The sequence below is a fragment of the Papio anubis genome, chromosome 19, assembly GCF_008728515.1.
Source record: "Papio anubis isolate 15944 chromosome 19, Panubis1.0, whole genome shotgun sequence".
NCBI lineage: Eukaryota > Metazoa > Chordata > Mammalia > Primates > Cercopithecidae > Papio > Papio anubis.
In genome coordinates, this window is record NC_044994.1 from 60576007 (window position 1) to 61152722 (window position 576716).

The 576716-nt window shown below is 35.1% G+C and overlaps 2 protein-coding genes, 1 long non-coding RNA gene and 4 pseudogenes across 12 annotated transcripts in view; 3 read left to right on the forward strand and 4 right to left on the reverse strand.

Annotated features, from left to right (window-relative positions):
* Nucleotides 1–57954: 57954 nt before the first annotated feature.
* On the reverse strand, nt 57955–97496 carry TMX3 (thioredoxin related transmembrane protein 3). 2 transcript variants are annotated; one of them, XM_003914467.5, is made up of 16 exons: nt 97272–97496; nt 96217–96271; nt 93711–93750; nt 92372–92495; nt 84440–84485; nt 83097–83177; nt 80971–81070; nt 80270–80347; nt 74408–74474; nt 71947–72045; nt 68679–68736; nt 68443–68496; nt 67190–67246; nt 65218–65347; nt 63697–63765; nt 57958–61448 (listed from the first exon to the last, which is right to left on the reverse strand). In XM_003914467.5, the coding sequence occupies exons 1-16, from the start codon at nt 97315–97317 to the stop codon at nt 61188–61190; spliced, it is 1365 nt and encodes a 454-aa protein (XP_003914516.1). In that variant the 5' UTR covers nt 97318–97496; the 3' UTR covers nt 57958–61187. The 2 variants fall into 2 exon arrangements, with proteins under 2 accessions (XP_021785903.1, XP_003914516.1); XM_021930211.2 differs by lacking the exon at nt 84440–84485 and having other exon boundaries at nt 57955–61448.
* A 33795-nt stretch (nt 97497–131291) lies between these two features.
* LOC101005364 lies at nt 131292–133784 on the forward strand (annotated as a pseudogene). Its single transcript, XR_640583.4, has one exon. The product of XR_640583.4 is annotated as an NADH dehydrogenase [ubiquinone] 1 alpha subcomplex subunit 1 pseudogene (transcript).
* Nucleotides 133785–175515: 41731 nt separating this feature from the next.
* On the forward strand, nt 175516–463848 carry CCDC102B (coiled-coil domain containing 102B). 7 transcript variants are annotated; one of them, XM_009192889.4, is made up of 9 exons: nt 175518–175905; nt 213987–214598; nt 217026–217246; nt 225218–225326; nt 254539–254655; nt 279445–279654; nt 394147–394317; nt 427195–427298; nt 445167–446015. In XM_009192889.4, the coding sequence occupies exons 2-9, from the start codon at nt 213996–213998 to the stop codon at nt 445198–445200; spliced, it is 1569 nt and encodes a 522-aa protein (XP_009191153.2). In that variant the 5' UTR covers nt 175518–175905; nt 213987–213995; the 3' UTR covers nt 445201–446015. The 7 variants fall into 7 exon arrangements, with proteins under 7 accessions (XP_009191158.2, XP_009191153.2, XP_009191156.2 ...); XM_009192893.4 differs by lacking the exon at nt 445167–446015 and adding an exon at nt 462406–463848 and having other exon boundaries at nt 175521–175905; XM_009192890.4 differs by lacking the exon at nt 175518–175905 and adding an exon at nt 175935–176176.
* On the forward strand, nt 242215–246859 carry LOC103879807 (annotated as a pseudogene).
* Nucleotides 376073–377861, reverse strand: LOC110741834 (annotated as a pseudogene).
* Nucleotides 452868–452969, reverse strand: LOC116271558 (annotated as a pseudogene).
* A 107444-nt stretch (nt 463849–571292) lies between the features above and the next one.
* The window catches only part of LOC103879808, a 16539-nt gene continuing 11115 nt past the window's right edge, over nt 571293–576716 (reverse strand). Inside the window, exons 3-4 of one of the 2 annotated variants that reach the window (XR_002518587.2) lie at nt 573852–573953; nt 571293–571425 (exon numbers count right to left, since the gene is read on the reverse strand). This is a non-coding gene — a long non-coding RNA (uncharacterized LOC103879808). Of the gene's footprint in view, nt 571426–572879; nt 573099–573851; nt 573954–576716 lie in introns of those variants that run through there. The other variant, XR_002518588.2, reaches the window with a different exon arrangement.

Consider the following 576716-nt stretch of genomic DNA (forward strand, 5'->3'; position numbering starts at 1 on the left):
GGACTGAGCCACATCTTCGTTCAAATGGCACGTTTTTAACAGCTATGATTAATGTCTGGAACTTTGGGGGAGACGGCATCCACATGAAAGATGAAAAGACATACAGGAACATTACAGCAGCAACAAAACATTTAGTGACAGGACCACAGGTTATGGATTTTCTCTGGGCATGCAGATGTAGTCTTTCTGAAAACTTCCGGGGACTTTTGCCATCTTCATATTAGAAAACAAAGTTGGCCGGGTGCAGTGGCTCACGCTTGTAATCCCAGCACTTTGAGAGCCGAAGTGGGTGGATCACCTGAAGTCAGGAATTTGAGACCAGCCTGGCCAACATAACAAACCCTCATCTCTACTAAAAATACAAACATTAGCTGGATGTGGTGGCAAGCACCTGTAGTTTCAGCTACTCCAGAGGCTGAGGCAGGAGAATAGCTTCAACCTGGGAGTTGGAGGTTGCAGTAAGTCGAGATCACACCACTGCACTCCAGCGTGGGAGACACAGTGAGACTCCATCTCAAAATAAAAAAATAAATAAGTAAAACAGAAAACAAAGTTTAGTTTCTGCATGCATCAAAAGAACTCCATTTCATGCCATTTCTAAACAGAAAGCTCAACACATGATTTGTAACTAGAATTAAATGGTACAAATATATATATTGACTTCTGTATTTGCCACTAGATTTACTATTTATTTAAGAAGCCTTAAGTTGAGATTGGAGTGAACTATCTTAAATATATAATGGAAGGAACGAGGGCTGTGTGTGCCTTTTCCCCAGCAGCAGAACATATACTAGGAACAAGCAATTGTTTGATGATGTGTGGGACACAAGCAGATGTATTTGTATTCTGCCCTTTGAAAATAGTTCTTGTATATACATATTTTTATGCCTTACAGCTCAAGGGCTGGTGATTATCTCATTTTTAAAAGAACTGCTAACCATTTCAGGAAATTGTTGAATCTAATATCTGAAAATGATTCAGAGTGTGAAAACATTTTATGCACTTTGCAAATCAAATGCATTCGACTGGAAGGGACTAGCTTATGTTGCTGACTCTATTTTGCATGTTTTTAATACTTACGAGTCAGAGGGTTTGATCTTTGGTTTCTTTGATAAGATGCAGGTGCAATTATATTGATACACCTCAGTAAGTATCCTCTCTTAATGTGAGTTTTCAGGTTTGCCTCCTGATAGGACACTTTCTGCTAATGATAGAATAGTAAGAGAATTAGTGGCTTTTTTTCCTAAAAGTTTTTTTTTTTCCTGCTTCCAGTCACACCTAGAGTTACTAAACATAAAAAGGTCACTGAAACTGATCCAAAAAGAAAAAATAAACAGTAAAATCAAAAGCAAAACCTTCTTACAAATTGGGGTTTGAAGCCAGTTTTAGAAGAAAACTCTAATTACTTCATTTTTTTCTGACAAAGTAAAACCTGAACAAGGGAAAAACAGACATAGCCACTCGCCTAGGGTCCCTGTTTCTTTTAACGAAGGTAACCCGGTGATTGGGTGGCCTTATCACATCCCTATGAGATATGACCTTGGGACTATACCATCTTCTCCTATATATCAGATCATTTGAAAATACATGATTCTATCCTGTAAAAGACAATATTAAGAGAATCAAAAGACAAGCCACAAACTGGGAGAAAATATGTGCACAACAAATATCAGATAAAGGACTAGTACAAAGAACTCTTAAATCTCAACAGGAAGAAGAAAATAAACAACCCAATTTAACAATGCACAAAAGATCTCAACAGACATCCTAGCAAAGAAGATAACAGATGGCAAATAAGCACATTAAAAGATGCTCAGCACTATATATCATCAGTAAATTGCAGATTAAAGCAACAATTAAGTACTGCTATATACTTATCAGAGTGGCTAAAATCCAAAACATTGGCAAAACCAAATAATGTTGGCGACAAGGAGCAATAGGAATTCTTATTCTCTGCTGGTAGGAATGCAAAGCGGTACAGACACTTTGGAAAACAGTTTGAAAATTTCTTACAAAATTAAGCATACTCTTACCCATAGAGTCCAGCAGTCATGATCCTTGGTATTTACCCAAATTAATTGAAAACTTAGGATCGCACAACAACCTGCACTGAAATTTCATAGCACCTTTATTCATAATCGCCAAGATCTGGAAGCAAACAGATATCCTTCAATAGGTGGATGAATAAATAAACTGCAGCATATCCATACAGTGGAATATTATTCAGCACTTATAAGAAATTAGCCATCAAACCATGAAAAGACATGGATGAAATGTACATGAACATTGCTAGAGGAAAGAAGCCAATCGGCAAAAGCTACATACTGCATGATGCCAATTATGTGATTTTTCTGGAAACGGCAAAACTATGGAAACAGTTAGAAAACAAGAAAAATTAGTTGTTGCCAGGGGTTTGGAGGGAGAAAGTAAGGGATGAATAGGTGGAGCACAGGGGCTTTTAGGGCAGTGAAACAATTCTATATGATACTGTAATTGTGGATACATGTCATTATACGTTTGTCAAAAACCCATAACATGTACCACACAAAAAGTGGGCCCTGATACAAACTATGGACATTAGTTGATGTGTCAATATTTGCTCATCAATTGTCACAAATGTATCACATTAATGGAAAATGTTTATAATAGGGGAAGCTGGAGGAGTTAAAGAGTAAATTAGAATTCTGTGCTTTATGTGTAATTTTTCTATAAAACTTAAACTACTTACAAAATAAAGTATAATAACTTTTTTTTTTTTTTTTTTGAGACAGTCTCACTCTGTCGCCAGACTGGAGTGCAGTGGCGCGATCTCGGCTCACTGCAACCTCCACCTCCCGGTTCAAGCGATTCTCCTGCCTCAGCCTCCCAAGTAGCTGGGACTACAAGTGCATACCACCACGCCCAGCTAGTTTTTGTATTTTTAGTAGATATGGGGATTCACCATGTTGACCAGGATGGTCTCAATCTCTTGATCTTGTGATCTGCCCTTCATGCTAAAAACGCAATAAACAAAGTATTGGTGGAACATAGCTCAAAATAATAAGAGCCATTTATGACAAATCCACATCCAATATCATACTGAATGGGCAAAAGCTGGAAGCATTCCCCTTGAAAACCGGCACAAGACAGGATGTCCTCTCTCACCACCCCTATTCAACATATTATTGGAAGTTCTGGTCAGGGTAATCAGGCAAGAGAAAGATAGGGTATTCAAATAGGAAGAGAGGAAGTCAAACTGTCTCTGTTTGCAGGCAACATGATCCCTAGAAAACCCCATCATCTCAGCCCAAGAGCTCCTTAAGCTGATGAGCAACTTCAACAAAGTCTCAGGATACACAATAAATGTGCAAAAATCACAAGCATTCCTATACACCAACAATAGACAAGCAGAGATCCAAATCATAAATGAACTCCCATTCACAATTGTTACAAAGAGAATAAAATATCTAGGAATACAACTAGCAAGGCATGTGAAGGACCTCTTCAAGGAGAACTACAAACCACTGCTCAAGGAAGTAAGAGAGGACACAAACAAATGGTAAGATATTTCATGCCCATGGATAGGAAGAATCAGTATCATGAAAATGGCCATACTGACCAAAGTAATTTACAGATTCAATACTATTCCCATTCAACTACCATTGACATTCTTCACAAAATTAAAAAACAAAGCTACTTTAAAATTCACATGGAACCAAAACAGAGCCTGTATAGCCAAAAAATCCTAAGCAAAATGAAAGAAGCTGAAGGCATTATGCTACCTTACTTCAAACTATATTACAAGGCTACAATAACAAAAACAGCATGATACTGGTAAAAAGCAGACACATAGACCAGTAGTACAGAACAGAGATCTCAGAAATAAGGCCACACATCTATGACCATCTGATCTTCCACAAACCTAACAAAAATAAGCAATGGGGAAAGGATTTCCTGTTTCATAAATAGTGCTGGGAAAACTGGCTAGACATATGCAGAAAATTGAAACCAGAAACCTTCCTTACACTTTATACAAAAATTAACTCAAGAGATGGATTAAAGACTTAAACGTAAACCTGAAACTATAAAAACCCTAGAAGAAAATCTAGGCAATACCATTCAAGATGTAGGCACAGGAAAAGTTTTCATGATGAAATCACCAAAAGCAATTGCAACAAAAGCAAAAGTTGACAAATGGGACCTAATTAAACTAAAGAGCTTCTGCACGGCAAAAGAAACTATTATCAGAGTGAACAGACAACCTACAGAATGGGAGAAAATTTTTGCAATCTATCCATCTGACAAAGGTCTAATATCCAGAATCTACAAGGAATTTAAATTTACAAGAAAAAAAAATCAAAAAGTAGGCAAAGGATATAGACATTTCTTAAAAGAAAACATTTACATGACCAACAAACTTATGAAAAGAAGCTCAACATCACAGATTATTAGAGAAATAAAAAATCAAAACCACAATGAGATATTGTCTCATACCAGTCAGAATAGTGATTATTACACCGTTGGTGGGAACGTAAATTAGCTCAACCATTGTGGAAGACAGTGTGGCAATTTCTCAAAGATTTAGCAACAGAAATACCATTTGACCTACAATCCCATTACTGGGTATATACCCAAAGGAATATAAGTCATTCTATTATAAAGATACATGCACCCATATGTTCATTGCAGCACTATTCACAATAGCAAAGACATGGAATCAACCCAAATGCCCATTTTTGATAGACTGGATAAAGAAAATGTGGAACATATACACCATGGAATACTATTCAGCCATAAAAAGGAAAAAGATCATGTCCTTTGCAGGAACATGGATGGAGCTGGAAACTATTATCCTCAGCGAACTACCACAGGAACAGAAAAGCAAACACCACATGTTCTCACTTATAAGTGGAAGCTGAACAATGAGAACACATGGACACTGGGAGGGGAATGATGCACACTGGGGCCTGTCAGGAGGAACATAATCAGGACAAATAGCTAATGCATGTAGGGCTTAATACCTAAGTGATAGGTTGATAGGTGCAGCAAACCACCACAGTACACATTTGCCTATGTAACAAAGCTGCATGTCCTCTACATGTATCCCAGAAGTTAAAATTACAATAAAATTAAATAAAAAAAGAAATTATCCATCATGTAAAAATCTAGAATTCGAAATATATATATATTTAATGTTAGATGTCTCTAATCATTTTTTTTCAAATAACCCTATTTTTAGTTGTCTCTTTTTCCAAGCACTACATTTCTTCCCACCACCCCAACCTCTCCACTCTTAATTATTTTTGCCAAAATTTTTTTTTCAGTGAACCAGGTTTTGGTTTTATTAGGTAAGTTTGCTATTTGCATTTTTAAAACTATTTTCTATTTTAGTCCTTTCTACTTTTCTTCATATTAATTTTGACATTGTACTTTCTTTAGATTTTTGTCCTTTTGTTTCTTGAATACTTAATTACTTTTACCTTTTTTATTTTTAATAAATGTATTTAAAGCAATACAATTTTTTTTTGACAGTCTCGCTCTGTCACCCAGGCTGGAGTGCGTGGCACAATCTTGACTCCCTGCAACCTCCGCCTCCTGGGTTCAAGTGATTCTTCTGCCTCAGCCTCCTAAGTAGCTGGGATTACAGGCATGTGCCACTACATAAAGCAATACAATTTTTGTCAGTATCAGTGTGATTACTTTCCACAGTTCCTAACTTGTAGTCCTCTCACTATTGTCTATGAATAGTTTGCAGTTTAGAATTTGATAAACTACAAAAAAAAATACTTTTACAAACAAATGTTAAATACAATGCATAGGATTTATTTTGACTTCATAGTAGTCAGAAAAGAGTGACTGTATAATTATTTCTTTGAGAACTTAATGTAATATTTGTGGCTTAATACAGGGTAAATGTCTGTGACTATTCATCGATGTTTGAAAATAATATGAAATCCCTCTTGGAGGTATGTTTTTATGAGTGCTCAGGCTTCTTAATTGCATGATTCAGTCCACAGTATTCGTGCTTATTTCTATTTGGTCTAACTTTTGCCGATATAATTTTTAATGTTTCTTACACTGATCACTGTTTTCATATTCTTTTATTTTCAGCAAATTCTATTCCAGATATTTCAAACCTGTAATAAGCATGCACATTCATAACTTTCATGCTTCCTTGTTGGAAGTATATTCTATCAATATGAAATCTTTCTCTGAATTATCTTTAAGTCGTTTTAATATCAAACTCCGTGTTATTAAAGAATACTGTGGGCCGGGCGCGGTGGCTCACGCCTGTAATCCCAGCACTTTGGGAGGCCAAGGCGGGCCGATCACGAGGTCAGGAGATCGAGACCATCCTGGCTAACATGGTGAAATCCCGTCTCTACTAAAAATACAAAAATTTAGTAGGGCGTGGTGGTGGGCAGGAGAACGGCGTGAACCTGGGAGGCGGAGGTTGTAGTGAGCCGAGATTGTGCCACTGCACTCCAGCCTGGGCCACAGAGCAGGACTCCATCTCAAAAAATAAATAAATAAAATTAAAAAAAATAAAGAATCCTGTGTAATCTGTGATGTCTAATTTGCCAGGGATTATTACTCTTTCTTCTCTCTCTGTTTCTCATGTTTGTTCTTGCTTTTTCACTGTCTTCTTTTTCTTTTTCATAAGAAAACCTTGTGGGGAAAACATCCAATTGTGCTAAATGAAAAATGAAAGAAGAATAAGTTTCCTCTTTTTAGCTAATCAAAATGTCTTATACTTACGTGAAATATTCTTCTAGAAATCTAAATTATGAATCTATATCACAATATTTTTCATTATGTTAAGCGTTATGATTTTAGAAGAGTTAGAGCTATGATTCAAAGCCTTTTTCTAAAGTAAAGGTCATTTGACAGAAAATTATCTACATTATTCTGTACTTTTTCAGTCTTGATAAAATTTCAAAATTCAAATTTGTCAATTCTCATACCTCTACTCTGTAGAAAACAGGGACATAATTTTTAACATTGCAGATTTGACAGCAACCACGAATGGCAAGGGAGAAAGTGCATGATTTTAAAAATTTAAACTTTATTTTTAAAAACAAGGAAAGCAGGACAAAATTGTCAGAGAATAAGGGAAGTAAGGATAACCCCGTAAACTACCGTCACAAACCACTCACACGTTGGTGCAGGCTTCCTTTTGAGAGGGTTTGCTGCCCCCTCTTGGCCTTTGCAGTAGGATGCAAAAGAAAAACGCAAAAAAACAGACATCAAAGAGGCTTAACCAAACGGGCTTGAGTCTAAAACCTTTTGAAGAACAATTTATGTGCTGTATGAAACAACCTTTGTGGAGGAGTCTGTGACACTAAAGGCTGCCCCACCCTCCAGTCCCTTAAAAAGAGAAAGCTGACGTTAAGGATCTTCCTGCCTTGTGAATTGTCACGCTCTGTGTAATCGGATCCCACCCAGTGACTGGGCTCCCTGGACTGGGCCACCATCTACATCCTCTGAACAAACTAGGCTGTATGGCATAAACCCCACATGAAACTGAGCAATAAAAGTGCTTCATGTTGAAAAATGAGTAAATCATTTTGCAGAACATACTAAGAGCAGTATAGGAAGTAAGAGAAGCAGCAGGTAAAAATTGAAGTACACAAAGCCAGAAGCAGAGATTGTTACAGAGAGAGATGAAAACAAGGGATAGAAAACTAAATATATATATAAAAAAATGAGTTTGCTAGAACTCAAACCCCAAAAGCTGTGACTACGTTGCCCTACATTGTTCCACTTTGCAGGTGTGACTACATTCACGATCTTGAGATGGCGAGAGTATCGTGGATTATCTAAGTGGGCCCAATGTAGTCACATGAATCCTTCTTAGAAAAAGCAGGAAAGTCGGAATCAAAGAATGATACAATGATGGAAGCAGGGTCAGAGAGAAAGAGAAAGAGGGAGAGAAAGAGAAAGAGGGAGAAAAAGAGAGAGAGAGAAAAAGAGAGATTGATTTCAAGATAGTACACTCCTGATTTCGAAGATGGAAGAAATGTTGATGAGCCCAGGAATGCTGGTGGCATCTAGAAATCAGAAAGGTAAGCAAACGAATTCTCTCCTAAAGGCTCAAGGAGCATAGCCTTTCTCACCCATTTTGAACTCCTGACCTCCAGAACCATAGTAAATTTTTGTTGTTTTAAACGACTAGTTTTGTATTAATTTATTACGGCAGCAAGAGGAAACCAATACATGTTTCTGGATTTCTTAGAGAAACTTCAAATTTGCTGTTTCCCCTCCTATTCCATTGACATGCTCCTACATTTTACTTACATTCCCTATTTTCACAATATTATTCAACAGTCTCTATATTCTTCTGTATTTCCTATATGGTCATTCTTTATAATAGCAGTATCATAATCCATAAACAGTACATCTAAATTTCCAAACCAAAACAGTGTCTTATTCCAAACAAGTCTCAAATTCACCTTTTTTTCTCTATTTTGACCAGCTTAGTTCTCTTCTGCCTCATCATATATTTGAATTATTGGAACAAGAAACTAATGTTTTCTGGTCTCCAAATGCTTCCCAATCAATTCCATACTATGAAATTATCTTTATATAATAGTCTTTTTTAAAATTTTATTTATTTATTTTTTTTGAGACGGAATCTCGCTCTGTCACCAGCTCGGTTCACTGCAACCTCCACCTCCTGGGTTGAAGCTATTCTCCTGCCTCAGCCTCCCGAGTAGCTGGGACTACAGGCGCTCTCGTCACCACCACGCCCGGCCTATATAACAGTCTTATGTCTTTGGGGAAAAAAAAAAAACTTCTATTGGCCAGGCGCAGTGGTTCACACCTATAATCCCAGCACCTGGGGAGGCCAAGGCAGGCAGATCACGAGGTCAGGAGATCGAGACCATCCTGGCTAACACGGTGAAACCCAGTCTCTACTAAAAACACAAAAAATTAGCAGGCGTGGTGGCGGCGCCTGTAGTCCCAGCTACTCGGGAGGCTGAGGCAGGAGAATGGCAGGAACCCGGGAGGCGGAGCTTGCAGTGAGTGGAGATTGCGCCACCGCACTCCAGCCTGGGCCACAGAGAGAGACTCCGTCTCAAAAAAGAACAAAACAAAACAAACAAAAAAAACTTCCATCTTTCTCCACTACCTACAGGACATCAGTTAGAGTAATTAACTTAGAAGAGCAATTAAGTATAATGCAAAGATGCCCATGAGAATAAATTATAATATTTTATTGAGATATTAAAGACCTGGATCTTGTGGGCAGAAAAGTATTCCTTTAAAAGTACTCAAAAATATTGAAAATAGAAAAAAATTTAAGGTTAATTATACTAAAAGAATAATTATCAAAAAATAAAATATTCTATTAAAATTATGCTATATTTTATATTAGGCTATAAAAAGTAAAAATTATCTTTTAAATATTAAAAAATATGTTATACACTGGAAAAATACCTTCAATACATATACTGATCAAAGATTAGTTATACAAGTATAACTAATAACAAAGACACGAATATAAATAAATATATATGACTAGTAACACATATGACTAATAATCATGAATATTAGTGTCAGGAAAATGTAAATCAAGACCACACTGAAATACCAGTGTATTATAAAGAAATAAAAACACATTGACTACAATGACTCTCAACATATAATCTTATAAAGACTCTCAAATAGTTATAGGTACCACAGTTTCCTTTTGTTTTATATGGTTTTAAACAATTAAGAATTTAAAAAATATATTTTTTACTATTTAAATGAAAAGCAATGGAATCATTGACATAGGATTCATTAATACAGGAATCATTGAAGGGAGAGAGGTAAAGGGATGGGATTGTGGAAGTAAATGATTTTATAAGGGTCACTGTCAAAGTTTTAACTTCTATTTTTGATGGCAGTTTGATGGGTATTTACTGTATCAATAAAAATAACTAAGTGGTCATCATGGAATAATAATGAGAATACACCTTCAACAAAGAATTATGATTAATCCAGTTTTGTGTATCTGCAGTTCAAAGGGTGGAGAAATGGGATGGGGTGGGATGGGGTGGGATGGGGTGGGGTGGTGTGGGAAGGGAAGGGAAGGGATGGGCTACTGTCTCTTGAGCCCTTAACTCTGTGGCAGTCCTTTGCTTGCTGTATTTGCATATGTCCTGATCAGTGCCCGCATATATCTTCTTTGTATAAGAATACTTCTACTATTATGATTGTTAGTAAGTATATTACTATTATTAAGTATAATATTAGTAGTAGCATTAGCATAATACTATAATAGTATTAATAATATACTATTATACTTAAGTATTATACTTAACAAGTATTAGACTACAATAATACTCTTATTATACTATAATTTTCTTAAGAAATACAGGTTCTGGGAGGTTTAGGAAACCATGCTGAGGTTAATATTTTAGAAATGAAACTTGTAAACATTTTTGTTATTTAAAAATTCTTATTTAGGAATGAATATTTAGGAATATATGAAACCCACTAAAAAGAAATGCAAGTGAATAATCAATATAAGATTTAAAATTACGGTTTCTGCAGGGGAAGAGAAGGGCTTGGTTTGACAGAAACCACAAAGTTAGATGTAGGCTATTGTTTTTTGTTTGTTTCTTTTCCTATTGAGGTAGAGGGTGATTCTTTGTGTTAATTATATTATTAAAAACAGCCAAATCAATTAATAAGTAATAAAAGAAGATCATGTAAGGATCAAGATGAGGAGGTCTTAAGGATCATGCTTATTCCAACTATATGCTCCTGAAATCCAAACAGAAAAAAAAAAGAATTAGGAAAAAATATATATACTTATGGAACAGAAGGGCCCATATATACACATAATTGGGATTCTAGAGAATAAATCTTAAAATGGGAGAGAAAAATTACCTCCAGATATGTAATAAGAAAAATAAGGTTTCTGGAATTAAGTTTTCAATTTTCAAATTAAAATAGGAAAAACTGACAATGACTAATTCCAAACATATACTACCGGATATTGAAGTGAAGGAAGAAAAGTACAATTCTTACAAAAGGGAAAATCGGATTTTTGAGAGTTTTCCCTTAAACTTTCAATGTCAGCAAAATTTTTGTTAAAGAGAGAAAAGATAGTTTTACTTCTGTTCATTTTTTGAAAAGTACTAAGAAAATATTCATTTTCAAGCATTTAACCAACCCCCTAAATATAGCTATAAATATATAAATAAATAAGATAAAAATAAGTAAATACCAAATAGCATTTTAATAAACACTATAAATAAAATTTATTTAAATTTACTAAAAGAAATAATTAAAAATTAAAATATAACTATAGTATATAGTTTCCTAAAATGTCACTCAGAGACATAGGACTCATGAACTTTTCTTGAAAAAATAATCTATTTAAAAGTGAAATCCACTGTACCTGAGTAAATATAAAACAAAGAAAAAAGGAATATGTGGTAAAGGGTTCTGAGATGAGCATTAAATTGGTTTGTATATAAAACCATAAACAACTCTGGGAACCAGGGTTTTGTTTTTGTTTTTTGTTTTGTTTTTTGTTTTTGTCTTGACAGGGTCTCACTCTGGTTGCCCAAGCTAGAGTGCAGTGGCCAAATCTCAGCTCACTGCAGCCTCAACCTCCCGGACTCAGGTGATTCTCCCATCTTAGCCTCCCGAGTAGCTACAATTACAGGCGTGTGCCACCACACTGGCTCATTTTTGTTTTTTAGTAGAGACAGGGTTTTGCCATGTTGTCCAGGGTGGTCTCAAACCCCTAGACTCATCTGCCCACCTTGGCCTCTTAAAGTGCTGGGATTACAGGCGTGAACCACCGCACCTGGCCTGGGAACCATGGTTCCTAGAATGTAAAATTAAAAACCTCATTAAAAATAAAAACAACAAAATCAGTGGTGCAGAATAATGGATGTGGGAGGAGGTATTTGGTTTCCTCGTTTTTCATAGTAAGGAGTCAATAGATATATCTAATTTTAATAGTCATTAACTGATGCTAACCTCCTCCAAGATTATTTATAATCTTTCTTCTTGAGAATTTCTCAGGTAAGAATATCTCTTATCATGAAAGCATTTATCTGAACTTCATCTACTTCTATAGATCTATATGATGATTCAAGAGAAATATTTGTATACTTATTGCTTAAAATTATATATATAGAAGTTAGCATCTGTTCTGAAAAGGAAAATAACATTATTATAAATTGTAAAGAAAAACATGAAACAGCAAAGTAAGAAGCTTGGGGCTTCTAGAAACTTCATTTTTATAGTGTCCATTTCCATCAAAAGGCCATAACTGCTGAAACGTATCCTCACCTTTCAGGAAACAATGTAACCTGTGGCATTAACCCCTATGGCATGGTACACTGAAGTGTTATTGAGATCTGTGTCTGATTTGATACTTATGACAAACATAAATCAATGTCTTTGCAGTGACACTGCTGCACAATGCTAATGACAGTGTAACACCCACAGTTTACTATTCAACATAAAATTATCTGCTAGAATATAAAACTGCTTGACATTTTTTCCTCTATTGCTCCTGGAGACTAGGACTTTAATAAATACCTCTATGATTATAACAGTATAATTTTATTGAACACAATCATCTATAGGGATTTTTATTTTTTACTAGGAGAAGGAATGACTGTGTCATCTCGTTGGCTCTGGAAGACCTCATTCCATTGAGGGCCTGGGAGAAAAGCAGCAAATGTCAGGACCTTATTGGGCAATTTGACATGTAGACAGCTTCCTGATAAATGCAAACTATCCCCAGACAGATCAGCTGACAAATTTCTCATCTCTTTTTCCGGCTTTAAAAAAATCTTTATCTCGGCCAGGCATGGTGGCTCATGCCTGTAATCCCTGCACTTTGAAAGGCTGAGGATGGCAGATCACAAGGTCAAGAGATCAAGACCATCCTGGCCAATATATTGAAACCCCCATCTCTACTAAAAATACAAACATTAGCCGGGTGTGGCGGCGCATGCCTGTAGTCCCAGCTTCTCAGGAGGCTGAGGCAGGAGAATTGCTTGAATCCCAGAGGCGGAGGTTGCAGTGAGGCGAGATGGTGCCACTGCACTCCAGCCTGGCAACAGAGTGAGACTCCGCCTCAAAATAGTAATCATCATCATCATCATCATCTTTATCTCTCACCAATGTTTTATAATTTACTGATTTATCCAATTCATTGTCTATCTTCCCACCTGTATACATATTCACTGATGGAAGCACTTTGTTTTTGTTCACTGCCATACTCCCAGAACTGAGACATGTGACTGCCATATAGTTGGAATTCATTAAATATTTGTTGACTAAACAAATTGAATGCATCGATGCACAAGCTATAACCATAAATTACCTGCCGTAAAAGTACATCTCAGAGGCCCGCTATTATTTTCAGAAGGAGCTATCACTTTAATTTAGCTACATTATATTAAAAATTTCCTCAACTTTTACAAGAAAGCACTTGCTAAAAACTAAAGCTGTGGACTTTAATTGATTCAAATATTGAAATAACCGCTAAGAACTATGTTTTATAGCAAGATATACCCTATAGCTGACCAAAAGAATACACTTTTCATTGGCAGTAACTTTAAAACCTTGGGTAGGTATAAGGAAGATTTATCAGCATAATTCCAGAGTAAGAATGCTGTCATTCTCCTTACTCTCTCAAAATATATAAAAGCATCAGTAGATCCATTTTAAATTCTGCAGTAGAAATCATATTTTTAAAAATTACTTATATTTGTTCCTAAACCCTATTAAGTGTTCACATCCTAAATTAAGACACACTCACATTAAGATCCAAGTACCTTGATTTACTGGATATGTAGACTGCAAAATTACCCAATCTCACTGACACTCATTTCTAAAGCTGTAGAATAGTATATCTCCCTGAGACTCATTTCTAAATCTATAGAATATAGAGACTTCTAGGGCTCACCCGTGCCAATTCTCTTCTCATTTTAATATGTAATCAGATTAATCCCTGCCCCGCCCCCACCCCAGAGTGGAACCATGTAAACTGGTCCTTAGCAATTGGCTATGAACACAAATTTCTCTGGACTCCAAGGAGACTCTCGGTTAAGCTCAAAGTGGTAGAGTCTCCAAAAGCCTGGGTCACTGAGTAATCACATATATCATGGGAGAATACCTCTGTGCTCTCTAACCTAAGCTGGATGTGTTTTCTAGACGTATACTGTAAGAGATACAATTCTAAATACAAATATTTTCTGAATAACCTTATGAAGTAAAAATTGCTAATATTATAAATATGTATTTTTCAAGATTTTTATTATGTGTCAATAACAATATAAGCTTAACTCCCACTGGTTTAATAAATAGAATTGTATGGGGCCTGTAGCCCCTTTGTTTTGGCCAGTTTCTCCCATTTTCAACAGGTGTATTTACTCAATGCCTATAACCCCATTGTATTTAGGAAGTAACTAACTTGCTATTGATTTTACAGGCTCATAGGTGGAAGGGATTTGCCTTGTTTCAGATGAGACTTTGACTTGGACTTTTGGGTTCATGGTGGAATGAGGTAAGACTTTTGGGGACTGTTGGGAAGGCATGGTTGTGTTTTAAAACGTGAGGCCATGTGATTCGAGAGGGGTGAGGGGAGGAATATGGTTTGGCTGTGTCCCCACCCAAGTCTCATCTTAAATTGTAGTTCTCATAATTCCCACATATCATGGGAGGGACCTGGTTGTTAGGTAATTGAATTGTGGGGGCAGTTACCCCCATGCTGCTGTTCTCATGAGATCTGATGGTTTTATAAGAGGATTTCTTCCTTTTGCTTGGCACTTCCCCTTGCTGCTACCATGTGTGAATCATGTGTTTGCTTCCCCTTCTGTAATGATTGTGAGTTTCCAGAGGCCTCCCCAGGCATGCTAAACTGTGAATGAATTAAACTTATTTCCTTTATAAATTACCAGTCTCAGATATGTCTTTATTAGCAGCATTAGAATGGACTAATACACAAATAAGCACATGAAAAGATGTTCAACTTCATTAGTCATCAGAGGAATGCAAATTACAATCACAATGAGATGTCCTAATAATGAGATATCTTTCAAATGACTAAGGTAAAAAAATAGTCACAACACCAGATGCTAATGAGGCTTCAGAGAAACTGGATCATTCATCCATTACTGGTATGGATGTAAAATGGCACAAGCACTCTAGAAAACATTTGTCTGTTTTGTACAACGTTAAATATGCAATTACCATAAGACCCAGAAATTACACTTATTCGCATATACCTTGGGGAAATGAAACCCACACAACAACCTGATGTTCACAGCAGCATTATTGGTAACAATCCCAGTAATGATGAAACAACCCAGATGTCCTTCAACTGGTAATTAGTTAACCAAATGGTGGTTCATTCATATCATAGAACACCACTCAACAATAAAAAGGAAAGCACTAGTGATTCACATGACAACCTGGATGGATCTCCTGAGAATTATACTGAGTAAAATTTTTAAAGGGTAATTTTAAAAGGTTATGCACTGTGTTTTTTCTTATGTAACATTATGTTAATGACAAAAATTTAGAAAGGGAAAACCGAGTAGTGGTTTTCAATGGTAAGAATGACTGTGGTATTGAAGAGCAGCCAAAGGGATCCTTTTGGTGTATGAACTATTCTATGCCTTCACTATAGTGATTTATGCACAAAGCTATAAAGGTAATGAAATTTCATAAAACTACAATATCCACACGCAAACCCAAATGAGAACAAGTAAAAGAGGATATCTGAGGAAGATTAATAGGTTGTATCAGTGTATCAATGTTAGTATCTTGGTTTATTACAGTTTTGCAAAATGTTATCTTTGAGGGAGACTGAGTAAAGGTACACAGATCTATTATTTCTTTTTTTAAAATTTTATTTCCATGTGTTTTTGGGGAACAGGTGGTATTTGGCTACATAAGTTCTTCAGTTGTGATTTGTGAGATTTTTGTGCACACCTGAGCAGTATACGTTGAACCCAATTTGTAGTTTTTCTCTCTTGCCCCCCTCCCACCCTTTCCCCTGAGTCCCAAAAGTCTATTATATCATTCTCAAGCCTTCGCATTCTCATAGCTTAGCTCTCACTTATGAGTGAGAATATATGACGTTTGGTTGTCCATTTCTGAGTTTCTTCACATAGAATAATAGTCTCCAGTTCCATCCAGGTTGCTGCGAATGCAATTAATTTGTTTCTTTTTATAGCTGAATAGTATTCCATCATATATAAATACCACAGCTTCTTTATCTACTCGTTGATTGATGGGCATTTGAGCTGGTTTTATATTTTTGCAGCTGCAAATTGTGCTGCTATAAACGTGTGTGCAAGTATCTTCTTTGCATAATCACTTTTTTCCTCTGCGTAGATACCCAGTAGTGAGATTGCTGGATCAAATGGCTGTTCTACTTTTAGTTCTTTAAGGAGTCTCCAAACTGTTTTCCAAAGTGGTTTTACTAGTTTACAGTCCCACTGGCAGTGTGGAAGTGTTCCCTTTCCACTGCATCCCCACCAACATTATCTTTTTATTTTTTTGATTATGGCTATTGCAGGAGTAAGGTGGTATCACATTCTTGCAGGAGTAATGTGGTATCGCATTTGCATTTTCCTGATCATTAGTGATGTTGTGCATTTTTTTCATGTGTTTATTGGCCATTTGTATATCTTTTTCTGAGAATTGTCTATTCATGTTCTTAGCCTACTTTTTGATAGGACTGTTTGTGTTTTTCTTGATAATTTGAGTTCCTTATAGATTCTGGATATTAATCATTTGTCAGATGTATAAATTGTGAAGATTTTCTCCTACTCTCTGGGTTGGATATTTACTCTGTTTACTCTGCCAACTGTTCCTTTTGCTGTGCAGAAGTTCTTTAGTTTAATTAAGTCCCACCTATTTATCTTTGCTTTGTTGCATTTGCTTTTGGGTTCTTGGTCATGAAGTCTTTGCCTAAGCCAATGTCTAGAAGAGTTTTTACAATGTTATCTTCTAGAAGTTTCATAGTTTCAGGTCTTAGATTTAAGTCCTTGGTCCATCTTGAGTTGATTTTTGTATAATATGAGAGATGAGGATCCGGTTTTATTTTCCTACATGTGGCTAGCCAATTATCCCAGCTTCATTTGTTAAAGAGGGTATCCTTTCTCCACTTTATGTTTTTGTTTGCTTTGTTGAAGATCAGTTGGCTGTGAGTATTTGGTTTTATTTCTGGGTTCTCTTTTCCATTACATTGGTCTATGTGTCTATTTTTATACCAGTACCACGCTGTTTTGGTGACCATGGTCTCATAATATAGTTTGAAGTCAGATGATGGAATGCCTCCAGATTAGCTCTTTTTGCTTAGTCTTGCTTTGACTATGCAGGCTATTTTTAGTTCCACATGAATTTTCGGATTTTTTTTTTTTTTTTTTTTTTGCCAGTTCTGTGAAGAATGATGGTACTATTTTGATGGGAATTGTATTGAATTTGTAGATTGCTTTTGGCAGTATGGTCATTTTAACAATATTGATTCTACCGATTGATGAACATGGGATGTGTTTCCATTTGTTCGTGTTGTCTATGATTTTCAGCAGTGTTTGTAGTTTTCCTTGTAGAGGTCGTTCACCTCCTTGGTTATATATATTCCTAAGTTTTTTTTTTTTAATTATTATTATTTTTTTTTTGCAGCTATTGTAAAAGGAGTTGAGTTCTTGATTTGATTCTCAGCTTGGTTACTGTTGGTGTATAGAAGAGCTAATGATTTGTGTACATTAATTTTATATCCAAAAACTTTGTTGAATTATCAGTTCTAGGAACTTTTTGGAGGAGTCTGCAGGGTTTTCTAGGTATACAGTCATATCATCAGCAAACAGCAACAGTTTAACTTCTACTTTACCAATTTGGATGTCCTTTATTTTATTATCTTGTCTGATTTCTCCATCTAGGACTTCCACTACTACATTGAATAGAAGTGATGAGAGTGGGCAATCTTGTGTTGTTCCAGGTCTTACAGGGAATGCTTTCAACTCTTCCCCATTCAGTATTATGTTGGCTGTGGGTTTGTCATAGATGGCTTTCTTTACATTGAGGTATATCTCTTGTATGCCGATTTTGCTGAGGGTTTTAATCACAAAGGGATGCTGGATTTTGCCAAATGATTTTCCTGCATCTATTGAGATAATCATGTGATTTTTGTTTTTAATTCGGTTCATGTGGTGAATCACAGTTATTGACTTGTGTATGTTAAATCATCCCTGCATCACTGGTATGAAACCCACTTGGTTCACGGTGAATTATCTTTTTGATATGCTATTAGATTTTGTTAGCTAGTATTTTATTAAGGAGTTTTGCATCTATGTTCATCAAGGATACTGGTCTATAGTTTTCTTTTTTATGTTATGTCCTTTCCTGGTTTTGGTATTAGGGTGATACTGGCTTCCTAGAATGATTTAGGGAGGATTCCTTCTTTCTTTATCTTATGGAATCGTGTCAATAGGATTGGTATCAATTCTTTGAATGTCTGATAGGATTCAGCTGTGAATCCATCTGGTCTTGGACTTTTTTGTCGGTAATATTTTTATTTCCATTTTAATCTCACTGCTTGTTATTGGACTGTTCAGGGTTTCTAATTCTTCCTGATTGAAGGTAGGTGGGTTTATATTTCCAGGAATTTATTTATCACCTCTAGGTTTTCTAGTTTATGCACATTAAGGTTTTCAGAGTAGCCTTAAATAATCTTTTGAATTTCTATGGTGACAGTTGTAATATCTCCCATTTCATTTCCAATTGAGCTTATTTAGATCTTCTCTTTTCTTGGTTAATCTTGCTAATGGTCTATCAATTTTGTTTACCTTTTCAAAGAACCAGCTTTTTATTTCATTTATCTTTTTTACTTTTTGGTTTCAATGTCATTTTATTCTGCTCTTATCTTGGTTATTTCCTTTCTTCTGCTGGATTTGGGTTTGTTCTTGTTTCTCTAGTTCCTTGAGGTGTGAACTTAGATTGCCTATTTGTGTTCCTTCAGACTTTTTGATATAGGCATTTAAGGCTATGAACTTTCCTCTTAGCACCGTCTTTATTGTATCCCAGAGGTTTTCATAGGTTGTGTCACTATTATTGTTCAGTTCACAGAATTTTTAAATTTCCATCTTCTTTCATTGTTAACCCAATGATCATTCAGGAGGTCATTTAATTCCCATGGTTTCAAAGGTTGCTTTTGGAGTTGATTTCCAGTTTTATTCCACTGTTCTGAGAGAGTACTTGATATAATTTCAATTCTTTAAATTTACTGAGTTTCTTATGACTTATCCCATAGTCTATCTTGGAGAAAGTTCCATGCGCTGATGAATAGGATGTATATTCTGCAGCTGTTGGGTAGAATGTTCTGCAAATATATGTTAAGTCCATTTGTTCTAGCATATAGTATAAATCCATTGTTTCTTTGTTGACTTTTTGTCTTGATGAACTGTCTAATGCTATCAGTAGAGTACAGAAGTCCTCCATTATTATTGTGTTGCTGTCTATCTCATTTCTTAGGTCTACAATTGTTTTATAAATTTGGAAGCTGCAGTGTTACATGCATATATATTTAGCACTGTGATATTTTCGTATTAGACAGAATTTTATATCATTATATAATGTCCCTCTTTTTCTTTAACTGCTATTGCTTTAAAGTTTGTTTTGTCTGATGTAAGAATAGCTATTCCTGCTTGCTTTTGATGACTATTTGCATGGAATTTCTTTTTCCACTCCTTTACCCTAAGTGTATATGAATCCTTATGTGTTAGGCAAGTCTCTTGAGGGCAGCAGATACTTGGTTGCTGAATTCTTATCCATTCTGAAATTCTGTGTCTTTTAAGTGGAGTATGTAGGACATTTACATTCAATGTTGGTATTGAGATGTGAGGTATTATTCCATTCATCATGCTATTTGTTGCCTGAATACCTTGATTTTTTTGTTTATTTATTGTGTTTTGGTTTTATAGGTTCTGTGAAATTTATGTTTTGGTTTTATAGGTCCTGTGAAATTCATGTTTTGGTTTTATAGGTCCTGTGAAATTTATGCTTTAAGGAGATTCTGTTTTGACGTGTTTCCAGGATTTACTTCAAGATTTAGGGCTCCTTTTAGCAATTTGTGTAGTGCTGGCTTGGTAGTTTTGAGTTCTCTCAGCATTTGTTTGTCTGGAAAAAAATGGTATCTTTTCTTCATTTGGATACAAAATTCTTGGCTGATAATTTTTTTTTTTTTAAGGAGGCTGAAGATAGGACCCCAATCCCTTCTAGCTTGTAAGGTTTCTGCTGAGAAATCTGATATTAATTTGATAGGTTTTCCTTCATTGGTTACCCGGTGCTTTTGCCTCACAGCTCTTAAGATTATTTCCTTCATCTTGACTTTAGATAACCAGATGACAATGTGCCTAGGTGATGATACTTTTGCCATGAACTTCCCAGGTGTTCTTTGAGCTTCTAGTATTTGGATATCTAGGTTTCTAGCAAGACCAGAGAAGTTTTCCTCAATTATTCCCCCAAAGATGTTTTCCAAACTTTTATATTTTCCTTCTTCCTCAGGAATGCCAATTATTCTTAGGTATAGTCCCAAACTTCTTGGGGTCTTTGCTAATTTTTAAAAATTTTTTTCTTTTTGTTGGATTGGGTTAATTCAAAAAACTTGTCTTCAAGCTCTGAAGTTCTGTTTTCTGTTTGTTCGATTCTATTGCTGAGACTTTCTAGTACATTTTGCATTTCTCTAAGTGTGCCCTTTATTTCCTGAAGGTGTGATTTTTTAAAATTTATACTATCTATTTCACTGAAGATTTCTTCCCTCATATCTTGAATCATTTTTTTATTTCCTTAAGTTGGACTTTACCTATCTTTGATGCCCCCTTGATTAGCTTAATAATTGACCTTCTGAATTCTTTTTCAGTTAATTCAGGGATTTATTCTTGGTTTGGATCCATTGCTGTATGATCCATATTACCAGAGTTGTTTTCCTGGTTGCTTCTTATTTGGGTAGGCTATGTCAGAGGGAAGATTTGGGGCTCGAGGTTGCTGCTCAGATTCTTTTGTCCCACGGAGTGCTCCCTTGATGTAGTACTCTCTCCCTTTCCCTAGGGATGTGGCTTCCTGAGAGCCAGACTGTAGTGATTGTTATTTTTCTTTTTGATCTAGCTAACCAGCAGTCTTACCTGGCTCTGAGCTGGTACTGAGGGTGTCTGCACAGAGTCCTGTGATATGAACCATCTTCAGGTCTCCCAGCCATGAATACTGGCACCTGCTCTGGTGGAGGTGGCAGGGAAGTGAAATGGACTCTTATTTGGGTCCTTAGTTATAGTTCTTTAGTGCACTAGTTTTGTGCTGGTTTGCCTCTTGCCAGGAGGTGACACTTTCAAGAGAGCATCAGCTCTGGTAGTATAGGGAAGATCAGGAAGTAAGCGGGACCCTGGAACTCCTGAGATAATATGACCTTTATCTTCAGCTCCCAGGGTGGTAGGGAAAGACCATCAGGTGCAGTCAGAGTTAGGCATGTCTGAGCTCAGACTCTCCTTAGGTGGGGCTTGCTGTGGCTCCTGTGGGGCATGGGCATGTGGTTTCCATGTCAATGGAGTTATGTTCCCAGGAGGATTGTGGCTGCCTCTGCTGTGTCATGTAGGTTGTTGGGGAAGTCGGGGAAAGCCAGCAGTTACAGGCCTCACTCAGCTCCCACACAATCCAAAAGTCCAGTCTCATTTCCACTGTGCCCCCAGAACAGCACTGAGTTTGTTTCCAGGCAGTGGGAGAGCAGGGCTGAAAACTTGCCCCAGGCTACCAGCTTCCCGGCTGAGAAAGCAAGCAGGGCTTTCACGCCTCCCTGCCTGTTGAGTCTGCACACTGGATTCATGCCCTTCCCTGAGCTCTGGCCAGGAGACTTTGCCTTCGGTTGGAATTGTTACAAAGTTCAGTTGGAGGTTTCCTTCTTCCTGTGGTCTTTTCCCAGTTCCTCTGGCAGCCCTCCCCAAGGACTCCTGTGAAGTCAGAAATGGCTTCCCTGGGGACCCAGAGAGCCCACAGGGCTTTTCTTGCTGTTTCCTCTACTCCTGTATTTCACTTAGCTTTCTAAATGGACTCAGTTCCAGGTAAGATCATATCCTTCTCCTGTGATCTAGGCCTTCAGGTGCCCCAGTGAGGGTGAGTGTTTAGGGGCAGACGATCGATCCCTTTCCCACTTTCACAGTTTGGGCACTTACAGTATTTGGGCTGTCTCCCGGGTCCTACAGGAGGAATCCGCTTCTTTCAAAGGGTCTATGGATTCTCTCAGCTTTCCTGATGTATTCCTGCAGTAGTTCTTGGAGCAAAAGTTCACGATGTGAGTCTTCACACACTGCTCTGTCCGTCCAAGTGAGAGCTGCAATTTAATCCTGTCTCCTATCTGTCATTTTCCCTACCTCTCATCGCTCTGGTATTACTTACAGCTGCACGCAAGTCTACAATTACCTCAAAATAAAAAAGTTAAGGAAAAATAAATTACTCCGAAGTATAAGAATGATATTTCCATTTCTTACATAGAAATCTAGGGAAGACACATTTTTAAAATTCTGAAGGAAAACCTGCTCGAATCTAAAATAGTATGTTTGAACTCTCATTGAAATTTGAGGAAAAAATGATGACATTCCAGATATAAAAGTACAAAGAAAGACTATTATTTATTCCCCTAATTGGATTAAAAACTCAATAACTTGAAGATTTATTTTGGAAAAAATGAGAAAGGACTCCAAGAGAAAAAAATCATAAGATGGGAGAAATAATATAAAAATACATCACAATAGCAATTACAGCCAGAATTATTATTGCAACTGTTAAGAAAGCATTTCTTTGAAAAAAGACATTAGTTTAAGATCCTAGATAGTCCTTGATTTGATACTTAACTGTGGTATGCTTAAATTTTTTAAACATCTGCTAAAATAATTGGAATAGGATGGAGAGTATCCAGATCACTAGAAGAATCAAAAAGAGGGAATTCTAATAATGGAGCAAAAAGCTGAAATGAAAGGAAAACCATTAAACAAGAGAAAGTCTTACAAACAGAAAATATCAAGTATCAATAATAAGAGCAATGATGATTGACACTAATAAATATAAGTATCAAATTATTATCTCAAATAACATTGACTTGTCAAACAGGGTTAAAATATTGAAATACAAAAGCATTCCCTGCACAAGTATACATCAAATCAGAAGAATATGGTAAGGCTGAAAATAATAATGCAATAATTTTGCAATAATAATTTTGCAATCTACTCATCTGACAAAGGGCTAATATCCAGAACCTACAAAGAACTCAAATTTACAAGAAAAAAACAACCCCATCAAAAAGTGGGCCAAGGATATGAGCAGACACTTCTCAAAAGAAAATATTCATACAGCCAACAGACACATGAAAAAATGTTCATCATCACTCGCCATCAGAGAAATGCAAATCAAAACCACAATGAGATACCATCTCACACCAGTTAGAATGGCAATCATTAAAAAAATCAGGAAACAACAGGTGCTGGAGAGGATGTGGAGAAATTGGAAAACTTTTACACTGTTGGTGGGACTGTAAACTAGTTCAACCATTGTGGAAGACAGTGTGGCAATTCCTCAAGGATCTAGAACTAGAAATACCATCTGACCCAGCCATCCCATTACTGGGTATATACCCAAGTGATTATAAATCATGCTGCTATAAAGACACATGCACATGTATGCTTATTGCAGCACTATTCACAATAGCAAAGACCTGGAATCAACCCACATGTCCATCAGTGACAGACTGGATTAAGAAAATGTGGCACATATACACCATGGAATACTATGCAGCCATAAAAAAGGATGAGTTTGTGTCCTTTGTAGGGACATGGATGCAGCTGGAAACCATCATTTTCAGCAAACTATCGCAAGAACAGAAAACCAAACACTGCATGTTCTCACTCATAGGTGGGAATTGAACAATGAGATCACTTGGACACAGGAAGGGGAACATCACACACCGGGGCCTATTGTGGGGAGGGGGGAGGGGGGAAGGTAGCATTAGGAGATATATCTAATGTAAATGATGAGTTAATGGGTGCAGCACACCAACATGGCACATGTATACATATTTAACAAACCTGCATGTTGTGCACATGTACCCTAGAACTTAATTATAATAATAATAAGAAGAAGAATAAAAAGAAAAGAAACTAAACTCCCTCACACCTAACAAAGTGCATGCAATGGTACTGAAGAAAAATTGACACAGAAAAATAGAAGTAAAAACAAAAAATGGACACTTTACCAAAGAAGAAACAGAATGACTAATTAGCATTATAAGTGACATCTATCTTCATTTGCAAAATCAAACAATGAGATTTACTTTTCTGTCATTAGATTACAATTTTTAAAAATAATATGAAAATGAAAATGTGGGGGAAACTAGGTCCCTAATAAATTGGTATAAAATAAAATATAAAGAGTGTGTGGGCATTCCGTATGTACTTGTAATTCACATTAGCATATAAAAGTGACTCTGCAATTTATAGTTTTAAAGAAGTTTGTGATACGTTTTTCATTCTTGACTTTTTTGACCACAGGCCCTTTTGTTAAGTAAGATATGTTAATATCCTATAAGGCAATTATATACATGCTGTTTTAATCAATGAATTAGTTAAGAAATGTGACTCCATGGGTCTGCCTATACCAGAACAAGTGCCTACTAAGAAGGAATAATAAAAACAAGTCATTTGAAAGAGGGCAAAAGCTTTTTATATAGATTTATAACTCCTGAAGCATAATTAGCTTGTCTTTCAGCTGTTTCCCTTGTATCAAAATTTAGTTCTTATTTTCAATAATATGCAAATTAAGATGCCATGAGATGACATAAAGTAATAGATTATAATTAATTCATATAAAGTTCCCAGTTTCTCTTAAAACCATTGTCATAAGGTTTCCAAGTATGAAAATCATGTGCCCAATTGCCTTTTAGGATAAACCCTGGTATTTGCTATTTTTACAAGAAATTAGTGGAAATATTTTAGTTGCCAACATTTTAGTTGCCAACTCTCACAGAAAAATAGCTTCTATCTCTATGTTATTAACCATATTACATTGGAATATTTAAAAAATCCTAACTTCTAAGAATTTGCGCATAATAGTAGAAACTGACTTTTAGGTGAAACAATTTTGGAGTTATTTACTAGTTTGATCACAGAATAAATATGCTGTTAAAAGATATGTCAGCAGGAGGTGAATTGACAATGGCCATTTCATGCCTAATAATAATGCCATCTGAGCTCATCAGCAGAAATAGGGTAATATGTAAATTTTACTGTTTCACAGAGCTGATCTCATCTAAATGCAGAAAACCCTAGTTGTATACCTTGTCTCTTTTTCTGAACTTTAATCAATGTGTTTTAATTCTCCAGACAGAGCTGACTGATTCAGCGGACCTGGTTTATACCTTTTCCTCTCCTTGAGATGCTTGGGTGGCAATTCAATGAGGGAACTGGGGAGAGTCCGTGCTATTATATCATGACTAAAAACCGTGCAATCTGTCAACAGTTTCTTCCTACCTCCAAATACAGACACCTACTCCGACACACACAACTCTTTCACCACAATCCCCAACACAAAATCGCTGCTCAACTTTTTATGGACAGCCTGCAGGGTGCTTTCCGGTGATTTTTTTTTTTTTTAATAACACTTGTCCTTTGATTTTCATTTTACCAGTTTTCACTTAGCTAACATATGGGGTAATGAGAAGGCAGCACACAGTGGGGTTTGTAGCAGAATCTGCTTTAGAAATGACCTCACTTTGGGAGGCCGAGGCGGGCGGATCACAAGGTCAGGAGATCGAGACCACGGTGAAACCCTGTCTCTACTAAAAATACAAAAAATTAGCCGGGCGTGGTGGCAGGCGCCTGTAGTCCCAGCTACTCAGGAGGCTGAGGCAGGAGAATGGCATGAACCCGGGAGGCGGAGCTTGCAGTGAGCCGAGATCACGCCACTGCACTCCAGCCTGGGCGACAGAGCGAGACTCCGTCTCAAAAAAAAAAAAAAAAGAAAAAAAAGAAATGGCCTCATTTACCCTGCACTCTTGAATATAATCGGCTCAGTGGATGCTCGTTTCCATAATTGTAAAATATTTGACTTATCATTCTATGCCCCCAGAACTATATAGAATCCTTTCTATTTTAAGTATGGCACCCAATTTGGAGCAGTGGGGGCTCCAGAATTTCTGTTATGAAGAGGACTAGGGGACATCATCTGGTTAGGAGGAATGGGTCAGACAGATGAAATAGCTATAGAATTTACCTGGACTTTATTTTCATAACACACTCATTTAAGAGTGGGAATTGAGACCGTGGTGGAGTGAGGACACCTTCAACCTTTTTTGGGCACCAAGAAGGTTAAGAAGAAACCTTCTTACTTCGGCAGTTCGTTGTGCACTCGGCATTGCCTACTTTTCTGACCTGAAGTTCAGTTGGCAGTTGTTAGGGGCCCATATTCCTGTCTTAGGATGTGGTCATCCTATAGTTCCTTAGACAGAATTGAAAGCCTGACCCAGCTAATTCTGCTGGCCAGTTGAGTTCCCAAGACCCTCTTCCACTGTACTGTCTTTAGTTCTTTCATAAAGAGGCACAGAACAATATAAAAACTCTTGTTTGTTAAACCCCTGAAGATACTATCTTCCTTCCTTTTTCATCATTCTTTCTTCTTCATGATCCTCTCCTCTTCTGTTGACCTGATGCTTGTTTGTCCTGTGTTTCATTCTTGAACAGAGCCGATTAGAGCAGAGTATTGTGAAGAGAAAGAAGAGGAAAGGAGTTGTCTTTCTCATTTCTTTTTTCATATTTCCTTTTTATTTGCAATAGAATGCTCTATTCTGGTTGCAGACCCCAGGAAGAGTGGATGAGCAGGAGCCATCTCTAGTTTATTCATTGCCCATAATGAATTTCCAGTCTCAAATGGAGCTTCTTGCCCTTTGGTCAGCAAGCTTTGGCTTAGTATTTTTCCTCCGACTCTGTCTACCCTCTAAAAGGATCTGTGCAAAGCTATCATTTAAGAAATACTGCTCAGCATGACTTACAGATAGTAAACTTTACTAGGGAACCCAGGGGTTGATCTTTCCCTGGAAACCTGCTCTTTAAAAGTTTTGCAGTGTTTTATTGGAAAGCCATAGAGTTCGTACTTGTTCTTCTAGATATAATCTTTCTCTAAATAACCACCCAATAATGTGTGGTTAGAGATGAGTGACAGGATGTAATGAGAACATTTGTTTGCTCCACCACTGGATTTTCTTTCCTAAGGAAGAAATATAAAACTAAATAATTTGTGTAACATGACTGACTCCCACACTATTGATTATAGCCATTGTCATCAATTTGCTGCCCCACCATCCACCCTACGGGTATTATTGACAGATTGTGGTATTATTTGCTGCCAGGATTCCATTTTTTAAAGTAAGTATAAACAACATAAGAAAAATTTTAGCACATCAGAGAGTCACTCTCCTCTTGAAAATCACATAAGCTGCATCTCTGGTTTTTAATTAATCAGATGCCAAAAGTTGATCCTAAAATTTCAAACAGGATCAAAATGAGTGGTAAATAAGTAATTACACAGAGGAAGAGAAGAAAGTTATCAGAATTTTTTTTTTTTTTTTTTTTTTTTTGAGACAGGGTCTCGCTTTGTCACCCAGACTGGAGTGCAGTGATGTGATCACAACTCACTTCAGCCTCGACTTCCCAGAAAAAAGTGATCCTCCAGCCTTCTAAGCAGCTGGGACCACAGGGACACACCACCACGCCTGACTTTTTTTTTTTTTTTCTGGAAAGGCAAGGTCTTCCTATGTTGCCCAGACTGTGTCAAACTCCTGGGCTCAGGCTCTCCTCCCAACTTGGCCTCCCAGTGTGTTGGGGTTACAGTCGTGAGCCACTGCACACAACCAGAATGAATTTCTTTATGATTTAAGGCCAATGACAGAGGAATCAAATTTGATCATTTTTATTTGAAAAAAATGTAAATTAAATTATATATTTATTAATTATAAGATAGCAACAATCTGTTTTATTATAAGGCCAGGCTTCTAGATTTAGAAAAAAAGCCAAGCTCTAAAAATTACTTATTTGCAATTAGATCTTTAGTTTAATATTTAGAAATTACACTGAAGAGTTTTCTTTTTCTCTTCAGAAGTCTAAGGTAATTATATCTATCCAACTTAAATAGGTAGTATAATAAAAAGTTATGCAATGTGACACTGTACCAGTCTGCAGAAAGTACAACTAGAAAAAATGCTCTTATATAACATATCAAAAAGATCCTCTAAAATACAAACAAAAGGAGTACCAGTGGGTCCCTCCTACTTTAAAAAAATGTTTTAATATGCTGTCTATTCTAAGTTACAGAAATAATCAGAATATGCATAATTTATAATTTCTGATTTTCTTAGAGCTGAGTACATGGTTTATAAATGTAAGCTTCTCACAATGTATTCTAATATTTGTGACAAATTATTTTCTTACCCACAAAATTATCACTAAGGTACAATTTCAGCAATCTCACCTGAAGATGATTTAGGAATTTAAAGAGATCACAACACCATCACCTCAACAAGAACAACAAACCCAGGGTGTTATTTATTCCCAGCTCTTGGCCCGAGGGTGGTCAGGTTAGGGTAGTAGTACTGGTTTCTGTGCTTCCACAGCTGAAGAATTGTTTTACAGTCTGCTATGGTTTAAATGTGTCTGCCCTAACACATGTGTTAGAAACTTAATCCTTACTGCAACAGTGTTGGGGGGTGGAAACTAATGAAAAGCGATTAGGCCCATGAGGGCTCCACCCTCACCAGTGGATTAATGCTATTACCTTGGGAGTTGGCTGATTTCAGGAGTTGGTTAGTTATGAATGGATGAGTTTGGCTCCCTTGTATCTTTTGCCCTCTCTTTGCCCTTCTGCCATGGGATGACGCTGCAAGCAGATGCTTGTCAATCACCAGACCCTCAATTTTGGACTTCCCAGCCTCCCAAATTGTAAACAATAAATTTCTGTTCATGATAAATTACCCAGCCTCAGGTGTTTTGTTATAAGCAGCACAAAACAAACTGAGACACAGTCTTAACACATTCCATAATAATTTTCCATTTATACATTTGTCATCCCCCTCAAGATGAGAGGGGACTATGACATCTAATTTTTTTTTATTATTTACGTAACCAAGCATAATATTTAAGGTATAGTAGATGATACCATTTGGCTGTGTCCCCACCCAAATCTCATCTTGAATTTCAGTTGCCATAATTCCCATGTGTCGTGGGAGGGACCTGGTGGGAGGTAATTGAATCACGGGGGCAGTTACCTCCATGCTGTTCTCATGATAGTGAGTTCTCACAATATCTGATAGTTTTATAAGGGGCTTTTCCCCCACTTCACTGTGCACTTCTCCTTCCTGCCACCCTGTGAAGAAGGTGCCTTTCCTCCCCTTCACCTTCCACCATGATTGTAAGTTTCCTGAGGTTTCCCCAACCATGTGGAACTGTGAGTCAATTAAACCTCTTTCCTTTATAAATTACCCAGTCTCAGGTATTTCCTTATAGCAATGTGAGAATGGTCCAATACACTGGACAATGAGTAAACCCTAATTAAATTGAATACAATGAAAACTGCCCACCTTCTATGATATAGACTTTTAAAATAAAATAACTGAAATAGTTTATCTGTTACCCTTCTCTGCATTATCATAGGAATAGCCAAAAACACACAACCTGCATTGGCTCTTCATATTACACTGGTTCATTCTGAATTCTGCTGCTGAAATCCAGCTAGTTCTCCCTTAGAGAACAAAATATATTCTGAATTACTTAACAAATTATATGTTGCCCACCTGGCAAGTTTCACCCCGTTACTTAGCATTTGTACAGCATTTTTTATTTGCTAAGTGCTTTAAAAATAATTTTTATTCTCTTGGCTATCACGCCTTCTGATGAGTAACCATATTTCAAATGTACTTTATTGCCTTCTGATTGCCTCTTTACATCACTAAGGAGGAGAAATAAGGATGTAGTGGGATATCCTTGCACAGTATTCATTTGAGAGTTTTATTCAGAGTTTTAATATTTCAACTAAGTGGAAAACTTTGGAATAAATAGTCTCCTGTGAAGTAAATAACCATTACTTTCCTAAAATTTAGATTTATTATTATGCTTGTGAAACTACTGAGTCTTCTCCAGGGTACTCAATTTTCTAAAGCTAACTTTTTGCTGAATCAGATATGTCAATAAATCACTGATCTGTGGATAACTTTTTGGGTTCCGTGCCATTTTTTTTCTCTTATTTTATATCACATTATGGAGGCTGGGTCTCTTGAGATAATATTTCATCTTTAACTAAAACAACAACAACAACAACAAAATAAAACAAAACACCTAGGTGTATAGAGTCTATGTTTGGGTTTTGTTGGGTTCTCTATAAGTACACTATTTCAGAAATATAGCAGCTATGAATCACAATGCCTTTAGCATGTTTTCAGCATCGTTTGCTTATATATACTCAGATAACATACTAATATATCCCAAGAATTCAGAAGCAGTAAATGACACAATATTAGAAACTGAAAATGCAAACCAATAACCAGTATAAATTGTTGTTTGTACAATACAACATTATTCACCATTATTCTCAATCATAAACCACTCAGGCTATGCAGGGCATTTAACTTATTAGAAGCAACATATTGATTCATAACCTGCCTCAATTCTATCCTCTTGTCTTCATTTTTTCCCTGTTACCAATGCTCATTTAAATCTCTAAAATCATTTAATATTCAATACAAGAACTACACACTTCAGGAACCTACCACAAGGATTGTAATCCCACAGATGTTTCCAGGAGTGTGGGGGAAAGAAAAAAAAAAAAAGGCTACAATAAGATTTAGGTTTGAATCCTGGCTTAACTGTTTCCTACTACTGTAGTAGGAGTAGGCACATCATTTATTTCACTTCATCTCAGTTTCTGCATTTGTAAAAATACAATAAAATTGTACCTATTTCTCAAGTTTACAATTATCCTAATATAAAATAATTCAAGAAAAAGTAACATCGAAAGTTATAACATGTGAATTGTTTTTAAATTTCCACATGCTACTTCTGTACTTGGAGTCTATACGTATCACCCAGCAGTCAAGTAACATGTTGTATGCTATTTTTCTTAATTCCTGGAATAGACTGCAGTCTTGGTGAAGCTGAAACACGTGTACAGCAATTTTATTGTGTTCTGCATGGTGTAGTACTGTGCTAGTCACATGCCGGCGCAAATAACATTTAATTGTAGATAGACTTGTGTTTTTTGTCTTATTCATTCAGCTAGATTAACAAATGAATTGAACTTGATGAATCTCATTTATCATTTCATTGTCTCTTTTCTTTAAAAATAAGACATTTATGTTATTTGTTGAAGAGAGTTTCTTTTTGGAACAAAATACTGGAGAAGGTAAACAAACAAAATGACCATACTTTCTTATGATGGAAATCAAGTAGTGCTTTAGAATAAAAATCATTGAAGAGAAAATCAATGAGAAAAACTGAAAGTGGGTAGGAGTTTAGCCAAGAAAGAAAATAGGAAAATTTGTAAATGTCCTGCCCAAGACAATTTCAAGTTCCTGCTACACTGAGATGGATTAGGAAGCTGTAGAAAAACTATGGGCTTTGGTGACCATCACACCACATTCTTGCTTTGAGACCTTGGCATAAACTCTCTGATTACAAGTTTTCTCATCTATAAAATAGGGCATAATAACCTCAACGGAGCGTAAGAGTAAAGAATAATTTTAGCAGTAATTAATCTTTTCAAACAGCAAGCTCTCTGATTGATTCTCTAACTTCAGTGAATCCCCTCTAAAACATTAAATAGTTTTAGAAAGAGTGAACTAGAATGAACATTTAGGAACAGGTAATTAACTGAGATAATTAAGCAGATATTCAGGGTCTTGGCTTTTCCTTCATGATTAACTGAAAACCAAATCTTTATTTCCTACTTATGTGGCATGTCATAAGAAAAAGAAAAACGCTTCCTAATACTAAATAAACCATGCAGCCATCTGTGAAAATTTCATGTAATAAAATTTTTAAATTTCTATAAAACTATTAGGTTAGACCCTTTATAAAAATTAATTCAAAATAGGTCATAGACCTAAATGTAAAATGCAAAGCTATGAAACTCCTAAAAGACAACATAGGAGAAATTCTAGATGACCTTGGATTTTGCAGTGACTTTTTAGAATATGACACCAAAGGCAGGCACAATCCATGAAAGAAAGAATTGATAAGTTGGACTTTATTAAATTTTAAAACTTCTGCTCTTCCAAAGCCTCTGTCAAGAGACTGGCAAAACAAGCTGCAGACTGGGAGAAAATATTTGCAAGATACACACATGGTAAAGAACTGGTATCCAAAATACACAAAGATCTCTTAAAAAGCTCAACAATAAGAAAACAAAAACACTGATTTAAAAATAGACAAAAGATCTGAACAGACACTCACACACACACAAAATACAGATGGCAAATAAGCATAAGACAGCATGCTCCCCATCCCATGTCATCAGAGAACCACAAATTATAACCACGAGATATCAGCACTCATCAATTAGAAGACGGAATCCAGAATACTGATACCACCCAATACTGGGGAGGATGTGGAAAAACAGGAACTCTCATTCACTGCTGGTTGGAATGCAAAATGGTACAGAAAATTTGGAAGACCGTTTGGCAGCTTCCTTCAAAATGTAACATGTTCTCATCATATGATACAACCAACATACTCTTTGGTATTTACACACATCAGTTGAAAACATACATACTCCTGCTCATTAAGGTCCACAGCAGCTTTAGTCAATTTCCAAAATTTGGAAGCAATGAAGATGTCCTTCAAGAAGTACATGGATAAATAAACTGCGGTACAATTAAAATATTATTTAGAACTAAAAAGAAAAGAGCCCTGAAAGGGCCTGAAGGAAATTGAAATACACATTAATAAGTAAAAGAAACCAATCAGAAAAGGGTACATATTGTGTGATTTCATCTATATAGCATTCTGGAAAGAACAAAACTATGGAGACAGTAAAAAAGACGGTGGTTACTAGGGGATGGGGGTGAGAAAAAGAGGATTAGCTGAAGCACAGAAGATTTTAGGATAGGGAGACTATTCTGCACGATCCTACAATGACGAATACAGCACATTATACATTTGTCCAAACTCAAAAAATGTACAACACACAGAGTGAACCCTAACGTACAGTATGGACTTTGGGTTGTAATGTGTCATTGTAGGTTTACTGAGTAGACCAATTACACCTTTCTTGTGGGGAATATTGATATGGAGGGTGAAGGCAGGGGATATATGGGAACTCTGTACTTAATTGCTTGATTTTGCTACAAACCTAAAACTGTTCTAAAAAATAAAGTTTATTTTTATAAAAAAAAAAACTCTGTGGGACATCCACAGAGGCACAAAGAAGCATACTTTGTTAGTGACTTTTAAGACAATTGTTAAACTAGTGATGCTGAAAGTTAACATTTGAGCTTGAGTGTGATGAAGAAGACACGACCAGATGCAGGCAGATTCTTAAGGTTCTACGAGGCTCTTCCAGTTTCCGTTTGTAAACATGAAACTTTTATTTCCTTAACCTTCCTGTGTCCAACCTTCTTTGTACCTGACCTCCTAACTCTTGGCAGGCATTTGAAACTAGTTTTCAAATTCCTCATTTCCATACTCATCCTAACCTGATTCCAGTTCATGCTATCTCCTTTCCTTTTTGCTGTGGTTCTACTTCCTGACAATATCTTGTCTCTGTTTAACTCACAGAATACCCTGATACAAATCCTGCCCACTCCCCTGGCAAAAAACAGACTGTGCAACTGTGTACTCAGATGGTGCTGACCTATTTTCTCAAAAGGACTAAATTTACAATACTTCCAGACACTTACAGGTTTACATTTTATTTTGAAAAAGAACTGTTTATAGTATTTTATAGTATAAAATGGCTCTTTTTAATCTGTTAAGATATACTGCAGAACTGTTGGGAAATTATATATTGTACAGTTTATATTATCTATATGTGTCTAAAATTACAACCAATTAATAGAAACAACAGGAGCCTCAATGAGAAATACACACATTCACACACACATGCAAGATGGTTTTTCTTCCTTCCACTGAGATCTGGGCAAGAGCTCATTTATTTAATACTTAACTTTGGAAAGACCAGTTGAAAAAAAAAATGTTAGACATTTAATAAGTATGCTAGGTATTAGGTTTTCCCTGAAAAGTGACTGGTAGTATTCATATGCATATTAAGAAGATGCCCCGCTTTGACTCAATTGTCAAGAATGTCATGAATGTTCTTCATAAACCTGGTGAAAATGATGGAAAACTTAAGTTGCATCCTGCTGCTAGCAACAGAAAACCACAGCCCAAGCCAGTGTAAACAATGAGAAAATTGTGTTATCTCATGTAACAAGAAGTCCTGAAAAGAGAAGTTCCAGGCTTGATGGCCCAAGTGCTTAAGCTTAAAGCCATCATCAAGACCCTGATTTCTCTTCATCCTTCTACACATCTGCTTGGATCTCAGCTCAGTTTTTCATGGTCATGAGTGGGATGCCAGATTTCCAGTGTTCACCTGCCTACATCACAACAGTTAGCAGAGACAGAATATCTTCCTGTGTGATTTTGTTCTCAGGGAAGTGTTTTGAGGGAAGAATTGACAGAAATTATGTTCTTTGACCATTTCTAAATCATTCACTGGCAAGGGAAATGAGATTGCCATGACTAACACAGGAACACATGTGAAGAAGGTAGGTTTTGGAATCAATCAATATCTTTTCCTAGAAATACATCCTGCAGTTGCAACTGAGAAGCAAATTATAATGAACAATTGAGCTATGTCTCTTAATTGTTCTTTACCAAATTCCATTAATTATACATATTCTTTTTATGTTTGGTTTCAAATACTAAATGCTAAAATCCTTTATTTTGAAAACAATCTTATTTAAGTATACAAAAAAAGTAGATATGCCATAAACCCTTTTTACAATTCATTATATTGTAATTCAATAACTCATAAATAAAATACTTCATTTAGGGTTTGGTGTAAGAATCCTGCCTCCAGTCATGAATTTCAAAATAACAAATATTGTTTTATTTAGGTTAGTGCAATCTACTGTAACAATTAGCTCTTAAGTGTATAATGTGAAAGAAACAAATAGCAGTTTATTCTTTGCTCAGCGAATCGCACCCCCAAGCCATCTTCAGTTTGCAAGTTCGCTGTGGAGATTCTCTCTCTTGCAGCCAGCTGAATAGGAACATAGCACAATGGAAACTCATGGGCCAGGCTTGGAAATAGCACTTTTTCCCTGACATCCCGTTGGCTACGACTCAATGATAGGGTCACTGTTAGCCATCGGGTAGTGGTTGAGGAGAAAACTTGGTTTTGTAACACTAAGAGGAGAACAATGATATTATGGCCTCTTTGACTCAAATGCATCACGTCCTACATAGATGACCATATTTAACTCACATAACCACAACGTATAAATACGATGAATACCCCTACATTGCATATGAGAAAAAGAACACACTCAAAGAGATTAGTCAAAATCTTTTGCAGTAAGCAGTTCAGCCTGGATCAAAATTTCCAAAGTGTATCCTTTTTATGTTACATCATTTGGTTATGTGAGGAGAAATAAACCTTTGTCATTTGTACCTCAAGATTCTTCGCGAGAAGTTCTCTCAACCTCCCAGTGTACTTTGCTTCAGCCAATTTTTAGCGGCCAGTGTCTTCCCCTCTGTGCGGGAGGGCTCATCCCCCAACCTCAGAACCGCAGCAAGAAGCCCTGCCAGGGGTGCGAAGAAATAAGAACCCCCACGTAGCTCCTCCTCACTAGCTCCTCTTGAAAGGGGGAACCCAGCTATCCCGACTCCTTTCTTCTCAGCAGGATGCTTCTAAGGCTCCTGTTTTGCATCATTTCCCAGAATTACCTGGCAGAATTAAGCCTTCATCACCCACCGTGATTGAAGCCTCCATGTTCACTGTTTCTTAATTGTCTCCCCTTCCTGTGTCACTCCCACATTTACCTACCGGCATTCTCAGAACTTTCCACACACAGCTTCTAGGAGAACCACAGCTAAGACTGTAAATCTCAGAAACAGAATTTTGAATTAAAAAAAAAAAAAAGCTAGTTGCAGAAAAATGCATAAAGTATCATACCATTAGAAAAGGAATGACGCATGCAGAACTAAATAAAATTATTTTCTAGGAATACACACATATGGGATAAATCATTCAAAAAAGAGTGAATAATACACCCACATTTCAGGACAGTGGTGACCTGTGGAAAGGGCAGGCGAAGCCATCAGCTTCAGAGGACACAGGGCTTCAGTGATATTGAGAGTGTTCTAGCTCCTTTATAGGTAGAGAGTGAATTGAGTTTATCATTGTGGATTAATTTACAAGTGGACTAGCATATATTCATTCACATAAAGGGAATAAAAATATTTTTAAATGTATACATTTAGTAAAGGACATTAAAAAATCCCAATGGGCTAAAGGAAATGAGTAAAATAGGGAGGAGTTTAAATCCCTGGATTCTAGGGTGGGTATAGTGACTTCCGACTTCCGGCTGCATCTCTAACTTAACATGGAGGCTGTCGAAGGAGAGACTGATGGCATCAGGAGTGCCTAGACATGCCTGCTTGACTAAGGCTGCCAGAAAAAGTACAGGTGCCCCATTGTATTTTAATGTCAGGTAAGCAAAGAGTATTTTTGTATAATTATGTCCCTAGTATGTCCCTCTCACTTTAGTCTGGTGATGTCCATTTTAGTTACTTATTTTAGTATAGTGGGATATGTATGTGTGTGTATATATATTTTTTATATATATGTATATATTATATATTTTATATATTTATACTATATATTATATATTATAATTTAAAACATAATATATATTTTATATATTATATATAAAATATATTATTTTTGCTGCTATTATATATTTTCCTGTATATATAAAATATATTATTTTATATATATTATATATTTTATATATGCTACTACTTTTATATATTATATATAGCTCTGTATTTTTATATATATTATATATTTTATTATATATATAGTATATATTTTAATATCTAATATATATTTTATATATAATATATATTTTAATATATAATATATATTTTACATATAATATATATTTTAATATATTATATATATTTTATATATAATATATATTTGTATGCTCTTAATGTATTCAAATATTATGTGAGATATAGTTATGCTAAAACATTTTTTAATGGCCTGAAATTCAAATGTATCTGGGTCTCCTGTTTCATTTTCCTTAAAGGCATTAATTACATAGAGATATCATGAAAAACTTATAAGACACAGAGATTGAGGGTTTAATTCCAAACATAGAAGCCAGAGGATTGAAGTTGTATGCACATTATAAAAATTTTAAAATGATCATCACCATCAAGAATTTTTCATTAGAAATTTTATGTTTGGCTTCAAAAATATGAAGCTTTGGGTTTAAAGCACATATTAATCTTTAAGACAAAAATGTAAAACAGTAGTATATGTGGTTGAGTAAAGAAAACGATCATAGTTTATTTCGGGGCTCACGACCCCTCAGAGGGGAGCTTCTCCACCACAGAGACCCTGTATATCCCTGTATATTTCATTTAGATTTTTCCAAATCTCTCTGCTTTCCTACATTGTACTTTAATTGCAAACACAAAAGTGGTGTTTAAAGATTTCCTAGCCATGTAAGCTTCATTCTTGAACATACAAATGAATCTGTCTCTACGGCCCAGCTTTGGTTTTTCAGGAACATACTCTTATCAACAGAAGAGGTGTTGGAATTCCAGGAGATAATACAAGAGAATGTAGGACATATGGTAGATAATGCATAACTACATTCTTTCACTTGTTCTCACAATGCTCTTCTTTTGCAGATAATGTGATTACATCCATTTTACACATGAGAGGTCTGAGACCAACAGAAATATTATGGAATTTGTGCACAGTCCTACAGTTAGTAAGCGGTGAAGCCAGAATGTGATGCTTGGCCTCCCAAGTCCACACTGTTAGCCACTTCCGCCAGCAGCACCAGCCCAAACGGCGCAACTTTCTGAACATGACCACCTAGAACTATACTGAAATTTGGGCAAAGTTCTCCAGAAAAGCCACATACCTGTCACTTCCTTAGAGCAGAAATGGGGTATGGTTGAAAGTTGCAAACACACTATGGTTAAATTCCTTTTTCTCACTTTGGCAAAGGAAAGAACAGGAATATTTCAGCCCATCCCTTTAGCCTCACCTCACCATGAGTATAATCACCTGCATCCATTTTCCAGAGACATGGTGCATTGATCTGATCCCTCCCCTACAAACACATACATACTGAACTACATATTATAGCTATCTCACATTCTGGGATAAATAAAAAAATCTCCGGTGAAAATTTACATCATAAGACTTGACCAAATGTATGCTGTCCTGTGGTGTATGTTCAGGACATATGTTATTCTTTTGGGTTGCCCAGAATGTGAATCCCATTCCCACGTTTTGGAACCTGTGTGCTGTGGTAGCCTGGGTAATAGATAGGGAGCCTGTCCCATGAAGAAGACAAAAATCTATTTCCTGGCTATCCCATCTTTGCAGCTTGTGTACACATGTGACCATATGACCTGGCCCTCCCAAACAGATGTACTTCTGCCAGATTTGACTAGAATCAGAATTGAATGCTATGTGGTGTCCCTGCTGGCGAGGATTGTGGCAACAGCAGCAGCCATGTAACTCTACTTTCCACAGGTAACAGTGATTAAAAATCCAGCAACTGCACCCAATATCAAGAATGAGTGGTATTAGTGGTTAAAGTGGTATTGCCTGTGGCCTTGATGGAAACAATTGTGCAGCATGATTTAGAAACTGCTCTGGCTCTGCAGCACCCAAGGCTGATCTCCAGTCCTTTCAGGGCACTCTGACAATCCCAAGGTCCTTTATAAGTTGGGTTTTGTTTAAATCAGCCAGAGTGGGTCACAGTTGTTAGCAATTAAGAATACTTACTGGCAGAATATGGGAATCATAAGGCTTGAAATTCATTTAAAACACTTCTCTACACATGAACCTATTGGAACTTTATAAGAAGTAATCTGAAAACCACCTGTAGACACTTTTGTAAGTTAGGAATTCAAAATTTAATAGAGGAAAATTTATCAAATATAATGTCACAGTGAAAAATATTAGATATACAAGAAAATAAAGTATCAGGAAGAAAATTATGTGGAAGCAACTATTAAAGAATTGTGATTCAAGAATAAGAAAAATAGGAGAATATAAAATAGGTCAAAAAGGCATGTTTATAATAATTAAGGAGATTTAAGAATGGGAACCAGTGAAAAGCCATAGCCTAATGGAACAAAGAGCAAGCATATTTGAAGAACAATCATATGTAACTTTTACTAAAATAAGTGTTTTAATTTAGAACAGTTTTAGATGTACAGAAAAATTACAAAAGTAGTTAAGTTTTCATAGAACCACACACTCAGCTTCCCATACTATTAATGTATTGCAATAATGTGCTACAATGGTTACAATAAATAGACTAATATCAGTATATTATTATTAACTAAAGTTCTTATTTTATTCATGTTTCCTTCCTTTTTACATAACATCCTTTTGCTGTGCCAGGATCTCATCCTAGCTACCACATTACATTTGCTTGTTATGTCTCCTTAGGCTCAGCTGTAATTCTTACCCATGTTAAGTTTTCTTATGACAAAAACAAAAACAAAAATACTGTTGGAGGTGATAGATGTATTAATTGCCTTGATTATAGCTAGAATTTATGAGTATATCCATATACCCAGACTCATTAAATTGTACACATTAAATATATGCTGTCTTTTGTATATCAATTATACCTCAATAAAGCTATTTTGTTTAAAGAAAGATTTAACTATTTAACTACATGAGGTAGCCTTGTCGTGTGTCTATTCACCTACACTGAAAAACGTTTCCCAGAATTCTCCCTCTTCTATGTTTCCCATTAGCATGAGCCACACATACAATTTTTTGAGTGAGATTTGCAGGGTGGAAGTAAAGGCATAGCATTTGTAGCTCACACACTGTGCCGCTGGTCTGCTAACTAAGTTCATTGGCCGGAGGCAGCATCTGGGCCTACACATGGCCTTACACAGCTTGACTTTTGCATCTGAGCCTCCTGGGCCAATGTCTCAATACCTTCAAGGGTCCTGACTTCTGAAATGACACTCGTAACACAAGGTGAACACCAGAAGAACTAACACAGGTGAAAGTCACTCCTGGGAGCTTCAGCTGTTCTTGTGGACTCCACCACCTCCCATTCATGTTCTCTTCCAAAGTGCCTACCCTGTGAACTTCAGTAAACTTCAAGCTCCAACACCAGATGTGAAGACAACAGCCTTAGAAGGACTGCCTAGCTAGCTTACCCAGTTCCAACAAAAAAAATCCTTATAACAAATCTCTCTGTGTACGTATTAGTCTGCTCTCACGCTGCTATGAAGAGATATCCAAGACTGGCTAATTTATAAAGGAAAGAAATTTGACTCACAGTTCTGCATGGGTGGGAAGGCCTCAGGAAACTTACAATCATGACGAAGGCAAAAGAGAAGCAGGCACCTTCTTCACGGGGCGCCAGGCCAGAGTGAGGGCAAGCAGGGCCGGACGCTTGTAAAACCGTCAGATCTTGCGAGACTCACTCACTCTCACGAGAATAGCGTAGGGAAAAACTGGCCCCGTGGTTCAATTACCTCCACCTGGTCCTGGCCTTGGCGCCTGGGGATTACGGGGATTACAGTTCGAGGTGAGATTTGGATGGGGACACAGAGCTAAACAATATTAGCGTGTGTTTGTATATATGCATTTAGATATGTATCTTCTGGTGTTTTTACCTCTCTGATTGAACCCTGCTAAAACAGAGTTTGCTACTGAGAGCGGTTCCAGAGAAACAGAATATTAACAATATATTCTATGCATTGGTTCTGGGATTTCTGGAACTGGTTCTTTGATCTAATTAAATTTAAAGGCACAACTGATCTAGTTTTCAGTGCAGTGGGCCATTAGTAATCCATGCATGCAGTGTCAGAACCGTTTAGACAATCACACCAGCGTCCGTAAGAGTCAAGGCTCCAGGTGACCAAGTATTTGCTGTCTTAGGATATTTTGGTGAAAAAAATAAGTAAAATTGGATGGATTTATTGCTGCTGGAAGTGGAGAACTTGGGAAAAGAAAATGAGATCTTCTTTTGTTGAAGTTGGGTTAGTGAATTGAGAGTGAATGAAATCCTGAAAACTGGCATGAGAACATGTGGAGAGATTCTGATTAAACTGGGCACCTCAAACACCGAGTCCCACCAAGATCCCTTTGTTGGCAGAAGCAGCTTTCTCAACTCTGTGAAGAAGTTTGTCCTCCTTGGCCATAAACACCTGTAGTGACCTTCCTGGAGGTAGTTGCCAACAGGCCCAAATTTTGAAAATTTAAGTATGACCTATGAGGAGGTATAAGGCCAACTGAAAGAATGGCATGATTTTGCCCATTCATATTGACTGAAACCTAAGGATTTGTATCAAAATATAAATAACTCTTAAAACCTAATAAGTAAAGGATAATCTGGTTTTTTAAATGGGCAAAGAATCTGAATAGAAACTTATCTAAAGAAGACATGCCAGTGGCAACAGGCACATAAGAACATCACACACCGGGGCCTATCATGGGGAGGGGGGAGGGGGGAGGGATTGCATTGGGAGTTATACCTGATGTAAATGACGAGTTGATGGGTGCAGCAGACCAACATGGCACAAGTATACATATGTAACAAACCTGCACGTTATGCACATGTACCCTACAACTTAAAGTATAATAATAATAAATAAATTTAAAAAAAAAAAAGAAGATATCGAAATTATTAGTCACTAAGGAAATGCATATCAAAACCACAGACAACATATTATACCCTTTAAGATGATTAAAAGAAAAGAGACAAACAATAAGTTTTGACAAGGATTTGAATACATTGGAACCTTCATACAGAATAGGTTAGTGGTTGCCTAGGGCTGGTTGATGAGGGAGGAGGAATATAAAGAAAAGGGAGTGACTGCTAATGGGCACAGGGTTCCTTTTGATGTGATGAAAATATCATAAAATTAGGTAGTGCTACAGTTACATAAGTATGTGAATATATATAAATGAAACAACACTGTGCAATTTAAAAGGTTAAACTTTATGGTATATGAATAAAGCTATCTTTCAATAAAGCTGTCTAAATAAAGGTTTAGGGATGATGGAATATTAATGTGGATTTATCATGTATGACCTGATCTGGAAAGACCTAGAAGACATATCTTTCCTCACAGATGTGAGAAAAACAACTCAAGGGGGGAAGCTGCAGCATTTTTGAAGAGTTCTCTCTTCTGTAAGTCAGAAATCACAAGGAAACTGCTACAATGAACTGGGCTCTCTACCTAATAGAAGGAATGGGATTCCAGGATGGGGGAAGCTGTTGGGAGCTGTTAGAGCAAGATGATCCTTTCTTTCCCCTCTGGAGTTTTAATATTTGAGTCTGACAGATAAACCAACAATAGAGCAATTAACAGGAAAAAGGCAAACACATTTATTATGTGCACGGGGGCATCACAGGAAGGTGAGGACTCAATAACAACAGAATTTGGAAGGCTATGTGCCCTTCTTCATAGGGAGAAGGAGTAGAGAATGAAGACAAGTTAGAGGGGGAGAAAATAACTTTTAGAGCAGATGAGTGGGCCTGGAAAACAGACAACCATCTGGTAGAAAGTCATCTGGGCTCTGGGTGTGGTGTCAACTGTAGTCTTCTTTCCGCGATATGCATCGGTCTCACCCTGTTGATAAGACATCTGGGGAAGGGATTCACAACAATTGACTACGTTCTGGAGGATCCGGCCTTTAGTAGATGGGAACGCTTCAGGGAAAGCCTATCCCTGCATTTGCTGTTCCCCAAGAGCTCTCCTTTTGAAGTCCAAAGCGGCATATTTAAGGGGATTATTAATATTTCCTGAGCTCCAACAGAGCCAAGTGAGGGTACTTAGTCACTGAAGACAAGGTGAGTTACTGGAAAGGCCAATTGTATAATGTCTGCTAGTCAAACTAGAACTGAAACTGATGCGCAGTCCGGTGAAATTTTACTTGACCCGATTAAGGGGAAAAGCTATAGTCTGTTGAACTGAAGTCTGAGTTGAATAACCAAATTAGAGTCATGTCCTTCAATTAATTTCCATTTCACACACTCAAAGCCTCTTAAATGGCTGCCCTGTGCCCAAATTCTTACCCCTGAGACAGAGTGAAGAAAGCCTGAAGCCATCCCATTGAAAACAGGATACTGCTGCATAGCAAAACAAAAACAATGTACATCTGCAAATCATCTTCTTTGTGGTCCCACCCAAGGACACACACTATTTACCATAATGACAGCTTTGGGTGGGGAAAAATGATCAGATCTTGAGGAATTACAGGATTTATTTCATGGTTTTAAACTGACAATACTTCCTGTGGTCACTGGTCAGAGTAGGAAACTGTGGCTGTCAGATTACTGATGAAGGCTTGGCTGGAGTCTGCCTCACAGTGGGCCACCTTCTGATTACTTTCCTAGCACCAGAATGGGTAGAGCATCTGCAAAGAACTTGCAGAATTCCCGCATGTACCTGACAATGGAATGGAAAGAGAGCAAAATGGAAGTCGCTGGAACAGCCCCTGCCTTTGATAATAGTAAACCAAAGGTAGCACACATTCCTGGAGTGCAGAGATTGTTGCCACCATCAAGGACTCGAAAGATGCAGGGGTGGGGGATTCCATTCTATTCGGCTATTTTGCCTGTGTAGATAGCAGATGGATATTGGAGAATGAAAGCCGATTATTGAAAATTTAATCAGGTAGGGATTCCAATTGCAGCTGTTGTTCCAAATGTGGCTTTGCCAGAGGAAATTCAGACATCCCCTTGTATCTGGCATGTGACGATGGACCTGGTGAGTACTTTTTCTCTCTATACCAGGAAAACTTGCAAGCCGAATCCAGCCTGCAGCCTGTTTTTGAAGAGGGGCAAACTTGCAAGCCAAATCCAGCCTGCAGCCTATTTTTGAAGAGGTCTCAAGCTAAGAAAGGTTTTTGCATTTTTAAAGAGTTAAAACAAACAAACGTAGACTGTATGACAGAATCTCTTTGTGGGACCCAAAGACTAAATTATTTATTGCCTGTCTCTTTATAGAAACAAGTTTGCTGACCCCTTGTGGTGCTTTAGAGAAAATATTTTTGTATCTGAACAAATTTTGCTGAACCAGAACCAGGACTAAACGCAAGTCTCAGGAAATAATTTTTGACTGCTTACGTAAAACTCCAGAGCGCTCAATCTCCTGGAGGTATTTTTCTTCGTGTCAGAAGGGCGTGGAGACCTGGGCTGGAGACACGGAGTTGCAGAGCTGAAGACAGTGGTGTTATCTTCCCCTGGTGAGATGGATTTATATTCTAAAGGGTTGGAGATAAAACTCAGGGTCCTCCTGAAGAAGCAAAAGTTCTCTCCCTTCTTTGAGGAAAGAAGCTGGATGGCATGCACAGAAGCACCTGGACTCTTTGCAGGATTTTCACCTGAAATATAAATACCTTATGTGTGGGATGGCTTCAGGCTTCCATCACGCTGCCCCAGGGATAGGAATTTGGGTACAGGGCAACCATGAAATTGTTTACTGTAAAGTAAATAATGATTAATCCACTCTACTCCAGAGACCTTATGGATGCATTTAGTATAAAATTAATAAATATGAATATTAAAAACTTAAAATTTCTGCTTTATACTTCTTAGTGAAATCATAAGCAAGTGTCTGCTTTAAGCTGAAAAAGTCAGCAATATGTCCGTCCGGATTTTCTCAGTTCTTCAGTCCCATACCAGAATCGAGCCCAAGGGAACGTGCATCCTTCAGTCATCCAGTTCTTTAAGTCCCGTACTGTCATCTCCTTCAAGGGATTTTTCTGAATCCTTCAAATCCATACATAGCCACTTTCTCCTTCAGGGAGTTTCTCAGTCTTCAGTCCCATGGGAGAATGGAGCCCAAGGAGCGTCTGTCCTTCAGAATTTATCGTTCTTCAGTCCATGCTGTCGTCTCCTTCAGGAAGTTTCTTAATTCTTCAGTCCATACAGAATCATTCCGGGAACGTCAACAATCAACTAAGGAATTTATCCGTTCTTCAGTCCCGTGCTGTCCGTCACTGTCCTTCAGGGATTTCTTAATTCTTCAGTCCCATACCAGAATCGAGCCCAAGGGAACCTCACTGTCCTTCTGGGATTTATCAGTTCTTCAGTTCCATACCGTCCCTCACTGTCCTTCCAGGATTTATCAGTTCTTCAGTCCCACACTGTCCTTCACTGTCCTTCAGGGATTTCTGAATTCTTCAGTCACATACCAGAATCTAGCCCAAGGGGACTTTTATGGATTTTTTCCTTCTCTGAGTGTCACACTGGTGTATCGCATTGATAATACGCTGATCATATCAGTTTGCTAGGGGTGCCATAACAGGGTATCATGGAGAGTGGCTTAAACAACAGACATTTTGTTTTCTCACAATTCTGGAGGGTAAAAGGCCAAGATCAAGGTGTTGGCAGAGCTGGTTTCTTCTGCGGTCTCTCTCCATGGCTTGTAGATACTACTTTCTTCTAGTGTCTTCAAAATGGTATTCCCTCTGGAACAAATTTCTTCTTCCATCAGGACACTAGTCACACTGGATTAGGGCCCATGCTAATGACTTCATTTTAACTTAATTTCCTCTTTCAAGGTTCTATCTCCAAATATAGTCATGTTCTGAAGTACTGGGAATTAGGACTCCAACACACGAATTTGATGGTGGGGACGGGGCTGTAATTCGGCCCATAACACAGACTAAACCTGCTGGGCAGGTAGTCACAACTACCCTAGACACATTGGTGAGACACTGCAAGCCAGAGGACAGAAAATGAAAAGAAGTCCTCCAAAAATGTAGAGGCCTTTCATCTTGGTGAAGTCCCTGATGGTCCAATGGTCTGGGACATATCAAGATACTACTTCTAGTAGTGGTGAAGGTCAAGTTGTGGAATCTGTTCCCAATCACTAAGAAAGATGTATCAATGTCTGATAAATGTCATCAGATGCTGGAGACAACATGTACCTCGTCTGGGCCCATTACTTCAACTCATTTGCTAAGTGACCTAAACACTTGCCAGTTTGGAGTGGGGTCTGTTACAAGGGAAGGCTCTACAGTAGTGCGGGCTCTGCATGGACCGTCAGACCCAGCAAATGTGATGTGTTTATCTAGGTGGCAGATTGAGATGCTGGTTGGTGCTTTGGGCAAGTTGATAAGAGAATCACAGTGAAAACACTCAGGATTCTGGAGCAAAGCCATATTGTCTTCTGCAGGTGTCTATTGACCTTTGGAGAAACAGCTTTCGGTCTTACCAGCTGACTGCTTGAACTCGGACCACCAACTTGCCATGTGAGCTGAGTTTTTCATCATGACGAGGTGTTGGCTGATCCAGTAAGCCATAAATTTGGACATGTACAGCAGCACTTTATTGTTAAATGGAAGAGATATGTATGGGATTGAGCTTGATGAGGTCTGCAGGGAATAAGTAAATTGCATGAGGAAGTACCCTAGATGCCTCTGACCTGTACTTCTGATACACTACCTTCTCCCTCTCAGGACAGCCTCATGAGGAGGTCTCTATGATGTGTTGTCTTGGGAAGAAAAACTGTGGTCATTTCTGCCTATGGAATTCATTTCACTTCAGATAAGTACGGCATGCAATTAATTCGTCTCACCGTTAGTCTTCCCCATCCTCCTGAAGCAGCCAGCTTGATTGAAGAGTAGAATGGCATTTGGAAGACTCCAGTACGGTCCCAGCCTAGGCTGGGCCCTATCTACCCAGATGGTAACTGTCTGCAGGGCTTGGAGAAAATATGTATCGGGATCTAATAGAAAGTACTATTTCTCCCGTAGTAAGAATTCATGGGTCTGAGAATCAAGGGGTGAAATGAAAGGAACCTCCTTTCATTATTATTCCTAGTAATCCACAAACAAAATTTTTCCTTCCAGTCTCTGCCCCCTTAGGCTCTGCTGGTCTAGATCTCTTATTCCAAAGGGAGAAACCCTTCCACCAAGCACCACTTGGTCACTTAGTGTTCCTCATGTCACTAAATCAATAAGCAAAGAAGGGGTTGCTGCACTGGCTGGGGCATTTGATCCAGATTACTAAGCAGAAATTGAGTGGCTTCTGTATAACGGGAGTGAGGAGAGGTTGTCTGGAATGCAGTGTGTCCTCTGAGTTGCCTCTTAGCTCTCAGATTTTCTGTAACTAAGGTCAATGGAAAATTATAACAACCTGATTAAAACAGAACCTTTCCAAAAAGAAATTTTACATTACCTCATTAGGCAAGGAACAGTGGCCAGCTGGGAATTGCTGAGGGCAAAGAGAATATGGGATGGGAAATGGAAGGAGGTGGTTATAAATACAGTTACAATCATATGACCAGTGGTAGAAACAAGGATTGTAATAGTCATGAGTATTTCTTCTTTAGTTTTGAAATGGATATATATTTATATATGCACATACACACATGCTATTCAGAGTATAAACGTTTTTGTTTTTTTCATCTCTCTTATCCCCTTATTATCTACTGTAAGCTGTGTTAGTAGAACTTAACATAGTATTATGCTAAACAGAAGCTTGCCTTAGATACCATCTTTATTTGGTGATCAAGTGTGGTTCAGGATTATAGCACCATGTGTATGACTGCTGGTGGCCGCAGGTGGCCTCTTGTGGCTTTCTAATGTGTCAACTTGGCTATGCAGAATACTTCCGAATTCCTGTCCTGCGTTATTCCTCTGAAGATGAACCACAAAGTGATCTTATGTGAGAGTGAGGGCAGAAGTCAAGATGTAGACATTTCCAGCTCACACACACGACTGACCTCTGACACCTCCTCAATGGGAGGCATGGCTGGGTCTGAAGATGTCCCACCTTCATCTAGGTCCTCCTGCTGCTTCTCAGTCAGATTTTGGGTTTAGCACCATCAGGAAGGCTTTGGAAGGGCTCTCAAAGCACCAAGATCCATGGCAACAAGAACTGAGATGGGTTTCAAGCTCAGGCAGCAGATGCAAAGCTCAGGCAGCAGACACAAAGACCATAGCGTTACGGAGATGTTCAACCTGCTCCCACCCACTGTGTAAATTCAAAGTCCCACAGTAAATGTGTGTCGGTGGGGTGGCGGGGGGGAGTGGGGGAGATTGAGGGAGTACACATCTCCTAGTGTTTCTGCTTCAAAGATACATTATACTTTTTAATTTGGCTGTCTCTGGACATATGACATGTTTCTATTTTTGTTTTCTAATTTTCATGGAAACATGTAGTGGAAATGTTTACTTTGTCATAATCAATATATGAAAACATATAATTTTTTAATTTGTATGTGTGTATAGTCATTCATGAGTAACTGCCAATAAACACAGCAGTCTCTATTTGAATGTTTTTAAGGGCAGTATTATTAGGGTATTTATGACATTCTTTTGTTTATTGTTTGAAAATTCTATCATATCTATCTATCCATTCACTGATTTACTCAATGATTCTTTCATTCAAACTCTTATTGAGCTTTGAGCCCAGGCAACACAATTTCAACTCTTAAAAATGTCATCAGACTGAGGGTAGTGGCTTATGCCTATAATCCCAACACACTGGGAGGCCAAGGGCAGATTGGCTTGAGGCCAAGAGTTTGCGACCAGCCTAGGCAACATAGTAAAACCCTGTCTCTACAAAGAAAAAATGTCATTAGATTTGCAACAGATAGATAAATAAATTGATTTAATTCACTCATAGTGTAATTCTGTACATTAAGCATCAAACCTAAGTTTATACAATGTCTTATGTGGCCAAGATGGAGGATGAAATTAACACCTCAAGAAAAGTCAGTGTATGCCTCAAAGACCTGTTGATCTGGATTGGTTGTGTAAGAATTAGTAATACTCAGATATATTCTAAGCAACAGTAGTCAGATATTATGTATTAATAATTTCCTTAAAAATTTTAAACTGTTTACATAAATAATTGTTGTTTTCTAAGTTGAATAAAAGGGATAAACCTTTCAGTCTAGGCTCATGGCTTTTCAGCATAATTTATTAATTTATTATTAGTAGCAAAAGCCTTTTTAAAATCTCCATTAGTCGATTTTGTCCAAACCTTTCTTATCCGTATTTGATATCAAGGTTTTCATCTCACATAAAGGCATTTTACATCTGTCATTTGAGACAGTACTTTTACAGACCCATGTACAATGCTGCTGTAGTGCATTCTGTCTAAAGGCATAATGTATATTTCTATCACATTTGATAATTTTTTTTTTTTTTTTTTTTTGAGACGGAGTCTCGCTCTGTCGCCCAGGCTGGAGTGTAGTGGCCAGATCTCAACTCACTGCAAGCTCCACCTCCCGGGTTTATGCCATTCTCCTGCCTCAGCCTCCTGAATACCTGGGACTACAGGCGTCCACCACCTCGCCCGGCTAGTTTTTTGTATTTTTTTTTTAGTAGAGACGCGGTTTCACCGTGTTAGCCAGGATGGTCTCCATCTCCTGACCTCGTGATCCGTCCGTCTCGGCCTCCCAGAGTGCTGGGATTACAGGCTTGAGCCACCACGCCCAGCCTCACATTTGATAATTTTTAAAAATCTCTGGCTGCAGATTCAAAATTACTCAATTAAAAATATATTGCTTACTGTATTTACTTTTTAAATAAAAGCATTTATTTTAAAACTTTTTAAACCTATATAAAAGTTACAAGAAGAGTATAATTGATGATTCTAGGTAAAGGGTACATAGGTGTTATAAACATGTAGCCACAATTGCTTTGTCTATTTGTCTCTCTAAATATGCACAATAAGAAATATTTATAATTGTTTTAACTACAACATATACAATGACCAAAAGCAGAACAATGGAGTCAGAGCCATGGTACCTTTCCTCTTCCCTTTGCAACAGGCATCACTCCACTAGAGGCTGGGAATTTTAGCTCCCATTTTGTTTCCTTTTTCTTTTACCATCTGAAGTTATCCAATCCACTTCCCTAGGGAAGAAACTGCTTTTGATCACAAAAGTCCAGTAATCTAGAAATGAACTGCACCTGGTTATGAGAACACAGCTGAGTAGATACACCCTCTCACGGGTTTTGTATGTGTGTGTGTGTGTGTGTGCTCGTGTGTTTTTTCCTATTTTAAATTTTGTTTTCTAAATAAATTACTCATGACGATGAAGCCACAAGGTGTGAAACTTCAACGAACTGCAGCTCCCAGGGCTCCCTCTACTCCGGACATCCCTCGAAGCCAAGGCTGATTTAAGTCAGTTTGAGCCCTTGCTCATCTCTAGAGGAAGGAGCATAGAAAAAAAAAAGAGAGAGAGAGAGAGAAAGAATCCCAGCTGAACATAACCTACTTTCTTGTTTACAAGAATAAAAATCCCTTTCCTGAAGCTTCCACTGGGGCTGCCTGTCGTGAGGAGGCTGTGAAGCACATCATGTTCTTGTACTGGATTCGACCTCTGAATGCTCAGAAGGAAATCTCGCAAAATCCAACTTCTTTCAGAGGCACTGACGCTTTTACCTTTCCTAACAGTCATTTCAACCATTAGTTCACAACTTGGAGTACATACCAAAATCCACTGCCGATTTTTTTCTTTCTGTTCTGACTTCAAGCGGGAGTTCCTCCAAGACCAACCAAAAAGATTTGCTAAGGTTTATGTGTGTTTTTGTAAATCATCTGAGGTGACACTCATGTAATTCTGATAGGCACCACTGGTTAAGAATCCCTGATTTAAAATATAGTAATTGGCACCACAAAGGCTAACAATTTTAAACTGGCATTTGCAAAAGAGATAATTACTATTTCATAGTATTTGAGGGATGGAAATTATTTGGTTACATAAAAGTTTGCACAGTACTTGACATCAAATCTATTCTTATTTTCAATGACTACACAAATTTTAAGATTTTAGATCCCAAGCTAACTAATGAAAGAAATCTTCCCCATTAAAATTTAAAATATCTTCAAAGCTAATGACACTTTTATGTTAATTACTTATTTTTCTTGCTGTGGAATCAGTAAGCACTTAAATGCTTTTGTACCATACATTTAAAATCTTCAATTAAAATTAAATATATGCTTTTTTTTTTTTTATCAGAAAACTTTAACACTCTGGTGATAAAAACATCATGATGTAAAAACAACAGATTCCACACTCACTCATTCATTTGACAAATATTTATTGAACCCATAGTACATGCCAAGCATGTTCCAAAACTTGGAATATAGCCTTGAAATAAAACAGATAAAGTCTATGACTATTTGGAGCTTACAGTTAAAGTGCATTTGAGGATAGAAGCAGTCAGTAAATGAGCAGTTAATATGTATTTTAAAATTTATATAGAACTGGCCTGGCGTGGTGGTTCATGCCTGTAATCCCAGCACTTTGGGAGGCCAAGCACTTCGGGCAGATCATAAGGTCAGGAGATTGAGACACTTCTGGCTAACATGGTGAAACCCCATATCTACTAAAAATACAAAAAATTAGCTGGGTGTGGTGGCAGGCATCTGTAGTCCCAGCTACTTGGGAGGCTGAGGCAGGAGAACGGTGTGAACCTAGGAGGTGGAGCTTGCAGTGAGCCAAGACTGTGCCACCACACTCCAGCCTGGGCGACAGAGCCAGACTCCGTCTCAAAAAAAAAAAAAAAAAATGCAGAACCAAAAAGGAACCCAAATGGCCAACGCAATCCTAAGCAGAAATAACAAAGCTGGAAGAATCACGTTACCCAACTTCAAACTATACTACAAGGCTACACTAACCAAAACAGCATGGTACTGGTACAAAAACAGGCACATAGACCAATGGAACATAACAGAGAACTCAGAAATAAGGCTGCACATCTACAACTATCTGATCTTTGACAAAGCTGACAAAAACAAGCAATGGGGAAAAAATCATATTCAATAAATGGTGCTGGGATAACTGGCTAACTATATGCAGAAGATTGGAGCTGGACACCTTCCTTATACAAAAATAAACTCAAGATGGATTAAAGACTTCAATGTAAAACCCAAAACTATAGAAACTCTGGAAGATAACTTAGGCAATACCATCCTGGACCTAGGAATGGGCAAAGATTTCATGACAAAGACACCAAAAGCAATTGCAACAAAAGCAAAAATAGACAAATAGTACCTAATTGAATTTAACAGCTTCTGCACAGCAAAATAAACTATCAACAGAGTAAACAGATAATCTACAGAATGGGAGAAACTATACATCTGACACAGGTCTAATAACCAGAATCTATAGGGAACTTAAACAAATTTATAAGAGAAAAGCAACCCCATTAAAAAGTGGGCAAAGATGTGAACAGAGACTTTGAAAAACAGGACATACATGCAGCCAACAAGCGTATGAAAAAAAGCTCATTATCACTCATCATTAGCGAAATGCAAATCAAAATCACAACGAGATGCCATCTCACACCAGTTAGAATGGCTATTATTAAAAAGTCATAAAAAAAAACCCAGATGCTGTCAAGTTTGCAGAGAAACTGAACACTTAAACACTGTTGATGGGAATGTAAATTAGTTCAACCATTGTGGAAAGCAGTATGGTGATTTCTCAAAGAGCTAAAAGCAGAACTACCATTTGACCCAATAATCTCATTACTGGGTATATACCCAGTGCAATATAAAGCATTCTCCCATAAAGACACATGTACATGAATGTTCATTGCAGCACTGTTCACAATAGCAAACACATGGAATCAACCTAAATGCCCATCAATGACAGACTAGATCAAGAAAATGTGGTACATATACACCACGGAATGTTATGCAGCCATAAAAAAGAATAAGATCATGTCTTTTGCAGGGACATAAATGGAACTGGAGGCTAATATCCTTAGCAAATTAACACAGGAACAGAAAACCACATACCACATGTTTTCAATTGTAAGTGGGAGCTGAATGATAAGAGCTTGTGAACACAAAGAAGAAAACAAATACTGGGATATACCTGAGGGTTAAGGTTCAGAGGAGGGAGAGGAGGAAAAGATAACTATTGGGTACTGAGCTTAATACCTGGGTGATGTAATAATACTATGTACAATGAATCCCCATAACATATTAATATAACAAACCTTCACAAGTATCCCCAAACCTAAAAAAAAAAAAAAAAAAGTACACTGTAAAGGGATGAAGAACCAGAGGCCAGGAGGTCAATTTACAGAGAGTAGGTCATAAAGGCATTAATGATAAGGTGATGAAAGTGATTTAGGAAGTCCTGTGGGTATCAAGAAGAATGTTATTCTCATCAGGAGGACCAGAAAGTGCAAAGGAGCATCTGGGTGTGTTCCAGGAACAGCAGAGGTCAGGAAGCTGGAAGGAAATGAGCCAGGAGATAGGTGCACTGGAGTTAAATGTGTTAACAGTGGGAGGCAGGGAGACTGTTGGAAAGCATTAGAAGCTATTTGAATTTGCTGGGGCTGTCATAACAAAGTGCCACAAACTGGGTGACTTCAGCAACAGAAACAGTTTCCCAGTTCTGGAGGCTAGAAGTCCAAGGCATCCACAGGGTCAGTTCTTTTCCAGAGGTGTGAGGAAGAATCAGTTTCTGGCGTCTGCCCTAGCTTCTTGTGATTTGCTGGTCATCTTTGGCATTCCCTGGCTTGTAGAAGCATCATCACTCCATCTCTGCCTTCATCTTCATGTGGTATTCTCGACGGGTGCTTGTCTATCTCCAAATTTCCTCTTTATATAAGAATCAAAAAAGAACCTGAATAGCCAAGGTAATCCTAAGTAGAAGGACCAAAGTTGGAGGAATCACATTACCCAACTTCCAACTGTAATACAAAGTCACAGTGAACAAAACAGCATGGTACTGGTACAAAAACAGGCACATAGACCAATGGAACAGAATGGAGAACCCAGAAATAATGCTGCACATCATAACTATCTGATATTAGGGCCCACCCTACTCCAGTGAAACCTCATCTTAACTAATTACATCTGCAACAACCCTATTTCCAAATAAGGTCACAATCTGAGGTACCTGGGGTTAGGACTTCAATGTATGAATTTTTGGGGGACAGAATTCAAGCAGTAACATAGGCTATGGTAAGGATGTTGGCAATTACACTAAGGAATGTTTTGAGCAGAAAAATGACTTAACCTGCCTTATATTGTGTATTAGTCCATTCTCACATTGCTATAAAGAACTACCTGAGACTGGGTAATTTATGAAGAGAAGAGGTAATGTATGAAGAGACTCACAGTTCCACAGGTTGTATAGGAAGCAAATCTGGGGAAGTCTCAGGAAACTTACAATCATGACATAAGGTGAAGGAGAAGGAAGCACCTTCTTCACATGGCGGCCAGAGAGAGAGCAAAGGGGGAAGTGCCACACACTTTTAAACAACCGGATCTCATGAGAATTCACTCACTATCAAGAGAAAAGCAAGGGGGAAATCCGTCCCCATAATCCAATCACCTCCCAACAGGCTTCACCTCCAACACTAGGGATTACAATTCAATATGAGATATGGGTGGGGACACAGAGCCAAACCATATCACACTGTAAAAAAAATGACTTCAGTTCCTCTTTCAACAGTAGACCACAGTCAGGCTATGACGGAAGCCCTTACCAGGGTAAAGGGTAATGGTGGCCTGAACCCAGATGCTAGTCTTGAAAGCCATGCAAAGTTTGGTTTCTGAATATATTTTAAAGATACATCTGATGGGCATTTCTCACAGATTAGATACACGGTGTTGAAGAAAATAAGTCACAGACAGATCCTGGCTTTCTGGCCTGTAATTCCAGCACTTTGGGAGGCCGAGGTGGGTGAATCACGAGGTCAGGAGATCGAGACCATCCTGGCTAACATGGTGAAACCCGGTCTCTACTGAAAATACAAACAATTAGCCTGGAATGGTGGCACATGCCTGTAATCTCAGCTACTCAGGAGGGTGAGGCAGGAGAATTGCTTGAACCTGGGAGGCGGAGGTTGCAGTGAGCTGAGATCATCATGCCACTGCACTCTAGCCTGGGTGACAGAGCAAGACTCAATCTCAAAAAAAAAAAAAAAAGATAAAATAATGTAACACAAATTTATTAGTTACACAGATTGTGTATACAGCTTCATAATTTTAACTATTAAATGTTTACTGTGTTTTTGACTGTGTGTTTATAATTGGAAATAGAATTTCCAGTGGTTGCATCAAACAGATGCAGAAACTGGCAAATCAACTTTAATAGAAGAAAACTATTTTTATATAAATTAGTAAATGACCATGGACACTTATGAACTAAGACAATGATGCAAAGATTCCTGTGAAAAATTTAGATGGGTGGAGAAATAGTCTCAGTTTCTATAAATTCAGCTTCACTGGACTTTTTCATCCACCCAAACAAAACTTGATATATTAAAGTTGGCTAAAAACCTTTTTGGATCTTTTTGTTATTAAAAGAGGAGACTGTCACACACATGGGCATGGATGGTGGCTTTACTGCTTACATTTATGGACTCACAGAATCTCAGTCTTGAAGAAACCAATACTGAGGAGTTTTCTAGCTTGAAAAACATTTTCACTGTGAGAACTCTGAGCCTCCAACAGCCCATTTTATCTCGGGATATTCTTTTTGTTATTTCCTTACCTTGAACTGCGTTCAATTCTGTTAACCTCTATCCATAGAACTACCACAGTTGCAGACATGCTGAGTAAATCTGACCCCTTCATATATTTGAAGCAAGCTGGTATGTTCTGTTTTGTCTTGGTCACTAACCCTCTGAGTCCCAGAGATCAATTATCAGTGCTCTTATGTTGAACAATAGATTGTGTAAGAAGAGAAACTAAGAAAAACAGAAAAATGGAAGATTTCCAATTGAGCATTTTAAGTAAAAACTGAACAATCACAGTAGCTAAAAACTTAATGAAGACTGAAGCTATGACTGTTTTTTGCTGCTGTATATTCAATAGAATAAAAGATATTTCTTAAACGTTTATTGAAAGAATAAATCTGGGCAAAGCAGAAAGATTGCTTAAAGTCAGGAGTTCGAGACTCACCTCTGCTTACAAAAAATTTAAAAATTAGCTGAATGTGGTGGTGTGTGCCTATAGTCCTAGCTACTTGGGAGGTTGAAGCAGGAGGATCACTTGAGCCCAGGAGTTCTAGGCTGCAATGAGCTATGATTGTGCCACTGCACTCCAGCCTGGGCAACACAGTGAGACTCTGCTTCTAAAAATAAATTTAAAAACAGAATAAATCACATAAAAAATTGCCACTTCTCATTAGTTATCATTTCAGTTTACCAGAGATGAACTTAGTGAAAAGTTGAGCACTTGACTACAGTGAGGTATGCTAGCAGGAAAATCAGATAATTTTCCTATCTGTATTCAATATTCATTATTTTAAATCTGACATTTATGTCTTTCTATTCACATACATCAACCAATAATCTCACTGGTTTATATCTGCTTATGTATATTCATTTTCATTAGAAGCACAAAAACCAGAGGATTTTTCCAAGACATCTGAACCTAAATATTTGTAATTGCTTAATTTTTATGTCAAAGTAATTTTTTTTCATTTCTATCCTAAATGTTAGAACTTACATTGCAGAAAGTAGCCAAGCAAACTTAAAACATTAGAATTTCACATTCCTGATGACTTGGCTTTTCTCTGTGGTAAATAATGGTATAAATTCTAAATAAAGTGAGAAATCAATTAAATCTAAAAAACATTATAGTTAATATTTTAGCTGTTACTGTATGCCAGTCACCGTTCTAAATACATGTCATGTGCAACTCATTTCTCTTCACAATCCAACGAGATAGGTGCCATCATCCTCCAATTAGACAACGCGGGAGCAGAATGATTAAGTGGCTCTCTCAACTTTACACAGGTAAATGACAGAAAGAGCTGAACCAGGGAGTGTGACACCGGACCTTCCACACACACCGTGCGATACAGCCACTCAACAGAGATGAGAAGCCTCCATCACACTCCTGTGAAATTTATAAACAGCTGAATGTGCTGTGCTTGACCACCCTTATCAGAAGAGGCCCATCCTAACCAGCCAGTCTGCAAATTCACAGGTTTGTGGGTCCATGCTGTTATTCCTGTGCCAGTCACTCTCATTAAAAGAGATGTCCTTGTTAAAAAATATATATATATACATACATATGAAAGTATTTTTAAAATTAACGTTTGTATAAAGCCTTTTTTTCCTAATATACCTGATACTATTTAAAACAAAATTTTTTAGAAACTTGAGGTTTTAAATGTGGTTGTGTGGTGTCAAAGATAATTTGGCAGTTGATTTAAGGACTGAAATTCTTCTCAAAATAAACTATAAGATATGCTTTTGGAAAAAATACTTTAAAATTATCAGGTTGGTCAAATACAAACTATATCAAACCTATGAATCTCAGGTTCTTGATTTGTAATCTAGTAGAATGAGACTGCAATCTGATCTCTCTCTTCTCTAGAATTCTACATTTCTATAATTGTAATTTTAATACAAGGAAACACTTTCTGGAAGACACAGCCGTAGCTGTTGTCTTTGAACACAGAACTATTCTTTTTTGTTTGTTTTGTTTTTGTTTTGTCTGAGACGGAGTCTGGCTCTGTCGCCCAGGCTGGAGTGCAGTGGCCGGATCTCAGCTCACTGCAAGCTCCGCCTCCCGGGTTCCCGCCATTCTCCTGCCTCAGCCTCCCGAGTAGCTGGGACTACAGGCGCCCGCCACCTCGCCCGGCTAGTTTTTTTGTGTTTTTAGTACAGACAGGGTTTCACCGTGAACACAGAACTATTCTTATTGCAAACAACCAGGATACACAGTAAAAATAACAATTACAGGTTTTCAATTACTTTATTTTAGAAAAACAAAGGTTTACAATTTGTGCCATAGGCAGAATATCATGAATTCAACAAGTTAGTAATGCAGACTTTCAAAAACCTCTATAGATTAGTCCAAAGTAGAAAATTATTTTTTGCCCACTCTTGGACTCAGACACATTCAGAAAAAATATATATTTATAAAAATAAAATGGCAAGCCTAATCCCACCAATTGATAGTCTTAATATCCCACACTGGTTTATTTGATCTCTTTATGCATAAGAATAGTTGAATGATTTTTCCCTGTCCTAACTCCATGTCATATGAAACAATGATGAAAATATCTGTTACTTTTTACAACACCAAAATAAAAAGGCCCCAAAGCAAAACACAAAAAAAGTCACTAACAAAATCCACTAAACAAAAACAATACTGCTAATTTACCTACTCATATAGACCCTTCCTTAAATCCCCCAGGTATTTGGCATTTTAATGTTATTTCTTAATCAGAGACCAGGAAGCAACTATGTGAGAAAGAAAATGAAAATTCTAGGTCTAATACATGTTAAACAAGTTTCAGGTAATAGTAGCTGAGAAAAATATCGATGCATATAATGAAACAAAAAGAATTGCCAGATATAATGCGGTGCACAGGGTACTTGATAAAAACATGCAGTTTGTCTTGCTGAAATATCCTTAAATATTATCTGAGCACCAAATTCTGCAAAAGCAAGGATCTAGAAATCTGAATTTAGAAGTTATAGAGAACTTCACTGCAATTAAAAGCTCCAACTTCCTGAAGGACCCCATTATTCACATAGAATCATGACAAAATTCATCATGGAATTAGAATGATACCTATGTTCTTCCACTAGATTCACTTATTAAGAGACCTATCTTTACATGGAAGTAACTTTTCATGGAATGAAACTAACATTCATAGTAATCTCTCATATCACATTGAAGGGAAAAGCACACGAGCAAACAAATTTTAAAATCTGTTTTGTGAGTAGTCTGACAATGTAAATAAACATCTCCCAAAGTAGAAAAAAAAGCAAAATTTTAATACAAAAAGAAATAAAAATTATTCACTTACAAACCACCTACACATTTTGTTTTCCCAATAGACACACTTTAAAAGCACAAACAATATAAGGCAACAGTACAAAGCTGTGAAAAGGGTAGCAGAGAACTGAGGCATTCATTTATAAAGAACATCACAGAATACAAAGGAAGATCACTGGATATTTGCATTCACACTGAGCTTTACTCTTTTTTTTTTTTTTTTCCTATTAAGGTCTTTCATTTACAGGTAATGATCAACAAGACAAAAATATGCAGATGATTAACTATAAATACGAAAAAAATAGATGACACTTTCTATAGCTATTTCCCCATGTCACTGACTGCTAAGTTTTCACTTCCTTACTAGGCTGAGTTTCAAATGAGGCACCCGTACTCGTGTAAGCTTTTCACTACTACAAAACAAGCTTGACTATTGGGAACATTAAAATTTATCTTCCCAAGAATCACTCATTATTCTTTGGAGAAGAATCTACTTGTTAAAATAACAGCATTTATCTCCGGTTTCCACTTAACAGCATTTCACTCTAGTAGTTTCTGAATTTTGGACTGCAAATTTGTTTCATTTCCAAAAAACAGAAATATGGAGTGTCAAGCACTAAGAATAGGTATTTAATTATTAAATACTAAGAGTACATGGATAAAATAAAACAATTACTAGTAATTCCTTGATAATTAAGATACAAGTGTCCATACTGTCTTGATTAGTATGGCATTAGAAACAAGAGAAGACTGCCCTTGTTGACTAAATCGCTAAACAACTTCAGTGTCGGGACCATGAATCACCTATTTTTTGACCATGAGTTACATATTTTTAAATAAATGTTCAATAAAATTCTTTATAGTAGAAAATTACTCAATGAATAGCCACTCAAATCTTAGTTGCCTAACATAAATTCTAAACTTGGCTAAAATGAAGGCCTCAAAAATAATTTATCTACAATAAACATACCAAACTGTTACTTTTTAAAAAAGGGTTTTTAGACATTGCTTTGGATAGAATTCCTGTATTAGTTTACAGAAGATGAGAGGTCACTTGATGAAATGGGTGACAGAACTAAGGAAATGGAGAAGGTAACCGGCTGATCACTTTTTCCCCACTGGATGTGACTTGTCACTGGACATGCTAATGTCACTCATTATTCATTATGAAACAGACACGGACAGGTCTACAGCATTACATAATAGATGTGTCAATAAACTTTACGTGCCTGTGGGTACAAACATACGTATTCTGGAGTATAAGTTACCATAAAGTTAACACACTGTAAACATAAAAATATGATACATACTACTTTTCAAAAAGCAGAAGATTTTTATCAAAGGAAATGTTAGAAGAAATCTCAATATATAAAATAGAAATAAAATACTAGGCTGTTCTGGCTAAAGCAGGGTAGGATTAATAGAGACCCTTCCCAACCTACAATGACAGATGAAATACCCATTAAGAGTAATCCAAGGAATGGGTTGAAACCTCTACTCTCAGTAAACCCTGTTCATTTTGCGAAAGTCAATCACAAGATTTTTTTCCCCATTATCTAGGTCCATATGAAAATTTTATGATAATGCAACTGAGTATAAAGTTAAAAAGTAACATTTCTTCTCCTTTAAAAATAACTAACAAAATAAAATCACTATGCTATATAAAACCACATTATTTTTAACCTCAATCTTAATTTGATACATGGAAAAAGTTATTAGTTCTCCTTAAAGTGCCTAAATTTTAAGGACTTACTTTTGTCCGTATAAATATTATCCAAAATATATGAGGCAAATGAATGGCAGCAGGGGAGGCATTACTTTTCTATATCACACATGTATCTTCTACCTGACTCACCAATTTAAATATTCTGCCCAAGAATCTTAACTTTTTGTCACAGAATATTCAGATAGAGAAACATGCAAATAGAACTGATGTGTTCTAATCACAAATATCAGGTAAATTTTGATGGAGTGCTCTGTGTTTGTTTCAGACAAACTGTTCATCTCTTTGCTCCAAACACTTCCCCATGTATGGAGGGACTACTTTAATCCATGCAGTTGATATTAGCAAAATACAAATAACATGTTCTTTTCTGTAAAGATCATGATTAAATGTCTAAATTCAATAAATAGACTCTTTAATAATTTGAAGTCCTATCAAATATTTTATAGTAATCAAGTCTCAATCTTTCTTCTTTTCTAATACATCCTTGGGCTCCTGCACTGTAGGCACTACAGATTCTCCGCTGCTTGGCTCCTGCTGTTCTTTGCTCTCTTCTATCTGTTCTTGGTTTTCATTTTCACTTTTAGACACTTCATATCGTTCTTCTATATAACCTCCATCTGTGTCGGCTGTGTAGATTCCATAGCACATGATACTGATGACACCCAGTGGCAGGCCAAAGAGAAAGCAGCCCATCAGTGGTGAGCTCTTGAATATAGACTGTGGAAAGAGAATTAAAACTCAGTTCCCTTCATATGTAATTCTGATATGTAAAGCATGACATGAACTTGAAACCACTATAGATTTCTCTTGTTGCCTGTCAACTTGTTTTTAGTTCCAATGAATCAAAGTCAATAACTTCAGCAGTAACTACCATGTTAAAGACACTGTTAAGAGATATAATTTCTATATGCACATACATATGCATGTGTGTGTAGAACCAGCTATCAGCAGGAGAAAAAGGCATCAAATATTCTATAGCCTTTCCTAAAGACACTGATTTTTCTCACACCAACCACAAAGGTCTCTTTAAGATGCTTACTATGTGCAACCAGCAGCTTTAGAGTTGTTTCCTGAACTACAGGAATCTGCTTATGGAGAAGGCTGGGTTATTTACCACAAAGAGGGTACACACATATTCTCTTCACATGACATTTTTAATATTTTTCACTTATCTGGTTAGCAGTAAAGCTTCATTGACTAATTTCCCTCAATTTACATACTGTGTTCATAGCTCCCAGAAAAGGAAGAGTAATTTTAATGAATAGGATTTTCAACTAGAATATACTGCATGAATTGCAACGATAACTTGAGAACATAGACAAGTTCAGAGAAGAAAAAGATCACTTTGGATTGAGGTAAGAAAAGAAAGTTTCACAGAATAAAGATGTGTTTTAGGTAGGAATTTAAGGATGAGTGAGAAGGAGGCAGGATATGGGACAGGTGAGCACCAGGCAATTTGCATCAGCAAAAGCTAATATTCAAAAACCAATGAGGAAAATACTTTAGATGGACAGAGTATTCTGATGTATATCCCTGGAAAAGGGAAAGAAAGTGATCAAAATTGATTATTTTAGTAATATTAATTGTGTAGTGGAATACCATATAGATTGGAGACTGGGCAAGTGGAAGTACGGAAACCAGGTGAAAGAGAGCAGCAGCGAGACAGAATGTGATTAGGGCTCAATCCATGCTTGTGGCAACAGGAAAACACAACAAACTGAAGGATACTATGCAAGGAAAAAAACCCAAAGACTCCCAGAATTTACTTCTAAACAATAAATGTTAGCTATATTTTCATGATTGCTTTGGGCCACAATGAATGAAAATGCCCATGTAATAGCTCAAGAAGGACAACAGGAACTAAGTTTAGGGCTCAAACATATTTAGGAATTCCTCCACTGTCAAGCTGATTGACAGTTAAAGCTGGGAGAGGAAGAACAATTTCTTAAGAGTTTCAAGCAAGAAGGTTCAGATTCAAGGACTGCAAAGAGGAAAGAGAGGAAAGGGATGCTGAGAAACACTGACTGGAGAGATGGGGCAGGAGCAGGGGAGTAGTGATACTCACAGCAGCACGGAAAGGAGAATATTAAGGAAGGGATGCTTCAAAGAAATCCAGGGGAAATACATCAACTGATCTAATTAGTTTGATAGAGTGAAAGGAAGAGGAAATTAGAACGGCAGAAATAATCAGGTGTGAGGTGACAGTGAAGAAAGTCAAGGAAATATATTTAGAAAGTAAGAGAGACAGGTAATTAGGGGCAGACATGTCAATTCATCTACCAGTGTTGATATTCTACTTACATATAACAACTGTGAATAAACACTGGGACAAACAAATGAAAGTAAACACTGTTAGAAAGGATTTGATCCATCACATTTTAATTCCACATTTAAAGTCTTCTATAAAAAGAAAAAAAAAAAAAAAGGAAGGAGAGAAAAAGGGAAGAAGGAAAAACATCTGTAAATGATCTTAATTATTTACCAACTAGGGAAAAGTACAGAATTAACAGGGATGTTTAAAACTTTAAGATCTAAAATTTTATTTTGACTCCTGCAAAATAAAAAGTGACTTCCCAGCACACATCGTTTTCTTCAAGAAAAATGACCAATTTACAGAAGACAGCACGTAATGGAACTAAAAATTTCCTATTATCCACACTTTCAACAAATCATGGAAATTACTAAGTAAAAAGTTTACATGGTAGGTTGCAGAAATAAAATCTTTTAAGTTATATTATCAAGTTAATTGATTCTGAATTTTAGTTTTAACTCATCAATCATATAATTAGAAACAATTTCCACCTAATGAATATATTTTCTTAAACACTGACTAGTCATATCCTGCAAATTAAAAAGACATATTTTGACCTAATCTTTTCAAATTCAGATTTTTAACATTAACACAGCTAGACATAAAGAACCTATATCTTCTTCATTATCAATGACATAAACTGTCACAACTTACCACAATAGTAGATTTGGCATCAAATACTATTCTTTTCAATCTCTGCAAAATGCTATCACCTCCTTGGGCCTTCAAACAAAGGAAAAGAAAAATAAATTACTTAAGTACTATTACTTCATTTATTTGGTGTTACATAACCTTGTAATCGCAGGCCAAATGGTTGACTCCAAAATATTACATAATCACCTGAAAAGGCCATGTGGTAAACATTTAATGTTGTTGTTTTTTGTCTGTTTCATGTCCAGCATTCCTCCTGCCTGCTTGTGTTAACTCACCCTGATTCTACTCTAAAACATTCCTCCTCCTCTATTCGTAACCCACGTAGCTTGGCTGAAGCTCACCCACCCCTGAGTACAGCCTAACCAGCTTTTGAGTTTAGCTGGGACTGCAAAACCAGAGCTGCAGGATACCTTTGCTACTGTGCAGGGAGAGGCTCCCTGAGGATGAAAGTGCTGAAAGGAAGAGAGAGAAAAATTCCTGATGAAAATCAATCAAATCCTGTATTCGGCCACACCTGCAACCTGGCTCATTTTTCAAATTTCCAAGCTCTATGAGACAATAAAATCTGTTGTTAAACAGTCTCAGTTGCATTCCACTAACTTAAAAATAAAAGCCTGATTATATAGGTGAGTTTCATTTCAACTAATTGTTTTCAAAAATATTCTGTTTGATTAAGAGTGTTTTTCAAACTTCTTCACCTTGACCGAAAGTAGTTATGTTTGTTATTCTGTGAGCAAATTTTATATAAAGTTTGTGTAAAACTGAAACAACTCTCAAAACATAATAATTAAATTTCACACAAAAAAAATGAAGGCTCTTTCTTTTAAATTTTATTCTAGTCTATTGAATTAAGATGCATGCTGGTCACAACCTGGTTGTGACTTGCAGTGGTTTCATGACTTTCTAATACAGGTTGCAATTCACAGTCTGAAAAACACTGCAGTTAAAGTTTATAGGAAAAAAATATAAAATTAAGACTATCCATTCACTTATTTCTGAGAAATATTTTATAGGATTAAGTCTAGAACTCTCCATGGGAGCTTTTATTCTCAATAAATTTCCTCATTTCTTGAGAAATTGTGGTCTTATTTGCAGATTTTCTTAGAAAACCAGTCCTAACAACTTAATCCAACTGTACTTTTGGACCTAGAAACACACTAAGAGACAGGCAAGTTCACTATTAAGATTACCCCACACAATGCAGACCTCCTAGCATCCCTAGCCCTCAACCTTAAATGCCAACAGCACCTCCCCATCACCATGACAACCAAAAATACCCTCCAAATAACCCCTAAAAGGACATTTCCATCTTTTAGCAACCTCTGCCATAGAAGAACCTTCTGTATCTGGGAGAATGTAACTCTGTTCTGCCTATAATTGGACAGAAGCAATGTATGGAGATCCAGCCCTCTACTCTGGGTGATGGCCAACTATTCTTTTCAGAATCAGAAGTAAAGAAATCAACTAGTTTCTCCTCTACCCCAGTCCATCATCCCTTTGAAACAGAAGTGAAAAACTTACTTCTACTGTGCCATCCAAAATGTTATTTATAAACTGGACCATGTCTTCAACATTCTTAATCTGTCTATCCAGCAAGAAATATTGTTGGTTTGAAGTATTCAGTACAACTACAGTTGGGACTGTCAATTCACTGAAAATATAAAAACAAATCAAAATATACATTAAACACAGCAAAGTATTCTGATACTCATTTATATCTCAGTAGCTATAATTACAGAAGATATTTAATAAATTTGTACTTATTTTATGGTAGAAAATGATCAAACAGACCTAGTATTTATTTTATGCATTCATGACATAACTTTTTCTTAATTTTTTTTGGTATTTCTAGGATATGCAATTCATCTTTAAGTCTTTTCAAATTATCAAAAATCTCAAAAAAATTTTACAATATATGTATTGAAAAAAAATTCCTATGGGTAGATCTGCACAATTCAAACTCATGTTGTTCAAGGGTCAACAGTCCCTTTAATAATTGTATAGATACTTTTTCTTTGTCTTGATTCTTCATTATATCCCACATCTGGTACTTTAATCTTTGGCAAATCCTCTTAAGTTCTTACTGAAATGAGAGGGATAATAAATGAAGTAAGGTGATACTAATTATATTTCAAGATTTTAGCTGAAAATGATGAATGTTACCTTGGATTTGTAAGTTCACCCCCTTCCTCGCTCAGTGTTCTTACTTAGAAAATAGAAAACACCAAAATAATCTAATATATTACAATAACGAATGAAGGCATTTGCTAGATCTATGATACTAAGCAAAGTGAGAGAAAACCAACACAGCATTGTGTTGTTGAACTTCCACTGGGCCCTCAATGCGGCTAAGAGTTAGTGTGTCTCTAGTGAGATTTCCCCATCTTCATTTAGAGGCTAGCTTATTTCTCTAGCCCTCTCCTAAGCCCTGTCATACTTGCTATTATGTTCTGCCTAACTTCTCACTCTTTAGACGTTTCTTAATTATTGCCTCTTCCAGAAAACATTTCTTGAGCCCTTCCACCTTAGTGTGTACTGGGTGCAGGTGTGTGTGTGTGTGTGTGTGCAGGGGTGTGTGTGTGTGTGTGTGCAGGTGTGTGTGTGTGTGTGTGTGTGTATGTGTGTGTGTGGCGGGGGTTGAGGGTGGGAAAGTGTCTCTATGTTCCAGAGCCCTGTCCTACATAGATCTTTTCATACAGTTCTGTAATTAACATTTGTGGTCTTATCCAGTGGACTATAAGCATTTGAAGACAGGAACTCTATTCATTCTTCCATCAACAGTGTCTAACAGTGTACAACATACAGTAAATACTCACTAAATGTTCACTGAATAGAGTGGGTTCTTGTTTCAAATTTATTAATTCAGTACAGGGTTTGGTAAATGTTTTCTAATATCAGTCTTGTGAAGTGGCAAATTAAATCTTTAAATCATAATTTTAGATAAAAATTATTTTAAAACTGCACATTTTTCCTACAAATTTAGTCTACTAAAATAAATTCTAGAACAGTTCTTGAATGCTAAACATTTTCTATTTAATAGTCTTCACATAATTTTAAAGAGATAAAAATTTTAAAATTGCACATTTTCTTACAAAGTTATTTGTCTATTAAATTCTACAACAATTAGTTTTCGAATGCTAAACATTTTCTATTTAATAGTTATATTGCCCATTAAAACTGAACTTCTCAAGGTATGTATTAAGCAGAAGCTATGAAATTTACAAGTTTTGGAAAAATGGCTTCTTTTCAGAATATGAGAAAACATTAAATCAGGAGATAATTTTTTTTTTTTTACTATAGACCAATATTAAAGTCAGTAAGTTTCAAATACAGAATTTGAAAACTAAAGTAAAATATTTAATGGGAAAATATCTGTATCTGAATATGTCAACTGTTTGCTTTTTTTCAGCTATTTAATCCTTCTACCTGTATCTCAGAAACAAATTTAATAATATTAAGATTTGATAGCAAAATCATTCAGCACTTTACTTACTCCATCAGCAAGGTATTTATGTAGTCATTTCCATCCATATGGCCAAATTGAAAATCCCTAACAAACGACAACCAAAAATAAATAAATAAAAGGCAAGGGGGTGGGGAGAGAAAGAGAGAAAGCTCATTAAATATCAAAAAAGTAAATAAAACAATGAACTTAACATTAGGCCTCAGTAAGCCCAGAAACTGTAAACATCTCACATGTAAATCATATACAATAAATTCTGCTAAGAGTGTAAATTCTACTGGCTTCTGAGATACAAATACATGAGTAAAGGAAATTCTAAGACATTTCTACTTGGTTTATGCATATTTAAAATTCAGGGAAATATAAGCTAATCTATCTGAAATATGTTTAAGAAAAATTACCCATTTTCCCTAAAAAAAAAAAAGGACTAATCAAAAGACGCTACATACCATGTAAGAAAACTATACAATGACCCATTATTAGAAGACTCAGAATAGGAAAGAAAAAATAATTCAATAATAAAATACATTTATATTGACTGTCTTTTTTTATGGTAGCAACAATGATTCAGCATAGTAAAAATACATGTATTTCTGATGCCATTTTTATTCAGTGATTCTTTTGAGTTTCTGTTAGAATAATCGTCTGCCTATCTCTGACTTCTGATTGCTCATTTATCTCCAATTATAACTACATTTGCATATTTTATTTACATAAAATGCATCTCAAATCGTATCAAGAAGCCAGGTATGATACAAATTATGGATCAAACTGTTTCTTTTTTTTAAATTGCAGGACATACCATCAGTGAATTTCAAGATCCAGACAATTGATGCTAAAATGCAATGTGCTATACAGTAGTCCCCCCTTATCCAGTTTCACTTTCTGTGATTTCAGTTCCCTATGGTCAACCATGGTCTGAAAATATTAAATGAAAAATTCCAGAAATAAACATATACATAATTTTATTATAGTGTATTGTTACAATTGTTCTATTTTATTATTACTGTTGATCTCTTACTGTGCCTAATGGATAAATTAAACTTTATCACAGGTATGTAGGTACAGACAAAATTATAGTATACGTAGTATTCCATTCTATGCAAAGTTTCAGTCATCCACTGGGGGTCTTGAATGTATTTCCTGTGGATAAGTGAGAACTACTGCTATACTTCCCTTCCTGGATTCACCTCTAAAAGCATGAATACTAGTAAGTTTGCTTTATTAAATTACAAAACTGTATTTAAAAAAATAAAGGAATCTCTCAGAATATAAGCACCTACCTATGGAAGAGGTCTCTGTAATCTCTTGCAACTTCCTGAATAATTGACTTCAATCTGTAGAAGAACAAACATATGAACTGGTCATCTGCACTTGAAAAATATAATTTTCCAATGACAGTATCTGCTCTCTTACATCTAATTGCTGCAGGAAAAGTAAGATACCACATCAAGTCTATCTAAAGCCATGTAGTCTGAAATGACCATTTGAAGCTTAAAACCATATCGAGGCATTATACCTGGCATGTTCAACTGATGTATTTTTCTCATCAATAACTGCAAGAGCCACAAGCTTTCCTGAAATAAAGAATGACACATTTGAATTCAATCACCCTTATTACACAAACTGTTCAATCAACACTTTAGTTCTGAGCAGGAAATTGTAAAGTATTTCTAGAATTTAATTCCAATCACCCTACACGTTATATCAAATTAAATCAACAAATTATGGTATATGTTTGTAGAGTGAATCAGTGAATTAGTCAACCCAGGTGACAAATTCCCTTCCACTTCCCACCCCAAAATGTAAATACGAGTAAATATGTAATTTATACACTAAAATTGTACTTTTTATACCAACTTACAAGCTTGAATTGTATTTTTTCCTTGCACCCTACAAATTGACTAAGATAACTTTTTCAAAGGCTAAAAACATAGGAAATAAGTTGATTAAAAACAAGTTTGCTAAGAATTATTGTAGCTCTAAAACAATGGTCTAGAAGAATAAGAAAATGATTTTTACATGGCCATTGACTTTGGTACCATGATTCAGTAGTTGCCAGTTACAAATATGCAGAATTAAACTGACTCACATTTACTTAACCCTAAATACAACATAAAGCATATGTATCCTGATATCCTCTAGGAAGCTGGCATGATGTAATAACCAGAAGACTGGTGTTAGAATCAGAAAACCACACACTGCTATCTAGCAGTGTCCATCATGTTCCAGGCACCATACCAAGGCACAGGGGAACAGGGAAGTGCCTCAGTAAACTTCAACCTATTTTCAAAAACTAATACATATTTCATAGAGGTATCGGGAGAGTTAAGTAAGATTAGACGCACAGAAATACGGACATAAACCTGGTTCAGAGCAGGTACATACAAGTAGGATTAAATCAATAATCTTTTAGTATTATCCCTGTATTTTAATGCTGCGTCTAATTCCATACTGCTTCAACACCTGTTTAAATTCTACACAATCTTTAATCTTCTTTTAACTCTCTGATGAAAACAGTTCACAATGGTATCTACCTTCTTGAAATATCTCATCTACTATTCATTTTTTTGTATTATATGCTGCTTTAATTTTCAAATGCCTCTGAGTTTTTTTTTTTCAAAATGTCTACAACACGCAGAGAATTCTCCCACAGACCAACAGGATTCTAAGAAACACAGACACAGTTTCTCACATATTCATTCAACAATTATTGAGTGTTAAATAATGTACCACACACTGGGCTGGTTACGAGGACATGGTGATGAGCAAACACAGACAATGCTCTGCGCTTGTGAAAGCACAATACGGTAGAACTGGTAGACATTTTCATCAAATAAATGTCCTGTTAAAAATAAGAATATGCTGCTATAAAAAAAATTATAGTGTAAATTAATGTAGTTTGACGGGGTCAGTAAAGATTTTCCTAAGGAAGCAGTATTTGGTCTGAGTTTGATGGATGAATATGAATTAACTGCATATTTCCAGACAAAGAAAAAAGCATGTAAAAAGGTGCTTTGGTGCAAGTGGCATAGCCTTTTCAAGAAACTGTTATCAAGCAAACTTGGGTAAAAATGATAAAATAATAGTAACAATAATAAAAGAAACTAAAAGGTTAGTGTGCCTCAAGAAGGAAGAGTGTGGGGAGAGGCTAGAGTGAAATGAGGCTGGAGATGTAGGCAAGAGTTAGAACTTCTGAGAAAGACACGAGGTGTCTGAAGCCGCAGAGCGTCGGGAGGCTGCTGTGGTGCTAACATAAGAGGACAGGTCGGGTGAAGAGCAGGAGCACGACCACAGCTGATGCCTAACAAGGGCAATTATGTCAGACACACAAAAGAACACTGCCACAGCACACTTCTGTCTCCAAGTTCATCTGGGAAAAGATGTGTTCAGTCGAGCCAAAGCCACTTGTTTGAATCACCTCAAGGTCATGCTATGTCCTATAATTACTATACAAGCAAAACTACTATATTCCTACATTTCTCCCTTTTCCTTTCATGTGAGTCTGAAATAATTAAAAAGCCTGGGAACGGTGGCTCACGCCTGTAATCCCAGCACTTTGGGAGGCCAAAGTGCGAGGATCATGAGGTCAGGAGATCAAGACCATCCTGGCCAACATGGTGAAACCCCGTCTCTCCTAAAAATACAAAAATTAGCTGGATGTGGTGGCACGCACCGAGTCCCAGCTACTCGGGAGGCTGAGGCAGGAGAATCACTTGAACCAGGGAGGTGGAGGTTGCAGTGAGCCGAGATCACATCACTGCATTCCAGTCTGGCGACAGAGAAAGACTCCGTCTCAAAAAAAAAAAAAAAACAAAAAACCAAAAACCAGAATCAGAAAGTAAAACCACAGTCTTTGACACTGTCCCCAGCAACTTCCAATAATGAGCTAATACACAGCTTCTTCTGTAAAGATAAGCAAAGACAGAAATATCACTAGACACAGAACATTAAAAGCAAGCTCAGGTACAGAACAGAAATATCCCCCAAAATGTTAAAAACAGGAGAACGTGTAAGAATGTCTCTAATTTTCATTAATTAGATTTAAGAGCAGGCTATCATAAAGAAGAAACTCTACGCCTATTATATTTTTAAAAATTGAGTCTTGAATAAAATTTTCTCATTGTTTTACTCAAAAACTATACTTCCAGGCTATTTACCATAAAGTTACTAATGGAAACAAATGTGGCACCAATAACCAAGATTTCTCATTTCTAATTTGCTATAAATTTATAAAACACTTTCTCCTAAAACTTATAGTTAGCTTCTTATAATTTTTATAGTTTGCATCTGAGACCATATAATCGGCTTCTTATAGCTTTCATTTTTGTATTTGTGTTTATATTTGCATTGCCTGACATTTGCAACAGTGTAACTTTAAGAAACCATGCCAAATTTAATTTACATTTTTCCCTTTCACAGGTAAGAGCAGGCCTTATAAATAGGTTGTGCTAAGTTTTATCTTAACTTCTATCACAAAATCAGTCTCCTGTGTATAGCTTCTTAGTTGGTTATTTTTCTCACTCTCTTATTACCCAGGCTTTTTGTTTTCCTTGCCACCATCAGTTCTATTAGTAAACCATCGCTTTAATCACTGACCCATATGCAAAGGTATATCTTCTGGTAATATCAGTTTATGTTCTCATAAAGAACTGGCATTCAGATCTAAAATAAAAAAATAAGTTAGGAAATAGAGCTTAAATTCATTTCCTACAAAATAAGATTTTAAATAATCAATCACAGAAAAATCATGTAATGTGATGGAGACTTGTAAATATGCTTGTTACCTGTGTCTCCAAGTTCATATAAGAGGAAGCCATCCATAGCAAGGTAATTCTGAAACCTTTCCCTGTTGATCCATGATGACAGATCACCATCTTCATACTCTTAAAACCAAGACAAGGGTTAACAAATTATAGTATAAATATGAGTTTAAGATAGTTATAATAGCTTTAATCTGGTAACAGGTATAAAATGCCTGACAGAGAATCATTCATCCATAAATATTATTTTTAGGAATTTATTGCAAGAGTACGATCAAATGTACAGAAGGATTAATGCACAAAGCAATCTTCATTTATAGCATCATTAAAAATAGCTATATTTTTATTCAAATAAATTCAAAATAAAGGAAATAATTCAAAATAAAGGAAAAAATTCAAAATAAAGGAAATAATCAAAATATCCTAAATTGGAAATAATTTAAATAAATTTTGGTATATGTCGAGAAAGATCATTTATAAATTTTCAAAAAAACGTATAACTGAACAGATTACAAAACAATATAGGTTATTATACAATATATAACAGTGTAACTGTAACTTTGTAAAAAAAAAAAAAAGTATGAAAAGATAAACTCATAGAATGGTAAAATGAAGTCAGTTATTCCTAAATGGTTACCCTGGATCAATGGTTATACTCGGGTCATGGCACTATAGGTAATTTTTATTACAATTTCTTTGCTCTTCTCTCTTTATGACAGTCTTCCTAGTTTACAGCTCTTTCTCAAAGGTACAACTAACACACATATAAAATCATAGTACCTTAGCTTTTTTCCAATATAAAATAATTCCTCTGCTAAGCAGGTAGAAAATATCTAAGAGAAATATTACATCCTGATTAGAAATATAATTCTGAAGTCATTGTTCAAAATTATTACAATTGCATAAAAAAGGTGATGTAAAGCAAATGTCTATAAAAGCCTACCAACACATCTGGTTGAAGATAGGATTTTAATGACTTCTGGAAAGGTATGCTTTTTCTTGCAATGCTAAACAAAACATTTTCAAGTTATCAAACCCATAAAATAAGTGACACAATGCAAATCTTAAAAGTATTTATGGATTCGAATTTACAAATTAGGAAAATAAACATAAAACTAGAAATTGATTACTGGGCCACAATGTCCACTCCATGCTAAAAGCAAATTTTCTATGAGATTGCATACAGTGATCAATTTGAATTTCATTTGAAAATAAACCATCTCAAATACTGCATGTTCTCATTTAGAAGTAGGCGGTAAACACTGGGTACCATGTGGACATAAAGATGGGAACAACAGATACTTGGGAGATGGGGAGGAGGACAAGGGCTAAAAAACTACCTATTGGGTACTATGTTCATTACCTGGGTGATGGGATCATTTGTACCCTAAACCTCATCATCATCCAATCTACATTCTAGAGTATTTCTGAATGAATGGGTGTTCCCTATCTGGCCTCAAACATGGTAACCACAAGCCACAGGAGGCCACGGAGCACTGAAATGCGGTTAGTGAGAACAAGAAATTGGATTTTAAATGTTATTGAATTAGAATTTAGAACGCTAGCAAGAACGCTATCAGCTAAGACTGCACTCACTTTTGCTTTTGAGTGGCTTTGTGGTGTCCTACAGATGTCGAGTTTCACCGTTTCCCTTGAAATTTAAAATATCCCCTGTAGCCCCTGTGAGTTTGCTGCACTGCCCTGGGGTATCTCAGAGCACAGTTTGGAAAACATGAAAGTAGGCATTTCAAAATACCAAGGAATGATGTTAGTTGTTGTAGCTGCATGTGGTTTATCTGCAAATAAAAAGTCTGCATTATGTAAAGAGATGCGTAATATAAAGCCCTGATGAAATGCCACTACAATTTGCTTTAAAGTACTTCAACAAATTCAAAGTTAAAGTTAGAGCAAATGTCATGATGGGCAAAGATCTTGTAAGTGTTTAACTTCGGTGATGGGTATGCAGGGCTTTACCGTTCTCTACTATGATGTATGTTTGATATTACAATTAAAATATTTTAAAAGTAGACCAAGTATTTGCTTCAGTGAAGAAATGCTGAATAGCAGGTAAGCGGTTATTTCTAACAGCTAAGGGGAAATGCCGCTACAGAGGGATACACAGGGGCTTCAACACTATTGAACACGTGTTACTTCTTCAAGCCTTTTTCTGTATCTGAAATGTTACTTCAAAAAAACTAATTCTGAACATTTTAAAGTAATGTATAAAAATCACATATAATTTATTCCTCAAAAACACATACAATTTAACAAACAACAAAAAGAAATGTTGTGTAGGTAAAGCTCGGAATAAAAATAACAACTAAAAGTTGAAGGGTGAAAAACCCCAAAACATCAGTCATTCAAGTAATGAGAACTGTTATTCTCATTAAACAGTAGAAGCATTTACAAAATCTTTCCACCTAAGTCATATAATAGACATTTTAATTTTAAAATGTTTTACATGAGTTAAAGACTTGGAACTTACCGTCATAAACAAAGTAAGTTTCGTCTTTGAAAACAAGCACAGCCGGCATCTCTTTTAGTGTCACATACTGCAAAAAATCAGAAGTTTAAATAACTTTTATCACTAAAAAATTCTAATTAGTAACTATAATTTCAAAAGTCTTGAGATACCAGAAAACACAAACACACATAAAAATAACAAAAAAGAATGTCACAAACAATTAAAGAGTACAGTCAATCCCAAACTCATCCAAGGAGCATATATGAATCTTTTTCTATATCCCCTGGTACAATGTCCTGTTTGCTATAGTAAAGACTGTGGATTATTCTTAACTGATAACAGACTTAAACATCAACCAGCCTATTTAGGTTTAAGTCCTTCCCCACCACTCACTGGCTGTGTGATAATGAGCCACTTTACCTAGGGGAGTCTGCTTCCTCATCTGTGGAACAGAGACACTGAGACTACCTACCTCACAGAACAATTGTGAGAGTTATGTCAGATACCATAACTGAGAGCACTGCTTAAAGTGTAAACTGCTTTATAAGCCACTTACAGTAGTAATAAGGGATTCATTCAGAAAGTACCAGCTGCTTACACCTGAGTTGTACTTATTTCGAGAGTAAAATTATACTAGAAAACAAATATCAGATCAGAAGACAAATAATGTAGAAAAATAACAATAAAATAAAAATAAAGACAGTTGTCCTGGAAATATTAAAAAGGGAGGGAGACACATCTCGGGGGAGAGAAAATAATACAGAATGATTTGGTTACATTACTATTAAAAAATGGTATAGCACTATGAAAATAACAATTTTAAGGGCACTGCAAGAGCTCTTAAGTCAAGCATGCTCCATTCACCTGCTCTTGGCAACTCATCCACACAGATGCTTAGGAAGTATTTTTCAACATTCAGCACCTCCCTCCTTCATCAACATCCCTGAATGGTTCTTACTAGAACACAAATGATATAGTCTCAAATCTTGCAGCCATCTAGTCTCACACACTCTGAAGCTCTCTTCCTCTCCCGTGTTTTCTTCAACTATCTTCTATTACTGTTATAGTCTGCATGCCAATCTCCTTCGTTCATCTGTAAGTATTCTGAAGTCAGAAACTGTCTAACTTCATCTTTGTACCCCCTTACTGCATCTCCTAGGGTTTTCATAAATACCAGTTGCAAAGCTAATGAAGCTCTGAAGGACAAAACATTAATATTCAAAGTATGGGAAGACCACAAAATTATGGGCTTTGCCGTTATTTGAGAATCATCTATGGGAGTAAAACTCATATTTCTCTGAAGTAACTATTATTTCCCCTAGCAGACTTTTCCAAATACATCCTTAAAACTAAAAAAAGGCAGATGACGAATATTAACATCTTCAGGAATAAAGAATGACTAAACAAACTAGTTGAGAAGGCCGATTAAAAAATAATAGAAGTAATGCACAAATACTAAATATGCTTACATAACAGATGCTATATATATGCCTACCCAGGCTCTCTGGGTTCTAGGGATTTTGGCCTAAAACACCTCATTGTTACATGAGGATTAAGATGGTGTCAAATGGTGCCAGGGCCTAGAACACAGCAAACCCTCTGGTGCACTCCAAGTGCCAACTGCTTGCAAACCTTTGTAGATGAGGACCTAGCATAAATTCTCATCTCTCATACAAAAATGTGGTTCACTGGACTTGGGAGACAAAAATGTGTAAGAAGTTCAGATTCTAGTCCGTTTTAAGCCTTTATGTTACATCAGGGCATTCCAGAACAGTGGTTTGTAACCTTCTGAGAACCCTGTCGGAGATTCTGATGGCAAGTGTGGCCTCTTCTTCTCATCTTACTCAAGGCAGCGGCAGCCCGTCGGGAGCAGCTGCTGCGGGAATGCCCGCTGCAGCAGGGGAGGTGCGGCAGGGGCTGCATGCTCCGTGGAGCCAGTGGGGGCCAGGAACAGGCGGGAGAGTCCTACCCGCTACCAAATTTGTGGGGTGGGAGCCCCATGCTCCCAGGTGTAGCTGAAGCTGCTCAGCAGTGGTTCTGGACCCTGGCATCCCTGAGCTCTCTGGGACCCAGAAAGCAGCCACCCCACCCCCCAACTCCTGCAGGTTCAAAAATGCCTGCTCCTGCTCCCTGGCCTCTCCCTGCTCCCAGTGCCTGCTCTGATTTTGGAACAAAGTTGTGGCCGAGCCCGAGTGCTGTCACAACTTAGCCGGGTGTGTGTGCTCGGGGCGGCACTGACATGCCAGCTCCCACCAGTGCCTGGGCTTCCTCCAGACTTGGACATCGACAAGCGTGGGAGGGAGGCTGGCTCAGCGCAACCTGCAGGCACTCCTCGGCATGAACAGCCTGGTTGCCATAGACGGTATAATGATGATGGCGGGAGTCAGACAGTTTCCTAGGCAGGAATGGGTGGGTCCCCAGTAAAATCCCAACTTCCGGCCAAGGAGGGCCTAAAGCCTGGGGGCCAGGCTACCAGTTCTGGGTGAAGTCCACGGTCTGGAGTAAGAACTTCATTGATGACCATACAGCCAACTGGATAGCGCCTTTTCCAGGCCTGACCGTGGCCACCCATGGACCACTCAGCATGCACCTCCTCAATTCTGAGCACATAAAAACCCCAGACTAAGCCAGACACAGACTTGTCCGGATGACCTGTCTGTGGAAAGGAGCTACCTACTCGGGTCTCCTGAGAGCTATTCTGCTGCTCAATGAAGCTCCTCTCCACCGTGCTCATCCTCCAGTTGTCCATGTGCCTCATTCTTCCCGGATATGGGACAAGAACTTAGGAACCACACAATGGAGGGACTGAAGGAGCTGTAATGCAAACAGGACTGAAACATGCCCCCCAGTCACCATGTTGCAGGTGACAGGAAGGAGAGAAGAGCTGTGACCCTCCTGGGAGCCCAGACCTTGGGGCTCCCCAAGTCAGGGCTGCGACACACTGTTAACACCCTCTTCAGGGCTCTGCAGTTCATGGTGTTTTCTGAGCTTTCAGGTGCCACTGCATTCCCCTTGTCCAGATGCTGGTTCTTGCAGCAGTGGAAGCCACTTGCAGCACATCTAGTCCAGCCACAGCCTCACATGGAGCAGGTGCCTGGAGCTGCCTTCCCTATGGCAGCCAGCACGCTTGGCTGTGCGCAGTGGCCAGATCCCACACTTGCTCACTCACACACCCCTTGCTGCTCCATGCCTGGCTCATCCTTGGCAGGCATGGGATCTGGGCCTGTAGCATGAGCCAAGCACAGCCTGCCAGGATGAGTGGGCAGAATAAGCCCAGCGGGTGCAAGCAAAACCCAAGCAGAGGCACTGGTGGCCACAGAGGTTTCTGGTGGTGAAGCGACAACCTAAGGATCCGGTGACATTACCTTCCCCTTCAACAGTAAATACATAAGCATAAAATACTTGGCAAACCAAAATGGGTGTAGGTTGTCCAGAAACTGAGGTTCCTCCAGGAGTTGAAAATCATTGCGGGGTACGTAAGATAAACACCTACATATATTGCAGGAAGCATTAAACACCTACTTAGGCAAGTCTGTAATCTTAAAATATTTAAACATTAAAACATTTAAAAGAAATGAAATGTCTGACTTACCTTTGTGAAAAGAAAAATATTTCAATTTTTTGTATAATTTATATTGATTCAAAAGAAAAATTCCCTTGACTTCTTTCATGTTTCCCCTGAGTTATTGCCAAATTCCTAAGGTCCTCTACTCATTAAAAGTTTCCTAAAGAGAAGTCTACACTTGCGATCTCCACTTCCTTACTTGCCATCAGTGTCTCCCAAACACCAATAAGGTTTTGGTCCCCACTACTCCTCTGAAAACCACCAACAACCTCCATGTGGGCACATATTGTGGTTATTTTCCTCTCATTATTTTCTTGATCACTTTGCAAAATTCTCACACAAACTGTTAACTCCTTTTAAAACACTTCATCTTGGCTTCCAACTCATCTGTTTTTCCTAATTTACTATTTTTTCTCATTTTCCTTTGCTGACCTCAGGTTCTGGGCCTACTTATTTCCTTAAAAAATTGCTTCCCATGTCTAGGAAGGTTCTTTACACAGCCTTGACTTAATTCTAGACCCCTATGTCCAACTGCTTATTTGATGCTTATATTTAGATTCCTAATATGACATTCTGAATCAAATTAAAATGAGTAATTCAAAGCACTTTTCACTCTCCATATTTTCAACCTCTTCCTTCTCCAATATTCCTCAAGTTCATAAAACACCACCATCTACTCAATTGTTCAAACCAAAACATCTAAGAGTCACTCTTGATTCATTCCTATTCTTCCAGATCAGCAAGCTCTGACAATTCTATCTTCTAAACGCAACAATCCTTTCACTTCTTCCCAACTCTCTCACTAACCATCAAGCCCAAATTTCTCAGATTACTGCAAAAGTTCAATTGGTATCTGTGGACCTACTCTCATACCTATCTAATGCACTCTGCACTTAGCACAGAGTAATGTCCTTAAACAAGAACATCGGTCCATGTTCTTCACAAACTTCAACCTCATCACATGCACTGCCATGACTTACAAAGCCTACACTGCTCTCTACCTACTTCCCATCGCACTGTATGCACTACAGTCACATTGGCCTACTGTTTTGTTCCTGTATCATGTCAGGTGTGTTCTCATCTTGGACATCTGTTATCTGTTCCTTGTTTCTGGAGTATTGTATCCACAGATCTTTGCACGGCTCCTTCATATCATGTAAAAGTCTCATTTCAAGTATGTTCTTGAGACAAACATTTCTTGACCAATCAACCTACAGCACCCATCCCACTCCTATTTGCCCCAACTACTACACTGTTTTAAAATTTATTATTATTATTATTATTATTATTTGAGATGGAGTCTCACTCTGTCACCCAGGCTGGAGTGCAGCGGCGCAATCTCGGTTCAACGCAACCTCTGCCTCCCAGGTTCAAGCAATTCTCCTGCCTCAGACTCCTGAGTAGCTGGGATTATAGGCCTGCGCCACCACGCTTGGCTAATTTTTGTATTTTTAGTACAGATGGGGCTTCACCATGTTGGCCAGGCTGGTCTCATACTCCTGACCTTGTGATCTGCCCACCTCGGCCTCTCAAAGTGCTGGGATTACAAGCGTTAAGCCACCAGGCCCGGCCTTAATTATTATTATTTTTTTGAGACGGAGTCTCACTTTGTCACCCAGACTGGAGTACAGTGGTTCAATCTTGTCTCACTGCAACCTCCACCTCCCAAGTTCAAGTGATTCTCCTGCCTCAGCCTCCCAAGCAACTAGGACTACAGACGCGTGCTACCATGACCGGCTAATTTTTGTATTTTCACTAGAGACAGGATTTTATCATGTTGGTCAGGCTGGTCTCGAGCTCCTGACCTCAGGTGATCCACCTGTCTAGGCCTCCTAAAGTGCTGGGATTACAGGCATGAGGCACTGCACCTGGCCTTTAATTTTTTTTCATGGCACTTATGATATCCTGTTTATCGACTAGTTTACTGAGGACCACTATCTCAGTTTGAGGACCCAAAAATCACTGTATTTGCCACACACACACACACACACACACACACACACAAAATAATCCACCACTTGTAAGCCAATTTAGGAGTTTGAGGTATCACTTGTCATCACTACTTTTATTTTAAAAAGAAAGAAGCACTAATGTAAATCCCTAAATGCTATGAATCTGATGGTATTTGTTTATTAATAAAAAGAAATCTAATACCAGTAGTAAAGAATCAGCATGTTTACTCTTTCCACACACATCACAGTAAATAAATCTGATACTAAAATCAATAATCAAGAAATGATAAATCAATTTTATCTATTAAATCAAGTAATAATTTAATAAATAAAATTGTGTCATTAAAATCAAATTTTAAATATTACCTCAGGAACCACTTCTTCTGAGGCAGAAAAGAAGTACGTATATACAATCAATTCTGAAGCAGCATCTATGTATTTCTCCTGTGAAGATACAAACAGAGAAACAGTCATTGAAAAATGTTAAAGGTCAAAATTCATTCCTCATTAAACAATGAGAGTTACCTTATGTAGTAAGGGTCACCACTGTAATTTGCTACCTAATATCCTTTTAGGTGAAAAGAAGAAATATAAGCAAATAAAATTGTTTCTAAGGCAAAGCCAACGTAATTAAGAGCTTTTATCTTTCTTCAAATAAAGTTCATTGAATATAACATAAGTTCAATTTGCAGGTATTCATTTAATTATAAATTAGACAAACAAAATGATGGTGATGATTATAGGATGATATGTGTGTATACAAATACAAAGTCTGCAGTCTCAAAGACTCAGAATTTGAAAAAAGCAGCATAAGACTTAACCAGGTTAATAACAGAAAAAAATACTAAGGCAGGCAACATCTACTCACTTTTTACACACTTCTATTTCATATAGACAAACATGACAGAGGGTATACAAGGAAGTGTTTTTATTATAAGAAATACTTAGACTGAATGAAAATATTTCTAGTAAGAGCAGAATAAGTTCTGAGTTTCTAGTGAAGTCTTGATTACACAGTAAATTAAATTACAATACATCTGTTTTTGAGGAATAAAAAAAAGTCTTACTTTCAAAGGTGATTCTCCACCTATATAAACAAAAAATACACGGTGTCTCTTCTGCATATGTTCAAACATTTGTTGACTTGGAAGTGGCCGAATTAGAGCCCTGTTGCACAACAAAACAAAAACAAATTTGAATTATAAACTAAAGTACATAATTTACTCCTATTTATACTATAACTAACCATGTCTCAAGTTATTTTTAGTAATATATCAATTGCATTTTAAGTATATCACAAAAGCCACAGGAATCTAATAAAACTGTGGTCCATGACTACTATTGCACATACATATAAAAGGTTAACATAGTACCCACAATTTAATCTATGTTTCAAAATAAGTGTCAAAACATCCCTTCAGAGAGTACCATCATTACCAGTATTTTGATAGGCAAAAAGAGAACTATTGTCCATTTAGAATCCTCAGCCTAAAACAAAACAAATCCCAAGATAATTATTTTTTTCTCCCTTTTAAAAGGTCATTCACAAAAAACACTGTGAAATACCATCCCAGGAATATATAGTACTTTATTAAGAATATTTATATCTTACTCTTCAATTTAAATGGTGTACACTTTTTAAGTACCCTATGGAGGTTAAAATCCAAAAGTATAAAAAGCATATCATTAATCATTTTCAGAAAAAATAAAATGGAAAATGACAGTCATTACATAAGAACCTCATGAAAACAAAAAATGTTATTATACAAGCATTTTTCAAAGCACATAGACTGAGAAATGAATTACATCACAGGTTATTATGAAGTACTTCAATTATAAAATATCATTAAACTAAGAAGAGGTAGTCATCTTTTACATATGGTGTATATATTATAATTTTCACTCTACCACATTTATAAAAAGAACAGAACACAGGCCAATATATTTTCAAAATCCTTATAATGCATTGCATCATCACCCTACCCTAGCCTCTATTTTAATACTTAGTAATTAACTTGCAAGTGACGCAACTCCAGAACTGACTCCTGAAATTTCATCTACAATAGAGTAATCTCCAATTACATCAGGAGAATGAATCCCTTCTTAAGCCTCAACCCAAAAATCCTGGGAGGATTCAGTACCTCCCACTGGTACTCCCCTCATACAACACAAAGTTATTTCAAAATTTATTTATTCACAAAGGAAATAAAATGAAACATAGTCAATTAGAAAAATACAGTGAAAATTACATCAGTAAGCACCACAAATTTAATATGTAAAGATCACTCCTAATCCTGTGAATTTTCTCAAATAATTTGAGACAGTATTGTACCACCACAAATCCATTCCATTTTAATTTAAATTAAAGCTATTTAAAACTATCAGTATAATATATCCTGTTAAACTCATAAATGCCTATATTTTAAAGCCAATAAAGATTAACACAGCTTGAGGACCATTCTCCTCAAGAACTTTCACATGATCATGTTAAATAATTCTAAGCACCGACTTTCTTTATATCCCATCAAAACGTAGATTTAAATAAATCAGTGACAAATTCAAACCAACAAGAAATGCTTACAAAGGAATTTGTTTCCTTATCAGTAAAACTTTAGGGATCAGTAACTTGAGTAATCTTTGGGTTTTAACTATGTCTTTGGGTTTAAACTATGCTAAGTATAAAATGCACGAATACCTCACAGCTGGCAGAAAGCAGTATGTGATAAATAATGAAAAATATTTTAGTTGTATCTAAAATACATTTTCGAGTATCAAAGAGTATGGATGAAAGCCCAAGTGTGTTCAGAACAATAATATCCCAAGGCTTTGTTGAAAACTCTGAACCAGGCAGTCCAATAGAAAATTATCATAAAATAAAAATTAAGATTCACAGAGTTGCTACACGTAATCAAAATCTGGAAAATGTATTAAAAAAATCACTGGGGAAAATTCTTCTACAGACAAAATGAATTTAAATGTGAGGTTAACAAGTATATAATACAAACCATGGTCTCTGTTTCTTTAAAGCATTTCTTTGGATATGCTGTATAATCCTATCTTCTCTCATAAGTAAATAATCAAATAAATTTTACCTAGGTATGTCCTTAAAATGTTTGTTCAATACAGTCTATTAAAATACATTTAACTTTCAAATATTAATAACATACAGTAAAGGCCTTTCCTAATAACTTACCCAGATACCCTGTGGGCAAACTCAATAATATCATCTTTTGTTCGTGGTCCTCTATAATTATATGCCAAGTCCCCTTTTAATCTTAAAAAAAAAAAAAAAAAAAAAAAAGATTAAAACTCGGATTGTTTTAACTGTTTTAATATTTAATGTTAATCATTATCCACTGTTTCATAAAATTATATTATATAAAATAGCAAATGCAGAGAAGTTTTAGAAGTAGCTCTCATGTAAAATATGGTAGGCATTAGGCTGGTCAGAGGACCAGTAACACAAAACAAAAGAAAGAGGCTGCATTCTATTAAAATTACGTGAAAATATTTTATGCTGCATTTGATAATTGCATTGTATCTATGCCTTCTGAAAAATAATCGACACACTCATGGTCAAGAGCTTGGAAAATTAAAGCACTATAATTCTCACTATGTTCCCTTTCAAAAGGTAAATGAAAGGACAGGGAAATAAGACTATTTTGGAAGAGGCAAAATAAATGTTAATACAACATCACAGTTATTTGATGCTCCAACATTACAGAGTAAAACGATGCATAAAAACAGCTCTTCTAGAAACTTATGTAATTCTTCAAAAGCCAACCAATGAATTAATCTGTGTGCCTAATTAACTAAAATTTTAAAAAGGAAAAATTGGGAAGCACAATAGAATACTTACAATTAAACAGAAGGAAAAGATAGGATCATTTACTTAACACAAAAAGTAAAAGAGGCTAAGCAAACATTTTTAAAAAGTGGGGGAAGGAGAAAGGTCAACACAAAACCCAAGATATAAACTGAAATTATTTACATTTAAAAATTTGAGTTGTTTAAATATTTTTTAAACTTACTTTATTATAAAAATAACTTTCAGAACAATTCCACAGCTCCCCGCATTATCAAAATAAGATTAATGAAAATATGAGAAAATGCAATGAAGTCATGATTACAAAACAAGTCCTTTAGAATTACCACATTTCTTTCAACTTGTACACTTTATTAGACTTGATCAACTCCTACAGATTAGAATTAATATCATCAACTTTGACTCTCTGTATTTCTTTTATCTCACAATCCACGCTTCAACTCCTCAAGGGTAAAAGACCTTTCATAATTTATGACTGTATACCTTGTCCTGCACAGTGCGTGTCACACAGCAAGCAAAACATGTGAATTAGCCGTAAACAACATGATGACTTAAATATGAAGAAAAGTATAAAGAAGCAGTCCCTCTCCTTTAATTACATACTTCACTTATAAAGAATGGCCAAACCCCAATCTTCAATCCTCCAAGGAATCTACTAAGTAGAGTGAACTAATAAAAATACACATATAAACATACAACACTCAACTTACAGCTTAATTGTTGGATAACCTCGAACTCCAAACTCTGAAGCAATGCCTTGATAAGAAAAAGAATAAAGCATTCTAAATTTTTTTAAAATATGAGAAACTAGGTAACAAATGAGCCTTTTACTTTAAAAATATAGAAATATTTATACAACCCATATAGATACGTTGTTTTTAAGTCTTAAGAATATAAACTCACACAAAAGAAAAAAACAGGACATTCTCATACCAAACAATTACTTAATAATCCAATCTGTGACCTGCACAAAATACTATGACAAAATAAGAAATGCATGTCAAAAGAATAGTTAAAAATTTATAAAATACTTATTTTAAAAGATATTCTGGTAAAAAAAAAAAATACATAAGTACTTCTCATTTGACTTCATGTCCAAATATTTCTTCTAGGTCTCATTTACTCCTCTCAAAAAAAAAAAAAAAAGCCCATCTCTTCCTTTAGTGTTTTTTGAGTTTTCAAAGAACTGCAAGGTATTCTAATTTTAAAAACATAACTCGCATTTGCAAAATTAATTACTATAGTCAACACAGGATCACAGGATTGAAAAGCAACTTTGTTTTAGGAGTTTCTGCTTTTGTGATAACCTAGAGTAATTTTAATTATCTCAAAGATTATTCTGAAATCCTCACATGAATTAAAATGAGAATGGATGCTACAATAGCATCTTTTGAGGGGAAAGGAGAAAGTAACAAAAACAAGTGAATATCAAAAAGGAAATAAGATGTTAAAAAGTAGAGAAATCATATACCAAACTAATGCAACACTACTTTACAGACAAAACACCACCAGGACAGGAAAGAAAAAATATTTTCAGTTAACACACATTATACCATAAAGATATTTACAAAAATATACCCTAGTATATGAAAAGTACACTGTATTATTCACATAATCTTTCCCTTTGTAATTTTCTTTATTTCCAGGTATTTTGTTATCACACTTGGGTAAGGAACCTACTGCATCTGAATTCCAGTTTAACAATCACTTTAGTAATCTTCACTAGTCTTTGGTTTCTCATCAACTCACCAATTCAATTCATAAGAATAAGGGCAGTCGATTTGTGACAAAATAATATCTAAAATTTTTCCTTCCTTTGTCAACTCTAGTTTCTCCCTTAAACATATGGAGATAGGCAAATAGAGAGACCTGGACAGTGGCCGACACGTATTTTCCTTAGAGGTAGCATAGACAGCAGAGGTGATAATTAAGAACTCAAGTTCTGAAGATACAGGTCCTGCTTCTGAACAGACATGCAAACTCACAGCAAGCATGTAATTTATTTGTGCCCATCTGTAATCTAGGACTTCATTCTGTCAAGTATGTTCTAATTGGAGACTGTGGGTATGGAGATTGCCTTCTTCCCAGCAAAAACACAGAAACTACTTTGGAGAGATTATGTGAATAATGAATATTCTTAATGATCCCTTTCCAAACTAAGAAGACAGGGAAACATCCCAAATTAAGAAGACAGGGAAATAAAATCCCTTATTACCTTTAACTAAAACTCATTTAAATCAAAATGTATTTATACACAAATCAAATAAAGAAAATAAAGCATGCAATCAATGAGAAAACACACTGGTCGTGCTTCATAGCCGGATATTGTGGATCTCATAAGCCTCAGAGAGAAAAATCCCAGCTCCACACTTAACCCTATCACATCATTTCCTTGACCTCAGTATTCACGTCGAGACAATGGAGATCTATCACCCAACTCACAGCCCTTGGCTTCTTGACCATGAACATTAACCTTCACTTCTGGCCTAATTTGAATTGATAGTAACTTCTATAAAACTTCAGCCTTAGATTTCTCTAAAGGGGAATGGCAGTATAATATTTTTAAAAAGCCTCTGGGAGGCCGAGGCAGGCGGACCACGAGGTCAGGAGATCGAGATCATCCTGGCTAACACGGTGATACCCCATCTCTACTAAAACTACAAAAAATTAGCTGGGCGTAGTGGCAGGCACCTGTAGTCCCAGCTACTCGGGAGGCTGAGGCAGGAGAATGGTGTGAAGTAGGGAGGTGGAGCTTGCAATGAGCCGAGATCGCACCACTGCACTCCAGCCTGGGTGACACAGCAAGACTCCACCTCAAAAAATAAATAAACAAATAAAATAAAATAAAATAAAGCAAAGCGGGAGTTACAAACACATAATGGCCCTGGTTAGAATTCCAACTTCATTTATCGTCTATGTAACTCTGGATGGTTTTTTATACTTCTCTGATTCCCCTTCTGAGAATACTACTCATCTTGCAGGGCTACAGGTTGGGATTTTAAAATGAAAAAAATAAATGGAACACAATTTGAGTCTGGCACATAGAAGATTCTTAAATGCTAGATCCTTTTCCTTCCTACTCTTGATCCTGACTTCGTTAATTAGCTGCTGGACACAATGCACACATAGTATTAATAAAATTAATGTGCAGAATATTTTATAACTGGCATTAACATTTTAAAATTGCATCTCGAAACAATTTTGCGAGGAGGAAAAAATAGTGGCAATTCAGATCAAGAAAGTAAAACAGGAAGATTCGATAACTTGTTTGAGAGAAAACAATTTTGTGAAGAAGAAAAAAATAGAGCTAATTCAGATTAAGAAACTAAAATAGGAAGATTCGGTAACTTGTTTGAGAGCGAACATTGCGTAGGCAGCAGGGCTGAGATTGAAACGCGGTCTAATTGACTTTAAATTTTTTATTCTTCACTTTTTCATATTAGAGAAAAATAGTTTATATAGAAATCTGAGCTCAATTCCTTCATAAATTGAAGAGTCCATTTGCAACAAGAGTTATACCTTTGAAGTTCTACGATTTTATATGTTCATAAAACAAGATTCAGCATGAAGTCTTCTACTTCATTTCTATTTTCTTCTTGAAATGTTAACAGTCTGCTGCTAGAGGTAAGTACGAATGTGAATCATGGTGAGCTTGGATACTAGGCCTAATTCTGTTTCTAACTTTGGTGTGTGAAATTACTCAGTCATTTCATTTCTAGTTTCCTTGTTATTTGATCTATAAAACGGGAAAGGGTGAAAGGAGTGAGAAGTTACTCAACCTCTAAAGTCCTTTTTAGCTCAAAGATACTACATATTTTAGTATTTACTGAATGTCACTATGTGTCTAACAAGAAAAGGGTATAAAATATGGCAGTGGTTTACCATCAACTGAAGACATTTTGTTTGCCAAAAACAGTGAGTAAGGGGGAAGGAAGAAGTTGGGAGAGAACACAACTGGTATCTAGTGGGTAGAGGTGAGGGATGCTCCTAAACATCCCGCAATGCACAGGATTCCTCCTCCCATCCAACTCCCAACAAAAACCCCACAGAATTATCTGGCCCAAAATGTCAATAGTGCGAGGCTGATAAACCTTGAGACATAGTCACTGCCTTCCCCTGCACCAAAAACAAACAAACAAACAAAAAAACCCACCATACTATCTAGCCCAAAAATGTCAATAATGCGAGGTTGAGAAGCCCTGAAACAGTCACTGACCAAAAAGAGTTTATAATCTAGGAAGGTAAAATTAATTTTTAACTACAATCTATGAACAAGATGTCAGAATGTTATTGGCCAAATGTCATTTCAAATTTACACACACAAGAGGGCTAAAATGTGATCTTTATCATAAAATGATGTCACACTTAGTTTGGAGAGTAACAGAATTTCAGTGGTTCATAATAAAGATCAGCATGCCACTATAGGTGGTAATATTATGTCATATTTTAACTTCCAAACGAGAAATACTTTTAGCACTCATTTTGAAGAGGTATGTACAAAAAGAGAAGCTAAAACATCTATCTAGATTTACACTGGACATAATTTTTTATATTATTTGGTTATGGTATTAGTTAACTCTATGCATCAAGACATTTTTGGTATAATTCCAAACACAGAGCAGACTAAATCACAACAGTTCAAATTACTCTAGTTCAAAAATTCTGTACACACAGATTTGCTGGACTGAGTCTGATGGCACTTGCCTACGGCAAGTGATTTAATATGGCAAGTGATTTAACTACGGCAATGATTTAATACATGATTGAGAAATAAGTTATTATCAAAGACTCTTAGAAACTGTATAACCTTCATCGCTTTGAATAGTTTTATCCCACCCCACACTAAAATCTTATAACTATCTACCAAAATAACATTCTACACTTCGCGGTTTTCCAGCCGCAGTGTGCAGTGCAATCATCTGAAGTGCTGTTAAAAATACAGACTCTCGGCTGGGCGCTGCGGCTCATGCCTGTAATCCCAGTACCTTGGGAGGCCGACACAGGCAGATCACCTGAGGAGGAGGGCGGATCACCTGAAGTCAGGAGTTTGGGATCAGCCTGGCTAACACGGTGAAACCCCGTTTCTACTAAAAACACAAAAAATTAGCTGAGTGTCGTGGCACATGCCTGTAATCCCAGCTACTCGAGAGGCTGAGGCAGGAGAATCACTTGAACCCGGGAGGCGGAAGTTGCAGTGAGCCGAGATTGTGCCATTGCATTCCAGCTTGGGCAACAAGAGCAACACTCTGTCTCAAAAAAAGAAAGAAAGAAAGAAAGAAAATAAAAAATACAGACTCTCAAGACCCAACTGCAAAGGTTTTCACTTTTCACCAGGAGGACTGGGGTGGGTCTTCAGAGTCTGAACTGACAATAAGTACCCAGGTAATTCTATTGCAGGTCGTCTACAGATTACATGCTGAGGAACAGTGATACCGTGACTGTCTGAAAAGCAACCTATTGGGCTGCAAGAGGTATCTATGAAACAGTCAATCCTTTAGTGTTCTATAGGTGGACCTAGAATAAAAATGGCAGATGACTTGAAAATAATTCCATTTTTTACCTGTTTGATTCCAAGTTCCACTAAAATGTCTGTATTTGAGCTGCCTTGAAATATTTAGGAAAACTTTGAAATTCACAAGGCAAAAATCTGTTTCTAATACACGAATGGTGGTTTTTGAATACTTAACTTCTTTAATACTACGAAGATACGTTTCTTCATTACACATAAAACATTCCCTTGGTGCTAATATTTAAGTGGATAACGCTTCCATCACTGACATTTAACTCTAACAATGGTCTAGAAAATAACATTAGACAACTGACTAACGTTCACAGGTTACTGTTTGTCTCTTCCCACAAGAATGTAAGTTCCATAAGAGCAGAAAATTTTATCTGTTTTGCTCAAGGATGTATCACCAGTACCTGGTATATGCCAGGCATATCCTAACATGGTAAGCACATTAAGTGTCTGCTAAATGAATGAATGCTAACTCTACGACTTTTCTACAAAGGGATTTTTTTTTTTTTCAATAAACTATGTTTGGATAATTCAAGTAGGATTTACAAGCAAGCCCCACTATGCAAGGTCGGGTGCAAGTAGTTGAGAGAGGGGGATGGTGGAGGTTTAGCATTCCATGTCCAATGAGTAAAAAGTTGCAACCTGTATATGAGGTCTTACTACTGCTTTTTAAAAATAGCATTTAAAACACTTTCTTCTCTAAGTGACTCAGGAAAACAATCTTGGCTATTTTTTTCCCTAATCATAGTGCCACTTAAATAGTAGTACACAGGGCACTTAAAACTGAATAATAAACTAATGAATTAGATGCAATGTAGAATTTGACAATGTAAATTGTTAATTATCACATGAACACTTTACCACTAAGATTTGTACTGGTTCATATGCTCTGTTTTTCTCATTGACTATTTTTCTTCATATTCCCATATTCCTTGATATATGACTCTGTGACTCCACTGACCTATTCAAGTGATCACAACAATTTGCCATTTTTAAGACTTTACTGCTCTTGTTAGTTTATTCATCTTTCTCCCTTTATTATGTTGTAAGCATTTCCAGGACAAGCAGGATTTGTCTAGGTCTTTCTTTAATCTCTAGAGATTAGCACAGTATCTGACAAATAGTTCTTGGTAAACACTGATTGAGTGAACAAATGAATAAGCGCATCTATGAAGAAGTATGTGTATGCACATCTAAGCAACATACATACATATGTATATATGGAAACAAGTAATTACTTTCAAGAGCAACAGTAGAAAATGGTAACTTCTTAGACATTGTTAAAAGCTTATTTCAAAGAAATATCAACTCAAACATATTCTCCCTCTGTCTCTAACAATTTCTGCCATTTATCTCTTCTCCTCTCAAAATTTCAACGCTTCATTCGTGTGACTCAATAATTCCAGCACTAATATCTCACCTACACTGTAGGTCCCTATTCACAAACATCAGTTAAAAGACCACAAATTCAAAATCGTTGGTAACTTAGAAACACACACAAAATGAAAACTGGTATTTTGCATATACCCAGTGGCAGCATAGTTCAGTAACTATACTAGGAATCTCACACTATTCTTTTTTCTCGTTTTCTTTACAGTACAAAGCCCATCAATCTGTTACTTCTGTGATTTTAGTACGAAATATGTCTATGAAAATTAGTTTCCATCATACTCTACTGTCACCACCCACAACACCAGGCTCCCAGCATCCAACACCAGGATATATACACAAAGCTGACCTAGATGATCTCCCTGTTTCTACATACTCTTTATTTCCCATCCTAAAAGTTGCTGCCAAAAATATTTTTATCAAGTCATTGCCTTCACAAAAATGTGTATTACCTCCTACTGACAAGTGATAAAATCCAAAACACCGCCTGACCTGGGAAGCTCTTAACAATCTGGCATTGTCCTTTGGTGTCATATATGGGCAGCCATTGTGCTAGGAGATTTTAAATACAAGATATTAATATGATTTCCACAACCTTGAGGATTATCACTCTCCTTCGTAGATACAGAAACTAAAATTAAGAGAGGCTAAGTGCTTCCCAAAGCTACAAAAGTAGGACATGGCAAAGTTGAGATTAAAACATAGCTCTATCTTGCTCCAAAGTAAAATGCTGATTTCTCAAAAAGAAACATACATTACATACTTCCACTTTCTTCACTAATGAAAGAGAAACTGCATGTATTGAATACAAAAGATTTTATATCTGCTGGAGCACTCAAACCTCAAAACCACCAATAAAAGCAGCATTATAATTAAGTATTTATCAATATAGAAACCAAAGATTAGGTTTGTTCAGACACGTTCTCAGTGTTACACAGCAAAAGTAGCAGGAGCAAGGATCTGAATCCAAATCTGCCTTCTGAAAGCTATGCTCTTTCCAAATTCTACAACACCTCACACTTCTCTAAATTTAACTTCTTCTTTTTCCCAAATCCTTTAAAACAGGTATTGCTGTAAAAGGTCAAATAAATACTTCAGGCTTTCTGGGGCATACAGTCTCTGTCACAACTACGGAATTCTGCCATGGGGGCACAAAAACAGCCCTAAACAGATAACAAACAATTGTGCCTATGTTCCAATATAACTCTATTTATAAAAATGGGTAGTAGGAGAAATCTGGCCTACAGATCAAGGTTTGCTCACCTCCACTTCATTCTATTCCCCTATGCACACTCATTAACCTCTTTTACACTCTATTATTTGCTCTAGTATTCTTTCTAATGTGAAAACCTTCCTGATCCTCATTGTATTTACCCTAACTCAATTCATCCTTCGAGTTCCTTTACAGCACATCTCAGGCCACTCAGAAAAAAACTGATTCTGAACTCAAGTAGCAATATCAATAATTTAACACTCATCTTTTTATAGCTGCCTCATGTAAACAATCTAAAGTGGTCTCAAAGGAGAAAAGATGGTTTAAACACCTGTTAAGCATAAGATTAACATATACCACACACTATATGTTCAATGGCTAATTCATTTAACTCATAAGTATACAGTCTTAAATTATTAAGATAATTGAATTTTACATGAATAAAAAAAGTCTTCTTCCCACCCTGAATACTGCTGTTTTTGCTGTGAGAACAGTAAAATAATAAACTAAGTGAAGGCTTACTAGAATAGGAAGTAGCATCCATCTTTCCAACCTTAACTGGAGAACCAATGCTTTTCATCTCAAGACCAACTTCATTCCAAATCGGTTCCAGCTTTTTACAATGGCCACACCATGGTGCATAAAACTTGTTTTAAGAAACAAAAAACAAAAAAAAAGATAACCATTAAAATGTGTTACAGTGAATATGAATCTTAATATTTAAATAATCCCTTTGACTAAATGATCTAATAATGTTTTAGACACAAAGTTTAAATATATTTTTAAAGTAGATACATAATGAAAGACCAAAACATACAAACATAAAACTAGATACCTCAAAACCGGTACTATCTTAAGTTCATTTTAATTGACTACTGATACTTATTTAAAACAGATACACGACTCACAATAAGAATGTCTTTACTTCCAAGTAAATGTTCTGTATGAAATGTTTTACATAAAATGAAACCACAAAATAAACATATATACCATACAACATACACACCTAATTGTTAATGATAAATTTCCTATTACAAAACGTTTAACATAGTAGGTGACTTTGCTGACTTCTATCGTAACCACTGGCAAGACAGGGGAGGTCATTAAGATGACGGTTTGGCATAGGGACAAGTCAGGTTGATTAAACTAAAGTCACAGTCTTTTACTCTTCTTTAGAATTACCAGATGGTGGAGGTGATACTCAGGTTCCTCTAGTTAGGTGGTGTTACAAACTAGTTGTTATATTTTCATGAAATAAGATTTTTTAACTTTATACTATGAAAATGTTCAAACATATAGAAAGGGAGAAAGAATTAAACAGCGGACCCTCTGTCAACTCTGTCATTCTTTTTCCATCTCTTTTGCTGCTGTTCTACTTTTTGCTGAGGCATGTTAAATCTCAACTATCATAAGGTTTAAATATATTCCAAACTTTAAAGAAAGGGAGGTGAAAATTTAATTTTGTTCACTGTTAAGATGAAAATATGACTTTGACTAAGTGATACTAATATACTTAATCTCTTGGAAACTATCAAGAAAACAAGAGTGAATTCTGCAATAAAATCATACCCTATATCATTAAGATATAATCCAAAAGTTGACCTCATTGTAAGACAGGGTTCCAGCTTTTCCTCTTAAAACCCTCGCCCCCAAAATTTCATCAAAAATAGGTTCCCTTGGGAGTAACCTTAAAACTCTGAGGTTCTTTGTAATGTGAAATCTCAAATATAATAATACTTAAGAAAACAAATTGAGTATATACTTAAGCACTAGCTGTATACCGCCATTTTGGGGTAGAGTAGAATAGAAAACAATACTTAAAATGGTAGGGGTAACTAGCATATAAAATTTACATACTTACATCTACAAGCCAAATGTCATCATTTCGATTTTCTTTAAACCTAAAAAACAAGAAAACAAATTTTGATTGTATGTTTGTGCCCACTTTACAACTGTATACTATAGGCAGAGATAATACATTGATAAATATAAGGGAAAGAACCAAATTCCTTCAATAAATTTTTACATAAAATTTTTACTCAGTGACTTATCCATTAAACATCTTAAAAATAAAAGCAGAGAACTGATCAACGATAAAGTAATTAGGAGGAGAGGCTCCAACAAAAAGAATTAAAGTAGGACTTGCTAGAAACACAAATAGATGCCTAAGCTCCTTGCCCTTCTAGAACAGTTTACACCTGTGCAGAAAAGGTACCAAAGGAAGCCTGAGGCTGCTATGCTTAGAAATAACTGTTTGCAAGATTGGTCCTTGGTTGGCATCTGGGAACTTGGATTTTAGAAGCGTTCTCACCATTTCCTGGTAATGATGGCTCAGAGTTCATAAAATGCTCGTGAAAAATACTGGATTGAGGAATTCCTGTGCTGAGATCTCAGACTACTCTCCTGAGATGTGTAGTCCAGGCCAGGGTACTGTACTTCACCATCAGCTGGTTAAGCCTAACCTTTAACTGTCCCTTAAAATGCTCAACCACCCCTGTGGATTAGAGTTTATAGCACATGAAGAGCCCATTGTATCACCCATAATTGGGCTCACTGATGTGTAGCCTGGGCCAAAAATTCAGGGTCATTATCAGATGCAGTGTTCTTAAGGTAACTGAACAGGAAACAAAGGGGGTCTTGTAGGGCCTAGACAGTGTGGCCCAAGTCATTGGAACACATAGGAATGGCTAAGCGAAACCCAGAGAAAGGTCAGCCGCAATCAGTAGCCACAGGAACATTACAGACAGAATGAGAGGCCCACCATGTTCTGTCTGCTGAGAATACGGTGGCCCACTGGCTTTATGAACCTGTCCCTGGACAGTATTGTTAGCCTTGACTGGGGTCTGACAAGCAAGACAGTTTTTTCACACTGTTATGGTATCTTCTCACAACCGTCACAGTCCACGCATTCTTGGCCAATCTAGGATCCTGTCTGAATTTCCATGAGCCATCTCTTGTGGATCCAGGAGGCAACTGGTTGCACATCTGCTTGCTCTGGAACAAGGAACAATTCATTTTCCACATTTAGCTGTTGAACATAGTTTGCTCTTGGTAAAGGTCCTCTTTCTCAGCACAGGGTCTTTTCTGGTGAGCATCCGCATGGCTAACAAAATGGTTATTAGGAGCAGAATCCCTTCCTCCTCCTCATGAAGAGCTGCCCCTGTCAGGACGCCCTGAAGGAGGAAGTCTGTAGTGACACACCCCACAAGGCAGAGTTTAGTAAGATTATCTCCTTGTTAACAATGGTTCTTCTCAGAATCAAAAACTTTCTGTAAACAATCAGCTAGCATCCTCCAGGGCCCAACAGCACGACCAGCGAAGTGCCCCCATGGGACTGTCAGAATTTTTGCTCTTACAGAACAGCACTGTATGACCACCCTCTCACTGCACCCGTCTGGTCATGCAATCAGGTGTCCAGGTAGTCAACTAGAACAACAAGCTAAACTGAAACTAACAATCACGGCTTTATTCACTTACTGTGACAGTGCAACTTAAGAGGTTAAAAAAAAAAAAAAAAGTCGCAACAGCTCCTCACTGTTCCATCTCTCCCCATGAAACCGCACCAGGTGAGTCAGGTGAATGAGACACAGATGGGAGAACTCATCTCATCTCCTAGGAGCACTGAACAAAAGTCTTCTGTCTCTTTATGGGGAGGGGGGTGAGAGAGAAAAGGACTAGTAGTAGAAAAGTGCCTGAGCTGACACCCTCAATAAAGAAAGATTTTTTAGCAGAGGTATTTGGAAAATGCCTCAGGTGAGGCCCCAATAAGGAGGCTGCCAAACAGACGCCACTAGGTTGAGAGAGCAGACATGCAAATGAGCGTGGTTGGCCTGGGAGGCCGAATCCTTGACTGCCACTCCCTCCAGGGACTGCAATGCACTGGTTATACACCAAGTTTGGTGTAGGGAGGGCACCTTCCCCTATGCCAGAAAAATCCTTGCAATTGTCTATGGTCAAGCCTGAAAGATCACACATGGGATTTTGGTCTGAAGGGAACCTCCTCACTTACTATAAGCAAGGTTGATTAATGCTGTGATACTATGAAGATAAATACAGTATAGTTACCAAATTCTAGCCCCCATTCAATATAATGAAAGCAAAAAGACACAACAAATACAAGGTAAGATAATGGGGAAAAAAAAAGAATATGTAAAAGTTTGCCACTGTTTTTTGATCTCAAAACTATTAATAACACTCTTTTGGGCACACCCTCATTTTGTATCTCGATAAAGCTTACAACAAGTGAAAAAAAATGAGTAATATATAAAAATTGGTTCCAATCTAAAATACCAGATTCACATGCAAATATTCAGATATCTCAGTGGGACAGTTAAAATAATATTTTAAATATATATATGTATACTCACGATTCATCTAAATCTTCTACAAATCCTTTACAGACGACCATATCAAGTAAAACAACTGGAATAAAAAAGACAAAATGTACACAATAAATGCTGATTATTTGGCTCATACTGTATAAGCTTAGTCATCTTTGAAATGTTTTTGACCTTTTACAACCTACCAAAAAATTCGTCACTGATGCATCCCAGAGTGCAAATGATGCAAAAGCAAAAGTAGCTCATCCATTTAATAAATAGTCTGTATGCAACCACATCGTGACCGGCCAAGTTCTAGGTAAGCCAATAAAGCTAATATACACAGTTCCTTTTTCCTCATTTTCACTCTCATCTTACTTCTCCTTTTTACCATTCCATCTTTTTGGAATATAGATAGACAGCATTCTTCTATACTTCTTTTGCTTTAATAGCAATTATCTCTTCAGTAAAAACTCCAAATGTCATTCAAAATATTTACCCCCAAATAGAAAGAAAGTCGAGCTGTAACTCTAATACTTATTACACGGCCGTGTCTGACACAGAGTGGATTCTAAAAGGTTAAGTGAGCGGACCCCAGTGAGAATGAGGGCACTCCGTGCTGACGGGAGGCAGCTGAGAACCGCTGACACACACTCAGGTCCTTTTCACACCGCACAATCCCGGCGGCCTGACCCTGATCTGTCCTCGACCACCCTCTCTGAGCACTGGTGGTAAAAACCCTTAAACATAACAAGACTCGGAACCTAAAGTCAAGACAAGATCTGGTCGTTAAGGTGGGACGGCGGCATCCTTCTTGCCCATCAAAGGAGTAAGCTTTACTGAAACTTCCTGCCACAATGAGAAAAACACAAACACAAGGCAGCGCGCCCTTCCCACGTCCAGCACTGGTCCCGCACAGCAGCGGCTGAAGGACCCTCAGGTGTCCGCTCCGTCACGGCCAGGCAGGGCGGCGGGGCGGGGACGGCAGGACGCTGCCGGGGACCGGGTGGGCATCTCCGCGGGCCCCGCAGGCCTCGCCCCAGACCCGAGCCCAATCCCGGCCCCACAGCGGGGCCAGGTTCCGACCGCTGCGCGCCCATTACCTGTGGCGCAGAGCCGCAGGGCGGCCCAACTCCTCCACGCTGCCATGCCAGCCAGGGAGAGCTGCAGAAGCTGACTCTGTGCAAAAGAGAGATAAAGACACTGGGGTTCGCTGCCTGCCCTCCCGGAAAGGGAAGCAGACCCGACCCGGAGCGGAAGAGAAGCACCGCGCTCAATACGGGGGCGGGACTAGCCGGCCTCCGTTAACCTCCCAGCACCCGGCTGGTCTCTTAACTCTGGCTATGAGGGGGAGTACGGCGCATGCGCGAGGAGGGTGGCGCATGCGCGAGGAGGGTGGCGCATGCGCGAGGAGGGTGGCGCCTGCGCAGTCGTGTTCTTAAGAATGCTTTGCGCCCCCGGCGCCCCGCCCAGCCCAGGAGCGTGGGAACCCTGCTTAAGGGCTTTACTAGGGACAATGGTGGTTGTTCACTGGGGCGAGTTTCTGGGAAGGTGAATACCGGTGAAAGTTACGCTGAGGGTGAGGTAGGCTCCGACGACGCAGTTGCAGGTTGAATATTGGCACATCATTTACTTGCTACTCCCATGCAGTAAATGCACCTGTGGGTTTTGATGCTGGATCAAATTCCTGGAAAGAGGCGCGCATTAAGACTGTGGATTGCTGAGCTGCGCGACACTCCGTATTTTTCCAAAACGTACTTGTAATATTCTTTCAACCTGTTTGCATAATGGGACATCTCTTAAATGCGGCAAGCTTTAATGCATTTTTGCCAAAGTAAGGATTGCCTCTTTAAAAACTTTCTCTTGAAACTTGAGAACATGAAGTTAAGCGTAGGATATTTTTCGATGACTCTTTTCTGATTATTTTGGGACTAAATAAATAGTATGAAATATTTATATTGCTACCTGTTTTTTCTTCTACACGACAATGATTTGTAAAAACCATATACTTTCATGAGACGGTTACTGCAGCAGTCACTACTTCCGAATTAGATGAAATTTTTATGGGACATAAGGTACCAGAGAATTTAGATCAAACCAAACTTTGAAAACCTATGACAGCAGAAGGGGGATATGATGTCAGCCAGTTCACCTTAGGTTCAAAATTCCAACAGGCCGAAATGTTATAAAACGTTGTTATTCCTAGTGACTGGAAGATTAAATTGCACTGTAATTGAGAGCAAGCCCTAAATGTCACCCCCTTTGTGCATACAGCATGCACAAACGCGAGCCCTCTGCAGATTCAATTTTTCTTTTTGTTTCTCTTTTCTTTTCTTTTTTTTTTTTTTTTTTGAAGAAAGTAGACTAAAACGTAAGAGGACTGTTGAAGTGATGGTAATGTTCTCGCGGTGGTGGAACAGCTTTATAGTAGTACCATCGCCTCGATACTCTTATACAGAAGCTTTTCTACTTTCTTGGCAAGGTCTCTGAATGACCCATATTCAATTTTTTTTTCATTCTAATGTATTTCAAATTTTTCTGTCTTCCACATCATGCAAAATAAAATAATTTCTTTTTATATTTGCGTTACAGTTTAAGTTCACATGTGGAGAACAACGAAAACAGGTTGACCTAGATTTGTGCTCTTCAGTAGTGTAGCCACTAACCACATGTCGCTATTGAGCTTTCGAAATATGCCTAGTGTGATGAAGTAACTGAATATTTAATTTTAATCTCAGTAAACTCAAAAACTGGCACTTGATTCAGCTATTGGAAAGTTTTTAAAATATGGTTGGAACAACTGAGGTATGTGAATCTACTTTTTCAACTGTAAACTTTATGAAATCTAAATACTGATCAAGTCCCAGGCGTCAGTGGCTCATGCCTGTTATCCCAGCACTTTGGGAGGCTGAGGCAGGAGGATTGCTTGAGGTGAGGAGACTGAGACCAGCCTGGTCAACACAGTGAGACCCCATCTGTACAAAAAATTAAAAAATTAGCCGGATGTGGCCTGGCACGGTGGCTCACGGCTGTAATCCCAGCACTTTGGGAGGCTGAGGCGGATGGATCACTAGGTCAAGAGATTATGACCATCCTGGCTAACACAGTGAAACCCCGTCTCTACTAAGAATACAGAGAATTAGCCAGGCGTGGTGGCAGGCGCCTGTGGTCCCAGCTACTTGGGAGGCTGAGACAGAAGAACGCATGAACCCAGGAGACCGAGCTTGCAGTGAGCCGAGATTGCACCTCTGCACTCCAGCCTGGGTGGCAGAGGGAGATTGTTTCCAAAAAAAAGTATCAGCTGGATGTGGTGGCACACACCTGTGGTCCCAGCTACTCCAGAGGCTGAGGTGGGAGGATAAGTTGGGCCAGGGAAGTTGAGGTTGCAGTGAGCTGGGATCCTGCCACTGCCTTCCAGCCTGGCAACAGAGCAAGACCATGTCTCTATAAAATAAATATCAATTAAATATTTCTGATGAAATTAGAGAGGTTGTAACGAGATATACTATAAATGTAAAATATACACTGGATCACTGGATTGGGAAGACAATATAAAACTGTAAAATGTCTCAATATTTTTGTACTGATAATATGTTATAATGATTATAGCTTAGATATATTGAGTGAGTTAATTAAATTATTAAAATTAATCTCGTGTTTTTTTAGTGTAGCTACTAGAAAATTTATAATTACATATGTGGTTTTGCATTATATTTCCATTGCACATCACTGATCTAGGCAACGTGAAAATGATCAAAATAATGCATTAATCTGAAAATGATTTAATAAACCAATAAACTTTTTAGGCTTTTTGTTCAGAGAACATGCTAAATTTCCACATGCTAAAACATATTCCGCGGTGAAAATTTTAAGTGTTTTTTTCTGCTTATCTACCTCAAGTGGTGATAATTTTTTTTGAGATTTAAAAGATTCTACTATTTTGACAATATTTTTAAAAAGACTTTCAGATAAGCTACACTTGTACAGGTGTATATATATATATATACCATGTATATTTTGCATACATATTGCTGTAGTCTAAATGTGTAACCCAAATTTCATATGTTGAAACTTAATTGCCAATATGATAACATTAAGAGGTGGGGCCATTTGGGCATGATTTAATCATGAGGTGGGACCCTCATGAATGTGATTAGAGACCTTATAAAAGAGATGGAAGGGATTGTCTTAGACCCCTTTTCCCCTTCAACCTTAAGCCATGTGAAAACCCAACCAGAAGGTACCATCCTGGAAGGAGAGAGCAAACCCTTATCAGACACCAAACCTGCTGACTCCTTTATGTGCAGCCTCCAGAACTTTCAGAAATAAATTTTTATTATTTATAAATTACCGAGTCTGTATTTTTTTTGTTATAGAGCACCAACAGGCTAAGACACATGTCCTCACCAAAAGTCATATACAAGAATGTCTTGTCTATAGCAGGACAGTTTGTATTGTGAAAAGCTAAACAACTCGAGTGTCTAATAGTAGAATCGATAAATTGTGCTGTAATCCTATAGTAATGTACTATATAGCAACGAGAATGAATGAACTTTTGTATGGAGAACTACGTGGTCGCAAATCATAAACTAAATGTTGAACAGAAGAAACCAGAAACTATAGAAAGGTTCTATATATGATTTTATTTACATAAGCTCAAAAGCAGGCAAATTAATCGTGTTAAAAGTTGAGGTACAGGTAAACGTCATGTTTCTTGATCTGGGTGCTGCTTACAATGATACGTTCACATTGCAAACATGCATTGAGCCATACCTTTAGCGTTTCTGTACTTTTCTGTGTTTGGGTGCTAATAAAAGCTTAAAAATAATAAATACATAAAGCTACATACATTTATGTTTTTTAACGGAGAGATATTATATAGCTTTAACGGTGCTTCTCAATTTTAAGCATCAGTTGCCTGGAGAGCTTGATTTAATGCAGACTCTAATCAGTCCCTAGAGAATCTGACCCAGTGGGGCCCTTGAATTTACATTTCTCAAGAGTTCCCAGGTGATGCTGTTGTTTCTGTCCTGCATATCTCATTTAGTGGTGCTGAGGGAAAATAATTTCAGAAAATACCATTTCTTTTTAAATCACTTTGTGTAAAATATGCTTTAAGGAATGATGGGAGAAAAATCTGTTGTATATTGATTGTAATCTTTATTTATTCAGTATACTAATTACATTAAAAATACTGGGACCAGAAGAAGAGCATAAATATACGCAGCAAAACTTAAAGAGATATAGAACAACTTTATGAAAATATATCTGAAAACTTAAAGTCAATGTTATTTAAAAAACAAAAGTGGTTCAAAAACTAAAAAGACTTAATAATTAGCAATTAAAGGAATTGAATCAGAAGCTTAAAATTATATCATTAAAAAATGAGACCCGATTGATTTTAAAATATATATTACCAATCTTTATGAAAACAAAAATTAATCTGTATTAGGATTCTCCAGAGAAAGAAACCAAAGGAAGCTTTATTATGTGAATTGGCTTATGCAGCTATGAAGACCAAGAAGTCCTATAATCTTCCATCGGCAAGCTGGAGAACCAGAAAGCCACTCCAAGTGTTTAATTCAATCCAAGTGTGAAAACCTGATAATGAGGGGTCCAAAGGCCTGAGAACCACAAGTTAGTGATGTAAGTCCTAATCTGAGTCCCAAAGCCCAAGAACCAGGAGTAGTGATGTCCAAGGGCAAGAAAAGATAGATGTCTCAGCTCAAACCCAAAGAGTGAATTCACCCTCCCTCCATCTTTTTGTTCTGTTCAGGCTTTCAATGAACTGGATGATGCCCACTCAAATTGGGGAGGCCATCTGCATTACTCAGTTACTCATTCAAATGCTAACTTTTCCTGAAAACATCCTCATAGACACGCCTAGAAATAATGTTTTACTAGCTATGTAGGCATCTCTTAGCCCAGTCAAGTTGAAACATAACATTAATCACACGGTTCTTACAAACACATCCAGACAATCAAAAAATAGGGAACACTCACCAATTTGTTCAGAGTCTAGTACAAACTCGATACCCAAACCGGAGGAGTCATGTGAGAATGGAAAACAAACAGGCCCATTTCACTTGTGAACAAAAATTGAAAAGTTTCCAATAAAATACCAAACGAAATCTAGCAGTTCACTGAAAAAGATAATAATCATGACCAAATTATTATTAATTTTTTTGATCCAGAAATGCAAGCCTTGGTTTAACTTGGGAAAAAAGTTTTAATGAAATTTGTAGCACATAAGAGATAAATAACATATGATTATTTAAATAAGCACAGTAAAGGGAATTTATATATTTCAACCTCTCATCAGTAGTAAATTAGGAATAGGAAGACAATTCTATGACATGTTGTGCTGTAAAGGTTAATATCCACCAGTTCCAGAATTATCCTGAGATGTTGTGCTAAATTTCTTGCATAACACTAACCACTGGTCAATCACCAAAATGTGCAGATTAATAATGATGCTTTTGTAACCATGGATCAAGGAATTTTCAGGTGGTTTTTACCTATTTGTTACATTGTTTATTAATTAATGTGAGATTGATTTGCATTTGGTCTTAGTGAAATCTCCAGAGGGTTCTAGGATTGAGGCTGATTTTGTAGCAGTAATATACATACATGGCCAGGAAAACATTTAAAAACTCAGGTGAGATTCCACCTTGTGTTCCTTCATTTTAAAGGGTTCTATGCACATGCACGTGGTTCCTGATCCAAGAGAGAATGTGCACTCATGACCCTTAGAGAAAGAAGCAGCTAGAAGCTTTCACGTGGAATCTTTTTCCAGACTCCTTGCTGGGAGAAGGACTTTGATCCATATGGTTATTTCAACACTGTTATTACATTGTATCCCTTTCCTGCATAGATTTGTAAGCATTGTTACATGAAGCCCTGTGAGTCTTTTTTAGCAAGTGAGTTCTGTTTTTGTACAGTTGATGTTAGAAGTGGGATTGCTTAGAAGACTCCTGACTCAGCTGGGCATAGTAGCTCACACCTGTAGTCTCAGCACATTGGAAAGGCTAGGCAGGAGGGTGGCTTGAGGTCAGGAATTCAAGATCAGCCTGGGCAAACTAGCGAGCCCCTGTCTCTACAATAATTTAAAAAGTAGCCAGGCATGTTGGTCTGTCTACCTGTAATCCCAGTTGCTTTGGAGGATGAGGATTGATGGAGGCCAAGAATTTGAGGCTACAGTGAACTACGGTCACACCCCTGCCCTCCAGCCTGTGGGACAGACAGACACAGACTTTAAATAGAAGACTCCCAGAGACTGGGAGATTGCTGTCTTTCTGCAGAAAGTTCCTACTCTCTCAGAACTCATGATTAGTCATTCGTTAATAGCAACAATAATTATTGGGCATCTACTTAAACAGCATTTATTGGAGTATAATATATGCACAAACAAGAACACATATCATTAGGGTACAAGTTAATGAATTTTTACAAAATGAGCATGCCCATGTAACTGTTTCTTGTGATGATCCAGAAACAGATCACTGAAGCACCCACAAAACCACCCTTGTCCCTACAACCCTTGTCCCTTTCCAGGGCTCCCTTCCACCCTTCCCCTTTACTACCTCTACTACGGGAACCACTCTGCTGACTTCTGACAGGTCAGATTAGTTTTGAACTTGACATCAATGGAATCATACAGGACGTACTCTTCTTTCATCCAACATGAAGCTTGTGAGCTTCATCCAGAAAAAATTAAAAAAATAAGATTCCTTCCTCATTCTTTTATAAAAATATGACTTCAGCATTATTTAGAAATAGAAAGGGAAGAATCTGATAAACAGGATGAAAATATCCTATTGATACAGAGGTGGTTGCCAAGCTATGCTTGGTTGGAAGTAGCATAGTGTTTGATATTAGTTACTGATAATAAGACTTTCTGTTGCAATCTGGAAATTATAGAAACTGAATTCCAGAAGCTAGCAAAATTGGAAGAGAAATGCAAACTGAAGGCAAGCTGACTAAAATTTCAGTGCCTAGTTGTTGCTTTCAGCATTAGCAAAAGTGAAAGTAAGTTCTGAAGTTGGGTTTCATCCTCTCTGGCTGTCAAAGAAACCTCAACCATAGGAACTTGGACAGTATAACTTCTGATGAGCCAACTAAGCCTGAGGTTATAACCTACTACAGCGAAGAAGATAATTCAAATGGGGGCAAGTAGATGACACAAGGGAGGAAACGACTGAAGTAAGGGATTATTCTGTGAAGTAAGGGAGGTATTTTGTACAGAATTATAAGCCTTACCCTGATGAAACTTTGTTCAAATGGCTTCTGAGAATTTTAGATCCGTAGCATTGTCTCTGGCTTTGAACACTGTTGAGGGAGGAGGATGTTTGCACTCATCCTGCATCCTTTTATGGCTGCTATCTTTGTGGGGATTGTTCAAGGATAAATCCATCCTGACTGGAATGTAGTAAAGAGAGGACAATCATTCCCAGAGAAGGGCAATTTCCCCACTCTTCCCTTGTCATTAAATGGTTGACTGAAGCTGCAGAAATGCTGATGATACAGACATTACTCGCCTGACTATATGACAATGAAACAGCTCCATCTGAGATGCTCCTCATCCAACTTATGAGTGCTGCTATTATAAAAGACACCCCACCACCATGAATACCATACGTGATTATGATTTGGAGACCTAAAAAGGATATAAAAGAGACAGCTTTGGATTTTTATTCCCAACTTCTTCCTATCAGACTTCAAGATAATATTATACAAAGGGTAGGGTTTTACAAAAGAAAGTAAATTTAAAAAAAGAAAAGGTCAAGAATTACTTAGATGTTTAATAATTAGAAGTCTTTAGATGTTTAATCTAAAATGACATGAAAAAGGAACAAATGGGCAAAGTACCCACCAGATCTTTGATGAAATTTTTCAGGAAGCGAGAGAAATACAAATTGCTTCTTCTCAAACTTCCCAAGATATTAAAATACCAAAGCAGATATACTTGGCTTGTCTAAGATTAGGGGAATTTCAGATAGAGAAAGGTTGTCATGAGTCTCCAGCATTGAATTCCAAAATATCTGCCTTTATTATTTTTTTCTTTCTTCAACTTTTTTTTTCTTTTTTTCTTTTTTTAGATTCAGGGAGTACAAGTGCAGGTTTGTTATGTGAGTTGTGTATTAGTCCTTTCTTACACAGCTGTGAAGAAATATGAGAGACTGGGCAATTTATAAAGAAAAGAAGTTTGACTCACAGTTCCTCATGGCTGGGGAGGCCTCAGGAAACTTACAATCGTAGTGGTAGGCACCTCTTCACAGGGAAGTAGGACAGAGAATGGGTGCCCAGCAAGGTGGAAAGCTCCTTTTAAAACCATCAGATCTTGTGAGAACTCAATATCATGAGAAGAGCATGGGGAAGAATGCCCCCATGATTAAACTATCTCCACCTGGTCCCACCAGGGGGATTATTACAATTCAAGATGAGATTTGGGTGGGGACACAGAACCAAATCATATCATTCTACCCTTTGCCCCTCCCAAATCTCATGTTCTCACATTTCAAAACACAATCATGCCATTCCATCAGTCCCCAAAGTCAGCTCATTCCAGCATTAACCCAAAGTCCAAGTCCAAAGTCTCATCTGAGACAAGGTAAGTCCCTTCCACCTATCAGCCTGCAAAATCAAAAACAAGGTAGTTTCTTCCTAGATACAATGGAGGTGCAAAGATTGGGTAAATACAACCATTCCAAACAGGAGAAATTGGCCCAAAGGGGATACATGCCCCATGGAAGTCTGAAATCCAATAGGGCAGTCATTAAACCTTAAAGTTCCAAAATGATCTCCTTTGACTCCATGTCTGACATCCAGGGCACACCGATGCAAGAGGTGGAGCAGCCTGGGCAGCTCCACTCCTGTGGCTTTGCAGGGTACAGCCCCACTCCTGGCTGCTTTCACAGGCTAGCATTGAATGTCTGTGGCTTTTCCAGCTGCGTGGTACATGCTATCAGTGGATCTACCATTCTGGGGTGTGGAGGATGGAGGCCCTCTTCTCACAGCTCCACTAGTGAGTGCCCCAGTGGGGACGCTTTGGTGGGGGCTATGATGACACATTTCCCTTCTGCACTGCCCTAGTAGAGGGTCTCCATGAGGACTATGCCCCTGGAACAAACTTCTGCCTAGATATCCAGGCATTTCCATATATTCTCTAAAATCTGTGCACAGGTTCCCAAACCTCAATTATTGACTTCTGTGTACCCACAGGCTCAACACCATGTGGAAGCTCTCAAGGATTGGGACTTGCATCGCCAGAAGCAATTTCCCAAGCTATACCTAGTCCCCTTTTAGCCATGGCTAGAGCTGGAGCATCTGAAATACAGGGCACCAGGTCCTGAGATTACACAGAGCTGGGGGGCCCTACTCTTGGCCCATAAAACCAGTTTTTCCTCTTTGGCCTCTGGGCCTGTGATGGAAGGGGCTGTGTGAAGGTCTCTGACATGCCCTGAAGACCTTTTCCCCTTTGTTTTGGTGATTAACATTTGGCTTCTCACTACTTTTTTTTTTTTTTTTTTTTTTTTTGAGACGGAGTCTCGCTCTGCCGCCCAGGCTGGAGTGCAGTGGCCGGATCTCAGCTCACTGCAAGCTCCGCCTCCCAGGTTTACGCCATTCTCCTGCCTCAGCCTCCCGAGTAGCTGGGACTACAGGCGCCCACCACCGCGCCCGGCTAGTTTTTTGTATTTTTTAGTAGAGACGGGGTTTCACCGTGTTAGCCAGGATGGTCTCGATCTCCTGACCTCGTGATCCACCCGTCTCGGCCTCCCAAAGTGCTGGGATTACAGGCTTGAGCCACCGCGCCCGGCGACTTCTCACTACTTATGCAAATTTCTGCAACTTGAACTTCTCCCCAGAAAATGGAGTTTTCTTTTCTACCCTATCATCAGGCTGCAAATTTTCCAAACGTATATGCTCTGCTTCCTCTTGAATGCTTTGCTGCTTAGAAATTTCTTCTGCCAGATACCCTGAATTGTCTCTCTCAAGTTCAAAGTTCCACAGATCTCTGGGGCAGGTGCAAAATGTTGCCAGTCTCTTTGCTAAAACATGGCAAGAATCACCTTTATTCCAGTTCCCAAGAAGTTTCTCTTCTCCATCTGAGACCACCTCAGCCTGGATTTCACTGTCCATATCACTATCAGCATTTTGGTCAAAGCCATTCAACAAATCTCTAGTAAGTTCCAAACTTTCCCACATCTTCCTGTCTTCTAAATCCTTCAAGTCTCTAGGAAGTTCCAAACTTTCCCACATTTTCCTGTCTTCTTTTGAGCCCTCCAAACTGTTCCAACCTCTGCCTATTATCCAGTTCCAATGTCGCTTCCACATTTTCAGGTATCCTTATAGCAGCACTCCACTCTATTAGTACCAATTTACTGTTCTCGTGCTGGTATGAAGAAATATCTGAGACTGGGCAATTTATAAAGAAAAGGGGTTTAATTGACTCACAATTCTGCGTGACTGGGAAGACCTCAGGAAACTTACAATCATGGTGGAAGGCACCTCTTCACAGGGTGGCAGGAGAGAGAATGGCTGCCGAGTGAAGAGGGAAACTCCTTATACAACCATCAGATCTCATGAGAACTCACTGTCATGAGAACAGCATCAGAGAAACTGCTTTCATGATTCAGTTATCTCCATCTGGTCCCGCCCTTGACACATGGGGATTATAATTCAGTGTGAAATTTGGGTGGGGATGCAGATAACTGTATCAGGTGGATTGTGTGTCACTGCAAAATACCTGCTTTTAATAGAAAGGCACTATATTAATTTTCTATTGCTGCAGTTTAAAGCAACACAAATTTATTATGTCCCAGTTCAGTAGATTAGAAATCCAGTACACTAAGCTAGTCTTTCTGCTCCAGGTCACAAAAATCTACAATCAAGGTGTCCAAAGGCTCTGCTCCTTTTTGGAGGCTCTAGGAAAGGACGCACTTCCAGGCTTCTAAGGTTGCTGTTGGAATTTACAGTGATAGAACTGAGGGCCCTGTTTCCTTGACAACTGCTGTCTGGGAATTATTCTCCACCTACATTTCCTGACTCATGGCCCACTTCAAAGGCAGTGACAGTGGGGCAAGTCTTTCTCCTGCTCCAAATCTTTTCAACTTTCCTTTCTGCTGCAACTCTCTACCTCTTCTGCTTTTGAGGGCTTGTGTGGTTATTTTGGGTCTCCCTGAATAATCCAAGATGCTCTCCATATCTTAAAGTCAGCTGGTTAATTTTATCCCAAAAAACCCTTCAGAGCAGTAACTGGATTAGTCTTTCATTGACTGAGCAGAGTATGGGAACTTGGAGTGGACACCTTTAGAATTCTGTCTACCACAGGCAATAATGGATGAAGAAGGGTGATGTGAAGGACTGCGTCTCCTGACCAAATTCCTGTGGGAGAACCAAAGCCTACAGATGTGTGGGTGAAATGGCCTAGAGATGGAGAAGCAGCTCTTTTAGGTCAATTAGGTACAGGAACATTGCCTCAGCCTGCTTAATGAGTCCATTCAGGGTGATAGAATTAATTTAGGGGAACAGGGAGATGCTTCTGGAAGAAGGATAAACCTTAAAATCTCATTAAAAGTTGAAATACATGATTTTCAAAAGTATACTGTGGGGATGTCTCCCTTACCTGAATGTATAATTGGTATGGATAGAATAATTAGCTGCAAATTCTTCCTCCTACTGAGTGAAAATTTTTACAAATGAAATAACTTGTAGATCTGCTCTTCATTCAGTACTAATTGGATATGAAAAATGGGAACCATTAGAGTTACCTAAGCCTATTTGAATAGTAAATTTGAAATGCTAAGTAACATATGCCTACAGCAACAAAAAATTACTGCCTTAATTAAGGAAATGTTAGCTGCAGGCATGTTTGTGTCCACACACTCTTTATACAGTGCCCTGATGGTGCCAGTGAGAGAGGCTGATGGACGATGGAGACTGTCAGTGGTTACCAGAAACTCCATTAAACAGTAACTTTAATAGCTTCAGAGGTCCCTGATATAATCCACACTATTCAACTGCTAAATACACTATTTAACAAGCTAAAGGTGACTGGTTTTCTGTAATTGACCTGGCTCATATTTTTTGCAATTTTAGATGCCAGGAAGAGTCAATAACAATGTGCATTCACGTAGAATGGTTTTCAACATACATTTGCCTCAAGGATACTAGAATTCCTCCCTGCATATTGTCACAGTCTGGTGAGGCAGATCTAGATGCAATACGTTGTCCTAATGCTCTATCCTGATGATTCTATGATTATCTCTGAAACTGAGAGTCAGGCTAAAAGCAACTTTGCCATGATCATGAATCTGATTGGGGATCTGATTGTGGATGGTGCATGAACCCTAAACAAATCTAGGACCTTGTAAAGACTGTAAAATTTGGCAGGAGTCCATGGATTGGAGTGCCAAATGATACACAAAAGACTACAAGGAAGAAAATGTTCTTGCTCCTCTCCCCTCAGACTAAATGAGAGAACTAATGCCAAATAGGCCTATTTGGTTTTGGAAAAATCATGTCATCTACTTTGGGATACAACTGGGTCCATCCCATTAAATCACCTGGAAAAAGTCCATTTGAAGGGAAGCTTGAACAAAACGACAAGCCTTCTTGGAACTGCAGAGCCTGTAGTTGAAGCTGTCCTGTTTGGACCATATTGTGCTAATGCTGAGATAATATTCAGTGTCAGTCACCTGCATTCATACTGACTCCAGTCTCTGGCTAAAGCCCATAACCATGGTCAGCAGTGACTTCTGTGTTTTTGGAATAGAAAATTACCTAGTACCGTTCTCTGGTATATTTCTTTTAAAGACAATTACTAGATAGTCACTGTGCATTTAGTAATACAGCCCCAGTAATTGGAGGACATAAAATTATATGAACTCCTTAACTACCTCTCATGTCATGAGTAATGTCAAGAAAGCATCCCAACATGCAGGGAAATGTTCATAGAAATTTCACCATAATGTGGGTGTAACTGCACAGAAGCACTCTGCTATGATATGCAGTGAGACTCAATGTATTCATGAGCAAGTGGCCTTTTTCCACTAGGACTTTCTAAAAAGCCATCTGAAGACTTGGCTGCTGCTGTTACTGGCAGGCCTAACCTTTCTACCAATTGCCTCAAGGATACATGGCAATTGGCCTGGTTTACAGGTGGCAATTCCAGAATGGAGTGCCATGGCTCAGTATGGAAAGCAGCTGTCTTGTGTCCAGCAGTTAGTAAATTCTTCATGGATGAATAGACCAGGTTGGCAGCCTACTGGGCAGAATTACAGGCTCTGTTCCTGGCAGTAATAGAATTGACACAAATAAAATCCCAATGATTTGGGTGCATATTGACTCTTGGACTGTTGCTAATGGACTTTCAATTTGGTCTGGCAAGTGGACTGTAGATAATTGGCAATAAAGAGACTCCTATCTCAGATACTGCTCTTTCTATAATTCTGAGTGCAAATCGAAGAAAATCATACTGTTGTTCACCAAAGAACTTCTTTTCTAGTTTCTGAAGGTGATGGGAATCAACAAGTTGATGCTTTAGTTCAATCTCTTGAAATGGCAATATGGGTCTATGAAATGAGTGGACATTCTGGAGGTCAAGCCATGCAGTGATGGGCTGACTGGCAATGTATACCACTGGACTCTGCTGAAGCTCAAATTTCTTATAAAAATAGATTATTCTGCTTGCCAGCAGGAGAAGCAACATTTGAAGTCATTTCTGAGAAGTAATCCCAGGGAAGAAAGTCTAATATATAACAGGGAAGTAGATTATATTGCGTCTTTTCCTGCTCCTTCAAGGGTATTTGAGTGGAATAGACAAGCACAAAAGATATTCTTGATTTGGCTTTGCATTTCAGTATCTGAATCCATGGCTGCTAATACTACCCAAAGATTGAACAACATAAACCAAATTATGGCACAAGTTTTGTCCTCCTAGTTAAATTCCTCATGTCAAGGTGAAGCTTTCAGACTGTGCATCAAGATTATGTTGCAGCTGTGCTCTTGCATTATCTCCTCAGCTTTAGGCACAGCTGGCTGTGACCTGAAGCAGGCAGAATGCTGTAGTCTATTGCTGCTTGCCTTAAGCAGCCTCATGATTTACATCAATGTGCCCATTACAATTTTCTCTGGATGTTATCCTGCTCAAAATGTTGAGAAACACCAGGATACACAATAAGGATCAATAATATTCATCAAACATTGTTACGAGTAAAACAAACAAACAAAAAAAAATAGAAGAATTTCCTTTAGTATCTGGAATTGGATGAGATGTTCAATATTACCATACCTATTAAATATTGTACTGAAAGTCCTAGCTTGAGCAGTAGAAGAAAAAAGAGAAAGGGGTAGTATAAGGATGGGAAAGGGAAGCAAAATTGTTATTGATCATGGATAAGGCAATCTATATTGAAATTTTATTTAAAGTTCATGTATTCTGCAGGAGTAAATTTAAAAAAAAAAAGTTCATGCAAATTATAAACATCAGTAAAGGTTTACCAAAGTAGCTAGGCTTATGGTCATTATGCAATAATAAATTGTGTTACTTTAAAATAGCAATCAAGGCTGGGTGTGGTGGCTCATGCCTGTAATCCCAGCACTTTGGGAGGCCAAGGCGGGCAGATCATGAGGTCAGGAGATTGAGACCATGGTGGCTAACATGGTGAAACCCCGTCTCTACTAAAAATACAAAAATTAGCTGGGCGTGGTGGTGGGCACCTGTAGTTCTAGCTACTTGCGAGGCTGAGGCCAGAGAATGGCGTGAACCTGGGAGACGGAGGTTGCAGTGAGCTGAGATCGTGCCACTGCACTCCAGCCTGGGTGACAGAACAAGACTCTGTCTCAAATAAATAAATAAATAAATAAATAAATAAAAAATAGCAATCAAGAGAAAACATGCATTTAAAAATATCAATATTAGCAACAAAATGCTATATTATAATTAATGTAAAGATGTGGCAGCTATAGGAAGAAAATTATGACACTATTTCAGGAAATTAAACAAGACATCAATAAATGGAGAGAGAAAGCACTGCAGGGGATAGAAAACACCACAAGGTATCTGTTATCCCCAAGATTATCTATTGATTCAATGAAATTTCAACGACAATTTTAAGAAGTTTTTTTCAGGGACCTTGATATATTGATAAAAATTTATAGAGAAGAGCAAAAGTCCAAGTATATCTGAAAAACTAAGATGGAAGAGCTTATTCTGCTAGATACCAAGATTTTACTGAGGACAATGTAGTATTCACACAGGGATAGACCAACTGACCAGTGGAATACAATAGCTCAGAAAGGAATTCAGGCATTAATGGAAACTTGACACATGACTTGATACATCACATTGGAGAAAACTGGAGAAAAGCGTATAATGTGCTCAGACAATTTTATCCATAAAGACAAAACAATTAATTTGGGTCCAAACCTACACCATTGACAAAATGTAGTTCCAGCAAGAAAAAAGACAAATGAGCAAGCAAAACATTAGTCTTGATAAGAATATATGGAACATCTTTAACACTTAGAGGTAGAAGAGGATTTCCTGCATACAAATGTTGCAAGTCAGAGGGAAAAGATTGATATATTAATTGAAAGACACCATGAAGAAAGTAAAGTGAAAAGACAAGCAACAGAATCGGAATTGTTATGTGCAACTAACTACTATAAAAAGTTAATTAAACATATGAAAAATACAAAGCACATAACATAACAGTGGGCAAAACATATGGACAGACATTTTATAGAAGAGAAAATGTAAACATCAAATAATATTCAACGATGCTCTACTTCATTAAAATGTACTAAATTCAAAATAAGACCTCACTGACGTACCATTGACTTTCATTTTGTGTGGTTGTAGAACAATGGGAATCCTTACGCACTGTTCATGTGAGTAGAATTTATATTTATAAATACAGTAAACTTAAGTTTCTCTTAGTTGTTTTAATACTAAATATAAAATGTGAGGTTTCATCTAAATGAATTCCATTATTACATACTTCAGATTAGATTTCAGATCATCATTACAACAGGTCAGATTCTCTTATCCATTAAAAATATAAAAATACAAAAACTTTAGTGCTGTATTTTCTTTTTCTTAAAAAAATCTATATTTACTTCTAAGTCTCCCTAGGGTTCAAAGGTACTAACCCAATTATGAAAGTCAATTAATATTACATTTAATTAGGTTATTCATTTTTTTATAGACTTAGTCCAAGAGGATCACTTAGATACTTTTCCAGGACTCTGAGAAATATTTTGAACCTTATTTGTAGTTATTATGCCTTTTTTTCATAATTTCAACAGAGTGACCCACTCATGTAATACTTCCGTCTGCTCATAGATGTCTGCAGCTTACTCAAGATAAGCAATCGATCAGAACACTTATGATCTGTTATCATCTTTTCCTTGAATTTTAAAAATGTTAAACATTAATGTAATCTCACTCTCATTCATATTCTTAAAGTAAGCAAATGCTACTGATTTAAAAAATAATAGTAGATTGGTTATGGATGTCTCACATATCTTCATCTGACTGAATGCCACACTTAAGAAGTCAATCCCTTGAGTCAGAAAATGTCTTCTATATGATGTATTTAATACTGAACTGTATTCTGCATCCTTTATCAATATAAGAAAGGTATCAACATTATCAAAAGGACTGAGTAATAAGATTCCAGCAGAAATATTCTGATATCTTGATCTTCTTTGGCAGATTTAAATTAATATTTATTTGGGTAGGTCATTATGGATTTAAGACCTTTTTTTCCCCCCCCGAGATGGAGTCTCACTCTGCTGCCAGGCTAGAGTGCAATGGCACGATCTTGGTTCACTGCAACTTCTGCCTCCAGGGATCAAGCGATTCTTCTGCCTCAGTCTCCCAAGTAGCTGGGACTACAGACATATGCCACCAACCTGGCTAATTTTTGTATTTTTAGTAGAGGCAGGGTTTCACCATATTGGCCAGGCTGGTCTTGAACTCCTGACCTCATAATCTGCCTGCCTCAGCCTCCCAAAGTGCTGTGATTACAGGGGTGAGCCACTGCATAGATTTAATGTATTCGAGTTAACCATAAGTATTTTTCTATTTTTGATGCTGATATGATCACAAACCCCTATAATCTAGTTTCTGTATCCTTCTGATCTGATTCCATTAACCCTTGAATGAAACTTTGGCTTATATGAAAACGTGCACACTCTCTTATACTTTCCTTCCCCAGACTTGGAATCAGTGATCCTTCCAAAATACCCTGGCTCCTTTTCATGGAAAATTGATTTTGAGGAACTATAATCTGGACTCTACATTTGAATATTGGGTTGGTCCCATCTGAGGTTCCATTGCCTCAAGGTCATTTTAGTGGCCAGAAGGATAAACAATTTTGTATATGTATGTATGCATATATAATATAAATAATTTTGTATATGTATATATATAATATAATATCTGTTATATGATCTCCTAAACAATAATGCTAATTCAAGTGTATATCAGTTGTCGAATTTATTTGGATCAAAACTCTTCAGACAGACAATAGTCTTGAGATTTTGAAATCTCTGAACACCATTTCTACTGCAGTAAAAGTACTGAAAATTGTATGAATTAATGCAAGCAAAGCTCTTTTTGGAGGAAATAAATCTTTTTATTTATTTTTATAAAACTGAACACATATCAAAGGAGAATAGTTTACAGTTGTTGAGATTTAAATTGTAGTATCTACTAAATACTTGCTATTTTTCTCACATAAAAGTACTTTCTCAGTCCTTTGGCTTTAGTACTCTAAGAGCACTCTGAGGAACTTTATTCATGTTGATGTTTTGAGTTACTCAAACATTAAAGTTCAGAAAGTGGAGAAGCTAATTTCAATAAAATATACTGCTTCAAGAGGGAAACTTCAATCTTTTTCCTGTGGGCCAGTTTTTATGGAAGCACAGGGCTTTTCTTCTATCACCCTGTGTATTTTAAATTATTTCTAGTATTTCTATGGTGGATACTATAAACTGTTTGGTTAATAATAATCATAGCTTGAAGTCTTATTCCTTGAAATGTGTATTTGGCATTTCTTGAAGGCTTTTTTTTTTTTTTTTAGATGGAGTCTCGCTCTGTCGCCCGGGCTGAAGTGCAGTGGTGTGATCTCAGCTCACTGAAACCTCTGCCTCCCGGGTTCAAGCAATTCTCTGCCTCAGCCTCTGGAGTAGCTGAAACTACAGACGTGTAGTCCCACCATCACGCTCGGCTAATTGTTTATATTTTTAGTAGAGACGGGGTTTCACCATGTTGGCTTGGCTGGTCTTGAACTCCTCACCTCAGACAATCTGCCTGCCTCAGCCTCCCAAAGTGCTAGGATTACAGGCATAAACCACCGTGCCTGGCCTTCTTGAAGGCTTCTATAGGAATGTCTCATAGTGATCTTTCTTTTGTAACCCTCACCTGCCTGCAGACAACATGAATTCATCTATTTAGAGTTAAGGTTTTCCAGTTTTCTCTTCAAATTTTTAGGATACCCTAGTTCCCAGATCTATGTATAAACAAAACAAAACAAAACAAAAACAAAAAAACCTATGATTTTGAGTCATCCTTGCTACGCCAGTTACAAGTTTTATAGACCAGGGACCATCATGGCTAAACATCTATTGGACAAGGGTGGAGCTCCCTTCCAGATTCTTGGGCTGGGGACTTCCCATAGACTGATTTAGCTTAGGGACAAAATAAAGACATCCAATGTAGAAGGAGAACTATATGAAAAAGAAAGACATAAGGGTTGGTGGAAAAGGTTATGCTAAGGCTAGAGAGACTCAGAGAAAAAGTAGACTCAGTTAATGATCTTTCTGTCATTTCACAAGTCTTTCTGAATAAAACAGCTCAGAAATGGAGCCAAAGCCAACCGCACCAGCCCCAAGCAGGGAAGGGGATTTAATGAGGTGGGTCTGAAAGAATAGTACTAAGAACTCATGCCTTTCACACACACTGTCTTTGTCCTGGAAAATAAGACTGCTGATTCAGAATTAAAAACTAGTGTTGTTTACTAAGAGCCAATTAAAACATTAAAGAACAGAGGAGAAATGTCATCACATCTTGGTTCCTTAATCTGTCAAAATTACAAATATCCCTTTGAAAATTACCTTGTGGTTGAGGAAGGAGCAAAAAGGGATCAGAAGATATTTTAATACTCAGCAAAGGAGAGGAAAGGTAACCTTAGAGTCACAAGTTAGACAACTATCTGTCTGTCTGTCTATCTATCTATCTATAGCTTTTTAACTTAAGCATGCTCTAAGAAGTTAGACAACTTTAGAGATTTCTTTTAAAAGAGCACTGAAAATATAGACTTCATAGTGTTTTGTTGCAATAAACCCTCATATCAACCTCGAGTGTTGAGTTGCTAATCTCTATAGATAATTAACTTTAGATTTAGGAAATAAACTCACAGTAGCTTGCTTAAATTGAGAATTTACCTAAGAGGACTTCCAAATTCCTTTATAGCTTCAAGGATTAAAAATTTTTTACACTTTATTGCATGTTTACCCTTTCCACTTTGTGATGCCTCGTAAAAGCTAAGATTATTTTTATCAACCTGGAAAGACCTTTAGGTTCCTTTACTCATAAAAATGGTGACATCTGCTGGAACTATGTAGTTCAGCACCAGAGTAAGGTCTGAACAACTGCCTGGATTCACATGTTGGCTGCGTTTCTACGTTTCCAGGAGAGGTAGCAGATACACTTGCAAATGGGGAAACAACACAGTCTCTGCTTTATTTAGAATGAAGATTGATCATGGACAAAGCCAAGCTCTTTAAGACAAGATGTCAAGAGCTGAAAGCTTCTAGAATAATATCTTTGCAAAGAAACCCACGCTACTAAGAAGCTTAAAAAGTCAGAAAGCAGTTAGCAGTGGTTGCTATGGAAGCAACTGTAAACCTGTCCTCTGGGAAGAACAGAAGAGAATAGTCAGCTTCCCTCAGGGAAGTGGGTTCTAGGGCTCATTAAGGGGCACAGGTGACAGCAGACACCTAGCTCTGAAAAGACAAATAGTTAAGAAGTGCCTGTCTGTAGGTTTTTTTTTATTACCAGAGGCTGCAGCATTAGGGGTGTAGCGATTAGCCAGAACAGCAGGGTACAAACATAAATTATTATAAAATCCAGACTGTATTTTGTCATCAGCATTGCAGAATGTTTTGAATGACACAGTATGACAACAACAAGGGATTATAGTCATCATCTTGCTTAGGGAGAAATTTTATGCATCATGTATATTTAAACCACAAATACCAAAGATTTTATGTGCAGTGACTCAAATATCACAATTTTAAGTCTGTTTTAGATTTGAAGCAATGCCTGCTAATTCAGCATTCTGGAAATGAGTATCCTTGTTTATTTTTTTCATATTTTTTATAAAAGTTGACATTTTTATTTTTTCTCAGGCTAGAAATACTTGATAATTTTTGTTACTGTTCTCTAAATCTGATTTTCCAGAACTTGGCAGGATGAAGACAAAGTGTGTGAAAGGTATGAGTAGTTATTTTAAATTCTCTTTTATCTACCTGCTCATATTTTCTAGGAATTGAGAACTGAGTTTTTATGGATATTCTTTTAAAAAAAAATATTTAGCAATTGAATTTTCAGACCACAAAATACTTTAGGGTTTCATTTGATCCACGTTACCATATCTCTTGCAGCAACTCATTTTACTATTTCCTTCATGAAAGTTTATACAGGACTTGTTTAGGGAGAAGAATTTCTGAAACTATATATTGCTGAAATATCTTTTTATTATAGCAACATTCTATTATTTATTTATTTAGAGACGGAGTTGCTTTCTGTCACCCAGGCTGGAGTGCAGTGGTGCAATCTAGGCTCACTGCAACCTCTGCCTCCCGGGTTCAAGCGATTCTCCTGCCTCAACCTCCTGAGTAGCTGAGACTACAGGCATGTGCCACCGCTCCTGGCTAATTTTTTTTTTTTTTTTTTTTTTTTTTTTTTTTTTTAGCAGAGATGGGGTTTCACTATGTTGGCCAGGATGGTCTCAATCTCCCGACCTCTGGCGATCTGCCTGCCTCGGCCTCCCAAAGTGCTGGGATTACAGGCCTGAGGCAGCGCGCCAGGCCTATAGCAGCATTTTAAAAGGACATTTGCTTGGGTATATAATTTTATATCCAACATTTTTTTCCTTAAATATTTAAAAATATCCTACTCCTTCTTTTGTTGCATCCATTTTTGTTGCTATGTCTGATATTCTGATCCTTGCTTCTTTGCAGGTGATCTCTGACTCACTGTAAGCTTTGTAAATTTCTCTATGACTTGCATGTTCTAAAATATCTCGCTAGCATTTTCAGTCATAGGTTTTTCTTTGTATATCCTGTTTGGCCTGAGGGCAAATCTGGCAATGAAAACCCAAGTGCTCACACACCCGTGACTCTGCTGAACTGCTCGCACTTCTTACCAGGCGTCCTCATCATAATGCTTTGCCCATGTCCAGGACTCTTTAACCAGAGATGCATTTTTTGATATGTGATATGTGAGGTCCAGTATAAACTAACCAATTAAAAACACCTTATGTTGTAAGATCTGTGTGCTCTGTTGTTCTAACTGAATATTTTTATCTACAAAGCCTGTATTGGGGTTAATTCCATCCTTAGAACCTGGCATTAGAGGGACATCATGTGGTAGTATAAGGTTATGCAGGCAGGCTTGTCGGCAGCTTTCTTTGTAAATTGCTTTTTCTTGAGAGGTCAACTCTTCGTTCACAGGATGCACTTTTGCTAACAATTATCATACGCCAAATATCATATCCTTTATACCAAAACAACATTTTGTCACTGTATAATGGATTAAGTTATTTAGGTGGAGAGGAATTTTCAGGATTTTTTTTTTTTAAGTTTTTGAAATAAATATAGGGAATAACAATTCTAAAGGTTGTTTTAGGATACACACTAATGGAGAGTATAAAACTATCCAGTGGATGTCACTTTCAGAATGCCTTAAAGTCATTAACATTTGAATCCTAACCAGATTTTAAAAGAAGTGTGAATGTTGTTTGCTCGTCAAAAGCAGTGATGATAATCTTAAATATAGAGTCCAGGAATGGCATCTGTGAAACATAAACATCTTTCTCCAACTTGATGGTGAATTAATGCTGACTGTGAGCTAACATAAGAGCCTTATTATTTAAATTGTGTTTTTTAGTAGCATTCTGATCAAAACCATTATTAATGTTGTTGCCTTGCACCGCGCACGTCTTTATATCATTGTGTTCTAATATCATGAGATAAGCATATGGTTCTCATATAATTTTTTAGTGTAATAGTGTTATGTTTGTGCTATGTTTTCTTTACATGTTTTTATTTTGAAGATTTACATCAGATCCAGCCATTTATAGGGCATTGAAGACCAAACACATGCAAACATCAAGTATTTTAGAGTTGATTTCTAGCAGAGGCTGAGGTGGGACTCTTGTTCGAGGGATTTAGTGAGGGAGCATCCTCAGGAGAAGAGCATGGCGGGGATCAGTACAGGACAGGGAATCCAGCTCGGCAAGAATGTGTCTTAGCTGGAGACTGGCTTCAGCTTGACCCCACAGGACAACTCTAGAGCATCGCTGTCCAGTGGAAATATATTGCATGCCATACAGGTAATTTTAAATTTTCTGGTAGCCACATTTAAACACGTAAAAAGAAACAGATGGTTTAAAACACTTTGTTTGAACGAGTGCATCCAAAGTATTGACATTTCAGCATGTATCAATATTAAACATTTGATAAGATATCTGTATTAGTCCATTTTCACACTGCTGATAAAGACATACCGGAGACTGGAAAGAAAAAGAGAATGAATTGGACTTACAGTTCCACACGGCTAGGGAGGCCTCAGAGCCATGGCGAGAGGCGAAAGGCCCTTTCACCTGGAGTCAGCAAGGAAGAAGCAAACGCGGAAACCCCTGATAAACCCATGAGATCTCATGAGACTTATTCCCTATCACGAGAATAGCATGGGAAAGACCAGCCCCCATGATTCAATTACCTCCCCCTGGGTCCCTCCCACAACACGTGGGAATTCTGGGAGATACAAGTTGAGATTTGGTTGGGGACACAGCCAAACCATATCAACATCTTATGTTTCTTTTTATACTAAATCTTTGAAATCTAGTGTGCGAACAACATGTCTCACTTCAGGTGCTCGACAGACATGTGTGGCGAGGGATGACGGTATCCAGTGGCACACACCTCAACCGCACAAGAGTTGGTCGCGTCTTGGGTCAACGTTTGTACCCCCAATTCAGTTATTAGCTATACTCTGTCCTCAAGGGTTGGGAGGAGTAGTCTTAAAGGCGAAGTGGTTCCTGTTTGTCTGAGGGCAATTCTTCTTGAGAAGGTGTTCTCTTTGAGTTTTACCAGCAGGGTATGGGCATGGGGGGAACATGTCTGGGCACCTGAAAACAAAGCATTCTCGACAGTCCCTAGGGGCGCTCATGTACACTTGCTTCTCACATTAAGTTCCTTCGGTGCACACAGGGCTTCTCCAGGATTACATTTTTTTTCTGAGAAAACTATGAGGAAGGCTAGTGGGACCAATGATAGCTCCCACTGCAGGCTTGGTCCCAACACTCTCTCATACCCAAGATTTCCCTTCTCCACCAGTGTTTAGAGTCTCCTCCCCACTGACTGGCACTTGTGGTGGTGGTGGCAGTGGTGTGTGGGGTGTGTGTGTGTGTGTGTCTGAGAAGGGAGGGTTTTCTCAAACTCACATTGCTGCAGGATCCGACTCCCGGTTTATTTTGCCCTTATTAATGGCTGTGATTGGCAGTAGAATTAAATCCAGCAATGCTAGTAACAAAAGACATCCTGGTGGATCACCAGAATGCAAAATACCTTCTGCTCTGTCTCAATTATGTAGCAGCAGCCCTATTTCTTCATGATTAGAGTCAATTGCTCCTGCTAATATAGCAACTTCTTTCTTAGCTAGTTACTTCACTAGCACACAGAACATACACTGAGCAGTAATAACTTTAAGTTTAGTGCAATCCACGTTGTTCCTCCTGGTGGAAGTGATGTCTTCTGGGAATCAGGAATGCTGAACCCACAGAGATTATATTTGTGCACACTGGAAGTACAAATCCCTTGAATGTGGATGGTAGTGAATGGCTACCTCCCCCATTCTCTACCTGGACACAGTATTTTACATTTTGAGGACCATATAATGACCATTCATTTAATGTGTGTATTGCATAATAAAGGATAGTACCCCATCCCCGTGCAGGGTGTCACATTGAATCGCTCGTGATTCCCTGCATCTACAAAGCCTGCTTTATCACAGGCCATGGCTCTTGCACTCTGTGGGAGGTGGTAGGACCGGGGTATTCCTTGGTCTTATGCCCACTACTTCACCTCTATTTCTTTAAAGTGGGTCTCTGGGAATGAAGTGATCATATGTAGGATCCTATGTGAGCAGAGTAGACATTCTTTGCATTCTTGGACAAGAGGGCTCGCTGAGATATTACAGACAGGAAAGGCAGACTATTACCTGGAATACGGGTCTATCCCATCCAAGTTTACATATTACTTGGAAGAATGGAAGGGATCTGATATAATCATTTCCAAATAATGTCCAATATAGACCTTCTGAGAGATGCTTTCAGCATTAGTCCCTGATGGTGGCATGACAGAGCTTCAGCAGCCGCTGTAGCTAATTCACCCTTGGCCTAAGGAATCTCTTGCCTTTGGACCCATACATCTCTGCCATGATGGCTGCTTCAACTGAGCCCATTGCATAAGCACCGGGATGACTGAGAATGGAGTCTGACTAAAATTTATTTGTTAATTTATCTTGTCTGCTTGCTTGATAAGTGTCTCTTTGGCAGTAGCTGCTTCTGTGGGCAGTAACCTGATTTAGAAGGAGCTCCACACTTTGTTCCCACTCCCATGCCTCCCATGCATCTCATCTGCATGCCTCTCCCCAGACCTCTCTGAATCCAGTCTACCAGGCCTGCTCCTCCTAGGCCTCTGACTGGACAGTCAGCACTCCCCATGATACACCCTTATCTCAGCTATGTCTGTTTTCACACAAAGTGGATGGCCAGGCACATCGCCTGAACCTCTGGCCATTGGACTGTAGATAAGCAGCCATTCTTTTTTTTTTTTTTTTTTTAGACCAGGTCTTGTTGTCACTCAGGCTGGAGTAGTGCAGTGGTGCAATTTCAGATCACTGCAACCTCCATCTCCCAGGATCAAGCGATTCTTGTGCCTCAGCCTCCCAAATAGCTGGGATTACAGGCATGTGCCACCATGCCCAGCTAAGTTTTTGTATTTTTAGTAGAGATGGGTTTTCGCTGTGTTGGCCAGGCTGGTCTCAAACTCCTGGTCTCAAGTGATCTGCCCAACTTGGCCTCCTAAAGTGCTGAGATTAACAGGCATGAGCCACTGTGCCATTTGGCCAGCTACCATTCGTTTTTGATATGCACCCAAATTTCTAGCAGGCTCACTGTTTCATGAACAAAGCCTGAGCTTTTAATTCTTCTCCTTTGCTTTTACTCACCCCACTCCCTGCTGTCGTGATGCCATAGGTGTGAGCTTAGGACAGATACCTGTTCACTACTGGCAGGTGACATGAGAGTCTAGGTCAACAGTTTATGCAACTTACTTGTGACCTCTGAACCTGCTCATGTTTGATACTGGGTGTGATTAGTCCATTGTACTATAGATTATGGCTGGGTCCACCTATAACTTGGTGTTTCTGAGAGTACACAATATAGTATTTTTGTCCATGAAGTCACTTGATGACTTCGTATCTCTGGTTCCACTCTGACCCAGTAGTAAATCAGGGACCATTTTACACATGGTGTATGTAGTTATTTTTTGCAGATGACATGCCTTCTTCCAAACCTAGAGATCTAGCCACAGCCTCTTGCTGGGGCTTACCAGAAGCTCCTCCTGGCATATGTCTCTATTAAGACACATCTGGAAATATGAGATGGCCCAGGTAGTAGGTTTGCTGCTACACAGCCTGGAACAACTGCAGAGCTTCCTTGTTTTGTGCTGCCTTCTGAAAAAGCAAGTTGTGTCCCAAGATAATTGGATTATGATGTCATTACTAGTATGACATGTGTTGAATTAAGTGATATTCTAAAAATAAATACTTAAATAGATACTGAAACACAGTCCTGTGGTATATCTTAAGGAAGGATTTCTCAACCTCAGTACTATTGACATTCTGAGTCAGATAATTCTTTGTTATGGAGAAGCGTCCTGTACAGTTTAGGATGTTTAGCAGCATCTTGGCTTTTACCCATTAGATTCCAGCAGCACCTGCCCCAGTTGAGACAGCCAAAAATGTCTCCAAATATTGCCCAATGTCCCTTAGGGGATAATCAACCCCAGTTAAGAACCACTTGTTATTATGATTCTCTAGAATTTATCCTGTATTGATAAAATGAATGTTTGCTGTCATTTTAAAGATCTAGGAAAATTTTTCTCCAACGTCAATCTGATTTTCGAAGAGGTTATAAAATCTTTGTTTCCTCAAGTTGTAAGATAAAAATGATTATGAAACTTAAAATCCCCATTATAGTTTCTATATGAAACATTTGCAAGTCACAGAAGGTTTTGCTTTGGTTTTGCAGGACTGTTACTCCTCTACCATGATCAGATCATTCATGTGATCTCTAACACTGATGTGAGATTGACATATGATAGAATAGGGTGTTGGTGAACACTTGCTTTTAATGTGAGGAAAATCCACCAGTGCAGCAGTGAGGAGGTGAGGACCTTGGCCATTGCTGGAATTGGAGGTAGTGGAGTAGATCTGCATGAGTAACCCAGTGCTGCCTAGGACGGGGTGGGTACATCTGTCTACAACTGCCTCAAGCCCTTTCATCCCTCACACTAACCTAAGCCCCATTTTAGCCTGTTTCAATAATAAAGTAATATTTAAATATGTATACTATGAATATGTATATATACGTACTTATGAAGTATTAAATATATATAAATTACTAAAGTGACACTGACTTCTATTTGCTTTAGAAGTACCTTATTTATCAGTTTGCTCAGCATGGAGAAGGGAAGAAAATGTTATTTGTTGCGGGAAGTCAGGGACCCCGAACGGAGGGACCAGCCGAAGCCACGGTAGAAGAACATAAATTGTGAAGATTTCATGGACATTTATTAGTTCCCAAAATTAATACTTTTATAATTTCTTATACCTGTCTTTACTGTAATCTCTGAACATAAATTGTGAAGATTTCATGGACACTTATCACTTCCCCAATGAATATCCTTGTGATTTCCTATGCCTGTCTTTACTTTAGTCTCTTAATCCCGTCATCTTCTTTGTAAGCTGAGGAGGATGAATGTCGCCTCAGGACCCTGTGATTGTGTCGACTGCACAGATTGTTTGTAGAGCATGTGTGTTTGAACAATATGAAATCTGGGCATCTTTAAAAAAGAACAAGGTAACAGCGATGTTCAGGGAACAAGAGAGGTTACTGAACTGGCCTCTGGTGAGCCGCAGGGAACAGAGCTATATTTCTCCTCTTTCATAAGCAAATAGGAGAAATATGGCTGAATTCTTTTTCTCAGCAAGGAACATCCCTGAGAAAGAGAACGCGCCCTGAGGGTAGGCCTATAGACAGCCCCTTTTTAAGGCGTCTTGTCTTTTATGGTCGAAGCCGAAGGCATGAAATAAGCCAGGGTCTCCTATAGTGCTCCCAGGCTTACTAGGATGGGAAAACTCTCACCTAATAAATTGTGGTCAGACAGGTTACCTGCTCTCAAACCCTGTTTCCTGATAAGATGTTATCAATGACGAGTTGATGGGTGCAGCACACCAACATGGCACAAGTATACATATGTAACAAACCTGCACGTTATGCTCATGTACCCTACAACTTAAAGTATAATAATAATAAATAAATTTAAAAAAAAAAAGATGTTATCAATGACAATGCGTGCCGAAACTTCATTAGCAATTTTAATTTCTCCTCATCCGATGGGCCTGTGATCTCACCCTGTCTCCATTTGCTTTGTGATATTTTACTACTTTGTGAAGTACGTGATCTCTGTGACCCACACCCTATTCGTGCACTCCCTCCCCTTTTATAATCGCTAATAAAAACTTGCTGGTTTTATGGCTGGGGAACATCACCGATCCTGCCAACATGTGATGTCTCCCCCGGACACCCAGCTTTACATTTCTCTCTCTTGTGCTCTTTCCTTTTATTTCTCAACCCAGCCGGGACACTTAGGAAATAGAAAAGAACGCGCGTTAAACATCGGGAGCTGGTTCTCCCGATAGTTATTTCTTGAATCTTCCTCTCAGACTTCAATGCCTGGTGCTCCTTTTGGGAATGTTGAGAAATAAAATCAAAGAGTAAATATTCTGTGGCAAGTTGGAGCAGCTCTGTAGGGGCCAGTCTAGTAGGTGCTCTTGTGGATGGTGGCAGCTTGTGTCATGCATGCGTTGGACAAGTCCATATGGCATATGGCTCTGTGACTCACAGCGCAAATAGTGTTAACTTTGGCCAGTGACTGGAGCTTATGGCAGCTTCACTCGCAGATGTTTTGCAGTTGCTGTCAGGGCAAGTGTGTACTTACAAATGGCTTCCATCCAATGGTGTCCAGATTGTTTGGGGCAGGGCAAATACAGGCAAGTCAGAGGGTCAAGCCAGTGTTAGCAAATATGCATGGGCTGCACCAATGGCACGCACCTTTCCCAGACAGGCATGATTGAGCAACGGATTACATTTCCTCCTCACAAGAAAACTGGATGCCTCTGTCGCTAAACAGAGCCCACTCTCAGTGCAATTCTGGGGTAGCTGAAGCATGGGGCTCTAAAGGGGACAGAAATGAAGAAACTGTGAATGTACCGAAGGGGATAGAGTTGTACTACAAATAAGACTCAGGAATAGGATTGCCAATGTTGAAATATTTTCAACTTTGCAATAAGGCAAATGCCTTCCATATTTGGTTATCCCAAAGAAAGGAAAAGGTCCCTTACCCCAGATTTTGTCCAGATGTGAAGACTGTTCACACACACACACACACACACACACACACACACCCCAAGACGATATAGAAAGGTTTATTGCTCAGATAACAAGGCTTTCTTGCGACAACAGGGTGGCTCCTTAGTGGGTCCAAAAATGGTTTGAGAGAACAGAGAAAGCAGTTGAGCCTGGGGTGTTTACTGAGGTTAGTGATAAGGAAGGAGTGGGGGTTCCCATAGGTAGTTTGAAATTCCCACTGGCACCAAAAGAGGGAGCACCTCAGCGTTATTATAAACTTTCCCAGGTGCAGAGTAGAAGGAGAACAGGGAGAGGTGAGGGTTCAAACCTGTGCGTGGTCAAACATTAAAAAATGGCGGCTGACTGTGTGTTAGCTTTCTAGGGCTGCTGGAACAAGTGACTACAAACCGGTGGCTTAAAACAACAGATTATTTGTTGCCTCACAGTTCTAGAGGCTGGAAATCTGATATCAAGATGTCTCCAGGGATGATTCCTCCTGGAGGCTCTGAGGCAACATGTGTTTCAGGCTTCTCTTTTAGCTTCTGGTGATGGCTGGCAGTCCTTAGCTTTTCTTGGCTCATAGAAGCATCACTGTGGTCTCTGCCTCTGCCTCATGATGGTCTCCTTGATTATCTGTCTTTGCGTCTCTTTTCCTCTTCCTATAAGAGCACCAGTCGTACTTGATAAAAGGCCCACCCTACTCCAGTGTGACCTCAACTAAATTACATCTTAATTACTTCCAGAACCCATTTCCAAATAAAGTCACATTGACGGGTACCATGGGTTAGGATGTCAACATATATTTTGGGGAAACACAATTCAAACCACAACTGACTATTAAATGTTACATGCCAGTCTTTGACAGAAGTGATTAATGCTTGTATATAAGGCAAACATAATGGCAGACATAACTTCTTGATGGTTAATTTATCCTTAGTGTAAATTTAAGTGGTCATGGGCCACTGGCATAGATTGGGTGGGTGTCTGGTAGGGCTGAAAGAAATAATTATCTCCATTAATCCTTTCTCCCTCAGTGCCATTGAGTTTCTGCTATGATTTTTGCCATTACTAACCACTGTGTAATAAGAATGAAATTTTGCTTCACTAACTTCTTTAGGGGCTGCATATTGCTTTGTTTTCTAAATGTGCTGGGTATAGAGACAGTACAGTGATCATCTTTGAACTCTTTAAAAGAGACACTGTAATTAAGGTAATTTATGGCTGGTTTGTAACAGCTCTAGCTATATTTCTGGGGATGCCTGAATGTCTGGCTTTAACTTTTGGTCAAGATAATGGTAACGGAATTTATAATGTTCTGTTTAAATTCTGACCCTTAGGGCCAATTTTTTAACTTACGACTTTCAACTGGCATAATGGGTTAGACATCCTGACCTATGGGTCAGAGGTACATTAAAAATCTTGAACCGGGCACACTGGCTCACACCTGTAATCCCAGCACTTTGAGAGGCTGAGATGGGTGAATCACCTGAGGTCAGAAGTTCGAGAGCAGCCTGGCCAACGTGGTGAAATACCATCTTTACTAAAAAAAAAAAAAAAAAAAAAAAAGCCTGGTGTGGTGGCACACGCCTGTAGTCCCAGCTACTCGAGAGACTGAGACAGGAGAATCACTGGAACCCAGGTGGCAGAGCCTGCAGTGAGCTAAGATCATGCCACTGCACTACAGACTGGGTGAGACAGAGTGATACTCCGTCTCAAAAACCAACCAACCAACCAGCCAGCCAACCAACAAAAAACTCTCTTACATCTCTGTCTTGAGCTCTCTGAAGCTTAGATTCATTGCATGGTTCAACTCACAGAGCACATTCGTGTGTGAATAAAGACCCTGAGGAGTTAGCACTGGGATCTCTCAAATACTCAATGCTTGCCTCCACTCCAGTCTCTTTCTCTAAATGGACCAATCAGTTGCCTTTAAACCAAAGCCTCACAGGAGAATGCTCTACGGAGTCTTGTCCTTTCAGATACCTGAACTCCTGAAATGTTTGGAGAGGTTGAGGAAAGGCTTGGGAGTAAATTAACACAAAGTTTATGGTCTGAAGACACTTTAGTCATTTCAATGAGTGAATGCCTAGCTTGCAGCTGATGAAAGAACTTCAAATCTGTCTGATTATTAAGAAGAAAGAACTTCAAATTTGTCCAGTTATTATTATTACTTTGTTGTTGTTGTTGTCATTGTTTCTGTTTTTCAGTTGAGTGTGAGCAGAAAAAGAAACTGGGGATAAATTAATTTTTTTGTCCTACAAGGTCAAGACAGTTTTATTTTGGATTTAAATTCTTTTGGATTTTGAAGTCTTTGGACTTGAACACTTTTAGGATTTGCATTTAATTTCTTTCTGAAAATACTGTTAATAAGACTATATCAAACATATGGGACGTTTTCTATAATTGTTGGAATTTTACTAGCAGAACATCTTTAGGCAATTTATTATGTTAATATCTTATTGTTGTAATTCAGTTTCACTGAGGATCTTCCGATACGCTCTGTTGAAATTCTTAAGTGGACACAGTTTGGATAGGAAATGAGATAGAGAAATAATTTTTGGCTTTGGTGGCAGACGTGTCTTGGAACTAATTAATTGTTGTTCTGACTATTTTCAGATCCATATGGGACAAAATCAATACTAACAACTATTGAACTGTGGAGGTTTTAACATTTTCTGAAAATTTTTTGATGCTCCTTTTGTAAGAGTTGGGGGATTATGTCTTTTATCATGAATCTGGGCCCTTTCAGTGACTAGCTTATAAACAATATCATACAGAGAAAGTGAAGTTCCTAACTTCCAGGGCTAGGTAGAAAAAGCAGTACTGCATCCTCCTGGTTCTCTTGGCACATTTGTTTTGGAGCCATGAGTTACTACATAAGAAGTCCAACCACCTGGAGTAGTGACCTGTAGGTGCTCGGGTTGACAGCATCAGTTGAGGTCTGGTACCACAGATTCAACTACGTAGGACCAATCACCAGCCACGTGCATAAAGATGCCTCTCAATGATTCCCCAGCTGTGTGGTTACCCCCAACTGTTAAATTGCGCCAGCCAAGACTCCAGAGATGGTGGAGCATGTGTAAGACATTCACACTGCTTCATTCTGTGAGCATTGAAAAGTTATTGTACATCACTATGTTTTGAGTACTTAGTTGTGCAGCAGTTATAACCAGAGAATGCTCTCTGAAGTCTATCCAAAGGGGTAGTAGTTAGCATTGGGGATGCAATCCAGTCAAGACTGAAGTTGGACATCCTGTCTGTTACTGAGTTTCCTTCCCCTAGGAAAATAGCCACAGTCCTGATGGAACCATGGCATTAACCCAGAGAGCCAGGAGAATGAAAAGCTGAGCACCATCAGGGGAGACCTGTTCTTCACTTCTGGAGTCAGTAGGAGAGACTCTTGTTACCTTCCCAGTCACTCCCCACAGAGGTAGGAGAGGAGGCAGTGGAAGTGATGGACTTGTTGTTATTTGAGAAGAAGTTGGGTGTGCTTGGTTCAGCTCACATATTTCTGTTTTCCTCACTGGGGGCCAGCCTGACCACAGGGAACATATGGACCTGTTTCAGCTGCCCATGTTACACATGTAGGGGGCCTGGCTCACTTAGGGCAAGCATGTGGGGTTGTAGTGTCTTCTGTGACTAGGACTAATTCCGCAAGTCAACTAGGAAGCTTATTCTCTCCTGCCTCCCACACTGTATAGTACCTCCTACAACTCGGTCTGTGAAAACAAAATATTTTGTCCTTCAATGCCCTCATTTCATTTAAAAATTAATTTTTTAATGAAGATATAATTGTACATATTTATGAGATACATAGTGATGTTTTGATACATATATAATGTATAGTGATCAGATTAGAGTAATGAGCATATCTATCACCTTGAATATTTGGTACTTCTTGTGCTGAGGATATTAAAAATTCTCTCTTCTAGCTATTTTGAAATATACTAGAAATTCTCATTAACTATAATCACCCTACTGTGCTGTCAAACACAATAACTTATTTCTTCTAATTGTATTTTTGTACCTATTATCCTACCTCCCTTCATGTCTCCCGCCCTTTTTCAGACTTTAGTAACCATGATTTTCCTTTCTACATCTATGAGATAAACCTTTTAAGCTTTCACATATAAGTGAGAACATATGGTATTTATCTTTCTGTTCCTGGCTTATTTCATTAACATAACGTCCTTCACGCTCATTCATGTTGTCCAATGGCCTCATTTCTAATCTCATTTTTATTACATTCAGAACTCAGGTGGGGATGGGGAGGTACCATTTGTTGGGCTTCTTTAAGATGCCAAGACAATTCTCCTGTATTTATCTCATATATTCAGTCATACTATTTACATGGTCATGTGATTCATCCAACCACAGACAGACAAAGTAGATCTTTATTGTTATTACTAATTTATAGCAAATTTTAAAAACATATGCAATGCACAACATCTTGTCCTAATCCTCTAGAAACAGACTCTAGATTTAAGCTTAGAAACCAGTCTTTCAATATATTACTGCCACATTAAGAGCTTCTTTCAAAAGAGTGAAACTCTGCATAATTTCTGGGCACTTAGAGTTACTTTTACTTTAACTATTTCTGAATGCTATCCATCACATGACAGGGTGATAAAACATTTGTAGATTACTAAAGAAAATAGTTCCAGTGTTTTCAGCTGGGAATCCTTTTCAATCATAATACATTTCAAAGGGCTGCCAGAAGATTTATTAACTTTTTCTCAGAAATAAATCTTAAACAGTTTGCTACCCAATGTGATATGCTTTTTTCATAATCCAAACCATACTGAGATTGCACAAAAAATGACAAAGTCCCTAGTTATAGAATTCCTGAACAGTGAAATTATGGCTTCAGAGGTAGGAACAGCCCAATATCTTTCATTTCAAGAGAAACACAATTTTCTAACTTTTACCTCTACAGGCAAAAAATTTACTTCTAAAATTCTTTTGAGTCTTATACCTCAGTGTTTAAATTTTATCCCTAAATTAGTAATTTTTCTTTCTTTTCATCCACACAGATTCTATACCCTTACTGGGTTATCATCTTTTTTAAAAAAATTGACAGTTTTATTAAAATATAAGTGATATATAAAACTGTACATATTTAATGTATACAATTTTATAATCTTGAACATATAGATAGTCCCATAAAAATCATTACCATGATCAAGGTAATAAACACATCTATCACCTTATGTAAACACTTTTTATGGTGAGAACATGTGACATAAGATCTATATTTATTTATTTATGTTTTAATTGACACATCATAACCATACACATTTATGGGGTACTGAGTGATATTTTGATACATGGATACAATGTGTAATGAGCAATTCAGCATAATGAGAACATCCGTCATCTCAACCATTTGTCATTTCTTGGTGTTGGGAATATTCAAAATTCTCTCTTCTAGCTGTTTGAAGATATACAGGAAGTTATTAGCTATAGTCATCCTACAGTGTTGCAGAACACTAGCACTCATTCCTTCTATCTAGTTGTAATTCTGTATCTATTAACCATTCTTTTCCTCTTCTCTTTCTCTGCTCCCCTTCCCATCCTGTCGTAAACAGTATTCTATTCTCTACTTCTATGAGATCTTTTTATTTTTTTCTCTCCCACATATGAGAGAGAACACAGAGTATTTGTCTTTCTGTGCCTGGCTTATTTTACTTGACATAATGTTCTGCAGGATTATATCCTGGAAACAAACTTTTAAAGTGCATAATATAGTATTGTTAGCCATAGGCATGGTGTTGTACAGGTTTCTAAAACTTATTCATCTTGCCTAACTTAAATTTTATACCCATTAAGCAACAATTTTCTATCTTCCTGTCTCCATCTAGCGCCTAGCAACTGCCATTCTCTTCTCTATTTCTATGAGTTTGACTATTATAGACACTTTATGTAAGTGGAATCATGCAGTATTTCACCCTCTATGACTGGTTTATTTCACTTAGCATAATGTACTCCAGATTCATCTGAGTTGTCACATATGGCAGGACTTTCTTCTTTTCAAAGCTGAATACGGTGATACACCATTATATGTATATATCACATTTCTTTCCGTTCATCTGTCAATGGACATTAGGTTGTTGGGTTTTGGCCATTGTGAATAATGTTGCAGTGAACATGGGAGTTCAGATGTCTCTTTGAGATCTTCATCTTAATGCTTTTAGTTATATACCCAGCAATGGGATTGCTGAATCTTATAGTAGCTCTATTTTTCATTTTTTGAGAAACCTCTATTCTGTTTTCCCTAGTCATTTCACCATTTTAAATTTCCACCAACACTGTTAGAAGGGTTCCAGTATCTCTATATGCTCACAAATGCTTGTTATCTTTTCTGCTTTTGATAATAGCCTAACAAATGTGAGAAAATATCTCATTGTGATTTTTATTTTCCTTTCCCTGATAATTAGTGATGTTGAGCACCTTTTCATATACTTGATGGCCATTTATATGTCTTCTTTGGAGAAACATCTATTTAAGTACTTTGTCTGTTATTAAACTGGTGTGTGTGTGCGTGTGTGTGTGCGTACGTATGTTGCTATTAAGCTGTAGAATTCCTTCGTATAATTTGAACATTAACCCCTTGTCTGACTGCCTGAACTAGAGTTCCAGATACAATGGAGTGTTTTCTCATTGTATGCATCCTGATGAGATTAGACCTGAATATAAAATCTAGAGCATGAGCAAACAGGCTGAGTGCTAGGCATCCATTTTACTGTCTGATAGTTTTGTAGTCAGCATGGTGACAGAAATTTCCTAATTTGACAGCTTCATACAGCTGTTTTCCCAAAGGAGTAGTTTTCAATTCTTTCATCAGCATTATGGATGGCAACCTCCTCTGTTAGCAACTCTGGCAGCAATGATAGAACATTACCCAAATGCTTTGTAGGTAATAATGTTCTGGAGATATTTCTGGAAGCATAGCCTAAGCCGAGTGCTTTGGCCCTTCCTATTTTTCAAGCTATTTAATATGTAGTAAGACATCCCTTTTTCAACCTAGCTAAAGCAGATTCTGTTTTCTGCAATGGAACTCTAACGTGTAAATTATTTATGAAGTAAAAGTATAGCAACATGCATAGGATGATAAACTCCAAATAACTCAGAATAGTGGTTTTGACTGGCAATGTGTGGCAGAGAAAAGCATAGAAGAAGGGAAATGGAATAAGAATGGGGAATGCGACTGGGAAGGGAGCCGAAGCCCGGTCACCTTTCAAGGACCCAGAAGCAGGGTTTTGGCCTAGGTAACGGGGCAGAGATGTGGTTCGAGATTCTCCCCGGACTCGCCGCCATGGGCGTGTGCTTGTTTATTCCAGGAGCGGCTACTGCGTACATCCAGAGGTTCACTAATAGGGGCAAGGAAGAAAGGGTTGCTCATTTTGGGTATCACTGGAATCTGATGGAAAGAGATAAGTGCATCTCTGGAGTTGATCATTACTATGTGTCAAAGGGTTTGGAGAACATTGATTAAGGAAGCATTTTCCTGACTGATGAAAAAACAACTCAGTTATGGCCATCTACCCCTGCTAGAAGGTTATACAGTGTATTATATAACATGCAATGTGTTATGTAGTGCTTAATAAAAATAAAATAAAAAAATAAGAATGGGGAATGCAGATAATTTCATGGCATTATTTTTCAATTTTTATTTCTTAAATGATTAGTGAGTGCCTGCATATTTACTATGTCAATTCTTACACTTTTTGTGTATGAGAAATGTTTTCTTTAAAATAATCTCACCAGATATTCTTTGGAATTTTGTGGATGTGTTTTCTCAGCTGATCATCATTCTTCTGATGATCTCTTATGAAAACTTAGATATCTCCAGTCTCGAGGATAAAGATATGAGTGATACAAACCAGTTAACAAGCTTATTGCAGATGGTCTCAACCACTTCCACTCCACATGCACACCTCACATACCACACACATTACCACACATGCAAAGTTAAGAAACACAGCATTCTCCCTCCTTTCCTCTCTCTCTCTCTCTTTTTGAGACAGTTTTACTCTGTCATCCAGGCTGGAGTGCAGTGGTATGATCATGGTTCACTGCAGCCTCAACCTCCTAGGCTCATGCGATCCTCCCACTTCTACCTCCAGAATAGCTAGGACCAGAGGGTACACCACTGCATTTGGCTAATTATTATTTTATTTAAAAAATGTAGAGATTGGGTCTTCCCTTGTTGCCGAGGCTGGTTTTGAACTCCTGGGCTCATGCAATTCTCCCATCTAGTCCCCTCAAAATGTTGGAATCACAGACATGAGCCACCATACCCAGCCAGTATTATCTTTTTATGTGGTTTATATTAATATATACACACTAAAATTGTAAAAACATGGAATGATTTTTTTCAATAACAAACATGATTCAAATATTCTGTTTCTTTTTTAAGCACTCTGTATGGATTGTGTACAGACAGGTTAAAACTCAATTCCTCTTGCTGTTCTTCAAAGCCTTTTGATTGTAATCAATCTGTCAATACTGCTGTATAGCAGTTTCCTCCTTTGGAAAACAGAAAAAAACGTATTAATTTTCTTAAAGTTTTTTGTAAGAGTTATTTTTCAACTGGGTGTATATTATTTCACAAAATATTTGAGGAGGTTTACAACCAAAATTATGACAAAAACAATAGCAAGACTTTTGGCAAAATGAAAGGAACACAAATAATTCCCTCTCTTTGTCTTTTAAAATCCCATTTAAACATCCAGTAGTTAAAACAAAGACAGAAAATTCTGTATGTTCACTGGAAATCAGTCAGAGGTTTGTGTATTCCACATTTTAGAGAACTAGAGGAATTGCTGCTAAATTTAGTACGAATGTAACTGAACTGAGCAAACCTATGTAGAAGTGGTATGAGTCTCTGAGACAAGGATATGCAGACAGCAGTGGTAGCTGAACATTCCAGACAGTACAAAATTTGAGGGGAGGGCTGGGCATGGTGGCTCACAGCTGTAATCCTAGAAATTTGGGAGGCTGAGGTGGGCAGATTGCTTGAGACCAGGAGTTTGATGTTGCAGTGAGTTGTGATTCCACTGCTGTACTCCAGCCTGGGTGACAGAGTGAGCCAATGTCTCTATTGAAAACAAAAGAAAAGGAAAGAAAAGAAATTGAGGGGAGAGGTTTGGAAGCAAAGATGGGCTAGGAAGACTGTTATGGACTGAACGTGTCTCCTCAAATTCATGTGCTAAAATCCTAACTCCCAATGTGACGGTGTTAAGAGGTGGAGCCATTGGTACCTGATTAGATAATGACAGTGGAGCTTTCATGAATAGGATCAGTACTCTCACAAGAGAAGCTTAAGAGAGGTTTCTAGCTCCTTCCACCATGTGAGCATGCAGGGAGAAGGTGGAAGTCAAGGAAGAGGAAATGAGCCGTTTCCAGATGCTGACTGCTAACATTTGGACTTCCCAGGCTCTAGAACTATGAGAAATAAACTTCTGTTGTGTATAAGTCACCCAGTCTATGGTATTCTGTTATAGCAACCTGCATGGAATAAGATGGAGACCATCAGATAAAACGCTTCTAAAGTTTTTCTCTATTCTTTCACTTGGATTTATTGAAAAATGCAAGTAACTTGCATAGTTGGCATTTAGAAAACTATGCAGAGCCTAGAAGCAGAGAAAGTCTTAAACCTGATCTCCTTCAAAGAGAGAAATAGGCTTATGGGAGGATGTGCTCCCCAGAAAACCTCTCCAAGTCTTTGTTGTAGCCACTAAGCTCCTGGCTGTGGTTTGCATGAGGATCTAATTCATCATTATTTAGCTCAGCCTGTTGGACCTCTGGACTTGGAGACAGGCCCTGCTGTGACTGATGTGGGCAGGCTCAAGCACTGAAAAGTTGTAACGGAACAGAAAACAAGCATGGAATCTATGAAAAATTCCATACTTCAAAAGAAGGTAATCTCCATTTCTCTACACATGAAAGAGATTCTTATAATTTTATTATAAGAAATAGAATAGGGATATTTTATATTTATAAAAGCTACAATGTAAAGTACAAATATAAAAATTACAAATATTTCTATTTTGCTTGATATGGAATGAAATATGTAAAGCAAAATCTGCCACAAAATTGTTAGAAAAGTAACTGAAATGGCAGCTGTCATGTATCCATGTAACTAATCCATAATATATTTAAGACAAAAATAATATTTTTAAAATATTGATTACAAAATTGTATTAATGATCAAATTAAAAATTTGAACTCAATATTGGAGAATTCAATTTTCTTACCAATAGCCATAGAAAAACTATAAGAATCAATCATGTAGAAGACCAGTAAAATAATTTTATAAATTACAAATAATAGAAATAGCATATAGAGTTGCTACATTTACCGTATAAAAATACACATGCTTGAAACATTTCATATACTGTTTTAAATAATTATGAAAGTGTAGATAAAAGAGCTATTCAATCAACACTATTAAGAAAATGTGATAATTCTAAATATTAAAATACATGAGATTTAGCCAAAGATTTAAATAGATATAAATACAAATTTTAAATAATCTAGTTATCAAAATTTTTTTAAAAAATCAAGCGAAGTTTATATATGGTTCATGGAAGATTTTCTGTAAGTATTATTTTGAATCACTAAGTTATTTCAGGCAAAGAAATAAGTGCAAGAAGAAATAAAAAATGAAGATGAGTAAAATTACTTAGGATTTTAAAATAGTTAGATGAGTAAAATTACTTAGGATTTTAAAATAGTTAAATTCATATCAATAAATTAGTCCATAGTAAATTAATCTAATAGTATCTATAGCTTCTAAAAGAAATATAACAAAAGCCCTTAAACAATAAATAGATGGTTCTCTGAACTATTCTATCAATACAAAAGAAAACACTCACAAATTGAAGTAAGAGAGGCAATATAACAGATAAGGAAGAGATTCAATAACTCTGTAAGAGAAAGTTATCTTCTATTTATTCTACTAAATATGCATACTTCAATAATGTTTTAAAATGCAAATTGCCAACATTGATTTAATAAGAAAATATCCTCTGTAGACTGATGACCAGCTCTGCCACATATAGTAGGCAATGCTAGTTGTAAACTTCTAAAAGGCAAGAGAAGGCATGCCCAGTGTAATCTTTATGTTTAAATGGCTCTGCTTGGAGTTTTGCAGTATGGTACAAAATGTGTACAGCTATACTTGGTACACAAATAATGATCAAGACAGAAATGGAAAAGATACTGAAGTGTTACTTCTGAGGAAAACTCAGAAGCCAAGTAAGTCAATTCAATAAGAAAAGGGAATGCAGATGTCCCCAGTATTTTCTAAGCCAAGTTATGTGCCACTACAGGCATGTCCTGTTAATGCAGCGTTGCATAGCATATTCATGGTTTGGAATGTTGTATCTGGGGTGTGTGTGCGTGTGTGTGTGTGCACATGTTTGTGTGCACGTGGGTAACCCATCCAAGAGCATCCTGAGTGCTGGTGAGAACTGGGTGGTGGTCAAGCCTCTGCTCCAGTGTTACCTCCTTAAAGTGTCAATTCCATCATTTTTCTATTGGAAAATGTGCCCTGCATCCATCAGAAAAGGCTTAACTATTACTAGAAATCCTGCCTACAGCCCGAATTGAAATACATTCTGTTATATTATAATTGCATTATATTCTGAATTTTTTTTCTCCTTATCCCTGACATTTTAAAGAATATACCGTGCTTGCTTACATAATAAGGACATGATATTAGCTTGCATGAAGAAAAATGGCCTTTTTGTCTTTAGTAAGATTGTAGTTTCTAGTGAAAGCTATGATTTTATGTATGACTGTTGACATTCTTGCCTCTCCAAGGAATCCTTAGAAGATAAAATGTCTCTTTCCTCTTGGTAATATTATTTCAAAAATAGACTTAATCTAAAACAGCTGTTGAAATTGATCCCAAACTGCAGAGTAGGAAAAGGAGGAATAATTTTATTGAGTAAAACTATACATAACAAACTGGTCAACCAGATGGAATTTTCTCTTAAAAAACAACTAATGCTATTTAAAAAAAATACATACTGGTGTGAAGAAAATTATATAAAATGAGTATAACTTTTTATTGCTTTATATTAATTGTTGCTAGATATTATTTCCTTTTTTCTATTTTATTTTGCTCTACTTATTTCCTCACAAATTAAACATTAAATAATATTTAAGATTTTAAAGAAAAAATAATAAGAAAAATTATAGCTCTAGTTGGCACTTTACTTTTGCTACATAGCTTCTAATATGCTTTCCTCTTTCAGAAGAATTTGTTATAGTGTAGTGTAAATTTAATGTTCTGAAGAGGAAGGGTTATACCTCACCTCACTTCTGTCCCCAAAGTCAATGCATGAACAAATCACATGTGCCTGGCCAATTGGAAGCTCCAACTGGAAATTTTAGCCCTTGAACAAATATTAGAAAGACAAGAGATGGTTAGAATTCATTTACAAAAACAACAGTGGTAGCTGTGTCCTGCTGACTGAAAAGATGGCCTTTTCACCTCTTCTCAGCTTTATGGTGGTGTCTTGATTTGTGCCTATATTACAAGCCAGTCTTCTATTTCTCTTAGAGTCCAGAAGTATTAACATGTTAAAAATACATTTTCATTTTATTTAAGGTATACAAAATTGATTTTGATACTTGAAGCTGAAGACATATATGTATATATTTGTATTATACATGTAGATGTATAATGTATATATTATGTATGTAGCTATGTATGTATGTATTAAATATGTATATATGTAATATATATAAATAATTTGGTTTGGTTTCTATAAACACAATATTTTAACAAATCAAATATGATCTTAAAATTGTACAAGTTAAACATGTTTGTGCTGCAGTAAGAATCAGTATTATTTAAGATATTTCTATGAGAGAAAAGAATGACAATAGATTGTTTAACACAATCTATACAGGGATAGCATGCTGGAAAACTCTAGCACACCATTATCAGTAGGACTCACAAAGAGATAAGACCTCTGTAGCTGTTACAATCTATAATGTAAGCATCACGGTAAATTGGTGGTTATGACCCCCAAAATTCAATGGTGCTGGAGCTTAGGATACTAAGTGGAGAGGAGATTGTGATAAGCTCTGATAAGAGAAAAAAGTCATGATATCTATAGCTTTAAAACGAAGTCATTCTCTTTATTTCTTGAGAAATAGCTCCTGGCTTCTTGCTGGGACCCAGGAAGATTAAATGCTTGTTTCATACATAAATGAGGCAGAGGGGTTATTTGAAAGCCTTTTTAAGACTTGGTGGTTCCTTATATGCCAAATCCTTCCCCATCCCTATAGTAAGAAATGAGCAAAACAAACTTAACAAATAAAAAATACAACTTAAAACAAGCAAATCTATAAAGACAGAAAAAAAAAACTAAAAAAACCCCAAATGGATGAAATGATCTTTCAAATAAGAAGTAACAACAGAATGCCACCCCTACCTAAAAAAACAAAAACAAAACAAAACAAACCAGCAAGATACACTCAGGCTTGAAAAGAGCTTCTGAAAATTAAAACTATGAAAGCACTATTAAAAGCTCAAGAGAAAGGCTGAAAACGGTATTTAGGGAAACTCATGGAGTATAACAAAGAAAGAAAAAGTTATGTAAAATATTGGGGAAAAATAAAGGAATTTTATTACCAGTCCAGTATGTTTAATATCTTAAAAATAAGACTTGTGGAGCCAGATAATTGAGATAAGAGAAAGAAGAAAATGTTTAACACAATAATCAATAAACTTTCATATGAACTTAAATACATGAGTTTCCATATTTAAAGGACTCATTGGGTACTCAGCTCAAATAATAGACATGAATATGTAGCAAGACACCATGATATTTTAATTTACCAGCATTAACAGCTTGTAGTGGTCAAGGGAAGAAGTAAAGGTGAAGGGAACAGGTGACAGTCACATACAAAATAAATGGGATTAAGAATGACATCAGACTTCTCAACAGACATATGGAGGGCCAGAAGACAATGGAACAATGTCTTACAATTTTGGAAGATGATACTAAGTATAGAATTCTATACACATTCAAATTGTCAATCAGGGTTTTGTACAAACTAAAAATGTTTTAGATCTGTAAAGTATTCATTTATTTTTATAAGTACTTTCTATGGAATGTAGATTTTTGCCAAAATGAGGGAGTAAACCAAAAGAAAAAAGAGGATATACAATACTCAAAATTTAGGGAAGTCTCGGGTGGCAGCTGGATTGTAGACCTACAGAGCAACCATACTATTATGGACCAAACAGATGCCCACACTTCTGAGAGTTCTGCAGGAACATTCCCCTCAGCCCTCACCCCTCTTTGGGGGTTACATTTGATGAAGAAAACTGCTTTGTTTGGAGTTTCAGGGGCAGCCTGCATCAAAAGACTGATCACTGCAAGGGTATAAACGCACAGTTATCTCACCCCAACTTGGAAGGGGCCATCTCAATTCCAGAATACTGAGGTAGTCTCCTTCTGCCAAATTGTCCTTCCTTCTCCATTTCACAGTTGTAATCTCAAGTGCATTTCCTAATAAACCTCCTGCACACTAAGCTCCATCTCAATTTGTGTCTTCTCAGAGCCATTTAGCACAGTTTGGTTTTAAACTATTTACGTGAAATACTGTCTTAAAGTAAAGTTAACAAAAATGAGTAAAGTAGTCTGACACATTAAAGTAAAAATAAAAGATGTAAGTAATGTTAGTGTACAAAATTCACACCCCAACGACCTGTAATATAGAGGAGTTTAAATTAGAATGCAAGCTTTAAATTAGAATACCATCAATGTGAAAGAGATGAACACAGTTAATTACATGACTTGCTAGGTGTAAGATAAAAATAAACTTGCTCCTAAAGAGAAGGACTTTATTTCAAGAATAAAGAGAAATTTTTCTCATGAGTTATTAAACACTTTTGTTGTACCAGGTATCATTGTTACATTCATTTATCCGGTCCTTCCAAAGACTTGTAATTGTACAACAGAAATCTTCAAGGACTACACAGTAAGGTGTAAGAACCAGCAAAGGAAAGATATAACCGTCGCCCAGTGTCACATTGTCACTATAAAAGCAAATGCGTGGTGCTATGGGAACCCAAGGACCAATGCTGAAGCTGATTTTGGTGTCATAACAGGGTATCCAGTGAAAGTGATGCCTAAATTTAGGTCTGAAATATGAATAGGAGTTAGATGAATAATGAGAAGAAACAAGCAGAAAACCACTAAAGTCCTTTCAGCGAGAAAGATAACAGCTTGCCTAGGTGAACTGAAAACTTTTCAGGATAGCTGGATGGCAGGGTTTGCCTAACCTAAATTTATCTTCATCCTGGAGTAAGAGCCTCTTAATTTTGTTAAGATACAATGTGCAAGCAAAAGAAAAAAATTCAGCCTCCTTTGTAGCAAAGTAAAGGCATATTACTTATTTATGACCAATGAATACAAGTAGAGATGCTGTATTTCCCATGGAATCCTCTAAATGGAGGGAGTGCACCCTTCTGTGGCTTTCCTTGTTCTGCGCCGTGGAACACAGCTGAGTTTGAGCACGAAGCCCGTCAATTTTCAGTCTTAATTTGTCTTTCTACACAAACATCTCTGGCTACAATTTCCCTCTCAAACAAATTTCATGGCCTCCCACAAGTTATGATATGTATTATTTTTATTTTCTCTAATTACACATTTTTAAACATTCATCTACAACTTGCTTAGCTGTGAAAATAGTCTTTATGTAGTACTTCTTTGAAATTTGTTGGAAGTTTTTCAATTTTTATAAATATTCTATATAAGTTCCTAGAGAATTCATTTTGTAAAAAGTTTCTGTGTGAAGCAGTTTCTGGTAACTAGTATACTCTGTTTACCTGGGTAATCAGTCAGTACTTGAGATATGTTGAAATATCCCACTCTGAGTGTGAATTTGTCAAATTCTCAATTTTAAAATAATTTTTTATTTAAATATTTGAATCTGTATCATTTGCTCTCTACACTTTTTAGAACTTTTGTACTTTCCTGGTGAGGTGAATATTTTATCATTTTCTTGTAAATTTCCTTAACACTAGCATAGCTTTGTGCTTTAAGATCTATTTTTGGATATTATATAACTACACTAGATTCCTTTAAATAATACTTTGTGTTACAGATTTTTATAAATGTTTTAAAAATTTAACCCTTATAGCTGGGTTTAGTTTATATCATGGTTATTTAACTGTATTTAATTTGAGAAGTTCAGTTCACTTACGTTTATGATAATTTTTTATATTTTTGACTTATTTTTAAAATCATTACTTTGTGCTTTCATTTGTTCTGATTTTCCACTGCTTTTTAAAAATCTTTTTTGATTGATGGAACTTGTATCTTTATCTGTTTCCCTTCTTCATTTTAAAAATTTTTTGCTAGTTTCTAAGTAATTCCATTCTGTTTAAACTTATTTTGGATGGTGTCCCTTGACATTTTACCATCCATGTTTACATAAATGTTGTTTACAATTACAGTAGTCTCTCCTTATTCAACGTTTTGCTTTCCACAGTTTTGTTTACCCACAGTCAACCGTGGTTTGAAAATAATAAATGGAAAACTCCAGAAATAAGCAATGCATAAATTTCAAACTATGTGCCATCATGAGTAGCGTGATGAAATCTTGTGGTGTTGCTCAGCAAAGACTTATAAAGAAGGCTAACATATCTCTTATAACCTTTTTGTCCTCCAAATATTTTATGGAGAACATATTTGCCTTAAATGTATTGTTTGGGATGAAATAATTTATTATAACTAAATTTTGAAATATTCCTTGACACTTTCTAGCCTAAAATCTTTTTTGTTTCCATGCATTTTCTCCACATTGAACACATTCCCACTCACTAGTCACTTACTGGCCATATGGACTATCCGATTGACTGTCATGGTATTCCAGAGCTTGTGTTCAGGTAACCCTTATTTTACTTAATGATGGCCCTACAGCTCAAGAGTAGCAATGATGGTAATTTAGATATGCCTAAGAAAAGCTAGAAAGTAAAAAGGTGAAAGGTCTGTATTTTATAAGGAGATAAAAAAGCATCATGTGTGGAGGTTGTGAAGACTACAATAAGAAACAACCTACCTGTGATATTATGAAGAAGGAAAGCAAAAGTCATGCTACTTTTGCTGTTGCACCTCAAACTGTAAACATTACTGCCACAGCGCATGATAAATATTTAGTTAAAATGGAAAAGGCATTACATTTGTGGGTGGAAAACAGGAACAGAAACGTATTCTGATCCATGGCAATTGGGTTTGGTACTACCTGTGGTTTTAGGCGTCCACTGCGGGGGCTTGGAATGTATCCCCTGCAGATAAGGGGGGCTACTGTAATCAATATTTTATCTCAGCCTCACAAACCACACAAAGGCCTTAGGGGGAAAAAACTGCTAATATCTTCTTGATTTATAAAGCATTGTTTCTGATATTTTAGACATGATTTTATAATTTTATGTGGGTTATATTATTCAAATTTACTTACCATTTAATATAGATAAGTTTGGTTTACATTTATTTACTGGATTCCTGTAGTCTTTAAAGACCTTTTTTCATGCTTACCACATTGTAAACATGGAGAATGCTCGTTTTTTTTAAATGAATCATCTCCCTGTTTCTCATACAACTGTATTGACAGTTGCCATGGCACAACCTCCTTGGAGATTACTTATGTAAGTCACAGGAAAGGGCGCCTGCAATATTTAGGTGGATTTGTAAAAAAGCTAGATGGAGTTATCATATGCATGCATGGTTGCCCCTTTCTCTCTTGTGTCCTTTTCATTCCTCCCTAGAGGAAAGGATAAAAGAGTCAAAGCACAATAGCTATATTTAGAATATTGGCAGAAAGATTCTTTGTATTCTAACAATGTAAAAAAAAAATGTTTCCTCGATAATAGCACGACAGCCTAATCTGAAGAATTAAAGATTTTCTGTTCTGAGAGTACTATGATATGCTGATGCAGAGGATTTTGAGGTTGATTGCCTCTTTCTACACTCAATAATGATAAAAATATAAACACTACCAATACTCCTCAATACAGCAATAGAATCTAGCATTTGTTTTCCCTTGTGTTAACCTCTAGGTGTTTCTTCCATGTGAGTATAATAATAGAGTAACTGTGGCTTATAAAGTAGCCTTTTCCGCCATTATCATATAATTACCCTTTGTTGAATGCCATGTGCCTAAAAATGCATTAGAACCTTGATCATCATTGCTTTCTATTCTCATAGCTTCATAAGAACTCCATTACGCTTACTTTTTTAAATCAGGAAATTGAGAGAATTTGCTCAAGATTAGACAGATAATGATGATGAGAGCTGGGCTTAGATTCAAAATCTTACATTCAAAAGCTAAGGATCTTAAGTACTCTTTGTTTGAAATTTGATCCACTACACTCTTGCCTCCAACAAGGCAACATTTCTTGCTATAATTTCCTTTCTGTTATTTCCCTTCTGTATACTTTTTTCCAGTGAATTTTATTCCAGGTGCTCCGTATAACACTACTATGATTACTAATAATAACATCATGTTGACTCCATAGAATAGCATTGCATGGCAACTCACAGTTCTTTGAATTATTATTCAAAATAATAATAAATAAATTATTCCAATTTATCTGTGCAACAATCCTATGAGGAAAGTTTGCATGACTTCTAGTTTTACAGATAAGTAGCTAATGCTCACAGAAAGTAATTCAGTTTTTCAAGGTTAGCTAGTTAGTATATGGCAGACTCAAATTGTATTCCACGTCCTCCAATTTAAATTCCAAAGTTCTGTATTTCACAATAGTCAATTATTGTAAAGATAAAAACATGAAACAAACAATAACCTTCAAACTACTTAAGGATGTAAGGCACCAGGGTAGCAAATTCTTGGTTATCTGCAGACTTGTAAAGAATGCCAGAGTAACTCTTATAACATTTTTGACCTCCAAATATTTAAGAAGAAAATGTTAGCATTAATTTATTATTGTTGCATTAGCTAATTTACTATAATTAAATTTTAGAATATCCCTCAACACTTTCTAGCCTAGAATTTATTTGGCAAGTGACATAATAAGATATGTTTATTGCGGCACTATTCACAATAGCAAAGACTTGGAACCAACCCAAATGTCCATCAATGATAGACTGGATTAAGAAAATGTGGCACATATACACCATGGAATACTATGCAGCCATAAAAAGGATGAGTTCATGTCCTTTGTAGGGGCATGGATGCAGCTGGAAACCATCATTCTCAGCAAACTATGGCAAGAATAGAAAACCAAACACCGCATGTTCTCACTCGTAGGTGGGAATTGAACAATGAGATCACTTGGACACAGGAAGGGGAACATCACACACCGGGGCCTGTTGGGGGTGGGGGAAGTGGGGAGGGATAGCATTAGGAGATATACCTAATGTAAATGATGAGTTAATGGGTGCAGCACACCAACATGGCACATGTATACATATGTAACAAACCTGCACGTTGTGCACGTGTACCCTAGAACATAAAGTATAATTTTAAAAAAAAGAAAAAAAAGAAAAAAAAAAGAAAACAATGGGAGTCCAAAGCAGGCAGATCACTTGAACCCAAGAGTTCGAGACCAACCTGGGCAACATAATGAGACCCTGTCTCTAGCCAAATAATAATGATTAAAAAAAAAATAGCCAGGCATGGTGGCACAGATCTGTAGTCCCAGCTACCCTGGAGGCTGAGGTAGGAGGATCACCTGAGTCCAGGAGTTCGAGGCTGCAGTGAGCAGTAATCATGTCACTGCACTCCAGCCTGGGTAACAGAGTGAAACCCTGTCACAAATAAATAAATAATAAATAAACAACAAATAAATAAGCTGGGGATGGTGGTGCATGTCTGTCATCCCAGCTATTCTGGAGGTTGAAGTAGGGGGATTGCTTGAGCCCAGGAATTTGTAGCTGCAGAAAGCTACCATAGTGCCAACACACTCCAACCTGGGTGTCAGAGTGAGACTCTGTCAAGAAAGAAAGAGAGAAAGGGAAGGAAGGAAGGAAGGAAGGAAGGCAGGCAGGCAAAGGAAGGGAGGGAGGGAGGAAGGAGAGAGAGAGAGAGAGAAAGAAAGAAGAAAGAGAGAAAGAAGAAAGAAAGAGAGAAAGAAAGAGAAAGGAAAGAAAAAGAAAGAAAGAGAGAAAGAAAGAAGGAAGGAAGGAAGGAAGGAAGGCAAAGGAAGGGAGGGAGGGAGGAAGGAGAGAGAGAGAAAGAAAGAAGAAAGAAAGAGAGAAAGAAAGAAGAAAGAAAGAGAAAGGAAAGAAAAAGAAAGAGAGAGAGAGAGAAGGAAGGAAGGAAGGAAAGGAGGGAGGGAGGGAGGAAGGAAAGAAAAAAAGAAAGAAAGGGAAAGAAAGAGAAAATAAGTGGAAACCAAAGGCACTATAGTAATTTTTAAATTTACATAATCTATCTCCTTTTAGCCCCTTTTGGAATCATTCTGTAAATTTGCTAATACCATTATATACATCAGTAACATTTAGCAAGAGCAAAAATTGACATTGAAAAAAGTGGAAAACATTTGCATCCTGGTGATTTGCGATCAGGGTTATTAACATGGCTTCAAAGATATTATTGTTACTTAAAGTTCTATCGACTATATTTAATATAACATATATGATTCTTATACTTATTCTGATGTAACTCATACTTTTTCTTTCTCTTTTTAAAAATTTTTTTAGTTTTCTAAATCCAGCTGCACATGTGTGACTCTCATGATTGCTAGTGAGATGTTCCAATGTAACCACTATCTGGAATGTTATGTCTTTTAAGGACGTAGCAGTTTTGGCTTGTTAGCAAAGACCGAAAATCCAATTGAACAAAATTTTCTTTAAAAATTTTAAAACATATTAATTCATAAGAAATAAGAATTAAACATAGATACATTTAAGTAGCAATTTAAGGAGCCAATTATTTTGATTCCTATTTTTGCAATGTCTAAGTTTATTCTTAAATATCATAATACATGTATCTATCTTTCTCTTTTCTTAGAATCATGCAATAAAATAGTGATGGGTGATTAAATAACTCCTAGGACAAAGAAGCAAGATTACAAATAAAGTTTCGTCTGCTTCTGTAGTCATTAACAAAGAGCTGTATAAAAACAGTAAAACAAGGACTACATTACTGAAATTTAAGAAAAGTAACACATCCTGCATCTGACCCAGTGATACGTCCATATATGATTCCCTAAAAAAAGGTCTTACAGTTTTTAGTTAATCTTTGAAAAAATTCCTGAGAAATGCGCAGGTTTAAGAAGTGGAAATTCTTACCCACATCAAGTGTGGGATGAGGACAATGGGTTGGCAATGGATTGACAATGCTTAAGTATTCTTTATATCTGGTCCACCAAAATCCATAGACAATCATTCATTTAGTCCTTAATAAGGCACTGTTTTTCAAATCTGAAGTAACTGGCAGCAGATCACACAAGCACAGGAATTTCCAAGTACTGTTCTGAGTCAGAATCTGGTGTCCCCTTTCTTTATCTTTCATTTTGGATACTTTGTTTTGCCAGCTGAGAAATACCTTTCCAAAGAAATCAAAAGGTATGAGTCTGGCTGGTGTGCCACGGGCCCCAGTTGAAACTGACATGTTAGATAGTCAGGAGGTAATAGTTCAGAGAAAGCAAAATTTTGACTTTGGGAATTAAAACAAAAAAAAAAGATACTGTTTTGAACTTTTGTAATTTATTATTTTGTAAGATCTGGTACATATTACTTCATTATTTTACATAGCACCGATTGGAGAGGCAAAGATAAATGCTGTTTTTCCCCATTTCATGGATAAGAATATTAAAACAGAGATATTAAACTGAAGTACACGCTTTGTTAAATGCAAATTACAGAACCAGAAATGTAATATGCTCCTTGAAATAATTTTGAAGATGATATTTTCTCTTATTAGCTGGGTAAAATCCATACTAGGCTAAAATTCATCATTATGTAGAACTTTGCGTTCTGTTTCTGCTTTGCTGTTAATTTGCTGAAGTGAGGAAACTCTTTTCTTGTAGTGTTATGGACTGAATGTATGTGTCCTCCCAAACCTCATATGTGAAGCTCTAACCCCTGGGAGGTAAGACCTTTGGGAGGTAATTAATCTTAAATGAAGTCATGAAGGGGGAGCTCCTATAATGAGGTTAGTGCCATTTTAAGAGGAAAACACCAGAACCTTCTTTCCGAGCCATGTGAGGATACAGCCAGCTGGCAGCCGTCTGCAAGCCAGGAAGAGAGCCCTCACTAAGAAGGAATCCACTGTCACCTTGTTCTCAGACTTCTAGCCTCCAGAACTGTGAAAAATAAATGCTTGTTGTTTAAGCTCACCAGTCAATGGTATTCTGCTGTAGCAGCCCAAGCTGATGAAAACGCTTGCAGATCCACGTAATACTGACCAACGTTGCTTCAATCATGATACCAGAACTTCATGCAAACTATCTTTACTATGATTTTTAGAAGCAGTAAAAGGTCGTAGTATCTCTCTGAAAAGCTCATTCATATCATTAGACATATTTTACAAAGAATAGTGTAATAACAGTTGCTTACGGTCATATACAATTTTACACAAAAATTATCAAGATTTATGCTAAATATATTCAAGTTTTTCTTCCACAAAACACATTTTAGTAAAAGGTAAATCATTTATGACAAAATATTTGCAAGTTTTAAAAAATTGATATTTATTTATTTCTTAGGTATATTGAATGAAGAATTAAAATTTGGATTTCAAGTCATTATCATTATACTTATATATAGTTTAGAATAAAATATAAAAATGATAGTAGTTGAAACATTTATTTTTGGAGGTTGACATTTTTCTAAATCTTTTTTTGTGGTTTATCAATCATCAATATGCAATTTAAACTATCAGGCTAATTTATTACAACTGATAATCACATAATGGATAGTATTACAAACCCATTCTCTAATGGAAGTCTATAGCAATTTACAATCAGAGAAGAACTTTAAAGAATGAAGTTATTGATTCCCTGTTGCATAATAGGAATTATTAAACCGATAATAAACCAAGGTCTCCACTGAAGGCAGCAAAGACAGATGGATTTTACTATCATAGGGACAGTAGTTACTCCCCTAATGATAGCCTTTTCCAGGGTTTAACTACTTATTCTGCCAGAGGATTCTATTGGTTTCACCGAATTTATATTCTAATTTTCAGATCAGAAGAGCAGCTGGTAAATATCACTTCGAATAAACTTTCTGTACTTAAACATGTACAGTCATGACATTATTATTTGTCTTTTACCAGGGTCTGAAGCTGAGTGCCTTATTAATTTTATATTCTCTTATTTTACATTACTGATTACTCTCCTTTGAAAGATTGCACAATTTTTAAGTTATTTAGCACGTAACTACTCAATAGGAAATTAAAATATTTAGTTACCAAAGTCAAAATCACAGAAGTTCAATGTGTTGAGATTTGATATTTTTGTTTAATGTAAATTAAATATGGATGAACAAATTATTTTTCTTGCCTTAAAATATCATATAACCTATACTTTTAGGTTAAAACAATATAATTAGATATATAAATATTATTTCTTATTTTATTTAATTAATATTTATGGGATTAGTATGCACTGAACACATGAGATATAGTGTTATCTCTGTCAAGCAGCTTTCAGGCTGATGAGGGAAATACGGATAAGAATTTCTTAAACTATTATAACAAGTAATAGAAGTTATTACTAAGGCATAATTTTAATTGAAAGAAAGGGGAATGAGGTAGTAAGGGATAGGTGAAATGTAAGATGGAATTGATGGCTGAATTTGGTGGCTCACACCTGTAATCCCAGAACTTTGGGAGGCTGAGGTGGGTGGATCACCTGAGGTCGGGAGTTAGAGACCAGCCTGACCAACACTGAGAAACTCCGTCTCTACTAAAAATACAAACTTTGTTAGGCATGGTGGTGCATGCCTGTAATCATAGCTACCCAGGAGGCTGAGGTAGGAGAATTGCTTGAACCCGGAGGCAGAGGCTGCGGTGAGCCGAGATCGTGTCATTGCACTCCAGCCTGGGCAACAAGAGCGAAACTCCATCTCAAAAAAACAAAAAAAGATTGAATTGATGGGTAAATATGTTTTTCATAAGCACAGAAGTGGATGAAAGCTATTATAGAGTGAGAGGAGAATAATCAAAGAAAAGGATCATACAAATTTTGATGTATATTAATTCTGAGTAAGAGGATGACATATATGTAGCGAACTATAAGCCAGAAATGAAGATGAGTCAAGGGTAAGTTTACTGAGAAAACAATGTGTTATGTTTAGGAAACTAAGTAATTCCTAGAACATAGGAATTGAAAGAATAGGGTGGGAGCTGTCACTGTAATCAACTCTATATGGAATGTCAAAGAGGTTAGACTTTATTTGATAAGTAATGGGGAGCCATTGAAGATGTTTAAGCAAGAGAACAGCCTGGTATGGCTTACTGTGTTACTACATTACTATGGAGCAGTGTGTAGATTAATTTCTTGTAAGTAATACCAGACTGAGTTGAATATTTATATAGAAAATAATGAAGTTATTTAATTTATTTATTTTTAATACCCTATCTTAAAAAATGATAAGTAATTACAAGCATACATATAAAAGGCAAAAATAAAAAAAAAACTTTTGGTAGATACATAAGATATTTTCATGGCAGATTTGAATTTTTAAACAAATCCATAAAATTCTCCAAACAAAAAGGAAAATGCTGATAACTGTTTTTATTAAAAACTCAATAGATTTTCAATAAAAATTTGACAACATCCTGCATTAGTCAGCTTAAGCTGCCACAAGAAATGCCATAGACTGGGTGGCTTAAACAATCAGAATTCATTTTTTAACAGTTCTGGAGGATTGAAATTCTAAGACCAAGATGCTAGCTGGTTGGGTTCCTGGTGAGGGCTCTCTTCCTGGCTTGCAGTTAGCCACCTGCCTTCATACTGTCTCTTCACGTGGCACAGAGAGAGAAAGATAGAAAGCTCTCTGCCATCTCTCCTTATAAGGATGCTCTTCCCATCAGGAAGACTTCACCTACCTGATCTCATCTAAGCCTTATTACCTCCCAAAGGTCCCATCTCCAAATAACATCACATTGGGGGTTAGGGGTTCAACATATGAGTTTGAAGGAAACCCAATGAGGTCCATAGCACACTGCATCTTCTGCTTCTCTCCTCTCATTTTCTCCAACCCTATGGTTCCTCCTGGAATGATTGCCAGATAACCTCCCTCCAATCAAAGCATTGGGCTCTGATTTCAACAAGAATCCAGACTAACTAGTTGGCAGTGGAAAACATACTCTCAGCATGGGATTACAAAACTCACTGGCAGGTAGGCAAGAAGACTGTGAGTAGTAGTGAGGAAGGCTGTGAGTTAAAAAAAAAAAAAAGCGAGATCTCTTGCAATAATCTGAAAGTAATTCTTCTGGCTAGAATACACAGACCAATGCTAAAATCAAAAACGGAGGCTGGAGAGATAGAATGGGAACAGATTATGCTGATCCTTATAGGACATGTTGAACTGTTCGACTTTTCTCCTAAAACAAATGAGGAAGCACCGAAGGATTTTAAGCTGTGGAATGATATGGTCATATTTGCATTGAATATATTAGGATGAGGAACAGACTAGAGAGGAATAGGTTGCAGTAAGGGTGTATTCCAGAAGGTGGGTGTAGAGGCTGCTTCATTAGTCCAGCTGGAAAAGATGATAACTTGGACTAGATGTTGGAAGCAGAGACCATAGGAACTTTTCTAAAACCTTAAATAAGAGCATCTCTGCATTTAATGAAAGATTTGACCAGATGACTATAGTGGCTCCTCTGCATACTCCTTTGAGGGACCATGTGAATATTTCACTAAGAGGTAAGAAATCTCTTGTTAAAGAAATCATGATTTCCTTCAGTTTCTTTTGCTTTTAAATCTCCACTAGTTGATGCAATATAAGAAAAATAAAACACACAGTTATGTATTCCACATAGTATCAGTCAGCTATTGCTGCCTAACAAACATTTCAAAATTTCAGTGGCATACAACAAGAAGCATTTATTTCTTATGTATCTATGTGTCAGTTGATCTAGGCTAAATACTTAATTTCTCTTAAGACATGGGCTTAGAAATAACAAAGTGCAACTTTCCTCATTCCACTGGACAAGTTTATTGAACTGGGAAAGTGTACTCTGCTTCTATGATGCCAAGGCAAGGTTGTGGATGCATCCTCCCACCACAGGGGAGGGGAGAATTGTGGCTAATAATTCAACCAATGGCAAAAAAATTAACTAGGTCATATTCTGCTCAGTAAAACCTGGAAGATTTTCAGCAATTCCTTTCGCTGCAGTTCTTCCTGTACCATTTAGTCAAAAGTGATTTCTTCCTGTGTACATTACTTTTAATAGGATGGCTGATGCATTTTATTACAAGGAAGCCTGTGTAATTTTGTAAAGTTTTTCTTAAATCTCAAAGTTGTAATATTTCTTGATGCATAAGAGCCAGACAAGTAGAAGGAAGGAATCATTCTCTGTGAATTTAACAAGCTGAGTTTTACAAATTTACAGCCAAGCCCAGAGTACTGAGCATGGTGTTTTTAACCAACACAGGAAGAATATTTAATATTGTAAAATATCAAATATTGCATCACCCTGAAAGAAACAAAAGTGTGATCAGTAGGTTAGAAGAAATGGTTTTGCAGGGACCTAGATTGATATTAATGCTGGTAAAGTAACGAGGCCTTCGACTGAGAAGATAGATTTGGAGAATTCCCAGATTTGGGATTCTGTGCCTGACCTTCCAAAATGCAACAGGCAAAGCAACATAAAACCTGTTTACATTGTCAATGGCTATATGGTGGTGTTTAGGCAAATGGTCCTGCAGGCAACCCCATAGTTTTGATACACTCCAGGGTGATGTGGTCAAAGCAGCCAAGACTTCCCAAGCCCTGTAAACGGGAAAGGATGTTCTTTGAAGATACGTTGGGTAAGGATGAGAAAATGTAGACTACGTGACTAGTCAAGATGAGAAGCTGTAAAAGGGACTGGTGATACCTGAGGCAGATATCACTTCTGAACACGTAAAATCATCAGGGATACAGTATGTCAGGGTGCAAAATAACAATAACTGAACATGGCTCAGGGGTTAGATACTCGCCTCTTCATCTCAGGATGAATACAAGTCACACGCACTTAACTACTTAACTGTCTCACCTTATCTTGCTCTCTGGTGTTTAGGTAACCCTTATGAAAAATGAAAGGATAAGGAGGTTTGGAGAAACCTTGGGACCACTTGCTCAGTAAGCAAGGAGCGGTAAGGTCAAGAGAGCATGGGCCTTGAAACTGTGCAGACATGTGGCTGTGGATACATTTGAATATCTGCTAACAGAATATCAATTTTCAACTGCAATGTGACTGAGTTGCCTTGAATTAGAAAAATAAGAGCTTTCTGCCATCAGTGAAAGTAGGGGTTAAAATCAAGGTCACTTAGAAGTTGAATTTACTTGTAAAAAGAGAGAGAGAGACTTACGTTTATGTACATATGAGTTGTTACTCTGAAATACAAACACACACACACACACACACACACACACACCCACACATACAGGCACACATCTTCCAGAAATAAGGATTGTTAAGATACTCAGTTCCTAAATATCTGGTCAGAGTCTCTTTAGGTAAATAGATCTTTCCTGTTTCTAAATGTTTTAAAATTATTGCTTCACCATGCACTTTTAAAAATCTTTATCATTTCAGTTCTACACATTTCCAAGGTAAGTGATAAATGTGATAAAATGCAAAGTCAAATGTAATGAGGTGCAGAATCAAATTCTTCTCCCATGATGACTAAGATCCAAAAGTCCTCAACCCCAGATTTGAACACCTTAAACTGTCAATCAAAATTAGAAATTGCCAGAGCCTTGTACAAAATCTAGTACCATTTAGCATAATGACTTTTTTTACTCAGTGAATTTTTGTACTGAAATCTTTTTTATTGCCAGCACAAGGTGAAATGGAAAGTTGGAAATAATATGAAAAGCTGGTAGCATAGGTGGCCAAACCAAATAATTAAAACAAAATCATACTCAGCAACATATTTTTGGAACTTGTAGAGTACAAATTATCTGCAGCTGTGAATAACTTCTAATATTTAAGTAATGAGTGAAATTTTTACTTTTTGACCCAAACTGTTGAGCTTGGCTCTCTCCATAAGATCTATGGCCAACTTTTCATTTTGCTTTGAACTTTACAGGTTTGGGCAAAATCTGGACTCTTAAGAAACGAGAGAATTTTAGTTCTTTTGTAAAATTAATCTGTCCTGTTTAAGAAGTTCTTTTATTATTCCTTGATAGATGTTATCTCTTGATAAATGGTTTAAATTGGATAAAATGTTAATTCTATGTTTACTTGGAAATTGAAATTTAGAAATAATTTATCTTGCCCAAGGAAAGAAGGAATGTTAGTGGAGTATAGCCAGACTTTTCTCCATCACTCTCAATAGACTAATTAAAAGAATGGTTTTAGTATTTTATTTGGGAGAGTTCAGTGAAACACATTCCCAGAGGTCTCTAAAGTTTACCAGAAAAATTTCAGGAAGAAAGAATATAAAGGAGATGAAAACTATGAGAAGAGAGAGAAATAGCAAACCAGTGTGAGTCTGTAAAAAGGAGTTAAAGCTTTCTGGTTAAGTGGTAAGAGGGCAAATGAATGTTACAAAGTTTTGATTCCTGAGACATAAACCATAAAAAGTGGAATATAAAATAGAAGTTAGAAAGTTAAGAAAGGATTTAATCAATACCAATATGCACTCAAAAGCGTATCATTAGCCATAATAATTTATTCCAAACAAACGTATTTTCATTCTTGAAAACAACATTGTCAAAACTAGAAAAAAAAATGTCAAGTCAAAAGAATCGGATTGAATTTCTTCTTTTAGAGGATGTCAACAGCTGTAAATCATTTGCACTCCAAAAGTTGTAAGAATGAGTCTAAGTGAAATACTATAATAGTAATACAGAAGAGGAGCCTGGGAGAAAGGAAAGGTTCATTTGATATGTTCTAAAATATCCAAGAAGTTAGTTTGCTTCATATGCAGTAAAGAGAGGATAAAGTTTATCAAAAATGAAGTTTTTAAACAGTTAATCTTTTCTAACTTACTTTTTCTGTAACACAGTTTTATTTACTGTGTGTACTGGAATTTATAAAAAATTAAATGACTAAATTGCCTTGTTATATTGTGCCTTAATATAAATGCATTTAATTGTGAATTAGTACTTAAATATGATTGTTTTTGAAGCACTGCTTAAAATAATTTTATTTGTTAAAATTGAATACAATTTTCCTTTTAAATAAAAGCTATAGTTTTCAAGTACCTAAAATGCAAAGTATATTACTTATTGACTATTATTTAAGCGAAAGGTTTGGGGAGCTATAAAAACATTATTTAATTTTAAAAGATAGTTGTCTGAAATATAAACATATTGACTGGTATTAAAATATTTGGGTGGCAAAACACCCAGATGGCATGACTGATTTCTTGAACAATGAAAACAATAATAACCCCATAAAATAGTCAAATATTTATTTTAACTTAACCACACATTTTACCCAAAATTGAAATTTTACATGTGCTTAAGAGAAAAAAAATTTGCAAAAATGTATGCCTTTTCTTTCAATGGTCCCTATAATTTGTTGAAGGGTTATGCAAAAGTGACCATAATATCATTAGTTTTAAAATATGCCATACAAGAAACACACACACAAACAAATTAAAAGTTGGGCAGGTTGTAGGGAGACACCCTGAAACTATTGCTACAGAATAAAAGATGAAATGCTCCTGATTGTTGTAAATACAAAATAGCCTGCAGGATTGTGTAAAGACAATGCCAGGTTGGGCTGCCAGAATGAACCAACAGCGTGTGATGTACTTCCCCCTGCAGAGAGCCTATGAACGGATATGCCGTCAGGGAAGTTTGACATCACCAAGATTCCTATCCCAGAAAAGCAGCTATTCATAGCTCTGGGAGTAGAGCTCTGCGACCCTTGTGGAGAGCCTATAAACTGATGCGTGAGGGGCACCTGTCCATATGGATAAGATAGGGCTATGAACGCCCTCATCTTGCCATAGCTCTTCTAGGCTTCTTTAGGGTTAAGACATACTCCCTTATGAGAATTTCTGGTCTAACCGGTTGTCTAGGTTCACGTTTTGTTTCTATGGATTGTTTGTAAGCAGCTTTTGCTGCAACTATTACTGCTGATTAATATCTTGCTAATCATAGGTTATGGAAAGACTGTGTTTCTGTTTTAAGGCTCTTTTAGAAATTACTGATGCACACACTATATTGTAAATTCCTATCTCTGTATACTGTACTTCTACATATAGATGTTATGTTAAAGAGTTACTTCATCCCCATGTGACCATCTCACCTCATAATCAAAAGACCCTAAATCCCTCACTAACCTACCCCTGCCCTCACTAAACTTAGTAATAAATGCTGGTATATCCAGTGCATTGGCGGCACTGTGGGACCAGAAGGTGGTGACCCCCCTGGACCCAGCTTTCACTGTCTTGTGTGTGTCTATTATTTCTCGACCTGCCGATCCACCTGGGAACAAAGAAAGAGCCCCGTTGCATTGCAGGCTCCTGGCCAGATCAAGCAGTAGCAGGTGGTTCACTAACATTCTGCAAGTGACACCTGTGAAGTTATAATTTTTACTCATACTGAAATTGCTCCTTTTTTATCTTAATATCTTTCAATGGGAAATGATATTTTGAGACAACTCTTTGGGTATTAGGGGTTGTCTTTGCTACTGGATTTGTCACTATTCCTAATTTTTTTCACTTAACAAAACCAGAGTATATAAATGTATATGTATATGTTTATACACAAGTATAGTTATATATAATAATTATATATACATATTTATATACAATGTAGAATGGATTCACACTAATGATTCCATTCAAAATCAGGACAAGGGTTTCTATTAAACTCTTCAGTCTCACATCTGTATCTCTTTTCTCCATGTTGCAAATCCTGGTTCTTGATGATGGCAGGAATGGTAGCATTAGCTTATCATGGTCCACAAAATTTCTCATTTGCTTTATCTATAATATACACACAACAATCTCAGAATAACAGTATCAACACTATCACCGAGAATATGATTACAGAAAATAACTAAATATTTTTCCAGCTCTTTTTGTCAAATTATTGTGATTTAAATAACTTAGAATTATTGATCATTGTGTGTCTATATGCCACTAACTGAATACACATTTAAGCTCAATTTCTTTGTTTTATTTTAGAATTTTAGAGATTGATTTATTTTTAATTTAATTTTACATGGCCTCAAAGTTGAAACTACAAAAGAGATATAATCAAAATTTAACTTATATTCTTTGCTCTTCATTTAATAATCCCAATAGTTGTCATTTAAAAATATTATCATTTACTTTTAATTTTAATATATATTAATTACATAATCAGTACTGCTTATACTTTTCATTTGAAATATTATAGTTTTTCCATTTAATATATTATACATAAAAGATTTAAAATATATGTTATACATATTTGTATATGTATACATAATCATGTGTTGCCTTTCTTCTTTTCTGTTTTATTTTTGTTTTGTCTTTTCACTTTATATTCTAGACATCACTTTATAGTCATATATAGAAATATCCCTTATTCTTTTTTTACAACTGGAAATTACTTTATTACGTTGACATGCTACTATTTATTCATCACTTCTAATATTGACAGATATTTGTGCTATTTCTAATATATACTTTTAAAATTATTCTTGCAATGAATGACCTTCTCATACATTTTTTTTTTTTGTATTTTCACCAGTTTATCTTTGGTGTATATTTTTTAAAGTGGCCATACTGCTACATTAAAGGTAAAGGTATATTTAATTTTGCTAGATAGTAAGAAATTCCTTTTATTATGTAAGGTCATTTTAAGTTGTTTAGTTAGAGTTTGATTTAGATAAGATCTATACACTGTATTTGCTTGATATGTATTTTGTCTCTTTTCCCTTGACATTTATTTATTGTTATAACCAAGTATGGGATTTAATTTTTAATTTTTTCTCTTCTCTGTATTTCTTATACATGGAATGATAGATTTAGAGGTTTGATCTCATTTAGGTTTTTTTGGCAAGAATACTACACAGGAAATGCTGGTACTTCCATCAGGAAATGTAAAAAATAGATTGTTTTCCTTATGTGATGCTAGTAGGCATTGATAACTGTTTTCTGGCTTTTTTTTTTTTTTTTTTGAGATGGAGTCTTCCTCTGTTACCAGGTTGGAGTGCAGTGGCGCAACCTCGGCTCACTGCAACTTCTTCCTCCTGGGTTCAAACGATTCTCCTGCCTTAGCCTCCTGAATAGCTGGGACTACAGGTGCATGCCACCACACCCAGCTAATTTTTGTATTTTTAGTAGAGATGGGGTTTCACCATGTTGGCCAGGATGGTCTCAATCTCCTGACCTCGTGATCTGCCTGCTTTGGCCTCCAAAAGTGCTGGGATTACAGGCATGAGCCACCAAGCCCAGCCGCTGGATTCTTTTTATTAATTCGTGATACTCACAGTGATGATACTCTAATTCTATTGTAATGTATCTTTGATTATTTCTTCTCTTTGTTCTCTGTGTCCATTTTTGGTCATTATGATTAGATGAGTGTTTTATATTTCCACACTGTCCTGTACATTTCTTAACCTCTATTTCATAGTTTCCATCTCTTTTATCTGTGGAGTATATTCTGGGTTTTTCTTTGGCTTATATTTTCAAGTTCACAAATCGTCACCTCAGTTGGGTATACTCTGCTTATTAACCATTTCCAATTAATTTTTAAAATTTCAATCATTTAGTTTTTATATTTAGAATTCCTATTTATTTAAAAACCACTTGGACATTTTTCATAATTTCTTGACTTTGCTATATTTTTCAGAATTATTGTTCTATTATAAAGACACATGCATGTGAGTGGAAGTTCTTTGTAGCACTCTTCACAATAACAAAGACATGGAATCAACCTAAATGTCCATGAATAGAAAATAGAATAGAGAAAATGTGGCACATATACACCATGGAATACTATGCATCCATCAAAAAGAATGAGATCATGTCTTTTGCAAAGACAAGGATGCAGCTGGAGGTCAGTGTCCTTGGCAAACTAACTCAGGAACAAAAAAATAAAATCTCGCATGTTCTCACTCATAAGTGGGAGCTAAATGATGAAAACACATGAACACGAGGGAACAACAGACACCGTGGCCTATCAGAGGGTGGAGAGTGGAAGGAGGGAGAGGGTCAAGAAAAATAACTGATGGGTAATAGGCCTAATACCTGGGTGATGAAATAATCTGTACAAAAAAACATGACACAAGTTTACCTATGAAACAAACCTGCATATGTACCCCCGAACTTTAAAGTTCAAAAAAGACTTATTGATACACATCGAAAATAATTATTTTGGGTTAGTCTCAATTCTAATACATAAATTTGTTGTAGTTTTTATTGTATTATCATTTTTTTCCTGTATACATCCCACATACGTACCACTCACATCCTTTGTGGTACTTATATATTGTGTCTCTGTGTGTGGGTGTGCAGATAATTTCCCTTAGAATTTTACCTATGGGAAATATTTGTGATCTTGGTTGAATTTATTTCCATCAGTTCCATGGGGAAATTTTCATCTCAAAACCATTTAAAAATAAATTTGCTGAGAACTTTTTGTTTAAGCAGGTAGCGTGAAGTAGCAAACTTGTAACAGGTTCAACTTGTGTTTCCATGTTTTAAAGGACTATTTCTCCCTTCAACACTCAATACAAGCTCAAGACGTGCACATGTCTTTGCTGTATCTTTCTTCTCAGTAGATGAATTGATCATTGACTTTTAGTCTCAAGTTATAGTTATTTTGGATTTCCACTTTTATATGTGGGTCTATGCTGTTGGGGTCCCGCATTGTCAGTTTCTAGGCTTTCTCTCCTCTCTCTTAGGCCCTGAGGAGTCCTCAAAATGGGAGTCAAAGTTATCAATTTTAGGCAAATACCTTCACAATGAAAGTTGACTTTAGCACTCTTTTTCTCCTTGATTTCTAACTTTCACTTCATGTTGGACCTAATAATTCTTAGTTTCCTTACAGATCAGCAAAATGTTATTTCTTCTTTTATTCTGGCTACTTAAACTCTTTTTGTTGGTATGGGTTAAGGGGGGTATTTAGATCTCTATGCTTGCAGAAAAAGAAACTATTTTATGGCATGTGGAATTTTAAAATTGGTGTAAATGATAAGCTATTCAAATAAATGACTTACTATGTCATGTGCCTCAAATTAAGCAGATTAAAGAGTAACTCAAAGAGAGTCTTGCCTGGAAGTAAATGAATAAATAAACAACATCGACAACAAAAAAAACTAAGAACGGTTTCCTAAATATGTCAGATACAGTGATTGCAATTGCTTTTCAAGGGAGAGGAGAGATTCAAGCTTGACAAAGATACTACAATGAATCAAATGGAGAATTTTCTTCGATTTTTAAAGGAAGATTCTCATTACTAAGTCATCACTTGCTGATAGGTTACAGGTACTAGATTCAAAATTAGTTTAGAAACTATAGAGCTTGCATAAGAGTATTCATTAAACCACTGATCCATAAGTTTCACAAGTGAGGCAACACTATCAGGCAAGGAAATGGGAGACGTAGCCCAAGACTAGCACCTTCAATCTAACAGCAGAAGAACAACTTTATGACCGTCAGATGTACTTGGGACTCGAGAGGAGAGTCAACATTTTCCCTCTCCATATTCCAAACTGTCCTAGCATATTTCTTTTAATTAATGGCAAAAGTTACTGGTTACTGAGTTCAAAATCTCTCTTTGCCAACAAAGGAACTTTCTTAATTTCCCAAAAATAACACCATCCATCTTTTTCTAAGATTTACCATTTCTTTTTCATCAACCAATTTACTCTTTAGGAATTCACATTTTCTACCATTTCTGTATAAGTTTGATTGCCAGGAATTCCTTCTTTTGGCTCTGACAATACTACATTTATAATTCAGTAGCTGCAACACCATTTTATGTGAGATGTACCCGGTTTTAGTTTGTCATCTCACCAGATATTGCTGATTCAGAGATAAACAGGATTTTGGATGTCATCAGGTCAAATCTTTTTTTTTTTTTTTTAGTAAGTAGTAAACAAAGACTAAGTCACAGTGAATTGAGAAACTTTCCCTAAAGTCACTCAGTTAATTGAAATATGTTTATGTTAAAAAAATTCCTAAATCCCACATGCATAACTGATTGAATAAATCATACTCTTATTCAAAGAGCGTTTATTGAAAACCAAATACTTATCAAGCTAATGTGCTGGGAACTGGGGATACAAAGGTGAACAGGGCATGGGAACTGCTTTGAAGGAATTCAGACTTGGGGAAGCATAACCATGAAGAAATAGTGATGAGTTCTGGTGAAAGTGATTTCTCGTTATAGTCTACAATGATGAAAAGGAAGAAAACCAGAAAAAAAACAAAAAAAACAAAAAAAACAAAAAAAACAAAAAAAACAAAAAAAACCACTGACAACCTAGTACCAGAATTTTGAAGAAATGAAGACTATTAAAAGGTAAATAGTGTGAGTATATGAAAAACGAACCTGACTTATTCTAAATTTGGATAGAGGTTATTCTGAATAATAGTAAGAAGGTTCATTATGCATTCCTGTTTAATGACACACACTACCCAGAAAACTAGACAGCCATCCTTTTTTTCTACGAGGTTGACAGATGTTCCCAAATACCTTGCCCTCATCCCCCAGTAGCTTGATAAACAAAAAATAAAAATACTCAAAATTCACTCTGGCAGGAAATTTATGTGCATACGCATGTGTTTGCGTTTTTATAGGTGTGTGAGCTGACAGTGCAGCAGGAAATTATATGTATAGTTCTCATCAGGAGAGAATATAAGGAAGTAGGCCAATAGGAAACCTAGTAGCACAGATGTTGCGGATTATATCTTTTCCTTGTACTGTGTTGCTTAAGGCCACATAGTCTAAGGATTACTTAAGTCAAAGATGGCTTAAGCATAACACAAGGATTGCTTAGTACAAGATTGCTTAAGGCAATTGAAAAGCATGAAGAAAATAATAAAGATTCATTTATATTTTAAAATCGTACCTTTCTTTTGTATTTTCATAACAATTCAATAACATACATCACATATTGGCACAACAGTACATCATTATCTTTATAAATAAATTCAGTACATTTATTTATGTTATGGGTTCTTATGGAATATAATTTGATGATTGTTGCATAATCAAAAATGTTTGGAGACTATTAAAGTAGAGAGGCAGAAAATCATACAGTGAGGAAAGGAAAAAAACTAAACCATATAGGTGACTGTAGAGATGAGTTACATTATTGATTCTACAGAGCCTTGCTGTTGATTGTAAGGAGCTCGGATAGCTTAGGCAAACTTGCTGCCTCACACATGGGCTGATTTTTTAAAAAGAAAATAATTTTATTGAGCTACAATTCACATGCCATACAATCCACCTATTTAAAATGTACAATTCAATAGTTTTAGTAATTCACAAAATTGTACTACCATCATCACAATCAATTTTAGAACACTTTTATCAACCAAGATAAAATAAAATTAAGAAAGAAACCCTGTATGCATCAGCAGTCACTCCTCATTTCTCTCTGTCCTCAACTGTAGGCAAACAATTACCTACTTTCTATCCTTATTTATTTGCTGATTCTGCACATTCTATATAAATGAATTATAGAATATATTATTTTTTTCACTGACTTCTTTTACTTATCATGTTTCCTAGCTTCCTCAATGTTTTAGTATGCATCAGTACTTTACTGATTTTTATTGTTGAATTATATTCCATTGAATGTACGTGCCATCATTTCTTTGTCCATTCCTCAGTGTAAGGCTTGTTTCTACTTTTTGGCCATTATGAATAATGCTGCTATAAACATTTGTGTACAAGTGCTTGTGTGAATGTAGGTGTTTATTTCAGTACGGTTTTAATTTTGGGGAACTGCCAGACTATTTTCCAAAGCAGCTGCACTATTTTGCATTCCTCCCATCAACATGTACAGATTTCACCTCCACATTTTCATCAACACTTTTTTAAATTTTTTTTTATTCCATAAAGTTTATTCACAGACACCGAAATGTGAATTTTCTTGTCATGAAATATATTTTAATTTGTTTTCAATCATTTTAAAATCATGTATGTTTTTATGATCTTAGCTATCCCAGTGGAAATAAGGTAGTAGCTCCTTGTTGCTTTGATTCACATTTCCTAATGACTAATGATGCTGAGGTTTCCAATAGGTGGATTCTGACAGTTTTAACAAGTTTTTCCGTGTTTCTGGGTCCCAGAGTTCCCTACTCTACCATTTTGGCTGATGATACTTGGATCAGAAACATTTTGCATTCACCAGGAAGGCAGTCTCGTCACAAGTCTGTGTTCACTCTCCTATCCTTCTGTCATAACACAGTCTGAGGATAACGAAATTAGTGTCAGAACAATGACATAGTTATAATCACACCAGATAAGCCAAAAGTGAGTAGAAAATTGGAGGGCTTATTAAGACACATGCTCTACAAACTCTGATGGAAAAAACACTGTCGTATCTGTTAAAGTTTTAGGGATACATGATAACACATTTCGATTAGTTCGTCTTGCAACTAATAAGCATAGATAAGCATAAGTTATCTGGTTTTTGTATGTATCATCAGTAGTAACTGGCTAACAACATCATGAAAAGTACAAACCAAAATGCCTTCATTACTTAACTGATTATGGAGACTACGAGTGGTAGTCTTCTTTGTGCATATTTATATTTTCTGATTTATTGAAAAGAAACATCTATGACTTAGGTAATATATATTAATTTTAAACAGGAACACATTTAAGTTCTCAGAAAATTAATAAGAGAAGAATGAGTGGGTGGACAGAAAGAAATTTGGATATAGAATTTTTTGGCTGAATTCAAGATTCTTTATCTGTAAAATAATAATTTTATTACATTATTTTCCAAAGTGCTCCTTAGAGTCTGGGGAATCCATGGATGACCTCCAATGGCCATTGTTGGAGGAAATTAGATGTGAAGAGAGTTTCCAAGTGGGCAGGTATCCAGGCTGTCCTCCAAGAATTAATGGGAGAAGTTTCACTTTTGACATCCATGACTTCTGTGTAATATATTGTTTAACTCTTGAACAAAAGTTCTCCATTACTTTAAAAACATTTGAAAGACAATGTGATAAATAATTTCTTAGGTTAATTTTGACTGTATGCTATCAAAATATTAAAATATAATTATTATTTTGTTATTTTAAAAATTGTCTAGAGCTTATCTGGGCTTGGCTTGTATAATGATTTGTGGAATAAATAGAAGACAGAAAGATTGGGTTATGGGTATTTAAAATTTTTTTATAATAACATGTATTGCTGAGCCTTTATAGATTAAAGTGAGGAAATGTATAAATTTCGATTTTTAAGATCTAAGAGATATAACTAGAATAACAGTCACTGAGGTATTTTTGAGGGTTTCTAGAGTTAGGCAAAGAATATAAATACTGAAGCTACTTTTATTACAGCTATCTTGTGTAAACAATTTCTATAATTTAACCAGAAAGTGAAATTTTCTGATTTCAATGAATAGGAATGTAATTTCTCTTTGAAGAAGCAATAGCACTCTTGTTCTTTTACTATCCTGTCAAATACATTATCATCACTGAATTTTCTTGGAAAGATGGTAAATAATGTTTATAGGTCCAAATTTTCATTTTTGTACTTCTAGGATTTGGATTAAATTACATATTTTTATTCAGCTTATCACCCAAAAGTTTATATTTTTACTGATGTGGTGCATTTTAGAGTTCATGAGGAAAATCAACCTATACACCTCTTTGTCCTTGTTGTGTAGGAATATAATGAAATAAAATCACCATATATATGTATATATATATGTAATGCTTTATTCCTTTTCTTCTTCTCTCTCAAAGGTTTTTGAAGTCAATACAAATTATGTCTGTGTATAGGAAAGTATGCCATGGAAATATTAGTGCTTTATTTAATTAGCTCGTGGCACTGAATATTTCTTTTACATCTGAATGAATATTTTTGCATGGCCTCTGCTTTGACGTCAGAGTTTTCATATTCTCAGATTTTTTTTGTTTTGTTTTGTTTTTTTTATCTGGATCAGGGGTATATTACCCTCCTACAGTTCAGAGACACTGTCTTCACTCTCTAATTTCCAGTAGTTGGAAGTAAAAGATTTGATTTAATCAGCATTGATTAACCAAAACTAAATGAAATCTTGAGGGAAATTTGCTTGAAAGTGTTTAGAATGAAAATAGTATTCATTTTTCATGTTTGTGGTGGTGTGCTAATCATGTTTCATAATATAGTAAAAATATTCAACATTATTTCTAAAAGACAAAGACCATATTTTAATCACAGGATGGATTAATTAACACCAAACAAGAACAAAAATTTAACTGTATGTGAGGCCATTCTTTTTTAGTGTAATTTAACGTATGCCATTATTATTATTATTATTGTTACTATTGTTATTATACCTGCCATTTACATTTAATGAGTGCTTACTATCTGCCAGGCTGGAGGTTCTCTTTTGCAGATTCACAATCGTCTTTTCAACAATGTACTGGCCTCGTTTTGCAGGTGAAGTAACTGGTCCCCAGTGGAGATTGGTGCGATTGGTTAGTTTATTTATTCAGCAGACCTGGCCTGGGAAGGCTTCTGTTTTCAGTCAGGTTTCCCATTGTGATATGTGGGTGGAGAGCAGGTAACCAGGTTCTAGATGTCCGTATCTAAAAATAAGGAAGTCTTATTTTTGAGTAGATTCCTTAAATGTGTTTCACTAGGAGTGGACTGTCCGTTTCCTTTATTTTTCAGTGTTTGTTGTTGTCTTGAAGTTTTCTAAAACTTTGTGATGTGTCTCTCCCTGTCCCTTGTGCTCATGCTAGGAAGCCTCCTCAGAGAGATGATCTACTTCATTTAAATGTCACTTCTTCCAGCATTAGACTGTGCCATCCAAGCAGCTGCTGTGTGTGTGAGCGGAGAGAAAACGTCAAGTCCTGTGGTCCGGCAGGCAATGCACTGATAATCCTAATGGTTTATACTTCATTGGTTTGGGCTTACACTGCACTTAGATTTTCTACCAGATGCTTTTGACTTACATTGTTGACAGCCTTCTCTTTCAGATATTGGGTGATGTCGTTTTCTGTGCTTAGATGTCCCTGTCATCAGTTCCCATATATTTCTGATGTTTAGAAATTCCCAAAAATGTCTTGTCTGATTTACCTCAGAATACATAAATCACTCTTCCTTGATTTCACCCTTGTTAGAGGTTTATTTTTAAAACCAGAACAATACTTTTACATTATGGGAAATAGGAGAGAAAACATATGACACGGAGCCTATTATATTAAACTAAAATCTGCTGATAACATTTATGAGTGCTTTTGAGTATATTGACTCAGGTTTAACAGTTGATACTCAAAACTAAACTCCGTGTTTTACTCTTTCTAAAAAGGAAATTGTATAACAATTCTAATGGTGCTTTTTTCAATCATGACATTTTTCTGTTTCATTTATATGAATTTTTTAAATCCTTAAGCTGCATTGGCTTACCTCACATATGCTCTAAGTATTCAACATTTGTTAAGAGCCATTGTATTAGTACATTCTTACATTGCTGTAAAGAAATGCCTGAGACTGGGTAATTTATAAAGAAAAGAGGTTAATTGGCTCATAGTTCTGCAGGCTGTACAGGAAGCATGGCAGCTTCTGTTTTGTGGGGCAGGTGGGTGGTTGGGGGGTGCTCAGAAAAGCTTCCAGTCGTGGTAGAAGACAAAGGGTGAGTGAGGTGTCTCACATGGTGGGAGCAGGAGGAAGAGAGGGAGGGAAGTGACACACACATTTAAACAACCAGATCTCACGAGAATTCTCATCGTGAGAACAGCACCAAGGGGATGGTTGTAAACCATTCATGAAGGATCCACCCCCATGATCCAATCACCTCCCACCAAACCCCACCTCCAACATTGGGGATTACAATTTGACATGAGATTTGGGTGGGGACACAGATTCAAACCGTATCAGCCATCAAACCTGGTTAATATCATGACTAATTAAATATAATACTTTACAAATCCTACCTTATAATTATAATACATGCAATATTGTTTTTATTAAAGAACATGTTTTACCACTCAGTCATTATTTATATAGATCCTTGTAACATAAGAAAAATAATAATTTTCTACATATATACATTTTTACTTCCCAAAATCTCCTTCAGTAAAATATATGGTCTAACATAAGCAACATATTAGGATCAAGAACAAACCTAGATCTTTTAGGACTTGGTTCAGATTGTCTTTAAAGCCATAGATTATGCTATAAGCATTACTGTTTTGGTAACTTTTATTGTGTTTTGTTTATAGCTGCAATTTATGACCAAAAATGACAGTCTCTCATGATATAAGGAAATGGCAATTTTTGAATTTCACAGAGTGTAGGTAATGTGTGTACTAAGAAATCAAAAGGAGAGATTAGCAAAAAAAAAAAAAATAAACTTTCAAGAGAGTAAAATAAAACTCACACTATGTAGAGAATTAATCCGTATGCCTTAGCAAGCGGTAGTTCAATATTGCTACCAAGAATATTTATTAACATTATTCAGAACAATTATGCATTGAGGACGATTAGTTCTGTCTTGAAAGAGATTATTTAGCAAGGGCTGCCCAAATAGTTTGAGTTTACAGATTCAGAAATGAGATATGTTTCCTTAATCAATGTTGTAAAATCAAGGTTTTTGTTAAGTTGTAGACACTCTTTCCTTAGTGAGGTCAAGTGGAATTGCAATTTAATATAGTTTCCTGATCAGTAAAAGCACTTTTCATCAGTATAGTGGATGTTGAGTTCCTTTGAGAAAAAAGCAGTGCTTAGCCTTATTGATTGAGATGTATTAAGGTGAAGTATTTGTTCTTTCTGTGTATGTGGTAATCCTGGAGTAGAAGTCATTCAGAAAAATTAATTATAAGACTGTAAGACTGCTCCCTGCAAACAAAAATGGGTTTTGTAACAATTTTTTTTATTTTTATTCCTTATGTGTTTGATATCCTAATGTAGACTACATAAATGACTATGTTTGAAATGTGTAAGTAGAGTGTTTGTGTGTGTGTGTGTGTATATGTGTGAGAGAGAGAGATGGATTTTAAAGCACCTAACATTTTAGTAAGATAAACTTTCAAAATTATCTAGTCTAATTTCCTAACTATATATATTTGTTCTCATATATTTTCATATATATATATATATGTATGTATGAAAAATAAAAATGAGACTTGGAATGATGGAGTCACTCTGCCTAAGACCACACAACTGACAGCTGGTGAGTAGCAGAGCTAAATTGTAGCCTCATCTTTTCACTACTCCATCACTATAAACAATGTATCTCAACTGATAGAGATTTTGCCTCTCAGGGGACATTTGGCAATGTCTGGTAACATTTTTGGTTTGCACAACTGGATGTGCTACTGATAACTAGTAGGTGGGGGCTGGAGATACTGCTGAACACCCTATACTGCACAGGACAGCCTCACATAACAAAGCATTATCTGGTCCAAAGGTCGACAGTGCTGAGTTGGAGAAATCATTCCAAGAAGCTGAGTACATCCTACTATTACTAACCAAGGAAAGAACAGTTAACCATTTACTGCTGCTATGAGCTCAATTAAAACCTAATGACTGTATTTTTAATCCTAATTTTATCAACTGTATCTGACGATTTAAAAAGCAAATATTTATTTCTAGGCCACTTTTTAATAATTAGATATTCCCAAGGAAATTTCCTAAAATTTTCAGCCTCACAAAGATAACTTCACAGTCTTTATTAGAAGCTTAAGTAATGTGTCCGTTTTGGTCAGAGCCTAAGTAGTGGGTGGCAAAACAAGACCACAACCATGAAGCTACCGGGTTGAGAGGTAGCAACATAAGTTATACCGTCAGACTGGGACATGTCTGAATTTACTTAATGTTCATATTTACAATATAAAAAATTGATTTTAGATTATTTTGTGGATGTTATAGTTAGGTCAACATAACTACTTTTAAAAACAACTATTGCTAATTATAGCTTTAATCCGTTCCTTTAATTCATTCAGGTGTTTGTTAGGTACTCTTTTAGCACTTTATATCCATTATTTCTTAACTGTTAGAATCTTTCTACAGGTTACATCTGTTTTACAAATACATGAACCGAGGCTTAAAGATGTAACTCTTTGAGAACACACAACCGATGCTTGAACTCAGGTCTGTCTGACATCAAGATCTCTTCTTTTTTTCTGCATGTTAGATATTGTAGATTAGATTTATTTTTCTTAAATTGTTTTCTTAACTTTTCTTTTAGGTGACAAAATATAAATATAGTTAGTTTTGTGTTATAGCTTAGACATTTTCATAAAAGTTCATATTCTTTTTATAAAGAAAATTTAGACATCGAGAGACAATTATTCCTATTTTTAAAATAGCAGGAGGCAAGAAATATTATTTTCTATATTGATGCAATATGATTCACTTATTGTCATTTGGACTTATGTGACTGATGTATCTGGGCACGCACAGGTTAGTTTAATAAGAGCTGCTGGCTACCCAGCTGGTCTCTCCTGATTAATGAAGAGTGCATTTGGAACATCACAGCTGCACTCTGTGAATTCATGAATGTACGGTTGTAATCTGATTTCAAATCACCTAGTACATTTCAATCAAAACCAAAATTGGCTTCCTTACAAAAAATTTTCAGTTGCTGACATTGTAACATGTTGTTTTAGAGTAATTTTACAAATACTGTTAAGTCATTAAAATTGTAGCAGTTAAGATTTTTAAACTAAAGCTGAATTCAAATAGTTACTAAGGCCCATAGGAAATTATTTGTCTGACTTCATTGGTATTTCTATTTTTTAAAAAAGTTTGTCAATATATGTATCTAATGTTAGTACTATTAATTCTTTTAATTTATAAAAGTAGAATAAAAAACAATGTTAGAATAATTTTAAAATCACTATATACTTATTCAATATTTTGATGGTATATCTTTCTAATTTACTTTCTCTATAACATGTCCAATTCTGAGGCATTGTTTTTATTTTCTTCAGTGAATTCATAGAACATCCATCCATCCATCCATCCATCCATCCATCCATCCATCCATCCATCCATCCATTTATCCATTTACTGTTCCATTAAATGATGAGACTAAGATATGTCTTAGCTCTGCTACCAACCAGCTATCAGCTTTGTGGTCTTATTCATTAATTTACTTGCTTTGTTTTTTGCAAAATATTAAAATATAAATACAACATTATCTCCTTAAGAAATTCATAGCTTTTTGAGAAAATAGACAGGTAAATAAATCCACCAGTATAGCTTTGGCTGTAGCGTTAACTTTTTCTATGGGAATCAGGAACTGTCCCACAGAGATGGTGAGAGATAGATGTAACATTCGGTAAAGGTTGCTGTAGGAGTTTTCAATTTCATGATTTCTTCTGGACCTCCCAATAAGGTGATAAGAATGTAGAGTAAATCAGTTTTGATTAATATTTATTCTCCATTGTGTTTCCAGCTAGATACTATTACAATTTTCCATTGGCCTCTAACTCCCAATCTAATAAATAATGACATAGGAGAAACCTGATGACAGTGGTTTCACCAGATTAAGTTCTCTTTTCCTCCCATCACTGAAATCTCTCATGAGGTTGATTAAAGCTCAGAGTTTTTCTTCTGTTCTTAATGTGTAGCTTGCATCTGAATCATGACTTCAGGAGCTTATTATCATTTAAGAACAGCTTCCCTGTCTCCAGCCTCCTTGTCTTGTTCAAGGAATGAAAAAGGAGAAAGGAGTCAACAGACTGGCATTAGAAATACAAAACTTTTCTAAACCCATTAGGTTTCCACTTATGTTTCATTGGCAAAACTGTGCCACACAGCCAAGTATATTTGTACGGGAAGCTTGTTAACACAGGCTTCAAAAAAATTGACCACACTGTGCTCCAAACAAAAATAAACAAATGTTTTGTAGGGAGGAAGGGGAGAAAGGATACTCAGTAGGTAAATATCAGAACCCACAGGGTGGATCTAATATATAGAATGAAACTGGAATCCAAAAAAAATAGCCTTCATTGATGTGTGCTGAGTACCTCAAGACATTATGAACTTGCCAACAAATTTTGGAAACCTCACAGCTGAATTTTTCTCATTTCTTTTTCATATGCCCCCAAGTGATTGTTATAGGATATGGAGTGTTAGGATAATGGAGGTGTGTGTGCACAGAGGTATTATAACCATGGTGTCAATGTACCCTTTGAAACTAGGATGGAGACCATAGGTAATTTTGTTTTCTATTCTCAGAGGTCCCATGCTGTCAATCAACAAATAATTTGTGAGCCAGACTTGGCAATAAGGATGAAGTAGGACACCTTCTCCACTTTCTGACCCTAATGGATGTGGCCTGTGTAGGGCAAAAAGAGCCTTCACATGAGAAAGCTGTAAATAAGAGTGCCCTCCATATATAGTCAAGTTTTGCCTGTCAGTAATTTGTAAACTTGCCAGTAAAAAAAAAAAAATGTTGTGGTAAGACAAAAACAAATGCAAAGATATAGAAGGACATAAAGTGAAGAGAGAGGTTTCAGGTTTTAATGTAAAGATGAGTTATTAAATTTGAATGGTGAAGAAGAATAAGAACTTAGGAATAGCAAAGAGGTTTCTAGATTGAAAGACTCAATGGGTGGCAGTGTTTTTATTTAAGATTGAGATTACAAGGTACAGTAGAGTATTTGGAAGAAATATAAGAGCTTGGAGGATTGGAGATTATTGAAAGATTTGAATGGCTCCTAGTGAATATTTCATTAGACTTTGGAAATACAGATCTGAACCTTTAGAAACTATTAAGGAAAGACCATATATATTTCAGAATTATATGTCTATTGGTTTACTAGGGCTGCTGTAACAAATATCACACGTTTGTCACTTAAAACAATTGATCTCATAGTTCTGAAGGACAGAAGTCCAAAATCAAAGTGTCAACCAGCAATACTCTTTCTGAAAGCACTAGGGGAGAACCCTTTTTTGACTCTCCTGATTCTGGTGATTGTTGGCAATCCTTGGTTTGTAGACATATCACTCCAATTGCTGTCTCTGTCTCTCCCATAGCATTCTCCTCTGTGTGTTTTGTGTACATTTCCCTCTTTTTCTGAAGATACCAGTCCTTGGATTATGGTTCCCCTTCACTCAGTATGGCCTCAGTGTAACTTGATTACATTTTCAAAGACCATATTTCCAAATAATCATCTTCATAGGTACAGGGAGTTAGGATTTCAACATATCTTCTTAGAGGACACAATTCAACTCACCAAATATGTGTGGCAAAAGAAGCCTCAAAAATAGATGTGCTCACCTAGACAGAAATGTGAAATAAGAATAGGACCAGTGATGGCTTCTTGAAGGTGTTCCACTGTTGAAAGGAGAGAAAAGTAATTAGAGAGGAGATAAAAATATGACATGGTCAGAAAGGTGAAAAAATAATCTAGGAAAGTTGTGTTTTAGAAACCAAGAAAAGCCAATGTATTACGAAAAAGGGAGTTGACAAAAAGATTAAAAATCCTTCAGGGAATTCAAGTGCATAAGTACCGGAAATAGACTACTGTATCTTTTTAGAGATGGAGCAGAAGGCTGGGAGAAGAGAGACAATTTAAGAGGCAGAGAGACACTGCAGTGATCTAGAAAGATCATGATGGTTGTCTGAACCAGAGTAGTGGCAGTGAGAAAAGAAGACTGGCCCATCAAAAAGTGGGCAAAGGATATGAACAGACATTTCTCAAAAGAAGACATTCATACAGCCAACAGACACATGAAAAAATTCTCATCATCACTGGCCATCAGAGAAAGGCAAATCAAAACCACAATGAGATACCATCTCACACCAGTTAGAATGGCAATCATTAAAAAGTCAGGAAACAACAGGTGCTGGAGGGGATGTGGAGAAATAGGAAAACTTTTACACTGTTGGTGGGATTGTAAACTAGTTCAACCATTATGGAAAACAGTATGGCAATTCCTCAAGGATCTAGAACTAGAAGTACCGTATGACCCAGCCATCCCATTACTGGGTATATACCCAAAGGATTATAAATCATGCTGCTATAAAGACACATGCACATGTATGTTTATTGCGGCACTATTCACAATAGCAAAGACTTGGAATCAACCCAAATGTCCATCGGTGACAGACTGGATTAAGAAAATGTGGCACATATACACCATGGAATACTATGCAGCCATAAAAAAGGATGAGTTTGTGTCCTTTGCAGGGACATGGATGCAGCTGGAAACCATCACTCTCAGCAAACTATCGCAAGAACAGAAAACCAAACACCGCATGTTCTCACTCATAGGTGGGAACTGAGCAATGAGATCACTTGGACTCGGGAAGGGGAACATCACACACCGGGGCCTATCATGGGGAGGAGGGAGGGGGCAGGGATTGCATTGGGAGTTATACCTGATGTAAATGACGAGTTGATGGGTGCTGACGAGTTGATGGGTGCAGCACAGCAACATAGCACAAGTATACATATGTAACAAACCTGCACGTTATGCACATGTACCCTAGAACTTAAAGTATAATTTAAAAAAAATTAAAAAAACAAAAAACAAAAAACAAACAAACAAAAAAAACAAAAAAGAAGACTAGGCAAATTATTGAAGTACAATGAAAAGGAACTAGTAGAAGGAGTCAAGGGTGACTTCCAGGATTTTTCTTTGAGAAACTGTAAAACTGGGTTGACAGTTATATAGATAACATAGCAGGTCCATCGAGAGATGATGATTTCAGTTTAGACAAGCTGATGCTGTATCTGTGTCATTTTCTGGGTGAGGGGAATAGTGGGCTGACAAGTATAAGTACTGAAAATTCAGACAGTCATTGGGTCTAAAAGTAGATATTTGGGAGCCATCCAAAAAGAAAGATGGTAATTGAAACTATGAGGATGGGTGGCATCATCCAGAGACAGAATATACACTTTTTTATGTAAGTTTATCTAAGAACATACGTGACACGCACCAATGGATGGATGGAGGATGAGGCATCATCAAAGAGGACGAGAAGAGCCAGCAAAAGAGGTCAAGAGGAAAACCGGGAGAGTGTTGTGCCAAGATAAAAGATGTCTTCATGTGGGCAGGGTTGTGAACAGTATGAAAGGCTGTGTAGATGTCAACTAGAAGAAGGATTGAGGTGAACTGGAAAAATTAAAAATAAATAGAATATTTATGTGCATGCATGTGTGTGTGTGTGTGTGTGTATGTGTGTGTAGTCACTTTGATGAATTAAAATCAGATGGATGCAAGACTAAATAAAATTCTTGGCTGGAGAACTTTCAATCATTTGGCCATGATGGAAAGAATGGTACCTGAAAGTGAAAATGACTGAATTGAAAGTAAAGTTCATTGGCATACATGAAATTGACCAAGGAATGTATGGTATTTAACATCTCGTGGGGAAAATCCGGACAAGAGGGAATGTTCAAAGATAGAGGAGCGAGAATCATGATTAAGTTTAGCTCGAATGGGTCAGTCGGCTTTATATAGGAAGCTGGCCACCTTTTCCATTGCATCAGAAAGTAAGTGGGAAAAGAATATTAAGTAGAGATAGACGATAACACCAGAATAAGCCTACAAATTAGGGAAGGGTGAAAAATAAAACAATTCGAAGACATTATTGCCTACATTTCACATGTTGTTTTTGTGCTACTTACAAGGAGCAAGTCAATCCTGTTACCTTTTGACTTTTTCTTTTCTACTTTGGACATTTTTTACTGCTAGTTTCAACCACAGAAGCTCTCTTTTATGCGGTCTTTGACCTCCCCCGACAACCCCCATCAGAACACTTCCTGACAGCTGAGTCATGTCACTGGAAAGCTACTTCATATTCTTTTTCCCCAGGGAAAGGGGAAAAAGCCAGGGAGCTTTCACTGGGCACCCCAGGGACTACAGCTCACTTTCCTGCCAATGTGACCACGATCAAGGGTTTTGATATACAGTCCTTGTTTCATAATTTGTATACTCAAATCTTTTATTAAATATGATTTCTTTTGCTTTTGCTTTTGTGCAATCTAATGCAAATCAGATTGGATGAATATTTTATATTCTTGTAATCTGCAGTATAATTTTCTTTTAAATATTTTGCAGATAGGTACTTTCTAGGCTTTTATTTTGCTTTGCTATTTTAGTTTTTTCTATTATTATTACAAGTTATACTGTTGTAATTAAACATTAAGTACACTTGGGGATGAAGGCGTGGGTGTCTTTTTCTTTTTCATCCACAGTACAGGTTTCAAATGCTTGTATGGAAAGCTTTGGATAACCATACTTAGGGAACATTAAAAATGATTTTATTTTGGTTGGCTCAACGGTGATCCAAAGAGGGGGTTGTGGTAGTGGTTTCAATAAAATTTCACAACCAATGGGAATCTTTTTTGAGTTTGTGTGGAGTGCCCTTAATGCTGGAAATAATCCTGTTGGCTAGGACTCCAGAACTGTACAGATGAGAAAAGGATGCAGGAAATTCTGTTGTTTACACATGTGGCTGCAACTGAGACGCTGGAGCAGCCCAGCAAGCCCAGAGGGTAAGAGTGTTTAATAACCTTGTGGTTTTCTATTTAATTTTTATATTTTCCTGCCGAGGCAGAGCATGTGTTGTTCTCGGAGCAAAGACAGTTGCTTACAAGATGCAGAGCAAAACTACTGTAGAGCTGGGAAGCAGAAGGATTTGGAGTTTCTTTTTAAAGTGATTTCTTCCTTTCCCCTTTCATTTTTCCACTGTGGGTGTTATTATCCTGACAATTTGTCATACATTTCCTGTCTTTAAAAAATAACTGTATACTAAGCCAAACTCAGGTAAGAATTTCAACTCTACATTTAGACAGCAATAGTGTATGTTGATATTAAAATTTTGTTTCATAGTTCCAAATGAATGTGAATTAGTCATTGTGTTTGAAGGAATCTATATTCTTACAGTAAAAAAGTAAAAGTGTTATGAAAAACTTTCTATCTATGCCTCATGTACCTTGAGTTCTTTTCATTTGTTGAGTCTTCATGCTAAATTATTGTATTCATTAATGGAAAGTATATTTCAAACTTAGCATGAATATTGATTTCTTTACATGTTACCTGTATAATGTGGAGGAGATAGGGATACAGAATAAACTAATAAAATCCTGTGCATAATATAAATGATGTTTAGCTATATAGAAATAAATTATAAAACTGAAAAAATCTCTGGAAACCATCGAGAAGCATTTGCTTATGTTTTCTGCAAAGATAAATTATCAATTGAATGTCAAGTGGGTACATTTATTAAATATAAGAAAGATTCTTTAAAAATGTAATTAGAAATATGTCAGTAACATAGGCACCAAAATATATAAAATATTTATTGATGTTCTTATTTACATCAATACCAGCTTTTCTGTTTTCTAAAATAATGTGAATGTGTTTTTGCTATCATTTTTGTGGGAAATAGTGTTATTACAACTTTTGAGTAAATATTCTCTTGTTAGTAAAATATGTTATTGACAATAAATATTTTTATATATCCAGTAAATATTCCTGAATTCTATTTCATATTTTAATGAAAATAATAAATTAGAGAGAAATATTTATAAGTTAGTGACACAGTATCTATGTAGGTTTGTGTGATATATTTGAGTATATTCAGAAAAATGTTTTATGTGAATTGCTTTATTTTCCAAAATCTCATATGTTCTTATGAAATCATAGATCATTTCATTGTCTCTCTTTTGCATACTTCATATGTTATCATTGGAGTCAATAATTGCTTGATCACTGGGAGATAGTTTTTGGGCCTCACTATGGGCGTGGCTTCAAAATAATTTATGATTGTTTTATCTAATTATTAGAGCCACAAAACTATGGCTGTAATTCTTAAAATACAAAAAATGATCTCAGGTCATCATATCTCTTATGCTGATATTACAAGACCAATTGAATTCTGCCATAATGCCAAAATATTCAGAAATCCCCTTTTTAGCAGGTATATCAGTCCTAAAGAGATGCCAGAGCCTTTAAAGAAAAGTTCAACTTCTTGAACTGAGTGTTGAAAAACTAGTAGAACTTGGATAGGTGCTGAAAGCAAGAGGAATACTCTACTTTGAACAAGTAATTGGCAAAAGGGGTTTTGAACATGAATTAGCACATAGCACAAAAGAACGGTGAGTAATTCATCGATTGGAGCAGAAAAAATATGCCTTTGTGAGTAGCAGACATTGTACTCAATACATAGAGCAGGAAAAATTTATAGAGCATCTTAACATTTCACACAGAAAAATTTGGTCTTTACATATCATACAAAGGGTCCAATTGCAAGTTTCTGAAAAGAGATGGAGTTTCTGTGCCTCTTTTCATCATCATTACCATCACCATCATCATCATCATTTTGCCAATACATAATAGCATTTGCTGCATGCAAGATGATTTACATACATATCCACAATTTTTATAACTATGCAATAAAATGAACAATATTTTACACATTATTTTCATTTTGCACATGAAGGAACCTGATGTTCAGAAATGTTCAATGATTTGCTGAAAGCCACAGATAAAGATAGTGAGGGAACCAGAATTTCAGATGTCTTTCTGGCTCCAGCGCTATTTCCACTATGTTGTACTGGTATTCTAGGAATGTGAATCTGGCAGAAGTCAAGCAGAATGGTTTGAAGTGGACATTGGGATTATAGGGTGCAGGGAGGAGGCAGTGAGACAACAGTCCAAAGATCCATTCCAATATTCTATAAATCCAGACGAATCACCGTTCTGTCAGTTGGGCCACGCTTTTCCTTTGGGAATTGAGAGAAGAGAGACTGACACTGCAAATAAGGGGTAATTTTTACATTTAAATTAGCTGCTCTCATATTCAACACTTATGCTTTTCTATCTCTACATTTTCTTAAATCTGCTTAGAGAAGATATCTTTTGCATTCTCAGAGAAAATGTCATCACTGATTTGCATTGAATACTACCTATTCACAAATGAGACGTGTGAGGTGGCCAGGAATGACACTGCGGATGCACTGACTTTCCTCTGTTTCTTTTTGATATGTGATATCAATAAACACGAAGCGACCAAATAGTCTTAAAACTATGGAATGACCAAGTTATTATCAAGTAAAGGCATTGTATAAGTTTCATTTCAATGGGCGAAAAGCATATATAAAATTCACATTGTAATAGATAGTGTAAAATACAGTATATTCAAAGTAAAAAAGAATAGAACTTATTTATTAACATGTTTTTCTTCATATATCCAAACCTTAAACACATTGCTTTACTTCTTCTCAGAGTAGAATTAGTGTCTGGAATAACATTCATTTTCTTCTTCTTTTTACAATGAAATTAAAATTATAGCTTATTTCATAACAATGAGTATTTTTTTGTTCAATGTATATATGATGGAAACTATGCTATCATTTTATAAACGTGCTATCTACTAGTTTAGAAGCATACTATCATTAAGTGGCCTTTACTGAAGGAGTATCTTTTTGCCATACATGAAAACAAATGAGGATAGTTGAAATGCAAAAATTTTGTCCCTGACCTTGACATTTTATTTTTGTACAGGTCTAGGTTGCTTTCTAAGAATATATTATATAGAAGACATTTTGTATAACTAGTACTTCATCCTCAGTGCCCTGACTAATTGTAGATGTTCAACGGAGATTGAATGTGAGCCTGAGACCTTGATTGTAAAAAGGAAAACTAGATATTGTATTGGAAGTTGTGCTCAAGGCCATTTAATTGTAGTCATAGCTTGGCAAAGGATTGTTAACATTATTATATACTTAAATATTATCTGAGTTGATTTATATTTAATGATATTTCCTAAAAGAATTGCTGTTGTGTGTAGTAAAGGCATAAAAATATTTGATGTCAAAATTTTGATAGAAGGATTTTTTGCTAGCTAAAGAAAAAGGTGTCCTTAATATTGAGAAAAAAAAACATATGCTCACTGCAGAATTTATAAATGTATCTTATCATAGTGTCTGTTTCAAATTTGTAGGATTAAAGCTTCCAAAAATAAAAGTGGGATTTTTAGTCACTGACCCGGGAGCATATGTTTCTAAGCTGCAGTAAACATTTGGAAATATAACACAGGTAAAGAGGCAACAGTTCCATGAAGAAAGACCTGTGGCAACTTTAGACTCATTTTCATTTGTAAATACTTTTGAGTGTTTCATACAATCTTTCCTTTCCTCCCTTAGTGAATTTAGGATTGTGAAGGCATTAGGTAAAATATTACATTTATGACATCTGCAAAAGATCAAATAGTCTTATTAGTCAGCCTATATTCATGAATTTTCTATCTTCTTTTGGCATAAAGGGTTTTGAACACGGGTTTCTTCTCTGAATGAGAAGAAAATGTATTTCACAATAAAGCATGAAAATTATAAGATGTTCAGTGGGATTATAACATTTGGTAGCACAGGAAAAAAGAGAAAGATGTGGAAGTGCCATAATCCATTGGTGTTTCAGATAATTCTAGAAGGTTCTGTTTATAACCTCTTCTTAATTTGGAGCTAGAATAATCCCAGGGATTGGCTGAGGGTTCAGGTGAGCTTTGCTCTATCTTTGTTTTGAAATCACTTTACAGGTATTGTCAATGGTAGGAATGAGTTGGGTCAAAGCAACTGCTTAGAGTCCCTGCCGCCCTATTTGTGATACTGCCCAGGCTTTTTCAATCTTTTTGTAATAATGAAACTTAAGTTACGGAATTTATGATTGCATGGATTAAAAACGTGGATGTGGCAATTATGCCGTGCTACAAATGGCCTCTAAATGTGTTAATGCTGTATGAATTTACATGCTGGCTTTTACATTTTGGGTATGGGACTAAATACATTTGACCTGATAATGCAGATTAATGGGAGAAATTCCAGTATTCATGGGTTAGAACTAGGAGGGCTATTTCAGATACAGGCATGTCACAAAAGGTTGGGGCCTAAGCATAGATACTGAATGCAAAACCCTGCTCCTGGATCTCACATGATCCATTCATTGTCTATGGTTGGCTGTCATTGTTTACTCTGTGGCTGTAAGTTTCTTCCATATTACTGAGCAGGATGTTTATCTGAATTAATATAAATGACACACTCGAGAAGCATAGATCTTTATCCAAAACGATATCAGAAGTAGGAATAGTGCAGAAGACAAACTCCACCTCCCATCTGCTGATTCTTTTGAAACCCCTTGGTTCTCTTATCTCTGACAGGGATACATGGCTTTGTTCTCCCAAATATCCTGTCCACTTTCCACAGTGTTTCAAAAGTATTTCTGGCCAAATAAGTGCAAATCTTCATCTTTTGTAGATACAGATCATCATCATAGGCGTATTTGTGTATTATTTAAGTACTTGGGAGAATAAAGTTGCTGACAGCAATTAAAGTGGTGTGATTGGGGTTAACCTCCTTAAAACTGTTTCGTTATTAATTTTAAAAGCCTACAAGCATTTAATATCCAAAAGCCACCTTCTTTAGAGAAGACTGACTTATTTAGTGGAACTTGTAATGCTTGCCTTTTGAAAGAAAAGGAATAGTTCTAAGTCACTCTGTTTTAGATTTATCCATTTAGTAATAAATGTCTACCATGTCTCAGACACTGTTCTAGCAATGGACGTAGAGATGTGAATAAAAGTAAAACTGCTTTCTTTTCATTAAGCATTTAGTCTAGCTGGTAAAGCAATAGAATCCATACATACTATATAAATATATATTAAGTCATGATAAGTACTGTGAAGGAAAAAAAAGAAAATTCAGGCTAAAAGGGAATAGAACATGCATGCGCTCTTGAAATGGCCAGGGAATGTCCCTTCTGTTAGGGTGGAGGATGTCAGATACCTAACCACGAGGAATCTTGGCAGAAGAGAGGTAGAGGCAAAGGAAATCACATGTGCTAAAGTCTTAAGTCAGAAGAATGTTTGTCCCTTCAAGGAATGGCCAGATGGCCGGCAGCTGCTGGAAATGAGCAAGGCAAGAAGGCATAGACAGAGGCATCTTGGGGAGGAAGTAAATCCAGCTTAAGCTTCAAGATATTAGGGTGGTGCAAAAGTAATTGTGGTTTTTGCCATTACTTTCAATGTTTCCATGTTCACCAACCTAATATTATTTTACTTTTAAAAGGCCTCTTCATACCCCAACTGTAGGAGCCTCAGGTCGGGAAATCACGGATCCCGATGAAGAGTTCAGAGTGGTTTATGTTTAGACCATGAGGACATCATAAACTACATCCCCTTTATTCGGAGTTTGATGGGAAGCCATTTGAATGTTGGGATCCTAGAAATATTGTAACATAAGTTGAGTGTTTAAAGCATCACTCAGCTGTAGACTGGAGTAGGGAAAAGGTAGAAGTGGGGAGGCCAGATACAATACAATAGTCCAGGCAAGAAACAAGGTGGTTTGAAGGAGTTATTAGAGATGGAGTTTTTGAAATTCTGCATAGGCTGTATTTCATATTTCCTGCCAGAACTGACGGAGTTTCCAACAGTGATGTGCAGTGTGAAAAGATAAAGGAATCAAGGATAACCCCTAAGTTTGGTCTGTAAACCTAGAAGAGTGAAATGTGCATTTATCGACACAGGAAACACTGTGGAGGAGCAGGTGTAGATGAGAGGGGAGTTCACGTGTTTGTTTTTAAACATGTGAAATCTGAGATGCTGGTTAGATATCCTTAGCGACGTTAAGTGGGCAGCTGGACACATGAGCCCAGAGATAAAGGAACATCTCAGACCAGAGATACAGATATTAGGGAATTTCAGAATATTAATGAATTTGAAGGCAAAGGCTTGGATGCCTTCACCCAGGGCAATTGCCCCAGCCTGAAGTCTCAGTGTTGGAGCGCCTCCAGTCAGAGGTGTGAAGCTGAGACAGAATGTGGGCAGCTACCAGGGAGTAGGAGGAGAACCACGACAGAAGATGTCCTCAGAAGCCAAGAAAAGTGAATGATGAAATGGACAATCACATACAGGGCTTCTGACTGGTCAAGTAAAAGAGGAATTTCAGGCCTGGAGTTGACCATTAGATTTGCAGTGTAGAAGTCACTGATTTTCTGTTTTGTGGCAAACTAGAGTTGAAAACGATATCATGACTTCAAGAGAAAATGAGATAAATGAAAGTGTCTTTTAAATAATTTTTGTTTAAAAAAAAAATGCCAAAGATACGGAATGGCTGCTGGGTGGGGATTGAAATCTTTTTTTTTTTTTTTTTTTTTTTTTAATGTTGAGGGTATTACAGCATGTACATTTGCTAATGGGAATAATCTAATCTAGAGAGAGGTATAAACTGGCTAAACAGGAGAGGAGTGTATTTGAGGAAGCCACGTCCTCGAGTGGATTAGAGGAAATCAGGTAGAGCATACAAATGGGAAGTTTAGTGTTAAGAACATGGAGTGAGTCTCTATAAAAACAGACAGAATGACGTATGGGTATCCATTAGACACATAGATATGATGGAACCAGTGGATGGCAGTTGTCTTATAATTACCTATCTTTTCTAAGTGAAATAGAAAAACTTCTGCAATCTCAACAGATAAGGCAGAGCTGAAGAAGATATGAAAATTTTGAAGATAGAGAATATATGGAGTTACTCAGTAGAATGTTTGTGAATTAATCAGGGAAAAAGATTAATTTCCCTGTGGTAGAGTTGGCTTGGCTATATTAGAGGCCCATATGAGGTTCAGAGTTGAGAAACTGAGGTGACACCAGATAGAAAAGGGTGCGTTTTCTCGAAGCATGATCAAGTGTGTAGGTGCAGACATGGAGCAGGAAGATAGCTGTAATTCACTGACATTAGAGTTTCTAAGCATGTAGGGTCACGGGAATGCCAAGCTTGCTCAGAGCAATTTGTTAAAACTGGAGACAGAATAGGGAGGAGAGAGTGGGTGTGATGCGGGTGAGGAAGAGAGAAAAAGCAATACTATCCATTGATAGGAGGCCATAGTTGGGTCAAAGAAGAGAGTTATGGGGACAATAGTAAAGGGTAATCAGAGAGGTGCTTATCATTGATATGGAAAGAAATGCTAGTATGGTAATGGGATCTAGCTGCATAACCAGCCGGTGGGTGGGTGAGGTCATATTATTGGAATTAATAGGAACTGAGAGGTGGGGATATTGTAAGGACACTAGATGTGAAATACTTTGGACATTAAAATTTTTCTTGTCCCTGAAAACATACTCAACTTCTCCTAATCTATTAACATAATTAGTTTCATTAGATAAATGTTAATATCCATTCCCATGCCAAGACTCTACAGTGTTGTCAGTGATCTCATTTACTTTTCTCTCTGCTTATGTAACGTTTTGATCAGTCCTACAGACTGTATTAAAGAACAATCTTCAGCCAGGGATCAAAGCAAGACAAGGAAGTCTTCAAATACAGCAGATTGCAAGCCCATAATATTTTTTAGGTATTTATCATTTTGCCAAAATTGTGGATAAAAATAAAATGATATGTATTATTAATGTTAAGAACACGTGAATTAATATTATTTTTAGGTTTTTATTTACAATACAACTGCTATTTTAACAATGACATACATTTTTTAAATTAATAATTATTTTTTTCCATGCTGTCTAAACAGCTTTAAATATATTTTAATGGGATTTTTCAAAGCTTAGATAAGAATGTTCAGCAAATATATCCAATTTTTAAAATGATGTTCATTTTATTTTTGCATGACTGTTGCAACATCACCTCTTCTCTATTATGTGGCCATGTGGCAGAGAATGAGAATGTCACATTCACTTACCTTTGAATAGCAGGCATAGCTACTTTGGTGTGCATTTTTATTATCAGTAGAATATGTTTTTCAAGCATATATTTGCAAGTAATATTGTTAGTAATTATCTTACTTTCCTCTATTTAGGAAGCCTCTAGGTGTTAGAGACAGCAATATTGCCAAAACATTCTGAACATGTTTGAAAAAAATCAGAACACAGTTTTCTATTTCTGTAAAATTCTCTGTGGAAAAAGAAAAGTTCTTAAAGTTTTTTGGATGCCCTACAGCTATTTTGTCCAATGGAAATATAATTCAAGCAACATTTGCAATTTAAAGTAGCTACATTTAAAAAGTTAAAAAACGAACATGTGACATTAATTTTAATAATATTTTTGATTTAATCCAATCTTTCAAAAATATCACTTCAAAATATAATTAATATGAAGTTATTAATGAGATAGTTTACATTTTACGTTTCATGCTGTGTTTAATTAATACTCACCAAACATCACAATTCAGGCAACCTTCATTTCAAGTGTTTGCTAACTACATCTGATAGGTGACTACCGTTTAAGACAGCACAGGTTTAACACTCCAGAATGTAAACGGTTCAAAAATATCTTCATAGCAACCATAGAATATATTTCATATTGATATTTATGTCCTTGTTGAAAGGGGGAACACACATGAGTTTGAACGTCCTTATCAAGGAAGAGAATTTACCTCACGTTTTCTGAACCAGTGTTCTCTGGGTTCTACCGTAGCTCTCATGTTATCATATTTACATACTTATGTTATTTTGATACTGAGAAGTATGTAAAAGACAGTGGCCTTTAGAAACAACTGGGACCAATATATTCTCTGCTTGCTATAATTTAAGAAAATTTACTAAATTAAGAAAATTTAATAGGTGTGAAAATCAGGCAATGATAAAAATGATAAAACTCAATTTAGGAGTCCACACAATTCTTAGTACTTTTTCTCTTTGTTTTGTAAATTAAATGCAATGTATACATCTGGGAAATCATGAGATATTTAAGAAAAACAAGTAAAAAATAGAGGTTTTGAGGAAGATTCAAGATATGACATTATAGGAATTACTTGGGAAAGAATTGAAGAAAGTATTTACATGATTGGGAGGCAAAATAAAAAGCAAGCAAGCTTTCAGAAATCTAAGAGTTTAATCTGGTCTTCAACTCTTTGCAGCTTTCCTTGCACATGACATCCATTTTCTGTTTTAGGGACGGAAAGACAGATCTTTTGAGAAATATAAAAACTGAGTATTCACTTCCTGTTATTTTGACATTTTTAATCCAATTCCTTTACTTGTCTTTACTAAGACAAACAACTATGTCAAAATGAAAGTAAACAAATGAAAACAGATCCCAGATCAATCACCAGTTGTATTAAGGATTCTGCTTTCTAGTTAAATTGTTTTTTTCTTTATTTCTACCTTCTCCTATGTCAAAAGATGAAAACCAGAAATATCAACACTTTAAAAAAAAGATGATTGCAGAGTTGGAGGCCTCTATGTCTGAATAAATTACTGATTTATTTTTGTTAACATGGAGAAAGTATGAGCAGGGATGAACGTTTCACTAGGATTTAAGCAACTAATCTTGAAATCAAAAGCTAACTTTTTTTTTTAAAGATTCCATGTCTTTTCCTTCTCAAGATTACAAACCTATCTATAAGTTTTCTATTATAGATGTAACTTTCCCAGTGAAATCAACATTTTGGATCTCACTATTATAAGAAGTGGCTTACATATTGTACAACCATTCTATCTTGTTTTTCAAGTAACATATCTAAAATTTGATTACTTGTTTTATATTATATTAAGATGGAAAGATTAGAACAAAACATGTGACGGATATTATTTTTATCTTAGAAGAGTTCATATAAATATAATGATTCTATAAATAAGATTAGAGTGGCCAAGACAAAGAATCCAGCATTTTGTCAAATATTACTAGCTGCTGTTCCTAAAATTTTTGGTGATACACATGCATGTATTAATATTTCTTTTTGTTGCATAATAAAATAACATTTGGTTTTTGAATCATTGCGTTGTTATTTCATTGCTTTTACTACACATTTTTATTTCAGTTTTCCTGAAGATTATGAAGCTCTTTGGCTTTAGAAAATGATTGGTTTAATGCCTTTATAGTACAATATACTAACAAATTGTTTTATTTACATACAAAATGAATTTTACATGATTTTATTTTTAAAAATTTATGTCATAAGAAGTATATATTCTGAAATTTATGCTGTTGCTATTCAGAGGTAAGTAACCTTGTGATTTCAAAATAGATCATGTGTTTTAAGAAAAAACATAATTATGAAACTTGGAAAGTTTCATGTTCATGAATAATTTTGTTTTCTCAACATCCTCTGCAATTACATTAATAAAAGCATATCATTCAAGGACTAAATCCAGCCTGCAGTAATTTGGAGCATTCATAAACGTAATTGAGCTTCTACAATATTGTGCTTTGAACATCTTGCCACGGGTGGGTGAAAGCAGCTGGCTTTCCTGTCTCAAATATTTTGAGAAATTTTAGAAAGTAAAGTTTACTCTCAGCCAAGAAGTCCCTCATTTTCCATAAAGGAAGAAGAATTGACCATATAAATATTGATATTTGGGAGATAATTCAGGAATTTTAGAGAAACTCTAAAAACACAGTTTCAGTTTGTGTTATAGTTTGTGTTATAGATTATGGAATTCTATTTTTTCCAGCTTTTGATGTACATGAAAACCTATTGAAAATTATAATGTTCAAAGCAATTTGTTTTTAATAATTTAACGCTATTTTTGTTCTATTAAAAATGTTAACATCTAAATAACTTGTAACCAACGAAATTTTGAAAACTTTTAATTTAAATAGCTACATAATTTTTAAAATAAATACATACTTATTTCCATAAGTCAGATTTTACACATAATCAAAAGTAAGCTCCATGAGAGTGGACCTTTACATCTATTGATTCACTGGTACATCTTCAATGCCTAGAATTTCATGGCTGGACCATAGTAGAATTTGATAAATATTTGTCAAATGAATGAATTCAAGATTCAAAAACTAAGAAATGTTTATTCTTATTCAGCTTTAACAACTTTCAGGAATGAGTAGATATCATTATATACATGTGTGAATGCTTATAGTAAAATGATCATTAAAATACATTGCTTTACCTGCATTTGCTCATTTGTTTGTCGCTTGCTTTGCTTTTGTTTCACATGAGTTACTGAAATGTTTTTAAAATTCAAAATTGGATAACAATCGAAGTAAAGACAAATGAAAATAAGTATACTTTAAAAATCTTAACATTATTCTACCACTTCTTGTTTTTCATTATGTGTAATTTAATTTGCATAAAGATTTTTTAGTCAAATTTATATTTAGAGATAGATTTGAAAGTGTTAATCTTTAAATAGAGTGCATATGTACAACAGATGCTGTTTTAAAAAATACAACAAACAAAATCTAATAACACCAAAAAATTTGGAAAGAGGTAGTAAGCAACTCTCTTACACAAATTCAATTTTCAGATAGATTTTAGTCTTGTCTTTTTTTTTAACCAATCAAGTTATTTGTAAATCTCACTGAAAAACTTCATATAATGGACAATCATTTGCATATACACACTCAGCAGGTGGTAAGCCCTGTTCAGACTTAGCAGATATCACACATGTGATTTATATCTGATTAAAATGGAAATACAACAATGAATCAACGTATTAGTTTACAATATCATTAGAAAAATATTCAGGAAAAATTTTCTCCCTATCTGCCTTAATCCAGGAAATCATATCTCTGTTATTAGCATATCTTATTCTCCATCACTTTTGAATGATTCCTGAATGCTGGTGACTCTTGGGTAATTGTAAACTTAATGCTTTTTTTCCAGACAGTTAGGTTCTCTAGGATCGTGATTTTTAGAGAGTCTGTTTTGAAAAATTTTCTTTTCTTTTCTTTTTTCTTTCTTTTTTTAATTATACTTTAAGTTCTGGGATACATGTGCAGAATGTGCAGGTTTTTTACCTAGGTATACACGTGCCATGGTGGTTTGCTGCACCTATCAACCCATCATCTACATTAGGTATTTCTCCTAATGCTATCCCTCCCCTTGTCCCCCACCACCCAACAGGCCCCAGCATGTGATGTCCCCCTCCTTATGTCCATGTGTTCTTATTGTTCAACTCCCATTTATGAGTGAGAACATGTGGTGTTTGGTTTTCTGGTCCTATGTTAGTTTGCTGAGAACGATGGTTTCCAACTTCATCCTTGTCACTATAAAGGACTCAGTCATTTTTATGGCCACATAGTATTCCATGGTGTATATGTGCCACATTTTCTTTATCCAGTCTATCATTGATGGGCATTTGGGTTGGTTCCAAGTCTTTGCTATTGTGAATAGTGCTACAATAAGCATACATGTGCATGTGTCTTCATAACAGTATGATTTATAATCCTTTGGGTATATACACAGTAATGAGATTGCTGGGTCAAATGGTATTTCTGGTTCTACATCCTTGAGGTGTAAAACAATACAGAGCCTTCATGGAAACTTTGAAATAAACAGTTTCTTTTCTATGTTGACAAAAACATAAGAGGTTGGGCGCAGTGGGTCACGCCTGTAATCTCAGCACTTTGTGAGGTGGGCAGATCACCTGGGGTCAGGGGTTTGAGACCAGCTTGGCTAACACGGTGAAACCCCATCTCTACTAAAAATACAAAAATTAGCTGGGTGTGGTGGCGTGCACCTGTAATTCCAGCTACTTGGGAGGCTGAGGCAGGAGAATCACTTGAACCCGGGAGGCAGAGGTTGCAGTGAGCCAAGTTCTTGTCACTGCACTCCAGCCTGGGCAACAAGAGCGAAAAACAAACAAACAAAAAACATAAGAAAGCAAACAATTTAGGCAGGCAGAAGGGTCTTTAAGAAAGAGAGAGATAGAACAAGATAGACAAAGTAGTGAAGAGATTGAAAGGAAGAAGGCTTTCTGGAAGGGGAGCATAGTGTGATAGCAGTAATGACAGGTGAGGATCCTGAGGTTGCGTGAAGCACAGAGGACTGCAGGCTGACTCTCAGAGGTAGGGAGAAAAACTGAATCTGGAAGGTAATGTCCAAAGCCAGAAGAGACAAATACTGGGCTGAGGTAGGATTTAATATGCTGAGAATGTTCACTTAAAGGGGAAAATAACTCAGTCACTGAATGTGGTACCTTTTAAATTATCCATCTGGAAAAATAGTATAAGATTCTCCTACCACTGCTGATTGAAATAAAACTGTGTAAGAACAAATATACTCGCAGTGTTAGAGTTTTACCATTACAAATCAGTGCCTAATCTTTTCTTGTCAAACATTCTATTGTTAAAATAAAAAGCTTGCTAAAGCTACACATCATGGTTGGGTTTACAGAAAACAAAAACAGATTTTCGTATTTCCCTTAAGAGTATTAACCATTTTGACAGGAAAATATATTTGAATAATTTTATTTAAAAATAGATTCAAAATTCACATTATGTTAAAGCATCCAATAGCTTTCATTCTACTTTATAAAATGTGATAAAATTTTAAGATGTATTTTGTGATGAAACTTAATTCTCAACTAAAGACTCTATTCCAGGAGAAATTTTCCTTTTAATTCCTGGACCATGGTAATCATTTAGAAGTTGTGGCTATATATGATTACTGGATTATGGTCATTTTAAAGCAATAGAAAACAACTTTCACGTAATAGTTTACTTTAAGTAATAGAAAAGCATTTTAAAGAACAAAATAGCAAATTTGAATAGCGCCTCTATAGTTTAGAGTGACCAAATACCTCTGTAGCAGAAGGTGTGTCTTTCAGATGTTGAATATTAATTGGGCAGGTTGATATATTTGAATATATCAAGAGGAAGCAAAATACAAAGAGGCAGGGAAAGAAATCATGACCCTAGTGAGTATTCAAGCATTTCCTGTGTTAAAAATGTGAAGGTACATATTTTAGTTCAAGCTGGTGCTTCTACTTTGTGTGTGTGTGTGTGTGTGTGTGGAAGAAATATTCCTTCTGAAGAATTAACATACAGAAATTGAGTACTGACATCCTAGAGTCAGTGATAGTATTTGGACTAAAGTGGATGAGACAGAGAAGCATGAATGCAAATAAAAATTTTTATAAGTTAAAATGAGCAAGACTTTATAATTGACTGGATATAGAAGACGATGAAGAATGGTTAGTAAGGGAAGCCTAAATCTTTGGCTTACACAAACTGAAAGGATAGTGGTGCCTTTTATCAGTAGGAAAAAATGAGAAAAATGGAATTAATTTTCTATAGAGTGAGAAGTATAAAAGGCTTTATCTAAACTCCTTAAAGCAGGAAAATTTATGCTTTGCTTTTAGAAAACAGAATGAGTATTTTCTTTACTCCAATTTCTAGGAAAAGGAGGAAAACATTTTTTCAATCTGTTTTTTTTCACATGGAGGAATTTTCTAGCTGTGCAAATTATTGTTTTGCAATTAATCACTTTTTTTCTAGGCTTTTCTCTTAATTACAGGCTTTGAGCACTATTAGCCAGAAATATTTATTCAATTTAGAACATCTCTCTCAATAAATCAGCCACTGAAATAGAAATAAACTGGTTTCATCAAGAAACAATATGAATAGATTTGGGTAATTAATACTTCTTCCTTCAGAGAAACATTATTATAGGACTTTGGACCAGAAATGTAGGTTAGTTTTTCATTCAATGGTCAGTTATATTCAGACATTAACTAAAATCTATCATGTATAATCATATTATTTTCAAAGGAAAATTAATGATTAAAATATAGCAATTTTCTCTATTTAAACATTTCTTTTGATTTACTAAACAATTCTAAAGACAGAGCAATAAATGATAAGGTGAATATCATATTACAGAAACTATATACTTAATGTTTAGAAATAATATCAATAAGAATACCTGGGTTTTAAAAAATGTATATGATCCCAGAAGTGTTTTAAGAACAAATAATAGTAATGAGCATGTTTCCCGAAATATTTCATTTGCAATGAAAACAAATTGAAAAGAAAAAAAAATCTCCAGTATGTTTATATTTAAAGGCCAAACACAAACTGTACTAAGGAAAACTAATACTCCAGAAATATTAGAATAAATTTCTTCTTCTGATACACACCTATATCATTGCTAAAGTTTTTGATCCACAAATATTTGCCAGTAAAAATTATTTTCAACAGAATATTAACAAATAGAATGTAGATTGTCTTGCCTTGTAACATAAGGAGTTCTTTACTATTCTATGTTAAAGGAGGATATTTTATATATTTTATGTAAATTTATGTAATCATATAACAATAAACATGCTTTTTATTTGCTAGTTCTGAGATTTTAAGTCATTAAAAACTAAATTTTCTTTGAGAACAGTTCTAAAATATTACAAGTAACTGATCACTTTCAAATCATTCTTCTCTTACTTTTTCCTTCATTTCTTTGATTTACAAACACGGAGACACCAAATATATTTTCATCTCCAACAAATCTGTGTATTCAAATGGATGGGATAAGATCACTTGTTATGGCCCAATGGACATACATAAACTGCACGTATATGCATTGGGGCAATTGTAAACTGCATTTTAATTGAATTATAGAATTAGTTCTCTCTAGATTCATTAGTTGAATGTCTTCCATGTCCTAGTTGCTGTGAAGACAAGGATAAATAAGATATAAGTTCTTTGCTAAGAAGCTTATAGACTGGTATGGAAACACATATATTAAAATTATTATTCAATGCCATAGATACAGAATGAAGTGATTAACCAGAGCATGGGAACACAGATGAAAATGGAACAAACTGACCAGGAAATATGGTATAGATTCATCATTTCTCTCATACCAGTCACCCTTCACCTCCATTTACACACACACACACACACACACACACACACACACACACACACACTGAACTCTAGTTTGGTTTTCAAATAGTTTTGCACTAACTTCTTTTTTTTCATCTTTTTATAGATATAAGATATATGTATTTTTAAAAAATCTGGATCGTGCAGTTCATGTACTGTAACTGTAAGCTAAGAGTTGATGACAGGGCTAGGGCTCTGTAAAATGTGCATTCCATTTGGAGAGGAACCAAGGAAAAATCAGTTTGAGTTGTTTATTTCAATATATCAATTCATTTTTCCCATAGCTTTAGATAATTTGGAAAAAGGATTGTTCACACTCCCGTATCTCATTCTTCATTTTATCTTTAAGTGTTTTGCTTTCCAAATTTTATTAATCCCACGCCTGATTTCATTGTAGCAGATTTTTTATTGTCCAAAGGAGAAGTAGAAAATGGAATAAATTGTTCAAAGATTGATTCTTGTGATAATACCCTCTATCTTCACTGAAGATTTGGTACTAGTAATCAGAAATGTATGAACGTTGGTTTTAGACTCTGTATTTTAACTTCAGCCACAAATTCATCATGTACAGAAAGAGAATTTCATGTAGTAAGGATGATCATTTATTGAATGTCTACATTGTGCCTGGGGTATCTGAGTGTGCATATTGTAGCGTATATTCTAACAATAAACTGTAGGTAAAATCACTCCAGTTTTATGGTTTAAACTGAGTCTGGGAAAAGTTAACTTCTCCAAAATCTCTCCCCGTTCAAAAGTTAAATCAAGTCACTTTTCACTATAGCCTTCTTCCTATTTCCTTTTGGATGGAGTCATGCTCTGTTGCCCAGGCTGGAGTGCAGTGGCACAATCTTGACTCACTGCAACCTCCACCTCCCAGGTTCAAGTGATTCTCCTGCCTCAGCCTCCCAAGCAGCTGGGATTACAGGCGCCCACCACTACTACTGGCTAATTTTTGTATTTTTAGTAGAGGCAAGGTTTGACCGTGTTGGCCAGAATGGTCTCAATCTCCTGACCTCATGATCCGCCTGCCTCGGCATCCCAAAGTGCTGGGATTACAGGCATGAGCCACCACGCCTGGTCTCCTTTTCCCTTTCCAAGGGAACAAAAAGTCTTGCAGAAAACTTCTCTTAAAGAGCTATTGACTATTTTAAGATCAGTAATAATGTCTAAAAGCAGCATTAAATACAGCAATGATCAGTTCGTGTACCTTAGTGTATAATACAACAGGAAATAAAATGTTTTTGTATTCAAGCTAACTTCTGCTATGATTCACACAACATACTCCTGTCTGCTCCATTGTTTTGCATTGTGAGAGAAAGAAATCAGTGAGTTGTGTTCAAGCCACAGGAGTCCCAAGGTGGTCAGACCAAAAATTATGCTATTTTCCATTTATGTTTTCTTACTAGTAGGAAAATCCACTGTTATATAATGTTGCATGCATTTTTATATTTTATTTCAATTCATGATGACTTTTATAAAACACTTGATTCACATGATTACATATGCCTGAGAATTCTTTAGACTTGTTAATAGTACGTATTATCTGAAAGCATAAAATATATTTGAATACGGGTTTGTTTTCTAGATTTCACACAACAGAACTCAGTGGGACACTTGGGAGTCTGAGGAAAGATTTTTAGGTTGCCAAACAGTGTTCAAAATGTAAAAGTAAATTTGGCTTTCATAAACATAATGAACAAAAGGAACTCAACATTTGAATTTAGCCTTCTTCCAAAATATGCCGTCATTTTTTTGCATTTTCCATTTTAACATTCAAACAGCAAAATAATTATCTTGGTTCTATTTTTCTGTCTCAACTCTTTGCAAATGGAAATATATTCAAAGAAGATGAAGGAAGTGGTTAGGCTTTTTCTGCAAGTTCAATTATCTTTGTGTTATTGCTCATTATTTTGAAGCAGACCCAGAGAATCTTGTTTGTTATCTATTGAGATTGAACATTTATATAAACGCGAGAAAGATAACTGTGAATGAAGATATTGTTAAGCAAATGTTCACAGTCATGTGTGTGGGTGTGCAGGGTAAACATAGGAAAATTGATTACTCGGTCATGAGACTTGCTAAAGGCTTTCCACATCATCTGCTGAGACTCATGCTTCATTTCTATTAACAGAAGGAATATATGATAATGAAATCCTCTTTATCTGAACATACTTGTTTTAATGAGTATTAACTTCATAAGACAAGGAAATATCTGGATAATTTAATTTGGGTGGTAAGATAAAGCATGCATCAACTAGTATTTTGTGATATACTCCTTGTAGTAAAGGCACATGATTAGAAGAAAAGCTAACATTTTCATTATATATGTTATATGTACACATTTCATTACTATTTTGTATTTTAAGTCCATTCAAAATCTCCCTATTAAACTACATTATTTTACAACAACGTATTGAGACTCATTGAGTTTGTGCAGGGTATTTTCTTTTGGAGGAACATGTCTCCTTTCCAGCATAGCTGAATTGAGCTACAACTTGCTGAGATCTGTGAATTTCGGGCCCTGTGCTGCCCCTGTGGTATCTTTGTACTTCCATGGGAGAACACTTTAGTATATTGTGATAGTATTCTGTTTATCATGTCTATTCTCCTGCTTAATCTGGAAGCTACTTGACAGCTAGAAATTTGAAAAGACGTAGTATTTGTAAGGCTAGTGCTTAGCAATTGGCTGCTTTGTGATTATTTAAATGAGATTCAACGTTAATGACTTTATGTAAAGTTAATAAATTTAAACATATGCACCTCAATGAATTTTTAAAAAGAATACACCCAAGTAGATCAAGATACCCAATACCCAATAGAATATTGTTGGCATTCTAGAAGCCTTCTTCATGACTTCCTCCTGTCATTACCACTCCAACTGAGGGTAAACACTGCTCTGAGTTTTCATGAGTAGCTTTTCCTCTTTTTGAACTCGTTATAATGGAGATTGTACAGTATGTATTATTTTGTGCCATCTTGTTTTACTTCGCATTTTGTTTGTGAGATTCCTCCAACTGTAGCACTAGTTCATCTGTTTTTATTGTTACATAGTAACTATGGTAAAATTTTTGCATCCGTTTTTAGTTTATAGACAAAGATTCATTCCATTTTGAGCAATTAGGAATAACGTTGCTATGACAATTCTTACGGGATGTGGGTTTCCATTGCAGTTTTTATTTGCACTTCCTTGGTAACATATAATGTAAGAACTATCCATGTGATTATTGCCTATGTGCATATTGTCTTTCATGAAGTACGTCTTCAAGTTTTTAGCATGTTATTGAAAAATCATACGGTTAACTTTTTCATGTCAGTTTGTGACTTTATGAGTCTTCAGTGGAAATATGCACGCTTAATGTGTTCCTCACGCTATTATTTGCCTTTTCATTCTGTTGACGATGTCTTTCTTCTTATGAACAGAAATTCATAGGCTTAATAAAGTTCTATCTATAAATATTTTTACTTAGTGGTTAATGCTTGATACCCTGTTTAGAAAAATCTTTGTTACCTGCAATATCCTGAATGATTTTTCTTAGATGACTTCTAGGAGGGTTATAGTTTTTACACTTTTAGTGAGCATTCTATTGGGACCTGAATTTTTTAATAAGCTGTGATGTAGCTGTTAGTTCCATATGGACATGATTGAGCTAGTTCCTTTTGTTGAAAAAGGGACAAATAATTTCACATACTGAACTGTCATAAATTAGGTCCCCAGAGATGTGGATCCGTGTTTGGACTCTTAATTCTCTTTCATTTGTCTATTTGTCTCTTTCTGAGCCAATGAGTCATTGTCTTAATTACTGTAGCTTTATATCACATTCATATCCAATAATATAATTCCCTAAAATTGTTCTTTTTTGAAAAAATGTTTTGGCTTTCTTTGACTTTTTCTATTTTCGAATGGGTGTTGATATCAACTTGCCAATTTCCACAAAATAAAATGTATGAAGTTTTGACTGGAATTATTGAATGCATAGGTTGATTTGGGCATAAATGTCATCCTCACAATTTTGAGCTTTCTAGTCCACAAACAGACATAATATGTTCCTTCACTTTTCTAGATATTCTTTAGTTTGTCTTACGAGTGTATTGTAGTTTATAGGATGTAAGCTTACCTATCTTCTGGTACATCCCTAGCTACCTAATGCATGTGATGCTATAATAGAATTGTATTAATTATTACTATTTGACATTTGATGTCTAAATACTGGCTTCTAAAATGTAGAAATATACATAATTGTGTATATTGACTTCAGTAACTTTACTAAAAATCACTTAATTGTTTTAATAGTTTGTGAATTATTTTGAATTTCTACTTACACAATCATATTGGACAAAATGAGAGTTTTATTCACTTTCACTTCTATTTAATTTCCTTTCCTCATCATACTAATGGCTAGACCTCTCCTTTTATATAATGCTGAACAGTAGTGGCATTAGGAGACACATCCTTTTCATACTGTTTTCAGGGGGAAGCTATCAATAATTCAAAATTAAAGGTGATTGCTTTAGGTATTCTGCAGAAAACTGTTATCATATCAACGACTTTCCCTTCTATTTTTAGGTGGTTAATTTTTCAAATTGTAAACTGATGTTGAATTTTACCAAATGCATGTTATTCATGTATTGATGTGTTCCCACTTTATTTTGTTAATATGGTTTATTAAGTCAATCACAATGATTAATAATCAAATGCTAAACCAAAGTTATATTTCTGAAGCATATTCAACTTCGTGATATATTAATTGTTTTAAACACCAAATTTCTCTTGCTAACACTTCTGTTAGGGCATTTATGTCAACTTGAGAGATTTGCAATTAAGTCCTGGTAAGGTCTTGGTATCAAGGTTTTATTGACCTCATAAAATGAGTTGGCATGTGTTAACTCTTTTTTTCTTATCTGGAAAAGTTTGTGAAAATTGATATCATTTCTTCCTGGTAAGAAAATTTCTTCTTTCTGAATTCTTCATAAATAATCTCTGCTAGATTATTTTCTTTTAAATATCTTGCATTCATTCATTTATTCTTTCATTCATACAATAAATATTTACTTAATGTCCACTCTAACAGACATTGTGCTAGCCTTGCAGATGGAATGGTGAGCAGAGAGAAGCATGGATAGTACCTGCATTGAGCTCACAGCATAGCTGGTGTGGAAGATACAGTAATCGAATAATTTAGAAGCATGGACCAAACTCTGATAAAAATTTATGAAGTATGGATACCAGTGCTCAGAGACTACAGCAGGGACACCTAACCTATGACATGATGATGAAGTCTTCCTTAGAAAGCTAATAGTCAGAAGTAGATAGACTGCCTCATTTCTTTTTTCTTGTTTGAACTTATATCTAATTCATGTGGTTAGAATGTTCTAAATGAGGATGACTGGCTTCCCAGTGTGGTTCATTTTCTATGTTACATAGAGGATGTCCCAAAGTATTGGAGTTTGGTGATCCAAAAGCAAATTCATGTCCTTCACACTACACAAAAATTTAGAACAAATACTACATACTTAAGTCAGAAATGAAAAACGCTAAAAATAAATTAGCCTCACTGGGCCCTTAATAGCAATGACTAAAAATAAATACTTGCTGCTTGTCTTAAATTTAGTGCAGCCATTTATTCTCATCATTTTCTACTTTCTGGCAAAATACATAACTTTTATTTTCCAGGATGCTATATTTTATAAAACTTTTGAAATTAATTAATTTTATAAATATAATATCTTTATTAATATTTTCAAATAACTTGTTTGGATGCACTATACAATCTCTTTCTTAATTCTTTAATTAGTCTCACATACAATATTTAAATGCCACAGAGATCAAACAAATTTTGAGTAGTCAAAATTCTTCCCTTTAATGAAAATTACAGAGTTTTCTCCTGTCTGGAAAGTCAGCTCATGCACTGCAAAACCATGCCAAACACAGACAGCAGAATAATAAACCCAATATGTTGCAAAGTTCTTTCTTTTTCTTCTTCTCTTTCTTCCTTCCTTCCAATGGAAATATATAAATATATGTGTGTATATATAACTGTGTGTGTAAATATATATATTTTATAAATATGTGTGTGTAAATATATATTATAAATATATATATAAAATATAAACAATATAGAAATAAAATATTTAATATTTAATATAATAAAATATAATAATTTAATATAATATATTAAAATATGTTATAAATAAATATATTATATTGTATATTATAAATAATTAAATATATCATGAATAATTAAAAGTATATGTTATAAAATAATATATTAAAATAATAACATAATATAATATATATTAAAAATATATATATTTACGCACACACATATATATATTTTCTGGAGAGAAAATCAGTAGACGTTAATTAGTAACTGAAACGAGTTTCTTTCAATTTTAAAACATGTAATAACCATTTTGAATAAACTATATATACACCATTTAATATAATTGTAGAGAAAAATAAAATAAAATATTCCAAAATAATTTCAAAACTCCCTTAGCAAAGAGTCAAGAGTTTCAATGTCAAAAATGTTTCAAGATTTGTATTCTTCTATTTGGGATATGATGAGTATAAAGAATTTGCTAAATGTGCTAGGTCAAATATCACTTTGTTCTAGAAGCTTGTAAAATTATAAATTGGAACACTTTCTAAAAATTATGAAAACTACTGCAGTTTTCTGAGAACTGTGTTTTTTAATTGTTTAAAGCTGAAATATTGGCGGGGCATGGTGGCTCACTCCTTTAATCCCAGCAGTTTGGGAACCCAAGGCAGGTGGATCACGAAGTCAGGAGTTCGAGGCCAGCCTGGCTAACATAGTGAATCCTTGTCTTTACTAAAAATGCAAAAATTGGCTGGTCACAGTGGGGCACGCCTGTAGTCCCAGGTACTCAGGATGTTGAAGCAGGAGAATCACTTGAACTCGGGAGACATAGGTTGCAGTGAGCTGAAACTGTGCCACTGCACTCCAGCCTGGGCAACATAGCAAGACTCCATTTCAAAAAAAGAAAGAAAAAACCTGAAATATTGTAGAATCGAATAAATGTTTAACATGTCAATTTGGTGTTTTAATTTGAAATTGGGCATTTAAAAACTATGATTATTTAATAGTATTATTATTTTTGTTTTTTACAACATCTATTTTTAAATACGCAGGATACATGTGCAGGTTTTTGCATGGGTATATTGCACCCAGGTAGAGAGTATAGTACCTAATAGGTAGTTTTTCAGCTCTCCTCCTCCCAGTAGTCCACAATGTCTATTGTTTCCATTTTTACGTCCATGCATACTCAATGTTTAGCTCCCACTTAAAAGTGAGAACATGCGGTATTTGGTTTTCTGTTCTTGCATTAATTAGCTTAGGATTATGGCCTCTGGCTCCTTCCATGTTGCTGCAAAGGACAATATTTCATTCTTTCTATGGCTGTGTGGTATTTTATGATATATATGTGAGGCAGGAGAATAGGGTCTGGAGACAGGGAGCCTAAGGCCAACCTGAGGCTGACTTCTTGGAATTGAACCAAAAAGAAAACCTCACCTCTCCATGCCTAAGTGACAAGGAACCAGAGGCATCTGCCACTACAGACCCCCTCCACTCCCCTATAGCACAAATGGGAAGTACCTCTCATTGGTCTGGGGCCAAGCCTTCACTTCAGCCTTTGATTGGTGGCGGGGGCAGGGTCCATTTCAGCCTCTGATTGGTTGTGGGCCAAGCCTCCACTTCAGCCTCTCATTAGTCATGGGCCAATGCTTCATCCGCATAGGTTGTAACCAATTGGAGGCCTCTAAAGGGTACATGTAGGTGTTACCAAATTCTTTTAGCTTAGTAAAAACTAAAGAACATTGCAGTCGGGACTCTTGAGCCACTTTCTTGAGCCCGCTCCCTGTCTCTAGAGTGTATGTTTGCTTCAATAAATCTGCGCTTTCATTGCTTTTTTCTTTTGTTGTTTTGTTGGTGCATCTTAGAATTCAGAATTCCAAGAATCAGGACAACTTGCAGTCAAGACTTTCCATCAGGTAACTTATGTGCCACCTTTCTTTATCCAGTCTACCACTGATGGATACCTAGGTTGATTCCATGTCTTTGCTATTGTGAAAAGCAGTGATGAGCCTATGAGGGCACATGTCTTTTTGGCTTCATGATCTATTTTCCTTTGGGTATATACCCAGTAATGGGATTGATTGCTCTGTTGAATGGTAGCCTTGTTTTAAGTTCTTTAGCAAATCTCCGAATTGCTTTGCATGGTGACTGAAGTAATTTACACCCCCCAGCAACAGTGCATGAGCATTCCTTTAACTCTGCAGCCTCACCAGCATCCGTTGTTTTTGGGCTTTTTAATAATGGCCATTCTAACTGGTGTGAGATAGTATCTCATTGTGGTTTCGATTTGTAATATCCTGATGGTCAGTGATAATGAGCGTCATTTCACATGTTTGTTGGCTTCTTGTGTGTCTTCTTTGTGAAATGTATGTTCATGTCCTTCGCCCACTTTTTAATGGGGCCATTTGTTTTCTGCCTGTTGATTTAAGATCCTTAAGCATTCTAGATATTAGACGTTTGCTGGATGTGTAGTTTGTGAATAATTTTTCTCATTCTGCTGGCTGTCTGTTTACTCTGTTGATAGGTTCTTTTGCTGTGCAAAAGCTCTTTAATTTACTTAGGTCCCACTTGTCAGTTTTAGGGTTTTTCTTTTGCAATTGCTTTGGGAGACTTAGCGAAAAATTATTTGCCAAGGCTGATGTCAAGAAGGGTATTTCCTAGGTTTTCCTTTCTTTTATAGAAATTCTTTTATTTTGTAAAATTCTTTTCAGAATTTTATAGTTTGAGGGCTTACATTTACACCTTTAATTCTTCTTGAGTTAGTGTTTGTGTATAGTAAAAAGCAAGGGTCCAGTTTCATTCTCTGCATATGGCTAGCCAGCTATCCCAGCAACATGTACTGCATGAGGAGGCCTCTTCCCATTGCTTGTTTTTGTTGGCTTTTTCATAGATTGGATGGTTGTAGGTGTGTGGTTATTTTTCTGAGTTTTCTATTCTGAGCCTTTTGGAAAAGTCTTTAGGGTTTTCTAATTATAGAATCATACCGTTAGTGAAGAGAGAGAGTTTGACTTCTTTTTCAATTTGGATGCCTTTTATTTCTTTCTCTTGCCTGATCGTTCCTGCCAGGACTTCCAGTACTAGGTTGAATAGTAGTGGTGAGAGTGGGCATCCTTATCTTGTTCCAGTTCTCAAGGGGAATGGTTTCAGCTAAAACCTATGATTTTCAATTACATTCCTAAAATACATTTCATTGGATAAAATATAGGGAGAAAAATAAAAATACTGAAATGTGCACAAGTTGTTATTTGAATAGTACAGAATAGCCAGACTGACATATTACAAGTATTTGGAAATGTTTTCTGTTAAGTCAAAGTCTCCATGAAATTACAATTTAAAAAATGATGTGTAATAATAGCAATGATTAAAATAGATCTTTGCTGATCTGAAAAATGTCTTTGTCTATCTTACAGGTACACACTATCACACACTCACACATGCACTCCATAAATAAAAACTAGAAAGGCATAGAGAGACAAATATATATGTACCTCTTGGATTCTGGTAAGAAGGAAAGAGGTTAATATATGTGAAATACTCAGGAAAATTCCTGATAATTTCTCTCTTTTTCTTTTTTTCATTATACTTTATGTTCTAGGGTACATGTGCACAACGTGCAGGTTTGTTACATATGTATACATGTGCCATATTGGTGTGCTGCACCCATTAACTCATCATTTACATTAGGTATATCTCCTTATGTTATCCCTCCCCCTTCCCCACACCCCACAACAGGCCCCAGTGTGTGAGGTTCTTCTTCCTGTGTCCAAGTGATCTCATTGTTCAGTTCCCACCTATGAGCGAGAACACGCGGTGTTTGGTTTTCTGAGAATGATGGTTTCCAGCTGTATCCATGTCCCTACAAAGGACATGAACTCATCCTTTTTATGACTGCATAGTATTCTATGGTGTATATGTGCCATACTTTCTTAATCCAGTCTGTCATTGATGGGCATTTGGGTTGGTTCCAAGTGTTTGCTATTGTGAATAGTACCGCAATAAACATACGCATGCACGTGTCTTTATAGCAGCATGATTTATAATCCTTTGGGTATATACCCAGTAATGGGATGGCTAGGTCAAATGGTGTTTCTAGTTCTAGATCCTTGAGGAATCGCCACACTGTCTTCCACAATGGTTGAACTAGTTTTCTCTTTTATCTTTCTCTCTTTCTTGCTGTCCACAAGTTTCATTGTTAGATGCCAAGCAGTTCAGTTTATCTGTTATTTGATTTACAGAAGTTACTCTTATATAAAGGTAAATATTACAAAATATATTGAGAGGCACTAAAATGATTTATTCTCATAGTAAATGAAACTGATGAAACTGACGTGCTTAAAGATTTTAATACCACTTTATGTGTTCAGAGTAAGCGCTACTGAACTTAAGGTGCTATTTGAATAGAAAGCTTTTCTCATGCTATTGTATTTGGCACTCAAAAAATGGGAAAGAAAAAGCTAAATAGTACATTGGCAGTTCCATTTTTCCAAAGTAAAACAATATTTGCGTTTGAGGTTTAAAAATATTTTTCAGTAAATTAGGCCAGGTGCGGTCTGTAATGCCCGCGTTTTAGGAGGCCGAGGTGGGCGGATCATTTGAAGCCAGGAGTTGGAGACCCGCCTGGCCAACATAGCGAAACTCCGTCTCTACTAAAAATATAAAAATTAGTTGGGCATGTGGTACGTGCCTGTAGCCCCAGCTACTCAGGAGGCTAAGGCAGGAGAATCACTTGAACCAGGGAGGCAGAAGTTGCAGGGAACTGAGATTACTCCACTGTACTTCAGCCTAAGCAACACAGCAAGACTCAAAAAATAAAAATGATAATAAATAAATAAACATTCAATAAGTTATTAAAACTTCAAGATGTAAAAATGAACATGTTCATCTTTACATACCCTTCAGCGGAAGATCATGCAATGAATTAAATGCAGTAATTCTGCTTGTATAAAATCCAAGTACAAAATCCAAGTATTTTGTACCTATAAGTAGTCATGTGCTCTTGAAAAGCACTTTTGGAAAATGAATCTGTACAGTGTTCTCATTTTCTAATTTTAAATTGTTAAAGGCACCATTTCACGTCAATTTATATTTCCTGTTACTGTCACCTCTTTAGAGGGTTAACATATACTAATGAAAACCTAGAATATTTCTCTCTTGTTTGTTTTTATTTTCTAAATATCAAGAGATTAAAATGCATTTTTCTGACCATTCACATTCTTTTAATAGACTGCAGACACAGAAACTGTGAAGTAATAAATATAGTGTTCTAAGAAACTCAATTTTGGTGTAATTTTTTATGCAGCAATATCATTTCTGTGGAATACAGGTGTGGCTTAATTGAATCCTCTGGCCCTGGGTCTCTCTCATAGGCTTCAGGGAAGGTGTCAGCCAGAGCTGCAGTGGACTGAAGACTCAACATGGGGTAGATCTGCTGCCAAGCTTCCACAAATGGTTGTGGGCAGGATTTAGTTTCTGGGAGCTGGTGGCCAGAAGCCTTCCTCAGTTCCTTGCCACGTGGGCCTCTCCAAACAACTGCTTATAACATGACTCTTGGATTCATCAGTGACCAAGAGAAAAGGCAATAGAAAGAATGCTAGCAACATGGAAACCTCATTCTTTCATAACCTGATTTCAGAAGTCACATCTTACCACTTTTATAACATTATATTCATTAGAAGCAGGTCACAGGGCCAGCCCCCACTGAGAGGAAGGGAATTAGACAAGGCTGTGAATACCAAAAGGGGGGATAAGTGAGGGGCATTTTAGAAGTTTGTCTATATTTTAATTTTAAAAAATGATATTCACACACACTGGGAAAATCAATTTGAACTTTTTTTCTTTACCATTTTACCCAATTATTCTGAGGTTAAGGAAACATTTCAAGAATAAAACAAAATATAATTACAAGGTTTGCAGTCATGGCCATAATCTCACTTTTTATTGGCACTTATTAGCGCCTGATTGATCACATTAATTGTTACATAGCTATAATCTACATTTGAAATTCATGGATAAGAGTTAAAATGAAAGATTTATATGCCATAGTATTTACGTTACTATATAACCAATGCTGAACTTCTAATACAAAATGTCAACACTAGGAATATCAATTCAAATGATAGTGAATTTCTTACCTGAAGCCACAAAGGCTACAAGGAGATGGTACATTTTTAAGTGTTGAAAAAAAATCAAGTGATAATTGTAGAACTGGTAAAACCATCCTTCGGGAATGAATGGAGAGTAAAGATACCAGATGAAGGAAAACTAGAAGATGCTATTAATAGCAGGAACTACCCTTAAAAATTGGCTAAAGGAAATTCTATAAAGAGAAACAAAATGATAAAAGAATCCCGTAGCATCAAAAAACAAGAAGAAACAATCAAATAGAAATATGAATATATGATAGAATATCTTTCTCCTCATTTGTTTTATAAATCATATTTAATGATTGAAATAAAAATTATAAAATCATTTTATAATCAAGAAAGTGATATTTAATGATAGAGAAGGTAAAATGACCTAAACAGAAGTAGGTTGTCCATACTTCACTTGAAGAGATGAAATGCTGATTTCCAGTAGATAAGGCTGTTACATTTGTGTATTTTAACTCTCAGAACAACAAGTATGAAAACTGTACAAGTGATAAACTAAAAAATACTGTACCTATATCAGCCAGGTGGAATCCACACAAAAATTCAAATAACAAAGAGGAAAGCAAAAGAAGAAAAGCAGGGATGGAAAGAGAGGACAGAAAGAAAACAAATTATAAAATGGCAGATATAAGTTCTAACACATCAATAATTACTGTAAATGTAAATGGCCTAAATAGACCAGGTAGAAGGCAGAGATGGGCAGGGACTATAAAACAAAAATAAGCAAACAAACAAAAAGCATGAACAAGTCACATGCTATTAATAAGAAACTTAACAAGAAACTCACTTCCTCAGATCATCAATTAAGATTGCCATCTATCACAAATAAAAGAATGTTAAATAAAAGAATGGAAAAAAACACCTTGGAAATACTAGTTTTTAAAAAAATACCTAAGAGTGGGTACATTAATACCAGAGATGTTACTTCAGAACAAAACAAAACAAAATAAAATATAGAAACCCACCACAGACAAGGAGGAAAATTTCGTGATGATAAAAGGATCAATACATCAGGAAGACACAATGATGCTACATGAGTATACGCAAAACAACACAACTTCCAAACACATGAAGCAAAAACAGGTAGAACTGAAAAGAGAAACAGACAAATCAGGAATTACAGCTGAGGATTTCAGAAATCTCTCTGAACAACTAGTAAAATGACTGCACACAAAATCAGCAAAGGTATAGAGAATCTGAACGATATAATCAGCAAATAGGATCTAATTGTCATGTATAGAAGATTCCACCATACAATTGCAGAACATACATATTTTCAAGTGTCATGTAACATTCACCAAGGTACATATCCTATACCAAAACCAAAAAAAAACAACAAACCCCTTCAACTAATGTAAAATAATTGAAATTGGGCAGAGTATGTCATCTTTCTGTAATGAAATCAAACTAAAAATCACAACAGAAATATCTCTAAAGAAGTAAAAATTAGACAACACATGTCTAAATAATTCATGGTTCAATAAGGAATTCGCCAAGAAAATAAAAAAAATACAAAACTGAATAAAATGAAAATACTGTAACATCAGATATTTGAAAGACAGTTAACATAGTGCAGAGAAGAAAGATTATGCCCTAAATTCTTACATAAGAAATAAAGTTCTCAACCTAAGTTCCTACCACAAGAAACTTAGAAAAAGAAGAGCAAAATAAAGGAAATACCAATTCAAATATATTTCAAAACAATTTCAATTATATTTGAATTGTTATTTCTTTTACTTTGTTACTTTAAAATATTTAAATTATTTCTTTTATTTAAATATAGTTAAATTATTTAAATATATATAGTTAAATATAGTTAAATTATTTAAATATATTCTGTCATGTCACTTCCAATCAATATACAGAATACATAAGTTAAATACTGTTATAATTTTAAAATATTGCTTGACTTGATCATCAAGACAGGTATGACAATCTTACACAACTTCTTAGGGGGTATATTTGAAAAGTGGCTTTTCTGGCTTTCTTACTTTTGAAGTCTGGGTGAAAGGCATAAGTTTCTTATGTCTGATCTTTCTCTTTTCTGAAAGAAAAAACTATCTTGCCCCATCTTTCCTACATGTTCGCTACAACATTCGGATTCACCAGAAATTTTGGAATTTGAAGAAGCTGGGCTTTTAAAAAAATTTTGTTGATTCAATTTATATTTTTTAAGTGTAAAGCTTACTCTTTGGTCATGCTGTTTACAATGAAAATTGAATTCCAGATCATACATACAAAATAAAGTTTAACATATCATATCATGCATGATTTTACATAAATACTTTTTGCTTTAAGAACTGGGATGACTGAAGTGGAGTATTTGGACACATGCACAGGTATTGCTCATAAAAGTCTTAGGTACATTGTAAAATGTCTGCTTCTGAATCCAATTTTTTCTTTCAGCTTTTTGATGTGGAATATAGTTTAGCCCATTTGGATTATTAATGTATAGAATGTACTGTTGGGAAAATAAAACTGACTTTAAGAATAAATTTTGTTTTGATTAAAAAAATTATAAGTGCTTTTTGAAAATAATAGGACAATCTTTGAGTTTCACTCTTCAAACTTCATGAAGTCTGAGAAAATTTTCCAGTCAGCCAACATAAAGCAGTTGGCAGCTTTGCACATCCTATCAAATGGGTGTGAGAAAATATTACCGCATTTTACTGATACATAAGAGCTTTCTCCTGTTCACCACAAAGTGTAAATAGACTTGTGAAGATCTTGTGACTTAGCCACACAGATTCTTTAAGAATAAGTGCGAATATGGTAAACGCCTTAGGAATTTTGCTTAGAAAATGCATAGGAAAATTGGGGTCATCTGTGGTTTTGTTTCCTGAAACCTTAAATGCACAAAAATATTTGGAAATCTCAATGAATTCAATGTTAATGAAAATCTATAATTTTAACAAATAAATGGCTTTTAAATGTAAAAACAACAATAACAATTAGAAAAAATTCCCCGATCTTGATGATATAACCATCGTTCTCTAAGTACCACCTAATTTGTAGTGGAACTGTGATAGGAATTATTTCATAGAGTGATTTTCTCTCACATTAGATATTGATAATAATTATCATTTGGAGTTATTGGCTATGTGCTCTCATTTTAATTTCCTTTTAACATTTTAGTGTTTCTGGGAACAGTTACATTGTCATCATTGTCATTTAATCGATATGAGGTTCTATAAGATGATGTTTACATAATAATGTAAATTTCAGATACAATCACCTGCCCAAATTTAGAAAGCGGTAGAACCTTTAACAATATCAGGCTTGTGCAGTGTTATTTCCCATAAAATGTGCACCATGTCTGTTAGCCACCTGGAAATAGTGCTAAGCTGCTAAGCACATTCTTATACAAAAATAAGATTAGGTGGGGCTATATAGTTCCAGCAGAGCTAATGTTAATTTTATTTTTGGCTTAAGGTCTCAAGAAACATTTTGGCTTTTTTATTTGGCACCATTAAGTTGGATTAGATTGCATAAGAACATTGGGATAGTTTGTAGCTTTGTTAACTAAAACCTGGCATGGGTATAAATATTTTAAAATGCTGATGAATTGACTGTCAGGTTTCCATACAAACAGGTAAAATATGTAGAACAGATTATATATACATGTATATGTATATCTAATACTGTATATTACATTTATTCCATATGTATTCTGTATACTATAGAAATATACTTAGGCTGCTAAGCTCAAATGTATGACATAATCTCTTTAAGTCTCAAAATTTGTACACTGGTGAGAAATTTCAGCAATATTTTAAAGCAGAGCTTTCTTGAACCTGCTTGGCATCCCAAGTACTTCATAAGAGTAGTTAAATGATGTATCCACCAAGAAAGTCTAAATTGTCTGAACCTAAATTTGTACTTGGCAGGCAAAGCACCATAAAGGCTTCAAGCTGATTAGCCTGCCAGAAAACAGGAATTTTATTTTTCCAAGACTCATTACAAATTATGCATTGACACTTTATAAAACGGATTATGGATTTTGGATCTCTCTGTATTTCTTTATTCATATTATAAAGAAGTCAGACTGGTCACTTTTTCTCTCTGATCTATGAGGTTATTATTATAATGTAATTTTTAAGCCCCTTAAAGCTTATAAAAAACACAACAATGACATCAAGATACTATGTGGAGAGACTCTGAAATAGTTTATTTTTAAAGAACTGGAGTTTTAAAAATCATTGAACATTATCTTAGAAATGTAATATTTTATCATGATTTTTTCTCAAATAGTTTTACTGAAAACCTAGCCTAAAGGAAAGGCATCACATAGATTTGAACCAGTAACACATTGCTTCAATAGCACTAGGTAATAGCAATAGCTTAAAGAGGGAGCAATGAAGAGTAAGCTAGCAAAAGGTCTTGTTTACTGTATTAATTCCATCCCAATTCTTTAAAATAGAGACAATTTCTATCTGATCAAATAATGCTATTTAAAATTGAATAAAGACTCTTGGAAAACATGAAATTATGTTTTAAACTTTGTGTTTCTGCTCATTTTATGTTATAATGCTTTTGAAAGTAAAATATCTAAGTTTTAAATTATTGGCAAGTTGTTCAAATTTATTTTATATTATTAGTTGCCTGCTTTGACAAATTATTTTGTCTCTATACAATTTAAAAGCCTCTCATTTGCACCAACAAGCATAGACAGAAACTATCTGTATAATTTGCTACAGTGTAAGGATTTTTAGAATAGAATATTTAACCATGAGCAAATCTTGAACTACATACATATGTCATGTGGCCATTTAGTGTAATGGTTTCATTTATCTCATCATCACAACTATAGTCTTCTATTTAACATTCTGTGTACTCTTGCAAAAATTCATATGTGTGTGTGTGTATATATATATGTATTTGCTTTAGACCTATATGAAATGAATTTTCATACTCTTCATTTATGCCTGTTTGACAGGTCACATTTTATAATACAATAAAGTGTTTATTTTCCCGAATATTAAAATCTGATTCTTTTTCTTTTTGTTAGATTATATTTCATCATATCTATCATAATGATTGTTTCTTAGCATTGTACTTTGAATCTGTGTTAATCCATTTTCTCACTGCAAATGGCTTTTGTTATTTTGTGTGCATTACAAGTCCTATGCTTCTTAGGAAAAAAATTCAACAAAGGTTTCATTTTCTATAGATTAAGATAAAGCAATAACTATAAACAATAAGACAACATCTTTGTAATGTCTGTTTTATCCTGCCATGGAAGTTTAACTTCTGCCAAAAATGCTTTTCTTTCTGGCCCATTTCATTCTTCAGATAACACATCAAGTGTCACTTGGGAGAGACTTTGATAAGTACATAGGGAGTTTTTGGATTACAATACACTGCTCCTTTCAAAGATATAGTTAAAAACTGTGATTGTTCATTTGGTTTGTTGTTCATGATTGTTAGCAACATTCAGGATGGCAGAAGTGATGTCTATTTTGTTCACTTTCTAGGAGCAGGTCAGCGGTGGATATTCAACCCACCTTACTTTGTTGTTGTTGTTGTGTTGTGTTTTGTTTTAGGCTTTCAGCAGCAGGAAACCTGGGTTTTTAGCTTCTGTTTCTAGTGATAGGTGGAAAAGAGGGATGAGGAAGGGGTTTTGGTAGCCCAGTCAGAAACAGAAACTAAGAACCCGTGACTGTGTCCTCTCCCTTGGACACCGTTAGACAAAGGGCCACTAAGGGATCTAGAATTCTCGGATCACAGGTTTAGTTAGTAGGAAAGTATAACCTGCTATCTGAAGGATGAGAAGCCAGGGGAAAGAGGGTCTGTGGAGAGAGGGGAGCGTGCTCCTGCAGAGCAAACAGGTTGCACCAAGGAGAAGGTGGAGGTGAGGTTGTGCAAGGAATGGACACATCCAGGGTAGCCGACACAGGGGATGTGGAAGATGAAGTGACAAAGAGGAGGCCAGAGGGTTGGACAGACCTGGACCTCACAGTCCCTTTGAGCTGTGATCAGGAGATTGAATGAACTCAAAGGACAGTGTCAGGATGAGAAGACTAATTGTTGTGTAATTTAATAGGAGATATTTTAGCATAAAAATATCCAAAGTGGAAGTATGCCAAATGTATTCCTGAAATACTCTAAAAGATTTATAGTGAAAACAGTTGATATTTTAAAGCTGTAGAATTTTTATATGAAGAGGTGGTAGCTCTGGATTCAAATTTCCTCAGTTTCCAAACTGGGTTGACCCTTTCTAACTGTATGACTTGGCTGGATACATCAGAGCCTAAATCCTAGTTTCTTTATCATTAAAATGGGGATAATAATAGTACTGACTATTTCATTGATGAGTATCAATATTATATAGAAATTGGAACTGCAACTTTGTTACACGCAATACAGAGCACTTTTGTAGATTTCATTTTTCCTATGCTTTTCCTGTTTTTTAAGTACATCATTTCTCTTTCAAAACACAGAGGGAAAAACATACAAAAAAGTAAATGGTAAATTAGTATGTCAAGGTGACATACTAATGACTTGTATAACAAAAATGTATGCCTTGCCTACAGGATAGCTAGAGTTAACCAGTCTGCAGGCATTTTCCCTTTTAATAGTCACAAGAATTCAATGAGGCCCATGCTATTCTTGTCTCCTTCTATACTAAGGATATTTAGTGAAAGGCAGTTTGTGTAATTGGTGCAAGATCATCGTCTAAAAAGTGGCAGAGTAAGACTCTACCCAATAGAGGCTGGAGTCCACTATCTGACACATTAAGTCCTCCTTTGGCAACAAATAATTTTGTTAGTGATATTATATATACTTTGTAGACCCTTAAGATTTTATTTGGTTATGTACTACATTCAAAAATATTTGCAGAAATCACGGTGGACTGATTGTATAAGCATTTTTACAACGCAAAAATCAGTACAAGAAACCAGAGTCAACAGCATTAAAACATTTTCCCACGTTATCAGTGGCCCTGTTCTACAACCACTGGCAAATACTTTCATAGTTCTCTGAGCTAAAATACGAAGAGTGCACACATTTGTATAGGGAAATGAAGACTTCAGTGCATGCATATGTGTGTTAACCACCCTCATCTCAAGCAAATTTTCCTTGCCTGAGAAAACTTTTTAAAACAGGAAATACTCTTCAAGTTCAAGGACTGACTGATTAAGCCCAACTCATTTTTATTTAGTCAGATGTGAAAAAATACACAGTTAATTGGTAGGCAAGATCTCAATGTACCAGAATCCAATTATAGAGTCTTCAAAACACTAGTGAAATAAAAGTTAATGAGACATTTAAAGACATTACAATTTTATGATACTGATTTATTTTGAAAACTAGCAAGGATAATTTTAAGTTTAATATGCTGAATTAAATTCTCTGTCTTCGCTTTGGAATTTCAACCAAAAGAAATATCATTAAACAGTGAATAGTAAATATATATATGTATTTGTGTTTGTGTGTGTGTGTGTGTATGTGTATATATATGTGTGTATATATATACACACTGTTTCTAATTAAGAGTTCCTTTTGTTCTTTTCTTTTTTGTATTGGTGTTGGAGTTTGGTCAGCTGTATTCTTATTGCCCTCTGAATTATAATATATGAAGGGAACAAAATACTCCAAATCAGCAATAATTGAAACATGATTGGACATATACCAATGCTAACAAAAATAATTACAACCATGTGTCTATATTATTATAACAAGTATTATAATGAAGAGTGAAGTGGTTTGACATCTCTATATAACACTTGTTAAAATGTTTACTTCTCTACTATTAAAAGTTAATATTAATTAAGTTTAATATTATAAAATATCTTAATAAGATAGCCTTAATATTCATCTTTTAAAATATTATGTAGTCTTTTTTTCCAATGATTAAAGGCTTATTTTGTAAGTTAGTTATAGTAATGAAACCCATTCAGTTGATTAAATAGATAGGTCATAAGGAGGCAATTTATGATCTGTAACTATATAAAAGCAAATGAAAAAAAGTGAGAGGATTAAATGTCATGCACATAAAATATTATATAAGATTATTTACACCAGAAAAGCATATCTGAGAATAAAAATGGGTAATTATTTACAGCCATGGAACTTTATTAATTTACAAATTAAGCTGCATGTTTTGAGCACTTTTTTAAAGCAAAAATTCTACTTACTATATTCTCAATATACCTATATTACAATGTTGAATAAAGAATCGGGTATATGTATTGTTACATATGGTATGCCTTTACAAATTAATTTGTGTTTGGTATTTATATGGAAAGTTGATTTTAATTTCTTTACGAAGCTTTGCACTGGGCAAAGACTGTGTCGTGTTATCTACGCTGTAAAGTTTCCTCATTTCTAAGTGATAGTCACAACTTCATCAGTACTCCTTAGATCACCTTGACCATACCTAATAATCTAACACTGACTTGACACATACTACATACTAAACAAAATTATTGAACAAATACATGTATTTGTTATAATGTAAATTATGTATCTTTAAAACTTAACTGTGCTTCTCTCACCCACCAGACTGTAAAACTTTTGACACACAAGAAACATGTTTTTCATAATATTTTATTTTTGATCTTATCACAATATTAACCACAGTGAGAAATTAATTCATGTATAAGTTAGATGTGCTTTTGCCTGAAAATAACAGAAAACTCAACCATCATAACTTAAATAAATATAGGTTATTCTGCTCAAATAGCAAAGAAATCAGAGGTATGCATTCTACGTTGTCATGCCATAATTCACACCTTAAATCAGGCTCTTATCTTCATGGTTCACCATTTTGAATGTTATGAGAAGGCTGTTATACTCACCTTCTTCCAGAACTATGTCCTTATTCAAACACAAGGAAGGAAGAGGAAAGAGAGTTCCTCATTGTGATGTTCTCATATTTTTCTGGATGGGAAATCTCAGCACACTTCATCTCACATCCCAGCAGCCAGAGTCAGGCCATATGGCTGCCTTGAGACTAGTCAATAGTCAACAGATGAAGGGCATCATGGAAAATGTAGGCTATGATTTAACCTCTGGCATTGAAATAGAGGCTTATTTGCCTATACATCAATAGGTTGTGCATTCTGCCTGAACAAATTGAGGCTTAGCAGGGATAAAGAAAACCATTAAGTAGTTAGTGGACAATAAATATTACAATTTGTATTTTGTAGTGGACAATGTTGCAATAGATATGACCTAAATAGGACTGGATTTGTCAAAATGAATTATTTATGTCATATGCTATCTTCAATTGCATCTTTATATTTTTATTTGTATTTTTTTGGCAAAATTGAATATGAGAATTTTCTATTTCTTAGTGGACAGTTACAAGTGTTTAAATTCCTCTATATTTTTAGTTACACTGGAAAAATATGCAATATTGAAAAAGTGCAGCCGGGCGTGGTGGCTCACACCTGTAATCCCAGCACTTCAGGAGGCTGAGGTGGGTGGATCACGAGGTCAGGAGATCAAGAACATCCTGACCAACATGGTGAAACCCCATCTCTACTAAAATACAACAAAAATTAGCTGGGCGTGGTGGTGCGTGCCTGTAGTCCCAGCTACTCAGGAGGCTGAGGCAAGGGAATTGCTTGAACCCTGGAGGCGGAGGTTGTAGTGAGCCGAGATCATGCTACTGCATGATCAAGACTCTGTCTCCAAAAAAAAAAAAAAAAGTGGCATTGTTTTCATCAAATTTCAAAAACAAAAAAAAACATAGGTCTTATTCCTGTATTTACAAGGGAAATTTCAGCATGAAATTATGTCCTCTATCTTTTCTCAGGTCTCAAAGATGAATATGAATTTAGATTCCATTCATCGATTAATTGAAGAAACACAGATCTTCCAGATGCAGCAATCATCAATTAAGTCACGTGGTGACATGGTGACACCTGCCTCACCCCCCAGGGATACCTGCTTCCCACTTCATGGGCTACAATCTCATGCTGCTGACAATTTCTGTGCACACTCATGTAACACCAACAAATGGGATATTTGTGAAGAACTTCGCCTGCGGGAGCTTGAAGAAGTCAAGGCCAGAGCTGCTCAGATGGAAAAGACCATGCGGTGGTGGTCAGATTGCACTGCCAACTGGAGAGAAAAATGGAGTAAAGTTCGAGCTGAAAGGAACAGTGCCAGGGAGGAAGGAAGACAACTCAGAATAAAACTAGAGATGGCGATGAAAGAATTGAGTACACTGAAAAAGAAACAGAGTTTGCCACCTCAGAAGGAGGCATTAGAAGCTAAAGACACCCAGGATCTGAAGCTTCCTGGTTTCACAGAAGAAGCCTGTGAACATAGAGACCAATTTCAAGTGAGTTCACAAATGTATGAGTCCATCAGAGAGTGTTTGGCAAAAAGAAAATTTTCTACAAAGGAGGACACAAATAATAAGGTAAGAAAAAAGTCCAGAGACTATGTGAATATCTGAAGGTCATAGATAGTGATGGGGAGGAAGAAGGAAGTGACAAATCCAGTGGTGACTATACTAGTCTGCCAGGGCTACTGTAAAAACGTACCATAATCACAGTGGTTTAAGCAACAGAAATTCATTTTCTTATAATTATAGAAGCTAGAAGTACAAGATCAAGGTGCTAGCAGGGTTGGTTTCTTCTGAGGCCTCTCTCCTTGGCTGATAGAAAGCCATTTTCTCCCTGTGTCTTCATATGGTCTTTTCTTCGTACACATGTCTGTGTCTTAAGTTCTTCTTGTAAGGTCACCTAATGAGCCTAATTTAACTAAATCACCTCCTTAAAGGCCCTGTCTCCACCAACAGTCACATTCTATGGTACTGGGGATTAGGACTTTAACAAATAAATTTTGAGGAAACACAAGTTCAGCCCATCCTAGTGGTTTTACTAATCTTTATAGAAAAATTTAACTCAGCATTTTTCATCTGAAAAGAAAATATTTGGAGACATTTCTTTCCATTTGCCTTAATTATTTCTAAATTGTAAACAATCCATACAGTAGTTCGAATAGTTCTCAATGTTTGGGACTCAAACCTCACAATTAACTACTTATAAAATGGGTACTGCAGGCAAATAGGGTACCTTAGGAAATACTTTATATGGACCACTGATGGAATTTCTTGGTATACTTAGAATCTCAGTTTCTGAGAATTCTGTACAAAACACATGTAACTTTAAAAAGTCTCTCAGTATCACTTATTCATCCATGAACCACCACCCTGTTTTTTCTTTTTCTTTTATTTTAACTTGGTAAATAATATTAACAACCCAAAGAACATACTTTGGGAACTCCTGTTACCTCTTATTATAGTTTCAGTTTATTTTGTTACCTCTTTCTACTTAATTCCTTCTCTAACACACATTAGTTAATATATTGCACCTCTACCATTGCGTTTAGTATTTTAAGCCATTCTATAATGTATATAATTTATGGTAGGTAAAACCTAGATTTAACTATAAATAAAAAAATTAAGAAGATTGCAATACAATGATTACTTCTGCTTATTTGGTCTTCTACGTTTTCTTTTTAAAATGTTCAAAGCTGATAACCTAGGCTTTGTGTGTATCTTTTGGAAAATCACATATATTCTCAAAACTCAGCTGTGTTAATGTATGCGTTAGAAGAGTGCAATGATGAGGATAAGGGAACATAGCTCACATCAAGTTCTCTAAATCCACAAAGCATTTTTATTATTACAAGTTACTAGCCTCTGCGTTTGAGAAAATGAAGGATTCTCTTCACATGTATCATGATGGAAATTTCTCAATATTTTGGGATTTCTTCTGAAATATCTCCTTAACGTTAATGTCAAGAACAAATCAAACATAATGCTTATTTATTAAAAATGTATTTATTTGCAAAATATCCTTCCAGATATTCCTTCTGATGGTAGGAAAATAAATATTACCTGTTGAAGAAGCTTCAATCAGTTTTTTCCTTAAAATTTTGACCAGTATCTTTGCCAACTCTATACCTAAGAAGAAAGATATGTATATGTATCCTCAAACAACACATCTTATTTTATTGTTTGTCAAAATATTATAGTATAGATGATTGCAATGATCAGTCTTGAGAGAATTAAGGAATGAATCATACTAGGTAACCTGGCATCCACATACTACTTAAAAAATAAAATAAAAGTGAAGTATCATCGAGATTTTACTTGAACTTGACTATTCATTGAGATTTTATTTGAAATTGTCTTTCATTTTAAACTTATAAACCAGGGCAAATTTAAATCGTAGGCAAACCCAACAGCATGAGCCCTGTGAAGTTTTTGAGTTACACTCTAAGAGTGTCGATGCAGTTGTTGCTCTAGTATTGATGCCCATGTTTATTAAAGTGCCCCATTAAATTCTATTTGAGATGTGACTCATGAATTAAAAAAAGGGGAACTAAAATAAAGCGATAAGCAAGCTTTTTAAAATATTCAAGAGCTTCCTGAAAATTCTATCTTGTCTTTCAAAAATGTTAAAAAATAATTACTTTGAAACTGTAAGTGTCTTATGACAAAAGAAACTTGAAAGAGGAATTCATCAACTCATTAAAAATTATTTACAGCTGTTCAAGTTTGTGCATGATTATTTTTAGCGTGATTAGAAAAAGAGAACAAACAGAGTTAAAGCAGAACTTTTGAGAAATGTATTTTTTTTGTAAAGAGGTAGAACATAGAAAAAAATAAGTTTGAAGAAGAATGCAAGTAAGTGTGACCACACAACGCTTTTAGGGAATGATAATGAAATAAAAATATCAATTTGTTGTTGTATCATAACATGTATTTCTTTATGAAAATGTATTGTCATCACGATTTTTCTCCAAGAGGTTTAAATTTTTTTTTTTTTTTTTTCAGGAAGAAGGTGTGGTTATTGATTCTCTAAAATTAAGTGAGGAAATGAAACCCAATCTAGATGGTGTTGACTTATTCAACAATGGTGGTTCTGGAAATGGTGAAATGAAAGCTGGGCTGAGACTGAAAGCAATAAATCTACCTTTAGAAAATGAAGTAACTGAAATTTCAGCTTTGCAGGTGCATTTGGATGAATTCCAAAAAATCTTATGGAAGGAAAGAGAGTAAGTGCTAATCATTGTCTCCCTTAACCAAGTCTAAGTTTCAAACCACTTAAAATTGTTAATACTGATAGATTGGTTATTTGATAATGTATTTTATCCATGTTTAATCATTAAGTTTTAGGATTTAAAGAAATTAGTTTGACATATACTCATATTTTGAATTTTAAAAAGTAGTATATAACTTGTTAGTGTTTTTCATTCTTTTATGTTGACTTTTATCATGACTATGTTTTTATCATCTCTGGTAGATTCACTTTAATTGTATCTGAATTCTTAATGTACAAGGTTAAACTATCCAGTGTGTTATTTAATTGTTACAGCATCTTGGACTTGGTAAATAAAAAATGAATAAATATGTTAATACTAATAGCAGAAAAATCACAATTTTGTGAGATATTGATTACAGAAAAAGTTGTCTGATACATGGATCACTAAGGGCATCAGGCTTGTGATTAATTGGCCGGGATATTCATCTTTGTTCTGACGTATTCCAACTACGTGATGTTGGCTGTTGCCCCTTTGTGAAAATAGCTGCAGGGCTGTTATGTTCCAGTTATCTATTGTCTTGAAATAAACTTTTCCAAACAATTATCATTAAAACGTATCAACAGCAACCACCATGTCTTCTGTTCAAGAATCTTGAGCATGGCTTGGCGTGGACATCGTATTTCTCACTTGTACCTTCAGTTGCAATAGCTCAAAGGCTGGCCATGCCTGGAAGGCTGGGGGCTGCAGCCTCTCTCACTCATACGTCTGGCCTCAGTTCTCATCTAGGCCTCAGTTGGGACACCTGCACTGGGGCTATTTAAAGGGGTGCTTGGCTTCCTCACAACACTGGGGCTAGGCTGCAAGTGAACATCTTAAGAACACAGAGAGAAGAACGCCATTTAAATGACTCTGCCTCAAAAGTCACGTAGCATCACTTCAGACCCATTATCGGTGGTGGGAATCTCAAAGGCTGACTCAGATCAAAGAGAGAGAAGCACTTTCAACAGAAGGAGTGTCAAAACAATTTTATAATAAGGGCGTGTGGGATGCAGTCATTGTGGCAACGGTCTTTGCAAAATACAGTCTGTCATAGCCTTTCTCAGTGAATTCTCATAAAGATCAAGAACAAATAACATCTGGGAAAGAGGATAGTAATATGAAATATTCAATATGGATTTTTGTTTCTTTGCAATCAGTTTACAATTTTATTAGCACAATGTGGAATATCTAATATATAAATGTGGTTCTAAAATCTAAAAATAATTACTTTTATCTCTTAGTTATAAAAGCCTTAATGGGCAGAGCCAGAAACGCAAGAAGGATATGTATGCATATATACACACAATGTATTATATAAGCATATGTTATATAACAGTTTTAATTTTCCTGGTTTGAATGGACTGAAATCGGGATAAATATGCATACTAGCCATTCACAGATACAGTAAGTTCTTTACCACTTATTTTCTGCCAGAAGTTTCTCATTAGTTCCTCTGAAATTTACTAGTGCCACTGATTCTCTTTTTCAGACTCTTCATCTGTATTTCGCTAGATTAATAGATTGTGATCATACAAGCATTTATGTACAGAATAAATATTTATTACTCTACCAAGTGTAAATTCCTAGTAGAGGCAACCAACATCAGTAGAAAAAAGAATAAAATTGAATTTTTAGGCTTGTACACATACTGACAATTTTATCTGACCTATACATTTCAGTCACATTCTAATCTCTTTGCTTTTACTTCTTGAAGGATTTAACTTTTGGTAATTATAGACTTCTCTCCAGCACTCGTACGATATTACTTCCCTGATGCAGTCTAATGGGAGCAGTGCAGAGCTGTGCTTTTCTAGATGTAAACTTTCCTATTCTAAAGTGTCAGTTTTAAAAATATGCATGTTCTGTCTTAACACGCTTATCCATGTACATATACAGAACATGTACTTTTTACTTTCTTGGAATACATGAACAATTCTCAGAGTAAGTACATTCTCCAGTTCTCAGTGACTTCAGTCTATAATTCATAGACAGGTCAAAGAATAAGAGAAAAAAGGAGGCTTTCCATGGCCTTGTCTTCCTACTCTCCTCTTTTAAGAAACAATCCCACGGACTTGATGAGTCATGGTTCCTTGTGTCCATGAATCAACATTTGCATGCAATCCGCATGAGGCAATCACAGTCTTTTTTGCTATCACAAGAGAACATTTTCCAAGAATATAGGATATGCTATTACTTATAAATCCATCTAATCTTTTAAATTCTTCTTCCTGGAATATCAGTGAGTGGGTGGCTTGAATTGAGATGTGAATGTATTTTTTTCTGCATTCCCATCTAGTGGGAAAATTCTCTTCTTAACTAGTGCACAGAAATCACCTCAGAAAACTCAGGGACTCATTTTTTCCATTGTCCTTGACTAGAACCTCTTCATCAAATAGAAGAAACTTTATTGTTTTATTTGCACTCTGAGTACTGTTCAGTTTTATGAATAATTCTCCAGCATTAAAAGTTTCTCATATACTGAGAATTTATATATTTCTGATGACTTTCATAAAGACTTCCCAGGTAGAAAATTTAGAGGAAGGCCAGGAAAGCTGATCCTCTTAGAGAGCTATGTGTACCTAAAAATTTAGGAAGCTCAGGTTGGCAATACCAAATCTCAAGTAACAGAGACTGAGATAAAATATTTTGAACTGTTCTAACATTCAGAATCAGTTTTGAAATTTCACTACAGAGATCTCCTTTATCACTTATAAAATGTTTGTTCTGTGTCCTTGAAGCTGAGCTTCAGTCCTCCTTTTCCATTTCATCTTTTTTTTTCTTTTCTTTTTGAGACAGTCTCGCTCTGTTGCCCAGGCTAGAGTGCAGTGGTGCAATCTCAGTTCACTGCAACCTCAGCCTCTTGGGCTCAAGCCATCCTCCCACCTCACCCTCCCGAGTAGCTGGAATTACAGCCTGTGCCACCACGCCTGGCTAATTTTTTTTCTTTTTTTTTTTTTTTTTGGTATTTTTAGTAGAGACAGGGTTTTGCCATATTGCCCAGGCTGGTCTGGAACCCCTGGCCTCAAGTGATCTACCCTCCTTGGCTTCCCAAAGTGCTGGGTTTACAGGTGTGAGCCACTGTGCCCAGCCCATTTTATCTTCTTAATTTATTTTATATATAAGAAAAGTAGTATGCTTCAATTATTTTGTTTTGCTTCATTAAATGTTCAACTTTTTTTCATAATGAGATTTAAAATCTAGGTGAGAAGTTTCAGCAAATTAAAAATGCTTCAAAGTTATTATTTTTGGTCTGTGTATGAAACAGACAGATTTCTACTTTACATATATATATAAAAAGCATATATATATATTCCTCAATTAATGAATACATTGACATGCAAATCTAGTTAATACTGTTTAATGTAAAATTTGTAAGTATTAGAAAGTCAAGCTTATTTTGTTTCTTTATTGTCACTCATGGAATATTCAATAGATCTTTACCATCTTTTGACTCTCCAGTGTCTATTTTGTGTTTCGGCAATTTGCTACTAAATGAAACAGAGTCTACACCTGTGCATAGATTATAAAAATACCAGTAAGTCTCTACCACGGTTTCCTTTGTAATGAGGGTACAGACACTTGACTTGGGACTAGTGTATCAGAGGTGGCCGCCTAGAGTTTTAAGCCAAGCCAGTACCCCAAGGCAGTAGACAGCATCTAGAATCCATGCCTGAGGGGGAAGCAGCAGCAGTAAAGAAACTCGTTTCCAGAGGCAGCGGTGGCCTCTGGTGCCTAGTGACACCACCCACTGTCCCATATTGGTGATCTTGAGGTCCCGCTGTGATGTCTGTACCTTAATGGTGGCCGAAATAGTGTGCTTACAGGAAGATTTCGATGGCTTTCTCATCAGTGTTCCTGGCTGCATGTATTCCCCAGAAATTTTTTGAGCTACAATATCCTTTTCCACTCACATTAGCTAATTTGAATATGTTTGTTTGCCAGACACATAATACCAGGACAGTGTACAGGCAACAGACAGAGGAGGTTACAGGCAGTGGGGTCTTCATGGGACCAGTTTTGTGGCATGAGAGTGGGTCTTCGTCCCTGTCTGCTTCATCTGCAAACCTTGTTCTATGATTCTCCTGGAGATCTGAGCTTAACAACATTCTTTAAATACTTATCTTTTCTAATTAAATTAATTGTATATGGCTTGGCTGTTTGCAACAGCCGAGTGCTAACATCCAGTGCTGAAAGATGTAATTATGAATAGTAGGAAGTGCAACTGCAAAATGACATATATGTTGCTTAAAGTATATTTGTAAAAACTTGTATTGTTAACAGTTTAATACTATCTCTAAATTTTGAACTGTTATAAAAATGAATATCTGCGTGTTATTATAAGATACCATTTGATTTGGTAGAACATTTTATATTAATACACCCTTTCAGAAAATAACGATTCAATTTTTTCCAGTGAAGTTTCCCACAGTTCAACAATGATTAATATTTATACCTAGATATTAATTTTTAGGACCTTTCATCCCTGAGAAATATTTGAGTAATATTTAAATTTAAATTTTATTTCCAATTATTGTGGAATTATGACAGTAAACAAAGCATCAAAAAATGCATGGAAATATAATCACAACTTTTCATAAAAATAATTTTGGTTCATATTTTATATTTAGATTCTACAAATTTAATATATTTTAGCAATATGATTTTTTTAAAGTTTATATCATCATATTAAAGATACTACATTTTTGCTAAGCTTTGCCTTTTTAATTTCATTCTCATGAAGAATGTGTACATAAAATATGCAACATTTTAGAGTAAATATTAAGTGTTTGCCTTCTTGTAGCTCAAATGCTCTGACAATAATATACATCTCAATTATAAATTTAACTATATTATTCATCAACTTTGAAAATCTCTCTGAAACACAGAATAAAATGATTAGGCTAGAAAATTAAGGACATATAGAGTGCCCTCTGCTGCATAAATTTAGACACGCAATGTCCTTAATGCTGGCACAGTGACACAAAAGTTTATGATGGGGCTATCTAAATACTAAAACAATTTAAGTATCCCATTGTCATTAAATAATTTTTTATGAATTCCTTTTTTTCTCACTCCCCTAACCAAATTGTAACCTTTTTCATAATAAAAATGCATAATTTTCCTCTTAGGAAACAAATACATATCAGATATTTTCTTTATGATGTATACTTGAGGTAAATATTACTTTCTTCGAAAATTTTTGAATTTATTTTGAGTTTCTAAATTATCATTTGATTCATTAAAGTATAACATCAAAAGCAGACATTTGATTTCACAACATGTATGATTTTAACTCTAGGTAATTTTCAAGTATGTTTCCATTATTCTATTATAAATAAAATAATTCTCAAAATTAATTTTAAGGAGAAACATAAATATATGCTTCATTACACAAATACAGTTAATTAAAATCTTTTATAAAATTATTTTATTAATTTAACATATGCCATTTGCTTTTCAAGTTTTTCAGTTACCAACAAGACATTCCCACATCCTACTCAAGAAAATCTAAAAAATTAAAATTATAAATATGGTGATTCTTATCTTAAACATTCCTATGAAGTTACAAACTTAGTTCAATTTTATTATAATTTTCAATATAAATTCACAGGTCTAAGTCAATATTCAATATCTTTTAAATATTCTAATTTATCACCCAAAACTTAAAATGCACTCAAATGTTAGATATGCAATATAGTTCATCTTACAATGATTTGTACACATAATTTCTAAATCTAACACAAAATACTAATACTGATTTGTTTATTATTTCTATATTTAATTCTTTTCCTCTTGTCATCTCAAACACAACTACTGAAACACAAATTATATCATAATAAGCAACTTGGGTGTCCTCAGCTGGCTAGGTTTACTTTTCTATCTGAAATTGTGACTGCTGTGGTTAATCTGGATTATAAACATTCATATTCAGTGTTCGTAAGACCTAAACTTTCAAGCTGAATCTTTTTGTTTGTTAATTTTGTTTAATATATTTGCTATGTTAATAAGGGATTCCGGATCAGAGTACTGTAAGTGGTGCTTTGCACCATTTTTTTTTTTGCAACCTGTCTCTTTCGAGGTTAAGCTAAGCTCTAATTCTTTTATATCCTCTTTCAATTTTATGGCTTGATTTATGTAAATATAATTATATAACTTTTAAATAGACTGCTTCTCCATTTGATTGGAGTAAACTATTGTATTTACAGCCTCACACTACTTTGAATTATCATAGTATTGTTACCAAGAAGAATCATATTTCTTATTAATATGTAAATGACATTCAATTTCGATTCTGCCTGCGTCTTCTAGCTCTGTGAATATGTTCCTAAGATCTTTCTAGTCACATTTAATATCACTGAAATAGAGCTGTATATTAGTTAATTATGAATACAATAACTATGTGACTAACAATCACAAAATCTCAGTGTCATATAACAATCAAAGTGTATTTACCTGGTGCTCAAACATACAAGTTCTTTTCAAACTTTTGTTTCTGTCGTCTCTGCTAATATCTCATTGTCAAATCCTAGAATTGAGGAATGAGGAAAACAACTCTGTCCGTGGAAATGGAGGAAAATCAATGAGTATTTTTGTTTTGTTTTGTTTTGTTTTTTGAGACGGAGTCTCGCTCTGTAGCCCAGGCTGGGGTGCAGGGGCCGGACCTCGGCTCACTGCAAGCTCCGCCTCCCGGGTTCCCGCCATTCTCCTGCCTCAGCCTCCCGGGTAGATGGGACTACAGGCGCCGCCACCATGCCCGGCTAGTTTTTTTTGTTTTTTTGTTTTTGTTTGTTTGTTTGTTTGTAATTTTTTTAGTAGAGACGGGGTTTCACCGTGTTTGCCAGGATGGTCTCGATCTCCTGACCTCGTGATCCGCGAGTATTTCTGAATAGTAATCAAATCTACCCTACAGATAAGAACAGGCCAGCTTCAAAGGTCAATATGTGTTCATAACAACCAGAAATAAAACAATTATCAATGACTCTAACAGACATTGTGGGCAAAAAAAAAAAAAAAAGAACAAAAATCCAGTGGTTGGTGTATTAAAGGACAAAATTTTTTATTTATTTTTTCTTTTTTTTTTTAAGCTGAGTCTCGCTCTGTCCCCCAGGCTGGAGTGAGTGGCGCGATCTCGGATCACTGCAAGCTCCGCCTTCCGGGTTCCCGCCATTCTCCTGCCTCAGCCTCCCGAGTAGCTGGGACTACAGGCGCCGCCACCACACCGGACTAATTTTTAGTAGAGACGGGGTTTCACCGTGTTCGCCAGGATGGTCTTGATCTCCTGACCTCGTGATCCGCCCGCCTCGGCCTCCCAAAGTGCTGGGATTATAGGCATGAGCCACCGTGCCCGGCCTAAAGGACTAAATTTTAATCCTAATTCTGTTGCTAGTTCTACAAATAGAGAAATTAATTTCAGTTATTTAGAATAATTTAAATAAGGATCCCAGTGAAATTTCTTTTTTACAACCAAATTTGAAATACTTAAAATTATTTTTAGATCCCCAATAAATGACTATTTTTTAAGATTGTTAGAATTCTGTGTCATTTCAAATGATTTTTTTCATTCACATACAGCCGCAATATGAAGATGGATAGAATACCATGTTAAAATTAGAAACATGTATATCCTCCTATGTAAGAAAATATTATGAGTGAGAGGAATTGAGAGGCATGCATGAAATACATGGAAGAAATCAAGCAGAATGTTAATACTGGCAAAGCCAAATTAAATATACGTAATCTACTGTAAAGTTCATTGTCAGAATAATAAACTAAAAAAGTTTTATTCAATATTTATAATTTTTAATAAGTTGCAAAATGTTTTCTCTCATTATGATCAGATACAAATATCAAAAATTAGGAAAATGGCTATAAAATTGAATGCATCCTTGAAATTATTTTACAATTGAAGCTGACTTTTTTTCTTTTAATTTTAAAATTATTTAGAATGCGCACAGCTTTGGAAAAAGAAATAGAGAGGCTGGAGTCGGCTTTGTCTCTATGGAAGTGGAAGTATGAAGAACTGAAAGAATCAAAGCCAGAACATGTGAAAGAGGTATGAGGGACTATGAGGTAAAGGAAGAAATGAAGCCTAGCTTTTTCTCTCTTTGGATATGTAAACAAGTGGGCAGAAAGGCACAACAGACAAGAGGAAGGGAGGTTAAATACTGGAATTTCCTCTACAAGAGCAATATTTGAAATCACTTGTCAATAGTGAGCTTAGTCAAATTCAGACTATATATATGACATCTTGTTTGTATTTATACATTTGTGGCAGTTTTATATTGGTAATTATTTATTTTCAAAAATCTCATTGCATATATTTATGATATAAAAATGATATTTTGATATACATTTTGGTAGTTAAATGGTTAATGATTAGCTACATGACACAATTAATTATCCATTCTAAGCACATTAGAGCAGATGGTTAAAGATATCCTCTGATAGCACACCATCTATCATAAATGACTTTATCTTACTCTTTCATGAAGCAGTCTGATAATATCAATTTATCTCAGGCGTATTGAGGTTCTTTTCATATCAACATTGTAGTTATTTGGGATCAGCCACTTGCCAGAATACTTTTCTTTTGCATTTTCATCAATAAAATGCCATCATGAACCTTTCCCATTTTGATGATTTATTACTGTTCATTATTTAAGTAATATTAATTGTACATGTTTTGTGTCCTAAAGCATGGTATTACATAAGTGTGTGGGAAAGAATAATAAGTAAAGAAAAGAAAAATAATGGGCAAAATAATGACTATTTCACGAGTTAACATTTAGTGGATGTGTGTGCAGTATAAATATATATACACACGTATACATGTATGCACAAACATATACATGGATATATGGATTCATAGTATTTACATGCACAGGAACCTCTCTCTGGGTATGACATCCAAAATGCATTGATGTATACTGGAAGAATAGTTCATGACACAAGAACACATTATGTTTAGAATATGTGTTTATGTGCTCTATAATATAATGGGTTCTAATTTTGACTGAAAAAGCTAATATTTAAGATGCAATTAGTGGAAAATTTGTTTAAAAAAAGAATGCATTTACTACCTCTTGCCACTAGTGTGCAGTACAGACTTGATAATCTTAGTTTTGTAAGCCTTTATTTGAGTAACATTTATGTAGCAAATATACTGAAAAAGTCAAGTTTTTGAGTTGGTTTAAAAAGCAATATGTATATTTGAAACTGTTTAATGTTTTCTGTTCAAATATGATTTTTGGTAGCAAAGTAAGTGAGAGGAGAAAAAATAAAAGTGTGATGTTATACAGTGTAAGGTGGATCTGTATTTGATGATCCTGCAGAAGTATTTATTAATACATATATGATGCTTTTGATAGATAAAATGCTGATAGGGTTTCAGAACAAGGGAAACCTCAAAATTGTGAAACAGTTGTCTAAGTGCATATGTCAGTTAAATGAACCACAAAGTTGAATAATGAACTCAATGAATGTAAAATTTTGTGGACATTGAAAGTTTATAAATATAAAGATCAAACACTGTTTGAATTATTCATATGGAAAAATTTTTTAAATATGTCCTTTCATTCCTAACAAACATTTCTGATGTTCTTAGGATTTTCTTTTTGAAGAAATGTGTTATATACACATGTTTAAATTATTTTTATAAAGTAAGGTTAGATTTTTAAAAATGATTAAAAACTAAACAAACAAGACTACTTAGAATGAGTTTAATTATTTATATATTCTTTGTTTAATCATTTCTTGTAATGGGTTATAACACACAAGAATTTTAGGCTACATTTAAAAATACTATTGTAGCACAAGTATAAGCGTAAAATATTCAGTCTCCATACAGTTGATTGACAATCAGAAGGTGTGTCATGATTCGTTCTTTAAAATTTCGTGTAAGTTATTCTTTCTTACTCCCTTTTTCCTCAAAAATTCTGATAATGACCTTTGCATTTATCATAGCTCATCATCTCTATGAAGGTTTGAAAACAAGTGTAATTTCTGTTGTAGATGCCAAAAATGTTAAAAGCAAATACATGCCTGTCTAAGAACTGGTGATGGAAAGATTAGCAATTAAAGTTAAAGTTGGAAACAGATGTGCTTAATAGACCTAGATTTGTAAAAATGCATTTGAAAGTCTGGTGTGCTTTTAGAGCGAAATCATTCTTCAATTATTGACATATAGAGAAGAGAAAAGATAAGAATTTAATTGCAAAATCTAAGTGTTTAAAATACAACCAAAATAATATATAGTAGAGGTAATTATATCCAAAATGCTGTTTCCATGCTGAATTTAATACTTATTCAGCTTTTCCTTTGCAAGCCTGTCTATATTGATTCAGAATTAGATTATGAATTCTGAGTGTGTGAAAAGGATCATTTATATGAAATTTCATGGTCTAGAGGATCAAACATTCATGTAAGTAACATTGAATACTCATAATTCTGGTTCGTCATTTTAACAATCAGTGACTCTGATTCTTTCCATAATGGAAGAGATTCTCTGCCATATGTGAGAATACTTGCTAATATTTAAAAATTAGTCTCAAGGTAACAAAAATTTAAAAAGTAACTTTTAATTCTCTTTGAAAATTGTGAGCATTTGCTTGGGAGGTTCTAATATGTTTTCTTAATAAGTCATCTTTTTGTGATCATAATGTGCCTAGCAGCTTATAATTTATAATATTCCCTCAAAAATATGTATGAATACTTATAGAGACACAGGCATTGTTGGGCCCCTTTATGTCTTACATTGAAGCCTTATTTTAAACACCTCAAAATACCTTTCTGATTTGGGAGAAAATAGAAAATTAGAATTACGAAGTTGTATGTAGCTAAAATTCTACACTCACACCTTACCTTTTTAAAACATGTGGCATATGGGAGCTATTCTGCATACATCAAGGCAGGGTCATTGAAGACAGTTATTAGAAATAGGTGTATGGTGGAATATTAGTGCACTTCTGAGCTCAATGCTAATTTTGAAACATTGACTCTTATTGCTATTCCTGTGGCTTAAATAAATTATTCCACTGAAGTGGCTATACAAATTAATGTATCTTATGAATTCTGCCTCCAAACTGTATCTCACATCATTCTTTCCATCCCTGCTACTTCTCCAGACAGGGCCATTATCATCTCCTTGTTTTTTCCTTCCAGGTCTATTTACCAACACTGTTGACCTATTTACATTCGTTTTACACCCACTAAGCAGCATGATACTTCTAAGAAATTACATCGGATTGTATTAGCCCATTGTTGGAAACACTTCAGTGGATTATCTGTTACTTAGTAGATAGCTGCCTTCCAAGTAATTCAGCAGTTCAAGGAAGTTCACATTCACCTGCTGAAACCATCACAGGCTGATTGTTCAGTGGATGCCCACTGACACCACTCTTTCCTACCCTAACTGCTGTAACAAGCAATACGCTAAATCCCAGTGACACCCAATAGGTGATTACTGTTGACTCACATACAGCCCTATCTGTGTTTGGAGGGCAGCTTTCTCCATCTATCCAGTGACTCTGCTGTCCTTCAGGTTCTCAGAGGTTCACTCAGTTGGACACTAGTCCATCTGATCAGAGATTAGAAAAAAGAGAGAAGGGAAGATTATGCAAGGATAATTTATATGGGCCAGGCTTGGGAGTAGCATGCATTATTTCCACTTATAATTCACAGATGAGTACTCATTTGTAAAGCAATACCTCATTGCAAGGCATGTTGAGCAATGCGTTTAAGCTGTATACCCCCAAAGAAAAAGAAAATGGATTTGGTAAGCATCTAACTAGTTTCTGCAGCAAGAGTCGATACGTTACATGGTATAGTCATACTGACTAATGTCATATCTTATTAATAAATGCATTAATTAAGATACACTTTCATTAGTGTTGATAAATACATTTTGAGGACTTTGGCTTATATTTAAGGGAGAGTGGGCCTTCTAATCCAAATCTCTCATATTGAGAGTTTGGCTTACCTCTGGAGAGCTGGGAAGTGGAAGGCTTTTGTTTCTCCCCCCATGGAACTTGCCCTATGTCCTTGAGAAAGACTGAAGTGTGAGTGCTTCTCAAGGTGTATATTTCCCAAAGAAATGGGGAGAGAGGAAGGATAAGAGCTACCTGTAATGAGTTTCCTCTTTTACACTCACCAACCAGCCAATTCCCTCTTCCTTCTGGGTGGTTGGAGGGAAAGATACTTGGTTGGGCTTACCTCTGGAGAGCTGGGAAGTGGAAGGCTTTTGTTTCTCCCCCCCATGGAACTTGCCCTATGTCCTTGAGAAAGACTGAAGAGTGAGTGCTTCTCAAGGTGTATATTTCCCAAAGAAATGGGGAGAGAGGAAGGATAAGAGCTACCTGTAATGAGTTTCCTCTTTTACACTCACCAACCAGCCAATTCCCTCTTCTTTCTGGGTGGTTGGAGGGAAAGATACTTGGTTGGAGTCTGAAGAGTGTTGTGAGGGCAGCTGGCCATCCACAGGGATGGGTGTTTTGAATGGAGAAGGTTTTCTCCTTGAACCATTCATCATGGCCTACATGGCTTCATTTCTGCAACACCTCTTTTGTCCTTTCTTTGTCATTTCCCCCTGCCCATGCTTACCTCTTGCTACCCTGGCTTTCACTCATCTAATCAAAGGAACCAAACTTCTTCCTGCTCAATGGCTGGGTCCATGCTGTTTTCCTTGTTGAAAATATCACACACCTCACACCTCTTTCCCCTCCTATGCCAGCCACACCTTGTGATTAACCTCAGTTTGTACATCACTTCATTTAAAAAAGTCTCTGTCCAAAGTATGTTTCCTTTCCTATTTTTTTTTCAAAGCAACAAGTAATATTTTAAAAGACTTTATCAAACTGTGTGGTTATTTTTTTATTTGTTTACTGTTGCCTTCCCCATTGAACTGTCAGCTTCATGAGGATATAGATCATGTCTGCTTATTCACCTCTCCATACTCAATGATGAATAAATGTGCTTAATATTTGTGATGAATAGTAAATGAATGAAGTACTGTACTAACACTTTTCTTAATAGCTATAAATGCTTACATTTCTAAACAGAGGCTATGGGATAGTGTAAGGTGAGTAGTTGACTTCCTGGACTTGTCTTTTATTAGTAGATGAGTCCACCGCCCTCCATCCCTAAGGATTTTAGATTTTCCAGGGTACTGAAATGAAGTCTTATCCATCATGAAAATCTGTTCAGCTTGTTCTCTACATGACATAAATCAGCTTATCAGGCCAAAGAGTGAGGCAGATAAAACACCATGGTAGAATTCTGCAAATGAATATAAAAATGAAGCATGTGGGATACCACTTTGCTGATATAAGTACCTTCAAAACCTTTTAAACAAACATAATTAAGAATAATATAAGCACTGAATTACATAAGTCGGAATTAATTAAACTACTAGGGGATAATTTATAGGCATTGTCAAGGTAACTCTCAGAACCCTGAGATGACTTACTTAACTCTAAGTCTATTATAAGAATTATGAAATAAATTTAGGCTTTTCAGAATCTACTTGTAGTAACATCAAATGATGAAGAAAAAAGAGAGGTTAAGTTAAGCAATATCATTTTAAAGTTTAAAACACAATGAAAAGGAAACAACTCATATTTAATTAGTCTAGACAGTTAATAGGTTGAGGATAATGATAAAAGTAGACTAAAAATATATAAAGAATGAGGTCTCTAAGTGAGTTACACAGGTAATTACCTCACACAATGGCAATGTTTTATACCATGGGGAGCATTTGGTCTATGGAATATCTTTATTTTATATTTCAGATGATGGGATGGTTTCCAGAGACTAATGTTCATAAATCCAAAGCTTCTGTTTTATTTTCTCTTATCAGAAGTCTTTACAGACACATTCAATTAAGACAATTCCATAAAGATCCTCCTCTTATTAAATAGCATTAGTCATTTTACCTAGGAGACCAGTTTTCGTGTTGAAAGGGAGATCGGACCAGGTCTCCTGCCTTCTTTTCTTCTCCCAGAAGGTATGGCCACTTTCCTCTCCCCCACCATGTACAGACATCAAAGGTATTGATTGTATACAAAGGAATGAAAAATCAGACTGAAAACAAAGGTATATTCTCCCATTTTAAAAAAATCCTTTCTCTGTTATAAACATATGTGAAATGATAAATTTAAAACTGTCCATTCTTTTCATATACATTATATGTCACTTTTTACTGTAAAAACATCCCCTTTTATTTTATTTATTTATTTACCTGCTTTTTTTATGAGACAGGTTCTCGTTATATTACCCAGGCTGGATTGCAGTGGCATAATCATAGCTCGCTGTAACCTAGGACTCCTGGGCTCAAGCAAACCTCCTGCTTTGGCCTTCCACAGTGCTGGGATTTCAGGTGTGAGTCACAGTGCCTGGCCTTTTTTCTCAAGTATATAATTTAAGCGCAAGGAATCTAAGGTCAGGATTTGATAATTTGTTAGCGTTTGGCATGTTTATATACAGTGAGATAAAATTGATTATATGGGGAATATGGTTGAAAAATGGAGAGTATTCTTTTTCCTTGTTAGAACATTGGAATTAAATATGGTATAAATTATGATGCACTTCTATGATTCTGCCAGTTTTAACTATCTTAAGTTAAAGGGTAGTTTATTATGGTTAATGGATGTTAACATTAGTATTTCATAACCACACAAATTCTTTGAAGAATAATAATCAACTTCCAAAAGATATGTGTACAAACTCACCAATAAAAATTACAAATATTTTGTATAAGACATATGAAATCTGAAATTTTAAAAATTCTATGTGTATAGTTCACTAGTGTATCCTGAATAATAATATTTAGGCACTAAATGGCATAAACACAGTCATGAAAATGAGCCATGCATCAATGAACAGAGAAATTTTGATTCCTTTGGATGAGACAAGATAATGGTAAAAACATTCAGGGAATTGAAATAAAACAAAACAAACAGCAACCCAAAACAGGAAAGAAAAAAAAAGACACAAAAAAATCCCATGAAGCCACCACCTTTTTGATCGAATGTGGGCTACTGGAATATTAACATTCATATCAAATCAACATTCCAGCCAACAGATTTTCTTAAGATGCAAGTATCATGTTTCTGGTTTTCAGCCACTTCTTAGTTAATCATTATATCTTGCTGAACTAAATTCTTGCTTTAGAAAATTTCATGGACTACTGGTCACCCTCCAGAGAACAGCACTTGAATGAGGCAGCACCAGGATTGTATCCAGGATAGCAGGTCAAAGTATCACAAGTGCTACTTGTGAAATGAACTTGGTTTAGCTGCTCTAATGAGAAGGGACTATGGACTTGGAGAAGACTCACAGCATCACCATCACCTCTCCCGGGTTGTGAGTGTCCTAATTAGTAGCTATAGATTTAATGAGAGTTAAGAAATCATAAGGCAGTTTTAGCTATTATTTTTCCAGAGATCATCTGGGAGATTTGAAGACATACAATGTCATCCTTGAACTGAAGGTATTCTTTGAAATGCGTTTTAGAATGTGTAATTGTCACATGAGGCAATACTTCTGTGTAATGTAGTTCTGAAGTTATGATCAAAGCTAGAGGAAGATATAATTCTTTATCTATATTAAAACATCTAATGTGTACAAAATGAAGTTCTCATGGAATCTCATAAGGTTTCTCACATGGATAATCTGAATGTTACTTAAAACAGGTAAAAATTCTTTAATGCAGTTGTACTGAATTAACAGAATCCATTAGATTCAACTGAGAAGTTCTTTGTTGTTGTTTTAAATACATTTTTGGGGATTTTTTTCTAACTGATTAGAGATGCTTCTCTGATTTCTTTGCTTTGGAGAAGCTAATTATTTTTACATATACGTTGAGATCTACTGCTTTGAGATACCAGATTGCAAAGCTAGAGGATATTATGGAGATCCCAAAGACCAACTATGACTGTTAATTTTATGTGACAACTTGACTAGGCCATGTGATTGACATTTGAATCCATAGGTTGAGTAAAGTTGATTGTCCTCCCCAGGGCAAGTGGCGCCCATCCAATCAGTCAAAGGTCCAAACAGAACAGAGCCTGAGCCTCCATATGTAAGAGGGAACTCCTCCTGCCTGATTGCCTTTGAGCTTGGACATTGTTAATTTTTTATTTTTTTCTGACTTCAGATTGTAATTACACCATCAACTCTCCTGAGTCCCCAGTTTGCCAGTTGCAGATCTTAGATCTGTGTGTACTTATAATCTCTTAACATACAATTACCGATATAATATCTCTAAATATATATAAATGTGTTTATATGTCCATACATGAACACACGCGCGCACACACACACATGCACGCACACACACATCCTATTGGCTTTGTTTCTCTGCAGAAGCTTGACTCGTGCAACAATCTTACTGAAAGAGCCACAACTTGACCTAAGTGTACTTGCTGCAATGCCAGCTTCTTCCCACTCATTTTTTTCTTCTTTGACTAGGTTTATTATTGGCCGTGAAAGAGCTATATGTGCTTCTAGTTTGTAATTTCAAATTTGAAATGAAATAGTCATCCCTTGGTATCTGTGGGGGATTGTTTCCAGGATCTTCTGCAGATACGAAAATCCATAGATGTTCAAGTCCCTTACATAAAATGGCATAGTATTTTCATATGACCTATGCACAGCCTCTCATATACTTACATTGTATCTAGATTACTTATAATTCTTAATACACCATTTTCTAGGTTACTTATAATTCCTACACAACATTTCATGCATGTGGAGTCAACATAGCATTCTGGCACCTGGCAAATTCAAGTTTTGCTTTTCAGAACTCTATAGAATTTTTTTTCCTGAATATTTCGGATATTAGATAGATTGAATCCATGGATGCAAAACTCATGGATATGGAAGTATATACTTTATTTAACTTACTATTTATATTGATTAGTAGGTTGACTTAAAATAATTTTTATATGTATTGTTGAAAAGATATTGTGCTAGCATAACAATACTTGATATTTGGTTGATTTATTTTTAATTTTGTTTTTGAACGAAACCATTTTTGGTTTTACAAAGGAGAAGAGATGCAATTCCTCCTTGGTAGGTTCACAGTGAAACTAAAACAGTTTGAGTTTCAGGTCCCCTTCCTTATCCAGACCTCTAGTATGACTATGACAGAAGTCCTAGCAGGATGTACATATGATCACATGTGTTTTTGTGCAATTTTCATAAGATAATTGAGACACACATGTTAATATTTGTGTCTGTTTCCACTCTGACTTCTCACCCAATATTCTGGCTTTCTTCTCTGATTGACATCAATGAGCTGCGGAAATATTTGTGATCTTTCCAAGTTGATGTTGAGTTGAGACTACATACAGTTTGTAGATAGTGAAATGTATTTTTTATTTGTTTCTGATATATATTTAGTCAATATGAAAGTTCTCCCATTTCTAAAATGTACTTGATAATGCACCATACTTTTAAATGAAAATTACATAAAATATACCTTTTAAAGAATACCTACATTTGGGGGATAGAAACTTCAAAGAGTGAATATTCTAAATAAGAAATGGACCTTTGTGTTACATTGTGAGCTTACTTCTCTCAATTTCATTCTCAAAAAATGATCAACTTTTGGAGAAAGTCTGGAAAAAAGACTAAATGCTATCTATGAAAAATGGTATTACTATATCACTCTCGTACTAAAAGTTGATTAGAGTATATAAAGCCAAAAAGCTAGGAAAAAGTATAAAGCCAAAAAGCTAGGAAAAAGTATTAGTCATTTTAAAATTATTACTAGAACTTTTATTATGTTTTCTAGATTTTATTATGTTTTCTGTGATTTCTTAATGGTATTTGTGAGTTTTCTAAAATTTGCAAATTGTTTTCTCATTTCAAATATTTACTTTTATTCCCAATTTTTCTTTATCCCCAAATTGTAAAAAAAAAAAAAAAAACTGACTCGATGAAACCGTTGTTTATGGTCATCTGTATTCCTTTAGGTTAACCCCCAAGACCCCATTAGGCGGCCCTCTTCTTCATAGTACTGTGACCCATTGCACACGTGCTATAAGCACACACACTTATAACCAAGTGTGTGTTTGCACTTCCGCACACGTGTGATCATATTTACATTCTGCTAGGACCTCTGTCAAGCTCCTGTTAGAGAACTAGACAAGAGAGGTGCCCTGAAACTCAAACGTTTTTAGCTTCACTGTGAGCCCACCTGTGCAGAGGAGGAATTGTACTTCTTCTCCTTTGTAGAATAAAAAATGATTTAGTTCAAAAATGAAAATAAAATCAAACAAATATAGGTATCTTTATGTTAGCATACACCTTTTCTTTTTTTCTTCTTTTTCTTTTTGAGACAGAGTTTTGCTCTTGTTGCCCAGGCTGGAGTGCAGTGGAGCCATCTCAGCTCACCGGAACCTCTGCCTCCTGAGTTCATGCCATTCTCCTGCCTCAGCCTCCCGAGTAGCTGGGACTACAGGCGCCCGCCACCACGTCCGGTTAATTTTTGTATTTTTAGTAGAGATGGGGATTCTCCATGTTGGTTAGGCTGGTCTGAAACTCCCAACCTCAGGTGACCCACCCGCCTCGGCCTCCCAAAGTGCAAGGATTACAGGCGTGAGCCACCACGCCCGGCAGCATAATACCTTTTCTACAATACATATAAAAATTATTTTTAAGTTAACCCAATAATCAGTATTAACAATAAGTTAAATAAGGTATATATCTCCTCCATGAGTTTTGCATCCATGGATTCAATCAATCTCCGATCAGAAATATTAAAAACAAAAATTCTGTAGGTTCTAAAAAGCAAACCTTGAATTTACCAGGTGCGGAAGTGATTATATACACTTGTAATACATGCCTTTTGGCCTGTAGGGTGTAAATCACCCTGAGGACAGAAACCATCTTTTTTTCTTTAATTTTATTTTTTATATATATTTTTAAGTCTTTGTGGGCTCCTGCTACCTCGGGGTCTGACTCTTAGTAAGAAGTGATCAGCAGATGCTTGAAGATGGGCTTAATGCAAGTAGATAAAGAACGCTTTAGGATATGGGAAGGAAAGTTGCTGAGAATTAGCACTGCTTATTTTAACCTATTCACTATTGTTCTTTTGTTTTTTTCTACTTAAGTGGCTTTTGCTGCTGCTTTGTGTTTGCATTGTTCACAGGAAAAGGCACAAAGTCCCTAAAAAAGAAAGTGAAATTTTGTCAGTGATTCGGTTGCAGAAAATATTTGCACAGGTCAGACTCCTATTCCTAAAGGCTTCAAGAATGTCATATGTGATGGGAGAGTTAGGGAATGTGTTAACACATTTTAAGACACCCCATTAGCAAAGATTTTATAAGAAATAGAGTTTCCAAGACTAATTTATTTGCATACAAAGTAAGCAGCATCATGTTCAAGCCCCATTGCAAGATTGATACACAGAGTTTGAGGTTAGGAAATTCCTCTTTGAACCACACACTCAATGTTAATTTATGAATATGTAAAGAGGTGAGAGAGTAGGGTTTTTGACTCTTCCTAAGGTAGGGGTGTCAATAAGACGAATTAAGAGGTGAAAGCTCTTGTTATGTTTCAGATCATTTGATTAAGAATGCTCCAAGCAGAAGCTCTTTAAGATTTAAAATTTAGTTAGAAGGCATAAATGCTGTATTCCTTTTGAATAAAACAACCTCTGCTCTTTACATATTTTAACAGATTTATTGAAATATAATTCTCATACCATACAATTCACCCACTTAAAAATACAGTTAAGTGGCTTTTAATGTATTTACGGAGTTGTATAACTAATACCATAATCAACTGTAGAATATTTTCATCAGTCCAAGAAGAACTCAGTGTACATTAATAGTCACTTCTTATTTCTCTGCAGCCCCAAGAGCCTGAGAATACCATTGACTAATTTTATGCTGTAGATTTCTCTATTCTGGGCATTTCATATAAATGGAATTTTGTGACCTTCACTTTAGGTAGGTTTTCAGAGTTTCTGTAATCTGCTATGATAGCACTTTTTTCTGTCACAACTCAATAAAGAACATATACATAATGTTTTTTAAAAAAATCAAATAGCTTTTTAAAATATATATTAAATAGTGTAATTTTCTCTTTCTCATAGGAAAAATGTTAACATTCAGGTGTGTGTTAGTCATGTCTGAGGCAAGAAAAAAATTTTTTAAATATTATTTTTCTTAAATGAAAACTTTAGATTTGGCAGGAATATAGGCCACTTTCTTGTGTTTGGTAGAGAAGGAATGAGAGAGAAAAAAATACATTTTAATTTCCAAGGCTTTCCAGAAATGTAAGATCTTTCATTGTGACCATAGTTGGCAATATTTCTTTTTTACTTGATAAAATTAAATCACATACTTTAACTTCATAAAATATTCCCAAACGTGAATATTTTTCTTTAGTTTTATATTGCAGTAATTATTGTACAGCTTTAGGCAATATTTAATTAAGAAGTAAATAGCGTTAATTCTTTTAAAACTCTATTTGTCTATAGGAAAAATGTAAAACATGCTTTTCTTCCGAATATCATTTTTTTCTTCCCTTAAGAGACACAGTCTTGCTCTGTTGCTCACACTGGAGTGCAGTGGCACAATCCTAGCTCACTGAAGCTTTAAACTCCCTGGCTCGAGTGATCCTCCCACCTCAGCCTCTAGATTAGCTGGGACTACAGGCATGCACCACCACAACTGGCTAATTTATAATTTTTAAAATTTTTGGAAAAGGGTGTTTCTCACTGTGTTACCCAGGCTGGTCTCCAACTCCTGGCCTCTAGTGATCTTTCCACATTGGCCTCCCAAAATGCTGGGATTAAGGGTGTGAGCCACTGTGCACAGCCCCACTAACTTTCATATCCTATTATTTCAGCTTCTGTATTAGCTGAAGGACTCAGGGTCATGGAGCGGGAAGAGAGAGGGAGCTCATAGAATAATCTGTGAAGTTTAAAAAGTTTATAAGTGATAAATTAAAATGGTATCACTTTCAAATATATACCTTGAAGATGTTTCTACACAGCATTTTCCTAAAATCACAATCATGATTTATTTATTTTATAGCTGTGATTGATTTAAATATTATGGATATATATGCATATATATACACATATATTGTGTGTATATATATGCATGAATGGACACATTTATACACATACTTATACAGCATACACACACATACAGTATATATATACACACATATACAGCAAATATAATGATCCATTCTTTATTTTTTATTTTCTTTTAAATAATGATATGTATATATGAACAAAAAGCATTTATATAAATTTATAGCTATTATTGTACATTAAATAAGTATTGTAGAGTTTATTTTTGCATATACATTTTTACTTTCTTTCCTGCTCCACTTACCTTGTATCACTCACTGCAGATTCCTTTATCTTCCTAATGCTCAATACAAAACCATATGCCAATATGTATGAATAACTATATACTTATATACTCATAGTATATGTGTACATATAACTAAAGACAAATACGTACAGATACCTATAGTATTTTGTAATTTTCATGTACTGGATCACATGAATGGTTTTCTTACTCAACATCTCATGGCCAAAATTCCGAGGAAACTAGTGACATTGAATGGCTTCAGAATGTTTCACAACATGATGATTCCACAATTTATTGAATTATTTTCCTAATGGTGAACATTATTCTTTTTTTCCATCTTTTGTCCCTGTGCACGATTTTTCAGTAAACAACTCTGTGCATGTATCATTAGACTCTGAAGCTTTGATTTTTAGTCTGGTATTTTTTAATACCTCAGTTTAAGGTATGACGAATGCCCTCATGCTAATCTACTTCAGGAAATCTAATCTCAGGTTTTGATTTAATCTATCTGGGATTCTCCCCACTGTCTTCAGGAAGGTGTCTCAAATCTGGAGAGGAACATATTGCCACAGACCTGAAGGCATCTAATCACTTTTGTTACCTGTGATGTCTGCACATGATGAGCCCTAATAAGTTTTGATTAGATGCTTGTCATTATGAATTTTATCTTGTTGAGTGTTAAATATTTTCATCGTTTTATAATTATTCTTAACCTTTGTTCTGAGTCCTAATTCCATTACTTGGAAGCGTATCTTTCATGTCTTGAAGCTTTTAAGTCTTGTTAGATGAGACCAGAGTAGCATTTAGCATCAGCATCAGCATCAGCAACAGATCTATTTTCTGTCACCATAGATTAGTTTGCATTTTCCAGAATTGTATAAAAATGTAATTCTACAGTGTTTACTTTTTTCTTCTATCTTCTGGTACTTAGCATACCTGCACAGAGATTCATCATTGATATGCATATCAAATTGTCTTTTTTTCCCTGGCTGTTAACACTTTTTTCTTGATCACTGGTTTAAGCAATTTGATTGTAATGTACATTGATACCACCTTCCTATTTCTTATGCTTGGAGTTTGTTAAAATTCTTGAATCTTCAGGTTTCTACTTTTTATTATATTTGGAAAATTTCTGGTCATTATATTTTTCAAATATTTAACTTCCCCTCTTCTTTGCCAGGAACTCTATTTACAGTATATTAGGTGACTTGAAGTTGTTCTACCATCTGCCCATTGGCAGTCACTGAGGTCTCACTAGGGTGGGCTGTTGGGAAAGTGCTGGAGGATGTTAGGGAGTTTTGATCAATGGGTTGTATCCATCACTTTGAGGTATGCCCCAGTTTTCCAATGTTATTCTCTGTGATTTGGTCATCTATGTTTTCTAACAGGCACCCATTGAAGTAAGATTTCTACCTTGCTGCAGAGAAAGGGAGAACTAGAATTGCTATCTTTTTTAATATATAAATTTTAAGGAGATGGCTTTCAGATCTTTGGAATAAATATTTCTGGGATAGAAAACTGTCAAGAAACTGGGAAAATATTTATTCCTTAAAGGGGCAGATAAATAATTTGCAAGTTTTTGTTTTTCTTTTTAAAAATACATGCTCCAAGAAAAGGGAAATCGGGGGCTACAGTCACAAGTAAACCTGTCTGAAGTTTTGTCAAGCTAAGAGGAACATTAAGTTTCTTTTGATGACTACCATGCTTATTTTATCACTTGTGCTTTCTTTTTCTGGAGCAGTTTAAATGTTTTTTTTTTTTTTTCCTGCATTATGTGTTGTATTTTTCTATTTATTTCATGACAAGTAAGTTTTGATTGGATGCTTGTCATTATGAATTTTATCTTGTTGAGTGTTAAATATTTTCGTCATTTTGTAATTATTCGTAACCTTTGTTCTGAGTCCTAATTCCATTACTTGGAAACATATCTTTCATGTCTTGAAGCTTTTAAGTTTTGTTAGATGAGACCAGAGTAGCATTTAGCCTAGGGCTATTTTACCTACTGAGTACTGAGACAAAACCATTTGGATGGAGTACTTTACCCAATGGACTGTGAATTATGAGGTCTTCCACTCTGGCTGTTGAGAACAGGGATGATTATTAACTGGCCTTGTGTGAATCCTAGAGGTTGTTACTTTTAATTCTTTCAGATGTTAGTTTTCTTAAAAGTATGCACTGATCACCACCCTGTTGAATACTCTGCAGCCCCTGAGGGTTCTCTCTCTGATGGTGCTCATCTTGGTGAGCACTTTGCTAGACATTTCATTTGAAGACTATGACTAAGAAATAAAATTATTTGTTGTGATTCAGTATCTGAAGCTGTTAGAAATAAATAACTCAAAATTTAAGGGAAAATCAGGCATATTTTTAGATTAAAAATGGAATAATAGAAAGTGATTGATTTCTAAAGGAGCTAGGTATTTGCCAATAATTTTACAAAATAACCTCCTCCTATTGATTGAACAAATTTATATAATCAACTCTCTCTAAATGTATATGTTATAGATTGATAAACAATCACATAAAGAACCACACACCATCTTGTATTTCCTTATCTGAAATATATGCTAGATAACTTCTTGATAAACTACAAATTACATTTCTCAGATCAATATTCTGAGCAAGTCATAATGAATTATCTGTTGACCATGTGATATCCTTTGTTACCTTGTGGATATGTCTGTTAAGAAAAATAAATAATTATTTGGAACTCTAATTGGCTTTTTCCTGGCCTTTCAGTGACTCTGTGGACAAAAATCAGCCATCGGCTAAAATGTGTAACCTTGGATTGTTGAAACAGGCACTGAACCTTCACTTTGACTCCATTGAGTTAGGGATTACAGAATGGCAGTACTGATTTAAAATAACCCTTTCAATCATTTATAATAGACACAGTAAGGATGTATTACTTTTCATATTTTTTATTTATAAAAATTTTATGATTCAGTAGTTCAACCCTTGGATGAACTGCCATCCATATTCATCTGCACCCCCACAACCATATATAGAAGCAAAAAGTTAGCCTCCTATTACATGTATGTTACAAAGTTCTATGTCAAAGAGTAATAATGTCTTCAAGAGGTGGCAGATTCTCTTAATGAATCACTAACAGGCAAAAAGACTTTAGACTAATAGATCTTGCGCTTTAAGATAAACCAGAAATCTTTATGCTGGGCTACTCTCCAACTATGCCTATAAATAAAGTGGGCATAGAGTTTACTTTTTAAAATGTTTTATTATGGAAAACTTTGGCTGTGTACAAAAATACAAAGAATACTATAATGAACCCCAACATTTCCATCAGCCATATTTAATAATTTTAATCTCATGAACAGCATTTTTTGTCTATATTATTCCCATCTGCATTTCTACCTTACATTATTCTGTCTGGAAGTATTACAGCATGTATCTCAAAACATAAAGACTTATTTATCACTAAATATAACAATAACATTTTAAACCAAAAAAATGAAAAATGATTTGCTAATATTAAATATTTAGTGTTCAAAATTTCAATTTACTAAGAAATATGATTTTAAAATTATTTACTTTATTTGAATCAGAAATCAAATACAGCGCAGCCATCTTGATTGGATATATATTTTCAAGTGTGGTTTATATATATATATATTTATATCTATTTCTCCATTTCTCCTTTTTCTCTTTTTATAATTTATTCATTAAAAAACTAGATCATTTATCCCGTAGAGTTTTAATGTGCAATACCCTGTACTGTAGTACTGTTTGATATTTTACTCCATCCTCTGTGTCTCCTACAAAATGAAAGTCGAATTTAAAGAGTTTGGTTTGATTCAATTTCAAGACTTATTCATAGAAATGTGTCAGTGTGTTTCTCTATTAGGAAGCACATGATATATGATTGTGTCTGACTGTGGTATTGGTAGACTGATACTCATTGCCTAGAACCATAGATGAATCAGGAGTTGCAAAGCTATAATTTTCCAGCTCAATTATTTCTGCCCAAGCTATTATTTGGAATATTTAAATAAAGAGAACTTAATCTCATATAATATTTTGTTCATTTAAATAAGTCAGGACACATAATAAATTTATATTCTCCCCAACCCCGCCATTTCTTTAACCAAGTAACAAAATAATGAATTGGATCGCTACCATTCTTCAATGTTGATCAAATTTGATAAATTTTTCTTTTTTTAGTATCAATATTAAGACATGGATTTAAACTTATTGGATGTATTTCATTCTATTACTGTATTATCCTTACTGATATTCAAAAGCTACCATATTTAGAAAGCAGAAACCTCTTTATATTGTCTATTGAGTGCAATTGATGTATTAGTAATAATACATCAATTTTTTTATAGATTTCTCACTTCATAGAATGACAAGATATACTGGAATCACCCTGTTTCAGACCTGGATAAAGCAAACTCTTTAGAGTCCAGGGTTCTTTCAGTGGGAAACATCTTAAGACCACAATCTGTGCATACATATGTGCATAGATACTGAGATGGTCATTATTTCTAGGCCATTTCAGTGGAAAGACTGGGAAAAATTGTAAATATATTGAATTATTTTTGCCTCTCTTTATTGGTCATAGTTTCTAAAGCCCTTTTTAATCTATCCTCATTATTTTTGGATTTTAGCATTTTATTTCTTTTCATCTTTCCTCAAGGAATCATCTGTTGCACTAATTTGCTCTTCTGTTCCTTCTAGTTTATTCTGAAACAATTTTTCTTTTCTTCTATTTTCTATTCTTTCAATATAGAAGAGACAGAAAAGTACAAAGAAGAAAACAAGAAAGGTCACCCAGAGAGAAGCATACTGAGATTTTTGTGTACAGTCAGCTCATTTAAAATACTGATATTGGGATCCTACTGCTGCCTGCTTTTTCATTTTCCATGAAAATAAAACCTGACCTGAAGTGTAATGATTTTTTCTTTTATTTCTAATTCTTTCCTGGGTACTGTTACATTTTTCTAATTCCTGGTTTTCCTGCATCATACTATTTATTGTTTTAATAATGTTGTTCAATTGCATTAAAAATTAGTTCTGTTTTTCTTTTTCTATAGTGGGCATATATCTTCCACTGCTTCATTGTTAGTAGCATACTTTCACTATCTTTAAAACATTATTTTTATCTTTTTGTCCTTAATAAGATCATATATGATTCAACTACGATTGTCTTCTGTTGCTCATTATGGCATGAATTAATTTTTGTACTGATAATAAAAAGATTGAATCTAGAAACATTTTCTGGCTTCACTGCTTGAGAGCTGACTATTCTTAATATTTTCATGGAATATCTAAAATATTCCTTGTTCTTTCCAAATATTTCTTGTTCTCTCCAAAAATGCCTGACTCTGGATTATTTCTTTTCTCTGCTTGTATTGCCACTATCCCATCAATACTGCCACTATTCCCATCTATTATCAGTATTCTCTTCTCAGTAGAGGGTGTGTTTTTGAAGGAAGCTTGATGTTTTCTGTTTTGCTTTGTTTTGTTTATGAAAGTATAAAGGATTAACACTTTCCTAGTTCTTTAGGGTTTACCACTAGCCTATTCCATTCACTCACAAATCAGGTTGTGTAAAAATGTGTGAACTCTCCTAGTTGTATTTACTGTTCTCACATTGGCCTGACACACTTGCCAAGGCATGAGGATTGCCAACTGAAGGGTTCCCATATTATCACATCCTCCTTTTCTTATATGTTCACAAATAGATGCTGATCTTCTGCAATTCCTGAGGTGTCAGTAGATTTTCTTAACCTACTTATGTCTTAGGGTTCACAGGGATAACTTTTCACCTCATTTTGTTATAGGCATCTACAATTTTGGTTTTGTTAAGTTCACTGCTCCGACTGGTTTTATGGAGAGACTTGCAGACTTTAGAATAATTACCATCATCATACCACTGCCATCTTGCTATGATTCCTCACAGGAATAGGTATATGTTTTTTAATTCCAGATTCACAACTTCCATACATAGTTATTCATAAATTAATCTGCCTAAGGAAGTACTTTGCAAGCAAGTTTTCCTTTCCTATATTACCTTCCATCCACTTTTCAAATGAAGGGCATACTCGTCTCTTTTTCTCAGTATTATTTTGAAGCATTTTGTGAGAGTGGAAAAACACTTGGGGTACTTAATAGAGAGATAGCAGATCCCCTGGAGCTCAGAGGGATATGTTGAAATATTGTTGTTGAGAAATAAACTAATCAATGGGTCACAGATCTTTGGCATTTCAGGTGGTTTCTAATTTTCTCTTTATAAGAATATAGGAATATGACCTACCAGACTGGTCAGCTTATAAATAATAACAAATAAATTTTGATATTAGATAAAAATATGTCTTTGTCATGTATTTAGAAGGATAGTTAATAAAACCCAAAGACCCTGATTAAATAAAACTTCTTCCATGTCTAACATGTGTGATCAATTTTCTTAATGCCTACATTAACAAAAGAATAATTCTTATGTCATTCTATCAGTAACTAATTTCATCCATAAACACACAAATTAATTGAAAAAAGGCACCTATCTCATTAAGAGATGCATTTCTAGTAAATGATTAGTTTATATTTAATAATTATCAAAATCTGTACTATCTTGTTTATTTTTAAGCAATTGTGTACACATAACAATTATTAGGGTAATTCATTCCAAAAGAAACTTTTAAAAATATTTGGGGTGTTATAGTAATAATAGATACATACATACTTTATACCCACAGTTTTATTGCATATTATAGAGTAAAAACTTTCTCAAGTGTAAACATTTCACATATCATGGTATGATAATCTGGAGGCAATGGGATAATAAAAATTGAGGGAATAAAATAACAATATAAAATTGTAAGTAGATGATACCAAATATCACATTTCTATGTTTTTAAGATGTCATTGCTTACAGTAAAGTGTGATATAATCATTCTATTTAAAATGTCAACATGTAGACTTTTGTCCAGGCCAGATGCAAGATGGTTGTACTCTTGCGAAGACATGTTGGCTGTCATTGCCTCGGAGCCCAATTTAGCCCTCTGCTCTATATCAGAAAAGCTGCTCCTTTGGAAACCTCAGTCAAAAAAGAGATGGAGTGGCTCTGGAATAAGAACATAGGTTCAAACTGCCCTTTATCTTCCCATAGCACTATCTACAGTTGGTCTATTCCCATGGCGATGTCCATTTGCCACCATGGCACTGGTATTGCTTTGAGTGCATGGGTCTGTCTTTTTGGTATCGGCCCTTTTGCTCCCCGGGAACTTTGAGTATTATTTGAAACTTGTGAAGTCCCTGTGTCTGGGGCCAGCACCGATCCACCACAGCTAAGTTTGTACTCCTCTTCCCTCTCATGTCTCACACCTGGAGTGCGATCTCACACTTGATGTGGTATCTGGGAATAGCCTTGAAGCCCAGCTACATCAGTCTAGAGTGGTTGTCTTGGTTCTTACTGTGTTGTCGTCTGTAGGGCTGGCAGCTATATGAAGAGCTGATGTTCCCAACGTCATCTTTCCACACACTATTAAGTTCACATATCTTCCCATTTGTCACTCTTATCTCCAGTCTGGGCCAAGTTCTCCTGATTTATTTAGATCCTTTTGGGCTTTCAGATCCCCTGGAGCTCAGTAGCAGTAGATCATAGTGGTGGAAAAGAGTCCAGTTTTACCCTTGTTTCTAAATATCGAGTGGCTGCAAAATCTTCCCTTTTCCTGCCCACAACTTGCCTACTCTGGGCATAGAAGCACTTATTCTCTCTCCAACTGGGCTTTGATTTGGGCTGAGTCAGCTTTTGGCTCCTTCTCCCTGAGACAGTGGAAACAGACAGCTCTGTGGCCTCTGTCCTGGGGGCTGGGGGTGAGACTTTTGGTGCCACTGCCTATGGGTTGTTGGCCTAAAGGACAATTCTGTTCATTGGTCATAACCCATGCCTTTAACACCTACACAGTGTTATTGAAAGAAGAGAGAGGAGAGAGTGGAAGGGAATTAATCTGTCCCAGCTGGAGGGAGATAAAGAGGGCTACTTAATTCTTGGAGATGCCATTTTGGGGAGAAAATATATCGCTTCTGGCACAAGACAGAAATCCAGACAACTACCATTGAATATATTATTTCTCAATGATATTTCCTTTTATTGCATTTCCAGAAAAGCAAACTTCTTAATTTCATGCTTCCAAGTCCATATACCATTTTTTTTTCTAAAACTGAGTTAAAATACTCATTTTATGAAAAGTAAATATTTAAAATTCACTAAAAATTTTATTTTTGAGTTCAAATAAATAAACCATTTTAACAAAAACTTCAAAAATTAAAAAATATATTGGTAAGAGAACAAAAAACCATTGAGATAAGTGATTTGACATCCTTATTTTGACTTGAAGAATACAATAACTTTTTTATTTGTTAAAGCTAAACATTCTTCAATGTATTTTCTACCATTCTCTAAAGTTAAGGGAGGGAATTAGGTAAAATCTACTTTAAGGGATTGTGGCTAAATTTTTTGAAGCAATGATCTAAGGCATAAAATACTTCTTTGTGGCTTATATTCCCATTTGAAGACTTCTCTTTGCATTGATAAATAATACATGTTATTTGGAATCTTAACCTTGCTGTCACATATTTCTGGTCCCACTGCATTTGAGTCTACTCTTTGGACATATTTCCTCCTTACATTCCTCAGCTTTCATAAGGATATATCGCTACCAAAACCTGACCAAATGTAAAATACTTGCTCATATACCCTTACGCTAATTGATATTCAATACTTATCTCAAGAACCACATTAAAAACATGTGTACCAACATGAAGGCAATCGGGAGAGCTAACAAAATTTATTGACCAAGGTCAATCTGATCACAATTTCAAAAAATGACCCAAACTTAAGTGTGAAGAAAAGATTTGGGGGGTGAGCATGATGAGGAAACTGTTATGAGCCTGTTACAGTAATCTAGATAGAAATATTCACGTGTCCTGAGCTTGGTGGTGGAGGAGGTATGTTGAGAAATATGCAGGTGAAGGAAGTGATAATGATTGGTGATTAAACGAATGTTGCAAATGCATGAAGATTCAGGGGAGGTGACACAGAAAGAGAAGTTAAGATTTCTGACCTTATCAGCCAGGTGGACATTCACCAAGAGAACACAACAACAAGAAGAAAAATGTAAGGGAAAAAGACAGTGAATTTAGTTCTGAATATGTTGAGGTTGAGTTGGAAGTGTTTGGTAGGATTATGGATTTGTGAATGTAGAAAGGAAAGTTGAACAATGAACAGAGAGATGATGGCTTAAGCCATGACAGTAGGTGGGATGACTCTGGGTTGGGGCACTGAGGATTGACACCAAGCAAGACAGAGAGAAAAGGAGAAACTGCACAGAAATCCAAGCAGGAGGGTGTTGCGGGAAGTCAGGGACCCGAACGGAGGGACCGGCTGAAGCCACGGCCAAAGAACATAAATTGTGAAGATTTCATGGACATTTATTAGTTCCCAAAATTAATACTTTTATAATTTCTTACACCTGTCTTTACTGTAATCTCTGAACATAAATTGTGAAGATTTCATGGACACTTATCACTTCCCCAGTGAATATCCTTGTGATTTCCCATGCCTGTCTTTACTTTAATCTCTTAATCCCATCATCTTCTTTGTAAGCTGAGGAGGATGAATGTCGCCTCAGGACCCTGTGATTGTATCAACTGCACAAGTTGTTTGTAGAGCTTGTGTGTTTGAACTATATGAAATCTGGGTATCTTAAAAAAAGAACAAGATAACAGCGATGTTCGGGGAACAAGAGAGGTAACTTTGAACTGGCCGCTGGTGAGCCAGACGGAACAGAGCTATATTTCTCCTCTTTCATAAGCAAATAGGAGAAATGTCGCTGAATTCTTTTTCTCAGTAAGGAACATCCCTGAGAAAGAGAATGCACCTGGAGGGTAGGCCTATAGACAGCCCTCTCAAAGCGAGCCATCTTTTATGGTTGAAGCCGAAGGGATGAAATAAACCCCAGTCTCCTGTGGCGCTCCCAGGCTTATCAGGTGGAGGAAAATTCCTGCCTAATAAATTGTGGTCAGACAGGTTATCTGCTCTCAAACCTGTTTCCTGATAAGATGTTATCAGTGACAATGCCTGCCTGAAACTTCATTAGCAATTTTAATTTCTCCTCATCTGGTGGTCCTGTGATCTCACCCTGCCTCCATTTGCTTTGTGATATTTTATTACCTTGTGGAGTATGTGATCTCTGTGACCCACACCCTATTCGTGCACTCCCTCCCCTTTTGAAAATCCCTAATAAAAACTTGCTGGTTTTACCGCTAGGGGAACATCACCGATCCTGCCGACATGTGATGTCTCCCCTGGACACCCAGCTTTACATTTCTCTCTCTTGTGCTCTTTCCCTTTATTTCTCAACCCAGCCGAGACACTTAGGAAATAGAAAAGAACCCACGTTAAACATCGGGAAGCAGGAAAACTATTCTTTGTATAAGCCCAAGGAAGAGAGTCTTTGAACAAGGGCATTGTCAACAGTGTATAATTCTGCCAAGGATTCAAGTAAGGGCAGAACTGAATATTGTGTGGTGGAAAGTATGAGGAATGCTGGTAGCAGAAGCGAGTGAGAAAGTTAAGTGCAGCAACTCTTTCAAGGCACTTGATGGTAAGAGGAAACAAAGAACTTGAGTGGAAGCTCCAAGACTGGATAAAATATTATCCTTTTTGTTAATCTGTTTAAGTTCCCTGTAGATTCTGGATATTAGACATTGATCAGATGGGTAGATTGTAAAAATTTTCTCCCATTCTGTGGGTTGCCTGTTCACTCTGATGATAGTTTGTTTTGCTGTTCAGAAGCTCTTTAGTTTAATTATATCTCATTTGTCAATTTTGGTTTTCGTTGCAATTGCTTTTGGGGTTGTAGTCATGAAGACTTTTCCCATGCCTATGTCCTGAATGGTGTTAGCTAGGTTTTCTTCTAGTTTTTTTATGGTTTAGGTTTTATGTTTAAGTCTTTAATCCATCTTGAGTTAATTTTTGTATAAGATGTAAGAAAGGGTCTGGTTTCAGTTTTCTGCATATGGCCAGCCAGTTTTCCCAGCACCATTTATTAAATAGGGAATCCTTTCCCAATTGCTGGTTTTTGTCAGGTTTTTCAAAGATCAGATGGTTGTAGACGTGTGGTGTTATTTCTGAGGCCTCTGGAAACCATCATTCTCAGCAAACTAACACAGGAACAGAAAACCAAACACCGCATGTTCTCACCCATAAGTGGGAGTTGAACAATGAGATCACATGGACACAGGGAGGGGAACATCACACTCCGGAGCCTGTCAGAGGGTCGTCGGGGGGCGGGCAAGGGGAGCGAGCAGCAAATCACCATGAAACATGTATACCTATGTAACAAACCTGCACATTCTGCACATGTATCCCAGAACTTAAAGTATAATCATAATAATAATAAAGAAAAGATTATCCTTCGACCCTTGATCTCCCACACTCCCTCATCCCCAACCGGAATGGAAAGTATTGAGCAATTACATGTTAATGGGGAAGAAACCAAGAAAATTTCAAGATACACGAGATAAACAACTCTTAGAATGAGTTTGCCAAGTACCCTGAAGGTATGAAATTCTAAGTACAACTGAAATGATTAGACTTTGACTTTAGAAGAGATATTTAAGTTCTTTAAAAGAGTAAAAGATTTCTGTAGAGACATGCAAATTTGTATATTTCATCACAGGAAGTAGGAGGTCCTTAGCTCCTATTTCTCCATGAAAGAAGTTGAAAGATTATTTGTTGAAAGTTATTGGAGAAATGCTAGATTTGGTGTTTAGGGGATATTGAATAATTCTACATGGTTAATAATATTGACTTAAATATTTGGTGAATGATTTCCAAAGAGCAGAACTTTGGAGTCTGCATTAACTACTTAATCCTTTTAGATCATTTTGAAGGTTAAAATGTGAAGCAAAATGACAATAGGGTATGTTACTTTTTTTGCCTTTTTGTAATTATTTTTCTTTTTCTACTATATATGAATAAGAAAATACTTTATGTTACACAATACTTTTGTTTCTTGGAGATCGTCTTCAGTTTTTTTCCATTCCATGCTTATCTGAATATAGAATACACATTTATATGTGGTACTGATAATTTTCCAGAAGTGAATTATAGCAGATATTTCTGAGATCAAGGATATGGCAAATTGCCTGGTTTAAATTTTCATAAACACTGCAATAAAAACAGAGGATTTTTAAACAGTGATTTTGGAGTTATATTATGGTACAAACACAGAAAAAAGAGAAGGTTTACCAGAGAATAAACTAAATAAATATTAAATAAAAGGACAGGAACTTGGAAAATGCTTTCTAATGCTGAGTAATTCACCTCATAGAGTACTTTCTATTTCTGTCACTGTCAACTTAACGAATGCGATATATCAGTTGTGGATGACATTCATAATTCCACTAAATTAATCATTGTTAGCATCTATATGTCCACTGCTTTAAACTTCTCAGCTGCTAAATAGATTTTCATTACAAATCCATTAATCTAAACCTAAATTTGAAGAGGCAAATAACAAAATTAAGGTTATTTTGTGTCCAAAGCATAATTTTAAAATGTTCAAAGTAATTGTTTTTTAAGGAGAAAGTATAGTTGTTTAATCAATCTGTTCATCAATTTTCCCTGCTATATTGTTTTAGTGGCTTTAGTTGTATAATATTTTATTACTTATTATTTTTATTTATTTTTTTACTCCTCCATGCCTAGAATATACAAATAACAGTGAGGAAGATAGAAGGTGGAGTAGAATGAGGACCAGGAGTAGGAGATGAGGGCTGAGGAGTTATCAGATCATGTGGATAATGACTTTGATTTATATAGTAAGTTGATTGAAAAGCTATTGAAGAAAATTGAGCAGGGGAGTTTCATGATCTGAATTGCTTTTTAAAAAGCTTTATTTGGTGGCTATCTTGAGAAAGGAAGTATGAGGCTACATGCAGAAGCAGAAAGAATGGAGGCTATTAAAATAACTGAAGTAAGAGATCATGGTGGTTTTTGATCAGAATAATGGTGGAAATGGAGAGAAGTAACTGGATTTATTATGCTTTGTGAAGGGCAAGCTGATTTAGTTAGCTTTAGTTTGGATGTGGCATAGAGAAATAAAGAACTTAACATATTCAATAATTTTGGGAAGGATGGTATCGATATTTACTGAGGTGACAAAGATTGACAGAGAAACAGTTTTGAGGGAGAAGTTCTGAATTCGGCTTTCCAGTGTGTTAAGTGTGGGATGCCCTTTAGAGGTGTTGAGTAGGAAGCTGGACATGTGCATTCAAAGTTCAATGGAAAACTATAGGCTGGAGACAGACACTTAAAATTTGCCAGCATTGCAATTAGTACAAATGAAGTAGGTACACGGGAACCATCCAATGGAGTAGATCAGAAACACAGCAGGCAGCAGGACCAAATTTCAGTGCACTCCAGCATTGAACTTTACTTGCCAAATAAATTTTTTTTCTTGACCTATTTAATAAATTTCCTAGAGGACTATATTTTATTATTTAAATTTTTGAATTTGCTGTGTCCTTAATTTATGAGTGTAATATATTCTTATTTTTTTCTTGAAGATAGTGATGACAGTAGTTTTTTAAAACTAGTATCCTCTTCTATATCTTACATTGGTTCCAGTTACTTCTCTCCATTTCCACCATTATTCTGATCAAAAACCACCATGATCTCTTCCTTCAGTTATTTTAAGAGCCTCCGTCCTTTCGCCTTCTCCATGTGGCCTCCCTTTTCTTCCATTTTTTTCTTTCCTCTATGGACATTCTGTTTCTTAATCGTAATCTTGACTATTCCTGTTTTTCTTGTTTTGTTTTGTTTTGTTTTGTTTTATGCCACTCTTACGTTCTTCACATGCCCAGAGATCTTTGATTTTTCCACTCACAATGATGAATGATGTGGATTTATTTGAGGTATTTGACGTGGGTTTCCTTTGCTGTTGTTTATAAAAATTTGCTTTCCTGCCTCCTCTCTCTTTTGAGTGGTACAGTTCATTGAGAGTTCTGTTGGCAATTGAAAGATTTATTGATGGATTGAATTCCCTGTGGTTTAATGACGAGATTTCAGAAGTTAAACGGGGAGCATTCAATTACCCAAATGAATTCGATATTCTTTTGGTAAACCTAAACCAAAACTGGTTGCTTTTATTTTACTTCTACTATCCTCTGTTTTATTTAGCAAAGTAATTTATATTCTTCTGGCTAGGGATTAATGCCACATTGTCTATTTAACTACCATGATAGTGAGCTGGACTTGCCTACTCAGACTTTCAAAGAACTCTGTGGTATTTTCTCTTGTTCTCTTCCTTGCCTTCTGTGTGCTCTCTTTATGTTACCAGCTCTGAACATGGAGTCTCTCTGTAGTGTGTTGGGAAATCAGCTTCTACCATTATTGTAGTTGATTTCTAGTATACTTAGACTATGACATTTTCTGCTGTTTCCTTTACTATCTCTTCCTATCAGTTTATTGCCTTTGAGACAATTATTTCAGTGGCCTTTAGGTCTATAATTATAGATGCAATAATGGTTTAAAACTCAGGTAATGCATTTGGCAAGTACTTTCTTAAAATTTGCTTCCTCCAGTTACTATCTTTGTGAATTTAGGAAAGTTACTTAAGTCTCTTAAAAATATGGTTCACCTTGAGGTGGAAAGATCACGAGGTCAGGAGATTGAGACCATACTGGCTAACACGGTGAAACCCCATTTCTACTAAAAATACAAAAAATTAGCCGAGCGTGGTGGCGGGTGCCTGTAGTCCCAGCTACTCGGGAGGCTGAAGCAGGAGAATGGCATGAACCCAGGAGGTGGAGCTTGCAGTGAGCCGAGTTCACGTCACTGTTCTCCAGCCTGGGCAACAGAGCGAGACTCTGTCTCAAAAAAAAAAAAAAAAAATATATATATATATATATATATATATATATATATATATATATATGTATGTATGTATATATAGGGTTCACTTTTCTCTAGTGGAGGGATAATGATAACAATGCCTAACATATAGGATTACTGTTAGCATTAAGTAAGGCAATATATATCAAGTTCAGTTCTTGGGGACTAGCACATGCTTAATATTACTATTATTAATAACAACATTATGAGTACTACTTTTTATTTTTAAACAGATAGTGTAACATTGGCTTTTGTATTTTAATTTGTTATAAAATTACACACATATTATGTAATATGGATGATGGAAACATTTACCTACATAGGTTAAAATGTATGTCAATATAATGAAAACAGCATATATGTGTGCAACTACATATTTTATATATTTATCAAATTTCACGGTTCTGCTGAAAATTTTTAATTTTAAGAACGATTGTGGGAAAATAATCATTGTTTGCATTTGTAGGACTTTTCTCACCTTTTTATTTTTTTCTGCAGTCATTTTCTATGGAAATTTATTGACAGCGTTTATAGATTTTTTCACATATTTTATCAGCCCAAGCAGTATGTATATACTTTTTTTTCCATTGCCCAAGTTTGTCTCCGTTACAATTAATATGCTATTAAATAGACATAAAAAAGATTACAAAGAATACTGAGGTACTAATATTCAGGATGAAAAGATAAGGGTTAATTGGTAAGCTTAGAAACCAGCTGTTCAGTTGTTTCAGAGTTTGTGGAGGTAACTGAGTTCTGCCTAGTTTTCAACTGATGAATTGGAATTTACAGAGATTTGCTTATTTTTTTTTAGAGGTTAGCATTTTTGAACTACAAGTATAACAATAAATGGTTCAACCACAATCATTACATCAACAGCAACAAGCCTGCCAGAATCCACATAGGAAAAAAGCAAAACAACACTAAAGCTAAATGAAAGACTAATGTGGATTATCCTGTAACCACCCTTTATAGCATCCTGTGATTATAGTTTCAACTTTCTTTTTCAGTTTGACATTCGTCTTGGTCAACATAATGATGAAATGGAAGAACTGTCAGGCAATGTAAAGGAAGAATCCAAATCTCAAAACAGCAAAGACAGAGTGATTTGTGAGTTAAGAGCAGAGGTAAGACATTGGGTAAAGAGTGCCATATATATTAAAACATAACTGACTGTTGTTAAATGCCATACTACGTTAAGTAGGGTAATAGATGTGCCTTTGGTTACTTTATGAAAGTGAATGCTGCTGCTAATGTAATTAGCTTATATATGATTTAAAAGGCTGTGGAATGACATTGGCCCATAACTAGATCTGAGTTATTTGAATATTACTTAAAGATGAAATATTTAACTATAAAACTATCTTGTAGCCAATACAAGTCTTACTGTGCATAAATATTTTTTAAAAGTTCAACCAGCTGCTGGATCATGTATGTTCATTTACTTTCAGAACCAATGACATACAAGATATGTGTCATGCAATTTCTGGTGGAATTAACATTGCTGTTGGCAGCTAACAGCAGTGAGAGATAAAATAAATTCACTTTTGTTGTAGTTAATTCATTTCTTAGATACACCACCTAAGAAACATTTATTTTTCCACTCCTGCCACCACCAACAATAAATGAATTTTCACAAATGTGTAAACCCTGAGTGTTTTTTACTGTTCTGTAGGTAAAAACAGAATTATTGCGTTTATAGAAAGGAGAAGGGAGTGAGTTATTTGTACTTCATAGAAAATAGCATGATGGCATTAAAAATGGAAAATCACAAATTATTTGTCTTGGAACAGATAATTCTGGGAAAATAGCTTGGAAACAAATGCGTAAGAGCAATTTACAGACTGAAATGAATTTCATGCAACTGTAGGCTGGTAGAAAACTGATTTGTATTAGGTTTTCTTCCTTATATAACTCTTCAAATTCTGAACCAACACCAGAGTATATTTACATCAGATGAATATAGTGCAATGGGAAATATACAGATTTTGGAGCTAGAAATGGGTCCATTACCTCCTGATTACTTTATTCTTGTCAATGCTGTAAGCATCTCTGTGTGTCAGTCTCCAGATTAAAATAATAGTAATAATAATATTAATAATAGTCATGAAACAGGATTTTGGAAAATGTATGTACTGCAAGAAAACAGTTTTCTGAGACAGAGTGCTCTAGTATTGAAACTTATAGCTAAGCTGCTTAGGAGAATTATATCCTCCCTGTGTTCCTCCTCATCACATCAATGCCATCCCATGACAGCTCTTCTATGAGTCCTAAAAGTGGTGTTGGGGTGAGATGGCATATATCAAGAGGTCCATTATGAGAAAGGCTGAACTGTTGAATACAAATCTTCGTAAGTCAAAGAGAAAAATTGGTGGCGTTTGTAACTTTTGTTTTCTAAGAGGAAACAAACGATCAGGATAGATACCTCTTTTTCTTGACCCTCAGCTCTGAGAATCATCTTTCATTAAACATTGTACAACATGTTGTATAAAAGCTTATTTAATAGTTAACGGCAAAAAAGGAGGAAGGCACATCTAGATATTTATTATAACTCTCCTCAAAAGCCAAGAACATTATGTATACACTTTTTTTAAAGACAAGTTTTAGGTTCACAGCAAAATTGAGCAGAAAGTAGACAGTTTGCACATACTTCCCCTTTCCCCCAGAGACCCCTCCACAACCAACATCCTTCATCAGTGCTGCATGTTTGTTTGTTATAACTGAGAAACAAACTGAGACATTATCAACCGCAGTCATAGTTTACATTAAGGTTCACTCTGTGTTGTACATTCTATGGCTTTTGACAAATGCATAATAACATATATCTACCATGTTAGTATCATGCAGATGCTAAACAAATATTGTATAGAAATATGTTTTTTTGCAACTTGTTTATATAAATGTGTCACAACTACTTATGTTTACATAAAAGTACTATAATTTAATTAAATTTAATAACATTTAAAAAATTAGTTTATTATTTTTAGATATATAATCAGCACTACAGTGAGTATGCATATGTATATAAATCACTGGATATTTAAAAATGGCTTATGATATATTCCTAGAAAATAGTGTGGCTTGGTCATTGGAATATTTATTTTTTAAATCTTTTTTACACATTTCCAAGTGTTCTATTAGAAAAATTGTATCAATTTACATTCTCACTAAGTAAGACTAAAATCTCTGAATATTATGTATAAAGCAAATATTGAAAAAGACTCAAAATTGGAGAAAAGAGGTATATCACCCAGGGGACCTGAGAATTGAGAAATGGCATGCTGTTGAATTTTCTGGGTTTTTGTCACATATATTCCAAAATTAGAACTGAAGAAGCCAGAAATCTGGAAACACCAATAGGTACAGATAAACACACAAAAATACCTAAAATGAAACACAACCTAAGTCTGCTTGCTCTAGCCAACGTACTAAGGAAGAGTCAATGTAGCAAGACGAAACTTTTAGGACAATAATGCTTGAATCCACCCCAAATCACAGAACACTGTGGCCCCACCCCATGCCTGTTAGCTAAGGCCAGCTGTAGAACCTGGACTTCTACATACATCTGGAAGTAACAAGACAATGCTATCCTTTCACTCTCAATTGTGGTTTCATAAGAACCCACCCAAAACACAATGTTAGATAAAATCCAAATCTCATGACATATTTCACAAAGTATCCAGGATACAATTGGATATTACTCATCATACCTAGAACCACAATAGTTTGAAGTGAATGAAAGAAAACAATTGATAGATGCCAACACTGAAATGATAAAGATGTGTTAATTATTTGGGAAGGATCTTAGAGAGGGCATCATTAAAATACTTTAGTGAGCAATTGTGCATATGCATGAAACAAATAAAAAATAGGAATTTTCATTAAAGAAATAGAAGGTCTCAGCAATTAAAAAAATGCAAAGAAGGAACAAATGGAAAAATTAAAACTGAAAAATGAACTGAATTTTAAAAAACAACTTCTGAATGCAGAAGACAGAGGAAAGAGTCAGTGAACTTGAAGATAAATGAATGGAAATTATCCTATCTGAATGAGATAAAGAAAATAGGCTGAATTTTAAAAGTAAAGTCTCAGAGACCTGTGGGGTGATTAAAAAAAAATTACATTCATGTAATTTGAGGCCAATGTGAGAGGAAAAATAGTGTAGGACTGACAGTACTAAAAAATAGATGAAAACTTCCCAACTTTCAAATGAAAGGATCAAATCTAGAGTCAAGAATTTTAGTGAATCCCAGACAGCATAAACCCGAAAAGGCTGATATTAAGACACATCATAGTCAAACTTATGGAAAATAAGAAAAAATAATCTTAACAGCACCTAAAAGGTAAATTACAGTATATACACAGGGGAAAAAATCCAAATAACAGGGCTTATCACATCAGAAACTCTGGAAGTCAGAAAGAAGTGACATACAATTATTTAGGTTCTAAAAGAGCTGTCAACTCAAAGTACTATATCCAGTGAAAATATCTTTCAGATCATTCTCTGATGAGGAAAACTAAGATAAATTGTCTTTGGTAAATAAGCATATGAAAAGGTGTTCAACATATTAGTCATCAGGAAAATGGAAATTAAAACCACGATGGGACAAAACTATACACCTATCAGAATGGCTAAAATCAAAATAGCGACAATACTAAATGGTGGTAATAGCACAGCTATTGAATTACTCACCTATTGCTAGAGGGAATGTAAAATGATACAATCACATTGGAAAATAGTTTGACAGTCTTCAAAATTGCAGCTACCATATGATCAAGCAATTGGACTCCTAGGTATTTACTTCATAAAAATAGAAGCTTATATTCACACAAAACTTATAGGTAAATCTTGAGTATTTTATATGTAAATGCCAAAACTTAGAAACAACACAGGTGATCTTCATGGGGTGAATAATTAAACAAGCAATTACATCCATACTTTGAACTACTTCTCAGCAACAAAACAGAATGAACTCTTGATACATGCAACCATCTGGGTGAATCTCTTGAAGTATTGTGAGTGAAAAATATCCCTAAAGACTACATAGTCCATGATTATGTATATATATGATTTATTTATATATACATGATTTATTTGTATATATGATTACATATAATCATATATATATTCAGCATTTATAAATGAAGAACCTATTAATGGTTTTCAGGAATACAGGAGTGAAGGGAGTGGGTGCTGTGGCTAAAAAACAGCCACATGATGCATCCTTGTGGTGATGGAAGCATTCTGCATTTCACTGTGTCAAATTCTTTGCATAACTGTCAATGTCTGACTTTGGTATTGTACTAATGTACTGCTGTTTAACAGCCTATCTAAAGGATCCATTCATTCATAACTGTAAAGTACTAAAAATTGTACACAATAGTAGGCACTCAATCAATACTAGGATAAGAACTTAGATCCAGGTCTCTTGGGTCCCAAAGATAAATTTCATATGGCTTTTACCATTGGAGGGCTCAGGGTAAAAGGCACATGGAATTTATCTTTTCTTTCAACTGCCTATGAATCGACAGCCAAAAATGAAAATTTAATTCAAACATCCTAATTTTTTTTGAAATTTAAGTAGTGATTATATAAGCAACCCTATTTATTTTGCTTATGCAAGATAAAACATAAGTATTTGTTACACAATTTTTTTCACACCCAGGAAGATTGTTTTATCTATGGGGGCTTAGAAAGGTTCTTTCTCCATGTGAAAGTCAATTAGATTCTGTCTGAATAGGTAAAATGCAGTAATAGTGAAGTAAAAAACGAAACTAAATGACAACAAAAATAAGTTCATATGTTCATTCATTATACAACCCAATTATTTACTCCACAAATATTAATCAACAATCTCCCATGTTAAGCACTAAAGATTCTACAAAGTGATGTATTGATGGCCATAGACACAAACAATCCAAGTCAATTAAATGCAATATGTTATATAGCCTTATAGGTGAAGCACAGTTATTTGTGTGGGGATAAAGAGGAGATATAGTGAATGAGATGGGTAAGGTGAAGAGCAGTTAGCCAGGCAAAGTGCAGAGCCAGGTAGAAAGGTAAGAACAAGGCTGGGCGTGGTGGCTCACACCTGTAATCCCAGCATTTTGGGAGGGCAAGGTGGGTGGATTCCCTGAGCTCAGGAGTTCGAGACCATGATGAACCCTGTCACATGGTGAAACCCTGTCTCTAATAAAAATATGAAAATTATCTAGGCATGTTGGGGGACCCCTGTAATCCAAGCTACTCAGGAGGCTGAGGCAGGAGAATCGCTTGAACTTGGGAGGCAGAGGTTGCAGTGAGCTAGGATCATGCCAGTGTACTCCAGCCTGGGTGACAGAGCAAGACAAAAAACACAAAACAAACAAAAAAAAGAAGGTAAGAACAATATCTGAAAAGGGCGGTAGCATGTAAGAAGGGAGGATGCTGCAGAATTTAGAGAAAATGTTGTAGGAAAGGGTGGTACATGGGAATATTGACAAAGAAGGAAACACTTCTCCTTTTCTTCTTACATTAGTGTAGATATCAGAAAGTGTGTTGATTTTGGGGGTATTTTGATCACTGGAAGAGCAGTATGTTCTGACTGGGAGCAATTCACCACTAGATGTTTTTAAGGTATGCAGAGGGAAGAAAAATGTTTTGGTTTTGTGCTAAAAATGAAAATAAAAATATTTTCAGGATGTTTTCTTAAATTATAAATTTAATCTTTAGTTCCGCAAATATTGTATGGTATCTGCTATGCTGTGTTCTGGTAACTCAATGGTGTGGGATGTGAAATGGACTTGCCTTCAGAGAACAGCCTTCGGCAAGGGGTACAGTATTCATCAGAGATCATACCTTTTAGTGTAAGTTGTCAACAGTTTGGGAGCTATACAGCAAATGTGAATGAGGCTAGGGGGATTGACCTAGTCAGAAATTTTAGATAAAATACCAGATATTTTATTTACTGACATAGTTAAATAGCCTTATCTTTGACATGAAGGATATTGTATAATTAGAACTCCGGTGTCATAATTTAATTTGTAGAGATTGCCACAGCAAGTGTTGATCTGAATTGATTTAAATCTCCTGTATCTCCATTCCTCTTATTGACTTTACATGTTCTAGCAAAGAGATTTCAATTACTGAGAATATGATGAATATATTAGAAATGGTTATATGATTTTGGAGCAGGATATTGAGGAATGCAAGCAGGTTAATTCAGAAGTCTGTTAGTGATATAGATTTAAACATTCTGGGTTTATATTGACAAAACTCAGGAAACAGAATATATAAAATAAGACTTGATATGAATAAACCATTGGAGAAAAATAACAGTCTGGGAAAACAGAATCAAGCTGTCACAGTTAAATATACTTTCTGGTCATTTAGATAAATACAAGTCTAAATATTCAATTTTTTCAAGAATAAAACTGTTACTTATTCTGCATTTATAGAAATCTGATAAATAGAAGGTTGAATAACCAGTGAAAGCCTGTTATCATTTATTCAGGAAATATTAGGCGCCTTGAGTAACAGGTATTTCTTTCAAAACATTTAAACTATATAGTTCAAAATAAAATACTGAAAATAATCTTTGATAGCACATCAGTAGTAGCTTTTCTTAGTAGCTACATCTTCTGAAAAGATTTCGAGCTAACTTGGGTTGACGATTAAATTACAATCTGAGGTTTTTTTGCCACCTTCAAGTTTCTTGCTGTCTTCTATTACATAGAGAAGAGCTCAATGATGATTGTGATGTGAGTGGGAAAAGAAGGGACGGTATCAATTACAACTGTAAATATTAGCTTGTCTTAGGAATAGCCCACCTCCCTTCTTTAGAAACTGTGCACATTTTAGTGCCAATCTCAACACATCTAGTGTTCGACACCTTCAAGCTACTTGAGCTCTTTAATATGATGCCCCCCAGCTCTTATCTTCCTTAGGACACAAACACATACATTTGAACTTTTCCTGTTAAGTTCTGTGCAATTCTTCTAAGACCCTGTTTACTGCTTCCCATGAGGTCACAAGTCAACTTAGCAAATCTACACTAATATGCTAATTTCTTTTATGTCATCATATCAATTGTTACTCTCAAATGCTTCCAATCCAAAACTGCTTTACTAACACTCTTACGGTTGTGTTTAACAAGGATTCTGATTTCCAGTAGAGAGAAATTTTCTGTTTTACACGAGAGGTCATTGACTTAGAACCTTTCCATCATTATCATCAAATGCTTTTCTTAGAAAACATGTTTTCATATGAACTGACACCTTCTGAAAACATATGCCTTAAATTAAACAACAATTACATTTCTCTTCTGCTGAAATCCCTGGTTAATATGAGTATGGCATAAAAAGGGAAGGAAAGGGCCTGACAGTTTAGGTGGTGGAGTTCTTAGCTTCATTCTGCAATAGTACGTGGCTCACCATCGCTCAACCAATGGCCATTAGCTGAATGAATGAGGGAAAGATAAGGACAAATCACATTTCAAAAAAGAGAACTTTCTATTTTAACTTTCTAGGAGGTCAAAAGAAAAAGCAAAATAAGAATGGAGGAAGGGCAAATCTGTCTATATTCATTTGGAATATGTTTTGTTCTATATTTGACTCCTTTTTTGTTTGTTTGTTTTGAAATGGGATCTCACTCTGTCACCTAAGCTGGAGTGCAGTGGCACAATCTGTGCTCACTGCAACCTCTGCCTCCTGGGCTCAGGCAATTCTCTCACCTCAGTCTCCCAAGTAGCTGGGACGACAGGTGCACACCACTATGCCTGGCTAATTTTTGCTTTTTTTTTTTTTTTTTTTTTTTTTAGAGACAGGGGTCTCACCATGTTGGCCAGGCTGGTCCTGAACTCCTAAGACAAGTGATCTACCTCTCTCGGCCTCCCAAAGTGCTGGGATTACAGGCATGAGCCACCATGCCCGGCCTAGATATGACTACGTTTGATGCACTCAAAACATGTTGGTCACTAGTATGGTCTGAATGGCTGTGTGTTTCCCAAACTGACATCCTGACTTCCAAGGTGATGGTATTAGGAGGTGGGACCTTTAGGAGTTGATTAGGTTATGAGGACAATTAGAATTAATGCCATTAAAAAAGAGACCCCAGAGAGCTAGCTCAAGCCTGTACCATGTGGATACATAGGGAGAAGGCGCTGTCTATGAACCAGAAAGCAGGTCCTCACCAGATACAAAATCTACTGGCAACTTAATCTCGGATTCCAGGCTCCAGAACTGTGAGAAATAAATTTCTACTGTTTATAAGCTACCCAGGTTATGATATTTTGTAGCCTGAATGGACTAAGACAGTCACAAGTATAGACTGGCAAGTGTAATTATTTGAAGGACAGAACTATCAAGAAAACTAGTGACTGGGCAACTAAGTCATGAAGATAAGCCCCATTTTCATATAACAACTCTACTTTCGGGGTGAATTGGAGAAATTCACTGCCCTCTAAACCTTTTGTTGAATTGAGTTACTTCTTTAATGGAGTAAATTGTTTCTCTCAAATACTATTAGAAATTCTCCTGCATTTGAATATTTAAGCAGTAGAAAATATTGTTAATTAAATAGCTTCCATAAATGTATGCATTAGTAAAACATTGCTTGATGCACTTTTTAATCCTAGTAGTCACAAGTAGTTATTGGAACAATTATTTCTAACAGTGATGTACCGTATTGGTTTTTATTTTCAGTATTGATCTGTTCGAGTTCAAAACAACTGTTCTGGAATTGGGTTTTATAGGTTGAGGCATTTCTTTCTGTGTAGTTAGCAATGATTCAAGTGCCCTGAAAAATAGAAAAAGTATCTTCTCTTCATATTTGAGTCTCTGATTTTAGGCTTTCTAGAAATCACCAAGACAATAATTGCTTTACTGAAGAAATAACTGAGACCAGTGATAAATCAAAACAATTATGCTTTGCAATTATTTTATTAACCAATGAGTGGAAGATGTCATTTGGAGATGAACAGGGATGAAAGGAAAAAGAATTAGGCCAAGAAGCTTTCCCTTCAAAGAAGCAGAACTATTTAATATGTACATCCTTGTCTTAAATACTGAGAATTAATGAAAGATGCATAAAGATCTATTAAAATACTCTGTTCAGATTGAGTATCACTAGATATTTAGAGCTAATGTTTATGAATACTTTGTAGGTCTCATGTGCCTTGTAAGGACTTAAAACATTAGATTTCATTTAATCAACATATCAATTTTATAAGGTAATGTGATGGTTAATTTTATGTGTCAACTTGGCTAGGCCATAGGGTGCCCAGACATTTGTCCAAATATTATTCTGGGTGTGGGGTGTGTCTGTGAGGATGCTTCGGGATGCAGTTAACACTTGCATGGGTGCACTGAGTAAAGCAGATTGCCTTCCCTAATGTGGGTAGATTTCATCCAAACAATTGAAGACCTACATAGAACAAAAAGGCTAAGAACAAGGGGACTACTGATGCCTAACTGCTTGAGCTGGAGCCTTGATCTGCTCCAACCTTTGGATTTGGACTGAAACATCAGAACATCTTGAGTTTCCAGCTTGCTGTCTACAAATCTTGGGACTTAGCTTCTATAATTACATGAGCCAATTCCTTATAATTTACCTTTCCCATTCTCTCTCTGTCTCTCTCTCTCTCTCATTAAACCTCACACCCTTGACCACTATGTGATGCTGCTTTACACCACCAAAAATTAACTAAACATTTTATGTATTTGTTCACTGTATTGTTATAAATTTATTTGTACATTTTTGAGAATATAATTCTCCGATGCTAGACTCCTAAGCAAAAACACATAAATCAAGCAAAAGGAGTTATAATACATCTTTTGATACAATGCGGCTAAATAATAATAGGAACACTTCTTTTTAAAAATATTTTAAAAATATTTTAACTATTGTTTTAATAAGATTTTAAAAATCAAATGTCCTTAAAGAGCCAATGATAATTTGCATTGCAAAAGCTGACTTTGCATGTTGCACTTTAGCCACACGAATGAAAATATAAATAAATAAATAAATAAACAAGACAATTATTGTTACCACTCAGACAGTATGCAATAATGCCTTATAGCTTTGAGAAATAAAATGAGAGATGATCTGTGTCAGAGAATCCAATCTCTTTTCTTGCAATGACTTTAGTAACATGCTCCTTCTCCTAAGGAAGTCTTGATACTTCTCATTCACTTCAAGCCCAAAACCTGACAAAGAAACGAGCAAAGCCAGTGACAACTGATAGTTTTAATAAAATATCCCTATGTTTTCCCCTTCACATCAGTCTCCACATTTAAAAGGATTGATTATTTCCTACACTATCCATTGATTTATTTCTAGATTCTAGAGTGATATATGATCATGTTTGATAGAAACTGGGTTAAGTTACTGTAGACATGTAACCAATTTATTCATTTTAGCTCCTAAATAAACCAAGAATGTAACTATTATTCCAGGCTCATATTTCATTTAAATGTTTTTTCTCACTACCTCGTATACAGAATTACTTACCTTTACAAACACAATAAAAGGATTGCCACATTTTCAAGAGGAGCCAAAGAGGAGAATTAACTTTTTACATCTGGAAAATTAAATATAGATACTGTTTCCTACTTTCTCTTCAATCCCAGTGTTTGGAATGTAGCTATACATTTTAACTGTTCTTGCCACAAAATAAGTGAACAAAAAATAGGTAACTATGTGAGGTGATGGATATGCTAATTTGCTTAACTACAGTAGCCTTGCCACTCTCTATATACATTATAATATCATGTAGCATACAATATATACAATGCAATTTATTTTTAAAAAATAATTCTGGTAGCAGAAGTAGATTAAAAGCCCTACATCTAATATCCGAAGAGCAAAAACACTGATTACCCTCAAAATACCCTCAAAATAACAAAATGTTACATAAAATGTAACATGGAGAAAACAAAAATCCTGCTCTTAGGACATGGATACATGATAGCACAAATGAAAATTAAATATATAATTTGGAGTTGAAAGTTGAATGAGTCACACAGAAAGTAAACCACAAAGACAAGGATATAATAAAAAAGGGAGTTTCTTAAACATTAATTTAGCAGTTAGTCCCCCAAATTAAGAGATCCTTAAAAAAGAAGTTTAAAAGCGAGAGAATTAGAGAAACAAAATTCTTCCAAATGAAGGTCATGATGGTTTAGATGAATATATCCATCCAAGTAAGTAGCATAATAATACCAAAAAGACAGAGCAAAGTTCATTTCATTAAAGTTCATAACACTGGAATACAATAAATTGCCTGAAAGGAAGCAGTGATAAATAAATGAGCACATATAGATAATCAGAAATCAGAAAAATTATCAGACTTCTCCACAAGCAACTCCAGAAATTATAAAACAATGTAGGTAAATGTTTAAAATTCTGAAGAAAGTGATTTACATCTTAGAATTCTACACATACTCAATTTACAATAATAATATAGATTAGAATAATTCATTATAAGACCTATCAAATCTCCGAAAATTATCAACTGTTGTAACCTCTTTGCAGTTCGCAAAATGACATAGGAAACATGAATTACGAAGTAGAACTAAATAGAAAAGACTTCAAGAATATTTCCAGGATTATGATGAAAGTTGATTCCAGGTAAAAGAGGTCTCAAAATAAAACAGAAGTGACACTCATATTATGTTCTGGGTATGTCAGTATTTCTAGGAAATGTATACTTCCATTGAAATGTTCCACATTAGTAACTACATTGAAAACTAAGCAAGAAACTATGAGGCACTTCATAACTTCAGGAAACATAAAATTATAATAGCAAAATAAATGCAATTATAGTGTACCACATTGGTCACCTGTAAATATATATATATATTTTTTACAATGTTAAGATAGAATACGTGGCCAGGGGCAGTGGCTCACTCCTGTAATCGCAGAACTTTGGGAGAATATATAAAATATAAATAAAAGAGGAGTAAGTGAATTAACAAAGGCAAACAGCTTAAGACTGTGCTTATCTCACTAGACGTTCTCAAAAATAATAGACATTATAATTAATGAAACGATATATAATAGGACAAATAATACCATATATTATATTCAGCCATGGTATGGAGATAATAGGCCTTCACATTAAAATAAGGGTGATGATTTATAAATTACATACAACCATTAAATCTTCAGTAAATGCCACCTATTTATTTGGAAGATGAAGTATTTGCATATTAACAGCAACAAAAAAGTGATCTTGAACCTATTGTTGAACTCAATTTTAACATGGAAGAAATCTTCAGTTGAACTTCCTTAAGTAGAAACCTAAATTATTTTATAAGCTTAAAAATATTCTTGATATATTGTGAAGATAATGAATCATTTTATATGTTCAATGTTTGTTTTTCAAATAGAGTGAATGCACTTTTTTTCTTGAGTCCATTGAAATTTTTGTTCTAGAAAAGATTTCATTAAATCTTGTCACTGACTACATAGTAACCATTTTAATTGGTCAAAGGAATCCTTTACCATATACTTTCTACTGCCTTGCTTAATAATGTTGGTGTTTACTCCATGTATCTAGTTTGACATTCACTCATTTCAATGGACCCCAGCAAAGTGATTCTATACTCCTTTAATAATCTGCTCTCAGAAGCTAGTCATTTGCTTGACATTTAGAGTTCAAGCCTTTCTTTACTTATTTCAGTACCAATGACTTATAAGACAATCCCACAATCCTGACCACTGCTTTTTTAGCTTCTAGGTCCTTAAAGTTTTCAATACTCATTCTATATTTCCTCTTTTTATAGTTAAACATCTTGGCCCCCACAAAGGCTTTTCCTCATGTATGCTCTATCCATTAATCTAGGTTGAGTAGGAGCAGTTGTCATTTTAACCTACTCCTTTATTTGACACTAGAACTGCTGGCAAGAGAAGGAAGGAGATTCTTCCTTCTCCCATCGATTTTACTTTGTGGAGGTGAGAGAATGCGGAGCGCAGCAGTGAGGTGGAGCATTGAGGTAAAAGCAAGTGTAATAGGAAGCTCAAAGGATATATGCCAGGTTCTAGACAAGAGCCACTTAAAATTTTCACTACAAATGATTTTGAATTCTGATGATACATAATTATTGAAAACTAAATTTCAAACGACACTCAAGTGTATGCTCTGACCTTTATCTAATCGTTTGGGAAATCCTATCCTCTACCATAAATGTTAAGAACCTTTCTGTAAAAAGGTTAGGTGAGCTGAAGAGTCTTATGTAATCGATCCATAGGCATTGACATTTGTTTTTGAATTTGGACAAATGTCTGTGTTGGACTTTGGCTCACTGACATATTTGAGTCATCGATCCTTTCAACTAACTCGCACTTGCAAAATGTTTTTCCACTCCTAGAAGAGAAAACTTAGGCTACGGATGTAAATCTTCACTCAAGTGTACCTTTAATGCTGATGTCACAACTAACACAATATTTTTTTTTCCCGCGTCCTGAAGTTTTAACCTTACCAGGTAAATACAAGCTTGAAACATCAAAATCAATACATATTTATAGTGTGCAGTGGGAAAACATGTTTTATCTAGAACTTGTCTATCTGTGCCAGAGTATAAATAAAAATCTGCAAGCAGGACCCTGGGAGTGATGGTGATGTCTTAATACCCAAGGCATACGTTCATATTTATGTTTAATAAATAGGTTTACTTTTTACTTATTTAGCACTCAGACACAGATAACTTGCTTAGGCAATCTGCTTTAGTTTATGGCACACGATCACCACTGGTTTCTACAAAGCCTTTCTCTTTGTGCTCAATCATTCATTTTATATTTTCTGCATATTTTTCCAAACCATTTCCTACATAGGCTACTATTGCAATATGTTTTTCTTTATCTATGTTCTTTAAAAAAGTATATTTCTAACTTTAATAAATGTTAAAATCAGCACTATCTTTTATCTTTTAAGGTTATTGTCTGTTGTAGGTATACTATTTCAACACATGGGGCAGTCATCATGATGCCTGTCTCAAACGTGTTAACGTGCATCTCCCTAGAATAATGGCATTTACCTACATGATCATAATGTTCAAACTGAATAAATTAATAAATTATTACTATTATCAATAGCTAATTCATAAATTCGCTTTTTCCTAGAATGTCTTTTATAGGCATTATTGTAAAGCAGCCTCCAGTCTAGTTTTGTTAATGCGTCTGCTGTTATATCTTCCTAATTGCTTTTAGTTTAGAATAGATTCTCTCATTATTTCCCCTGAAAGTGGTGTTTTAAACAATCAGATAGGTTCAGTGGTACAATATGCTATATTCTGTATTGGTCTAATTGATTGTTAATGGCATCCTTTATTCTTCTATGTTCTGTATTTCCTGCAAACAAGAATTAAGTCTAGAGCAGGATTTCTCCCCCTTGGCACTATTGACATTTTGTGGGGTGCCGCCCTGTACATTGTAGGATGTTTAGCAGTACTCCTGGTTTCTACCCACCAGATGCCAGTAGTACTTCTTCAGATGTGACAAACTAAAATCATCTTCAGACTTTGCTAAATGTCTTCTCAGGACAAAATCATCATGGTTGAGAACCACTGATTGACAGACTAGACTCAGGTTAACGTATTTTTAGTAAGGATAATATATGACATCTCCATGGATTTCCTAATGCTTCATATTAAGAGAAACAATGCCATGTTGTTCAGCTATTACCCATGCTAAATAGAATCACTTGGTTAAGGTGTGGACTGCCAGCTTTCTCCAATATCATACTCACTTTGAAATTGGAAGTCGTGTGTGGTAGAACGCTTTGATTCCTGAATGTATCGTTTTCTCCAGAAACCCTTTATCTAGTGATTCTGAAACCCACTGATGATCTTTATGTACATTTATTATAATTGGTAGTTGCAAAAGTTATTCTATCTGTTTACAGTTTTGAGCTACCATTTCTCTGCCCTTCCCAGTAGTTTTTCTTACTTTCTTTTTTTCTTTGTCTCTTTTTCTCTCTTTAACATTATAGAATCATGAATTAATTTTCTTAGGGTGTTATAGTGAATATTGTCTAGTATGGTCTGAACACTGTGTCCTTAGATGGTCTTTCCTTTGTGCTCACGTGGAGAGAGGGATCTCTGGTGCATCTTCCTTTTCTTATAAGGACATCAGTTCCATTGGATTAAGGCCCCACCCTAATGAATCCTCTTAACCTTTGTTACGTATTTATAGGACCTAATTCCAAATACAATCACACTGGGGATAAGACTTCTAAACACAAATATTGGGGGGAACACAATTCAGTCCATAACAGTTGGGTAGGATTTTCCTGGGATAGCAAGAATAAGTGGTAACAGGTAGGTTCTATGGGGGAAAGTGGAATAATAAAAAGTTTGAGTTGTATACTTAATATCTTAGTTGTAGTGTGCCCTCTTTTGTCGATATAGTGAAGGGACACTTTTTTGAAATTCAGGCTTTTGGGTAGGGGGGATGAAAATAAATTTGTCTTATGATTCTTTGATAATTCCCTTAGTATCAACTTCTTGCTTTCCTACTGTCCCTTTCCAGGAAGTCTCTAAATGACACCCCTGCTTTCCAAGATACCCCTTGCAATCTAGAGTGCTACTCATGAGCTTGAAACACCTGAAAACAATTACCCTTGGGCTTTCTAATCTCCTTTATTACATTTCTGATAGTAGCTTGTGTTCTGGCTCCCCAAGTCTGAGACCTGTTCTCAGTTATTTCCCTGCTTAAGGTGATGTGGCTACCTTTACAGGACATCCAGCATAGTGTATGTTTTCTCTTCCTGCACCATCCCTATCTGACTCTGCTCCCCCGTGGTCTCCAGAGAAAGCTCTGCTGCCCTCAGACATTTATTGCACCTCTTACATATCAATCAAGATTCTATAAGTCTAAGCCTCTTTATTATGTTGACAGATTTGCAGCTACCAGTGATTTTATTTTTTTCTCAGTTTTGATCTTTGGAGGTTGGGTTGAGAGATTGAGATTTAGTATGTGTTCACGTTTTAAACTATGCAATTTTCAAAGGATACTATTTTATAGCCATAGTCATCTATTTTTGTATTGATTACAAAAAATTACTTTAAGAAACTAATTTACTTGGATATTACAAAACAGACATCTAAATCAGTCTAGCAAATAAATAAATTTAATGTAATTTAAGGCTGAAAGATAAAAACATTGAAATCTTGAGGGATACTGCAAAGCTTAAAAATAGGTATAACATCAATACGTATATAAGGAAATAGCTGTGTCTGGCATTAGACAATGCCTTTCGTATCTCAATTACAGGGAGTATAGTTAAGTCAGAACCCAGCTGCTATGTTCTGAAACCAGGAAATGAGATCTTGCTTTCCACAGGCTGCTCCCAGCCTAACACTGACCTCTCTGTGCCTGGGAGGTGTGATGTTCCTCTGGCTACTGATGTTGACTCAAAAACCCCTTGAGGGTCTTGCATAACTTTGCTTAGACTGCACTGAGGTCTCAGAGGCTTCAAAGCATCCTCCCTTCTTTACTGCTTCTCCCTCACTCAAAGCCAGTCTTGCATTACAGTTTGGCTATTCCCCACCTCTCTTGTCTTCCTCTCCATTTTTTTCTCATAGGCATTCTCCCTAATAAATTTATTACATTTCTACAATGAATTGTAGAATTGCTTCTTGGAGTATCCAGAATAACAAAAATAACAAAGACAAAAAAAGCAAATAAGCTAATATTCTACTTTAAAAGTTAAAAAAGTGGCAGAAGAAAAGTGTAGTAAGAAGAGAAGAATGACAATACTAGGAATTGATCAAATAATTTTTTAAAACTTTAATAGAGATAGCAAAGCCGGAAGTTAATTCTTTGGAAAAATTAACTAATTAATCAAGAAGCTATAATTAGAAATTACTAGTAATAAAAAGTAGACATAGCTTTTGATAAGGCAGAGATTTACAAATATAAGGAAACACCATGAAGAGACACTGCTAATAAAAATGAAACCTTACATGAAACAAATTATTGACCAGAAAAATATAGCTTACCCAATATGACACTTTAGAAATAGAAAAGCTGAATGGATTTGTAACAGCAAGTAATTAAATTAAAATATAATAAATGAAAACTCTTCTTGCAGTGAAACTCCAGTATCAGAAAAGTTTATGCACAAGCTGTACTATTTAGGATATATGATTCCAATTTTTAAGGACATCTTCCAGAGAAGAGAAAAGCAGAAATACTTTCCAACTTTTTCCAATGTGTTAATTTAACTCTACTACTGCATCCAAAGAAAGATAATAGAAGAAAGGAAAATTACAGTTAATTTCACAGATAAATTTAGTAGCAAATACATTCATCAAGTGCAAGTAATATTAATTTAAATTTAGTAATTAAAAATTGCTTTGTCACAGTAGTGGAAGACATATTATAGCGTTAGAACATCTATTATGCAAATCATCACATTAAACAGACTAAAAGCAAAAATCAATGGCATGGTTATCTCAAATGTTATTTAAAAAGCATTTGCCAAAACTAAATTTATGCTTATAGGGAAAAACACTTTAAACCAGCAGCAATCAAAGTGGACTGTTAAAATCTGGTATCAAATAGCAACATTTTAGAGCAAATGTTTTACTTAATAATGATTGGAAGTATGCTATCGGTTTAATATTTTACTTCAGGTCCCAGCCACTTCCACAAAAGAAGACAAATAAATAGAATTATAAGAGTTGGAAAGATACAAAATTACAATGATCAAAAATGATACAATTATCTATTTACAAAACACAAAATAATATACAAGATATATTTTCTGAGAGTTTAGAGATATTGCTGGATAGAAGATCAATTTTGTGTGTATACACCAGCAAAATATGTATATCTGGATATCTGTATCTATGTATAATAAACACTAGTATTTGTCCAATGATAGATAAACTGAATAAATAATACCACCCCAGAATCAAAGAAACACACTTATGGGCGGTTGATCTATCACCACAGTTGTCATTATAACTCAGTGATGAATAGAGAAGCCAATAAAAACTGCTGACTTTAAAGATGAATAAAAAAAGAATTAGCTTACCCAGTTATAAGAGTAATCCTTTTGTCTAGGTGATCAAATTTTAATGTCAATGCATATGTACTTCTGGTTTAATTACAAAAAAGCTAATTGTTAGTCTTCATTTTTTTTATTTTTCAAAGAATTCATCAGTGTATCTGTTTTGGCAAATTCAACTTCCCCCTAAAAATCCAGATATGAGAACAGCAACATACATAAAACACAAAATGCTTATGCTAAATCATTCTTAGCACAGATGTGGAATAAAAGATGATGATTTAAGAGGGGTGCTGGTTAATACTTTGTCACAATTTTATTCTTTCTTTGTGCATCATTCTCCAGTTCTGATTCATTTTACCATCTCTTATCCCACTATTTTCCTCCTTTAAATTATATATAAATTTTTTCTTCTTTACAACTCAATGCTAATAATTGAAGCTAAGTTGCTATTTTTTTCTGAACCATCAGAGTGTCTACAAATAATGCTTGTTAATTCCTTAGAGAAAACAAATATATGGATTAACACAAAGGATATTCTCAGTTGAGCAGAAAAGCTTGTTTTAGGCAGTGTCAGCAGGTTTCATGTTTCTCGGATACTGAGATCAATTGAAATCCTTGAGAATACCTGTTTGGCAACTTTGGTGCCAAGATAATTTGTCTACTTTTAAAATTACTTCTAGGAGAGATTTTGCAAATAGAGCGCTTACCTCCCATGTTTAATTACAATTCCCTTATAATACATTCATTTTTCTAATGCAGATCTTGTTACGTATTGTGTGTTTGCATATTTCTTCCTAATAATAGAGCACGCTTGAGAGTGTAGTTTGTGCCTGGTAAAATTAAGTCCCATTATAGATGCTTTATATAAACCCCTTGTTCCTATTATCCCTGGAACAAGATCTACATTTTACCAGCTCTATTGTGTTTCACTTCTCAGATTTGGTAAGCACTCATCCTGTAAAGCTTCACACTTCCTTGATTTTATAAGAAATCCGTGGTAGCATGTCGGTGTTTGGCATGGGAGTGAAAGAAGGGTATCTTTTTCCTGTTTTGGTTTTAAATCAAGGCTTTCTCTGGTTGGGCTTGAATACTTTCATGAAACATTTCTCATTTTGCAGGGATAACAGTAACATGTTTATTTTTATGTTTAGTTTTCATAGTTCCTAAGTTATGTATAGATGATTATTACTTCTAATTGAGATGAGGAAAGTATTAATTCTATAAGATCATTAAGAACTTTTGAGGCAGTGCATGGTTGTTGTGAAATCTAGGGTCCAAAGCATCCCCTTAAGAGATTTTACTTGTGAAGTTTGTAAGTTTTCTCTACCAGAACATAATCAAAGTATTTACAAATGTATTTTCACTTGGCATTCTAATATGTACTGACTTATTTAGAAGTAGATGCATTAAAAAATGCTTACATTGCTTTTGATTCATGTTTAATCTGAAATAGCATTTTGGCCACTCTCTTCTTTTATATTTAAATTTGGCACACATTTTGTTTCAAACTAGTGAGGCAATTTTTACTTTTAGAAATTCTCCAAGTATTTTAAATAAAAAGAAAGCAACTAAAATATGTATGACATTACACATCACTAAAATCATTTATTGTACTGTTGACTCTTGGTCAAAAAGAGACTGAGCTATCCCTAGGCTATATTTAACTATGGACAGATTGGAAGTAGATTTTCATTTAGGAAGGGGTTCCTCCAATTCTTATTTGTGATTCTAAGACATAGAGGAAGACTGGTAAAGGATACAAGGGGTGATATCGATAATATGGACTCAATTAAAATGGAGTTGCCAGACTTTTCAATGTGATTCTACAGAAATTGCCTCTCTTGTGAATTAATTTGCCTTAGACAGAGACAGAACAAAAAGGGAAAAAAACCCTAAAAGATGTAAAACCAAACCAAAATCATAAATGAAACCTTTGCTATAATGCAATATAGGATTCAGAATCTGGTAGTTGCTATTGCAAGTGGGTATGTGGTCCTGTTTACTGGTTTCTGAGCTCAGAAATAGCACCAGAGAGGATCTTTAGGTGAACCATGGCTTGGACTCCTTGTCCAACTGGAAAATGACTTCTACTCTTGGAACCCCGGCTCCCTCATGCATAGCACAGTCAAATGATTTGTGGAATCATTGTAAGAATAGGAAATAATCTATATGACTGTTTACCCAGGATACCTTAGGGCCTCAATAAAGGGTGATCATTTCTTACTGCTAGGAAACAGAAATGCTTTCTGTCATTTCCTTCTTTCCTCCAAAACCACAGTATATATAATGAGGTTTCATGGCTAACTTGTCTGAAATCAAAATTCGGAATATTTGCAAATCGATTACTGGAACATCCACCTTGGTGTTAGGTGACTCTTCGCTGGCCTGCCAAGTGACATATAGTGCATGCTTTTGGGAGTTTTCTCAGTTGATTAGGGCCATTTAAAAAGTGATTGTCATCTTGATAAAACTTAAGGAAAACGTTAATACACTATTTTGTATTTGAAGTGGCTGTTGATGTTTTCTTCTTTAGAGAATAAACTTATGACTTTAGACATTTTTGACTTGAATTTGGAAGTTAATAAATATTTTCCCTAAATGATTTCTTTTCTCCCTCACAACATTAGGTTGTAGGAAAAAGTTTTCTTATGTTTTAAAGAACACAAATTGAAGCAATCAGTCTAAATGAGAATTGGGACTCATCTGTTGGTTATTTTATTAAAAATCATCTCTGCCTCACTGTGTTCACTACTATAAAATGTAAAGCAGCTCTGACAATAGCAGTAAGAGCTCAGAGTCAATGTACTGAGAAATCCTTTTCATGTTAGGTCATGGTAAGTCAAGTAACTGGATTTTTCTAGAGTGCTGTCTTAATTTTGCTTTGTGTCTAATTGTTGTCATTGAAATACAGAAAGGATTTTTCCTGGAGAACATCATTATCTGCTTTCTCTCTCACTTAACAGTTTTTTATGGAGCACACATACAGTGTGTGTCTGGTGCTGGGCTTATGAGCAAAATGACACAGTCCTGGTGTCATAAAGCTTGCATTCCAGTTGTTGTTAATGATTACAATTTTAGGTATATTTTCAACAATATCAAGCAATGACAGTTGAAGAATGAGTAAATAGCTATGTTTAGAAAATGATCCAACATTTTATCCTTAGGAATAATCACAATACTACAGTTTTTACGAGCAACTCAAGTGATTCTGTTATTCATACTTATTTTTCAGAACCAGTCTGTGTTTGCCCGATTTCCTTTTATACCATGTCCTCCCCAAATCCTAGCTTTCCATAACTGGACAGACTCCTCTTGGTCTTGCAGTGTTCAAACATATTTCCTGCTTCCTGTGCTTGGTACAGTCTGGGCTTGGCTGTGCTTTTCTGCCTTGTTAAACTTCAAGTTGCAGCTTAAATATCATTTCCTCAAACAACCTTCTCCTTTTACCTGATTTATTGCAGTCCGTTCTATGATACTCAATTTTTGTCCTTTGTAAAAAGATGCCCAATTTTACTCATATTCTATTTGCATTTTTAATGTCATATATTCAGTTCCTCTTTGTTTCTTGATACATAAATATGCTCAATAAATATTCCTTCAGTAAATATAGTGTTGGATATTTATGTACTTTTTCTCAGTGTTTAATAAGATATTGATGTCATTAAGTGAACAAATATTTTAGTACTTACTCTACAAAAAATGTACTTTTACGTTAAAATTTTCAGAAAACATGTTTCAGTAATTTCTGCATTATCTGAAATTCATTTAACGCTAGAACACACTAATGGTTAAAATTCACAGTTGAGTTAGAATTAAAATATTTTAGGAGTTTCTCTTCATCATCAGAAGCAAAGCAATGGAATTCTATTTCCATTTGATAAAATTATTGTAATTTTTTATGGTAAACTCTGAGAGCTTAAAATATTACTTGATTTTTTATTTATCATTTTAAAGTACATGCAATTAAATGCTTTTTAAATTAGTGGATTTTCATATGATTCTTGGAAAAGAATAATGTGATAAGAAACAGTTTTACAAAATAACTAAAACTGCTAATAATTTTTATAAGATTTTTAGTTTTTAATATATGTTATATGCATATATTTATCAAATAATTTGTATGTTTTGATAAATCTGTAAATAGTAAAACATCAGAAGGCATTATTTAAGCTTTGTTGTTGCTACTGCTAAAATCATTACTTAAAAAAAAATCTTAAGAGTTAAAATTTGTTCTTTCAGACCATGTATTACTTATTTAAAACCTTGGTTCTACTTGTTATCTGTTATTTAATGTTAAATCAATTTATTTAATTTTAACATTTAAAAGAATCCTACAAGTTTGCAAAGACTTGACACAGCATATTTGTCCTTGCCCAAAAATACATTTGCTCTCCTTATATTAATTTTTCATTACTAAGTTGCTGCCTTTTTGTGGCAACTTTATTATTTTTATTCTGACAAGTGAGGCAATGATAGAAACTTTAAGTATTAATCTTAACAATGAAAGTAATGTAATGTACTAAATTAAATTGTGATATAATATTTTCACCTCATATTCCCAAACAAGCATCCCAAATGTCAAACTACATTATCTAAAATTTGACCCTTAGTTTATTATACATAATAGGTAAATGTGCCAAGAATGTAATTTTGGTTTCCTACATTTTAGAAGCCAGAGCATCTCTTAGATTTGGGAACAGAACATTTTCTACAATAATGGTACAATTATATATATATGAAAAAGCAGTTTTTAGGCTTTTATATCATAATTTATTATGATATTATAAAGGATATTTTTGAAATGTAACATTTTTCTAAATGTTGACTAAGTTGATGGGTTTTTAGAATTTAACATGTCATAGCAACAGATTTTATAACAGTATGATAATTATAAAGTATGCTGCAATCAAGCCATTATAATTAACAACGTAAAAACAAGTAATTTAGAATGTTTATCCTTTTGAGATATTTTTAAAATGCCTCATACTTTAATCATCCTAAATAGTTTGCAAGGAATTTTGAGTAGTTGACCCTCTTCTGTCCATACAATACCACAAATGTGGCATTTGTGGTATTGTATTTATGGTATTATATGTATGGTACCATACTAATTTTACTAGTAAGAAAACTTAATAAGACAATAAATGTCTTGTCCAGAATTAGACAGTGAGTAAGTGGTGGAACCAGGATGAGATTCTAATAGATTTTCTACTGTAAAGAGTTACTCTGTTGTATAGATATATGCAATAAATTACATTGATGTCCATATGCCCAAATATATGAGAGAAATATACATTTTTAAAAAAAATTTATATTACCACAGTGTTTCTCCTTTAAGTATTACATTGCTAGACAAAGTGCTTTCTAATTACCTTGATTAATTTCACTTCTCACAAACCTCATCAGATTAGATAAATTGTCCACATTGGGGTAGATGAAGTTACCTGACTAAGCTTATCCAGAGGATAAATCGTGAAGTCAGATTAGAATGCATAGCTCAGGACTATAATTTACAGCAAAAAAAAAAGCTACTATTCACTTCTACTTACAATGTCCACAAAAAAAATTATAGCAGATGAATATAATTGCACCTCATCATAATGAGCACTTAGATGTAATAAAATTGCAGAAAATAAATACATTTGATATTGCCTCTTTAAAACATAAAAACACTAAAATAATAAAAACCAAAGGAGATGTTAAAATTATCTTAAATCGGAATTTCTAAAGTAGGCTTCTGGTCATTGATGGTTATAAAAATCTCCTCATGTTGATATACCATGCAGCCTTGGTTGAGAACCATGGGAAGAGGGCAGAGGTAGACAAAACTTTAGTGTAAAGGACCACAAAGTAACCATTTAGGGCTTTACTACCTATATGGTCTCTCTCTCAACAGTTTAACTTAGCCTTTGTGTGTGAAGGCAGTTATAGGCAAAGTGTGAAGCACGGCTGTGTCCCAGTAAGATTTTATTTGTAGTATTGTTTCAATTTTATATAATTTTACATTGAAAATATTTTAATGTAAAATTTTAAAATACAAAATTATAAAGTAAATATATGTATTTCAATATAAAATTAAATTACTTTTCTTTCTTCGTTTTTTTTTTTTTTTTTGAGACGGAGTCTCACTCTGTCGCCCAGGCTGGGCGTGATCTCGGCTCACTGCAAGCTCCAGCTCCCAGGTTCCCGCCATTCTCCTGCCTCAGCCTCCCAAGTAGCTAGGACTACAGGCGCCCACCACCACGCCCGGCTAATTTTTTGTATTTTTAGTAGAGACGAGGTTTCACCGTGTTAGCCAGGATGGTCTCGATCTCCTGACCTCATGATCCACCCGCTTCGGCCTCCCAAAGTGCTGGGATCACAGGCGTGAGCCACCGCGCCTGGCCAAAATGAAATTACCTTTTGCATTACCTTTTGGCAACTGCGAATGTTGCATAGATAGATGGATGGATGGATAGATAGATAGACAGACAGACAGATAGATAGAAAGATAGACATATAGCATCTATCTATTCCCTAGATAAATGAGTGAATGAATAAGTGGAATATATCCAATCAAAATTGCCTACAAAATGGTTTTGTGTCTTCTCCACTGAGAATGTTCATCAGTTGAGAGTGGAGATTAATGTGTTCCCAAGAGCAGCAGTTTTTCACTTAACACATGTATTTGAAAAATATGGTCCATATGGCTGTAGAGATAGTTACGTGAACCAAGAGGAACAGTCTGTTTATCTACGGTTTGGCCTGATCTTCAGACTTTTGTATTTTTCTCATGTTTTCAAACAAATAGAATTTTCTTTTAAAAATTTTATCAATGGACATATCCATGAACCTTTCTTAATGGGAGTCTGTTTGTCGGTGGCGTTACCTTTTGGCAATTGCAAATGCTGCATGCTGCTTTTTTGTGTTTTCTGCGTGTAGCTAGAGAGATTGCAAGCTGAAAACACCTCGGAATGGGACAAGAGGGAAATACTTGAAACAGAAAAGCAGGGACTGGAGAGAGAAAATAGAAGGTTGAAGATCCAGGTGAAAGAAATGGAAGAGCTCTTGGATAAGAAAATTAGATTAAGTGCAAACTCTCCAAGTCCTGATTTCAAGACGTCACAAATTGACCTGCAAGAGAAAAACCAGGTATAGGTGCTCCTTGGAGCAAATTCTCACTGTCTAATCTCACCCTGATGCCTATGCCGAGTCTGTCTTCACTGGTACACACCTCCACATTTGGCTCTTTCCTTTTGTGCTAGCTAATACCTGATACCCCTTGCTCTTCTGCCCACTAGGATGTAAAATAATGTTGTTCATGCATCTGAAACAAAGTGTGTCAAATGTTAAAATATGACAAATCTTCAGACAGTTTAGAGATTTCCAAAAGGAGGAAGAAAAATGAAGTAAGAAATAGACCTTTCTGGTTTTTTGTTTCTTATTAAAGCTTTGTCTCAGTATTTTCTAAGCTATTGATCTTATTTCCAATAAAGATTTTTTCATTAATTCAAGCAACTATACAATAAGCACTTGCTGGTAGCTATGGTAAGTTCTACATAAACATTTAAATTTAGCTGAAACTCACTGTTTCTGGTTCTTTTTTTGTCAGTTTCAGAACGATTATTTTTGAGCTAATTAAATGCATAATTTTTCAAATAATTTTTCCAGCCTATGGTATAAATCTTAAAAGCAGAATAACATTCCTAATTTGAATTTGGGAAATTTAATTTTAGATGTGTTTTATCCCCAAGCCAATAGATATAGTTTGTGCTATAGGCGGACATTTTTTTGATAGTTTACAGATTTTTAAACGTGTTTTTAATGACAGTCTTATAGTTTTAATGTGGGTTTGTGTCAATATGCTGCAAATTTTATTTTCCTTGTTTCTATTTTTCAATTACATATAGCATCTTAATGCACAATTCTATTTCTTACTCAATTCCTGTAACAGTTTTCAAGGGTGAATTTGATAAGTTCATAGTTTTGAGATATATGAGTCATTCATACTCATATAAGCTCTAAAAGCTACATGGCCAGAAAAATTGAATTCCGTATTGTTTTGTCATTCTTTCATGAATCTAGGGATTTATTGCAAATGCAAGATTAAATTGTATTAGTGTTTCATGACCTAGCAATGCAAATATCTAAAGTTAAATGTTATAGTCCGTGACCATAATTTTCTATTGTACTGATTCATAAACTATCTATAATAATGTATTTGATTCTGACATAAGTACACTGATAAATCTGTAGACATCTTTTTTGGACATCTCTACTCTAAAAAGCACAGAATCATCTCAATTATGGACTGTGGATTGATTACAGAAATACTTTTTATTTGATTTATTTAAACAAGACAAACATTTATTTGTATTATTCTCTGTGTCAGTCACTGTTCTATATGCAGGTAATGAGAATAGTAATTAATGAATCATTATCCCCGCCCAGCGTGGGCTTAGAGTCTATGCAGGGAGTCATACAAATTTTTATAAATATAACACTATAATGACTGCTAAGAATAAAGTGGCAGGGGACACAGATTAAGAAGCAATTGATTATATATTTAATTTTGGCACCTTTCCAGTTGTACCAAAATGTCATAATATAAAGTGTGTCTTTCAGGAAAAATTGAGGCGTATTTGGAGCTGGCATTGTCGTAACCTGTCCTCAGGGCACACCAATTCCAGACCTGGTCTCTTTGACGACAGTGTAGTTATTTGGGCTAGGACTAAGCAGAACTTGGAAACTGGGAGGATCCTCGAAGGTCTAAGTCAGTGGGTATGCTGATCACTTAGAAGACTGTAGGATTTTTTAAGTATAGATCATTTTGATGGTGGGGGTGGCATTGGTGATTTTTACCCTCTTCATTATAAATTCAGACTATCTGCTGGAACTAAAATAATCACTTATTTTGGAACAGTAGCATGCCAAAATTCTTAGTATAACAGGAACTTCCCCAGAAGCTCAAAATGTCAAGATTATGATGTCCTCAAATGTCAAATGAATCAGAGCTGTGTACAGAATATGCCAAGGTTCAGGGAATAATGTAGATTTTATCATAACACAAAACCATATTGTAGTTTTAACACTATTTCAATAAGAGTTAATTTATATGTATATAAGTACCATGGATGAATACCATGGCGCTATGTGTGTGTGTGTGTGTGTGTGTGTATACCATGTATGAGTACTATGTCTACATATGTATAGAAGTTCCATACATGAGTGAGGCAGTGAAAGAAGGTGCTAGCATGTAAAGGCCACTAGTGCAAACACTGCTTGAATCTTAGTCTGTAAAAGAAATATAAGATCTTTTACTACATGACATTTGCATTTAAATCACATTTACCAAAGGTTTGTGGCAGACATAAAGCTACCTGCTACTCATTAAGAACCCCACATAAATTTTAAAAAAATATGTTGGGTTTTAATATTCTAACTGTTCAATAAAATTTTTGTAAGTCCCTATTAATTGAAAAAGGTATGACTTTTTACAGGGCTTTACATTTGATTTTTTTTTTTAATTTCAGTGGTATAGGGAATACATTTTTAAAGAAAATGCCTTCCAGTTTTAAATTGCACTATTAATTCATAGAAAAATAATTTTATTTACATGAGTAATCTTATCACATAAATCTCCATTGAGTAGTTGCTTTTATATACTATGTTTAAGGATATGTGTACATCATCCTTTTACAACTTAAAAAATGCGATAATACACTTGAACTTTTAATGGACAGACTGGAAAATTACTACTCTGGTAGTAACTATTTTTAAAGCATAAACCAATGTAGTAGACTTTTCTAGAACAACCATTGCATGAAGATCTTTCGATTTGCTGATGCTCTTGGAAATAGTGGCACTGTTCCATGGTCCCTGGCATCAGCATAATTGACAAAACGACACCAGACAACAGAACTTCGGTGGCAGTATTGAGTGCTCTTCTCAGCATGAAGTCTGCATTATAAATGATGGCAAAGATGTTTAAGACCTAGATTTGTAAAAACATAAGTAAATCCAAGAGTATGCTTTAAGGAAGAGAAATGCAGCTACATTTGAAAGTCTGATTTCACAGACAATAGTAAATTATGTTAGTGATGTTTGATCATTAGAATGTACATTTCCATCCAACATTTAAAAAATCCACCTGTCCTTATTGGACTAACTGATATGACAAAGTTTTTTAAAAAAAAACATCTTCAATACACTCAGAAAATGTGAATTCAATAATTTGAGCTATTTGTCAGAAGTTTTTCTTAGTTTTCTTTCACAAGATCAAGGTAGCTAAAACATTTAAGTATATTAAAAATTATAGTGGCATCAAAAGTGGGGTGTGCATGTCACACTGTGTTCAAAAAGCTCTTTTTGAATCTCTATGTTTATAATATATATTAGTACAATAGCATATCTATAGAACATAAATAAGTTAACATATATAAAGGGTGAAAGTTGGTAAGCTCATAACTTTATAGGAACATAAAAAGAACATGTATCAACTATTTTATTTATGCCATTAGTTAATGGGGAAACCAGTAAGTTACTACAGCCAGTTCAAAGGAGAATCTAAGTGTCATACAACTAGGCACCCAATAATGCCGAAATGAATGTGCTTAATGGATGCAAGAGTGGCTCTTCCATCATGGGTGGGGAAATAAATTGCACTGTCACAAAATAACGTTGTCCTACACGTTTATGGACAAGAATCAGTTGCATGGCCATGGATCATCTATAAATTACAGGGTTTTGTGTAAAATATCTTAATGATATCAACGTTGCAGGACATTATAGAATCAGAAAACCTTACCCGAGGAATGTGTTAGACACAACCTCCAGGAATCTTTGTTGATCATTGCAAAGACTTTCGCAATTTTCTCTGGCAATATAAGTTACTTGATGTGCGTGTGTAATAAGTCTATATATGAGTACATCAACAAACACATGGGGAGTGTTATTCTAGACTAGGGATGAACAAACTTTTTTTGTAAAGATCAAGATGGTAAATGTGTTAAACTATTTAAGTAAGCCACATAAGTCTCTGTGGCATATCCTTTTGGAAAATTATAAGCCTTCGAAACCATACAGAATATTTCATGGGAGGCACACAAACAGGTCTGGAGCCAGATTTGGTTCATAGGTCATGGCTTGTGGCCTCCTGCTATAGCCCAGGGGCCTCTGGCTTACAGAAGGGGCCAAGAAGGCAAATGTGACAGAGTTAGGTTCAGGGTGAAAAAACAAAGCAGTACCTCTCCCTAGCTGGAGAGCAGTGCTTTCCTGGGAGGCATTCATATTCAAAGCACTAGAAATATTGTTCTGGCCACACAAAACCCTCTGGGGTAGATTTTCCACTTGGGTTAGTAACCTGGTCTACACAGTCTACATTGAGCCATGGCAGTCATTTTAGAACTGTCAGCCAAGGATCTCTGCCTCTATTTCTCAGCAAGATTTCAATTATTATACTGGTGTCTCTTACTTGTCCTAGTTCCCTTCGTGGAACCAATTTTGTCTTACTGATTTCAGGAAATGCATTGCCACCTCCTGTGCATATAGCAGGTGTACAACAAAGACTTGCTGAATGAAAATAAGTTGATGAACCATGACACATACATTTTTAACATGAAATATGTAGATGCTTATGCTATATTTCTGCTGAGTATTTCAGCATAGTTTGAGAACATAACTGGTAAGTCTTCAGAATGTAGCTGATCAGAAGACATTTCTCCAAATGACTTATTTGTAATTTGGAAAAAAAATCTGAACATTTCCCAACATTGCTATTCAAAAACTAGAGAAATTATGGTTTGAAAATACAGACAGTTAAGAAATTAGCATTAGAAATTTTTTTGGAAGCCAACCTGCTAGTCACTGAGTTTAACTGATATTAATATTTATGCTTAGCTTTAATGGAGACACATACATATTAAAATCACAATTTAAAAGCTATTAAATAAAAACAGAAATGACATTGAAAGTATGAATTTATAGAAATTAAAAACAAACATTCTGGTGTGATGTGATAGTCCTATTTAGAAATTATGTATTATGTCATCATCTATTTAGAAAAAAAAAAAAAACCTTTAGATTTTATTAAAGTTAAAAAATTGTATATGATGCTACCATGGTATGTATCTAAGGATAAGTTTCTAAAACTAGCCACAATATTTTATTATTATACTATTTGAAAGATGGCTGGGCATAGTGGCTCACATCTGTAATGCCAACACTTTGGTAGGCTGAAGCGGGAGGATGACATGAGTTCAGGAGTTTGAGACCAGCTTGATCAACATGGTGAAACCCTGTCTCTACTAAAAATACAAAAATTCACTGGGCTTCTTGGTGACGCAGGCCTGCAATCTCAACTACTTGGGAGGCTGAGGCAGGAGAACGGCTTGAGCCCAGGAGGCAGCAGTTGCAGTGAGCCGAGATGGCACCACTGCATTCCAGCCTGGGTGACAGAGACTCTGTCTCAATAGAAAGAAATAAAGAAAAAGAAATAAAGAAAAAGAAAGAGAGAGAGAGAGAGAGAGAGAGGGACGGAGGGAGGGAGGGAGGGAGGAAGGAAAGAAAGAAGGAAGGAAGGAGAAAGAAAGAAGAAAGAAAGAAAGAGAGAGAGAGAGAAAGGAAGGAAGGAAGGAAGGAAGGAAGGAAGGAAGGAAGGAAAGAAAGAAAGAAAGAAAGAAAGAAAGAAAGAAAGAAAGAAAGAAAGAAAGAAAGAAAGAAAGAAAGAGAGAAAGAAAGAAAGAAAGAAAGAAAAGAAAGAAGAAGGAAGGAAAGAAAGAAGACTTCTATTTTTTAAAGTAATTTTACATAATTTTGTTCAGGAGAATTTTTTTATTAAACACAAGTCAAAATCAAGAATATTTTGCACTAAGATTAAAGGGCATAATTAAGTGAATTCATAACACTGAGGATAATCAGTACATCCCCTATGATAGGAGACAAAATAAATGAATTAAAAATAGGGGAACTACTTTACAGCATTTATACTCAGGAAACAAATTAAAAGAATAACATTGATTGATCCTAAACTATTTTAAAAGAATTTTAGCGATAGCCTAAAATTAATGAAGCATGAAATTAGGAGAATAATTGGTGGTGTCATTTTTGTTGAGGCACCTGTGGGAACATTAATAGAGAAATTCTCTGTGGTAAATTCTAGAGATCATATTCCATTGTTCAAATGTATGGATCCTAAAGTCTGTAATCTAACATCAATAATAACCTCCACTAGGGTAGTTAGGTAAATACAAGACCGGAAAGAGAAAGTTTAATGATAAACTGAAAATCAGAAAAACTCTAACATCCAGAAAAATAAATGTATCTATAATTTAAAAAATGGTAGGGATTGGATAACACTGAACTCATACCTTAGCTGGAATTAGATTCTATTTGCCAATAATTAACTTGACCACACATTATACATTACTTATAGTTTAACTAGTTCTTTCTCTTTCACTATAATGTTGATGAATTGCCAAAATTAAATTTATGAAATATTAGGGGCCTTTTAAGAAGTTTATATAGGATTTTGAATAAAAGTCATGAAGTTAGCCAGGTGTAGTGGTTTGCACCTATAGTGCCAGTTACTTGGGCAGGTGAGGTAGGATTCTTTGGACCCAGTTGTTTGAGACTGGCCTGAGCAACATAGCAGGAACTCCATCTCCAAAAACAACAATGATAACAACAACAAAAACTTTTCAAAATATTGATCGTAGATGTTATAAAATTGTCAGTTGGTTGGGGTTTCTCTGACATATGCTAGTAGCACATTTCCATCATAATTATCAGCATAGGAAATGAAGAATTAGCTCAACAGAAACAGAAAATTAGGTTACTGAACAATTGCATTATTAGCATTCTTTCAATCATATCAGCAATTACAGATTTTCTTTTGATAAATAGTTTATATTTATTTACTTGGAATTCAGAGACCCACAATTGCACTTGAGATACTTTAATGTGCATATTCAAATTTAAGGCACAAATGAATAATCCAGGGATCTCTTAAAATGCAGATTGTAATCATAGAGCTGGGGTGATGTCTGTGATACTCAGTATTGATCAAGTTTCCTGGTGATGCCATTGCTTTTGTTTTAGATCAGACTTCCAAGTAGTGAGGTGCTAGAGGGAACCACACAAAGTAGGAGGTGAGGCCTGTTAATAATTGTTGGTTGGTTAATAGGAAAAAAATATGTGGAAATAGTTGTCCACCAAAGAAAAGTCTTTCCCCTCAACTGGAATTGCAGTTTTCCACATTTGCACATCAATACTTTGTGTGCATGAGTCATCATACTAAAAATACTAAGAAATAAAGGTGAATGAGTTTTCATAGATGCACAAAGAGAGGGAAGCTAGAATCTAGAAGTCAGGATGAACGGATAGCGAATATTCACATAATTGAGAGGCATAGACAGAGGGGAGTTTGACACACAGAAAAACGTAATTCTGGGCTTGAGAAATCAAAAAAGAACTTTAGATACCTCTCCGGTCCTAAACTCTTTTCATGCTCTTACACTCCCTTTCCTCCCTTTGTTCACATTTTTGAAGTTTCAGGAGGACAGATAAAAGATATAAGACAAATGAGAGGAAGGGAAATGAAAAGTGGGGTTTGTGCTCATTACAAAAGGATAAGACATAATAACCAAGGAGAACAAACACACAAGTGTAATATTTATCAAGAGAAGTCTTGATTTTTCTGTGACAAAAAAACGTAGACTTGCAATTTCCAGACATTATTTTTATATGATCTATAGTATAAATAGTATGATCTATAGTATCTATAGTATCAATGCTGATTTGCTTTATCCAATATATGGCACAAAATCTTCTTTATAATAGCTCATTTCTTCCACTGATATGAAGTCCATTTATTCTCTACTGCAAATGATAATTTTGAAAACAAAACGTTTTTGGAGAAAGTGGTCCATATTCTTTTGAGAAAAGCCCCATGTCTCAGGAGAATTGTTTTGGAAGCTTGTTTACTGAAGTCATTCTGGCAACTGAATCCCTTCATTCACTTCACATAATGAATCGCTTTCAGAAAGTTAATGTGCCTGGGCAGTAATTGATGTGTCTTAGGAAAATGATGAATTCATCTAAAAGTTAAAGTTGATTTAAAGTTGATTCCTAATGAATTTGCATTAATGACAGTAATCCATATTCGAGGAATTACAATATGTTTATTTTATTTAGTAACTTTGACTTCAAAAATATTTTATTTCCAGTCAGTGGTTTAGCAGGCAAACCTATCCATTTACTAAATTTTCCTGATATAGTATGTTGTTTTTCTTCCAAATCTTACTATTATTTATAAAATCATTCATTTAAGAATACACAGTTACATTTTTTACTGTTATGAAATAGAAATTATTATAGATAACATTATATTGGATCATTTCCTGTTTTTCTTTAACTGTTTACGTACTTCAATAGCTGAAATACTCTATAAATTCTATTTTTTAAATGTATCTATTAATAAAAATTTATATTATTGTGAAGAGAATTTTGATATATGGAAAAATTCACGTTTTTAAAATATAAAATGTGTTATATTTCGGTAATTAAATTGGAAAGCCATTTCTTTTGAAGAATGCCCTGCTTGCAGTAAATGCTAGGCTACATGTAGGTCCTTCGTAAATTGATAATTTAGTTATTGAGTGAAATGTAGAAATACACCCATGATTTTGTGTACATTTTAAAGTGTATGAGTGGGATTGTGTGAGTTGGATGGAATAAAGTTCTTTTGCCAAGTAATTGCTTAAGTTAGCAGAGATAAAGAATCATAGTTTTAAAGGACCGTTTCTTAATGCCATGCAGAAAGCACATGCTGAAAGATCCCTACTGGTTTGAAACAATCAATAAATTGCAAAAGTAGCATAACATTTACCCTAATGTAATATGATTGTTCATGCCTACTCTCAAATCCATGCATACAGACACACACACACACACACACACACACACACACAGAGAGAGAGAGAGAGAGAGAGCGAGAGAGAGAACTGACTTTTACAAATCTAGTTCTAAAATAGGAGAGTTATCCTTTTCCCTGTTTTGTGATTCTCCACGGAAGCAAAGCTAAGTGGATAAGGTTTTGTATATAGGAAACATTATTACTAAGAATAAATTAGTGATAGGAGGAGTTTTACATCCTTTTACTTTCATATTCTCTTAGCAATGACTGTTATGTTTTGCTAAAATCATGAATATTAAATCTCAGTCCCTTCAACAGTGTTTGGCACATCCTCATAACTGTGTGTCAAATGCATAAGTTTACGTATTGATGCTTCTGTTATTACTATTTGAATTTAATTACGTGTCTTGATTTGTTTTCAACTCTTATACTTCCCTTTTCTTCAATCAATAAGGCAAATGTAAGGTTATTGGAAATTTATATTATCCTTTAAAATCTCCTTCATGTGTATCAAACAGATGATATGTCAACCCATATCCAATTAAAATAAAGATGCAAAGTTTGACAATTTAAATCACTTATATTTAACAAAATATCATAGCATAAATTAAGACATTTATGAACGCCAGATATGAAATTATATATTTTTAATGTTTGATGTAACTAGCATACTAATAATCCACTATATTATTACAAAATAATTTTGCAGTTCACATCACAGTTATTAGTTGACATAAATTAGCTTGATTTAAAGGAATGATAAGAGAAATAATTATTTACATTCTTATTTAAAAGGACATAAAACACTATGGTTGCAAAGGTTATTTAAAATTAAAACTAAAATGCAAGTTTGAGTTAAAATCATAAGATTAGTGTAAAGTCAGATAACTTTAACAGATCTGAGCCATTCACTATTTTTTCTTTTTTCTTCTCTTTTTCATTAAAGTGAAATTACATAACATAAAATTAACCATTTTAAAGTGAGCATTTAGTGGCATTTAGTAGGTTCACAATGTTGTGGGACCACCCTGTCTATTTAATTCTAAAGCATTTTCATCGCCCTAAGAGGAAACCCAGTAAGCATGATGCAGTAACTCCTCATTCCTCCCTGCCCTAAGCTCCTAGCAACCGCACTTACGCTTTCTGTCATTGTGGATTTCTGGATATTTCATATAAATGGAATCATACAATATATAACCTTTTATGTCTGGCTTTTTAAATTTATCATAATGTTTTCAAGGTTCATGCACACTGTAGCTTGCATCATTACTTCACACCTTTTTGGGTACTTCATTCCTTTTGGGCCTATCTGGTATTTGTTCAACTCTTCATCAGCTGGTGGATATCGAGTTGTTTCTACCCTGGCTCTTTTGAATAGTGTTGCTCTAATCATGCATGCACATGTATTATTTGAACACCTGTTTTCAATTATTTGTAGAGTTGCTGGGTCAGATGGTAATCCTATCTGTAACCTTTGGAGGAACCACCAAATTGTATTCCATAACGGCGGAACCCATTACCTTTTCGCCAGCAATATGTGAGCGTTTTTATTTCTCCACATCCTTGGCCACACTTGTTCTTTTGTGTTTTTGTTTTGTTTTGTTTTGAATTACACTTATCCCAGTGGGTTTGGTTTCTCATTGTGATTTTCCTTTGCATTTTCCCAATGACTAACAATGTTGAAGATATTTTCATGTGTTTATTGACCATTTGTGTATCTTCTTGGCAGATATATGTACTCAAACTCTTTGACTAATTTTAAATTGGGTTGTTTGTATTTTTGTTGGAAAATTGTAAGAATTCTTTCTATATTCTGGGTACCCTACTCATATGTATGAAATGCAAACATTTTGTGCATTGTTTATGTCATAATATCACTTTTTTTTGATACATGCAGTTTTACTTTTTGATGAATTCTATTTTTTTTCTTTTGTTGTTTATTCCTCTGGTATCACATCTAAAAACCCATTGCTAAACCCAAGATTTTCCCCTATGTTTGTTTCTGATAGTTTTATAGTTTTACCTGTCATATACCATTAATCTATCTTGAGTAAATTTTTGTATGTGGTGCAAGAGAGAGATCCATATTCATCATTTTCCATGTAGATATCCAGTTGTGACTGCAGCATTTTTTGAAGAGACTATTTTTTCTGCCACTGAATTGTCTTGGCATCCTCATCAAAAATAAATTATTCGTATAGGTATGGTTTAACTCTCAACTATCAATTCTATTATTTTGGTGAGAATGTTTATCTTTATGCCAGTGCTATACTGTTTTGATTACTGTAAGTTTTGAAATTACGAAGTGCGAGTCCTTCAACTTCACTCTTTTTCAATATGATTTTGGATATTCAAGGCCTCTTGAAATTCCCTGTGAATTTGAGAATCAACTTTTCCATTTTCGCAAGAAAAAATGCCATTAAAATTTTCAGGGACTTCATTGAATCTTTAGATGGCTTTTTAGAGTATTGGTATTTTAATGGTAAGTGCATATATCTTTCCATATATTTGTGTCTTTTTATTTCAGCAATGTCTTGTGGTTTTCAGTTGATAAGTCTTTAACCTCCTTGGTTAAATTTTTTGCTATGTATTTTATTCTTTCAGATGTACTTAAAAAGGGATTTATTTTCTTAATTTTCTTTTTAGATTGCTTGTTGCTCATATAAAGAAGCACAACTAATTTTTGTGTGTTCATTTTGTTTCCTACAACTTTGCTGAAGTTGTTTATTAGCTGTAGTAAATTTCTTGTTCTAGATTTGTTCGAGTTTTTTATGTATAAGATCATGTTATCTTATACATGTTTTACTTTATCCTTTGCAATTTGCATGTCTTTTACTTCTTTTTCTTGTTTAAGTGCTCTTACTAAAACTTCTAGTACAAAGTTAAACAGCAGTAATGGAAGCAGGCACCCTTGTCTTGTAGCTCATCTTAGGGGGAAAACTTTCAAACTTTTATCATTGATTATTAGGTTAGCTGCAGATGTTTCATATGTCATTTGCTATGTTGAGAAAATTTTTCAACTTTTTTCTAATTTATTATTTTCTGTTTTTCTCCCTGATCAAGTATTGCATTTTGCCATATGCTTTTCTTCATCAACTGAGATGATACGTTTTTTTCCTTCATTCTGTTAATGTGGTGTTTTATATGACTGATTTTATTATGTTGAACTACTCTTTCATTCTAGAATAAACCCCATTTGGCCATAGTGTAAATTTTTCTTGATATGCTGTTGGATTCCCTTTTCCAGTATTGTGTATAGGATAGTTACATCTATATTCATAAAGGATGTTGGTGTGTAGTTTTCCTTTCTTGTGCTGTCATCTCTGGCTTGAGGTCAGGGTAATGCTAGACTTTAAAGGACAATAAAAACACCACAAAGCTTTCCTGCCATATTTAAGTTGTCTTTTATTGATTCAGCGATTGCTTGGTTCCATGAACCTTTGACTGCTTTCTAGAGTTCTGACAAAGTGGATTGTGCTGTTTTTCTTGATTTTTTCAATGTTTCTGTGGCGAGATGGACACTTGAAGCTGCCTACTCTGCCATTTTTGGTGACATCTCATCACACCCATTATTGATCTTGGGAAATCTAGGCCAATATTACTAAAGCAGCTGTATGCATTCTGTTTACTTTCACCATTAAAAAAATGATTTTAACCCACATCTTAGTTAAATGACATTTTGAAATACATTTTTCTCTATTGGACTTCTTGAAAACATAGCATTCAGTATTAGAATAATCACAATTTATTACTATAAAAATCGGTGTGATATTGATTTTCATCTTTAAACTTAAATAATATTAATGGCATTTATTAAGAATACTGTAGTAAGTGAAAAAATTTAGCATTGGGTAATATACATGTGTGTACGTATATTTTGGGTACTTACATATTAGGTTTTACTTAAATATACAGATTTATATGAGTATACAAATGTATATTATTATTCTCCAAAGTTTCAATTGTGTTTATGTGGCTCTTTGTGTACCGATCCAGATCAAATTTGTAGTATACCTTCTTTGGTTTGTTATCACTAAACATAAGGTAATGATTGGTAATTTAGCTTTCTTAAACTAGACTATCCACAGTGACTAGTTTTAACAAATTGTGTTTACTCCATCTATGTGATTCCAAAGACATAGTTTGGCATGGTAGAAAAAAAAAAAAAAAGAATGGCAGATAAAACACAAAAGGAAGGCAGGAAAGAAGAAAGAGAAAAAAAGGAAAACAAGAAGGAAGAAAGGGAGGAAGAAAAAAGCAAACAAAGAAGAGTAAAGGAAAGAGGAACAAAAGAAAAATTAAGGCAATTAGTTGTAGGTAGGAATGCATCATGGTATCTGTTTGCATAAATTAAAAGGAAAAAAAAAAAACAACGTCGTCTACTATTTTTATTTCAAAACAGTTATTTTTGTGAATGCATCCCTCCCCCCTCCAAACAACCCATGTTAAAGTTCTATATTCACTGTGAAATAGCCATTTTCATACAGGATCACCAATAAAGACTGGCTGCTATGAAATCAGATTCTACCAATAAGTATTTTCAGATTTTCATTCACAAAGTAAAAGCGTACACTTAAGTATGTGTTAGAAAGTATGTGCTAGATGTGGAAGCATCACAAATGACCAGTAAAGAGATGTCATCATCAATTACTTTTTAAAAATAGGTATAGATCATGGATGAAAAGACTCTAACATTGAATCTACAAAGTATAATATTTTTGAGAAGCATACTTTTTTGAGGTTTATAAATTTAGTTTGGAATCAACCGTGAGAAGTCGAAAGACTGGCTGGCTATGTGCATATGATTTTGATAAACTAATTAAGGTGGTTATCACAATGACAGACTGAAAATACAACAGGATCAGATCACACATAGGGAGTAAAATTATATTTCATGTGATTTAAAAAATGCATCTGGACCTTAATAGCTTATTCTGCTGCTTCATACTTGGAATGTAATTTTTGTCTGTATTTTATTCTAATTTTAAATAAGGCAGAATTACAGACATGCAAGATAAAAATCCTTTGGTGGGGGAATGCTGGCAAATAGATGACCTTTAATGAAATGTTTTATAAAAGAGATAGGGAATTAGACTGGGCACGGTGGGCCACAGCTATAATCCCAGCACTTTGGGAGGATGAGTAGGAGGATCATGTAAGGCCTGGTCAAATCATTTGACCAGCCTGGCCAACACAATGAAACACTGTCTCTACTAAAAATACAAAAATTCACTGGGCACAGTGGTACATGCCTGAAACCCTAGCTACTTCGGAGGCCGAGGCCTGAGAATCCTTTCAATCTGGGAGGTGGAGATTGCAGTGAGCTGAGATCACACCACTGCACTCCCGCCTGGGCGACAGAGTGAGACCGTCTAAATAAATAAACAAGATGGGGAATTGGATAGATCAACAAAATCAAGTAGGTATGAAAAGGGAGAGCAACTCTTTTTAGGATTTTTAGTTAGTACAGCAGAATTGGCAGGTGTACACTAGTATTAAATATTTTGTGAGGTCTAGTTCATCATGGTAAGAAGACATTTTAAGGCATGACAGAATGATGTTATTTTTTATCACCAACCTCCTCTAAAGTTAAAAGGTTTTAATAATTGATTACAGAAAATATGGGAATGCCCTCGGCCAAGAGGAGTTTCTAGTGTGACCGGTGTAGACAGGGTATAGGCTGAGGACACACAGCACATTTGACTCCTGATGAAGTAAGTTGCCTTTTACCTCTAAGGGCAATAAGACTAGTTCTACTGTAGAAATAGTTAATTCTTAGTTCTGGAATTCTAATTTAAAAAGCAACTCATGAAGTCAACAATTGGCTCTTTGTTCAAATTATACTGTTTTCAGTGCCATGTTTGACTTCCTCTGAATTCTTTCTGTTGTAGGCCTTATATTCTCTCTCAGCCAGGATGAGAACCAATGGCTTAAGACTTCAGAGTTTGAAGATGAAAAATAAAAAATTAGCCCGGGAATGGCTGTTACTAAAAAATGAAAAAAAAAAAAAAAAAAAAAAAAAAAACAGATGCTGATGAGATTGTGAAATAAAAGGAATGCTTATACACTGTTAGTGGGAGTGTAAATGAGCTCAACTGTTGTGGAAAGCAGTGTGGTGATTCCTCAAAGACTGAAAAACAGAACTGCCAATCAACTCAGCAGTCCCATTACCAGGTGCATACCCAAAGGAATATAAATCATTTTGTCATAAAGAGGCATGCATCTGTTCATTACAGCACTATTCCCAATAGCAAAGACATGGAATCAACCTAAATGCCCACCAACAGTAAACTGGATAAAGAAAAGATGGTACATACACACCATGGAATATTATGCAGCCACAAAAAAAAATAGGATTATGTACATTGCAAGTACACGCATAGTGTGGAGGCCATTATCCTTAGCCAGCTAACGCAGGAACAGAAAACCAAATACCGCATGTTCTCACAAGCGGGAGTTAAATGATGAGAACACATGGACACATATGGAAGAACAACAGACACTGGGGTCTACAGGAGGATGGTGAGTGGGAGGACGGAGAAGATAAGAAAAAATACCTAATAGGTAATAGGCTTAATACCTGAGTGACAAAATAGTTTGTACAGCAAATCCCCATAGTATGAATTTACCTACATTTACCTACCCCCGAACATGACAAAAATAAAAGTAAAAAAATTTAGCTCAGGGAACCAAAATGTCAGCATACATTTACTTAGCAATATGAATTTAACCAATACCATTTTGATTTTGTAAAAGCTGTTACTGAACTCCAGAAAATATTTTGTAAATTTTTATAAGAACAGTAGCATGACACCAACCCAAATCACTACATTTCTTATTTTTCATGCTCAAACAGTACATTTGTCTGACTTGTTGATCTCATCTGGCTACTTGATTAAGGTAAATTTTGAGATTTGATCCTGGAGAGGAGACAATTTTCTACAAAGTTAGTAAGATCTATATAGTTTCAGTCCTGGGTTAGAAAAGAGCCACAGCCTCCTGATTCTATTAAAAATAACACTTTCTTGATGTATTTTAATAATCAGTAAAACACTACTCTGTAAGTACTGTTTTAGACAATTAGATATAAAGAAAAACATACATTAAAACATTCAAACTCTGTTTAATGCTTTTTACACACTCACTAACAGTCCAGCCCAGTGGTTCTTAAAATGTAGTATCTAAACCAGAAACATTAGCAAATGCTAATTATCAGGCATTTTTACCCTAGGCATATCAGGCATAATTATCCTAGGCCCTCTGAATCAGACACTTTAGGTGTGGGGCCCAGGAATCTGTTTTAGCAAGTTAGAACCTAACACAAACTAAAACTTAGAATCTAGCCTATGTATTTACATTGAACATAGTTATTTATATGATGACAGTGTCTTTAAGGTGAGGATAGTATGTACATTTTTTAGTCATTGTGTTGGTTGTTAAGAGGCAACTAACGCATGTGTGGTCCAACTTATAAGAGAAATGGGACCAGAGACTGGAAAGGAAAAGAAAAAGAATGAAGCCCTTATCCTAGGTTCATGCTTATTATTTGAGTGATTGTGGCCAAATAATACTCTTTGTAATACACTTCAGCTTCATAATTTCTAAACGCTGAGTTTGGAATAAATGGTTGAGATCCCCTTTACTCCAAAAGTCCATGATCTCATCACGTTTTTCAAAATGTAGCTATGGAGTTAAAATAAATGTCACTAATTTGGGTTCGTGTGTACAACGCAGTATTTCCTTGGAATTTCAGTGTATTTTCACTAAAATGGCGATTGGCTTCCGATATAGCTTATTGTACTCTTTCTGGTTGCTGGATTTATTTCTTTTTTAATTCACACAGTTGATTTTGATATGCCTGTTGACATAATTGAGAGATTTTTTATTTCCTATTTCTCTGTGACTGGCCATCACTTTCTGTTTCCCCATCATTTGATTATGCTTAATTAATGGCATTTAAATTCCCACAGCATTTGGCAGCCTTTCTAATTCCCTCTAAATTACAGAAAAACAAAGGAGAGAAAGCATCCGTACATTAATTACTAGAAAGAATCATCTCTTTGCTTTTTGATGAACTTTTATTTAATTTTTCCATTGCATGGTTTTTGTGTGTGTGTGTGTGTGTGTGTGTGTGTGTGTGTGTGTGTGTGTGTGCTTATGCCTATAATCCCAGCACTTTGGGAGGCCGAGGTGGGCAGATCACCTGTGGTCAGAAGTTCCAGACCAGCCTGGCCAACATGGTGAAACCCTGTGTCTACTAAAAACACACAAATTGGCCGGGCGTGGTGGCACACACCTGTAATCCCAGGAAAATCACATGAACCACGGAGGCAGAGGTTGCAGTGAGCCGAGATCGTGCTACTGCACTCCAGCTTGGGTAACAGAGTGACACTCGGTCTCAAAAAAAAAATAAAATAATAATAATAATAATAATAAACTAACCAAACAGGAAGTCAGTAAAGCTAAAGAAAGTGTGGTTTAACAAGAAGTCAATAAAGCTAAAGAAAGTGTAATTTTAAATCACTTTCATACTTCACAGGCAGTTCCTATTCTATTATTCTGAAAACACATTCCTCCATGTATTTCCAGTATATGAATAAATTTACATACAGGGACAGTGCGATTTCATTAGATGTTCTTGTCTCCTGCAGCCGTGTTTTTAAAAGTTGGATCGTGGTCCTATCTCTGCCAGATAGGGTGCTTTCTGAAGTAAAACTTTGGAATTACTAGGCATGTAACTTGGGAACCAGGAGCACATATATTTTAAAACATAGGTAATTTTTATGTGCACTATATTTGGAGGAAAATGACAAATCAACACCAATTTTCTCAAAATACATTATAATAACCTTTGCAATAACTGTAAAATATTTTAAGTTACAGTAGGTCCTCAAATAATGTCTTTCATCATAACAATGAGAGAAACAAAATCTATTCCTTGCTGGAGTCACTATGTGGAGTTTGACACTCTCCCCATGTCAGAATGGGTTTTCTCCTGTTACTCCCACATCCCAAAGACGCCTCTGCCAGGTGGATTGGCATGTGTAAATGGTCCTAGGCTGAGTGAGTGTGGGTGTGTGAGTGGCCCTGCAATGGGATGCTGTCTTGTCCAGGTGGGTTCCCACTTGGTGCCCTGAGCTGCTGGGATAGACTCAGGCCACCTGTGACCCTGAACTGGAATAAATAGGTTGGAAAAGGAATGAATACATATTATTGTAAAATAAAAATTTATAAAGCATGCAATCATCCTATGGAAACGTTACAGTAAGCCAGGCAATACAAAAGTGCTCAGCAAACTCACCTTACATATGCTTGTTTTTGGATTGCATGGAGGCTAGAGGTGCTCCTGACAATCTTCAGTTTGGAAACATTTATTCCTTTTTCTTTTTTTAATCACATCACCACTACAATCTCTGACCTCACTGCTTCACCAGAAATTGGATAAATAATTGTCTTGTTTTTATGAGTCTTTCTTAAGTGTGTGTATAGCTCACACTTACTTCAGTGTTTAATATTAGAAGCATTTGTGGATTTTAATTTTTAAATTTGGTGACGTTTTTGTGACCAGGAACATGCCATAGGAACTCAACTCTCATTTATATCCATTAGCCAATGGTAAAATTGGTTTGTCATACATTGTTTCACATAAAGTCACAGTTTCCAAGAACCTATGGATGACTTTAGGTGAGGACTTACTGTATTTCTGATTTGGGGACTACTGGAGAGAGAGAGAAAGCACGAGAGAGAGAGACACACACACACACACACACAGACAAAGAGAGAGACAGAGAGAGAGACAGACAGACAAAGATAGAGACACACACACACACACACACACAGAATGAGTGAGAGAGAGAGAAACGTTAATAAGGGCAGCGATTGAGATAAATATCTTTTGTTATTGGTAATCTCAAGTGATGTATTTTCGAGAATATTTTATATGTCTTCTAGTTACATTTAAATAGATATCACAAATAAAGTATATTTTCCCATCTGCTGCATTCATGCTTGAACCTCTGTGCTAGAGGCAGGTTGGGGACTGTTTAGTGGCATTGGCCTTGACAGCATGTGCAAGGAGCAGCAAAATGTGAGAAGTTTCCCACGCCAAGGTGAGGCAGGTGTGAGGAGCGATAGCATATGGATGCATAATTAACTGGCTGGGTATGTATTACAAGAATAATTCTACCTTAAGCTAGTTAAAGTTAATTATCCTACCTTGCCTTATGCCAGATAGAATTAATTCATTTTTTTCTAACTGTATGGTTTATTTGGAACAATTTGGGTGAATGTAGTTGAGATGCTTTTTACCCATATTAATGAGCATATCATAATGAGTACTTTGTCCTTTGCCTGTATATACAATGTAGAAAAAAAGAAAATTTGAATTTACAATATTTTTGAAATCCAAATGTGTCCTTTATTCAAAAATTATTTTAGTTGTAATGTTTTCTACTCTTTTTATTTGAGTGAATATGTGTTAGCTTAACTTGAATTAGGTTAGTGCGAAAGTCATTGAGGTTTTTGCCATTTTTGCATCCGCCTAATACCATATGAGGAATGCCTCTTTCATTATTTCTTATAAGATGTGTCTTTTCCACTTTTTTGCTTATTAGCATGTAACCCACTTTAAGGAAAAAAAATCAATTTCAGTCCGTTTTTTGTTTTAATAGTTGTGAAGTATGAATGAAGATTTTTTTCAAACTAAGGTTAAGTGGTTTTCGGTTTTTTTCTATGACATACAGGCAGTATGAGTTTGCAAATGTTGCAGTCCCTCTCCTTGTTTAGTTCATGTGGATTTGAAATACATAAATGACAGAGAACAAGGAATATTAAGACATATTTTTATAAAAGGTACAAGTTATCACATCTTATCTGTTAGAGGTATGAGAAATTTCATGTAAATTCACTTAGCATCTATTCCTTCATTTGTTTATTCATTTAGTAGACAAACATTTTCTTAATATTAGATCAGTTAGTTTGGTTGTAGATAATTATACACACACACACACACACACACGCACGCATCTATCTATCTATGCTATTACATATGTAATAGAAGGAATTTGATGATTTGGAAGGACTAGGGGAGCCAGCTCCTCCCTGGGCATGCTGACCAAACACCCAGTAGACTACCACAGCATGTGCCTAACTAAAGAATGGGCACCTCTGGGAAGTACCAGAAGATGCAGGGGTCAGGATGCCACTGTTCCATCGGTTCGCTCCATGATCACTCAACCCTAGCTGAGGGTGACAAAGTTTCCCACAAAACTGGGCCTGCTAGCTCTGTATCTCCTTGTTGCCTCTTTTCCTGCTTTAATGAGTTCCAAATCCAGATCTCTTTTTTCCGGCATCTAAATCTAATCTGCAGCTTTAGCTTCCGGGAAGTCAGGGAAATGTGGATGTTTTGTACTACGTGAGGGAATACTAGAAGGAAGCTGGAAAAGATGTTGAGATGTGTTTCAGGCACACACAGGGTAGATAGGGAATATAAGGTTGGCAAGATACACAATGTAACAGCTGTGCTCATGAGGCTTACAGTCAAGTGGAGAAGACTAAAGTAAATCAAATCATCAACAAAAACTCCCTTGAGGTAACTCGATTCAATGTTACAAATGAGTACATTCGTTGCATTGCTTTCTCCTGGGAAATGATGACTCAGATTGAGGTCAGAAAGATAAAAGAAAATTGGTACCTGGGTAGACTGAATCAGGGCAAAGGGCTTCCCATGGTTTGCAGAGGCCCAAGGTCTGGACAGGAGCCCTGTGTGGCTGGAGAGAGGAGCAAATGCCAATGTGAACAGAATGAGCCTGGGAGCACAGAGGTGCAGGCCTCAGCTGGAAATCAGTAGCAAGCAAGGGGATGACACAGTCAGACAGGGATTTTGAAATAACGATTTTGCCTGAAATCAGGGCTCCAGGTAGAGAAGTGTGTTTCAACCTCCCATTGCTCATAGCTTTGTGCTCCTTTGTTTGGTTAACGTTTGTATCTTTTTGAGAAAACTGAATTTCTTGAAAACCACCATTTTTTTTTTCTTTTTGGAGACAATTTTAAGTGTCTTGGGGTGAAGGGAGAGCAGTGGTTTGGAGGGAGAGCTGCTTGGAAGGTCAGTGAGGTTCTGGGGCTCCCCAGTCTGTGTTGACAGTGCCACAGTACCCTGGGTTGGTCATAGAATTTCCAGGAAGGATCTGATGATGGCTGATGAGACTGGAGAGTAGCTGTGCTCAGCATAGCTACATGTACTGTGGAAATTGAGGGAAAGGTGCAAAGAAAGGAGTCTTGCGATCTCTGAAATTAAACTGCTAACTCTTCCTCCGTTACACTTAGCTAGTGTAGCTAAGGAAATTGTCATGTTATGACCTTTTCTAGTAGCTTTACCTTACATCCTGTTGCTTCTGCCTGTCCAAATTTACTTGCACTGGGATTAGTGTATCCTTCTATCTTGTATTAAGTACTATGTCCATCAATTCAGGTTATTTTTGGTATATCTAATGAAAGAACTTAGTTTCTTTAATTTAAAAACCTGCATATCAATCCCCAGTTATCAATCCCCAGTATCAAATCATTATTTCAGATGCTTTCTTTTAGCATCATCTGCAAATTACTTGCTTATTATTTATTTACTAAGAATCTCTATGTTCTGTTCTTTCTATGTCTCTTTTTATTCTTAATATTTTATATTATAATCAGTGTTTTTCAACTCACCATAGCAATATAAAAAGTTATTTTTATTGGATATAACCTGGAAATAAACATAATTTTTAAGAAAAAGGACAATGTGATACATAATATACCAAACAATTTTATTTACCATATGTACACTAAAATAATGCACACATATATATGTACATATTTATGATATAGTTTACTCTCTTCACACATGCAAACATGCACAGCCACATATACATCAGGTGAGTATGCCAATGTAGTACACCAAATATTTGTTAATCCCAGAGGGTAAAGACAATTAGAAAATTCATAAGTTTCTATTATAATAATGATCTGTTTATCTGATATCAGAAGGTATTAAACCTAAAACCTAGACATAAATCTCAACTTTATCAAGGCAAAACTTATAAAATTAAATACTTTCTGAAAGTCAGCACCCATTTCATCTTATATATCTTAGATGATTTGTGTTTTAGGGCCCCTAGTATCTATTCCCTGACTTCTACTTTAACATGCATTGATTTTTTTTTCTCTAGAATTAACTCCATCCCCAAATTTGGGGTTATATCCTATGGTTATGGTTGGCACTATGTCCACCTCCCGGTGAGTGATTCATGTTTGACTAGTCCAAACAGTTAGTGACCACATATACTAGTATGGCCAAGCAACTACATCAGAGACAATTAAATGTAATTATGGTTAGACTTTTCAGAGATATACATTTTCTTGTCTGTTAACATTAAGCCTGCAAAAGTATAAATTTGGAACTGTTAAAGACACACTATCACTTGGAATTAAATTAGAAAGAGAAAGATGGAACATGTCAAGAAACCTGAACAGAAGACATAATGAGCTTCTGGATTAGGCATTGCTTGGATTAAGACACCCTTGGGATTTTCAACTATGTCACCAAATTGTCTTTTTCATTTAAGAACATTTGAATTGTTTACAGTGCATTGGAATCAGCAGTTCTAAAATAAATAGCAAATATATTTTTCACAAGCAGTATTTATCAAGGAAAAATACAGTTTATTAAATACAAAATAAACTTCCTTTTAAGAAAAACCAAGGAATTAATCTCTTATTTTGTTATTCATTATTAGGATAGCAAATTATATTTAGTTTTTAGCTATCAAATATGTATTGTTTATAAAAGGGTAAGAAGGGAAAATACATTATCACATCTATGGGCACATGTGTTGTTAGAACTACAAGTGGAATATGTGGAGGCTTTTTTTTTTTTTTTTGTATCTGTGTTGAAGAAAACTATTCCAATATATTTTATAGTCTTATCCCTTATATCTATTTTGGAAAGGTGTAGTCTATGATACATATTATATTATTTTTATGAACATCATATTAAACAATTTTCCCAATAGCAACACAAATTATTTAAAGTGATATGAAACTAAGTTATTCACTGTATCTGTATGAGTGTGTATACACATATACTGAATATATACTCAGAGGGGAAACAATAGAAGTGAGATTTTGTTATATTGACACATTTTTAATCTCTAGTAGAAATCCAGGCTTTAATATGGCAATATCTAAGATAAATATCATTTTTACATTTATTATATATTTTTACCCATGCTGAACTGAAAAACTTTGGTTTCCTAATCAATGTCACCAGGTCATTTCACAGATTAATTATAAAAAACTTTTGGAAATTCAGAAGCAGAATTTTGGTGTCTAGAAAAAGTATTCACCTTGTTAGAGTCATGATACTACTGGGATTTGAGGAGATTCCACAGACAGACCTGTGATCCCCCTGAGAGAACTCTTATTCTCCTAGCCATACGCAGTATGAACTTGAACTCTGCTTCAAATTTAGGCTACAGAAAACTTTTCTTAATTTCTGAGTTAGCTATGACAGTTCTCTTACTATTTGTGGATGTTCAGGTGAGTTAATCACATACTTTGTTTACTAAAGACAGTATTGAGATATTGTAGTTTGTGTAGATCTCTAAGATAGAGAATGTCTTCAATAATTGTTGTGGTGTATTTTGAATATTCTTGCATTCTTGCTTTATAACCCAGTCATAATTATTAAGATATATGGATATTTTGAAATTTTAGTTGAATTTTATCAAGACCTGCAATGATGCCATTCCCTGTGGAAAAGTATTATTATTATTATTATTATTATTATTATTATTAAGACAGAGTTTCACTGTGTCACCCAAACTGAAGTGCAGTATACGATCTCGGCTCACTGCAACCTCTGCCTCCTGGGTTCAAGCAATTCTCCTGCCTCAGTCTCCCGTGTAGTTGGGACTACAGGTGCCTGCCCCCGTGCCGAGCTAATTTTTTTTTGTATTTTTTAGTAGAGACAGGGTTTCTTTGTGTTGCTCAGGCAAGTTTTGAACTCCTGAGTTCAGGCAATCCACCTGCCTCGGCCTCCCAAAGTGCTAGGATTACAGGCATGAGCCACCACAACCAGCCTATTTTTACTTTAAGTTCAGAGGTACATGTGCCGGTTTGTTACATAGGTAAACTTGTATCATGGGGATTTGTCATCCAGGTTATTTCATCCCCCAGGTATTGAGCCTAGTACCCATTCGTTATTTTTCCTGATCCTCTCCGTCCTCCCACTCTTCACCCTTTGATTGACCCGGATGTGTATTGATCCCCTCTATGTGTCCATGTGTTCTCATTTAGCTCCCATTTGTAAGTGAGAACATGCAATATTTGGTTTTCTTTTCCTGAAAGCTGGAGGCATCATACTACCCAACTTCAAACTGTACTACAGGGCTACAGTAACCAAAACAGGATGGTACTGGTACAAAAACAGACCCATAGACCAATGGAACAGAATAGAGATCTCAGAAATAAGGTCGCACACCTAAGGTCATCTGATGTTTGACAAATCTGCACAAGTATTATTAAAAGACAGTAGGTCCACTTTTAGGTACTGTGGTACATTAGTTCATTTTCACAGTGCTGATAAAGACATACTTGAAATTGGGAAGAAAAAGAGGTTTAATTGGACTCAGAGTTCAACATGGCTGGGGAGGCCTCAGAATCGTGGCGGGAGACCAAAGGTTCTTACATGGTGGCAGCAAGAGAAAATAAGAAGCAAAAGCAGAATCCCCTGATAAACACATGATATCTTGTGAGACTTACTATCATGAGAATAGTGCAGAAAAGACTGACCCCCATGATTCAATTACCTCACCCTGGGTCCCTCCCGCAACACGTAGGAATTCTGGGAGATACAATTCAAGTTGAAATTTGGGTGGGAACACAGCCAAACCATATCATGTGGAAGAAAAGCTACAAAATGATTAAAAAAAAAAAAAACAAAAAAAACCTCTACCTTCACGTTACTGCATTCTTTTGAGTAATACTGATAATGATATACAATTCATAAGGAAGTACATATCTCCTGTGAGGGAGAACCCCAGCCTCTGGAAGGATCAACCAGATGCCTGTGAGGGTCCTGGGGCTGTTGTCATAATCACCACAATCTAACAGATTAGCCAACAGAAATTCATTCTTTTCTGGAGGCTAGAAGTTCAAAGTCAAGGTTCCAGTAAGGCTCCCTCCAAAGGCTCTTGGGGCGAATCCTTCCTTGACTCCCCAGCTTCTGGTGGCTCCTGACATTCCCTGACTTGTGACGGTGTCAACCCAACCTATGCGTCCTCTTCACATGGCCTTCTTCCCTGTGTGTCTGTGTCTCAAATCTTTCTCATTTCTTTTATAAAAGCATCAGTTACTGCATCTAGAGCGCATCCTAAATCCAAAATGAGCTCATTATGAAATGTTTAACTGAATTACATCTATAAAGACTATTTCCAAGTAAGATTACATTCAGAGCTATGGCAGTTAGGGTTTGTACATATCTTTGTGGAGACGCAATTCAACCCACTGCAATAATTAGGTAACATACAGTTTGTAGGCCAGGTGCAGTAACTAACACCGGTAATCCCAGCACTTTGGGAGTCTGAGGAGGGCAGATTTCTTGAAGTCAGGAGTACAAGACCAGTTTGGGCAACATGACAAAACTCCATCTCTACAAAAAACACAAAAAATAGCTGGGATTGGTGGCACATGCCTGTAGTTCCAGCTACTTGGGGATCTGAGGCAGAAGAATCACTTGAACCCATGAGGTCGAGGCTGCAGTGAGCCAAGATTGTACTATTGCACTCTAGCCTGGGTGACAAAGTAAGGCCCTGTTTCTAACAAACAGAGAGAGAGAGAGAGAGAGAATAAAAGCAGTTTGCCCCTATTACATAAGTGGTAAAAGTAAACAACAAAATTCAATGGATCAGAGCAAGAGAGTTAGTGACAGCACACTACAAAGTGGAGATTGCAGTATGGCAGGTTTATTAGTCTGTTCTCACACTGCTATGAAGAAATACCTGAGACTGGATAATTTATAAAGGAAAAAGGTTTAATTGACTCAGTTCTGCATTGCTGGGAGGCCTCAGGAAACTTACAATCATGGAGGAAGGCAAAGGAGAAGCACGCACCTTTCTCACAGGGCAGCAGGATGGAGTGAGTGCTGAGTCAAGGCGGAAACCGCTTATAAAACCATGAGATCTCTTGAGAACTCACTCACTACCACAAGGATCGCATAGGGGAAACTGACCTCATGATTTAGCCTGTTCTCCGTTTTGACACATGGGGATTATGGGGTTTATGAGGGTTACAATTCAATATGAGATTTTGGATGAGGACACAGCGAAACCACATCAGCAGGGCTAGTTTTGTTGTGCCCAAGTTTCAAGCAGTGGTACATAGGCCAGAGATGGCTTCACATGCCAAAGGTGGCATGAGGGCTCCAAATGTTGTCCTCATGCAGAGATGAGAGGTTGTAAAAGTGTCATGTCCTGGTCACATTCACCTACTTAGTTATGAATAGGACTAGCTACTTCTGAGGTGCTCTCAGCAGTGATACACAGAAACGTTTAAGGCCTCTTCCAATATTCTAGCCTTAGTCCTTGACATGCTTTGCCTGCGTCCCCACCGAAATTTCGTCTTGAATTCCCAGGTGTGGTGGGAGGGACCCAGCAGAGGGTAATTGAATCATGGGGGCAAGTCTTTCCTGTGCTGTTCTCATAACAGTGAATAAGTTTCATGAGATCTGATGGTTTTTAAAAAGAGGCGTTCCCCCACACAAGCTCTCTCTCTTTGCCTGAGTAACTGTATGCCTATGGTAGGCAGAATAATGGTTTCCAAAGTTATCCAAATTTTAGTCACTGGAACTGTCAGTGTGTAACTTATATGTCAAAAAGAGTTTTGCAGATGGAAAGAAGGCTGCTAATCAGTTAACATCGCATACATAGATGATCCTACATTATCTCCATGGGGCCAATGTAATCACAAGGATCCTTAAATGTAGAAAATTAAGACAATAAAGTTGGCAGTAGAATAAGCAGGACTTGACCTGCCATTGCTGGCTTTGAAAATAGGGAAGCAAGCACAAGCGAAGGATTTCAGGCAAGTTCTAGGAGCAGAGAAAGGCCTCTATTTGACAGCCAGCAAAGAAATGGGGAACGTAATCCTATAAACACAAGGGATTAACTCTGCCAACAACTTGAATGATCAAAGAAGCAAATCTCCTGTAGAACCTATTAAAATATTACAATTGTAGCCACATGAGAGCTATGTCAGCCTTCTGACCTCCGCAATTCTAAGATAATAAATTTGTATTGTTTAAACCATTGTTGGTCATAATTTGTTACAGCAACAACTAACACACCACCACTACTCTTGAGACTTGGATTTGACGCTCTGATAGGGACTGGGTCTGATTTCATTCAGTTTGTCTCATACAACACTTGATTAGTGCTATTATCAACAGAATTCTGATCAGCAGTATGAGGCCAATCAGCAATATTGATCTCAGCCATGCACACTAGAATCCTGCAATCAGCCTATTGAATAAACCCCCAGAAGAAGTAGTGTGTCTTATTTCAGGTAATCATTTATTTTCACTTCTCATCTTATGGCTCATATGCTCTGCTCCACCTGACCAGTGTTAATTAAGACAGCAGAAAGTGTTGATGACTACATATCCTTCTCCTTGTTGAGCCAAGATGTAGATTATGAGTTGTTAATTGCAACTCATACAAGAATTGCTGATATAGGGCTTATGCTGTCTCAGAGGGGACACAGGTTACCCTAGTTTGGGAATTGTTGAACTTGTTTTGGATCAGTATTATGTTGATTTGGTTAGGCCTCAAGAACAGAATCACCATATATTTGCAGATTCAATAGCCGTGCATACATAACTGAAAGCCGACTGAGAGTCAGAAGCAGCACTTGAAATTTTATCCGTTCAAATGAAACAAGGTTGTCCAGTCTGTGCGTTTGTGCATGCACATGACAAGTCTGCATTCATGAGCTGTGGTTGATGATAAAAGGCCCAGCAGGTCCAGCCATGCCTGCTGCTTGACTCACGTGGATCTCTCTCCCTAGGCCTTCTGAAGCCTCAGGTGTTCCCTCTTCAGGTGTTGTGGTTTCTTCCCTCCCAGGCTGCTACTCTGTTTTTGTAAACGATTCCTCACCTGTACCCAGACATTTTGTTCAGGTGAGTCGGGTTTCATGGAGCTGGGACACAAATAAGTTTCCCATTGGGAGAAACGTTATTTGTTGAGCACCTATTATAAGCCAGCTGCTTATATTTGCTATGTGGCTTTACCTTAACTGTAATCTTGGGTATACATTTATTATTGATATTTTACAAACATAGAATCTGCAAGAAAGGTTTAGTGACTTGCTCAAGTCTGACATTACTTAGCCTTCTGATCTCGGTTGCCTTTTTAGATGGCTTGCAGTAAAAAAAAAATCAATATATTAAATTGAATGAGTCGATGTGATTCAAAAGCCTCTGTTTCCTCCTTTAAACTATACTGCCTTCTACTCCAAAAAAGGAGAATGGAGAATCTCTGTTAAATGAAAAGATATAAATATAGACATACAGAAACATACACACACATTTTTCTTTTTCTCTTATTACCATTCTGTCCTGTTTTAATAAAAACTTAGGGAATCATTTAGCAATTTATGTAACTCGCAAGAAAATTTTTCCAGACATAAATATAGGTACTTAGTGTGTGTACAAAAATGTATATGAAATGCACATTTATTGTGCACTACAGAAATCAGGCTATACAAAAATGTGTATATATTTTTTATATAACTAATAATAAAATACCTATGCAAACTATGCAAAGTGTGCATGACACCAACATAATTATTTTACTAAAATCAATTTAATAAATAACATTGTTATTATTTAATACTAAAATAACTGCCATAGATTGAGCACACAGTATATGCAATGCCTTGTGCTATGTATGATATAAATATGACATCATAAAAAATTAGCTGATAGGTATTCTATCATCCCCATTATATAGATGAGACACCTGAAATCCTATGAGGATATGTAACAAGAAGCAAATATTCAAACACAGGTTCACACTGAAGAATGAAGAAAAGCATTGTTTGAATAATGTTGCCTTCCTATGAGCCAGAAATTAAAGAGAGTTAGTGGCGACCTTGGTAACAGAATTGCATTAAGTTTACTGTCTTTATATTACCTAGAAAACAATATCACACATGAGTAGTCACCAATACAGATCACATTCCATTCTGAGACATGGTTAGCCTATGTTCGCAGCTAAGAGATTCATAATAATGAACATATGGATCCTATGGGAAATGGTTTTAAATTATCAACTATGCAAGGGATCTGTGGCCATCATCAGCAAAACTTGCTGCTTGACCCACAGCTGTTATACCTCCCTGAAGTGCTTGTTTCATTCTATGTTTATTGCTGTAATTGACATCATTAGCAACCAAGGAATTCTCCTAGGATTGAAGTTACTGAACTGCCTATGTTACTACAATTCGTCTTAAAATTTCTGATGCTGTGGTACAGTCTCTGTATCTCAACCCCCTTTTCCCTTCTTCCCCCCAAAAACTTATCAGATCTCTATTTTTAGGTACCCATTGCTCACATTTTCCTTATACACCTAATATGGTTAGGCTTTGTGTCCCCACCCAAATCTCATCTTGAATTGTAATCCCCATAATCCCATGTGTCAAGGGAGAGACCAGGTGAAGGTAATTGAATCATGGGGGCAGTTTCCCCCAGGCTGTTCTTGTGATAGTGGGTGAGTTCTCATGAGATCTGATGGTTTTGTAAGGGGCTCTTCCCCCCTTCCCCCACCATACTTCTTCCTGCCACCTTGTGAAGATGGTGTCTTGCTTCCTCTTTGCCTTCTGCCATAATTGTAAGTTTCCTGAGGTCTCCCCAGCCATGCTGAACTGTGAGTCAGTTAAACCTCTTTTCTTTATAAATTACCCAGTCTGAGGCAGTTCTTTATAACAGTATGAAAATAGACTGATAAACACCCACATACACCTAGATTTGGTTGGATATATCAACAAAGGTGCAACATTGAAATCCTCTGGATGCTCCGCTTTTCAGAAGAATTTCCATGTGAGGGGAGATAGGTAGTTCAGGGGACTTATCGATAGGCCTGCACAATTGTTCCCTGACATGGACTCCCAATGTCATCTGCACACAAGCCCTTGCTGGTCCTCACTTCAAGGCTCTGGTTAGGCACTGAAGAAATGAGTTATCCTCTTGATCCTCTTGAGATTAGCTGAGTTGTACAAACACTTATGCCAAATGCTTCTCAAATTTTAGTGGGTTACCAGAGTGCCAGGGGACTTGTTAAAATACTGTTTGTCAGCGCCCACCCCCAGATTTGCTGATTGGACAAGTCTGTGACAGGCCTAAGTATTTGCAGCTCTCACAAGTTCCAAGCTGATGCTAATGCTACTGGCACACAAACCACATCTTAGGGGCTACTGCTGTCCACTAAGGCACTCAGAAAGGATGCCTGGAAAAATCAGGAAGAACCAATGTTCTCAAAAATGACAACCTTCCAATTTTGCTATGGAAAAGCATTCTACCAGGTCTTCCTATCCTATCACCATCTACAACTTCTCTGACCAGGTCTTCCTATCCTACCACCATCTACAACTTCTCTGACAAAACGAGGCTTTCTGTATTACAAAATATATAGAAATATGTAGAAAACTATTTCTTGTTAGTACTCAAACCTAGCTTCATATTAGTATCAGTTAGAGAGATGATTAAGAAATACTCAGATACCACTCCTCAGAGTCCGATAAATAAGTCTGGCTTGCTGTGGTGGTATCAGCACTTTTTTTGGTTACCCCTGTTTCTAGGTGATTCAAATATGCAGACGGGGCTAGAACCACAGCAAACCCAAAAGGGGAGGCTGGAGTCTCTTCATTACATTTCTCTCCTTGTCACATCCTCCACTGAGGGGTGGGAGCTGACATTGGATTACAAACAGGAAGCACCAAGTCAGCAAATTAGTTTTGCCTTTCCTTTTCTCAGTTTCTGTTTATGATGTTTTGACCACAAAGCCTGCTCACTTTTATAATAGTAGCAACACCACTTTCTTATTTTAGGAGTACTTACTATGGGTCAATGCTTTCTTAAGCTATAACATAAATTGTTTCATTTTGTACTTATATTTATAGGTGGTTACTAATTAAGATGAGCCGTATTACTTTTTTAAAAGTGGAAGATGTTATTTTCAGCCAGTATATGTCTGGGAAGATATCAACTGTTTTATAAGAGTACATGCCAATGATGATTCTGCCTGATGAATCACCAAAAAGCCCCCTGATGAACATTCAGTCATTAACACCAGTACAATAGACAGTTCTAATAACCAGTTATTTTGAGGAGTGTATTCTCAATATATATCTCTGAGACATTTTTTAAAGAAAACAATAAAACACCAACCTCTTGACACTTCTTTGTTTTTTATAAACAAATCAAGGTAAATATTCTGATCAATATTTATACATTTTGAAGTTTTCTCTGCTAGGGATAATAAATTAGCAAAATATTAAAAATAAGAATTAGGATGAAAACAAAGGAAGCCAAGATACATAGATAATGGCTTTTGCTAACATGCAGTAGGAAAGGTAATAATGGAATATTTCATGATTATTTCTTAAATATTTGATATAATGATAGTGTAACATTAAATATTATTTTTCAATATGCAAGGACAAGAAAAGTTACAACTTGAACTGAAAGTATTTAGACATATTTATACATTCTATCTGTAACTAAGATTTAATCAAATAGTTTAATCAAATGTAATCTCAATATATATACTTTTTGTTAATAACTGCTTCTGCCTTTAAAATTAAATTGTCTATTATGTTTTTGCAGAAGCATTGATGAATCAGTTTATGAAATAAAATACCTATAATGATTTTTTAAAAATCCATTAGAGTAAGAGTTGAAATTTTCTATTTTTCATTGACTTGTTCTTAGTATTTACTTTTATAATTTTACGAACATGTATTTTAAAGGAGGCAGAAGCTAAATAGAATATAAATTCTCTTTTAGAAACACCTGCAATAGACATAATTGTTTAATTGACTTGAAGTTAAGGGATGTCTCATCGTTATTTCACATATATTAAAAGTCATGAATGGCAGTGACATTAATCTATCTCCAAAGACACTATTATTGCCATTGTATCCACAAATTATTTTTATTGTTAAACTTCATTATGTAATGAATATCTTTGTGTCATTGCCTTTTTTTTAACCTATCTTTATGAACTTAGAATTCACTTTTTAAATGGTTTTCTTTCCAGGGTGTGTTCACATTTTATTCATGTTCATCATTATTCTTTATGGAATATATTGATTTAATGAAGCACAGTATAGATGATTTGTTTCTAAATAAAAATTTGCAAATATTTACCCTGAGCACTAAATGGGAAAATCAGGTATACACTAATTAGGTTAGATACAAATTTTAGCTGATTCTTCAAGATTTTTACAAGTCAGATAGTATTCTTTAGCCAGTGTCTTATACAAAGCCTATACGATAAATGAGCCAAAAGTTAGTTTGTTTGAAACTTTGGTTGTTAATTCTACCTGGAAATATTTGAGTCTATGGTAAATGGAGCAGGCATGTGTAATGGAAAGTAGTTATGGTGCAAGAGAAACACTGTGAGCTTCAGAGTCAGATGTAGATGGGCTCCAGAATCTGGAAATAATTTTTAACCTCATTAAGTTCCAGAATTTTTTAAATTAAATGTCCTCATAAGAATATTGTAAAAATTGAATAAGATCATGCATATAACACATTCATAATTCTCAACACATGAAAGTCATCTTCAATTATTTAAGCATTTATCCATTTATTCAACAAATATCTTGTGAGAAGCTACAAAGCAAGGACAATCTGGTAGATAGAGGATACCATTTTAATCAGATAAATTTAGTTTCTATCCAGTAAAGTGTAGACCGAATGGTCAATAGTTTTTACCTCCCCGTTTTCTGTCTTCATACACTGGTCTGTTTTATTCATTATATGACATATTGGGTAGAAATTTAGCTACCTGGGAAGAGGCCAGATAATTCCTAGAAATAACATTGATTGATAACAAGTAGTTTGTAGTTTTAAATTTCAATAATTACACATAACACTGATAGTTAATAGCCCATAACTTGACTAGACTTTTTTGAAAATCAAATAGTACCTAACACTTTCCCCACTTCTGGGGATATAATACTAACCAAGACAGAAATTACCCAATGCACTGTAAAGTTCATTGGAGAAGGAGGAGTGTTACATATTGCACGTAGTTGAATAACCATATCTAGGGAGAGAAAGAAGCGAGAGCTGCTTGTGTAACTAGGTATAAGTGGTGCTTTTTACAGAGGTAAATGAGATTAGTGCACTGGAAGAGCAATGGATTTTTTACAGGGAGTGTTTGTTTTGGTGGAAAAATCTATTCAGTCATTTTCAGATGGGTCTGATTTGAAGCACACAAAACATTTAATTTACAGACATTAATTGGGCAGTTAGGTGATAGTCAAGCACTTGAAGTTGGGATTTGGTATGAATTTGGACTCCACCTGTTAGAGGTGTGAACTTGGGTTCCTCTCTTATCTAAGCCTCATTTTCCTCATTTGTAAAGTGGTGATTGTAATGCCTACTTCATAGGGTATTCAGAAGGATTAATAGATCATCAGTGAAAGCTCTTATTCTCAATACTGGCTCACAATAAGAACTCAACACATTTCCCTTATTAAGTTATGGTTTTGAGTCCTACATGGATCAGGACATCAGAGACATTGCCTGGATTATAAGTATGGATTTCAGAATCCTAGACCCACAGGTGGTAAACAATCTTATGGTACGGCAAAAGGCTATTGACAGTGAAGGAAGAACAAATACAAGACTGATCCTTATCCCTAGAGATAATAGTTGATAATTAGAGAAGGCAGAGCTGGCAAACGAAGCTGAGGAGGATCATCAAAAGGAAAAGAGAAAAGCAGAAGAATGGGATAAGGCTTGAAAAACAGTGAATCCAGGAGGAGGACGTGGTTACCTCCATCAAGCCATGCCAGATGACAAAATGAAGAATAAAAGGTATGCTTTGGATTTACAACACAGGAGTTGATGGTAATCTTGGTGAGAGCTTGTCAGAGGGGAGGAAACAGGGCAAATAAACCATACTGGAGTGGAAAGGGAAGAAATGGAAGAAACTATTACAAACTACTATTTTAAGATGTTTGATTGTGGTATTTTCAAAAAATGAGAAATTTAGTAATCGTTATGTTGGGTAGTAGGGTACATTTTTTAATTGAGCCTTTTTAATGCTTTTAAGTAGAGGAAAACTGCTTTTCTTGGCAGGTGGATTTTAGCGGGGTGGGGGGGACAATGGATTATAGTAGGGCAAGAAAGCAGTTGAAATGAGGAGTCGCTGTCTAACCTCAATACTAGAAGAAGCAGGGGAGAAATGAGGGTAGAAGGGCTGGAGAGCATGACAAAGAGGCAGAACAGGTATGCCTTTCTGCAGTGGTGAGAGGCAGTGCAGCTGGAGACCAGGAATACAAGCTCAATGAGCTATTTAGGATTTTCATCAAACACATTTCAACTCGTCATAGCTAAAGGTCAGCAGCTATAAGTTATATATTTTTCCTACCTGTAAAGGACATTGAATGGCTGTTGAAAGCTCAAGATCCATTTCATTAGATTGGAGCAGAAGTCTTAATAATTTGAACAGAAAATATAGCCTAACAGAGCCCTTTTTTCTTTTCCATTACACACAGCAGGGGTGTTGAAGTCAGTAAAGCCTTAATTTCACCCTTCAGTGTCTCACAAGACTAAGAACCTCCATGTTGATGAGATGGATGGAAAGGTTTTGTAAAGTTTTCTACATGAAATGGAACAATTTTTATGCTTCTGAGTTTTCCACTTTACAAAAGCATTGGTTTTACAACAGGCTGCCTTTGCATCCGTTTTACTGAGGAAAGACAATGGCTTTGATGGCAGTCCCTGCTGCTGGGCTCTCGAAGCTTCAGTTTTCTCCTTAGCAAGACTAAAACAGGAGGCCTGAGCCTGGTAACCTTAAAAACAATGCAAATTGGAATTTCCGTTTTCTCATTGCTTAAAAATTCCTGTTAGTTAGTATGTCCAGTCATTTCACTGACTTAATTTCATTCTACATGTTCAAACATTAACCATCTCCAGAGCTTCTGAGTATTTCTTGGATAACGAGTTTAATTTGGTAAGACTTTCTTGGGTCTTACCTTTGCTATACCAGGAAGAAGAGGAATCTATGGAGCATAGTTTGGCTATAAGAAGTAAACAAATTATATATTTTAAATATGCTTATATAATATACATATATATATGTCTGTATGCATTTTGTCATGTATTTAAAATCACCAACTCGATCCTAAGTTTAATGCTTATGATGAAATATGTTAATGTAAGGAGAAAATACTAAGGTACCACACAAACCTAAAAATAAAGAGTAATTGCATTGCCATCTACACTAGCTCACATTTTTGTGTGTTTATTTCATTCCTCTAACAACAGAATTTCCTAGGACTAAATTTGATCATTACACCCACCTTGCTGGAAAGATCTACAAGGAAACAAAGGCCAATGCAGTCTGCAAAGGGCCCAAATACTTGGATTTACAATTATGTGATAAAAGTATTCAAGATGTATATATAACACATATATAAGAGTAGATTATACATTATATAATTATATACATTATATACAACGTATACAATTATATGCATTATATTATACATTATATGCATGTATAATACATCTATATACTATGTATTATATGTTTGTGGGCTATTTTTAAATCACAGGTGTTCTTGGGATACTGGCAAAGGAAGCTCTCAGTGACTTAATACTTTAATATTTAAATATATGATAAAGTAATACAGTAAGTAACGCAAGGAAAATCAGCGAACGGCACCTCATCGAATGATGATGTGCTGATGGACACAATCAGGTGTGCTATACGTGGTTGCACAGGTTGCGCAAATATGACTGCCTCAGGGCAAAATGGAGCTGAAATTAAGGATGTGCTGAATTCTTCATGTCATGGACTCTGGCCTTCTGCTCTATCTCTGTTGGGGAGTAACTGCTATACTCTTCACAAAGCCAGCATGTGGTCTACATGCTATAACTGGGAAATCGTATGAATGTGACGGTCCAATATTGTGAGCACTCATTGAAATATGCCCTTTGAAAATCACCAGGAATCAGAATTTTGGATTGTTGCTTTAATTTTTTTATATCCAAATAGATTGTATGGTTACTTAAGGATATTATAGTAGAAAAGACTTGTTGCACAGTAAACAGGCATAAGGTGCAATGTCAAGAAACTTACAGCAAATGCAAGATCACAGTAATAGTTACATGAACACATACATTTTTTTTTCAAATGAGCACATGATTTATTTGAAAAGTCTACTTCATTTTAACTGCTAGAGAATACTCCCAGTATAGTGATTTTGTTTTTACAACATGTCTCATTCAGAGGCATGATCAGTAAATTTAATTTTTTACATTACAATAACATTGACACCTCAAAATTTAAGTAGATTTAACACTTTGAGTAGATAAACTTACAGTGTGATGACATTGCAGCCAAATTTTTTTTCAAGGCAAATATGATCTGTAAGTCACATTGTATTGACCAGAGAACTTTTTTTGTTTTATATAATGGAGGCTTTACAGTTTGCTATTGATTTGGGCCAACTGCTGGATTCTCAAGCTAAGATGGAAGGCATTTATTATACTTTATATGAATACATTTTAAGATATTTGTATTATTTAAGATAACCTAAACTGCTATGACATTTCGGACCCAAAAGATGTAATGGTAGAATATACTGGAGTGTTTAGTATGTTTGTATAGCAATCTAATTTGGATCAACACCTTTCATGTTGTAGTTTTGATTTCCCAGGGAATGTATTCTCAACGCAGGCCATATCATATGAGGGGGTGAAGATTTTTTCATTTGGGGGTGTGAGAGGTAAAAACAACGTTACAATAGTCTGTGGTCGTCCAAGGAGCCACAGTTTATAAACACATATAGCACACCCATGTTATTAAAATTTTATGGAGAAGTAGGATTAGGAAAAATGTCTAAAAAGCCTCCTTGGGAAAAGTAAGAATGGGGTCAGGGGAGTGTTGAGAAACACTCCTGGGGGCCTTGTTCTTGCTTTTTGCTCCCATCTGGCAGAAGGTGATAGGGAGCGCAGGTATGCATCTTTAGGGAAGCCTTCTGACCAAGTTTGGAAGTGACAGGACCCTCTCACCCATATCCATTGGCTAAAACTCAGTCACATGACCATAGCTAACTGCAAGGGAGGCTAAGAACTGTAGTCTAGCTGTGTGTCTAGGAACAAAAGGAATATTGGTTGTGGTAGCTGTATAGTGTCTTTTAATTCCAATTCATAGATGTGTTTGTATCACAAAGTAGGTGTTCAATGAATATTTACTGAACTGTTGAACTGATATATGGATCTCTGTTATCTTCTAACATAACTTGTATATCCCAGCTCTGTAGACCTTGTCAGATTTTTGACATATTATAGAGAATTATGAGTCCAATAAGAAGAATTATTTCTTTTCAAGTCCTGACACTAGGTAACCTACCAGTATTTCCGTGAATTTAGTCCAGGCTTTGGCTGTTGTCTTCCTTTTTTACTCCATTATTTTGACATTAAATATAAATGTGTTATTCTATAAATTTGCTTTTATTGCTAATCTTATCTAAACATTTCAAATTTTTAAAAAATTTCTTTGAACTATTATTTGTATAAAGTCGTTTTTAATGGAGAAGCAGTACTTAACAGTAACCAAATGGAAAAATGGCAACATTTTCTAGACCACATCATAGTTTTAGATGAATTATGTTGGTAAAGATTATAGATAGATATTTAGACCACCTTACAATGCATCCTTGGTGCACACAATTACTTTTAGTATGTTCCTTAGGTTGCCATTTACTCCCTTTATCCATTTTACACAAACATCTTCTGAAAAAATTCCTAGAGATTAATTATTCTACCTACTTCAAAAATATCTTAGTTTGAGATTATATTTGAGGTAATAGGATTTGGGGACAAGAAATGAAACAAAACACTGTTATGACAGTCAAGAGACTTTGGGGTTCAATCTGTCCTCATTTTGAAACACACAGGTTATTAAACCACTCTGTGCCTTACTTTCCTCTTCAGTAAATAGAGAAGCTTCTTTGGTGGAGCTTTACAATTCCTTCCAATTTGTTGACAACTGATACAGGAAATCTTCTCTCTTTCTAAATCTGCTTTCTGCTCTTGAAAAATAACACAAATAAAATGTAATGTCCAGTAGGCATCTTGAGAACACTTGGTGTTATTTGTTGAAGTGGGTATTCATTAGTATTTTCAACTAAAAATAGAGGAAACATTCATGTTTTTAATCTGTTTTTCTGCCAAGATAAGTTGAGCGATTACAATTTCCTCTGCTCTATATTAAATGCTTAAATAGTGTTATTTTATTTACTCATCACAAAAAAATCTTCTGAAGAGATTATTCTTTTGCCATTTCTATTTTATAAAGGAGGAAACTGAAGTGGAGGGAGGACACAACATTTGTTAGTGGAGAATTAGGTTTAGAGGGCTGGCTGACTCCAGCACAAATACGAATTGTTTATACACAATCTTGTAATAAGATTTAACAAAGAAAATGCTCATGTTTATTTTTGCTATTTTATTCACAACTTGAAATTGAATTTTAAAGAGATAAGTTCATTTTTACCTATCAATTATTTTTATCTCAAGTTTTTAGAGGCCAAATATGCTTAATTTTAAATGTAATAATGGTTCATTTTGATTTTTCTCCATCAAACATTTCCATGCCCTCCACGTCATTTAATCTGGTACCATTTGACTTTCTTGTGTATTGACATTGGGAGAGTCATTCATAAGTTAGAAGAAGCCTGTTCAGAATACTTAATGAGTATGTCTATTATTGTTGTAGAGCTATAATTTCCCTAGATTGCTCAATAATATTTTGTGATAATATATTGGAATATAGTGTCAGCTCAAATATTTATTGTTGTATGATACTGTGTCAGGCTTTATTAAAATCACATCAGTTCCAAATTGTAGCAGAAGTTTGTGTGTTGTGATTTCTACAATATGATCATATAAGCGTAATTAGGATGATTGCAATTAGCTGAAACTTATGGTCGTCTTAATTTTGAATTTGAAAAATAACTAAAGAACATATACAAAAACCAACTAACCAAACAAAAATCCATAACAACATGACTTTTAGCTACTATCAGTGTATCCCAAAGGAACATTTGACAGGCCGGGAGAGGTATTTATGAAGTATAATCACAAAAATTAGGCTTCCTTTTAAATGAGATAGTAAATGCTTTTGCATGCCACTAGCTAAATGTTCTTTCACCTATGAAGAATTATTACTGGTGGAAAATCATGTCACCGAAGTAGTTAATTTCTACCATGTCCACATTCACAGATAATGAGGCAACTCTATAGGCTCTGTACTTAGAGTAAATTAGTAATTTAACTAAATGTCTTAGTGTAGTAGCAAATAATTTGGGAAATTCTATAAATTACAAATTTTAAATGAAAATGACTTATCTACCTAAAGTAGTTGTTGGCAAACTGTATTCATGAAGATTGATTTTGGGGAGTTTCTTTTTTTGACTATCAGAAAATTGAAAATTTAGCTCTTTATTTTTACAGTGAGCCAAGTGAATATCTGTCTTTGATAAGAATATAAATCATCAATTTATTTTATCCTCTTTTTCAAAAATAACTTTCTATTTTAGCATGTATGTTTTCTTTAAAGCAGAAAGCTATAATAAAACTGAAAAGACAGATTTACAATTAATTCTACTCATGATTTCTGAGGAAGCTCAATGTGTTTTAACTTCTATGAAGACAGATTTAAGTTTGAACAAGGTATTTAAATGACAATAAATCTTATCCTAAGTTAATTCTAAGAGGAAATAATTTTTACACAGCGTAAAAGCATATAAAATATTCAGTAATTATCCATTGAGAGAAGGGAAAAATTATAAAACAATTCAGTATTTAGAAGTCACATGACAATAGCAATTTAACAGTACCTTTTCTTTGATTTTTTTCAGCAAATACTATGTCCAAATGTAGTTGTTATTGTGATATTTATGTAAAGCTTTAAATGTCTCTCAGATTTTTGTTCATTCAATAAATATTTAGTACCTCCTCTACTTTACATTGTTCTTAAGATATAATTACATTTCAATTTTAAAAAAGACAAAAATAGACACAAAATCCCTGCCTATTTGAGTACATAGTGTGCTGAGAAAAGACATACAATGAATGTCTGGCTACATTTGATATTTGGGTAGGTGGCAGTGAGCCCTATGGAGAAACAAAGCAGGGGAGGTGGTCAGGACTCCCACAGTGATGTGGGTCCATGCCCAGGCTTGCCACTAAATAGGATGATCAGAAAAGAGCACATCTATGAGGTGACGTTGAAACTGATACTTAGAAGAGATGAAGGAATGAGCTAGCCATGGTCATGACTTGGGGAACATTTTGCCAATAACAGCAAGAGATTTTTAAGACAAGCATGTGCCTAGTGTGTTGGGAGCCACTGTGACTAAATGGATAGTGCAAGAAACACAGTGGCAGAAGATGGGATTTTGAATCTATTTTTAAGGTAAGGTTGAGAAGATGTGCTGATGGATGAGAGAGAACGTGAGGAGTGAGAGAACGTGAGGAGTTAAGAATGACTCCGGGTAACAAGAGGAAGGGTGAGAATGACATTAGTGATACAGAAGTGAATGTGTATCAGCCGTATTTTGGAGAGAGGATTAAGAGGTGTTTTTGTTGGTTTGGTTTGCCTTTGGGTTTAGTTTAGTTTTTGTTTTAACTATGTTAACTTTGAAATACTCATTAGACAATCATGTAGAGATGTCAAATAGGCTGTAGGTATCTGAATTTCAGGGGATCTGTTAGGTTGGATAATGTAAACTGGGCGTCTTCAGCTTATAATGTAGGTTTAAGCCATGAAACCAGAAGAAATACTCAAATGAACACAAATTGATAGAAAAGCAACCAGGCCGGAAGATTTTGCCTTGAAGTTTTCAAGGTTCAGAAGTCAGGGAGAGGTCTTGGAACCATTAGGGATACTGTGATGAGTGGCAAGTATTGGGGAGTAAGATATGCAAGTACAGCATCCTGGGAGCTGAATGAAGGAGGGAAGGCAAAGAGAGATGATAGTGGGTGCACCTGCTGCTGCCTGAGAACTGTCCATGGTTCCCATTCTCCTCCTCCTGTTTGTGCCCCTTCTGTTTAGTGCTCCACATCTCATTCTTCACAGATTGAGCATCCCTAATCCAAAAACCTGAAAACCAAAATACTCCAAAATATGCAGTATTTCCAGCAGACATCATGCCACAAGTGGAAAATTCCACGTCTGGCTTCATGCAATGGATGCATAAAATTACTTAATATATTGTGTGAAATTATCTAAAGGCTCTGTGTATAAGATGTATATGAAACAAAAAATGCATTTTGTGTTTAGATTTGGGTCCCATTCCTAAGATATCTCATTGGCAAATATGCTAAAATAAAAAAATCCAAACTCTGAAATACTTCTGGTCCCAAACACGTTGTATAGGAGTTATTCAGCCTGTATTTTCTGTCATATTTTGATAAAAAATAAATCCAAATGATATACCTGTAAAAGGAAGCAAACTGTACAAAAATAATGCTTGGTATTTAGCTGTAGGTAGAGGTGTTCCTCTTTGTTCACCTCTCCAGTAGTTTTGTATTTCTCATTCATCTTCTAGTAAAGGCAGTAAGATTTCTTCAGCCCCTTGGTATAGAAGGAATAAATGGTTACAGGAGTCTTAGTTTTCTACTTTTAGAAATATACAACGGTTTTATTTTTCCTTGTATTACTTTATTACTGCATTTGTTTTTAGAAGCAGATGATTCCCTAATGTATAGAGCATGCTTCCTATAAGCATGGTTTCTAAAGACTTCAAATAACATGCTTCGTAAATACCTTGTGCCACTGGATCAAATAAAGACCTTCATTGTAATGCCTGAAAATGAATTAATTGTTCTCTAGACAGTTCAGAAACTTGTCAGGACAACATATATATCCACACACACGTACATATACATATACACATATATATACACATATACATATACACACACATATATACACATATAGACACACACATATATATACACATACACACACCCAACACACATAGACATACATAAGTCAATTATTATTATTGACAGTTGTATTCCATAAAGACCCCCACAGACACCAAAGTAGTGAATATTGAATAATTGCTTCCAGGGGCAATGCAGGTTTAGGTTTCTGCAAGCTTCTGATCGCAACATTTTACCAACCAGTTAATATACAATCTTGTTTAATATGTGTTTAAAGATGTCTTATTTAATATGCATTGTTGATTCATTAACATTGACCTTATAACCAATAACACTATAATTCATAGGGAATAAAATTTATCTAACATGCGTGTTTTCTCCCTAAGGCACATCACAGCCTTCTAGCACTTAGGAACATTAGACAGCACTTTAGCAAAATGCTTGATGGTCATTTTAAACAGATAAATTGCCAACACAAAGCCAAAAATGTCAAAAACATGGCACTAAATAAGCCTCAGAAAGATACTTGTTCACAGAATGAGAGCTGAAACCAGAAGCTGAATGTAACCTTGTTTGACCTCAACTGGAAACGTGGGCATTCATCTGGAGACTGAAATTGTTTGTCACTTTGCATATGCTGACAAATGATCCCAAAAGTGCCCTGAGTATTGGGGATTACAAATACATTTTCATGAGTAGGTAAATTTGCAAAAATGCAATCCACACATAATAAAGATTGACTACATTTTTAATTGTTCACCAGTCTGGCTGTATTCATTCATTGACCACCAATATAATGGCATCCAGTGCACACTGGATTTTTTTTGAAGGTTTTAATTTTTTTTGCTTTTTTTTTTTTATTATTATACTTTAAGTTCTAGGGTACACAAGCACAACGTGCAGGTTTGTTACATATGTATACATGTGCCATGTTGGTGTGCTGTACCCATTAACTGAAGGTTTTATTATATTTTAAATTTTGGGATACATGTGCAGAACATGCAGTTTTGTTACACAGGTATACATGTGACATGGTGGTTTGCTGCACCCATCAACCCATCACCTACATGAGGTATTTCTCCTAATGCTTTCCCTCCCCTATACCCCTAGCCCTCCAATCCTCTGACAGACCCAGGTGTGTGATGTTCCCCTCCCTATGTCCATGTGTTCTCATTGATCAACTCCCATTATGAGTGAGAACATGCAATGTTTGGTTTTCTGTTCTTGTGATAGTTTGCTGAGAATGATGGTTTCCACCTTCATTCATATCCCTGAAAAGGACATGAACTCATCCTTTTTTATGGCTGCATAGTATTCCATGGTGTATATGTGTCACATTTTCTTTATCCAGTCTATCAATGGTGGACATTTGGGTTGGTTCCAAGTCTTTGCTACTGTGAATAGTGCTGCAATAAACATATGTATGACTTCAATATTCATGCAGAAAAAAGGTCTCAAATCAAACCTTATTAGGTCAAAATTTATACAATTCAGACAATGTTTGGAAGAGAAGTTAACTTTTGGATTGTTAAGCTTTCTCCTAACTAAATACTATAATACAATCTGTGAAAAAAGTATAAGGAAATATAAAATGTATCAGATTTCAGAATAAATTTTAAACTTTTAAGAGAAGATATGGCCGGGCGCGGTGACTCAAGCCTGTAATCCCAGCACTTTGGGAGGCCGAGACGGGCGGATCACGAGGTCAGGAGATCAAGACCATCCTGGCTAACACGGTGAAACCCCGTCTCTACTAAAAAATACAAAAAAAAACTAGCCGGGCGAGGTGGCAGGCGCCTGTAGTCCCAGCTACTCGGGAGGCTGAGGCAGGAGAATGGCATAAACCCGGGAGGCGGAGCTTGCAGTGAGCTGAGATCCGGCCACTGTACTCCAGCCTGGGCGACAGAGCGAGACTCCGTCTCCAAAAAAAAAAAAAAAGAGAAGATATGATTATGACACATATTCAAAGTATACTTTATAACCTGAAAATTTTTATATTCCCTAAGAGATGAGGCCATGTTTTATACATTTTAGTACTTTTGACAGAACTTTGTACAGCATTTTGTGTATGGTGAAGGCTCAGTTAAAATTAGAATTTATACATTTTTGCTAATTACAAATGTCATATCTAGACAATTGTACAACCAAGTAATTGGTTTTATATTGACTGTTTTATAATACAAATATTTTATAATTTAAAAATGATATTTTCTACTTAACTGGAATAATGAGAATTTACCATTTAAGAATTTTAGTATTCATCAATATGAAAACTAGTATCATTTTATATTTGAAATCCTTATACAGCTATCCCTAGATACATTATGATATCATTGATTTTCCCAGATTATTTCTATTCTTTATTGTTATAAATTTAAATATATTATTTTTATATATTTTGGATACACTCCAAATCTATGCATTCTTGAAGTAACAGCCATCAGCCGATATTTTAAAACAAATATGTGAGAATATAGACTCTATATACCTATCTAGATACCTCATATATTTAATTTATATCACACCAATAAAGGTTTATTTAGTAAAAGGTTAAGAAATCCAATAAAATATCAATTTAATTATGTATATATACTCATCTTTCCCCTGAGTACTTTGTTATTAAGTTGTATATTTTACAGAAAATCTTTTGAAATAGATAACCAATATTTTAAAAACAATAAAATCAGAACTATTTGTTTTTTCTCCTAAACCTTCCTCATGATACTGTGATGTAGATAATGAGATAACCTATCAATTATATTTTTGCACTTACGTCACTTTTCCCCCCAAATGACTTGAGTTAGTTAAATATATATGAATACTAAACAGTGTAAGTTATCTCAGTAAGCAACTGACACTCCTAAGATTATAGTTGTGAGATAACAAAATGTTCTCCCTGCCAAATATTTCACCTTTCCTTATTCTGATATCAGGGGCTTTATTTCTGTTCATTAGATTGCTTTTAAATGGGAAATTTTACATGTTATTAGATTTCTCTCTACATATATTAAATACCATTTATATTTGAACCACGATTTCAGGGGTATTTTTTCCATATAACTTTCCATAAATTTACAGAAAAATATCCTTCTACTCCAAACATCGTTCTTGATGAAGACGTCTGTTAATCTGGATATTTCTAAAAGTCAAGTGTTATTTATAACCAAGACCTGCTATCTTGACAAATAGTTTCCATTTGATGGTCGAAATAAGGGCTATTCTTCCTATTATTGGAAAGTAAAGTTACTTTTGTTAAAGAAGACTTATCACAAGCTAGAAATCACTGCTAGATTAGAATATGTTGTAGAAGTTTGCAATAGATTATGCCACAAGCCATTTTTTCATTGTATTTTGTTTTTACATTTAAGTAAAATGTCTCATTCTATTTTTTAAATTTTATTTTCAACAGATGAAAACTTTAACAAAAATTACCACAATCCACTCAACATGCAGACACTTATTATCCTATTAAGTGGTGGCACTATTAGACAATTCACTCCATTAAGGCACATAAAACTGTAACTAATACCAAATCCTTTGAACATATGGGCTTGTGGGTTCTGTTAGGTGCTTTTGCCTGCCACAAAATACATCTGTTTATTCTGTGATCATACTGTCAACACTGTTTCTAACATAATATATGTTTCATTTCCATTTTTTCCCCAGGTCAAAATTCAAATATCATTTTTTAAGTATTCAATTTTTTAGATATCATGGTATTTCTGGAGATTAGGGCAATACAGAAGAAATATCAGATGACACTAAGGTAATTTAGAAATATTTTCAAAATTAGTTAAATAAGAATTCTAAAATGAGTCATAATTCTTTCAGCCTAACTACATTTAATCACAATTTATTCATGATTTATTGAATATTTACTTGGCATATGAAATAGTTTTCAGATATTAGGCAATTATAATATCTATCTCTTAGAAATGTGTATTTATGAGTCTTGATTTTGAAATTTATTGCAAGTAAAGCAGAAAATATGCTTATTTGCTTTTTCCTTTTTTTTTTCCCAACAGCCCAAATCCCCCACAGATAACTCCATCTTTATGCACAGACTGTTTCTTTACATTAATGAATCGCATTACATATAGGGAAAGTCACCTTGTGAAAGCCACATTATTTCATGGTCCATTAAATGAAATGCTTACTCTTTGATTATGTATAAATCTGCTCTGAAAAATCTCAAAAAAGAAGCTTGTGAGATACAAGTTAATAAACTTTCATTAACAGTGATCCCATTTCTCACTACATAAAAATTTTCTTTGTTTATAAAAATGGGTAGAGAAGCTTAACTGTTACTTCCTTTAGATATATGAAAAAGAGCTTTGTAGGCAAAGTAATTTTAGTAGTGGAGTGTGCATTAATATTTATAATGGCTATGTATAATGCACACTTTTTAAAAAACTGGAGGTATAGAATTAATGTACAGAATGCAATTTTATTACATTTATTTCAAATCAGTTTTGTGGCATGTAGTATTCAATGAAGCACCTTTGTCAGAAAATAGAAAGCTCAAGTTACTAAATTCAAAAAAAGTGAACTAACCTTAAAGTACAATGTAATTCCCCAGCGTGAACCTTATTTCAAATAATGATTGATCTAAGTCAGATGGCCTATTAAGAAAATCAACTCTCCTGACTTGAGATCATTGTAATCATACTAAATTTAACCTAAAGATTCTGAAACATAGGTAAGGGAGGAAATATCTACTATCTGCTATTGTTTTGCATAAAACTAAAGTCAGCATGCCTTATAGTTAGCATATGTTGTGTTTATTTATATTGGTATTCCTAATCTCTATTTAGGAAAGTATGTGACTTTTAATGAGATGTTAAAAGAGGTGGAGAGAATGAAAAAAAAATCAATTTATAACTATGGTGAGCACAAAAATAAAAAACATGTATTTTAGTGAGATAATTTAAAGAATATTTAACAGGTAAATCACAGCACAATTTAGGGTATATTAAGTTGGAGTTTGCCTTATTTATTAAGGATCTGAGGCAACACTTTGAGTATTGGGTGAAAGCTAGGTCTAAATTTATTTTTTTTCCAAACGTATTTCTGTACTATAATCAAGGTTATGAGAAAAATAACTTCATAAAATGTACTTGCTAGATATGAAGTAGTTGCCCTCATGCTATTTGTTTCTTGTGTTGATTCATAAGGTGGCAAAACTTCTTCACTTTGTTGCTTAAACGTAAATGAAGGCCAATGTGATATTAAGAAGTTACTGTTTTAAGTTTGTTTTAATTCAAATAAATGCCCAGCATTGACATACTCAGTTGTTGACTATTCATTAGTGATCATATATATCTTGTAGAAATCATGACTTAGAGGCAAAGAACATCAAAATGCAATATGATGACATCATAAGGTAAGTTGAAAGTACAGAGGAACAGTTCCATTTTCTCAGAATCCAGTATAACAAAAATAACAGTATTTTATATTCAATAGGGTAATTCATAGAAGGAAAATTTTCATATTTCCTTTATGTAATGTGCCTTAATTTCAATTATATATGGCATCAAATAGTTCGCTTTCTTTTTTCCCAGTGGTAGGTGATCTCCTTAAGGCAAGGGTAATGTGCTGTTAATTGTCTGCCTCTTGCCAAAGAAGATTATTGTACTTGTCAACTCGTACTGAAAAAGCTTATTTAGTATTCGTTAAAATAACAAATATACAGTCATAGTGGATTAAATTATATAGACATGAAATGGTTTTGCAGGCATAAAATTTAATATAAATTAATTTCAATTTCTGTTGGAGATGTCTCGATTTTGTAGGGACAGATTTCTCATACCAAATAGTATGAAACTCACAAATATTTCAACTTTAAGAGTCCATGTATTTCTTAATGAATTAGAAAGTTTCTGATAGGTTCAAAGAGAGAGACTACTAAATTTATTTTTTATTTTTGTTCTTACTCATTTCAAACTCATGAATTAAGTAGACTTTTAATTGAGGGACTTAGCAATTGTATTGCTGGGCAGATATTATATCTTTGAGAAAACATGATTTTTTTGTCACATTTCAATATTTTACTGAATGGTCTATTATAGTACTTTTCTAGGCTTTATACTTTTTCTACACTCTCAGAGCACATTTTCATGTCTGCTTTATGGCTATTGTAAATAATTAAGTACTTTTTTGGAAAATGTTTGTTTTGTAGCATCATGATGTTAATTCACTCAAAAATTTGAACAAAATGGACATTTTTGAGTTATGCACAATAAAGATGATGTTCATCCAACAATGTAGAGTGCCAGACATTGAATTAGTAGTACTTCATAGAGATTTATACTTCCAATGCTGATAATATAGCACATTTAAGCTTATATAACAAAGTACCATAATCTAGATGGCTTAAAAACAACAAATATATTTCTCATTTATCCAGAGGCTGGGAAGTCCAAGATCCAATAGCTGGAAGATTAGGAGTCTGATGAGGGCCTGCTTCCTGGTTTGCAGATGGGTATCTTCTCGAATCCCCACATGTTAGAAGGGGCAAGGCAGCTCTCTGGGGCCTCTTTGATAAGGGCGCTAATCCAATTAATGAGGGCAAAGCTCTCATTACCTCATCACCTCCCAAAAGCCTTGCATACTGATACCATCAAACTGGTGATTAGGTTTCAACATGTAAATTTTGGCAGGACACAAACATTCAAGTCATAGCAAATAATATTAATAATAAACATGAGATCAGTATTTGCACATTACTAGAACAATAACGAGCTTAGGAAAATTGCCTATAATCACAGAGCTGGCAGGTTCCAGCCTCATCTTAACCATATGACTTTAAAGCCTGTAGTGCTAACTAGCTCATCAAGATGTGTACCTAAAATAGAATTACATTCTTGACCTTTCTTCCTCCATGCTCCTTTATAGAAGTCATCACTTGTGGGCAATCCCTTGTGATTCCAGTTTCGCTAAATGTCTCTGGTACTGCCAGAGATAATTGCTTGGCTGCAGAAAGCCTTGATGTTTGCAAATAGTGTGACATGCTACAGATGCTAGCGTGTTATCTTGGTCAGTCAGTTGGTCGGCCAGTGTCTCTCTCTCTCTCTCTCTCCCTCCCCCTTCTCCACACACACTCACCTAGCTATCACCCCACATATACAAGTAGTACTCGTTTGTTTATCTAATTTGAATAAATAAATGACAATTTATTTTATATAATATGGGAAAATATGATAAAATTGCCTTATTAATGAAAAGACAGTAACTACTGAGCTAAATAGTATCAGTGAATCGTCTGCATTGTAGGTTCTCTTTTAAAATAAATCTCAGTGTAACCGAATGCAAACTGCAAAATTAATATTGTCAAAGTCATATAAAATGTGATTTGCTTTTGAGCAACTCAAAAATTTAAAAATATATGTATATTCTCTGCCCCTGCCTATGATATAGAAATAGATTCTTACTGAAAATTTTATTCATGTACAAGTTAGCTACCTAGTTTATTTGGCTACACTTGGTTTTATTGGTTGGCAGGATATTTTATGATTTGTTATTTCCAGTAGATAATTGGTTAAAACTGCTCTCAGTAGTGTTGGTTGCTGAAGCATGCTGTTACAATGTAAACCTCAAGGCATTCCATGTAAGTGTTGTACAAGAATCTCTTGTAGGACAGCAGTAAAGCAATTTGTCCTTGTTTATTCCTAGGAGAGCATATCCGTATGCTTTCTTCCTATGATAGGATCCTTAAAGAACTGTCCTTCTTAATTGCAGTATTGTAATTGTGGCCTGTTGTTGCTAATACTACTACATTTTCTAATCTAATTCATAGGTATTAAAACCGTTGACCTTGCACACTACTGGCTTGGGGAAAGGTATTTTTAAAAACAGCCTTTCTTAAATGGTCACTTCATTTTTTTTTTCTAACATACGTTTTGTGTACTTATTTTCTTACTTTAGTTCTTTTCCAATACATTTTATCTTATTTGTAGTTTAGTGGTTTAGTTGTTTCTAAGTATCTTTTGCTGCAAAGTACTTTGTAGCTTTTTGTACATTATTTTTCATATTTTAGAAGTATTACAAGAAAAATCGGAGCATGTTTAAGTGAAACTGAAATTTACTCATAGTTCTATCAGCTAGACAAAACCACTATTAATCTAGTTATATATTTATTTAGATCTTTTTCTGTACAAATTATCTCCCATGTACATATGCACATACTCAACTACCTGTAGTTTAGCTTCTGTTTTTTACATAGCAACACGTATTCATATTAACAATTAACCATCTTCATCATGCTTGCTACGTATGCATGAGCACACACATATATAATGCGTACTTGCTGTCTGCAAACACAAACATATACATATGAACTAAGTGTGTGAATATTACATACTTAAATACATTTAACAGAACAGTTGAGAATTATGGCTTGCCAAATGATGGGGTCATTATTTCAGTACTAGCAACATGACTTGATCCTGCATCTTCATCTTAATAGCATTCAAAATAATTTTCTATCTTAATCTATAAATTAGAGACGAACATTATATGGCTAAGTGCTTTAGGGCAGTTTTTCAATTTTTCATATAGAATCAAAACCAGATACTACTGGTTATCTGAAGCATGATAAAATTCCGTTTTGGGTATCATGGTGGTAAGATGTTTCCGTTTGAGGAATTGCCATTTAGACAAACCTAAGGGCTTTGAAGCTAAAACATTTGTTAAATTTTGTTTCAGTATGGTTTCTTCAAAATAATTTAACAAGTAGGATAAAGATTTCCTTCCAAATTTGGCCAGTTAATTCTATACCAGTTACATGGAAATTGTATTATTCTGTGAGGAGAATAATGCTACAGGCCCTTGGTTTCTATACATCATGGATCAGCAAATGTCTTATAGTACATAAGACACAGTATTTTGTGGGAAATGGAGATTTCCACATACAATTCGTTTTCCAGGATAAAAACCACAGCATTATATAGTCACAACATGAACAATGCCCTTTACATTGATTTTAAAAACAATTTTAATTACAGGGTAAGTATGGGTGTGATACTTTTATGTGGAATAAAGCATTTATTTCTTCATGACCGTAACAGGATCTGGTTTTGCAGCCCCCACCAAGAGATAGAGGGGCATCAGTGGTCTACAACTTCTGGAACAACTCTTTCACTTAATTCATTACCTACCATTTACATTTCTTGGTATACTTGATCGAGGCATAGAATAACTGAAGTAAAAGAAGATATTTAAAGTTAGAGATTTTGAGTGGAATTTGAAGCTTTTATTTGCAATATTCCCAGTACTTACATATATGGTCCAAAATATAATGGTTGCACATACATCATAGTTACCTTAGGAAGTTCCTAGTTCAAACCTTTATGTTAAAAATGAGGAAGTGGAGGGAGAGAGATGGCTATATTTCTTTAGTTTGTGATGAATTTAGTATCACTAGCTAGATCTCTAATTTCCATTCTGTATGTTCATTTCACAGTTAACTATTCATATAAAATTCAGGAAATCAAATGTGATATATTTTCTGAAATGGTTTTCTCCTAAGTAGTAGGCAAATTCCAGTGTTCAGGTTTCCCTCTGCAAGTGTCTTAACTCTGAGCATATTTTATTTTTATTCTGCAAGAAGGAGAGCTTGGCATATTTTTTCAACTTTTTAAAATTAGAATCTTATTAAAATGTATTGAACTACGACAGGGAAATTGTGATTATTATAAAAATAAAAATTCAAGTATAATTTCTCTTCTCATTCTGGTAAGGTGTTCCACCTCAGGGCTACTTATTTTTAATATGAAGTGTTTGAAATTTCTATTTAATCTAGAATTCACTTGAAAAGGTAGGAAATGAAAAACGTTGTATTTATTTTTTTCTTATGTAAAGGAAGCCATAACCTCAATGGTAATTGTTCTAGCTAGATCAAGTTTGTAATAATTCAAATATTTTTATATTGTACATCATAATTCCAACCATAATTTAAAATGCTTTTGCTATATATATACTCCATTTGCTAAAAGGTTTTAACTTATTTTTATTTTTGATTAATTAGTGCCTACGTGTGTGTTTGTGTGTTTAAGCTAAGCAGAACTTTATAGCTTCTGAAATGTCACATAAGATGGAAGAAATTAGCACCATTTTCCATGATAACAATTATGAAAATAAATTAGAATTACAATTAAAGCACATTATTGATGTACAGGGGAATTTCTGTGCATCTTTTATTTTTTCTTTTCAACATAGCATACCAATCTTCCTCTATTGTAACTAAACTTCATAACTTTTAAGATTTAATTTGTACTGACTCTAGAAGGTTTACTGCTAAATGTTGTCTTTTTCATTGATCTGCAATCTAACACATGCTATCTTATCATTTTCACATTTTCTTCAATTTCTCACCTTTTTTTTACAATAAGCCAAAATTGAAGTGTATTTGAAAAAATCAGTGAAACATCGAAGATGGCACCACCATAAATTCATGATCACCAAATCACTAAAAGCCTCAAATGGGTCCACATATTGCCTGGAAGACCAATGATGGATCTCTGGTCATATTGCTCTGGCACTGTGCTAACCTCTCCATTTCAAACCTCTTCAACTCCTCGGAAGCCTCTATTATGCCTATTCACTCCCTTCTCTCCCGTTTCTCCACTACCCCCGGCAGAATCAACAAGTTTTCTCTCATATATATTTACTGAACACCTGGCCATACACTAGTGGCTCTATGTGCCAAGTGTAACTGTGAATCAAACTGTTTATTCTCTCATTTACTTGTGGTCTCCAAATAATTAATCAACATGCTAGGTGATGATAAGCTAGTATATTAGTCAGGGTATATATATAGGAGTTTATTAAATATTAACTTAGATAATCACAAGGTCCCACAATAGGGTGTCTGCAAGCTTGAGGAGCAAGGGGAGTCAGTCTGAGTCTCAAAACTGAAGAACTTGGAGTCTGTTGTTCAAGGGCAGGAAGCATCCAGCAGGGGACAAAGATGTAGGCTGGGGGGCTAGGCTGGTCTCCCCTTTCACATTTTTCTCTCTGCTTTTCATTCTAGCCATGCTGGCAGTGGATTAGATTGTGCTCACCCAGATTAAGGGTGGCTCTGCCTTTCCTAGCCCACTCACCCACATGCTAGTCTCTTTTGTCAACACGTTCACAGACACACTCAGGATCAATACTTTGAATCCTTTAATCCAATCAAGTTGACACTCAATATTAACCATCACAGCTGGTGAAAATTAAAATAAGTTATAAGAGATGGAAAATAACTGCTGTCACTCTTGGATAGGAGAGTTGGGGAAAGCATCTGACATTTGTATAAAAACACAATAGAAATGAGGCCATGATCTTTGCAAATATCCTGACAAGGGCAGTTTCCTGTAGAAGCAGCAGCACAAACTAATACTATGAGGTAGGAATATGCTTGTTTTATCTGAGGCACAAACATGGTATAATTGTATATTTCATAGAAGAAACAATCCCTTAGTCGTTTTTGTCACCCCTCTTTATAACGTGGTTGCATCATTGACATCTTCTCTTTCTGCCCCTGCTATAATGAATGACAAAGGAATTCTTTTCCTATATGAAGTCAATCTGACCATCAGGATTATCTCCTTCTAGTAAGAAATCTTTTCTCTTTCTATCCTACATGTTGTTTCATCTTTCACTACTCCGTATTACCTATTGTTGCAGTCCTAAAAATAAGTTAATAAACTTCTGCTAGTAGTATGTTCCTTTCTAGTTACTGCATGTCCCAGACAGCACCCATTATGAAATTGTGGCTAATAAATAAAAAAAAATTGGATAACTATACATGTTTTATATTAAATACTAACTCTAATTACTGATTTAAGTATAGGAAACATTTCTAGTTATTGCATCTAAGAGATACTGTCAACCAGAATACTGGGTCTGTAATTCCTAAAATATTTAGATTTTCCTATCAATTCATAATTACATGAATCTGTCTAAGTTGACAACCTAAATATTAAAAGTATTGGATGTCTATTCAAGATACATGAGATGAAATTTTACAATCCTTAGTTTCAGGGTTCCGCAAGAGTTGAACTTGCTTAGGACCCTTCAAGACTCTTGGCAATGCTTTTTTTTCTTCTAGAATACTTTTATCTTATGTAAACACGAAAAAGTGTTGCAAACCCTAGAAGAACTTCCAAATGTATAGATGTGAATCTGCTGAAATAGTTATGTGTAGACAGTAGTATACTTCAGAGTACCCAGAGCTTAAAGCCTCAATCTACAGGCATTCAATATTTGGGCATCTGTATACTGTGATAGAATTTGAGAAACTGCAAAACTTCTACTTTATACCCAGGAGACTTTATCTTAGCAATTTGACTTTAATTAATAGTAAAAAATGAAAATCGGCTAAAAGAAAGTATACTATTGTGTAGACCCAATTAAATCCTAGAATTTTAAAAATATATATTTGTAATACATAACATTTTTAAAATTTTGCTCTTTAATTTTACCTTTTCTAAAATGTCTATTATATTTCTAGGTAATGGCATTCTCACCATCTATTCTCAATCTGTTTCCATTTGGTTCATTAGATTATGGGATCATTCATAACCATTTTGGCATAAACACATACAACATTTTTTTAATGTGGCAAAAATGAGGGAAGAAATAACTCCCAACTTTCAGTTTAATTTGGAAAAAGCATTATGCATATGTTTACAAATATAGCAACTAATTCTAGATTGACTTATTTTAGAAATGGTTTGTTAATTGCCTAAGAGAACAAACTTTAAAGTGGTGGTTTTTTTTTTTTTTTTTGAGAATTAAACGTGACAATGACAAACTATGGATGTAAGATATGTTAATTTATGTACTTTCACATAATAAAATGTATCTTAGAAAACATAAAGTGAAAAGATTGTTGTTATTACTGAAAATGTAAATACATATGGGACAGAGTTAACAATCTCAAGGAATTATTAGTCATATGGAAAAACACTGATTGTGTAGGATTTGAATATTGTGGGGAAAAACTGAGCACACACACTGAGCTGCAAGATTTTGAGGAAGAGTTGGCTTTAACTGAGCCCGAAGTAGGGGAAGGGAAAGTGCGGAATTTAAATAAACACAGATGATGTTAGGGAGTTCCAGAAAAGAAAATTAACAACAATGGGAGAAAAGCAAAACTAAAAATCCAGAACGGGTGTTCGAGAAGCAATTGACAGAAAATTTGGTCCTATTCGAAGATTCCGAGTCCATCTCAAGAAATAAAATTGGAGTAGTAAGCAGACTCCAGATTTGCACTTATACATTCAATGAATACATCACTGGAAAGATACATATTTTACTTGTAATGAATAAAATATTTTAAAACTGGGATGATTGTATTCCTCTTCACCAATTGTGAAAATATTAACTAGTAGAATGAAACATTTAATGTTTTCCTTTTCTACCTCATAAAACTGGCTGGGCATGGTGCCTCATGTCTGTAATACCAGCACTTTGGGAGGCTAAGGCTGGGGGATCACTTGAGGTCAAGGGTTTGAGACCATCCTGGCCAACATGTGAAGATGTGAAATCCTGTCTCTACTAAAAATACAAAAACTAGCTGGGTGTGGTGGCACACATCTGTAATCTCAGCTGCTCGGGAGACTGAGTTAGGATGATCACCTAAACCTGGGAGGCTGAGGTTTCAGTGGGCTGAGATTATGCCACTGCACTCCAGCCTGGGCAACAGAGTGAGACTTCATCAAAAAACAAAAAAATAAAAAAACAAAAACTGCCAGATTTTTTTTTTTTTACTCTTGTAGAGCAGCACTAGGTGCCTGCACAAAATTTCTTTAAGCAAATTTGCTGGAATTCTGTCTCTTGTTCAGAGAAAGATACTGATTATTTAATTTCCTTTCCGTTCGAATCCATACACATATTTAAACTTTAAAAATAAATTCTAAAGAATACTAATGAAATAAAATTGCACTGAATTCCAGTGTATAAAGTGACATCAGTTTTGCTTCTCCATGTAAAATGATTTTAAGTGAATAAATGCAAATGCACCAATGGCCTATAAAATATATTCTATGTTTTACTACTTTATAATAGATCGATTATATTGGGAAGCAGACAAATCGGTTTTCAGTTCTGCCCCTTCACTGGCTCATGCAATATTTTTTTTCAAATTATATAAATTTAAATATGACAAATTCTATACCCCTCTTCAAAATGGGGTTATTCACAACTACCTTAGACTTCACAAAATCGTAATAATCAAATAACATCATATTGGAAACTGTAAGTTGTTTTGCAAGTACGAAGTATTTTATAGTTTAATTTAGCTTTTAGAGAGATGTTGAAGCCATTTTACCTAATCATTTTGAATAAGAAATTGGCAAGAATGAGAAGAAATAGGTTATAGAGTAGGTAACAGTCTGGGATAAAGGAACCAGGACGAAAAAAGTAAAGTTCTCAAAATTAGCTGCTAAGTGAAGATGATCTGCCCTAGCCCCTAATCTTTAGGTTTTACTCAAAGATGAAGAAAAGTCAAAATTTAAGGGCCTGTGATAAAGAGAAAAGCTGTATAAAAGCTTGATCAAGCCAAATTTCAGTGAGTAAGTGAAGGGCCATATTAATCAATTGGTCAACCCCAAGGAGAGACAGTATTATTACCACTACTTGGCAAAATTTGTAAAGCATAATAATGCCAAATGCCGTCAAGAATATGTGCCAACAAAAGCTGTTACATTGTTGGGATGCTAAATTGTTGTAACCATTTTGGAAGAAAATTTATATTGTTTGAATTTGTATTGTTTATAAACCAACAATTCAGTACTAGAAAACAAACTATACTGATAGTCTTGTACATGTACACTACACACATGGGGGTACTGTCCTGTATTTCAACAAGTACTTGAAATTAGAAAACAAATGACCATCAAAAACATGAAAAAGACTATGATATAGACACACAGTGGGATATTTGAAGGAATCAAATGAAAAATCTATAGAGTGGCATTCAGCAACATGGATAAATTTTAGAAACTTAATATTGAGAAGAGTCTCAGAATACTAAGTCCAGGATGATTATATTTTTACAAATAGTAAAGCCAAATCAAAATCAAAACAATATAGCTAGCCATTTATAGTATACATTTGGGACATATTTCTGTTTAGAAATTGTAAAGGTGTTCTATTTTTCATATTTAGGAACCTGTGTACTGTTTTTTATAGTTGCTGCACCATTTTGCCTTTTCACCAAAAATATACAAAGCTTCCAAGTTCTTCACATTCTTGCCAATACTTGTCTTTTTTTTTTTTTTTTTGACAATGATCCTTACAAGTATGAGGTGATATGTCATTGTAGTTTTGATTTGTATTTCCCTGATGATTAGAGATGTTGATTATCTTTTGATATGCCTGTTGGCCATTTTTATGTTTTCTTTCCAGAAATGTCTGTTCAAGTCCTTTATCCATTTTTCAATTATCTAGTAGGGTTTTTTTTTTCATTAAGTTGTAAAAAATGCTTCAATATTTTGGAAATTAACTGTTTCAATGAGTATGAAGTGTCAATAATGCAAGATAAATAATTTCTAGATATATGTTTTAACACTTGAAAATTTGAGAGAGCTCTCATTACATGTTCTTATCACAATAAAATAAAATATAGTAAAACAATTTTAAAGATGATAAACATAAAATTCAAGATTGTGTTTACGCTAAGAAGGCAAATGGGTCACGGTGCAAGCACACAGGTAGATGTGGCAGTAGTGTAATGTTCCAGTTCTTAAGTTTGTTGTTGGGTTCATGGGTATTTTATCATGAGCTTTATATCTTTATCTTTTGAATCAACCAAACATTACATTAAAGAAAAAAATAGGTAAAAAATCATATAAACTCAAAGTGAATGTCATTTTAGTGGAAAAAAACAACATCACTGGAGAGACCATGTTGTTTGTGTATCATTTTATATCAGGGAAGAAAATTTTAATTTACTAGATAATTTTTATTTTTATTTTTTTAGAATAATACCTAAATTTAGGAATTGGCATTTGCTTAGATGATCAGTTATCCTGTGTTAAAGAAGAAAGTGGCTGGGCACAGTGGCTCATGCCTGTAATCCTAGCACTTTGGGAGGCTGAGGCGGGCGAATCACCTGAGGTCAGGAGTTTGAGAACAGCTTTGCCAACATGGCGAAACCTCATCTCTAATAAAAATACGAAAATTAGCTGGGCGTGGTGGCACACATCTGTAACCCCAGCTACTTGGGAGGCTTAGGCAGGAGAATTGCTTGAACCGGAGAGGCAGAGGTTGTAGTGAGCTGAGACTGCGCCACTGCGCTCCAGTCTGGGCGACAGAGTGAGACTCCGTCTCAAAAAGAAAAAAAATAATAAAGAAGAATGAAACTAGAAAACACATTCTGAGATCTATTACATGATTTTTCTTAACCAACTGGATTCATTATTTTGTTTAAAAGTGGTTTTATATTCCTTTATTTGATACTGTGGAAATAAATGAATGGATATAAAAATGCTTCCTTAGGAGATCCACTGATTATATGTGAAGTACCAGGTGACACCTGAGGAAATCTTACTTTCCTGTAAATATCTGCCATCATTAGCTCTGAGATTTCACAAAACTTTAAAGGCAGAATGGACTTTTAGAATTATTGTGTAACTTCTAGAGCGTTATTTCAATCTATTTACGCGGCATTAAAATGCTCAAGTGATTTTCATTAAATTGCTTTTTCCTTAATGCCTGAACTATAATTGCATTGCCTCATCATTGGAATTCCTAACTTGAATATTTGCAATTACTTATGTACTTTTCAATATGAAAACATCATAACCCTTGAGTACAATAACAGTGACACGAAGTCTACATAAAATGCTGTCTTACAACAATGACATCACAGCCACAGGAAACGCTGATCTATGGTTGTATCTTGCCAGCTGTTAAAGCACAGAGCTACTATCACAGCTTTATTTTGCTTTTGTCGGTCACTTTTCCTGAAAACTATCAAATGACAATGATGGCTACAATGCTAAATATGATCAATTATTATTGCTTTGAAGCGATGTATGCATTTATTTTTTTATATGCATATATGTTTTTATTCAAATTCAAAATTCAGTGATGGGTTACATTTTGGGATTGAGGACACTTGACTTGATAGTGGCTCAGGAAAAAAGATTTGACCCTAAGTTCCACATAAATCATAGAATTACATGACTACAAAATATCCTAGAACCACAGTGGGCTTGCTAGGGTTAAAGTACAAATCTTAATTTATTCCTCTTGTAGTCATGAGGGCTATTCCAAAGTCAAATTTACATTATGGTAATGGAGAAATAATGTTAAAATGAAGGAAGGAAAAAACACAATAGGAAAATCACACTTGCCACCATCCATTACTTTTATATGCATGCTAGACATTTTGCATAGCTACATAATTTAATTATTTATGAATCAAAAATTACACTGTAGAGCTACTATTTATAGTCTGATTTATAAAGGAAAACCTTGAGATTTAAAGGCAATAAATAACTTGCACCAACAACATGAGTGGAAAAATAATGTAAATTAAATATTTCTCATAGTCATTCCACTGTGGGAAGAGTGTGGGTGCAAATAACAATATGGGCCATTTCCATGACTATGATATATACGTTGTTAAAATTCATTTCTGTTTACAGAATTTAGAAATTTAAATTTCTTCACCTTTTCTTTTTTTTATTATTATTTTTTGCTTTAATTACTATCTGGCTGACTGTTGGAACAGTTTGCTAAAGCTCAGCGTTTCCAAATGTTCTTGGTACCTTTGTTGAAAATGAGTTCATTGTAGATGTATGGATTTATTTCTGGATTATCTAATTTGTTCCATTGGTTTGTGAGTCCCTTTTTATGCCAATACTGTGCTATTTTAGTTACTATATCTCTGTAGTATAATTTGCAGCTAGGTAATGTGATCCCTCCAGTTTTTTTTTTTTCCCCTCTGAATGGCTTTGTATGTTACTGGTGTTTTGTGGTTCCATATAAGTTTTAGAATTATGTTTTCTATTTGTGTGGATAACATCATTAGTATTTCAATAGCAATTCCATTGCATTTGCAGATTGCTTTGGGTAGTATGGACAGTTTAGCACTATTGATTCTTTCAGTCCTTGAACATGAAATATCTTTCCATTTTTTGGTATCCTGTTTAATTTCATCAGTGTTTTACAATTTTCATCATAAAGACCTTTCACTTTTTGGTTAAGTTAATTCCCAGGTATTTATTTTTATATATGACTGTTGTAAATGACATTACATTTTACGTTTCTTTTTCCATATTTTCACTGTTGGCATGTATTTGTCTGTTTTCATGCTGCTGATAAAGACGTACTCAAGATGGGGCAATTTACAAAAGAGAGGTTTAATGGACTTACAGTTCCACGTGGCTGGGAAGGCCTCACAATCGTGGCAGAAGGTGAAAGGCATGTCTCACATGCCAGCAGACAAGAGAAGAGAGCTAGTGCAGGCAAACTATCAGGTCTTATAAGATTTATTCACTATCACGAGAACAGCATGGGAAAGACCTGCCCTGGTGATTCAGTTTCAAGGTGAGATTTGGGTAGGGACACAGCTAAACCATATCATGTCATACGGAAATGCTAATGAAGGATGTTGAATTATATCACATGCTTTTTCAGCATCAATTGAAATGATCATATAATTTGTCTTTCATTCTGTTGATATGATATAGAACCTTGATTGATTTGTGTATGTTGCACCTTGATTGATTTGCATATGTTTATGTTTGCATCCCAGGAATAAATCCCACTTGGTCATAATGAATTTTTTTTAGGTGTATCATTAAATTCAGATAGCTAGTATTATGGTGAAGAATTTTGCATCAATCGTCATCAGAGGTATTGACCTTTAGTTTTCTTTTATTATCTCTTTGAATAAAACTACTACCTCTATCTCTTTCTCTACCTCCTCTTTAAGGCCCGTAACTTATATTTACACTTTTGAGGCTATTTTCTTGATCTTGTATACATGCTTTATTCTTTTTTTTTCTTTTGTCTTCTGTGATTGTATATTTACACATAGCCTGTCTTTAAGCTCATTAATTCTTTCTTCTGTTTGTTCAACTCTGCTAAGAGACACTGATCCATTCTTCAGTATGCCAATTGCATTTTTCAGTTCCAGAATTTCTGCTTGATTCTTTTTAGTTGTTTTAACCTCTTTGTTAAATTTATCTGATAAGATTCTGAGTTCCTTCTTTGTGTTATCTTTGACTTTTGTTGAGATTCGTCAAAATAACTATTTTGAATTCTTTCCAAAAGGTCACACATCTGTCTCTCCAGAATTGGTTACTGGTTCCTTATTTAGTTTGTTTAGTGAGGTCATGTTTTCTTGGATTGTCTTGATGCTGTTGATGTTCACCAGTGTGGGCATTTACAAGTTATTTATTGTAGTTTTCACAGTCTGTGCTTTTTTTGTACCCATCCTTTCTGGGAAAGCTTTCCTTGTATTCAAAGGGACTTGGGTTTTCCTATCTAAGTCTTTGGTCACTACAGTCATGTCTGCTTTAGGGGTTATCCCAAATCCAGTAACACTGTGACTTTTGCAGTGTCATAGAGATAGTGCCTTGGTAGTCTTGGGTAACATCTGGAAGAATTCACTAATTTACCTGGCAAAGACTCTTATTCTCTTCCCTTACCTCCACCCAAACAATCTTTCTGTGCTGAGTTGCTTGGAGCTGCAGGTGGGGTAACACAAGCATCTTTGAGGCTGCCATCACTGGAACTAGGTTAGGTCAGACCTGAAGCCAGCACTGCACTGAATCTTGCCCAAGGCCCGCAGTGACCACTGCCTGGTTATCACCTACATTCACTCAGGACCTAAGGGCTTGATATTCTGCAGGAAGCCAGGGGCAGTCAGGAATCTACCTGGTCCTCTATTCTACTGCAGCTGAGCTGGCACCCAAGCCATAAGACAGAGTCTGTCCCACTGTTCCCTCCCTTTTTCTCAAGCAGAAGAGTGTCTCCCTATGGTTACTACTGTCCCCTGGCTCATGGTGTGTACTACCAGGATACTGCTGATGTTCACTCAAGGACTGAGAGCTCTTCAGTCAGCTTTGGTAAATTCTGTCCATCCTGAGTCTCTCTCTTCAGAGTAGTGGACTCCCCTCTGGCCCCGGGCTGGTTCAGCAATGCTCTGTAGTAGCCAACACCTGGACTCAGGTACCCCAGGCACCTACTTAGTGCTCAACCCCACTGTGGCTGAGCTGGTACCCAAGCTGGAAGACAAAGTCCCCTTCACTCTTTTCTCTTCTTTCCTCAAGCATAAGGGGTTTCTCCCCCATAGAAATCACAACTGGGAATGTGCTGTGTTACATCTGTAGCCAGTATAGCTCAGAGTCTTATCTAAGGTTCACAATGAGTACTGCCTATCACTGCTGATTATTCAGGGCCCAATGGTTCTTTAGTCAGCGTGCAATGAAACCTGCCAGGACTGTGTCCTTCCCTTTAAGGCCTGGGGTCCCTTCTGGTCTTCTGGGTGTGTCAAAAAATTATGAATCCTTACTGGCATTTATAATTGCCTGTCATCCAGAAGCTAGGTCCTGGACTGGGGGCCTTAGAGCTCTACCTGGTGCCCTATTCTACTATAGCTGAACTGATATCCACAATGCAAGACAAAGTCCTCCTTCCTCTCCCCTTTTCAATCTTCAAGAGGGAAGGAGTGGCTTCCAGAGATGTTAGCTGCTCATCCTGGTGTTGAGGAAGGGGTGACACAAGCATTCCCTTAGTTATCCCAATGGCGTTTCACCAGGTGGTATGAACCTCAAGTACACTGGCTCTGGGCCCAGCACAGCACCAGAACTTGACCAGGATTTGCAATCCTTGTGACCTAGCCTGCCTTTCAAGTTCATTTCAAACCTCAGAGCATGTTAGTCTGTGGTGGCAAGATTTACCAGAACTCGGGTTTCTGCTGCTGTGATGAATAAAGGCCCTTGCCTTGCGCTGCTCTAAATGCTCCTTCTATGGGCACCAGCAGAGTTTTGGTTCTTGTTGCTTTGCATTGTGACAGGAAAGCACTGAGTTCCAATGCAATGGCTCACAATCACTGTACCTTCTCTCAAGTGTGCAGGTTTTCTCAGTGCTGCCAAGGGATGGGGAGGGGTGGTGTTAGCAATTCCAGACTGTCTTTCCTACCTTGTTCAGTGCCTCTTTCCTTAATATGATGTGGTAAGTATTGTTAGTTACCAATCCATTATATACAGTAGGCTATAGTTTCCTTTAGTAAATGTATAAATTCCAGTTGGCTTCTTATATAAGTAATTAACTCCTCCTTCCATGTCTTTGCCCCAGCAACCTATGGTTGAATATATTAAATAATAAACATTTTATTTATGTAGATTTGTTTAGTTTTTATTGAAATGAAAAATGTTCTCATACATTTAAATTCTTAAAACATTTTCAGAGTATTAATTTTAAAGGGATAGGTTAAATACATTGGCACATATAGGCAATTTGATTCCCCATCAATAAAATATGCAATTTTCTATTTTCTCAGAAGAACCTGAATATATGAAGTGATGTTTTTATACAAAATTGTTTTATTCATATACAAAATTATACACAATACAGAAACAAGAATGTAAAAAGCATATCATTTGATTTTATGTTTTCAATCAAAACTAGATACAGGATTATGACAAAAATGTTTAACTTAGGTATTGTAAAATGTTCGCACTCTTTTGGTAATAGGACTATATTTCTTTAAAATTGATTTATAGCAATACTTTTATAAATATTCATATGCAAATTACTAAAATATTACAAAATGTACTAAGAAGTATATTACTAAATTTGTAGGAAATCTTCAGCATATCATTTATTACAAAACTTTAGAATGCACCTATAAAATGTCATGGTATTCTGCCAACAAAATTGTTATTTGAAATGAATAATGAGGCTTTGAAATGTATCTTATACTTCCTGATTCTGCAAATTATGTTCTGGCTCTTAAAAATATTGAATATTCTGTGCTTGTGAAGTTATGTATTTGCTCATATAAAATAACATTTTGTCAGAAGTGTTATGGAAATATAAGTTCTCCAAAAGGTATACTTAAATACCAACTAACATAGTAATTCATGGATTTTAATAGAAATGTGCCTGCTTTTATATATTTATCCTCTGTGGGACTCTGCAAATTTATTTTATTTTAAAATTTCATAGGATGTAGGATCTCTGAACATTTTACTGCAGATATTATTTTTATATATTGAACATGTCTTACACAAGTATTTCCTGCACTAGATGTTTTCTGCTAATATATCCTGAAGAATTAGTTCTTGCTTTTCCGAAAAGAAGCAAAATTGGTATTTCACAATGTTATCCTGAGAATGATAATATTTTCTCATGTATTGTAGCATATATTCCATGCTTTGATTTACTTTAGTTTAGCTTCCCTTAATTAAGTTACAGCAATATGTTTCCTTAGTTTTGTGATTTAGTTTTTAAAAGGAAATAGAGCATTGCTTCATTTACTCCTTGGAGTCTCTCTTGGATTTAGTTCTGCACTCGGCATGGATACCTTATAAACCTATATTTTGAGTCTGGTGCTCACCTCGACCGTTTATCTGCAACTATCCAAGAAGTGAATGCTCTTGGGTGACTCTCTGACGTGTCAATACAACCTCTACTCCTATGTATATTTCCAGACAAATCATAATTTTCAGTGCAGTAATAGTCTCCATTCCATCCTCAAAACATATTGCTTATTATTGTACCATAATTTTATGTTATTGCTTATATTTTAAAAAATTGAAGTTTTGATTGAGAATTATCACATCCATCCAGTATTTCATTTAATGTTCAAAGATTATATATTAAGCATTTACATTTAGGTCTTGGGTGAGGCATTGCCTATGTAGTAGTAACCAAGAAAAGCAGGAAAAAAAAGTAAAAATAAAAAAGTAGGAAACCATTATCTTCTAAGAGCTTATAGTAAAGTAAATAGGGAAATAAAATTCAAGTCCTATTGCTGTTTTCCTTATGAATATGTCTGATATCCATCACCTAAGCTTCTATTATATTTCCATCAGTAATTCAGGCCTATGTACTGTGGCAGTCTTCCAGTTTACTTCCAGTGAGTCACATACACTGGCCTCGGTAGGTTTTTAAAATTGATTTTCGCTGAATCAAATGCATTTCATGACTCCTTCTTTCCTATTACACTTAAGGAATCTAAACAATTCTTCTCATTTTTTAAGGCACTGCTTCATTGATTCACTCTTTATTCATGTGTCCATATATTTATTTATTACATGGCATCTTTTTACACTGCACTTCAGTTTAGGTAGAAAAAGAAAGCATTCTTTAGTAGATGATGTGGAGAAAAATATATCTCACTATATATAAAGATAAAATTGAGATTTATTGTGGACCTTGCCATATATGAGTAGCAAGACCATAATAGTTTAAAAATCTAGGAGGAGAAAATGTTTACTTTACAATGGGGAAGAACCTCATAAAACTCAGAGCAAAAATCAAACAGAAATGGTTTTATGTCTGAATATAAATTAAGAATTACTGGTGGATGAAGGACACTTCAGTAAAAGATAAAAGGCAATACATTGATTGGGAGAAGGTATTTGTAAAGTTAAAGTTAGTAAGAAAAAGTTCCTGTGGAGTGTAACAGGGAATTCCTATAAATTGGTCAGATAAATGACAGAAAAAAAATAGACAAAAAAAGGCAAATATATCCTATATCTATTCTATAAGTGATTGCCTTTAAATTTAACATATACTTACAGGTGTACTTTTATTACCCCATGTTAATTAAACAGTGTAGTCCCCATCCATCAAGACAAGGGCTTTTACATGTGCCCCCTCCATGGCTCCATCTGTTCTTTGCTGTTTCCTACATTGGGATAATCTGGCCTCCTACTTAGAGAATATTGTAAATATTATCTTTATAGTCAACAACTAGCAGATGTTGCAGTAATATCTAACAACTTCCAGTGATACTGCAGGTTATCATGGGTTTTCCTGACTGGTGACTAAAATTTTGTATCCAATGATTTACTCCTGAATTCTTTATACTGTGTATGTATGTACATATATATGTATGTATGCATGTACTTATTTTGGAAAATCATCTAATAATTCTACATAAATAATTCTAGATAAAGTTTATGGGTGGTATCATCATGTGAGAGAAAATGTATGTATATAAATATCTTCTTACTTCTCCCCTAAGCCAAAAACTTTCATGTATTGCGGATCAGTACTTTCTCCCAATGTATTATGGCAGATATGTCAAATTTGGTACTTGGAATACTCTTTCAGAATAACAAATGGTGTCAGTCTTCAGTTCTGGAAAATTTTCATCTCTATTGCTTTAGTTATTACATAGCCACAAATGTATCTTCTGGAAATCCAGTGAGTCAGATGTTTAAAGTGTTTGAAATGCTCTCTGTTTCTTTACAATTTTATTTTATTTTGTGCTTTCTATTAAATTATTTGCAGTACATAATGGGATAGTTCCTTGGCTCAATTTTGATTGAACAAATTTCCTTTGCAGCTGTGATCATTTTGTTATTCAGCCTACTTATTGCACCATTTTAATCTCAATGACCAAATGCTCATTTCCAAAATCTCAGTTTAATATTTTATGAATACAAAATTATCTTCATCTTTCTGAGGTGAATAATAACATCTAAAGTTCAGTTTTTTTTTTCTTTTAACTCTATTTCTTTGGATGAAAAGCTTTTGCTGAATTTTGTGCTTTATTTACATGGTTGGCTTTTCTCAAGTGTTGAATCTTAGTTGTGAGTTTAGTAATTTTTTTGAGATTTCCAGCTATATTATCTATTGGTTAAATTAATATAGCTAACTCAGGTTTTCTTTCGCTTATTGTTTGCATGACATTCTTTGCCAATCCTTTCTCTTTCAAACCATGTCTTTATATTTAAAGTGAAATAAGTCGATGATATTTATCTACATTTTTACCCTTTCTTTCTTTTCTTTGGTCTTGCTATTCTAGGTTAGTTTTTTCATTTGGAGAACTTCTTTTAGCTAATCTTTTACCTTAGGTCAGGTGACAAATTTTCTTACTTTGGCACATCTGAGATTGTTTTCCTTTCCTCCTCATTCCTGAAGTGAAGTTTTACTTGATATTGAATTCTGAACTTATTTTTTTTCGCTTAGTTCTTGAGTCGCATCCCTTAGCTTTCTGATTTCTTATAAGATATCTGCTGTCTTTTGAATTACTATTTCGCTATAGGTAGAGGGTTATTTTCTCTGACTGCTTAAAAGATTTTTGTCTTTGTCCTTATTTTTCAGAAGTTTCACTGTGATGTGTCTCGGCATGAATTGCTTTGAGTTTATCTTGTTTGCTGTTTGTTCACCTTTTTAATTCTATAAATTTATGTTAATTTCTTCTAGTACATTTTCACCTATGCCTTCTATTCCTATCCTTCTAGGACTCCAATAAAATGAATATTAGACCTTTTAGGTTGATACCACAGATCCCAGAAACTCTGTTCATTTCTTTTTAGCCACTTTTTTCCTGGATTGTTCATTGGGTAATTTCTGTTCTTTTATCTTCAAGTGAGATATTTTTCCCATTTGTTTCCCCTATTTTGCTACTGAGCTATTGATTTTTAAAATATTTTTATTATACTTTTACTTCTAAAATTTTGATGTCATTCTTCTTTATAACTTTTACTTTATATTGAGACTTTCTATTTTTTTTTTTTCTGAGAGTTTCTGTGTTTTTATTTGGTTCAAGTGTGTTTATAATTGCTTGTTGAAGTGTTTTGTGATGGCTTCTTTAAAATCCTTGTCAGACCAACATGGCACATGTATACATACGTAACAAGCCTGCATGTTGTGCACATGTACCCTGGAACTTAAAGTATAATAAAAAATATATATATATACCCAGTCCCTATAAAATTTAAAAAAAAAATCCTTGTCAGACTGTTTTAATACCTGCGTCATTCCAGTATCAGTATCTCTGATTATCTTTTTCCATTTGAGTTGAAATTTTCTGGGTTCTTGGCATGATGGGTACCTTTTTACTAAATCTAAACATCTGGTGTACTATGTGATGAAATCTGGATCGTATTTAGAGCTTTTTAAAAGCTGGCTTTCTCTGACACTACTTCAGTGGGTGAAGGAATATACCACCTGTTAATTCCAGGTTTTGGTAAAAGTCCAAATTCTCCACTTAGCTTATGCTATCACTAACATTTGAGACACTCCTCTTACTGCTGGACAGAGATGGAGTTTCAGGATCCCCACCAGACTTCTTGTAATGCAATCCTGCCAAGAGATCACGGTAGATTTAGGTCATTATCACCATGTGGTCTCCACGAACACTGTGGTGTGGTTTTATACTGTTTGATATTTGCCCATAGCTCTAAAATATTATGCTCTCATTTTTTTAAACATTCTCCTCTCTTACTAGTCAATTTGGGTAATTTCTAGTGACCCATCTTCAAGTTTATGATTCTTTTCTTGACTATATTTGTTCTACTGGTGATCCCTGTCTGAGAGTTCCAGTGACTGGGTCATATCTGAGTCTTGTTCTGATGATTGCCTTATCTCCCCATACTGTGTCTCCTTGCCATTTCAATTAACTCACAATCCTTTGTTAAGAGCTGAGGAAGCTGTATGACACAGTAGATGCAGAAGTAAATACATGTATGACAGGAGATCAGTGTGTGAGTTAGTGCTGTTTGAATCGGGAGTTAGACAGGGGTTTTACTTTGTTATTGCTATGGTAAACCCTTTTTATATGGGACTCTTCCAATTCCTGTGGTGAGATTTTGTATTCTGGGTGCTGGTTGATATATCAGAGAGTTTATCTCAATATCTGCCCATCCCTTGGCTTTGGATCAACCTTTTGCACGTTGCCTGCAGAGAATCTCTGTGTTGCCACATTCCCTGCTGTATCTCGTTGTTATGTTGGTAGTGTGGTGTTGAGAGGCAGGGGGTAGAATATCCCCCAAAGTTCTGATTAAGCCTCTGTCCTAGGCAGGTTCCATGAAACTCGGTTTTTGGAGAAGTAGTCTTCTTAAGAGTTTTGCCCTTTCTGTAGATATACTGATGGGCCTTGTATGGATTCCTGCCCCTCCCTCCTCCAGAGAGTTCTTTTCTGTTTTACTGAACCCTTCCCCAGCTGTGGTGGAATCTACCAGTGCCCATAGGCTACTGCTTTAGTTGCCTTTGGACTGCAAAATAAGACTTTGGTTCAGTAGGGGAGGTAGGAGAGATGGTGATTGTTCAATAGTTGCTGTTCTCTTTCCTTAGACAGAAACACAAAGGAAATATTTTCAACATACATCCCAATCTTCCCTGTTAACCCCTCCTAGAGTTTATGGAAGAAACACCTGCAAGAGCTGAAACCCAGACCAGGTTTACTTCTGACCAATGGTGAAAGCTAGTTGTGCCTCTTTAGGGTGTGTAGAGCACCCCTTTTCCCTCCTGGGTGCCCTCTCCTATCAAACATAGCAGCATATAAAAACTCTCTACCAGTGGTTCCCAATGTTCACAAATCAAACACTGCTATGTTATAAAGTATATTTTGTTATACCCTTTAAAATAAATTGCCTAGTTAACATAACCTCAGAAAACAACTAACTTGGTGCTCAAATCCTGATGCAAAGGAGGATTTTTGAAAGTATTTTTAAATAAGTTTCAAGACATAGTCTTTAGCACAAATTTGCAAGATTTAATAAACCGGTAAAATAATCATAATTATAAATAAGATTAGATTTGAACGAAGAAAGAAGTTGAAGGACAATTTCATGAAAAGTTTTACATAAATTAAGTTTGATTACAATGCATGTTAGACACTGCATATTATATATTTTCTTAGGTGTTATCGAAATTTAAAAAATTTCATAACCTCAAGAAGCATGTCATATGTTGAAAAGATGTATGATATCTGGTTATGAAAAGTTTATGTATAAGTATGACCAAATGCTGTATTTTAGTAATTCCTATGTGATTAATAATAAAACCTATAAATACCATTATCTCAAAGTAAAAACCCTTCCTCATGGAAACCATAGCACTGAGTTGGAAACATCTCTACTTTCAAGTACATTATTTTTCTTTTAAGTAATCTCAAATTAGCCGTTAAAATGGGGTCTTTTTTGTATAAATTATAATTGAAAATGTGATATTAGCATATAAAATACTATCAGAAAAAAGTTACTGATACACAAGCATTTCTGGAAAATTTATTTCCTACAAAAACATCAAAATTCATAAGGCAAATGGAAATCTAAGTTAACCAGCATTAATGATGACAGTGATAGTGATTGCACTAAGAACTGATTCCAATAATAATACAGTTATATGTTGCCTAATGAGGAAGGACATTCTGAGAATTGTGTTATTTGGCAATGTTGTCCTGCAAAATATCAGGACTTACACAAACCTAGATGGTATAGCCTACTACACACGTGGGCCATATAGTATAGCCTACTGTTCCTGGGTAAAGTCATATTTCTAAATAAAACTTTATGCTCTGACCTTAAAGCAGTGGCTTTTTCCATTCAGGTGTAGGCAACACTGAGCTTCTCTGATGCAGCTCTGAAATCCCCTTACAGTTCAACACTAACGTAGCTTTACACTTCTTATTTTGAGATAATAGCAGGTGTAAGAAACATTACAAAGAAATCCCAGACACCCTTCACTATTTGGTATTTCCAAAATTAATTTTAAGTCTAAATTTATAGTTTCTCCATAATCCAGGTAATAAAGCAATTTATCACCTTCAAAAGGTGTCATGTGCTTCTCTCCATTTTTTCTCTGTAGTAAGATCACTTAACATGAGACTTGCCCTCTTAACAAGTTTTTAATTATTAACAAGAGGCATTATCTTATAGAGCACATCTCTAGAACTGATTCATCTTGTATAATTGTAACTTTATACCCACTGAACAGCAACTCCCCATCATCCCTACCCCCAGCCCCTGGTAACCACCATTCTGGTGTTTACTTCTATACCTTTGACTATTTTACATGCCTCATGTAAGAGCACGCATGCGGTATTTATTCTTCCATGACAGACAGATTTTACTTAGCATAATGTCCTCGAGATCCATACATGTTTTCCCAAATAGTAGGATTTCTTTTTTATTAAAGATGAATGATATTCCATTCCTGAGGGTATATACATATCTCAAAAATCACCAAATTGTATACGTTAATTATGTGGATTTTTTTGGTATACCAGTTATACCTTAATAAAGCTGGGGAAAATAATACTTTTGTTTCGTTTATTCTTGCATATTTGAAGAGTTGAGATTGTGAGCTCATTGCAGTTCATTGTGATCTGTAGAAAACACATTAGCCTAAAATTTGGATGACCAACTGTGTAGAGAGAAGCATGCTTCTTTTCCCTAACAAAAACCAGTCCATGCTAACGTAATGAACTAGGACAACCCAGCCCCATCCAGGTTTCTGACTGAATCCAGTCATCCCATCCTCATTTCTTCTAACAGATGCAGAGCCCAGGCATCGGAGGGGCCCTCGCCAGGGCTTCCGCTAGGCTTTCATACTTCCCCTCACCTGCCTGCGTCTGGAGGTTTTTCCTGATTCCTATGGGCTCTGCAATGAAAGGGTGCTTGCGCAGTTTTCCGGAGGTTTTGGAGTTGAAATTTAGTCTGGACTACCTGGTTTAATATACTAACATTTATTTCTTATTTCTTTTTTCTTCTCCTTTTAATTTTTTTTTGGGGGGGGTTTCTTATAGGCAACCATTAGCTCTGTGAGATCAATCCCTGCAATTTGCTACATGGTACACAGTAGTTGCCCAAATAATACTTGTTGACATGGTAGACAATGAATTATAAGTATCACCATATGCACAGTGATAAAACATATGTCACAAAATTCACTTTTTTTGTATTTTTGTGTGTTTTTTTTGTTGTTGTTGTTATTTTTCGGGGTTTTATTTTTTCTCCAATGTCATAGGTTGACATAAAATGTTCTTAATATTTTTAACTATGATCATGTTTGTGGCTACATTATCAATTTGTATTTCAGGACTTTTTGATGAATGAATTTATCCTTGTTTTTAACCAATAATTTCAGAAGTATGTAATCAAAAATATTATAGAGCAAATTATCAATAGTTTTAAAATTATTTAGTTGCCCAAAAGTGAAAAAATACTTTACACTTACATATACAGATTTATTCTGGTAAGAGCAAATTATATAGTCTTGAAGTAACAATTTCATTACCTTTCAGCAAATCTTACACCATGTAAATCCATCAGCCGTGGTTGTTTTCTGTATTGAATTTGAGGATAAGAAATTTAGGTTCTTCTTAAGCTGTCAGAATAAGAGAGTTCCATAAAATATATTAGCAAGTGATAAATATTTAGCATAGTTACTGCTGTCAAAATCATGGACTGCCTGTATTTCAAATAGTAAACAGATAAAATATTAGTAGTAAATCTTTAAAGCACACTTATTTCTTTATCTTTCAATTTTTTTAGATATCACGTATTTCCTATGGGAAGAATATAGCTAAGACTGTTTTATTTTCAATAAATCAAAATATAAAAAACAAGAACTACATTGAATTAGAAGTAGCATAAATATTCATGTTTTATCTTATATAATACTTTATTTGTCCATGTCTTTTTATAAAAACAACTGATTTTTCTGTTTCACATCTAACTTGGAGATGTAATATGCTTAGATAATTTGTGATTATAAATATCTAAATTCTTCATCACTTGATTGTATTAATTACTTTTATTTTTTTCTGCCTGGTTTCTAATCTCAGCTTTTCCACCTATTTCAACATACCCATGAGGAGATTTAACTTATTTCTACCTCAGTTTCCTCAGGATTGTTTAGATAATTGGATAACATTATATTTGTTTCTAACTTGGAATGGCCTCTAGCACATAAATTATAAATATACTGACAATGTTTTCTGAATGCAGTATGCTTTATCAATCCTTTTAAAATAACATAGTCCATCTAACCTGAAATACTACAAGAAGTTAAATGTAGTACATGTGAAATCTGTAGTAATTGGGAAGTAGATAACTAAGGTAAGGCTTACATCCTGGATTTTCAGTCCTATATTGAAAAATATTTTATTACAAGGATGAGTTTCATAATTTGACTCAATGGATAAATTAAATGTGATTTTATTGTACAGCAAATATATATATAAAAATATATATGCATATACATCTATACAAACAAATATTTGGTTACAGTCAAGGTAGCCATATTCAAGAAGTATGAACATTATGCAATAAATATTTGTAATACAGAAACTTACTGTGAGAACAGTGTCCTTAAGAACAGTAATGAATCATATTAAAATAACTTTTATCAAAATATATTCTTAATTAACCTTTAATTAAATTCATTTTGATTAGCTCTATTTTTTATTCATATTTTCATCTGTCATTGGTATGTAGACCTAAGTGTGCTTGCAAAAATATTTTCAAATTATATATAACCAGTAATACCTGCCCAACTTACTGTTGTTTTATGCAACTGGTAATTATATATCGTTACTTCGCAGACTTACGTTTGAGTCTACTTTTTACAATTTCCCTCTTTCACACATTCATCAATTATATCTTCCCACTCAGCAATTATCTAGTGAAGTTACATATACACAAAAATCGTTCTTCAGGAAAATGAAAGTCAATACTTTGAAATTTGACTCACTCCAGTTATTAGACTGTGTGATCACTTGCTGTATTCATAGATCCCTTTTCTCTGGAAATTATGATTTTTGGAGAAGGAAGTGTGCACCAGTAACTAATCTGCCCATTTAAGGGGAAAGGGAAATCACAAGATAACATTAAGTTCTTGGTTTTGCAAACTATAGGACGTCTTTTAAATGCACAGTGAAAATTGTGTAAGCCACTGAAAGTACAACCAATGTACTTCTTCTGCCTTTTAAAATCTTTCCCCTTTGGAGTGAGGTTTTTCTTTTGTGCCCTCACAGAAAACCCAGTGCTTATTAATAACATACATCATAGCATGTCAGTTATTAATTTATGTCCTTGAATCTACTGGATTGTACACTTACATTCAATTGATGTAATATGTATTTTAATAGTATCAGAATGAAAAAGGTAGAAACGTTTGATTGTTTTCCTTTCTTCCTTTCCTTCCACTTCCTCTCCTCCTCTCTATCCCCTTCAGTGTCTTTACTTTGACTCCTGCAAATACACCTGGTAAATTAATGTCCAGTGACTCAGCCAAGGCAAGACCACATGCTTGGAAAGGATATCTTTATTCACAAAAGAAAGTCACTAGAAATATAAAATAGTAGTTTGGAACATAGACATTTACAAAATCCAAAGCACTAGATTTGGGAAGTGCATCCTGAATTATTTCCTTCAGAGACAACATGAGAATTTGGGATCCGGGCTACTCTTCGTCCTTGCTTCCTGTTTCCACGTAGGTTTCTTCGACCATGAAAGAAGACTAAAAAGTTGTCTGGAGGGTGGTGGTAGCAGCAGGAATCAGGCATGTGGAGTCCCTGCCCTTCTTTTCCTTTCTGGTGGGTCTGCATGACTCAGTGCTCTCAGCTGGTCTGCAGAAGGCGTGTGCTTACACTCCTGTCTGACTGCGAGGGAAACCTGTGTCTTCCTGGCTTTCCGGGAATATTAGGGATTTCATTACTGCTCTGGAACTAAACCAGATTGCCTAACAGCATTCTAGGTAACATTCTGATTTCTCTCTGTTCAGATTTCTCTATCTCACCTGGTTCAAAACGATGGGGAAAATGTTTGTTATCAATTACATCTCATAAAATCCCATCAGAGTTGACTTATATCAGATTCTCAATATTTTCAATAGATTTCAGCAAATTAAATTTTAATTTTAGGAATCTGCACAGAGAGACATTAGGTGTGAATAATGTAATATGTATTACTATAAATTTAACTGAACTTGATTAAAATTTTAGGGATTCTTTTTTAAATAATTCTATTCAAATTTAATTAAGAAGTAATGTCTGGGTGAGTTTTGCTCTTCATTTTTAAAGCACTTTCTCCTTCATCTAATTGTTTTAGACCCTTGGTCAAAAATGTTTTCTCTTTGTTTAAAGGTTACAGATGACTTCTGAAGATCTGCAATAGTAAAAGAAAAGGAACATATATTTGCAATTTGATGTAGGATATTCATGAATTTAATCACGGGATGCTTTCATTTAGAAAGAACCACATATATAGGAAACAGATTTTTTAATGTTATTTTGGTGAGATTTGAATTGCAGATAGTCTAATGGTGATACACTCAAATCATTGAGTCGTTTATCAGTTTTCATATTGCCGCAGTATGCATGGGGGTCCTTAATCCTTAAATAGTCTGACCGAATACATAATAGAGTATCTTGGTAATTTAAATATTGCACTTTGCTTAATTCCTTGTTTGATGGAGGGAGCTCTTCTAATGTTTTTCATATAATGGCAATTGAAAACAAACTTGTCATTTATTGAGACCACATGTAAGTCTATATAAAAAAAACCCCAGAAGATAAGGATCAAATACGATTCAGGGAAATGTATAAATCACATAGTCCAAAAATAATAAATCAATTTTGTTTTCATTGTATTAGTCATGCCATTACAGTATCTAGCTTACTGAGTTTAACCCACAGCATTCCCAAAGCTGTCATACTTGGTTGTTCAACGGTGTCTCTGGTTTAAACTAAGAAATGAATAATAAATATGTAGCTTAGCAACCATCGACATGGTACACTGATAGCAGTCTAGGATGCTTAGAAATGGTTGTGGATACGCTTTTTCTTCTAAATCATCATTACAAATGTACTATTTAACAAGAGGTTAAATGCTAGTTATCAAAAATGTACAATAAAGAAATGGTTGTGAATACACCTTTCTTCATAAAAAAGGATGAGTTTGTGTCCTTTGTCGGGACATGGATGCACCTGGAAACCATCATTCTCAGCAAACTATCGCAAGAACAGAAAACCAAACACCGCATGTTCTCACTCATAGGTGGGAACTGAACAATGAGATCACTTGGACTCGGGAAGGGGAACATCACACACATGGGCCTAGCACCGGGAGGGAGAAGGGGGGAGGGATTGCATTGGGAGTTATACCTGATGTAAATGACGAGTCGATAGGTGCTGACGAGTTGATGGGTACAGCACACCAACGTGGCACAAGTATACATATGTAACAAATCTGCACGTTATGCATATGTACCCTAGAACTTAAAGTATAATAAAAATTTTAAAAAACATTATAAACTTACTATTTAACAAAAGGTTAAATGCTAATTATCAAAAATGTACAATATTTGTGATCTCAGCCCTTTTACTTTTGTACAAATGGTGTAACTTTTCACAAAGAACATTTTTCAGAACAAAATATGGCAAATATGGTGATTGTCTTGGAAACAAAATTTTAAATGCTAATTTTTTAAGTACAAAATGGTGATAGAACTGCTTTTCACTGTTCTGCAAAATCCACAAACATCAAATCCATTGCATCTTAACTGCTGCAACATCAAGTCTTCCCCAAAGCTGAGCCACTCTCTATGTAAATGACATTAAAAATACCGAAGCTGATATAAAGAAAACAAATAGGAACCTTTGGAGACTTTACTTTTGTCAGCAATTGTGATGATTTAATTACTTTCTCTGGTTGAAGTACTTTTTCCCCCTCCAGATTTCATGTTGAAACTTAATCCCTAATGCAACAGTATTGGGAGCCTTATGGGAGCTATTCAGGTCATCAGAGTTCTGCCCTCGTAAATGGATTAATGCCTCTGTAAATGGAGTTTCTACAAATGGGCTTTCTCTCTGCCCTTCTGCCCTGTGAGGACAGAGTTCCTCTGCTCAGTGTTCAAGGCTTAGAAACAAAGACACACCCTAACCTGCCAGTGCCTCGATCCTGGACTTGCTAGCCTCCAGAACTGTGAGATATTAAACTTCATTTCTTTATAAGTTATTCAGGCCGGGCGCGGTGGCTCAAGCCTGTAATCCCAGCACTTTGGGAGGCCGAGACGGGCGGATCATGAGGTCAGGAGATCGAGACCATCCTGGCTAACACGGTGAAACCCCGTCTCTACTAAAAAATACAAAAAAATTAGCCAGGCAACGTGGCGGGCGTCTGTAGTCTCAGCTACTCGGGAGGCTGAGGTAGGAGAATGGCGGGAACCCGGGAGGCGGAGCTTGCAGTGAGCTGAGATCCGGCCACTGCACTCCAGCCTGGGCGACAGAGCAAGACTCCGTCTCAAAAAAACAAAAAACAAAAAACATTATAAGTTATTCAGTCTGAGGTATTGTTGAAAGCAGCACAAAATGCACTAAGATATTATTTTAATATTATATTAATATCTGTTCACCTTTTTTTCCATATGGCATTTTCCCATTTTATTGACATTGAAAATGGTTCTTGTTGGATATAGTTATTTATGTGAAACAAATTCCTTAATCATATAATGACTGATTTCCTTGAATGCCTTTTAACTTTAATGTACCATAATTTTCCCTTAATGACCATGAGATTATACATATAAATAATAAAAGTAATATTTGAAGTGTTAAAATAATATTAACTTTATAAATTTATGAATATAGAAATTTGAATATATGTACAAATACTAAAATTGACATTAAATTTAAACTTTAAAAGTGAAGAGATAGAACTATGATCCAGGAACATAGAAAAATAAGATTTTACGATCTACGGGAGCACTGCATGGGATCTTTACATGTGTTACTGTTTACCTCCACCTTTATTATAAATAAAATTTATAATAATTTAAAACATTTACATAGGCTTTTAAAAATATACAGGCAATACATATTAATCTATCAAAATTATTTCTTTTAAAAATACCCTATGTTGCAAGATACTTCTAAATGCTACAAGAAATCCCAAGAATCATAAGACTCACATCTCCCAATGGGCAAACAAGTAGATGGAATGTAAAACATGCCCACGTGGAAAAATTGCAAGCAGCAGCATGCATTGTCTAATGGGCAATGTTGGCATCTACCTTAGGTACCAATTCCAGCTCTATCTATACTTACATACTCTTAATTTTTCAGAATTGATTATTCTGTAAATTTTCCATGCCCTTTTTTGCCTCTTGATGGCTAAATTTTCTATTCACTTTTATTTTATGAACATTTCAGAGATCACGAGAAAACAGAAATTCAATTATTAAATATTTCATTATTTTTGTCTTAAGAAAACAATGAAATTATAGAGCAATTTATTATATATGTGAACTCTCATTATATATGTGAACCAAGTATTTGAGAAAGGCAGCTGGTACAAGCTATAAAAATGTTTGAAAATTACTGTGAATTAATTTTTCTATTCACGTCTCCAATGATTGTTATAGATATGGTAAAACTGTTTGAGTCTTTTGAGGAATACCATTTTGCATATTTGTTGTATTAACGGGGCATTCATAAGTCATCAGTAAAGGCTAAGAACACCAGGTCTGTTTCCAAGTTGAAGTGTGTGGTTTGGCATCATTTTCTGCGGTCGATCTCAGAAATGCTTTTCTGTGTAGTGTTCATTCACTACCATCATTGTTACCTAATATGATTTTGCAAAGATTTACCTAGAGTCAGAGGTCATTGCACAAATGATTTCATTCATTCACTAATTCTTTCTACAAACAGTGTGTTTCTTATACTCAGAGAAGAAACATTCTACACTCCAGTTGTACTGCTCTCATTTTTTAAAAAACAAAAAGTGTCTACATGACACCAGTGTAGATCAGACATAGTCACAATCAACACTTTTCTCTTACTCCTAGGGATAATTAGCCTTTATTAGTACATACAGCAATAATTGGGGTTTTATTTCATAAGAGTTAATGGAAATACAGATGCCTTTCACAGACGTTTGCTTTGAAGAGATATCGCTTACAGAAAATTCACTTTTCTCAGTTAAATAATATTTTTTTCTTGATAGCTAGAATTAGACCAAAGTTTTAAAAATATATAAAATATCTGTGTGTTTTAGGTTTCAACTAATTGGTACATTTGTATTTATGTTTACAGCAAATTGCTGGATTTGTAGCTCAAAATTTCACTAAAATTTTTATGAATTTTCATAACTCTTAAGTGTCAATATTAGAACATTAATTAAATAAGCTTTGAATAGTAATGGGTTATCTTAAAACAGCTCTTAATGTTCTTATTTTGATAACAAAATGGTGTGAATTCTCGTAGTAATTTTGGAAAGTGTAGAAATATTACATATATGAAAATGAATATTTTAAAAACCATTACATTTTATTCTGCAAAATATTTTTAATAGATACTTTATAAAGTATTTGGGGAATGCATTTAAATAAAGTGCAGTAAGTCATAGTTAGGTTATCTTTGCACATCCCTGATTATTACTTTTGCAATCACTAGGTCGAATGTTGGCCACATTTTAATTTATTCAACTACGCTGCCAACTTTAAAAATATATATATATCAATTTACTTTCAGTAGCAATGGACAAATAACTTACAAATCCTATGGCTATTTACACGTTTTTGGGTTTCTGTCTTATTTAAACCCATCATATATCTATTTCTCTCATTATACCACTTTGTCTTAAATATTGTTGCTTTAGTGTATTTGAATGCATAGAATTAGGATTGCAGTATATTTATCTTTCAAAATTTTCTTGGCTTTTTTTTTACACTTATATTGGCAGGAGACTTTCCACATTATTGTCCTAAGCTGCTAAAGAGAATTTCACTATGACCTACATGATTTGGATAATATGTTTTGCTAATTAATTTAGAGATTGGATTTTTACATCACTGATAATATTTTATACCACAAGGAATATCCCACCACTATGCATATCATCTTTTAAAAGGCTTTCTTTGGTTTTCTTCATATGTATCGTATAAATCCTGGTCTAATTTATTCTTAGATATTTTGCACAATCTTTTTGCTAACATTAACTGGATCTTATTTTTATTATGGTTTCTATTAGGTTGGTTCTTGACTGGAAGAAGTGCTATTGCATTGTATGTGTTATTTTGTAACATATATCCAGATTGGCCTTGATATGTTTTCTAAGTTATCAGTTTATAGTCGTGGGGTTAGCTTGTTTACGCTTCTATGCAAAGAATGATGATTTTTTTTTTAAAAAAAAGTTTAAGTTCTGGGATACAAGTGCAGAACGTGCAAGTTTGTTACATAGGTATACATGTGCCATGGTGGTTTGCTGCACCCATCAACCCATCATCTACATTAGGTATTTCTCCTAATGCTATCCCTCCCCCAGTCCCCCACCCCCGACAGGCCCCAGTGTGTGATGTTCCCCTCCCTGTGTCCTTGTGATTATGTTATCTCTATATTCATATTATTTGTAGTTTTAAAATAATTTAAAATGTTGAGTAGGTCAAAACTTAAACTGTAGCACTAAAAAAAAAAAGGTTGAAAAACAAGCACTTTAGGCTCTTTCTCTGATTTTATAGGTTCAATGCAATATTTTAACATTAAATATGATAATTATGATGATGATGACGACGATGACTGTAGAGAATGTCTATGAGTCTATGGAATATTCTGCTGATTGTAATGTCCTAAATTTCTCTTTTTTGAAATGAATTTTTAAGTTGTACAAGGATTTTTTAATTTTAATCAAATGCTTTTTGGGCAATTATTGAGATGATTTTGGGTTACTTTTCCCCTTCTAGTGAGCAATTTATCGGAGGAATTCTATGAATAACCTCTTGAGAGCAAAACCATTTCTGCCATTATAGCATAAACACTTCTTAGTCATGTGTTATTGTTAAACAAATTTACTGCTGAATTCAGTGTTTGGCTGTTTTCTTGGGATTTATCTATTTATTCTTAATTTGCTTTTATGTAAAGTTGTAAATACTTATTTCATCTCAAATATTAATTTTGATGGCCTAGAAAATGTTCTTTATCATCACATGGAGAGCCAGATTTACTCTGGATGTATGCATAGTAAGATGCTATTAATAGTACTTACCCTGTAATTTATTTAGTTACTTTTTGAAAAGGAAAGTTATTATTTGATCTTATATAAATCAGCAGATTCAGGGAAGATGGCTTTATTGAGACCCTATATTATTAGCTACAGGTCTTTGGATCTTACAATTAATTTGAGTAAAGCTATAGGTGCAGATAAACTCCTTGACATAATGTAAAATTCAGCATGAGCATTGAAGGAGTCTTGTCATTTGCATATCTAGGGAAAGCCGACTGTCTTGCAGTCTATTAGTCTTTGTTTTAGCTAGATCAGCCCATATGGAAATACTGACGCAATAACCTTGCAGGCACACAAAGATCCACATAGGAGCCGATGAAAACCAAGCCTAGTCATGTAGTGGTCCATTCCCCACCTGTGACATATTTGAAGTAGACCGCTGCCAGAATCATAATGTGAAGGTAACAACTCAAGCCTTACAGTCAGACTGTGGGCACACAATGTGCTACCATCATATAATTAAATGTTTAATAAATGTGTGCTCATTAATACTATTGTTATAATCCTATTCTTCTCGAGTGAGCCCTGGGCACCAGATTGCCTATTGAACTGTCAGGGAGGTGATAACCTTTACTGGTGGTTAATACATTCTTTCTGAAACTTATTTTAATGTGACATTAGCCTAACAATTACTATCCTTTCTCTATATTGTCTAGAGAGATAATTACGCTGTTTCTAATAAAAGTTGAAATATGTCAAACATTGAAACAAATGTAAAAGCTAAGTTTTAAACTGTATTATACAAATAATTATTCTAATAGTAGCTCTAATCCAAGATTAAATTAGTAAAGATCAGCAACATGGAAATGAAAGAATCAGGAATAAAAGTAGGCTAAGACTTTAGGTGTCAAAATATATTGATTTGTACTTAAAATTGATAATTATAACCATGTATCAAAATATTTACACTTCAAACTAAGAATAAAACCACTGAACACAAAAGGAAACAATTGTAAGCATAAATATTTCCCCCAAATAAAATTTCAATAATTTTCCCAGTCAGAATTTACATAGGCCATAAGTGTAGTAAAATGTAAACACAAATATTTATACAATAAAACCTTTGAAGTAGACATTAAAATAATTCTTCTAAACAACTAGCAGGAAAGTCATTATTCATCAAGTGATTATTTTAAAAGATACAGAAGTACAAAAGGTACCAGTGTTTTCCATAATAGCCCCAAACTTGAAACAGCATAAAATGTATGAACAAAAATGTCGTTAATGTATTTGTAATATGTATCTAGGATGGAAAGCGATAGAGAAATGATAGAACAAAACACAAACATGGCTGCACCTCAGATACATAATGTTGGGTGGAAGAAACAGATAGGAAATATTGTAGACAGTGTTTTATTTATAGACATTTCAAAAGCAAGGGAAACTGACTTGGAATGACAAGAATCAGACTAGCGGCCACTGTGGGGAAGGGAAAGGTTGCAGCATCTTCTGTGCTAGCAACATTCTGTACTGGACTTGGGAGGTGGGTCCGCAGGGCTGTTCACTTTCTAACAGTTTATGAAGCAGTATAGCTAGTATTTGTGCCTTCCATCCTAAGTTATACCTTAAATAATTTAGAACTTTAGAATATGTTCAACACGCTATTCAGTAGTAGTGAATGCATTTTCAAATAGTCAAACAGGTTAGTATATTTCTGAAGAAAACATCACTGCAATATGTATTGACTTAAGAGTATTCTTTTCCTTCAGTCTAGTAATTCTGGAAAAATACAAACTCCAAGACAAAATAGAAACTCTCTAGTTCATTTAACAGCATGAAACAAAAGCTTAACACAATTAGAAAAAAAAGAATAAAACAAGTCAGCCAAGCTGGTGCCTCTAGCTCAACGTTATGGGGAACTAAAGAACCCCTAAAGTAGTGTAAAATGAAGAAAATAATATTTATTAGACTTCTTTATTGGTAGAAGGCTGTATATGATTGCATGCAGACAAAATAAAAATAGGATAAAATGTAATTTCCTTTGGCAAAGGAATAGTTAATGGCTCAGCTACGAAATGGGCTATCATGCGATCTTTAAAAGAGACATTCGCAAAGACTTCTTCACTTTCGTGGAGACATAATTATATTAAGTATAAAAATAGTGGGTGAAATGGATTGTGGTGGCCACTGCAGTTTGGCAGTTTCAACCTCCATTCTCCTCTCCTCCCTTGATGTTTTCCTTTACAATAGGGGCTAAAGAGTCTAAAAAGTCATTTTCTGAGCTCCCTTGCAGCATGAGGTCAGGATGCTGGTTAGGTTCTACCAATTCCCAGTACTCTCCTGAGACTGGGAAGGCAGAAGTGACTCAGAAGATACCATCCTGGTTTTTGTTTTCTTTTGTTTGCTGTTGGAGTAGGCACATCAACCTGTTGGTCCAGAAGCAGCTGTGGCTAAGGAGGTATTTCATTCCAGAATGTGGTCACCAGACTTCAGAGTGTCCAGGGCAGTTGAAACAGTAGCCACTTTTCCCAGGTCCTGGTTCTCTCTTCCCAGTTGTATCTAAACTGCTTCATATTCCTGGTTTGATGCAGGGAGTAGAACGCTTGTAAGTGAGTTCTGCAGTGACTGGGACCATTCTTAGTGGTCCAAGATAGAACCCTCTCCTCCAGAATCATATTAAATCCCCTTTTTTTTTTCTTAAAATACCTAAAGTTTCCTTTATTGAATACCAAATGATACTGTGATTTAGATAGGTTCATTCATTTATACATATTTACTTAGGGCCTGATATGTCCTGTCACTATTCTAGGTCTTGGTGAAAAAAAAAAAATTCTACATACAGAGCAACCTCTTTGCTCTGGAGCAGTTTATATTATAGGACAGGTAGTCAATCAAGAAAAAACAAATGATACCTAACTGTATACTACCTAAGAAAGATTTTTTGTTTGTTTGTTTTATTTTGCAAAAGTAAATAAAACAGAGGCAGCCTTGAGGGCACAGGTGGCGTACGGTGCAGTATAAATAGGGTGGTCAGATGAGGTCTCATCAAGGAGGTGATACCTGAGCAAAGATTGGTAGGAGGTCAGGTAACACCCCAAGAAGATTTATAGGGTGGAGGGAAGGGCTACCCAAGGCCCAAAAGGCCGAACAGTCCCAGAATGTTTGAGAAATGGCAGGGCAGGCTTTGTGGTTTAAGCAGCAGTGAGACACGTATGGGAGAGGAGGTCAGAGTTGGCAATGAGTCCAGTTATTTGGGAACTTGTAGGACATCATATGGACGCTGGATTTTACTCTGAGATAAAGATGGGGAGTACGGTGAGTTTTGGGCAGAGGATTGATGTTTTAGGAGGAATGAGCTGCTGAGAGCAGACTGTAGATGAGCAACATAAGTCCCAATAAAGAGGTTATTGCACCAATTCAGGAAACAGCAATGGGCTGCAATTCAAGAGGAAATGACAGCCGTGGAAGAAGAGTAGATATCATTGGATGGCTGAGTTTTATTTTCATATTTTTACTTTACATTGTTTTTCGAATTTTCTACAATATGCATGTTTTACTTAATAATAAAAATATTTTGTGAATTAAAATTTACAGATAGCAAAACGCAGAGTACAAAATGACTAAAGGAGATAAATATATTGAATACCAAATATAAAACACCCAGAGAGAGGGAAAGGAGAGGAAAGGGAGAAGAAGAGAGAGGGAGAGGGAAAAAGGAAACCCAATGAAGTGAGAATTGGGAATAAATCTCGTTTGCGAGGGAAGTTTTATTGGACTAATTTGTCCTCATGCTGGTTAAGAAGAGACATGAGGCGTAAGGGCAGGAAGATGGTGTGAAAGTCTTGATATTGTCAGATAACTATTGGCTTGGGGATGCTAGAATAGCTGAACTCAGTCATTAGGACTCCAGAAATATTTGGAATGATGATTTATCCTAAGCCATTGACTCTTGAAACAACAACAATAATAACAACAACAAAGAAACAAACAAACAAAAAGCATCTGTTTAGTGCCTGTTTCTCTTTTAGGTGCCAGATACAGGGCAGTGAAAAAACACGCAAAGCCCTTGGCCTCATGAAACTTGGTGTTTCATTAGTCTATAAAGAAACTGAGACAGAAATTTCTGAAATTATATCATAATTTATTACTTCTGATAAAGAATGAGAACTTGAGAGTAGGGTTGTTGCTCTAGAGTTGGATCTAGAATTATTTAGAAAGACAAGTAGGGAGATTGGGAGAAGAACTTTTCAGACAGAAAGGAGACATTTTTGAGGATGAGACATGAAGCCGGGAAGCTAGAGATAATATGGTATGAGACATCAACCCTGTCTGTCAATGATTCAATTATAACCTTGTTCTGGAGAAAAATCTGTGCAGAATTATCTCTGATTAAAGCATAGACACTTAACTGCTGTAGTTCAATAGTTTCAAAAGTTTTGTCTTCATTCATTCCTAAAAGTGTAAGAAAACAATGAAGTACAATATATGGATGTTTTAATTTGAGTTGTATCGGAATTAGTATATGAATGCACGTGTGGATATGTGATAATTTTACACAATTTTTTCATAACCAATAACCATCCCCACCTCCAGCCCCACTCTACCCTTAAGTATCCTTCTACTTTCTATGTTTATGAATTCAATTAATTTGATTTTTAGATTCCACAAATAATTTTAAAGATTATATGCACATACACATGTACGCACCTAAACATTTTAGTTGTGATATTTTCTTCCCCTACTCTATAACCAGGCACTCTGATTTCAATTGCATAGACCTCGTCAAAGACAAAAGATGCTGTCTAATTCTCTTCTCCAACCACATATCAATGCAATTTTTAATTTTTAGTACATTGTATTTTTTAATAAAACTAGGTGCTTATATTTTAATTTTCTATGTATAACTGAAAAATAATTTCAATTTTTTGTTGCTAAGCCAGTTTGCTTTCCTCATTGTATTTTATTCATTAGAATATGTATCTTTTCTTCTAGGCTATAATCCCCTTCTATAAAAATTAAACAGTGTCTCATAGTAGCCAACAAAAATGTATTTGATAAATTACTAAGAATCTAGTAAAATATAGTAATATTTTAATAACATACTTATTAATCATATAATGTATATCACATATATTTTTGTTACAAAATTGTATATCACTGTTCTGTGAGGAGAAATTTTTATATGTATTCATATATTTCCAAGTTAGCATCACAAACCACAAGGATTTGTACTGTACATTAAAATATAGGTTTTAAAATGAGTGCTTTAATTATCTAATTATTTGTGTTCATATTATTCAATTTCCATGTTCAGAAGCATACTTTGTATGATTGTAAGTATATATTAATTGGAGAGGAATCCTCAGGGGTGATTAAAGGTTTTTTTTAGTATAATTTATATAATTTGGGTGAGTATATGAGCTCTTTCAGACATTAGTAAATTTCAGAAATTTAACAAATTATTTTTTCACTCTCATAATCCCTATCTACATGCCAAAGTGAAATGGACATTTGGCAGTTGACCAGTTAATTTGATCAATGCAGATGCCAAACAATATTATGTGGGAAAAAATATAACTTGGCAGCTTAAGTGAGGTCTTAATGGACCAAATGGTTTGATGCAACTGCAGGGAGGGTTTCCCTACCTTGTATAAGCTGACTCTATAAAACTCACAGAACATTTCACTGGTTGGCTATATGAAATCAAGCAAATGTTTTCAAATTTCAGTATTTTACCAGCCAGTGATAAAATTGATTAGATTCTTTTGTCCCTCAACTAGATATGAAATAATGCAGTAATAATCCCCTATGTTCATTCATGGCCTTTAATAGTTTGAACTGGAAAGTTTGAAAAAAAAATTATTTATGGAGGTATCCGCTAAAATACTTATTACGATGTGTTTACTAGGAGATTGCATTTATTATTCATGAACAAACTCAGGAAACTTTTTCATTGTATTTTTTTGGCTTTTAAGATTAAATTTATCTCATATTTAAGAATAAAGTTAATTTAATGAAATGTTAGATAATTTGTCTTATCTGATTTTTAGATAGTATGAAGCTGGTCTCATGCAATTATTGACTAGAGAATGATCAGAGCTGCGTGTTTAAAGGAGTGAAAAATGATTCTGGAGAATAATACAAAAAATATCACAATAATAAAACCAATATAATATTTTTTCAAGAAAAAAAAATCCAAAAGAAATTTAGAAGGAAATTGCCCTCCTGTATGAGAGAAATGCATTAGTTTCTCTGTGCAGGAAAATTAAGATTTTCTTTACTGTTATCTGTAGCAACCATTTTGAGTGCAGAAGTTAACACTCAACATAAGTACATCTTAATGTACATTATCTCATTTATTCTAGTAGAATGTGATCTTCCTAGGACCAGAACTGTGTTACCTTTGCAACAAAGATGCTCAAAAATAAAATAAAATAAAGTTTAAAATATCTTTCCTATGAGCTACCACAGGCTGGTTCCAATACACCAATACACTGTCTTCTCACAACCCCTACACTTTCAAAGTTCTGGAAATCTGGCATTTGCAGATGACTTATGTAAACAGCTAATACACAAATTCAACTACATAAATGCCATAAATTGCAGAGTAAATCTGTAGAAAGGTGATGTCAATTTGCTGAAGGACAAACCATAAAGAGTTTCTTATCGGAATATGTAGTTCTGGCTCTTCTTCCCAAGGGGACTTTGAAACATGTGGGAACTATGCCTTTTCTTTTGATGATGCAAGCTTTCTAACTATGTCCTTCTCCCTAGAAACTATTTTTAACCTATGCCATTTCACATCATTGAATTCATTACTAGCTCTGGAGTAAAACTGGACCCATGTTGCACAATAGACGACCTTTAGAATTTAGGTACAGAGATAAATTTATTTTAGATCAACTGTCACTTATTATTCCAATTTTATTTTAATTATTTACCTAACTTTGGATTTAAATGCATCTGTTTTAGAAATACCAACACAGAGTGAAAGATGAAACTGAAATATTCCACACTGAAGGATTTATGTGTCTTATGTATCATCATATTAAAATGTATCATATTTCCAGACATTGCATGAGAGTACTTTAATGTACTAGTTAGTGTTGATTTATAGAATAGTTTTGATAATTTCATTATCTAATAGATTTTGATTTCTGGATATAAAAGGCCATCTAGAGAATTACATTTTAATTAGAGCTCTAAGTAGGTATCTAAGTCCCAAGTTTTAGAGATAATCTGAGTTTGTAAATAATATATACTATTTCTCAGATGAGGTTAAAACCCTGAGTTAGCTTTGTGGTTCTATAGCTAAGTTTCATTTCAATGGAAAAATAAAAGCCTGAGAAGTCTACACAATTTGTATACCTGTAATCTCACATCTTGTTCGCAAAGCAAATGCTCTGTCAAAAATGATGGTGCATTTTGCTATTCCATGGAAGAATGAAGTTTCAAAGGATAATATTTAATAACAAAATATACAATATTCTTAGGAGCGTGTGATTTCAGTGTAATAGAAGGAAAATCTTTCAATATTTTTATATAAATTCATATTTTCAGTTTGATATATTTTTGAAGTGCCATCCACAGGTTTAGTATACATTGTTGATACTGAGAGATATGAAAATGAGTAAGAGAAAATTACTGCTCATAAAACATACACTATTTGTCAGTGTCCATCTAGTAAATAGAAATACTCTAGATCTATGAACAGAGGTTGTTTGTTTGTTTGTTTGTTTGTTTGTTTTGAGACAGAGTCTCGCTCTGTCGCCCAGGCTGGAGTGAGTGGCGTGATCTCGGCTCACTGCAAGCTCCGCCTCCCGGGTTCCCGCCATTCTCCTGCCTCAGCCTCCCGAGTAGCTGGGACTACAGGCGCCCGCCACCATGCCCGGCTAATTGTTTGTATTTTTTAGTAGAGACGGGGTTTCACCGTGTTGGCCAGGATGGTCTCTATCTCTTGACCTCGTGATCCGCCCGTCTCCGCCTCCTAAAGTGCTGGGATTACTGGCGTGAGCCAGCCCCTGGTCAGAGTATTTAATAGATGCAACTGAAGAGCTGAGAAGCTATGTAAACTGCTACTGGGTAACACATAGATTAGTAATGGTAGGAAGGAGCTAAAAGGGTGAAGAGAAACTACAGTGTGAACCAGGGTTGCCAGACCCTGTAGCAGGAGCTGTGTGGCAAAAACAAACTACTGTTGGTGCTTCCCTATTCAGATGAAAGAGCTACCAGAAAGGACTTTGAGCCACAGTGGACAGGCAACAGCAGTAAGAGATGCATCTCTAGACATCAGAGGAGAAATGCTCTGGGTTCTCTCCAGTTCCGCCCACCAGTCTTCTGCCAGCATCTTCCATTGACTGAATCTACCAGGAAGCTACTAGCAAGAGGCCCTGGGAAATTGATTTCTCTGCAATGAAACAGAGTGGAGAAGGGGAAGGAATAGATCTGAGAGCAAATAAGCAGGTGGCCCATCAGCACAGGAATTAAGATGGAATTCTAATCACTAGTGTGGTGCAGCATGGCAAAGGCCATGAGAAAAGTATAAAATATTACTCAAGTGATAAGTGAAAAACTAAAATAGTAGATGGCATGTGATGTGTTTCATATTTAAGGTGAACATATTATTTATCTCCAAAACCAAGAAAGCTTTAAAAAACTGGTACCAATCCTACTGGCACTATTCCAAAACATCAAGAAGGATGGGCTCCTTTCTAATTTATTCTATGATGACAGCATCAGCCTGATACCAAAATCTGTTAGAGATACCATGAAAAAGAAAACTGCAGGTCCAAAACCCCTGGTGAACATCAACATGCAAATCATCAGCAAAACTGAATCCAGCAGCACATCAAAAAGTTAATACAAAATGATTAAGTAGACTTTATTCCTGGGATGCAAATCTGGTTCAACACATGCAAATCAGTAAATGTGATTTACCACATGAAAAGAATTAAAAGCAGACACCATACGATCGTCTCAATTGATGCAGGAAAAGCTTTTGATAGAATCCAACATCCCTTCATGATAAAAACCCTCAACAGAGTAGGTTGAAGGAGCATACTTCAAAGTAATAAGATCCATCTATGACAAAACCACTGCCAACACCATACTGAATGGACAAAAGCTGAAACCATTCCCCTTGAGAACTGAAACAAGATGCCTTGTTTCATGCCCCATCCAAACAGGAAAAGAAATAAAATTATCTATCTTCACTGATGATATGCTTCTATATCCTGAAAACCCTAAAGATACCACCAAAAGACTCCCAGAACTGGAAAAAAAAAAAAAAAAAAGTTTCAGGATACAAAATCAACATACAAAAGTCAGTGGCATTTCTATACACATTCAAGCTGACAGCCAAATCAAGAACACAATCCTGCTTACAGTAGCCCCATCCCAAAACTGAAATATTTATGAAGACATGAAGGAGGGGGAAGATCTCTATGAGGGGAAGTGCAAAACACTGCAGAAAGAAATCAGAGATGATACAAATGAATGGAAAAACATCCCATGCTCATGGATTGGAAGAATCAATATCATTAAAATGACCATACTGCACAAAGCAATTTACAGTTTCACAGTTATTTATGTCAAACTATCAATGTCATTTTCCACAGAATTGGAAAAGTCTATTCTGAAATTCCTATGGAACCAAAACAGAGCCTAAAGAGCGAAAGCAACCCTAAGTGAAAAGAACAAAGCTGAAGGCAGCACACTAGTAGACTTCAAACTATACTATAAGGCTACAGTAACCAAAGCAGCATGGTACTGGTTAGAAAGCAGATACATTGACCAACGGAGAAGGTTGTATAATCCATAAATAAAGCTATACACCTACACCATCTGATCTTAAACAAAGCTGACTGAAACAAGCAGTGGGGAAAAGACTCCCTATTCAATAAATGGTGCTTGGATAACTGGCTAGCCATATGAAAAGAATGAAATTGGACCCCTATACAAAAGTTCACCCAAAATTTATTAAACATTTAAATGTAAGACCCCAAACTATGAAATTCCTAGAAAGAAACCTACGAAACACCTTTCTCATCATCCACCTTGGCAGGATTTTTAAGTCCCCAAAAGCAAATGCAACAAAAACAAAAATTGACAGTGGGACCTAATTAAACTAAAGATCTTCTGCACAGCAAAAGAAACCATCAACAGAGTAAATAGACCATCTACAGAATGGGAGAAAATACAAACTATGCATCTGACAAAGTTCTAACATACAGAATTTACAAAGAACTTAATAAGTAAAAAATAATAATAATTCCATCAAAAAGTGGGCAAAATACATGAACAGACACTTCTGAAAAGAAAATAAATGGCCAACAAACATGAAAAAATGTTCCTAATCACTTATCATCAGAGAAATGCATATCAAAACCACAATGAGATATCGTCAAACCAGTCAGAATGGCTATTACTAAAAAGTCAAATAATAACCTGCTGTTGAGGCTGCAGAAAAAGGGAGTGCTTATACACTGTTGGCAGGAATGTAAATTACTTCAGCCACTGTGGAAAGTAGTTTGGAGACTTCTCAAAGAACTTAGAAGCAAAACTACCATTCTACTCAGTAATCCCATTAATGGGTATATAGCTGAGAGAATATAAACGATTCTATGGTAAAGACACAGGCACGCATATGTTCATTGCAGCACTATTCACAAGAGCAAAGACATGGAATCAATCAAGGTACCCATCAACAGTGGATTAGAAAAAAATGTGGTACGTATACATCATGAAATACTATGCAGCCACAAAAAATGTTTTGTGTAGCAACATCGATGTAGCTGGAGGCAATCACCCTAAGCAAATTAACACAGGAATGGACAGCCAAATATTGCATGATATCACTTATAAGTGAGAGATAAACATTGTGCACATCTGGACACAAAGATTGGAACAACAGACACTGTAGACTACTAGAGTGGGGAGGGTGGGAGGTATGGGTTGAACAAGGACCTGTTAAGTATTATTCTCACTACCTCAGTGGTGGTATCCAGACCCCAAACTTCAGCATTATGCAATATTTCCATGTAACAAAACTACACATGTACCCACTGAATCTAAAATAAGTGTTGAAATTACAAAAAAAGAAAAAGAAAAAAAGAATTACTCTGGGTCAACAGGAATAAACTTGGAAATATGATACCTGAAAAAGACAGTACTGGAATCAATACGGTTGAAAGTAAAAACTTCGGCCAGGCGTGGTGGTACATGCCTGTAATCCCAGCCCTTTGGGAGGGCGAGGCAGACAGATCATGAGGTCAGGAGATCGAGACCATCCTGGCTAACACGGTGAAACCCTGTCTCTACTAAAAATACAAAAATTAGCCGGATGTGGTGTTGGGCACCCATAGTCCCAGCTACTTGCGAGGCTGAGACAGGAGAATGGCGTGAACCCGGGAGGCTGAACTTGCAGTGAGCCGAGATTGCACCACTGCACTCCAGCCTCGGCAATAGAGCCAGACTCCATCTCTAAAAAACAAAACAAAAAAAGAAAGTAAATACTTTATGATTATGTCATTCAAATATATTTTGAGGTTAAATGCCACAACTCACTACTCACTAACATATTTCAGCATTATTGATGTGCAAGAACCATTGTACCATTATATTGTGTAGACTATGGAGATAGTTTGGGAAAGATTGAAATCAGGTTAGTTTGGACTTGAGTGGCAAGTGTTAGGATGTTTTTTGTGAATATTTATCAAAGATAACTAACGTCACAATGTAGGTGTGTATTGCATGGACAACTTTTATGCTATGAGGACCCTTGTTAATTCTTCATCGAGTTATGTCCTCAAACTTTGCATTTTGATTCATTTATTTCTCCTTGGTCAGGCTGTTTTTGCTGTTACCTCCTCTCATATCTGTTCCTAACTCTATATACTGTGCCTCCTAATTATTCTGTTTTACTGTTTGGCACTATTTAGTTATTGGAAATCCATATTCCATCCTATTTTGTTACTCTGCAAGTATTTTCTCACAATTCACTAATGAATGCCTATGTGTCAGATACAACCTAAATATTTCAGTTTTTATTCTTCTCTACATTTTGGGGTCATTTAAAATATTGGCTCCCTTTGAAAGACGGGCACCTTTGAACAAAAAATATATTGGATTTCTTGCTCTCTTATAATACTGTGAAAATGAAGATTAACATACCAAGTAAAATAAAAATTACCTAAATTCTAAAACTCAGAGGAATAAAACTGTCTACCTCTTGGAATGTTTGGTACATTGGACATGTTGCAAATGGGAAGAGAAGCTGTGATATCTTTTTCATACTGCTACCTTGAACAAGTTCTTTTTCTTTCATTCATGATAAAAACCTAGGAATAGCATAGAGCTTCGACATTATTGGATGTTAACAATGGTCCAGTATGCCAATGGTTAGGACATCCCGTCCCATCAATTATCAGATTCCATCTCTCATCAGCGTCAGACACGGGTCCTGCAGGGAGGAAGGGCTGTGTGCATCTGCACTTGTTCCCACACCAGGCTACCACATTGTCTCTCTTGCCTGTGAGATTGCCGCACTCATACATTTTCAGAGCTGGAAGAGAGGAAAGCAGAAGAATGAGTCTTGTGGACTGGTGCTGTTGTTTCAGTTGTGGGTGCTCTACTGGTCATTAGAGGTACAGTCACTGTCTCTCTCTCCCATTTGTTTATCTCTTCAGTTGTCTCTTCAGATTAGCCACTGACTGCTCCTGTATCAGCTCCAATCCCTCCCACAGTCCCTTCCATATAAAATTCTTCTGTTGATAGCACTTCATCCATCCAGCTGGTCCTTTTGAGTGGAGTTCATTATTTTGTTGTAGTTTTTAATGATGCATGTCCTGCTCCTCTCTATAGGACCTACTCATGGATCATCCCACACACACTCATAACATTCGTGTTCCAAAAAATTCTGAAATTACAGGCAATTATCAGTGAAGCACCATCTCTTTGCTCCATAGGAACAGGTTACTTTTCCTTTTTCCAGTGTCACTGAGGCACCACGCTGTCCCCCAAACTCCTGGTGGCACGTGTTAATATCTTCAGGAAGTTCTCTGCAGCCCCTTAGATTTGACTACATGTGGAGGCCAGTAACCCTACCCTATTTTCAGGGGAAGCAGGGAGGAGTCAAACAACAGGCCTTTCCAGCATCTCCTTGTGAATCTTCCCATTATTCATCTTGGAGATGGGAGCACTAAAGAGATACAGGATCCAGCCTTTAATTTTCTCTGGTCATCACTTTATCTGTTTATGGTGACTTCTTGTTTAGGGAGGTGAGAAGACCAAGAATCCATTCTTTTTGGTCTTAGAGCCTAGGTAAAGCTGGACAAAATGGAAAGCCTCATTTTTTGTTTATCTTGGGTATCTTGTATATCACGTTCTTGTGTGTGTGTATATATATACAAGGTATATGTAAATAATGAGAATCATTATAAACATACAATTTGTGCATTTTGCCTTTTTATTCCCCATTATATACCCTCAATGTTTTTGTTATCAAAATTTCCACAGATGTTAAAGCTTTATAATTTTTCACTTTAAGAATTATAATTTATTCAGTTAGACCCCAATCATATAGATTATTTCCTATGTTTGTTATTAGAAGTAATGTTGAGTAATTATGAACATAAATCTTTTATATATATTGGTACTTAGAACAGTTTTCTAGTTATGAAACAGGGAAAATTTAAGAGCTGTTAATATACTCTGGTAAATTATCTTCTCTCTGAAAAAGTCACGACAATTCACATGAAATGTGTGAGAATGTCTTTTCTTGCCATTCCTCTATCAATATTTGTATTATATATTCATTTTCTGGGTTACTGTATTCCATCTCTGTTAATTTTCCTTTGTATCTCTTAATCTTGGAATCTGAGTTACTTCCTATTAATTTTTATGAACGTTAACATGGTTTTACTTTTATTTGTCTTTCTGACCACTTCCCTGTTGTCACCTATATTGGCCCTTCCACTTTTTTTTCCCCCTTAAATAAATACAAGTTGGAATTGTTTGGACTTTGGGTCTGTAAAACTCAATATACATGTCCATTTATTTTCTTTATTTCTATAGAATTATGAACAAAACCAACAGCTTTGTCTATCAGGAGAGTTTACTCTATACAGAAACACTTTCATATACAAGGGGTTGCCTGGGGAACTTGTAAAAGGCTGATTTATCAAATAAAATTAAGCATTTTCAACAGCAACAAAAAGTATTTTCCCTGAACATTTGTAACGTGTGCAATTACAGGGCACTAAGTGTGGGTAGAGAGAATGCTGGAGACTTTAGTTATAAAGCACTAGTTGGCTAAGTATTCATGGCTTGAAGAAAAACTGTGTGGGAGTAATGCATTTCCCACTGAGCATGAGTCACTTATCTCACTTTCTCTACCCCATGGGGGCCTGTAAAATAGAAAAAGAACTTGTGATTCCACCTAAAATTTTGGTGACTAACCATTAATGCTTTAACTTAATAATTGCAAGCTCTCTAGAGATGCAAAATGCTGCATGAATGCTAAATTATATTTGCTATACTTGTGATTTAGCTATAGGATTAATAATCATATTTGCAATTCTTTAGAAGTCTTTAAATATCACACTGAGTCAGGATATATTATATAGTAGATGAAAATGTATTTCCTACTGTTATAGAACTTTATTATTTATAGATTTAATTGATGATTAATATATGCTATTATCAGAAAACAAGTCTAAACTCACATTATTTAGCCTATATCGTAAGAACTAACTTATATATGCACAAGACATATATGATATACCCTCAGGATAACATAAATAGAATGACATACATAAATATGATGTAAAAATAAATATGATCTGGCTTATTAGGCTCGGTAATTTTTTCCTTCAATGTTTCCAGGTTCACTTAAACATTTATCTAGTGACCTTATTTTTGCCAGTTATTGTATCTTTATTTTTTTATCCTTTTTCTTTTCCCTTTCATTTGGTTCTCTGACTCAAAGGAAATAACTGACAATCACTGCATAGGGACATTTAAGTAATCTAAACAATTGCTTGGCAAGGGAATTTGGACCTTTCATTTGGACTCCATTATGTAGAATAAGGATCTGAGTACTTTGATTATGCTTATTCATTGTTTCATCCATACAGGTGATGAGTGTTTATCAGCCACCATCTTTATGCCAATTGGAATAGGAAATGCGTTGACATCGAGTTCAGGGTGGGTAAGGTGAGAGTCATCTCTTAGATGATCTCAGTAGCCTCTGGCTGAAACCCACATGGCCATTGCTGCCTCCTCCATTTCTGTTCACTTGGACTTAGTGTTTCTTCACCTTTGCTGCAGTGATCGAATCACTTGGAAGATTTTTAATGAACAATGATCCAAGTGTCACCTTCCACATCAGTAGAGCAGAATATCTGGAGAGGGAGCCTATTCTGATATTTTGAACCTGGGTTGTAACTAGAACTACCTTCTTTAGTTCCCCCTGCCCAAACACAAACTTCGTTATTTGGAAGGGGGAAGAAGTAGTCCTTGGCACTAGTTGGAATGGAAGCTCCAGGGGCAGGGATTGGGGAGTTCTGGGGCTCCACTCTCTCCAGGCAGGGTAGGCATGCTGGCCCGGGCAGGCAGCAGGTGTGAATATATGCCAGCCCAGGAGGAAGGCAGCCTCATGTAGCCACTCGTCATGGTCATGCAGTAGCACAGGTGTGTGGCTCATGAGTGAGAAGCCTAGAGCCAGGATCCCTACCGCTGTCAGTGGCAGCCAGGGTGAGGTTCATGTCCTTGCAGACCTGGCTAAAAGCTGCCCATCTGAGTCATTAGTAGGTGTCACTCAGGGCTGCGTCCGCTTCTGAGCAAACTCAAATGTGACCCCCTCTCCAGCTGTCTGGCACCAGCCTGCAGCTGCTGCTCAAAAGCTTTCAGGCCCACACCCGGTGCCACAACAAAGTCTAAGCTGGCACTTATAGTGGCAGTTGCCCATGTTGTAAGCCATGCCACCCTCTAGCTTACTCAGGTTCACGGAGGTCACGGCCCTCCCTTCCCCCTTTAGATGGGAGTTTGACTGCAGCCTCTGCCTTTTGGGATCCAGCTCATAGCCTTGTACAGTTTTCCTGCAGCTGCGCCCTCGATGAAGCAGAGCCTTGGCCTGGCCTCCTCCAAGTGCTGGTGACCCGCATCCAAGGGACCCTGCTAACTATCAAACACAGTGAAGGCATTAGTTGGCTCATGACAGATTGTCACATATTCTTTAGATGGTTTTTAAGAAGGACACATACAGTTATAGCAAAATGCCTGCCTTCTATTTCTTCCCTCTTTTCCTATAATGAAGATGCACAGTGGTGAATGTTCTTTCTGTGTATAGTTTTGATCTTTTACTACATATTAGTGTACTCAAAACAATATTTCATTTATGTAAAATTTAAATGACCGATTTTATCCTATATAATTCTGCAGTTTGCTTTTTACACTAAAAATATTTTACAGATGTATGTATATTGATAAATGAAAGTCTAATTAATCTTAAATGTTATAGGAACCACTGTAGGTTTATTTATCAATTACCCATTGATGGATGTACATATATACTCAGTTACAAACTATGCCATATAAAAATCATTGTAAAGAATGTAGTAAATTTCTCCAGGTTCTATTTCAAGTAAATAGAACTGCTGTGTAAGAACCACTTCAGATTTGATGGGTAGCACTACTTTGTTCTCCCAATTGTTTGCACCAACTTACCTTCCCATAGCGTACACCTACACTGTGCTTGGTATCTGTTTAAATGAAACTTTATAGATATTTTATATGTATATGAATATCAAGACCTATTTATGACTTCTAGTTGAACTCATTTATTTTGAATCTATATTTTACTTAATGTATTTAAATCAGCCTCTAGCCAGTGGTATGGCTGAATCCTACACAATGTATGTGTAGGACATTCATTTGTAATTTTTAATTGTTTTATTTAACTCATATAAATTTCCAAAGAATCTTAAAAACTTTTTTTTTTAATTTGAATTCTACTTTAATTGCTTTGGTGACTACAAAAGTTATCAATAATTTCTTGAATTTATTGAAATGGAAATTTGTTGGAAATTGTTGAGGCTTCTTTTGTGAAGTATACAGTGAAGTTTGTAAATATTCATTGTATATTTGTAAATATTCATTGCATGTTAGTATATTCATTGCATGGTCTCTCGAAAAGGGAGTATGTTCCCTTTTCATTAGTTTTGTCAGGGTTGGGGGTATAGGGACACACACTCATATCCATTGAAATTGTTAGGCTTTGGGTCCTAATCTCACCTTGAATTGTAATCCCCATGATCCCTATAATCCTCCCCTCTCCCCGAACCCTCCTCCCACCCCGCCCCCATGTAAAGGAGAAACCAGGTGAAGGTAATTAAATCATGGGCGTGTTTTCGCCTCTGTGGTTCTCATAATAATGAGAGAGCTCTCACAGGCTCTGATGGTTTTATAAGGGGCTCTCCTCTTCCCCCTTCTTCCTTCCTGCTGCCTTGTGAAGAAAGTGCTTTGCTTCCCCTTCATCTTCTGACATGATTGTAAGTTTCCTGAGGCCTCCCCAGCCATGCTGAACTGTGAGCCAATTACAACTTTCCTTTGTAAATTACTCAGTGTCCGGCAGTTCTTTATAGCAGTGTGAAAACACACTGATACATAAATTGCTACTGCAGTCAGTGGAGTGCTGCTATAAAGATACCTGAAAATATGGAAGCAACGTTGGAACTGGGTAACAAGCAGAAGTTGGAACAGTTTGGAGGGCTTAGAAGAAGACAGGAAAATGTGGGAAAGTTTAGAACTCCCTAGAGACTTGTTGAATGGTTTTGACCAAAATGCTAATACCTTTATGGACAATGAAGCTCAGGCTGAGGTGGTCTCAGATGGAGATGAGGAACTTGTTGGGAACTGGAATAAAGATGACTTTTGCTATGCTTTAACAAGGGGACTGGCAGCATTTTGCCCCTGCCCTAAAGATCTCTGGAACTTTGAACTTGAGAGAGATCATCTGAAGTTGGAACTTATGTTTAAAAGGGAAGCAGAGCGTAAAAATTTGGGAAATTTGCAGCCTTACAATGCTATAGAAAAGAAAACCCATTTTCTGCAGCGAAATTCAAGCCTGCCACAGAAATTTCATAAGTAACAAGGAGCCAAATGTTAATTGCCAAAACAATGGGGAAAATGTCTCCAAGGCACGTCAGAGAACTTCAAAGCAGCCCCTCCCATCACAGATCGACCTAGGAGGAAAAAACATGTCCTGGGACAAGCCCAGAGGCTTGATGCTTTGGGCAGTCTTGGGACTTGGTGCTCAGCATCCCAGCTGTAGCTAAAAGGGGCCAACATACAGCTCAGGCCATTGCTTGAGAGGGTACAAGCCCCAAGGCTCATAAGCTTCCACATGGCGTTTGGCCTGTAGGTGCACAGAAGTCAAGAATTGAGGTTTGGGAACCTTCAACTAAATTTCAGAGGATGTATGGAAATGCCTGGATGTCCAGGCAGAAGTTTGCTGCAGGGATGAAGTCCTCATGTAGAACATCTGCCAGGGCAGTGCAGAAGAAAAATGTGGGGCAATAGCCCCCACACAGAGTCCCCACTGGGGCACTCCCTAGTGGAGCTGTGAGAAGAGGGCCACCATCCTCCAGACCCCAGAATGGTAGATCCACTGACAGCTTGAACTATGTGCTTGGAAAAGTCATAGGCACTCAATGCCAGCCTATGAAAGCAGCCGCAATGGGGCTGGTACCCTGCAAAGCCACAGGGGTTGGAGCTGCCCAAGATTGTGGGAGCTCACTCCTTGCATCCACGTGACCTGGATGTGAGACATGGAGTCAAAGTTGATTATTTAGGAGCTTTAAGATTTGTGATGGTTAATATCAAGTGTCAACTTGATTAGATTGAAACATGCAAAGTATTGTTCCTGCATGTGTCTGTGAGGGTGTTGCCAAAGGAGATTAACATTTGAGTCAGTGGACTGGGAGAGGTAGACCCACCCACAATCAGGGTGGGCATTGTCTGATCATCTAAGAGAGCAGCTAGAATAAAAGCAGGCAGAGGAACATGGAAGGACCTGACTGGCTGAGTCTTCTGGCCTCCATCTTTCTCCCATGCTGGATGCTTCCTGCCCTAAAAATCTTTTGGACTCTTAGACCTACACCAGTGGTTTCCCAGGGACTCTTGGGCCTTTGGCCACAGACTGAAGGCTGCACTTTCTACTTCCTTACCTTTGAAGTTTTGGGACTTGGACTGGCTTCCTGGTTTTTCATTTGGCAGAAGGCCTATTGGGGGACTTTACCTTGTGATCATGTGAGTCAATACTCCTTAATAAACTCTGCTTCATATTTTCATCTATCCTATTAGTTCTGTACCTTTAGAGAAGCCTGACTAATGCAAGATTTAATAACTGCACCACTGGATTTTGGACTTGCATGGGGCCTGTCACCCTTTGTTTTTTGCCCATTTCTTCCATTTGGAACAGGTATATTTACCCAATACCTTTACCCCCATTGTATCTAGGAAGTTACTAAATTGCTTTTGATTTTACAGGCTCATAGGCAGAAAGGACTTGCTTTATTTCAGATGAGACTTTGGACTTGAACTTTTGGGTTAATGCTGGAATTACTTAAGAATTTGGGGGAAGGTTGGGAAGGCATGATTGGTTTTGAAATTTGAAAAAAATGTGAGATTTGGGAGGGGCCAGGGGAAGAATGATATGGGTAGGCTTTGTGTCCCCACCCAAATCTCATCTTGAATTGTAATCTCCATAGTCCCCATGTGTCAAAGGAGAGAGGAGATGGAGCTAATTGAATTATGGGGGTGGTTTCCCTCATCCTGTTCTTGTGATAGTGAGTTGTCACAAGATCTGTTGGTTTTATAAGTGACTCCTCCCCCTTCCTTCAGCACTTCCACTTCCTGCTACCATGTGAAGAAGGTGCCTTGCTTCCCCTCTGCCTTCCACCATGATTGTAAGGTTCCTTAGGCCTCCCCATCTATGCTGAATTGTGAGTCAACTAAACCTCTTTTCTTCATAAATTATCCAGTCTTGGGAAGTTCTTTATAGAAGTGTGAAAATGGACTAAAACACCCACACATACATTTTATAGTAGATACATTTTTTTCATTCAAATTTTCTATATACTTACAATTCTAATTTGGTTGTTTGGCAGAGAATTGACAAGTACATATTGCATCTATTCCCTCATCTTACTTGGATGACTCTACATAGGTAAAGTGAATTTCCCAGCCACCCTTTATTTATTGGTAACCATGTGCCTGAGTTCTGGCAATGAAAGGAGTATCAGTGAAAGTATTGACTGCAATTGACTTTAGGGCTGGCCTTTGTGGAGTTATAAAATATACATGTAAAATGTACACATGTCAAGTAGACAGCTTGATATGGAATTCCAGATTTCAGTGTATGTCTGTTAATCCTTCTATCTCATTACGATTTTTTTCAGAACATTTTTCTGCATTTCATGTTATTTAATTTTGATCTTTTATATGTTTATTTATTCCTCAATAATATCTATTTCATTCATCCATTGTCTTTTTAATTTCTAGAACTTTATGTAGCTTTTCAGAAAGTTCTACTTTTTACCCCAAATCTGTCCTTTATGTTCTCACAGTTTCCTATTAATTTACTTTATTAATTTAATTATAATTTATAATTTGTTTATCATTTAATATGTGGTTTTTTGGCGTTTTCACATTGCTGTAGCTTAAGCTCTTTGAATGCTATTTTTTCTACTGTGTTTGTTTACTCCTTCTCACATTGAATCATTACTTCTTAGGATTTGAAACTTTGTTTTTGAGCTAGCTTTTCTGTCAGATTGATTTTTCTGTGGGCTTCTGTATTCTGAGCTGTTGAGTCATTTGGGGCTTATTTCTACTTTGTATTCCCAGGGTTTCATTTGGCAATGAGGGTGATTTTCCATCTTGGTGATTACTCCAGCTCCTAACCTCCATATCAGTGTTTGCCATAGTATGAGGTTTGATTTTTTTAAATTTAATGAGAGTATTTTGTTTTATACTCTGATATGGATAGAAACAAGCTTGCATATGCAAGCCTGGAGCTAAATTCTCAATCTAACTATGTGCATGTATCTATATTATATACATAATTACATATAGATACACATATATACACATATATAGACACACATATGTGTCTATATATATACATACATCTACACATACACACATACAAAAACATATATATATAGTATTAGGGTTCTCTAGAGTGACAGGAGACTAATAGGATAGATGTGTATGAAAGGGAGTATTGACTCACACCATTACAAGGTGAAGTCCCACAATAGGCCGTCTGCAAGCTGAGGAACAAGGAAGCCAGTCTGAGTACCAAAACCCCCAAAGTAGGGAAGCCAACAGTTCAGCCTTCAGTCTGTGGCCAAAGGGCCCTAGAGCCCCTGGCAAACCAGTGGTGTAGGTCCAGGAGTCCAAAAGCTTTCAAGGGCAGGAAGCATTCAGCATGGGAGAAAGATGGAGGCCAGAAGACTCAGCCAGTCTAGTCTTTCCATGCTCCTCTGCCTGCTTTCATCCTGGCTGTACTGGCAGCTGATTAGATGGTGCTCACCCAGATTGAGGGTGGGTCTGCATCACCCAATTCACCGACTCAAATGTTAATCTCCTTTGGTGGCATCCTCACAGACACACCCAGGAACGCTTTGCATCCTTCAATCCAGTCAAGTTGACACTCAATATTAATCATCACATAATCATCACATATATAGAGAGAGAGTAACTATCATAAAATAATGAACATTATTGAGAATTTGAGTTAGTGATGTGGTTGGCTATCCTGAAGCCATCAGTGCCTTTGACATGAGAAGTTTTCCTGGAGTCATGTGAAGGAGCAATAATGGAAAGAGAAAAAAACACTGGAGATGGATAAGTGGATGAAGAAACTACAGAAAGCTATTTTAGAAAGTTTTGCTTTGAGGGGAAAAAGAGATCTGGTCTATAGGTTGAGTGGGGCATGTAATCAAAGTAAGTTTCTCTTTTTGTTTTAAGATGTAAGCCTGGCACATTGGCTCACGCCTGTAATCCCAGCACTTTGGGAGGTTGAGGTGGATGGATCACTTGAGGCCAGGAGTTCGAGACCAACCTGGCCAACACAGTGAAACCCAGTCTGTACTGAAAATGGTAAAAGAAAAAAAAATAGCCCAGTACGGTGGTGCCTGCCTGTAATCCCAGCTACTCAAGAGGCTGAGTTATGAGAATCCCTTTAACCTGGGAAAAAGAGGTTGCTATGAGCCGAGATTGTGCCACTGCACTCCAGTGTGAGTGACAGAGCAAACCTCTGTTTGTTGTTGTTGTTGTTAAAAAAAAAAAAACAGGAAAGTTCTGGGGTTTTATGCCCAATGAATATCTAAGACTTCCCAAGTCACTCTTCTCTGTCTTATGTTGTCTTCAAATATGCCTCTATTCTACTTACCCTTAGATTCTCCTAACTCTGTTTCTCTTATTTCCAGCTGTCTGCATCTAATACTTGGTCTAGAGAATAGAAACAGTGACTATTTTGTTCATTTTGTTCACACATATCACTAGAATCACAGTGTATTTATCAATATGACATAAACTCACATCTGTTTTTGAATGACTATAGCAGGTAGACTTGCTTGAGAGTGGAGAAAAGGCATTCATTTCTTTCCTATTGATATAGTACAAGCTCTCTGGGAATTGTAGAAAAGAAATGTATCAAAGGAAACTCCATGTAATGAACAAAGAACTTTCACATAAGGAATGTCTATTACCTATGTTTCTTTCTGAGTCACTCCAAGGGCTATGTGCAGCCAATGATCAGAGCATAAGAGAATAGTTTCTTCTTATGGTAGTAACAACAATATTAATTAGCTATGTATAAAACAACAAATGTATGTATAAAAAGCATTATGAAGATGGTATTATGTGTTAGTTACTTTATCAGATATTTTTTAAAAATGCATTTACCATGCCCAATGGCCTTTGGAGATGGGTGTTATTATTTTCTACAATAAATATAGTAAAAATGAATCTTCATAATCATGGATGTCTTGATTTCTTCTGGGGTGAAATGCAGTGTGAATTGTAAAACTAGATCTGCATTTGTTCTAACCTAGAATAGCCTATTTATTCTTAATAAGTATTCCATTAGTGATATGACTATATACATATATACACATATATAGACACACACATATATACACACACATATATATGAATGCCTTAGTCCCAGAGATAAATATTACACACACACACATATAGAGTATGACTCACAGCTCTTGAGCAAACTAGTCAGAGACATTATCAGTATAGTCTTCCCATTTGTCCTCTCATTTCCATTTGTGATTGTTATAACAGAGTAAAGTCCTGTTTTACAGATAGTATGTTAAAGGATTATATAAGTTATTATATTAGAATTTTAACAAGAGAATGACCCTCAGAGATACTTACTTTTGACCCTATTTTTATAGTCAGGGAACCTGCAGCATCACATTTGGAAATTTGAATTTTACATTTGTAAAAAAAGTAGTTTATTTGTAAGCGAAGTACATTAGTTTTTAATATATAAAAATAGAATTGCTATACTTCCATTTTGATTTTTTTCGTACTGTGGGATCTTAATGTCTGGTGAAATATTGGTGATACATTCAGATACGGTGATACAATATTTTATTTGTATTTTAGCTAATCCTTTCCACTACATATAAGTGTTCTACTAATAAGTTCATGGCCATGTGAGGCAAGCCAATGCACACACATGCTCACATGCACTGCAGTTCAGGCCCCTCTCAATACATCATGCTCTTTCTTACTTTTGGTCTTGTCATGTGCTACTATTTCTGCCTGGAAAGACTTCCTCTCAATCATTCCTCTTATCACAATTTTTACTCATATTTCAAATTACAGATCCAATGTTCCTTTCTCTAGGAAATATTGTCATCATTTCCCATGCTGTTAACTGCTTTGTGTACCTCTTCTTTAACTTACCTCTAACACAATCCTTTCCAAGTAGAGTACCTACTGATTTGTTACTGTTGTTGTTGTTTGCTATTGTTTTTTTCTGCAAACTAGATTACAGGTTGATTTTCTTGTAGGACTTTTCCTTAGTTCAGCTAAAGATGGGTTCCTTGCCACATGACCATGAAAAATTAGGCCCACAGACAATTTAAAGGGTGAGAAAAATGGGTTTTATTGGACAAAAAGGAAAAATAAGAAAAAGAATCAGGGACTCTGCAAAGCCAGAATCCTGCTAGTGTGCTTCCCACATCACAGATTAAATACCAGGTTTACCCAGGTAAAGAAGGGGTCAGGCTCCTCCCTGCTGCAAACAGTGTGAACTACTGTGGCTCCATCCCAGGGTACAGGCTGGATGGAGTTTCTTTGGGGACCCCTTCCCACCTGGCCGTCTCAATTTCATATCTCTGTCCTTGGTGCTTATCGTTGTTACATTGCTGATTACCAATAAATATTAGCTGGATGAATGAATGGATGAAATGAGGAAAGGAAGGAAAGAAGAGAAGAAAGGAGAAATGATATCTCAGATAACAGACATTCTCAGTTGATTACTATTCATCTCCTTTTCCAGTTTCCCTGTCGTGATACAAGTCTAATTTTTCATATATTTTCCCTCTCTTATGGCCCCCTTGCACTTCATTAGTAAAGGCTCCATTCTTAGGCCCAAGACCTAATTATTAGAGTAATTTATTTAGTAGGTATGTTTTCCTGATCACAGATGGGTTTAAACATTAACATATGACACAACTTTAGCCATTTAGACATAAAGCGAAGTCCTGGAGAACTAGTAAATTTTTTTCACACTTCAGTGAAACTATTAAAACAACAACACTGAGAACACTGCACCAGCTTGAACAAGCTGGATTGTGCTATAGCAACAATAAACCTGAAAATCAAGATGGCTTCAAAAAAAACAGTTCTTTCTTGCCCACCCACATGTCTTCCAGTGCCACAAAGTGACAGAGGGATGCAAGTGTACATTTTGATACAATTGTAGACGCAGAAAAAAGAGGGCGTGGTGAATGGGACTCTTCAGCTACCTGGAGATGACAAACATCCCTTCTCCTGTATTTCCTTGGCCAAAGATATTCACATGGCCATACCTGATTTCAACAGCAGGGGCTGTATAATCATACTCTCAGGATGAGCGCCAAATGTTTGTGAAAAATAATGCAGGCAACCACAGTTCTCAACATTGAAATATGAACCCAGTCCTTAGCAGGGTTACTGAACTGCCAAATTAACAACCATGAAGCCACTGTAACCTTAGATTTATCATGTAAGACAAAAACATTTCTTGAATTTTGCCTGTCTTTTTCCTGTTAATCACAGATGAAAATATCGTAACTGAATCAACTTTATTGTAATTCTCTCTTCACTAGTTCTCTATTACTGTCATTACCTCTTTAAGTGAGATGAAAGTGTTTTGGTTTTTTGTTTGTTTGTTTGTTTTCAGAAACGATGTATACTTCACTCTCTCGATCAATGTTTTCCTTTACTTTCCATGCCTTCTCCAAACATTTAAGTAAAAATTAGATTCAAACTCTATACCGAGATTTTAAGATCTTTACCCTGTCTGCCCACAACCAAATCATCTGATGCTCTTCCCCCTTCTCCTCAATACATAATGCTTAAAAATCTGTTAGAAGGGTCCTCCCACCTACCTGCAATACCCTTCTCCCTCAAATAAGTCAACTCCATGTCATCTTGTCATCCAATGCTATCTTCCAGTCTTTCACTTTCTAACGGAAGTCTGTCCATTAAAAAAATGTGTAAGGAAGAATATACTCCCCCAGACATCTGTCTCTAAATATTTTTTTTTCCCACAAAGATAGTGTTTTAGGTCTATCAAATTAACTCCGGAACATGATAAAAATAAATAGCAGTTGTCAAATAACAAGAAACAAATAATATTATGGTCTCATAATTTAAAAGAATAAATTAGTATTTTTTCAAATAAAAAGAAAAATTATCTTGTTTAAACCGTGTCTTTTATGTATGTATCATTTAAATGATCATAACTTTTTCATTCTTATGTGCAATGTTTTTCTCTTTATCATGTTTTCCCATATATAGTATCAGGAGATTGTCTTATCAACAAACGGACACAAATCTCATTCAACTTTTATCTTTGCTGCTTCTCCTCAACTCTCTGTGCAGCAAAATTTGGCAGTTACTTTGTGATTATAAAATAGCAGGCAAAGGACAAAGAGCACATATGACCTGAGGATGGCAGAGAAGAAAGGTGAAAGGATCCCCATCCCTGATTGCATTTGTTGAGATGCTTGGTCTACTCTGGACCTGATACCTATGCTTATGATTGCATCTGATCAAAATGAACACATAAAACAGTCCCTTCTAGGCAGTCAATCTCCTGCTATACTTAATTCTCGTATCATGAAGCGATGTACATATAGATCACTTAAAGGTACAATTTTGTGAAGTTGCTTTTAGATGCGCTTTTACAGATGGGGAAAGTAGAACTTAGAAATAAGATAAAATTTGTTGATTTTTTTTCTATATTTTCTCAATACTTGAATGTAATTGGGAACGTTTACATAACTGACTAGATAAAACATTAGTGGATGCTCAACAAATATTTTTGATCATTTGCCTACTTATCTGTGGCATTGAATAAATACAAAGACATACTCCAAAATTTGATTTTGAATTTTTTAGGCTTCTAATTACTCTACTCACTTTACACATATTCAAGCATTGTTACATATAGAGATCCAAAACTAACTCTAATTTACAGAGTACGATATTGTGGATTCACACAGTTTTATACATTACTTTCTCAGTAAAGTTTCCATCATCTATTTTCCATCCATGGACTGACTTTTGCCAGGAAATTTCGTTCTGCAGGGCAGATATTCTAAAGTGACAGCCAGGGACACCAGATGCTGAAGCCTGTTACCTGGGAAGTGGATCCTGGAGATACCAACATGCAGGAAGTGTACTAGGTAGTACATTAGCTATGGGGAGAACCAAGCAGCCCAGGTCAGAGGGAGAAGTAGGACTGGAAGGGCTGTGATTATGGGACCTCAGCTGATCCTTGGGGTACTTCTGAAGCTGGGATGGACCTTTGGACCTGTCCCAAGTTGGGGTAGCAACAGTCCTTTATACTTCTAAAATGATCGCTGCCCCAGGAAGTAGGTGTGGACTTGGTAAGGAGTCTCTTTGCAGCCAAGAGGAAAGAGCTGTCGGTGAAGAGCTGTTGTGAGACCGTTTTTCCAGCAGCTAGTGAAATACGTCCTTCCATACAGAACTGGGATCTCAGAGGCACAGGACAGAAACTTCCTGTCACTTGATTTTTCCTGCTTCTCTTCCACCCCTCATTAATTATTCTCTATCTTAAAAAATCATGAGCATTTTTTGGTAATTGTCACAATTGACAAATATCCTTATTTGATGGTTTTTAAATCTATTCTAAGCTTTACAAGGTTAGAGATCTTATCTAACTTGTTCACTTTTATACGTAAAATGCATAGCACAGTCATTGGCACATGGTAGACATTTAGTGAATGCTTGTGGAATGAATGATATTATATCAACACTATAGACAATACTAAATCACACTATATTTAACACATAAGATGTTAAGTGGACCCACTAAATATGCCAATTAAGATGAATAAAATGCTCTTATTTTAAAGCTATCATCTGTCACCATGTATCATAAATGTTTATGAATAACATTGAATTTATTCTTGTTGAAGATACATGTTCCTTTGGTTTCTGTATTTTCTGAGGTAGGAATTTGATATAGTGAGAATTATCTTAAAAACAGGTAGGTAGTACAAAAATTATAATGTGTTTAACTTGAGTGGTATTGTGACTTCTTTAATGTATTTAAGTAGATGCATTTGACTGTTATAACAATCCAATGTATCTGGGTCAACTTTTGAGAAGAGAAAGTCTGCCCTCGTTGATAGCATTATTACTTGTGGTGAGTGTATAACAAGGCTTCAACGGACCATGAGCAAGTTATTTCCAATTTTCCATACTGTTTTTTCTCTTAAATATAGTTGAACCATGTGTTATATGATGAATTATATGTTATCTACAGATCAGTATATTATTAATACACATATTTGATATTATAGATGCAGAAATTTATAAATTTCTATGTATTAAAAATTTGAATGGATAGAAATAACATATATAATAGTACTTTTAAATTTCCTGTATGATGTTTTGTTTTTCCTTCAATGAGATACATATAAACTGATTTGATTTATATTTACCAGATTCTCATTATGTCATTTTAAGGTATAAGAAAATATATTTTGTTAGCTTGCTATGACTAAACTCAACCTTCAGTAGTTGATGTATTATATGTACAATTAATTCTAGATAGAAAGCAATATCCTTACATATAACAAAATAAACTAATGCCATAACAATATATATAATTTAAAGCATTCCATCAAATATTTCACATCTTTGGAAACTGATTCAATCTATATGAGAAACTAATACTGTATTACTCTATTAAAAATATATACACAAACACATTTTATATGTTTCTTTTCTATATCAAGATCTGAAATCATAGAGATCTGCTTATAAAAGAACTGTGAATTATATGTACTATCAGTTGCATAGATTTAGATTTACAGAGGATTACATGCTGACAAATAATCTTTATTACTGTATATTTTTATACATATTTTCTGTTCAGATTTTTCTCTTCCAGAATATGAATATATAGCACAGTAATTATGTATTTTTTATCATTACAGCATATTAGAATAAGCTTGCTCTGAAGTACATATAGAGATTACTATCTACCTAATTCTCTCTTCAAATGCAAACCACTAAATCTTCAAATTAGGATTCATTTTGGATGCTTTCCAATCGTACATTTATATGCAAGTTATAAAAGATACTGCAATTTTAGATAATAATAGCATCTAACATATTCATTGGATTATACTGTATGATCCTATATACCTTCACTATTTACTGTAACATGTATGGAAAGAACAAAATGAGTGTGTGAGGAGATTCCCATCACTTTTCTATCACAAAATTAATGGAAATGAATGGATAGTAGCAAAGGCCATAGCTTTGAGATTTATTTATTTATTCATTTATTTGGAGATCGAGTCTTGCTCTGTTGCCTCGCTGGAGGGCAGTGGCAGGATCTCAACTCACTGTAACCTCCTCCGCCTGGGTTCAAGCGATTCCCTGCCTCAGCCTCCAAAGTAGTTGGGACTACAGGCACATGCCACCACACCTGGCTTTTTTTTTTTTTTTTTTTTTTTTTGTATTTTTAGTAGAGACAGTGTTTCACCATGTTTACCAGGCTGGTCTCAAACTCCTGACCTCTGGTGATCCACCTGCCTCAGCCTCCCAAAGTTCTGGGATTACAAGCATTAGCCACTGTGCACAGCCTGCTTTGAGAAATAAAGAAGAAATCCATCTCTTCCCTTGAAAGTAAAATAGAGAGGACATGAATTAATGGATCAAAATGTCAAATAACTTGTCAAATCTTAAAGATAAGTCCTCCTGATAACAAGATGAACGCCAGCTCTGTGATATTGTTTTGGTAAAATGAAAATGTAGGATTAATTTTAGTTAGGTTGGCCATAAGCAATTTGCATAGCTCTCTGAGACTAAGTAGGAAAAAATATTACCTCTAACACAGGATTGTCATGTGGATTTAGAGAGAGAAGGTATGTGAAGAATTTCTCATAGGGTAGGTACCTGGAAAACATTAATGCCTTTAAACTGATTTTGTTTTTAAATCACTTTAAGCTGATATTTTAAAAATCACTTTAAACTGATTTTATCAATTTAGACTGATTTTTAAAATATCTTTGCATTAAGGAAGCAATGTATTTTTCTCCTTAAAGTGAAATCCAATTCTTACCTTTATTGAGGCACTCTACGAACACAATTAGAATATGTTGAGCTATGAGTTTGGCTCTAAATATAATTGGATATATTTTCTCACGTAACAAAAAATACCAAGGGTCTACCAACCCCAGGTGTAAGCAGGACTCCCCCAAAGTCTCAGATTGTTGTTGTAACTCAAGGCGCAAGTATCTTCCTTGCATATTTTTAAGTCATAAACATTTCTAAAAAATTATTTCCCACTCAAGGTTACTTTTTCTCTTTTCTCATTGTGCAGCTAAGTTACATCCACTTTTCTAACATAGTCACTGGCAAGAGGAAAGCTTATTAGAACTGGCTTATACCAATGGTTCTCAAACTTTATGGTGAATCAGAAACACCTTGCGGACTTGTTAAACCCACAACTTCTGGGCTCGAGTCCCTGAGTTTCAGATTCAGTAGGTCTTGAATGAAGTTCCCAAGTGATGCCGTTGCTGCTGGCTTGGGTATGACTTACTGAGAATATAGTTTCACAAATACATAGGTACCTCCTAGGCCTGAGAATAAGTTGATATTCTCTGAGCAAATGGCCAAACTGTAGAACATGAATGCCAGGGCTCTGCTTATAAAAATGGCATATGACCGGGGTAGAATTCACGTTGACAAATAGAGATGCCTTTCCTTCCTTCCTTTTGTTCATTCCTTCCTCTTCCCTTGTATGAACACTGAAGGCTTTTTGCTTACTCCTTTTAAATCAATCTAAGTAAATTTTACACACCTAATGACAAAGCATTAATGATATAAGAAATAATGTTGCTAAAGCACAAAGTCATGTAAGTAATTGTAACTAGGTGCAAAATGCTGGAGAGAAAGCCATCAACTTGCAAAGTTATCACTTTCCCATTAAGTTCTGAATTATTTGTGCAGCAAATTCTTTATGCCTGACAGATCAAGAAAGATCTTTTTTTAAATGTTCCATTGTTGTTCCAAATAATAGAATTGTGCTCCCTATTACATGTTTCTTTGTAAAAGAATATGGTATAGAACTTGACATTTGAAAATTGCATTCTGAAGAGAAGAAATGAGAAATCTGTTTCCATTTTAAATGTGATGTGTGGTATAATTTAGCAAACTCAGTGATGGTGCATAAATGACAGTGTTACTGTGAAGCGACTGAAGTGACAGGGCAAGCTTACCCAGAAAACCAGTTTGAGTATCCTGTCTAGCTGCCCAAGCCAAATCTATCTGTTTCTAGCTGCCTGTTGGCATCATTAAGGTTTAAATATCAATGGTTGTGATTTTGACTCCTATGGAATGAAGGGGCAGGATTTGCAGGACAGAAACTAAAAATGTCCCCTTCATTTGACGCTCCTGTTTTCAGTGGATACTAGGAGGTGGACATTCTTGAGACAGGCAATAGTTGATAGGCATGGGGGGCTTTCTCTTTCATTCAAACTCCCTGCTCCCTGAGAGTGAGGACCAGCATTTTCTCTGCCAGGTCCTGCCCTGTATCCACACCCTCACCCCACCTCTTCGGGACTTCGGAAAGCTGGGATTCACAGAGACTAAGAGCCTGCAACTTATCAATTGTGTCAGGTCAAAAGTCGCTTTATATCAGCTTGTTTCTTCTAATACCATACACTTCACACAGTTTTGCATTTTGCTTTAACATTTTGGAGATCTCTCCATATGAATATATAAAAGGCTGCCATATTATATTTAACGGTTTAATGGTTTTTCTTAATCAGGCTAATTTCACGGACATTTAGTTTCCAGCATTTACTGCAAACACCAGCAACAACAAAACAATGCTGCAACAAATATTCTTATAATCACAACATTTCATACGACTATGCGTATGTCTGTGGAATACATTCCTGGAAATACAGTGGCTGGGTCTGACTTTATGTGCATTTTTAATTAAAAAATATTGCCCGTGTTTCCCCATAAATGAATCCTTATTTCTCCACATTTTACTGGCAGATTATCTTACCATACTTAGCCTTTGCCAGTCTGAAGGCATCTTGATTTTTTCAATTAAGCTTTTTATTTTTGATATTTTTAGATTCATATGCGGTTGTATAAAATAATGCAGACAGATCTGGACGTCCCTTATGCCCAGATTGTGATGAGAACATTCTCATCACAAGGTTCCTTTTAAGCTACCTTCACATCTACCTTACCCTCCTCCTACCCTGTCCTTAAGCCCTGGCCGCCACTACAATTTTCTATAATATCTGTAATTTTGTCAGGTCAAAAATGTTACATAAATTCAAAATGATGTGCCCCTAATTTGAGAGATACTAAATATATTTTGTTATATGCAAATTATATACTTATTGTGATTGAATTTATCATTTTGTGATCTCATGATTTGGGATCATACTTAGTAAAACTTCCCCTAAAGTTTTGATTAAGAGAAAAACACCACATCCACATTTATTTTCCAATATTTTATGGCTATTTTTAACTTTTGGATCATGAATTCATCATTAGTATTACTGATGATTTGAGATGTGAAAATAATTCCACTTTCAATTTCTACCTAGACGTCCTAAGATAATTACCAATGCATTTTTTTATGATTGCCTATTTGTGATTTTTGTATATAAAGTAATATGACAGTGTGTTTTAGGAAACCAAAGAAATATCCTTGGGTTTTCCTACAATATTATATCGTTATGAAGAACCAGAGGCTAACTTTTTCTTTATAGTTTTAATATATTTTGTTTTGTTTTGTTTTTTGTTTTTTTGAGATGGAGCCTCGCTCTGTCGCCCAGGCTGGAGTGCAGTGGCACCATCTTGGTTCACTGCAAGCTCCACCTCTGGGGTTCATGCCATTCTCCCGCCTCAGCCTCCCGAGTAGCTGGGACTACAGGCACCCACCACCAAGCCCGGCGAATTTTTTGTATTTTTTTTTTAGTAGAGATGGGGTTTCACCATGTTATCTGGATGGTCTCGATCTCCTGACCTCGTGATCCTCCCACCTCGGCCACCCAAAGTGCTGGGATCACAGGCGTGAGGCACCGTGCCCGGCCCAATAAAGATGTTTTCTATAAAGATAGTACAATTCATTTTACACTGCAAATTTTAACTAAAAATGAGAAATGATATTAATAATCTGAGGATAATTATTGTAACCTGTTAATTTATATAGTGTATGGTATTAATTATAACAAGACTGATTTGCAGTCCAATCACCCTGTGATATATTAATATATTTCTTTACCCATGACGGGTCCTTACTGCAGGTTTCTGAGCCTGGTTCATGTGGTTTCAGAAGGTGTGGCCGGTGACGACATGACCACAGCCTCACAAAACCTATTTTCTTCAGAAAATAATTAAATCATGTAGTGTGCGAACTTTTAGCATCTGCTGAGTTAGTGGGTGATCAGGATGAACAACTTTTTTTGCATGTATTTATATTTTTTTGTTTATGGTTATGTGATTTCCTTTTGGCGGAAGGTTATATAAAAACTACTTTTGTATAAGGTGCAAAATAGATCATTTAGAAAACAACATAGAGTGTATTGTATTTTAGTCACATATCTTTCATTGATAGTCATATACTAATTATAATATTTGATTACAGAAATGTAGAATTCCAAATGAAGATGATGGCTCATCTAAATTCTTCCTAAAATGTTTTTCTCTTTTGTCAAAAGAAGTTGCCATTCTTCTGATTTTATCAGAGTAGACTGTAAATAATGTAATTTTTTGTTTTCCTTTGAAAGGAACTATTGAACCTTCAACATGCCTACTATAAACTAAGCAGACAATACCAGGCAAATATTGCAGAACTGACTCATGCAAACAACCGAGTGGATCAAAATGAGGCAGAAGTAAAGAAACTAAGATTACAAGTGGAAGAACTAAAGCAGGGACTCAACCAGAAAGAAGATGAGGTACTACTTTATAAGTGAACACGTACTGAATAGCTTCTAAATAGTATTTTAGAGCACATCTAAAGATTGTCTGTCTTATTAACATATGGCATTAATGGGAATATAAATATTCATATCTTAAATCAATTTAAAAAGAGTTAAGAAAGAAATAAGATTACACAGACAATGTGCACGTTTGTGGTGGTAATAGTATGTTTTATGAGTGCTCTGTAGTGTCAATACTTTAGCATGATCTCGTGTGCACATGCGTGTGCGTGTGTGTGTGTGTTTAAATATGGGCACAGTATCAATAAAGCTTGGGTGTTTTAAGATTTAAGCATCTATATCAACAAGTATGATACATATTATTATATATTATATATTTTTTCAGCGCTCTTTAGTGTTCAAAAGAATCTAGGTACTTCATTTTGTTTTGTTAGGTCAACTCAGTAACGGTTTATACAATATTTTAGAAGTTCTTGGAAGATAGATATCTCGGTGTAATATCTTAACAGCACACATTTACAACTGTGGGGGTGATTGCAGCTGCAGTTACAAACAACAAATTTGTTTTTGTTTTTGTTTTTAAATAAACACAGTCTCGAATGTCACTATGATTGTGGAACTGTCACCCACAGTAGCATTCTTTCACATGGTTTTCCAGTCACTGTCTCTGCTCCTGTTGGACAACTATTCAGGCAAAAACCATAGTTCCCTGGTTAAAAAGACTGTTTCTATATAACACGAAACAGTTGGAAATAAAAGAAATAAACAGCTGAATTATTTTTCCATGGAGTAATTTAAAAATCAAACATACTCCACATTTTGAGAATTTGTTTTTAGTAAAAACAATTCCAATCAAGCAAACTGGATTTTCTTCTCTAATAACATTATATGGAAACAGAATCAATCATTCCACAAATGAGGCTCACACACTGTCCTCTGTGCTTGCTAGTGGCTCTTGGCAGGCGTTTCATCCTTGCTATGTCTCTTTTTATGAAGATATATATGTACTTTCTAATGATATTCATGCGTGGTGGGGCTGGATGGTGGACGAGTAAAGTTGGAAGGGGAATATAGTAGGAAGGTTCAAGAATGTGATTTTAAGTTTTTTATTTTATTTTAGCTATTATTTTGTGAATAATTTTAACATGCTAGTATTTGTTGTAGGGGGTGGGGTGGTGGTGATGATGGTGAAAAAATCTTTATTTTTTGTCAATACAGGCTTTAAGATGTCATTTGAGACTAAACTATTGGTAAGGAAATAATTTCTTCTAGGGTTCGTGGACTAATGAAGTGCTAGTCCCTACAGATCTGATTCACAATGTAATTGTGCAATTTAAATAATGAGCTGCGGTCTTAAGGAGGATAACATTATTTGTTCCTCCATATAGGATTATATTTCCTACATCATCAGATTCAGGCTTGGTCATGTGATATTTGCTTTGACTGTGCCTTATGTGAAGGAACTGTGCATGCCAGCACCTTCAGAAGCTTTGAGAGGGAACACAGGACTCTGGCGTGTTTCTTTAAAAAAAAAAAAATACGTATTTTCTGTCATGTCGCACGTCCTGAGGCCACCACGTCGTGGCATGATTCTCTCAGCGATTCTGAAATTAAGAGAGCATAAAGCTAAGCCTTTGCTGACCCAAAATGGAATCTATACGAGTAGAAAGTCATGTTTATTGTCAGAAGCCACTGAGATTTGGAGTTGTTTGTTGCTACAAACAAAACAAAACAAAGCAAAAACTTAGTTGATGCTGACTGGTATGGTCATTACAATAATTTTAAAAAAACAAATATTAAAATAGATGACATTGCTCCAATACAAGAACAACCTCTAATGAAAACAATATGCAGATTTTTCAAAGAACTGAGAATAGAACTACTATTTTAACCGGCAATCCTACTCCTGGATATTTACCTAAAGGAAAAAAAAAATCATTATATCAAAAAAGATAACTGCACCTGTATGTTTGTTATACCACTATTCCCAATAGCAGCCATAGAGAATCAACCTCAATGGATTGTGCCCATCAATGGAGGAGTGGATTAAAAATGTGATCTATTTACACAATGGAGTACTATTCACCTACAAACACGAATGAAACCATGTCTTTTGCAACAACATAGATGAAGCTGGAGTTCATTTTTTTTTTAACAGAAAGCGCTCAGACACAGAAAGACAAACACCACATATTCTGACTTACCAGATGGAGATAAATAATGTGTACACATGGAGATAGAGAGCGGAATGACAGACAGTGGCGACTCGGAAAGGTGGGGAGGAAAGAGAGTAAATGATAAGAAATTACTTGAAGGGTAAAATGTCCACTATTCCGGTGATGGATACACTGAAAGTCCTGACTTCACCACTGTGCAATACACCCATGTAACAACATTACACTTGCACCCCGTATATTTATACAGATAAAAAAAAGAAATACCTTTGTAAAATAAAACGTAGGTGGTGAGAAAATTAAGTCTGGAATGATGGAATCTAACATTCGATACATTAGTTTCCTGTAATACACTGGAAAGCCAGTAATTTGCAGAATGAGCTTGTGATTTTTAGGTGAAAAGATATGAACTAATATTCCTTTTTTGATATTGGTGCATTTGGCAAATGCTTAAAAAAAGGTGAACTCAGAAAAGAATTATCAAATTTTCAAAGAGGTATATAAGGTAATACAGAAATTTAAGTAGTTCTGTGACTTCCTAATTGTAAGAGTTGTAAGACCACCTGATTTCCATCCAAAAGGTAAAATATATAAATTAGAATGGTTTTGAACAATAAATGTCTACTAAAATTGAACTTTGTGGCAAGGACCAAATCATCAAACGTAATGCTAAAGCTCTGAATCTATTTGTTTCCTGTAAATTATTTATGCTGAACAAAAATAGTGTAGGGAGAAGAGAATAAGATTGTGACTCTACCAGAACATTTTATCATTCAAGGTAACTGTAACTACCTGAAAGATAGAGAAATGTTTCTAAATTACTGATGTGAATATTGACCTATGAAATTTACTGGAATCAAGTAGGGAAAAAAAAAAGATTACTAAGTCATTAATGAATATTATACTGGTGAGTGAGCTTCTAGTTTGGGCTAAAATAGACTCATTTCTCAAGATTAACATAATCCTTTGTTCCTCCAAACTTCCATGAGAATGAAGCCAGCTGAGCATGCTCTCAACTCCCTGAGAGAGAATGTTCTCCAATGGCAAGTTCAGATATGGCCACAGTATCTAATAACACTAGCAGGACCTTCTAGAGAGTAGAGCTAAGGAACATAGAAACTATAGACCTGGCAGCTATTTTCAGGGAGCAGAACCCAGGCCAAATACGGGAATATGTTCCATGGTCAGTATAGGTGCCCTTGCAACATCTACCAAGTAGATTCCATGAATGTTTTCTATTTCCACTTTTTATATGGAACCTTTTATAGAAATTTTTCTGTCCTAGTTTCACAATAGTATATTGGGCAAGCATGTGTGTGTGTTGGGGGAGTGGTGCGGGGCAGTACTTGCTTTATTTAGTACATAGATCTCTAGAGCAAGAACAGGCATATATACTGAGATTCGATGTGGAGATAATCATGAGGGTTTTTTTTTTTTTTGGTTTTTTTTTTTTTTTTTGGTGTATTCTACATTTATTTGAAGGAAAAAAATAGTCTGCTGTATCTTCCTATAAGTAATTACATTTTTAAAATATTTGTAGGCATTCCAGAGAACTATAGTGTCATTGAACTTTGAGGCTAATGCCATGTTTGGAACCTTGCTTGGGTACCTTGATGAGGGGGTAAAAAATTTCAAGTAAAGAAGGGAGAAACACAGTTTGTGACCAAGTGAGTGGCCTACATTATACTGTATGTGAATGAGAGTGTGTGTATGTGTGTATGTGTGTATGTGTGAGAGAGAGAGAGGGAGAAAAAATATTTGCTGTTCTTTGCTGTGGGAGGAATATATTTCCCGAGCATGAATGGAGGCATGGTCCAATAACTTGTCTGGCAAATGGAATGCGTGCTGCTTTCCAACAGAATCTTTAGGAATCATAGTATCATAGGGAAAAGTAATTGGGAATATTTCACATCTGAAGTCTAGAAATAGGTGTATTGAAATATATATTTAACACACAACGCCTTATAATTTTCTGTACCTCTAATCGAATCAATTGATTACCATAGTAGACCCAAAGCACCGTTAACTCACATGCATATTATAATGTATATTATTTGATTGCAGTTGTAATTTAACCAGTTTTTCTCTGATTAAAGGTCATCACTGTTTCGGTGAGTTAGGAAAAAATCTTAATCATGAAACTAAAATTTTACTTTAAATAACTATCAGCATCTCCTCAATTTGATTTCTCATTGAAAAGAAAATTATATTAGTTTTATTGCTGAACTTTTCAATTTAATAGTAGCAAATTCTTCAACTTGCAATTAGTGTTTAACTGGAACCGTCAAATAGGAAGTTTTCAACTTCCACAGGTCAACATAGTTTAAGTAAATGAAAGTAAGTTAGTTGTCCTCTGTACTGTAGAGAGAATAGAATAGTACGTACTTTGGCCCATAGGAGAAAATCTGGGGTCTAATTAAATAAATGAACAAAGAATGTCCTCTGGGTTCTTCCATGTTGTCACAAATGGCAGAATTTCCTTCTTTTTAAAGCTAAATAATATTTCTCTGTGTGTATGTGTGTGTGTATCTCCTAACTTATCCATTTCTATGTGTGTATGTGTATCTCACAACATATCCATTTCTGTGTGTGAGTGAATCTCACAATTTATCCATTTATCCAACCGTGGACGCTTAGCTTGTTTTCACATCTTAGCCATTGTGAACATGTTGCAATGAACATGGAGTACAGGTATCTCTTTCAGATATTGATTTCATTTCACATACACATGTATATATACACAATGTGTATAGACATATACACATATATACATGCACCTGTATGCATAGTGTGTATACAGATGTATACATGCTATCTCCAGACAAGAAATTGCAGAATCATATGGTAGATCTATTTTTTAATTTTAATGTTTTTGGGAACCCTCATACTATTCTCCATAACGGATATATCAATTTAGATTCTCACCAATAGTACAAAAGGGTTTTCTTTTCTCTACATCCTCACCAACACTTGTTATTTATTTATTTATTTTGATAATAGCCATCTTGAAAAGTGTGACTTTTTGATAATGGCCATATTGATAAGTGTGAGGTCAAGTATCATTGTGGTTACAGTTTGAATTTCTCTGATGATTAGTGATGTTGAGCACCTTTTCAAATACCTCTTGACTATTTGTTTATATTAGTTAGATGTCTATTCACATATTCTGCCCATTTTTTAAACAAGTTATTTTTGGGTATTTTTGCTATTGAGTTGTATGAATTTTAAAATAAATTTTAATATGAACCCTTTGTAAGTCATATGGCTTGAAAAAATTTTATTTGTATCTTTAGTTTGCCTTTTCATTTTTTTTTTCTGCATAGAAGCTTTTTAGTTTGATGTAGTTCCAATTCGTTTATTTTTTATTTTGATCCTTGTGCTTTGGATATCATGTTCAAAAATGTATTACCAAGAATAGTCAAGAAGACTTTTCCCTAGGTTTACTTCTAGGAGTTTACAATTTCAGATCTCATTTCTAAGTCTAATTCATTCTGAGGTTAGTTTTGTTATGGTGCAATATATGGATATCCAGCTTTCTCAATACTACTTATTGAAGGAACTGTCCTTTCCTCATTGCGTATTTTTGGTGCTCTTGTCAAAAATTGGATGACCATATATTAATGGGTTTATTTCTGGGTTCTGTATTCCATTCATACATGTGTTTGTTTTTATGCCAATACCATATTGTTTTGTTTACTATCAATTTTTAATAAGAAATCAGGAAGTTTGATGCCTCTAGATTTGTTCTTTTTAAGACTACTTTGAGATCTTTTATGATTCCAAATATATTTTGAGCATTTTTTTTCTATTTCTGTCAAAAATATCATTGGAATTTTCTTAGGTATTTTGTTGAATCTGCAGATAGCTTTGGGTAGTATGGATATTTAAACAATATTAATTCCTCCATTTCATGAACATGAGCTATCTTTCTATTTATTTGTCTCTTCTTCAATTTCTTTGATCAATGTCATAGTTTTCTAAATGCAAGTCTTCCATCTTTTCGGTTAAATTTATTCCTAAGTATTTTATTAGTTTTGAATATGGGATTATAATTTTCTTATTGTTAGTGGGATTGTTTTTTATTTAATTTCTTTTTCAGATAGTTTGTTTTTGGTGCTAGAAATGCAATTGATTTTTGCAGGTTGATTTTTGTATCCTGCAACTTTACTGAATTTATTTATTAGTTTCAACAAGTTTTTGGTGGAGTCTGTAGAGATTTTTACATATTGGATCATGTCATCTAAAAATAGAGATACACTTACTCCTTTTCCAATTTAGACAGCTTTCATTTCTTTCTCTTGCCTCAGTTGCTTTTGCTAAAACTTCTAGTGCTATGTTGAATAGAAATGACAAGAGTGAGAATCCTTGCATTGTAACAGATCTTGGAATAAATTTTTTGAGTTTTCATTATTTATCATGAGGTTTTTCATAAATGGTCCTTATTGTGCTTGGGCAAGTTTCTTCTGCACCTATTTTATTTAGACTTATTATCATAAACAGGTGTTGAACTTTGTCAAAGGCATTTTCTGCATCTATTGAAATTATATATTTTTTTACTTTTCATTCTGTTAATGTGGTATATCACATGGATTAATTCATGTGTTGACATTTTTTCACATGGATTAATTCATGTGTTGAATTTTTTTCCCCTGGTGCAAAATTTGTACTTGCCCTTGACTTGTTCTCTCTGTGTAGTTTTTAGTAAAAAATATATGCTTCTATAAATAAGAGGCTGTTCAAAATATCTAGTGAATTATTTTGTGTTAAAAGATGCATCAATCGGGTTAACTAACTCCTAGCTGCTAGATGCTTATAATTCACAAACAAAACTGCATAGGATGATATTTAGCATCTTTTATAATAATTAAAACAAAAGTTCTATTTTGAGTAAGAGGAAGAAGAATCACCTAACTTTAAGATGGCATTCATGCTTTAAGTAATCCATTGTCATCTTCATTGAACTAAGATTGATTGAGCTAGGTGCACTGTACTGTTCTAGTGGAAGAATATGGAGATAAATATTCTTGATGTAAGGGTTAAAGTCAAATACAATGATATCAAAATCTGGCTGAACTATGGTATCATTTTGGAAGATTAAAAAAAATAATAATACTCAAGTGCCACCTCCAGAAAATTTGATGCAGTTGTTATGGGTGGGGCTTGTGCATGGGTGCTTTTAAATAGTGCCAGGAATGATTCTATTAGGTTGGTGTGAAAGTAATTGTGGTTTCTGCTATTACTTTCAATGGCAAAAACCACAATTACTTTCACACCAACCTGATAATATCTAGCCAAATGTCAGAACCGAGAGTTTAATGAAAGAGGTTGCCGCAGTCAAAAGGCAAGTTAATAACTGTGGCATCCTTTGAATGCACATATTTGTGGCAAGAGATTGTACCAGTAAAATGTAAATAAAATGACTTGCTACCAAAAAGAGGTTCTTATCATAGTTTATATCTGTTAACATTGTTCTATGCAAAATTAATTAGTATAATACATCTTCTAGATTTGAGATTAAATTCAAACAATGAAAAAAATAAACATGAGAAACATAAGATACAAGATAAAATTGAGGCTCTTCAGTTCACACTCAAAATGTTAGTGTTTTGCTAAACGCATTATTGGTATGGCTTCACACTTAGCAATTATCACTTTACTGTTACAGCTTAGCTAATTCTGGCTTCACATTTTAATGTCTTTTGGGGTCATGAAGGTGAAATTTTTCAAAACTCTGATATCATCGGCAATGATGAATGTGAGAGACATTTTGTTTAAACTGACAGAACATTAATTATCTAAGTTAATATCGGGTTTTTGAACAGTTCTTTATTTGGAAGGACAAAGCATCCTTTTCTAGCACTGTATCTATTTCTGTTAAATTCTCATTAATTTGCACCCTGCTGATTTTAAGATTACGAGAATAGTGATAGACTAAAATTCACTTTTATCTATGAAAAAGATGTAGTAAGTGTTTTAGGTAAGATTAAAAAGAAATCATAGAGATGCCATCTGCAGGTTCACATGGGGACACAGTGACAGTTTCTAATGAGATCACCACACACCCAGGAACCGAACTGATTTGTAAAAACCAGCCGGTTCATGTAATATTTATTACTTCCTAACCTCTATATTAGATGTTGGAATATAAATGATTTCTTTCAAAGGAGAGCTTTTTAACATTGTAAGAGATATTCAATCCTAAGTATATACAGTCGAATGTAACAAATGGCAAGATGGCGGTATTCACAGGATGCAGCAGAAACAATTTGTTATGTTTCTTTTCCTTTAAATACTCGAGGGCTATTTGGGATTATTCCTTTTAATTATTTATTGTCTGACACCCCAACTGGAGTAAATGGGAAAGGACAGTAGCAGCCTGTGCCTGTAGCACTGCCAGCTCTCAGTTGTGCTGCCCAAAATGAAGACATCATAGACAAAAGTGAACACATGTCCAGCAACCCAGTTGCCATTTATTTTTAATCTAGTAATTCCAATAATTTTATTCCCCCTTGTGTGGATGATTTACACGTTATTTCTTCCTGCCATTCTTTATCTTGCTCTTGTTCTTTACTTTACCAACCATCTCCATGGTCTAGCTGTTCTGCTCCTCTTCATAACTTGACTTGAAAACCCAAACCCATCAAGCAAGGTTTATTCTCAGCTAAAACTTTTCTGAGTTGTATGTGAGTATAAAGTGTCCTGAGTAAAATAAAGATGTTTTACGGTCAGGTTATATGGAAAGACTTAGACCATGGTCTTTTGTTAGCTTTGCCTCCCCTGTAACTCTAGGCAGCATTTATTAGACCCCTTATCCATATATATATACACACACACACATTATATATGCCATATATATAATGTGTGTATTAGTTATATATTGTATATAAAAATATATATACACAATATACATTTTTTCTTTTGAATAATGTCAGATAATTTGTTACTTCTCATTCAGTTATTTTATTGTTCATTAATTTACAAATAGGTATAAAATTATGGAAGTTACATAGGCCTCATTATATTAGAAAAAAATTGCAACTACTCAGCTAAGAGCAATATATTTTTTTCCTTCTTTTTTTCCCCCTTTTTAGTGCTGTTGGTGACCAGGGTTGAATTAATCTTGGCACACTATCAAGTTATTTCTTGGCACATTCATTGTTCCATGCAAATACATTCTCTTCATTTATTTATGTATTCCCTTATCCTCATGCCCCACTCCCATTACCTTCTCTCTATGTGCAGCCATTGAAAGGCGGCTTTTGTGTATCTATTTGTACAGACGTGTTTTTGCACAATATGTCCTTTGTTTTGTGTGTATTTTAATTTATGTTTACCCTGTTGCTGGTCCCATGTTGCAGGGAAATTTTCACCCAGATTTATAAGGGGGAAAGGTACAGGGTCTTTGTTTCAATGTTGTCTTTGAGGGTGAGAGATGGCAGGCTCCCCTGTATAGTAGATTACATCGACAGTCACAATGCCAAGGATCCTAAAATCTGTGCTTAGTTAAAAAAATAAATAAATAAATAAATAAATAGAAAAGCAGGAGATATTTTTAAAACAATGTCTTTCTGATCCATGACTGCAATGGAATAATGTTAGATAAGGCAAATGAAAAATATAAACTCAATCTAGCTTTTGAAATTGTGCACAATATATCATATACTGGGCAAGATACAGAAATGGAATCAGATCTGTTCTGTTTTAAGGCATGTGCTTTAAATATCAGTTATCTGTCTTATTTTATCAGCACTGAGTTTCCTTTGACTTTTCAAAATGTCACTGATTCTATAATTAGAAGTGATGTCTTGCAATTAAAAGTGTGCCAGCTTCATTCTATGTATTATTTAGAGGGAAAAGTTATTTTTTTCTTTATATTTCAATACTGCATATTAGGTACCTCACACTTCTTTGCTGTTATTCAAAATAGCCTAACAGTGATGATAACAACAAACCTAAACTGATCATAAACTTATTTTTTCCTCAAAAATACGTAACACAAAATATTTTTAAAAATTACTATCTATCCTAATTATTTTTAAAAATTAATGTACTATCTACAAACCTATCCTAATGTGCCAGTTCAAATCTTTTTCCTCTGATATTTAGTAGTTCACCTATTGATATAAATCCTGATTATTTCAGATAATGGTCATCAATATTATAAAAGAAATTAATCAAAGTGCCTTGGTGGAGAAATATCTGGAAAAATATGACAATTGGCCCAGTTACAAAATAATGAAAATTATAGTAGACATGTGCAGGAATGTTAGAACTCAGAATCTTAAATATAATTCAACAAATAATAAGTCGTCCATTTTTATTTTAGAAACATTTTTTGAAACCCTGCACTTTGGGAATCTTTTCTTGTTCTTTGAACTTCCACAGGAATATGGTCAATAATTATGTTTATAGGTTACGTATGCAAATGTCAGTATTTATTTTCTCATTCATAAATGAGTATATGTTTTGTTTTTGTTTTTGGAGATGCTCTGTCACCCAGGCTGTAGTGCAGTGGCGAGATCTCGGCTCACTGCAAATTCCACTTCCCGGGTTCAAGTGATTCTTCTGCCTCAGCCTCCTGGGTAGCTGGGACTACAGGCATACACCACCACGCCCATCTTATTTTGTATTTTTAGTAGACGTGGGGTTTCAACATATTGGCCAGGCTGGTCTCCTGACCTCATGATCCGCCTGCCTCGGCCTCCCAAAGTGCTAGGATTACAAGCATGAGTCACCATGTCCTGGGAAGTATACGTTTTATTGTAAGATTTTCTGTTTGAATTTATTTCCATGAAATAAAAGTTTTGTTTCTTTGATTTTCTGTCCAAACAGAGAAATCCATATAAATGCATATAGGTGCTCATGACCTAAAGGACTTCATTAACAAAGAAGAGGTTGCATGTAAAATAATTTCCCCTATGTGTGCGTTTGTCGTTTTAGAAATTGTAATCTGTCGTTTTAGAATTGGAAGGATATTTATATTGTAGAAGAAATCATTTCATCATGTTGTATATTCTTCGTACCACTGTAGTCCTTTTTAGAGACTTAGGGGTTCTCTTCTAAACTTAAAAATAATAATAAAATATAATGTGCTCCCTTTCCTTTGTGGGAAATTAAGCATTAGTCATTTGGTTTATAATCCAATCATAAAACTGTTACTTATTTTCTTTTTACATACTTTGTACATCTTTTTATATTACTCCTTGTGGTCTGCTTACTTACAAGGCGCCTTCCCGGAAACCTTTTTTTCCCACCTTTTTCTTTTCATGAATTTATTTTGATATAGCAGCATTTTTCTTTCAAATTTGGGGCATATAATTTTTATCTGAATAATAGCTGGAGCCTTAATTTTAATCAATTAAACGCATTTATTTACTGGTTTTAAATATTACTTTTGTTACTAATTTGTTTTTTTCTTTTTCAAAACTTTTCCGGATGAAGATCTTGTGACTCTTAATACAATTGCTATGTATAGTGTTCTACGAAGGTTTCACTCCTCTTTGTGGAAGAAGATTTCTCTAGCTCACTAGTAGATTGTCACCTGTGTAGAGAGCCGATGGTGTGGCAGGTGGTGTCTTAATATAATAACTGGGCTGAATTCCCAGAGTACAAAGCCATGCAAAAGAGTTAACAAATCATTTTATGATAAGCAAAATCAAGTAGGTTCATTCTGAATTCTCTTGTTCTTAATGTTTAAATTCCTTTAAGAAAGCTGTATAATTTTGGTCACATTTAATCTTTGCATTTCTGTAACTGATATTGTTTACATTTTTTTCTTTTGGTTAAAATGGTAAGAAGGAATAACTGGATTTTTATATCAAGATTCAGTATTATTTGGAGATTAGACCAGGTGGCTCATAATATGTAATAACAGGTTGAAACTTGGGACAAAAAAATTTCAATTCCATTTCTTTCATTGAATTTTTTGATGCTGGATTTCATCCCAATGTCCAGACAAAGAGGCACATAGCCCAGTACTCTTAACAAGCTTCCTTCTGAAAGCAGACATCTGTTGTGCATTAATTGTGCAAAGATAAAATAGTGAATGATGGATTGCTATTTCCCTAGGAACTTTATTAGTGCTCTCTGCTATTTATATTCCCAAAGAAGAAAGTGGGAAATATGCAGATCATGTGATGATCAGATACAAATGCTATTGTCATGAAAATTAATGTTACTTGACAATATTTTTTCTTCCTTTGGTGTTAGACAATAGTGTTATTCTCTGTACAAATAATTAGCATATTACTCAGGTTCATGCAACCCCAAGTGAGTTTTAATTATGATCCACATCAAAACCTTTGTGAGGTACTGGTTATAAATAGCATGTCCTTAACATTTTATCACAGGTCTTGATGAGACTATTCTAAATTTAGAAAGAGATTCCCTATAGTTGTCTTTAATTTGGATAATATTGGATAAATGTCCCTTATCAAGGTGACACATCATAAACACTTGAAATATTGCTACTGCAAGTGATCTCTGGGATGCTGACGTGTTCTTTCAGCTACAAATTTGCCACATAATTTCATAGCTTTGATTCTGCAGTTGCTATAGTACTCTGAAAAAATGCTCAGTGTTAGTCCGTCAAGGCATGAATTAAGAAGCACCAGCTTTGTAGGATGTCAAGTGCTTCACTCTCACTGGTCATGAAGCTGGCTTAATTTATGTAGCAGACAAGAAAAGAAAAAAAATCTCTGAGCTGCAATAAAGTGTTGACTAGAATGTTTTATATATACATATCAATAATCATACAGCATTATCTAGATTAATACATTGTAAAGCAATGTCAATTCTTGTTAGTTTTTTTAAGGCTTCTATGCCCACTTATCAAATCAATTTTTAAAGATTTTAAAAGTTCATCATATAGAGATAAAGCGTTATAATGTTATAAATTCAAGTGACACTATTATTTAAGATGATATTCTTAAGAACCTTGAACTTACTGGATATATTCAATTAGCTTAATTCCTTTGTAGAAAAGCTAGAATTAATTCTTCAGCTTAATATACAAAAATTATGGCAACTGAAAATGCATGTCATGCTTATTTTAAATTACTTTAACAGCTTTATTAAAATATAATTAATACACCATAAATTTTGCCCATTTTAAGAGTTCAGTGCAATTCAATAGTTATTAGTATCAACATCATGTTAAGTAACAATCACTATAATCTTATTTTAAAACAGTGTCATCATCTGAAAAACGAAAGCCTCTACACACGAGCAGTCATTCCCATTCTCCTGTTGCCCTAGTTCTTGCCAACTATGAATCTACTTTCCCTCTTTACAGACTTTCTGATTTTGGACACTTCATATAAAAGGATTCATAGAATTTGTGACCTTTCGTGACTGGCTTATTTTATTTAACATAATGTCTTCAAAGTTCATCATCTTGTAGCATGGATCAATGCTTCAGTCTTTGCATAGTTCATTCATCAGTTGATGGATATTTGGGTTGTTTACATTTTTGGCATTATTTTTGTGTAGATGTATTTTTTTCTTTACCTTGGGATTGTGAAATCATATGGTAACTCTATGTTTAACTTTTAAGGAACTGTCAAACTATTTTTCAAAATGGTTCCATCATTTTACATTTTCACATGCAATGTTAGAGGGTTTCAATTTCTCCACATTCTTAACAAAATTTATTAGTATCCATATTTTTTACTCTGGCCATCCTCCTTTGGTGTGAAGTGGTATCTTATTACGATTTTTATTTGAAATTTCCAAATGCTTAATGATGTTGAGCACATTTATATTTGCTAACTGGCCATTTGAATTTTTTCTTTGAAAAAAACCTATTCACATCTTTTGCTCATTTCTAAATTGGTTTGTCTTTTTATAATTGAGTTGCAGTTTATTTATTTATTTATTCTGGATACAAGTCCCTTCTCAGATATATAATTTGCAAATATTTACTCTTATTTCTCTCATTCTGTGGATTGGATTGTCTTTCCACTTTCTTGATAGAGTTATTCGAAGCTTACAACTTTTAAATAGTTTCTGATTAAGTCCAGTTTGTTTATTTTTCTCTGTTGTTGCTTGTGCTTTTGATGCTGTGTATGTTCCTCAAATCCAATGTCATAAAGGAAACCATCGTTCTCAGCAAACTATCGCAAGGACAAAAAACCAAACACCACATGTTCTCACTCATAGGTGGGAATTGAACAATGAGAACATTTGGACATAGGAAGGGAAACATCACACACCGGGGCCTGTTGTGGGGTGGGGGGAGGGGGGAGGGATAGCATTAGGAGATATACCTAATGTAATGACGAGTTAACGGGTGCAGCACACAAACATAGCACATGCATACATATGTAACAAACCTGCATGTTGTGCACATGTACCCTAGAACTTAAAGTATAATTAAAAAAAAAAAAAGATTTACTCTCATGTTTTCTTCTAAGGGTTTTATAGTTTTAGCTTGCACATTTGGGTCTATGATCTCTGTTGAGTTATCTTTGGGGAATGGTATAAAGGGTAGGTTCAACTTCATTATTTTCTTTGTCAATAGCTAGATTCCAGAATAATTTGTTGAAAAGATTATGATTTCCTGATTGAAATATCTTGGCACTCATGTCAAAAAACAATTGACTATAAATGTAAGATTTTCTTTTTGAACTTTGGACACAATTATATTCCATTGATCTATATGTCTGTACTTAGGCCAGTAAAACATTGTCTTGAGTATTATAGCTTTTCTACTGAAAAGTACTGAAATTAACAAATGTGAGTTATCCAAATTTATTCTTCTTCTGTAAAATTGTTCTAAAATTTTCTAAAATTGTTCTGCACAAAAGTCCAGCCACTTGGAAGGTTATTCTGTTATAGCTTTTGTCACATAAGATGACAATAAAGACTTTTGGGTAATAATTGGTTCAAAATATTGAGAATATGGCTTTTTATCATTTCAGTCACTGTAATGGTCCACTTAAACTGTCTCCGCCCTGTTTGCAAACAAACCATACCCTTAAAATGGCAGTCTCTCAAATCTGAACCTGTATTGTTCCGTATATAATTATTCAATTTTACCAATTTATTTATAAGCAAGCATTTTACCTTTCACTCTAAAGAATTTAATTCAAGAATTGAGTATTCCCCTGAGATATCCTCATATTCATTTCATTAACTCTATACATACAACAATTGCATTATCAGTATACCATATTAGAAACATTATTGTTTATAGATCTCAAAGTTCAATAAATGATTTAGGCAATTCATTTATCCAACAATAGCTTGTCTAATATTTCTGAAACATTTTAACAATCATCCAGTAGGCAAGGATGCTAATTAATTTACATGGAAGGTATTTGGTAAATATTTAGTAAGCAGTTCAATGAAAATGTGAAAATCCTGTGAAATTCAATGGTCTTTGTTGGAAAAAATGAAATTCTGTAGGTACACTACCTAAGTAATTCTTGAAGATCAGAATCATCATCGTGGGTTACAAAACTAGAGGACATTTGAAGTTTTTGGATTCATAAGATTAAAATTATCTAATAGTTTCCATATAGGCAGTAAAAAGATGTGATATTGGAGGACCTGAAATTGATTCTGACATTGAAATATACGTAGAATCATGTAGCAAATGCTATATATATAGTAAATTTCTCAAAAGACAACTGCTTTCTACCTGAGATCACCAAGAAGTTTTAGTAAAATGTCTTTATTGGTTTTACTGAGGTTTTTTTTTTTTTTTTCCCAGATGGAGAGTTCATTGTCGTATAGTCCTTAATAAAATGGACCAGAATATTTCACTTCCAATTATAAATATCAGGGCAAAATTTACTCTGTATTAGTGATTCAAAACTGGCAAATTTCCATGGATGCTTATTTCTTGTCAAGGTTCTGCATTGCATGAGATGCATTTAGGGAATTTGTGAACAGGAACTTAGCTGAATTTTTGCCATCATTCCTCATTACCCTAATCAATTCCAAGCTGGACAGATTATAAGGACACCCCACTGTGGATGCCCTGGAGCAGAATTGGAGCAGATTGGCCAAAAATACTTGCCAGAATTCCTGATGCTCAACTTGTCACTTCAAGTTCCATGGCAGGAATTGGTCCTGTTCTATTGCTAATGGAAAGATGTATTAAAATTGGTTATCAACTGCTTCCACTGGGATTTAGATAAAGTTTTATAATACCAATAAAAAGAGGTAGAATGTACTTGCTGCAATCTGCAGCATCTAACAGGCTTTTGTAGCCATTTCTATGTGTTATATTTTATTTTTCATGATAGAAATTACTATTTTTTAATAACTGTAATACCCTTTTAGCTGAAATCATTATCCCCAAATTATGAAGATTTAGAATATAGCTGAATCCTTGTTATCTTGTCAGTTTGATGTGATTCTAAGATATGGTTTGAATGTGTTTTACTTGAGACATAAATTTTTGGGAATGTACCCGGATTTTAGCAAGATGACCTGGGTCCTTACCAGAGTAGCAATAGGAACAAAGGAAGTATTCTGTACGCAAAGTAAATATTGAATTGGATTCATCTGGCATACTAAGCTTTAGGAAATTATTTATATAGAAATTTCAAATTATGGCCTACTTGCTTGGCAATGACTTTTAACAACAGTGAAAGGGCATCTGTTGCTTTAGCCTATCCAGCATTCATTTGTTTTTTTTTTAACAAACAGTATTCCAGGCTCTTGAAATACAAGCATGAATACAATGAATACCCCTGCTGCATGGGATTTGCATTATGAAATGAAAAGGAGAGAAACAGAGGCCATTAAAATATAGATCTTGTAACTCTAGATCTAGAAACTAGATCTTAGAAAATATCAGAATTTCTAAAGTGGGTGCAGGCGGCAGTATTAAATATGGTGTTTGGCCTAAGCTTTGAGTAAATACATGAAAGATGATAAAGAAAGTGAATCCTTCAGATATCTCTTAAAGAAAGATTTGGGGAAGAAGGAACAGTCAGTACACATCCTTAATTGAAGTTATCAAATAGAGAAAAACAGGTGATATGACAGTGCACTGCATATCAATGAAGCTATGTATGTTGTGTATTATATATGTGCGTGTGTGTATAGTGTATGTGTGTATATGTGCGTATATATACGTATATATACGCACACATATATGTATATACACATATACATATATACACACATACACACATATATACACACACATACAGACATATATACACACACATACACATTACTGTTTGCAAAGTTTCGGCATTGCATGAGCTTCATTCAGGGAATTTGTGAACAGATACTTAGCTGAATTTTTGCCATCATTCCTAATTACCATAACCAAATTCCAAGCTGGACAGATTATAAAGACACCCCACTGTGGATGTCATGGATGTGTGGACACACACACATCCATATATACAAACACATCCGTATACATACACACACACACATCCCGTGTATATCACATTTAGAATATATGGTTGTAACAACATCAAGGGGCTCACAGTCTATAAGGGACAGAAATAGAAAATGCTGATTATAATTTAGCTTTATAAGTTCAAGGATAAAGGTCAACAAGAGGTAAAATAAAGTGTCTAATGAAAGCGACATCTGTCAAGCCAGAGTAATTGTACTGCTCTTCCAAGTGTGTTCCAAGGACAAGCGGCATCAGCATCAGTATTACCTGGAGACTGGTTGAAATGCAAACATTTTGAGCCCCACCTGAGACTCACTGAGTCGTTATTTTCATTGTATCGGGATTCTAAGGTGATTTATGAGAAGGTTAACAAAAGAAGAAAGAACATGAGCAAAGGCATGAGGGAAGAGAAATAATAAAACAAATACCACCAACAACAATAAGTCAGCCTTGTTTTGTATAGAGAAATAGAAAAATTCAGAATATAACAAAATAGATTACCCTGATAGAAGGTGAGAGAAGACAGTACATTGGAGGAGGCTTTGTGTGTTAATCTGAATACTGAGTCTAATCTTGTAGCACTGGGGGCTATTGAGGGACTTGTTACTTGGGGCTAAATGGTCACAATAACCCCACCTAGGTCTTTGATGTAGACCAGATGAGAGATTGTAAAAGCCTAGATTACACCTCAGGTACTTTCCATTGCTTTTAAAACATCCTTCAAATTAAATTAAATGTTGACTTTTTTATTGTAAATTTTATAAGAGCTTGAAACAAATTTATAAAATATCAAAATGTTTAAGCAACAAAATGAATAATTAATAATATCACAGCCACCTCTATCACTATTTTATTGGTATTTTTGTTTTTATTTTTATATATAATAATTTTTTGCAAGAAATGTCATAAATTATGCACAGTGTTGTAAGGATTGTCAACTCAAATAGCATAAAATGGCCCTATGAAATCTGAATAAACATTTTAATGTCTGCAGAACGTTCCATTTTAATATCTGCAGACTATAATTAAACATAATATTTTCAGTTACCATTTAGGTTAATTTGAATTTTTCATGATCATAATGGAGTCTATTTGTGCAAAATGTTTTATGTGTTTCTGATATTATTTCTCATACATTCCAATACATAATGAATAAAACATGAATATTTTAGGGCTTTTGGTATGGCTTAGATTTAGAAATGCCTTCCAAAATGTGCTCCAATTCATATTCCCACCATTCTCATAATTTTGGTTATTAACATTTTTCTTGACCAAAAATATACATACCCTCTTTAAAAGATGAACTATACAAACATAAAGATATAAAGCACCCATAATCCTACTTGCTAGGGATAATTTTCCACTAACTTTTTACAGTATTTCCTTCCAACCATGTCTATTCAGTCACATATTTCATATCCATCTCTATACAACTGTGTTTTTGTGTATAAATGCATTTACACACTGATTTAGATATTCTCTCTGTATATTTATTAATATACACAAGCATTCACACACACACACTCTCTAACATCGTCTTTGTATTCCTAACAAATATGCATTAAAGGCATTATATAAAACTTGTTTCAATGAAAAATAGAGTCAATTATTTCTTCAGATATTTCATAAATGCATATCCATAAATCTTAAACATTGTTGAGTGGCTCAATGTTTGATTAGGCTACAGTTTTTATTAAATATATACTAATCTTTTCCTTTCATCAGTTGCTCTTGTCATTAGCAAAGCCCTTGCATATTTTTGTCACTTCTTATCACTGGTTACTAAAGAACCATTCAGACAGAGCAGCAGGGGGGTTCCTGTGCTTACTACGTTGCAACCATATGTCATCTCCATCGTGAAAATGTCACTTTCCAGATTTTAGATCTAGAATATCTAATTGAAGACACAAAGCTATCTAGAGTATTCCATTGGAGTTAGAAAAGTGAAAGCCATAGGAAAACAGCATGTATTTATTTTAATATTAAGATCCTACCCTATATGCAGTTGTAGAGCTTGCTTTCATTAAATTAACATTATATAATAATATACATTTTTTCCAAAGTTATTTTGTTTCTTGAATATTATTCTAACACAGATATACCAATATTTTAATTATTTCACTAATTTGGGACATGTGTCCATTGTTGTTTTGCTATCATAGGTTACTTACCAAAATAAACATCTATTATTTATTCTAAGTTTTCTGCATCTCCGAATATTTTCTATCACTATTGGTACCATTCGATATTATTATATTGATGTTTTAGATTGGATGGTTGTACTCTTTTTGATTAGATGGTTGTACTCTTTTTAATTATATGTGTGGATTTGGTTAGATTACCTAAAGTTTCTTACGTGCTCTTCAATATTTTGATGTATTATAAAGTCTCAAGTAGCCACAAAATGCATGATTATATATTTGCTCTTCCATTTTATTTAATTGAAATTTAGTTATTCAATGTTTAATAAACTTATTTTTGCCCTTTATTACTTCTAGTCTCTATTTTGAAGTATTGTTAGCAGTAGAAACAAATCTTGGGAACTCACGTTTTACAAAATTATTAGAGGAAAATATGGCAATGAATCATCACAATATGTTAATGTAATAGTAAGGATTTTTTCCTACTCTCTAATTCTAAAGTTATATAAGATATTTCATTCAAATCCTGATTGGGCCACCTTTACTTTTGCAATTAAATTATGTTGCTTAGACTAAATTTTCTTTACTTCATTTACTCTATGAGATAAATCTTAGATCTTTTATGAGGCGGGGGAAAGACTTATAAGGTACCCTGATTTAACGGACCATAAAATGAACTTATATATTAAATGAGGAATGATATATATACACTGAAGTTTATTTTTCAACTGCAAAATCTTCTGAAAAGTTAATCCCTAATATTTTATTATCATTTATCCTTTTAGGTGTGCCTGGTGGCATTACCCATTTCACTATTGCTACTAAACCAATATTTTATTTTTATGTGAAAACTCATGAGTCAAAGTTACATATAATATTTATTTCTTGTATTTTTTTATTTTTGAAACATTGAGGCACATTAAACAAATTATATCGATTTAGATTTAGATTAGATGCAGGTTTTTTTGTTTGTTTGTTTTAGTGTGATGACTTTCTCAGTGTTAAATTTGACTCTGTGGCTAAGGTTTTGATCAATTTGATGGTATTAAAATGTCAGTTTAGTCAATAACAAGATCAAGCAAAAGGATTATTGAGATTTCTCGTTAACTATCCTCTGGATATTTGACAGAAATTCTTGAATCGGTTGATTCCTTTACTAATACGTATTCTACCTCCAACCATATCTATTGATTTTATCACTCTGTAGTAGAAGTATGTTTGATAAGCAGGGTTTAAAATGTGTTAAAGGTTTGTGATTATGTGGATATTGAAGTTGTCTTATTTTTACTTAGATGAATGAGACAAAATTAATCTCTGTGTTTTTTAAGATTGGTTGCTATGTTATTAAACTTAAAAAATTCGTTTCTGAAAGGTTAAATTAAAAATAAATGGTATCAATATCAGTAGCCTCTCTACCATTTTGAATCTAATTTTTAAACCTGGGTGAGGTAAGAGGCATATGAGAGCCCACAGATAGGAAGCTTCAAGCTGGACTGAAAAAGAAAGAGAAAAAGCAAATGCCTGAAAAGTTCCTGCCATTACTGTTGCTGTCAGAAAGAGGAGAGAATTAGGTTAGAGTGTTAGAGTTAAAAGAAATCAAGGCCCAAAGGAACATGCAAAATCATAAATATGGCATTAGCTATTATGTTACTGAGCAAAAAAAAAAAAAAAAAAAAGATTTTAATACATGCAGGTAAGCAGTCAGAAAGTTGAAGGGTATTTTATCTCTTATTACAGAATCAAAGCAGCACTTATTATATATCATCCTACTTTTAGTACACAGCATGTACTCTATTTGCATTAGTTACATTGAGCTTACTCAGATGTCCTGTTTTTCATAATTCTTTATCAGGTTTATGCTGACATGTTGTTATTTATAATTTTTACCAGTTCCTCTTATAGTTACCCCGATAGTGTGTCTTGGACTTATGGTTAACATGACCTATGCGTATTGGATACAAGTTTGCCCGCTATATTATATAACCATTTTTATCACTCTAGATTACTGCTCCTTTGATCTTTTCCTGTATTTCTACAAAAGTTTACTATTTCATCTTCCAGCTTCCCCTGTGGACCCGCTATAAATGATTGGCTTGTTTAATGCCCAAAGCCCTTCCATTCAACTTGGGACAAAACCCTAACTCCTTTCTATGCCCCCAGATTGTTACGTGCCTGGATTCTGACCATTAGCATTTCAGCTTACATATCTTTACTTCTCTCTTTTTTTCTTTTGTAGCCTAGCTAGCAGTCCATCTTACGAATTTTTTCAAATAACCACCTCCTGGATTCACTGACCTTTTGCATAGTTTTTCATGTCTCAATTGCTCTTATTTGCTGTGTTTTGCTAGCTTTGGGGTTGGTTTGCTCTTGCTTCACTAGTTCTTCTAGTTGTGATGTTATTCAGCCCTTTCCAAACCAGGCGGTCAGTTCCTCTTACATCACTGTGTTTATTTTTTCCTTGGAGTTTATCACAAATTACCCTGTTGAGTTATGGATTTTTTGTTGTTGTTTTCCTCTCTCCTTGCTACTACCCCAATTTGAATGTCAGAACTAAGGCAGCAAGGGTCTCCTCTGACTTATTCGTGGTTGTATTCATTACCATCAGCCATTTGGTATAGAACATTTTCTAACCAGGTTTGAAAGGAAGAAAAGAAGGGTGGAACGAATGGAGGAGGAGCAGCATGGAAAAACTGGAAAGTTCTCTTTTTCAAAAATCACATAATAAGAAGTCATAAAATAATATTACAATAAATTATTGAACTATATATTAAACATTCAGATTTACAACATAGGAATGAAATTTCGCCAAACTAGCAGATGAAAAAATTTAAATAAAGTAAAATTTAAGGGATAACTTCAGATTTCTAATGGCCAAATCAACCTGTTTCATACCTCAAAGCTGCCACTAAGATGAAATCACAACTGGAGAAGATTTGGCAGCAATGTTTCCTCAAACCTGCTCATTTGGTCTTATCTACATGGCTATTACTTTAAAGCTACCACCATGTCTTACTGCATCCCCAGCATTCATCACCTAACAGCTTTACCTGTCCTACTTTTCTCTAACAAAATCATGGTGGTCTTTAAAAAGAATTTATATTAGCTCAATACTCAGCACCCTGTACCTCAGTACCCTGAATCATAAATTCACTTAAGAAGTATGTAATTATAACCATTTCTGTCACTCCAGATTACTATAATAATCTCCACTTCCTTAAACACTGGGCCACAGATCTACTGAATTATTTTCAGGGATTGAGTGTAGGGAGTTTATTCTTAAAAGAAATATGATGAGTAGTATTTATGAAATAAACTTTTGAAAGAGATTTGAAAAGCAAAGCTTGAGAATAATGTATGTGTGGCAACGCTATGGAAATGCTGTTCCTATCCCTAATTAAGCCTGAAAGAATTTTCTTAAAAGTTCTACAATACATCCCGGTTGTTTTCAGATTTTATAAGCACAGCATCACCTGAAGGAAGTGGAAATAAATTGCGTGAGAACTGCCCCTGAGATCTTAGTTCAGAATGTCTGCTAAGGGGTCCATGAAAGTAATTTTTTAAAAACATTCCCAGCTATTGCATTGAGTATGTGGCCAGCTTTTTAGAAAGAACAAGGGCAAAACCAAAACCAAAGCAAAAAAATATATTACCAATACTACATTGAAAGAATGATTTAATGGTAAAAATCTATCTCCATAATTGAATATAAATCTTTTTACCTGCCATAAAGCAAGGCATCCTACTGACTGTAGGCTGGAGGTTAAGAGTTTGAGGTTGTGGAATCTAGCTGTCTGGTTCAAACGCTAATGAACCATGATTCTACTTCTAATGAACATTGCTTCCAAAAACAATTAACACAATATTCTCATTTTGCCACAATAACTTTGGTTCTTAATCACAGGACCATTGTGCAGATTAAATGAAAGCATTGAAAACGGTGCCAAAGGCATAGTATGTTCTCAATATGTATTGTCGTCTCAAATGGCAAATGCATGTAATAGTTCTCCTGGGAAACCCTGTACATTTGCCAAATTCAACAAGTATTTTCCCTCCAGAGAAGCCAATATGAAATATTTGAAGTGAATAACTCTGAGAAAGACTGATTGAAGGAAGACAGCTATGCTGAGGACCATTATTTCTGTGTTTTGATATTTATAGAGAGCTTCCTTAGGATTTTAATAGTTAACTTACCTCTGCTGTGTGAGATAGTTTAACATTATTATTTCCTTTTTAAAATGAGGAAACTGAAGCTCACATGACTTCCTGTTTACATATGCAAAACAAAGGAACAGTAACAGTTGAGAACCACGTTTGGGATTTGGGATCTCTTCCTTAAGTGCCAATGAATCTCTCTAAATGATTGTTTCTGTTTTACTTTATGTATATTATATTAGGCAGCATGGGCTGCCATAACGAAATACCACAAATTGAGTAGCTTAAATAACAGGAATTTATTTTTTCACATTTCTGGAGTCTGTACGTTCAGAGTCTCAAAGTACCAGCCAGGTTGGTCTTTCATGAGGCCCCTCTTCTTGGTTTGCAGATTGCCGCCTTCTTGCCGAGACCTTGCATCACCTTTTATTGTTGTGTGTGCGCTCCTGTAATCTCTTTCTCTTCTTATTTGAATACCAGTCCTACTGCATTAGGGCCCCGCTCTTACAACTTCATTTAGCCTTAATTACCTTCTTACTCTACTTCCAGATACAGTCACATTGGGGTTTAATGCTTCAATATATGAATTTGGGTTGGAGGGAACACAATTCAGTTCCTAAAACGTATCAATAGTAAGTTATTCATGAAGCATTCAATATATCAAAACATAACAAATGACAACAAAAATATAATTATGATAAAATGAATACAAATTTTCCAGTGAATAAAATATGTAATAAACTTAAATTACTAACATGTTAATCATTTCCTTCTGTGATAAAATACTCTAAATATTATGGTTTTAAATGTATTATAACTATGTTTTTACTAATCAATAGACTGTTCATAAATACACATTCTTAATACAAAAAAAACAATTATACTGATGAATCATTTTTTAATTACTTTTACATTTTAAAGATACATTTTACTTAAAGTATCATACTGTATTCAAACTCCAATGTCTTTAATAGTTGGACCAAAATATTTCCTTTTTATTTTTTACTTTTATTTTAGGTTTGATGGTACATGTGCAGGTTTCTTACACGGGTAAACTGCATGTCACAGGGGCGTGGCATACAGATTACTTCATCACCCAGATAATAAGCATAGCGCCCAATAGGTATCTTTTCTGATCCTCTCCCTCTTCCCACCCTCTACCCTCAAGTAGGTCCCAGTGTCTGTTGTTTCCCTGTTTGTGTCCATGTGCTCTTGTTGTTTAGCTCCCACTTATATGTGAGAACATATGGTATTTGGTTTTCTGTTCCTGTGTTATTTTGCTTAGGATAATGACCCCTAGCACAATCTATGTTGCTGCAAAAGACATAAACTCATTCTTTTTTATAGCTGCATGGTGTCCCATGGTGTACGTGTACCACATTTTGTTTAGTCTACTGTTGATGGGCATATAAGTTGATTGTCTTTGGATATTTTGGATAGTGCTGCAATGAACATATGCATGCTTATGTCTTTGTGGTAGAATGATTTATACTCCTTTGAGTATATACCCAATGCTGGGTCAAACGGTAATTCTGTTTTAAGTATTTGGAGGATTCACCACACTGCTTTCCCAGAATGGCTGAACTAATTTACACTCCCACCCAAAATGTATAGGCATTCCCTATCCTCTGAAACCTCTCCAGCATCTATTATGTTTTGACTGGTAAATAATAGCCATTGTGACTGGTATAAGATGGTATCTCATTGTGGTTTTTATTTGCATTTCTCTAATAATTAGGCTGAGCATTTTATAATATGCTTATTGGATGCATGAATGTCTTCTTTTCAGAACTGTCTGTTTATGTCCTCGGCCTACTTTTTAATGGTGTTGTTTTCCTTTTGTAAATTTTTTAAGTTCCTCATGCATTCCAGATATTAGACCTTTGTCAGATGAATGGTTTGCAAAAACTTTCTCTCATTCTGTAGGTTGTCTGTTTACTCTTATGATACTTTATTTTGCTGTTCAGAAGGTCTTTAATTAGATCCCATTTGTCAATTTTTGCTTTTGTTGCAATTGCTTTTGGCATCTTTGTCAGTGAAATATTTGTCAGGTCCTATGTACAGAATGGTATTTCCTAGGTTATATTCCAGGATTTTTATAGTTTCAGGTTTTACATTTAAGTCTTTATAATTCATCTTGAGTTGATTTTTGTATATGATATAAGAAAGGGATCCAGTTTCAATCTTCTGCATATGGCTAGCCAGTTATCCCAGCATCATTTATTCGATAGGGAGTCCTTTTGCCATTGCTTGTTTTTGTCAGTTTTGTTGAAGATCAGATAGTTATATGCATGTGCCATTATTTCTGGGATCTTTATTCTATTCCATTGGTCTATGTGTCTATTTTTGTATCAGTACCATGCTGTTTTGGTTACTGTAGCCTTGTGGTATAATTTGAAGTTGGGTAATGTGATGTCTCCAGTTTTGTTCTTTTTGCTTAGAATTGCCTTGGCTATTTGGGCTCTTTTTGCAGAGACACAACAACAGCAAAAAAAACTTCAGGCCAATATGCTCAATGAACATAGATACAAAAAGTCCTCAACAAAATACTAGAAAACTGAATCTGCCATCATATCAAAAAGCTAATGCACCATGATCAAGTAGGCTTTATCCCTGGGATGGCAATCAATAAATGTGATTCATCACATGAAGAGAGCTAAGGACAAAAACCACGTGATTATCTCAATAGATACTGCAAACACTTTCACTAAAATCGAATATCCCTTCATGTTAAAAACCCTCAATAAACTAGGCATTGAAGGACCATGCTTCAAAATATTAAGAGCCACCTAAGACAAACCCACAACCAACATTACACTGAATGAGCAAAAGCCAGAAGCATTCCCTGTGAAAACCAGTACAAGACAAAGATGCCTTGTCTCACCACTCCTATTCAACATAGTATGAGAAGTCCTGACTAGAGCTATCAGGCAAGAGAGAAATAAAAGGCATCCAAATTGGACGAGAGAATGTCAAACTATCCCTGTTTGCAGATGACATGATTCTATATCTAAAAAAACCTCATCATCTGTTCCCAAAAGCTCCTTGATCTGATAAAAAACTTCAGCAAAGTTTCAGGATACAAAATCAATGTACAATAATCAGTAGCATTCTTAAACACCAACATCTGAGCCTAGAGTCATATAAGGAATGTAGTGCCCTTCACAATAGCCCCCAAAAGAATAAAATACCTAGGAATACAGCTAACCAGGGAGGTAAAAGATCTCTACAATGAGAGTTACACTGCTCAAATAAATCAGATATGACACAAACAAATGGAAAATAATTTCATGTTCATGGATAGGAAGAATCAATATTGCATAAATGGCCATACTGCCCAAAGCAACTTACAGATTAAATGCTATTCCTATCAAACTACTAAAATGTTTCTTAAATATCTAATAATACCTGTAAGTTAACTTCCTAAATATCATAGCCCACATTGATATTCAAATACTAAAATCTAAAATAATAGAGCAGAATTTAAAAATTTATGAATCAAAGAAAAAGTTTAAAAGGAACATTTCTCATTCATCTATTAAATTATTTAGGAACTGTCCTAAGTACTGGCACTGTAATGCCAAATAAGTGGTGGTTGTTTTTTTTTTCCAGTAGGTATACAGGTGAGAAGATGAAAATGTAAAATAAGTTGAGGGTCCAGAATAATATTAGTCAAACATTATTATTAGCCTATTACCTAATTGCATTTTTAATCTTGAACCTATATAACAGAATGAAAATCTTTCTAAAAATAAATTTTTAATGAGGCATGAATGTTAAACATTCTGGTTTCTCCATAGAAAATGGAAACTAAGAAAAGTGAAATCAACAAATATGTGTGAGTTTGATACAAGGGGAAACTTCTATGGTAAGAAAGTAAACTTGTGCCATCTCTGTAAATTAGGAATTATAGATAGCAATGAAATGTGGGTATTACTGAAAAAATGTCCAAATGCTTGAAATTCAGAAATAAGACTAAATATTATTTGGGAGTTCATTATGATATAAACAAAATGTTCATTCTGTAAGCATAAATAGTTGATGAGAAGAGTTTACAGAATGCCATTTATCCATCAGGGTACTTAAAAAAAACCTCCTCTCCCCCCACACCCCTTAAATCTATATAATTCCTTCTAAATTTAAATTGATTTCACTTTAATAACGCTGGTACAGAGATCAATCAGTTGGGATCTGGTTATCTTTAACAATGGTTTGACTTTGTATAGAGGAGGATTGATATTTCTCGCAATTTTAATAAATACTGAAATTAGTGTTTTATTCTATAGTGCCAAGGATCAGCAATCTACTTCAAGGGAAAAGCAAGATTTTTGTCTGTAAGCTGAATATGTGTGGAAAATTCCCCAACATTGTAAAATATTCAGTTGGAAGAATAAAGGTGCTAAAAATTACTGTGTGGAAGGGAGGAGAATAAAACCACACAAATCCACCCCATGGAAGCCCCAGTAACGCCAAGAAGAAAACAACCTGGCCACTTAGCAAATAAAACACTTCTTAAAACATTTTAATGGTTAACCTGGAAAAACACAATTAGTAGTACTCGAGGAAGATACTTTTTGTTGTGGATTTTTTTCTTAAAAAGAGCAGTTCAAAGCCCAGACCTCAGAGCTTATTTAGAGTATGTCAGGGTCCATTGCTTAAATTTTGCATTGCATTTTTTTTTTTTTTTTTTTTTTTTGAGACCGAGTCTCACTCTGTTGCCCAGGCTGGAGTGCAGTGGCTCAATCTCGGCTCACTGCAACCTCCGCCTGCCGAGTTCAAACAATTCTCCTGCCTCAGCCTCCTGAGTAGCTGGGATTACAGGCACCCGCCACCATGCCCAGCTAATTTTTGTATTTTTAGTAGAGGTGAGGTTTCACTATGTTGGTTAGGCTGGTCTTGAACTCCTCACTCAAGTGATCCACCTGCCTCGGCCTCCGAAAGTGTTGGTATTACAGGCATGAGCCACCGTGCACGGTCTTAAATCTGCATGTCTAAAACCCTGATATTGTCTATGAGCCAAGAGTTGAAGGAGCAAATTACAGACAGATTCATTGTAATTCAACTCAAATGTTTGCATATAATTTCAATTTGTTAGTATACAGGACAAAATAGAACTTCAATAAGATGAGATGCTCATGCATATCACCCTTGTTGAAAACTTCTAAAACCTTGTGAATCTATCATTTCTGCTTTGTTTTAGTCATCACCTTAGATTAAGTGTTGTTCTTTCTATTTTTGCCTTGTGGGATATTCTGCCTGTAAGATGACTGCTGCACTTCAGATATTAAATGCTCATTTTACTGCATTAACTTGCCTAGTCACGATAGTGCCTTCGTGGTGTAGCCAAGAATCACTTATAATAGCAGTACCCATAATTACATTTCACATTAATTTTCATTGTCCTTCTACTAAAACAAGTTTAGGTTAGATAACGTATGCTAAATGCTTCATATCCAGTACCACATAATGCATCTATAAAGGTTATCTTATTTCATCTTCATAACATGACTATAAGCACAACCATTTTAAAGGTGGAGAGTATTAGGCTCTCTGTGGATATGAAACTTGCTCTAAGACACACACGGGAAAACTGTAATATGAACCCTAATTGATTTCAAAGCTTAAAGAAATATTTCAAAATGCAATGGAGCTTATCTTAAAATACCTTATTTCAATTAGGAGAAAAAAAAAAAAGGCTAATTTTTAGAAAACCAAGGAATGTTTACCTAGGTGTTAAGTTTCAGTAAAACAAATGTTCAGTTAATAAGACTATTTATTTTAGAGACAGGGCCTTGCTCTGTCACTCAGGCTGGTGTACAGTGGTACAATCATAGCTCACCATAATCCTGAACTCCTAGGCCCAAGCCATCTTCCTGCCTCAGCTTACCAAGTAGCTGAGACTACAGGCATGTGCCACCAGGCCTGGCTATTTTTATTTTTTCTTTAAGAAATGGGGTCCCACAACCTGGTCCAGGCAGGTCCTGAACTTGTGGCTTCAAGTAATCCTTCTGCCTTAGCCTCCCAAAGTGCTGAGATTGTAGATTTGAGTCTCTTTTCCTGGCCTAATAAGGCAATTTACTTACTAGACACATACAACAAAACTTGTAAAATACATTTTTATTTTATTTTTTGGAAAAATAACTGTAAAAGTTTAATATCATAAGATATAAAATTCCTAAAACTAAATTTAATAAAATTAAACCTCCTGAGAAGAAACTTTGCAAGGCTTCTAAGGAGAAAATTATATATTTAGTTGAGAAGCCTTAAAGATGACCTAAGTAAAATTTAAAATACACTGTGTTTTGGGCAAAAGCATTAAATACTGAAATAATGTCAAATATACTTAAATTATCCCATAGAGTTAATGAAACTCCAGGTTAAATGCAAATATAGTTCTTCATGAAATTTGCTATGCTGTTTTTGAAATTTATAAAGAATCAAGAATAATCAAGATATTTCTGAGGAAAAAGAACTGGGAAAAGGGATCTTTTACTATTGTATGTCAAAATTTATAATGAAAGCTATAGTAATTCAGGCAATGTGCAGGACCAAATAAATTATCCAAAAAAGGGAGTGTCTGCTGTCAGACTTTATAAAAGAAACTTTATACATGAAATATACAGAATTTTGACATATGACAGATTTGATATGTCAGATCAATTGAGAGAACTCTATTCAATATTTGCACTTATGTACCTTTCAAAATGTGTTTGTATAGGAAAACAATAAAATTGGATTTCTATCTCACGTAATGTGAAAATTAACTCCTGCTTGGTCAAGAACATAAATGACAAGTGCAAAACATGAAAAAAAAATAGTGAAAATACAGAATAACATTTTTCTATAGTTGGCGTACAAGTCCCAACTGTAAGAGAAAATATTGATGTATTTCATAATTTAATAAAAATAACTATGATTAAACCAAAGATCTCTTAAATGGAAAAAAAAATTACAAACCTGCCAAAAATGCCTGGGACTCTTGTGACCAACAAAGGAATAGTATTAACATTATAACATGAATATATACAGAAAAAAACAAATGGAAAAATGCCAAAATAGAGTAATGAGCAAAATGCCTGAATAAACACACAAAAGAAAAATATTAATCTAATAAAAATATAAAGAGGTATTATACATAATTATTGATCAGGGATTGATAAAAGTTTTCAAATGTCACATCAAGAGTTAATGAAAATGTGATGAAACTTGATCCCTTCTAATTATTTTATTGAGTTAAATTAGTAAACAATTTTGGGAGACATTTTGGTATTACCTTGTGAAATTTAGTATTATAACAAGTATAATCTGGTGATTCTACTCCTACACATGCCTCAAGAGAAAAGTTTTAACAGATGAAACACATCTATATCTACCTATCATCTGTTATACACACACACACATATATACATATATGACACATATATCATATATATATCATATATGTATATATGTGTGTGTGTGTATAACAGATGATAGATAGTTGCACTTATGTACCTTTCAAAGGTACCTTTCAAAATGTGTTTGTATAGGAAAAAAATTGGATTTCTATATATAATATATAATTGTGTGTGTGTGTGTGCATGTGTGTCAACAATAGGGATATAATCTGAAAATATCATCGTTAGGCAATTTTGTCTTTGTGTGAAGGTCATAGATTTAGACGGTTTAGTCTGCTCCATTATATAGCTCCATTAAAATCTTATGTGACCACTACCTTATATGCATCCATTTTTAACCAGAAAGTCATTATGCAGTGCATTACTATATATCTATCCAGTTGGCCCTCCATATCCATGGATTCCACATTATTGGAATCAACCAATCAACCACAAATCAAAAATATTTTTTTAAAATGCATCTGTACTGAACATGTACAGATTTTTGTCATTATTCCCTAAACAAAACAACAACTAGTTATATACCATTTATATATATTATATACTGTATTAGGTATTATAAGTAATCTAGAGACTATTTAAAATATAGAGGAGGATATGCATAGAAATTGGCAAATACTATCCCATTTTATATTAGTGACTTGAGCATGTGTGGATCTGGAAATCTGCAGAAGGTCTTGGAACCAATCTCCTATGGATACCAAGGGACCTAGGATATATGAATGTTCAGAGCATCACAAGGCTGGAGACAATGTAAATACTCATGGAAAAGAGGGTAGGTGTATATGTCATGGCATATTAATACAGTGCTATAATACAGGGAGGACAAAGAGACCACAGAGGAAACATTACTACAGACAAGTCTTAGCCATTGGATTTAAAAAACAAGAATATTACATATAGCATGAAATACCTTTTTTAGTTAAAGCAATTAAAATGATACATTTTCAATAATATATATATTTTGCATATATATATACACTTAGCATATGTATATGTGAATATGTATAAACACACATGTGTATTTTGTTCAAAGCCATGGGAATAAAACACACAAGTTATAGTTCAGTGACTTATAGCTAGGGGAGGCAAGAGTGGAAATGGAGGAAGAGTGGCTACATAGAAAGGATTTTGTCAGATATTTCAGAGATCATTTTGAGGTTTGTTTTATTACTGAATATGTACGTTAACTCTATTAAATGAATATTTTCATTTATTCATGCACATATACAAAAGAAACACGTACACTACTGGTAAGCTACTATCATACAAAAAATACACCTTGTTTTTAAAGGGTTATTTTATTTCAACTACTTTATTTTTTCAGTAAGGGCTTTTCTTATTAAGATGGAGATAGAAAACTGTGTCTTATATAGAATGGATCCTCATGTTTTTTAATTTAAATTTTATTTTTAAATTGACAAGTAAAAGTTGTATATATTTATGATATACAACATGTTTTGCTAAACGTGTACATTGTAGAATAGCTAATCAAGTTACTTAATATATGCACTATCTCAAATACTTATAGTTTTGTGGTGAGAAACAATCTATTCTCTTAGCAATTTTTAAGTATATGATAAGACGTTATTTACTGTAGCCACCATGATGTACTATAGAACATCTGAGCCTAACTAAAGCATTTTCTACTTCGCTTTCAGCTTGATGATTCCCTGAATCAGATCCGTGAGCTCCAGAGGTCTCTGAATGAAGAGAGAGAAAGAAATGAAAACTTAGAGGCTGAACTCAGGCACTTGCAAAACTGGTAATTTTTTCACAAAATATGCTGAATTAAAGATTAGGGCCTTAAATAAAGACATTTCCATATCCTTTTCTTAAATATCAGTAAAATTATTTTTATTAACTAGACATATTAATGAAAAAATCTTAGACAATACACAAAGTAATGGGCTTCTTGACTTCTTCTAATTTTTGCTTAATAGATACTGCATATTCTCAAAAAGACAATGTAAATGTCATTTAAAAACAACTTTAGCCGGGCGCGGTGGCTCAAGCCTGTAATCCCAGCACTTTGGGAGGCCGAGACGGGCGGATCATGAGGTCAGGAGATCGAGACCATCCTGGCTAACACGGTGAAACCCCGTCTCTACTAAAACAAAATACAAAAAACTAGCCGGGCGAAGTGGCGGGCGCCTGTAGTCCCAGCTACTGGGGAGGCTGAGGCAGGAGAATGGCGTGAACCCGAGAGGAGGAGCTTGCAGTGAGCTGAGATCCGGCCACTGCACTCCAGCCTGGGTGACAGAGCAAGACTCCGTCTCAAAATAAAATAAAATAAAATAAAATAAAATAAAAACAACTTTAATTCTAAGATGTGTAAATATTTTGAAAGTCAAAAGGAGCTTTCAGAATACTTCTTACATAAAGTCTGAAAGAGTTATAATATTGGCAAGAAAAAGTAAGTTGAAAACCATACAAGTTGCTGGTCATTAACAAGAGAATCATTGACTTTAAGTAAAACTACTGGTTTGTTTAAGTAATTGGTAAACTTTTAAGTAGGTGTTTTCTGTCTATGTGGTGGGGATGGCAGATTGTATTAACAAAAAAGAATCATTCTAGAGACATAACAATACATTTCTTATATAATTTTATAAATCATTTCTAATTCTTTGTGTAAAACAGAAGTGAGCAGATGAATCAGAAAAAGTGTTTTGTATTTTAAAGTAACAGATAACCTGTGATTGAAGCTAAGGCAGGTTATAAACATCGCTGAGAAACTAAAAGGACTTTTGACTTTTATCTGGATAGACATTTCTACAGTAAAATCATGGAAGGACATCAGCATTGCAAAGTAGTATCTAGGTAGAAATCAGGCCACAATTAAGCTGTGGTTTCCCTTTGAGTAGTGGCAGTAAAGAAAATTAGGAAATTGTGGTTATGTGAATATTTCTTTAAAACTTTTATATACATTATAGCTTATTGCTTCATATTTATGTTTAGTTTTTAAGGTGAAATGTTATTTTGAACAAAAAGACACTTATAATTTTCCATACCTATTTTCAACTGAAGGCAACTTGTAAGATTTAGCTCAGTCAATAACATGCTGGTTTTACTCATCTCCCTCTCCGTTGATTAGTCCAAAAAAAATGAAATCTTACTAATTCATTACTGAATAAAGACCACTTTTATCAGAGTCTCTCATTGTAAAAGGCTTTTTCATTCACTGAGTCTTTACTTTTTCCCTGTTTCTCTCCCAAACATGGGGGATTGTATGACTAGTAGGAACTCAGCACTGGGGGGCAAAGGGCCTGACCTTCAAGTGCACACTGGTGTGTGTTTGCTGGGCTGTGCAGTAATGAAGTCCATTTTGTCACTGTGTACTCTTGCTGGGTTCTGATGCTGAAATGTGAACTTCCCTGTCTTTGCTTAACACTCCTCCTGTTGAACTAGATCCATTTCAACCCTTTCTGGTATGACCTCCTCTATCCCATCATATCCCCTATCAACCAACTGACTAAGCAATTCACCCAGATGGAGCCTTCAGGATGGACCCCAGGTCAAGGTCTCATCTCAGGCACAATCCCATATGAGAACCAAATACAGTTGGGAGAAGCTAAATATTAGGGTTCCCCTTGCCTGACCATGTTTCTCTGCTTTTCTGTGGCTGTGCCCCAAGTGGGTGTGGGGCAACTGGCAAGACATCTTCCTCTCAAGATCCTAAACGCAAGTGGAAAACAAATCTCCCTGCCACCATCCCTCATCATTAGACTTCTACAGTTTCTTGCATACAACACAATCTCTAGATAAAAGCACATAAAGGGGAAAATGGGGTTCTTTTCTGAAAGGTTTGCTCATCTGACAATCTCAGAACCCAAGAGGAATGGGTTTTTATACTCTCACATTACATTATGTTCTCTTTTCTATTCTAGAGTTCCACTATTGTGATAGGCCAATGAGGCAACTCCTCAATGCTCTCAGTACAGACTCATATTGATAACTACCCCTTCCAGGGCTGCTATGAACAAAGCATTGTCTAGATGTATCAGGTGTATTAACTCGTTTAATCTTCGTAAGACATATATAATGGAGACAATTACTATCCTCATAAACCAGATGAGGAAGTTGAGATGTGATAGATTAAATGGACAGGATTATGAAAGAACGTACTGGAAGAAGACTAACCTTGATTCAAGGCTGAAGTTGCATAGTAAACATTTGGTTTGTACAGATAATGGCTTAAGAAAGATATTTGCTTCAGTGATTTTCCTTCAAAATATTGGAAACTAAATATTGTTTCAGGTATATCTTGGTGTGCAACAATCAATGCCAAAACTTAATGAAAACAACAATGATTTTCTATGATTGAAGATTCTGTGAGTTGGCTGCGGTCAGAATGGTGGTTCTTTTGCTGTATGTGATGTTGGCTGGGGTCACGTGAGGTTTCACTTTATGCTAACTAAATGGCTGCTGGTTCCCAAGAGGGTAGACGTGAATTTGAGCTTTACCCTGTAAGTTTCTGCTTGTCTCCTATTCATCCTTTTTGCAGAATAAACGACCCTTTTGCCTTCTGAGTCTCTCTCTTCTCAGACATCCTGCCTACCCTGGGGTGCTGGGGTAATAGAAGCCTGTTAATTTAGATAGATAGATAGATAGATAGATAGATAGATAGATAGATAGATAGATAGATAGATAGATAGATGGATGATAGATAGAGAGGCAGGCAGATAGATAGATGGATGGATAGATAGATAGATAGATAGATAGATAGATTAGATAGATAGAGAGACAGATGATCAAGAGATTTTTTAAAAATTGTAATTGTGCTGAAAAACACATAATTTTACCACCTTATGCTTTCTAAGTGTACAGCTCAGTAGTGTTAAGTATAGTCAGTGTTATGCTGCCATTACCTAGAAATATTTCATCTCATAAAGCTGAAAATTCTATGCCCATTAAACAACTCCCCATTTTTCCTCTTCTCAGCACCTTTCTAGGAATATGTCTCCTTTAGATACCTCATATAAATGGGATCATATAGTATTTTATTTTTGTTAGTGGCTTATTTCAGCTGGCATAATGTCCTCAAGGTTTATTCATGTTGCATGTGTCAGAATTTCCCTTATTTGTCCAGCCTCCAGTAATAATTTCTCTGTGACTTTTACAGCTTTCATGAATCCCCTTCACTGCCTTTTCAGTGTCCACTTGTCCATGGTTTGTAAACCAATACTACATATTTTATGTTTTTGTTATGGCAGCACTGCATTTTCTGGTACCAATTTCTGTTTCAGATATCTACTGCTACAAAACAAATTACCTTGAAACTTAGTAGCTTAAAATATGTTTGTATTGCTTACCACTGTTTTGTTGGTTTTCTGGGTTTAGCTAGGTAGTGCTTCCACTCAACCCATGGGGTGAGTCTTACAGCTGCATTTTACTAGGAGACCTCCTGGGTTCCGGGCACCCAAGACGACTTCAATCTCTTATCTGATACCTCACATCTTGGGTGATGAATACAGCTGCTGGCTTGGCCTCTCTCTTGTTCCAAGTAACCTCTCAATACTCAGGAGTCAGCCTTGAGCTTTTTCCTGTAGGAGGATTGCTGGGGCATCAGACAACTGCTTCCCTCAGATTCGATTGGTTAGAGCAGGTTATAGGGACGTTCCAGTTTCAAGACAAGAGGACATTAATGCTATGGCTTTATGGAAGTAGACGCATGCATATATAAGGACAGCTAGGAGTTGTTGGCATCCATTATTGCAGACCAGTGACCACAAATGGCAAAATGCAGCAAGTCCTGGTTCAAAGAAGACCTCACTCCTACCCATTGCCACCCATGCCCATCTTGCAGATAAACAATTCAAATTTAATGGAAAGTTATTTTTTTCCCCCAGCTTTTCTTTTAGGTTCGGGGGTACATGTACACATTTATTACATGGGTAAATTGCGTAATGCTGAAGTTTGCTGTATGAATGATCTCATCACCCAATTCATGAGCATAGCAGCTAAAGGTCGTTTTCCAACCCTCAGCTAACTCCCACCCTCCCTCCTCTAATAGTCCCCAGTGTCTATTATTTTCATCTTTATATTCACAAGTACTCAGTATTTAGTTCCCACTCATACGTGAGAACAGGTGGTATTTGGTTTTCTGTTCCGCGTTAACTTGCTTAGGATAGTGGCCTCCACCTGCATCTATATTGCTGCAAAGGACGTGTTTTGTTCTGTTTTTATGGCTGTGTAGTATTCCATGGTGTGTATGTACCACATTTTCTTTATCCAATCTACCATTGGTGGGCACCTGAGTTGATTCCATGCTTTTGCTGTTGCAAATAGTACTTCAATTAGCATACAGGTGCATGTGTCTTTTTTGGTGTTATGATGTATTTTCCTTTGGGTATATAACCCAAAAATGAGATTGCTGGATTAAATAGTGGCTCTGTTATAAGTTTTTTGAGAAGTCTCCAAACTGCTTTCTCCAGCAGCTGAACTAATTTACATTCCCACCAGCCATGTATAAATGTTCCCTCTGCTCTATAGCCTTGCCAGCAACACCCATTTTTTTCTTTTTGTTTTTTTAGTCTTTTTAATAATAGCCATTCTGACATGTGTGAGATAGTATCTCATTGAGGTTGTGATTTGCATTTATCTAATGATTACTGATGTTGATAATTTTTTATACATATTTGTTGGCTACATGTATATCTTCTTTTGAAAAGAGTCTACTCAGGTAATTTGCTCATTTAATTGAGCAAATTTTAATTTGCTCAATTTTAATGCTATTTGGTTTTTGCTGGTTTTATATAATCATGTTTCTTATAGATTCTGGATATAAGACCTTTGTTGGATGCATAGATTGTGAATTTTCTCCCATTTTGTAGGCTGTCTATTTACTCTCTTGATAGTTTCTTTTACTTTACAGAATGTTCTTAGTTTAATTAGGTCCCCATTGTCAGTTTCAGTTTTGTTGCACTTGCTTTTGAGGACTTAGTAATATTTTTTTTTTTTACAAGATCTATGTCCAGAATGGCATTTCTTAGGTTTTCTTCTAGGGTTCTTATATTTGAGGCTTACATTTAAGTCTACAATTCAATTTGGGTTAATTTTTTATATGGTAAAATGTAGGGATCCATGTTTATTCTTTTGCATATGGCTAGCCAGTTATCCCAGAATCATTTGTTGAATGGGGATTACTTACTCCATTGCTTGTTATTGTTGACGTGGTCAAAGATTAGGTGATTGTATATTTGTGGCTTTTCTAATCTGTTGAATTGACCCATGAGTCTGTTTTTGTATTAGTACCATACTGTTTTGGTTACTCTAGCCTTATAGTATAGTTTGAAGTCCAGTAATGTGATGCCTCCAGATTTGTTCTTTTTACTTACGATTGTTTTGGCTGTTTGGGCTCTTTTTTGTTTCCATATGAGTTTTAGAAGTTTCTTCTTCTATTTATGTGAATAATGATATTGATACTTTGACAGGCATAGTTTTGAATCCATAAATCGTGTCAGGCAATATGGACATTTTAACAATATCGATATGCCAATCCGTGAGAATGGAACGTTTTTTCATTTGTGTAATCTGTGATTTCTTTCTTTGGTGTTTTGTAGTCCTCCTTGTAGAGATTTTTCACCCAATTGTTTAGATGGATTCTTAACTATTTCCTTATTTTGTTCCTATTTTAAATGGATTGGGTTCTTGATTTGGCTCTCAGGTAGAATATTATTGGTATATAGAAATATTACTGATTTTTGCATATTCATTTTGTATCTTGAAACTTTACTGAAGTTATTTATCAGCTCTAGGAACCTTTGGCCATCTTTAGGACTTGCCAGGTAGAGTGTCATATCACCAGTAAAGACAGAATTCGACTTCTTTTCCTATTTGGATGGTTTTTATTTCTTTCTCTTGTCTGATGACTCTGGCTAGAACTTGCAGTGCTATGTTGCAAAATCTCACTATGGTGAGAGTGGCCATCTTTGCCTCATTTCAGTTTTTAAGTGGATTGCTTCCAGATCTTGCTTGTTCCACATGATGTTAGCTGTGGGTTTTTCATAGATAGGTCTTAGTATTTTGAGGTATGTCCCTTTAATACTAAGTGTGTTGAGGGTTTTTAATCAGGTGGCAATGTTGGATTTTATCAAAATCTTTTTCTGCATCTATTGAGAAGCTCATATGATTTTTGATTTTGATTCTATTTATATGGTGAATTACATTTAGTGATTTAAGTATGTTGAGCCAGTCCTACAACCAAGAAATAAAGCCTACTTTATGTGGCTAATTAATTTTTTGATGTGCTGCTGGATTTGTTTTGCTAGCATTTTGTTGAGGATTTTGTGTCTATGTTTATCAGGGATATTGCCCTGTAGTTTTTCTTGTCTCTTTGTCAGATTTTGGTATCAGATATTGCGGCTTTGTAGAATGAGTTAGGGGAAAGTCCTTCCTCCTCAGTGTTTTGGAATCATTTATGTAGGATTGGTAACAGCGCTTCTTTATATGTCTGGAAGATTTTGGCTGTGAATCCATCTGGTCCAGGGCTTTTTTTTGTTGATAAGTTTTTAAATACCGATTCTATTTTAGAGCTCAATATTGGCCTGTTCAGGGTTTCAATTTATGGCCACAGCATCCTGAACATGCCTGATCTCCTTTGGAAATCTTTTCTTAATATAAAATAGGGGCCATGAGATTTATGTTTGTGTGTTGTCTCTTTTCCATTTTTAGCAACTTGTATTGATTTTTAATGTAATGAGATCATGTGAATTGTTTAGTAAGGTTTTTGATATTCTTTTGCTTCTGCACATATTCCTCCAGCTAAATCAGAAGATAGCTTTTGCTGTTTATTATCTCTGTGACCTTGAGTGTGTTATTTGTAATGAAACTATGTAAAACTGCCTCAAAGATTGAATGAAATAATAGATGTGAAACCCTTGATAATGGCATCTGGCATTAATAAACATTCAACAAATATCAGTTTATTTGTATTCTAATTTTCAAGAGATTATTTCCTTCAAAACAACTAAATTTAGAAAGTAAAATATATGTGCAGAAGGAAAATATACTTTCAAATAATCTTGGAAATACTTTACAAAAAATGTAAAATTGTAATGATGCTTGACTTCAACTATAACCTTTAAATATTGAATACATTTTCTTATATTTTGTGAACTATCTTGAAAAATTATTTGCATTCTGTAAAACATCATTTATAGTAACAATAACAATACTGACTTCACACACTTGACATTTATATATTAGATTTTGAAAGTGTCACGTATACAACATTGCTATATAAAACTATAGACATTAACTGGTAATCTCAATAGTTAAACTTTTATCTTTAAATTTCTAATTTGTCATTTAAGGAAAATCATTAGAATTATATACATCAGAAAACTCCACCATAAGAGGAAATCAGAATCTAAATATTATCTTTAACTTAGATTGAATATTCATAATCACATAAAAGAAGAAATTCTCAATATTCTTTGTAAAATACCACTTTATGTAAAATATTTAATTGTTATATCAACAAACTCCCAAATATATACATTTCAAAATAGAACTACAGTAAATTAAGCATAGTTTGTATTGCTAAACCTAAAGAAAAACATATATTGCAACTGGAAACATTTAATTAATTTGTATTGTAAAATACCATAGGTTACTGTAAAAAGTGAAGCAATATATATAGAAACAGTTTGCCTTGTTTATTCTGTTGTTTTCAATAATGCCTATCTCATTACACAGCTCTTACAAAGGCTAATAAAATGTGAATGAAAGGAGGTATTAGTTGATTTTAAATCAAAATATTGAAAATACTATATTGTCTGCATACCCAAGAGAGACATGTACACAGACTTCAAAGATTAGTATAGAACTAATAGTGCAGATTTTCCTCCAAAATGCAAAGGCCTTCAGGGTCTTGGCCTGGCCTGTGCCATATTCTTAGGGATAAAAAGATGCCCTGTGATTGGTGTGGGAAATGAGACAATCTCCCCACAATTCTTGTCTTGGTAATTATACAACTTTCCTTACTGTGACTCGACTTTGGGTTCATCACACCAATTGGAGTGGAGTGCATGGAAATCATTATTGCTGATTTTAATACATATTTATCTTGCTAACATGATTTGTTTCTAAAGAACATGTATGATTTTTCTTTTACTTTGGATTCAGGGGTCCATGTGCAGGTTTGTTGTATGAGTATATTGTGTGATGCTGAAGTTCTGGGTGTGGATAATCCCATTACCCAAGTAATAAGCATAGAACTCAGTAAGTAGTCTTTCAGCACACCTGCCTTGACTAGTACACAGTGTCTATTGCTTCCATCTTTGTGTCCATGCATACTCAATGTTTAGCTATCACCTCTAAGTGAGAGCATGAAGTATTTGGTTTTCTGTTCCTGCATCAATTCACCTAGGATAATGGCCTCCAGCTCCATCCTTGTTGCTGCAATGAACATGATTTTGTTCTTTTTATGGCTGTATGTATGTGCAACCATATTCCATGGTATGTATGTGCCACATTTTCTTTATTCAACCCACTGCTGATGGGCACCTAGGTTAATTACATGTCTTTGTTATTTGAAATGGTGCTTTGATGAACATATGGATGCATGTGTCTTTTTGGTAGAATAAATTCTTAACAAAGTACTAGCAAACCGAATCCAGCAGCACATTAAAAAGTTAATTTACCACAATAAAGTAGGCTTTATTCTTGGGATACAGGGTTGGTTCAAGGTATGCAAATCCATAAATGTGATTCACCACATAAACAGAATAAAAAACAAAACTCATATGTGATCACCTCAACAGAGGCAGAAAAAGAGGCATCAAAGGAATATACTTCAAAATCATAAAAGCCATCTATGACAGATCCACAGCCAACATCATACTGAATTTGCCAAAGCTGGAGCCATTCTCCTTGAGAACCAGAACAAAACAGGGATGCCTACTCTCACCACTCCTATTCAGCATCGTACTGGAAGTCCTACCCAGAGGAATCAGGCAAGACAAAGAAATAAAAGACATCCATATAGGGAAAGATGAAGTCAAGTTATCTGTCTTTGCTGATTATATAATTCTATACCTACAAAACCCTAACGACTTCAGTGAAAGAATTCTAGAACTGATAAATGACTTAGGAAAAGTTTTAGGATACAAAATCAATGTACAAATTCAGTAGCATTTCTATACACCAATAGGTTCTAGACAAGAATCAGTTCAAGAACACAATCCCATTTAAAAGCCACACAGAAAAAAAGGAACTACCTAGGAATCCATGAAACTAAGGAGTTAAAAGACCTCTATGAGGAGAACTACAAAACAATGCTGGAAAAAAAAATTCAGAAATGACACAAATAAATGCAAAAATATTCCGTTATTCTCCCCATTATATATTGTTGCAAAGTTAGTACTATTTTCTGAAATCACCTCTAAATATATGGTTTCTATATCTTTAAATGAAGGCAAAATTCTATGTTTATTTATGGACATAACTAATGCAGAAACATTTGAAATTTTCTACTTTCAATGAATACAGTTCTGTTGCTCATAAAAGAGTAAGTTTCTGTGATGTACTTAATACTTTTATCTATGATATTTATCAAAGAAACTAATAATAAAGATACTTTTTCAAAAGCAAACTCTATCAGACCCACATAATTATTGTTGACAATCATGGCTTGGAAAGTTTAAATAGGAAAACAATTTCTATATTGAATATAATAATGTTCTTGTTTGGACCTATAAAAATCTATGTAAGAGAGGAACATAGCTCGTAGTTGAAAGTACTGTATTAGGAAAAAAAATACTAAGTCTAGCTTGAACCATAATTAGCAGAGTGAGGCGCCAATCCATGGAAACAAGTAATGCTGGAAAGAGATTTGTCCTAAATAAGCTATTCAGTAGCCACACTGATGACCAGGAGAAAGAAACAGAGAAATAGAAAATCTATATTTCCAAGTTATTTTGTGTCAGAAGACAAGGAGAAATTAAAAATGGCCCTAAAGGAAGAGAATATAATGTATTAGAAACAATTTGAAGAATAACTCATATCATAAAAGCTAATGGTATAAGGAAAGACTGCTGAAGCACAAGTATAACATTAAGAGTGAATCTAATTTTCTTCCCTGTATGACCCACACCATCCTACCTGCTTTATGAGGTAGAAAATGGTATCTCCATTTTACAAGTGAGAAACAGTGGTTTCAGTGAAAACATTATTTTCTTAAGTATCACATGCTTATCTAGGGATTAGAAAAGACCTTCTACTTGGGCCGGGCGCGGTGGCCCACGCCTGTAATCCCAGCACTGTGGGAGGCCGAAATTGGCACAAGGTCAGGAGATTGAGACCATCCTGGCTAACACAGTGAAACCCCATCTCTACTAAAAATACAAAGAATTAGCCGGGCGAGGTGGCGGGAGCCTATAGTCCCAGCTACTCGGGAGGCTGAGGCAGGAGAATGGCGTGAATCCCGGAAGCGGAGCTTGCAGTGAGCCGAGATGGCGCCACTGCACTCCAGCCTGGGCTACAAAAAAGAAAAGAACTTTTACTTAATTAACCTGACAGAATTATAGATGAGTGTGTTTGGAAGCCATCAGATATATATAAGATATTTAAGCAAACCATTTAATCTTTTGAAGTCTCTATCTTCTCAACTAAATGAAATGGAGATAGCAATACCTGTTATAAGCTTGCAGCCATAATTTAACGTATGCTAATTGTACCATTTTGAAGAAGACCAGCATGTTTCATGATTATGTCATGAGGTTTAAATTAAGAATCAATTAAAGATAAAAATGCACAAATGTAAAATTTTCCAATGGTTATTGATGTATTGATATTTTAAAAATTTATTCACTAAATTTGATATGTAATTCTCTAATAAAATTTGGCCATACTTTCTGGTTCTGCTCACCACAAACAAAATAAGATCTCAAGAAGAATGACATGACTCAGGTTTGAAAATATTTCCCATAAAGAGAGGTTAGAAGGAATTAAGGTTCTTTTGCATTTAACATGTCTGCAATTTGACTGTTAGAATAAAATCAAATTTTGATTAGAGAAAGATGTTGGGCTGGGCTGGCCTCTTTGGAAGAAATGACTAAGTGGAAGCATATAACTTAAAATTTAGAGGTAAAAATTATTTTAACCTTAAGCTGTAACTCGGGGTGAATAGTGAGATAATAGTACTCAGCTCTATAAATAATAATGTTGTGAATGAACACAATACTATTCCCTTAGGCATATTATTCAGTTGCACAATAGCAGATGTCATCACTTCCCCTTCGCTTGCTTATTTAACCTGTGAGTGAAAGGATACAAGCTCAGAGAATACTACACTTGAATGAGAATATAGCTTTTTTAATATGTTTTTAATTAACTTAATTCCCCTGTATATAAAATATATTTTGGAGGATATTCTCTCATCTTAAGTGTGGTATTTAAGAAGTAGCTGCTTTAGTTATACTGTTGAGTGAAACTTAGTACTCTGATACTTTATTTCAATGGTGAGTCCTGTGATCAGGCAAATGGTATTAATGTTTCTATTATTTGACTTATTATTTAGAAAATGATTTTAATACATTTATTTGGAGGCTGCAATCTACACACACACGCACACACACATACATGCACACACCATCATCCCCCCATGCTGAACCTACATATCATACAGTTGTTAGTAACTAAACATGAGATAAATAAGAAAACTATAAAAATGACATTATTTATTTCATATAAAGAGTAGGAGTGAAAACAATTTCAGGGGTTCTAATAACTCAGGATTCATATTGTAAGTTGGTGCTTTATCTCAATAAAAACCCCAAAAGTGGTAATAATTACTACAAATATTTGGAAACTAGACGATAGTTCAACAAATATCTTAATGCCGAGGTAACTTTGTGTTTCTTTTTTTCAGCCATTTTTAAGGGCGTTTTAAAGTGCAAATTAATGTTTAGGAACAGGAATTTCAGAACTGAAAAGCACAAATGCATTCATAATAGCAATGTACGTTTCCTTCATTGAAGATAGAATTGCTCTTGGTACACCTGTTTCCCTCAGATATCTATAACTGAGATTCCCATGGTTTGACAATGCTGTCAAATGCCCCAATCTCAAATATTGGAAGAAGTCTGGAGAAAAAGTGTAAATAGAACTAATTTATATTAAATTACATTATTCTACTGACACTTGGTTAATGCAAGACATTTGTATAGTATAGTAGTCTACTGAGAACTCTAAGCCTTTATTTCAGAAATAATTACTAATTCCTCTTCCATGGGAATTCCATTTATGTTTTGAAAATTCACAGTTTATGAAAACTACAGAAAGTAGAAAAGACAGAGTAGAATATGTGCTGAATTTAGCTAAATTCTATTCAGGTATGATGATGGCATTTATATTTAAGATACCAAAAATGTTGTTTAAGACATTATATATTAAATATTTCATTTCCTTATTACAACATAATGGAATTTACTTAAAATTTTGAACAGAATACGTGAGTCCATGAGTCGTATACTTATGTTCATTTAAATCGGTAACATTAGAAATAACTACATCTGTGACATTAGATATAATCAAATAAAAAAGTTTTTGAAGCCAGTACTAAACCATACAAAATTAAACCCCAAGTAGATTAAAGACATAATATTATAAACAAAAGGAAACTAGGAAAGTATTATAAGAAAATGAGATTATTTTTGTAATCATTTCAGAAAAGACCTTTTTAAGCAAGCACAAATCTCAGAAACTATAAACTATGAGGTATTTGACTTCATAGAATTTTATAATGTATTTCATTTTAATCAGAGTGTCATTTCCCAAGGACACTACTCTTGTATACATTAAATCATTCTCCTGCTGCTACTTATCCTCAAGTTCTATATAGGCTTTTCCTACTGTCCTTGTTCTATCATCCCTTGAGAACTCATTAGATCTAATGAACTCTACACCAACAGAACTTTCACCACTCTTCTATCTCATCATGCCAATGTAGTTTATACTAATTTTTTAGTTAAATACAGTTACATTTTCCTGAGAATGTTCAGATTGTTTATGGCAGAGCCTCATAGTGCATTATAATTAAATATTCTCACAGTTACCTTTTTAATTATTATTTTCTTTCTGAATTTAATCATTGCCTATATTTAGTTGCATGATTTTCTATGTATGTGTATTTTTTCCTTCAGAATACTTTTAATATGAAATAAATTAATTCTAAATGAACAGTTTTTCCTAAAAATCTATTATAATCAGGAGTAATTTCTGTTTGGACAGCTCTATTATCTTGGGATCTCCACTTACGAATATTTCTAAACTCCTTATATTTTTTGCTGAATGACTTCTTTGTTACAGTATATTATCAGCAATTTAAGAAAAATGATGTCATGCTAATAAATCTTTTAGTTTTTTTTTTATTTCAATTTGAGCCCTTTCTAGTCCTGTCTTTATAATAGCATATTCTTGTTTTATGACTCCAGTGTCCTTTATAGCCTCTTCAAAGATAAGTAAATATTACTTTGTTATTATTCTCTGTGTTTTCTATTTCCTCCCAATCATAATTTTCTTGTTTCTTCATTTTAAACTTTATGATTCTCGAACTTTTGATTTACCCTTGGATGAATCTCAGCTTTCTCTGTTGCTCTCATCTCTTGCTTGCTTTATTTCTAGGCCTTTTTAGTCGGCCTTTTCTCCTTACATACTTTGGGTTTATTGGATACTTCTTTCTTTCTTTGCAGAAGTTTTTAGCTTAACTCTTTATCCTCCCTAACAACCTCAGAATTCAGCAAGTAACTCATCAGGAAAGCTGGCCCTCAAGTCTCAGTTTATCATTCCAGCCCACCGTGGCCTCTTTTCTACAGATTATATGTGGGTTTACCGCAAAGTTAATCTAAGCATTTATCTTTTATAAAAAGCGTTTAGAATATTAACAATAATGTCGTACATATAAACGAAATATATAATTTATTTTATGGCTTTAAATTTCTTGATGTTTTCCTTGCATTCTGTGTGTTATATGGGGATTGTGTTATGCAGTACAGCTTTTATATATTACTCTCTGCTCTTGGTTTGGGATTTATACACTGATTTATACATCTTGATTATTTCTACTAAGAGTCATTTAAGTTACTTTTAAAATCTTGAATCTCTTAATTAGAGCTTTGTAATTAAGGCCAAGAATGAGATTACATTTTAAATATTCCCCTAACTGAAGAATTGTTTATCTAACTCTTGCCTTTGTTTTCCTTGCCCTTCTAAATTTACATGGATTAAAATATAGAACTGGAGATAAAAGCTCATAGTGTTATTAAATACATTTTATTCATTTACCCTGATTTTCAATTTGTAACTATTATGCTTTATTTTTAAATTAGTAAATATTTTTGACATTCATGAACAGCCAATCTATACCATGATTTCCATATTCTTAAGTCCTCAGATTATGTCATTACTCAGGATATTGAAGCCTATTTGTGTATGTGTTTAACCTTTTAGTAAAAATCATATTCCCAACTCATGTTTCTTAACTTATTTAGTGGGGATTAGGCCTAGATTAGCATCTTTCCTTTTTGACCATACATATAAGATGTGTTTGATAGTAACAATTTTTAATGAAAGCATCAATATTTTTGGTTAGCTCTTAATTTGTTTTTAAAACTTTATTGATATTTTAATCTAGCTTTTCCTATAAGTAACCTCTTTATTTTGGTCTTTTATCAGAAATCTGGTACAATATATTAGTAATTTTCACCCAGAATGATAAGCAGTTACCATTCCTTTCACAAGTGAAGAACTGCTTGGATTGCATGGAATTCTAGGTTCACAAAATATTACCATCAATGAACATCATTCCACTATCTCAGCATTACAGAAGAAATACCTGCCATCAGTTTTTCCCCTTTGAAAGTATACTCTTTTTTCTGCCAAATTACTAAAAAGTGTTTTATTCTTATGTTTGAATGTGACCAGAATATACCTTAATATAAGTACTGGCTAATAAATTTAATGTAATTGTGAAGAGCACGTTCGATTTCTATGTTCAAATCTTTCCGTTTTTCTGAGGAAGATTTTTTAGTACAATATAATGTCTTACGTGTTTGTATTTTTCTTTCTTTTCCTTCTACCTCTTGATCATCAAGTATTCTTTCAGAAGCACTAAATATAACTGCCGTCACTTTTTGTTTGGTAGATCAATTGTATTCTTAAGCATTAAACTCAGATTGTTTTTTCCCTCTGAGTTCTGGGAAAACTTTTAAAGTTTGTTAAATCTTCGTTGTTGCTAGTATTCCGCACTCAAGAAAAATTAAAAATACGTTTTATGGGTTTCCTTGTATTTTTTTTCTAATATTAGACTACTCTTTCCTTTTGTTTTCATCATTGACTAAACATACTCTCTCCCTACCACATTCCACACCTCCCTTATAAATGTCATTTTACATTGCATCTCAGGTGATGCCTAACAGAATTAAACACGCATACACACACAAGATCCAAATTTAAATTTTCTCCAAATGTTTATGCTCAACCCTAAAAATATATCCTTTCCGATTCTAATTATTATTTCTCTTTGAGCAAATATTCTTGCTTTCAAAAAAATTATGTTAACTATTTGTCTTCTGTCCCCCTCCCTCCCTCCCCGCCTTGTACGAGGAGATATTTATTCAGGTCAAATGGCTTACATTATAATGCATTAATTTAATTTTTTTTAGTACTCATCATCTATGATTCAAATGGAATAGAGAAAATATGATAACCTTAAACTTAGAGCAAAAATGAGAGTTTCCCTTGACAATTTAGACAATGAGTCACCAAAATTGGGGATGAGAATAAAATTGTTGGCGTTAAAGTGTAGCGTTCAGATCGTACCAGTTTAGCCATCTTTGAATGGTTTCTTACATTCTTCTTTTAAAATGCCCTCTAAACTTTGCAAAAGCTGAAAACACTTCAGCAGCACTGGAAACTATCAGGGTGCAACATTTCTGGTGTGAATAGAGCACAGGGGTGCTGTCAGAAAGTGGCAGAACGCGCACGCCCAGCTCAGCACCATGAGGATCTCTGGTTTTCTCCTCCCTCAGTCGATTCCACAGATGTCCCTACTTCGCCTGCTTTCTGTCCTACTTTTAGTTTTTCTTTGCCCTTCAGTTCAGAAGAGTGCTTCATTTTGGTTGACAGCTTTTATGTCACCACATGAATGATTCCCATTTTCCACCTTTGCTCTCTATCCCTTTCTGCCAAAGCAATTCTCTCCTCCTGTTCTGACAGGAACTCTTGGCAAGGAAGAAAAAGAATATGAACTACTTCAGCATATACAGCATCAACAGTTGACTTCAGACCCAACGTGTTAAAGGTTTTCTACTTGGCTTTGACTGTGGTATGCTTTGTACCAAAATTACTATATTACTTTATAATCATCGAAGTTCAGTATTTTGGGTATTTTATGGCCATAAATGTATAAATATTATGCAAAGACAGTCAGCTGCTAACTGGCTTTTTTAGTGGTTTATGGTCTAGAATTGTGCTGTGGTTGTTACAGATCAATTAATTATTACTTGGGATTTGATATTCTGCCTTTCCAGTACAGAATACTTGATAACAAAAGCACAATACATTATTCTTAAAACAAAAACAGAACAATTTTTCAATGCGTAGAATATGTTCATATTTCTAAGACTCTCCCCCTCGCTTCAACAGTGGATTAGATCAGCAGATTTGCAGTAGTGAAGAATATTAAGAAATACCTGAGAAGGAGCTGACTAGAAAAATATTATCTTTTCTATTCAATTTCCAGCATTGAAAATTAAAATTTTGAACAGCACTGTGCAATAGAAATAGTGGATTCACAGTTATGAGTCACATTGAAAAAGAACAAAAAGACTGACAAAATTAACCTTGATGATATCTTTTATTTAGCCCAACATATGCAACCTATTACCATCATCAACATGCCATTAATATTGTAAATGAGCTGTTTTTATTTTTGTATTTATTTTACAATTAGCGCAGCTCATCTCTATTTGTACTAGCTGCATTGTAGTTACTCAATTGCCCTGAGTGGCTAGGGGCTATCATATTGGAAAGTGCAGAAGTAAACTAAGATAAAGAATATTTAAGTTCTTAAAAAAAAAACAGTAATAAACACTTGAGGAATAAAATAAAGTTCAATTTTAATTCTAGTAGTTACAAGGATTTGATTTTGGACAAATCGCCTGATTACTTTTTATGAGAAGTTTCTATTTGATTTTTTATAGAGATGATATTTTTTGTTGAAATATAGTCCACTTGTTTATCCAGCATGATTATGTTTTTCTATATATTCCACGATGTATAAATCTTGTCTATTGTGAAATCATTCTCTAAAACTCCAACATCTGGATTTTCTCTGCATCTGCTTGCACTGATAGGTTTGCTGTGATTATCAGTCATTTATGCATACATTTTTCACATTATAAGTTTTAAGTTTATGCTGGACATTATATGTTATGGTACAGCAACTCTGCATTATGTTTTCATCCTCCAAGAACATTAGATTCTATTCTTCAAGCTATTAAGAGAGAATCACCCTTTTCCTGTTGATACTTGGGTTTTAAGCCATTTTAGCACAGGTCTCCTTCAACTCTTTAACTTATCCCCATATTGAAAGAGCGGACTTAACAGTAACACATGCTTTTACTTGTAGGAATGGTGTTTCTGGCATCTCAACTGAAGCTTAATGTGTACCAACTCTCTCTACTATGATTGGGAATGAACTTCAGCATCTCCTGAGTGAGGCCTCTGGAAACTCAGCTCATAAGTTCTCTGCAGCCGTTTACTGCTTGACCTCTTAGCATCTTGTCCCGCACACGGTCAGCTGAAAAATTGTCACAGGCCCTCAGCAACATTTTATGCAGATGCTCGGAGGACTTCTTGGCACTTTCCACCTTTCTGATATTTTGCCATCCAAATCCCTACCACTTTCACAGCCCCAGACTCTGACCTCTGATTTCTCCTCCCACTCATACTGAGACCTTTGCTCTCTGTCTGGCTCCCTTTATCTGTGCAGCAATTTGAAACATTCCCCTAGTGAAGAATCCAAGGTTAATGTAAGTCTTACTTCATGTGCTTCCTTTTTCTTAAATATCATAGTGTGGGCTGATGCGTTCAAACATGTTTTCACACCTCTTAAAATACATTTTGCTCCAAGTTTATAATTGTTTACTGCTGTTGAATAAGTTTGATATCAGCTACTTTGTTTTATTCAGAAACTATTCAGTTCTTGACATCTATTTCTGCCACTCCCTAAATAAATCCGAAAATTTGATTAAATCTTCTACGTTTAAACTAACTTTCTGTCTTTTTGTCTTTGGTTTAAATTATTATCTCTTCTCTAGATTCCTACAATAGCTTCTAATTCATATCTCCACTTCTAGGACATACTCTACATTAAACAGTTGTCTTCTAGAAACACAATTTATCTTCCTTTCTTCCTCCCTTCCTCCCTCCCTTCCTTCCTTCCTTCCTTCCTTTCTCCCACTCTCTTTTTTCTCTTTCATCTCTCTCTGTCTTCTCTCTCTTCTCTTTCTTTCTTCTCTGTCTCTGTCTCTCTCTCTCTCTCTCTCATCTGTATTTTTGTTAGAGATGGGCTTTCTGACAGGGTCTGTATTTTTAGAAGAGATGGGATTTCACCATGTTGGCCAGGCTGGCCTGAAGTTATCCACTTGCCTCAGCCTCCCAAAGCGCTGGGATTACAGGTGTGAGCCACCATACCTGGCCACAATTTTGTCACTCTGCAAGTGAAAGCTATTCAATAGCTTCTCTTTAAACTTAGAATAAATCTTTGAACTCCTTACACTGACCTATAAAATTTAGGATGATGTAAGCTTTCTAAATGCTTTTCTATGCACTCTCTGTCCCTGCTCTATGCTTCAGTAGCATTGATTTTTTTTTTAATTTCTTGAATCTGCACAGCTTTGCCCATAGCAATATTTTTGTACAGTCTGTTTTTTATGACCATGACATTGTGTTCATCATTTTTCCCCTGACTTCCTTCTCTTGCTTTATGTGACAACTTAAATGTTCTTTCAATGAGGCATTTCCTGATCACATAGAACTTTACCCTTAATCTCATAGCACCCTGATCTTTTGATTCACAACACACCAAGTATGACTTCCCACTTGTGTACAGGTATATGCTCTTATGTAACATCTTTATTTTCTACTAGATATAAACATCATGAGGAGAAGGATCATATCTTTATTTTTTGCCATATTGTGCCCGGTGCTGCTTCTTGATATGTAGTGTATAAAGTATTAAATACTTATTGGTATATACTAAGTGTTAAACAATTATATTTGAGTTAATGTAAAACATATTAAATAATATTTAAGTTCAGAAAGAGTTTTAGAAATCAACATTTGAAGCTTAATGGAGAATCAATATTGTTAAAGAATTTTAGAAAATTGGAACTAGAAGAAACCACAATCATCATTTTCATGTAATGATGCTACTGATAACATTGTCTGCACTGAAATCACTCCAGTGTTGAGGAACTCACTATTTCACAAGGAAGAGTATTTTATTCTATGCCTGTTATTTAAAAACTGTTTTCTCATGTTTAATATAATTTAACACTATATTGAATTTTTACTTATAATCTTATGACAATAGTTATCTCAGTTTTACAAAGAAATATGAAAAAATTGTACGTATATTAGGTTGGTGCAAACATAATTGTGTTTTTTCCATTACTTTTAATGGCAGAAACCATAATTAGGTTTGCACCAACATCATATCTTATTTCATTTGTGATTTCTTCTGAAAGCTAAACACTCAAAAGATACAATTAAAAATTATTATTTTATTTCCTTGAATGTTGAAAAATGATAAAAGATTATATTTTATTTCCTTGAATATATTGATTATATCTCCTTGAATGTTGAAAAATGATAAAGGATTCCAGGATCCTTTATCATAATTGGAATTATTTATGTTATATATTGGATTTGTGTCTTTATCCCTGTGTGCTTTAATGATCCACATTTGCAGGCACTGCAAATAAGAAATTTTGAGTATTAGACAAAATTTGAAAAATATAAAATTGATTTTAAAGAACCAAACTTATGAAAAAAATATGTTAGTTAACATTAAGAAAGATGTATTAAACATTTTTGTCTTTATAGTGTTCACATTTTCTCATTAGTTATATTATCATCAAAGAAATGAAAATCTTTATATGGATGGATAGATGCATTCAAGTAAATAAAATATCATATTTTGAAGAAGACTCATATGTAATGTGCAAAAGTCAATTTACTTTAGTATGTGTGTATATAATCATTTAAATATATGAGTTGGAAATATATCTATGCTCTATATCACATAATTGAAATTATGATCAAATTAGAAAATGTATTTGAAATCTTTTTTTAATGTTTAAATTTTTTTTCTGTCTCTGAATCATTTTTATTACCACTATTATTTAGGACATAGAGGTTTGCCTACAGAGTGACCCATTTTTTCCTAGGTATTTTTGGGTACTATATTAGACACTTCTAAAATTGTAATACCTTTTATGGGTCACTTAGAAACCATTAAATGAGTCATTGTTTCAGTACAATAAGTTACATTTGCAGTATTGCTGCCTATGGACCATTATTAATCTAGAAAAATGAAAGTGGTGGTCTAATTACCTAATTCTTTTCAGATTCTGGCTGAATAAAAATATAAACTAAGCGATATAAAATGGTGTTTCAAACATTATGTTAAAATCAAATAGGACAAATATTGTTTAAATTTTCGTATATAAAGTGATTGCTTACATAAAAATACGTAAGCAATCCTTGTTAAGATAGTACTATAAGATTATTCATTGCTCTTCCTTCCTCTGCCCTAAACTCAGTTGGAGATAAAACCTAGGCTTTGTGCTTCTTGTTTTTAGAAAGAAGGTCTCCTTCTATTGCCCAGGCACAATGCAGTGGCACAATCACAGGTTAATGTAACACTGAACTCCTAAGCTCAAGGATCCTTCCACCCCGAGCCTTTTGTGAAGCTAGGACTATAGGCATGTGCCACCACAACTGGCTAATTTTTTAAAGGAATTTTTGTAGAAACAGGGTCTTGCTACATTGCCCAGGCTGGTCTAGAATTCCTGAACTGAAGCAAACCTCCAGCTTCAGCCTTTCAAAGTGCTGAGACTGCAGGTTTGAGCCCCTGTGTCTTGCCCTAAAATCTATTCTGATAAACTTAATAAGAAACACAGACATGTTCAATGATACAAAGAGAAGTCTCCATTGACCAGAAACAACATAGACACGCACAACAGCAGTAGAGTTGTAGCTGGGGGACTGCCTGTCTCTGGATCCAAATATGGACGGTGGAAACTGGGAATACGACTCCTTCAGGGTGATGATGATCAAAGTCATCCCTTACAAAGCGGAGTGGAGAGAGGAAGCAAAAACATTAAAGAAAATCACAAGATTTCCAAACTTTTTCATCAAATCAAAAGCATGTTGCCTAATTGATCACATAAATAGAGGGAACACGCCCAAATAAATAACTTTTAAAAATTTTAAACGGAATATAACTAAAGTTTTAGTTGATATTTATAAAATGTGAAGATTATGGAAAAGTTTAGACCATTAAAATTGCAAATTTAAGCGATATTAAATTTTGTAGAGAACAATTTCTAGTATTTTACAAAAAAGAACCATAAAATAATTATTAGGTATTTTGCTCATTCATTAAATTTCGTATGCCTCCTTGAAACAAATAAGCCATGTTATAGAGCTGGGTTTTATTGGTGAATTTTGCCAGAAACTTAAGGAACAGATTTTAAAACGTATTTTAGAGAAGCTCAAAAAACCAATTTCCTAACATTTTTATGAGATAGTAAATTATTGACAGTTAATTAGAACCATGTAACTTAAGAGAATTATAGGCTGAGCATGGTGGCTCACACTTGTAATCCCAGCACTTTGGGAGGCCTAGGCGGGTGGATTGCCTGAGCTCAGGAGTTCAAGACCACCCTGGGCAACATAGCAAAACCCCATATCAACTAAAAAATACAAAAAATCATCTGAGTATGGCAGTGTCTGCCTGAGGTCCCAGCAGATTGGGAAGCTGAGGTGGGAGGATCACTTGAGCATAGGAGATCCAGGCTGCAGTAACGCGTGGTTTGTGCCACTGCACTCCAGCCTGGGTGACAGGGTAAGACCCTGTCTCAATTATTTTTTAAAAGAAAAGAAGAGAATTACAGATTAATCTATCATTATGGGCACAACAAAAATCCTAAGTGATGACCCAAGAAAATAGGGTCCAGAATTGCTATAAAATACTCATCAAGATCAAACAGTGTTTAGTCTCAGAATTCAAATAAGTTTCTCTAGCAGAAAATTTAAGAATTAACTTCACCACTCCAATTAACTGAGAAAGTTATATGATTATTATAATAAAGTTGCATGATTATATGATTTTAAAGTGGTATAATTAAAAATAATACCATTTAAAAATAGCGACATGTATTTATGACAAAAGCTAGGAACATAAAAGGACTTCCTTAACCTAGTTTAAATTTCTACTTGAAATGTATAGCAAATATTATTCTTCACAGTGAAGCACAGAAGCACAAAACCTCTCAATGAATTCAGAAACAAACAGAAACAATAGAAAACATTACTACTATCTCTCCTAATCTGTATTATACCTTAGTAAAGCAAAATTGTATAGTAATAAAGCAAGAAAAAAGATATAAATGTTGGGAAAAAAGAGACCTATTTTACTATTATGTAGTGGTAAAATACATATCCAAGATGATGTATAGAAAAGTTACACAAATGAAAATAACGTGCTTTTTTTTTTGGTGAAAGTTCAACAGACAATCTAAAAACATAACACCAGTGAACAACGTGAAGCCTTCCCACTAAGATCCAGAGCAAGGAAAGGAGGTCCCCTCTCACTACTGCTGTTCAACAACATTCTGTAAGCCCTAAAGCAATGCAGTAGAATTAGAAAAGTAACTAAACGGTATACAGATTGGAAAAGATTTAGTAGAATTATCTTTGTTAATGTCTCTTTAGAAAATCCAAAAGAATTGAAAAAAAAAAAAACACTTGCTACTAATGAGCAAGATAGTTTGTAGGATGCAAGGTTAATACAAAAAAAAAATCACATTTCTATATATCAGCAATGAATAAGTGAGATGTGAAATTAGAAACAGAATACCAGTTACATTACCACCCCAAAAAGAAGCATGTAGGTAAAATGTAACCAAAGGTATTCAAGGTCTATAATGAGGAAAACTACAAAACTCTGATGAAAGACACCAAACAGGAACTACATAAATGGAGAGAGATTCCATGTACATTGATAGGAGACACAGTTATCAATACATCAGTTCTTTCCAGCTCAGTCTATAGATCAATGCAATACCATTCATAATTCTAGCAAGTTATTTTGTGGATACTGAAAAACTAATGATCAAGTTTATATAAAAGGGAAATAGACCCAGAATAGCCAACGCAATATTAAAGGAGAACAACGTTAGAGGATTGACACTGCCTGACTTCAAGACATACTATGAAATACAGTAAACAAGACAGTGTAGCATTAGTGAAAGTAAAGAAAAATAGATCAATGGAACAGAATAAACATCCCAGAAGGAGGCTCACATAAATATAGGTAATTGATCTTTCACAAAGAAACAAAGACACAAACAATGGAGAACAACAAGAAAAAAATATTTTCCACAAATGATCCTGGAACAAGTGGATACCCACATGCAAAAAAAAAGAAGAAGAAAGAAGAAAGAAGAATCTTGATGTAGACCTTCCAAGCTTCACAAAAATTAACTCAAAATGGATCACAACTGTCAAACACAAAACAAAACCCATAAAAGATAATATAGAAGAAAGTCTAGGTGAGCTTTGGTTTGGCTATGACTTTTTAGATGTGATACCAGAAGTACAATTTGTGAAAAAAATAATCGATAAGATGGACTTCATTAAAATTAAAAGCTTTTGCTCTGTGAAAGACTATGTCAAGGGATAAGAAAGGAAGCCACAGACTGGGAGAAAATATTTACAGAAGACATATTAACTGCTATTAAAAATATACAAAGAACTCTTAAAACTTAATAAGAACACAAGCCAATGAGCCAAAGACCTGAACAGACATATCAACAAGGAAGACATGCAAGTGGCAAATAAACATATGAGAAGATGCTTCACATCCTGTATCATCAAGGAATTGCAAAATAAAACAACAATGAAATACCACTAAATATGTATTAAAATGGCCAAAATCCAAAACACCAAAAACACCAAAGGCTGGCAATGATGTGGAGCAACAAGAACTCTCATTCATTGCTGGTGGGAATGCAAAATGGTACAGCCAATTTGGAAGAAAATTTGCCAGTTTCTACAAAAGTAGATGTATCCTTACCGTATGACCCATTCATTGTACTCTTTTGTATTAACCGAAAGGAGTTGAAAATTTATGTCCATACACATCTGCACATGTGTTTATAGCAGTTTTATTCACAATTGCCAAAACTTGAAAGCAACCAAGATGTCATTCAGTAGGTGAATGGATATGCCAATTGTGGTACATCCAGATAGTGTAATACAATTCATCATTAAAAGTGATAGCCATGAAAAGACAAGGACAAAATAAATACATATAACTAAGTGAAAGAAGCCAATCTGAAAAGGATAAGTACTAAAAATTCCAGCTATGTGATATTCCGGAAAAGGAAAACCTATGGAGACACTAGAAGGAACACTAGGTGCCAGGGGTTGAGCCGAAAAAAGGGACGAATAGGCAGAGCACAGAAGACTTGTAGAGCAGTGCAACTGCCCTCTATGATACTATCATGAGGGATACGTGTTACTTACATTTGTCTAAACCCACACAACACCAAGAGTGAACCCTCACATAAACTATGAACTCTGGATGAAAATGATCTCTCAGTGTAGGTTTATCAGTTGTAACAAATGTATAATGTCATCTGGTGGGAGATGTTGATAATCGGGGGATCTATGCATGTGTGGAGCCAGAGGCTAGAGAAGATATCACTGTACCGTCCTTTCAATTTTGCTGTGAAACTTAAAATTCTTCTGAAAAACATCAGTTGAAGAAAACAAAAATAATTATCTAAAACCTACGAACAAAAAATTTAGATGTATTTCAATAATTCAAACATATATGTGAAATTCTTTTTGAGAAGATTACAAAATTTTTGTAGGTCTTGAAAGAAGTTGTAAATAAACGAGGAGCTTGCATTTATGGATAATACATTATAATAAGAAGGTCATTTCTCCCTAATCTTTACGTTTACCCAGAATACCAACAGAAATCCGCATAGAATTTGTCAAATTGTACTGAAATTAACATCAAAGACAGCAAAGAGAATAAATTTCAAGAAAAGCTATGTCTTTTCTGAAATAAGTGTTAAACTGATAAGAACAGATACTACACTTGATCTTAGCCAAAAGGCTGAGAAGCAATGAAAAATGCTTTAAAAAAGAAGGGTACTTCCATATCATCAGATGTCAATAGGCATTTACATCCGTAATAATTAAGATAATGTATATTATTGCATAGATAATATGCCATGTTTGCTGATATTGTGAAACATTTTATGTCAAATAGTATGTATTCAACTAAATTCATGAATAACCTTTGAATTGTAATTTCTATTAATTAATGTCAAATACACCATTAAATGCCCTTAACATTTTTCTAGGAACTTTTTCCTTCTGATATTTTTATCTGAATAATTAACACATTTAAAAACATGGTCAAGTGCTGTATGTTTGTCTGATAATTTACATTACTTCTAAAATGAACTAACAATATGAAAACCCAAGTACCAATGGTCTCCTTTTTATTTATTTTTTGAGACTGAAGTATTTTCATTGTATTTGTAGAATAATAGTTACAGATGCACACATATGGGGTATATGTGTATCTGTTATAGTGAGTGCGGCCAGGCATGGTGGCACACACCTGTAATCCCAGCACTTTGGAAGGCCAAGGCGGGCGGATTACAAGGTCAGGAGATCGAGACCATCCTGGCTAACAATGTGAAACCCCATCTCTACTAAAAATACAAAAAATTAGCTGGGCGTGGTGGCGGGCGCCTGTAGTCCCAAGCTACTCGGGAGGCTGAGGTAGGAGAATGGTGTGAACCCAGGAGGCGGAGACTGCAGTGAGCAGAGATCGCGCCACTGCACTCCAGCCTGGGTGACAGAGCGAAACTTGTTCTCAAAAAAAAAAAAAAAAAAAATTGTGAGCGCAATGAGATCAAGAATGTTCTTTGTCTTGCTCTTTGCTTTATAACTACCACCTAGATCAATTTCTGGAATATATCATGTTTATAAGAAATAAACATGGGAAGGGCAACAATTTTCTTGAATGAAAAATATTTTCCATTAGAAAGTAAAGCAGTTTCTTTTCTTTATTTCATTTTATAAAAATGTTATATCATGGCAGGTGGGCAAGGAATTTTGTGTTGAAAATGTGAAACATAAGTCATTTGGTATATTTCAACTTTGTAAAATATATTTTTGGGGAGAAACTGAGTACCAGAAAAAAATTATGGAGTAAAAGCAAGGCAATGTTAAACAAGTGTCAGCTTGCCAATTTTTCTATATTTGTAAGTCGATATTTCTTTCAGAAATACATCTTGAGATTGAATAAATAATATTTACAAGATCTGCAGAAATAGAGCCATTATCTTTGTTATTTTTTTCCTAAGTCATGAATCAAAATGCTGATGTAGTACGAAAACGTATTTAAGTTTAAGAGGCAAGGTGAATAAAGCAATAGGAAAGCTCTGACATGTTAAAGGATAAAATTGCAAGACTAAACATTTTAATTTTTCTTGAGGGGTGTGTTTGTGTGTGTGTGTGTATTTGCATTTATTGGAAAATAAATGGCTGACCAGTTTTCATATATTTTATTTGCATTTACTATTTTGTTTTACATTGTTTCTCAATGAACTTTCATAGTCTTTCTCTTATTTTGGTTTGGAGAAGAAAAATTTCAATATGAATGGGCAAATTTTCTTCTTAGTAATCTATGTATTTCTAAATATTTTTTCTTATTTTAATGATTAAGAAGATTATAAAATAGAAAACATTCTATGGTTATTTAATTCTTCATGTTACAGAGAAAAAGGAAATTAAAACCAAATTAATCAACTTCCTAAATGAATGATCACATTGTATATTAAATAGTATTTAATTGCCATTTTATATTATAACAAAATAACTCACAATCACCATTATTATGGTGGCTGTACCTTTAGTAGAATTTGCTGTACAGCTGCCTAGAGCATTTTTATATGCCCTTTTATCAGACATACAGAAATACAAAAATACATATATTATTTTAACATATAAAGTTGTCCAGTTTGGTGATAAGAATTGAGGTATAGGAGGAGGTAAAAGAAAGAGATCTAATGTTTTTTACCCACACAAATAGATATAAGTGAAATATATTCAATTAATTTATCATTTTAATCAATCATATATGCTATTTCTATTTATGATCTTTAAATATTACTATATTTATTATCATTTTTCATAATATCTTAGCTCAGTGCTAGATTTTTATATAGAATTAAAGCAAGGCATTTGATCTATTTTAAGGAATATGTTACCATTGTTGTACCCACAGTTATTTCTAAAATAAGAGCAATGGCCTTGAATTCTAAGATGTGTGTCTAGCTCTTCACAATTACCAGATTATGCTAAGTAAAAATTATGTAGAGTAATGGAACTTAAATTTTATATTTGTTTTCCATTCTAATATAAAATAAATAAACCATTTACACCCAAATATACTCTATTATTTTCAAGTAACCTGGAATGTGAATTAATAATTTGTAATCTAATATATTACATAATATTTGTGAATATTTCATTACATTTTTCTATCTTAAAATTAAGCTATGATTATAGAAATTTTTATTTCATCTTCCTGATAAATTTACCACATTCTCTGCACTTTGAAAATGCCTTTTGTGTGTAGATTTCCATTTCTTCTCACCTTATCTCAATTTTTTTTTTTTGAGACGGAGTCTTGCTCTGTCGCCCAGGCTGGAGTGCAGTGACGCGATCTTGGCTCACTGCAACCTCCGCCTCCCGGGTTCACGCTATTCTCCTGCCTCAGCCTCCTGAGTAGCTGGGACTATAGGCGCCTGCCACCACACCCGGCTAATTTTTGGTATTTTTTAGTAGAGATGGGGTTTCACAGTGTTTAGTCAGGATGGTCTCGATCTCCTGACCTCGTGATCCGCCCGCCTCGGCCTCCCAAAGTGCTGGGATTACAAGAGTGTATCTTAATATTTTATATATTTTCCTGCTACCATATCTATGACTGTTCAATAACTCCAATTATAATTTAGATATTTCTTTTAAAATTGACTTGCTTAGGAGAAAATGCAGATCATGTCAATGAACTAAACTATTTCTCTTCATGGTTTTTATACCTTAAATTATCTTTTTCTTTGTTGTATTTTCATGATTATTAAATCATGAAATATTAAACTTAGTCATTTGTATGACATGGGTTTATATTTCTTAGTTTATGTAATCCATAGGCACATAGGACTCACTGCTTAAGAAACCTGGGATTAGAATGTTCATGCAGCTCTTCACTTTTGCAATATTATCTCAACATTATTATTGCCACGTCTGTCAAGAACACTATAGAACTCTTGCTGTGAAACTTGCTTACACAGTCAGATGTGAGGACAAAAATATTGATTGAATCACGGATGATTTTCTAGTACCACAGCAGATGCTCCATGTTTACTTATGGTTATTAAATTTTGATGATTAATCATTTTATGACATATGTAATTGACACACTCAACTAGCAAAAATTAATAGTGACAAGGTATTCCAATTTAAGAAATGTCTTCCACTTTCAGAAATGCCCATTTTGAAAAATGCTGATATTAAGTACAAAGAAAGTGGTCTAAGTTATTAAGGTAAATTTGCATGTGTATAAGCAGAAAGTTGGCAGAGTTTGCATTTTTCACTATAAGAATAATGGAAACATCTCAGTGACCCATGCAAAATCTAACTTTCCCCATTCATTGGAAATAATGTAAGAACATGAATGCTGATAATCTGTAATATAACTTTTACAAAATTATACTTTATTTATGTCTTTTCATGGTAAATAAAAATAGCTATATGTATTATAATATTCAGTAACTCACTTATATATTATAGAATTTCTGGCTCAGAAACAAAGAATGAAGTGTGCTTATGGGAGGGAGAGAGAAAGGGGGGAAGGAAGGGAGGGAGGGAAGAAGGGAGAAATGAAAAGAAAAGAAGTTGCTGAGTTGCTTCTTTAACTTCTTTAAGACATTAAGTGCAGAATTGGAATCCACCTACCCTGCTGAATCTTCTGCTTACATTATATACTTCATTGCATTAAATTTGCTTGAGCTCTGCTCTTCACATTTCAGCAATGTTAGCTTTATTTATTACATTTATTTTTAAAAGTCTGTCACCTCTTACCCCTAAAAATAAGTACCTTCATTTATTTAAACTATATTGTCAAATATTATTTCTGGTCATGGAGTCAAAAATTTAGAGTTTCTCTACAAAATCTAAGATTTAGTGTGTATGTTTTTTATTAAAAATATTAAATTTTTAAAAAGATATCAGAAATGTTGACTCAGCAGTAATAAAATTTACAGGCACGATTTCACAAGCCAAAAAATGCCCACAAATATTTTCAATGAGGAGCCAGCGTCTGATGGGTTTTATTAGCACTAATTTGCAAATGTAAGTTACAATGGTTAGAACGCTAAGGGACTTTATCAAATTAGGATATTAAAACTTTGGATGGTCAATTGATGTTTCTACTTAGTTTCCTAAGTTATTTACTAACTGGTCATATATTGGAGAAAGTTACCTATATAGTGATTAAATATAAACTGCATATGATGTGTTTTGCTTGTTATTAAAAATATTATACCCTATTTTTAATACCAAAAATTAGGATTACATTCATCATTTAAGAGAGCACCAAACTTCATTGTATTTTAATTTAACTATGAGATGAGATATTTTGGAGTGTGAAAGCAGTTATTCACTGAGCTACAGAATGGTTATATTAGGAAAGTCTGAAAATGGGTGATCAAGTGTTTCTGAACGATCCACCCTGCAAAATTCCAATATTACCTTTTTCTTTTCTTCTCCTATATACCTGCTAATGCTCACTTCCAAAGTGTATCTATTTCAACTGACACCCGCACTTAGACCTAATGGTAGACGAGGTCTTTGCCACTATTTAACCCATTACCAAGGTCGTTACGTGGAGCCACCAGCCTTCTCTGCTGGACCACCGTTCCCGAGTGGCCATCTTCATGCACCTTCCGTCTGATTCTGCAGAGCAATAGAGAATTTCTTGACTTGGTATGCTTTTTGCATTTACAAATCAAATCTCTATTATCTGCATGCAGCCCTACCTTCCTTATACCAGAATTACATACAAGTTTTTCTTCTTTAAAACAAATTTATGGCCAGGCGTGGTGGCTCACGCCTGTAATCCCAGCACTTTGGGAGGCCGAGGCGGGCGGATCACAAGGTCAGGAGATCGAGACCATACTGAAACCCCGTCTCTACTAAAAATACAAAAAAATTAGCCGGGCGTGGTGGCGGCACCTGTAGTCCCAGCTACTCGGGAGGTTGAGGCAGGAGAATGGCGGGAACCCTGGAGGCGGAGCTTGCAGTGAGCCGAGATTGCGTCACTGCCCTCCAGCCTGGGACCCAGAGCGAGACTCCACCTCAAAAAAAACAAAAAAAAAAACCAAAAAACAAAAAAACAAATTTATCCTATTTTATTCTTGATCTTACTTTATTCAGCTTATCTGGAATCTGAACTTTGTCATAAAAATTATTGTCTCTCTTCATACGTTCTCCAGCCTTTTCTTTATACTGGTCCCTTCCATGTAGGCAATTGCACGTACTCAAGCCTTTGAAAGAATTACAAACCCAAACATCGCTAGGCCAATACTGCCTGCTCTTACAATTCTAATTTTTGTCTTTAACTATTTTTCTTGCAAATTCCTTGGGCTTCATATTCTCAAGTTACGCATTGCTATGTCCAATTCCTCAATTGTCATTTATTTTAACTTAAACACTCTTAAAATGAATACTATATGCTCAGCACTATTCTAAGCATTATGTATGTATGTATTATATGTGTGTATATGTTATCTGTCCACCTGTTTTTTAATATCTTGCAAAATAGTTTTTATTTATAATTATAAAAGCAATATTTACTTATTCCAGACAAAATTTTAGACCACATAAATTAAAACACAAAAGTTATCCACAATCTCAGAAACAAAAACTGTTCACTGATAATATTTTGCTCTATTTTGCATATTTTTGTGATTGCATGTGTGTATACATGTTTTTTGTACATATAGTGTTAGGTGCGTATTTAAATAATCATAAAGACTTGTGGAATGCTCTCTGCTCTACATTTTTTCTAAGCAACTCATCTAATTTCATCATCAACTTTATATTTTTGCCATTTCACAAAGGAGGAATCTGAAGAAAAAGAGATTTAGGTAACTTGCTACGTGACGGAAATAGTATTGGCATTTTTGTAGTCAGTCTCCAGAGTTCATAATGTCTACAATGTATCTTATACAACTTTGTTGTGAACAGGCACACACCCATGGTCTCATAAGTATGCTAAATAATATATATATACTAAATATATGCCGATGTATATTATAGAGTCACAATTTTGATGTCTATGCAAAGTTGAGCATTTTTCATCAAAAATGTATGTTTAATATTTTACAAATATTTTACAACACCATTTAATAGATTCATAATATGTTAAGATATGAATATACTATTTTTAAAAATTACTTTCCTGTTGTTAAACATTTAGTTTTATCCTTTCACATTTTAAAATATTATAAGTATTATTTTAAACTTTTTATTATTTTAAACTTATTATAAACAACCGTATTTATATAAGTCTGTTCTCATTTCTCATTAACGTAAGAGAAATTCTTAGAAAATGGATACTGAACTGAAGGTTGGACATGCTAACAAGTCATGGCACGTATTACCAATTACCAGTATTCTCTCAAGAAAAGATAATCTCCTCTGCTTTATGTTAGACCTAGGTCTATCATTTGGCATTCATTAAATAAACAAATATGTGGTCCCTTTTTCTGTTTCAAATATGGTGCAATTTCTGAAGACGCAGTAGACATGACAGAAATGGCCACTGAAATTTGGGTGTGATTGTGTCTACTGGGGAGGGTAGTGAAGCAAAAATTAAATGAAAATATGAATAAAATTACATAATTTTGAGTTCTCAATAGGAAATGTACGGATACAGTGCAGAAAATGACGGGAGTCGAAGGCCGGGCCCGGTGGCTCACACCTTTAATCCCAGCATTTTGGAAGGCCGTGGTAGGTGGATCACTTGAGCTCAGGAGTTCAACACGGGGAGGGCCAACATGGTGAAACCCCATCTGTACTAAAAATACAAAAATTAGCCAGACATGGTGGTGCCACTTGTAGTCCCAACTACTCAGGAGGTTGAGGCAGGAGAATCACTTGAGCGCAGGAGGTGGAGGTTGCAGTGAGCCGAGATGGTGCCACTGCACTCCAGTCTGGATGACAGTGTGAGACTCCTTCTCAAAAAAGAAACAAACAAACAAACAAAAAGTAAATGAGGGGACTTGAGTCTACTTGGTGGTTAGTATTAATTGTAATAATATAAAGAATCTCATGGCTGAGAACCATAGTTTGACTAGGAAATCCAAATGGTTTCAAAAAACCCTCCCTGTGGATCTTTGCTTTGAAAGGAGAAATTTCCAAACATATGAATAATTTGATAAGTAGAGACTACACATTTAGTCTAGCATCCTAGTGTCACTACTACTCACTACGATTTTTATTTTCCTCTATAAATCACTTCGCTTCAACAAAGACCAAGCTTAAATTTGTTAGATACTTTCCAATCTCTTTTGCTTTTAATATAGTGTATTTCTTCCCCCTCATTTTCGTACTCTGCTTGAGTTCTTGCCGCAATATTCTACTGCTTTTTATTTGTATGCCTTTTCAACACCATGGATGCTTCATGTCCTTGTGGTATTACTCCAAATGATCACACAAGTTCGACTGCAGAGGACAGGCAGAGCTTGAGTGGAGATTTTACAGCATGCTGCATGCTCCCTCTTCGCAGACATTGCCTTAGGGCCAGCTGGATTTGCAGCGCTGTACTTACATAATTCTGATTTAATTTTTCTTGTGGGAAATTATGCCAGTTCAGGAGCTCTACATTCTTTTACTGAAATAATTATTTTCAAATCCCTGAAAGCATTTACATAATTCAACGGAGGTAAAACATTCATTGCAGGAGTAGTAAGATGTCCGCCACTAAATTTTTTTTAAGTGAGGTTTAATTTTTTTCTTAATATGTTTCTTCTTCTGTAAGGGGAATTGGTGCTTATATTTAGAATCATGAAGCAAGAAACTATTCCCAATACTTATATGCTAAGCTGGAAAAGAACTAGAAATATATGCTAAGCTGGAAAAGAACTCGAAATATATGCTTTGTCTGTTTTCTTAGGTATATTATTGCAGTTAGACTTCTGATAGTTTTTTATTATTATTATTATGATTGAGAGTCTGCTCAATGTGTTTAATTTCTTTAGAAGACAAGCTCCCATATGCCAGGAAATTATATTGTGTCATGACTGAGCATGCAGAAACTATTTTTCAGAAAAGGGAGGAAGGCAGGGGAGGGGAAGAGAGAGAACTATAAAAAGTAAAGAATCCAAATCTCTAGTATCAAGACAAGGACAGGAATAGTTTGTGGACATCCCATTAGAACACAATATACTATTTATAATTTTTATAAACTCACTTACTTTACCTACCAGAATAAGTCATATTAGTTACTACTCAGCCCTTTCTCAGTTTTATTTTCCTTTCCTAAATTACATAGTCTTATCAGAAAGACTTAAACACTCTAAGTGTTTCAAAAGATGCTATTTACTTAGTTATTTTTAAATCCTTGTGACATCTGAATGAATTTTTCTTCCATTGAAAGTGAAAACATTTACTGTTTACCCATACATAAAAATGGGCAAAATACTGGCATTATTAAATTATTTTTTCTTTTCATTGTTTTTTATTGGTTTCTATCCCAGAGAAACAAAACAAAACAAACAAACAAACAAACAAACTGGCTGTCACAAATTATATCCCAATCTTTTTTCTTTTTCTTTCTTGAAGATCTTTGAGTCCCACATCTGTATCCTTCCTAAATCCCCTATTTCCTTTTCTTCTTGGACTTTCAGATTGTAGTATTAGCATGTAAGAGGGATATCAAAAAGACTGCACAATGTCAGGGAAGGCTTAGGTGAAATCAAACTGGTACGTCATTTGGCATCTAAAATAGAGATGCCAAATGTGTAGCTTAGTAATAGTGTTCGCATTTCTTCTAGCAAAGCAGCTCCATTGTAATCTACCATAAATTTGCTGGAGGGCCCCAGGCCCCACTTCCGACTAATAACTTTACTCCTGTCTTTAGGACGCATTTGAAAGTTCAAGTAATCAGTTTGTATATGCAAGAAGATTATGTTTTGATCTGACATATGATTACAGAAAGAACTAAAATCCAAAATTAGGCATATTAATCTACAAAATATATTATTATGAATTAATGTATATTTAGCAATATGCTTAGGGTTATTTGTACAAGATTCCATCTGAGAATACTTTCTACCTGGGAATGATTGTTTGTTTGTTTTTTTTCTGTAAGCACATATATGCTAAAGCTATAGTAAAATTACATTAACTTGATTTATGATGTCCATAAAGAAAAGCATGATATTTCTGTCTACCTAATTACCAATTTTTTTTTCTTACTTTAGATGATACCTTCAGCTATACGACTGACCCTTCAAAGTTTGAAAGTGGAATAGAAAAACTTAAAGACTGCATTTTCTGATTGTCACCTGGCTCTGTTATTCTCTGTTCTATGGCATTGCTAGCCTCTCAGCTTAACTAGCAGATTATGAGTGTCAAGTAATGTTGCCTTCTATGCAAATATTTTCCTCATTTTAGATAACCTAAGCATTTAGATAAAGTTATAATCAATTATTGAGAGTTTTACTATCTGTGTGTTTAATGATTTATATTATTGTCTCAATAATTAACTTTATTGTTGTGATTTTATCATTTTCTAGCCTACGTTATATGGGGTACCATGGTTCTTTTATTTTTAAATTATGGCCTTTTAATCAGTTTGGAAATGTAGCTATCCTATACAATTTCATTTGGCATACCGTGTTTATACAAGATTTGAATGATTTTAAACCTGCTCATATTTTGCTTTAAAAGAGGAATACAGTTGAATGTGTTTGGTTGCATGTATGTATAACTTTTAACCAACATGTAAATGTGGCTTTCATTCCTCTGCTTTCCTATGGGATAGCAGGATGCTGAGCTCAGCCAACCCACAGCTGATTTTGGAAGTTATGTCCATGTGTACTGCCAAATATGAGCACAAAGCTCACTATGTACTTATAAAATTCTCCTAGAAAAAAATATCTTTATAGCAAGGCTTAAAAAATGAGTTTCATGCTAAGAATTAAGCCTGGTGACCAAGTTAGTCTTTGGTGTGCATTTGATACCTGCCATAGATAGGAGGTGCGCCTACAGAAAGATGGCTCAACATGGAACAATGCCACTCGGTAGCACACGTAGCCCACCTTCATTATCTGCTTTCATATGCTGTCCACTGTGCTCAGTGGGTTTCGTGGGGTAGTATTATTCTCACTATTATGTAGATGAGCAAATCAAGGTTATAGTGGAATTTGTTCAGTTTCACATGATTGGAACATTGTGGTCTTGTCTTTCAAGTCCATGTCTACCATATGCCACAGACCCTTTTCTGTCCACTTTGTCACCTATAATTCTGAGCTCCAATATAAAGACTTCACCATATTTGAAAAAGAATAGTGGGAAGTCTGATGCTCAATTTTGTATACAAAACAGTTGCCTCTGTGACATCGTAACCGTATGCCCTTTTGATTCAGGATGTTATTTAATTATTGCAAATCTCCTGTCATAGATCTGACACTCAAGTTAAAAAATTAGGCTCAGGTTCTTACCTATGGTCTTGCTTTTTATAGTCCTTTTAAACCTACGAAATGTATATTCAACATTTACACATACAAAATTCATATAGTCTTTCAAAACTAAGATTGCAAAATAATTGGATGGCTTGAAATTTTAAGTATTACAATATAAACAGCAGAGACTTCATGTTTAGGATTGATAATTTTTAATAAATTACATCTTTTGCATTATCATTTCTTGGTGTTTTGTATTAATTTATATCACATTTATTTTTATTTTTGAAATTTCACATTTCATGTCTTTCATTTTTCTTTTTTTCTTTTTTTTTTTTTGAGACAGAGTCTCACTCTGTCGCCCAGGCTGGAGTGCAGTGGTGGGATCTCGGCTCACTGCAAGCTCCGCCTCCCAGGTTCACACCATTCTCCTGCCTCAGCCTCCCCAGCAGCTGGGACTATAGGTGTGCACCGCCACGCCTGGCTAATTTTTGTATTTTTAGTAGAGACGGGGTTTCACCGTGTTACCCACGATGGTCTTGATCTCCTGACCTTGTGATCCACCCGCCTTGGCCGCCCAAAGTGCTAGGATTACAGGCATGAGCTACCGTGCCCGGCCTTCATGTCATTTTTACATGTTATTTGTTTAAAGGTAACATTTTAACAAAGGACGTTGCCTAAAATAAGATTTTTAAAAATAGAACTTAGCAAAAAATATTAAATCATATTTAGTTTAAAATCAATGTATATGTTTTCTTACGGAAAATTTCTAGAAATCAATGTATTTTTTCCCAACAGAGAAATTTTTAAGTATTATTTATGGAAACTATAAATAACTTTAATATTTAAAGGATTATTTAACATTTTTAAAGAACATAAACCAGTGATTGGCTTGCTTATTTCAAATCTGACTGGCTGATACATTTTCTTCAGTAGTATGATAGTAAAATATATGCCAACATTCTTTCACACTGGCCAGATACAAATCCTCTCGTCTTCCCCATAGCAAAGAGTAACTTGCTATTTTCAGTGTTAATGTGGCGTCCTTCTTAATGTTATCAACACACATACACATACCAAGAAAACACAAAAACATCAACAACAAAAAAACCCTATACCTTTGAAAAACTTAATAATTTTAAGCCACTATTTTATACTCACTTCTGCTTGGAAATGTTAAAACGTATATTATGATTAAGTTATTTGTAAAATTGAGCGTTGGATTTCACCTAGCTTCTTATTTTATAAGCTGCACAATATTACTTTCAGCACTCTTACTAGTATTCTTAATCAAGACATCCTTAACTTCATTTGTTCTTCCTCCATCAAATAAATAATAAAAATGTGAGGGAGAGTGTTATATTTGCATTACATGGAACCATTTGAAAGGTCATATTTCCAAAAAATAAACCTTATAGAATTACAGTGTTTGTGTTCATCAACTCTGAATGATAATAAAAACACTAAAGATTATTCCAATAATCTCTTAATTGTGTCAACAATCTGTACTAAATTTAGAACATTCAGTGAGCATAGATTTGAGAGTTCATACTTGGTATATTAGTTACAATACATGTGACTTTGGGGAAGTCGTTAGTTTTAGCGTCTGCTTCATTATAATATGAATATCACATCTATGACATGAAATTATTTTGATAGTGAAATGGGTAAAATATATAATATTTAGCATAATTACTAGGACATTATATTCACTCAAAACACTTTACTTTGCCATTGATTAGTTTGAGGACAAAAACTGCTCTTATATCTCAGTCAAGAACTGGTAAAAATATTTGATTGTTTTATGTGGTTATGATGAATAATGTTCTTAAAGATTTTTACTTTAAAACTATGCATATAAATGTATTTTAAAGTCTCTACGTTCTCTTATTGAATTTAATTCCATATTTATAAAAGATAATTCCTATTTTAAAATCAACTACCTATGACTATTTAACCAAACCATTGACTCATTTGTGTAGATTTATTTTTTAATTCTACAGATGGGAGAATTCATACAGAGAGATACATAAAATTGAAGGTTTACTTAGATTATATGTATCTGCAAGATATGTAAGACTTCTGTATCTACAAGAGAATCAACATTGTTGATATAAGACACTAAGGAAGTAATATCTAGTTAGCGTAAGTATTTGGTCCCTAGCTACTATGTGACCTATTATGGCCTTCCACAGAGGAAAACTTACACATATAAAAGAAAATGATTTGAGTTTGCCAGGTGCATTCTTGCTGTATCAGCCCACTTGGTGTGATGCCAATTTCTGCTGGTGTTTTTTTTCCCCTCTAAGGAAAAATAATCCTGAAAAAAATGTTAGTAATGTTTAAAGGGAAATAAGAGCCTTAATCCAAATTTGGAAGTTGTGATTAAGAAAGATTTTTCCACAAAAATAAATACATAACAATTAAAATAAAGGAATGTGAACTTTAATAAATGCACTGAAATTTCAAAATAAGTTTTAAGCTAAAGAGTTCATTAAGAAATTACTATGTGCTGGAAATATAAAAATAAGTGAAACTGTTCCTTGCAGAGTAAATATTCAGGAAAACCTACATAATAAAAGTGATAGCTGGTTGGTCTTTATTGGAATGAGGAAGTGTCACAACCAGTTTGTGCCACCGTAACAGAACAGACTGCATAATTTATAAAATACAGAAATTTATGTCTCACAGTTCTAGAGGCTGGGAAGTTCAAGATCAAGGCACTTGGCTAGTGAGGATCTGGTCTCTCTGTTTCCAAGATGAAACCTCATCCTCCAGAGGCAAAGAGCCTTGTTTCTTCACATGGGAGAAGGTGGAAGGATGAGAGGATCAAAATATCTTGCCAAGTACTTTTTATAAGGGCACCTGATCCCATTCCTGAGGGAAAAGATCTCATAGCTTAGTTACTGGCTAAAAGCTTCACCTCTTAATATTATCACAATGGAAGTACTCGAATTTTGGAATAGACTAATTAAAACAATAGCAAGAGGCAATAATTAGGTGATCATGATTGGAGAAAGACATTTGAGACAGAGGAACTACATACATTTTTTAGAAAGTGTGAATAGCATCATGGAAATACTTCGGGCTGAGAAGTCAAAGTAGGCACCTTCTTTGAAGGTTTGCTTACTTGGTTTCCTCATCTACAAAATGGAGTTAATAATAGTTTTCTATGTCACTATTCAGTAAGTAAAACCAATATTGTAAAAATTATCTTGCATTTTAGATGCTATGTCAGATGTTTTTTCATGTCATACAATGTAATAATTTTGAGGCAAATGGCTTAGTGGATTGAAGTGTTCGCTGGAAACTTTATGCTGTGTGTTTTACTAATCAACACATTTATTACCTAAATAACTATTTTCAAAGAGAGGCAAATAGTTTGAAATAAATCTGACTTGGGTTTAAGTCCTGGCTTCCTCTTTGCTTGTATGACTTGGAGAAGTGACATGTTAAGCTTCAGATGCCTCATCCTAAAAATGAGGAATAATTTGGCCCACTGTCTCTTTTCAATTAGCATTAACTTTTGACTTATATTAATGAATAGTGAAAAGGTATGCATGAATTTTTTCCCAATATTGCCTGTGTGAGCTTGTCTCTGACTCTGATATTCAAAACACAAATAATGAGGACATTTTATCAAAAGACTTGGAAATATGTTGCTGGGATGAGTGATTCAAAATTACAATCAATAATACCACACTATATTCTAAGCACTTATCTGAAGAATTCAAGGATTTTTCTTTATAGTATATGGGAGATGATATACTGACGTATACAATAACAACATAGCAGACACAAGACAAAATTAGAAGAGACACCACAGAACAACAGGCAATTGCGTGTCAAATACACGGAACATGTGTTATAGGAATTTAGAGACAGAATGATATAACCTGCAATGAACAAGTTCAGGAAGAGTTTGTGTGAACATGTGAGCTTGTGTCTGCACTTGAGTCAAGAACTTTTGAATAGGCCAGGCGTGGTGGCTCATGCCTGTAATCCCAGCACTTTTGGAGGCCAGGGAGGGCAGATCACGAGACCAGGAGTTCAAGACAAGCCTGGCCAACATGGTGAAACCCCATCTCTACTAAAAATTACAAAAATTAGCTTGGCCTGGTGGCATGTGCCTGTAATCCCAGCTACTCCGGAGGCTGTGGCAGGAGAATTGCTTGAACCAGGACCCGGGAGGCGAGGTGGAGGTCACAGTGAGCCGACATCTCACCACTGCACTCTAGCCTCGGCGACAGAGCAAGAGTCCGTCTCAAAAAAAAAAAAAAAAAAAAAGTTTTGAGTAAACAGAAAGATGGGGACCATTAGCAAACTCCTGAGGATAATACTGCTCAGGGCATGATATTAGGACAAGAGAGAGTTTCAGTGTGGCCTCAGGGAAATTGTAAGTCATGTGGTTGGGTGGATAGGAAATTGGAAGCAGAGGGTGGACATCATAGACTATTCTGCTTCTATGTTTGGACTGGGCATCTCTCCAGAGGATTGCGGGAAGAGAAGGAGCGATACTTCCTCTGAAAATAGGTAGGTTTATAGCTCTGCCTTACCTGGTTGTAAAATGTTACAGTGTTTATTATCAGTTCTGGAAGTCACAACTAACTCCTGATTTGAAAACACTTCTGCACAGGATTATGGAGTAATTTGCTAGATATCACCAGAAACTACTTTCCTTTTTGTTCAAATATAAAGCTGTTAGGCTGCAAAAATGCTGCCCAGTCCCTATTATCTTTCCTGGAAAGCAAATGAAAATAATATACCAATCTGAAATTAGATTTCAAAAAAAAGTTACATAACATGATTTTGAAATAAAACTTCTCATAAGCAAATGCTTAGAAATCATTGTCCATTTAATTTTATTGCTTGAGAAAAGTGTATGTGCCAATTTCAAGCATAAAACGTATATTAAGGTATTCCTTCATATTTGTCTAAACAAAACCACACCAAAGGTAAGGATCCTGAGGTTTGTTTTTCATGATCTGGCCCCATGTATAGTAAAAAGAACACATGATAAAGAAGTGGACTTCAGCTTCTTCTGTTAAATGTGATGGAGAGAAGAAAGATGACTGGTGAGGTCTCTCCCAAAGGAACAGTTCAGGAGTCAATTTACCAATCTGGCTGGATGGGAGAAAGAGACACAGAGACTCCAAGATGCATGGAAACAAGAATCACATTGTTTTGTCCATCACAGTTTATCCAGTATTAGTTACGATGCCTGGCCCGTAAGAAAGAGATAATAAATGGAAGAGATGGCACAAGTGCATGAGAAATCAACCGATCTCTAAAAGCATCGTGTCTCAATTAAATATGGAATTTGGTTCAGTTAGTACATCACATGAGACTGATCAGGTTAAATCTCTTCTTTCATGAAAGGAATAAAACATATAAAGAAGAGAAACCATGTCGAGTAGGATGCATGATAATTTTCCTCTTAATATACGGTTACACATTAATTTATACCTGGGGAAACACATGCTTAGAAAGATCAAATGATTGCCTAACCTCATGAGATAAAATCTATTATGTGTTCGGAGGGGTGCTTCGCACAAGAAGCCCTCAAAACTGTCACCTAAAAACAAAGTCATTTTATATATCCTGGGGTTTGAGTTCAGGCTTCTTTCTGTCAAAGTCAATGTGTTCCCGTTATCACTACTACCCCTCCAATGGGAATTCCCTCTCCCACCAATAATCCATGTATGAATCATATATTTGGATACAAACGTCTCTGGATTGAAGAATGCAAAACTGGCTGGGTGCGGTGGCTCACACCTGTAATCTCAGCACTTTGGGAGGCTGAGGCAGGTGGATTGCAAGATCAGGAGTTCAAGACCAGCCTGGCCAAGAGGGTGAAACCCGTCTCTACTAAAATTACAAAAATTAGCCCAGCATGTAATCCCAGCAATTCAGGAGCCTGAGGCAGGGAATTGCTTGAACCCGGGAGGTGTAAGTTGCAGTGAGCTGAGATTGTGTCCCTGCACTTCAGCCTCAGCGACAGAACAAGACTTCATCTGGGAAAAAAAAAGGAAAAAAACCTAAGTATTCAACTTATAAAAGCAATTAACAATATTTTTATCTTCTAATGTTCTAATTAGCATATTGCATTGCTAGGAACATGTGGGACATACACACACACGCACACAGAGTTGTATGCGACAGGCACCCTCTGAATTGTTTGGACAGATTGCCATCATCAGGGCCACTTGTCTCTGGATATGTATACTATGTAGCATTTGAGGTTTGGGCTTATCAGTCACCTCATGCCTTTTTGACACCAGGGGACCAAACAAATGTATGAAGTTCTTTCCTTTTTAAACAATACTACAGTAGGAGTTTGGTATTCTAAAAATGATATGTACTGTTTTATTAAAGTGTCACCTTTCTGTTGAAAGTGTCCATGCATAATTTTCCCACTCGCTTGAAATGTGGTGTCCTAATTGATAGCCTTTCTGAAGTTAAATAAGCGTCAGATAGAGACTCAACGATCTGTTAGCACCAAGCAATTACATTTGGTTAATAACCTGGCTGTATTCTCTGTTCATATTGGACAGCTCTGTAAAAGCCCTGGCATTAATGGATTTTATTCAAAGTGACAAAGGAAATATTAAAATTACAATACAATTTCCTTTATCTTCTCTTATCTAAATAGGAAAGGCATCTGCATCATGGCATTAACTCACCCAGAGAGGAGAAAGTTAAAATACTATTATTTCTGCAAAATGACCTTTCTGCTACAGTGTTTGCTTGACTCAGAATCACAATTTGGCTACAAACTTGTTGTTTAAAATCTATGGAGCTAGAAATGAGCAGGAAAACTAATTTTTGGGCATTATTAAAACGTGTGCAGTCTTCCTATGTTTCTTATTCTTATCTCCTAATATTTAAAGCAAACTGTTTCAGTGTTTTTTAAATATCTTTTCATAGTTTGCCAAATATTTATTAATTCTATTCTCCCAACTAGAATAAATGATAAAACAAAAGCAGATTGGTAAAACTGAGGCTAAACAAAAGATAAATTTATAGATAAATCTATAGCACCTAGAATCTTCTTTAAAAAATATTTGTTAAATGTTGATTTCAATAGAGTCAATCATTCATTTTCATTTAGAAATTAAAATGGACAGATGGATGGCACTAAGAAAATAAATAACTCACTCTTGCATCTCTTATAATTTATACCTATTAGACAACACACATTATATACAGCAGAATTACCCCCATTAAATACAAATTAACAAGTAATTAAATAATTAAACAATAAAATCTGTATTTTGATGTCCTGCTCAATATTTTGTAATTAACATGAGACTGCAGTTTGTATAAAAATGCAAGTCAGTTTAAAAAAATGTATTGTGGGGAAAAGAAAGATCAGATTGTTACTGTGTCTATATAGAAAGAAGTAGACATAAGAGACTACATCTTGTTCTGTATTGAGATGCTGTTAATCCGTGACCCTACCCCCAACCTTGTCCTTGCAAGAGACATGTGCTGTGGTGACTCAAGGTTTAACGGATTTTGGGCTGTGCAGGGTGTGCTTTGTTAAACAAGTGCCTGAAGGCAGTATGCTTGTGAAAAGTCATCACCATTCTCTTAATCTCAAGTACCCAGGGATGCGTACACTGCCAAAGGTCGCAGGGACCTCTGCCTAGGAAAGCTAGGTATTGTCCAAGGTTTCTCCCCATGTGATAGTCTGAAATATGGCCTCATGGGAAGGGAAAGACCTGATCGTCCCCCAGCCTGACACCTGTGAAGGGTCTGTACTGAGGAGGACTCGTATAAGAAGAAAGAAGGCCTCTTGGCAGTTGAGATAGAGGAAAGCATCTGTCTCCTGCCTGTCCCTGGGCAATGGAACATCTGGGTGTAAAACCCGATTGTATGTTCTGTTTACTGAGAAAGGAGAAAACCGCCTTAGGGCGAAAGGTGGGACTTGCTAGCGCGCGATGTTGCCCTTTGTGCACTAAAAAGGTTTATGGAGATGTTTGCATATGCATATCAAGGCACAGCACTTTTCCTTAAACTTATTCATGTCACAGAGATCTTTATTCATATGTCTTACTGCTGACCTTCTCCCTACGGTGATCCTATTATCCTGCCACTTCCTTTTTTCTAAGATGGTAAAGATAATGATCAATAAATACTGAGGGAACTCAGAGACCAGTGCCGGGTGGGTCCTCTGTATGCTGAGTGCGGGTCCCCTGGGCCCACTTTTCCTTTCTCTATACTTTGTCTCTGTGTCTCATTTCTTTTCTCAAGTCTGTCGTTTCACCTAACGAGAACGCCCACAGGTGTGGAGGGGCAGGCCACCCCTTCAATTTATTGGACATTTACTCTGCAAGGAACATTGATATTGTGAATAAATCACAATTCGTTTCAATTTAACCCTTTTGAAGCTTACATTCTAGTGGAAGAGAAAGATATGTAAACTTAAACTTTCAATAAAATGTAATAAAGGTATGCAGAGAAAAGTGAGGGCCTGAAATTTTGTGGTTTTGGTTACACACAGGATGTTTGTGAATACAATCTGTATTAGTATCTAGAACAGTACTCTCAGAAAAATGGAATCATAGTTTTGATTTTTTTGATGATAGAAAATAACATTTGGTTTTCTTTCACATTTGAATGTGATATGACTTCTATTCAACACAGTTACACCAAAAGTACTTCCAACAGTGGCGACTGAATTTCAAGCAAATAATTTTAAAGTGATTCAACTATCGCATGTATCTTTTGATAATTTGATAAACATTATGTAAAAAGTCTTTTTACATAAGACTGAAATGATACTTTTCTTAAAAAGGAAGAAATACAAGTGTTTAAATTCAGATATTTATCAGAAATCATATCTTAAAATGATATTTTTATAATTTTTATGCCTTTAAGCAATTCAGAACAAATTCTAAAGTTATTACAAATCATTGCAATTTTAACAAAAATATTTTCAGAAATAAGAAATTGCAAACTTAAGGAACTCAGCAAATAAAGGATAGCATTCAAGTATTATAAATACAATGATATAGGATAAAATAGTAAATACATAGTAATACTTATATAAAATAATATAAAGTAGTAACAATAAAACAATAACAACATCAAAGAAGAAAATACCTTACAAAAAGTTAATCGGCAACGCAGCTGTTTCATACTTAGAATTTATATTGTAACTATAGTTGTTTTAGGGTATCAGAAAAGGTAGGTCAATATATGAAAATACATAAAATTAAAGTGAAAGTTTCTTAATATTGAAACCAATTTAATATTTTTACTGGCTTACTACATGAAGTATATTACCCATTCAGTGTTCTCTTCTGAATTCCTTGTCTAATATATTTCACATAAAAGGGTGAAATTTCCAATTTTTCCATGACAGCCTATTATAGCAATACCAGTTTGCTTCATGGCTTAACATTTTTCATTAAAGATTGTGGAGACAGTGGCATTGAGTGGCTACCAACTAGATTGGAGGCAGACTGCCCTGCCACAGGTTAGCTTAAAATCACCTGGACAATTTAGTTGATTTTTCTGTGATTTAGTTTCTCCATATGTAACATATGTAAATAGGGATACTAATCATTCCTATGTTATTGTTATGAGGACTGAATGAGTTCATAAATGTATAGAGTATGGAGGAATACCTGGCATAAAGAAACTTTTGTGTAAGCATTAGCTGCTACACTATCTATACTATATATATACACACACATAGGTAGTGGTTTCCAAAGAGTTGTCCTCTGATCAGCCTCATCAGCATCTGCATTCTCACCCTGTAACTTATTAGAAATGCAAATTCTCAGGCGCCACCCCAGACTGACTGAATCAGAAACTCTGGAGGTGGAGCCTAGCATTTGTGTTTTGACAGTTTCTTGGGTGGCCTAATTTAAGTACAAGTTTGAGAACCAGTGTATGAAGGGAAAGACACTGATGGTGTTGAAGATGAAGAAGAAGGATCATATGACTCTAGTCAACATTGATCAGATTCTTTAGCTTTCCTAGAAAGAGAGAGAAAGGAAGGGAACAGATAACAAGTAGAGAGGGAGAGATAAGAATGAGGAATGACAAGGAAGAAAATAAGTGGTAAAAAGAAGCTGACTTTCCTATTTTCTTGCTTTTAGGTGACAGAAGTGATGTGTCCTGGGTGTCCAAGGCTGGTAGGTGGGATGAGGCTGTAGGGTAACATTATCTGTCAGTTTGCACATTTCCTGGGTAGCAGACAAGCTATCTACTTGTTGATCTACTTGTTGGACCAAGAACCAAAGCAAATACCACAGCTTTTCCATTACCATTCTCTCTCTCCTTGCCCGTGACTGTACAAGCTGCTCAGCTACAGAGAATGCTCCTTTCTGGAGTCTTAAACAAAATCCCTTTCAGTTTGTAAGAAGCATGACGTAAGAATCATCATACACAGTATGATTTATAATTAATATGGGACTCACTAAAAAATATGGGATTTATAATTAATATTTGGACAAAATTTAAATAAACCAGTGAAGTATAACATTAAGGAATTTTATTATTTGTATTTAAATATCATCTCTCTTATAGAAGCATGAAAAAACAAATCTAAGGAGAAGTCAATAGTTCACAAAATATTACACATATGAGTGTATGTGGCAGAAGACGTAATTAATGATTTGAGGGTTATTTTTCTTAGATTTTTATTTTCTTTTTAAAATAATGATGAAAAAGTAGCAATAATTACAATATTAATGATGCCTTCTATTTTTAAAGATGTTTTCTTATTTTTCTTATACTAAGAACTGCTAGATCCTTTAAAGTTCAGTGCTTTATTACATGTAGGATAATACTATATTTATATTTCTATGAAATTAAATCACATTGCTCAAATTTTAATTATAGCTCAAACAATATTATTTTCACAGTTAATATAACAAGCATAATTTTTTGCAAGCAAACCATACTGAATATAATAGAAACTAATATTTGTATCTAAAGATGAACTATATGAATTCACATTAAATTCTTTTTGGAATAAAACTATACATATGAAGGGATGGAGAAATATTGCAAATATTCAATTTTTTGGAACGTATTATCATGTTTCCATACATCCCAAAGTTCGAAAATATATTTTTTGCCAGTTCTTTATAGTTTCTACATTATACATCTTATCAAGCCCAGAAAATTACAATACCCTTTAAGCACACATTTGCGCCTCTGATTTTAAATGTATATAATATTCCTCCAGTGATTTGAATGTGTCCCCAAGGTTTCTTACATTAAAAATTTAATCCCTAAGTTCATATATTGACAGTATTTGGAACTGGGGCCTTTGCATGGCAACTAGTGCTAGATAAGCTCATCAGGGTGGAACTCCCATGATGGGACTGGTGACTTTGTTTAAGAGGAGGAAGGGGGACTTGAGTGGACATGCACGCTCTTGCTCTCTCAGCATGTGATACCCTCTACCATGTCATGGCACAGCAAGATGGCCCTCCATAGATGCCAGGCCCTTGCTCCTGGACTTTCTAACATTTAGAATGGTAAGAAATCAATGTATTTTCTTTATAAATTACCCAGTCTCTGGGGTTCTGCTAACAACCAAAAATAGACTAAGAGAGTTTCTAAGTAAACATTTTCCCATATAGCTCTTTTATATATTTAATATTGACAAAAAATTTGTCCTAACATAATGGATGTGATTTGTTTACAAAATGCTATTCAGTTTCAAGGCTTTCATTCCATGAGGACAAGATAAAGATCATGGAAGAAAAAATGGAAGACAATTCTTATGTGGCTGGATGTCTTCCCTGCTACATTTAATTTTAGCTTACTTAGTGGAACAACAATATTATTTTTGATGTTTGCTGCCTTTATCAATAAATTCTGGCTCAAATGATTTCAGAAATGTTTAGCATGACAAAAATCAAACAATATATCAAACTTATGTTATTTACCTATATTTTAGGCAAATTAAACCTCTAACACATTTCTTTAACTTTTTATTGTACCCTAAAACTATAAAAAATATATGCTGTCTAGGATGTACTAGGTTTATGGTTGGGAAAAATAGGTTCAGTGTAATTGAGCTCCTTCAAGAGAGCATAAATAATAAAAGTTGCCAATCTTGGAAAAGTATCATTTCTGATGTTATCTATTATTGATTCAACATGCAATAATAAGATTTGAGATTGAGCAGCTCAAGATTAGAATTGAGTGCTTAAAGTTACATATTTATTATGGTATCTCTTATGCAAATTATTTTTAGAAAATTTACAAATATTCTTGTGGGAGCACGTTCAGTAACATTCTGTTTTGTTACACATTACTGGTATTAACAATATATAATATATAAAATTCATGTTTGTCTACATACTTTGGGTACAATTTTGTCTTGCTTTTTGTATCTTTTTCAGTTGAATCTTTATGCTAATGGATTTTTTCTATGAAGACGTGATTAATTCAATATTTTCTTTTCAATTGTTCAAATATCTAATTCATGGAATTGTTGTGAAGATTAAATTTGAGAATGGGCAACACAGTGCTTGATCTTATCCCTAAGACACAGAAAAGACTAAATTATCAGTTATTAACATTGTGTCATATTTGATTTTCTTGTATAATTGAGGGGTTTGCATATTCTATTCTTCTATTCTATTCTATTCACTTCTATTGCTGTGTAACAAATTACCACAAGTTTAGCATCTTAAAATAACACTCGATTTTTAGCTCACATGCTATAGGGCAGAAGGCCGGACACAGCATGGCTCAAGATATCACAACACTGAAATCAAAGGGCCAACAAGAATGATTTGTGCAGATGGGGAAAATTTTATTTGAAATTCATTTTTGTTGTTGGCAGAATTTAGTCTGTGGTCTTAAGACAAGTCCCCAGTTATTGCTTTTTTTTTTTTCAACTACATCTTTGAGGCAGTAGTGATGCACTGAATAATTTTTATGTATCCAGATGCTGAAATCTGCCACCAGGCAGGGAAAACTTGCTGCTTTTAAAAGGCTTGTGCAACTAGGGTGGGCACACGTGGACAATCTCTGTTTTGATTAATTCAAAGTCAATGACTGGTACTTAATTACATCTGGAGACAAGGGAACGGAGGTCACAGAGGGAAACTTGATATTCTGCCCACCACATTCTCAAATTTTGTAAGACATAATTTTGTTGTATTTCTAATTCATCTAAGGACCAAATTAAATATTTCATGAATTTATAGGAATGACAAAAATTGTCATTCTCTGAAATATACTGACAATTAAGAGCTGATTTATCAAGTAAAATGGTGAACAGTTTAGCACAATAAGAAATTGACATGGTGCTTTTTTACTTTTGACAACTATCATTGGGAGTCAGATTTCATGAGATGAATTCATATAGAAAGCATACAGAGTGACACAAATATTACATGAAAGGTTATTGAATTTCTTTTATAATAAAATTAAACTAAAGCTTGGTTAGCACAGCTGGGAAAATTAATAACAATCATCATCTAATATGGTTTGGCTGTGTCCCCACCCAAATCTCATCTTGAATTTTAGTTCTCATATTCCCCTCATGTCATGGGAAGAACCCAGTAGGAGGTAATTCAGTCATGGGGGCAGTTCCCTCATGCTGTTCTCATGATAGTGAGTGAGTTCTCAGGAGAGTTAATGGTTTTATAAGGGGCTTTTCTCCTTTTGCTCAGCACTTCTCTCGCCTCTTGCCACGTAATGAAGGATGTGTTTGCTTCGCCTTCCGCCATGATTGTAAGTTTCCTGAGGCCTCCCCAGCCGTGCAGAACTCTGAGTCAATTAAACTTCTTTCCTCATAAACCAACTAGTCTCGTGTATTTCTTCATAGCAGCATGAGAACAGACTAATACAGCATCATTTTGTTATTCATAGTGGTATTTGCAATTAATCATGGTATATGTTTTTCCATATGATGAGAAATGTTTTAAGTTCCAGTATTTGTAAGGAAAAGTCAGCTCATGTAATATCCCTTGACTCCAAAAATAACCAGACACCCCAAGTCCTTATGAATCACTCTTGGCTTTTTTTTTTAACCTGCATATATCTGGAAGGGAAAAAGAAAAGGCTTCCAATATCATACATTGCAGTTTTATGATTTATCATCTTTCACCTGACTTCAGGCAACCACAGCTCACACACCTTATATACTCTCCATTCCCACACTCTGCATGCACTAAGCAGTACTACATGCTAGGTACTGTGATATTTACAAGAGATACAGTGAATAATGTGGCATAGATGCTACTTTTAGAGAACATACAATTTAATTTTGGAGATAAACATGAAAACAAAAATCAATCTTCAGTGCGAGAAAGTGAATACGTGAAGTGCAGGAATATAGGAAATGCTTCAAACTAAAGAGTAGTTCATGGCTAAAAGAACAAATATGCATATTTACACCAATGAGGACCAAACACATCCAGAGATAGCAGGCAAATTATTTTGATGCATTTCACAGACATCAGTCTCCCGGGGCACAGAGCAAGGCAGAAAAGGACAAAGTAAAAGGTCTAAAGACTAAAAACAAGGAAAAAAAATAGGACAGCATTTTAGAGAAAGACATAGCTTAGGTAAAGATATGATGACGTAGTAAAGCATGAACCATCCAGGGTATGCTGCCACGATCAATGCCAATTATGTTGGGTGCTGTGAATTATGTACGGAGGAATTTAAATCAGACTTAAATCAAGACATGCGACACATGAGATTGAAGAGAAAGGCCAAGGCTATTTTCAAAGTACCATATTAAAGGTTATAGTTTACCTGCAAGGTGAGTGGTCTCTAAACCAGGCTTTGAAACATGTTCACTTAGGGAGCAATTTAAAATTTGGATTACTAGACTCCACAGCAAACTGGGAATTTATTTTATTTTTAGAAGTTTTCCAAATAATGTACCTCGATGCCGCCAACCCCAGAACAAGATTTGGGGAATACTGTTACAGGTGAGTAGACTGGATATTCTGCATCAGGCTTCAAATAATTTTTCTGCCCTTCTCTGCTATGACTGTTGGACTGTGAGGCTCACCTCTGTGACTATACAATATTTGTCCTCTTATATTCTGAATAGTTGTCAGGTTTGAACAAAGGGAGACATCAGTAGGAGATCAGAGGGTAGAAGAGAGAAAGACTAAGGTACTGATCCCTCTTCCTTCTTCCTGTTTAGCTTTGATTCTTCCGATTGTGGGAGAATGTTTTCTACTGCTCCTGCAAAGCAGTTCATCTGCCAAAACCCCACTTTGGCAGATTCCACTAAAGCCAATTCCTCCCATAGCCTTTGAAGTCTATGAGTGGCTTTCAGATAATGCTAGATCCTTACTGACTCATTTCTTCTTGGTTCTCTCAATCAATAATACGTTTACCGAATTGTTTTCAGTTAAGCCTTTCTGTGTCATCACTCTGTTTCTTGCTTGGATTCCAACAGATACAGTGATGGTTTATAAGCATAGGGTTAACACAACCAGACTTGTGCTGGGTGAGATCAGAAGTAGCAGCAGTGTGAGGGCTCAATTAAGGTAGGAGGAACTTAAATCAGGTTGCTACTCACAAGACAATGACAAGATTCTAGGTAAGAGATGGCTAGTGTCTGGAAACTAGATTCAGAAGATATTTAGGACTTAACATCCCCTGAACTCTATTACTACTGAATTGAGAGACAGTGGGGGAAACAGTGAGGAAAAAGGCTGCATTACAGATAATCCACCTGCTTTACGAATACACTACTTGTGTGTTTGTATGTATGAGTGTCTAGCTATAGACACAGACATTAAAAGTGGAGCATGTTGTATTTGGAGAATGGTCACATACATGATGACTTTATTGTTAGAAATGGCAATGGCAATGTCTATAGTATTGCCAACTTTCAATGAAAGTATAGGAGACAAGAACAGAGGCCAGAGTATTTGGCGAGGAGATACAGTTAATTTTATGAACCATATGCCTTCCACAGGCATGTCACATGTACCTGAGAGAGGTATCAAGTTTGTTTTTTATGTTTTTATTTTTTAAGTAAGACTACACTTGATGAATGTTGTCACCATAAATAGCACAAAGACTGAAGCTGCATAGTATAAACTGAAGAGGACGCCTGTTTTCCGATCCCCAAATATTTTACTTGAAAAAGAGACACCATAAGTTTATACAATATTTTCCAAGTTTCTAAACTTGGAACAGAAGGCTCAAGATGTGTAGGTAACTCAGTCACTGCCATGGCTACGAGTAAAACCACAGTGCACTGATACCAGAATATTTCTTCGTAAAGCACTATCCATGCTATGGTGGGTGCCAGTTCATGTTTAAATGTATTTTGTTTGTTATTCAGTTTAGATTTTCAATATCTAACATAAGTATATTTGTTCTTATGTGGTTTTTTTGTAAAAAATAAAAATAACACATTGCTTTCATCTTCTTGTTTATATAGTGTCTACATCAAAACACAGTTCAAAATGTTCCTCTAAGTTCTGTTGTGTTTAGAAAAGAAAACAGATTCTTGCATAAAGCAAGGCTTTGATGGAATCTTTATGCCATGAGAATGTTCCTGGAAATTGTTTAAATGCTCAGAATTCATTACTTAACACAGAAGCTCTTTGCCTTGATTGCACAGAGATAATTAACTATGCTTTTCTACTGCTATTCTTCAAATAGCATGTAATAATAATGATTAGTGACACTCAGCATGTTGCCTCCTTTTGTAGTGCATTTATTGTAATGACTGTGGCTACATTTCGATTACTATGGGTGTAGATCAAAAAGTATCTATTTGCTTATGATCATTATAGTCTCTCAATGTTAGTATGACAAAACCAAAAGGTCTGTTGGTCCTGAGCTTGTGGCTTAGCTGTATGATGGATGGCCCAAGCCTTTGCTCTGTAATGCTTACTATGCATGAACTACACTGGCCGGCCATAGGTCCTTGAGGGACAATGAGATTTTAAACATGCCTACTAACCTGTCATTTGTTTTTCTCAGAAGTTTACTTTAGTACAACTAGTAAGCATATTTTTCAATAAAATAAAAATGTGGGAGATTGAGTGTGTGTGTGTGTGTGTCTGAGTGTGTGTGGTTAAGTAATCTTACATCCTTTGAATGTGGTATTTGGGAGAAATTAAAAGTTAACAATCTAATTTTGGAAGGGGAATTACAATAAAACTATTAATATGAACATAAAAGTGTTCAACCATCCTTTATTAAGACAAATCAACTTTCAAATTAATTTCAAGAAGAAAAGCTAATATTTTGCTGATAAGCTATAATTTTAAACATTATCCCTAGCCTTAAAAGGCTTACGATCTGGTCTCATGACAACAGCCTACACACTTTGAAGAAGTTTTAAATAACATATATGAAGCATGAGGGGAATGGTAAATTGTCAAAACTGTTATACTCTGACAAGGATCAGGAGCCGTAAATAATTTAACTGAGGCTTGAACAAAGACTGAGCCTTGGGCATGTGGTTTGTAGCAAGAAAGATATCCCACATGTTCTTATTTTTACTATGAAACTGTGGTTACCATTCTTAGGTGTAATTTAAATGAGACCATGGTAATGAATTCCACATTGTTTATTAATTAGGAACTGATTTTAATTCAACACATTTATGAGTTAAGGAGTAGATATTACATCTACATGGTAATAATTGATGACTGCTTAATTTAAATGATAGTTTTCTACTTCATTAATATACAGAAGTTTTACTTGGTAATTTCTAATCTGAAAAAATCAATTAAACATGATGGATATTTCTGTCAAAAAATCTTATCATAAAAAACCCATTTTATATGGCTTGATAGTGGTTTTATTTTAGTACATATATATAAATGTGTCTATTTCTAAATAAATAATCTGCTCCAGTACAAAATTTAGGGTCACTAAAAAGTATAAGGACTGAGATAAAATGTCATGGATTATTTTTGAATATTTGGGGAGTTATTCATACAGTGACTTTCATTGTGATGTCCAGAATGATCTGCTGTAATTATTTACTTATTAGGATTTTTCAACTAAGCAAGTGCACATGGAAGAATAATTGAAAGGATGGGAGCTAACGTGTATTAAATGTGAAGCTGAATGTATGGTAAATACAATATCTCAAAAATTGTGAATAAAGTAACTACTAAGCTTTGTCCTTAAGGCAGTACTTAAAATAGTACCAGCTTGGTTTACCCTGATGAATTAAATATTGATTTTACAATGATGCTTACCTTTGGAATTAAAAACATCTGAAATGCAGGTAATTATGAAACTATATGGTGAATTTTCCTATAAGTTTAAATGCATTAGATATCTGAATTTTATTTCATTTGCTCTTTCACTGCCTAAAAATCTGTTATTTTTATTTCTATATTGCATAAAAGTTTAGAATTTCTGAATTATCTATTTAGACGCTGGGGTGTTTTGTCTCTTGACTTGACTTTGCCTGATACACTCAATGAATATTATCTCCACCTACTAATTTTTTTTTTTTAATGGAATCTCACTCACTATGTCACCCAGGCTGCAGTGCAGTGGCACTGAGTGCAGTGGCACTGCAACCTCCGCCTCCCAGGTTCAAGCAATTCTCTCACCTCAGCTTCCCAAGTAGTTGGGATTACAGGTATACGCGACCACATCCAGCTAATTTTTGCATATTTTGTGGAGAAGGGGTTTCACCTTGTTGGCCAGGCTGATCTTGAATTGCTGACCTCAAGTCATCCACCCGCCTCAGCCTCCGAAAGTGCTGGGATTACAGACAGGAATCACCGCGCTGGGCCCAGCAAATAGTTTTTTTGTTTGCTTACAACATAAAACAAGGTCCTTGAAATGAGTCCTCCTAATAAGTAAAACTATAGTATCTAAAGTATTAATGAATCTATTTCAAGAGAAAGACTATATTTTATTAGGAACATTATACATTAGTATTACTTATTACTATCATTTGTAAGGGGGGTAAATTTTAGAGGTGGTTCTAAATTCTGTGATTTTTTTTCTGCTGCAAGATATGAATCTTCTAAAGTGTAATTTAACACACTTCATCAATAAAGTATTTCCATGTTAAAAAACAAAAACTGAAGTAAACACTATATTTAGTTGCATTATATGTGGTTTCTTTATATTCTCGCATATAATCCTTATGTTATTGAAGGACCAGCATCAGTCTGCACACCATATTTGGAATAGCACAGTTCCAGGGAATCCAAGAATGGAGAATTTATTCTAATATCTGGTTGAAGATTTTAGACTTATCTGTATGATTCTTCTGAAGGTTTTTCCTTCGATCATTATAAAGCCTTCTGAAAACATCATTAAATTAATACTTATGGAATTCTAGCTTTAACTAACTAATTATTTTTGAATCCTCAAAATTTATTCTGCAATGAGTATAATGCTTTTTTGAAAGACATTTCCAGTTTTAGACAATTGCTTCATGTATTTCACTTAGTCATGATAAAAGTAGTGTCTCATCTGCCATTCTCCTGATGTATGTGGTATCTCTGCCTATCTTTACATCGGATGGAGGCCATTTTTTCATCAGTTGTTACCTGGCTAAATCTGTTTTTTCATTTTGTTTTGTTTTGTTTGTTTGTTTTGTCATTGTTCTATTCTTTCCCAATTTTAATTGGCCCTGTTTGGTTTGATTCGTGTCTGCAGCTGTTTGTGAAAATGAAGTTGCTCTGTCCCATTGCACTTCATCCTCCCGTTGCAATGGGCAGCCTTTCTGGCAATTAGATTATTGTTTACTTCAAAACCCTAAACGAAGCAGTCATTGTCAACTTTCAGATGCATCAGTGTTAATTCACACAGTACCTACCATCTGTTCATTTCATGGGGTCAAAACAGATCATTTCTGAACTTGACTGCTTTTTCTATCATTTTACTGAATGATGTATCAGAGCATCCCATAATGGTTATCAAGCTATGAAGCTATCAAGCAATACAGCTACATTTTCTTCATTTATATACCTGTGTTAATTCACTGCTAAAACCCTCGAAACCAGTAAACAATGTCAGCCTCATAAACAATCAAGTAGAAGTGATTCCCTCATGTTTCCAAACATGAAAACACAGAGCTCTCTCTACATTCACCACTGGAAAAATGAGACCTTAAGAAATGCAACCTTCACCTTAGTTCTTATGTTTATTCAGTTGCCATTTCCATATAAAGGTATCCGAATTGATTGATTTTACATATTGACAGAAACTTATAAATTCAGATTTAAAATGTGTGTGTTTATTTTTATCTTTCATGCAGTGATCTATTTACAGCATGAAAGACATTTTCGTCTTAGATTTCTTTGGTGTATAAACCGTGCTATGAACCATACAAATACACTTTGTTAGCCATAGAAACCTGCTTGGTTAGGTGCAACTGATAAAGATGTTTTCTTTGAAATTCTCTATCTGCTTTGGCTTTCAGTCGAATTAGTGCAGCTTTTCATTCTTGGGAATATGCAGACGTTTATTGTTGTTATATGTCTCAACTATGAGGCAGCCAACAGCCCCCACTGCTTGCCTTTCCACCCTTTCCTTATGCCGTGACACCCTTTTTACAAGACGGGTCAATTTATAGTCTTTTACAGTCAATTTACAATTTACAGTCTTAGGTCAATCATCTGAAGTTTATTTTTTCCTATTAATATTACACCCAGTCTTGCTTCTTAGGATTTTCTCTGTGATTCAATCAATATCAAAGCAATTTTGTGGTTTGGTTTGATTTTGCTTTTCCTATATTTACTCACTCTTATAATTCTCTGATCATTGATATTTCCCAGCTTAATCTAGCCAGGATGGCACATAAATATCTTCCTATTCCATTTCTGAATCACAGTACAAACAAACATACATTGCTTGAATATAATTCAAATGGAAAACAGATGCTATAAATACCTGTCTGTTGCATTTAAAACGTGTAAGAATTAACATCTTAATTCTTAAATAAGTATACATGTACAATTGTATGTGTCCATACATATTTGGATATTAGACACATGGAAAATTAGTATTTTCCTCTTTTTGTCTATGTGAGTTCGTTATGCTTTGGCATTTGTGAAATTGTTTAAGAAGCTATATAATAGATGGTCCAAGTACCAGCCCCATAGGTATCACCTAGGAGCTTATTAGATGAAAATTCTCAGGATATTTAAGAAGGCTATTTAAAATAATATTTTATTTAAATTCGTCACATATTTATTCAGTTCATATTTTACGAACCATGTTAAAATACAGGTGCATAAATAATTCATGATACATATTGACAGAAGTCTATAAAATCAAATGTAGAATATGAAGTGCTAATTTATTTTTATTTCCTTTATTATAAAGAGAATAAGTGACAAGCAGAAAACCTGGGCAAGAATGAAGGTGTTAGAATTTTGTGATTTTAGCTTGTTTAATTTCTAGCACTTGGAGGCAGCCGCTTGTCAATTTACATTCTTGAAGTTCCACACCATTTAAGTGTTGCTTAAAATATTACCAGGTGCACAAAGCCCTCTCAAGTGCAATTAATTAAAAGTGCATGAATGCTGCTCAATTCATCAACATCCATTGAGTCTCACTAAAACAAAAAATCAAAATAAACACTTCATAAATATACTTGTCCATCTCTATTTTAATGTGAGAATTTATCATCACTGTCATAATTAAATTATACTATGATTAAATATTTTATGATTTTTAGTCTTTCCTGTATACAATTTAATTTGCCTTTATGGAATATAAATTTGGATATTAAACGCATGGAAAATTAGTATTCTCCTCTTTTTGTCTATGTGAGTTCATTATGCTTTGGCATTTGTGAAATTGTTTAAGAAAGCTACATAATGGATGGTCCAAGTACCAGCCCCAAAGGTATCACCCAGGAGGTTATTAAATGGAGATTCTTAGACCCATCCAGTCAAACAATGGAAATCGGGATGATTCCGTTGGATTTGTGCAAGCAAGTAATAATTGTAGGTTAAAAATATATGATGTCACCGTTTGATTTTTAATTTTTATTTTAAAACAAAATTTGGTCCCTGAATTCTTTTAGAATGGAAAAATTTTTGTTAACATCACTAACTGAAATAAAGCTTCCAATTATTTAAATATGTTGATTAACCAAGGGAGAATTATTTCTCTTTCTACAGGACACCCAGACTTTCTGCCAACTGATTCCTTTAGGACTTATGACTTCTATGTTTTGGGAGGATAAAGCTAAAATGTGGTAATGGTTGCATGACTCTCAGTATTTGCTAAACATCATTTACTTCTACTATTAAAATAAGAGAATTTGTGGTATGCAAATAATACCGTAGTTAAATTGTTTTAAAAAGTGAAGAACCAGACAAACATAGTTGGATAGTTTACTACTGGATTTTCCTTATTTCCTGTAAATATTATATTTCACAGGTTTGGAAAATCATTATTTAATTGTATATGCAAACTATTTTTTCTCTGCGTAGAGATATATGTAAGTAATCACTGGATGGGCCAGAAATACATAGTTGAATGTCAAGAAACTGAGATATTCACTTGACAAAATGGAAAAATTCACATTATTTTTAAGGGCACAGAAAAAAATTGCATGCCTACTAACCTGTCATTTGTTTTTCTCAGAAGTTTACTTTAGTACAACTAGTAAGCATATTTTTCAATAAAATAAAAATGTGGGAGATTGAGAGTGTGTGTGTGTGTGTGTGTCTGAGTGTGTGTGGTTAAGTAATCTTACATCCTTTGAATGTGGTATTTGGGAGAAATTAAAAGTTAACAATCTAATTTTGGAAGGGGAATTACAATAAAACTATTAATATGAACATAAAAGTGTTCAACCATCCTTTATTAAGACAAATCAACTTTCAAATTAATTTCAAGAAGAAAAGCTAATATTTTGCTGATAAGCTATAATTTTCCCTTTAATAATTATCTTTTAAGAATGTCGCATTTTATTGAAATGACTAATTAATTCACTGCACTGCTTTCCTAATAGCAAAAGAATCATGGTAATTAAAAGGAGATAACAAGAATTTTCACTAAAAAGAATAACTTGATTGCTGATAAATTGGTACTGCCTTCCACAGTGTCAATTTAAATTTAAATCTACACCCACGATATTGGCCAACTCCTAGAGAAGCAAGATGGGATTTTTCTACTCTAAGAATGAAAAAAAAAAAAAACCATGCTAATAATGATGCAAATATGCTGTGATGTAAGGAAGGTTAAGATTAATCAAACCTCCAAATCCCCTTATATCTTTGCATTGAATTCAGACGAATCACAAGAAAAACACTTCTCCAGTGTCACAGGCAATGTGCATCTAAGGCAACTATGTACAGCATTCTACCAATGCCATTAGTGTCAAACTAGTTTTTACATTATGTCTTATGCTTCATGATCATATTTAATCTTTACCCATAAATAGCATAGTGCTTAGGGTTTTTTCACAAAATTCAAGCATCTGCTTTGTTAGCCCAGTTATATAAACAAATAGCATTTTGTTCTACATGAAGGCAAAAATATTTTATCTAAATTGATAGGGAATGACAGTCACTGTACCTGTAGGGAATTGCAACTATACTGACAATTAAATGGTATTACCAAGTCTATGAAGACAGGGTATCTGTGGCACATTCAATGGGGAGGAGTCTTAGCTGTGAAAACTGGAGTGTATCTACCACAGTGAATTTATTTGGCAGTATACAGAAGGAATTATTCAGATTTCAGTTGAATTCCCCTTCTGATGAGTGTTTTTGCTAGGGAGTGAAAACAAGAGCCTGTAAAATTTTATCACGTTTCTATAAATTTATCCATTCACCAATTCCTCACAGTGACTGAATTTGGAATTTAAAGATATGAGATGTATCCTAATTCCAAAATTCTGAAGTTCCATAAAATATATTGTCATATTATCATTATGCTTCGATGAAGTTTAGCTCATTATCATCTGAGTAACTTCTGTCGTATTTTTTCTGGTATCAACAATAATACCTAATTATTAGGAGATTAATTTTCATGACCAAAACAAAAAAACAAAAAAAAATAAAAATAAAAGCAGCCCGGGGTAGCTCAGTTTCATGCCATTGGCAGAAACAGAGACTTCCAAATTTCTGCATCTTGAGCACATGGCTTAAACCAATTTATATTCCTTGGTAACTGCTAGAGACTGTGCTGTCTGTCATGTGTACATTTCATAGAGAAGGAAGTTAAAAGGGGAAAAATGTGCCCTATTTTTCTAAGACAACTTTCTGGAAGTGACAACACTGCAGACATCTCATTGGCCAGAACTTTTTTTTTTTTTTTCCCACAAGGCCACATGTAGCAGTAAGGTAGACTGGAAATTCTATTCTTTGTTATAGGTAGCAATGTACAGGAATAAAAACTGGGATATTATTACTAATGAAGAAAGTGAAAATGAATATTGAGAGGTGACAGCACTTTCTGATGCAATCAATGCTTTTATTACAGCATTTATATTTATCTAACTCCCAAAAGATACTTCTTCCATTTTGGCATATTTAAAATAAATATTACTTTAAAACTCCATGAACACAACTATCATTTGAGACTGTTCCTAAGTTTACCATATCACATAAAAAGATCTTTACTATTTCGCTATTAACATAAAATCTCAATACCCCCACCTAAACAATAACTTTCCCACCTTCTTCTCAAGAAGGAAACGGCATCTCTCTTTTCCTCACAGACCTCTGTGACTTTCTCCCCCAGGCAGACCTGCACTACATGCTTTTCTAGGTTTATTTGTCTCTCTGATGTTTTGAGAATAAGAGAGTGTGGTCTGTTTGGGGAAAATATCAGAGCCTACGTTCCAAAAGGCTGCCATTTTCTTGCCCTTTCCTCTGAAAAATTAATGTATTCTGAACAATCTTGCCCATCTGTTTGCACAGCAGAGAATGGGTTTCCTGATGTATTCAAACCCTCTTTCCAGTTTGTTTTACCGTCTTCGCCTTTAACTCAGGAATAGAACGGAGTGTATTTTGCATTCCTTGCTCAGTTTTCATAGAATAAAATGAAAAGTTTAAACAGGGTTAGCCCTTGTTTCATTATCATTTCTCAGCACGAAAGACCGACAAATCCAATGTGTGTCTTCTCTTTTGTGGATAAGACACCACCCCAGGGTCTGTGTAATGCCCAAGCAGGTAAAGTAAACCTAAGTAAAGTCTAAGATCTTGCGTAGATTTGCAGTGCTCCTATAGTGGATGTCAACAGAAAACAGATTTTATAAATACCCGTCTGAATTACATTTAAGCACACATACCTTGATATAAGTCAAATGTCTTTTAGACTTGCTTCATAATTGTGAATGCATTTGTGTGTATATAAATTCATATAATGTATAGTGCATATTTAATATGTATTAATCCTAAGGGTATATTATGTGAGCCTATATTTGCAGGTAGCCTAGAAGTTTCTGTCAAGGATACTGCTTGTGGCCAAATAAATATATAAGTCAATGCATCATTTAGAAAATAGGTAAGTTGGTAAATATTCAGAAGTAAATACATAATTATGTGAGCATAATTAACTGTAATTAATATATGCTATCAGTATATACATAATTTGATAGATAACATAACCATAGCATTATATAGTGATAAAATATGTTTAAGCAGATGAAGCATATGGAAAAATATCCACAGAGACTAGCGAATGCACGTGACTATGTGACTGTTTGTGGGCATATGAATATTTGTAGGGGTGTGTGTGTGTGTGTGTGTGTGTGTGTGTGTGTGTGTGTATCCGCATCTGTGCTGGCAAAGTCTCTTGACTGGATTTGATCTCTAGCCCATACACCAGGAAGAACTTTTATAAGTCAGTTAACTAAATTATGTCTTGGAGCTTCAGTTTGCTAGTCTACCAGATGAAAGGATTGACTTACTTGGATAAATTGTAAATGTTTTTCTTCCTTGAAGTGTCCGTGGCCTTTAAGAAATGGCATCCTCTACAGAAGAAGAAAAACAAAGAAATATGTAATTTCTGCATCATTGTTGGACATAATGATGTCTAGAGATAGCCATCCATAAATAATGTTATTCTAACTCAGTCTGAGTGCAGCCTAGGATCTTAATTGAGAACTCCCTATGCTTGCTCATATAGTGTGTCTTCACACCACACATTTGGATCCAGGCTAAGTTACTTTACACTTGCAACACAGCATAACTAGATAGAATTGTAGCACACTGAGCACCTAACTCCTCTGAGGATTTAGCAACTCTGGAATTGTTCTTCATTTTAATTAAACAAAACAGTCATTCTTGTCACTTCTTTATTCTTGCAGATACAATGTATTAATTTATAAAATTTTTAAAACTTAACTAAATTATACATCTTTCTTGGAGGATCAGTTTTATACTTCTTTGACCCTTCCATATAGTCGGTCCTGGAAAAAGATGAGCAAATATTATAAGATCTTTTTCAATCAATGACATTGGCACAATATGGAATGTGTATTGTCTTAAATTTGTGTAGTCTAATGTGAAGAATTGTAGAAAAAATTATGTGAAGACATTTGAATAATGAATATGAATTAGTTTATGTATTGCTTATCCTAACTCAGGACAATCTTTACATCCATATAGAACAGAACAAATGCCAACCAATTCACAATGATACCAAATTCTAAGCCATATTTATACCCCACTTTCTTCTGGTATTTCTAATGGGTAATGAATGTAATTCTTCAATAGTTTTAAAAGGATATTGTGTCTTGCTAGATGAGAAGTAAAAAAGCAAACATGAAGACAAACTCTATAATCACCTTCTAGTGTGTTTTAGTCAAAATCAAGAGTCTGTAGAGATTGCTTTTCTAAAATCTGAGATTGTGAGTGCTATTGGGAGTATACGTGTATTATTTTCTAATTAAAAGAGTACCCTCTTCCTGTGAAAATGGAAGGATAATAATAGAACAGGCTAAGCCAAATCCTGGAGAAGTTTTCTTGGCAGCCAAGAGGTGTCATTTGGTTGAGGAAAAATCTGTATCTATTTCTTGTTTAAGGATAGTTTAATCACTCCAGTGATGCTTAAGTAGGTACACAGGGACTCTCACCATGGCCCACTCTCCCTCGTGTGAAGAAAAAAAGAAGTGGGGATGAAGCCACCAAAGTGTACTCCCACCTTCATGTCCTGCAAAGCAACACTAAGAACTGCCCAACATGGATAATATTGTGGTGGTAATACACCTGTGAAACAGCAGCTACATAAAGATGCTTAATCATCTCATTTATATCACTCCATCAGGACTGTCCTGTGACTTTAAGATTACTTCACAGTAGGTACTTGATAAAATAAGTATACATTAAATTATTTAGGGATTAGTGAGGTGCTTTTACCAATTCTAAGGGCAATGTACTTTTTCATCTTTAAATCTTACACCGATGAGTGAAAGTTTGCTTCTTCATAAAATGAGGATTTCTCAAAATGTTCTTTCATTTAAAAAAAAAATCGCGTTGTTTTATCAACTCTCTTCCCCTATTATCTACAATACCAAGCCGTCGTCTTGAAAGCAGTAGGAAATAAGGCCTGGGTTGCTTCAAGAATTATTATTGAAGTGTCCTGACCCTGTTCAGAAGGGTCACACAAAAAAGAAGAGGACCCAAACATTTCAGAGAACTTCCACTGCAGCCGAGGCTAAGGTTCAGAGAAGACACATCGCAGCTGGTATTAATGATAATGGTCAACCTCAGCGGAATCGGAGACTTCCGTGTATTCTGGCTGAAATGGCACTCAGTGGCTATTTGTTCCTCACCATTTAAGGTTTATCAATACCAAAACAAAGGCCCAGACACGTCAAATGGCCTGTGCAACACTGAACACTGAAGCATTTTGTCGTATTGCTCTTGGGTTTCCTCCCTCTCTTTGTCTTTTAATTACTGATTTTAGAAGTCATTTAACTTCTCATTAAAAACAAAACAAAAGGAAACAAAACTGAAGATTTTTGTACAAGTGACTCTTTGCCATGACATGTCTATTCTATAATATAAATAGACTTTGATAGAGAGATACTGTCTTGAAGAAAAAGAGCTCACCTCTCTAAGACTTAGAAAATTAAGCACCACAGAAAGTGCTATAAACCAGTAGTGAAATTACGTGATGGCTATTTATAATTGTATTTGAAAAAAGACAGAAAGGCCAAAATAAAATGTAAAATCACCCATGATTCCACAAAAGTTTTAAAAAATTGTGACCTGATGAAATTGAGCTTATTGAGGAAAGTTTAAACTTTCCATTTCAGTCTGCATGTACTTCCTCATGTGAATATGAAGAGACGTGTGTATTTGTGTACATGTGTTTTCCGAGGTAAATAAATGGAAATTGGGGAAAATAGATTTCACTTTTCACCTATAAGCTGATATTTTTCTCAGCCCTGGAAACATAGGTGTATAATACATGAAAGGTTAACAAACCTAAAAGTCGCCTTAAATGTTTTCTGCCTTGACTCGATATTTACATTTCAGAGTTGTCTTCTTACCTCTGTGTTTATGTCCTAACCAGGATACACATGCAGACTCTACTCCCTGAACAACTTATAAGACAAGAAAGCAGCACTGGTAAAGCCTACATTAATTCCAGGGTGCTGATTTCATTCTTGTATTCTCTTAATAAATTATTGATAATGCAACATTGTCTTGGGAATATTATTAGAACCGGGTCACCATTAACAGCTTTCAAAGCACTGCAAGTGGATAAAAGACTTCCTCTGAATCTAAAGTGAATTAATTTGCATAATGAACTTTTCCATTCTTCCATGGGCAGCGTATGAGAATTCTCTGAAAACTGTTAAATGATGTTCCTGCTTTGTTTCAGTGCACCTGAAAAGTGCAAAATTATCAGTCTCATCAAATGAATTGATACTAAGTTATTCAATTTTCTAAGATCCTTACATCTTTCTGTGAAGTTCTTTTAACAAACCTGTCTATGTTATTGCCAAAATTAACGTAGGTGAAAACGAGGAAATTGCCAAAATTTTACTTTTACTCAGAGTGAAGTGAATAGCTAGAGTAGCAACGTAACCTGGCATATTTTATAAGGACCAGTGTATCTGAGACCGAAGAAGAGGAACAGACTTGGAAGCAGAAATACTAGTCAGCAGGTCATGCGCTAAGCAGGAGAGAGCATGTGCAGTGGCACTGCAGTGACTGGAAACTAATCAGACGTGGGCCATTTTAAATATTTAGCAGGTAGATGTATGGTGAGAGAAATAAATGAGTTACACTGACTCCAAGTGTTTGTCCTGAGCTCCTGCACGGGTAAGATGGGAAAGGCAGTAGAGAGAGAGTCAGTTATGGATAGACAGACCAGGAGGTCAGCTTTGGAAAAGGACATGATGATTTAAGAGGTATATTTGACTTTCAAGTAGAGAGTCTGAAAAAGTCATCATGAATTATGTGAATTTTGTTTATAATCTTACAAAAGATTACATTCATGTATTTGTTGATAAGGACTGAAAGTACTGATAGATTAAATTATGAAATAATATTTCTTTATTATTATTCCACTTCTTCATGGCCCATTTATTTTTCTCTCACCATGAATTAATGCCATGATAACAGGACACTTATGGTATTATTTTTTACTCTGTGAGTGCAATATATTCATACAACATGTGGATTATATCTTTTGCATATACTTGTCAAGTCTTGCCCTATCATCAAGGAATGCACTGCTTTCTCTCTCCTTAAAGGAGCTTTTGGTCAACAGAGAACAAGGCGGTATTTCTAGCTGAGAAAGCTAAAATGGTATTATGTTAAGCCCACCCATAACAGTTAACCTACTTTCATCATTTAAGATGCCTGTCAGAAGGAACTTGAGAGGCCCTTTAACACATTTACCTTTCTTATGGTAACTATGATTAGATGAGTCTGAGATAAATTTTCCCACTAAATATTAGTTAATATCCGCAAAGAGATCACACATAAAATTGGTCTTTATGTATTATTTTCTGTATAGGAGACTTCTGGTGACTTAGCAATGTGCTTCATAACTTGGTAAAAGATAGATGAGGAATTGCCTGTGTCTAAAGCAAGTATTTCCAGAATAGATTAATAATGTATAAAGGTAATTTTTACTTTTGAATTATGATTAATAAAACCAAAATTAATACACGTATAAAATGGATGCATTCATGTTTAAAACAATGCCACACTTAAACCAAAAATGAAGCCATCCAAACTTTTCATTGCCAGCAAGAATCTCTGCCTTTTAATTACGTGTGACCATCACTCTCCATATCTAAAGAAGTTTTACATTATTTCTGAATGAAACCCATCAGAGATGAATATGAAAGACAGTTTTCCCTAAGCATCTATTTTATTCACTGTTTTGTTTGCTTGCTTATTTCTTCATAAAATACACTTCAAGTTCTAACAATTCAGACAAAATGTGTGTTATTATCGTAATATCACATGCATTTTAGCTATGGTAAGGCACTTTACTCAATGGTTTAAAATGGTTGTATTTGGTTTGTTTTGTCTATTTGAATCCTAGAAACAGTCTGTTTGAATCCTCTGAGTTGAACTCCGTGTTCTGCATAGTGATCAGATCACTAAGTAAAATTCATTGTTAGACGAAACTCATAATATGAAATATAGGTGAGGCTCGAGACACACACACATCATGTTCCTAAGCAATGTTTGTAATTTTGCTTGTGTGTGTCATGTACTTATAAGGTTTTGTTTTGAGGGTTAACTTGGCCTCTTGAAACAAGTAATGAAGTATTCTCTCCTCTATATGCCTGAAAACATTTGTATAAATTTGATATTATTCATTTCTTTATTTTCATTTCAGAATTTACCAATGAAGCCATCTGGACATTTAGAAAAGTTGTAATTATGACCTCAATTTCTTCTTTGTTTTTAAACTTTATAAGTTTTATAAACCCTATACATTTTGTTTTTAAACTTTATAAATTTTAAGTTCAGGGTACATGTGCAGGTTTGTTACATAAGTAAACTTAGGTCAATGGGGGTTTGTTGTGCAGATTATTTCACCACCCAGGTATTAAACCCAGTATCCATTAGTTATTTTTCCTGATCCTCTCCCTTGTCTCACTGTCCACCCTCCAGTAGGCCCCACAGTGTGTTACTCCCCTCTATTTGTCCATGTGTTCTTATCATTTATCTCCCACTTTTAAGTGAGAATATGCAGTATTTAGTTTTCTGTTGCTATATTAGTTTAAGAATAATGGCCTCCAGCTCCATCCATGTCCCTGCAAAAGAAAATATCTCATTTTTTATGGCTGCATAGTATTCTGTGGTGTATATGTATCCCATTTTCTTTATCCAGTCTAATATTCATGGGCATTTAGGTTGAGTCTACGTCTTTGCTAGTATGAGGAGTGCTGCAACAAACATAACACATGCATGTGTCTTTATAATAGAACGATTTATATTCCTTTGAATTATACTCAGTAATGGGATTGCTGGATTGAATAGTATTTCTGATTTTAGGTCTTTGAGGAATGACCACACCATCTTTCACAATAGTTGAAGTAACTTACACTCCCACCAACAGTGTATAAACATTTCTTTTTCTCCACAAATTCACAACCATTTGCTATTTTTTCAACATTTTAATAGCCATTATGACTGGTTTCTCATTGTGGTTTTGATTTGCATGTCTCTAATGATCAGTAATGTTGAGCTTTTTTTCGTATGTTTGTTGGCTGCATGTACATCTTCTTTTGAAAAGCGTCCTTTGCCCACTTTGTAATGTTTTTTTCTTTTCTGGTAAATTTAAGTTATTTATACATGCTGAATATTAGGCCTTTGTCAGATGGATAGTTTGCTAAAATTTTCTCCCATTCTGTAGGTCATTTGATAGTTTCCTTTGGTGTGCAGAAGCTCTTCAGTTTAATTAGATCCCGTTTGTCAATTCTTGCTTCTGCTGCAATTGCTTTTGGCATCTTCATCATGAAATCTTTGCCCATGCCTATGTCTTAAATGATAATGTCTAGGTTTTCTTCTAGGATTTTTATAGGTTTGGGTGTTACATTTAAGTCTTTAATTAATCTTGAGTTGATTTTTGTATATGGTGTAAGGAAGGGGTCCAGTTTCAATCTTCTGCATATGGCTAGCCAGTTATCCCAACAGAGTTTATTCAATAGGGAATTTATTTCTGCATCATTTATTTTTGTCAGGTTTGTCAAATATCAGATAGCTGTAGGTGTGTGGCTTTATTTCTAGATTCTCTATTCTGTTCCACTGTTCTATATGCCTGGTTTTTTTTTTACCAGTACTATGTTGTTTTGGTTACCGTAGCCCTGTAGGACAGTTTGAAACATGGTGTCTCCAGTTTTGTTCCTTTTGCTTAGGATTGTCTTGGCTATCCAGGCTCTTATTTGCTTCTATATGAATTTTAAAATATTTTTTTCTAGTTCTGTGAGTAATATTAATGATAGTTTAATAGGAATTGCATTTAATCTATAAATTCCTTTGGGCAGTATGGCCATTTTCACAATATTGATTCTGCCTATTCATGAGCCTGTTATATTTTTATATTTGCTTGTATCATATCTGATTTCTTTGAGCAGTATTTTGTAGTTCTCCTTGTAGGGATCTTTCACCTCCTAGTTAGCTATATCCCTAGGTATTTTATTCTTTTTGTGGCAATTGCAAATGGGATTTCGTTCCTGATTTGGCTTTTTTTTTTTTTTTTTTTTTTTTTTTTACAGGCAATGCCTTTGCAGTTTTTGAGGTTTTTAAGCTTCCCTGCTCTTGTAGCCTTTTCCCAAATATTTCTACTTATTTTGTTTGAGATACAAATTAACAAAATAATTTTAGCATATACACATTTAGAAGTGACCAAGACAGATTTACTTTTTTTAAGTTACCTGTAGTTATGTTGATTATCTGTTGCACAGCAAAGAAGGCCAAGGTGAAGTCCGAAACATTTAAAAATGACTCAATAATCTCTGGCTTTTGAGAGAAATTCTTGATAAATATGTCAACCAGTTTCCCTCACGTTTTAAGGAAATTTATCACCAAAGATGAGGAGAAACTCCATCCTAGTTTGCACATTGCAAATTAATTGCTAGGTTATTTTTAAAACAATGAATAAAAGAATCAGGAAACCAAGAGAGTTACATGCGAAAGAATAAATCACCTGTGCTTGTTGTGTGTGTGAAAGAAAGTGAGGGTCATATACCTGTCACACACACACACATTCACCTGACTTCATATGCCTCTTTTTCATAAAACATATATGTGTGTGTATGTATGCATTCTTGAAATATATATATATGTGTACACACACAAACACACATAGTTTTTAATTTTTAGCAGAACTGAGATGTTCCCATCCTCCCACCCAAGTCATGTTGAGGGAGAGACAGAAATGGATCAGTCTCCCTGTGCCTGATCTAATCACAGCTTTCTGCTCTCAAAATAACTTGCCTCTCTCTTTTATCTTGAGATTGTTGGTGATGTCATGCAATTGCTTTTTCTTTTTCAGTGGAGTGAAAAAGAGCACAAGTTATAGAGACTGAAAAACATCTCATCTCTTTGTTCCTACTTTTATTGTAATTATATATGAATTTTCTCTTAGCAATATATGATAGCTTGAAAATATTCCACAAAATTTCTGACCTTTCATAAGGGGACGGAGCCTGATTTTCCTCTCCTTATATATGGACTGGACTTAATGCCTCATTCCTAAGAGAGAGAATAGCTTGGACATGTATTCTTGTGAAGCTTGTGAGGCTAGATTAAAAAGGATGGTAATGTTTCACCTGATTCACTCTCTTTTGGGACATACACCTTCGGAGCTCTTAGTCACCAAGTAAGGTGTCCAGCTAGTCGGAAGCCATCGTGTTGAAGAGATCATGAGACCAAATCCTCTGAAGCAGAGAGGCCCAAGCAGCCTAGCTACTCAGCTCTAGATACCGGCTCCTTGGCATCAACTGCCAGACATCAAGTTCATGAGCAAGTGAGAAGCACCTGAGGGACTGAGCTTTAGCCTTGGACAATTGTAACCCTCAGTCTCCACACCTTCTAATGGAGGCATCAGATGTGATGGAGCAGAGACTGTTAACCCTTCTGCACCCACCTGGAATTTTTGACTTAGGGAATCTGAGAAAAATAAATGCTTTCTTTTATGTCATTAATCTTATGGTCTGTTATTTTATAGCCATGGGAAGACAACAGGCTAGCTCAGGCCACAATACCACGTATTAGTGACGATCGACAAATCCACCATTTGTAGATGGAGGAAAGTTTGTTACATGACAGAGGTTCTTAGATATATCCCTTAAAGTATATGATGTTACTTGATATCTTAAAGAATTTTCAGTCTCTCATTTAACAAAGTGCTTACTTGCTAACATGTTACTTTTCAAATTTTTAAACAAATATGTTCATTTGTTTATTCGAATGAATGCTAAAATTTGAAAGTCTTTGTTTAGGCAATTATTTCCATGCAGTGGGAAAAAACAATCAAAAATTTTAGAAATCATTTATGACAGTTTTTTTTGCATTGAGAAATATAAACATGATATAGCAGTATAAAATAAAATAGTCACCATTTGTGCTAATTTATTTATTTAAAAGTACTGACTTTGTTAATATCCTCTTAGTAAAAATATCTTGACTGTAAACAACAGATGACTAAATTCCTCTGTGCAGACTCAAACCACAGGTAGGAACATTTTATTTTCATTAAATTTTTAGCACCACTGGTGATAAATATGAATATATTTTACATAGTTTATTATATAATATTATTTTCTAAATTAATTTTAAATGTAATTATCTCTTTCACTAATTTCAAATTGATAGTCACAAAACATCTGAAAATACATTTTGCTTGTCAACCATCTTCTTCATGACTAGATATTTAATCGAATAAAGCAAATGTATAACAATATGGATGAATTTGAATTTATCTGCTCTTTCTTCTGGGTATGTGTTTATATAGCCTTTGTTTCCTGGACCCCACAGTGGGCATGGACTCTAGCAGAAAGTGACTGACGGAGGAAACTTGGGAGGAAAGGTTTTACAAGACTGATGAAGCACATGATGAACCTCTTAGTAAATAAGGTTTTGACTATTCCAAACACAAAATGGATTACACATAAGAAACTTGAAATATTCTATGCATAAGAATAATTCTGTGGTTGGTACCATTTTCCTTATCAAGAGTTTTACCGGCTGGGTGCAGTGCCTCACACCTGTCATCCCAGCAATGTAGGAGGTCTAGGGGGGTGGATCTCTTGCGCCCAGGAGTTTGAGACCATCTTGGGCAACATAGCAAAGCCCCATCTCTACAAAAAAATTAGCTAGGCATATTGATCCACACCTGTAGTCCCAGCCTTTCAGGAGACTGAAGCAGGAGGATCACATGAGCCCAGGAGGTTGAGGCCTCAGTGAGCTGTGTCCGTGCCACTGTACTCCATTCCTGGGCAATGGGAATGAGACCCTGTCTCAATTTTTTTTTTTTAATTTTACCTTGGATTTGGATTTGTTATATATTATTTGCTTCTGTAATTCTATCAAAACATGAAGATTACTTTTCTTTCAAGGTTATTAGTCTTTACTTCAACATTATATAGCTAATAAATATAAGTATTTCAATTCCCTGCCAAATGATGCCTTTAAACCTTACAATTCCTCAAATATTCCCAGTCATTTGTCATACTTTTGCATTTATATTCTTGTTGAGAAAATTAAGTTGTAGCCTTTGAAGTGAATGAAAACACTCTAACTCTTTTATAAAAAATGAGTTCAGTTCCTTTTCTTACACTTGTATCCAATGCACTTTTTTATATTATCTGTTTAACATCGTGTATACAACTCCTTGGTAAGTTTCCCTAAATGCATTGTAATTACTACACCATTAATTTTTATAAAAGAAGCTAGTACAAACAGGGTTGTGTTGCTCTTTGAAATCATGCTAAGAGGAAGTTGTGAAGCAAAAGACTATCTGTGGGTGTTGTAAGGCACCCACCAGATGATTTGTGAGGCACCCACATATAGCCTTTTGCTTCACAACTTCCTCTTAGCATGATTTCACAGTCCCTCAGTTACAGCAGCACTGTTTCTCAGTTTACTTGCCTCAGAATGTGGTAGAGTTTTATAGGAGTGACATTATAAAGACAGCTTTCTGTTCTTTCTCAGCATGTAACACATTGCAGGCCCAAGGTATTACAACAAGCTTCCTGATGATTTCTTTCTATATTTCTAGAGATTTTAGGTATGGATGGAAATTCTCTCTAGGATTATCTGAACAGCCCTAACTGAGTAATGTACTACTCTATTTCGACAATGGTTCTATAATCTGTGTATAAGTTTGGAAAAGAGAACTTTTAACATCTACAGGCTGAGTTGTCCCTCTAAATGCAACCAACTACCAAACTACTACCCTGGTAAATATCTCATACCATCAAATACTATTCAGTTGTCACATTGAAAGATCCATCAAAGATTAATGAAGACCAACAAATGAATAAATGAATAAATAAGCAAACCAAACAATAAATAACTGAATGAATATATATGTGTGTACGTATATATATGTGTGTGTGTGTATAAATTTATCTATAGACGCACTATGTTCTGTGATGTGAAACATTTAGACAGAGGATTTAAAGTCAAGTTCTAGTTCTCCTTATTCCTGGCACTAATGTTTGGAAAAAGTAACTTAATTTCAGTGATATTCTCATCTCCCCACCTGAAAAGAAAACAACAGCAAAAGAATCTACCCCATATGTCTGTTACCAATATTAAATGAGAATATCCTTGTTAAAAAGCACCACATTGAATGTATAGAATTAATAAACTATATACCTTTAGTCTTACACTAGATGGTACCAATAAGGCCCTAAGCTCTTCAGCTATTAGGGGTCTCACACCGGTGTTCACTTCAAAAAAAAAAAAAAAAAAAAAAAATGTGTGGCCACTTCTTTGTTTGTGGTTAGTGCTTAAACCAAGAGAACACTTTTTATTTTCTAGTGAAGATGTGCCATGTATAATTGGATTTGAGGCTTGCCAAAATTGAGCATCGGCCATATAAACCTACAGAAGTTATACTTGACTCTGATGATAAGCTCGAAGAATTCATTTTTCCGAATGCCATTAGAATGGAAGATGCTAATTAAGCCAAACTTCTCAGGTATTCCTAGTTCTTTACAGGAGGCAGGCTGATATTGATCTCAGGGATGTATTATCTATTTACCATAAAGTCCTCCCAGGTAAATAAATGTTATCTATAGAGTTTTGCTGGGTCCCCAACTGCCCACCTTGAAAATTCAGTAAAATTACTTATTGCAAGTGCACAGACCTCTTTTCGTATGTCATAAAACCTAGGTCAAATAGCCGTGTTTCATATTTATGATATATATATGAATTGACTACATTGTTGTAGTTTATAATAAGGAAATATTATTACACTGTTACATGTACTTGTGCATTCATATTGTATCTTATAACTATGACTGTAGACACTTTTATTCAGTCATCTGTGAACCTCAGAAGAGCTAAGCAGGGTACTCCTACTCAGGATCTACACAGCAGGACTTCCCTTTGCTCTATCACCTCATCATTTAAAGTATGATTCTCAAAGTAGTAGCTTCTGTAGCATCTGTGAGCATGTCAGAAATGCATTCTTCACTTGAGATTTACACAATCAAAATCTGCATTTTAACAAAATCGCCAGATGGTTTGTATGTTGATGAATGTTTAAGGAGTGCCGTTCTGGTACTCACTTCAGTTTCATATCAGGTCCTCATGATTTGTGTGGTTATAGGAATGGAAGCGGTTTGCACTTCCATGTGTATTGCAGCACTATTCACAATAGCCAGTATGTGGATTCAACCTAAGTGTCCATCAACAGATGAATGGTTAAAGAAAATGCAGCACATATGCACAATGGAATATTATTCAGCCATAAAAGTAATGAAATCCTGCATTTGCAACAACATGGATGGAACTGGAGGACATTATGTTAAGTGAAATAATCCAGGCACAGAAAGACAAATTTTGCATGTTCTCACTCTTATAATTGAACTCATGTAGATAGAGAGTAAAACAAGGGTTACCAGAGGCTGGAAGTATACCTGGCAGGGGGGAATGAAATGGAGATGGTTAATGGGTGCAAAATATATAATTAGATGGAATAAATAAAATCTAATATTTGACAGCACAGAAGAGTGACTATAGTCAACAATAATTTATTTCGTCTTTTTCAATAACTAAAAGAGTGGACTTATTCATAATGCTGTTCATATAAAGAAATGATAAATGCTTGAGATGATGAAAATCCCAATCACCCTGAGGTGATTATTACACATTGTACATCTCTATCAAAGCATCACATGTATGCCATATATATGTATATACACACACACATATTATGTAACTATAAATATTAAAAATATTTTTAAAAAAATTACAATTAAGTAGTAAAATAATCAAGGGATGACTTCAAATGATTTCAACTACTGATGATCAATGTTGCTGTGTGTGTGTGTGTGTGTGTGTGTGTATTTCTCCACCCACTAAAAATGTTTAACTACTAAAGTTATTTTTCTGAAATGTCCCTTCCAGAGGTCCCAGGAGTGACATTGAGAGAAATTAAGAAATTCAAAGATTTAAAGACACATACTCGTTGATGGTTGATAGAGCCCAAAATCTCTAGTCTTACGCTTTGATGACTAAATTCTGCTATTACATCTATTAGCTTTTTAAGCACTCAGAGGAGTATTGAATTTCATACACACATACAGGTATTTAGTTAGATATAGACATAAGTTTACAGACATATGTGTGTTTATACATACATGTATACATACACATATACATTTAAAATAAATATGTTCTAAAAGAGTAACTGAGGTTGTCAGTGAGTGGTACTATTCAAGACTATTTTTCTTTATGTAGTTTGCATTTCTGAAGCTACATTTTGTGATCAGGAAAAATAAAAAGATTTTCTTATTTGAAAAATATACTTGATGTTTGATAACTACTTATTAATGTCCATACAGAAAAATATCCACACTGTAAGAAAGCTCAGGTAGCATTTTATTTGACAAATGGCTAAAACATAAAATGTATTTAAAAAGAACTCATTTTATTCATCTAGAATTTAATGAGGGCATTTCCAGAAATTGCTTGTTTTTTAAGGAAAACAAGTTACATGTGATGTTTTGTAAGCTATTTATTAAAATCATGATAATTCAATGGAAAGATGATAAGGGTAACAAGGAGCTAAATAAATCCTTCTTAATAAATGTTATAAGATATTCTAAAGTTACAACTTATAAAATTGAATAGTTGGCCAATGCATCTTAAAAATAAAAATTAAACAAAGAATTTAAAAAAACTTGTGAATATTCTGAGCACAAATACATACAACTCATTTTGATACACTAATAAAAACAGAGAAGAAAAGAATATGAAAGACAAGTTTACCTTGTGTGTTTATCAACAACTCAGCCTAATTTATGGTATGATTTAAGCCTCTTCATTCTATCCCTTTAGACTTTATCGCATTTCTTCTTAGAACTGAATAGATTTGTGTTAAAATTTATATTTTACAAAGCAGAGATCTGTACAATCCCAACCCGGGAATAAAGATTGATTATAAAAAAATGTTGTCTGAGCAATTCATAAATATCTAGCTTTTTTTAAAAAAAAGATGCATTATACCATAAATATGAACCTTCGGGATAAATATAATGCCATAGCCCTAGTTGACTGCCACCATCAAGGCCCCTGGGTTTATATGCTTCTTCACAAACTCCAAGGCAGTTTGGTAACTGCTGTTTACCACTATAGACTGGGTTGCAGTTCATTCAACGTATAAAGATTCATTATTATATACAAAGAGTTACTACCATTATGATGAAGTGTGTTTAGAGAAAAGACACAGATTATTCAAAACCTGTAGCTGCAAACAAACAAACAAACAAACAAAAAAGCATGGATTGTTCTATTGAGATCTCTGAAGGCTTTTAACACCAGACAAAAGTGGTTGCAGTTCATTCTATGTATAAAGATTCTATAGACTGGGTTGCAGTTCATTCTATGTATGAAGATTCATTATTATATATTATTACTGAAGAGTTACTACCATTATGATGAAGGGTGTTTGGATAAAAGACACAGATTATTCAAAACCTGTAGCTGTAAACAAACAAACAAATGAAAAAGCATGGGTTGTTCCATTGAGATCTCTGAAGGCTTTTAACACCAGACAAAGTGTCAAAATACCTGTTATAAGAATGAAGTAGAAGATCATCCATGTGGAGGCAAGCCAGGATAGACTGTAAGACTAGTAGACGGAATGATACATGACACTACTGATTCATCCAGGGAGAGTTTCACAGGTCAGAGAGTCCTAAAATAAACTTACAAAGAAGGACTTGTGACAAAAAGACTATTCATTATCTAAACAAAAACTCATCCATCCATCCACATGCATGCACAGTTTCTCTTTATTTTAAACTTGAAGATCTCTTAGACTAATGTAATAAGAAAAAAACATATCATGACTCTCAAACAGACTGAATGAGAAAGAATGTGAAGGAACAACATCTGGTAGCTAACAGATATGCACATTAACACTTTGTGTTTCTTCATCTGGACATGCCAAGTGGCGGAGAGCCAGATGTTTGCACAAGGGCAGTGGGAAGTCATGTGTTTCTGACTTGTTTTAAAGCACTTTCACATCTGTGTGTTTTAAGTGTTGTGATTTTCAAAAAATCCTTTCCAAATTATGTACAGATTCTAACAAATAATCATGCAAGAGAGGGTAAATGCCTATTTGCATTTCTTTTTTCCCAACTGGGACTGAAATTGTAAGTCAATTTGAGCTAGTGTTTAAGCAGACTGTGCCCAGTTCAAGCCAAGTCACTCACTATAAAGTATTCCCATGCTTGTCTTAATCTTTAGCCCCATGCAGCTTACAGTTTAGCAACAATTTCTTGTAACTCAAGACACGCTTTAAGAATTTATGGTATGATTTAAGCCTCTTCATTCTATCCCTTTAGATTTTATCATATTTCTTCTTAGAATTGAATAGATTTGTGTTAAAATTTATATTTTACAGAGCAGATAGTTATAGTTTGTGTGTGTATGTCTCTCTGTGTGTGTGCGTGTCTGCAATAATGACAAAGTAAATTATATCCCTTATTACATTCCAGGTATTCTGAGAAAAAGAAAAGATTTAAGGCACAGGGAATGTGCTGCCACAAATATTTCAAGAGATGTAATATTAATAGATGATAGTACATTTTTATTCTTTGGCTCCAAAACTCAGAACTAGAACGACTTGTTGCAAGTGTCAGAGAATCTACTTAATAAGAAAGCATGTTATCATAACCCTGTTCATAATGCAGTAAGCCTAGAATCATCACAAACATTCAATTTGAGGTTGAAGGGACAAAAGAAAATTCTCTACATATATTCACTGCCCCATCCAGACACTGAAAGGAGACATCCACCATAATTCTGTTGGGCTTTTTTTTGCTCACTGCGATGATTCTTCCATGCATGTTGTATTAGTTTCCTACCGCTGTTGTGTCAGTTCTGGGTTAGATTCTAATGAGACAAAATGATGAAAATAGTGAAAATACCAAAAGAATTAATGGTATAAAACAACAGAATGTTTTGTCTCACAGTTCAAAAGTGAAGTCCTCTTTACTCTTCACTTTTTTTCTCTTCAAGGGGAGGGAAGGAGCCGCTCCCCTCCAGCCTCTCCTGCAAGCTGTGCTGGGTTTGGGGGAGGGGAGTGCAAGTACTTCTGTGGCCACCCCAGCTGGGGTCTCACTAGGTTGTGTGCACCCCAAGTCCACAGGTTCAAGCCCAACACAGCACCAGGACTTGCCCAATAATTGCAGTCCATTTAACAGACTACCTTTTAAGTTTATGTAAGTCCCCAGGGCCCTTTAGCCCATGGAAGCAGGGATTGCTGGAACTCAGGTTTTGATTGCTAGGAGGGGCCATTCCCTTCTGGCTGTGGCCTGTCTAAATTCTCCCTCCATAGGCTCTGGCTGAGTTATCCGCAGTGTGGCTTTTGGCTGTGACAGAGCTGCACTGAGTTCCAATCCAAAGTCCCATCATCACCGTGCTTCCCTCCCCTGAGTGCACAAATTCTCTCTCCATGCCATGTGGCCACTGCCAGAGGAAAGGATGGGGTGGTGTAGGGAATTCAAATCTGTCTTTTCTACCCTCTTCTGTGCCCCTTTCAATGATGCAAAGTTAAAACTAGGTACTTTGATTGCTCACCTGATTTTTGGTTCCTATGAAGGTTATTAGTTGGCTAGTAGGGACAACTGGTAAAGGTTTCTATTCAGCCATCTTTCTCCACCTTCTCTCTCCATAATAATTTATTCCTGACAATTTTTTGCTTCTTATGTTTGTGGAATGAAACTCTAGAAACTAGAGCATCTCATGTGGATCTTTATCAAAATGTGTGCAGAGTTCATTTTTATTTTGACAGTTGTTGCTATATCCAAACAGACTTAATTAGCTTGTATTTAGTCATTAACTTATGTTTTTTTAATGTTCATGCCAACGATATAGTTACCTTTTAAAATTAAAATAACATTTTGAATTTAGAATCTTCAATTCACTTAAAAAAAAATCCTTACTAGAAAGTCCCAGCTAAATGAGTAAATTATACAATATAGAGCCTGGATGAGCAATCCAAAATGCTTAACTGTAAACTCTGTGTTTGTCTCAGTGTTGTTTGCAAAATCTTGCAGGAATTAATTATGGCTTTCAATCATAGGACAATGGCATCAACCACAATCAGAATTACTTTCCCATTCTAAATATAAGATAATCATTAATATTTAAAATATTAAATGTCTAAAGCATTACAATTCATTACTTTAACCAATTATTTTTAATGTTGTGCTATTTTAATATCAATATTACTATTTTATAGCACATACAATACAAATGTCAATCCAAAGAACGAGTTCAAATGAATCAGAGACTTCCATTCTAAATTCCATCTTTAAAGGATGTTTACATTTGAAAATGTTTGATAGTGCTTTTAAAGGAAGATTGATTTAATTGATTAATAAAGGTGTTTTTTTATAGTAAGTCATGTGATCACTTGGTTTTCTATGCTGTCTGTTAAAGTATAGTTATGAAAAATCATTTTTTAAAAAACAACGACTTACAAGTTTGAGGAATACCAGCTTATCTCCTAGAAAATTGATATGAAATCAACAAAATTTTATAAATATTGATCAAAACTTATATACACTTAATTTTTACTTCAGATTTAAACTACAATAAGAGATGCTTATCTTATAAAAAATCATTTATATTAATGCCCGTAATTCCAGTCCTGGCACACCGAATCTCTTACATACACGTACAGCTGAGGTTCAACAAAAATAATGATGATCAATTCTTTATCATTTTGACTTTCAAATCCAATTTAAGGGTCAGCCAGAATTAACTTTTCCTATTCTCTAAGAGTAAATATAGCTGAGTATTTTATCTCAATATTGATTTTAATTTTTATTTAATGAAAGTTTTACTACTTCAATCAAAATTTTAATCGTAATTTTACTTTTACTTTTATTACACTTTTTGCTGCTTAGGTGCTCTTTTGTTAATATTAGAAATTTTAAAAGGGAGAGTACCATACGCAGGGAAAAACATAAAATAAAAATGTTCAGTTTAACAGATTAGCAAATAGACAACACCTTTATCACACTACCCAGATCGACTAGTAGAATACAGCTCTTTTTCCAGAAGAGTACAGCCCAGCCCTATTGAAAGCAGCACATAAATTGCTGTGGGTCTCTTCTAGTGTGATCAATTCCTTGCTTCTTCCTACAATATTATCTTTATAATTTATATTAGTATATATCCCTAACTATTTTTGTTTTAAACTTTATACAAATACGAATGAAACTGGATATATTAGGTGTTCCTTCCGTTCAGTATTGTTTAGAGATGTATCCTTTGCTGTATGTGACTATAATTCTTTCATTTATTTTGCTATGTAGCATCCCCACAGATGATTATATCACACAAATTTATGCTACAGTTGATGCTATTTGATTTGCTCAGAGTTGGGGCTTACAGAAATAATAATGTTATGAGTGTTCCCATACATGTCTCTTCACTCACGTATGCACACATTTTTGTTGGATATACACCAACAAGGCAGACTAAGAGGTCATTGGTGTGGAAATATTTAACACTGGTAAACAAAGTTAAACAGTTTTCCAACCCAAGGTATGAGAGCTACCATTACGCCACATTTGCACAAACTCTTGCTATCACCAATCATTTTATTAATACTTAAAATTAGCCATTCTGGTGTTTTTTTGATGCTCTCTCATTGTGATTTATAACAATTTCCCAATTTTGTAATGAGGTTGAGCAAATTTTTAAATATTTCATATATTTATTGGGCATTTCATTATATTTTTTAAAATGTCATTTTGGGCCTGGCACGGTGGCTTACGCCTGTAATCATAATACTTTGGGAGGCCAAGGCGGGTGGATCATGAGGTCAGTTCGAGACCAGCCTGGCCAACATGGTGAAACCCCCGTCTCTACTAAAAAAACAAAAATTAGCTAAGTGTGGTGGCGTATGCCTGTAATCACAGCTACTCGGAAGGCTGAGGCACGAGAATCGCTTGAACTCAGCAGGCAGAGATTGCAGTGAGCCAAGATCGTGCCATTGCACTCCAGTCTGGTGACAAAGTGCGACTCCATCTCAAAAAAAAAAAATCATTTTAAGTCTTCTGTTTTTCTAATGTTTCACATCACTTTCTTATTAATATGTAGGAGGAGTTTTGCTGTTGTGCTTTTTGTTTTTTAATTGTTTAACTGCAAACATTTCCTCCCACTCTGTAGCTTGAATTTTAATGCTCTTTAATGAGAGTAAGCTACAGTCATTACGCATCTTCACTCATGAACATTTTAGTGTATGTGTACGTGTCTCTATAATGTATCTGTATCTAGCTATAGATATGTCAGATGAAAAAGGGACATTGTCTGCCAACACCACAGTGCAGTTATCAGTTTCAGGAAATTTAACATTGATGAAAATATTATGTAATTCCTCCATCCATATTTAAATATCATTTATTGTCCCAATAATATATTTTATTGAAAACATGTGTCCTGACTCGGAATTCAACACAGCCAATATTTAATGGGCATGTCTCTAGAGTCACCCTTACTCTAGAAAAGATTCTAGGTATTTATTTTTGCTTGATCATCTTGACTTTTAAAAATATTGTAATTGCTCCACAGGTTCTTGTCTGCTGCACAGATAAAACCAAGTCACTGAGACAGTGATATTGTGGTAGAGAAATAATTTCATAATCTCAGAGCTAGTTGAGCAGAAGGATGGGAGTAATTATTCAAATAAGCCTCCACAAAGCTCAGCGGATCAGCTTTTACAAGAATATTTTGGTGAGCAGGCAGGGTTGTAGAGAATGGGAAATGTTGGTGGTTGGGTTGGGGATAAACTCATAGTGGGTAAAAACTGTCTTCCTGGATTAAGTCACTTCCTGAGTGGGGTCGTAAGAACAGATGAACCAGTCACTTGGATTGGATTACTTATCCAAATGGTGTCAGCTGGCTCATCAGAATGAAGGGTCTGGAAAGTAACTCGAACACAATCTTAGATTTTACGATAGTGATATTATCTATAGAAGAAATTGGGGAAGTTACAAGTCTTGTAATCTTTAATTACATAACTCCTGAACTGTAATTTTAACTCTGTGGCTAATTTGTTAGTTTTACAAAGGCAATTACTGTCCCTGAGCAAGGAGAGGGTCCTTGCTGGGTCAAGTGGTATTTCTGGTTCCAGATCTTTAAGGAATTGCCACACCATCTTCCACAGTGGTTGAACTAATTTACCTTCCCACCAACAGTGTACAAGTGTTCCTATTTCTGAAATTTATTTGAAAACTTATAGCAAACAGAATTCAAACATTTTGCTTGCATCTCATTCAATCAAAAGAACAATTGGGAGGCACCATAGAAGTTTGATGTTTACACAGGCCAGTCATTTAAAAATATGTTTAATATTTTTAATTATTTATTTTAATTATTATGAGTACATAATAATTGTATACATTTATGCGGTACATGTGAAATTTTGATACAGGAATAAAATGTGTAATGATCAAATTATAGCAATTGGAGTATCCATCACCTCAAGCATTTATCATTTCTTTGTGTTAAGAACATTTCAATTTCACTCTTTTACTGGGCTGAACTTTTAACTTTGTTTAAAATTTTACCAAGATTGAACTTGTGAGTTGTTGCTCCTTCAGTTGAGAATATCAGAAAAAAAGATATTATTTGTGCTTTTTCAAAAATCTTTAATTCATTTTTAGCCTTTTTTGTAGAAGGAATTAGAAATATTCTAATTTGACTATGATACAAAAATACATTTGAGTCTTATATTTCAGAATTATATTCTGATACACCCTTTAGGCATTAGAGTAGAAGTAAAGAACAGTTTTTCTACCAAATTTGCTAACTTAATCCATATGCTCTGTGCCTTATCATAAGAGGTAAGCCCACAGTTTAGAAGAACTAATGTAGAAGGTCTAGACCAATGCTTCTCTCCTATAGCATACACTTTTTCTGGCAGCCCACTTGGCTGCAGTCTTGCTGACAAGTTTGAAAGAACCTACAGCTGTGTGTTGAGAAGGTCAAAATTTATATGACTGCCTTGCATCCTTATTTAGGGCAACCAAGAAAGTCACTGATTTCTAAAATTAAGAGGCTAAGAACAGCTTCAGTAAAGTCACTATGTTTAGCTCTTGGAGCAGTTAAAACAAAAGCTATTTGTGTATCTGTAAAAAGAGAAAATTCTGTAGTTCATGAACTGAAAGAAAAGTGGCATTAATTTTTTTAAGTGTTAGGATATCTTAAGTAAAAAAATCACTTATTTTGCTTCCAATAGACATCTAAAGACAGTATCTCCAAAGGCAGGTGAATCCCCAGAGTAACATTCCTGTCTAGACTGAAAAGAGTTTCACTACAGAGGATTCTATGCATAATTTTTGGTTAATAAATGATTGGGCAGGTTAATGAAGTTCCTGCTTGTCTGTCAAATTTGATGGTTTTTGCAGTTCTGACAACTATTTTTATAAGATTGAGAAGGAAAAAAAGGTCCCATTCTTCCAGAGCTATGGAAATAACACTGAAATCTAGATGATAGATTAAAATGAATTTGATGAAACACATTGAAAAAGACTTGAAAATATGATGTACCAGGTAAGAATTGAAATGAAGCTTTTCTTTTTATTTCGAAAATAGTTTTTTCTACAATTGTTCTCATATCATTGAAAGTTATAATTATTTTCTTATGTGAAAGAAGTTTTTATATTTGTTCCAAGTAACTTTCTGTCAGTTGTTTCACTGATCTTTACCATTAAGTGGAAATTTCTGGAGTTTTTATAGATGGGCTGAAACTATTTTTAATTTATAAAAGAGACAATGGGAGATAATTATACCTTACTCTGAAAACGCCTAATGTAGCAAAGGTATTTGTCATGTGATAAATTTATATTCATAGGATGATCTATACGTAGAGATATTTTCGGATGAGTTTGTAAAAAGTGTAAGTTACAGGGGAAAAATGAAAGGAGACAGAAAATCTATATCATTCTTTATTTATAGGTCTTATATCAGATACAAAGGAATATTGTTTTGATTGAGAACAAAATTGTGCATATTCAACTTTAACATGACAATTAGTGACTAGTATATAAGTATCTATTTTTTCATACATATCTAGACATTTCATCCCCATGGGTCATTAAACTTAGGCATCTTTAATGATAAACTTACATAGTTAAATAAAAATTAATATTTTATGTACCTTTAACTAGTTTTGGTGTATACATTTGTATACCTCCTATGTATTGAGCATGTCACAGGGTGCTTTATACAAGTCTTATCCTAGGATCAGACTGAGAGAATTGGATAAGTAGCTTCTCTAGTACTGAAAAGATCAAAAAGCAAAGTCAGAGAGTAATTCATCTTGGTACAAAAATAAAATGAAATTCTGTACTAGGTATATGCCAACAGTCTTGACATGTAAATAAAAACCAGAGATTTGAACTTGTCTTTCAGTTAGGATTTTAGGCGTATCTCGTGGGGAGGGAGGCAAGGGAGATGAAAATCAACCCATTCATCTTATTTATTTTAATTGTTTAGCAAACCCATGTACATACAGTACTTAAAAATCTTCTGATTACTGCGCTTTATAAATATGAACTCATTTAACCCATATAACAAAGATATGAGCCTGCTAATAATATTATCCAGCATATTTTGCAGGTGAGAACACCTAGGCACAGAGGTATAAGCTTCCCAAGATCACAGGGCCAGTAAGTGGCAGAGATAAGATTTGAAATCAGGAACTATGGCTTTACCATCTATCATCTCACTTTGCCATGTCAGTTCTACAGAGTCAGTTGGTAAAATGTGTCAGGTTATATCTTTGCTTGCTCTTTTACGATTGCGCCAATAAAATAGAAAGGATTACAGTGAAGGATTTTAACTAGTTTTTTTCTTGCTTTGTTATCAGCACACACACACACACACCTGGCTAGTATATTAATTATTGAAGGTTACATAGCTAACAAATAACAAATAGCAAAGTCAGGATTTGTATCTAGTGAGTTAGGATGATTTTTTGTTTTTGTTGTTGTTTTTGTGTTTGTTTTATTTTTGTTTTTGTTTTGATTTGTTTTTTTGAGACAGGGTATCACTCCTGTGCTCAGACTGGAGTACAATGGCACGATCTCGGCTCAATGCAACCACCGCCTCCTGTGTTCAAGAGATTCTCCTACCTCAGCCTCCAGAGTAGCTGGGACTACAGGCGCCCATCACCACGCCCGGCATTTTTTATTTTTTTATTTTTTTGTATTTTTAGTAGAGACAGGGTTTCACGGGTGTTAGCCAGGATGATCTCCATCTCCTGACCTTGTGATCCACCTGCCTCAGCCTCCCAAAGTGCTGGGATTACAGGCGTGAGCCACCGCGCCTGGCCAGGATGTTTCTTATAAACTAGAATTAACTGCTTGACTTTACTGCCTTAAAACAAATAAAGCTATTCCCCAAGGAAAAATAGATTATTTTCTCAAAAATATAGAAGAAAATCTTTTAGGACTAAAAAATAAAAAATAAAAAATAAAAGTACATATTAAAACAAATGTGAACAAAAACAATACCCACAAACACAAAGAAAAGTAGAGACAAATATCATTTCAGTGTGATAGAGGCAAATGTGATAGATGCAAGTAATAGATACAGAATAGATACAGTGATGCACAAAATAGGTTTAAATAATACAGTGCAACCAAATTTCATCTAGTTGTGCTTTAAAATAATAATATGGCTTGGACACAGAGGGCTTATTTATATAAATCATGAATAGTTAAAGATAATGCTAAGCTACATTAAGAATTAAAGGGGAAAACAAATAATACAACTTTACGCATTAATAGCTTTGGTTCTCACTCAGAAGTATAATATTGAGTGAAAGAACATTGTCTCAGCACATGAACACAACATGTTTCCCAGTTATATAGTGTCTAAAATACAATGAACAGGATAGTTTTAATGTGGAGGCCAGGCCCGGTGGCTCACGCCTGTGCCAGCACTTTGGGAGGCCACCGTGGGTGCATCATGAGGTCAGGAGATCAAGACCATTCTGGCCAACATGGTGAAACCCTGTCTCTACTAAAAATACAAAAAATTAGCTGAGTGTGGTGGTGAGCGCCTGTAATCCCAGCTACTCAGGAGGCTGAGGCAGGAGAATCTCTTGAACCCAGGAGTTGGAGGTTGCAGTAAGCTGAGATCGCGCCACTGCACTCCAGCCTGGTGACAGAGCAAGACTCTGTCTCAAAAAAAAAAAAAAAAAAAAAAAATGTGCAATGGATAATTGGACAATGAGGAAGACAGAAATTGTGGGGAATAATTGGCACAAGTTTCAGGATGGTGGTTAATTCTGGGCATAGGGAAAAAAAAAAGAGGTGGTCAGTGAGGAGAACCTGGAAGCTGCACTTAATGGTCTGTGCCCTAGTTTGGTGGTAAGTGTACAGCTCTCTATTGTATTGTTGCTCTTATATTATTAACATCTTGTATACACTTTTGTATGTTAGTTATATTTCACAGTAATTTTTTTAATGTTGAGATTCTAAACGAGATTGTGGCTTAAATCTCTAAATGAGATGTAAGATTGTTCATGGAAAACCATCACTCTGGCTACTAAGGCAAGAACCCATGGTGAAATATCAAGAATGTTTACATAAAATGGGTAGGGTACTTGTATTACTCTATTATCATGTTCCTAATAAACACATATCCAATACTGGGTAGTTTATATAGGAAAGAAGTTTAATTAACTCACAGTTGCACATGGCTGGGGAGGTTTCAGAATCATGGCGGGAGGTGAATGAAGAGCAAAGTCACGTTTTACATGGTGGCAGGCAAGAGAGCTTCCGTGGGGGAACTCCACTTTATAAAACTATCAGATCTTTTGAGACTTACTATCACAAGAACAGCATGAGAAAGACAGCTCCCATGATTCAATTACCTCCCACTGGGTCCCTCCCACGGCACGCAGGAATTATGGGAGCTACAGTTCAAGGTGATATTTGAATGTGGACACAGACAAACCATATCAATACTCTTGCTAATGTCTTGATGCAGAATTGGGTCATTTAGACGATGCTAAGTACAGTGAGGTATAAGAGACATGGATGGAGCAGGGAGTACCTTAGAGAAGGAGCAACAGAAGAAGAAGGGGATGGGCAGAATAGTGAGAAACAGTGGAAAGTCAAGGGTATCTCATAGGTTTCTATGTCAAATCACATGATGGACACCCATGTCCTTTATTAAGGTAGGAAACCATGCACATGGAGTCAAGATGTTCATGAATAAGGACAAATAAGATCTCTGTGGTAAACATATCCAATCTGGTTAGATTTGACTCTCTTCTACCTACGTGGAAATGTGAGAAAGGCAGTTAAAGGCTGGGTCTCAGGAGAAAGGACTGGGTTAGATGTATTTTTAGGGTCATCAGCATATATTCAGCAAATGTATTTGTGGCTTAAGAGGAGATTGCATAGTTTAAAGTGAAAAGAGAAGACATTCTCTGTGTAAGTCCTGAGGAGGCAAATCAAGACAGTATGGACAGAAAAATGACACTGGGGAGACATGCTAGGAAATTGGAAAGAAACGACTCAAGGAGGTGTTTCTACAATAAGGAAACAACAGATACTGCGTCGAGTCACCAGAACTCACTTTTGCTTATTACATTATTTATTTGATTAAAAAAATACAATGAAATCTATGTGATCCTAAGACTGACACAACCCAGTGGTTTTACAAAAGAAGAATCACATAGTGACACTTTTTTAAAATAATGAACTCTATCACTGACAATTAGGGATAAAGCGTTAAATAAATTCACTTTATAAATTTATAAAGTTAAGCATCAGCTATTTATTTTCTAGTCAAAAATTTTAAGGTAATAAAAAGTAATTAGTTGCATAGAACTTTCATGAATCTTTTAAGTTCTAGCAAGTATCAACAGATATGCTTCATTTTACAATATGTCCATGGTACATTGAAAACATTTTTATCATAGAACTGTATAGAAAGTTCTAAAATTTCAACATGTACACATGTTGCTGACATTGTGGAATAGTAAACAGGAGTGGTCCTATTGTTCTCCTTTCAAACATGAATCCCCAAATATTTGCATGTGAGAATGAGATGGCCTCAAGAGAGAAAAAAATAAGTGAGAATTGAAAACTGCATCCTTGAACTGAGATACTATTTTGTGCCAAACATTTCTTCTTTTAAAAAATTCTGCAACCTGAATATATTCCTGTATTACAGGTAGGACTAATGGAGCTCGTATTATTTAAATAACATTTTAAAGGTCACAGACCTATAAATGATTATCTAGAACTGAATCTATAGTCTAACTATAGGTTCGTGATAATTGAAGAGATAACATTGTTTGTGCAAGCAGGCTTATTCAAAAGTATTCTTACCAAAGTATAAAATTCTGCCATTTTCATAGTATTAATCTATGTACCCTAAGCTTATTTTTTCTTTTTTTTTATACAGACTCATTTCTTAGTAAAATAATTTGTGCAGCTTATCCAAAAGCTGTCTGCCATTCTATTCACAGAATGAGTCTGAATTCCTTTGTGTAATATTTTGTATTATTCATTCATGATATCAGAGCTCTCTTCTGTACAAACAATGAACCATGGATTTCAATTTTGAAACAATGTTAATTATTAATGGGATTTAACTCTGTCTACTTTATGGGCACACACAGATTTCTACAAGGCAAAAATGTTCCAGGCAGCAAAAATAAGCGAAATAAATCAAATATTTCAAGAAAATCAGTGTGTTCTTTATTCTTTAGAAAATACGGCAGGTTTCAATGACTATGATTATTTTTATAATCACTTTTATTTACATTATAGCAAAGTCCATGTGTTATTTATTTATTTCCTAAAAATTATTCCCTAAATAATAAAGCCATGTCTTTTTACTGAGGATGTTCAAAACCCTTCCCCAATCTAGTCTTCATCTTCTTTCACAGTCTATTCTTTCATCACTGTCATCCATTTGTTTTATGCTCTAGGTTTGAACTCATCAATACACCTTACATATTTATTATCTTTACTGACCAGTGATGATTCTTCTGGCAGTTATCACTACAATAAACCCCCTAATCTCTAAATCTCTCCTTTTCCTTCCACCTCAATGTTGTCAATGCTATCTGGTAAATTGCTATGTTTATTTTTTCATGTCATACTGAAATATGCAGTCCTTCCTTACAGCACTTTCTTCAAACTTCCATGCTGCTCTCTCGTTTTCAAATCGAATATTCTTTGCTCAGAGTTTCTAGGAGGCTTGCCCATTTCTTCTCTCCTAACTTTTGTTGCAACAGATGTTGTTAGCGAGGTAGGTCCCAGTCTTTACCATCAGGTCATTCCCACTTTGCATTCTTGTCACACATGCTGGTGGTTAGGAAGAAAATAAATGTGGTGAACTGAGTTACATGTAGACAACCATGAGTGGAAAGTCCTGTGACCTACATGTTGATATTTGTGAATATACTAAACAATGCAGGTATGTGCCTATGATTCCATGTACCGCCAAAGATTTCTAGCATTTACAAGAAAATAAAATCATAGTAAATTCTAGGGGAAGTCTGAGCAGAGTTTTTAAACCCCAACAATTTTATTTTCATTATTTTTTATTTTATCATTTTTATCATTTTTATTTTATTTTCATTTTATTCATCTAATTTTTCTCTAAAATTTTTCTCTAAAATTAGATGAATAAAATGTATAATTTGAGATCTATGTCTACATATGTTTCCTAAATATTATGCAGGCATTCCATCTTAATTTATGAAATAATGGTAGTTCTGCTTTTGGTGATCATGGAGTGTGTGGTTGAAGACCAACTCTCCCATTGATAAAAACTTGAACATTTGGGCAAATACAAACACGTCCTTTTGAAAGTGTGGAAGGGTTGCCAAGGTACCCAAGACTCAGGGGGGCAGAATTCTGGTGAATAACAAACAACAGTATGATAATTCTAGGAGTCTTTGGAATGGATTAATATGTTCTGTAAGATGGATTACGAGATGGATAATGTCATCTGGGAATCAGTATATACTTAAAATCCAGTGGAAATTATAGAATAAAGAGTTAACTTCTGAAATGAATAATTCCTATATAGCTTTAACAACAGATTAAAAACAACAGAAGTGAGTATTAGAAAAATAGAAGAGAGGTCAATCATATGACTAAGAATAGCCCATTAAAAACAGGACAGAAAATGTTAATTGTATAATGAGACAAATAAGACATATTGCAAATGTCTGAAAAGTTAATTGGTGCACAAAAGAGAGAGAAAAAATGATTTGAATCAATGTTTGGAGAGATATTTACCAAGAAACTTCAAGTCATAGATTCAGTAAGGCATGAATCCCAAACAGGTACACAAAGAAAATCACACAGTGAAAATGCTGAATATTTATAACAAATATAAATATTTTTAAAATGAGAGAAAAAGACATATTACCTTTCAAAGTAGTAATAAAAATTACACTGAAGCCAGGCGCGGTGGCTCAAGCCTGTAATCCCAGCACTTTGGGAGGCTGAGACGGGCGGATCACAAGGTCAGGAGATCGAGACCATCCTGGCTAACACGGTGAAACCCCGTCTCTACTAAAAAATACAAAAAAAAAAACTAGCCGGGCGAGGTGGTGGGCGCCTGCGGTCCCACCTACTCCGGAGGCTGAGGCAGGAGAATGGCGTAAACCCGGGAGGCGGAGCTTGCAGTGAGCTGAGATCCGGCCACTGCACTCCAGCCTGGGCGACAGAGGCAGACTCAGTCTCAAAAAAAAAAAAAAAAAAAAAAAAAAAATTACACTGAATTTTCACCAAAATTAATGGAAAAATAACATCAACTTTTATTTAATACTCAGGAATAAATTTAATAAAATATATGCAGAAGTCTACATTAAAAATATAAAATATTATTAAGAAAATATTAAATCAATTAAAATGAAAACATTTCTGGATGGGACAAATTTTATCTGTAGATGCAATGCAATCTTAATTAAAAGCTCAGCATTTTTAAAAATAGATATCATTTAAATTATTTCAAAATATATTTAGAAATTAAAATATATATATATATATATAAAACTACCAAAGGAAACTGAGGAAGGAGAATAATGATGCATCTAGTTTACCTGATATGCAGAACTAATGTCACCAAATGTCAAGATACATTTATAGTTAAAGTAACTAAGGCAGTGTAGTATTGGCAATAAGATAGACAAACCAATGGAACATACTGGCAAGTATAAAGAGAGATACACACTGATCTAAACACTTGATTTATTAAAAAAGAATGGTGAAGATCAGTCAGCAGGTAAAGGACAGACTTCTCAATAAATGTTGCCAGTGCATTTGGATGTACATGAGAATAAAAATATATCTTGTATCCTATTTTCTTCAACATAACTAACATTCCAGATGGATTGTTGATTTCAGTTGGAGGGATATTAAATAAAAGCTTCTGCATGAAACATGAGGGAGTAGTTTTTCTTTATTTGTAGTTTCAAGAGTTTTCTTCAACAGGAAATTAAATGTACTAACATTAAAGAAAAATTCAATAAATTTGATCTTCAAAATTTAGAAATACTGTTCATCAAGGGACCCCATTAAGAGAATAAAATTTTTTTAAAGTAAAAAATCAAGGCAGTGGCACAGATATTTGTTTTATATATATAGTCAACAAATAATTTGATATATACGTAAAATATAAAGTGATTATATATAGATACATGTTACATATAATTATATAATGCATAAAACTATATACATATAATCATACATAAATTTATTTCCCTACCTACCTTTATCTACATACCTATATATTAGATTTCTACAGATTAGTAAGATAAACAATTTAAGAAAAGAAATATAACTCAATAGATAAATTGGCTAAAAAATAAGGAGGCACTTCAAAAGAGAATATATTGAATGTCTTCAAATGACCAGTAAACATATGAAAAGACACTCAAAACTCAGCCATTAGGCAAGTTAAATTCATAAGAAAAATACAACTATGCAACCAAAAATAACTAAATGTAAAAGAATATACATGTCAACAAGTGCACAGTCACTGTAAATCTTATGCACTGCTGTTGAAATGTAAATTGGTATATCCATTTTAGATGTCTGTCAGCAATATTAAATCTGAACTATTAAACCAAAACTAACACATAGCCTAAGACCCAGCAATTGTACTTCTGGCTACGTATGCACAAAAATACATATTATATGTACCAAAAGACATATATGAATGAGAAGATAACAGCAAATGCTAACAACAGGACACACCCCTAATGCTCATAAAGACAGAATGGTGCATACGTTTTGGTTTCTTCATACAATGGAATAATAATTAAAGTAAAATATAGAAAGTCTTTACATGCAACATGATGAATCTCCGGTGATATTCTACTTAAGATGAGAGATGTGAAAGCAGACACGTGTATGACATATAAACAAGGTTCAAAAATCAGCAAAATTAATATCTAGTGTTAAAGAATCATGGTGGTGGTTCCCTTATGGAAGAAGAGAAAGAATGAACAGCCACCTAGGAGAAGGTAGGAAGCATGACCTAGGGTGCTGAAAATATTCTGTTTAGTGGTCCAGATGGTGTTTATGTGGTTAAAATTCTTTGAGCTGGGCCTGGCGTGGTGGCTCACGCCTGTAATCCCAGCACTTTGGAAGGCCGAGGCGGGCGGATCATGAGGTCTACAGATCGAGACCATCCTGGCCAACATGGTGAAACCCCATCTCTACTAAAAATACAAAAATTAGCTGGGTGTGGTGGTGCGGTAGTCCCATCTACTCAGGAGGCTGAAGCAGGAGAATTGCTTGAACCCGAGAGGTGGAGGTTGCAGTGAGCCGAGATCACGCCACTGCACTCCAGGCTGGCCACAGAGCGAGACTCCATCTCAAAAAACAACAACAACAAAATTCTTTGAGCTATACAGCTATGTCTGCTCTTGTGTTTATATATGTCATATTTCAAAAAAAAAATAGAATATGAAGATATTAAGTCCTTGGCATTCTGCATCTCAGAGAAATATAGGATTGGTTTTCAGGACTTAAATGCAAGTAATCTTTTAAAAGTCTTTTAAGTAATTAACTGAAAAGACAATCTAACTGAGGTATAATTAAGTCAAATATTGAGGAAAAACAGTTGTTGTAGCTGCTGTTGTACTGGATGAAGACCTCTGTATGTTCAAAAGTATTTTTTATTTAAATGCTGTGGAAATGGTTTGAAACATCAAACAGTACAGTTGCTACACTAGGAAAATCACATAGACAATTCTCTTTCAGCACGTTTTCCTAAATGTCTAAGGATTTATTTTCAATTGTAATGAAGTGAGATTTTTGTTAAATGGAATTTTATTTTTAGTACACTATTTTTTGTATTAAAGATGAAGTTGATTTGTCATTATTTCATCCATATGTTTGCCTTTCTTTGATGAGACAAAGTCTACAATTTCAGTATGTGAATTTTCCATATTGGAAAAATGGATATATTACTACAAATTCAAAAACTAACATAAAACAGAATGGAAAATCATGGATATTTCAAATATCAAACAATGTCACCATGGATAATTATATGAAATTGAATCCATCCACAATATTTTCCATTATCAAGGATTGACAATCATGGAAGAATAATTGTCCATATATCATTTCCCTTGGACACTGAATTTACTAATTTATAATACAATTTTAGTATGGGGAAGTGCTAGAGACAACTTGTGTTAAACTTCCTTCCAAATCTAAGATTCTTTAATTAGAGTGTGCATCCTCTTCTCCTCCTCTTCCTCCTCTTCCTTCCCCTCTTCTTCCTCTTCCTCCCCCTCTTCTTCTTCCTTATCTTTTGGTTTTGGGCATTACTTCTATTGGAATAGCACTGTATTACAGAGCATGGAACTTGCAATATAAACCAGCCCTGAGATGAAGATTCCTCTCCCATTTTGCATACTGGAAAATTCTTACATAAGAGATAAGTTTTACTTGTATAAGTTTTACAAGATTAGATAATAAAAACTAGCCTTTCTCTTGGTACAAACATTTATATTCATTTTTTAAACTATAGATTTAAATAAGCAGCTTGAAATTTATTTTCCTGAAAATCTTCCTAACAATGTGTATCAGGTAAGTGATACATGATGTGTGAAGTAATTCTCAAAACTGACAATTTGTCAGTGAGGCATGTGCAGTAGAAGAGTGTTATTACTTCACCCATGCAACTTTGTTACAGAAAATTAGAAGAGCTAGGTCGCTTTAGCTGTTTAACACCTGAATTTCATTGTGTGATCAATCCTTTACTCTTCTTGAATCTCACCTGGTGCACAGGTAATGAAAGGAGCAGAAGACTTACTACTTAGAGAAACCATTATTTTCTATTGGTGCAATAACGAATTACGACAGTAACTAATTACTGCAGATTTAGCATCTTAAAATGTTATGATCTCACAGTTCTGGAGGTGAGAATTTCAGTGGTTGTCCATAGGCTTCACTTAAGATGCTGGCAGGGCTGACTCCTTTCTGGAATATATAAAGAGGATCCTTTACCTTGCCTTTTTTTGACTTCTAGAGGCTATCTGCATTCCCAGGCTCATGGCTTCCTTCCTCCACCTCCAAAGACGATAATTCTGCATCTGTCTAATCCCATTTCTATTATCAAATCTCTCTGACTAGAGCTGGAAAGGCTCTCTACTTTTCAAGAATTCATGTCATTAGATTGAGCCCACCTAGTTAATACATGATAATCTCCCCTATATAGGTTGTTAACCTTAATCCTATCTGCAAAACCTCTTTTTCAGGTAAGGTAACATATTCATTGGGTATAAAGATTAGGATGTAGACATCTTTGGGAGTGGGAGGACATTATTCTGTCTACCACAATGAGAAAGCACTTTAATGTGTTGTTTAAGGATTGGGGTTCCTTTGAAGATGAAGGAACACATTAATTATGCGAATTTTTAAAATACTCATTTGAAGACAGTATCTAGGGCACCAAGTTCTTCAAAGATTATGACCAGTCAAACTTCGTATATAATGAACAAAACAACACTGAAGTGGTGTTATTATTTAGCAGGAAGAAAAGGCCATTCAGGTTTTTATTCTTTAGTGTATATTCCCCACTGGTGATGTATTTTGCTTGCCTTCCATGGTGTGAATTCCTTTCACACATGTAGGTATTTGAGATCATGAAGGCTATTAATGAAAGACTGTGATGAAGACTGTTTCCCACTTTTCCTCATAGACTGTAAGTCCCCCTCTACTCCCTGGCAGCCAGATTACGGCCATATAATCTACACTCTGCCAGTCCACTGTGCCCATGCCAAATGCCTGTTGGCCGGTTCACTGGTAATGTCATCAGTGCCCTCAGATAATTTCTGCATCATGACCCGAATGTGGGTCCTACAGCCCAGTGTCCGTTGTGTGTGTGTGTGTATGTGTGAGGTTTGTTCTCTACACTGTTGATTCTAAGAGCCACCTGATATCCTTAAATAAATTGCATCCCTTGACTACACAAGCCAGAAAAAGGAACTGCTATTTACAAACAAGAATGCATGTCTGAGCCTGTGATTTCTTATCCCCAAACCCAAGGAAATAAACGATTTAGCAGAAACTAATAAACAACTTGGATCTACTGATATTTTAATCTGTCTTGAATATGTATTATTTTAATCACCAAAAATCTGGAAAGGGAATTATGTTACAGAGATAATTTAATAATAACTGTTTCAAATGCCTCATGTTCTCACTTATTCATAGGAGCTAAATGATGGGTACAAATGGATGTACAGAGTGGAATGATGGACATTGGAGACTGTAAAATTTAGGAGAGTAGGATGGGGGTGATAGATGAGAAATTACCAATTGGGTACAACTTAACCGATTCAGGTGATGATTACACTAAAAGTCCAGACTTCACCACTATACAATCTATTCACATATCAAGAAAGCACTTGTAGCCCCCAAATCTATAAATATTTTGAAAGGAAAAAAAAAAAAAAGCTTGTGAGTTAGAGGTTATGTATGTATGATTATTTTTAAAGTAAAACATGAGTCCAGATATTAAAACCCTTTGCATCATGGTGCATTAAATTAAAGGAAAGTAAGTATACTGGTTTGATTTTTATATCTACCAATGAAATGAATTAATAAAAATAACTCCATTTGAAAGTCAGATTGCTATATTTTAGACAGCCGGGAGAATGGAGACACTGCTAATACTGATTTTTCTGAGCAGAGTGTAAATGCAGCATAAGAAATTCTCTTGGTGATGGATGACATGCAAACTGAATAGCAATTTTAAATATTGCATTAGAGAAAATTATAGAAAGGTACTCTTATTATTTAACTGCTATTTTAAATGGTTGTTTACTTGTTTCTTTTTGTCTCCACCCCGTGCATAAATCTTCCCATAAGTTCACTGAGTCTGTACTCTCTACCACATGAACCAAGGACTCCAGTTCCTCACTGTAGTGGGTCTCTCAGTCTAAAATAAAGTCTTTTTAAAGAGGTGGTGAAAAAGGGAGCGGAGGTAGACAGTGAAATACCATGTTTGAAACTATAAAACATGTCAAATTTGTCAAGTTTGAATAAAAGAAACTTCATTTGTATGTTTATATTTTAAGGCAAATGAGAAACACATCTACAATTAGAGTCATCAACACTAGTCATACCAAAGGAGTGTAAGCTGCTTCTCTGGGCTTTTAAATGTGTGGCCAAATGGTTAAGTCCAGTGACAGAATAACAGTTGATCAGTCAAAATCTGATACTGTTACTTAGGTATACCAATGATGCTAAGAAGAAATATGCGCAGAAGGAAAGAGGAGAGAAATTAGAAAGATTCAAATGAAGAGAATAATCTGTTCAAGATGGTGGTGAATAGGACACCAGCAAGTAGCTGTGTAATGCACAGTGAAGAGCACAAGTGAGTTGATCTGAAAATCTAGAAGAATTAATATTCAAAACAGGGGTGGAGGTGACAGTAGTCTAGAAAACACAACTTTTAGAATTAAATGTTAAAAGAATAATTCTATTTTAGAAAGTAAGAAGGGGTCAATTGACCATTGTGCAGTCAATACTACTAATAGAAGTTGTCTTTTTTTCAATGAGGTTTCCCATTGATGTTCGATCATTAACCCATTTTAAAGTGGGTCATTTTCTGCATCACAGTACAATGGGCTCTCAATGACTCTCAAGCTGTCACCACATACTTAACAGGAAACAATTTCATTAGACCAGATACGTGAGCAGTGAGTTCATATAGTCTGAACTGAAATATAGAATGAGGAGGTGATGTGACTTGGCTCTATGTTTCCACCCAAATTGTATGTGAAATTGTAATCACCACATGTTGAAGGAGGAGCCTGGTGGTAGGTGATTGGATCATGGGGATGATTTCTAATGGTTTAGTACCATCCCCTTGGTGCTGTCTCATGATAGAGTTCTCATGAGATCTGGTTGGTTAAACGTGTGTGGTACCTTCTCCTTCTCTCTAGCTCTCTCTCTTGCCACGATGAGAAGAAGGTCCTTGCTTCCCCTTTGCCGTCCGCCACGACTGTAAGTTTCCTGGGGCTTCCTGTTAAACCCCAAAAATGCTGAGTAAACTTCTATTTTTCACAAATTACGTAGTCTCAGATAGTTCTATCAGTGTGAAAATGCACTAATATAGAAGGATAACTTGAATTTTTAAAAAACAGACTTGCTTATATAGTTTTATTAATTTAATGATGTGGGATAACCCTTCAGGGGTTTCATCTCTGTGAAGTCTTAGGAAATTTAGAATGTCTCAAGTCCCTTAAGGAACCAATGAAAACAGAACAATTTGGTGCCTAATTCCTATGACTAATGCAGATAATTATTTACAAATATTTCTATTAGGAACAGTGATATTTCAGTATGCTTTTGTGCAGTAAGTACTGTAAATATGTATTGATAACTAGCATTTCTGCAAAGCTATCCTAAGATGGTTTTCTTTTTCAAAGGTATTACTCAATTGTTCTTAGGACTGAAAATTAGATTTGATGAATTCTATTCTGATATTCCTAGCTGATCAAGGCCATGAAGATATTGTCCTGATAAAGTTGTTCTTACTTAGCTATCAGGTGAGGCATTGATGGAGATCTGATTATATTAAATACCTTGCTCTGCTTATGGTTTGAACTGAACCTTATCGATCTGTGCTCTTTAAAACTAATTCTGAAAAAGTGTGCTGAAGCATCCTTTACAATTATTTGTGCCCAGAAACACATGAGGAGACAGTCAATATTATAGCCATCTCTTCTCAAAATTGATGAAAACAGTACACTCTCTGTTGGAGCTAGTTTTAAAAATGGAGCAAAGATATGTTTGCCAAAGTTAATGCTTTTTCTTAAGCTTGTAGACTTCCAATTCTGTTTAGGATCACTTTTCTTGAGTATTACTCTTAGTGGCAGGTGACTTATTCTGATCTTGAGAAAACAGGTAACCTAATATTAAGGTACCTATGTACTAAGAATTTATCCAAAGAATCCTTTGATCCACATGCACATTTACATGTCACATATGAGCTTCATATTTTCACGTCTTTATGGAATTGCCTCTAGAGTGAAAAAGTGTTCTAGTCCCAAGCAAGCCATTCACTTACATCGTTTCGACTTAGCTTTTGAGCTACACAGTCTTTTTATTAACATTCCTTGCTGAAACCAAAATTTAGATTTTTAGAATTACGTTACCATTTCTTAGACGTTTTCACCAAATGCTGATGCTAAAATATGCTTATCTACTCTTTCGTTCTTACCATCGTCCTTTTAAAATTGCATGTACCTTAAATCAAAAGATACTGGAAAACCGAAGCTACGTGTTGTCACTGCTTTTTTTCTATTCTAGCATCTTATTCATTCCAAGTTTATGAAATCTATATTTGAGTAAATTAGGATGAATAAAAGATCCATCCTTTCGTTTGATTTTGTCATTACAGAAAAAGAAACATTTCAATTTTCAATAGAAATAGATAATCACAGGGGTCTATGGTTAAGTAAGATACCTGAGATGATGAGATAATATGTTGCTAGATAGGTATACAATTTCCTTGTCATAGAAGCTCTATTTCTGTAAGAGATCCAAGATTTTATTCATAATAAAATAACATACAGATGCCCACACGAAGAAGAGAGAGAGGCAATTTTACAGCAAGAAAAATTGTCAGCCCATTTGAGTTCTAATTAAGAAAGGAAGCATGTGAACAGGAGTGATAGCTAAGCCAGGCGGGAGGGCGGGTGGCACTAGGCCCACACAGCACATTTCTAAAGGAATATGGCAACTGCTATCTGTCTTGTTCCAATTACTATATATCAAATAAATGGCTGCCTCTATGGTGGGATGCAAAAGAATGTTAAGAAAGCCTGTTTGCCTTTCTAAAATTACATAATTATATTTGTCAGAATATGACATAAAAGTCAGTTGTTTCTTCAAATTTAAAAAAAAAAAAAAAAAAAAAAAGATTTACCAATTCAGTCCATCTCAGAAGTGCCAAACACAAAGGTAATTTCAAAGCTAAAATCATAAGTAGGAAAGGCACTGCCAATAAGACAGATGTTATCTTTGGAAGTCCTCTTTCTTTTTGCTGGGTAGCATCTGAGCCTTCTTCAACCTTACTAAATGATGAAAAATTAAAGAAGACAATAGCATTTGTAGTTTTCATGAATATTGAAATCAAGCATCCATGTACAAGAAAAAAAAGTGCATGGCAACACACACCCATACTCAAGGCTGAACATACATAAAAAAAATATGAGCACATTGTTTTTTCTTATATTTTATAAATGCATGCTCATTTGATTGATTGTGTACATAAAGCAGTATTGTTCTATCATCTTTCCCTCAAGCCCTTAGATATAATTCTTCTTGGAGGCTTATTGGGTGACGTGGATGGAGAATTTGATATTTAATATTTGTTCTTTTGAACCATGTCCTGGGGCTGGGTGGGGTGGTTCATGCCTATAATCCCAGCAGTTTGGGAAGCTGGGCAGAGAGGATCATGAGCCTAGGAGTTCAAGACCAGCCTGGGCAACATAGCAAGGTCTCATCTCTACTAAAAAATAAAAATAAAAAAATTAGCCAGGTATGGTGATGCACACCTATAGTACCAGCTACTGAGGAGGCCGAGGAGGGAGGACTGCTTGATCCCAGGAGTTCTAGATTATGGTGAGCTATGATCATTCCACTGCTCTCCAGCCTGGGTGATGAGCAAGACCTTGTTTCAAAACGAAACAAAACAAAACATAACAAAAATAATGTCAGGACTAGGTACTTCAAAATACATTATAAATCATAGCTTGTGTCCATCGAGCTTGTTTCTCATAAATGGAGATACGTTCTATAATGTCAAGTTTGGATGTTTCCTCTACCATTAGATTTAGAAGGATTAACATTTAATCATTTAATCTTCTTATTTAAACATTTAATCTTCTTATCAATGGGAGAAGAGAAAAAAATTAGTTCCTCAAACTATTTCTACATGGATATGTATCTTTTTGATATGAGAATAGTACAAGAATTCTGCTTACCCCTACCTACAAATTGTGAGAACTAATTGCAAAGTAGATATAAAGGTGTGTGTCTGTATGTGTTTGTGCTTCTGTGCACAATTTTTCATGATAATATTGAAAATGAAAGGGTAAACAAAAATATCAGTCTAAGCAATTTATTTGACAACATGGACACAAACACCAAATGAAAAAGCTAAGAAATTAAAACGGTTATTTCTGCAAAGAGATTTGGAAGTGTAGAGTCTGAGGCAGAGCACAGCATTTAAATATCTACATAAGAATTCAAATAATAAAAACATTTAGTTAAAGTTGGAGATCAAAATAAATAACCACCAAGTGGAAATAGTTAAACGAAAATACATCCGTAAAAGCGAAACAATATACCCATTAAGAAAAAGAAATCCATCTAGATTATTTTGAATTTTAAAAATATTCGATTATTAATTTAAAAAGTGGTAATTTATGGCTATGCATATTTTAGGGATGGAAGCATCAACAGTGAACAAAAAAAACAGTCTGTGTCTTCCAGACTTTACATATGAATGAGAGAAAGCATAAACTATGTACACATTAAAAAATAATATTTCAAAACGTCATGAATTCTAGAGAGAAAAACAAAACAAAGTAAGTGGTGGTACAGCGCAGGTGGATGAGTGTGGGATGCAGCAGTGGGTGTTTTCTTTCCTAGCCCTCTGTGATCATTGTATTATATATACACACACACACAAAGACTAAAGAGAAGGGAGGAACAAGTCATGTGGGTGTATAAGGAAAGGCACTCTAGAAGAAGAGAAGTAAATGTAACGTGCAAAAGTCCTGCCATCTTTGTGCATTAAAGGAGAGGAAAAGTGCTCTCTGTTGACGTATTTCAGAAACAGAGGAGGAAAATGGTAGAAAATGAGATCAAGTAGGTCACTGAAGGTTTTTTAGATCAGCATTAGATATTTGGTTGTTTTTTCCTCTGACAGAGAGGAGAACCATTAGTAAGAATTGAAACATCTTTACAATGTTGATTTTTGTTTTTCTTTAAGGACTAAACAGAAAGGTAGCACAGATCAAATCAGAGAGACCAGTCAACAATAAACGACTGGAAACCTTGGTAGTTCGGACCAGAAGGGTAGAAGTGAAAAGTGATGAAATGTGGAAAGTTCTGGAAGCCTTTTGAAAATAAAGCTGAAAGTATTTGCTGTTACATTTAACTTGAGTGAGGTGAAGACAGTGTTATAGGATATATCCACATTTTTTGACCTGAGCAACTAAAGGTCTGCATTTCCTGAGGTGAAGAATACTATTAAATAAAAGTTTTAGGTCATAGGGAATAAAGATACATTTTTTGGACATTTTAATTTTGAGATGTTGAGTGAAAATCAAAGTAGGATATTGAATATGCAGTTTGATATGCACTTTCAAAATTTGAGAAATAAATTTGGAAGGAAACATGGATCTTTAAAGCATGTCACAAAATGATACTACTATTGAAGTACAAAAAATAGATTACTAGTTTCCATAAGTCTTTAGAATTCAAGGAGCTAAGAAAAAAATTTTTTAAAATGAAAACATATTATGTTTGTCACCTATTGATTGTTTTAATATAGTGGTAATAAGAAACTAGATATAATGCATTCTTTTCTTATTTTAATAACTTAATTTACTTTTCAAAAGGCTGGCAGAGGTAACTCACGTTTTTGAAATATCAAAGAAATTCAATAGGCATTCTCTGTCTTAGTCAGTTTGAGCTGCTATAACAAAATGAGGTGGTTTATAAACAACAGAAATGTATTTAGATGACGTAGTTGATAAACAACAGAAATGTATTGTTCACAGAGTTCTGGAGGCTGGAAAGTCTAAGACCAAGGCTCCAGTAGATACGGTGTCTGCTGAGGGCCCCCGTTCCTCATAGATGACGTCTGCTGTATGTCTTCACATGGCAGAAGGAGTGAACAAGCTCAGTTGGGCATCTTTTATACATAAAGGCATCAATGCTATTCATAAGAGAAAAGCCCTTACGATATGTAATCACCTCTCAAAGGCCCCACCACCTCTTACTGCAATTACTTTGAGGATTGGGTTTCAACATAAAAATGTTGGTGGGACACAAACACTCAGACTATAGCAATTGTAACATGTGTATTTTAGTGCAAAAATTTTTGATATTTCTTATATGGTATTCATATGAACAAGATAGAGGAATTAAAGCTAGTTAAACAAGAACCAAGGAGAATTAATTGATGTCAAACTGTGGAAGGTATTTTGCACAAGTCATTAGGTGCACCTTTTCTAAAATAATTTTTCTTAACTAGACTTTATAACAATTTGTTTATATGAGCTTTTCATTATGGGGGCTGAGAATTGGAATGAAATGTAATCTGCAATACATATTTTAAGTGTTATAATGGAATTACTAGCTGAGTTTAATCCTAGGTCTTGGGGGTAAATATGACTTAGAGCATGTTCTTCCATTTAAAAACATAATTTAGAGTACAGAAGATAAATGTGCAAACAATCAGCTGTGAAAAAAGGATACTATTAGGTTGGTACAAAAGTAATTACGGTGTTTGCCATTAAAAATGATGGCAAAACCCACATTTACTCTTGCAGCAACCTAATAAGTACTGTGGAGATAAAGGGCAAGTACATTTGCCGAGAGACCGTAGATGTGGTGTCATAAAAAGTCTTGACAAATAATTAAAAACAAACTGAGAAGAGCATTCTATCACAGTATTTTCTAAGTCATAGAAGCATAAGCAGCACCACATATTAAATTTGTGTTTTATGAAGTTAGAATATATGCTATGTTAATCAAAATGTGAGAAGTAAGGGTGGGAAATACAGATAGACTCATTTTGAAGAGCACGATTTTAAAGGACAGTGAAGGCAAGGTTTTTGAAATAAAGAATGGCAACTTCAGAATCCTATTTTTATATATAAGTGTATGGAAGCTGATGAGGATGTAACAATGTTTAAACAACTAGTATGTGCAATGAGAAAAAAGAATGGTACCAGTATACCCTTCTAGGTTGTGGAAATATGTATGTCACAGGGTTGTGACACTTGGAATAAAGCTGAGAGAGACCTATAACTTATTTGACATCTATGTTTCTGCCTAATTTACTCCATTAGTGAACAAATGATGTATAAATACATCAATGCTACTACCAGAAATACTGGCAATACTAATACTGGTTATAACAACGACAATGACTAACGTCACTGAAACTACTACGTGCCAACAATTGTGATGAAAGATTCACGTTTTTATTGTTTTATATCATTGATAAGTATTTACTGTTTTATATCATCAAGAAGTTTCTCCTCATTAGTCAACCTTAAATACAGAACAAAAGTTTTCCAAATCCCTTTTTGTATCTTCTGAAGTATAAAAATATAACTGGTGTCTGTGACAAATCAACAAATGCTGTCTTTTAACAGAATTTTTAAAAATCCTTGAAGATATCCAATTGTATTATTTTCAATGCACATAATAACATACATCAAGCTAAGAAACACTCTAGACTTTTGGGATAATATGACATATTTAGTATATTTACAAGTATATATTATTTATTTTGAATTCATTATATACAGATAATTTATCCTAAATAATTTTGCTATATTAATTGTATATAAATGTATTTTAAAACATATATATATATATATATATGAATGGTTTTGTGTTCTTGTAAAAAGAACGCATTGTGTACATTAGTAATTTAAAAGCTATCTTTTGCCAGGCATGGTGGAGCGCCTGTAATCTCAGTTAGTTGGCAGGCTGAGGCAGGAGGATTGTTTGAGCCTCAGAGTTCAAGGCTACAGTGCCTGTTAATAGCCACTGCATTCCAGCCTGGGAAACATAGCGAAACTCTCTAAAATTTTAGAAATAAATAAATAATTAAATAAAATAAGAAAATAAAGGCTAACTCTTTAATAACCTCCTCTGTCATTTATTCATTTATTCTTTTCATTCAATCCTTGACTCACTTATTTTTATGAAGGTGAATTTTAAATTCCGTAGAGAGTACATAAGTTAGCACTGTTGTAAAGTGCTAAAGTTGCCTCCAAATTTTACCAGCTTATAAAAACAAAAGTGTATTATTTTAGCCAGTTTATAAAGCTGAGGAGTCTCGATGCAGATTATCTGCATGGGTCTGAATCACGAGCAGTCAAACTAAAGGTCTGCGCTTCAGATTCTGAACACGCCGGAGTTCTGCTTAGTGAAATTCGGCTTCCAGGCTCAGTTACATGACTGCTGGCAGAGGTTTCAGCTCCCTGCCATGTGGGTCTCTTGGTAGGCTGCAGATGGCACTGATTCCTCAGCATCAGTGATCCAAGCATGAGAGTGAGAGCGTGCACTTAAGATGGAAGCCATAGGCTATTTATAACTTGATCTTAGAAGGGCATATTATCGTGTCTGAACTTAAATTTAATGAAAGTAAGTTGCTAAGTCCAGCCCACATTTAAGTACACCAAAATTAAGTTCCATCTCTTGAAAGGAGCAGTGTCAAAACCTGATTGTGTCTTAAAAACCATCACCAAGGTGTGTTATCTTCCATTGAGTTCTTATTTTGATGACTCGAAATAGATAATAGAAAATGAGTGTATTCCATGTGCCCCAGGGTTATGTTCATTCCAGACAGGTTATCTTCTTAAGAAACACAAAATATAGATAAACCAATGGATTAAACCAACTATAAAACTCCAGTAGAACCAAACAATAAATTACTAATGACAGTAATTGTTATTAAGGACACAAAGGTTCTCACATCAAATCATTATATTAGAAGAGAATTATTAATGTAAGAAGATTTTGGCAGTCAGAAACAATCACAGAAGACAGTCTTGAAAAGAGTGCTCTTCAGTCGTGTTTATTAACAATTTATAAAAGCTTTCATGTAAAAAAAAAAATAGTGTTATGCCAAGAATTACGCTTTTGTTGAGAATACAAAGATGAATAACTCAGTACTGCTTTTAAGGCTCCCCAAGGCTTTTGTGGGACAGAATTCTATGTAAAGCTATATTAAGGGCAGTAAGAAAAGTGCCATAATTAAAGTGTGTAGAAATTGCTATGGAAACATTTTATTACATAGGAGATCAAGGTAAACTTCACAGAGTAAGTGACTTTTAGTAGAGTCTTGAAAATATGTAAGGTCAGCAAGGTGTGAAAATGCTGGAGGGGAGGTGAGGGGGCGTGCAGAGATGGAAAATGGAAGAGGCTTCTCGGAAAAGAGAGAAGAGCACGGGTGAGAGACGAGAGGCACTGTAACCCCAGCAATGCAAGAGGAGTGGTGTGGAAAGCAGCACAGCGGAGGGGCTGGGTCATGGGAGATAAGTATCCAGTGGAGAGCAAGCTATGTTCCAGCCCTGCTCCCAACATTGGGCACACAGCAGAATAAAGGAGGGCAAAGCCTCCTCACTGTTTTAGTGTTGCCTGCCATATTAAAGAAGGAAATTTATCTTGTCATGTGGAGAGAAGGGTTGAAGGGTTATGAGCTGGGGAATAGCTTGATACGTTTTGAGTTTTAGAAAGCTGATTCCGGTTCTGATGAGCTGATACGTTCTGATGAGGGTGAATTGAAGGGGGGTGATTTTCTAAGCAGAGGATCATTAGGAACTCAGTTCTCAGACTGAGAATTTCTTTTTAAAATAGTTCCAAAATGTCCAGGAAGTCTTTCTATGACTGGGATTCAGGAAATGCTGACCTTTTCTGTTGCACCCTCCTCCTTCCCCTAAAAACAAACAAGCACAAGCAAATAAAAATAAAAATAAAAACAAACAAACAAAATCACCCTCCTTGTTTGAAGGGAAAACCATTGCTTTCCTTCTCCAAGAAAATTTAAGAAAGGACTCAAAAGAGGTTCCAAATGGCAAAAAGATTCTACATGTTGGAGAAGAGATCAACAGGGTCACTGTCTCCATTACTTCTACTAAGAAATGTTCTTGATTTTAGGATTCTTTGGAAATGTCACTATCTTGTCTTCCTGAACCTTTAATGTCTCATGAGGTCTTGGGGAATAATTCTGTCTTCCTCTCTATTCTCATAAAATTAGATTGTTTGTCCTCATCACTGGCACCCCTAAAGCTGAAGATTGTCTTACCCTAAAAGACCTGCCTTTTCCTTTTGCTTTTATTTCTCTTTTGTTTCTTCAAAAGCCAGTTTATATCTACATTTTTTCATTTAATTTCTCATGTTCCTAGTTCTTTTTCTAAACTTCTGTCACTTACTGTAGAAATACTTTCATGCCGTTCTCATCATTTATCGTTTTTAATTCCAGAATGTAGTGTGGTGACTCAAGTATAACAAGTGCTTAGGAGTATTTGTGGAAAACAAAGAATATGAGTTAGGGAAAAAAATGAATAAATAGATCTTGGTTTGGTCTAATTGTTAGGTAAATGCTCATGTTAATTCCAAATCTGTTCATGCGAAGATTTTCCTGAGTAAGCCATGAGAATGTATCTTTTTACAACAGAATCTCAATACTAAGTATGACTGATATATATCACGGTTTTAGAATACATATGTATACTAAGTATATGACTGATATATATCACAGTTTTGGAATTAAAGGTGATCTAGTTCAATACTGAGGCTAAATTGATCTAGTATGCCAGAGATTTCTTTGCAAATTAATTCAAATTAAAGTAGGAGCATGTTTGTTTTAAAAATGTAATAAACTATAAATCTGACATCGTTTCAGAAGAGAACTTTGTAGTTCGTGGATAGACTTGATGAAATTTAAGTTCAGAAAATATATTGGGCCAGAATTTTAATGTGAAGGTATGAATTTCAATGTTATAAAAAATAAATAACTTTTATTTTAAATGACTCTCAGAATTAACTACATTACTAATATAATACCTAATATTAAATAAAACATAATAAATAATTTAGATGTTTTCTTTTTTAAGGTACTCTTTCCAGGCTTTAATAGGAAAGATTATAGAGCATTTGAATAAGTGAAAGAAAGCCAATGAGGCTGGGTTATGAGAGGCAAACTAGAAAGGTAGACAGAGACCCGATCACGATTGGTGTCCAAGGCTCTCTGAAAGGTTTTTATGTTATTCTCATAAAAAATGGTTTTTACGTTAATCTTTTATGAAGATTCCTTCACCATTTTTCCTAACTCATATTATTTGTTTTCCACAAATACTCCTAAGCACTTGTTATACTTGAGTCGCCACACTACGTGATCATTTTCTGATGTCTGACGTTTAGTATCTCTGTAATATTATGCAAGTTAATTAGCCTACGTCAACACAACAGTGCTTCCATCTATACTATGCAAATAATAACAACAACTGCTTCCTTTGCAAATAATAGTAACTGCTTCCTTGGGTTGCTGGAAGAATAAAAGAGATCATTTATATTACCGAAGTAAAATGCTTAGTACATATCACTCAACCAATGTAAACTCTTAATAGGATCAGTGTTTTGCAGGGTGACCCACGCAGACAGAAGAAATGAGAGGGCATAAATAATAACACAGATAAAGGCAGGTATCTCTGTATGATGATTAAACATGTATTGTAATTACTGGAGAATATTTGCTTGCCTAAAATATTCTCTCCCTAGCCAGATTCCTTCACCATTTCTGACTAAACATAGAATCACTAAAAATAGAACCACACAACCACAATATCATCTTCTCAGGCAATTCCAGCCCCACTTTCTCAGCAAAAGCAGTTTCTTCTCTTTCTGGCTGCATTCCTTGCAAGCACTTTGAGCTGCTTGCATGAAAGCAAAGTTCCTCACTCATCTTTGCAGTCCTAAAACCTAGTGTTGAGGCAATGCTTTGCCCCAGTCCTGACAGGAGCTCCATTATCACAAAACCTTCTGTCAGTTTACTCCTTTGTTCAGGGGCCACTGAGAAAGACTAAACGCATTCCACTCAGGGCCTGCCTTCCGTGTCCTCCAGGGAGCAAGGTGTGCACAGGAAGTGGACATTCTGCTGTGGTGGTAGAACCTCCTCTGTCACTCATCAGTGGATGACTGGCTCATTTGAGTATTGAGTGCCTGCCCTTTGGACATCCCGCTGAACTGCAATCTCTCAAAGAGCTGTTATGAGTAATAAAGCTGATCTTCTGGCTATGCTGCTTGTTTTATCTTCTACACCAAGTGAAAAGTAGATATTCATGAGAATTTTTGCTAAATGAATGGAGATAACATTTAATTGAATTCAACAAATGAGAAGAAAAATTAATTAGCCTTAAAGTCTCATAAGTACATCTATACTTTAAAAAATATTGTGTGCTTGCAAAAGCTGCTGATATAATAAATCACCTGCAATGGAATGAACTTTGTGAATATTTATCTCTCTAATATTATGTAGCAGGCATGTTAGGAAAATAATGAACCATACAGATGCAGTGGCAAAAATGGCAGCTAACCCAGAGATTTTAAATTATTAGAATCGTAAGTACAAGGCAATGAGAAAAACCCACATGTTGAATGAAAAAGAGGAATGAAAACAATTTCAGTATAAGCCAATCGAAGGGTCATCTATCTTCTGTACCAGCAAAAATCCTTTGTGACACAACCATCCCAGAAGATCCCATTTAACAGCATTTAGTACTGCTTACATTTACACATTTTTTTTAGGATAGCCTAACAGTTCATTTTATTTCCATGGTTAAAACATAGTCGCCCATACTTTACTGTTAGAAATTGTATTGCATAGTAGATGTTTATAGAAACATCTTTTGTATCACACAAACAGTGTAAGAGGGGTTCCAAGCCAACAGAAGTGTTGCTTTCACCTTAGGCACTCTTAAAAACTTCAGTTATTTACATCTTAAATAACACATTCAGTTTTTGCAGTTCTACTTTGAGAAAATGAAAGTGGGGTGTAAGATTGAAATTAAGATTTTTTAAAATAAAGTAACATTTACATAAACTGTATTTCACACATGGAAGATCAAAAAAAGTTGTCAGAAACAACTAAGCATGAAAATTCATTATGAATATCCCAAGAATTGTTTTCTTTTCCCATCTCCTCCCTTCCCCCTCCCCTCTCCTCCTCTCCCCTCCCCTCTTCTTTTTCTTTTCTTACCTTTTCTTTTTTTCTCTTTTCTTTACACTCAGCTTAAACCTGAGGTATACTTTAGTTATTCAATGTTGCTTTTCTCAGGCACGTTCATTTTTTTCCTCTTCATCAATAACCCCCTCACTGCTAACAAGCATTCCCCAAAAAAACACATACACTATTCCACAGATGCTCTACAGACCAATTTTGTATGCAGCCTCCTCTTTTTTTCCACTTCTGTGGAATTCTTACAGGTGCTTTTGGTAGTTAACTTCAGAGTTCTTTGTGGTTTTTGCAATCTGAAAAGAAGGAGGAAAAATATGATTAAGAGACTAAATGACCACAACCTAAAATGACCTTAAAAAGATCTGAAGTAACCCAAATAAATAAGAACACTTTTCTCATAGAGAGTTTAATACTATTTGAATGAGAATTATATTTCAGGCAAAACTTCCAGTCATGTACATCATTGGATTATTTGACCCATGAAAATGTTCTTCTTGTTGAGAACGTTTTGCTTACTTTACGTAGAATGAAAAACAGTTATGTTTTACTTAACATAGGTTGATTGAGTGTCATTTCCTCTCTTGGCCCTTATACATTTTCCTCACCAATATCATTTTGTAGAAGTGGCAGATCACTAAGGATTAGCATATTTAACTCATAAGAGAGTTTTGTGGTTTAAAGTATTTAAGTTTTCTAGAATTGTTATATATCCAACTGCTCGCTTTTTCAAATGGCTTAGACTTACGATGCTTTTCAAGGAATGTTTCCCCTCACAGCCCTCAGGTTCTTGCGTTCATTTTACAAAATTGCTACTGCATATTTTGTGGTGTAGTCTATGAAAGCATTCCCCTGTTTAAAGGGTAATCCAATCAATTCCCAGGATTCTCCATGAAATGCAAATTGAGTCGAGCTGGCAACCTCTGAGTTCAGCCTGGTTTTTGTTGTGGCAGTTGTTGGTTTCATTACAAAAATACACATTCAGAATGTTCCGGGTGCTCTATTACACACTGAATGGCTCTCTCATGTAACTTAGATGAATTCTAAACTGAAAGCTTGTTTATTCTGACATGCCAAAGTAGACATGTTCAACATTTTAGACCCACAAAACTGTATTTATCTAAAGCTGTCCTTTAACTCCCCCTCACTTCTTCCTTTGCATTGTCATTGTGTATGTATGTGTGCAAATGACATGTACCTACATTTTTGTAAATTTATTTATTTTTCTAGGTTGTGAGCTATTCCAGAGCACATACCTTTTATGACTAGCATGTAATGGCCCAGAAAATACTTGGGAAAATAATAACTTTACTTGGTTAATAAATTTAAAAATATAAACTCATTTTAATTGGAAAAGGTAGACAAATAGTAGGCTAAAAATCATTAAATTTAAAAAATTTGAGTAGTTTTATTGGAATTTATATGTTTTATAGAAATAAAGTTTCACAAAAGATTAGAGCTGAGTTTCAGGGTAAATTACACAGTATTTTCTCTAAAAGACTAGACATCACTTCATGTTTGCTATATTCAATACACATCATAGTTAATAGTATTTGATTAAAACATCTTGTGGAGTCATCAAATACTATCCTAAACACCTTAATGAAAGCTTTAGTTTGCATTTTCATTAATATTTTAACTGGTACAAATCAACTGCAGGTGCTGGGATGAAAATTTATTTAAAGAAATCAGAGCTCAACTCCGAACCAACAAAACCTCAAACGCTGAGCACTAACTATCCCATGTTCTGTGTCCCAGGGGATGTAGGAAATGAGGGAATTACAAGAAGAGCCAACTGGAAACTCTGCATAGAAACAATACACACAAAATCCTGGCTCATGTTTTCCTTGGGGTAAATATAATTCATATCCTTTGAAGTATTAAAATAGTGTTGTTTTTTTTTTGTTTGGTAACAACCATCATATTTGAATGATAACACCCAGCAGTTTTAACAGTTGTGTCTTTCTCTTTTGAAATGTCAGTTATTATAGTGAATGTGCTCTCACAGAATAAGGTGGTGGTGAAAAATATATTTTGTGTCCCCAATTAATGGAGACACAAATTAATCTTAATCAGTTATCAGTATGGATCTTTTAAGTTCATAGAAATGCATATTCCACACTTGGAAAATAATAATTCTTGAAATTCTTGAAATGTGTAGCAGTTCTAGGTAACTGAATTTTTAGATTCAATTATTTGAAGATAGATAAATAAAATATTAGAAATTTTATTGAAGAATAATTCTGTGAGCTATCTTTTTTTTTTGTTTTTTTCTGGGGCAGTAATAGTAAAGTGCATTTTATATGCATTAGTCAAATATCTGTTCTTTTTAATAATATGAATGTTAATAATACGAATATTAATAATATAATGGCTAGTGTCTTAAAAAATACTCATGTGAAAAAACCCTCAACTCTTTGAGAGGTTGACATATGCACACAATGTCCATATGATACATTTAGTTATTTATTCAAAAATACTTACTAAATGCTAATTCCAGGCCAGTGATTATTGTAACTACTCAACAGACAGATATTCTCTGCTTCTGAGGAGTTTACAATCTGGTAAGCAAGACTGTATGATGGAGATTATTCATGATTTATCTATTTTTGCTGAAACTACAAAACAATCAGTTTCTGGATGCCAAGCATCTCCTCACACCATCTCCCAGGTCTTGCTGTAGGCATACACATAGCTAGCCTTTCTAAATATATATTTTAATTTATCTATGTTAAAAAATCTTTAATTTCTTTATTTCATGCACTGACTAAAATCCGAACATTGTTATTCTGGATGTAAGACCTTTTCAAATCTCATTACAACTTACCTGTCCTCTGACTACCTTCCTTTCTAGCCTGTTACCTACACCCCTTTCTTTATAGTACATACCACCATCAGACATGACTTTATTTATTAGAATGAGGCTTTTAAGGGCATAGTCTTGGTTTATCTTTTTCTTCTCACCACTTCCCAGTAACTAGAACAGAATTAGACAGTTAGGTAAGGCTCTATCAATATGCCACAACTGTCTAAAACTTACCCTCCAAGTGGCTGTTGTTTTTGAAAGCACTTTATACGTTTCCATCTTAACTGTGTACATTCTGTCTGCCTGGAAAACATCTGCAGCAATTCTCACCTTGTTGTTTGTAGCGAATTGTTCAAGCTCCTTGTCTGTTTTCTATCTCCTGCCTGTACACTGACTGATGCAGGTGGGTAATGAAGATGTTCCTCAAAAAACATGGTTTTCAAGATTGGATTAAGCGGAGATAAGGTTTGTTAGCTAACTCATATAGCTATTTCTTATTAAATAGTGTTTCTCTTGCACGTTTTTACTCAGAAACTCTCCCCAAATAAACCTTTTCATTTTTTTTGTGTGTGATCTTACCTGATCAAACTTATCAGTCTTATATATAAATTGGGTTTCAATGGTCAGTTATAGAACAGTGACATATCACTCAGAATTCACCTTATTCTCTAGAAACCTGTTGTGGTTAATCGTTAGGTGTGGATAATAATAAACAAAAATATGTCTAATCCACTCTGTGCCTGAAATAAAGTTCTATATCACTGGGATGCTAGTATTTAACCAGCACACTTCAAAAATTTATCAGTAGCAAGAGTTAAGAACTCCTGCTTCAGGGATCAGAAACAAGTCCACCATGCTGTACTTTCGGTGGTGGCAAAGGATATCACATTCTCCTCCACGTCAGGCTAATCTTGACTCAATGTAACCCCCCTGGGGTGAATTCCATGCACACATCTAGACTGTTTTCTGTGTCTGTTTTTTTTTTCCTGGAGGTGTTGAGTGCTGCCACTCTCTTATGTTTCCTGCATGGTGGCGGTGGCGGTGGTGGTGGTGGTGGTGGTGGTGGTGAGGGTGGGTGGGAGGCAGGTCATGGGGAGCACCCACCCTGTTGTTTCAATACCTGAGCAATGGGTAATGTGTTCTCGCTGTAGCCACACCACCTTGTAATTTAGGACATTTAGACATCTAAGTCACCCTAGGGGCCTTCCTTTAATTTTCTCAGCATCTTTCTTGTTCATGCTTCCCACAGCTGGGAAAGTGGCCATAAATTTCCGCAGTTTCCATCTCTCTTCTGAGTTAGGGTTTCCCTTTTCCTCTTTTATTAGATAACCACCTCTTACCAAGCTCTGTGCAGGTGGGGGAGAAGCAGCGTGCAGGGGAGAAGCAGCTTGCAGGGGAGAAGCAGCGTGCAGGAAAGAAACAGTGTGCAGGGTAGGTGCGATGTGCGACAGTAATTTTCGGTGGATCCAGTTCCCGGGAGCTCTTCTTAGAACCATTTCTGATTTTTTAAGTCTTTCACTCTCAATCCCATTGTCACTGGACTTCCAAACTATATGTTAGAAGTGGCAGGTTTTTTATTCTTTTCTTTTTCTTTTTTTTTCCCCCATGTAGTACATTAAGAAAGAGGCAGTGTCACTTGTTAATCCTGAGCCCACATAACAAAACATAGCATGCTCACTTCATTCCTTTTCTCCACATGCCCTGATATCAAATGAGGTGAAGATTGAGGCTCAGGCAGATTCTGACATTGGCTAGAACCTTCTTAGAACTCTTTTTCAAATAAAATGATGATGTTTTTTGAGCCCCATTAATTCATGCATTGTGAAAAGATATTTGTTCAGGTTAGTTCTCCGTAAGAACTTCTTTTAGAGTTTTACATCTTGGAATCAATAGACTGGAGAGAGGACTTTATAAATTGTAATGTAGCATGGATATTATCTTTTAGTTAAGAAACTAGTCTTATTTTTAAAAATTTTTATATTGTATTCATACCAAAGAGCTGATGGTTATTTTTGTTAAGAATTGCTTAGGAGGACATGAAAAGCATAGATAATGGAATTCTTGACACGAGTTGATGCCAATAAAGGGAGAGCATGTAAAACACCCAAGAGGAAGTTCTTCTGTAGAGACAAGTTTTATATTTAACATCATATTTACAGCTGGCAGAAGATTAATAGTAAATAACTGTCAACCAAGCTAGGATGAAAATGCACCACTAAGGAGGCAAAATACCATATGTCTTCCAATATTCAAGAACTATAATGACATTAGAAGAGTGATTAAGGTGCCACCACACAGCATCCAGGTGTAACATGGCATATGGTACACTTCCTGGCTCACTGTGCATCTCAATGTTCTTGTAGCTAAATAAACTTTTATTGCCACTTTTATGTATGTCTAAATATGGATTTATTGTTTAAGTAAACTTTCAGTATTATAATGAATCCATTATTACTTATTTCATTACTGACCATTACAATGAAATTACTTTAAAGGATGTATATAAAAATAGATATGAATAAATTTTTTAAAGTAATCCTATTAGCTAAAATTATTTGAACTTTTTCTGTTAGTCACTACTCTAACTGCTTTAAAAGTATAAACACACTGGTCCACAGCTATATTTAATAAGTAAAAGAGTTAAAATTCAAATTCAGATATTATTCCTTGTAAAGACCATGCTTTTCTATTGCTGTTCTCATGCTAGAGTTCTCACCAGATCTGAGCCTGTGGCACCACCCCACTCTTTCTTCCTCCTGTTTTGGCAATGTAAGGCTTGCTCTTTCCTCTTTGCCTTCTGCCATGATTGTAAGTTTCCTGAGGCCTTCCCAGGGGCAAAAGCTGCTAAAGCTGCTATGCTTCCTGTACAGCCTGCAGAACCATGAGCAAATTAAACCTCTTCTTTTTATAAATTATTCAGTCTCAGGCATTTCTTTATAGCAATGCAAAACCAGAGTAACACATATTACTTTAATCAGATAAATTATTTTGTTTAGACAAAAATGCAAGTAAGGTGTTATGATTAATTTATATTAGTAAAATAGTTCTTTGATTGCATTTCTAATTGATTTACCTTGACTGCAGAGAAAATGCCTTATCTTTTTGATGAAAACTTGAGCTTTGATTACTCTATGAGAGTGATAAAAATTATACATAAAGCCAGGTTTGGGAATATGTGAATAATTTCTCCTTGCATGTCTTTAATACCTTCTTCTGAAAATGGCAATTTTTTTTTTTTATTTTGAGCAGCAGAATTATGCCTCACCATGTGGCCTTATTTGAGATTATATTATTAAATGTAGCATGGGAGATGAAATATAAAGTGGAGCTTGTATGATTTCTAACTGCCTTTCTGATAAAAGCAGCAGGGAGCTATTAAGCAATCTTATTTTTAAATATATGTTTGTAGGGGAAATAAGACTTCAATCCTCTCTCTCTATAGGCCAACTCTACACAGGCAAGCAGATAGGCTGTATCAGTTTCATCGCTGTAGTTTTTTTTTTTTCCAGTTTATAGAATTGCACTCTGTTATAGTCATACACAATAAATCAGAGAGCTCTCCTTTATTAGAAAAATTTTCCATGGATCCTTATGGTTTTTTTCCGCTAGACTAGAAGCATGTTTTTTATAATTCTTGAAATAGCACTATTTAAGAGAATAACATAACCCTGCCTCTGAATATGCACATGATTATTTGATTTTAAGATAATTATATGCATTGGATTAAGTATTAGCATGCATTTGAATGTAGTATTAGACACGCATTGATCACTATTATTCAGTGTAACATACTCAGCTTGTGTCTAAAGGTATATTGGTTTGCTTTTAAGATTTTCAAAGAATTTTATTGACTCTGTACCATTCATAGATCTTTTAGAAAGCATAAGGAATTTCGATAGATAACAAACATAGTTTTTTCAAAGATGAGAGAAGGCAGAGCTGATTTAAAATAAAATAGAACTGCTTGTTGCTGCTTTACTTTGTAGAAGGTACAATTGGACATAAATATCCCTAAGTAGTAGTTCTAAATCTCTGTTTCTGTTTCTGTTATGATAATGTCTTAATATCATCTTTTTTGTTTTAATTGTGATTACACAGACAAAAACACGTAGAAACTAATACAGCAGACAGCCGTATAATGATATATTTTCCATCTATTAGGAAAAGTTTGCCAAGATCGTGTCACTGCACTCCAGCCTGGGTGGCAGAATGAGACTCCGTTTCAAGAAAAACAAAAACAAAACAAAATAAAAAAAGAAGAAAGAAAGAAAAGAAAAACAGAAAAGCTTTGCAGATGTACTGCAGAAATTCCCACCCAATTATTTTCATTTCCATCTTATGTCTTCTATCTTTTGCCTGAGATGCTGAATGAATATGTTTCTCTCTATGTGGGATTTTATACCTATGTTACAAACGTGCTTTCATAAAAAATATATATTGTTACTGGTACTGATATAGGAACTAGCAAACAGGCACTGCCCAATTTTTGCAACATATTGGTATTCACTTAAAATTGTATATTTGAAGTTAACTGATTTAGATAAGTGCACTTTTTCTTTCTGTCTTTCTTTTTGTCTCATCCATTGTTTGACCATACCAAACGTATTTATCTGTTCTTCCATCGATGAATGTTTGGATTATCTCTACATTTTTGCTACTAAAAACAATGCTGGTTGAAGTTATTTGTGCAGCTTAAAACAGGCTAAGCCTATTTTCTTCAAGGCTATGTTTTTTCCTTTTCTCTTTTATGTTTTTTGTTTTGTTTTGTTTTTTGAGACATATTCTCACTCTGTCACCCAGGCTGAAGTGCTAAGGCACAGCCATGGCTCATGCAGCCTTGACCTCCTGGGCCCAAGAGATCCTCCCCAGTCAAGCCTCTCTAGTAGCTGGGACTACAGGCACATACTACTATGCATGGCTGATTTTGGTTTTTTTGTTTGTTTGTTTTGTTTTTTTGTAGAGATGAGATTTTACCATGTTGCTCAAGGGGTAAATTTTTTTCTAATTCTGAAATTTCTGGGTTATAAACTTAATACTTTCTGCTTCTAAAGCTTCTAAGTCTTATGACAAAGAAAACGAGGTATGTAACTTTGACCTTCGTAGTATAGTCTCTTCTGTGCCATTAACAAATAAATAAATGAATAGTGAATTCCTAAAAACCTACTAGTAGACAGATTATAACTTTTTCAGGTAAATTACAAATTGTTCCATTCTGTGACTGCAGTGAAGGCTATTTCTTCTTTAAATGTATCCTTTCCTCTTGACTCATAAATGAATAAAAACGAGTTAGGTTTGTTGAAGTGTAATGGACCCAAACTGCAATCTAACTGATGAGAATTTTGTTGCTGTTTTTAGTATTGCAGTGCTCCTAATGCTTCTTTCTGACATGACTTTTACAAGCAGTTGCTTTACTGTGCTTACCCTACATGGGTAAAAGATTAAAAAAAAAAATACAAAGAGGAGAAAACAGAAACAGCCGTTTCTAAGATTCGGGTTCCATCTACCAAAAATTGTTTGGACCCTTTACTTGAATATGTGAGTAGGTTTGACATGTGAGAGTTAGACCTGTCTAAATTATGCCTAATATCTTCAATAAATGATGTTTTGAGCTATAACATTTAGAAGTGTAAGATATAAATAACCAATTTGAAAACTAAATGTTTTTGATGCTTAAAATCCTGAAAAGACATTGAATACATGATAAATAACAGTATCACTTTTACCAAATTATGTTTTATGTATTTTTCTGTAATAAATATCATGCTAGTAAAGAATGCCAGAATAGTGTTCATAACAGTTATTTATTTGCCCATTCCATTGTCACATATAGCTTATATTTAAGCATAACAATTAAAAAAAAGACAAGGATTTGAGATGGTTAACTTTATGTGTCGACATGACTAGGCCGTTTGGTCAAACACAGTCTAGATGTTGCTGAGAAGGTATTTTTTAGACACAATTAGCATGTAAATGAGTAGACTTTGAGCAAAGCAAACTACCCTCCAAAATGTGGGTGAGCCTCATTCAATCAGTTAAAAAATGTAAGAGGTAAAAACTGAAGTTTCCTGAGCAAGAAGCAATTCTGCCTCAAGACTATAGCATAGAAACCCTGCCCAAGATTTCAGCCTGTAGATTTAGGACTCAGGATTGTAACATCAACTCTTTCCTGAATTTCCATTATATTGGTCAGCTTGCTCAATGAGAAAATTCCTTTAAAATTTCTGTCCCTCTCTCTCTGCATATATATTTGTGTGTGTGCACACAAACAACATGATACTGTTACAGAAACAGACACATACAAAAATAGGCCAATAGAACATAATAGAGAACCTGGAAAAAAAGTCACACATCTACAACCATCTGATCTGCAATGAAGCTGACAAAAGTAAGCAATGGAGAAAGACTCTGTAGTCACTGAATGATGCTGGGATAACTGGTTAGCCGTATGCAGAAGAATGAAACTGGATCCCTACCTTACACCATACACAAAACTTTACAAATGATGGATTAACTATTTAAATCTAAGACCTCAAACTATAAGAATCTTAGAATATAATCTAGGAAATACTATTCTGGAGATCAACCCTGGCAAAGAATTTATGACTAAGTCCTCAAAAGTAAGTATAACAAAAACAAAAATTAACAAGTGGGACCTAATTAAACTAAAGAGCTTTTGCACAGGAAAAAAACAAAAAAACAAAAAAAACAAAACCTATTACAAAGTAAATAGACAATGCACAGAATGGGGGAAAATATTTTCAAACTATGCATCTGACAAATATCTAATATTCAGAATCTATAAGGAATTTAACAAGCAAAAAACATATAACCCCATTAAAAAGTGGGCAAAAGACATGAACAGGCACCTCTCAAGAGCAGACATACAGGTGACCAGCAGACATGTGAAAAAATGTTCAACATCTCTAATGATCAGAGAAAATGCAAATCAAAATCACAATGAGATACCATCTCACACCAGTAAGAATGGCTATTATTAAAAAGAAAAAAATAACTAATAGATGTTGGCGAGGCTGCAGAGAAAAGGGAACAGTTATACACTTTTGTTTGGAATTTATATTAGTTCAGCCCCCGTGGAAAGCAGTTTGGCGTTTTCTCAAAGAACTTAAAACAGAACTACCATTTGACCTAGCAATTCCATTACCAGGTATATACCTAAAGGAAAATAGATCATTATACCAAAGGACACATGCACTTGTAGAGTCATCGCTGCACTATTCACAAGAGCAAAGGAATGGAATTAAACTAGGGGCCCACTAAGGGTGGACTGGATGAATCAAATGTGGTACATGTACACCATGGAATACTATGCAGCCATTAAAATACATGAAATCATGCCCTTTGCAGACATGTGGCTGCAGCTAAAGATTATTACCCTAAGCAAATGAACAGGAACAGAAAATCAAATACCTCACGTTCTCACTTTTAAGTGGGAGCTATTCATTGGGTACATATAGACATTAAGATGGAAACAATAGACTCTGACAACCAATAGAAGGATAAGAGGGGAGAGAGGGGAGGCTTGAAAAATTACCTGTCAGGTACTATTCTCACTACCTAGATTATAGGACCATTCAGCATCATGCAGTATATCCATGTAACAAACCTGTTTATATACTCCAGGAATCTAAAATAAAAATAAAAGTTATTTTTATAATGTTGTTTATTATTTAGTAGCACAGATTGTTTTGATTAGGCAACAAACCTAGCCAGAAGTTTCAAGTTATTATCCATATTTTAACTGTGCTGACACATCCGGTACTTCAGCACTGCATTTCAATTTACTAAATCAATCTCTTTCCTAGATATCTTTAAAAATAAAATTAAAGTACCCAGATTTGCACGTTAATTAGTGCTCATCTAGGGATTACAATATGTATCCTTAACTTTTCACATTCTATGTAGAGTTAACGTTGTATCACTTTCTAAGAGATGCAAGAACTTTGCAACCATGTCGTTCTATTTATGTTTTTATGCTATGGTTCTCATATATGATACATCTGCATGTGCCAACGCCCCACAATACAATGCCATCATTTTTCTTTAAACTGTCTATATAGGCTAAATAAACTAAGAGGATTAAAAAAATTTTATAGATGTATTTTATATATATATATATAAAATCACATATTTCCATTTTGAGCATACCTGAATGTCCAAGTTTATTATTTAGCTATGGCTATTTTATGAATGTTTGTGCCCTCTGAAACTCATGCTAAAACTTAATCTCCAGTGTAAGAGTATTTAGAGATCAGGCCTTTAAGAGATGATTGGGTCATTACGGCTCTGCTCTCATGAATGGATTAACACATTTCATAGATTAATGGACTAATGGGTTATCATGGGAGTGGGTTAGTTATCACGTGAGTGTTTCATTATAAAAGCCATTTTGGCTCTCAGTGTCCCCCCTCCTGTCCTGTGATGCCCTCTGCCATGTTATAACACAGCACAAGGCCCTCACCAGGGGCCAACCAGACATGGCCCCTCAACATTGGAATGCCCAGCCTCCAGAACTATAAAATATATTTTCTTTATAAATTATCCGGCCTCTGGTGCTCTTATGATTAGTGATTTTGAATTCTATTGTGAACATTGTGAATGACACATTATAGAAACTCTGCATAAAGTTATTTCATTCTGAAGGAAAGGCTTATCAAAGTACTGCTTAAATTTTAGCTGGAAGTTAACTTGCTGTAACACAATTTTAAATTTCTAGGCCTTCAGAAAGTAGCACCTGAAGTCTCTCCACATTTTCTTTGGCCTCATTCTAATAAGCACATGTGCAGTTCAAGGGTCAGCCAGAGAATTGGGCAGATTTTCTGTACAGAATTTGAGCACCTACTTAGTGGCTGCTTTCCAGAATATTCTAAGCTGTTTTGCTCATGACAAACCCTGTCCTGTTTCTCAGCCAGCAAAATGATTTCTAGAATATTCTAAGCTGCTGTGTTCATGACAAACTCTGTCGTTTGTATTTCTCAGCCTGCAAAATGATTGGTTTCTATCAGATTTCAGTCCTTTGTGGTGCTGCCCTGGGCCTGCACTCAAGTGGAAAACCATAACAATTGTAAAAGATCTCAGTGTCGCATTTTCCAATTGTGGACCCTTCTCCAGTTTCTGCCCAACTTTGATCACTCTCCGTTGCCTTTGATAGTTGGGGTGTGTGTGTGTGTTTGCATTTCATTTTATTCAGAGTATTAGTTTGGTGCAAACATAATTGCGGTGTTCACCGTTACTTTTAATGGCAAACACCGCAATTACTTTTGCATCAACTTAAATATATAGTTGTTATCTGCAAAAGAGTTAGTCCTTTATGAGGTATTTCCACTATTACTGGAAATCTAGGGGAAACTCTTTATTATGCAGATTATTTTAGCCTTTCTTGCTTCTTCTAGTTTTCCTATTCTTATGTTACTAAGTTCTGCAATCAAAAGAAAATCTGGTTGCTAACCAGCAAGCAAGAATCGCTTCTCCTTAGGTGAAGACTGCAAGCATTTTGCTCACCATTTTATTTTTCTCATAAAGTTCTATCAAATCCCACATAACATCTCTTAATCAGCCATATGAACTCAAGCTCACCAATTTGTAATTATAGAATAAAAGTAAATTATTTTTAACTTGATTTTACAAGTTCCAACAAACACATACTTTTTAAAAAGTAGCTCCCTTAAATATCCCTGAGTAATTTCAGAGGTTCCTAGAACACTGCATCACCTGTGTTCCTAGAATTTCTTCTGGATGCTGTGCTGCTTTTCAGATTGTGACTCTAATGTAATTGCAGCTCTTTCTTCTGCTGATAGCTCCTGCTAGGAACTGAATGTTTGTGTTCCTCCAAATTTCATGTCATGTAATGAAAATTCATGCATTCCCCATGGGATGGTAATTGGAGACTAAACTTTGGGAGGTAATTCTACTTAGATGAGGTCATGATTGTGAGGTCCTAATAATGTCATTGTTGCTCTTATAAGAAGGGACACTAGGTCATTCTCTTTTCTCTCTCTCTCTCCCCCTACCCCCAACCACTTTCTGCCATGGGAGGATACACAAGAAGGCAGGCATCTCTAAGCCAGGAACAGGGCCCTCACCGGGGACCTGAATCAGCGAGCTCACTGGTGTTGGACTCCTCACGCAAACTATGAGAAACAAATTCCTGTTGTTTAAGTTACCTTAGTTTGGGAAGTTTCCAGCCATTATTTCATTTTTCTTTCTGCTTCTCTCTCTTTTTCTTCTACTATTCCCATTAATGTAGGTGCACTTAATGGAGCTGCATGTTTTTCTAAGATGTTGTTAATTTTTCATTGCTCTTCTTTTTTTTTCTGTTCTTTATCTTGCATAATGTCTACCTACCTATGTTCAGATTTGCTTATTCTTCATTCTGCCAGGTCAAATCTACTTTTAAATCTTCCAGTAAGTTTTTATTGCAGGCATTACACTTTCCAATGCCAGAAATTACATTTGGTTCTTTCTATTGGATGTGACATTATCATATATTCATTTCTTTAGTTATAGATTACTTTATGTCTTTGAATATATTTATAATTACTACTTTGAACTCTTTATTTGTTAAATCTGACATTTGGTTGTTCTCCAAGGAAATTTCTCTTGCCTGTGTTTTTCCCCTCAGTGTATAGGCCATAATTTTCTGTTTCTTTTCATGTCTCTTGTTGTTGCTGTTGTTGGAAAATGCTTGATTTAGATGTTGCATTGTAGCAATTCTAGGTACTGGCTACCTCACATCCACAGCTTATTACTGTTATTTGCTTTACTACTGTTTTAATAAATGGTTGAATTATTTTAGTAAAACCTATGCCCCTCTTCCACTTTCCATAGAGTGAAGCTTCTCATGTTGCTCCTTGGGGTTGAGGGGACAGCCTTGGTTATGCCCCCAGTCACTTAGGATTACAGTTGTTTTGATAGAGCTTTCTTTGACTGTGTTTCTGACAACACCCACCTGTTATGATCCACCAATCCCAGCTGATAGGTCTATTGATTTCAACCATGCCATCGGTTACAAACTAATCCAATAAAATCCAGTCTATTTTGAAGAGATAGTTTCTAAGGTCGGCGTTTGAAATTTGTCTTCACTACGTGAGGGGTCTTTCTAGCTGTCTCTTACTCTGTTTTTCTCTGGCAAACCTGTTGGCCTACATACTGTTTGGTATCTATCTGCAAGGAATCTATCAATCTACTTTCACTTGCCTTTCCCTCATAACTCCCATAATTGTTTAAGAGTACCCTTAGGCTTGAACTTTTGTAAACACTTGCAAATGAGGTCATACCTTTTGAATGTGTTCTGAAGCTTGCTTTCTCCCTGGGCAAAATCTCTGAACCATGGCTCTGGTGATGTGGAGCATGGACCTGCTTCTCTCTGAGTGACATTTTTACTTTAGGAGCTAAAGACAGTGGATGGGGAAGCAGCAGCCTCAGGTTTGATTATCTCAGCACAGAATACCCATTCCACAGGCCAGGACAAAAAGATTGTAGGCCAGAGTGTTCTCAACAGTAATATGCCCAAGACTGAGCCTCTATCCCGCAAAGGGTTTGAGCTGAAAAAGGGAGCCTGCCCCTCTGATCCACAATCACCAGCAGCTTAGCCTGAGCAACAGGGAGCTGAAGTACAAAGAGAAACACAGGTGTCTTGCTCATCCTGGGATGATGGCACTCCCACTGAGTTCTTGGTTTTACTAAATTAGAGGGAAGTTTCCATTTCACTGACCTGTGAGAAAAAACAGAACACAGATCTTGGTTCAAATACTACAGACTTTTCCATTTATTACTGAGTTTTAGCAGATTTTCTTGTGCAAATAATCTTAATTTGCTGTGGGCCTTTATGGACATTTCCAGAGACTCTAAATGGTTCGCTTTTTAAAAAGAATTTTCAGCCATTTTTCCAGAGTGTTTGTGAAGCTCCTCAAGCTGTTGCACTAAGCCGTATTTTTAAATGGCTGGTTTTTTTCAGAACATTGAAGATGTTTTAAAAAGTTTTAAAAGTTGAAAATGCACTGAAATATTGAAAATTGAAAAGTTGAAAGATTAAATATTGATGCGATATGTGAATAACCCTCATTGTATGGTGATTAATACATACAGAGATTAGCGGTTCTACAAATAAAATGTATCATAATTTTAGCTTCCCATATTTAATGGAAACAAATCAGTAATAATTTTATAATTTATTTGCTTATCTTATTTTCACTTGAAGAACATCCTCTAAAATTGTATGCCCAACATAGGTCTTTATTTGCCTCTCTGTAGTCTCACTCCTTCTCATGGAGGAAGAGCTGCTTTCTTTCTATCCTGGTCTCCACTGCTGCGTGCTAGTATGTCCAACCATTAATACTCTGCCAAGTTGACCCTGCTGATGCTAAATAACTTCATTACCATGAGCCCAGAGGATGACTGTTCCAAAAACTGACTGATTTGCTGTTCCGCTCACTGTGTTTATGGCTGTTACACCATCTGCAGGCATAGGCAACACAAACCCAGACCCAGAGAGCTCACACATAGTGCTAGAATTAAAGTCTTTCCTTGTCAGTGAACATGCCACCCATTCATCTTCACCCTATAGAAAATAAGTTCTCCTTGTCAGTGAACATACCACCCATGCATCTTCACCCTATAGAAAACAAGCTCTCCTTCTCTTCCTCCATTCTCAGTTCTTCCCCCAAAATGACAACTTTAAAGAAAAATGAAAGTAGTATTTTCAACTGCATGTTCTCACTTCTGAGAGACAAGTAAACAATGGGTACATGTGGACAGACAGAGTGTAGTCTCCAATAATAGACATTGGAGACTCCAAAAGGTGGGAAAGTGGGAAAGGGTGAGGGTTGAAAAACTACCTATTGGGTACAACGTTCAATATTCAGGTAATGGGTACATCGAAAGCCCAGGCTTCACAACTACACCATATATGCATGTAGGAAATCTGAACTTGTATCCCCTAAACAAAAAATAAAAGTTTTGAACTTAAAAAAAGTATTTTTATTGAACTTCATGAAAAAATCCTACTTCAAACTAGTAGATATGCATGTTTCCAATAGTCCTAATAAGCAAATAAACCTAAAGGATATTTATAGTCAGCATTTTTACTTAAATCCTAAAAACAGTAGTCAAATGTTTACTTTTGTCATATTAGCTACAATGTAATTGCATTAACTCTTTCCTTCTATTATATTATCCTACTTTGTCCTGTCACTGTAACTTTCACTATATAAAATTTTATATAGAGAATTAACATTCAAAATGCTTATGAAAATGTATACTTGTATACTTCTCCATTAATATACACATCATTTTTTCACTCACGTATTGATTGGTCAGTCTATTATTTAAGTACTCATACTCCAGTCTTTGCATCTATTTTCTTTACTAATTATTATTTTCCTTCTAATTTCTTTAACTTGGAAAATCATATTTTACTGTTGGGAAGAAAATTTAAAAACATAATATAAATGATAATACAAGAAACACAATGAGTGGTCAATAAAAGTTTATTTTCTTCTGAGTGTATATAACATGTAACTCCCTTTCATTTGGAATTTTGTTGTTTATTTACCTACTGTGATTCTGCCTTTGTCATTGTTTATATTATCAGGAGACTACTTATACTGATAAATTTATCTACTGAAACCACAGGTAAGGTATTGTATGCCACAGACAAATTTTGACCTTCATAATGTAGTGGGGTTAAATAAGCGGCTCAGCAGGAATTTTCTTATCTAATTAATAGCGACTTGTTATATGAACTTCATCTGGCATTTTGCACCCAATTCAAGGAAATTTCAGAAATTAAGAATCTAAAATATATTTGAATATATCTCTACCAGTAAATTTATAAATAAAATTATAACAATTCTTAGCAAATAATATTGCATAAATAATATTGCATAAATAAAACACGGTGATTTGTCGAGGTCACTTCATTTTCCTTGTAGATAGTAAAAATAAGTTGAGAAATATTTCTTTGTCTTAAGATTAGATATGAAAATACTTGTTGAAAATTTAAACCATGTTTTAGCTCTCAATGGTGCTCCTCTCAACATTTTAAGTAATAATATTTAATTACTGATCTGTTTTCCAGGTAGACATACAAAATCTGTATTAATTTTTTTAACATACACACATTTTATTGGAGTTTTCTTTTAAAATTCAAAAACGAGAACATCATTTTTTCAAAGCCAAGTAACAGAAGGGTATATTAAAAAGTTCATTTTGTGCATGCCTTTTTACATTTCTATGCTCATGTAAAACATACATGACTTGTGTAATTATACACACACACGCTCTTGGTCTCATCTGTATTAAATTTTTTAAAACCATAGAATCTCATCGATTTTTGCAAACTCATGTTAGTTTCCAGTTAAGGTGACAAAACCAAAGAAATTAACACAAAAACTAGATTTAGAGAATAAAATATTTTTCAAATTCTGGGTCGAGGAGTAGTCATTCCTTCAATAGAACTAGGTATGTTATATTGTCTTATGTTTCAATAATTCCTGCTCTTATTTATTTCTTTATAACATTTCTATATTAATTTGTCATATTTTCAAATGTTTCATGATAGATGATTTTATTCATTTGCAGATTTTCTTTTTTCTTAATAAAAGCATGAAAGTCTGTAAATTTCCCTTTAATTATACTTTTAGCTATACTTTTGTACGTTTTGAAATGTAGTATTTTAAGTATGACCTAGTATATAAACAATTTCTAAATACTTTTGAATGATTCAATTTGTTTTTACATTTCCCCTTTCTACTATCTTGATAGTTATAAATCCTTTCCTATTTTTAGTAATTACTAAAAGATTACTATATACATTTTGGACTAAATGAATATATGCAAAGGATTTGTTATTTCACCACTTTAAGGATGATACGATTATATTAGCACAATTTATATCCATCATCTTCCTTTCAATTATATGGCTGCATATTACTGTTACTACTGTTTTCTCCAGTCAACAGTAATTTGGCGTACCAATTCAGTTGCTCTTCATTCCCTCTGTGCCTCTTAGATTCCATATAGTATAATTTTCTATATGTCCAAAATATTCTTTTCAGTATTTCCCTAATATAAAAATACTGATGGCAAACTTTCTATTTTCCCTCAAACTGCTTTCAGTTCACCTTTATTCTAAAAGCTACTTTTATTTGAAATTATTTTCCAGTTTTCTGGTTTCATCATGAAAATAGCTCTTAAACTCAGTATTGCTCTTATGAAGGTAAAATTTATTTTTCTATGGATGATTTCAATATTTTATTATATGTTAGAAAGTGTAAATATTTCATCCAGTTTTGGTTTACTTTATATTTATTATTTAGTTAATATTTAGCTCTATCTTGTATTTCAACAGTCTCTGGAAATTCTCCACCATTATGTTTTCAAATACTGTTTCAAATCTACTCTTTCTTCTCTTTATTTCTGGGACTCCATTTGCATTCATATTAAACCTTTCCATCACATCTCCTGGGCTTCAAATTATTTTCTATATTACTTTTTCTTTTGGCTCTTTGTGGTGGAGTGTAGACAGATTCTTGGAACTATCTTCTAGTTCACTAATTTTCTATTTACAATTGTTTTCTATTTAGATTCATTACTGTATCTTGAATGTTTGGTTACTATATTACAGTGTGGCAGAATTTCTACTTGGTACTTTATAAAACCTTCCTAGTTCTCTGCCTAAATTCCCCATCTTCTCTATTTACTGAATAATTCAGTGTAGTTACTTTAAAGTTTGTGTCTCATTTTCTATTGTCACATTTTTATTCTCTATTTATCTTTATCGTTTCTCTAGGGTGCATTCTTGTTCCCTTGTCTTCTTGTATACGTGATTTTTTTATTGATTTACAGGTATTGCTTAAGAAAAACTGTCGGAAAACAAAATTGAGGTCCTAAGTGACACTGCACTCCATATTAGATGCCGGAGACTCTGGTAACCCTAAATCAGCTTAATCTACGTAAGAATCGAGAACATATTAATTTGGTTTTAAGCTTTATTTTTATCTTTGAATATAAAGCGTATCTCCTATAGACAGCATATAGTCAGATATCGTTCGGTTTTATCTATACTAACAAACTCTGCCTTTGATCTGATTGTTAAATCAAGTCCCATTTAACATTATTATTGATATAGTTGGATGTGCACCTCCTGGTTCAGTTTATATTTTGTGTATATCTCCTGTCTTCTATATTCTTCTGGTCTGGGGAACTCCACATGGCACCATTTTGGTAGACATTTCCTAGAATATTATTTTTAATGTTAGGAACAAAAACATTTTTAAAAAGCATCCAATTCGATAGAACTTGCGTACTTTTTCAAACAAATTTTCATATGTTCATTATTTTTCTAGATTTAGCCCAATAGACACATTCCTAACAGCTTGATATCAAATATTGTATTTGCTGTCATTCCGTATAAACATTGTTTATAAAGCTACAGAATGTAGTCCTATCATTTAAACAGGAAAAGAAAAGTTTGAACTCCTTGATTAATTGGTTTATCCATTTATATTCTAAAAATTTAATATTAACATGATTTATCTTTAAAATGCTTTAAGTGAATATGTACCCGAAGTGAGTGACCCTGAGTAAATAAATTTGAAACTTCAGAATTATAAGAGCAGATATTGTTGACAGTTTTTCACCTTTAAAATTTCCTCAACTTCAGGGTGACACAAGAAAAGTTCTTTGGAGTCTTGGAAAGGTGATGGTGGTTTTACAACTGTCAAAATTCAATGAATCCCAACTTTGTTGTATGCATATCAATAATTCTGACATTTCTGCAGTTGCATTCTAATGGCTCGCTTTAATGAAATAGCGGTTAATATGGAGGGCTGTGATGAATATGCCATCTTATAATCATCACAACAAATTTGTGAAACCAAGTTTATTAATATTCCCATTTAAAATATAAGGAAAATGTACCCCAGAGAAGTTAGGTGATTTGCCCATAGTTACAGAGCTAATAAATGATAGAACAGCAAGTGAAAAACAAGTTACCACGATTCAAAAATCTACACACTTAACGATGTTTTTCTGCCTCTCAAACTCCTAGGCACCTCAATTTGAATGCATTGATGTTTGTCAAATAGACTTCCTGGTTAAATATAATTTGTTTATACTTAATGACTATATTTTAATATAAAATACATAGTGAGAACATACAATCAGTACATCCCTGATAATCCATTATTTACAATGATCCTAAGCTGCTCTAATAATTTGCCAATTACTACACAATGGATGTTTTCACAGGCGATGCAGAAAGCTCAGGCTAGTGATTCTCCACGTGAAGTCTTGGACAATTGGCCTCAGATTCTTCCAAAATATGTGTTAAAGATTTGTGGGTTTCCCCCACTAGATCTATTAAGAGAGATTATCAGAAAGTAGGACCTAGGAACTTACACTTTAAAGGCTACTACAGGTGACTCATAAACACACTGAAATTAAACTCTCCCCTCTGTTACCTAGTTATGTTTTTTGTTATGGTGTGCCACATACCACTGTAGAAAACAATTGTTTTTAATTCCCCCAGGGAGCTAAGATGTGTCTTGGAGTGTTGCAATGAGGTGAGTAGTGAGTACTGCTATCATCTGTCTCCACCATTTCTAAATTTATTTTCTGATCAATACTTTGTAAACTAGCTTCTCAAAAGAGCAATAAGTTTATTATTTGAGAATATAATAAAATATGAATCTGCTTGTTTTCATCAGCATGGGTTTTATTATACTTTTTGTTTATTTTGATTATTTCAGTAATAAACAGAATATGAGCTAAATGAAAATAAATATATCCTTTTAAGAAGGGGCTAAAACAATGTGTCTAGGGTAGCTTTTGTCTCTTATCAAACTATAAAAATTGTCTCCATTGCACTTGGAATAAACTTCAACTGTTTCCTCAACTTCTATATGCTCCAGATTCACTTAGCTTTCAGCATCCAAGTTTATAGAATATGACAAAATGATTATGCTCCACTTGAAATTGCTTCACGACAAAATAACATCTTCAGAAAATGGAGCAAATCTACAGAGGCAATGTCTATAGAGGAGAGCAAAATGAACAACACCGCGGTTGTTTAGCATGAGAACCATATTTAAAAAGCCAAGGATAAAAGTTGGAAGGAAGAGCATTAGACACAATTTAGTTTAGGGCGAAGAAAGCACAGACCAGTGAATGATAAGAATATGACAGTTTGTCTCTCTGGGGGATCGTGTTTGGGATAACAGCAAAAAAAAAAAAAAAAAAAAAAAAAGCATTTGCATTGCCTTCAAAAGTTTCTAAGGAAGAAGCTCAAGCAGGCTCATGGAAGAATTTTCTGAAGAAGCTGACTCTGAATCTATTTTGACTGTGCCTAAAGAGTGGTCTCAATGTAATTGACCAAGAAGGCATCAAAATCAACTACTTCCGTAGGATGCGCATAATATTTAGAAAAGACAAGCAGCTCTTGTGGATCAGAATTTGGTTTTTTAAAAGCCTGTTTTGGTCTCCCAGAGAGAAGTAACACATCTGAGGTTATCACAGCACTGGCTCAGAAGCTCAGTTAGTAAAGCTTTACTCAAAAAATCAACTTAGAAGAAATGAACTTTTGTCCAAGGCACATTTCAAGCAAATAATATTGACCCTCTTTAATTTCCCTTAGATGTTTCATTTTTCCCTTGAAGGCATTTTTTAAAATTTAAACTAAATTTCAAATCCAAACAACTTCAAAATGACAAAGTTTATATTCAAACCAAAGCTTGTTTCAAACCACTTATACAATGAATTGTAACTCTGATTTAGAATTTGAAAATTTAGAGGAAATATATTAAAATAAATATAGAAAAGTACTTATATATATAATACTTAGATTTTAAAACCGTCATATTTTTAAATAGAAAGTCATTAAGATATATTGAATGGTTTATGATCTGAATAGGATGCCAAAGACTGGAAAATAAAAAGTAAATATTGGCCAGTAACATAAACTGATTTTTGCTTTGTTTTATATTATTACCTAAATTAGAATCTTAATATCCATCTAACCATGAATTAGCCACGGGGTTGTATTATTAATTTCATCTTCTGAGAAAGAACATAAATAAAACATAATTCATTTTAATCATCTTTTACCTCCCCATATGCTTTAAAAATTAAAAAACGGAACAAACTTGTATTTTAACCTTCTTGGCTTAGTGTTTTAATTCCATGACAAAATACAAATATATGAAAGTGGGTTAATTTATTTTAGATTTTTAAAATTAGCATTGGCTCTAACCTGTGCATTTCTTTGTTGACATTAATGCAGCTTATTCAATTAAAAGCTACATAAATTTTATATCTTCACTGCATTTATCAATTAGACTTTTTTTCCAGGTCGCTAACCTCTCCCCAATTTTTTTCTTCACTAAATTACCTTGATTAAAGTGATGCTTAAATTTCTCTATGGCATTTCCTAAGGTTATGCAACTGATTTTCACATCATCTATGCAACTCACATAATCATCTATTAGACCACTTATCAGGAATCTGTTCTAACAAATACACACAAACACACACATGAATACACACATTCACATACACACACGCATACACAATGTGCCACAGGCTTTGCAATATTACACATAGGTCTTTAGAGACAGAACTAGTATTAAGGAAAATGGGGAAGAAATTTCCCACTAAAATAACTAAAAATACAGTTAAAACATAAACGAGCAAAAAAGTGTTCCAACACACAGTTCAAACACAGCAAAAACTAGTACCAACAAAAAATTCCCATAGTTATAAGAAATTGCCACTAAAAAGAAGGCATATTTTAAATAACTTTATCAAGAATTCTTATGTCTCAGTCTGTTTTTTGCTGTTGTAACAAAACATCTGGGAGTCGATAATCTATAAGAAGCAGAAATCTCTCTCTCAGTTCTGGAGGCTGAGAGTCCAAGACCAAAGCGCCAGCTGTTTCAATGTTTGTGAGGTCTACACTTTCTGCTTCCAAGATGGCACTTTGCTGCTGCATCCTTCCAAGAAAAGGAATGCCGTGTCCTCACATGGTGGAAAGAACTGAAGAGCAAGAGGGGACAAACCTTGTGTCCTCACATAGCAGAGCAAAGACAGCAAACCCACTCCTTCTAGCCCTTTTATAAGGTCCCTAACACCATCCATGAGGGCTCTGCTCGCATGACTTAATCACCTCCTAAAGATCCCACCTTTTAACACTAATTGGTGATTTCGGAGGGAACATCATCAGTCAAACCATAACCACACATAAAAGCATATTTAAGATTTGTTTCTGACGACTGAGTTTGCATCTCAATATTAAAATTGTTCTACCTGATTTAACTTAGACACCTTGGGTCTTTAGCTACTGAAAGATTCAATAATCACAAATCAATCTTTCCTGAAGGAGCTTATTTTTGAAGCAGCCAATGTCAAACTTTTCTCACTCTGCTTGTCTCAATTTTTCCCAATGTTTTACAATATAATTATAATCACAATTCCCCCCACCGAAAAAACTGTAGGCTAAAAGTAAAGTGTTGGATGAATAAAAGCAGCACATCCATTATTGTAGAAGGTTTCTACAAATTGTACCATACTCTGGGTAATAAGGAGTGGGAGCAGGTTTGAGAGAGAAGAACCCCAACAGTAGGCTAAATTCCGTGGTATGAGGTGATGCCTGGGAGTGAAGTTAGAAAAGGATATCATAAACAAGATGCAAATACTACTAATCACAAGGGGAAAATGATAAATTGAACAGCATTAAAAATAACTTCTTATGAAGAGACATCACCAAAAGATTGAAAGGACATGCTACAGATGAGAACATATTCTCAATACACATGTGTAATAGAAAACTCATAATGAACTGTCAGAAATCAGTAAGTAAACGTCAAGCAAAATAATAACACTGGAAAAAATCATATAAACATACATTTCATAAAATATGATGTATCCAGAATTAGTGGGTTTTGGTCTCACTGACTTCAAGAATGAAATTGCGGACAGTCACAGTGAGTATTAGAGTTGTTACAGATGGTGTGTCCCGAGTTTTTTGCTCCTGATGTTCGGAGTTTCTTCCTTCTGGTAGGTTGTGGTCTCACTGGCTTCAGGAGTGAAGCTACAGACCCTTCCCGGTGAGTGTTACAGCTCATAAAGGCAGTGCAGACCCAAACAGTGAGCAACAAGCAACATTTACTGCTGACCGAAAGAAGCGATCCAAGCCGGTTGCCACTGCTGGCTCAGGCAGCCTTTTATTCTCTTATCTGACCCCACCCACATCCTGCTGATTGGTACATTTTACAGAGAGCTGATTGGTCCGTTTCAACAGGGTGCTGATTGGTGCGTTTAGAATCCCTGAGCTAGACACAGAGTGGTGATTGGTGCATATACAATCCTCTGGCTAGCCATAAAATTCTGGAAGTCCCCACCCATCTCAGGAGCCCAGGTGACTTTGCCTTGTGGGTGTGGCACCAGGGCGCTTGATAGTCCAGTGCCATGAGCCTACACTCTTCAGCCCTTGGGCAGTGGATGGGACCGGGCACCACGTCCAGGAGGCTCAGGCTGCGCGGGAGCCCACTGTGGAGAGGGCTCAGGCATGGTGGACTGCAGGTCCCAAGTCCTGTCCCGCTGGGAGTTGGCTGAGGCCCAGCGAGAATTCAAGCACCTCGCCGGCGTTAAATATAACATTTAAGGATATGTTATATAAGGTTTTTTTTGTTTTGTTTTTAGGGAATGAGGTTAAGAAAATATACAAGCATAGTCAAATAGAAGTGGTGATGATTAAGAATGCAAATGGCCGGGCACAGTGGCTCACGCCTGTAACCCCAGCACTTTGGGAGGCCGAGGCATGCAGACCACGAGGTCAGGAGATCCAGACCATCCTGGCTAACACGGTGAAACTCCTGTCTCTACTAAAAATACAAGAAATTAGCCGGGCGTGGTGCTGGGCGCCTGTAGTCCCAGCTACTTGGGAGGCTGAGGCAGGAGAATGGCATGAACCCAGGAGGCGGAGCTTACAATGAGCCGAGATGGTGCCACTGCACTCCAGCCTGGGCGACAGAGCCAGACTCCCTTTCAAAAAAAACATAAAACACAAACAAAAACACCAAAAATGCAAATACTTTTTGATGGATTTTATGTTAATTGAATTTTTAAAAAGTTGAAAACACAAATAGAAAGTTTAAAAATTGTTTCAGTGGTACAATACTATTAGCATATCTATGAAAGTATTATCCATAGATGTGGTATATAATTTCATATGACAATACAGTTGTCTCAGATATCATGAAATATTTTTTAGTCATTCCTACTTGCAAATTATGGTAGTTGACCCAGTGCTAAATCATGTAATTTAAGATGTTAAAAATGATACATGAGTAATATTCTACCATAAATTTTCTCATCTCTTGATAATTCTATTTAGACATAATGAATGCTCTTTGTAATACTGCACAATTAATGTTTTATAATGTCTCAGACTTCAAATGGCCATTAAAAGGTTAATAATTTCTGAACTTGTTTAATTAACAGATGATCTCTTGCATTTCTACTTCTTTTTCTGTTCTACTTTTAAGTAGGCAGACAATAAACCAGGCTTTTTAAAAGAGAAATATAGTCCTATTTTTCATGTGGTGACCAAAAAAAGGAAGCCCCAGATTTTTTTTTTTAATTTTTCCCCCCAGATATGATTCAGTTTTTCCACAATAAGGGGCATGGGTTATAGAATATACCATGAATGGGATTATCTGGCCTCATGTGTAACCCTAAAGGCAGTTTCAGGGGTCCACTCTGTGTGGATAACAATTCCAATGCCTCCGACAGCTGCCCTTCTTGCAATTCTGTTTCTGTGTCTTCTCAATACAGCCCGCATCATACCATCACCATCACCACACAAATGGCTTCTATTCCTCAAGACAGAGACTGCTTCTCACCATTCTTCAAGAGGTTCTTACATTTAGTTCGTGTGTGCAAATTTCTCTGGCTCAGCTACTCCTAAAACCTCTTTAGAAGAGAGGCTGTAAATCATTGTATAGCCTACTAATTAATCTTACATTTGGCAGGTTCACCTCAAAGCAAAACAAAACAAAATAAAAATCTCAAGTTAGCTGGTTTTACAAATGAGGCCAGATTTTATCTATGATTTATTGTTTATTTAAGAACAAATACTGATTTTTCACTATGGTTTCTACCTCTCTTTGCCAAATCATAAGTGGTAATATTCCAATACACTCGCTAAATTTTTTCCTTTCTGGTATTTTAAGATTGTGTGTCCTCAGAGAATTATAAAATCTATACATCAAATAAGTGTATTATGGAAGAATATAACTATTGGAAAATATATCCAAAGCTCCACTCTAGAATCACCAATAAGTCATTTATTCAAAAAGTAATGATTTAGTCAACCATTGAAATAACTGCTCAAGGAGCTTGTGATATGGCAGTGAATTACGCTACATATAAATCAGATTCAAGTCTTCAAACTTTCATCACTTCTGATCCTTATGTGAAATAGGAACAGTTGTTATATTTACCCTCACTTCCTCCCACTGTTCCCGCTTCGTGGGTGTGCAGCCTGTTCAGTCAGTCGCAGAGGGTCCTGCACTTAGGGTCCCACTTGAGTTTAATGCTATGCTGTTGCCATCTTGAAATCCTTCAGGGTTTTGAACAAGGGTCCTGAATTTTGTACTGTTTCCTAAAAATTGTTGCAGCCAGTCCTGCTCCCTCCTTATAACGGATTTATAATGAAAGCTAAATTGAGTGAGGAGTGTGAATATTTGTAGATCAGGTGCTGTGTATGTGTTTAAAATGGTATGTTTTGTAAAAATTCCACATTGCCTCATGTCTCAAAGCAAATTTCTGAGTCTTTTTTAAATCTCGTTGCTGCTTTTATCTCTTTTGAGGGACTCAGAATTTGTCTTTATTGTGTTTCCATTTATACCTTTTATCATAAACAACACATTTTTCACTTTTTTATATGATTCCAGGCTCTGTGTTGATATTCACTAGAGAAGGAAGACATTACCACAGAAAGAAGTATATATTTGCAAGTGCAACAAGTGTTAAAGAGAGGTTTTTTTGTTTGTTTTTTCAGCAGGTATACTCCTGGATTACATAGTACTAATCAAAGATCAGTAACTTTTCTAACTTCTCCCAGGCCTACCTCATCAAGTTTTATAACTCTTCCAGCATTGCAAGTCAAAATATAAGGTGGTGTTCTGAAAATACTCTCACAGGCACACCCAGAAACAATGTTTCACCAGCCATTTAGGCATCCTGCCATTTAATTGAGTTGACACCTGATATTAACCACCACATCATGTGATCCGACAATCTCACTTACTTCTATTAACCCAAAAGAGTTGAAAATGTGTGCCGACACAAAAACCTGTGCATGGATGTTTATAACAGCTTTCTTTATACTGGCCAAACTTTAAAGCAACCAAGATGTCTTCAGTAGATGAATGGATAAGTTATGTTACATCCAGACAATGGAATATTATTCAGCATTCAAGAGAAGTGACTTAACAAGCTACAAGAAGACATGGAGGATATTTAAAATGCATATTACTAATTGAAAGAAGCCAAAGTGAAAAGATTACATACTGTATAAAATCAACTATATGACATTCTGGAAAAGGCAAAGTTATGAAAACAGGAAAAGGATCGGTGGTTGCCAAGGCTTGGGGTTGGGGATAGAGATGTGTAGGTGGAGCACAGAGGATTTTAAGGGCAATGAGACTAATCTCTATGATACTATAATGGAGGATACATGTTATTACACATTTGTCCAAATCCGTAGAATATACACCACCAAGAATGAAACCTAAGGTAAACTGTGGACTTTGGGTGATTATGATGTGTCAATGTAGCTTCATCAAATGCAGGAACTGTGCCACTCTGGTGAAGGACACTGATAGTAGAGAGGCTGTGCATTTGTGAAGGTGGAGGATATACAGGAAATCTCTGTACCTTCCTCTGTACTTCAGTTTTGCTGTGAATCTAAACTTCTGTATTAAAAAAAAAAAAAAAAAAAAAGTCTTTAAAACCAAACCAAACCAAAAAAACCTTTTGAGACGATTCTAAAGAGAAGCCAGAGTGAAGAACGACACATTGTATTTACAGGTTTATGTAGATCACCCTTTCCTCCCCACTCCCTTTCTCCTTACCATCCTCTATCCTCTCTTACCCAAATCTTTCCCAGTGAATCTAGAAGTAGATATCTTATTTTTATGTATTAATGGTACCTATAATGTGATTTTCATCTTTTACAAAATATTAAATTTATACTGAATATCTTGTTGGGGGGATGTGTATATGAAGGGACATTCATGTGCCTTGTATGGGACATTGGGAGGTAAGAATGTAGCAAAATAGATTATTTTAGGAAAATTCTCCATAAGATCATACAGGCTTCGAGTTAGAGTCGTAGAAATGCAGAAGCCTAATAAAAGATAGTTACAGGTATGTGGGGCTATCCTTCCCACTTCCAATCCATCTGCTTTTAAATTCTAGAAGTGGTGTTATTCATTTTCTGCCACTTTTACTAAATAGCTTACCCGACCTAGTTCGTGGTAAAGAGTAAGACAGTTTTCAATGCAGCTAGAAGGTGGTCCCTGGTGACTACTTGTAGTGTATTCAGAGAGATCATCACACAGAGAGATGACAAATTGGCTGGATAAGCGTCCATGATCTGTAAAGGACATTGCAATTCAGTTTGAAAGACATTGAGTAACCTCTGCAGCCCTTTTCAATTTCGTATGCTATAATTCTACCACAAAGCAGGCAGCTACTAACCCACCACGAAAGTGTCCACAGTTATCCACCACGATGACCATCTATTGAAAAGTCCATGCTATCTTTATTTGAAAACAGCAAAAGGAGAAATATATCTAGAATCTAGTTCTGAGTTCATACAGTTGTGTGACCTTTAGTTTCCTTGCTCCTTGGCTCTCTGTGAATAAGAATTTCTGTATGGAAATAATGCAATATTCAAGTGGGTGGAATTTTGCCTATAACTTTGCCCCTTTGACTTCCAGCCTACAGATTAGTAGAAAGAGGTGATACGAAATTTATTTCCTGGCAGGTAATTAGGTGTTACCAAATAAGAATTGGAGTGAAAAAAAATTAGAAGAGCATGAGCAACCTTTTGGCACAGAAGTATTTGCAATGCATCTGAGCACATCAGAGGAAACATGCAGATTTTAGGAGCATACTAGTGAAGGTAACGGTGAGCCCTCACATCCAAGGTCATCCCCTCATGCATCTAAGCCATCAGTACTATATTTTGGCATTTTCTGTGTATATTATTTTCTTAGGTTTCCTATAACAAAGTTCAATAAACTCAGTGGCTTATAACAATGAATAAATTTATTCTTTCAAAATTCCGGATCCTAAAAGTCCAAAATCAAGATGTCAAGATTATGCTCCTTCTGAAACCTCTTAGGGGGAAGGTCTTTGCCTGCCCCTTTAATCTTCTGGTAACTTAAGGTGTTCACTGCACATTCTGTTTTCACTGGCTGTCTTCCCCTCTGTGTCCGTCTTTTCTTCTTTTCTTAGGAGGGCAGCAGTCATATTGGATTAGAGCCTCTCTAATTCAGTATGACCTCATCTAATCTTGAGTACATCTACAAAGACCCTATGTCTAAATGGGATCACATTTACATATATCAGAGATCAGAGCTACAGCTTATCTTTTTGCAAGACATAACCCATAACACTGTATATTTGTTCTATCTACTTAGTACACAGTTGAAAGATAAGACTTTGTTTCAGAATAGTCAATAATAAAATAAATTGGTAATAAAATATCCCTTAAATTCTCAAGTCCCTTCTTTTGGTCCATTTTCTTCAATACTGCAGTCCAGGAGTTAAACCTGCTATGAATTTCAAGATGTTTTAGGAGGTTGAAGTAAAAACTGTATTTAGAAATCATAAAGCAGCTTTAGAGTTGGACATTAGCACATTTTCCTGGAATGTAAAAACTAATGAGTAAAATATTCAGCAGAAAACAGCAGCTCTGATAAGAAATTATCTTTGTCAGAATAACCCTGAAATAATAGCATTTGCACCAATCTGGATGGAATTGAAGACCATTATTCTAAGTGAAATAACTCAGGAATGGAAAATCAAATATCCACTCACAAATTAGAGCTAAGTTATGAGGACACAAATTCATAAGAATGATACAGTGGACTTTGGGGACTCTGGGGAAAGTGTGGGAGGGGGTGAGGGATAAAAGACTACACATTGGGTACAATGTACACTGCCTAGCTGATGGATGCACCAAAATCTCAGAAATCACCACTAAAAAACTTGTTCATGTAACCAAACACCACTGATTCTCCCAAAACCTATTGAAATAAAAACAAAAAACAAAAAACAAAAAACAAAAAACAAACAAAAAAAAAAACTGTGGGTTTATTTCAAGAAATACTGTGGCTTCAAATACTTTGGAAATGGATAAAATTCCATCTTCTTTTTCAACCCAGGTCTCCAGACTCCCATCGAATCCATTACTCTGCAAATATTAATATGTTATGAAAAAATGGGCTGTCCTTCTTGAGCTCCCATGGAGTCCAGTAAGCCACACCATCCCACATGACAGTCAAAAGCTGTAATAATTGCTTCCTTTAGCGGATTCCTTAAGACTACAGCAAGACTGATACAGTACGCCCAAGAGTAAAACAGTCATATCTGATCTCCATTGACCTAGGACGATTCCTTATGTCTTTTTAAAAAGTTAGATTTTTGTAATTAATCTTTCTTTCCCTGCCTATTGGAAAAAGTATCTAGTACCTTCAACATCACAATCAAAAGCAGAAATTTATATTTTATTCTATCCTCTAAAAACTACAATTCACTTATATTAAATGTGTGTTTCCGACGATGTAAAGTAGAACTTTACATCTAGTCACCTATATTAGGTATTTATCATAATGCTATCCCTCCCACCCGCTGAGAGGCCCCGGTGTGTGACGCTCCCCTCCCTGTGTCCAGGTGTTCGCATTGTTCAACTCCCACTTATGAGTGAGAACATGCAGTGTTTGGTTTTCTGTTCCTATGTTAGTTTGATGAGAATGATGGTTTCCAGCTTCATCCATGTCCCTGCAAAGGACATGAACTCATTCTTTTTTATGGCTGTGTAGTATTCCATGGTGTATATGTGCCACATTTTCTTTATCCAGTCTATCATTGATGGGCATTTGGGTTGGTTCCAAGTCTTTCCGATTGTGAATAGTGCTGCAATAAACATACATGTGCATGTGTCTTTATACTAGAATGATTTATAATCATTTGAGTATACACCCAGTAATGGGATTGCTAGGTCAAATGGTATTTCTAGTTCTAAATCCTTAAGGAATCACCACACTGCCTTCCACAATGGGTGAACTAATTTACACTCCCACCAACAGTGTAAAAGCATTCCTATTTCTCCACATCCTCTCCAGCATCTGTTGTTTCCTGACTTTTTGATGATCCCCATTCTAAGCTGGCCTGAGATGGTATCTCATTGTTGTTTTGCTTTGCATTTCTCTAACGACCAGTGATGATGAGCTTTATTTCATAGGTTTGTTGGCTGAATAAATGTCTTCTTTTGAGAAGCGTCTATTCATATCCTTTTCCCACTTTTTGATGGTGGTGTTTTTTTCTTGTAAATTTGTTTAAGTTCTTTGTAGATTCTGGATATTAGCCCTTTGTCAGATGGAAAGATTGCAAATTTTTTCTCCCATTCTGTAGGTTGCCTATTCACTCTGATGATAGTTTCTTTTGCTATGCAGAAACTCTTTAGTTTAATTAGATCCCATTTGTCAATTTTGGCTTTTGTTGCCATTGCTTTTGGTGTTTTAGACATGAAGTCTTTGCCCATGCCTATGTCCTGAATGGTATTGCCCAGGTTTTCTTCTAGGGTTTTTTATGGTTTTAGGTCTTACATTTCAGTCTTTTTCATTTAAAAATATTAGTGTTGAAGACTGTCGTTTTAAGAAGTTTCAAAATAATGGAAATTTCCTATGTACCATATTAAGGGTTTTTAATTTTTTAAATTTATTAATTTGGTTTAGAAATTCAAGAGAAAAAGTAAAATGAATCAGCATTCATGCAAGAAATGTGATTGCTTTTTAAAATTAAGATTTTATAAAATAGATTTTATAAATGTGTGCTCATAATACATGAAGTAATTAAAGTTTCAGTCACAGTTTTTGTTCCTTTACCTTTCTTCTAGAGAACATAACAAACTATTCACATTGTTCAACAATAACTTACAAACATGAAGAGCTTTTTAAAATAAAATTATTAGAAAATCCAACCCTGGATTTGTCTCAAGTACTTAATAAATATCTTCAAAAATTAGCATCAATGAAGTTCTATGTGTTTTATTGCCAATATTTACATTTTTATGCAAACAATGACAGCAATAAAGAAGGCTAAAATATAATGAAACACTACATAAAAACCTTTATGAGGTTTCACACAATTGATATAGGAGATCATATTACTTCCTAGGTAAAATGTAAATAATTAAATTCTACCATATTAAATAATTGATTTCACCTCAGTATTATTTCTAATATTTTGTTGAAAAAAATTACTTAAGAATCTTAAAGACTCTTCAGCCTATTGAAAAAAATTAAATGAAAATCTTAAAGCTCAGTAGGAAAATTGATAATGAAAACATTGTATAACATCTTCATCTATTGCTATGCTTCATAGGATGTAACTTTTCCTGGTCGCTGCTTCTCCAGCATGATGTTATTCATGAAGCTCAATATGCAAAATGAAAGGGTTAAATGTACTCTATTAAAAAAATTAAATTCGGCCGGGCGCGGTGGCTCAAGCCTGTAATCCTAGCACTTTGGGAGGCCGAGACGGGCGGATCACGAGGTCAGGAGATCGAGACCATCCTGGCTAACACGGTGAAACCCCGTCTCTACTAAAAAATACAAAAAACTAGCCGGGTGAGGTGGCGGGCGCCTGTAGTCCCAGCTACTCGGGAGGCTGAGGCAGGAGAATGGCGTAAACCCGGGAGGCGGAGCTTGCAGTGAGCTGAGATACGGCCACTGCACTCCAGCCTGGGCGACAGAGCCAGAGTCCGTCTCAAAAAAAAAAAAAAAAAAAAAAAAAAAAAAAAAAAATTAAATTCTAAAATTTTCTATAAGGATTTATTAGTTTGTAAGTGCTTTAGTTTCCAATATTTCTATTTTCAGAAACCTAATTTCACAAATTAGATTTTGAAAGAAAAACAAATAACTTATCTCAAATATTGTGCACATGTGAGTTCTAAAACTATGCATGTTTTAATATATAGGCAAACTGATTTAAAAGCATATATTATTTATATAAAACATATATGCTTATAAATGACAGATATAATTTGAAATGTGTTTGTGTGTGTAGTTTTAAAATAGCATCCCTAAGTTTGACATAATCTGACACCTGAATTTCTAATGACTTCACATTTAATCAACAATTTGTCATATATATAATTTGACTTGTCTAAATATTTGTTATTCCCATAAATAACACTGCTATTCTTCAAGGAAACTCATGTAAGAAATCTCAGTCACCTTTCACTGACTTTTATTCCAGAACTCCCATGATAAATCAATCGTAGGCAATAGTTACTAATTTGTTTTTAGGTGGATAGGGGTTCAAAATAATGATGTATTTAAACAGAATTTCTTGCTTTGTATTTCAACTTGATAAAAGCAATTTGAAATCTATGAAATATGAAAAAACTATTGAGGCAACCATCCAAATTCCACAACCTGGGATTAATATTTTATCATCTAATTTTTAGAAATTTTAGAAAAAGTAAATCACTATGTAGTAAACCAATCTCCTTTTGAACTAACACTCCCAATATCTTCTGCCATCTTCACTCTCCAGAGACTATTGCTTTAGTGAATCTATACCATTACACTGTTATAGTATTCACAATTTTACATTTTTAAATGTATGCAAATTCTACTATTCAAGATATTTCTGAGATTCAAAATACCCATTAAATTATATTTTTTAAAGATTCCTCATAAGTATAAAATTATAGTTTATTAGTTATGTATATGTATATACATGTATATTTGTGCATTTGTATACATATATAAAATTTATTTACCCTACATAAAACAAAATCACTTATTCTAATAACTATTCTCCAATTGATGTCTCTGTTTTCTTTTTCCTTTACTACACAAAATGCCCAAATGAACAATCTTGAGGTCCTTTTGCTCACATGCGAGAGCTTTCCTGGATAATATAGCTGGGAGAAATGGTAATTATTTTAACAACATAAAATACATACAAATGATGTAGTAAAGAATATGACAGACATGGGCCAATGAAAAGATTAGATACTTATGATAGAATTATAGATAATTCTTTTCTTCAAAGTAGTCTTTAATTATATTAATATTAATATTACCTTATTGGTAACTAATAATAAGTGAACAATTAAAATAAATCATCTGTAGATAGGCACATAGCTGACCATATAAAGACAGCATTTTTCAACCACTCCAGGAACTCGGGGTTGCCGTATGATTAAATGTTGGGCAACAGGATGTGAGCAGAAGTCTTTTTATTATTATTATTATACTTTAAGTTCTAGGGTACATGTGCATAATGTGCAGGTTAGTTACATATGTATACTTGTGCCATGTTGGCGTGCTGCACCCATCAACTCATCAGCACCCATCAACTCGTCATTTACATCAGGTATAACTCCCAGTGCAATCCCTCCCCCACACCCGCCCCCGCTCCCGCTCCCGCCCATGATAGGCCCCAGTGTATGATGTTCCCCTTCCCGAGTCCAAGTGATCTCATTGTTCAGTTCCCACCTATGAGTGAGCAGAAGTCTTATGTTCCAGGTGCAACTGTTGGTTCTTAAATAGAAGGACCTGAACTCCCTTGGTCTCTCTCTTTCCCCTGGGAAATGGAAAGAATTGAGGTATCCAAAATAAGCTCATAAATAGGAGGATATGAAAGAGGTGGAGTTTTCTACAAGGCCGGGTCTACTTAAACTGTTATACTAAAAGAAAAAACAAAAAACAAAACAAAAAAAAAACTTTCATTTTTTGTCTAATTCACTGTTTTGGCTGATGTCTTTGTTATAGCATCTTAACCTATGCCACTCCTGATATAAACATTCCAACACAAACTTTCAAAGACTTGCATTTCAATATGAAAGCCAGTTCAAAGTGAATGTCCTTCTCAAAATGAGGCTTGCAGTATCTTATGTTTCATTTACTGAAGAAAGGAAAGGCACTCAAGTCTCCTCATGGTCCGTATTCTAAGTTGAACGTGTCCTTTGTTACTTCACACACCATCAAGTCTGCATCTGCCACATGAGTCACTGATTTCCGAGCCTCTTGACTGATATATAGCCAATCAAGAATCAGAAAACAGTTCACTTGTTTTATTTAACAGGGAATGTGTTTTCTGATTTTGTTTATTCAATGTGGATTTTGTTGTTCTTATTTCCCTCGCAGAGCACTGTCTATTATATAATTTCAGCCCTACCTTTTTCTGTTGATATGCCAAAGCATATTCTCATATTCATCTTCATATACAAAGCAGAAATATGGAATTTATGATACCTCAATTTCCTATTATAGATCAGTTCATTCAGCACAAATGGGCGTGGCTGAATAACATCCGCCACGTACAATGAATGTGAGAAACACTTCTAGTTTATTTGTAAGGAAGTAGACACCAAATGCTCAGAGAAGACTTCTAAGGATGCAGCTGTTTTAACACTAGGGCTATAACTAAGCTTATTGATATATCTTAGGGTTTTAATTTGTCTAATCCATTTACTCATAAATTTTCCATCATTTTGAATGAATCATTCTTATCCAAATATCAGCTCAGCAGTAATGACATTCCTGACTGTCCCACTTACAATCAAATTCTGTAGAAAATGATATACTCCTATCTGCCTTTTGTTCATTGTACTTACATGATTAATATCATTTTAAATATATATATTTGTTTCTTAACCAACTAGAATACAAGCTCTCTCCCACCAGAGATGTAATATGAGCTCCATGAAGTCAGAAAGATGGTCATTATTACTGTGCCCACAGTAACTGAAACAGCTCCTTGGTTATAAAAGCTACCAGATAAATATAGTCTAACTGGACTAATGAGCTTTCAGGGTTAATTTTATATCAACCTTTTAAATCTTTTAGATTAAAAAACTAGCCTTCTTTGCTCTGCATATGGAAGGTAAAAGAGTGAGAAGAAAGACTTATACTGAGAGAAAGTATTTATTCAGTCAGGATATTCAAATATTAGCAACACAAAAATATACAGTAGAATATCCAAATAGTATGGGTATTCTATTATGATGTACAATATTTTTTAAACTCTTGAATAATTAGTTAAATAAGAAATGGCAAAAGAAGAAACATAAGAAAGTACAATGAATAGGAAACATTAGCAGAACTGAAAAATGTGTTATAACAACATTGAATTGATATGAATATTTAAATATTTTTAAAAAGCAAAATACAGCTGTATTCTTTTTGTAAGAATCATTCCTAAAAAGATATTTGAGGAAGCCCGGCTAGAAGAAATGAGCACGAATAGATCAAACACTTAGAGAAAGCAAGAAAGAAAAGAAAAGAAAAAAGGGAAGAGAAGAGAACAGAAAAGAGATAAAAGAAAATAGAAAAGAAGGAAGGAAGGAATAGAGGGAGGGAGGGAGGGAGAGAGGGAAGGAGAGAGGGAGGGGGAGAGAGAGAGAGATGGAGGGAGGGAGGGAGGGAAAGAAGATAAAGAAAGGCAATAGTGGCAATATTAATATTAGATTATATGAAATTTAAAGTCAAAAATATTAAAGTCAAAAACAGTGTAAAGTATATTTTATAATGGTAAAAACATAGCATATTTTACAACTTAAAGATCAGAGGAAAATCTTTAGTATTTCATAAAGATAAGAGGACAATATTAATGTAAATAGAAAATTGCAAACCTTTATATATTCAGCACAGGTGGACACACAAAAAGTAACACCTTTTATAAATAAAGGAAATGTGATTAACCTAATACTACTAACAGGATTTATGACATCTTCCTCAGCTATATAGAAAGAAAACTAATAACCAAAAATTTTAAAAGATTTGAATAACAAAAATATCTCATATGCTATCATCAATTGACAAAAATAAATCATTATTTCAAATACTCATGGAACATTCACAAAGACAAACCATGTATTAGGCCACCAAGTAAAGCTAAATAATTTTTTAAAGTACGAATTACCTTTGGGCTACTCTCTTGCTCCCAAATGCAACAGAAAGATACTAAGCCCAAATACCTTTTATTTCCCACACATTGTCTTGTCTTACCTGCCTAAGGATTCTTTATCTTTATTTGCAATCAAATAAATGCCAGTCATCTTTAAACATCTTCTTCATTAAATAGGAAATCAAAATTAAAATTGTCATTCTCTGTAAATGAATAAAAATTGGGGCATAATTAAAACCTGTACAATATTTCAAAAATAACTAAAAAATTATTGCAATTAATGCCTCTATTAGAACACAATAAATATTTAAAAGAAATGAGAGCTGACTACAATTCAAGAGTCTAAAAATATAGTAAAATAATATCCTAAAATGTTCCAGGACTTAATACAGACAAAAGGAGAAAATGGATGAAACACAAAACATGTGGACAGCTGAAAGTTGGTTCCTGGAAAAAAACAGTAAAGTATTTGGCAAGTCTGATCACAAGAATAGGAGAAAGGAATGACATAACAGCAACTGTGATGAAAACTTGGATGTTAAAAAAAATATGAAATATAATCTAAAAATATAGTAATGCATGAAATTATATGATAGGATATTTTTTTCTGTAAAAGCATCTACTGCAAAAATTGTTTCACAAAGTAGTAAAGCTATATAGACTAATAACCACAGAAAAAATACAAAAGTTAGTCAAAATACAGAGCCCTTCCTTTCTCCATAAAAGACAGACTTCAGCTTCAAAATGGATGGAAACAGCCAGCTGAAGAACAGGCAATTCCAATATTAAGGTCTTCTAAACTTAAAAAAAAAAAAAAAACTACTTGATTCATCCTGAGATAAAGAAAACCCTGACAGAGAAATCTGCTAAGGACAACTCACATTCAAAATTAAAAGAAGAGCTTACATTCATTTGTAAATGTATAAACAGATATCCTGAATATAATTTTAGGAATTACCCAACAGTAGGTTAGTATCAATGAAATAAGGTACTCAAGTATCTTTTATCTGTACAGTTAAATTTTAAAATGCCAAAATAAATAAGGAAAAATAGAAAAATGAACAATAACCTGAGTTCATAAGCCAGAAAATTAAGATTCATCTGTGGTCTTTTCCTCACTTCTATCTAATTTATTACCATACTTTCTCTACTTCTAAACAACTCACACATCTCCCCATTTCTCTTCATTTCTGCCACCACTTTCCTAGTACAAGGAAGTTAGATACTGGTTATATGCAAATATAATTCTTTTGAAAAAATGTATGGGTTTCTTGTGAATATTATTTTCAGTTCATTAGACAAAGGTCAGGCCCACTAATACCTGTCGTGTGGAGACTGGCTGCTTTATTTATTTATTCAATCTACTCAATGCTCTCCCCATCCAGAAAGCATTTCTCCATCACTTTCTTGAGCTATTGCAATGGTTAACCAGAGTCGGCTGTGAATTTCCCTCTCCCTCCCTATATTTTCCACACCTTGATTTTGGGTAGCCTAGGTGCCTAAAATAAAAAGTTGTTCTTATACTTCTTTGTTTCCAATTGCTTAAAGTTTTGTTGTTCATATCCATTCCATAAATCATTTGCTTTTATTTTTTAAAGGATGGTATGGGGTTCTCAATTTACCATTTTTCACTTGCATATCCAATTCTCCCCATTGATTTGGAATTCATTGTCATTCTGGGGTCTGCTTTTTGTCCCATTTTTCTATGATTCCATTCTCACATAGGCACTGCAATTTTTTAAAATGTTGGTCTACAATATAATTATAGAATGCATGGATGACAGGTGGGATGATTGCTCCTTCATTAAAGATGTGGCCCAGGAGGTTGTCTGAAAAACAAATTACTTCTTCTGCATTTTCGAGATTTAGAAAGAAAACTCAGTGGGTTTTTAAAAGCTGTTAAAATGATACAGCTTCAGCTCATACAGAAATATTTACTAATTAAATTTAAAGGGCCTTGAAACTAAAAGATTTACTAGAAACCATTAAATTCCCAAAACATCCAAATTTTCACTTTTATCCTTAGGTGATTGTGGAAACAGGGCTTTCATTCATTAGTCTAAAGTATTTTCAGCAGTGTTTGCAAACTAGCAAATAAATATATGTAGACACACTTACAGAGGGCTTGAAGCTGTTTTATGATATCATTACCTGCAATTCCTTTCTATTTCTACTGGTGAACTAATTAGCATTCTCACATAGATATTCATCAATTCTTGATTTGGAGAGACAGATAAGCATATAAGAAACAGAAGATAAATATTTGCATGTAAAACTTCTGCTTTGTCAGCACTAGGATCCTGGCTGTATTAATTTTCCAGTAACATTGTAGTCTACAGAGGCTTTATCAGGATGGTTTGTATATTGAGGTTAAAGCCTTTGCAAATGAGTTTACATTTACATCTTCTACATAGTGGGAGCCTTTAAACCATTCTTTTTTTAAAAAATTGGGTAATAGGTATTGTATATCTCAAAATAGCTATGAGAAAGGATTTGAATGTTCCCACTACAAAGAAATGACAAATGTTTGAGGTGGTATGTTAATTACCCCAACTTGAGCATTATATAATATATACATGTATCTAAACATCACCTTGTACTGCATAAATATTTGTAATTAGTGTGTGCCAATTTAAAATATAGAATAAATTTTTCTAAATATTAGGCAATAGCCAGCATGATTCTATAGTATTTGAATTGAAATTATATGAAATGATTTATCAATTATTATGCTTAATTTGTATTTAATCACAGTAGCATGATGAATTAAAGGCTGGGTAATAGAAGTATAATAAATTATTCACCTAGCCAGAATTTATTTTTATTTAGACAGAATTCAGTAAAGGCTTACCTGTTCTTATTCATGCTAGACATAGGAAACTTGGCTATATTGTTAAAATAAATTCTATCACCATTTTTCCTTCATGCACATTTTCAAAACTATAGAGGTATGATTTATTTAACTT

Bases quoted from the DNA above. Each gene is read 5' to 3' on its own strand.
- TMX3 (XM_003914467.5), bottom strand. From the start codon at position 97,317: ATGGCAGCGTGGAGGAGTTGGGCCGCCCTGCGGCTCTGCGCCACAG. The intron at 67,247-68,442 runs GTAGGTGCTTAT...GTCGTTTGTTAG, and splicing joins TACAGAGACCTCTTCCATAG to GGATTTTCAATTTGGCCATA. The intron at 63,766-65,217 runs GTAAGTTTTTCA...CTTTGTTTGAAG, and splicing joins TTTTGGATGGCACAGTAGAA to GCCCAAGGAGGTGATAGCAT.
- CCDC102B (XM_009192889.4), top strand. From the start codon at position 213,996: ATGAATATGAATTTAGATTCCATTCATCGATTAATTGAAGAAACACAG. The intron at 225,327-254,538 runs GTATGAGGGACT...TTTCTTTTTCAG, and splicing joins AGCCAGAACATGTGAAAGAG to TTTGACATTCGTCTTGGTCA. The intron at 254,656-279,444 runs GTAAGACATTGG...TTCTGCGTGTAG, and splicing joins TTTGTGAGTTAAGAGCAGAG to CTAGAGAGATTGCAAGCTGA.